Source organism: Hippoglossus stenolepis, chromosome 21 (assembly GCF_022539355.2).
Source record: "Hippoglossus stenolepis isolate QCI-W04-F060 chromosome 21, HSTE1.2, whole genome shotgun sequence".
Taxonomy (NCBI): Eukaryota; Metazoa; Chordata; class Actinopteri; order Pleuronectiformes; family Pleuronectidae; genus Hippoglossus; species Hippoglossus stenolepis.
The window spans coordinates 14,087,995-14,553,453 of record NC_061503.1 but is presented as its reverse complement, the minus strand read 5'-3'; the positions used below and the strand labels follow the sequence as shown (position 1 = coordinate 14,553,453).

Genomic DNA, 465,459 nt, shown 5'->3' with positions numbered 1-465,459 from the left:
AGAAAACCCTCAGATCCGTCCGCCACCGGGATGCGAGCCGGGGAAACAAGAGATGCACAATAAAAGGAGATAATAATGATACATAGCTCATGCTTATGAGGGCTCCCCACTGCTGATGGCATCAAGGTAACTCCCCCTCTATTTTATTTTCAGCGAGCATTTCAGCTCCCAGCAGCAACTTCTCACGTGGATTGGAAATTCAAAGTTGTCTCGTCGGGTGGACTCGCTGTCGCTGAGGTGTGATAATAATTCCCGCACACCTCGGGTTGGCCTTGATGTTCGCCGCCAGGTCAGCGTGAGAGTCTCTCCTGCTCACAGTAGTCTCGTCACTTTCACCCCCTGATGTTACGGTATATGCAGAAGGTCAATAGATGGTTTATCAGTGTGTGATCTATGACATGGGGAAACTGTTGAGTCATTGCATCATGGTGACACACTGCAGGTGATAATTTGAGAGGAGTCACGATATAAATTTTCCAAAGGGTGCACGCACACACACACATTCACACACATGCACACGGGTCGTTCAAGGTAACCCTCAGTGATAGCATGTCCGAGATTCAGCTTAACTTAGCTGGATGTTGGGGCTAAACTGAGACTGCCTGTGTTTGTATTTTGTCTTTTCGACTTTGTGCTGGAATAGAAATCCTTTTTGTTCCAGTGCAAACAGTGGGGGGGGGGCTTCTGATAGACGTTGCATGTGTGTGGGCACGGAGAAAAGGCATGCACACACACACACACACACACTCACACGCTGAGCGGCAGACAGCTTTTAGTGACTGAGGCACTCTGCTCTACCAGGACTGTGCAGGATGAAAACAGCACTTCAGTGTTAACCTTGAAGCATCGAGCAGTGCAGCTTTCGGAGTACGCGAGAACCCAGAAGGACCACAAAACTAATTATTGGACCTCCAGGCTGCAAGTCAAATTACCTCCCGTTTCTGCTCCTTTATTTCCACGCGTAACCCTTTATGGTTTATGTTGACGGAATATCAAAGAGGACGGCGAGAGAGCGGGAGGGAAGAGAGTACATTCATCACTCCATCTCCTCCACGGAATTTATTTTCCCTTTTCTCTGTGGACCACTGCCTTTGTGAATGACATCCGAGTAAACAGAGTCACATTCACACTTCTGCATGACATATTAACTGAGGATTCATGCAGAGCAGAGAGGCGTCTCGCCACCAAGAGTAGGATCTGTCACAGAACACATTTTCTAAGATCAGGTTTATCAGGGGAAAAACACACCAGGCTTAAGCTACATAACACAGAGACGCTGGGATGGATGTCCCTAGATATAAATGTCCATCGAACATGAACTGATGAAATCCTATTTAAATCCACTATATCCGTATCTTAGTTTGGATCTGCACCAAATTGCACAGACTCGTGAATATCAGTCCCCTAAACATGCCTGATTAATTTCAGCAACATCCATGAATTATTCTCTGAGAAATCAACAAACATAATGTCAAAATTTTGCATAGCCGAAGCAAGCGAAAAAAAAATCCAGGATCTGCCTTCTCATCCAGGTTGGCACCCAAATTTGTATTTGTTCTTCCCTGACCAATATTGCATCCTTCTACCAAGTTTTGTGGTAATCTATGGAGTAGTTTATGCGTAATCCCGCTAACTAACACACAAACAGACAAACGAAAAACCGGAAACGCAGCCAAAAACATAAACTCCTCATTGCAGGCAGTAATAATGGGATATTTGAGGTAAGGTATTACCAGTGAGTTACTGTAGAAAAGTAAACAAGAAAAACACAGAGCGAAAATAAGATATTTTCCCAATTTAGCACCTGGAGCTTATGTCAGAAAATACCTGAAATGAAACAGTGCAGCTCCTTGATGAACTGGGTGAGGAAAAGAGATGCATGCAAATATCTCCATGGTGAGAACTAGTCATCCTCCATATTATTTATATATTATTCTGATCTGTGACAGAATTTCTTTCATTTTCTTTTCAACCTGTCGAGTCACAAAGGCCTGAAAAATCTCCAAATCATGGCTTATCATTTTCTCTCAAAACTCCACCTGTCAGAATCCCGGACTTATCTTGTAAGTCTCCCACATCTCCCTGGCACCACTTGTCATTCTCGGGGAGGCGGTTGACCCCGGGTTGCCCCTCGCCGCTCCGCCCGAGGTATCTCTCGTCCGTGATTCACGCCCTTATCTCCGCGGTGCATACAGTCGGGGGGGCCCGCACAGACACAGGTCGCTGGACCAATCGCATCCCCACATCTGAGTGAATTATTGAAATTGCCAGGAGATCCAAGAGGTGCACACAACCTTCTCCTCCACGCACGGGGGCGGGGTCATTCAGATTGGATAAAAAATGTAATTTGTTCTCATATCTGATTTTACTGTAATGGCTGTAGTAGAGGCTTGATAATGACCTTGTGTCCATCACGTGCCGCGCGCAGCCCCGGCTAATGAAATCACAATGAGCAGCGGCTCATGGGTCCTAAATGGATTACATAGATCATATTTATTCCTGCGATTGTAATAAAGTGCATGTACGTGTGGAGGTGTTGACACAAGGTAGCAGAGAAAGACAGGCAGCGGTGAGCGGCGCCTGAACATCACAAATACCGGAGCTAAAGGTAACAGGGTGGAAATCAATTACATGGTCGGCTCACCTAATTGATATCCACCTCGGCATGAAGATAGATAGCACCCTAAGCAATATTACAGCCAAAGATTGCCTATGAAAAGGGGCAGTTTTATATATTTTTTTTTTTACAGCAACGAAATAAGTTTGAATGAACGCAGAAAATGCCACTTAAGCACATCTCAAGTTGTTCTGGGAATCCAACTGGAGCCATTTCATTCCAATGTGATAGAAGTGTACGTTTTGATGGGAGTTGAACCTGCCGAGCTCAAAGAAAAGTGTTTATTTCCATGCATTATCTTTATAGATGTTTAATAGTTTCTTGTGGAACATTCATCTTCAGTTGATGAACCGCTCCTCTGCAGTTGCCATAAATGGTGAACGGTTGTCCCTCTGCCAAGCCCGTAATGCAAACGCTGCACAGGCGCAGAAACCAATAAATTAGCCCTAAATGAGGTGGATGTTTCCTCAGATTGGACAAGGACTGTTTTGACGCCAGCAGTTTTTTTTTTTTTACTGCTGATAGACAAGTCCCACATCGAACCACAGAAAACATCTTTCTCTCACAGGACATAATTATCTGAGTTACAACTACTTGGCACAAAGCGGTACCTCTCTGCTTTTGTGTCTCACTGATCTCAGCCTCCACGGTGCAATCATCCCGCTGCGAGTGTTCGAGGTGATCGCTTTTGAAACGTCCAGTATTTTTTGTTTACTTCATTTCCCCCGGTTGCGTCGTAAGTCAATAACACTGACGTTTGCTTTAGAGATAACACCGCCTGCCCAGGTATTCTGTTATAGGAGATATGATTGTAATTAGGCAGTAAATTGCATCTCGCACACCTCAGGCCGCTCAGTTTGCCGTTTAGTAAGTGCTGTCAAAAGACATATAACTCACAGGATGAAATCAGGGAGGCAGGTTGTGAAATCATGCGTGACTAACAAATTATCAAAACACTTCTGCAGCTCCACCCACAATCTGCGGCGGAGCGTAACCCATTACCGCGATTCAGGCATAAAGCTATAATTTTGTTATTTTCCCCGTGCAGAGAATTCAAAAGTGCAATCATCGGGACGAGATTCTAAAGGCAAAACCTCATTCACTCTCAAATTATGTAAAAACTCAGACTTGACAGAAGAAGAGGAGGAAGAAGACGGTGGCAACGGCAGCGAGGCTGTAGCTGCAGCTTCTCTCACAGATAAGCACTTGCTCCGCTCTAAAGCTAAATGTTGTCCAGAAACCTCGACTTAATGTAGGTGATTAGTTTTTAAATGATCTACAGCCAATGACAGAAGGAGGAGAAGTACATTCAATGGTAGACAGTATGAACCAAGACTTGTATTAATACATGCTGATGTAGCTGTACATTTTTAAAACCATCAGCACTGGTGAGATACACAACTAAAGATTATTTATTTATTTATTGTTTTGAGTTGACTGCTTATTAACGAGAGCCCTGTAATGGTCTTAAATATGCGCTTATTGGCAAAATACATGATAATATTGATTTTTATTTTCTTATGTTTTTACTCTTTTCTCATCTAGAACATTGTTATTCTTATTTTTCTGCCAGAATATTGTGTGACTTTCAACTGTTTCCTATTTTTTGTCTTCAATTCTTAACATTCAACTTGGAAAGCACTTTGAAACTGTCTTTTGAGAGGTGCTATAACGTTTATTATCATCATTATTAGTGGTAGTAGTAGTATATTTAAAATTGCACTATTAGCCACAGCATTCAAATTTGTTAATAAATATACATTTTACAAATACCCCTTTTTTTAATGGACACCACCCTCGACACTCTGAACACCAACTGTAGGCCTGTTGTTTCTATAGTAACCGTTGTTGTTCCTATAGTAACCGTAGCTACAATACAATAGTAACATTGATCAACACTGTACGGCGTGACATTAAAGATGCATACGGTCAGCAATCGCTCTTACGGGATTTAGAGCAGTGTAACAAGACTCTTATCTATTAATTGGAGCTTACATAATGCATAATTTATTACAGACACACATGAGGCATGTCAAAGGATCTGTGATCTGGAGAATGCAAGGATATTTTCTGTCAGGCCCTTGTTGTGACACGTGAACCCTTTGGAATTACTGAGTTTTTTTAGCTTTGATTGTTCATGAAATCTGATCTGAAAAAGTTCAATGTGCTTCAAATAATAATGTGCGTTTATTATCTTGAGCAGGTTTAGAGGAAGAGAAACTTTCCCAGGGCTCCTCTAACCGATCAGCCGCATTCTCAGGCCGTCTGGTGTGAAAGCTTCTCTTCAGAGACAGGTCTGGGCTCTGACTGGGCCAACTTCTGCTGATCCTCAGCTGGCGGACAGCCACGCTGACATTATTCTGGGAGATACTTTGATAAACCTTGAAATTTATTGTTGTCGAGCTGCCCAGAGGCGGCAGAGCAGCCACAAATCACGAAGCTCCATCCGTCGCACCTCACTGTTGGGATGATGCTTTCATGTCGGTGTGCTGAGCCCTTTTTTTTTTTTGCACCGCTGCGTTTCTTCCCAAACAATTCAACCTTTGTTTTATCAACGCCCCCCAAAACATTTTCCCCGCAGTGTTACGGAGCGTCGAGCTGCTCTTTGACAAACTGATGTGATGTTTTCCTCCATGCGTGCACCGTGGTTTTACGCATGTGAGATGTTAACCGGCTTCAGTGATCCCTGGAAGCCTTCAGCTGCTCCTCCTCGGCTCCTTCTACGTCATTGAGAATTCGGCGCTGTGCATTTGGAGTCACATCAGCTCTTTGAGAGGTTACAGCCACAGAGCTAAACCAGCTTCCTTTCACAGTTTGTCGAACTGCAGGATGATGAATATTTAAACCCACTTTGTAACCCTTTCCAGCTTCATGCAAATCATCAATTCCTGATCGAAAAATCCTCCGAGACCCGGTTCACATTAGCAGATGTGTCTCATGAATAGGTAAGTCAGAATAATGGAGTGGTTTTATTAGTAAGTGTTTTTACTTGCATTAGCATCAGTAAGTCACATCAGTGGTAGTTCATAATGAACCCTCAGCGACCTGGTTTACTCTTTTGGCTGCGGTTTGTAGTACATAACAAACTGTTTTAATTAAATTTGCACAAAAAGTACAGAAATAAAACCATATTTTTATATTTGTATGCAATCTCCAACTTGCTTTACATTTTCAATACTCAATGAAACGTCGTCAGGTTTCTGTGATGTCCTGAAACCTGTCTATAATATAAAACAATTTGTGGATCTCTAACGACCATAGGTTGTAAATAGTACAGATAAAAAAACAGTATCACCAAGTTAGGATAGGGTTGGTTAAGTGTTATTAGGCAGCTGAAACTAAGATATATATATATATATATATATATATAAAACTTGAAATGTTTAACACTCTGTGGATTTGTTCCTTTTTACAGATGGACTTCCAATACATTTTTAACTCCAATAACACAAGCCTTCCATCTGCTGGAGGGGGAGCTCTTCTGCAGGAACACAAGCTAATCCCCTGCCTCTGTGCTTTAATGTTGGGGCTATCCTGTGACGCAGCAACGTCAGTTCGTCTTTCACTCCCAGATTTCCCAATAATGAGATATTCATAGTCGTTACATCCCTGTAATTTTCTTATTCATGATTCATTTTAATTAATAATATCGTGAGCTCATGTCAAGAGGAAACTCAATTAAAAAAAGCTTCAACGGTGTCGTCTCAATCTTGCCAAGTGTTCGTATGACAGTGCGAGTTAAGTGAAATATATCCATCTTTGAAAGTTGCGGTTTAAACCAGTAATTCCTTTGAGGCAGATAACTGGGTCTTTCTCAGCCAAGAGACACCCACATACAAAACAAGGCTGCGTCAGACGCGCCTCTGCAGCGCCATTGTCATCCCAGATATACTCTGCAGCAACCACACTTTAAGATTTAATTGAGAGCTCCAGATTCCCAGAAAAATCCTGGACCTCATGGACTGCCGGCTCATCGCGGCGGCCTAAAGCAGCAGCAGCGGCGAGTGCCTGCAGGGATTTGTGGTTTGGGATTACAGCACAACACAGACACACTTCTGAAGCAGCCAAGAAGAGCAGCCAGTGACTGATAGAAAAGAAAAGATACCAGCTGGAGTGTAAAATATGGAAATCTATCTCATGACTATTCCAGGAACCATATGATGGCAGGGCTAAGATAGCACAAGCTCCGAGTCATATACCAAATACATAAATACCAAGTGTTAACATTCCTATTGGACTAATACAACATGATTTCTTAAGGGAGAATTCCAGTCTTTTTTTTCTTCCAATTTGAGTCTTATTTTTCTTTAATTTAATGTTTTGAAATCAGCTTCGTTTATAACATAAATAATATTAATAGTAATTCGTGAGTCTGGAGGGTAAATCAAGGTAATAATGCTCCACTTTAACAGAGTGCATTAGTTGTCTAGCTATATAAAAATAACTGAATCAATTAAGATCTAACATAGGTAATAACCAAGAATGAGTTTTAAGCATTAGCATTGAAAGTATAGGAGGATACAGCCATGCTAACAGCCCTGTGAGGCTGGGCACAGTATCGTGAGCTAAATGCTAACGTCATGATGTTATGTATGATGTTTGCCATGTTCACCATTTAGTTGAGTGTGTTAGCAAATTAAAATGTGCTAATTAGCCTTAAACACAAAGGGATTTGGTCATAAGCAAGAGATTTGGGTCATGATTCAAAATTTGGCCTGATGGTGGCGCCATCTGGGAAGCCAGGGAATCACCAAAGAAAATGGATGTCTGCAGCAAATGTGATGCCAATCCAACAGCAACATGCCGAGAAGTTTTACTCAAAGCCATAAAAAAACAACTTTTGGTGATGTAAGAGGAAATGTTCTGGTTATAACAAGTGATTATGTAACATGACCAGGGAAACATGGACATCTATACCAGACTCGAGGAATTCCCAAATGTCCTCGGGCAAGACACTGGACCCAAAATGGCCCCTGTCGACTGACAATGTGTGAGCCGTGTAAAAACAAAAAAGCTGAATGAATGTGTGCGTGAACGTGTGAATGAGACTCACACTGTAAAGTGCTTTGAATGGACTATAACACATGAGAAATGCTACACAAGTAGTCTCCATTTGGCATTTATCAAAGTGCCTGACCAACCGACCTTCTGACAGTGGCCTCCCAAGAGAGTCACATTACAAACGTCAAGAGAACGTCATTGATTCAGCATAATTTGTTTTGCATAACTGAAATGAAAATCTAAGTTTTCTGCATCTGACAGGGTTTGAAAAATAAGACCCAAGATGAATAGAGATAAGGCTGCACAATAAGATATGGGACAAATGCATCTGCAGTAAAGACAGGCAGAGCTAATTTACATGAGAGGGAGACAGAGGAAGAGAGTGTGTGTGTGTGTGTGTGTGTGTGTACAGTGTATAGCTGTCTGTGTGTGTGGGCACACACACGACAGCATATCCACTAATCACATCCAGTCAGCCAACAATACCAGCACAGTCTGCAGGAGAGGAGAGTGAAGAACAGTTTGCAAGCTGTGCTGAATTCCAGGTCCTGAGTGCGGATGTGAAAACTGTCGAGTCTGAATCATTGACAAGGACAAGAGGCTTGTTCCAGAGGTAGGGGGCCCCACCTGTTTTCTCTCTGACGTATAGATTTCCTCGCGGCCCTGCAACCCGAGCGTGAACAGCGCAGCGGGGCTCACAGAGAGCGAGTCGATAAGTCATAGAGCGAATTGAGGAGAAATAATACCTTGAAAACACACAGGCGCGGACATACAGAGGGAGCGAAGGTTTATTTTCTTACATGTATACTGTGGCCAAGGGTCTGATTATGTTGGGTGTTGTACGCGTGGAGCTGTGGTGGGTGTTCGCATAGCAAGAGCCAAGCCAGAGGCAGGCAGATCACTGTTTCTAGGCTGATGAATGACATGGCTTCTCATTGAGAAGACACTGTTGCGTGTTACTACGTTTAACATCTCAACTCTCCCGTGCACGCATCGCAACGGCGCCGGTACGGGGAACACCGAGTTGTTTATGTCGCCCCACATGCACGGGCATTATATTCTGTCATTTGTTTAATTCAAACTTAATCGTTCACTCCTGAAGTATTTAAAGCCTTTCCAATTAAAATCAGAGGTGTAGCTGCAGGCACCGAAACACTGTGTCTTCAGGGACTGACGCAGACACCAAATGATTTGAGATGATGGTGGAAAACTAAAGTGTAATAACGAAGCTCAGCACTTCAAGGGAGAGTTGGACTAGATTTGGTTTTTTTAATCTCAAGCAGAAAGTTTCCAATGCACAAGGTTGATGTTTTCTAGGCTTCTACCTCGGTTTGTTGCGATCTCATTTGCCAATCTCTCACTGCACAAGTCTGGAGCACTGATATTTTGAACGAGGACAAATTCAGCTACCATTGTGGTTTGCTTTGTAATTAACACTCGCTGCCCTGAATGGCGTCCTCATCCCTGAAGCGACCAGCACACAAAGCTGAGGTGTTGAGTTGGGTACTTCAGCAGAGGACTGAATTGAAAGTTAACTCCTGGATCGTCAGTAGAGATTCAGCGGCGAGGCTTTACGTTAAGTTTCCCTTCATCCGGGGGAGACGTGGACGACTAGCTTGTCGTGAACGGCCTTTCCCGTGTGCAGGGTAATGGCTTAATGGTCTCGTTGCTATTATGCAGCGGCGTATAAATAAATAGATTTTGTGTGTCGCGTCTACGCATTGTGAGCTTTTCACACGTCATTTAACACTGTTGTTTTAGGGTTAGTCAGGGTTAAGCGTGAGTCAATGGAGAAATGACGCGGTGTGTGGGGATGACGCAAAAACTGTGCAGTGAAAACATGCGAAAACTAAATCGCTCCGTTATTCATTTGCCCCGTGGTGATACCAGGCTGCTTCAGGGCCTGTATTTGACTGCAGTTACCAATATCACGATTTTCTGCTTATATTTAACTGAGTGGAACAGAATTGAGGATGAAGTGATGCTGTTTCTTCACTCAAAACGTAAATCGTGCAGCAAATGGAGTCAAAGGGAACGAGAATAGATGAGCAGCGCCACGACTGATTGAAAAGAAGTGACATGTGGTGTCACACAGAGATGCGAAGGGGGGGGGGGAGAAAGTCATGTTCACGCGTAAAGTTGCAGCGGATCTCCAACTTGTTAACATCCACACCTCTGGAGCGGACTAATTCTTGGGTGTGATGTAAACAAGGAGCCAGATTTACACTGTTAAACTTACTTCAGTGAACCAATGATACAAATGCCTCCTAAAAATAGTCAGACTCGCCGACGTGTAATGTCTCCCAACAGCAACAGCCAGTGAATCGGCCTTAAAGTAGCACATTCATGACAGAAATAGATGTAAAAGGGTTAATAACCTTTAATTACGCTCATATTTAATCAGGCCTGGACAAAGAAAAGAACAAAAATAAAAAATCATCCTTCTCTTGGGTGCAATATTTTTTTTCGGATTAATTTCAGCTTTTGTTAGCGAGCAGCCGCAGAACAGCAGCGAGGCAATCAACGTGCGGTTACACAAGCAGCTCGGCTGAGTCACAGACTATAACCGTGCTCTCCCCGTGTTTGGGTCTGGAAACAATAATTACTGTGAGAGTGAATCCGAGTCTGTGGCCGTACACGTTGCAGCCGAGCCTCGTGAAATTAGAACACAAGTGTGTGAAGAAGTAAACTGAGTATATTCCTTTAGGCGGTTCCACATAGCCTTGAACGCCGCCCGTAACCATAGCGATGTGCCAGTGCCGAGGGAGGACGGTGACTTGAAGTAGCTCGGGAGAGTATTTAGAGAATTTATCCATCAGGCTGTGATAAACTGACGAAGACAAGAGACTTCAAATGCTTTTCCTCTGCACACACACACACACACACACACACACACACACACACACACACACACACACACACACACACACACACACACACACACACACACACACACACACACACACACACACACACACACACACACACACACACACACATTATTATCTTGAACTATGGGGAATAAAGACTTTTAATGATACCAATACTAACTATGATGGCTTTCAGTGGAGCGCACATCTCCCCAAGGCCCAACAGTCCCCTGAACTTCAATCAAGCTGCACCAAATTTCATATCAGCTCCGTGAGATTTTTTTTTACCACGATCTTTGAATTGTTACCTGCAGGAAATCTGCAAAAATGTCAAAAAACACCAAATTTTAAAAAGTTCTGTCTCCTCACCAGAATTTACCGCTTCTTTCCCCCCAAGTTTCCTTGAAATCCGTCCAGTAGTTTTTGTGTAATCTTGCTCAGAAACAAACAAACAAACAAACAAACATGAGAACAAACCAACAAATGGACGAGTGACAACATCCTCCTGGGCGGAGATACTAATAAATAACACTTTTCAATGAACTCAAAGATGCTTTACAGGAAAGAAATAGTAGTTTTAGTTGAAAATTAAGCTGATGATTGTTCGATATAAAATTAATAATCAACTAATCATTTTAGTCCATTTAAAGTTAAGGCCAAAAATTTGCTAATTCCATGTGATTAAATCTGAATTTACTGCTTCTTTGCTTTAATCAAGGATAAAACTGTGAAACTTTGCATTTTTAAAACACAAGAATTTTAATTGCTAACTATAAAAAAATAATAAATAACTGATAGGTTACTCAATCATGTCTCCTGGACCCCGGCACTCAACCTCAAAACAAATGAGTTTTGTGACATTGCTTACGACATTCCACACGGAGCCCATTAGTTACCCATGCAAACTTCTGGGCATGAGGCGACTTAATGGAATCTGATGAATCTGCTTCTGAATATTTCAACATGTCCTTCAGGTCCGTACAACCACAATGAGGTCGTTAACTTAAGTTGTAGAATTCTTTTCATCCGGGTGAATTTGAGATGATTTGGCAACTTTTCCGTATCGGCACAGGACACGTTCCCCGGCTGCACATCCCTCTCCCACTTTATCAGCGTGGAGAGCGGAGGGAGCCTTCGGGGGGGGTGATGGGCTTAGTTCACTGCTACGTCTAATTGGAAGGGTTTTCCCCAATAAGAGTTAAAAAAGGTGAAGGTCTTAATTTCAAGAATATGGACTTGTTCATTAATGTGATTAATGTAACTTGTGCTATTGTTCATTTACCTAGTTCACAGCAGCTTTAGATAGTATTTTCCTGCTCAGTCAAACTCGTATTCACAGTTTAAAATCTTCCCGTTTTTGGATTTACAGTATTTTACTGTTAAGCTGTTTTGGCTCATGGTTAAAGAACTTCTCAAAAGTATTTAGTGCCACACGGTGCACGCGACCCACAACAGAAACCTGGCAAACTACCACCCGTACCGTATCTGCTCCAGACAACAAATACTTTCTTTCACAAAGCTTGAGGAAGTTCCTTTGAGATGATTACATGCTTTTATTTCCTCCTTCCAGCAACAAATTGGAATGAAATGATCTCTCATGGTGATAGATGAAAAAACAAAAAAAGGATTGCTCATTGCCTGCTGGGTGATTTTCTTGTTTTATCTCTCATTTCAAACGCCGCACCGATCAACTCTGCTGGGGTACAAAGGACAACATTCAATTTTAACTCTAAATCCCACCGTAGTCTCCCGTCCTCACGTTGCAGGAAAACTCCAGGACAATGCCTCGCGGCTGCCGGAGCGGCTTAACACGCCGTGCAGCCGCCACATTCACACCTGAGAGGAACCGTGGGCCACGTTCAAATCTGAGAGAACTAATCTTTGGTTCTTTTTGGGGAGCGAGGTGTCGAGCTCTCTGCGTCCCCGTCCCTGTTTCCGCTCATCCATCTATCACGAAATCCCTGCTTTACATAATTCAGAATCTCACTGTAAATTCGTTTTTGTAATCATTCAAACTTGTTTATACGTTGCATTTTCAATTCCTACATACCATCTTATTCATATATCTTATTTTCATTTGTAAGATGCTTCAGTAGATTCACTACTTTCGGTTGTTCTCAAACAACCTTTGTGATTTCTGCCACTGAGGCTTTTACGCCGGGAGGAAGGTGCACACTCTCTTTTCCCTTTTTAACTTTAATAGTTCTGCTCCTTTTGTGTTTGTCTTTCCGTTCATTAAGTCCTGTTTTTTAAAAAGGGAAAGCAGCTGCCCTAAATGGATGTGGGCCGGTCAAGATGCCCTGCTGGAGATGCTAATGTGTGTATGTCATAAGAATAAAAAGGAAAAAAGAAATTCAGATTCATACTCATTTGTATTGTTTGTTGTTGTTTTTTCAGGCATTTAAATCTGAATTTAATCTCTTTTGACAAGCTCATAATTTAAAATTAAGATCATCCCTGTTTACTGTCAAATGCATTTGCACAATCAAGCATTCAAAACATCAGTATAAATGTATCTTAAATGGGTGTGTCTGATGAGATTCAAACAGAAATCTAAAGTCACTGCTAAAGTTGTAACAGCGCTGGTTAAAAGTTCATATCTTAATCACGTTAATCCCTCCGCATTTGTCGTTTTCAGCAATTATCCTCCTCTTCTGAGTAATGCTTTACATTACAAGCGTTTCATTTGGTAGCATTAGAGGTTTTATGAAAAGTTAACGTAGTAATTTATCCAGAAAAACACAAGCTATAAAGGAAATAAACGTTTTCTACCTTCAGGAACGAGCATCTTGGTGTGAACAGCCTTTACCGTGGGCTCAGTGTTGGCCTTATGGCTGAGAGAGCCCTGTATTTGACTGCAATTACCATTTGGTTCCCATTTAACTGAGAGGAACAGAATTGAGGGGCGGTTCAGAGGATGAAGTGACGCTTACCTTTTAAACTTTATTCAGTCAGAGCATCAATTGCGCAGTAACTGTTTAGTCAGAGAGACCGGGAATAAATGAGCAGACAAGTGGTGTCACACGGAGATATAGAGGGGAAGAGTGAGTCGTGTTGACGTTGCTGCAGATCGTTAACGTGTTAACATCCACACCTCTGGAGGGGACTAATCCTTGGGTGTGATGTAAACAATGAGCCAGGAGCACACTGTTAAACTATATGAAGGCCTCCGGACTCGCAGATGTGTAATATCTCCAGAAGCTAGAGTCTCGTATCAAAACCAAATCTGCCAGAAAAGTAGCACATTCTTGACAGAAATAGGAATATGGCCCCGGTTAATAATTAATGAATGTCAGCACGGTGGACACTGTATTTGTGTCAGTGACATCCTGCTCTTCATTACAATATATTTGGAAGCTGCTCTCAGGCACATGTTGAAGTTTAGACATTTTACCAACATTTTCTGAAAGGGGTTGTAAGTGAGAATGCAAATGTCCGAGTCAGTTGCTCCAGAGATTCACCGGAACGTTTTTCTTGCAAGTCTGGAAAAATGTCAGATGCACTCGAAACTGATAGAATACGAATATCTCAAAAGGAAAAGAGGTGGCTTATATGTAGGAGATGCACACGGCGATCGTCACATGTGAAATGCAAAATGTCCGGACCCGATTTTACACAGACTTTCCGGGACCTCACGTCTGAAAACATCTTGATAAATGTTGCTCATCAGTCTAAGTGTCATACGTGGAAGAAGAATGGAGAACATACGCAGCAGCAGCAGCACAACATGACAATAGTGACACATGAAAATTAGCATCAACTAAAACACACACACACGCTCATTAGTAAGCGTGTGTGACAGAGCCATTCATCACGACGTGATTCGACACGCTTCGAGCAATCATCCACACCAGCTTCCCAGTGGGCAGCTCACACAATCCACAGTTGCAATTGTTCCTCCCTCAATGAGCCTCAAAATAAAGCAGCGTAGATGCAGGATCGCTTCATCAGTCGGGGCTCCCGTGAAAAAACAATATTGTTTTGGCAGACAGAGAAATAAAAACCTCCCAGGATAAATTACAGGGAACAAAAAATAAATAAAAAGTCTGAATCTAATTTCTCTCGCTCGTGTTTCCACACAGACTTCAACCAGTGCTGTGACAACACCAGGCAAACGCTCCAGACCGAAACGACGCTCGAGGAAATAACAGCGTCCGGCTCGGTGTTTTCTCAGAGATGTGCTCCAAACAAAAGAGATGTGCTCGCACACGCTCTTCAGAGGGAAAGTGAAAAAACCATCACAACTTCAGGTGAGGCAGTTGGGCCCAGATTGTAAATACCCGACTCCAGCAAGTGAAACGTTTTACAGCAGACTGTTTATCAACCGCTAGTCTGTCCCAGTCGTTTATGTGTTGACCTGATTTTGTTCAAAAGTGTACCGTCCAGACATTTTCTGGGGGGGGGGCATATATGTGAGATGTCCGAATCAGTTGCTCCAGACATTTTATAGAACTTTTCCTGGCAGCCCCCCTTGTAAAGTGTCAAGCGAGCCCATAAAACAGGAGGAAAACATCCGGAAAGTTCACTGCAAGCGAGTGGATGAATACAAATATCTCAGGATGACGAAGAAGAGGAGCCACACACGTAGAAAGATGCCGACGATGATGTCAGCTCGTAAAAGACTCGAGCTTTTAGTGATAGGGGCCGAAGCTGTAAACAACAACACGTCACATCGTCATCATACCTCCTGCTTGCTCCTCCCCCTCCCTCGCCTAAACGTTCCAGACGTTTTCCTGTGGTTGTGAACACGTCCGACCCTACCCCCACCCCTGCTCAGTTCTTTATATGTGAGACTTCATAAAAATGTCCTGACCTACTTTTTCTCAGCACATTTTCCAGAGTTAATGCTAGAAAACAGCATGTGTTGGTGAAATATATAGAAAACTCAAGCAGTTCTGACTTTTGGAAATCATGACGGATATTACAACCACAGACCAGGCTGGTGTTACCTGATGTTTAGAGCCTGTGGGTTTCTCCTTTGTTCCTATTTACACGCATGTATAATGTATAACCTACATACAGACTGTATACTAACCTACATATACATGCGGATAACCCACATCAAATTATAAGTTAAAAAGACTTTCAACAAGAACGAGGTAGATGTGTTACACAAAGAAGATCCTGATTTTGTCAGGCTGAGCTGAGCTGCCCTACCTGCTACAGTTTTTGTCTCCTTAATTAAAGTGCTGCCTTATAGGAGGTTTATTTACTCGGAAAGCTTCTTTGTTTTTTGCGGATTTTTTTTTTACTTTTGTTCTCTTCTGCTCAAGTTAAGTAGAGCATCATCCTGCCAAACTGTCAAGTAGCTACCCGCAGTTTTCAACTGAGAATGCACCAGAGGTTCAGGGGCGTCAAACTACTTGCACAGCAGAACCGTCTCACAGATTTAAATCACATTCAGCTCACATTTGCAGCACTATTAGTATTACATTAATATTCACATCCATATGTCATGTTATTCAAATTCCAACCCCTCCATCCCGGGAACCACGGAGAAAATGGGATGTGGAAATTAAAAAATGCTGCTGAAATTATTCAGGACAGACATTTTCGTACCTTGTGGAAGAGCCGCGCTGATGAGAATTATCTGGGAAGGCAGTTTAAATCTGCACCGCAGGTAAATAATGTCAGAGTTTGTTGTGTAGATGTGCACGAATGCATTCATGCCGGCAGAGGTACTGTCCTGCTTTGAACATTTCATTTTGTGAGATACAATTTATAGATACACTTCTCTATATTACACAGGCAGGGTGAAAGGAAGGTGCCAATAAATTGATCAACCACCAAAAACTAATGCTGTTCAGTCTAAAACAGACTTTTATGAGTTGTATTACCACCTAAAATATGAGATTGAAAAATCGATAGCCTCCCAGGTCAGACAAACCACTTATACAATAAGTGAGGCGTAAGATTCAAGTTACCTGCCCAACTCCTTTGAATCAATCTGCTCATACTATTTGCACTATTTCTAATGTAAAATTACTTTTTGCACATTTGTGTCATCTGCACAATATCACAATATGTCCTTATATTTATGTACAGACGTTTCTACTTGCTCGTGCAATCATCCTGTGCCACTGCACTTTACTGTATAACATTTCTATACAAACCACTGCAGTGAAAAGTGTGTATAATGTACATTCTCAGAATATTTTGCGAAATTTTTAACTCTATTACCTTTAAAAAATATATTCTTATATTCTCTTGTTGACCAATCAAGTTTTATCTTATCTTAAATGTTACCAGGTCGACGTGAAGGAGCTAGCGATGAGAACAGTGTCAACCAGTAGCGACCCAGGTGAAGTTAAGTTAGCTCGCTCTGACGTCACGCCCCTTTAGTTGCTTGTGGCAAATCTCTCTTCCCATCTTTCCTCCCTCTTCTACAAACCAACCCTACTGTTGACTCAGCCTCTCACACACACAGAGCAAAGTGCGATGCGTTCACAAACTGAAGCTCAGACCTTTTTCTCGCCAAATTTAGTTATTTTCTTCCATTCTCCAGGTCCCTCGGGGACCTGTTGGGCTCCAGTGGAGCTGCAACAGTCAGTGTTTGTCACATGGGTCTGATCCGAGTGTTTAAAATGCACCGCCTCACATGAACCCACATGAATGAGACACTGCATTGCAGAGCCGGGTTTACAGCACAGAGCATGTTTATCATTCTGGTGCATGCCCGAGAAGAAAGAAATGACATAATCAAGCATATTCACGGTTAAATGGGACGACTGCTGCCTGTTACATACCATGAATGCGAATTTGGAAAATAAACACGTTCTGGATTGAAATACTAAACATAGAATTTATAAGTCATTTAAAAAGTTAAGGCCTCAGTAGGATTTGACGTCACTTGCTTCATTTGCTCCAGCATTTATTTATTTTTTTCGCACAAAAATAAACAGGGAACAGTAAGTGTTCAGAATGAGGTGGACAGAGATGATGGACTTTTAACTCACACAATGAGGTGAGATGATGTGTGATTTGAATTTCGTCTCGGTGCTGGGACACAGTTCTCTCCTCCTGATTTCCTGACCTTAGACTTGTCCTCGGGCTTTGTGCTGGAAGTATTCTGATGGAGGGGGGGCGGAGGGAAGCTGAGCCATGCTTCAAACCCCGAGCATGAAAAGAGGCCAGGCTTGAGGACGGCTGCGGGTGAGATGGGCGGCTACGGGGGACATCCGAGTCTCCTGGGAGGGAGACGCAGACTGGAATCGTGGCAAAGCTGATGATAGCATCAGGGAAAGAGGCATCCGCCCAAGGCTGCACGGGAGAGGCTGCATGGAGGCTGAGCTATTTTATTTCCATAATGTCGCATGTAGGAGGATGCTGAGGTATTTCAAAAAGACACATAAACAAAATAAAGTAGCCGAGTGCAGTTTGGTTGGATGTAGCAGCATAATTACATCCCAGTTGACCCACAGTTGATATTATGTAATATTCAAAGACCTGCCCTGCAGTGCTGAACAATACCTTTTCCAGGCTTTGAGGGGATTCTATGCACATATTGCTCTCAAATATGGCAAAGTCACCATTTTAAGAGGATTTCATTACAGAATATGGTAAAATGACAAAGTCTTCGGCGTTACCGTGGGAACGACAAAGTTTTAACCTTGAATAACAAAAGTCTGAAAAAGTGAAGGTGTCTTTCTCAAGTAGAAGAATAAATAGCAGCAGTCTGAGAATTGTGCCACAGTGTCTGAACATTGAGGGGAAATAAATACAAAACCACAACACTAATATAGTTACATACATAAAATATAAAGCTGGGGTGATTTTAAGCTGTCAGCTGAAGGCTTGTTAAAGTGGATTTGAGCCAAACGGTCTTTTATTATAATGCAGACAGAGCACTGACAGGTGGGTGTGTACTAACAGGCCAGCTGCACTTTCTTGTAATGTGCTGTTACTGTTGCGGTACCGCAGCTTCGACAAAACCTGGTCATTATAACCTAACGAGGGAGGGATTTATTGAAGGACAGTTGTAATACACGTCATTTGTTTTAGCTACGTGTTCCCGAGTGTACGCGACACATGGAAGCCAGTTCAGAGGCTGTTCTTTTTCATTTTGTGCGCACACAGTTCACCTGCCACACCCAACACAAGACGAGACACGACACACGCAGCCAGGACATCAGGGTTAAAGCATAGAATTATTGTAATCAAGGTAAAAAGTTTGAATTAATTGTGATAATGATTTGAAGTCATATAGCCAGCCCCTAGACGTAGCAAGAGATGCTGAAGTGCTTGAAACTTGCAATACCGGTGACTCAACACAAATCCTAACATGAGAAACAAGACCTTGATCTGTTTTCAGCGTCAAACACCTTTTCCTGACGGGTCAATGACGTACTTGACATTGTGTCAAAGCTTCCACCTACAAGGATGAAGTGTTTTCAAAGTTACTTTTATCTTCAATAAAAAATGTTGCTTCAAACTGCTGCTTTCGTATTTTTTTCTTTAGTTTCCTCTCAACCTCGAGTGAAATGGCAAATTAAAAACTTATTGGGTTGAGTGTGTTCTCTTCTCAAAACCTCATTCTGCTGTGAGAATTTTTTAGAAGCATTTTATGTCTTCACTCAACTGAATCTGAGCCAAGTTTCTGGAAGAAGTCTTAACTTGTTGATCCCAATGGGGTTAAACGTCTTTAACAATACAAACAGTGCTGTCTGCCACCTGTACTCTCGGTTGTCAACTTTCAAGAAGCTTTCTTCTTTATCATCTCATTGCAAAAGGTTCATCCGAGGTCCACAACCAGTAATAATACCGTTTGAAAGCTAAAAGGATTTCAATATAGAGCGTATAATTTCGAAGCCATTCTTCTCTTCTTATCAGCCGTCTCCACCTTCTCATTTTCTATTTGAAGGAAAACGCAGAGCTTCACCGGGTTGACCGATGCACTTTTAACTTTGACACGCTTACTTATTCAGAAATTAAAAAGGAGGTGTCAGTGTCACAGGGGTTCAATGTGTTAATCATCCAATCCAAGGTTACTGCATCTACTGTATATACAGAAGTTTGTCCGTGGACGTGTTGTGGTCAAATATATACGGTTAGAGAGCCGGACACTGACTTGTTTGCTTGAAAACTTGTGTTTCCTCATATTTTCTGTATAAGAATAAAACATAAGCTGCTCTCAGACACGCACGGAACTCCAGAGAACCTCCGGACATTCTCAGGAGGGGGTGCAAGTGAGAACACAAATGTTCAGGTGAGAGCGTCTGGACAAATACCTCAGGATGAAAACGTAGAAGATCTCACAGACGAAGATGTCATAGAGGTTTTGGTGATAAGAGCCGACGCCAGTATCTACCTGCTGTAAACAAAAACATGTGATCTTGGGTAAACAATACTTTTTTTTGTCCTGCCTCTGCCTGCTGCACAATCAGGAGGTTTCTGTGCTTCTATGAACTCTATGAACTGAATCTCCTGCTGTGTTGTTCATGTGTGAAAGGCAAACTCTGGAGAAACTAGAATCTGCGAACATTCTTTGGAGTCCATGTCCGAAAACAGCTCTACATTTTGACTATAAAGTGAGAAATGCTCTGGCTGTTTAGGACTCGCCCTGAATGCATCTGTAATCATCATGCGAGACAATAATCCCAGATCTTAAGTACTTTATTCCGTATTTTGTGTCCATGTTTGTTGCCCACGTTCACCAGCACATTAGATTTGACGTAGAGCTTTTTCCTATAAGAGCAAACTGTTGACTTTAATTGGAGGCTTTTCATACACCGTCTCCAAGATTTCCGGAGACAGAAAGTAATTGGATATGGTAACAAACTTGTCATCATATTTTGCTTCACAATCTGCAGCCCTGCAGGCGTCAGCAGGCTTCTGCCATCTTCATCTCTCTCTTGCTCTGGGGGGTTTGCTTTCATTCCAATCTACAGCAAATGAAATGCATGATCGATCAGATTGAGATTGGATGACTTACTCCACCAATCGAACCATTCAATTGTTTGGCCATTAAAACACATTTGCTGCTGTGTGTGTATGTTTAGGGTCTCTGCCCCCACACTACAGTGTTTCCTTATGGTCATTGACTGAGCAGGCGATTGTGCACAAGTGTGAATATCTAGTCTACTTTTGCCACCTTTGCACAACTAAACCACACACAGACCTATACACAGGACTATACAGGATGCTTTTACTGATCAGCACCTCACACAGGGCTCACAAATCAATAACATCACAAGGTGTAAAGAACCACTTGTGAAAACCTTGCAGGCTTTAGGGGCCACAACAGCACATTAAAGGGACGGTTGAGAGCCTGAAACTGATTCAATTCACATTTCAATACACAAACAGCAAACGGATGCATCTTGATACATTTCCAAATAACCGACGGATCAATACGACTTAATCTATGTCTGTCTAATACGATTTGAGGCAGTGACACGGGAAATAATTCAATACTTGGCTTATATACATGTCCACTGTATTTCCACTATTATTAGAGAAGGAATTCAAATACCTGGGACATGGTCGGAAATATTTGAAGATGCTGTTTAGAATTGGATTCCTCAAAATACGATAACTAACCTTGGCCACTAGGGGTCTCTCAATCAAAACAATAACAAAAGACTTAGTTTGACGACGCCGTGACGCAGCGTGGGATCATGGGACTTGTTGCCTTCACCACCATTATCCACGAAAATCTATGTGAAGCGACTCCGGTGCAAATCATGTTCACAGGTGAGGTCATGTATTAAAGTTTTATTCACGTTACGATACAAACTGCAAAGAATAATCGTGATCCATTACATCTAATACAAACAGTGGATGGTAAAAACAGCTGACTGGCCAGCGTTGTGTGTTTATCCTTCATCCTTAGTCGTTTTCCTTGGGAAGTTAAAGCAGAGATGGAAAAAGTCACAGACAAAGACAATATGGAGCAATTACAAACTGACCAAAATGAAATTGGGGATTTCTCTGTACGAATATTGTTGGAAATATTGTTGGAATGTGAGAACACAAGTCAATATAACATAGGTCTAATCGTTTCTTGGACATTTTAATGAATAATTGTTACATATCTCTCGGTGCCTGGAGGCCATATGAATCAATGGAGTTTTTTTAAAAGAGACCGAATGTTTTCCATCTTTGAATCCAAGTTGAAATAGTCGAAATACAGTTATAATTACATCAGAGGCTGAGCCCTAAACTCCCCATCACCTCTTTAAGAAATTTCCGCAGCAATAATATCTTGAGGGCAGGAGGACAGGCTGATAGTCAAATGGTTCTCCTGTTAAATTGTTATCAAGCGGCTTGATAAGCTTAGCCTTGGGCCCTGGGAGATTAGCAGAAGAACAGCAAGACTAATCTCAACTCCGATACCATCAGTCTATAAACTTACAATAAGCAGAACAACAGGAGCAGCAAGTTTACTGAGTCGATCTGTGGAAGTGAAAAACCTAGAAATATGCTGTTCGGCTGTCGAAAGTTCAGATTGTACATTTAAATCTTTCCTACGTGTGAGGTCTTTGGTGGATGACTTCCACGTTTGACTGACGTTTCATTCGGATGTTCTGATTCTTTCGTGCGTGCGTGTTAAACATTGTTTAAAGAGGTTTAATTACGTGCAACGGCAATGAGAAAAACTGGCAAATGAATCATTTATCACTTGTCCTTGAAGAGGCAGCGCATTTCAGTTATGCTTTTGACGTCTCTGTGTTAAGAGTTTTTTGGGGAGAGAGTGTTTTTAAGTGGAGTTTTATGTTGACGCGCAGATTCACGATCAGCGAGCGGCGCCCCATTAGCCACCTGTCGCACATCGGCTCGTTATCCTCGAGCAATAGAGTTCAGTCTGCGTTAAAATTCAATCAACATTACCTGCAGCTTCTTTTAAGTCCATAATCATTGACCTACAATGTCAACACTGGAATTAAGGGAAAGACGATTTTTCACCTTTCATTAGAGAGGTACAGAGAGGCAGGCTGTCCGTCTAAGATCCCAGCACCATTTTTAGTTACGCGGTACACACCTCCGCTAACTGGGCCACCTGGAAGCCCCTTTGATAATAACAATAAAAAAAACAGCTTTATGAATACAAGGCAGCTGGAAGAGCCGCCATAACCGACACCAGGAAAAACAGAATCCCCAAGGTCAAAGAAATCTAAGCAGGGGCCACGGAGATGAGGCGGGGAGCAACCATGCAAACAAAAACAGCAGCTGTGGCTCCTCGGAGTCTGATCGACGACTGTGGCTGTTTGCTCGGCCCACCAGCCAGTAGCACCGCAGCCAGGAGCACTTATTACTCGCCCGCAATGTGCGATTAATGAAAAATGGCCACCACTCATTAGCATCCACTGACCCCTGCAGATTGCAATGATTGGTCATGCTTCCCATTCGTCACCCTTGGTCAAAACGAGCCTCTCAGCAAATCGAGTGACATGATCTGCAAATCTACTGCCGGTTGTCACTCGGTAAACCATGTGTGAGGGTGTGTGTGTGTGTGTGTGTGTGGTGATATTCAGTCAATGGGAACTTCTGGTGTGAAGCAGCATCGACAGCACATGTACTTGGAAATTCAACTTTAATTAATTGGATTTGAGTCGATCCTTTGTCTCTATTCTTTAATTCGTTTCAATATATATTCACACTGATTATGTTCAAATGCGTTCAGACATCGCATCATCTTCACCTTTTGAAAATGCAAAGACATTCTGTTCGTATTTCATAAAATGTTGCTATTAATATTGTATGCTATACTTTTATTTGTACCTTGCTTTTATTAGATAACCTAACCCCATCACAAATAGGTTATACATTACAAATAATTAGATCAGAACTATTTGACCAAGTTAATTCAGATATTTGAACTCAGGGGCGTTTACTAATACCAATGAAAATGCTCTGCAGACATCGTATCTGGGCTCGAACATTTATGAGCACATGTTGCACTATTGGCTCCTATAAACATCGTCAATATACACAATGTGTTTTTACTGGAAACAAGTAAACAGAGCTGTATAATCTGTTTCATGGGAACTTTAATTGCTCTTTCGTCTATATCTACTGAATTGCATGCAAAGACAAAGCATCCAGAAAAAAATCCTGCAATCCAAAAGGAAGGTGTATGTTAGTTAATGCATAAATGTGCTGTAAAACATATGTATAGAATTAGATACACATCCAGTTTTATAGATATATGTTTGATGAAGAGTCACTTTTCAGCAGAAACCTGATAGTGACTTCTCCCCATTAAAAGTCGTCCCGTGTTTCACCTGTTGAATGTTTTAAATGTGACCCAGCAGCAGAAATGTTCATTTTGCATTTGCAGTAATTCGATACATCTTTGATGATACGGCATCAGCAGACTGCACATCAGACAGTGAGGGTGCTATCATTAGGGACAAATGAAAAATAGTATCCCTACATTATATGCACATGCAAAGGTCGGCAAGTTGAATTCGGAGGAGGAATGACAGACTCCGCCAGTGACAAAAAAAACACTCTTACAGCAGAAGATAGATATATTCAAAGGCTCTTGCTGAAAAAATGAATTAGGAGTCTCAAAATCTTAATGTTGGACTCTCTTAGTGGGCCATACTAAATTTAAAAATATTCTCATCATCCAACTTAAAAGATTCCAGTCTAGACAGATGTTTAATTGCCATCTTCCTCTCCTCAGTGTGCCCCCCTCTCTCAGACACAGACTTTGACAACCCTGACCTACACTGTTTGAGACAGGGCGGGAAAACATATTTCCAAATTACTTTGAGTCGGGCAAACGTGCGTGGTTTCGACTTTAAATGTCACCCAACTTTCCGTTCAAAGCGCACGTTCTAATTGTGCGACGTCGAAAGTCAACCTGAAACGTGGCTGTGTGGCGATTCCACGCATTGGAACTCTTGTGTTTCCACCATAATTCCAAGGCCACTACACCGACGGATCAAGCACACACACTCTTCAAGAGGTTAACCTGTTGTATTAATTAGCAATTCCTCAGAATGGCCGGCTGCCAACATGAAAGAGCTCCTTTGTAATCAGGCATGAGTAGTTAAACTGTCGGCTGCCGAATGGCGCAGTAAAAAAATAAATAAAGATCATTTGGCAAGGTTCCAGGTAATTACGAAATAAAAATACGGCACAGCTCAGTGTTTTTTTTTGTTTTTTTTAAAATGATTAACGACACACAAACTAAGCCCTTTCCACATCATCGTGAACTGCTGCTGCAATAAGTATCTGTAATGTCTGCTTCTCGCACGCCACTGTATCTTAACCTGCACTTCTCCTCTCCGCTTCCAGTCATCATCTGTTTGCTACACCATGTGTTTATGTAGACTTCCCTGTTTAAACCCGGCCTTCCGAATACACAGAGAAAAACACACTCCGTTCGCACAGCACACGGCAGGAATGGATGACGCCTCTGATATCATCGACATCTAAGGGAAACGTGGTGTGAAATGAGCCCGGTATTTATTAGCGCCCACAGTGAGTGACATGATTGCACCCTGAAGGAGTAATCCACAGATCTGCATCGCAGTGTAGAGGATTCACGCCTTTTTCTCGACATTTTGCAAGTGTTGGATATATGTGAAGGCGAGAGGTGGATGGATGGATGATGAGCGCAGGGACCGACTTGCAGACAAGAGTGTAGAAATGTGATGGGCGGGAGAAGACGTCTTAGATGTCCTCTCCATCTAGTCCATCCACGCCGGCCTTTGTAAACGACAAGCTTTGACACGCAGATAGAAAACAAAGATCCCCCTTGGTTGTGTTGTTAAATTATGGAAAGTCCCAATTCCAACAGATGTTTAAAGTGACTTGAAAGAGCGAGAAATTGCATCTGAACATCGCTAATGCGATTCCTTCATAATTCACTACAAAAGCATTTATCTCGGTTGATGTTCAATGGCATTTTCTGAAACTGATAAGTGAATATATTAGATGCTCCATAAAAGTGTCCCAGCGAAGCGAGGCCTCAATATTTCAGTCTGAATGTCTCCAACACTGATCTGATTTCCATGCGCACACGCTCTTTTTCTTCTTTGATATAAATGCATGAGGTGCTTGTGGATGCAGTAGAGGATGGTTATACATCCTCTCAAGATTCAAGCTTACATGCGGCACACATGTGATGCATACATAGCTCCATATCTCCTGGTCTCCTTATGATATGATAGGTAACGTGACAAGGATGAAAACTATTTATTTGTTAAGTGGTTCAAAAAATGGTCTAAAATGCAGCAGTGAAATTTGATGGGTCATTGATCATTTATGGTTTTAATATCACGTTTATTATAAAAGTTAGGAAAAAGTCAAATCTACATTATTGCATTGAACATCGCCACCTAGTGTTTTAAACCATCTTGCATGTTGCAGGGCCGATGCTTTCGTGAAGTCAACCATTTGGGATTGTCTCCATGTCATGACATTTATATATATCTACATATATATAAAAAAGTTAACACCCTTTAATCTCAGGTGGGCAGCCCCCTGCCACCAGCGACCACTCCAGAGTGGGAATGTGGAGAGCCGTGCTCATTTTCAAATCTATGCAGAACGTAACCCGTCCACCATTCGGAGACGTGCCCCTTCCTCTCCTGCCCGTCCTCTCAGTCACGGTTGCTCCTTTGGGACAGAAATGTCTTTTGAAGTAGAGGGCTTCTCGCCTACGGAGTTTCCCGGCAGCCAAGACCGAGGCCGCCTTTGACAAGGCCAAGACGCATCGGCCCTGCGTTCAAAAGGCCCGGTTTTGAACTTCCAGCGAGAGGCACTTTAGCCAAAACTTCGGGGGGGAAGTTACACTTTAAAGTCATGGGGGTATGTACGCTGTAAGCCCCAGTATGCATTGAGTAAACAGCAGGGACAGCATGTTAAAAGGTTCAGCGTGTAGAATTTAGTTTGGTGTTTAGTTTGTCCAATCTGGACTCCTGTAAATAACATGGCGTCCTTCGTAGAGAGAACCTGCTCCTGATGTAAATATAAAGTATTTCAATATAAAGGGCCCATTCTAGGGTAAAGAAACATCACTTACAGCAAGTGTGTCTCCAGTGTGCACACAGGAAGGTAACCATAACGTTTCCTTGATCATTTGAATGATCAGAGCAGAATACATAGGCTGACATGACCTCTGTGTGTTTACCGTGTGACAACAAGATCCCGAAGCCGTCTGTTAGACATCAAGCTGTGCGCCCTGTGGTTATAATTCTCTGAGTAATATCAGAAGCTGCACTCTCCTCTGCTTCCTAACACTAAATCAGTACCAAGCTGCTACCAGCAGGCATTTGATTTTTTTTCTAATATCAGTGCACGCTTCACTGTGGAGTCTCCTGATATCAAAAGGCAGGTTCTACATTTTAGGGGGATAAAATTATTTGCTTTCTCTCCCAGAGGTAGACAAGCGGATCGAAAGGAATCTGATGTGTGTACGGTAAGTATGGAGCGGAAGAGTTTAGCATAAAACTTGGGAGCCGTGGACATGAATTTTGACTTTTTTAATTTGTCCCATCTGCTAACATGGAGGAGGCAGGGTTTATGGCCTATACTGCAGCCAGCCAACAGGTGGCGATCAAGATTTTTAGGCTTCACTGTTGAGGAGTAATCATGTCATCGTGCTTAAAAAATGACCGTTTTCTATCTAATCCCGTTGTCTTATCCATCTACTGACTTTTATCATTATATTGATACATCTTCTCTTATGGTTTGCTTTTATTTGTTACTCCCTTATATTATACGTTGTATTTGGTGCTTGTCTGTAAAACATAATGTCCCACATAGTGCCATACCATTTATGTTTGTATAAATGTTAATATATTTAATGTTCCTTTCAATAAAAATAGAACAACAAAACCTAATCATGTCCCCCACCCTACGGTCAAACACATCTTAAGCTGAGGAATTGAAGCTTTACATATTTTAAATTCAATATACAGGAATATTAATGTTAAAAATAGCTAATTTGTAACAAATGTAAGTGCATTTTTTATGCTGACTAAAAGCAGCAGGGTGCATGTCTTGCTGCACTCTTGTATCGCAGGAGGTTGCCAGACAACCAGCTCACAGTCAACGATGCTGCTCTTAGAGGTGGTGAAAGCTCCAGAGCAAATCTAGTAAATGGTGTGTTGCTATAGTCTCAATTTCTGCCTGCGGCCAGATTTCACACCCTGACTGCAGCACCATATTTTATGTCACGAGAGTGGTTTTCGTGCAAATCTCAGAGACGAAGTAAATAGGTGCATTTCCCAGACGATTCTTTGATGAAGTAGAAACAGGAATATGTTACGCACGTATAAAAGAGAATAGATACTGCACTTGCTCCGCCGTGGTTCCCTAAAGCGTGTTTGTTTGTCGGATTCAAATTGAGGACATACAATCAGTGCAGAACCTCACATATTGAGATCCAGGGCCACAGCCTCTCATTATCTGCACTATATACGGATGAAACAAGATTTATCAGGCCTCCTCTTCTCTCTGCTTCCACCACCGCCGTTCTTATTTCCCCACAAGACATCCTGGCTGAACCGCTTCCTCTCACTCTCCTGAAATGGTTTCAGCGTCTCGTATTTGTTTGCATCTGTGGACTCAGATTCATTTGAATAACAACATTGGTCTTACAAGTGAAAAAAATATTTTTTTCCGCTAGACCAAAATGTGTGCAGGTTATAGGGTAGAGGGGAAAAAGAACTACTTAACCGAGAGTGGATACAGGTAGCAGTTGCTATGGCAGCGACACCGCCTCATACAAAAGGGCTATTGTGCTTTGACTCGCTTTTTCCTCTCAGCAGATCTATATTACTTAGAAATTAGTTTTTAATACACCTGTTCCAGGAGAGAATACAATGGGAGGGGGGGGACATTAGTAATTAGACACATTGCAAAGCAAAGCCATTTGTCGAAGAATCATTTCAAGGCTTCTTAGCAATTTACAGCAGCAGCAGCAGCAGCTCGACCTGAGCCACTGAGCTGTTCCTTTTCCCTTTTTGTTTCTCCGAACCTCCGTCTCTCTTCAGCCACCGCGAAATCTCTGCTTCCTCCCAGTCGAAATCACAGAGAGAATAAAAGTGGGGCGAACAAAAGATGTGTTGACTGGCACACTGGTTGCATGTGGGAAGTCAGCCGACCTCTAAAACTTATAAAAGAAAAAAGCTCTTCGTGTTTGGCCGGATGAAGAGCAAATGGAACCGCTATAACACCATTGGTGGGGGAAATTATTTTTTCTGCCGAGGGGATTTGTTTGAGGTGGCATTTTTAACAGTGGAGCTAAAACACTCAACATTTCCGGCATGTGGTTGTTACGGCGGAGCTCAGAATACACAAACCCCCCCGGGTGAGGATGTGGACATACCTGTGTTCATGCCGGTGCTGGTGTGCGCGAGCATTACTGTCGCCCCGGAGAGGTAAATATTTACCTGAGCCTCCGTTTTGACCATTTTTAATTTAAGACAGACCCAGCCGCTTCTCTCCGGTGTCCTTCCATCTGTCCTTCCCTCATCTCCGCCTCCAACTTTACTTTGTGACTCAGAAACTGATGTTTACCTACCATCCTGCTGACTGTCCCGATGTTTTGGCATCTGTCACAGCGGTTTTGTCACAGGGAACATGGGAGTAACTTTTCAGTAGCTTCACATCCAATGCCCCCCCACCACACACGAGATTCTTGACCTACATTTGGCAGACTTGTGTTTTAATGGTGCGTATTACTCTAGAAATAAGCAGCTGTCGGATAATGTCTAATATTTGGTTACTGCATCTCAAGAATGCATCTGTCACAGAAAACACAATTAAGGGAGAGTATAAGATGAAGCCTAGATTATCCTTGAAGTATCCGAGGGCTACTTAATCACAGTTGTAAAAAGTCAAACTAGATTTAATGTCAAACTGTTAGTTGCCGTCTGCAGTTTAAATCAGCTGGGCATGATTGTACGTGATTAAGCCCGGCGAAGGGCTCACCACTTGACGCGTAATCGGCACCGATATCCGGGACGATAACATTTTAAACAAGCCTCATCCCAGCTCTGCGCACATCCATCCACCATCTGTAATACATTTCCCTTCTCCTCATTAGAGAAACACTTCCTGCTCCGAGATGAGACGCCGTGCGGGAGGAGAGAAATGCAGGTGCAGACGATGTAGGCGGCCTGTTGCTGTAGAGCGTAGACCTGTGAAACCAGAAGGGCACACGGAGACACCGAGGCCCAACAGACCCCTTATGAAACCGGAATTAAATCCACTAGATCTGGATTTCTATTTGGGTCGCCCCCACAACATAGAAGTCCACTAAACGTGTCTGTATCATATCATATCCTTGGTATAAAGTCCGTAGAAAGTCAGGAGAATTTGATGTGATGATGAAGATGTCAAGAGAGTTTGTGCTGATAAGAGCTGACGATGTGTCGGGTGCTGTAAACATGATCACGTGATCTCTGCAGCAGAATGAATATGTCACTTCCTGTCACACCCGGCTGCTCCACCTCTCGCCTGAATAATGCGGAGGTGATGATGCTGTTGTGAACGCGTCTGTGCAGAGAACCTCACGCTGCGTTGTGCATGAGTGAAAGGCAAAGTCCGGATAAAGGGTGCACCAAATTCTCCAGAATTTACCCCATGGGTCATGTCTGAAAACGGCTCAAATTGAATGCTAATCTGTCCAGCAGTTTTAAAGTTTGTTTGTAATCCTGCTCAATGACGGACAAACAAACAACCAACCAAAACATAACCTCCTTGGTGGAGGTAATAAGCTCAGGTGACCTGTGCTGCAGGGTTCCCCAACCCCGTATTACAGCCTCTGAAAGCCAGACTTTAAGCAGCAGCAGCAGCACCTCACCTCTCCGTCTCCCTGCCCTGTTCACTCTGGTCTTTTTCTGGGGGAAAGAAAACCCCTCAAGGGGCTGAAATAATCTAATTTGTCCAGTTCAATCACAACGGATGAAGCTAAAGAACCACTGATGTGGCTGAGTTCTGTTGGGCACCCGGCAGCCGTGGATGGGGATCATAAGGCTTTAATGCCATTATCTCGCTACAAAAGGTAACGACAGCCAAAATGGTTATTTTGCCGGCACATTGCACACACACAAGATGCAACCACTGAGAGGATCCTCCCGAAATCACTCAAATTGTGTTACGACAGCAGCCAAGACAATCGGACGGCGAGCATCTCCACGAGGAAACGACTCTCTGTGTCGAGCTTTGATGAAATATACTCTGCTTCCGCAACCACGGACAGGAGCAAATACGCCAGTGAGGACTTCATAGCTGCTTCGCTAACAGATGGGCTTACTCCTGCAATGACAAATATCTTTGAGGTCACTCATTGGTATTCCTTGTACTGCTCTCAGCCATGATATCAAGCTCCATGTTTTTTTTTCCCTCCAGACCCTGTATCACCGCTTTCACCTTTCAGTGGGCCCCGCAGCGGTGTCTGTTCTTTCTCTTAAACTGGAGGTTTTGCAGCAGGTGACTCCTGCGTGAAGTTTGAACAACACAAAAGAAGAATTCCTTTTTTCAACCATGTAACTTAAAACAATCACCTTAAAAGTCACTTTAAAATCCATAGATCTTATCCTTTACCCATAGACGCTTTGTGTGTCTCTGCTCAGTTTGATTTGTTCTATTAGACGTGATTAATATCTGAATATGAAAAATATATTTTATTTTCAACAAATTGGACTCACAGTAACCCGGCGTCATTTACACCAGTCACTGCAAGTGTCTCACACCCGAATACAACCCCACATGCAATTCAAATACATTCTCATCTAGATTTTTGCTGAACAAATGCGTCTCCACCGGCCAAATCACAAATCTGATTGCAATCTATTTGGGGTTTTTGTGTGGGCTACATGCAAATCAGGTGCCCTTTAGTGATTTAATAGCAATAACATCCCTTAAGCTGTATCTTTGATGGTTGGTAACACATGGCTGACTCCAATTGATCCACAATAAGAATCATTGAAATTTGAAATGGGCCTGTGCCACTTTTCCTGTCACTTTAGTGTAATTTCAGGCTAAAATGATTTGCTGTAATCACCAGGGGCCGGGCCTGGTGGAGGCTTCTTTTGCTGACAGTTCAGCGACATGGTTACTGTATAGCTGATACTAGTAAGACTTAATATATGCGCATTCACACCCTTTCAACATCAGGCTTGACCACCACTGAAGGAGGTTTCAATCAATCTCAAGTGCCTGTTGGATTCGCTTTCCCCTCGTTTGTTCCAATACAGCTTTACACTTCACCCAAGACACGCGGAGTGACCGAGTGCATATGGGCTCAAAGCCATAATAGTGGGACATGTTTCACCCGACAGTAATGACATTATTGTTGTTGAGCAGAAAATTGTAACATTTCATGCTCCTGACAGAAAACCTGATGGATGTGATTATTATTATGTCTTCACCAAATGGAGAGGAACACGAGGAAGGGTTTCTACTGAAGTGTTGGAGGACAAAACACGAACCAAAGAGAAAAACTTTCTATTTTAGAGGCTTCAATGGTGTTTTTTTTTCCCATTCACAAGACTTCCCATTGAAATTGTTTATTCAAAGGTTTCCTCATTACCTTTGGGCAGAGGCATCTTTCTTTTTTGAGGCCAAACAAACCGTTCAATGGAAAAAAATTGGAGAGTGCTTCAAATCAAAAGGATATTTTTCAGAGAATCCTGCTTTATTTAATCTGAAATTTTTTAATATTTCCAAGCCTCTTTTAAACTGTCAGAATTTCTTCCGGTTTGTGTTACACTACAGCATCTATTTAGCTCTGTGTTACAATTCGATTGGCAGTTACAAAAACGTATATGGTGGAATTATTCCTTCAGATAAGGGAAAGTAAATGTAACTAGAAGAGAAATCAGAGAGCACATTATCTCCTTATTGTAATGAGATCAGATCCCACATCCAACACACTATTCTTTTTATTTAATTTACGAAAATGTACCAAACACCTTTCCTCGCCATTTTAACGAAATATCCGTCCCTTTATTCAGATCTGCAGTAGAATTGAGTTCTTCCTTCCACTTAATTTAATGTGGTAGGTTCCGTAGTTTTGAACTATTTCTGTTCACAGACAAACAAGCGGGAATTAAACATGAGGCTCACTTCACCACCTGAACTCTCATTGCAAAACAGGTATGACCTACTGATGGTGTGATGATACTTAGTACTTTTTACCCATGGGAAGATACTGTAATCACACCATTAGCCCTCTGGCTAACCAAAGCACGACCCTATTCCCTTCACCCTCACCACCAGATTACAAAGCTTAGTTAAATTGGTCATATTTGTACCGGCAATCTCAAACAGCCAGTGGCATTGGTCAAAAACCATCGTAGCCATCAGCGACCATCTGGAATTTCAGTAATTTTACCTTTGACGATGTTCAGCTACAACAACCTGTCGTATTTCCTGCCACAGAGGAAATTAACACTTGTTAATGTCAGAGCATTGGCTACATAATCCTTTTTGATCTGTTAATTAAAAAAAGAAATCCCACTGTGTAGTTCAGTTGAGACCTGAGAGTGTAGCAACACTGGTGGAGGTTTTCCTCCCGACAATCATTTTTGTTAGTCAGACAAAAGCAGGGGAAGGCAGAGGGATCAAAGACATCTTCTCTGCACGGATTGTGAATAATGACAGTGACCTGGTGAAATGACGTGAATCGTTTGAATATCTTGCACTTGAGCTCAAAGCAGAATTAACAGTGCGATTCCCCGTTACTTCATAACACTCAGAGGTATTTGTCACTATTTTTCTACAGGAATTCTCAGAGCTGATCTCCACACATCACGAGAGGAGATAGAGGACTGGAGATTAGAGACCTGAATATTCAAATTAATACATTTAAAAAAGTCCCTAAAGTTACAGATCTTGATAATTTACTGGACAGCTTTAGTTCAGGTTTAAACATTGGTCATGTTTCAGTGATGTAATAACGCACACTTCTCTTTTTGATGCCAACACAATTTTACCAAAGACTAAAAGAGAATTTCTGGTTCAGAAGTGTTTTCTACTTCTGTTTAAAGGACATGGTCGAAATTTTCAGCAATGCTTTGTCATCTCTGTTGAATTCTGCTGCTCCACAGAACTCGACTGTCAGAATCCCCCTCCATGGTTAAACAGTAACGTATTTTGTTATATTTCTGGCTGTTTCATTTGAATCTTTGAAAACCATGAGATATATATATTGTGGTTCCAACCAAAAAAAACATCCATCTCAGTGCAGTTACATTTCTCCTCTCTCATGCTTCTCTCTGGCAGGAGAACAGATCAGTCAGTCAATCAGAAGAGAGGCTCTCATCGCTGAGGCTCGTTTCAGCGCAAATAGACTGCTTTTCTCAAAGAAAACAATATCCTGGAGGAGTTCCAGTGAGGCGTTAGAACATGAAACCGCTCCAACTAAAATAATCACCAACCACAGACTGGACCTGATTGGTTTCCTGGTAGAACCAAGCACCGAGTTTCATACGATTGACAAGGACATCCGGAGCAATCATCATGCACCTTCTAAATGTGTTAAACTGGTTCAAAACAAACAGCAGGGAGAAAGTTTCATGTCCAACCTTGAGATCGTATGTATATATATATATATGTGCATATAATAAACTGTCTTTTGGTTATGGATGGAGCAATAGTTTTTAAGTAAAAAATTGGATTTATAAGCCCTAAAATTAACAGAGAATCATCCATGGATTAAATCTCTGGTAACAAATCTCGTTTTTATCTTAGATTCAAATCTGATGGTTTAGATCAAGATAAATGATAAACGAAAAACCTTAGTTTCCACCTGAAATGTGTATTTTAAAAAGTTTTCTGGAATAGACTTTTTTGATTACCACTCATTTCTACAGTTTATAGAAAATGTGTAGAGTAAAAAAAAGAAGAAAATCTATAAGATATGTGCTTATGATTTAAAAACTAGTTTCTTGAGTGTAAGAAAGAAACAACCTCCTTTTATACTATGTCATGGGTAAGTCGGCTTTGGACGAGAGCACAAAGGCTGTCAACATGTTGCCAGCACAACACTGAGAGTTGCAGTCAGCTCCTGCCCACACAGGTCAGCAAAGTGTGTAGAACCGACTCCAAGGTCAATTACCGACTGAGGCTTACCACTCCTCTGAGAAAACTGATATGTGGAAGTGGCCGCTGCTGTTTGGATGTAGGTTTATTAAGAGGTAGCCAGGCAAATGAGATGGGAGGGGGAGAGAATATATTCTACTTATATAGATGGAAGGGAAGGTGTTCAGTATGCATAGAAGAAGTGTGTTCCCCAGTAATTTAAGACTGGGGATACTCTGATAAGGTAAGTCATTACTGCAGGTGTTTGTAGTCCTGCAACAAGCGCTGACAAATCTCTCTATATATATATGTTTTTAATATTAAAACACTATGCATATGTTAGGTCGTTGTTTGCAGGAGCATGGGCGGCTCCGCGGTGCATCGTGTTCATTGAAATGCCAATTTCACATAAACAGGGGATTTGCATTTACATTAAACACAAGGTCACAAAAATCATCAGAGTGGGTAGAGTACACGTCTATTTACTGACTTTTCAATATGAAAAACCACAAGTTCCAAGGTTATCAGAAAATCCTTTGACTATGAAGAGAAGCAGATGCAGAATGTTGCACTTTTCCAAGAGAAATGGGCAGATTAGTATTTTTTTGTCCAGGTAAAAGACAAACCATTGTTTCCAGTTTGTGGGAAACATGCAGCTGAACTGGAGGAGTTGCAGGGACAGATGCTTTTGGATTGAGTCAACTGCAATGTTACGCAAGCAGAATCTGTAGATGATTCCCTGGGTGCCAATGAGGAGCCGGATAAAACTAAGTACAAATTGTCTTTATCTCGATGTACAAGCACAGAGCAGATACTGACTTGGCACAAGATATAGAAAAAAAATGTAGAACAATGATTTGCGTGGTTATTCTTTGGCCTGCGATGAGACAACATACATGACAAACACCAGCCAAGTGCCAAAAGTTTACTACAAGAGTAACTCTTCTCCTTAGGAGCCATATGAGCCGTAAACCAGCTGCGGGTATCATCAGCATCATCATCATTACCATCTGACATCATATAGCTCCCCAAAGAGAAGCAGTTCCAGCCTTTGCATTAGAGGCTAGTTTGATATGTGTTCAATTATTTAGTGTATTATGTTGGTGCATAAAGATTAAAATGCCCCTTAATAGGAAATATTATCCTCCCCTGCTATAAGGCTCCAGGATGTAGTCATGTCTTTTTAAAATAAATGTTTTCTATATTTTACCCACAAAACAGTTTCCAAATAAAGACCCCCACCCCCCCATACAGGACATGACTCACACATGCTTGAATCTGACATTTGCAATTTTGATTTAGGACACCGTCATGTGACGTCCTCCATACACTGTATGAGCCGTGACGATATGACCCCAGTCTGATGATTTCCTTCAACTTTTGTAATGGGGGGGGGGGAGTTCACTGGAGGAAGAGGAAGGTCACTGATTTGCTTCAAAGCAAATACAACCTGAAGTGACATATCTGGTGCAAAGAAAGCAATTATACTTCCCACACAACATATTTCTGCATGAGCCTCGAGAGCGTTTGGTGTTATTGGTTGAAAAATTGGGGCATTAAATCAGAATTGAACATTAAGATATGATTGTGGCCATTATTGTCTGGATTCTCCAGCGAGACAATTTACTTTTAGATGGTGTTTCATCAAGTTTGCTGTATTAGTGCGTCTCATTAAGAACATTAAATATAGAAGCAAGCAAGATAAAGAGCCGAGGCGCAGAAAGAGACACGACATTCTAGGATTGTTTCCAATGGATACTGACAATAATCCCCTCTTTGAGATTAATAACCAGGCTCTAACTCTGAAGAGATCTGCACGTGGCTGCACATGAAACCAACATTTCTCCATCACTTATTGTCCAGTGTTCATGAGTCTGTGGCAGGTAGAAAAAAAAAAGAACTGATCGCTCTTCTCAGCAGACATGTTGTGTCCTGGCTGACACAGCATGGCTGCAATCCACCACACAATACACATGCCACCAGGAGTTAACACATCTCCAAGACACCATTACGGGGAGAGGACAGGAGCTCGGGGCTCAGGCACACCAAGGTGCTGCAGGGTCCATATATGTGTCTCTGATCACATCTGCTCCTCACAAGCACAACCCAGATGGTTGCTCACTTGATGGCTTGTTTTTGTGCCTCTGAGGTGTTGCATTGTGCACACTGACCAGAGGCCTCTTTTCTACCTGTTGTGAACGCACGAAGCAAACAGGAGAACATGTGCACCTGTGGAGAAAGTCTGACCCACGCATACGGAGCAACTTGACAGGAGACAGGAGAAAACGAGGCGGTGAATCGAGGCTAAATCGCAGAACTTAAACGTGAGATGCATCATAACGCGTGTAAAGGGTCATTTGTGGTCGACGAAAAGAGGTCCAGACATTTCAAACGATGCAATTGTCACTGCCCACATGCTCATGCTTATTGGCTTCACTGCCTCCCATGGTTTCCAGTGGTGACGTGCACAAACAGATGAAAGTTCCCCAGAGTACGGACAGAAGGCTCCGTCTGTTCCCATATACATATCTAACGTTGAGTATAAATGAGCCTTGTTGCCTCTCACACAATTAATTTCATATCACTGGCTACTTGCAGATCCTGTTGGACTGGCAGTATTATTTGTGCTTGTGCTAGTGAGCACATCAAATTCTGCTTAATATTTCATTGTCGTCTTTCCATCATACCCCCCAGCCCAAGAGCACAGAGGAGACGGACAGACAGACACAGATATATACTAGGAAAGTCCAACATGCCTTTTCTCCAATATCTTTAGCAGGAACGTGCTAAGTCTTCTTCACTTCAACTGCATTAACTAGGCTTCCTAATAATCTTCAATGGTTGAAGAAATCCAACATAATGTCAACTAGGATTTAAGAATCGCGGAGCAGCAATAATTCATATAGTTCCTGAGTGAAATGCAGCTGCGGTGAACACGACTGTGGCATCAGGCGCATGGGATGCACACGAGACTCCTCATGTACCCCTCATGCCTTCTCCAGTCGACTCACCTGGCAACGTCTTCACCGCCGGCACATATGGAAAAAGCTTGAAATAAAGCAAAGCGTGGGAATAAAGCCACAGAACAGATTTCCCCACAATCAGAGGGTTGTTGCTGCGATTTCACCATAAATAAGCAGCAGGCTCATTTCCATTTCCATCAACTTCCACGAGTTCCTTTGCATCGAACATTTATTATTCAACGCGGCCGAGTCAAGGCTGGAACATGAGGCTGATCCACATGTGCACAATTCCAGGTGGACGTTTTTTCCGCAGGTGTGCCTTTGCATGGTTTTAATGAACCTGATTATTTGTTGGCGTACATCACTGGCTTCTGAGAACACGTACACACTTTTGCTATGGATCCTGCACAGTGCTTTAGGAATGAGGCCCCAGATCACCTCTTCAAGAATGGTGCTGCTGCTTTAATCAATGGACAGTAATGAGCACGAAGGGGAGCGTGTTAGAGTTACAACGAAATCCATGAGACACTCTGGAGAATATTTTCTTTTTTATATGATTGTGCTCTGACTGCTAACTTCATGCTTTTCTATTCTATGGTCATTTACAGTAACTATCTATTACAGGGTCCAGCAGCAGCAGCATCCAGCAGCCATTCCAATTAGAAGAAATACACTCAGTGCAAAGTGAAACATGGGCATTACATGGCTGCGACCACTTAGGCCACGAAAGGTTAGCGAGACTGGCCAGGGAATTATGCTAATATCATGACTTGGATTAAATGTCACACAATAACAATAACCTTCAGCAAATATCTTGTTATGTTTTGACAAGAGGGGGCTCATCGTGCGGAGGGAGGACATAGACTGTGGCCTTTTAATTTGATCGAGAGTGATGGTGGGTGTACGGGAGCAGGAGCCCTGGACTCAGAGGTGTCCCTTGTCGTGGTCACCCAAATTAATGTCAAGTTGATTTTGCAACAGGGCAGCATGGTGGTGCAGTGGTTATGTCTGTTTCACGGCCTCACAGCACGACAGAGCTGGGTCTTTCTGTGCAGAGCTGCCCTCCCCGTGCCCGAACAAGTTTCTTCTGGCTACTTTCGGCTTCATACCACAGTCCAACTACATGCTGGTTAGTAAATTGGTGACTCGAAATTGCCAAAGGTGGATGTGGGCGTAATTGGTTGTTTGTTTCTATGTGTCAACCCTATAATGGACCAGCCAACATTTCCAGGGTGTACCCCATTCCCTCTCCTAGGGTCATCTGGGATAGATTCTGGATGGACGGACACGTTTACCCTGGTGGCTCTGTCCCCTTTTACTGCAGACATTAGATTGGACTAAAGACAATGTTTGAATTTGTTTTTTTCCAGCCAAACAGGAATGGTAGTCAGCCCTCGTCTCTCTTTTGGTTCTTTATATTTGCAGCAAAGCGTTAAGCTTACAGTTGTAACTTCGGCCACTAGGGGTCTTACCATCAAAACAATAACAAAAGACCTAGTTTGATGATGTCGTGAAGCAACATGGGCTAATGGGAGTCGAGGAAAATCATGTTCACAGATGTATTAAAGTTTTATTCACGTTTATGCAGCGAACAGCAAAGAATAACCGTGATCCGTTATGAGTGAACAACACAAACAGTGGAAGGAGAAATAACGTAATTTGTACTGTAAATTCTAGCAGAGACGGGCAAAGCCACGGGTAAAGCAGATATGACGATTAATGGAAATGTCTCTTGTAGTTTCAAGGTTGTTGGAAACATTTTGGATAATTTAAGGACACAAGTCAACAGAGTACATAAAATAGGTCTGGTTGTTTTTAGACATTTTAATGAAGAGTTGTTACGTATTATATCTTTTAAGAGCACAAGACCAATGTCCCAACAATGTAATCAATCTGCACCTTCACAATCTTAGCCTCCAAATCCTTTCGCCTACCAGCTCTGCTCCGTCTCTGTTAAAACCACACCAACACAGGATATATCTGCGGACTCCTTCCAGCTTTTGCCTTATTTATGCACCCCCCAACCCACTCGATGTCACTGGTCACTCCAGCAGATGCTCAAAACAGTTTAATATTACAATAATATGGATCCGAGCCAGTTCTCTGCATCAAAGCTCAGCCTGGTTTAGTTATTCTCTCCGATCATGTAGGTCAGGCATGGTGCAAAAATCATTCCCTCTCATTTCGGGTCCATTCGAAATCAGGGCTAATATATAAGAGGAGTGAAGAAGCCACGGTGAAAATAAATGGGAACTTATAATTTGGTTGCTTGCCTTGAACTGTTAATGAGAACAAAGTCAGTTTTACTAAGCAGATAGCAGTAACCCAAAATCTATGAGGACTTTCCTTTGACAACCAGCCTGTTTTACATTATTCATCCCTTCGGAGGGGATGTGTGCGCCCAATAACCTATTTTAACTCCCACAGTTTGAGTCCTGGATGTCTTGTTTCTTGTTTTTCCATTCAGTATTCATATCAAAACCCTTTACCCTCCCAGTGGACGCCGCAGTGCAAGTAAAAAGCCATCCCTGCCTCGTGTCTGACTTTCCTCAAACTGGTGACACAAAGTCGGATGCCCAGATGGAGTGGGAGGTCTTTGCTTTCCCTCAACATTATTCCGTTGCAGGTAAAACAATATGCTCACCGTTATGGCGCATGTGTGCAGGATATGCAGCCCAACAAATCACCATATTGTATGTATTTGTTCACTTAGGTGGATTTAATTGGAGTGCAGCTGCACAGTTTCCTTTTCTTACCCGTTTTCTTTTCATTGGGATTCTGAATTAAAATCCTCCACATTTCAGAACTTCTATCAAGTTTAATGTAAAAAACTCCGTCCTCACTTTTCGACAGACATTTTTGCCATTTGCGTAAAAAAGAAGTAATTTAGTTTCATTCGTTTTGCAGCTTTCGGGGATTCATATTTTAAGAATGCATTCCAGCTAAATTCAACTTGATGTTTTTAGTGTATTTTCTTTTAAAGTTATAGTGCTTTGAGCGTAAAATCTTGTGTGAGTTTATCTTAGCTTGGAATGTATTACGGAAATAAAAGTATCCTTCTCCTTCTGTCTAAAAGTAAGAAAAGAGAACAGTTGTATAACCTGTTTTCCTTCTCTTCCCAGCGCCGACTCTCTTTCACGTCATCCGGATGCTAAACCTCTCCCGTCAATCTGAAGCTGCCTTTCCACACCTGTCCACCAGCCGTCACTACCCGGCTTCCTGCGCTCCCTCACGTCACCTGACCCTCGCCGTCAGCCTCGGCGTAAAGACAACAGCTCTCTGTCATTTGTAAAGGATGGCATACACCGCTGTCACTTTGCTTTACGGCCTTTTTTACCCTGACCCTTTTAGTGCCTGCCTCTTCACCACCGGCCCGGCTGCCTGCCTGCCAGGGCCCTTTTTTGTTTGCTTCTTTTCAAGATCTGTGATTCACCGTCTTTAAGATAAATAAAAGCAATCCACACTTTTAAAAATAAATACAGCCTGATTTGGTATTTTGAGGGTGTAGCAACAATCAGAGCTAAAATTATACCTGCAGACACAACCTACCTCAGAATAACCGGTGTTCGCCAAGCGTCTAACTGCTGCAGGAGCCTTTTCTCGGAACCCCTGTGTTATTTCTCGGTCTTTGATATACATTAGTATTCCTACATGTTGAAAGTCTATTGTGCTCAATTGCTGAGCAAATTGCTCAATCAGCTGAGTGCAGATTGAATTTGCTCATGACAGTGTGCGGTGTAAATATCCTGCTGGTACATTTACCACTGAGTGATAAGTGGGAAACATATAATGGAGAAACATAGATGTGCATATGTGAGAAATCATACTGAGGCCAAGTGTTTATGACTGGAAATGATCAGTAAAAGCGGATTAAACTCATACTGGCTGAAAAATATTCCTGTAAGCAACACAAGAGAAGAAATTGGTGCTGCGTGTCGTCTCGTCACTGCCACACTGTATTTCCTTTATGTCTATTTTTAGATGCAGTATTGTCCACTAACAAGGTTTTCAGCCGTGCAGCTTCAAACCGTCTGTAAATCTGTCAACCATTGTCGTCCCGACAGTGAAACACTCAACACTCCACTCCTCTGACTCCCTCTGCTGCTGTGAGCACATCGGAAGCACAACCAGAGGCGTTTCATCGGCTGACGCTCGCTCAAAGATTTTTCGAAGGGGGCTGCATCTCTGGCACAAAAACGCCTAAGACAATCATAGACGTGACATTTCTGAGCCGAGCGTCTCACTCCCCCACACCACCGAAACCCCCCCCATCAACACCCAAGAAGGCCCCCCTATGGCTCCTTGTTGTCTAACGCTCAGCGGGGGCCGATGCCTTGCCGCTGACAAAAGATGGCCCCTTCTCCACTTGTTCGATGGTTATTTCATTTAAAGTGTCATTCCGAGGCTGCACACACTGGTCGGAGTCAGAGAGGGGGCTTGTCACGGGTTTCTTTGAAGCATCAGCGGGTGTAATTTACAGAACGGAGGTTGTCAGAGACCAAGCGTAGAAAGGAATGCTGATGACAAAATGACCCCACAAGCCGAGATCTTACGGTTTTGATCTGAGGAGGACGGAAATTCAAACGATCAAACAGGCTTTTAATTGTGCCGCAGTTGAAAAAAGGTCACGAGAGGTCTACAGTCTTTAAGCGAACTAGATGAACTCTCAACCGATTACAGGTTCAAGCTATTTCACAATAAAATCTTTAAGAGCTCTATAGCTGTGTCCCACAACCATTGGAGGACTAAGCGTGACCTCCCTAGACCGAGTGGTCTGTGAAGGCCAAGAAGAAATTAAATGTTGCAGCTCGGCCACCAGCATAGCTACCGAGCTTTGTCCCCAGCGAGCAATGAATTCGAGCTCAGGTTTGCCTCAGCATTGGAACCTTTGTTGCTCGGGAATGGAAGGACACACTTTGAAGGAGCCTTCAACCGCAGCCCCTGAAGGACGCGGCCCCTGAATTGAGACACAGCTCGTATGTTTGATGCTACCTGTGACAACCAGGTGCATGAGCGCGTGTCGGTTGGAAATCCAGCAGCCGCGGTGAAGGTTTGCTGCCAGGTGAGATACTGGAATAATCCTGAGCAGGAATCGCAACAACAGCTTAAGTTGAGTGACGTCGCGATAAAAGCATTTACCAATTCACAGTCCGACAACTTATCTCTAAACGTTTGAGCACCTTTGGTCCACATTACATTATAAGCTCCGAAGCATTAAAAATTACAGAGGCAGAGGCCCAGGACTACCTGCTGGGCCGACACAGGTTTGATACCACACAACGAGACATCATTTTTTATCTTTTTGTTTAACATATCGCCACTAATCTGAATTACCTGCTTTTTTTATTGAGGAGCACGTACTGTACCACAGTGAACTCCCACTGCGAAATGTTATTAACAGTTTGTTGAGGAGATTGATGCTGTTGGATGTAATATCTCTGCTCCTGTTTCTGTTTGCACTTCTCTTTGCTGCACTCTGGATATTTAAACCATCTCCCTGCTAGTTTTCACCACAGCAGAACGTGTACAGTTTATATTGTGGCGCACAGAGCCATATCCATAAACAGTATACAAGGCTGTAAAGCGATTTTTATTATGTTAGGTCACAACCTTTAGCCATAAATCACTGATTTATATAGAACATTAGTTTAGATGTTGCTTTTTTTTTTTATCACATATGAAACTCACTATAAAGAAAATGTTAAATATAACAAAAACAAAATTTTCCAATTCAGATGTTTTGCAAATTCATGCAGTTTTTGGACAAAAAAAATATGTCATGAGTGAACTATAATCATCTTGAATGCTGGATATCATATTTCAAACCCACCTTCCCTGCACTACCTGGTTTATCTCCTCCTGTTCCAGTTGAAGTGCGACGGCAAAACCTTCCAATCTCGTCTTTTAATTTTCAGTCTTTTAAAATTAGAAACTCAGTCAGGCAACTCGCATGGAGAGGAGACGACTGCGTGACCTTGTCTGACCCTGTCACTCCCAACTAGGATGCGGCGAATCTCGGCACAGCAGGTTTGTGGGGAGTGACAGCAACATCTCCGCCCCCCCCCCAGAGGAATGCAGACGTGGAGCCTGCAGGTGGACGGTGGTGAGATGTAGCAGGAAGGTAACGCTGACGGCTAAAGTGCACGACATTAAGAGATGTGAGAGTACAAGTGAAATCCCGTGAGATCAAAATAAAAACTTTCAAAGATTAAACTCTAATATGACTTATTATGAAACCGATCAGGAGATGTTTGACAGATCGTCCTCCGTCCTCTCGGCACCGGCCGTCCTGTGGCGTCTGTGTGGGTCAGATTGTCTCTTTCCGTGAGCATCATTCTCCACCTGCTGCTGCCGGGGTCCATCCTCGTCTGTCTGTGTCGGCTTCCATCGCCTCTGGTGCCTTTTGTGTCTGAATTGTCTGAAAATCAAAAAGGTGGACACAGTTTTCTGAAAGTCTCAGGGCCAAATTCTGTATGGGGCCAACAAAACCAATTTTAAATGACCGTTCTTCCAGCGTCGCGCTATTATTATCATCATTATTATTTTGAATGTACTTCATATTAACTGTTTAATAAGATTGCATCGTTCCAAAATGCATTTCTGTGTGGAGTTTGCAGGTTTTCTTTGGGATTACTGGTTTCCTCCCACACTCCAAAGACATGCACATTGGGATAAGGGTAATTGGAGATTTAAAATTGTGTGAATTGTCTCTGTAAGTCCGTGTGATTCGCTGGCGAAGTGTCCAGAGTGAACCCCGCCTCTCGCCCGATGGCTCCCTGCGACCCTGAGAGGATTAACGGTATAGAAAATGGAAGGATGCATATTTTGGCCCAGCCACACATTGTAAACTTTTGTGTGCTTCACCTTGACAGAGTCACATTAGGCGAACTAATAAACCGCTTTAAAATAAGAAGACGCAGCGGTGCAAAACTTTAACTCTGGGCTCATCTCCTCCACCGAGATATGATTAGAATGCTTGTATCAGATCCCGGGATAAACATTATTTGAATCTTAAGCAGTCGGCTCATTGTTGAGAACGGTATTTGATGTGCACAGGGCATCGCGGCAGTTGTCAAAAAGTCCAAACATCTTGACAAACAGGCGGCAGTCACAGGGAGGGTGGAGATAAATGGAGAGTCATATCTTCTGCCTTTGAAGAATGCCAACTTTTAACTCACAATGCAGTCGTTCATTTTAATTTGTCTGCATCAGATAAGGAGATTTTACTTTTCAGTTTATGTGACGCTACCAGCGTGTTTTTTGCGAGAAGTTAATCGTTATAATGTGAGACAATGAGTAGTTTCCTGGGGGGTTTTGGTAACAACTGCAGCACTGTAGAGTTAAAAAGTGTTGACATTACACATTATGATATTGGTTTTCTTTTACAGGTTCTCTGCAGAAGCAAAGTTATTCCATCCACTTTGATTTGAACAGTCACCATCCAAATCAATAGAATACCAAACTAGAAGGGCCCAAAACTCACATTTAAATTCACAAGATCCCAGTTTTTATTCGGATCTGCACCAAACTGCACCCACTTATAAACATCAAGCCAGATTTTTTATCAAATTCCATGAATTATTCTCTGAGAAATCAAATCTGACCACAGATCAGGATCTGCACCAAAATTGAATGGGTTTTCTTCACATTTCTTCACAAACAAACTAATAAATAAACTAACCAACGGACAAGGCTCCAACTGTAAAGCACAGACGAAGGCCAATGCCCAACAGCCCCATTAAACTCTACCAAGCTGCACCAAATTACACAGACTCGTCGATATCGAACCCTTAAATAAGGCAGATTTTTCTCATCAAGATAACCATGAAATATATTTTGAGAAATTCATAAAAAATGTTGAGTTCTCTTCTACCAAGTTTCAGCACAGTAGTTTGTGTGTTATCCAATAAACAGATAAACATAACCGGGTTGGGGGAGGTAATTACAGAGATGCTGTTTAATAAACTCAGTTTAACACGATGATCAAAAATTCATAAAGTTTGAGAAAAAAGATCTCGGCTCCAGAAACAGTTAAATCTCGCGTGCCACCACATTTCTGAGGGGGGAGTCTCAGACCAAGGCGATGAACTTAACAACCGCTGTAACTGGGTTTTAAGACCCTGCCAATGAAACAAGCATAATGAGGATAATAACTGCGTGAGTGTGAGTGAGTGATGGCCGAAACAACAAAAACAAGACCCGGGGTTAAAAAAAAAATAATAATAATAATCCTCCAAAGAAAAGCAGCACATTTAATTAGATACAGTTTGTCCCAAGGCAATCAATTACATGTGGTGATTTAGAGTCCGTAATGTCTTTCAATCTCCTAGGGTTTTTTTTGGTTTTGCAAAGCCATAATTGCATCACAAATGTAATTAGGAGGAGCAGCGTTGTGGCATGTGTGTGGCGATGGCCCGAGTTTCTTCCTCCGCTTGTGCCAGAGCCGAGTCACCGGAGAATCTAAAATGCCTTTCTGTGTTTCTGCTCTTTGTTTGTCCCCCCCCTCTCCGACCAGTGTGAGCTGGGATACAGTCCATTCTCCACCGCCGCCCCCCCCCCCCCGGGGTTGGAACGTGCAACAAAAATGCATGAATTATTAAGTATTGTACGAATGGGTGTTGATAACTTCTGCGATTGCATGACATCTTAAACATGGCTGGTGCTGTTTTAAAGCTTTCCACTTATATCCTGTGATACTGTAATTACTGCACCACTGCTGCAGCAGGAAATCCCTCTGCTGAAGACGTGATGCACGATGACATGTTCAGCCCCATTTTGTCAGCTACTTTACTTCAGGCATCCCTGTGTGAATATAGGAGATTCTGCGAAGGAGGATTCTGCTGCTTCTGAGTCCCGCAGCTTCCCCCGGGGGAAAGATATTGCCAAAGCGGATGGAGGGACAATGACCGTTGAAGCGTGTGCAAACGCTGCCGCACGGCCACGCTCATGCACGGAGATTGGAATTAGATATATGCTGCAGTCGAAATCAGACGCTACGAGGTTAGAATCAAGGGCCGACGTGGGAGAAATGCTCAACAGGCCACTCAGACTTGGTGGAAGAAGTGAAAAGGGCTCTTACCCCAGCTGAACTTCTGTCTGGCTGTCTGACACTACCCCGACGTGTTGCACTCCGCCACGACTTTGATCTGCAGACTCGTCTCATGTTCGATGCGCTGGGCAAACAGAGCTTCGTACGTTTTCATTTCGCCCGTTTTTTCTCTCCAGGAAAACTCTGGCACAGAACCAGGCTCTCATGAGATAAACAGCACAAGATGTGTTTTGCGATGGATGCGCGTCCATTAACCGTGTTTACGGCATCTACTTTTAATGCGGGCAAGCTGTGATGAAAGATAAAATAAAAGTAATAAAGTCATTCCCTGTTTTTATTTATTTATTTCTCCTCTCATTTGTAATTCATCGGCGGCGCTGTAGTGACTCATGTTCCCACTTTGCTCAGCCCTCTCTCGCCCTGGGTCAGTAAACACTGGCACATCTCATCATTAAAGTGGAACAAATACAACGTACAGTAAAGCACGGCATCCATCACAACCTATAATATCACTTCTCCTCTTATTTCCAGTCGGCTCCCCGGTTGTGCCCTTATTAAAAATGCTGCGAAATTGATGCAAATGTTACAAAACAGCAGTTTATTCTGTGGATTGCAGATTGACAGACGAAGCCTGTGAAGCCAAATTGCTGCAAAATTAACTCAATGTTCCATCCAAGCTGAACAGGTGTGTGGGAACCATTGAGCTTTGCTTGGCAATGGCCTTTGTTTAATTTAATTAGCATGATTTAAATATAATGCCAATGCTTTGAAGCAGCTTAATATCCCCTGTGTATGACAGCCAGGATTCTTTTCTTTTTTTTTTTTTAGTCCCACATTTTTTGGTTGTAGCCTAGTGAATAAGAGAACATGCAAATAAACACACATTCCACCTTTTGACAATATTGCATTGTGTGTGTGTGTTGTGTAGTCGAAACAAGTAGCAAGAGTCATCTGCTGAACTGGCAGGATCCCATATCATTTATCTGCCATCTGATTTATGTATCTACGACAACGCTGCGCCGCCGTTCGTCTCTTTTATCAAAAGCACATCACACTTCCCTCCGGCTCGAGCATCTGCAGGTGCTCAGACCTGCAACAACTTACTCATCTGCAAACTGAGATCACGGGCTGAATGTAGCCGATCCCTCTGCCTGATGCTCGCTCTCAAAATGTCACCCCGCTTTATTCTCTCAGTCGGGCCTGGATGTGTGGATGTGTGGATGTGTGGCTTCCGATGATTACTAAACAAAAGAGACAGTTTTAATGGAGTCAATCAGTGGTTTACGACTTCCTGTGGGATCACAGAGTGGAGGGAGGTGACATTTGTGGTGCCAGACGTGTTGATTACAATTTAATGTCGAGTGAAATTAAAAAGTGGATTTGAAATATTTTCAAATACAACAAAGTTTCCTCAGAAAACCCACGCAGACACGAGAAGAACATGACAACTGGGGAACCTTCTAGGCGGGAGGCGATGCCGGTTATATCCAACAAAACAATATATTTAGGACAGAGAACAGTCGACATGAAAAATCAAACTGCTTTAACAAAAACAAAACTAAACAAAGAGTTTAATGTGCAGAAGCCCCTTTACTATTTATCATTCTGGAACTCTTTTTTTTTATTTCTTGTTTTAGCCAACAGCAAAGTTCCAAATTTTGCAATTTTTTGCTTTTATGCAGGAAATGTACTATTCGTTCTGCCAAAGATAACTGGGTGACGAACAAGGGAAAGTGCTGCACACGCTGCTGTGCCGGCCTGCAGGAAAACCCTCGTCAGGACGAACGGAAACGCGTGGAGGCACCGGGAATCCCTCCTGTGACTCCGTAGAGTCGCTTGCTGCAACAAAAGTTTCAGACCCAACCACCGACTTCCAGCCACTGTTGGAATTATAGAGTGACTCTGGTTGGAGCTTAAAAAATAGGTCACATTCATAAATTCACACACATTCATACAGCGTTTGCCTAAGGACACTTCGGAATGCAGACTGAAGGAGCCGGGGATTGAACCACTGACCAAAACATACCCTACTTCTGAGATCGGAGGACATCCGGCTTGTTCAGGACGTTTGGCTGTCCCTGTCCTTTCCCCTCTGTCTGACAACCACGAAAACACGAGCAGGCGTCCGTCCACGTATGGATGCCCACAGCATTGTGTTAATTAGTGGAGACATATGTTTGGAACTGGTGTTTAACGAGCAAAATACACACGTTGAAATTTTTGATGTGCAATAAGGTTCCTGTTATAGATAACAATAGTCCAAATATTTCAAAGTCTGTAACAAAGATGGACGACGTTTCAGAGCTCCTCCTAATAAATATCTCAAAGTCGGCTTTCAGAGGAGCTCATGAGTGGAGCTCCCCATGATTCGAACCACACTTTCAGCCCAGAACCAGACTTTAATCTGCACAGTGTGAAGCCAGGGGTACAGCAGCTTGGAGTTACGGCACACAGTACAGTATAGGCCCCAGCTGTCTGGTCTCAGCAGGTAAAGATCCTCGCCGACGCCTGTCCATCATCTTGACGAGCGGCGTGTCTCGAGATGACGCGTCGCCCGCGGCGGAAATATGTAACTGCCATCTGTAAAGCCAACATAGGCGTTTGCATATAAGCGGTTTGCGAGACGAGCAATAAAATCTAGCGGCACTGCGGTTCTGCTACAGTCTCACGTGGCTCCTGATCTGCTGCACGGCCTCACTGTTGTTTTGCCAAAACGTCTCCGCAATTCACAGTTGAAGCCCGATTTGGTGCAATCAGCACAAAGAAAATGGCCAAAAGCTTCACAGACATCAGTGAAAAGCACATTAGATGCAAGTCAATGATTTAGAGCCATGGGTAATAAATGTGTCTTAGCACTTCTGAATGTTTAGAGCCAAACTAAACCCTGTTTTAGCATCTTCACACTGTTAAGACGTCGTGTTTATTCTTCACTTGTTAATTTTACTCTTGGGTCTTTTTCCTTGCATCACTGACCAAACAAGTATGTGATGCATGAGGCAGCATTTACTAAAAACACCCCTTAAACAATATAGCTCCACTCTGAAGGTGATTATTATGTGACTATGACATTTTGGTGCAGATCGGGATCAAGGACTTTCGGGAGTCTTTCAACATCTTTGTTGATTTCTCAGAAAATAATTTAATAGAGTGTGAGCAATCTGGCGCAGATTCAAATAAAAGTATGAATCTGGTGAATTTACAGTTACTAGCAGCTGAAGTGATATTAAAACTGATTCAAACTAAAACAAGTTGTTAAAACTGTCCAATGCACATACAGGCTGATAACCAACAATTTTTTTTACAACACACTGTGAAAGAGAAATGAAAGAGAAATGTGTGTAAAAGTAAAAACATCCATCTCGGGGGGGCATATCTCCATTTCTGCTGTGCCTCTTTGACACCTGTACATTCAAATGATGCATGGTGGTGGAGCACAAACACATTACTGGAGATGCTTTCACTGGTTTATAATTATACGGCCGTGCAGTCTCACTGTGTATGCAGAGAGGCAGCATACGGCTCATAATCCACTTATTTGTTTACGCCGTACAGACACAGATGTGCATTAAGACAAAAAGCATTGATTGCTATATATTATTGTTGTTGTTGTTATTATGGTGTGTGCACAGGGGATCTTTGAGGTACTGTCAGCTGGAGCCGTGCAGAGGGAGCCTTTAAGAGATGAGATTACAGTCACCGAGATGCTACTTGAATGTTGAAAGATGAATCTGTCAAGTCGCCCTGAGCATTTTCACAGTGTAATCAGACATCACAAAATGCATTATATCACTTCAACAGAAACGGGGCTCAGCTATTGTGTGGTAGTGGCTTGATTGATGAGTGTTGTATTATTTGTGAAAAGTGAACAGCATCTCTCCTGTCTGTGGCGAGATGGCTTGTGACTGACACCTCGTCACAGTCTGGGTATCTTGATTAAAATCAACCTACGGCGAATGAATTCAGGCGATTGTGAGATTCCTGTGGACGTTGGAATCCTCCACGGCAACGCAACAATGAAGTAAATAAACATTCGGTCAAAACTGACTTCCGCTCTTTGGACCTCTTTAACCATATGAAGTAATTGTGCCGTAAAAATGTGTGGGGGGGGGAGGTGATTAAAATGTTGCAGGTGCTAGAAAACAGAGGTAAAAATCTAATTGCGGTGAATCAAGGCTCAGTTGTGCTCCTCCGACACCTTAGTAATTAAGTTTGTTAAACCACATAAATCAGGCAGCGGCTAAATCCGATCATTATGGAGAGAAAAGTAACAGCAGCTAAGCTAGTGGAGCCGAGCACAGTAACTGCCGTCTCTGCAGCTGCTGACTCCGGAGCAATTCACACGATTTGACGAGGTTAAAATACCTTTTATTCAGATGTTTAACTGTATTGGATTAAAGATTATTGGTGAAAACGGACAAGGAAGCTTCGGAGGGGACGAGCTTGTTTGTAGATACTGTGTCATCTAGATTTTCCCATCATGGATTGCAGTATGGATTTTAGTTTGAGACAATCGGCCATTTATCACCACATTGCATATACATGTACTGCCTCACATACATGTACCATGTTCACAGATGTTTTCTGCAGACTGTTTATATTAAACACAGGCAAAATATCCATTCTCTGATATTGTTGAAAGGAATATTTGATTTCCCCGCCAAAAATACAAACCAAATCTGGATCATTATCCTGATCCACTCTGAATTTCACCTGTTCATAGATAAAAGCACCATCTCACCATGTTAGAAACTGAAACTGAAAAAAAAAACTTGATCTTGATCAGCACTAAGATTTAATGGTTTCTTTCCTCACTCATATTGCATATTTACACCGAGTCTCGTTGTGACCCGTCCTGTAGTTTTTGTGTAATACTGCTAACAAACACACACAGATGAAAACATCACCTTCTTGACAGGTAATTATCCTAAAAGGGCACCAAACTGACATTTATATCTCAAGTGTCCATCTCACAGTTCGGACGGGAAACTTCGATCGGAATTTGTAAATTTAAATCTGTCTTCAAAACCCAAACGCAGCTGCAACGGCTAAATCTGATGTTTAAACTAAGAATGGTGGAAAAACAATATTGGCTATTGCTGGATAGAGTCGTCTTGAATTATGCACATGCCTGTACCCCCTTATTCAAATACATACAGAGTTGAACACAGGCACTGACATAAGTGTTTAATAAAAGATGGTGCTGTGTTAACTCCTGACAGTCCGGAGTATGAGCCAGCTGTATGTATAATGTACACTCAGCCCGGAGGGAGGACCATGTGGACAAGTGTGATAAGACACGAGAATCTGGAATTCATCGCTTCAGACACCTTCCACAATCTGTCTCATCCATACGATACTGAGATTTGCTTTGTAGCTGTGCAGCATAATATGCAAATAGTATTCAAGGCGGAGGGGAACGATTTACCCTTTCAGCTTTATAGGGCGGTGCAGATTATCACAGGGCATCAAAGTGTCAGGATAGGTTGCGAAGGGCTACAGGGAGGTTTTGTGCTTCACCTCCCAACACTGACAGAATGAATACTTTAAAAAATGTACTGACCAGTACCAACTAATGGGGAATTCTGGTATTTTTCAACCTGCTGGGCCCTTTGTTTATATGTGTAAACTTTTCAAATCGGTCTCATAGCAAGACGGCAGCAGTGGCCTCAATGTAATCTTATGGGGCAACTGCGACAGTTTGTTAAATGTCCACTATAAGTGCTTTTTTTCCAACAATAAGAGGCTCAAGTTGTTATTCAGCCATAATAGTAATAGTTTCTCCTCTGTCCAGCTCTCACTCACATTTCCACCTCCATCTTCCTGGAACAAGCCAACTCTTAGCAAAGACCCACAATCTCATAGACTGTCACAGTTGCCCCATAAGGTAACACTGCAGCCACTGCTGCCGCGTCCCGGCTGCCGGCGGAGGTGAGCTTCTCTTTCCAAATGTTTTTGTAAGTACCATTCATTGTCACACAAACGTTTATAAACCTATGACCCAGGTTAAAAGATACCGGAGTTTCCCTTTAAGGGGAAAGGACGAGTTCCACAATTATTTGGGAAACTGACATCTGACAATAACACTGACATGTTGCACAAGAGAAGCCTGCAGCGTCTGCTCGGTCTCAGGTTCCAAGTTCCCGATGGTTGACAAGACCCCGATGACAACTTCTTATTGATCTTTTATCGAGTCTGTGTTCTCTTCTCTCTTTTATCTGCTGGCATGGGGGTTTTAAGGCCAGACACAAAAATGTACTCAGTAAGGTGATTAATATCTGCAGTGAAAAGAAAAAAAAACCCGGTGCTGCACAGGAAACGCTGCAAGATCTTTAAATCAAACAGTTACACAAGAGAGCCGTCGGATTGTTCCAATGCTTCACATCAACTGGTTCGGCTTCTACCATCTGGCTACGTCCTCAGACTTCAACAAGCTGCAACCAATAGATTCAAACACACGTTTTCACCCTCTGTTATCTCACTCATCTGTTGCAGGGAAATGTATTTATATGCAGATGATTTAACGCAATGGTTTTAAAAAATTTAGTATTTTGCATTATGGTGTTCGTGCTGTATTTAAATGCCCTGTGTTTTAATTGCCCCAGTGGGGAGAAATAAAACTATTGATTGATTGTTTGACTTAAATTTATGTCTGAAATACAGGGTTAAGAAACTGAACTCCAGAAAACAACCTGCACACTGCTGGGGAACAGCAAAAGAAAGAAAGAATATGTTAAGGAAAGACGTTTATCTCATATACCTGCAGCAGCATCTGCAACAACAACACTATGATTAAAACAGTTATTTTTCCATATATATTTGAAGTTATCCTTGAATTCGGTCACTCTGCACAGGGTGAGAGGGCAGCGGCTCGAGCTTCTACAGCCAATAAACCCTGCACGTCCCTGGGTGAAGGCACTGAAGACGGAGAGGTCAGGCCTTCCAGGAAAGTCACAACGGTGGTAAGTGTGATGTGCTCTGTTGCCTTGATTAATTCAGCACTTGATAGCACGGGCTATCCGCTGCATAGCAAAATGGTTAACACACAGGGAAAGGCTTAGAGACCCACATTAATTCTCTTTTAGTCTTTGTATGGGTGAGAGCCTGTCGCCCACCAGCTGTGTCTCAAATGCATCGAGGTATTTTTCGTCGGAAAAGTGGGAAACTTAAGCAGGATGAAAAGCAAGTTCGTTCGCATACAAGTAAATAACGGAGCTACAGTATAAAATACAGCTTTTTAAAAAATTAAGAAATTAGATAAATAGAAAATAAACCTAATTTTGAACATTTGCTGTTTGCCAAAATGCTCAGAAACATAATTTTCTTGTGTTAACTATACTGGTAATGTAAAGGCTAACCTGCCTGTTTGGAATGGGTTGTTTTCTTCTCCTGTGGTGATGCTGGTTGCCGCGGCGACAGAGTGCTGGTCGCCTGTTTATTCAAAGTTTATTGATATTGAAAGGATCGCATGTCTAAATCTCACCAAATTCGACACGGTCTTTCCTTTAGCCCTCAACAATTTACATGCCTGGCGACAAGGCGATAAGATGAACAGTTGCAAGCCACAGACATTTCTGGAATTATCAGATAAACATCCAATTAAAACACATACACACATATCCAGCTTGAGTCTACAAATAAAAGGTTAAAAACCATTTTGACAATTAAACAAGAGGTAGATTAAGGGACCATGCCCTTTCTGTAAAACGACAGTTTAGTGACAAGGATGTCGCAGGGCTTTTTTCGGTCTGGTCATTTGATTTTTACAACGTTTGTGGAAACACAAACCGTGTGCATGAATTGTTTATGAACCCTGAGCAGTGATAAAGTACGAGGAGAGACTCTGGACCGAGACCAGGGGATGAAAGGAGCCTTTTTGCAAGTTTCCCCTCCATGAATGAGCAGCAGAACAGCTGAAGCAGCACCACAAGCTGCACAATCGAGTCCACACTCATTCAGCGAGTCGGACTGTTCACTGAAAAGAAGCAGAGAGGAAAAACAACACTGTTTGTGGCTCCACACCCAGATTCAGGTCCCCAGATCCACTGTAATAGGACTTTCTGCTGATTTTTCACTTTGCTCTCCCTAAAGTCAATCGTGACATAATTACGTGCATGCACCATGACCGAGGGCGAAGTAAAATCTGTTTTGTCGCACCCCTTCGGCTCGTTCGATTCCTGAAGCGGAAGAGAGCCACTGCGGAGACATCTAATTCAGTGGATCAGTGCAATTCATCAAAGTGAAACGGAGGCCACCAATCCCATTGTTGTTTTCCAATACAGAAAGTGGTGATGCGGAGGAGTCTCCTCGTGTCAATCACTAAAAAACGCTTTATTTTTTAATAAACTAAACAAAAAATATTGAATAGCATTAAAAACTGTGCTTTATCAAACTTTAGTAGGTTTCTTCTGGTTCAATTTAGGGAAGAAAGACACTAACTTTTTAGGTTGGACGAGAGTGTCCCAGTAAAGGTTGGTCACAGGTATGCAAACACAGATGATTGATAATTACCTATTAACTAGTGCAGGATATGAGGCACAATCAAATCTGTTGTGTGGTCTGTAGTTTTTGGACGAGCAGCCAATGACAGCCAAGAGGGGTCAACCACACAAATGGTTGAGGCTGTGCCGGCGATGTATGAAAGATGCATGACAGAGAAACTGCTGCACATAGAAACACTGTATTTATGTATGTATGAGCGGCAAAACTGTGCCGTGAAGCACTTTGAGTTGTCATCAGGACCAGAACAGTGATATTTACTTTGCAACCACAGGGTCTATAAATAAATTGTCTGTGGAGATTCTCAGTCATCCAGGTCTTGGTATGTCCAAGTGATTTGGATGTTAGCACTTGTAGCTTTAAATAAATTGTGTGTTTTGGTTTGTAGTTTGTTGAGGTTTGTTGACCTTAACCAAAAATGTGTGTGCCGAATAAAAGATGGGTTTTTATAACAAAGAAATATAAATGATTTGAAAAAGAAGTTTGGCCACAAAATTGAAACATCGACTGCATTAAGTTGCCATGAATTTTTTATGTTTTCCTAACTTTTCCTTTTTGAAACATTCATTTTAGAAGCAAAGTCTCAAAATGTAAAAAAGTTGTATTATTGAATAAATAAGTAAAACCTTCAATCCTACCATTCTAAATGCACCCTATTAAAGAGGTGTATCACCTTGAGAGGTGATATAAAGTGCACATTATAGTGCGATGTGAGAACAGGACAAAGTCGACGCTCCTCTCCTCAGATAACCCCCGAAACCAGACAGACACCATTAACAGAACAAACACGACTTCTATGTTAGACGTGTGTGTGTGTTAATTAAATGTCTCCTGTGCAGTCGCTGCTCCAGCTTCAGTGTGAAGGAGAGTTCTCGATCAGGATCTGCCTCTGATTGGTGACATTTTCCTGGTGGACACGTTGACATTTTATGCGGTGGTGAAAGTGATGTGATGATGAAAATGCAGCAATTTTTTTACGGGCCTGTAATTCATCAGAAAGGCAGGTATTGAAACTAATAAACCACTTGGGTTCGGAGTCACACATGAGCTGTCCTGATAATCTGTCTTTCGTCTAATGCAGCTTCCATCCCCGTCCATGGAGACACACACACACACACACACACACACACACACACAGTGAAATTTAAATGTAAGGATCCTACTTAAGGAGCCACTTTTGGCTTATGTGCTGCTCTTTATACCTGCTGAAGCTGCACTGCTGAAAACACTGCACATAAGCAAATAGCAGGGATTCTGCTCGGCTCAGCTGGCGAGATCTCAACATTATCCCCATCAAGGGTCAGAGGTCACTGCCTACAACGCGCGTGAGCAAATTAAATACACCATTAAAGTCCAGTTTGTGGCGGATGGGACAATATCCGAGTGTCTGATGCTTATTGTTCTCAATTACTGACCAATGCATCCAGGAAACTCTTCCGATGAGCAAAACATGAAATCAAAATGGAACTTTTATTACCTTTGCCGAGGAAGTTGTGTTTTTCTGTGTGTTGTTGGTGTGTTTGTGATCGAAATTTTGCAAAAACTACAGGAGGGACTATTAAAATTCTTGGTGGAAGGATGCGATATGGCTCAGGGAAGAAGCCAATAAATTCTGGGGCGGATCCAAGACCCTCTTTTTATTTATTTTTTTAAACATTGTGAGATGACGCATTTTTCAACATTCTTATTGATTTCTCAGACAACAATTCAAGCAAACGTGTGTTTAGGGGACTGATATTTATGAGTGTGTGCAATTTGGTGCAGATCAAAAACAAAAAACCATTTAGTGAATCTAAATGTGGTTTCGTAAGGGGACTGCTGGGGCCTTCTAGTCTAGTTTGAAACGGCATCAGAGATTGAAAAAGTTTCTCGGTACCTTCCCCGCAAAGTGTGATGCAGCAAACGTACAGTAGAGTAGAGCAGTAGGAGATCGACTGTGCTGTGGAGGTCTGATGCTGAGGTGGGTGGCAAAGCTCCCATCAACTCCACACCAGCTAAATCAATGTGTTTGTGGACGCAGCTTACAGCAGGAGAGGTTTGTCTCACAGTCAGAACAGTGAAAACCTGCTATTGCCGATACAGGTACAGTACAGTAGAGCTCTGATGTGAAGGATGTCGATGTGTGTGTGTTTAAACTGGCTGGAACACCATTATAGTTTTGAATATAAAGGGCTTTATATATATAGTGTTTTCGTTGTTATAGCTGTGAGCCCGGGCGCTGATTGTTGCCTTGGACATGCAGTGATTTGTTGGCGTCTTGCAGCCCAGAACAGTTACTGCTCTGTGGCGTTGGTTAGTATGCAGCCTTTGAATGGCATCAACTAGTCTGTGATAGTCTGTGATTATCAGAACTGCACAAGTAGTCAGTTTCTCTCCTTGCCCCCTGCAAAATACTTGAATAAATGAAATGGTATTTCAGCGGTGTCGTGTGTTGTCTGTGGATAACGATGATGCAAATGTTGGACGATCTGCTGCTTAATGGCAACTCAGTGAGAGGCTTGGTGTTTTTTTTTTTTATTCCGACCAAATGTGCGCAGGGAAAAGTTGCTCCGGGGGAAGATGTGTTTGGAGACAGAGTAGCCGTTTGCCCTTGTGTGTCACATTATAGCGTGTTATCACGTCAAGGATAATTGGAAGCGTGGGAGGGAATACCAAGCGGGGATACTGAGGACAAAATGATAGCGAAGGAAAACAGTGAAAGCCAAGAACAATATCCAAGCAGTATGGGTGCAGTATAATCCCAGTGCGAAGTATGACGTGATGCCTCTGTGAACACCACACATTTGTCAGCATAATAAATTCATCTTGTCAGTACAGAGGTACGTCTATTATCTTTACCGGCTGTCGTTAAGGGTTGCAAAGGGGCTGGAGACATTGAGTCAGAGGCGGCGAACACCCCTGGACCGGTCGTCATGGGATCATACGACCAACACACGGAGGAAAACAGCCCTTTACTCCTACGGTGCATAAATCTGGTGTCACCAACCTAAGCTGCATATCAGAGAAAACCAACGCAGACACCGGGAAAGCATTCGAACTTCCCACAGGGATGCGAATCAGGAACCTTCTCGCAGTGAGGCGACAGTTCTAACCACTGTTCCACCGCGCCGCACACAAAAGCACATTAGAAAACTAGAGGGACACTCAGTGGACTGCTTTGCCGAGGCCGACAGCACCCCCCCCCCTTTATGAAACCACGTTTAAATTGACAAGATCCAGATTCTAATGTGGATCTGCGATCAAAGAAAGAGAAAAAACTATTCCTGGATCTGCCCCCTGATCTGGATCCTTTTCACCTATTCTGCATCCTTCTACCAAGTTTCATTGTAAACTGTCACATGCTTTTTTCCGTAATCCTGTTATCAAACAAACGCAGATTAAAACATAACGTCTTCGGTGGAGGTAGATAGTGAATCCTAACACATTGGGATTGTTTAACTGACAAAATATCAAGTTAGATTGAGATTAAATCCATCATCCTCCGTCTCCTCTGTCACTTTATTCTTTGTACAATGAAACTGCGGCTGGGAGACAAGTTTGAATTAACAAGACAAATAAGGTCATCAAAGACGCTGTGTTCCTTGTGTCGTGTTATTGAGAGGATGAACTTATAAAGTGCTGACAGGACGTTTAATATTTTAAACTACCACTGCTCATTGTGTCGGGGTTTTTTTCCAACCCCCACTCCCCGTGAATATAATTAATGTATTTGCACGTGTTCTAAATACAGTTAAACACCCTGCCCGTGCTTTAGGTCGCCACACAGCACGGTCATACACAGCTTGTTATGTAAACGATGTGAACAGGCTATTTAAATATTGCGCTATCCCTGTGAAATTGTATGCAATCCCCAGAAAACACCGTCTTATATAACCACTTTGGATGCATCCCAAAAGGGAGCAACTGCTAGCTGCTCGTTTTAATTGCTCGACAAGAACGCAGCAAGTTCATAACGAGCCTAAATGTGTCTCGCTCACTTTAAAGCTACTGGAGGCCAAAACATCCAAGGCATCACGTAGGAAGGGAGGGAAAGCTATGTTGGAGGGCCCGGTCCAAACCCTACACTGTGTTTTTTAATGTGCAGACTCCGGCAGGCTAACACTGCAGCAGATTGGTGGAGAATTAAAACAATAGCAGACGTGCACGAGCCACCTGGTTCTGGGCCCATTTTAAATGAACACGCCGGCGTCTGACAACACCAGTTAAAGCCTTGTTTGGTGATCATGTAGCTCTGTTGTGCTTTTTCCTCCAGGACCGTGACTCTGCCCACACACTGTCTCCGTGCATATGTGCAGAGTTTGAAAATACACACATAAATACACAGGGTTATGGTTTGGAGGGGGAAGAAAAATCTACAGTTTCACAAAACCCACCGCTCACATCTCCACGGTCACTTTAGTTCAGTGCAGCCGGACGAGATTGTGGCATGATGGCTAAATTCTCCGGGAGCATCTGAGGCAACGAGACAATGGCAGTGCAACACTATTTTTAAGATTATCCTCACTGTGCTGTTATGAAATGCAGAGTCGTCTTCGCCCTCCGAGCCTTTGCGTTGTCGTGACGGTGTGGCAACACTGCCCCCTGGTGGCTGTGTCCGTGCACAGCAGATCCCCCTGCAACACAGTGGGAGTTGGACGGCTCCATTTGCAATATGAAAGCAGTAAATAATCAAATGCACTGTTACAACCAGCTGACACCAGAGTAATCGCTAAAGGAGCATAGTCAGACCATAAAGCAGTTTGCTGATCGTCCTCGGATCTGAGTGGCAGCTGGATGTGTGCGATTCTGTGTGTGTGTGTGTGTGTGCGTGTGTGCCCGTGTGTTGACTGGTCTTATGGAAATGTGCTGTAAATCACACTTTTCAAATAGAAATAAAACAATCCACAGAGGCAGCACATTTGCATTTAATCAATTTCACACTATTTTTTAAAAGGAAGGATTGTTTTTCTTTTGGTTTTATTTCATACTAAAGAAATGCTGTTGACGTTAAGCTGCATGTAAATTAGAAATAAGTCTATAAAGTGACGTTTTAATCTCACAGGGATTTGCGTTTAAATGTGACCAGAAGGCCACCGTATGGTTCTTCCCATAGAATTTCTATAAAGATGGACGACATGACAACTCCTAAAAATGAAGCCAAATTATCTTGATCGCCCCCTGGTGGCTTTCTGCAGTATAGTAAAAAACCTACCAACTTTATTTGTGTATTGGACCAAACCAACCGATGAGAAAATTTACATTTCAAATATGTTTCATGTTTCTGATAAGTTTGGTTTTAATTAGTTAAACGATGCCATGAAAACGTGGTGAAACATCATGATTGACAGCTGAGATCGACTCGTGATTGGTCGAGCGTGTGTTTCGACGTGACCTCGACACGGCGGCTCCACCCCACGATCACTATACTGCTCAAACTCTGGCTCCACATTACATCACCAGCACAAGATGGCAGCACCCATATCTGGGGATAATCTGGCTTCATTTTCATAGAGCGGGAGGAAGTGGAGACGCATCATCCATCTTTATTTACAGTCCATGGTTCTCCTACACAGTCAGAAACAGATGCATGATGGGATGAATATTCAGTTAGTTGCCTCTTAAATTCTACACACTGGTCCTTTAAACTTGACGGCTCATCCTGAAGGCTTCTCTCTGCTCCTCTTTGTTTAACAGCCCCCCCTCCCCCTTGGACCACAGAGCAGCTTGAAGTGGAGGTATGCCGGTAGAAGCAGGTAGCGAGGGACTGTTTCAGGCAGTTTATATAACACTTCATCGAAAATGGATGTCTGCTATTGAAGAGATGGGCTTGTGCTAAGTGACACAAGCCCAGGATGTGCGTTATAGGAAATCTAAATCTGGATTAAGGTCAGAACAAACACATTAACCTGCAACTGCTCGCTGCCACGTCAGCTATACATGTGCACTCGCACGCCGGCAGTTTCCCCCTGCCGTCTTTTTCAGGTTTCATCACTGATGTCATATTTTTTTCCTTTTAGACACAGAAGAGTGAGATGAGTGAGGCTTCTTCCGTGTCCTCCATTACCGGCACAGGGAGAGAAGTGACAACACAAACTTTTTTCTTTCTGGGTCACAGAGGAAACGAGACGCACTCGACGTGTCGTCTTGTTCTTGTCCGGGACGCTGTTGCCAAAAGCCCCAACCTCACTGTTGTTCCCCATTACTTAGCCTAATCAAAGTAACCTTTTCCTCTCGCATTCAAACCGACCTTGTTCTTGCCTCGGGAAAGCTGCGAGACTTTTGGGTTTTATAATGACCTGCCTGGTTTTCTTTTTCTCTCTGTGTGTATCTCTGATATGCAAATGAATGCAGCAAGGTGCTTTCCAAAATCTAATCAGATCACCGGTTCTCCAGAGGGAAACCTGCGGTGGAGGAGTTTCTATTCTGAATTGTTCGAGATATCGTGTTCAGAGGAATGAGTCTAAAGACAGACGGGGGGGATTTAATACGTTTTTCTCCAGTTCCTATAAATGTTCAGTTCTTAAAGGAAGGCTGCTTTGGAAATATGGCAGCGTTTTGTCAGGTGAAGCTGGGGAGGAAGGGTAAGTGGGTGCTTTGGGATCACTGCACAGCAAGTGACCCATCACAGAGTCGTAGTGGGTCACAGACAGAACAAAAGCATGAACAGAGGAAGAGGATGAAGAGGACGATGGCTGCAAGTCTGCACATTGGGATGTTAATGTCAAATACGGGGCACTGAGAGGCAGAAGAACCAACAGCAACAACATGTCCAGGTCCCACATTAAATCACATATTTTTCCTATTCCCTCTAAAACCTTCAGGTCTAAAAATCTAAATATGCCAACTTACTGTAATATGCAAGAAAGCTGGGGGACGACGGGTTGGTGGGGGTAACGTGTAGTAATTAAATTTGATCTGTGAAGCCCATATTAACGAATCCTCCACTAGCTAGAGTGAGGGGGACTAACAAACGTTGCAAGTGAAGGATCCCGGGAGCACAGAAGTGCAATGGATGTTTTTTGTGTAACACATAAAAGACAGTGTTTAACATAAATGGAGGCGTATCAATGTTTAGAGCACTTACACTAAAGAAAAGCAGTAATAACAGTGTTCATGATAGTGGTATTGCCAGTAATAGTATGGTAAGGCAAATTGTACATCCTACCAATCTAGTAAGTAAGAACACGTATCTATAGTAACCCATAATAACATAATTAAATTCCACATGAATATTTTGTTTGTCTCTTAGTGTTGATGTGATAAGAGACATGACAAGTTTCTTACCAGCAGACTATGATTCAGCAGGTCAAAACAAACTTGTACAGTTTTATGTTTTCCACCAGATGGCGCTGTCGTGTCTTCATTTCACCACTGCTGACAACAGAATCTCTGCCTCACAAATAACTGCTGTTCACACCACATAAAAACCTTGGGCTCAAACAAATAAAAACCGTATTTGCAGAACACAAACACATGTTTCCTGTATGCACAATCTCATCCTGTGAAATCCGAGTTTGTTTGCTTTATCCAGGCATCTAAAAAAAAAACACTCAAATGAAACCATCTGAGACAGGAGCGTCACTCTTGGGTTGAACAGACACAAGCAGAGATAAAGGGTTTGTGCTTTCTCAAAGTCAATAAGTTTATCGGTCTACAGGCTACTGACAAGTGTGAAGATGAACAAGACAAAGCAGAATATTTATAAATCACAATAATAAAAAGGAATGTTTGCTGTTGGGATATTTCTTACAATTTGCAAAATGCAACGTTTGGAAATTGGTGGAATTAATATTCATTTACGTACGAATGCAAAACTAGTATCAGTGCAATGGAGAAAAATGTCACACGACCGCAGCTGTTGTGACCTTAAATTCAGATTCAATTTAACTGGTGACGGAAACTGTCCACACGAAACTCTCACGCAGCCTGAGTCTCCATTGTCCGGCTCTTTGATTTGGCTGAAGTGGGTGAACACACGTTGTCCCTCCATATGCTCAATATGTTGTCCACACACTGCAACTGGACGTTTGGCTAAAAATACGACCGTTTGGATCATGTTGAGTCAAAACATAGCTCAACAATCCACGCTTCCATTTTCTTCTTGCTCATGCACGTCCATTCCACTCACATTTCTTTTGGCAAAAGCTGTGTTTGGGCCATTTTTCTGTCCCCGGCCGTGGATGTTTGGAACGCAGAGAGCGTACAGATGGACAGTGGACGAGTGGATTATGTTTGCAGGAGAGGGTTTACACTGAGGCTTTCCGTACTTCTGTGACATCGCAATTCGCCAATCCAGCGTTTTAGCCAACCGCCTCAAACTTACAGGAAGAAAAGTAATTGACACCAAAATGATGAATTTGCTCACATAAGGGTATCTAAAGTTGTAAAAGGTAAACTTTGAATAAGTCAGTTATCTGCTCCAAAGAGGGGAAAAGTTCTCAACAGCCTCGACTGGGCCTTTAACGAGAAATGAATCCTTTTAACGTGCACTGAGTTATCGCCTCCTGTCAGCGGCGCAGAGACCGGCCTAGGGAAGGAGTAATTGGTTAGTGTTGATCTTGTGATATACACAGAACAATGATATCGATTAGGTGCTAATAAATCTCGTCCTGCAAGTGTTCCTCGTGCAGCAGAGGCTTCAGCGTTCTTGGGGGGGGGACGCACCAAGTGACTGATCGCCGTAACGTCCCGGAGATGGAGAATGCTGAGGGAGAGGTAATAAAGAGCCCCCGGTGTGCATATGAGCGAGGGGGGGGGTTAGCCTCTTCCTGTTGCTGATTCTCTATAGATTTTCCATTTGTTTAAAAAGCACGTATCATATGCAGGAAATACAACATTAGCTACTGTCACTGGAAACGTGAGTGATGGCTTCCTCACCTCCGCCATGGGCCCTTTAATCAACTAGAATCCATCACATCCTTAAAGCTATGATACCGTTTCACGATCGGGTTATTTACACCTGTTTCGGAAAAGTAGATATAACCGACGCCGCAAGTGAACTTGTAATGAATAGACATGTAATTATATTTTCTTCGCATGATCCATCATTGATCCTTGGACTGTTTGAGTCTGAGCAAAAGATAACACTGTCACATTATCGGCACTGACTATGTGCTGGAGGACACAGACTCAGTTGAAGCTCTATAGAAAGATATTGACTCATTGGTCTTATAGCTGAATGCTTTCACCAGGGTCACCTAATAATCTGCCATCTCTTCATTAGCGAAGGCGAATTACCATGAAGGATGCAAACTGCACACGGAGAAAAAAAAGATATTTTACAGTATGAAATTCAATCGAAAGCTGCAGAGGATCCTCCTCTCGACTTCGCATCCGTTCTTCTCCACAACAAATAGACAAATCGATGGCTTTTACTTACAGGATGGGGAGATGTGACATGAATTACGTCTCATCGGACGAGTTTCTATTATGATTCTAATGTAATCCACTGGGCACTCAGGAATTGATCCATCAGTCGCGCTCCAATCGATTCAATCTGCTGTAAAACTCTCCCTCAGTTTGACTCTGTGGGTTATTCATGTACAGTGTGAGATGTTTAAACAAATGTCTTCACATTAATAACCATTAAAAATCATGACACTGCAAAATAAAGGACCTGAGGTGATCATCGTTGGAGTAGACTGGAAAACCAAGAGGCTAAATAATTAGTTGACGTTAATAAGAAGTTTCCTGAGGCTCCATGTTCATCTCTAAACTGACTGTTCCCTCACATGAGTTTTCCATGTTCCTCTGTTTGTTTCTGATCCTTTCACATTCAAATAAAACTGCACTTTTTCACCCTCTTCCTCTTTTTTGTTTTTTCCTTCCACATGAATAAATGAACCCGTGTTTGAACTTGAAATAACTGCTCTGCTATTCTTACTCTTTGGTTGACTTGGTATGATCTTGAAACAAAGTGGGCGGTGCCTGAAACTGAGGAGAACAAAGAGGACGATGAATAAGTGAAAAGGTGTTTTGGCACTGAGAGGACTTTGTTCTGTCGATTCGACGGCTGCCATGACAGGTGTGGTGCCACCCAGACCCTGGAACACCTCGTCTTTTGAACCATTTAGTTTGTGTAGATATCACAATCATTATGGCATCTGCTGTGTCACATGAAGTGGCCCCGTCCTCTTTTTCCCCTAGATCTTGATATTTTGTTTAACAGATATCAGATGATATTTATTGTAAAGCAAAGTGTGAAACAGCTGCAGAGGTGCCCTTGAGCAAGGCAGCGTACATCTCAGATGTCCTGCAAGGCTGAGCAGATGTACGTCTGTGGGTTAAAGGTCAAGTGATGTCTGGAGGAGGCTGCAATTGATCCAAATCAAGCACATGGGGGAGAGGAAATGCATCGATTCGATTCCTATTACAGTAAAAGTGTTCTTCTTATATTTTCATATCTTGTGTATGTGTGTTGCTGCTGTAACACAGGAATATCCCAGTTTGGGATCAGTACATCTATCAGAACAGAATCCAAGATGACTAAACTCCTGAATGCCTCCTTCTCACTTTCCACACATTCTCTAAATCAGAGAGTTTTACCAGTTTAAATTCTGTAGTTTCAGAGGCGATGTCATTTCATGTGTTCTCAATTTAAACATGTGCGTTTAAATCTCAGGGACTGAATTACCTTGAAACTTTTAAAACATCCCAAATAACGGCTTAGAAAATGCAATCTAGCTGTTCTATAGCAGATATTCTACACCCCCTGCAGGTTATGTAAACAGTCTATAGAATAAGCTATTATAAATGTTGCTCTTTCACACAGTTCACGAACGAGCTCTGTAGCAGTGGAGATGTTGTCACAGATTTAACCTGCTCGCTGATTGCGTTCGACTTGTTGTGACCATCCTCGCAGTTTGCTGTAAATTGAGACTGATAATTGGTTGATTAGGGGGGGGTCATCGTGCGCACAGTGGTATGACGTCACGCCCTGAGGCGTCGCATCCCGAGCCTCAGTCGCTGATGTGGAGGCAGAAGAGTCCGGACCAGACGCTGCTGATGTTGAGACTTTACGCGCGTGGAACGGATTTTTCCTGCCTTTGGAGGATGTACAACAGAAAAACGTGAATTTCCTTCATTAAGTTAAACTGATTTGGCTCAGGACGTTTTATTTTTCTTACTTTACAATCTGCGGCTGTAAAGTTTTGTCCTGCGTCTCCCCGAGGGGGCTGATGGGAGCAGAGAGAGGAGGGAATGCTCCATCTGCGCGCTCCTGGTGTTTTCCTCCAAAACTCCTGATCCTGGCTGATTTGCGCGCTGTGGTTTCGGCTGCTGGACTCGGCTGCTGGCTTGTTGGGATCGTCCCTGTTGGATCTACAGGATGCAGCTTCACTTCAGCCCACAGCTCGAGCAACCAACGTGGATCCGTGTGACATATTCTTCTTGACATTTCGAGATAATCCGCGGATCACCCTGTTCAAGCCACTTTCCAAACCCCCTGTGGCGCAATGATTTTAACAACTTTCGCCATCTTATTGTTCTTCCCGGGTAAGTAACGACTTTATCTGTTTAATTTCTACAATGTTCAGGCTGTAGTATGTTTAATAGTTATAATAATCCGGTTTAATAAGCGCAGCAAACAGTGGCAGTGCGGAGAAGACTCATCCTCTGTCGTGCGTAAAACTGCTGCGTTTTCTTTGCTCTGACCGATCATCCAGGGTCCGGAAAGTTTGTATGAACCAAAAAAATGAAGTGCAATCGAGTGAAATATTGATGATTGAGGGATTGGAAGTGTAGCCGTGCGCACGGATCTTCCCTAACGCACTTCTTGTGACTCCCAGACTCGGTGGTCACCTTGAAGGGCGACGGCGGCGCAGCCTCCCGGTCCGCGCGCCTGGACTGCGTGCGGGCCAGCGAGCAGTGTCTGAAGGAGTACTCCTGCAGCACCAAGTACCGGACGATGAGGCAGTGTGTGGCGGGCAGGGAGAGCAACTTCAGCGCGGTCACCGGTACGGAGGCGCAGGGCGAGTGCCGCAGCGCCATAGACGCCATGAAGCAGAGCCCCCTGAACAACTGCAGGTGTAGAAGAGGCATGAAGAAGGAGAAGAACTGCCTCCGGATCTTCTGGAGCATATTTCAGAGCCTACAGGGTAATGCAATGATTCAGAGAAAAGCCATTAACCTCTAAGTGACTTGCTTTTAAAAGTAGTCAGAGGACTTTCCTTTGTCTAAACAGAATCCATCACAAATATAAAGTCCTGCATTTCAAATGTTACAATACAAGAAGAGACATACATTTAGTGAAATAGCATTAAAAGTAATTCAATAAAACATATTTCATGCTGGGGATTATTTTTACAGATTCATTAATGTGTGTTGAGCATCATTCCAGCTATTTTAATACTTTATAATCATGCAGTTTCATCATCTCATGTGTTTTGCATGTGAAAAACTATCGTCAGTGGGGTACAAAGAACAATATTCACATCTGAAGTGCAGAGAAAGCAGCTTAGAGCGAAACTCTCATAGAAAAGGACGTCAGATTTCTACTCAGATACATTATTACCCTTCACCCAATTTAACCCTGAACTCACTGAAGTGTAAATATTAGTCACGTTGCACTGAGCAGGTCTGCTTATAAAATCAAGCAGGAACAAATACATGTCCAACACCATCTCCATGGTGCCAGAGATTTATGGCCCCGGCACACGTATCCCGATACAACCTGATCTCACTTGTTGGAAAATCAACATAAGGTCAAACCCCTGCACACGTTCCTGCATCACAACATAAGAGCTCCTGTATTATCTGTGAGTAATTAAAGGGGGATTAGTCAATTAGCCATTCAGGGTAATTGATTTCATAACGTTAAAGAGGATCAGATCCACCTGCACCACATGTTTACTATCATTTTGTTCCCTCCCCCCCGTGCAGGTAACGATTTGCTGGAATATTCTCCGTATGAACCCGTCAACAGCCGCCTCTCAGACATCTTCCGCCTGGCGCCCATCATCGCTGGTGAGAAGCTGTTTTTTTTCACATTGCTGCCATTCCTCGGGTTTGAGTTTAGACACTGTTCGAAAAGTTAAGTCACTCCGCACACGGCCATTATTTATCTGTTACGCCTCAAACCCAAAGTCTAGGCCCCACATCACCCTGCAAAAAAAATCTGTCACTGTTTGACAACCCGCTCTTTTCTGTTGCCGTCTGGTTTCAGGCTGCAGCTTTCGACGCCCATTATCCATCACAAAAGCTTTTATCTGTCACTGTGACCCACCGTACACAAAGCAGAGTCATTAAGTGTGTTTCACTTTCGAAGCTCTCAGAGCGATTAGAGGTCTGCATGTGTTCCACCCTCCGTCACAGCACGGTCGCTGGAAGTAGCAGTTACAGTATGAGCTGGTTTTTAATTAATCGGCCTTTTAGAGTGAAGGGGGTGTTGTTCGAGACGTGGGAGCCTTCCAGGGCCGAATGCATGGATTTAAAAAGAAAGAAAAGTAATGGAAACGAATGTCCTCAGACGTCAGTGGAGTGCAGGTGAAGTGGGTGCACACACGTAGACAGGCCCATGTTCGATCTGCAGGGATCAGACACACACAGAGGAGCAATCACCATATGTCTGTGTTCAATGGCACTGATAAAAGCTCTGTGTGTGTGTGTGTGTGTGTGTGTGTGTGTGTGTGTGTGTGTGTGTGTGTGTGTGTGTGTGTGTGTGTCTCTCTCTGCACTCCGCTGCACTGGCCAGCTACTATTTCAGTGTAGAAAAAAAAAATGGTTATTTGATTCTCTCTCTCTCTCCCTCCCTCTCTCCCTCCCTCTCTCCCTCCCTCGCTGTGATTGAATCCACTTAGCGTACCACTGTGGCCCCTGCTCCACGTGCAATGACATAATGGTTGACTGTATTTCAAACGGAGGGTAAAGAAAAAGTTATTGCAACCTGATTTCCCCCCCGCCCGCGCTGGAATGGTGCAAAACGTAACGTCGAGGCGGATCTAGCAATGTGAGACGAAGACGGATTGCAGGGAAGGATTTGTGAGGCTTTCGGATAACGGCTCTCGAAGTCAAATAAAACAGCGATTATTAAAAAGGGCCAAGAAGAATAAGACAGAGCGCCCGAAATCTAAAGAAATCCCAGTAAATCTCCATCAAGCCATATTGTAATATCTGATCAGCTGATAAAACGCTCTTCTATCAAAGCCAGTGACTCACATTATGTGCACCTCGTGGTTTTAATCATTATAAAAAGGTGGCGTTAGTGTAAGATATCACCTACGTTAAGGATACATACTGTTTAATGTATAGAAGTGTGTAAGCAGCCAAAGGCGCTTCTGAAAATAAATAAATCACCTAATGGGTTAGATATAAGAAATCCATTTGCCATAAGTGACCTCATTCCTGTGTGAGACTAAGCCAGGCCTCAGGCAACGGGCTGTGTGGAATAATGCTCATGTGAGCCAGGATGGAATCATCTGGGTCTCCTGTGTTCACCGCTAAGACGTGATGATCACTGCAATGATTAACCAATCCAGGTTATTATACCTACTTATTAGATTTTCTTTTTCCCCCAAATGACTTCTTGCAAATGATGATGAAACTGAAAAATATCTCGCAGCAAGAAATCAAGACTTAAGCGTCTGCAGCTCAGAGAGACTCACAATGACAGTGTTAATCATAAAGACCGTGTATAAAGATGGATGATGCAGCTCCGCTTCCTCCTGTTGCAGTAGAATGAAGCTGAAATATCACAGATGCGTGACACATTGATGATCATGTGTCCAATCACTGCAGAGAAGTGTAGCCTGCCAATCGGGAGTCAGTCTCAGGTCAATCAAGTGACGTTTCACGCTGTTTTTAAAGCATCGAATAACTTATAACTTATCAGAGAAATGAGCACTAGACGAACATGTTGAAAGAGAAGAAGACAATTTTCACGTGTACTTGGACTTTTTAGTTTGTTAACATGGAGGAGGCGGGGTTTATGACCTATACTGCAGCCAGTCACCAGGGGGCGATTGAGATGATTTGGCTTCACTTTTGAGGAGCTGTCCTGTCGTCCATCTTTAGGTGAAGTCTGTCCTCATGTATAGTCCGTGGTGGAAAGTGAAATATTTACCATGTTCACAATCTTGACTTTGCTTTCAGACATTTCTAAGAATTGGACAAATTTAAAGTCTTACTTGGAGACGGCAGAAGTGATTGAAGTTTATCCTGAGTGACGCACGAATGCCTATCACCCCAATACTGAAACCCACGGAGCCGTGACATGAGCGTGGCTACTCGGTTTCCCACTCCTCATGCCGGCCCTACTTTGTTTTGAGCTCCACCTTCACAGAGTCACATTTCTTTATTTATGGCTCCAACCAAAGCCGCTCACTTATGATGTATTTATATCCTCATCAATACCGAACCAGAAGATCGTGACTACTAGAACATGGTCTCGAGCGAGAGCTGATATTCAATTCTGCATCATTTATAGATCAGTGAACCACATGCATCACAATGCTGTTGTGCAGTAAGAACGATGGGAAGACAGTAGCCTCTGTACCACACACACACACACCATGTTTACGCCTTTAAAAAATTCTTCTCGCAGCACCAGGGGGCAACAAGCAAAACTCTAAATCATCTCTAAATCATACTGCTCCACAACACAACATGGGATTATTACCGATGTACCTGCAGCCTCATGTTTATATTCTTCACAATCCTGCAGCCGAAGTTGAGGTAGCAGGGTTTGTTGCAGAGTGTATCTGCTTGTGCATCACATTCTCAACTCATAAGTATAAGCTACTTTTTTGTATTTTCGAAACAAGATGTACTGATTCGCCTTATCCAGAGAAAGTCTGGCACCACGGGTACGAGGACTGATTAGATTACAAGAGGATGTTTTTGGGGGGGAGGAGCACATACTGTACATAAGAATGAGCAAGAGAATAAAATCCACTGTTTCCTTCTGTAGGTTCTCATCGCTTTACTCTGACAAGGACAAAAATGTGTTTATATTTTATTTGAAAGTTAGGAATACGTGAACACTTTTATTTTACACAATAAACAATGCAGAGATGTGCATTCATGTTTATATCTTATGTGAAAAAAATGTATTTTATATATTATTTTTCGTGTTCGATATATTTGGCTGTAGTTGGGTTTTCGTTGTATTTGCAGTTATTTATAGGAAAGTATACGTTTAAATATTAAGACTAAATGAAATTTAGGGTTTGATAACGACATATTTGGAGTCATTGGCAAATTTTCTTAATATTTTACTACCCTAATATTGGTATCGGCATCGGGCCCCATATCAGTTGAGCTCTAATCTGAATTTCTGATTTTATCTTTCAGTTCTTGTTTAATACAGAAATTCCTCTACACATATACTAAATTGAAACATATTTCCTAAAATGTTTTCAGTAACAAACTCTCAACTTACATGGACACAACCACGCTCACCAGGACCCATGCTGGTTCACCACTGAGCCCAGTATCCTGCCCCTCTCCTCCCATAACCATCCTCTCAGCTCATCAGCAGTCTCACAGAGAATCAGGTCCGTGCACAAGAGACGAAACTCGGGAATGATTCTTTTCCCATTGCAAAAGATCTCAAGAATAATTCAGTGGTTCTCGCCGCCTGAAGCAACAGATTAATCCTCAGTAGTCTTTGTCCTCTCGCCTCGGGGCCGGGTCTGTCGGCTGCACATACACGAGCAGACAAACCGCAGCTGAACATCACAGCCGCAATCGGTCGGAGGGAAACGCTTTAAATCTGCTGAGCCCTTGCACACAAGACTGCTCTCAGTCATATCAGCGACTCATCTCCAGGCATTTCCTTTCCCACGCGTCGCCTTTGTTTTTGTTCGGCCCCTCTGTAACCGCGGAATAAAGCAATTTATTCCAACCGAGTTAACCAGAGGAAGCTCGACGCCCGATAATAAGACACAAGCTGAGGGTTAGGAATTCACTTAAATGCTTCGTAATCAAATGTTCAAAAACTTGAGGATTCGCTGGCAGGAAGCGAAACAGACAAAACTTCATTCTGTTTGGTGGCAAACGTTCTGGATTTCAGAGTTTTTCTTTCACAATATAAAGCACATCTGAAAAGGGGTAGACAGAGTAATACCAGCGTTTATACAATAAATATAAAGTAAGTCAACCTTCAACGTGACACATGACTTTTACAGTGTTGAGGTGAGGTCTGGGGTTTGTAGGACACAACAAGCAGAAAGAGGACGGTGGAATTAATTCACCACAATCAGACTTACGGTTCAGTCAGCAGGCGAGTTAAGTACAAATCCATATTCAGTTCACAAACAAACAGAGGAGCCTGGACTCAGGTGAGACACATGGCAGCAGGTGGCCATCACAGGAACAGGAAACCAGGCTGGAATTAGAGGGAGGGAACACAGGGAAAGAAGCTTCAAAGTAAAACAGGAACCGACAAATCCAAAAGTCTAAACACAAGAAGGTTACAAGAATAAAACCAGAACCTAATATCAACATTCAAATATGAGAGCAACATCGTCAACCTATAAACAATACTAACAATACAAAAATATAAACAATGTAAATATAGAAAGAAGACAGTTGCCCAATAAATGATATGCAAACATTATAAAGAAAAACACATGTTAATTAAGATTAAAATTAAAATTTTATAATGGGAATTCTCAACCTTCAGATTTTTTTATTTGTTTTGCTCTACGACTTAATTCTGTGGCACAACATTAAATCAATCACTATACACCGAGAAAAGAAAACTGTGAAAATCCACCTGTGATATTAACACAATCGATTTAACTTTAATTTGAAGAAACTTAATCAAAACTTCAGTTCATATCAACTCCTATGCTGAGTGTAGTTTACTGTGAAAAGACATAATTTAAATGTTCAGCTGTGTGGAGAGAGAGAGAGAGAGAGAGAGAGAGAGAGAGAGAGAGAGAGAGATACGACTTGAAATGTTGGAGTAAAACACTCCTGAAAAAATGTCATTCTTACTTTGCTGCTGAGTTCTGATGCTTTGAATTAAGCTACATCAGAAATTATATTTTGACAATTTGAATCATGGCAAGAATATCATTGAGAAAATACTATTTACCACTTCTGCTCACACACACACACACACACACACACACACACACAAACACACACATTTGTGCACTAACCCAACGTCATTGCAAGATGAAGGCTCGGGCTTCGCAGAGTGTGAATTCCTCACAAAGATGAGTGCAGCCGATGGCTTAGCCGCGATGACAAGTTGAGCGGGGGGGAGCCAAGTGGATACGCAACCATGAGTGATGATGCAGGCTCCGGCTAATCACAGCTTTGAGATGGGAAAATGAAACGCTGCGTGCTGCAGGTGACACGCAGGAGAATGTTCCTCGGCCAGGAATTAAATTATTCGATGTGACCTGAGCACGCGCTTGCACCCACACAAACAAACGTACGCACACAAGCACACAATCACTCAGGCTGCGATGTGGCACGTGCATTAGTGCTAAATGGAAAGCTTCATACATGCAAATCATCCAGCGCATTTAAATTATCATACATTAGCAGTGACATGTACATGCCCCTGTAAGGTTTTTCTCACCCAAAGTACAGGAGGGTTAATATACATGTTCATTAATGTATACAAGTCTGTTTGATTTACATAAAAAACAGGTACATCGATTAAAATCAAGTTTTCTAAGAATAATTAATGTTAAATATACAAAATTCTTATTTGTTAATGGTGAGTATGTTCATTTATATAAATTTATAGATTTACATATGCTGATTATATATTTAATTAGCATCTTTTCAAGGAATTATTTTGTAAGCTACATCAAAGGTTGTTCTGAACAATGAAGAACATCCATTAGTGATATTAAATGACAATGGCTGATGGTGAAAAGCTAATTTACACATCAGGACAGTTTCATATTTGATTTGGAATCGACTTTTTTGAAAAACTAGGAAGACAAAGTGCCCCCCACTCCTGCGCAGCATCAACAGGTGCATCCACAGGGATTTGCAGTTGAATTTCCTCATCTCTCTCCTGTGTCCTGCAGGCACAGTGGCTCCATATGTCACATTACTTTACCTCATTCGCAACCACCGAGTCACATCTGCCAGCAGAGATGTTATTGCATGATGTCCCCCCCCCCCAACCTGAAACTTTTTAAAGGGAGTTGGTTGCTTGTCACTATGTGGACGAATGGTTCCAGTATGAAAAATCAAACATCTGAGCAACTTCCATTCGTCACAATCGCTAAATATTCTAATCTCCGTCGTCGCTGCCTCAACCGCACGAGTCCCACGGTTCTGCAGCAGCGTCCTCGCCCACAGAGTCGTGTGTTAAAACTTCAGCAATGCTTTTTAAGTCAAGGCAGGACGAATGGCTGTCTGGAGGATTAAATGGGGGACAGGAATAACCGGAGCAGTTGGAGCTAAGTGAGATTTTGCTAATTACACGGGTGCACTTAATAAATGGGTCTCGGGTCCGGTCATAAATTCGGAGACACTGGCGTGGATTTAGGGACGCTGGCAGGACGCCTAATAGACGAAGGAGACGGCTCCGACCACTGCTGTTTTCTTTCTTTTATAAGGGGACGACAAAGAGGGGCAGGCAATAAGTGGAGGGATTAAATAAAGCAGTGATACATGGCTAAGGACTTTTATTTTGGACAGCCATCCCGACTGTAAATGGAGACTGGGTAATGGTTTTAAGTTTCCGGGCGAGGGAGAATATGCAGGGGAATCAGGTCTAAAGGGAGATGATGGGGCTGGAAAACACGATATGTGAAATGTACATAATAGAGGCCTCCACACTTGAGCCTCAGGATCTGTTGCTGAGGAGCATTGCTGAGTCTGTGGCTTGGTTGTACATGGACAACATGATTAATTATTAAGCAAATTTGGCAATGACTCCAAATACGTCGTTATCAAACCCTAATAACACAGAAATGCAATTTAGTCTTGATATTTTAAACTTTAAACATAAACTTCCCTAGAAAAAACTGTAAATACAATGAAAACACAATTACGACCAAATATATCGAACTTGAAAATAATATATATAAAATAATTGTTTTTACATAAGAAATTGATTGTGTAAAATAAATTTTCACATCGGTGCATATCGGCAAATAGAAAGGCAGATACCAATACGTACATGAAAAGCTCATATCTGTCCATTTTTATTTACTTGTTGCCTCCACGTCTCCATTCAGCTGCCGCCTGAGGTTTAGTTAGTGGATCACACTGGAGCACTTCATATTCGTGTAATCTGCTTTTCCTATAGTGGTGGAACACAGTCTAAGAGGAAAAGAGTGGCCTGAGCGATTTCTCGGCGGAACATTGTTATCCAGAACTGCTGCAGTGGAACTAAACCCTCGGGAGACGAGAGATTTTAGGACCGACTCTGCCGCCTCTGACCTCACTGCCCCTGTGCTAAACGGCGACTTCAGTCCAGGACGTTTTATTGCTCTTATTTATTCCACATCCTGTGCAAAAAGATGATTAATTCGTCTGAGAACATTTCTGAAAGAAGTGAGGGGGCTGCAGAATCAGAAGGATGCACTGATTCCTGTGGATGTTCCTGAGACGCAACAACCTCTACATCCTTTTTCTTACATGTTTCCTCAGCTTCATTCTCCCCAAACATAAAAGCACTTCTGCAGAATCGTGATGAACTTTGATCAACCATCAACAGTCGTTTCCAAGCAGAACAGCAAAGAAAATACAATCACATGCCTTTCTTTCTTTAAAATATACTAGACCAACGGATTCTTCTCCAGCACAGATACATCCATGTGTACGAATACTTTCACATAGTTACTCATTAATCTATTAAAACTTTAAATCCACCACTAAGACCCAAACCCCAACCCCCCCTTCACGGTTTTACAAAACCCGTAGACTTCTGGTTCTCACTTTCACCAGTGAGCAGCCCCCAGGACACGATAGTAGACCTCTCCTCTTCCTCCCTAACCAGACCTGGCTGCCGGCCCCTTTTTAAAGATCTTTAGTATCAACCTGTTAGAGGTCAAAGGGTCAGATTCCTAGACTGGCTCATTAGGAGGTCTGCACCAGCAGCGTGGTGGCCTCGCTCGGGGGGGGTGCAACCTAAGACGTCTGAGGGAGATTTGTTTTCCTTAAGCTCCACTGGCCTTTTAACAGGAAATGATGTCAGGTTACAAATCACCTTTTTGTAGCTGGTGGGCTTTGTCTGTAAATCAAATGAAATGAGACACTTCGCGGTATTTAGTTGAAACTTTAGGACTTTAAGAGGATTATAGAAACAAACAGATCATGCAACACAAAATTATACAAATTGCACATAAGCACAGACCATAGGCTGTTTATAAAAAAGATGGACGACATGGCAGCGTCTCAAAGGTGAAGCCTGGCTGCAGTAAAGGTCATTAATCCAGCTTCCTCCATGTTAGTGGATGGGACATGGACCGAACTTAAAGTATAGTTCGGCTTCGGAAGTGGAGACGTGTCGTCCACCTTGATAATCAGTCCACGGCCCAGACGACTATTAACAACAACCTTCAACACGGCCCTGTTTATGTAACTGTCAATGTCAAATTGACTTCATGGCTCTGAATCACATTTGTGATCCGTCGCAGTTTTTTCACGTGCTCTTGGGGCGTGTTGGTTGAAATTTGCTACGTCAACAACGCCCCGATGAATAAGGAAGATATGAAACATGGTTTGTGCCGAAGCGATTCCCCAGAAGGAGAAAGTAGGACCACACAATTAGCTGATTAAATGCAAAAGTGCCCTTGAAAAGGTTTTTTCCTGCCAAGGGGGTGTCGGTGATGTCACACTCCTGACCTACAGCTCCAACCTTCTAACTCTCAGCTTGACAACCACACACAAGCAGAGCCACGTTTTAACCCAGATCCTCAGAGTAAGGGTGTGTTAATACAGCCAAGTTTAGCATTCTGAGGTAAATCTGTCACACCTATGGCCCAAAAAGCCACAAACGGCCACTGCAGGATCACAGCCCACATCTCCAGGCACTTGTCAGATGTAAGTAATGGCTTTTGTAATATGTGATTAACCCAAGGTTCAAGAATGTATTCAGATTTAATCAGGGCTCATTCTGTGGTGCATGAAAGAGCGCAGTGAACTTCAATTCCACCTCAAAAGGCAGAATTACAGAATTCATTCTTCCATGCCGAGGCCGAGGATACAGTTTGTTTTGCCGTGCGGGGAGTCAGTGGAGCGGGAAGGACTTTAACTACAACAAATGAGAAAATGAGATGTGAGCGTCATTACGTCGGCTGCAGAGCACTTTTGCTCTGATTGGAAGGAAACGGGGATGGAAGTAAAGATGGGTGGTTTGGTTCGAGTCTGTGTTGGATTTTCAAGAAAGTACATTTCTGTGTCTTCTGTGAGATACAAAAACCGCAGCAGACTTTTGTATATTTTGATGAGATGTGCACTTCAGGGGCATATTGCTGACGTGATCAGGAGGAGCTAATGAAGTCTGAGAGATGAATCTGATATGAGAATTTAAATGTGAAACAAAGCAACTGCAACAACAAATTAGTGCAATAATTTAAGATATTTCCCTGTAAAATTGTATTTCTGTATCCACACAATTTGTATGATAATTCAAAAAGGCTCCGACCTCTGACACTGTGGATTTTTTCGCTGTTTCAGTCAAAGTAAATGTTCCATAACATTCCGAGAATTTGTTTTTAAATGACTAAAAAGATCTCAAGGGCCATTTTCAAGTGGGATGTCTGGGATGAATATTCACTTCCCGTCATTTTGGATGATTCACGTCAATATTGACACAACACGGAGGCTGAAGTCCCCCTGCAGCAGACGCAGGTTCGATTCCGTCTTGGCCCTTTGCCACGTGTCTTCACCACCCGAGTCTGTTGATGAAATCTCCCAAAATATCTCCAAAAGACTATTGACTCAATATTTTTCCAGAGATATAAACGAGCTTCCTTAGAAATGTGGATTAAAATGGAGAAGTGTCATTTCTCCGGAGGTGACGATTTTTAAATGGATGCAAAATAATGGGTGGAAAAAGTCAGTGACACATCCAGAGGTGAAGAAACTGTGTTACACGCTGGAAATGATCCTGATAATGAGGATAACTGTGTAAAATCCCTTTGAATTTCAATGCAGGACAATATTTTCCTCAGGATCCATCTTGTTTTCTTTCTGTGTCCCGAACGACAAGCAAGTATCTCCTGCATCCTAACACCTGCACAATAAAACACTGTGCCGTCTCTCCCCTCTCTCTTAGCCGAGCCCGCATCCACGAAGGAGAACAACTGCCTGAACGCTGCCAAAGCCTGTAACCTGAACGACACATGTAAGAAATACCGCTCGGCGTACATCAACCCCTGCACGAGCAGGGTGTCTGCCTCCGAGGCGTGCAACAAGCGCAAATGCCACAAAGCCCTACGACAGTTCTTTGACAAGGTAATGAAGCAGCGGGTTACTTGTAGCTTCTTTTTTCTGAGTTTGATTTTGTGGTTTCGACACAAACACAAGTCGTAAAAATGCTGTGTTTAATGTGTAATTTTACATTTAGTTGCACAACAGGATCTTAATAAACAGGAGCTGCTCTTGGAAGGTGAAAATGTTCAGGATGCAGTTTGCCCTCCAGGGAATAACGGCACCGGTGTCAACATGTACTCTCTCTTCTCTCTGTTTCCCCAAAATGAAGGTTCCAGCTAAATACAGCTACGGGATGCTGTACTGCTCCTGTCCAGCAGGGGACCAGACGGCCTGCGCGGAACGCAGACGACAAACCATCGTGCCCGTCTGCTCCTACGAGGACAAGGACAAACCAAACTGTCTGTCTCTGCAGAACTCGTGCAAGACCAACTACATCTGCAGGTAACGAACAATGCACACACGCACATATTAAGGATTCCTTCTGTGTGAAGTTGGCATGTTCTCCACATGGTTAATGGGTTTTCTCCAGGTTCCTCCCACAGTGCAAAATCATGCAGATTGGAGTGAATGGAATAAAATAACTTTGCCTCCTCTTGTCTACTTCATTGCAAATATATTATAATTTCACATCACCTGCAGAGATTCTCTTCTAAGACATGACAAGTACAAACTGACAACTGAGAGTTTAATTCATCAGTCGCTATAACCTCGGTCTTTCATTCAGTGAAGGAGCTACTACTCTTTTCTTTCTTTCACAATTTATACTTTAACAGGCAGAGTTGAACAGGAAACACTGATTTGTTTTCACGCGTCTTTAAATCGTTGAACCGTTGCTTATAAATGTGACAAAGCGCTTCGCTCACTACGAGCCTGAAATCCAATATCAGCATCAGGGGTATTTGCATTTCTATCTACGTTTTTTTGTTTTTTCCAGGTCAAGGCTGGCAGACTTCATCAGTAACTGTCAGCCAGAAGCTCGCTCCATCTCCGGCTGTCTGAGGGAGAACTACGCTGATTGTCTGCTGTCGTATTCAGGCCTCATTGGTGAGTGATTCCCTCAGAATGTTTCACAAATAGCTTGAGAATTAGTCGCGCTGCTAACGGTGCTTCTTTTGATTTGTTTCGGTGACAATCAGGGAACTCGAGGGAACAAGGAAGGAGCAGAATCGGTTTTTCGAATCATGAGCATTCTTTTTCCAATCAAACTTGTTTGTATTGTTTTTTTTATCTCGTTTTTTTATTCAGTTTTTTCTTATGTTTGATTGCGTGAAGCTTTCGTCTGTTTAATTAAAAGTGATGTATATGGATTCTATTTGATTTTGTTTTGCACTTGAAGGCCTCCGTAGATTCTTCCTCTAAAACTGCACAGAATACAAAACATGTTCCTTTAAAGCACAGAGAGGATTTACCTCAGTGTGGTCACCAGGGCCGGATCCCAGTCCAGGGGGGCACAGGCCCCAGCTGAAATTGGCCCCTGAAGTGCCCCTGTCCTGTCTGTAGTCTTTAAAGAAACTTTACAAACACTTTACTAACAATAAATATGACATGTTATTTAGAATTTTTATTTTCTAATCACAATTTGCTTGAATAAGGAACAATTTTCCAAATATATTCAATTATTTGTGGCTTTGCTTAAAACAATAAACAAGGAATGACACAAATCTGAAGTGTGCACCTGACTGAATCAGGAGTTGTGCTTGGATGTTGGACATATAATTGGACCTTCTGTGTAAATTGTGGCCCCTGATTTAGAAAATTCCTACATCCGGCACTGCTGGTCACCATAGAACCACGGCCTTCATATTTCATACACTTCGATTTGCTTGGATCATTTATGTCTTTTTTTTTTGTTAAGAAGCGTTGAAAACATCTCATCATAAATCTGAAATCACACACAAACTGCTCGTACTCTGGTTTTTCATTAGAGATTAAACTGTGGCACCGCTGATTTGTCGGCGTGTAATCGAACCCACACCCTTCCCTCACAGATGTTCACGTATCAAGCCAAGTAACTTTATCTTGATGTGTTCTCCACAGCAGAGGTTAGGCACCGGATCGACGAGGCAGCCCAGACAGACGAGATCACAGTCAATAACCTGCAAATCTGTGGGGAGCACAGGCCGTCACAGTTCATCCACCGTGCGCCGCGCACCGCTCACTTCCCTTTGATCAGTCCTTCCTCCATCAGCAGGTTTCATTATGTGGAGGAGGAAAAAATGACGTCCCACTGAGTTTTCATAATGAGATCTGAACGCGGGGCAACAGTGACCAATCGAGAACGCAACAGGCGGACATTTTAATCTGCAGCACTTCACACACAGGTTACAGCCTCTAATGGCTCCCCCTGGTGTCGCCACCGACAAAAAGAAACCTGTCTGTCCTCGCACAGCGAAGAAGAGGAAGGCAGCGCTTTCATTCAGTTACATCAGGAGGACAACTTACATCAGTAACATCTTTTATACTGTTCTACGTGTTGTGGAACAGACAGGACCACTGGCATTGCTATATCATTATGGAAATCATGTATAAGTCAATAATAATAATAATCATGTCAGGTTAAAAAACAATATCTGTAAGTATAAGAATATAATTCTCTCCAATAGCAACATAAAATAGCATTGTCAAAATATTTTTGCTGTTTATCAAATATTTGTCATTCTCTGCTTAGTTTAAAACCTCAACCTTCACTCAGACGCATAAATCAGTCTTTAAACTTTAAATAGTCGTGAGACATTTATCGTGATAAGTGTCGATATCGACTGATGTGAAAATAATTATCTTGATATAATTTTTAGTTGTATTGCTGAGCTCTATCACCACGATGCAGTAGGTTGCTGCGTCAATGTCAAAGCAGAGGGTAGAGTCAATGGGCTCCTTATTAAAAAGGGAAGCATTGATAGAGTGATAGTTATGCATGATAACACGGCTCCTTAATGAGGCACCTTGCAGTCCAGTGCAAGTTCTATAGACTTTGTAAATGGGGTTTAAAAGGCTCCTGATCAGATTTCAAAGTGTGCACAGCCTTGAATGTGTGCGACCGAATCAAGACGAGTCCTGGAGGTTCGAGCTCTGACGATGGGACGACGGCCACGGTGACTTTACAGAGGCTTTCTTCTCTTTTGTGCCGCAGGTACGGTGATGACGCCCAATTACGTGCGATCTCTTGGAATCATCCTCTCGCCGTGGTGCGACTGCAGCAGCAGCGGGAACAGCAAACCGGACTGTGATAAGTTCTCAGAGTTTTTCACCAAGAACAGATGCCTGCGTGAGTCCCCACATTTAGAAGTTCTGTAAAGAAACCGATTTCCCTCCCAGCTTTGCACCGCTGAGTTTAAACGCCTCCATCCAAGGAATAGTTTCATGTATCAACAGTATCACAATTTCATTGAATCCTATTCCATCTGTATTTCTTGCAGGTAACGCCATCCAGGCTTTTGGCAACGGTACTGATGTCGGAGTTTGGCAACCCCAACCCCCCATCCAGCCCACGGCAGCAGATCCGAGCATCAACCGGAGAGCTAAGGAGCGAGCCGGCGGCGCTCTGGACGCAGACGTGACCAAACCGCATCTCAACAGAGACTCGTTATATCACATCTGCGGAACCTTACAGGTGAAGTTTTATAAAATACAGTTCATCTTTTAAGTGGAGATGTCATCGCTGCACTGAAGATCAATTAAATGTGTAAATGTGAGAGAAGATTTGAAAGCAGATTTGTCAACATAAAAATTCATACATGTATTTTAACGTTGTTTTTGTACCATTGTGACTTTAGGAGCCTCCAGAAAACATTACAGACAATTCATATCTAGAAATCAGCAACATTTGTCATGCCACACTCCAGCCCTCTCTGCAGCACATTTAGTTTGACCGCACAGTTTAGACAATATAAAGTTTTCACTGTTATAAATCCAGAGTATATTATACCTGCACTGCTCTCAGTGCTGCTGGGGGGGAAGTATCTGTTTGCAGTTAGTGGCTGTGCCTCATGTCCACAGTTAAAAAAGAATAGGATAAAGAAATAAAGAAATGACTCATTATATTGAACATATGATGCTTTTTAAATTATTTTCTAGTGTGTTATATTGTTTTTTAACAAGTCTGCAAATTAAAAAGTCAACACTAAAGTGACGTCACAATTCCCCACATTTGCATACTGCACGCCTCGCAGCCGGTCCGACACGCCCCCTATCCACGCCAGGTAAAGTGAGAGCGGAGGCTACACGTGCTGGAAGTGGTTGACCAATCACAACAGAGTAGACCAGCTAACCAATCAGAGCAGACCGGGCTTTCTCAGGAGGGGGGCCTTAAAGAGACAGGAGCTAAAAGTGGTTTCAGACAGAGGATGACAAGAGGAGCTGCAGCAGTGTGTGAGGAAAGTGATGTGTTTTCTGAACATTAGAGAATGTAAACATTTTCAAGGAATAACCCAAATAAAAAATGTGGACCCTGAATGTGAGCAGAATAAATACTTTACAACAAACATCTTCAGAAACCTCCAAAAAGTTCTGAGAGAAAGAGCCTGAATCCAAATTGAGATTCGTCAGAGCGTCAGACGTCAGGCTCCGTCACCTTGATGGATCACAGATGGTTTTATGATGGCGTGCACAGTCTACCCGCCCCCGGGCAGAAAGTCAGGCTTTCCAAATCTGTCGTGTCAAAGCTAATTGGTTACCACAGAAACATCAGATAAGGCCCACAGAGGTAGTGTGTGTGTGAGAGAGAGAGAGAGAGAGAGAGAGAGAGAGAGAGAGAGAGAGAGAGAGAGAGAGAGAGAGAGTATAATTGCATTCATATACCTATATGTACAATACTTCATGGTTAATGATATAGGGAAAGACTGAGCTTTGTATTTACCTAAAACCTTATAAAATAGAATAGAAACTAAATAATCAACATGTGGCTGCTAGCATGAGGCTCATCCTTTTAATGAACCTCCTAGTTGCATGAGAACTGAGTCCCTCTGACAGTGTCTCAATAAAATAGACATATAACATATAAAAATGTTCGGGATCCGGAAAGTGAAGCCAATGAGGAAGTGCCTGAAACCTGTATTCTCTTCAATGACCAGTAGGGGGCGACTCTACAAGAACTGGTACAAGTCCAAGAAGAAAGCTTTCACCAAATTCTGCTTATTATCGTTTCTTACATCTCTTGAATGTTTTGTTGATCTATAACAATTCCCAATATTAACTTTAAACAATGAGATGCAAATGTTTATCAGTTTTGAAATATCCAATAGAACTGAAGTTAATATTTAACATCGTAAAAAGACACGTTTTGTTGGAATGTGCTGCGGCTGCTTTGTTACTTTCTGGCCTCAGCCACAACACTTCAGACCTCTGCTATTCCTCCTCGGGTAAATACCACGGGGCTATATTTTTTAAATGAGATGATATCACAAACTTTAAGCGAGACAATCTATCATATTGGATTTTAATAGTGATAATATGATTTATCGCCGCTAAAAACCTCCTGCAGGAGGAAAGACCTCCTATAGAGCAATTAATCATTCTTCTCCACAATCCTGGCTCGTGGAATCCTCTCTACTTAAAACCAGTGTGTGCCGTGTTTATTATTGTTCCCAAACCACCGTAGAGTCACTTTATCATTTTCTGTGGTCCATCTCTGTATCTGTGAGTGTGTATCTGCGAGTGTGGAAATGCATGTGTGTGTGTTTACGTGCGGCTGAGAGGGTTCGGAGCAGCCAGAGAAAAGTTTCAATGCATTAAATCGTTGTAACCTTGAGGCTGCACAATCACCGGGATCTCACAGAGACAAACTTTGGGGGATGGATTTGGACAAGAGGGTTCCTTCAGGTCAAAGTTGCGGCAACTGGTGGGAACGAGGGAAATTTACTTTAGGGAGAATGTTTACTTCACAGTCGCGGCTGTGGGAGTTTAACTTGACGTATTAAGGATTTGTGCTTGACCTTGACCGTGCATTTGCTTCGACCTCGGTTCAGTCCCCGCTACACTCGATGACTGACGACATGAAAGAAGCAGCCACCTCTTTGTGTTTTGTGTATGTTTTTCTTTGCCCCATCATGAGTCAGTGAGTGATCTTGAAAGACAATCAAACAGAATGAAAGTTAACGTTTCTCTCCGCTTTTGTTTCTTGTTGTTTTCCCTCAAGGCCCAGAAGCTGGTGTCGAATCAAACGGTGGATACTGAGCAGTGTGTGGTGAGACTCGTTGTATTGTTGTGAGCTTCTTGTACGAGATCTAATAAAAGCTTTTGTGAGGAGAATGATACTAATGTTTGAGAATGTAACGTCAGTACAGACACCAAGGTTAGTTCAACATATGATCAGACTTATATCTTTACACAGATTCTTTAAATCTGGATATTAATAAACAAAAATATGCACTAAGCTCAATATTTTATACTTTGATTAGTCACAGCATTATTTATTTACTATGTTTGTTTCCACTGCACTTGTTTCACTTTGTGTTGTCACCTTTAAATCTCAGTCTGACAGAGATGCAGTTATCAACTTAATATTGACAATATTTCTACTTCTATTACTGATGTCACCTTCATATAGGAATATTAATAGATTTTCATTTATTGAGCCAAATCTCAGATTGATGCTGGATCCCACAGAAAAATAAAAAAAAGATCTATTTCAAAGTATCTTCGTTATTTTTCCATTCGGCGTAATGTTCTTTCCTTTCCATCTCCAGAACCATCAATTGGACGAGTCCAGGGACTCCAACGCCGTCGCCAGAAGTTCCCCGGCCGAGCTCAGCCGCCTGCACGCCTCCAGTTTGCTCCTCGCTCTGGCCTTTGGTTTCACACCTATAGTGCTACCGCAGGAAGGCTTCTACCTTTTGTAGGAAGTGAGGCTCGACGCCGCGCTCTCATCTCAAGACGTGACTCCACTCATGAACTTTCATTTGCCAGAGAGCGAAAAAAACCTACATGTTTCTTTTGTTTGTCATGAAGTGGAAAAGAGCAAGAGCACTGGAATCGAGAGTGGATTATACCTGAGGAGCTGATCTGTTGAAACTGAACCTGCTGAAGCTGCTGCTGCTGCTGAGATATCAGCTCATTTGACTTCACTGCCTCGTGGGACCAATTTGGTGACTTAAAAAAAAAAAATCTGATTTAATTTCGATCCACTTCTTTGAAATGAAATTTGAGTTCGACTGCCAACGTGCTGAACGGCGTTATGAGGATAAAGTGGACAAGTCTCCAGAGTGTCTGCTTCAAAGGTCGTCCTCCAAAAGGAAAACTAAGTGTTGAGCTGTAAGTGTTAACGCGTCACTGTGGACGACTGATCATTGACACTGTGCGGAACCAGGTAAACATTTGAACTCATCACACTCTGAAGGGATCGGCCCTGAGAACCCGACACGTTTCTCCTCCACATGTTGAGCGTAGAGTCGTTTTGTAGATTGATTTGATTGTCACGGTGGTTTGTGGTTTTATCACATCGCCTCTGAAAACCACATTTTGTACATACAATACGTGAAATGTGAACTCGGCCACAGTTTGCTGCTGTTAGGTTGTAACATATCGTCTGTAACGTTAGTTTTCGGTGACCGAGGCGTCTCAGCTTCTTCTGTTGTAGCCACGATTTATAAAAATGTGACAGGATATGGTTCTGTACTCGTGTGGCTACAGATACGACTTTATTGTGTAATTCTATTTTAATGGCAAAGTGCATAATGTTATCTTAAAGGGTGTTTCTCTCCAGGGACACCAGAACTATCTCTAACAGCAGCGAGAACATTTAGAATTAATGGCTAAAAAGTCAAATGTGTTTTTGGAATCATTTGACTTCTTCTATTATGTTTTATTTTAGATTTTCCACCTAATTATATCCTGTTAAAGAGTGAGAGGACGGAGCTCTGACGAATCAGGGACGTGTCGAGCGACGCCAAAAGACAAAAGCCAGTTCACGTTAATTGCCGGCAATTACTGCGGATGCAATTGGGGGGAAAAGATGAAAACACTTACATGGTTATTATCAACTTAATGATACTGTAATTATCAAAGAGATTCAACGAATGTAACTATAATGAACAGGGACGACTTGTTTTGAAAACATCCTTACATTTGAAGAAACGTGTAGAATGTGTGTGGTTACATCCCTGTTGACGTCCGCAGCTCAAACCTGTGACGGTGATTTGTTTTTCAAAAGGGTGAGAAAATAACTGTTTGTCGAATTTGAAGTCAGATCACAGGCAGTGGAGACGCGTCTTATAGGAGGACATCTTTATGTACAGGGAGAAGTCAAATTTGGTTTAACTGTTCAGTGTTTTGCGGAAAAAAAGGTGAAATAAAAATAATGAAGAGTGACTCGTGCTGGTTTCTACAATCAACAGTGAATGATACAGTCTGTTTTTTGGGCTCATATCTTTTCCACAAACGCTGCTTTCATCCGGCGACCGGGCCGCCGCTCTCCTGTGGAGCCGGACTCTACGACGGCACCTGGCAGACACACGGGCCATTGTCAGTCAGATCACATCAGTCCCGGAGCGGAGTGACACAGGCGGACAAGGACGCAGCCTATGGAGGACAGACTGTTTTGGCACCGTGATGGAGCACTTGACCTAGACGCAGAGCCGAAGATTTATTAGATGTGTCACAGAAGCCCCCCCCCCCCAAAAAAAGGGACAAAATATTCTCTGCATGTTATTTGTGTGAGGAAAATGACGACTGATAGAAGGGAAGTGTAGTGGATGGAAATCTAAAATCATTTGGAACTATAGAGAGGATGTTTAGTTTAGAAAATGTGGACTCGCTTTACATTTTTGGGAAATATTCACTTTTATCCTGTGAACCGTTCGATGAGTTGATGCGCCGGACGTCTCGTTTCTTACCTAGTGACTGAATCGCAATGAATCCTGGGATCAGTTGTGCCAGAAAGGATCCACCGGTTGGCGCCTTCATTTCTCGGGAATGAAAGGATGCATTGTGGGTTCCACAGATATGTCAAGGTCATGTTCTCCTGACGTAAGGGAACATGCCAGAATCGCAATATGATTTATTTTTATTATCAGTTTGTTTGCATGAATACGCAAAAACTACTGGATAGACTTCCGCGCAATTTTGAAGAAGGGTTTGGGGGTCAGGGAAGAACCCATTAAAAAAATTAGACATGTTTAGAGGACAGATATATATATAAAAATCCAGATCTAGTGAATTTCGCTGTGGATTTATAAGGGGACTGTTGGGCCTTGGTGGGGGGGAAGCACCATCCTTCAGCCACACTGTTCCTTTGGTTAACATAACCAACAACAATACGCACATTAATTCCCACACTCCTCATAAATCCACTATTTTAGTCCCACTTGAGTAACATTTGCTAAAAACTACAGTCCCCCTGGAGCTGCATTAAGAAATAAGTCAACTTTATCTTTGAAATTTAAGTATTTGTTTAGCGCCTATTTTTACATCATCAGTGGGAACAAATGGTCTTGAAGCTGAAAACCACAGACGGGACAGAAAGGTCAAACATGTTAAAAGCAACAAACACCAGCCTTACATCCACAATTTGAAATGTGACACCGATCTAATGCATTTTCTTTATCTCAAGATCATAAAAATAATATTTAACAGACCTTTTTTTTTTTTAGCTTAATGTTTGTTCCGTGTGCTTGTTTGCTTGAGTCAAAGTCAAAACCTTTCGGTGGTATCTGCTCGAGCTGCTGCTCCGTTCACAGATGTGCTCGACGTTACAATTGAACAGTTTAAGAGGCCACTTTAAGAGTAGTTGACTGAAGCTGCGAGGCGAGAATAGTCGTCATTAAACCTATGATAAATATCATTGCTGTTTACTGTCCCTCTGCCGTAAAGCCCCGAGGAGCAGGAGATAGCGTTCCGAGACTCCACCTCCCACCAACAATAAAAACCACGGCAGCTCGACCCGAGTCACAGATACAAGAGAATCCTGATAAAACAGAGCAATCGCAGCGGCTCTGCCTGGCAGTGGTCCCGTCTAATTACTGCAACTTTGACCTCTACGGCTCCGTTGCTTCAGAACCTCTTTGGATTTCTCCTTTTCCATTAACCAGGAGAGCAGCAGCAATTTCACTTTATTACTCTCTCTCTATGTCTGTTGCTTTTGTTGTGTCCAAATGTCAGTAAACACTAGGTGACATCGGTTTCTTTGAGACGCCGCCCCTCACATCTTCTCCACAGCGGTGCAGGGTCGACAGATAAGAGATAATGATTCAGGGCCTTGATTGCAAAAAAAACACCATAAGCTGAAAACACAGCAAGGTGCTGAAAACTTTTTAAATCCCTGGATGGATTAAGAACAACAGAGAGAAGATGACCTTTCGGTGCAGACTCTTAAATGGTCAGAAAACCAGATAGACTGTGAGGCTGCAGTCATCGGAGGACTCCACAGAAACTGAACACACAGTATGGCAGAAGAATTTGAAGCGAAGAAATGAAGTCAGACTTGTAAACTTATTGTTGCTACTTATAAAAATGATCTAGTAACAAAGTAAAACTGTAATTTTTCAGGTTATCTCCTGTTTGTTGTGAAAAATCCACTAATTTCCTTAATTGTCCTCATTCATAAACGCACCTAACTTAAGGTTCAGCTTGAGATGCTTAGAAATGTCGATTAAAATGTCCAGTTAATGACCTGACGTTCCATGTCTTACGTGCTCGACCTGCGATGACAAAGAGGTTTCGACATTTCTCACAAATGAAGCCGTCGCTGAGGAGCTTTGAGTCTTGGAGTAATAATAAGCATAAAGCCGTGTTCAGCACCATGGAGAGCGCCGTCTCCACAAAGGGCGGCCGGGGGTGAAAGTGAGAGTCGGACACCAGCTGTTCTCAAAGTAATGACTCCGTCACGTGACAGAAATTACTGACGACCACTTATTTTGGAAGTCTGCCCGCTCTCCTCATGTTCTTGGTCTAATCACTCATTGAACACTTTTGCAGCAACAAAGCAAAATCAGCTTTAAAACTGACAATGGGTGAACATTAGTCTTGTAGCCACGTAATCCACAGAACAGGAGCTTAATGATATGACGTAACTGCTGTTACCGGTATTTGGTGCAAGTGTGAGAAATTGGGAAGATGATGAATAAATGTCACAATAGCTGAGTTAAATCTGTCATGAAGCCAAAACAACACGGTGATATTTAAGTGTTTGAGCTTTGTGGTGGACGACACACACAACACAACATCCAGGCCACAACACTCCTGACACTCACTCTCACCGTTCTGTGAATCAAAACACCATAAAGCGCTTTCATCAGTCAAAGAAGAAGTGAGATCAGTCACAAAAAGAAAAACCAAGTACCTGCACGTTTTCATGTGGCGGTGCGAACATAAAAATCATTTTATAACCAGCAGATGCCGACACATCTGTAAACTCATCCGGAGCAGCATCGTGAGACGTCCCCGGGCAAACAGACACAAAGTGGAAGGAGCGAGACGTCGACTTGTTGTGACGCCCAACGCTGCCGGCGTGGCGTGTTATTCACGTGACGACATTAAAAACTGGTGACAGAAGTGACCAGGTCTGCAAAGATATTCACTTTAGGGTTAGACGTTCACAGGCGTCCAAAACACATGTTCAATACCGGTTCATTACATTCAATACAGATATTAACACAGGAGCCATTAGGCCACCACAGTTTCTTTATATGTGGTTTACATTATTAAATAATGGCTACAAGTATGTGTCCTGATAAAAATGATAAATTTAGACTATATTTTTATTTCTCTGCTGCAGCTCACTTTACTGCCTAATGAACTCTACTGTGTGAGCTGGGGGCGAAGATGTGGGAAATACTTTTTTTTTTTTTTTAGATTCAAACACACAGAAGCTGTAATAAGTGTTAATTTCTACAGGATCTTCAGGGCGCTATTAAAGTCTTAAGTGAATTCAGCAGAAGCCCAAAAGTTAAAGAAAAAACTAAACTAGGAACAAATCATCTAACTTATCAAACCGAGAGAACATAAGAAGACAGGCCCCGGAGAACTGTGAATTTATGTGTAAAGTTATTTCTGCAGCTTAATATTCAGTTTTGACACTGAAGCAAAAAGTGTAAGATTTGAAAGTTTTTGACTTTGTGAGCAGAGGAGTTTGTATTTTCATGAGATGCTTTACTGACTCAAAAAAGCAACCACTGTCCCAAATGTTATCGGGGGGAACTTGTGTGATTTCTTATTGTATTTCCCTGGATATTAAAATCCATAAACCATCTGTTTTCTGAACAAAGGTAGAAAATGCAGAAGAGGATTGAAGAGCACACTTTGGAGCAAAAACACATGTTGATCCTTCTTTTCCTCTATGTTGAGTCGTTGTAATTATTATGACTGAAAGTGACACATTAGTCTCCATCTCTGTGTGTTACGGAGACAAAGAGGAATAAAGATCTATACTCGCACTGCGTCCGATTCACTCGTCTATTACGAACCATCAACCTGATTAAGTCTGAGCCACCTTCTGGAATCAGACTCGCTGTATCGTGTGTGTGTGACGCAGATTTATTTACGTAGAGCCACCTGCTTTTTAAATTAATTTCCTCCTGATAAATTACGCAAAAAAAAGACAAGGTCAAGGTCAAGTTCTTTATGCAACTAGTGATTTTATTTGCACATTGTTTCATCTACTCTTTATGGGACTGTTCAGGCTCACGTGGCAAAAAGTTAGTTTGTGACGTACCAATTTTAAAAGCATCTCACAGCGTCTCTTCTCAGCAGCAGCGGCGGATCTGTCGGAGCCGCGCGGCACGAGGACGGGCGACGGTTCAACGCCGCCTGTCACCTCCCGTCTGCTGGAGGTTCCCACAGGGCAGGTGGAGATCGACTTTTAACAAACTGTGGGCAGGAGCACAGATTGAATCACCTGCTGCAGCTGGAGAGTTAAAAGCAACATGTTTCATCGTTAGTGTGACACAACAGGATGAATTATGAAGAAATGGTCTTTATTAAAAAAAACTAAAAAACATTATACATGTGACCTTCACACTTAGTGACACTAAATGGTTTCAGGTTTGCTGCTGTAACCATCAGTGCTGGACACGGCGAGCGCCGCTTTAGGGCACGAGTGGCTTTTCTCCCACAGAGCGCCGGCAGCTAATGAATATAATGTTGTGTAGAAGTGAGGATTATGTAGAGTAGCACTTTGGCAGCCTGCATCCTTATTCAAATGCACACTGACAGTGACACACACACACACACACACACACAGTTCAACAGTGGGCGCCAATTACAAACTGGATGTTTAAGCTTCAGAGGAAGTAGCAGACGCACAGGAGCAGAGGACAGACAAGAAACGCACCTTGGAATTCAAACCCTGTCCCATGAATACTTGATTTGTGTGAGAAGACTCGAGAGAACAAATGATTTTCAGGTCTGGTTTTTATTTTATTTTATTTTCTGGCATCTTGTCCATCTTTAAAATACACTGAAGAATTACTGATATGCAGTTTCTCATCTTTTCTTTTTTTATTCACGGTACAGTGAGACCCGGATTCCTGTGTAATGACACTGTTATAGGATTACTCAAAAAAAAAAAAATACACAAAATGAAAACACATTAGCTGGCGTACGCTCCTCGTGAAATGCATCAAAAACGATCACAACAAAAAGCGAGACAATGCCCATCGAGTCCTCAAAAGACGCATCATAAACAAATAACAGTCGACGTTAAAAACAAACTGGTTAAAGTCAAGAATAAAATCAAGTTAAATGCGCTATTACACAGGAATCTGTTAAATATCAAAACAAAAACAAAATATCAACAGAAATGCTTTTTTTTGTTTTTGTTTCCACAAGTGTAGCAAAAGACTTACAGTTTATCATCGATATAATAGCAACAGGGGGACAAGGCCTAAAATAAATGATCATCTGTTGCCATTCTGTCATTAAAAACCTGACAAACACACGAAATCTCAAGAGACGGGTGTGACAAAGACTCTGACATGTGTTCCAACAAGACACTGTACAGCTCGGGATGGAGGTCGGGCTAAAAATGGTCGACAGCTTTGAAAATTCTGAAGATCAACAAGCCCCCCCCGCCCACCTCCCTCCTCCAGAGGAGTTCATGGAAAGCCAAGGCATTAGAAAAGGTAGCACATCTCCTCGTACTCAAAAGGTGGAAATAAAGTCGTAGCTTCAAAATCAAAATTAGAAAAAACAGACGAGTAAACAGCCAGAGGAGCGTCAAGCAGACGTCTTCCCCCCCAAACGGCCTCAGAACCACCACATCAATCCAAAGGCGAGTCCGAAAAAAGCCTCACGTCCGAGTTGCACAGCAAATGACACAATTACAAACTACAGCAAAGAATGTACCAGAACTTCAGTGTTATTCTGGGTTATGAAACTTCTTCTCCTTCTTCTCCGTCACCTCCAACTTTCCTTCGAGTCTCCCATGACTTTACTTTGACCATTTGTCTCCCCCCCCACGCGCCGCCCGCGGTGATTGCAGCCTCGTGTCTCCGCAGCATTCGTACACGTCCTCCGCAGGAAATACAGACTTTCGCTTCAGCTGGCTGGATGATCCGTATGCACGGGGGAAAATGCTTAAAGAGAGATCGTTGATGGGAGCTGGCAACGTGGTGAGACAGAATACTCTTGGTTGTCAAAACACTGTCATGTGCTTTTAGAAAAAGAGTCGTGTCCTAGCGCATAGGTTTTCCCCACAGAAAGGCAGAATGGATTCAGTCAATACAGCAAAAAACTGAGTTAAGAGTCAGGCTCGTCATAGAAACTAAATGCTTTAGCACCGTAGAATATCACTTGTTGGCAAGCAAGAAAAAAACAAAGACGACAAAAAAGCCTCATAGGCAGCGTGTTCTGGAAATCTACCATTTTCAACCCTCTGATTATATTTCCAACGCAGTGTGAGGGAAATCAGTTTGACTTTTAAACACATTAGCTTTTTCCCTCGTGCAGAGCAGACGGACAATGAGGTGTCACAAGGTGCGGACCCCTCCTGATGAATCTGTCTGCGAAGGTGCCGATCCGGTGGGTTCCCTCTCAGGGCCGCGACGAGGAGAGGAGTTAGAGCCCAGCAGCTGAACGAGGCCGTCACACAGGTTGGAGAAGGATTTATGAGGCTGAAATATGCAGAGTAGAGCAAAAAGAAAGGAGACGAGTGTTGTGCTCGCGGGACATTGAACTTCAGTGGTAGCAGCTGGATGAAATCTTCTACATGTGGCCATCTCTTGTCTCTGGGAAAGGTTTCCAAGCGGCGGGACCTTTGAGGATTTGGTGCGCCGTGACCTCAGATGGCGTAAGAAAGGGAGCCGCTGGATTGGTGGGTTGAGTCTCAAACGCAGGTGCCTTGGTGTGCGGGAGGAAGGGCTTTTCTGTTCTTTAGCGCCTGGCACTTGTCCTTAAAGTCTGAGGGTTTCTGCTGTGAAATGTCTATGAGCGCACTGGCAACGACGATTCCTGAAGAGGAGGAGAAGAAAACAAGAAACATATTAACGTGGTGACACACTTACACTCGGGAAATAGGACCTTCCGAGGAATGTTTGTGTTCTTCACTGCCTTCACATTTATACTAAGGAATTAAACATTTCAGCCATAACAAGAGAAACAGATGATAGTGGTCACAGTGTTTGTCTTTACTGTACCTGACTGTCCCGGTGGAGGTAAGTCCGACAGCCCAGAGGGCAGACGCATGAGGACGGTCATCACGGCGGCTTTCCCTCCTGAACACGGCTCCATGGCAACAGGTTTAGGGAGACCCTGAAGAGACAGAGAGAGAAAACACCAATTCTTTACCACTCCTGTGCGGAAGAAAGCCAAGAGGAGAAAAGAAAAACGTCCATCGGTTTATTCAGATTTATGTTGGCTCGATATGTAGAAGAATCCAGGACCTGTTGGTGGTCGTACCTCTGCTTTACCCCCCAAGCTTAAATCAACGTGATGTCACACAGTCACACTTGAAAAGCCTTGAGATGTTGAATTCGCTTTTAGTTTTTTTGGTTGGATCAATCAGAACAATGGTCACTGATATTCGCTGCTGAAGTCGCTGCATTTAATACGTGGCGCCTTCCCTCCCGAGACAAATGATTTGATTGGTCACACAACAAAAACACTTGAGCGCGTCCCCTGTCAGACAAGCCCACGTGTTGAGGCAACGACCCGCCGTCGGAGTTAATGGCCACAACTGCTCGTCTCAAGCGTGAAAAACATGTCATCCTGATAATGAATGCCAAGGGTTTCACAGCATGGATTGGATGAGGGGAGAGAAAATGGGGAATAACATGTCTGAATAGAAGTGACTCCTTTGTGTCTGTCTGAATCTAGAATGGAGATGAAAGAGGCAGTGAAATGGGAGCGAACAGGGACGCAGCAGCACGTTCATTAAAACATGAGACATTTGTATTAATATGTTCAACTGGAAATTCTGCTCATATTCAGGTTGATCATTTTTATTTGTGTTATTACTTGAAAAGGCTTACATGCTCTAATGTTTAGAAAACTTTCCTCAAACTGTCCACTGCTGCAGCTCCTCTTTTCAGCCTCTGTCTGGTTTGTCCTGATAGAGCCGAGTCTGCTCTGATTGGCCAGATAACCCTCTACGTTGTGATTGGTCAGCAACTTTCAGCGTGTGGGAATATGTGGGAAACGTCGGGCTCCAATCGAGCTTTCCCGGGCTTTGTTGGGGGGGGGGGTGCCAGACTAGCTGCTGGGCTGTATTTTTTGCAGTACTTTTACAAACACAAATATGTGACAGTATATACACTACCGTTCAAAAGTTTGGGGTCACTTAGAAATGTCCTTATTTTTCAAAGAAAAGCACTGTTTTTTTCAATGAAGATAACATTAAATTAATCAGAAATACACTCTGTACATTGTTAATGTGGTAAATGACTATTCTAGGTGGAAACGTCTGGTTTTTAATGAAATATCTACATAGGTGTATAGAGGCCCATTTCCAGCAACTATCACTCCAGTGTTCTAATGGTACATTGTGTTTGCTAATCGCCTTAGAAGACTAATGGATGATTAGAAAACCCTTGAAAACCCTTGTGCAATTATGTTAGCACAGCTGAAAACTGTTTTGCTGGTGAGAGAAGCTATAAAACTGGCCTTCCTTTGAGCTAGTTGAGTATCTGGAGCATCACATTTGTGGGTTCGATTATACTCTCAAAATGGCCAGAAAAAGAGAACTTTCATGTGAAACTCGCCAGTCTATTCTTGTTCTTAGAAATGAAGGCTATTCCATGCGAGAAATTGCGAAGAAACTGAAAATTTCCTACAACGGTGTGTACTACTCCCTTCAGAGAACAGCACAAACGGGCTCTAACCAGAGTAGAAAGAGAAGTGGGAGGCCCCGGTGCACAACTCAGCAAGAAGACAAGTATATTAGAGTCTCTAGTTTGAGAAATAGACGCCTCACAGGTCCTCAACTGGCAGCTTCTTTAAATGGTACCCGCAAAACGCCAGTGTCAACGTCTACAGTGAAGAGGCGACTCCGGGATGCTGGCCTTCTAGGCAGAGTGGCAAAGAAAAAGCCATATCTGAGACTGGCCAATAAAAAGAAAAGATTGATATGGGCAAAAGAACACAGACATTGGACAGAGGAAGATTGGAAAAAAGTGTTATGGACAGACGAATCAAAGTTTGAGGTGTTTGGATCACACAGAAGAACATTTGTGAGACGCAGAACAGGTGAAAAGATGCTGGAAGAGTGCCTGACGCCATCTGTCAAGCATGGTGGAGGTAATGTGATGGTCTGGGGCTGCTTTGGTGCTGGTAAAGTGGGAGATTTGTACAAGGTAAAAGGGATTTTAAATAAGGAAGGCTATCACTCCATTTTGCAACGCCATGCCATACCCTGTGGACAGCGCTTGATTGGAGCCAATTTCCTCCTACAACAGGACAATGACCCAAAGCACACCTCCAAATTATGCAAGAACTATTTAGGGAAGAAGCAGGCAGCTGGTATGCTGTCTGTAATGGAGTGGCCAGCGCAGTCACCAGATCTCAACCCCATTGAGTTGTTGTAGGAGCAGCTTGACCGTATGGTACGCAAGAAGTGCCCATCAAGCCAATCCAACTTGTGGGAGGTGCTTCAGGAAGCGTGGGGTGAAATTTCTACAGATTACCTCAACAAATTAACAGCTAGAATGCCAAAGGTCTGCAATGCTGTAATTGCTGCAAATGGAGCATTCTTTGACGAAAGCAAAGTTTGAAGAACAAAATTAGTATTTCAAATAAAAATCATTATTTCTAACCTTGTCAATGTCTTGACTATATTTTCTATTCATTTTGCAACTCATTTGATAAATAAATGTGTGAGTTTTCATGGAAAACACGAAATTGTCTGGGTGACCCCAAACTTTTGAACGGTAGTGTATATAGTCATAAAGTACATTAAAGTGTACATGTTGCTGTATTGCATGCGTTGTTACTCAAAACAATTATGCCCCATGATCAGAAAACAATATTCACATGCATATGCCCGGAGTCCCTCATGATGCAGAGGCAGACAGTAGCACTGCAGCCGACACACAGTACACAAGCAAATTAAATTGACAGTCATTTCATGACCATTCAAGTGATTCTACTAATGAATGTGAGCGACTTTCATGCAAAGGAGCTGATTGAACCTTTGCTGAATTTTGACTAATGCAGATTCGACTGTAAATTACATGTATATGATTCATTCGGTAAAAATCATTACAGCTGTTTCAAACAAACTGGACAAAACTGGTTCGTAAAACAGAAGCTGCGACACGGCACTGTGGAATACGTGAGGTCATCATGAATGGTAAGGGTTGGCAATGTCGTGAACAAAGATGGACGACATAATTAGATATTTGATGCTATAAAAACAGGATGAGACGTCATGAGTGACAGCTGAGATTGACTCTGGATTTGGTCGAGCGTGTGTATCAGCTGGACTTTGATGATGCGGCTCCGACCGACTTTTGTCCTCCGACTTCTCCTGTAGCGCCACCAGCAGACCAAGGATCGCACTGATCCGGTGAGATCTCTCTGTTTTTGCCGGAAAATAATGTTGACTTGATGCAGTGACTTTCAGTTACATGACCAGATGACATGACCGTGTTACATTGTCTGCTCGTCTTTTTCTTGAAGTGCACAGAGCTATGAAACTACTGTCACATCAATGCTGCAATTGGTTTTTTTCCCCCGCCGTGACAACATAAACAACACATTTGTGATTGTGTGAAAGGCAGCAGTAACAGCAGAGTTAAAGCAACTTCTTTCTTCACGCTCGCTGGGATGACAGCAGTCATACAACACCGAGGAAAAGAAAAACATGAGCTAATTTCAATCCACTTCCACGTACAGTGGCTTTTTCTGTCCATTTCATATCTTCCAAAGAAGCCTTACACGTCCTGCATTGATCAAGCACAAGGACTGTATGATGGTCATTCATAACCTTCGAAGCAAATAAATATGCAAACACACACCCGTAGGAACACACCAACACACAACATATCTGCTTTCGTTTCCCCCTGCTGACAGGTGTCATCCATCATACTCGCTGTCTGTTAGTGGTTCCATATGTTGAATGCCAGCCTTGGCGAATAGAGACAGCTGTGACATCAGTGCAGTGTTGGCGCCCGACCGGCTCTCTGGCCAAAAACTGCTGTCATCTTGGTCAGTAAAAGCAACGTCCATCACTCTGGGGGCTTCAACCAACCCAAAAATAGAGGAAATTGGCTCAAAAGCTGTGGTAATTTTTTTTCCCTCAGACCAGCTGGAGGGTCTGCAAAGATTTGGTGACAGAGAGCTGGTACTAAGTAATTCAGTGAGATCAGCGCTGACAGTACAGCCACAGAGGAAGGTCTTCAATGTTTTCATGTGTTGGGAAGAGTGTGAGCGGTAATTGTGGTGCATTCTGACCTCTTTCTTTATGTCAGATTTCCGAACTGACACACACACACACACACACACACACACACACACACACACACACACACACACACACACACACACACACACACACACACACACACACACACACACACACACACACACACACACACACACACACACACACACACACACTACATGCAGCTGTTGTGCCTGCTGATTTGTTTGTGAGCGAAGGAGTGGGTTCTAACCTGAAAGTATAAACAGAGCTAATAGGAAACCAGTGATGCCAGCGTGGCGCCAGTGTCCTCTTTGACATCAACAAAAACACTTCCAACAGCTAAGTGGTGCCAGATGCTGACCAATTAACCTTTATAAAGGAGAATTAAGGCTCGTATCATATGGTTCACCTTCGCCTGGCACCAGGGCCTGTGATGGAGCTGCATGTTGTCCAACATATGGATCTACACAATTCAAACCATGTGGATTTTCAGAATATATTTAAAAAAAGCTTTGACATTACAAATGCTAATGTGATTTTTACTTATTAAATATATTCTGGTATCTTTTTGGAAGCTTCAAATACAGTTAATTATTACATGATTTGAATGTCATGTAAAAACACTTCTATGCTGCTAGAAGCTATTAGAAAGTTTGGGAAATCATTAACAAAGCAACATATAAATATAAGCTGCTTGGTGAATTATATCTCTGCTGCATTTAGCGTGAAGCCAGTCATCATAGAAATGTGTGTTGAAACACATTCAGGCTACAATGAGGCAGGAAAGCTGCTTGTTTATACTGAATGTACAATATACCCCATGTTGTGCGGCAGTAGCAGCTACTGAAAAGCATTCTGCATACAAATAGGTGTGAAATTAATGTTGGACACAGGCGTGTAAATGGCTTCCAAAACAACACAGTGCTCAAGTTACATTGCAACTTCCTTTAAAAGCTGAACGGACATCTAAGAGAAACTCAAGCACTCAACGGTTCACTCTGCATCTTGAAAGGGTCGAGAAACAGGAGGCTGGAAATTTGTCTTTCTCCGGTTATCGTTTCCAGAACAGCTTTGGACAGTTTCTCACTGCAGGACTCGCAAGCGGTGCAACGTATCTACCTTAATGCACCTTTTTGTGCCGGGAAGGGATCAAACCATATAACATGTGGACACACGTCCCACTGCAATGAACTATTTACTTGATTAGATAAAGCAGCGGTTTCCGGCGCCACTCAGATTCCGATTATACATCACCGCTTTAATAGATCTCTGAAGTGCACTCAGAGATCTAAGAAGCATTGTTTTTCTCACTGTACATTGCCCTTCAAAATACCATAATGCACGGTGAGTCCCACTCAGCGCTACACTAATAGCTAATGTAGTGCCTCCTTGTTGGTTGCCACAGTGATACTATTTCTCTTTAGCAGCAGGTGACACAGAGCTGGCCGAGGAAACACTTCTGAGGATGTAGCTCTCCACATTGCTTTAAACTAAGCTTTTATACCCGTGTGGCATTGAGCCCCAGACTGCGCTTATTGCCAGGCGTCTTCCTAACACTCTGCGTATATGGGAGGCAGCAACAGGACGTTACAAAATAACTCATATGTGCAGAAGCATGTGAGCATGCAAGGTTTGAGATCTAAATAATAATTATACTCCCAGTAAATAACAAAAAAGGGTAAATTTGGTAAAAATATGCATGTAGGACAAAGAACAGTAATAAAAACAATGTTCCACAAACCAACCTGATCAGATATCAGAGCAATCGTCTGACATTCAGTGATGGTTTTTTAAATAGTGATCATATTTTCTTTGCTGTGAGATTGAAACATTCATAAAAATCGATCAATATATTGATCAAAAATCCATTTCAATCTGGAAAAATCCTGGTTTAATGACAATGTCTGCAGCTGTGATTTGCGGAGGACAATTCATATAAAAAGGAGAAGGACATGGGAAGAATGGACCGTGAGAGATTTCTCATGATGTGGATAAAGGGCTGACATATTGTGAGTAGTGAGCATGAGCACAGCACAATGAGGTCTAATTAGAGAGCACTGCAAAACTATATCTCATTCTGTGAGCGAGTATCCGATGCCAGAGCGAAGACGACATAAGGAGGGTTACGTGGACAAATGTATCGGCGCTATGACGGTCAGATTTGGGAACAGGAAATTATAAACATTAATAAAAATGTTTACGGTATCAGCATGGAGAGATGATGTTTAAGATATGCAGCCACACATTCACTGCATTTATTGTATTGGCATTAACTTGATCATCTGTGTGTGTGTGTGTGTGTGTGTGTGTGTGTGTGTGTGTGTGTGTGTGTGTGTGTGTGTGTGTGTGTGTGTGTGTGTGTGTGTGTCACGTGCAGGACTCACATCAACCACCGGCTGCAGCACTTCTGTTTGTTCTCCTCTGGCATCCAGCGCAACAGCAACTGAGGCAAATGGACGACTGGCCATCTGCTGACGCTCTCTCATCAGTTGCTGTAATATCAAACACAGATGACAAATGCGTCCGATTAAATGACAGATTACCATGGAAAGGAAGCTGGGAAATGTGCTCTAATGCAATGTAAATATAGTAAACATCATTGATCTGTGTAATATGCAACCCAAAGTACACATTTTGAATTTCAGCACCTAAGAAATGAAGTAAGTCAGTCTATAAATTAAAGATTGACGTTGCCTAAAAACACAAATAGATTTACTAATAGTACATATTATCAGTATACATATCTGTTAAAACATTTAATCCAACTTTGTAAAATAATATACTGTGGAAAAATATCTCACAATTATAAGTAAAGGTATTAACATGTATATAGCCATTGATGCATCAGTAATCAATATTCTAACAATTATTAATGATGTGCAGTATATGTCTATAATGAAATAATGAAACATTCTATTAAACACTTCAAGGGGTTTAAGAGTGAGAAAGATTGGATGATTGAAAAACTGTGTTCAGGCGCAAATGGGCCCAGGGTTATTACAGCATGAAGCTCAAAATCAATAACAGATATTGTGGAGGAAACATTGAAAGAACACACGTAAACATCCATGTCCTGAGGAGTTGGAAGTATTTTGTGCCCCACATTGAGCCCCAACATTATTTGAGGGTTTCCAGTTGAGATTATATATTTTACTGGAATCAAATTCAACAAAATAAACTCACCACCACTAAAAACACAGGTGATTTATTGTCATTTCCATATAGATCACATTTCTTTATCTCAGAGAAAACGGCCTCTTCGAGATCGTGCACACGAACGCTGCGGCGAGGTTACTGCCCGAGAGTGACACCGTTCCTGCAGAAAACAGCTTCCCTCGTATTCTCCACCGATCAATATTGTAAAACAACTTGTGCCACACTTTCATCAGCAACGCGCCGTGTGATCAATATCTGAACACGCCGCCATTTTAGCGACAAGGACATCCCTGATTGGTATTGGATTTGTGATGAGCTTAAGTGTGCTGCATTAAGATCTAATTGTACTTGAGATTACTAAGCGCATCAAGCGGTTGGGATGATGGGCCTCGATGGGCCCGTCTCCTGCCCTTCCTCCCCACATCTCTGAAGTGGCATAAACATGGTCCTGGGAACATAAAAACTATTCCATGCTTCGACTTAACAAGGGACATATGTAACAATAATAAGAAAATAATCTTAATATATTCAGTGCTTTTTACAGGTTCTGTGTGAGCGGATTCTGAAGCATTTCCAACTCTGAGACTCATTGATGGGGAGTGAATTTAGAGGAAAGTTCATGTTTTATGAAGGCGTCACTCTTTTTGAATAGTTCCCTGCGGGAGAAATAAAAAACGACGGAGAAATTGAGATTGATCACTGGATTGATTTTTCTTTTCACAGCTCAGATTTTTAAACTTTAAATCTGAAGGCCAGTATCAGATTGTTGTACATATCTACTATTAAACATCAAAACCAGCAATACCAGACCTATGGATTTAAGCTGCTGGGCCACCATAGGTCAAAATGAAGAATTCTGCCCTTTTCGAAAAGATAAAAGCAGAATGGAGGGCCTGGCGGGGTTGCTTTAAAAAAAAGGAAAAAAAAGAGCTCAAGGTTTATTACAGTTTCCAGCACAAAAGCTTCAAATCCAACAACATACATCCTATATGTCAGATTGCAGTAAAGTTATTTATCATGCTGCAGAATTCATTTAAAGCAACAAAGCATAAGGAGGGAGCATGAAGCACAGCCGGTGAATTCTAGTAGTTTGCTGCGTGTCCTCCACATGCATCTAAAACGTTCTGGGAATACACTCATCAAAAGAGCCAGCATAATACCAGAGAGATTCTAGAAATGAATACTAAGTTAACGACAAAAGGCAAGAGTGAACTCTGTAAAACCAATTAACGTTTCCACAATGACAGAACGATTTTGTCGAGAATACAAGCTGGAGCCATTCATGGTTGTGATAAGGCCGGGCATGCCGTGTATTGCTTTGCAACTTGATTAATTTGGCAAGTGAGCGCGTGAATTATCTGTTCTTTTGAATACGGCATTTTGTTCCCTTCATTGGATTCTATAAAAAAGGTAGGTGTCATCCTGCCTCTGAGCTTATTCCACACCTAAGCAGGTCACTTTGTCCTTTTCAAAAGATCACTGCCTGCACCTCAAGGCGCGGTCCTGCAGAATAGAAATAAATCCAAATGTAAGAAAATGAAAAATAAAATTCGGTCCTTTAAGGCGAAAGGTGAAAAATGACAAGTAGCAGGTATTAAATGTTGATGCCGTCTGTACGGTCGAGTGGTTCTGTGTTAGCTGAAACACCCAGAACTCACCAAAAGATTTGACTCGTACATATTATTAATATGAGTAAATTCTAAAATAAAATATTCATTAAAGTTACCTTGTCGGATTTCCATAATTCTGCTCTACTCATTAGCGAGACAGCTTCCAAGGGTAAACTACAACCTGATATGAACCCCTAATCACAGCTACGCTCTTTTATCTGTAGCTTTGGTGGAAACTATTAGAGTCCAGACTTTGAAATGAACAAGGGACAATCAAGGTGACCAGGGGCTTAAGAGAAGGATAATCTTATTACAGCGATCAATGACTGCTGATTGGGCTTTTAAGAGGAACGAGAGGGGTGTGAGACTACGCCAAGTCTGAAGAGGGACATTTGAGAAATAAGTGGTGAGTGGTGCTTTCCTTTTTCTTTTTTAATCGTTGCAAACATTTGAACAAAGTAGAAATTCGAGCCGTCCTAAAAGAGAAGGGATTCCGGAGGAGGATTCAGAAGCTCGGAGACGAGTAATTCCAATTGAAATAATGTGAGCATGTAAAATTATTTTATACCAAGTTGACAAGGTAGAAGCTTGGATGTTATTTACACTTGGGTGAAGCACAAACATGATATATTTGCAAAACAATGGTTGAGTTCAAATAACGGATTTCGTAAACTTGCGAATCCTGAGGAGATATTAGCTGTAATTTTTACCAAAAAAGTGTATTGGATTACAGATAAATCATTGACTACACCTTTTAACCAATGGGTGTGTTTCTCATGAGGATACATCCTCTGAGATCTATGAGTGTGTAATTGTGATAGATCTAGTGGGTGTTGAATTATTTTATAGGAGAGGAACAATGCTCGATGTATTAGAGGATCACCAAAGTCAGTAAGATTCACCCTCTGGGGACCATGAATGTCAGAATAAAATGTAATCATCGCAGCTATTTCAGTGTGGACCAAAGTGATATTTTCCTCCATGGAGCCATTAACTTTCCATTATGGACAACACAGAAGAGCCTTTACATCCATCACCGTTTATCCTTCTCTAACACAGCGGGCAGGTTCAAGTCATCAGTTCCGAACTGGCCGCCGCTTTTAACCAGCGTCATTCACAGTTCAACCTCCACGGGCTAACGATAGCTTTTAATAAACAGATAAAGGGTTAGGGTTCATGCTTTTTGTGATAAACCGTTGCTCAATAACACTTTCAAGTGCTTTCAGAGTGCCGGTAAAACGTCAGCACTCAACACAATGGTCAGTGTGTACGAGGTGTGCCTCTGGGCCTGTTTGTACGAGCGTGAGAGAGATAAAAAGAGAGAATTAGATACGGCCACGTGTTTGTGTGTAAAACATCTCCGTGTTGCTGTGTAATGTGAAATGTCAGCGCCCCCTCCCTCCCGCTACCCCCACAGGTATTTCAGAGAGGTCAGACCTCGACTTCCTCCGTGGCATTTACAGCCGCTTTCATCGCTGCGGCCACCACTCGGGATCCAAGTATCGTCACCTGTTCTTGGCTAAAATGAGTCAAACATAGCAGCCGCACCTTTGGAACCGTGTCCTTCAACTACCAACCAATAAGGAAAGCTCTTATCCAATTAGTGCATTAGTGTGGTGAAAGATAAGCTTCCTACGATCAAATCAATACCGGAAATGACAAGGAATTATATACAATGACAACTTGGCCACGTGTGCATACTAATGTCAAATGTGTTACATTACCTTACATTATCTGGAGAGACCAGCTTATATAAACACATCGCTTTTTAAATCTAAGACAACCCAAAAGTCATTACACAGATTTCACACCAATAAAAGCCTATAAAAAAAATAGTGTTAAAAATCCATCAGTATCTATATGGAACTTGGCTGGATCAGTGTCTCATTAAGACTCATTCATTCCATGCCCTTACGTCACATGGGAGCTTGTGAGCATGAGATGGCCCCCAGCCCAAATCCATCCATCTCTTATTTGGACAAGTCTCATGAGCTATGGACAAGCTCTTCTAAATTATGTTCAGTGACGAGCCAATCAGGTCACTGATGAGAAAACAACCAAATCAGTTCATCTAGTGGCGCACAAGTGAGCAATCGCAAATATCCCTAATACCTCTGAGACTCTTGTGAAGCTAAATAGAGAACTGATAGATTCTTGTGCCAGACATTTCTCCAAAGTTACAATAACAAAAGAATAAAAACTATTAAGTATAGAAAGTATAAAAAGTATCTTTCCATCAGTTACAATGTGAGCATATTCTTTATGTTAAATAATATCAAACTTGATTAATTTAGCTAATCATAACATAATGCTATTTTAAAAACACATAGGAAGAGAAAAGACAGTATTTAGGTCCAAACGTGGAAGCACTAGTCATTCTGCATCTCTGTGTCTAAAGGGGTAAAAACTATTATTTAAAAGAAGTAGGGACCCTTTCATATATTGATCAATTATTACATCTATTATCATTATATTGAAAGCAAGTGCAGTTAGTTTTTTGTTAACAGCAGCATCCTGCACAGCATCTAAAGATGAGTAATCACAATTAAACTGAAATAATGTCCAGTCTCTTTTGAACAAACCAAAGGGAGGCTTTTATTGGACATGTAGATGGATTTGTTTGCAGTTATGTTTTGAGCACCCGGTGCTACAGACAGAAGATCTGGTAATTTTGGTTTAAAAAAGGCTCGATGCTGTCTGCACCTGCCAGACACTGATAATAGGGCTTATTAAACCAAGTGAGAAAATGAAGCAGGTTAATGGCCGGATGTTTGTTATCTCTTTCACTGGCTGAATATTGAACCTTTTGAAGATCAGCAATGTGCAATAAGAAATTGTTAGAGAAGGTATTATATACTTGAAAGCCTTCTCCTAAATGGATTAATAAATATGTATTATTTTACTACAAATATTTGTAATGGGAGCAAACAAATATTTGTAATGGGAGCAAACTCTCCGTTATTACTAAAACCAACCACATATTGTGTTTAACAGGGTGAAATCCTCTCTCCAACACTGTTTGCAATCTATATAAATGACCTGGATATAGTCTGGTGTGTATGAAGGTGAATCTGTTATTTCACTGTGATTTTGCTTTTACATAAGTGCCTCAAGTGCACTAGATTCCCCCTAACAGCCATTCGCTCTGATCAGAGGAGCAGTAGTAACTAAGCAACTTACTGGTTTGTTTATTACTAAACGAGTAGATTGTTACTAGTTCAGCAATGACCAAAACAGATCATTCTCCAGAAAAACAACTTGCAAAGCAGGGGTGCCCACAACAGCGCAGAAAAACACACTGGAGGCTGTTAAGAGCTTTCAGGAAAAGGTTACAAACACACAGCTTCTCTTTATGACGACCCCTCTTAAGTAGGGCACCTGGAAATGCCACAGGAAATAAAACAGGAAATAAAATGAAGCAAAATGTTTAAAGTATGAGCATATTAAAATAAAAGATGAAGAGGGTGGGTAGAGATCTGTGATAAACAGGGTTCAATGAGAAATATTTTATTAAAATTAAAAAATGTTGATCATTTATTATCACCAAAGCTGGATACAAATTAAAATATAATGATAATACAACCATTTTAGCTTCTGGACCCTTTCGTATATATTAAGAATTGATTGAGTGAATAATTCATAGAGGAATTGACCCTGAAAACAAAGCGTTCACATCTTCTAAAATAAGGGAGTATTTTTTCCTTCACCTGAAAATAAGAGATGGGGGGTTTTCATTTGACTATTTATTTATTTCCGTGAGAAGGACGGAGACCAACAGACGACAGGAAAAGCCAAGAGCGGACACCCAAAAAAGTGAGCAGAATTTTAATGACATGAGCCCATCTGTCTGCATTAATTTTTACGGACTTTAATTCTTTAGATAGGCGCCAGTCGAAGTCGCGGTAGCCATCATTCTTGTTTATTTTCATATATCAATTAGAGGATATAAAAATTCCCATCCAATGATTATCAATGTCATCCCCCAAAGGGAGAATAAATTCACGGGCGCTTTATGAGTAAACTGCAGGTCATGAGGCTGGATGGGCACCAAATGAAACCTTCCCGCTCGGAGGTATCATGCAGAATGGAGGAGAATGACGGGCAGCGCTCACAGAACCCAGCGACCAACCTGAGCAGTCTGGGTTGAGGGCAGTCGCGGGAATTTGCATATACGTTTTCTCCCCTCCTCAATTTCCTGCACGGCATCTTTCTCACCCTCTTCTTTAATTTCTACTGCCAATCATCTCATCGTTCACCCCTTTTCATCCTCGTCTTTTCTCAGCCCCATCTTTCACACCATCACTGAATACTAATGTTTCCCTACCCCCCCTCCCCAAGTCATTCACGGTATCTCTACTCGCTTCCGTCTACCCGTCTCCTCCGAGTCCACTTAATTAAATCCCACAATTCATCTGTATTATCATCTTTACTTTCAACAATATTCACTCCTGCATTTTCTGATTGAATAAATCATCAAGTCCTAACTCTTCACACGTCTTGAGTGTTTTTTCCATTAGCAGATACAAACCCTCTCTAAAATCATATAAGAAATAAAGATGTTCACATCGGAGTAATCAGCTGACCTACCTGCTAGTTATTAGCTGATGTTTTCCAAAAAAACTGATCCTGATGATGGTTTTAAAGTTGAAACTCAAAGACTGAAACAGCAGAAATGTACCTTTTCTGTAAAACACGGCTCTCATCAACATTAGCTTTTCCCCTGCACCAAATTAAAGGTCAGACGCCAGTTGATCTCATCTGATCTTTGTCTTTCCAATCTGTTTGGATGGCGACTCAAGTGTTTGCTTTGAGGCCCTAGTTGCAAACTCGCTAACATCTTTGGTTGTCAATCAAAAACATTGGTCCTGGTGCACAGTTACAGTTTATAAATAACCAGATAACCATGGATAACCTCAGCGTCCAGGACTAGAACAGACAACCTTGCTTCCTGCTTACCTCCTTACCATCAAATAAAAGGCTAAATCTAAACATAAATCATATTTTTTATGTCCGCAAAGACTGATGATTTAGAACTTTGGCTGCAACACAACATAACACAAAATACACTGGACCCTGCAAAACTAATTCAGAAGTGTGTTCTTTGAATGAAATGTTACAAAGACAAAGGATTAGGGATGATAAGTGCTCATGTTTTCGGATAGAGACACTTTCTCCAAAGGGGTAATTGGAGGTGAATTAATTCTTGCACAGCATCTCCCATGTGAGCAGCAGATATTCGAGGGACTTACTTCTCTCCGTCGTGACGCCCAGCAGGTCTGTTTGATCTTCCACACAACCGCTGCCACCAGGAGGAGCGACAGAAAGCAACTGGAAGGAAAGATGGGAGACAAAATGAAAACCAAGAGCCAAACCTGTGAGACTTTCATATTATAATGTAATCTTTGCATCGCATCCTTTAAAACAGCTTCAATTCATTAACTCAGGAAAATGTTTTTATCTCAACATTGTAAATTCTCCTGTAAGAAAAAGAGAACACGTTTAACAAAATAAAAGCAGTTGGATTGTTTCCACATGGGTCTGGTGTTGAGAAGCCATTTCATTAGAATCAATGTTTACATCTTTGTGTATTGTTCCCCCTTCTTGAATATATTAAAATAACTAAAAATGAAACAATTTGTATTTAAATATTCAAAGATTCCTTCTCACTTTAAAGATATGACAAAACAGGGGAGATGATATGAAGAGTTAACACATTCCTTTCTCAGAAGATGGAATATTTTTGGCCGATTACCTCAATTAATAACCCAACAGTACAATCATTAGTCAAAGGAAATCCAGCAAAGCCCGAGCGCTGCTGGGACAGAAAACTATGACTGATCGAGAGCTTCCACTTCATTATCCTGGTGACGGATGAGACTGTGAAGGTTTTATGTGCTAAAGAGGCATTCTGTACTTTTGTTTAAGAGCTTGTCAGAGCAACATGTGGAACTTGAACAAGTTACTGGAAATGGCAGCTGTTTTATCAGACATTTAATTAATTCCGGATCAGAAAAGCTTATGACATCCGTAGTAAATTAAGCCAGTTTGATATTAATGCATTACGAGCAAAGAAAAATATCAAGGGAAAAAATTAAAGGTCAAATAGTGGCGACAGCTTACAAAATCCTCAAAAAGCTCAAATTTGAAAAGAAAAAACCTTTAATAAAACGCTTTAAACTAAAAATAAAACAGTGTCTTTTGTCATTTCCTTGTAATTAATCATTCCTCACTGTGTCACAGGGGAGGATGACTCTGTTCCTTGTGCCCAGGAACAATCCTACAAGGATGTGAAACACACACTGTAACATGACCAGTGAGCCCTCGTCTTCTGGGACGTGCCACGTTCTAAAAAAGGGGGAGACTGCTCCAAGATCTACATTTCAGCAGAGACGTGTGACTAGCTCTGATTTCATGGCCCCACTTGTTTGATATTTTAAACCGGAGCAGCCTTTCAGCTTTCGCCTGCCGCACCTGATTGATCCATTCACCGGGATCTTTGGAGAAGGCGATAAGGCCTGAGAGGAACGTGATAACACTTAGGAACGGCAGCTTCTCGTGAGCGCATGATTGAAGCAAAGAGGTGACGAGTTCAAAAGAACCTTAAAAGGGGACGTGGGATAAAAGCATCGTCATCAGACGCAGAATTTCATTCTTTTAGGGATGGGGGGGGGGATGAAGGTGAGGGTGGGCACAGAAGTGAAAAATCCCCAGACTGATGTTTGGAGCTTAAATCTCCTTTGCTGCTGCTTCTTTTTCTGCTGTGACTAGTCACATATTCATTCATCTTCTCGCTCCCAAGGGCGTTAAAGGACAAAAATACACATTTACAAACAGAAGCTCCGGTTCTCTACAAGTTAATACAAATATGAGCTTCGTAGATCGAGGGAACAGTGGGTGGAAGTTATCACCACAGAAAAACAATCAATAACATCTATAACTGCTTTCCACAGACTGTTCAGAATAAAGCAACGTTCCAAAAGAAGCTCTGTAAAAATCTAACGGAAGCTGCTGCATAAGATAAAGAAGACATGTTAAGAATTGATTTAAAAAAGTAAATGTGCTGCACATGCTTTCACATAAACGTTGTAAATTCATCGCAATAAAACACACACACAGTTGTGATTGGAATGAAACCGATTTCGTAAACTAATATAAATTAGACCCTGGGGTTTATATAGCACAGCAAGAATCATAATCTAACTACATTACAACTTCAAGCAGCACGTGCAAGTTAATGTGAAGCAACGTGGAAAAGAGGAAAAATACTTGGTGTCTGAAAACGTGTAAAAAAAAAAGGTGAACCAATGTTTGACTAAACACACAAAAGAAAACGAGCTTGCTCTCAATCGTGCCGTCATTTCTTCTCCCTCTATCTCTCGCACAAGAAGGTCTCGAAACCCTGTGGGGTGATTTGACATTTTGTCATCAGGCTGATTATGTTTCCTGCAGGTTCATCCCTCCTCAAACCTCCCACACGCACAAACACACACACGTTGACACACAACTGCTTGTGAATGCATCAGGGCCCTTTTTCCCTGAGTTTATGGGTCAGTGAGAACCGGACGACAAGGACAACAGACAAAGACTCCGGAAAATTTGTATAACCTGCACGACAATGGGGAAAAAACAAAAGAAGCGAAAGATACAGTGAATGCTAATGAAGCACATAAATGGAAAAAGGCTAAAGACAAAGCTGGGATTCATGTCCCTTGAATTTAGAAAGTATCAGAATTCAATCAATTGAAATCAAATAAATTCTCAGAAGGACAAACAACTAAAAGTCATATCCAAAAGAAAAACTTTTGGTGTCTCTCAATCAAATATTGTGTCCTATGTCTGCGGTGTGACCTAAAAATGGTTCCCACATTTTAGCAAAAAAACAACCTCTCTCTCTCTCTCTCCCCTTTCCCTGCAAGAATTCCTGATTTGGGCTGTTCAACGGTAATTTGATCAGATGCAGGCAGACGATAACCGAGTGTGTGACAGCTTTGCGGGAAAGTTATTGTGGACTGGGCAATGATGGGCAGGTGCCTCGGGCAAAGACTGTCTTCAATTCCTTCCCCTGACACCTACGCAGATAATGTGAGTCCATCAGCTACTCCGGGCAGCACACCTTGAAATGAGATGAACCCACACAGATACACAGGCACACACAGCACCGTGGCTTATGTCAGGGTATGTAGGAAAAACTATTGTCTCTCAAACTGACATCGGCTTAATGATTAAAAACAATTCACGGAGGAGAAGTTATAAAAAAAAAAAAAAGATCCACAAGTGATTTGTTCTTGTGTCTCGTTTCCAAATCTAAGCACAACCAGCTTCATAGTTTGATATTCATGCAAATAAAAGCACATTCTTCATTATTTTATGACTTGTTGCAAGAAGAGCATTGTGGATTATGGAACTGTAGAAATTATCATGATGCCAAATTGTTAATTTCTCACCTACTGCGTCTTTTTATGGTTAATTCTTTTGAATGTGCGGGTGAGGTAAAACATGGAGAATAAGCCAATTTAACACCGGCACTCTGGTATGATTAAAACATGCTTATACAACAGAATTACAGGCATTGTGAGGCAGATCCTTTCAGAGGGGTTGGCTTCAATTAATCCATTCCAGTGTGCCAGCATCTAACTTAAAGCATACATCTTTCAATTATACTTGCATCCTCTAAATTTACTCAGACTCCGCTGTGCTTTTCAGACAGCTTAATTGACTCATTTTAAACATGTGAATGAGAGAATGATTTCCATCGCTGCTCAGAGGATGAAAAATCATTAAGAGCCATCATACTCTCGCTCGCCCACGCCTTCTCTTTGGATGCTACTTGTAGAGCAATATGCACCTATATAAATGGTTACTGGCAGTTCATTCGCAGCTTGAAGAAAAAGGGAAATCACTACCTTGAAGAGACAAGAAGCATTTACATGTACTCTGGTTAGCAGAACTGGTCCAGCAGGCTCAAGTAACTCAATAAGCCCCGAGAGACAAGCGGAGAATGAAGAGGGAGGTGGATCAAATTCTGGATTGTGGCCTCTTGACTGTGTGAATTTCTCAGTTGTATAAATGTTTTATGCACTTACCTGAAAAATGTCACAAAGAACTGGACCAGGTCCATGATACTGTTGTGTTGGGAGAAGGCGATCTATTGGAGAGAAAGGAGAGAAAGACGTAATATTAAAAAAAACTAGAATGTTGACTTTTTAGTTTGGTCCCATCCACTAACGTGGAGGAGGAGGGATTAATGAACTATACTGCAGCTTCACTTTGGGGAACCGACAGTTGTCCATCTATATTTACAGCCCAAGGTTCATCCTTGGATATTTGTGCCTCATGTAATAACTGAGCTCTCCCAGTTGACCAGTAACATTATGATGGGGTTAACGTGATATGGTGTGGACAGGTCAGGTCTGCTAGAAGAGCCAAGTGGACTTAATGAAAGGTCACCGGCAAGATTATCAGGAGGATCTTCCATTAGAGCTTCTGCCGGTGTAAAAAGAAATGCAGTGAAACGGCAGAAAGTCGTCTGTTTGCAAACTATACAAAACTGAAAGTGAATTGATTTTAATAAGTTTGAAAATGATCTGGATGGCTTTAGTGAGAATTAAAGGTTGACCCAGTTCATTTTATTCTAATCCAAGGACAGATGAAAAAGCAGTAATTGATTCCTGTCGATTTTAATTAAGTTCTTGTTTATAGCTCCAGTTAAAAAGTTAAAAAAAACAGTAGCTACAGTGAAAGAATCCCAATCCGATATAATTGCAGGACAGATTAATCTAAACACTACCACTGAGCTTCAAATCAGCTTATCTGCGAAAAACGAATGGCGTAAATCTGGTATACGTCTATGAAGTGGTTGAGAAATCTATTTTACTTTCATTAAATGAGCTATTACACACACTCCTGGCAGCTAAATCATATCTGATGGGCCTCATCATAGTGACACGTCATTATCTGCTGTGGATGCTTTGAAGGCATTAAGCCCTGAGAGCATTCAGACGCACAAACACAACGTCATCCGCTGCAGTGTTCAGTCTCCTCTGATTGATACCACAAAGGGTAGCTGGGTACAAGCTGTGCTCTCTGAAGTGGATTATTTGCGTCGTGTTTGGGGCGTTGGAGGCACAACTTTTGAAAAGAGGAAAGATTCAGCCGATGTCGCGCTGAAACAACGGCAGAGGTCATGATTTATTTATGCAATAAGACTTTCCTCTTTTGAATACATTCATCATATGTAAGTGATAAGCCAGAGTTGAATATGGTGTCCTCTAGGGGTCTCTCAGTCAAAACAGTAACTAAAGACCCATGGAATAGCGCCGGGATTGTTAGAGTTCTTATCTTCTGCACGACTGCTGATGAAAATCACGCGACTCGGGAGAAAATCACGTTGAATGATGAGGTAACTTATTAAAGTTTTATTCATGTTACGCTGGAAACGGCAAATGAATAATCCTTCATTACGAGTGACCAATCCAAACAGTGGCAGAAAAGAAAAAACTGGCGAGCAGATATGACGGAATTACACAGAAACTTCCTGTTCTGGGTTTTGAACATTGTTGGAAACACTTTGGATAATGCAAGTACACAAGTCAACAAAATATAATACATAGGTCTAGAATGAAGAATGAACATTTCTACATATTATATCTTTAAGGTTGTGCAGCAGGATTGAGTCTTCACTGGACTTCATCACCTTCACAAACCCACTTTGACTTTTTTTAAAGAATGAGAATCACTGATCTGAGAAGAAATGCTCACTGACATGGCTAACGTGACTCAAAAAGCACAATACACAGATGTTTCGCTCCTTTTTAACATGTGGGAGCGTTCTATTTAGTGTCGGCCGCCCCTGCTTTTCACATAAGATGAGGTCAAAGCAATATATCTGGGGTTAATTTGATTTCTATTCATCGATCTCATCGGTTGAGAACGTTCTTCTATTTCATGTGGACTTTTATCACACGGAGCAGTCTCTTGGATAACAATTATCCTGATAGGTGATGATGTCACAGTTATCCATTTTAATCTCTCGGGCATTAAATATAAAGGTTCACAGGTTCGGCCTCGAATTCTGCCCTTATCTCATCTGTGTGTCTACGCTCTCACCCCTGCATCATAAAGACAAACATGTAGAGACCTGATCCCGTTACAGGAGCTGTTTGCTCTAACAGCTCAGGCTGCTCCATAATAAATAACAGACTGCTGGCCAGGTAATCTAATAGAAAACTATTACCAGGCCACCTCCATAGATGGACTGACCCCCACAGACACTATCAGCCCAACACGGTCCGAGCATCTACCATGTGAAAGGATGGGACGGCACAAATGTGAAAATCAATATGTGGGAGCGGGCTAATTAGCAAAAAGGCTATTTTGTGATGTTATTAGAAATTATAACTGCATCTATCAAATTTCTCAATAAAAGCTTTTTGCTTTTTGCTGAGACCTGGAGTTTTAGAAATGTTGCAGGCACACAGACTGAAGGATCGGTTTTTATTTTCTTTAAAAGAGAACGTGAAAAGGAAATATAAATATAACTTGTTATAAGAAGTAAAAGTGTTTGTGGAGCTGCAACTAACAATTAAAATTACTTTCATGAATTATTAAACATGATATATAAAACTTAGTGTCATGGTTGTTTCACATTTGATAAACCTTATATTACTAGACAGCGACAGTGACTGGAGTTGAATGTATCCAGAAGTTAAAGAATCTATCAAAGTGCCAAACACATCCTAAGTTTGAGAAATTAATTATTATTTACCCTTTGGAATTAATATAAACTAAAGTGATGTTTACTTAAATTGCGGCCAGTTATCGCCGTTAATCAACCTGTCTGCATATACGAGAGGAGATGAGTACAGACTAAATTTGCTTTGTCAAAGTCACAGTTCTGACGCGTAGCAGCCTGCTCGCCTCCCATTACCTCAGTGATTTTGTTTTGAAATCTCTGCACGTTGCTTTGAGTCTGTCATTTTGTTGCAGTCACTGACATTAGCGCTGTGTGTCCTAAAGCCCCATTTATTTTTATTGCCTTACCCAGGGTTTTCCTGACAACAGATTAATTGTTTTCCTGCAAATCTAAAACAGCATATGGCATTTATTTCTCACAGTGTTCATAATCCCCCCATCCATCCACCACATCAAAACCTTGATTTCCTCCTTTCAGCGGGACTAGAAAAGGTTAAACGGTGCTTGCTTCTGCCTGCTAAAAAACAGCTGTGCACCTCTCCATGCTAACCATCGGTCATTAAACCTGTAATTAGAATAAAGTGCACTTGAAATCACCCTGAGCAACAACAGAGCTCTGCATCTGCAAAGATGGCTGCCCCCCGCTCTCTTTATGTGTAGAACTGGGACCCATTGTTACATCCACCAAGGAGTTTAGGTTTTCATCGCCGTTTTTCTGTCTGTTAGCAGGATTACACAAAAACTACTGGACTGATTTTATTGAAACTTGATGGAAGGGTGGGGGTGTGGGTCAGGAAAGAACCCGTTAAGTTTTGGAGCAGATTTGATTGAAGGGGCGAATCCAGGAATTGTTTTTCTACTTTAATAACATGTGTCTGACCTCAATATATGTAAATGGCATATGGAGATAAAGAATATCCATCTAGTTTATAAAATGGGATCTGTTTTGAAGACTGTACATGTAGTGAGAAATCCGTAATAACACATGAGACAGAAACAACTTGATCCCTGTGTTATCGGCTCCATACGAGTCATTTGAAGGTCAGAGGCTCAGTTCTTACCTGGATCTTGATGGGCCATGAGAAGTTACTGACATAGACATAGAAGGTGATGTTTGGGTTGCTTCTGAAGGTGAACTTCTCACAGGAGAAACTGTCTCTGTATTCCTTGATGTTGGTTTTGGACACGATAGGCACCTCTTCTCCAGAAATGGTTCCGGCTGTTGAGGCAAAAGAGTCCATATGTTCAGCACACTGCCCGTTGAGCTCACCTACTGCACATTCTGAGCAGAAATCACACCGGATCGGCTGCAACGTATTATTATGAATCCATTAATGGGTTGAGCAAACCAGTTGAAACAACAGGGAAGCTCGCATGGCCAGTTATTATTAAGTCTGATGTGCATTAAACACACTTTTTAGTTGACCTAAAACGGTAACGCTTTATTGTATAATTACACACGATCCATTCTACTGTTAAATGAACACGGATGTGCGAGGCACAGCTTGAGAGAGGAACTGAAATGCGGCCGTCCGGGGGAGGGTCATGACTGAGTCACACTGGCACTTACTCATCACTTGAATCCATATCACACACTATGAGCTAGTGCATTAGTTTATTTGACACCAAGAATTTAGCATTTGGGACAGAAGGCAGATGGCTTTAAGAGCAAAAGCTGCAAAGACGAGCTGTTTACCACAACACTTGTTTGTGTCCATTTCCATGAGTGCAGTTAAGAGTTGATAGTTAAAATGTGTAATATCTGGGACGTTAGATAACAAGATTTAAGAGAATAAAAGATATTTTCACTGAATAAAATACTACATGGTCAAATTTAGGAGCAAACCTTAAGAGCGTCTTGTTAATATACAATTCCTAACAACCATATTGAGATAAATCTATTACATTTTCTGAGCAAACCCCTTTAAAAAAAGTTTATTTTCCTAAATGTTTCAAGTCATTTCTTATTCTTGCTCGTGTCAGTGAGTCCTCAACATTGACATTCCAACCCACAACTCTGAAACAAAAGAAGTGAAAATGACAGCTTGAGTGTGGCTATGTGAGCGTGTTTATCTTAATTGAAATCACCCTCCACACCCCCCCACCCACCCACCCACCCACCCAAAGGCGCCGCACGCTCTCCTCAATTGTGAAGAGGCTCCCGTTCCTTCTGAGACACAATATCCTTTTGCGGGTAAAGGGGACCCGGCTTCAAATATTAATGATGGTGCGCCGCAAAGGTTAAGGTGACGGAGAGGCGCAGGAGAGTTTAGAGTGTTTTAGTGGTTGGAAAATGTCTGTGTGTGGTTGGGGGCACGGAGAAAGTGGCAGATGACTTGAGAGGGAAGGGAGGGAACGTGATAAACAGTGGCACTGGACCACTGCAGTGTCCTTGGGTGTCTGTTCTCAGGGAACCTATAATATCCACTCAACAGTGACACAGGACTCACTACCAGGAGAGGCTGCGTTACAGGTCCTGTTATACCTACTGACTTAATGACGACTTTAATTAACACAAAACAAAGAAGGTGCTAAAGCAAATTTTCTACAGAACAAACTCGATTTCTAAACCCTGAATGGCTTTTATCAGTATTTCAATGAGTATTGTGGAAGTAGGTGATTAGATTCACAATAATTTTGCATAAAGACGACAATAAATATGCACAGTATATCTAATCAGTCTGAGACTATGTCTGACTGGTCTGTGCAAATAAATCTGTGTGGATGAAAATTACTTCCTAAAGATGCTTGGGCTAAATTACTAGCATTTGATTTTATGTGGAAATGGAAAATTATGCAGTGGAGTTGTGGGTGTGAATCCCTGCTCGGTGACCTTTCAATGTTAGAAAACATATTCTGGGTATTTTGGTGCAATTGTTCCAAAAGTGACTTCAGTGTTGAGACAATTACCTCAAGTTGACACCTTATGATTTCAATCCCAAATAACATTTGTGACTTAGGTAATTTTTAGGTGTAGAATAAAATGTTTGATTATTTGGTCTAATGAGTGAATTTACAACTCAGGTAGAGAATGTCTTGTTTAGAGTTAAAGGTTAAATCCGTGAACTTGTTTAACACTAAACTTACTTTACTGTGACTGGAATCAATAGATGAAATATATCAGAAGGAGAAAAACAGAGCAAGACAGTTCTGCAATACAGAATTAAAATTGTAAAATCGAGTGAAAGTACCTGTTGATCCCACCGACCAGGTGATATTGAGGTTGAAGTTGTTGGATGCATTAATGGACATGTCCAAGTTCTTGTTTGCCTGTAGATGAAGAACATGAAAAACACCTTAGACCTTAAATGCAGCAGCAGATTTAACAGAGTGCTGCACTCGCGTCACGTCTTCAAACCAGAAGAGCAATTTATGATGTTGCTGCTTCTGTTACCGGACAGAGAACTTTGATTTGTGAAAATTGTTACCTGCTCAGGTGAGGCCATGAAGTTAATGGCGGTGTAGTGATTGTCATCTTCTTGGATGAGACTGAAGGTGAACTGGTAGTCGATCAGGAGATTGTCTATTTAGAAAATCAGACAGGAAAAGATGTTGTATCTTTCTCCGATTATCAGAGAATACATCTCACACAAGAAGGAGAAGCAACTCTCTGAGGGCGTGTACACAAACCCGAGCTGCCAGCCTGAGAGCCCGAAGTGATGAGATACAAATACAAATGTGTGATCAAGAGAAACTTCACAGCAACAGTCCGTCAAGTGAAATGAAAATGGCTGTAATCAAATCCAGTGACTGCGATCGGGGTGTACAATTTTCCCATCAAGCAGACAACAAGTACGAATACCTGACCATGACGGAGAGCTTGAAGCAATTACCTACAAAGATTAATTAGGTATTTCATTGTTAATTAATGGTAGATTGTCACAGAGAAATTCATAATTTCCCAAAATGTAAATAAAGAATCTATAAACAATTAATATTTAGATTAAAAAAAATGTATAACATCTTTAATGCATTCTGCGTTATTTGCTCAAAGCTCAAAACGAGAGGGCGAATACTTCACACAGTGAGGACATTTGATAATGTCACAATGAGTGCTGCATGTTAATCCGTGGTCAGCGGCCTTTCGGATGGTGTGAGGAGCGTCGTGTTTACAGTCCTGTGTGACAGAGCTCAAGAAGGAGTCCCAGTGGCGCACAGAGGTTAAAACAAGCTGCGGGCTTTTGAGTTTGCCGTCTTTCGCTCGTCGAGCCTGGTGTCAGGCTATGGCATTTCAAAAAAAGGGGGACAAAACCTTGGCAGGGGCTGTGTTGTCAGTAGCAGAGTGTTGAAGAGCAGATAACGAATCACTAAGTACCGCAGCACCGTGAAGGACACGGCATCATCATGCAAAATAAACACACACAGCACAAACACCGGCACGTACAGTATGCACAGGAATACAGGAGCAGATGTGCGACCAGCTCAACACCGGGGGCAGACTTTATGTATGTTTTATTTCCTCTTTTCATTATGCAGTTTTTATTAAATTGCTCGCTTTGATAGATTTTTTCCTGTTACTTGACAAGTGAAACTGCCATTTAGTCAAGTTCCCTAAATGAATGAATGAGTAGGCGGGCGATTTGGGTGAGTGAGAAGACAAGTGGAGAGTTTTTTACTCCTCCGTCTCCTTGATTACTTCAATCACTCACTCCTTCTGATGCACTTGACATTTTCACGACAAGTCATTCTGTCGCCGAAACAAGCGCCCCTGGTGCCAAAGTGCTAAGACGCTCCATCTGCCCTGAGCGGAAGAGTGGAAGTAGTGGAGAAGCGGAGAGAGGCGGAAAGAAAGGCGGAGAGAGAATAGCCAAGAATAATCAAGGAGGGGTGAGTGTGAGTGTGAGTGTGAGTGTGTGTGTGTGTCCATGTGTACGTGTATGAGCTGTCTTTCCAGCAAGTAGCTGTCCAGTGGAGAATTACTCACAGTAACAGGTTCCTCTGAGTGGATTGCCAAGGTAACGGTTTTCTGAGTCACATCTGCAGGGAAGAAAAACAGAGAGGAGAGAACAAGATGAAGACGAGTGCTAACAGATTGAGAGCAAGAACGCCTCTTATCGGGGAGCGGTGTGCGCCGAGTGCCAGCGCATTAGCTCCTGCTGTTGGCTCCTCGTCAAGTCTCGTACTTCTGACAAAGAGGAAATAATCTGATAGTTTGAGTTAATTGGATTTTTTGGGAGGAAGAGAAAAGTTTTGTTTATCAGAGCAACACAGTGACGTAACCACCTGATCACCGAGCAACAACTCAAAGTATTGGACCAAGTTGATCCGTTGTAGGAAAACGGAGTCGGAAAAACAGTCCTATAGTTTTAAATCGAGGTGTTGAATCCAATTTAAGAAAAAACACCAATCAAAATTAGTTCTTTTAAAAGGGGGCTGGATTTGATAAATTGTTGGGTCAGGAGTTACAGCGGGTCGTTCACTAAACAGGAGGACGGTGGTTCGATCCCTGGCTCCTCCAGTCAGCATTCCTAAGTAGCAAGATGCTGAGCCCCAAATTGCCCCTGAGGGCTGCGAACGAGTGTAATAGTAAAAGCGCTGTGTACAGGAGTTCTGTGTGAATGTGTCTTGCACTGCAAAGCTCTTGGAGTGGTCGATAAGGTTACGAAAGCTCTATATACTGTAAATACTATAAATTTTACAAATTTCTTTTGAAATACAAGATGCTTCCTTAGATATTTTACAAAGGAGCAAACATGGTGTGAAAACTGGACGATAACAAGGTTGCATTCGCCTCTTGCCCGTTGTGGTTTGTTGAAAAACTAGTTTTAAGGCCTCTGGAAATGTGGAATGAAATTTGTACATGTTTACAAATTTAATCATTCACACACACTCTTAATAGACATATACATTTGAAAATCTCAGCACACTTTTGTGGATTATTTTACACATTTAAAAAGGTATGATTAGACACACATGGATTGAGAGAAAGTTCCATAAACACACAAAAATAATATTTCTAAAATAATGGCCCCATACTTGAATGTCACCACAGTCCTCACAAATGGCAAATATAACAACAAATAGTTTCAGATTGTTATTTCATAACTTGGATGAAAGAAACTGCCTGTGATTAGTGTTTCATGTGCGATTTACTCAAGCCAATGCAGTTTAACAGTACACACAGTTTTCCTACATGAGTGTCACTGTGGTATTGCAGCCAAAATAGTCTGCATTTTAAATTCAGTTGTGACAAAGAAAACAATTTGTCAACATGGACTGTTGTTGTTGTTGTTGAGGGTAAGTGTGTGAGTGTGTCTTTCCAAAGCATTGTTATGCGGAGGAACATAAGGCACTGGGCAGCAGTGTTCTCCATCTCCTGCTCAATGTATCTCTCAATGCATTTTAACTGTTTACGATCTGATCTGTACTCGTTTATCTTCACTCTGCTGTCGTTCACCTAATAAACAGGCTGAGTAATATCACACGTGCCCTGGAACTCCATAAATAAGGTGGAGAAACATTACGATATCTATTATCGCGCCGATTTTCTTTCACAGTTTCCAATTAGACTTGCGAGAAGAAGAATATCAGAGGCGGTGTCGAGGAGTCAGCGAGGACACGGAGCGGCGGAGGAGCAAACCGACAGAGGCACGAATGTCACTGAGGAGGAGGTGGCCGTTAGTGATGTTACAGTGATGGAGTGGGGCGGGGGGGGGTGAAACTGCTTCTAAAATTGGACTCATGAGACAGACGCCATCACCAGTGAAGGTTCTACACAAAAAAACGTCAGGGAAATGATTGGGGCAGGAACACATCTGATCATAAATATAAAAATTCGTAAAACTGTAACGTGACCTTATAGTTTTAGATAGTCAATGAAATGTTTAACATATGTCTTTGTCGTTTTTAGACGTTTTAATGAAGAATTGTTACATATTATATCTTTAACGCTTGTATACCATTTTCTTGGAGCTGCTCACCCCTCCCAGATACTCGTGCATTAATATTACCAACTAATCTGATCATGGTGGATTTTATTGCTGCACGATATCTAACCAGAGAATCCTGAAGGACAAGCATCAGCACGCCGGCCGATCTAATGGGTGCAGGACGCCGAGCTGGGGAAGAGCCAGATCCCTGTTAAGGTTAAACACGAGAGGACGGGCTCTTTTACCACGGTACAAAGGACGGAGGAGTAATGGCGCCAATGGCTTTTTGAACCTTACAGAACATCACTCCTGGGGCGTTTGAGCTTCCTGGCATTTACAGATGGCAAAGAAACACACACACACACACACACACACACACACACACACACACACACACACACACACACACACACACACACACACACACACACACACACACACACACACACACACACACACACGAAGTGTATAATGCAACTCCTCTACCCTTTATCTTAATTTAATCTACACCTACATGCATGTGTGCACACATCTGAACTCTAGGCAATAGCCCTGCACTGTATCTTAATTTGATCTACACTCAACCTGAACCTTTGTCTGTGCTAGTGCACTCTGTGAGATTTAACAGGCAGAATGCACACACAGACACAAACACACGTGAGTGGGAGGAATTCGCTATGAACCTATAGTGCCCATCACACATATGGGGGCCGGAGCGAGCGCACGCGCGTGCACACACTCGCCGAGCTAAACCCCCGTTACCTCCAGCACGAGAAGAATCCTGAATAATGTACGTATCCAAATGAGCACTATAAAAAGAAACCTTCCCCTCGCCACTCATTTGACTCATCGCTGTAACGCAGCGTGGACCTCATCAATTGTTTTCAAAAACAATTCCATTCTGCACCGATGCACCCTTCACTTCATTACTGCGGCTATTATTCGGAGGTCCTAATGGCATCGGTGGCTGTGGTGCATGCGCGTGTGAAAGCCACGTGTGTGTGTGTACTTTTTTGTGTACACTGCTGAGGAGGCAGAGTACCCTTGTGCAGAGGTCTTTGTTTAAGGGTTATTGCCGGGGATGGTGCGAGTGAGTGGCTGACAGAGGTCGGGGGAGACACTGATTACATGTAATGAGATACCAGAAATTACATTACAAGTCGCGAATGACAAACACGCCTCCTCAAATTTTAGTCAGCGTCCGCACATTCACTAATTAGATCTCACTTTATTTTCTAAATGTGAAAATGCATCTTGATTTTGAGATTAACGACCTTACTAAAATATTGGTTGTTGATAATGACATCACCAATCTAATGAGAGTCTGTAAATGGGACTGAATTAACAACATATTCTGGTGGTTTATGTTGCTGGCAAAATTTGAAGCTGATAATCAGTAATGGTTTTCAGGAACTATCCTAAATCTGGCTCTGGAGCTGTATGGTCACATCCTCCTTCTAAATGGCTGATGATGATTGGCCTGCTGGTGCCTGGCCGGCTCAGATACCTCACTCTGATTTTGTAGGGTGGAAAATGAGTCGTTTGAATCAACTGTTAGCCACCTGCTATCCGGGTGTCGCCCTGCGTTGCACTGTGCTGCTTTCCATCTGGCAGCCGAAAATGAATGTGACGTTATGTCGTCTGAGTCAAGTGTCATTTATTTATTGTCAAAGTCAACAGAAAGCTGGGAGGGTGTTGAAGAGGTCTCATTCTGAACACTTCCCTCCCTCTCATCCTCTTCATCATATTCGTGTGTTCTCTCACCCAGTGAGTGTTGTGCATATTTTTCAAGATGCTATCAAGGCTGTGATGTCGGCTCCCTTGTATTTTCCCAAGTGATGAACTTGGTAAACTTAAAGTGTCACAAGGAGGTGAAGCACTGGTCTCACACCGTGTTCATCACGGCTGAGCATACCTAGAAAGTTTTTGTTCAATTGGCTCCAGTTAAACAACTGCACCGAACACAGAAAATGATTATGATACCTTAACCAGGGCTGGATGAGTACAGTTTATATTTATCTGTAGTATTTAACCATTCTTCATCATCCTTGTCTGTCAACTCTCCTCTTGCCAGGTGATAAGGCTGTGATGTGACTCTGCTGCTGCAAGGAGCAGAGTAGTGATAACTAGTTTTTTAGAGATTTTTTTTATCACAAATCTACACAAATAGGTTCGATTAGGTAACATCGACTATCACAGCATCCCTACATGTGGTTCTCCAAAAACACTTTGTATTTTAATGTCATACTTGTGTCATCACAGACGCCAACAATTTACTTCTGCACACCAGCTAATGTAAACACATGGTTTACATACATTGCATGAAGCCTCTCACATGTTAATCCCACATGTGACAATGTGTAAACTGTTTGTATATTGTATCTGTGTAGTTTCCATGTGAGCAGGCTGTGGAAATAAATACAGACCTCATCTGTCTCATCAGCTCAACAAATTAAACATTGAAGGTAAAACAAGCTGTTATTCGTCACAGTTACTAGAAACTTTACTGCATTGCCGAGTGTCTGGGATAGATTTGCTTTAATTGTTTGATTTGCAGATGTGCTTTGGCTGTTCGGTTTTATGTGGGAACCTCGGAGCTCACGTTGTATGAATCCCATTATATAATTAAAATAGAACGGTTCATGAAAGTCAGTTTGCGTCTCGTGTGTATGCGTCTCTCTGGCTTAACCATGTCAGCACTTCAATACAAAATAAATGAATTGCAATAATATGCCTAGACATAATTTAACAGACAATCTGATCCATATTTTAATCTGTCTGTCACATTTTAAATCCGAATGGTGCATAAAAGAAGCTGTTTTCGACTCCATAAAGACATAATCATAAACACGGGCGGCTACTAGAATAACAGAACCAATACTCTAGTGTTTTCAGCTCACAGCAAAATATCATGAACAGCACATAACACCTTCCCTTATATATGTATGTCTTTCTTGTCAAAATGGGCCTCCCTTCAAATCGCCCCGAGCATTTCATCAGGGCTCCATCACAAGTGATTACAGACCGGGTGACAGGCAGCCCAGAGACTCGCTTCTGATCGACGTTACCTCAACTCAGTGAATTTCAGTCATAACATTGACGGTGCAGCTCTCATTTGACCTCTGTGTTGCAGATTCAGAACTTTTGGGAACAAAACGACTGACTTTAAATGCTTCCAGTTCGGATGTTATGAAGCAGACAAGCTTATTGGGGGATGGATGGAATGTGCGTCACGTAACCGGCACCGTTGGCGTTACATATTTTTCTAATTGGGATTCTTTTTCAGCATTTTTACACCTTACTTGTTTGGTCCAGACCCTCAGACATTTGCAGCGTGAAAACACTTCACAACACTTGTGAATTGCTCAGACTTTTGGACCAAATGCAGGACGTTGGGACAGCATTAAATAACAGAAGAAGAAAAAGAAGTGGATGCAGCTTGCACGATCGCTTAGCGTTCACCTCTGTCGATACGATATTTGAATGAGGAGGAAGTTAATTTAGCACATTGGACCTAGTGTCGAGTGGTGATTCCAAAATGATATTACAGCAGCAATGAAATCAACTAAATTAAGGACAACTACCTTTCCAACTCACAACACGCTGACCTCAGATGTTCGCCTGTCTACAAACCAAAACCAAGCACAGGTAGACACAGCCCACGTAGGTGATGATCACAGGACATATGCCCTTGTGTACGTCATACAAAATGTGTGTGTGTGTGTGTGTGTGTGTGTAGGTCCGGGTGTGGGTGTGAGTACTCACAGCTGGCACTGGTCTCCTTTGATTCCCTTGGTGGTGCAGAAGCACTTGCCAGTTAACACCTGGCACACGCTTGCATGACCATTACACTTGCAGGCTGGAAGGGGCACAGAAACACAGATGGAAAATAAGATGGGGACAGAAATGGAGCATGTCAGAGAGAGAATAAAGGCACAGAGGCATCACTGGTTAGATAACACATAGCTGAAAATGTGGATAAAGTAAAAAAATATATATATAGGTTTGCGTGTCCTTGTGTATGTCCTGAGGGAACAAAAAAAAAAAAACATCTCCCACAGTTTTTGCTATAACAGTTTCCCATTGTTCGCCGTGTTCGGGCTAAGCTAGGCTAGCAACGTTTCGTCTGCTGCACTGAGCACACCGAGATGGAATTGCTATTGATCTGTGTGAGATGGTAAATAAGTGCATTTTCTCAAAAGGGTGAGTGAACTTCAGAGATCTGAAACACGATGGAGAAAAATGGACCCAAAGAAATTTGACCTTTTGCTTTCAATTCACTGCCAGTTGCTTTTAACTTTCTCACAGCCTGAGATGTAGGGATTCTCTCCGAGTATGTGTCACACCGAATAGGGTGTTTGTTAAAATGCCTCAATTAACACAGATTATGCCTTTAGATAAAAGTGTGAATGTGTTCTAATGTAACTAAATGATTTTGGGTCATTTTGTCCTCGGGCTCCGAAACAAGGGGAAGAATATTCCCATTACAGGGGATCACCTGTGTAGTTTCATTTTACAGGTTATGGTTATAGTCTATACATTAACAGACGGTACCTGAGACCGCAAAGCTCCCAGATGTGTGTGTGTGTGTGTGTGTGTGTGTGTGTGTGTGTGTGTGTGTGTGTCTGTGTGTGTCTGTCCCATGTCTGACAATGAATAGCCTACATGTAATTTCTCAGGAATGCTATTCATGAATGGGACACTTGTCTTCTTGACAACGCTGTGTTAGCTTCAGTCTTCAGTCAATCTGCAATTGATTTCATAGAGAGACTTTACTTTTAATTTATTGATTAATATTGATTTAATGTCCATTTAAACCTAATCCTCGATAGGAATTAAGAGCTTGGATGGATGCTAGATGTCGTCAGCTCTGTACGACTCGTCTGCTTGTGAGTTTTTATATCCCTTAATCCCACAAAACATACATGGTGTGTGCATGTGTCTTTCCTGTCCACAGGGCTCGAATGAAAAACCACAGTAACACGAGAGGTGAGTGTTTGACCTTCAGCTTCACCTGCAGTTCCCACAGTGCACCACATCTACTCTGCACCCACAGGGAGTGTTTGTCCAGGCAACACAGATTATCTTCACATTTCTATTGAATACATCTATATTCACTGGCAGAACCAAAAATGAATCAGAATAGACATAGAAATCTATATAAAAACACATGGTGCATTATTTCCATTAATCAAACGAGACAGACAATTTGTCACTAATTCTAATTAACACACAACAGTGCCCTCTCTTGGTTGTGTTGCTGTAATACTGAAAGTTTATGAAACCACATACTAATTAGAAAGCAGTAAGTGGATGATTTTCTTCTTAATTGAGGTGCCAAAGATCATTTCAGATGTATTTGTTTAAACTTGATGTTGATTATAACATATGTACAGTCGAGAGGGAAAAGGTGAAAGAGTTTTGGGGTTTAAAATACACATCTGTTGACTGCTGACACCAAAACAGAGACCAGTAAGTGGTGCGTGTGCAGAATATCTAATTTGTGTGGAGATGCGACACTCACCCTGGCATTTGCCGCCATTGGTGGGGTCCCCATGGTAACCAGGCATGCAGGTCTGGCAGTGAGGACCGGTGGTGAGGTTACGGCACTGTTCACACACGCTGCCGTTCACACACGTGCTGTGGCCGTTGCACTGGCAGGCTGAGGATGAAAAAACATATCAGGGCGGGTTTCACAGCAGAGACCAACACAAGGTGGAACAAACATGGATTTTTATTATTAATGAATTGGGACAAGACGAGGAAATTCTGCCAGCACACTGTCACAATCTTTATCCGTCTGCAAGTCACATGGCTGTTTCACAGTTGTGTCACAGTGTTGTTGTTTTTGCTTTCAGTAGCTTGTGTCTTCTTTGTCATGTTGTATTTAATGATTACTTAATCTGAACTGCCTTTAAAGAATTGTACATTTAATGAAAAGTTATATTTAAAAATAAATGCTTGATTATGCTGATCTTTCCGCCGCGGTACATTATGTGGCACTCAGCCTTCATAAATTGTTACAATTAACCAGCCATTATTTTTCTACCTCTGACATTTGCATGACAATAACTGTAATTCAGTTCTGTGAAGCCCGGCATCAAAACAACAACACATATCTTGAGGGACAATGTCTTTCTGAGGAAATAGGGAGTAATGTTTCATAAAATAAAATAAAAAATATACATCACTGAGGCGTATAGAGACGTAAACCCATATGAGGCAAATATCATCCTTTAAATATGACTTCTACATTGTATGAATTTTACAAAATGAAATATATCTCAAGGTTTATTACACATTAATGATAAAAACTAAGCAACAGACCACTCCTCCCATTCTCAAATTACAACCAGCAGTGGAGTATTTTATCATTTAACATGTCGTGGTCTGATGAGACTGATGAGAGCATTAATACTAGAATAAGGTTTCATGAAGTCAGCAGGGAGGGATTAGTTTCACGGGGAAACTGTAACAGGAATCCTTGATAAGAGCATCTTTTTAAACTGAAGATGTGACAGTCGATACTTCTCTCATAGATACACTTAGGACACGTGATGGGTCATTTCAGTAAGAGGGAGAGGAAATGGAGGCCTTACCGGGGCAGTGAATGAAGGCCCACTCGTAGCCCTTGTCTTTGGGGCAAATGCCCGGCTCCAGAATCATGTCTTGGGACTGGCCCTGCTGGCCCTGCTTGGCTGTTCTCTTCATGGGCCCCCGGTATGAGCCCTCCGTGCACAGGCCCTTCCCGGTGCAGCTGGGATCTCCGCACCAGCCGCACTCGGGTTGCTCCAAGCACTGGGAACACGTCTGCAGGCCCGAACAGTTCTGAGCTGAAGGAGAGAAGAGACTTGTGTTATATTTCTTTCCAGCAAGTTTTGTGTTTTGTTGCAGTTCTTGTTGCCTCCGATCCAAAAAGATTTAACCTCCCCAGAGTCAAAGTATTTTATCAGCCACATTTATCCTTTTTTTTTTTCATTGCGGCATTTATTTACCAGTCACCTTGAGACTTCTAGCTCCTGTACAAATTCGGCAGCCGCAGATCCTATGTTGCAGAAAACAAAATCCCGCAGGATGTCGCTCTCAGGATTATTTTGTAGGATTTCGGCCTATTTGACGCTCGCTCTCAGTCATTTCTTATCCCCTACAGGAGCCGCAGATTAAGGTGCTTCGATGCTCTTTGTACTGTGACACAAAATGGTTATCTAGTGAGCTGTCAGGACAACCGATTTGAGAGCCGATAAGAGGATAAGAAACAGGTCTCCAGCCTTACAGGGTTGATGGAGGGCCCCAGAATGAGACAGAAAACGTGTCAGCCAACCGGAGCCTGTGAAATGTTTGTGATTTAAGAACGAAAGTTCAATGAAAGGTTTAAATGTGACATGTGAAGTGGCACCTTGCTCCAAAACTCAGAACCCCGCGCGAGCGAGGGAGCGATGCCGTTTTCGTCGGCTGGGGGATGAAACTTGTGGGGCCACTGAATTGCTTGACAAGTTTCAGTGTTGCCTGCCAGACAGACACTTTAGTGGAGAAAATGTCACCACTATTTTAAGGAGACAAACGTTGAGTGCTTTTACCTCGGTTTATGTCAGACAAATCTCCAGCTATTCCGCTAATGGATGCGAAACCATGACAACGCAAGAGCAATCAGCGCAAAGTAAGGCCATTTAAGTTTGTTTTGACGACGGGCCGAAAGTGGCACATTTCTCGGGGAACATACCATTCTGAGAAAATAAGTAGCTGGATGGGGACTTGTCTTGCCACAACACAAAAGCAAGTCGAGATACATAATCTACCACACAAACAGATCTTTAACGTTGGGTTTTGACAGATTAATCGTTAAGCGTGAGCAGGCCCCACTAAATCTGTTGCTATAACATTAATTGGACGGTGGGCATGATGGCGGCCGACCAGCTGAGGACGTCTCGTTTCTTCCAGCTTAAACAGTTTTCACCAGCCAGACGGAAAAAAGCATCTGACAAGTCGGAATGTATTTACGGGGGAAACTTCCAAGGCCATTTTCACATGTAAATGGATTTAAATTCAAATCTGTCTGCAGCCGCAAATTATATCTAAATGTGACTTTTGAGGTTAAACTCTACAATGTCAGATTTTATACGATCCGTTTATTGAACTTCCTGTTGCATTTACTTTACGCCCCGTGTCTGGAGGACGCTTCACTGCTTGCAAAGTTGTTTTTGCTGGATTGCATTGCACCAAGACGACAAAGATCATTGAGCAAAAGGACAATGTCACCACTTATGGTTTTGACATATGGTTTTGCATATCCGAGAGCAATGTGAGCAAATATAATTTTTTTCCTGTCTCTTGACACATTAATGCACCTGGCAGTAAACCCTGCGACTGTAGACTTGCAGAGTGACATGCAAAGAATTTAACGTCTTCAAATGCAGCTGTAATGCTTTTAATTCATGTTGACTTCTGTCAAAATGTTCATGGAAGAAGATAGTTTCGGATTAGTTTGCAGTAAATGACAATAGGCATCACTGCAATCATTTGCAATAAAATCAACTAATAAATCAGGGACAAGGGGTTGACCCACTTTTGACAGCTGTCTCCAGGCCAAAGCTGCACAATTCCATCAGTTGATCTTCTAATTATTCTTCTCAATTTCTCAATTAATTATTAGAAAGATTATCTTATCTTTCTTATTTAGAATAGGAAATTATCAGATAATTGAGAGAGATGGGCACTAAAAATCCCTTTAGTGTGTTTACTTTGATTCATACAGTTTAAAAAGCCAGAGGTAAAGTCCTATTAGAATAGCATAGATCTGTTTTAGATGGAAATTTGTCTTCAGCTCCTCAAACACAAAGAAAAACAACAGAGGAGAACCAGCGAGCATTCGTGGAGAGGGTCACATTGCACATTGAAAACAGTTAATGTCAAACGTCTGTGGCTTCAATCCCATTAGTCACTTTGCACAGTTAAGAATAGTGACGCCTTTAGAGATGAAGGACTTCTTGAATGCATTTCGAGTTGCCAAAGCGATTCTAGAGCGCCTCCTGGAGCCCGAGGGCTGAAACTGACTGAATGCATGCTCCTGCGCCTTCTTCGTGAAAGAGTTAATCAATTAACAGAAACATTTCAGCAACATGGCTGCACGCTCCCTGGAACAGTGGCGTTGGTTTAGGGAGCCAGAGAGGGCCAGTTCTAATATAACAGATTAAATCAAGGAGCGAGGGAAAAACGCTCCGAGGAAAAAGGGAAAGTCAACTTGACCTTGAATGTTTTGAATTCTGTCTGAACCAAATGCAGCTTCGGGGAATTCACCTTTCTTGACCCGTGCAGATGAAATCGAATGGACAGTGTGTTCCTGGCACAAATGACCACGTGTCTGGTGTGGTTTTCAGATGTGGGAAGACGTGGATACGCAGAAGCTGAAGAGGAGCTTTTAATTATTAGCTACATGACAGATTATTAGATGAAAGCCGTAAATAAAGAGTGATTTCAAACAAGAGATCAACAAGGAGCCTCTCGTGCCACCTCAGATCTGCAAAATTAGACGATGCTCTACCGAGAGTCTCGAATATGACACAATCCGCTCCGTCAAAGTGCCCCTAGAGGCAGCAATACTAAAGACTATGTCATCCTGGCTCTGTGGTTTTAAGTGCGTTTATGCAGCACACTCAGCCACGTGTTCCTGAGGAGGAAGGGACTAAGTGGGTGATTGAAACTTTGTTCTGTCTGACTTTGCCCCTTCACATTCACTCTCGAACGGAGGGAGAAGAAAATACGGGCGAGAATTTAATAGGACAACCTTTCTCCGTCCTTCATGCCAAAAAAGGGACAAATTCCACAAGACAAATATCCACACGGCACAGAAAACCCTCGGTGTTACCCAGCAGCAGCAGACACAAGGAATTTCAGACTGTACCCTTGGGCTCCCTAAATTTGTTACTCACTAAACTGATCAGAGATGTTTTTACGATCTGACACGACTGCCGATATAATTCATACATCACGCAGCAACAACAGCATCGACCTGAGCAACTAAACCGACCTCCAGATAAAAGGGGCTCTCTGATCAACTTACCAATGTGCAGTGGAAATATTGTTTCACCTCTGCGCGTGCCCATGTTCACTTCTGGATCATCGAGAGAATAATAATGGAGGTGGTGCTTTGTTGCAGGGTGTTGATCTGTATCGTACCACAATGGCATTTTGTTATTGCTGCTTGTTTTTCTATTCATTGTTTGGTCCTTTGTGTGTTTCTTTGTCTACGGAGCGAAGTAACTTGTAATCTGTGTGTTATGAAGAATGACCAGTTATTCAAACACATGTGCTGGATGAGTTGGCTGCAAACTGTTCAATAATCGCAAGCCCTGAAATGTTAATATCTATTGTAATTACAGCATTCATTCTTTTTGCAGCAGAAAGCCACGTCCTCCTTCTGCCTCATCACGCTGTATGCTCCTGATGACGTTATCACGTTTCATTACGTGTGGTGCAAATGATAATGCGAGGTGGCGGGAGGGGAGCAGAGGAAAATTGGCATATCTCAAAAACTAAAGAAAGTGTTGAGAAACACTGTCTTCATGTTTCTATATTTAGAAATCTTTCAGATGAAAATGTTTAATGTGTTTACTTAGCTTTTGTACTTTTTAATTTCTAAAACAATCTCAGTACTTGTGGTATCTATTATGGTTTATTGACTTACATCACCTTTTAGCTTAGATTGTACAGAGTGTTGTGATATGAAGCCTTTGAAGATACGACAAGAAATCAAATGACAAGACTATTTAATGTCTTGAATTTTCCGGTGGCAGGAAAGGTCGAATGCAAATATAGTAATGTCACATTTCAAGTAGCAGAGATGCATTTGTGTCTTCCTGACCTCTAGGAAGGATCCTGACCACCAGGATGAGAGCCACAGATAATTCAGATCATTCTGAATCTATAGTGGTGAACTGACTGTAGTCATTCATGCGATACAACATATTAACATGTTAATTAAAACATACAGGAAATTCAATTAAAACCATTAATATTGACATTACTGTATGTGCAGTGCAGGCACCAATTATTCTCTCCTTTCAGTTTTTCTGGAGCCACCCCTGAATCAGTGCCCTGATGCATCACTGTTTTTAAACTACTTAACTCCACCTAATGGAACAAAGTCCATCTGCAGCAGGGTCAGCAGGGAAATCTAACAGTTGGGGCGACTATATGCGAGAGTAATTGGCCATTACAAACCAAAAACAGCCTCCAAAGCCAATCACGGGAAACTAATACCGTTTTCCCACGGACACAAACAGCTTCCACCTTAAGCCGTTTTTCTTCCCATAACCTTCCCTCTCTCAGTGATGAATATTGACTGCGAACAGGAGCCAATATGGGAAAGCTTAGTGCCGGCCACTTTAATGCCAGACTATAGACTTCAAAAGAAGCCGGGTCTAGATTAAGTTCAGTAAAAGACACTTACCCAAACAATCTCCAGTCTGCCACTCCAGACACTGGCCATAGGGAAAAGAGATGACATAGGCAGTGGAGTCGACACAGCGCTTAGCACTGCCGCACCACATACACTCCATGGCCTGGCTGGTGCAGTTGCCACAGTTGGTGTGCAGCGAGCACGGCTTCTTGCAGGATGGGCGGGTACTCTGATTGGGGTTTCCTGTACAGGGAACACAGAAGGATGATGAATACTTTTTACCAATCGCGTTGTAATTCCTGTTTGATGTTAACGTAGTCTGGGCATCTCACCAGCTGCTTTTTCACAAATGAGGCCGCGGGCTGTGGCGGTGCATGGATTGGCTCTCAGGCCTGAGACCAGGGGCTCCTCCAGGTAGGCACAGAAACCAGAGTCGCTGGGTTCGCCGGGCAGCCAGCGCAGGCTGCTGTTGGTGAACGGGGACATGTCCTCCCAGCCCCAGTACGACACGTTGATTTTCCTCAGGCCGACCCAGGGGGACAGTCGCTGTGGAGACACAACAACAGGATAAACAAACAAAAAAGGCCCAGAGAAAGTGACTGGGGATTTAAATGCAAGATAAAATATTTAACTGCGTCTCCCTTTCTGCTCCATCCTGTCACTTAATGAAATCATAGTAATTGCATTTACAACTGGAATCCAAAGATGGTATTAAAAGTTCACAGATATGATTACTTATAATGGGAAATGTCATGTCAAGGTTCTGTATAGAACAAACAAATTGGATTCAACTTCAGCAGAATTCACAGCAAATTAAATCCTTCTGAAAAGAGCAGATTTTAGCAAAACTAAAATCATCAGTAGACTCGACAATTTCCTTTCACTGCGAGGAGGATATGTAGCTGTAGTGAGATGGGATGTTGATTTTATCATTTCCATTATGATGCTGTTAGGACCATTTCAAAATTAAAAGAATAAAATTATGGGTTATATTTTACAAACTGTGTTATTATCCTACTGGGCACACTGGACCTCTCATGGTGGATCACATCATAGTATGGATCCTTAAAAAATGGTTTATCTAAAAATAGTTTCATCGCTGATTTTCATTAGTGGGTTGTTATAATTGTGCTTGAATCTAGATTAGAAAACGGAAACATGTAATGGAATCTGGATGCCTCACTTTATTAAAAGTTAAGAATACAAGCAAAACCAGACGCAGCAGTGAGCGACTTAGTTGGTGCTCATGATTGTTCCTACAGACAGTGAGTCATTTGACCCTGGTTTGTACATAAAGCCGAGAAAAGAAACTGTGACTAACAAAATGTTTGTGTGGATAAAACATTTCATAACAAAAGAAAAACCAAGTGAGCGTGCACTTGTCACAGTCTGACTCATTAGGTGCAGCATCTCAGGGACAAGTTTATGTAAAGTCTGGCATTGCCTCTACTTGTAATTCTGTCAAAGCCAAAAACAAACGGTGCAGTCGGTGTCACTGTCAGCGGAAAACTGCACGAGGTAAATGCAGGGCCAGGAGAAAAAATCCCCTCAGAATTCATAACGCAGATTTACTGACAGACTCGACCAGCAGATAACCTCGTCCTGTTCCTGTCAACTACACAAGTTGTAGCACACTCTGTGTCTGATTTCTGTAGTTTGCTTTCCTTCGTTTGTTTATTTGCTTTTTTTTTTTACCATTTCTAGCTGCTGGAGCTTCTTGAGCTCCTCGAGTACGAAGTCCACTTGTTTGGAGGTGGTGAGCGATGCGATGTTTCCGTTCAGGTTCTTGCAGTAGTGTTGGGCGTTGTCGTAACTCTCGCGGCTGGAGTTGATCCTGAGGCAGGCCTCGCCCACCTGGCTCCAACCCTCACTGCACTGTTGGGCTGCAGGAAAGAGGTAAGGTGATGTCAAACCACATTGAGATATGTTAAATGTTATTAAGAACATAGGCCTACTCTCCTATTAGACCATTAAATCAAAACATTAGTTAAATATGTCCTTATGTGGTAAGTAGACAGAGGATTAGTAGGAAGACAATGTCACGAATTGATTTGATTGCAAAATAGATAATTGATGTCTTTAAGCTTGAATTGCAATATAAGATTGTCAGATCGCCCACTCCTACTTCATAAACCACAGTCATAAATATGATAAATTAAAAGGATTATTTCAGATTCAGTCCAAATTTGAGATGAGGGAGTAGAGGATGTACGATGTACGAAAGTATCTCTGCAACTACAAGTTGCTTTTCTACAAAAAACCTTTTTACCAAGAGTGTTCAATCACATAACATTTTTAAATTGGTCATATAAGTCATTCCTAGCAACAAAAACAATGAATCTGTTTGAATATTCGCTTCAGGTCTGAAGGTCAGTGGTGTTGTGCATTACAGACAATGCAACATCACTGACCCTTTTCTCGTATGTGAGCAAGAACTGAATCCAAAGCATTCAATAAGACAGTGTGTGTAGAAAGCCTGTGACTTTTTCTTTTTTTTTTTTTACCAGGCAAAGCATGACACTCTGGCTGGTTCTGGTCCCACTGACAGTTGAGATTCAGCGAGCAGCTCTTGCAGTTGGCGAGCTTGCTGCACACCTGCTCGTTCCGCACCGGACACTCAGTGAAGTTCTTCACGTTCTACAACAAGAGACGAGAGAATAGAGGAGACAGGAGGACGATTAACAGAAGCTTGAAATTTGTGTTCTCATTTATTCGCCAATGTACATAATAAAAAAACATGGTCCTCTTTGTCCTGTGGTGCAACATGCTGTGAGGACAGTATGAAGCACTGAGATCAATATTTAAAAAATATCCAATATCCTCAGCTCACAAAATCCAGAGGAAAGTGTAAATGTTTGCATGTGTCTGGGTGAGTGGTTCCAAGAGCTAAACACAAGACCAGAAGTGCTTTGACGCCTCCTGCTGGATCACTCACAGATGTGCAATTGCTGATAGCAGAGATACACTTCTTGTCGTCACACCACTGGCACCCGTTGGTGTTGGCTGTACAGCTGGCACAGTCTGAGAACCGGTAGCACCGCTCGTCCACTGTGACTAGAAAGAGACAGAGAGACGGACAAGAGAGTGTTTGAGTTTTTAATTTCTTTCTAAGCCCTCGAAATATAAAGAAAACTTATATTTGTAAAATCCAAGTAGAAAAGTAACCAGTAACACCAGTGACCTCACAGGAGAAAAAAGAGCAGATGGGCTGGAAAATTATAATTATACATTCAAAGTCGACGATCAGTCATACTTCAGAAAGGGATCATTCGGAAATGATTTGCTCTGATATGTATTGTTGTCTTCCTCACCAGCTTTAGGGGGGCAGAATGGGGAAGGAGTGAGGCTGCCATTGGCCATGCTGGGCTCCCAGGGGAGACAGTGGCCTCTGCTCCAGATGCAGCGGACCCCTGGCCCGGCGTTCACGCACCCTTCCTCTGCCAAAAAGGCCTGGCAGCTCGGGGGTCGGTAGACGAGCACGTCGTTGAGCAGCACTCCGGAGAAGCCCCCAAACAGATACATGGACCTAGAGAGGAAAACACACGGAAAGAGAAGCTGAATAAAACTGTACAACACACAGGTCAAGAGGAACGTTTATTGGCAGATCTGCTGTAGTTGTCAGCTTCGGTCTCAGAGGAGATTCCATTAGAAAGACTCACCCATTGCTGACCACAGCAGAGTGACCGAAGCGGTTGACATCTCTGTGCAGGTCTGGTTTAGGCAGGAGCCTCCACTCGTCACAGGCTGAGCACAACAAGAAAACCGGAGACCATACAGTAAGTATCTGTTTTGCCTTTGTGTTTACATGTTATTCACGACATTTTTATGTAATTACTGGTTCTGCTGAGACTAAAGTGGATAATTATGAAGACACAGAGGATGGTGATGATGAAAGAGGGAGGGAAAAAGTGCAATATGTTTTTTTAATTATAGCCTTAAAAACCTCATTAGGTGTTATTTAAAGAAATATATAATAACATACACATTATGAGTATGAAAGCACTTCAAGCTAACTGATCACATTTAAAAATGAACTGCTTGAAGTAATTTAATGTCGATGAGAGTAGATCTCGTTAGGTTTAAATTTGATGAAGTGACAAGAGAGCATTTTAAAGTAGAATAATAAAGCCAATCAAAGAGACACTGGGGCACGATGTCAAGAATAATGAGTCCTACCGATGTCGTAGGAAAGGAAGTCAGCCGAGAAACACTTGGCCCCGTTGCTTAGGGAGGTGTCGTTGTGTGTGTTGCCACCGAAGAAGAGCAGTGTGCCGCTGAGGAGCACAGCTGAGTGCAGGTATCGTGGAAAACCGCTCTCTCTCAGGATGAACCTGGAACATAACGCGCGACAAGAGTGTCAAGGACGAGCTGACGAGGACACGGCACGCAGTGGTATATACACAGACTGGAGTACAGCATGAACTAAGACCGCAGAACACTCTATGTGTTGATTTACCATGTCCTAGTGTTAACATCGTAGCGGTAGAGGTCATCAACAAGGCCGTATTTGTTGGCAGGCAGGGCCTTGTAGCCTCCGTGAACGTACACGCTGCCACTGGAGCTGTCAAACGTGCTGCTGTGACCGTAGCCACCTTGTGGAACGGCCCCTTTGGTCTCAGGTACCAGCCACGCGTTGGATCCTGACAAGAAGGTATATAAAGGGAGCAGTTAATAGAGATTTCAGTAAAAATCTAAAACGTTTTTTTATTCCAAGAATGAGAACTGGATTCTACTATCATATAAATAGATATCAATATATACAGGACAGACTCTATATCGCATCATAATCATTTGAAGTTTACGCAAGTTTCTCTTCAGATCTGAAATTAATTCAAAATGTAATTCAATCAATAATGAAAGCCAACAAGCTGTGTTTGAGTTCAAGCTCCAAGTGTTCCCCATTTTCTAAAACGGTAACAGATGTCATGCGGTGCTGGAGAAAGATGCAGAGAGCCGACAGAAGCTGTGACTCACTCAGGTTGTACTCCTGAACGTTGCTGATGTAGCTGTAGATGGGGGAGTAGCCAAAGATGACCAGCATGATGGCATCACCGCCCTCCAGCAGGACGCAGTGGGCCGAGTGTCCCTCCACGGCGTAAATCTGAGCCTGGGCCAGCGGGCCGACCACGGGGTTCCTCCGCTGCCACGCTCGACTGGGCACGTTGAACACCCACAACTCGTCTGTCACGTTCCCCCAGCCGGCCTCTAGTTTCCCACCGAACATGAAGATGTCATCCTGAAAAACAGAAAAGACTGATTTCAGCATGTTTTTGTTTGACTAATATTTTCATGTTGCCTTTTATCTTACTGTGTTTCATGGTTTCTCTTTTCTATTATTTTTGCTTTTACTACGGTTGTCATTTCACTCGCTATGCTATTGTTGTGAAATATTAAATGAACTTGATTTGATTTGTTTCCTCGCCTCTGTAATTGAATCATTTTGGTATTTGGAAGATGACATGTCAAAACAGGCAGTGTCTGTTTTTAGAGCAACAGTTGTGGTTTCCTTTTGTTTCGGGGATCTTTTATTTCTCTTTCACCCCATCTGATTCTCCTTCCCTCCAAACCACCAGTTGCGTTTTTTTCTAAATTCCTTCGGAACCAAGACAATCTGAGGCACGTCTGTGTTTGGGTGTTTACCTGGAAGGCAGCAAGAGCATGGCCGTATCTTGGCACGGGGCCGCTATTGATGGGTACTGTGTTCCAGATGCCGCTCTCCAGGTTGTAGCTGCAAAGCAAAGCAACAGATCATTACACACTGTGAGAATTTGTAACGAAAACAAGACACATTAACTTGTCCCTCTGTGACTTCGTATGTATTACTTCTTTACAATCAACATTTCCTTTATGCTAAACATACCAATTTAGCCTTCCAGTCACAAAATGTGAAATTGTTAACACTGATTCACAGTGTAACAGGGAACCGAGTCGTGTCATCACATATTGATGATCTACAGCAGATGCAGTATTCTCTCTGGGGTAAAAGCACCTGGTGATGAGCAAACACCGAGCAGATGGGAAACTCTTGTCCGAGCAACAAAGAGGAGAAATATCAATTAACTCCGAGCCGCTACATGAATGAGGACAGAAGTCAGTTCGGCTTTATTGCTGCAGAACCCCCCGTTACACTAAATACTAAAACCTCGATTTAGCTCAAGTGGATGTACACATACACTTACATTCACAAAGCGAAACCACACAAAGAAAAAGAGCTCGGCCTGACAATGAGTTGGGTATTTTCCTCAAGGGATGTCCGAAACAGCACTTCCTCATGACAGTCATTGTTTTCACAAAAATGAGAAGTGAAAAGGGGGGGGGGGGGAATATATACTTAGACACTGCTGGTTTTACTGGTGTAAATATAGTCTGTGTGTGTGAAAGGACAATACATTTGATGTGCTTGTCAGAAGGACAGATAAAACAACCAAGACCTCAGGACATGTTGATATACTAAGAAGTGACTTACTTGAGAATCATCTGGAAGGAGCTGTAGTTGAAGGTGTATCCGCCCACCACCCACATCACCTTTTCCTGCACCACGGCCTTATGGGACGCTCTGGCGAGTGATGTGCCAAAGGGTTTGACGCTCGGTAGGACCCAGAAGGACTCGGTTGAAGGTACAGTCAGAGAGCAGTCTGGACCTACGAGACAGAAAGAGATATTATGGCTGAGGGTACGCTTTAAAATAAATACGTGTTACTTCAAGAATTCAGCTCAATATCTCGAAAATTTTAAATAAAAAAAAACTGATTTTATGACAGTGCAGCGGTCTAATATTTAATATCTTTAATGCTGGAATCTGACACATATTTTCATACCTACTCACTAACTTTGAAGAGCAAGCATGCTGTCGTCAAACCAAAACAAAAGCATGAGCATGACAGACAGGGAGGTGAGAATACATTTAACTGTGTGAATGAGGAACGGGCTGAAAGACACTCGTGTCTCTGCTAATGATTCTGTCAAGTTTCATCACGTAGAAGCATTCGGTCCCCTCCAGCCACAGGCGCGTAATAACGCACTGCCAGGGTTGCTTATCGGCACGTCCGCGACCGGCATTATGACACAACACAACGCTGCTGTTCACACTCGTCCCCTAACACACTCTTCATGACGTCTCACTAGATGATAATCACCACAGTGCATATGGGATGAGCAACAGTTTTACAGCGTGTGATTGCAAAAGTGCAACTCTCTGCAGTGTTTCTACTTGAGCTGCGAGGTTCGGACAAAGCCAACTCTTACCTTGCCAGCTGTCATTGCACACGCACAGCTTCTCCCCGGTGAGGTCGCAATATCCGTGGTCAGGGCTGCCGCAGTTGTTTCTGCAGTAGGGGATGTCACAGGCCTCGCCTTTCCAGTACTTGTCACATTCACAGTACACTCTGCTGGCGACCGAGTTCCCAGGGGTGCACTTCCCATGGCCAGAGCAGTTATTGGGACAAGAGTTGATCCTGGACAGAAGGACATTGTCATTCACCCAACACGGTGTTTACTCTTTCGGCCACACAGTGACCTTTACTTGTGGAATGAGGAAGATTAATGATCATCGTCTGGCTCTTGGCAAAGGTGGGGGGGATAAAAAAAACAAACTAATAATAGATGAGCTATTGACCATGTTTTGATTGTTGCTGTAGCTTGTAATTTCTGCAGAGACCTCTTGTTCCATCAAAAACATAAACAATGTAAGGTTTTATATTATGTTTTGCCCCTAGTTTAAGTTCAAATGCAGAGCCTGGATACTTACGAGTAAAATATTTCAAATCCTGTCAGGTTATAGGCAGCATCACTGAAAAAGTGTAGTAGTGCGTAGCCTGAAGTCGTCTCGACCTCAGGGACCGTCTCGTTTCCTCGTATCTCTGGCACGATGAGACCGCTATGGACAAAAGCAGGACATCAAACCACTTTCTTACAACTCTGATAAATCTGAATGAATTGAAGAGAGTTAATTAAACCAGCAAAAAAAATTAAACATGTCAATATATGTACTGCACTAAAAAACAACCGTACAGTATGTCACCTGTCGACATTCTGGGCCTAGCTCGGATAAAATTCACATCACATTGGAGTTTCTCACCTGAAAACAGCAACCAGAGGAGCATATATAGAGTCGCCATCGTAGACGTACATATGGTCCCAACTACATTCTGTGGCAAAGTGGTTAAATCTCAACCGAAGTACGGCATTTGGACTGTGGGAGGAAAAGAAACAGACGATAACAATGACAAAAGGTTCAGGTTTCATGAAGATATCTAGAGGATGCAGACAACCAGGTGGATGATGGATAACAGTTGATTTTGTCACACACTTGCTACGACTGAAAAACCTAATAAATTGCCCAAAAGTATCATTAATAGATTGTCCCAAAATGTAAAGTTGTGGTTCTCACATCGCATCGATCACACTGAAAAGGAATTATCATTTGAGAAGATGACAAAAAGGACTAAACAAAACCAGTTTACTTTAAAGTATACGAGTACATTGTAAATTTGATTATTTAATGCACTGATGAACTCAGGCTCCCTCCATTTATATCCTGGTTTCCACGTTTCCTAACAGCTCTGTCCTCAAACCCGGCTTCACTTCAAAATCGTGTAAAAGCCATAATTCCATCAAAAGAGACACTGATCAGCTTGATTTAATTGCATCAATCTCTTTGCGGAGAACAATGAAATGTGGCTGCACTTGCTCGGCTTTAGTAGAACACGCTGAATTTTCAATAGTACTTACTAGCCCTCAATGAGCCAGGTGCACTTTGTTTTGTACTTGTAGTTGATTGGACCATCGGTGAGGTATCCTGAGGGCTCCGTTAACCTTGGGGAAACAAAAATCACTCAATTCAGAACAGACAACACAGTAACACATGACCTCACATTACCTCAGATGGGAAATTTTAATTAGTGGAACCAGTTAAAAAATGTTTACAGTGAGGAAAGAAGTGTTCCACATTACAACTGGAAAAACTCCCATCACCTCATTGGCTGCCTTCTGCTATCTACTGTTTGAGAGACAGTGCTCTGACGGGGCTGAGAGAGTAGTTTGAAAACTATTCTTAAAGAATGATCTATCCAGCTATTATGTAAGTGCTGTGTCTGGGAGGAATTTCCATCCCTATTCCAACTCAAACTGGTGAACAGGTGGGATACAGCCTCAACACGTCAGCAGTCGATGGCTACAATCCACACAAATACATGGAATCAATTCAGAATGACGAGGACACAGATTTTCTTTAAAACGTTTCCTCGTCACAGTGATGCATTCTCTGGTTGGCAACAGATTGTTCTTTAATTAATCTCATTTGGATGTTAAAGTCAAGACTAATAATCTGCGAATCTACACAATGAGAGTATCTGTCTGCTGAAAACATTACTGTCTTTTACGACGCCACAGGAAACTCTGCATTCTTTTTTGTCTGACTTTGGAAACTCCACATAAACAAACTGGGATCTAATGGGTGGTCTGAGTGACGCAGGAACTGAGGGATATTCCCTTTTATGTCCATGTCAATTGTTTTAGATGAATAACGTGATGTAACATTACATTCACGGACTAAAGATGTGCTGTAATCTCATGAAGATGCATGTGATCATGTTAAACCCTCACTTGTACCCAAATATGACAGTTTTCCTCTTTGTTAACTACTCAGGTAACAAAAGTGTGCATTATATTATCTACATATATAACTCAAGTGTATCTAATATAATACATGCATGTGATAGTGTTCACTCTCGACATGTACGTCAAATATTATAGTTTTCTCTGTTTACTACTCACATTGGAAAAGCATCCACTACATTACGCTTGATGTGTATCTGATTGACAGTCTTTATGCTTTGTCTAGTTACAGTGACTACAGTTAGCTTTGTGTTGTGCTGACCAACCGAGTGTGAACAATTAGCACAATGAGGCCGGCAATGAGTTTCAGAAGAATGATGAATTTTTCATGCTGCACTTTGGACTTTTGCAGGGAAATACTATCCTGCGCGAGAGACGTATCAAGACTGTGTTTCTGCCATCCCACGTCACTGTGATGCTCCAACTCGAGACACAAAATTCATGATTGTACCTTTAGGACAGGAGTTCACGATTGTTATGGAGGTAGGCTGACATCTCGTCTGTGGTGCCGGGCAGCAATGTGTTATTACCTCCACCAAGGAGGTTGTGTTTGTTTGTCTGTTATTTGGCAGCATTACACAAAAACTAGATGTTGGATTTCCATGAAACTTGGTGAAAGGATGTGTGTGAGTAAGGGAAGCAACCGGTAAATTTTGGTGCGGATCCGGATCAGAAGGCAGATCCAGGATTTCTTTCCCCACTTTCTTTAAAGATGCAAGACAGAACTTTATTTGAAGTGTTCACCAATTTCCCTGGGAACAGTTCATGTCTCTTAATGGGGAAAAAAAAATCATGCACATTTGGGGGACTGATTTCTATGAGTATGTGAAATTTGATGCGTCTAGATTGAATTTAAGGAAACTGCTGAGCCTCGGCAGTGGTGTCTCATCTACTGAGAGCTGTTCTATTTGAGCTTGCATTAACATGGGTTTAGTCTGTGTTCCACTGACTGCAGAAACACTTGGAGTCACAGTCTCACATTTCAGTCGGTTGTCTTGAGGTGAGGGGAGGTTATTTCCTGACGACATGGCTGATGACAACCTACACAAAACCTTAATTACTGTGATCATAGCACTTCTAAAACCACAAAGTGCACCTCAGGTGTTCTGAAAGGCCGCGAGATGCTGTTGTCAAGAGTCACAATCCAGATGATGACGAATATGATTATTATTTGTTTCCAAGTTTGAACCTTTATTCTTTGGTTGGTTACATCCCACTGTTTACTTTACCTTTCAGTTCTACCAATTTTCTTTCCGGCTTTTAGTTTGTTGTTGCATTTTTTCAGAGTCACCCACGTCATTCCACTTGTGCTGACCAGCAGGCATATTGTCCAAATTTAGGAACAACACCCAGGAACTATTACACCACATAAGGTTCAGGGTAAAAATTAACTGACTGCAGATGTTTCCCCGGTGCCAGCGTGAGCTCCTCTCTCTCTCACAACAGGAATTCATTTGTTGAGGGGTTTCATTTGCCGTCGTTGTGAATTCTAATATGAAAGAACATTGGTAGAGTCTTGGTCGTCTGCACCACGCTGACATGTGCAGATTGGATTGTGGAAGGTAACAGCTCTCGTTCACTTGCTCACCCGCTGAAATATAGTGAATCACTTTCTCTGTTTGTGTGGGAGAGAATGTCACGTGAAAAATCGACCGTAAATTCAGGAGGAATCGAGCATCAGGTGTCGGGTGAATCCTCACAAAACTTTAAGACCTCTTTCAGACTTTTGCACCCCACCACCATATATCTCCACGGAATTTAGATACACTGCTAACAACTAACTGAGGGAGGCTACAGGCTAAGTTAGAAACTTTCCAAATCATAAATCATTGATAGTCAAGTCACAAAACTCAATCCTGATAAAGGATTCATTATTTCAGTCACTGAACCAAGTAAAAATGCTTGTCCCAGCTTTTTTGAGTTATGATACTAAACTGAATCAGTTGTGGACTTTTTTTTTTAAAAGTTATGTAAAGTTTTGAGAAACTTTGATGCTATTTTTTCCACCCAATACTATTTATCTGGGGGGGGGGACTACCCTAAAGTTAACATTAAGCCTAATTTATTGTATTTTGTTCCCAGTCCCCAAAGCTGTGTCCTATTCCCAGTTTTCAACCCAAGTTTGTTTAGACAAAATGAAGTCAAACAAACTGCGATAAAAGATGGAGGATTATTTAACCAACGAAACAGATCTTTCACAATCATTATTGCGATGTACTGTGTGCGATATTGAAATAGATCATCACGTGACATCTGTTTTTTCTTTCTTGGCTTTGTCCCCCCTGTGGTTTTGTTTACGATCCTCATAATCTACAATGCCCATCTCAAAAGTAAAAGAGAAGTCACGTAGGAAACCAAAACTGTCTGCAGAGGCTTCAAACGTAAAGTTCAGCTTGGTTCAACTGTCACTTATTTTTCTGTGCATATTTAAAATTGATAACAGGAACCTGTGGGTGCACACAGGTCTTCCTGATGGGTGCCACTGATCTCCACTGACGCTGCAGCAGCTCCTGGAATCGAACTTCTGCACAACGACCCTTTCCTGACCACAGTCCGTCCACTTACTTGAACCTGCCCTGGCAGTGCTGACACTGGTCCCCGATCCATCCTCGGTCGCAGACGCAGGTTCCGTTGACGCATATCCCGGACAGGCAGTTCTTGTCGCACGGTTTCGCCGGGGAGGCGTGCGTGGACAGCACGAAGCAGAACAGCACATACACCACCAGGTATCTGTGGACTCGCCGCAGATCGCAGCCGGTGGCGGCTCCAAAAAGAAAGAGTCGAGTCTCACACGTCCCCCCAGGATCCATGTTTTCACCCCCCGAGTCAAAGACCTGGCAACGGGCCTTTTAGGGTCTGATTCGAGGGAGAGAGCCTCCTCGGCTACTCGGGCTGGATCACTTCAACAACAAAGAAGTCCTGCATGTTCGTGGAAGGGGTCTGCGTGCTCCCATTAAAGCCTCCTGGTACAGCTTTTTGGAGAAGATGGCTAACACAAGGCAACGTTAGCTCGGCTGCATAGATCAGAAGTGGCAGGAATCCCCCCCTCCTCCACCACCACCAGCACCACCACCACCTTCACCCTGGCTCTTGGTGGACGAAGCCAGCGAACAGCATCTATTAGAAGCTAAAGCAGGAGCTAACTGTCTGGAGCCGTGGCGTTAGCTTCTCCGCCGCATCTGGCTGGGAAGCGTCGCTGCGCTGGTTCAACACCGCTCTCCTCCGAACGCAGCCATTTTAACGCGTCGACAGTCCCTCACACGGGGATGTTCGCGGTGACACGCGGCGGTCCTCGTCGGCAAGCCGGTCCCGGTTCATGCCGGTCCCCGTCCGCGGGGGAAACAAAGGGGTCGAGCCGCAGGCAGCCGTGAGCCCAGCGCGGAGGCTGCGGCAGTCAACATGGATGTGGGGGAGATGTGGGAGCTGGGACGGCGGCGGCGGCGTTGAGCAACCGCTCCGAGCTGTTGTTTATCGTCCCGAACGGGCAGTTTTAACGCGCCCCCAGATGCGGTGTTCCGGGGCGGACGTGTGCGGGGAAGGGTCCCGGTGTCTCCGGTGGAAAGTAAAAATGTAGAAAACCCCCCCACGGTGGATCCAAAGCGTGACAGGAACAGGCAGCGGCTCCACACAGATCCTCAGGTCCGAGAAAACTAAACAGTGGCCGCGCAGGCGCACTGGAGCGCGGGCTCCGGTTAAAGGCGCAGCGCGCACATCCAATGCGGCATTTAATTCGATTTAATCTGATTTAATCTGATTTAATTCAATTTTTATTAACCGTTACGTTATCTCCAGGCACTTTGCATAGAGGGTCAAGACCTTTAAAAAGCCTGTGTGTGTGTGTGTGTAGGATTCAGGTGAAAGGGATCTAATGGCAGAATCTAAATATAGAATAATCCCAGTAATGTTTCCCACTAGTGTGTCATTATCTAAATTGTATAAATTGTTGTTTTCTTTCCAAAAAAAATGTATTTAATATATTTAAATACGTTATATTTACATGGAGTCCGCTCTCCGGAGGCTGCCATGTTTTTTACAGTAGCCCAAACTGGACAAACTGGGATTGGCTCCAGCTCCATCAACGCCAGAGGGGTATAAGTGGTATGGATATATGGATATGATAATGTTTTTTTATTTACATATATACATATACATATACATATATTATTGATATCTTGTATAATGATCATTATTATGATATACATACACATTTTTTGCAGCCTGCACCTTTACACAATCCTGTCTCTAAAATATAATATGATATAATATAAAATATTGCCCAGGGTATGCCTGCCTCTCGCTGGATGGATGAATGAATAATATAATTTTTTTTTTTTCCTTTTTTATAAACATTTCTGAAATAAGAACTTTAACACAAAATATTTAAAATATGTACATATACATGTACACACACACACACACACACACACACACACACACACATTTCTCTAAATCTCCTCATATTGCACCTCTGCCGTGTTTCTGTTGTACATGGGCTCTGTTGTTTCAAACTCTGAGGGTCCTCTATGTGCAGTCACGGATCAAAAGCATGCAGGTGTTCAACACTACACCACGTTTGAAGTGATATTCATACATCTTGTACTTTTGGCCCTCGATGGTGCATAATTGAATTGACGATGAGGGAGGTAAAAAGCTGTGGATGTCAGTGGGGCTCTATGATTAATTCAGCACGGCTCAGTTTGGAGGAGACGATTTTAGATGTACAATTGCCCCTACCGAACTCAACCATTGCAGAGAGGCTGAACTTTTGCATCTGCGTTTCGAGTTACAAGTGCTGCCGGGTCAAAGATGTTCTTATCGTACATCAGGTCATGGCACATCTCAGGAAATTTTAATAACCAGCACTAATGGTTGGGGGAAAATGTCGGTGACAAGATCTAAGGGTTATTGAGGCATTTTAATAAAGTCTCATTTATCTTTTTATGAGGAGGCTCAATCGTAATTGACCTCCAACATCAGACGGAGTACGTCTCTGAGAGAGCACTCCTCATCGTGCTTCGAGATGAGGAGTCTGATCAAGTGTTGGTTTTGATGATGTAGGCAACTGTGTGATATAGCTGAGAGAAATCCATTTGTGTCTATCGTGCAGGAGGTGATGATGCATCCACCATGGACCGTGGGATACTCTGTAAGATGGAGCCTGGCATCTTCAGCTGGACTGATTTGCTCTCAAGTTCTGAGACAATTGTCGTGGTTTAAAACAGCTGAAATCACCCCTGACAAGTGAAAGTGTGAATGTGACGTCAATGTGCTTTGTGTCATATTTTTAAACATGAGCTGTACACATTTTCACCTCTACACCTGCAGGTGGCAGTATTGCACAGCAGCAGTAAGGCTTAGGTGCACAAATGAGAGACTGAAGGCTACAGACAGAATTTCAGTCTCATGGTATTTAACCAGTTTCTGTCGTGACTGTGGAGGTTTCATCCTCAGTATTAATATGAAAATATGATCTCAGGGAGTTTGTGGTTTTAGGCACAACGAACTAAAAACTTATTACAATTGTCAGCTTAGAAATAATAACAGAGTTGTGCCATAGACTGTAAATAAAGATGAACAACATGACAACTCCCAAAGCATCTCGATTGCCCCCTGGTGGCTGGCTGCAGTATAGCTAATGAACCCAGCTTCCTCCATGTTGGTGGATGGGACGTACATATAGACCAAACTAAAAAGTCAAAGTAAACGTGAAACACATTTCTCCAAAAGATGGTTTCTGTAATTTTAGGTTGTTCTTATCCAACTAATGTATGTCCAATTGCATTTTCTGGTATGTTCTGCTTTTAATTAGTGAAAGATTTATTGGATGTTGGAAAAATTATGTTGGACCTTGCTGCCGTGGCTCCATCTGCCCAGTTGCTTCAGTGCAGACATCATGTCTTTGGTGCAAGATGGTATCCAGAATATTTTGGCTTCATTTCTGGACAGTGGGAGGAAGTGGAGTGAGTTGTGCAAAACTGAGAAATCTGAAACTGACGCAGCTCAATTGAATTAAAATATGAATCTTAATATTTACAAAAAAACTATATCTGTTGTCTTTGGTTGTTGCAAGTCAGACTCTAATAATTTTGAAAGCATCAAACTAAGATATAGTTTATTTTGTGAATCATTTGAATACCTCTCGGCTCCTCTCGGCTCCTCTCAGTGTTCCCGAAACAAAACCTACCTTGCAGGCAAGATTTCAACTGTGGAGAAAACAGTATTACCTCCACATTTTCTCAGCCTTCAGATGAGTCATCTGCACACATTTTGAAATCTGAAGAGCCACTGTTTATTTTCCACAGAGGTTACCGTGAACCTGATCACACACCAACTAAAAACAATATTATTGAGCTATGACTTAACACTCCCCCACTTAAGCCACGGGAGAGCCTGTTGGCGTTTAGTCAGGTGCGCACACCTCAGCGGTGCAGGGAAAACAGGCACCATCTTCACAAAGTGCAGTGTGTCTGGAGGCAGTGCCCTCTGCATTCTTGGTCTGACTGTTCTTAAAACAACAGGGAGGTACAGCAGAAATCTGTGGATCTGACTTTCTCTGGAAATTCCCAGACACGAGAGGTGGTTGAGACGATGCGAGATGAAAATACCTAGAGAAATGGGGGGTCTCTTTTCAGGGTGCGCTGCGTCTGCATGTGTGTGTGCAAACATGGGAGAGGCCCCTGAATCAAAGAAGGTCCAGTGCTAATTTGAGTTTGAGTCAGTGACCTTTGTCCTCTGATTCACAGCGGAGGAATGCTCTTTGTGCTCCGATCAGCAGCAGAAGAAGAAGAAGGAGAAGAGAGAAGCCCGGTCTACAGTTGCACCTTTGACTCCAGAAATGCACTCTATTAAAGTTCAAGTGTCTGTCTGACCACATTATTAACTTTTAGCTCTCTTGCACCACACCTACATACAAATGCCTCACATACAAGGACAATCAAGGGGATTATAAATCATCTGAGTCCGAATCCGAAGGACCTGAAACCTCCCGTACAGCCAGGGGCTTCCAGAGCTCTGCTGCACAATAGGAATTCCCCTGTTGGATTAACAAGGCAGTTTTTCTGCTGGTGTGGAGGAGAGAAAGGCCGGACCACCCCTGTTTCCAATTCATGCTGACCCATCATGCCTGACTCACCTTCGTACTTTCACCATTCACTCAAGGCCTTATGATTGAGTCGAGAGAGAAAAAGTGACATCATCTGTTGACTAATTACCGAGGTGAAGATTCAGACTAATAATCACAAGTTCAAGGCCAAGGACAGAATAAGTATGGTTACAATGTGGTTGCTCAAAAGGAAAGTGAAAAGATTTGCTCAAGTGCAACTTTTCTTTTGAATTCATGCAAAACAAAAAGAAAATATTAAGGCTTTGGAAGCTTTGGCTTTCACGGTTCTCCCACTAACTTTTTCCTGCAGCTCACCGGGGTCACGCGAGGACAAGTCCATCCACTGATAAAAACAGCAATAACAGGCTTTATGTATTTAGCCTGTAAGTAAAAATGCCGTCATAATCCCACGATAATCGCTTCTTTTCTGAAACCGCAGGGCAAACAAAGAGCTTATAACCTAAACATCGGAGGCCTAAAGGAACCGTACGGCTGCCGGCTGTAAATCTTGCGTCAGCGTTTGTTAGAAAAACCAGACGTTTCTTCAGAATGAAGAACCTGAGTCAGCTCAACATCGCTGCAGGGCTGCACCATCACTTGGAAAACACTAACGCTTTGCTTTTAAAAATGTTTTCACTTATTTAAGATGTTTGATGAAACAGCTGAGCGACCCAACTGCTGAATGAGGCGAGTAATAAAAACACACACTTCCTCTGTGGCAAAGCAGAATAACCCGATGATTCCATCTCGCTCTCACGAACACACAACTCCACACAAACTTAGAAACCATGAGCACATTCAACACTTACCAGCTGACTTGGATTGTACGAGCTGAAACGGCTACGTCAGTCTAACAAATCACAACGCAGCTCTAAGGACTTGATGGATGATTTAAAATGCACCTTTGAGGCCTCACATTATTGGCTTCACTGGCTGAACGATTTAAGTTTCAAATGAAGCCGCTTGAACTTTCGCTAAGGTCCCGTGAATATTTGTGAAGTGTTGAGCCCAGTAAATCCAAAAGGGATGCCTGTGGACTTAAGAATAAGGGTTTCTGCATGTCCTCCATTCAAATCTGATCAAATAAGCTTCGAGTGTTTGCTGCGGTTCGCCTGTTGGTTTTGAAATAGCCCGAAAGAGAGAGAATGGTGCAAACTCAGCTGATTCTTGTCAGCGTGCATCTCAAAGCTCCGTGTTTGTGTGCCAGCCTTTTATTGATTCTCATCTCTCTTGTCTGTTTTCGTCTCTGGTTGTGATTTACTGTACTCGCAAGTCTTGTTGGTTTTTCTTTTTTTCTTTACACTTTATCTTTAGTGGACGGCACGGTTCTGGTTCCAAATTGTGGTTTGGCTGGGTTTGCGTGTTCTCCTCTTCCTCCTGCAGCTGGGATTGATTCCTGCGGCCCTGCGACCAGTGTAGGTGTTCCTATTATTTTGACACTTTTTTTATTATTATAAGACGAAGAACAAACTGAAGGGTGCGTGCACGTATTTACATTACAAACTTTATAATGTTAATATAGGAAAATACAGTCCAGAGAGATATATGTAAACCTGGTCTGATACTAAGATTTACACCATTGAAACTTTCCATTATAAACACTTTTCTTGAGTTACTTCAAAAACGCACAAATCACTCTGAGTTCAAACTGACCCACAACACTGTAGTTTCACATGAGAAAATATCCAATGGAATTTGTGGCTTTTATAGCTCATGTTCACACAGATATATATATATATATATATATATAACATACAAAATAATTCGTAACATTTGTTGAACTGGATCATTGTGTAGAGTTGTTGCCTGTTTGTCAACAAGCCTCAACAAATTACAAATCAACAAACTCACCTTTAGGACGTCATGTCACATGAGGAAAACTGAAAAGATGGTTTAACATGTAGAAGAAACCCCCTGCACAATTGTTGTGTAGACCCTGTTTTTTAAACTTTGGTGCACTCATCGAACTTGATATTTAGTGTTTCGCCACCTTGAATTGTGTATGTAGGCCAACTTTACCCCTGAAGCTTCATAAAGTTAGTTTAAGTAAATACTCAAAAATTATATTAAGGCAAGCAATTTAAAGTTTCTTTAATTTAAAGAATTACACATCAAGAGGATCCTGCCTGAGAGAGAAAATTTCCTTTAGAAAGTGTCCACCTCATCCTCCCGTCTGCTGAGAAGTGCACCATCAACCAGCACCACCCGCACTTTAACTGCACTCTGTGTATCTTGGATTTGAACGGTGCAAACCTCGGCCAAGTGGCTCTCTGGTGAATGGTTTTGCATTTTACTTCTACTCAACCACGTACTCGTCCTTATAGCCTGAGCTGCAGCGTGAAATGAAGTAAATCATTAATCAAGAGGTTAAATACAAAACACTCCATGCATTTTAATCATCCCCCGGAGTGTGTTATGTTAACTCCGTTTGACATTCCTCCCATTCCTCCACGGTTCTTCCCACGGCTGCTGCAGGAATGTTCACTTTTCTATTGGTAGTGGCTGCAGAAGCACAGAACAGTCTTTTTTTTAACAAACAAACAATATTCTCAATATCGAATAACCTCCCATGTTAACAGTTTTGTCCTCAGGCATCATTTCCTCTGTTTCAGATTTTTTCCCCCATGGGGTTGATTTTGTAAGTCTTAAAATTCAGAGACTTTGTTACTTTATAAAAATGAATTATGGGTTTATAACAGGAAACAAAACGTTTCTAAACACTAGACAGATTCCAGAAATTTGTGTTAATTTATGCCTCTAAGTTTGGAAGCTCAATCCCGCCTGTGAAATGAAAAAAAACTTAAACAAAGCTATGAAATATAGTAAGTCGCAACATTTTTAGGAAATTAGCTGAAATAATGAGACAAGATTATGACGTAGCAATTTGAGTTCTTTATGTTGAGATCGTAGCCCTAAAGCCAGTATTTTCAATAAAGTAATTTAAAGCTAGTCAGTCATTATTTTGAAATAGTAAGTCATTATTTTTAGATTTTAAGTTTTTATTTTTAGATGCTTAGTCATTATTTTTGAGTTGTTAAGTCATTCTTTTGAGATAATAACTCTTTATTTTGAGATAACTCATTATTTTGAGTTAGTACGTCATTATTTTTAAATACTTAGTTGTTATTTTTAGATACTTACTCGTAATTTTTAAACACTAAGTTGCCATTTTGAGGTACAAACTCATTATTTTGAGAAGGTTTGTCATTATAGTGACGAAACGTTTTTCTGACACAGTGGCAGGAATGAGCTTCCATACCGTTGACTGTTCCCTGTAATTACGTGAGTGGCTTTTGACAAAAGAAAAAAACCAACTCTGTCAGTCGGTGTGACAACTTCTTCTTTAGTGGTTAAAAGTCAAACAGTTTGTCTCGAGACCCTGAACAAACACCTGGGGGTCCTGAGGTCGGCGGAGCGGCTGATCAGCTGTTGTGGATGCTGAGCACTGGAGGGAGGGAGGGAGGGAGGAGGAGGAGGAGGAGGTGCGGCACTGCTGCAGATGAGGAGGAGGAAGAGGAGCGCTGTTGTTCCGTGGTCAGATCTGATCTCAGTGTGTCTGAGTCCACTCACTGAACTGCTGCTGCTGCTGCTGGAGGAAACGGGAGCTGCAATCCGCACCAGTTGCCTGCACTCAGAAACTTTATTTAAACTTTTTATTTTATTTTGGAGGGGGGAGGTTGTTCGGAGGGTTTTATGCGCGGAGGAGAGCGAGGGACTGGAAGGTGAAAACTGTGACTGTCCCACGCTGCGAGCGAATGGAGAAGCACAAAGGTAAGAGGAGGATTTGTTTTTGTTTTTAACTTCTAAGCCAATGCATAAACCCACTGTGGAAAATGACTGCTTTACACTTACACAATGATATTCTGGTTAAAAATGCGCCTAAATCCTGCTACATCCAGATGACATACGGGTCATCAAAGGACATTGAATATTATTGGATGCATTTGACTCATTTTTCATGTTGCCAGCTGCCAGATGTTTGGAGTTTTTGTTTTGGTGACACCACCACTGAAGCATTAAAATACATCCACATGGTCTCATCATTTTATTTTTGTGATTTGTGCTGTCAGGAAACATTGTTTCACATATAATGGCTTTAAAGTTTGGTTGCCTGCTCTTGATATTGATTATTAAGGAGCCATAGAGCCTTGTTAGACAGACTGACCTGTCAGGGGAAGCTGCCTGTGACTCCTCACACTCAAACCGAAACTGCTTGAATGAGTTGAATGCACCTCACTTCCATCAAGCAGATAAGATGTTTGTCCTCTTCCTACCGGCCTCTTCCTCATGCTGTAAAGCAGTTTACACTGCTGCCACTGATGATTTCCAATAGCAGCAACATTGTTCTCAGAGCATTCCTCGAATTCCTGTGGTTATTTGTCCATGAGGGATGAACAAGGCCGTTTAATACTTCCGGCTTGGCGTGTGGACAAAAGCGCTTGAGTCCAAATGTTGAAATTAGTCAGCAGAATGATTGGGTGTTGGGATTTACGCACCTCGCCGTCTGAGCTGTCAAAGAAAACATTTTGCACAGAGGCTAGTTAGAGGGGAGGGGAGTTATGTTTGGAGCTCAGTGCTGATGGGAGAAACGTGACAATGTGGGCAATCAGGTCTCAGCTCTTTGCTCTCAGCCGTGCACCCCACCCCAGCTTCCACAGCCTAGGTGAAGCAACGCGTCGGGTTGAAAACAATGGCTGTCAGTCAAAGTGGAGACACCAATCTTGATGCAAACATTCCCCTTCTCTGGCTGACTGGAAATGCTAGTCTGTTTACTCCCACGCTCCGACAGGGTAAACAGCCAGTGGTGCGAGCAGCCAGACACAGAGGTGTTCTCTGTGAGGGAATTGGTAACTGAAACAATTGACCAGACACACATTTTGAGAACTGATTTATTTAACTGAGTCCGTTTCCGAGAAAATATATCAAGCCATGGCTCTGTTCACAATGTGCGTTCCTCTATCATATCCCTGTGAATCTTTGTGTTTGTTTTGTTGGTTGGACAAAACAAGTGATTTGAAATTGTTCTGAGAAACTGTGATTATAAATCAATCGATAATGAAAATAATTATTAACTGCAACTAGAGATATCAGAGTTATCGCTATATTGTTCAAAAAAAGTGATAATGACGACAATATGAACCAAATAACCATGGTGATTACGTTAATTAAAGATTGAGACGGTACAACCAACTGTCTGGGAATTCTACTGCGGTAAATTGTGAAACCTGTTATCATTTAATCCATAACTGCAATCCTATTCATGCAGAATATCTCTGGAAACATGAAACATAACATTGACATGTCTCATCTTAACATCGACAAGCCTCAACCAGAAACCGGTGACATCCTGAGCAGTGAGGACGTCATTAGAGAAAAGAACGGCTGAGGGCAGATTGTGTGATGGAACCTTCATCACAGAGATGGAGCTGGTGTGAGCTCGGCTGAAATATGGGCTGTGGTGTACTCTGTTGGCAGCTCAATGCAGCAGCACCAGGACACTGAATTAGATACTGACAGCCACAGGCAGTCAGAGGAGGGGGGTACGGTAAAGGGAAACCTGGGAAACTTCAGCGAGGCCAGTGACAAGGAAAGGCATTGTTTAGTATTCTGGATCTGCCTCTGTGCTTCTCCGACCTGAGCTCATGCAGGTTTCATTCCAGAGAAACTCCTCCGCATCTCCAGTCAGACTTATTCTCACACCTTCTGCCAGAGACGAGGATCAAATGAGTGAAACCGCCTGAAGCTGTGTTTAGTTTGAGTGGGCCGTGATCGGACATTTCTGAGTATCGTTTCATGCAGTTGTTGACCCACAGGTCACTTTGTATTGGGTCATCCAATCACAGTCCACATGCTAAGGCTTCAGCCTAATTGTTTAATAATCATGTTGTAGCTTTTGCATGATACTCTCTGGTAGTTATTATCTTCCTTTCCTCGTCGACCCCTTGTTTTCCATGTTATTTCGTTATAGAGCCCATCAGTTTCTGGGTAAGTCCATGTTGGGTTTACTGTGCTGGCCTCACTCTCTCTGCAGCTGTGCTTCACCCCGAAAAGCAAAGGCGTCTGTGATGGTGGCTCCTCTTCTTGCCTCCAGCGTCGGCCGCCTCCTCCAACAATGCTCCGATTCTGTGATCACTGGCAAAATATAATGCAAGACAAATGAAGGCCGACAGACGTCCGACCAGCGTATTGACGGACGCTTTTTGGAATGAGTGGATCATTCAGCTGAGACACAAGCAACTACTGTACAGTGTGAAAGTCGTCGGGCTCTGATGAATGGCGGAAGATATTGCAATTTTTCTCCTTTAACATGTTTATGCGTGTTCTTTAACTGTTCCCTGTGTCCCGGTATCAGTTGAGTTTTAAAGGGACTCCTCTGTGGCAGGATGACAAGGTGACGGAGTCAGTGGGTTTAGTGGGTTTCACCTCCCGTAAGCTCAGCAGAGGCAGGCTTAGATGTAGCCATCAGGGCTGGCATGGGGTCTGCCGGTCCGCTCGTATTTGTGTGTGTGTCACGGGCTTTGCTTGCCAACGGGGAGCGAGTGGAGTGCGGGTAATTCAGGAAGCTCGACCGGGCTATAAAAATGATGAAAAGAAAGACGGTCTTCCTGCTCTGTGGCAGTGGGGAGGGTGGGGGGGCTCAGTGCGAGTTTGGCCATTTTCACCCTCTGGGTTTTGCTCTGGTTCATTTTAAACACATCAAACGCTGCTTTGTTTATTGGATGCAGAAGTTCTGGATCAGACCTGTATTGTGTGTGGGGGTTTTTTTTTCTTCGCAGCAGGTACCAGAAAGGAATAGGTGCTTAGAACAAGAGACCAGGAGCCTGTACACGTGTTATCGTGCACACGTGCACACTCTCGAGCTCTCACTCTCCCTGCAGCCACTTATCTGTGGGTTAATAACTAAGCACAGAAGCTTTCATGTGGGTGACTCTGAGGCGGCGTTGCTAGTTAGTTTTCATTTGTCAGCAGCTGCTTCTTGTCTGTCGCTCTCTTTCTCATCAAGCCGACGCCGTGGTGCCTTGTAAAGCTTCATTTTAACCACGAATGGCTGATAGTTAATCCAGAGAGTGATGTATGCACCTCACACACCTCAGAGCACCTGGAGGACGGGGCGATGTCTTTGACTGTCGGTGGGGTCCTGTGGAGAGAGGAAATGTTTTTTGGGGGGAAGTCAGGAGAGGCAGATTGAAGGAGAGATGAAGGCAAGGTGGAACCACACCGAGCCTCCTCTGCCTCATGGCCCGAGGCTGACAGCTTCTTCGTCTCTGTGTGTGTTTGTGGGAAAAAGTTGTGTGTTTTGGAACGACGGGTGTTGAGTCACAATGCTGCTGTCATATCCCTGGCAAAGCAGATAGATAGGAAGTTTGGTAGCTTACAGAGTTTACTTATTTGGATATAGACTTTTTCTGGGTGTAAAAATATCTTTAAACTTGTATTACTTGTTTTTTTAGCAACTTGGGGGCAGCACAAAAAGTTGTAAACATAACATTGACATATTGCGTTGACACTATATAAAGATGGAATGACAGCTTCCCTGAAGTGAAGCCAAAACATCTTGATCGCCCCCTGGTGTCTGCTTGCAGTACGGGTTAAACGTCGCCAAGATGGCAGCACCTCTATTTGGCATATTTTGGCCTGATTTTTGTACTGTGGAAGGAAGTGGAGATGCGGCGTCCATCTTGATATACAGTCAAATCAAAACGATAACGAGCCTCAAAAACTGAAGGCTGAGGGAAACTGTGTAGTTTGTAAAAAGAAAATGTGGGTTCATCAATCTTAAGTTAGAAAAACTGATCGGAGCAGCTTTAAGAGATGATACCTTAAACTTTCACTTTCCATTTGTGTCACCGTTTGACATCATCAAGAAAAGTTTTGTCCGGCAACTGTCATCTAATGTTTTTCCTCATCACTGTTAACATTCCAGTGCATTTGCAACTGTCACACAAATTGTGTTGAATTGTGTGGTTGAAAACAAAAAGTTAATAGAGAAGGATGAAAATATCACTGAACCACATTAATATCAGACTTTCAAGTTTGACGACAGTGTCTCTAAAGCATCTCTATCATATTTGTAAAAGTCTTTTTGTGGACCAACAGTGACACATAGCTCCTTTTCTCACTTCCTTCATCTCTGACCTTGGTGCCACACACACACACACACACACACACACACACACACACTTCCTGCCTCTAGTGTTAAACCTCCAGCTTTAGTCTGCGCTGCAGGGACTACAGTAGCATGCGCTGCATCCTAATCAAGACAAAGTTGCTGAAGATTTACTTGGATTTTAGAGCCCATTAGCATGTTTAGGCTATTAAAAAAACCTGCCGGATTTCTCCAAGGGCCTCGCTGTAATACTCAGTGTAACTGACGCAGCACAGATCTAAAGAAAGACTGGGGGAAAAAAAGAAAAAGGGGTTGGGAAAGATGAAGCGTGAGATGAATAAAGGCAAGAATCAATTGTCTTGGCAGAGGGATGATGAAAAAGGAGAAACTTGAGAGTAGCGAACTACAGTATTTGCACCATTGTAGGAGTTTAAACCCTAAGGTGGCTCAGCATTTTTGGATAAATCGCACTAGTATGACTAGTGCTAGTGTTTTAACATTCGCTGTAACTCTGCCATCAAACTCTTTCTATTCTTTTTTAATCCTATTCCTTCATTTTCTTTTATCTTTTCCCTCATATGACATTGATTCTCATGTTTCCTTTCACGGTGTCTCCCTTTTAATGACTTTAATTATTGCTCAAACTTTGTTAATATTTAATCGTGCCATGGCAGCGCGCCTCAAGCTTATTTTTTATTTCTTTTAATCTGCCAATCATAACACTACATTACAGTAGTTCATTATGACAAGTCTGTGGATTTTCATTTCAACCAAACCTATTGTTTTCAGTGATTAGTTCCTGTTCTCTGTTTGAAGACATTTAAAAAAATACTGCAACGAGCTGCTGTGGTTTTTAAACCAGCAGATTATGATGAGGATTCAGCCTTGGTCAGACGAAAGCTTGTTCCTACCACAGAGTTAAAGGTGATAGTTGCACAGTATTTCTATATCCCCATAATCTGCTTTGTAGTCAGAAAAGACATGTAAATCTCACTTCTACAATATATGAGCTTTAATTTGCTTCCACCAGATAAATTCTGTAAAGAACACTTTGTTTGCCCTGGATATATTTGCAGTATTATTTGACTTACTCATTTACTCTTAAATGTTCAATCTCTTATCTTGCTTTCTTCCTATACTTTTCCCTTCCAACTTTTGTCACCACCAGAGTTCCTCCATCAGACACAGGCGGACCCTTCTTCTGAAGTCGTCAACTCAACTTTTTCTGTTCAGGTTTCTATGGCAATAACACCAAAACACAGCTTGGATTAATCCATGCATGGCCACTCAGCCCCTGGCCCACAGCTGAACCCGCAGCATGCTGCAGGGGGACAGACAAACAGCGCCTGCCAATACAGCACAAACACCAATCAAGCTGATGCCTGACGCGTTATTCAGGCGCTGCCATCAGCCACTTATCAGCTACTCTCACCAGAACAGGGCCAGGCTGGAACAAACCAATCATAAATGGCTCCTTCCTCGTCTTGTGAACATTGAAACTGACGCTCAGTGTCATGCGTGGGTTTTTTCCCCTGAAAGTTTGGCGTGGGTTTTTTATGGTCTCCTGAAGCAGAAGCACCTTGAATCTGTGGCATCCAAACCTTTCATTCTCATGCTGTTGGTCACTGGTTCCAATTCTCCTTATTGCCAGCACTTCCCTTTAAGTGTAGTTGTCTCTGTGTCAGTCACACGATAAAAATAGTCTCAGTTACAGGTATCATTTGACTTTAGTTCATCTAACAAATAATTCCATTTTCTTTTTAAATGGAATTATTTAAGTTCCTCTATTCATTTACAAAAATCTCATATAGTATTTATCAACCCCAACTATACAATTGGTAGAGATGTCAAGTGTGTTTGCAAAACTAAACAACAATCCACCTCAAACTGCTGCAAGTGGCTCAGGAGGTACAGTGGGTCGTCCACTAGCCTGAACAAGAGTGGTTTGATCCCAGTCAGCTTCTCCAGTCTGCGTGCCAAAGTGTACTTGGGGCATTCACATTGAAAGTGAATGTCACAGTGAATGTGTGGATAGAATGTGAATAGAAAAAGCGCAGCACATAGTAGCGCTGTGTGAATGGGCGAGTGGGTGTAAAGCACCTTTGAATGGTCGCTCGGACTTGAAAAGCACTATATACAATAACTTCAGTCCATTTGCCAGTTCATTTAGTTTCGCGAGGGAGCCACATAGCTTATATCACACTGCCAATTGCTCTTCATCCAGAGTAATGGGGATAGTTGTGCTGGAAGGTTTTACGAATTTACAGAATGCACAGGAGAAGATGGTTTTTCATCTGGCCAAGAGAGTTAAGGCTGATTTAATGTCCTGTTATTACTCAATCATGTAAAACAAGAACACAGTGTGGGGATATGATGCTTAAGGGTTTGTGTGTGAACTCATCAATGCCAATGGAAAAATGTCGTGACCAGACATTTTTTAGAGTTTGTCTTTCACATATGAAGAACGCATCAGGAGGTTGGCGTCGGCTCTTATCACCAAAAGCTCTCAAATCTCATCGTCTTTCAAGCTGACATCTTCGTTAGCATCTTGTACGTTTCATCCTGAGAATTTTAAATAATTTAAGCTTCTTTTAGTTTTGTTAGAAACGTCATCAACACAAGGAGGTTGGCGGTAAAAGTCGGAAAAGTAGTCACAGAATTAGTCAGGAGAAGTTTTCTGGCCACATCTGTATCCGTGATGCTCTTCCCCTGCAGCCAAGCTTTCTGCGTCCACTGGGCTCAGGACCTGGAGAATGACTTCATGAGGACTTTGAATGAAAGTATGAGTGGATGTATGCACAGGAGCACAGGAGCACAGAAGAAATTACGTTTGTGTAGATATACCAGACCGACTGACAGAAGCTATTATATAAAAGCTCAACAAGTGCAGCATTCACTCACTGGACGTGAAGAAAAACCTTGTGAGCACATCTGTGACTATTTTCGACATCTGCACCACATCCCAAAATATGACTGTGATTCAGAGGGTAGAGGAAGTGTCCCAAACAGACCTCAACCAGCAGCTCCCAGCTGAACAAGCAAGTCGGCCAGCTTACATTTCAGCCGCCTTTATTGCATCATCGGATGGAAGCAATATTAGGCTAAAATTTCACATTTCATCTTGCTTTTTGTTTTCTTTAACCCTCCACCCATTTGACTTGTTCCCCCTCCAACACTGATCAAAGCTATAAAAGTGCTTAAAAAGCATCAGAAATATTGCATCAGTGAAAAACTTGATATGTCCTGGAGCGTGAATTGATAAGTTCGGGATTTGAGGAGCTGTTTTGAAAGTAGGACGGATGTGGAGGGGGCGAAGCACCGATGAGACGATCAACACATGAAAGTTTAATTCACATGTGAGGAAAAGTTAAATAGCGAGGGAGGATAAATTCATAAAGATTTGGGGATGTTTCTGCCTTTTAGAGGAAGTGGGTGACAACTTGATGGTGAATTTAGAAAATATGCGACATTTCTCACAGTGACAGTCCCAGGGTATCAGTTCAAAACTCAACCGAGTACAAGAGAGACGTCTGACTTTACCACCATATACCGAGAAAAGGGGAGGAAAGCTGTCATATCCTTCTTAGAACGCTTCTGACAAGGCACGCTGAAGCTGCTGTGGTGGCTTGTGGTGTCCCAATGGCCTTTAAATGCTCTTAAGTCTCATACTTGGTCTTTTATTTTGCTTCTTGTCTCTATTTCGGGGCTGAAATGTAGCTCCAGACACGCATTATTTCTCTGAACGAGTATATCGTGATGGGGTAGTAACTTTATAGACCGATCCCGCCAAGCAGCAGCAGTGTCCCAGCAACCGCATTTAACCTGGACGCAATCTGACCGGAACGAGAGGCCATGTCTGCCTCGTTAGTTTGATAAGATGAAATGCCTGCAGGGCTCGTCTCCTCTCAGAGGCGGCCTGTCAGTGGTGATGCAGAACCTCAAGTCTCTCGGAGCAGGAAATGCTGCTGCCAGGATCCTGACAAGACCCCCTTGTTCCGCCGAAGATTTGTTCAGATTTAACTTGAAGAAGGGAGGGAAGGACTCAAGTTAAATTCCTTCTCCTCACTGAATGCCCCGAAAGTCCGAACCTTTTCCTGAAATTTTCCATAGTATGTGAGAATGCAAATTTCTGAGTCAGGTGCTCCAGATATTTTCCTGAATCTTTTCCTCCGAGTCCCCTTGTAAAATATCCAGAAAGTGTCCGAGTGTCCCATGTGACAAAAGAGCAGGAAAATGTCCTTAAATGTTTCTAACAAGCGACGGACGAGAAACTGTGAAAATACAAATAACTCAAGATGAAAAAGATGTCAACTTGAAAAGACCAGGAGATTTGAGAGCTTCCTATTCTGATTTACAACCACACATATACCATTTGTGCATAATTGATATTAAAACAGTTTTTAATAAGACCTTGCCATCATCTTGCTTCTCATCGCACAGACAGGAAATAAGCAGTTATTTTTGAGACGCTAATAAAAAGGACTGTTGTCATTTTGAAAGAATGAGCCTCTCTCCATCGACCGCAGCCTGGGTCACACAAGATGAACAGATATGGAGGTTTACTCTGCAGGTTGGCACTGATTACACACTTGGTGTTGAAGGAAACAGTTTCATATAATCTCTGCCATGATCCTTGTGGCTATATTCCACTAAAACCTAAACCACCATGTCACCATGTTACAGCCACGGTCCAATATGAGCGGTCAGACAGCCAGACAGGCTTTAAACAAATCCCTCACGCTTTTATTCTTTTATTCTAACCTCAGGCAGTGTAAATACATTTAAATCTGCTATCTGGATCAGCTATCTTATCAAAGCACTATGTGAAAAATAGCATGTGTGCATAGCAAACAACAGGGTAGTTGTTGTTCTTGGTAATGGATCAAACCAGGAAGTGCAACCTCCGGCATGAGGAAGAGAAATTTCCCTTGTGCGTGATGTTGGCTTTTTCAAATTCAACTTGTTATTCAATCAAACCCAGTGGACTCTTGATTGTATTCTTACCTGGCTTTTAGATTTCAATTACAACAGTTAGAAAATAGTGAACTGGCCGGCCGACGGCCTCTCAGATTCCTCTTGGCCACTCTACAGAAGGGGATTGTTTATGCTGCGGAGGCTGCGGTCGCTCACTGGATGTGCAGTGGGCGTCTGGCCAACCCCGTAGCCCGCAGAGACGGGCCCGCTCCAGACCTCCCTGTCCTGTCAGCTGACTAAGTTTCCCAGGGTCCCCCAATCCGAAAGGCCATCTGAGTCAACCTCTGCAAACACACACGGAGGAGAAGCTGGGGAAATGTTTAGATTTGGTACCGAGCAGCCAAAACATTGGCAGCTAAACAACAATTAGAAATGTAATGAAAGTCAATGTGTGTGGTTTTAATCGTTACAGCGACGTCTCCACACAAGGAGGAGAGAACGCTTCTGAGTCTTTAGCGTTGTCTAAGCTTGTTTTAATTACTTTACATCACCTATGTGTGTGTGTGGGTGGGTGGGTGTGTGTTTGTTTTCCATGGTGTAGGTCCTCCTCACATGGGGCCCTCTCAGCAGAAGATGACTCAGCACGAGTAGGAGTCATTAAAGAAAAGTTTGCTTTACCTCGAGGAAAAGCCTCTCAGCGTCTCCTAAAGGCAAAGCTTACCGCGGCCTGACGCCTTATGTTGCAGAAAGATTTCCCCCTTTGCTCGGAACTTTTAAAGTGTGGGAGTGTGTGGGAGGGCAGGAACATAATTCCCTCTGAGTCTTGGATCGTAGTGATGAGTTTGAGCCGGAAGGAGCCACTAAAACAGACGCTCTGACAGGTTTGGTAGAGTTCAGACGGAGAGGAGCAAGTAGCTGTAATAGTTTAGAGGATTTTACTTGATCTAGAGTCAGATGATTTTCACACTTAAATTCACACCTTCATTTTGCTGACAAAAAGTTTTTATTTATTGCATTAAACCTGCTTTGAAGAGTTTCACTAATTTTTACTTAGTAATTGTGATTTGACATTAAATTTGATCGTGTTTGATTGGATCTGAGTCAGGCTGATTTCCTCGCGTTTCACACCTCTATGCCAGCAGAGCTAATCGCCTTCTGAGGTCACTACTTCCCCTGAACTCACACGAATATGTTGAACGTGAACGCCTGATGGTTTGGCGTACCCAACACTTGGTGCCGGCCCGATCCTTATAACGACAACAATCCCGGGTTTCAAGCTTGGGACACACAACATGGCCGGCTGTCATGCTTGACGTGCAAACTAGAGGTGTTTGATCGTTTCCATTTGACAGTGCCAGGCTAGCTGTTTCCCTCCGTTCCCAGTCTTTATGCTAAGCTAAGATAACAGCTTCTTGGCCCTGGCTTCGTATTGACTGCAGCAAGCAATTAAGAGTAGGCGTTTTCAAAATGTCAGACCACTGAGAGTAAAATACTTTAGCGTGGATTGGCTTTGGGTTTAGTTAAGTTAATCAAAATAGCCAAACTACTCTGTATACTGATGCTACTCATACCTACTTTTAGATGGTTATTGAGCTTGAATGTCACTGCTTGAATGTAACTGCTGTTAAATCTATTTTTAACGTGGTTGTGGTACATCTGACACATCTAGACAAACCTGTAAGAAAGCATACATCATACGTTCTGGGGGGATTTTACACACCACCACTGTTTGCCCCACCTTTCCCTTTATAAAGTCTTTCTTCTTTACTTCCCTTGTGTCTCATCTTCTGCTGAAGCGCTCACACACTGAGGCCCCGCTGTAGCAAGGGGCCCATTCATGAGGCCGAGCGAGAGCGAAGGGAAACACAAAGAGCTCCCCACACAACGGAGAAGGCTGTGAGCTCAGCCCTGACCCCTGAAGGATGTGTGTGGGACGCACCCAGACACACTGGCCCCGCCGACTCGGGGCACTCGGCTCCTCCCTCCGCTGGACTTGACCTTTCGCTAAACTCACACGGCTCCCAAAACAACCTCGAATAAGACCTACAGCTGTCAATAGCCAACGCAAGAGAGACCAGAGGGAATGACATATAGAGTCTGAATGTTTATCGACCGCTGCCAGCTGAAAACCTCCGCAGAGCTTCTCCCATGTTAAATGTTGGCGTACGGCGTGGAGCTTCAAAACGCTGGAGCCAAACAGTGCGAATTAAACAGCTAGCAAACCAGCAGCTGGAAGCAACGGCAAAAGACACATCATCGACTTGAACTCGCTGCCCTCAGCCGTAAATTAAAGCACAATATTCTGAAGATTTCTGGAAACCTCAGGAGGATTTTTTTATTGCTCATGGCTGTTCTTGCTGATGGGAAAGCCAATTGCTTTAATACCTCCTAAAGGGATAGTTCACCCAAAAATCAAAATTCCAACATTATCTACTCCCCACTATGCCGATGGAGGGGCGGGTGGAGTGTTTGAGTCCAAGAAGCACTTTTGGGATTTCAGGGGTAAACAGCATTGCAGCCATATCCGATACAATTGAAGTAAATGGTGACCACTTCTTCAAATGTAAAAAAACTGAATAAATTAAATAAAATGCCTCCATACTGCTCCTGTGGTGTCACCCAAGTGTCAGTAAGCCCCCACATTCCAATTTGAATTGAAACGGCGTCATTGACACCATCTTTTTAATCTTATTGTCCGCTGTCCACCCTCCATCAGCATAGTGATGACTAGATAATGAGTGAATTTTCATTTTTGGGTGAACTATCCCTTTAATATTTCCACGCCAAGACATGTTCGAAACCATTTGGCATTTAAAGGAGTTTTTTTTTAAATGTTCTGTCTGTCTGTCTTGTGCTTCCAGTGCTGGACCAGCTCCTCATGGAGCTCCAACGCTTCCTGCTCATCCTGGACAAGGAGACACTGAGCGGGAACGCCACCGTCCAGAAGGGCTTGCTCTCCGATATCCTCCACTCCTACAGGGCCTCCAACGGTAAGGAGGGAAAACTCAGAAGCGTAGATTGCTGAACAAAGAGTGGGTGGTACTTTTAGATCTATGCGCAGTATTTGCACAGTGCGACAAAAAAAGAGATTTCTTTCATTAAAAAACTGTGGATTAGACTATAAACTCTCCAGCTTAGTTTACTAAATATGAATTATCATCTGGAAATCATCCACTGTATCAACTGAGCTCTACTGATGTGTGCCAGACCAGTCAGTAAAGTATGAGGAGTGACTCACGGCCTTCACAAAAAAAAAAAAACCTGAACTCCCAACTCTTAAAACTTTGGCAGTGAAGAAATAAAAGGAAAGACACAGATAAAGTCCTGGTTCTCACTTCAAACTGATTTTGGTGAATATTCTAAAGGAAATTTTATGTATTTACTGACACATGTGACTCAAAACAAAACCAGGGTATAGCAGTGGAAGTTTGAAAACAGACCTGGTCATGTCATAAAGGGTATGTGAAGAAAATAACATTCGAGGAAGAGAAAGTCGGTCCTTCTCGTTAAGAAATGAGTGGTAAATGTATTTTTAAAAGTTTTGAAAGAAACAAGAACAATGTTTGGTGTCAACAAAAATGTTTTATTTTAGCAAATTAAATTTGTAGCAGTGTAATTATATTGCAAATTGCCCCAAATTAGTAAATACAAATAACTGAGAACAGACTGTGACTGCATATATCCAAGTAAATGGTTCAAAGGTCAAAGGCATTTCTGATTTTCCCAGACTTTCATATAACCACAGTTTGCAAGGACAACAGATTTTCTTTTTTATTGGAAGACAATCTCATTCCTTAAAGTGATAAAATCTTGCCTGCTCTGTGTTATGAGTCGACGTTCACCTCCCATGAAGGCTGCAGAATATCTGAGAGTTACTGTGGAATTCCAGCCTCTACGAGTACATGTGTGTATTTAATTACATTTACATACTGGGGCGGCGCAGTGGTGCAGCGGTTAACACTGTGTGCCTCACAACAAAAGCGTATGAATGCCGGTCTCACCTGGGTCATGTGGAGTTTGCATGTTCTTCCCATGTCTGCCTACGTTTTCTTGCTTCCTCTATTGCAGTGAGATTACATGACAGTTACATAGGTTGAGGTTTAAGGCCAAAAAAATGTTAAACCATTCAAAAGCTTTAACTCTCAGCGCCTTATGTAACATGTGGCGAGGCCCTGCGTCCCCCACAATTCAATGAACTCACATCGTTGGCAGTTATAATGCAATTTCTGAGAGAAGCTATTAAACGACCCACTCTGGTATTATTTTAAAACTCCCAGTAACCACCATGTAATAATTATATATTCGCAAACTTGTATTAACTAATACATTTGGGGGCTTTTATCCCATTTTGGTTGCTTAATACCACTTTGCGGTGAATTACTTAAATATCTCTACCTCCCTTGTGAGATTACATTTTTTTATTCTGTGAATGATTGTGGTTGTAGGTTTGTGTTTACAAGCAGGGTTAAATCAAACCGAGTGCCTCCTGCTCCATCATCGAGTGATGCATGGATTGTTAACGTATCCTGTCAAACAGCTAATGACACGTTTATTGTTTTAACTCACTGGCTCTAACAGTCAACATGAAAATGGGCCAACGGCTGGTGAGCTGATGGGATTTATGGAGCCTGGGAGTCAGCGAGTTAAACAGGGAACCAGTCTGACACTGGTGAGCCTCCGCTACTGGATTTACAATGAACTGGGGATAATGAGTGACACGGACTACGTTTACATGGACATAAATATTCATATAGTAACTCAATTAAGACAATAGTCAGAATAAGACATTGCTATGTCAACAGCTTGTCCTGCAAGGTCATACTTGGAATAAGCAATAATCAAATTAAGACATAGAGAGTAAAACACATTACACAGTAATAAACACATAATAATCCAAATAATGTTTTATTCTGAAAAAGGTCAATGGTCGTATAATTGGTGTCCATGTAAACGTAGTCACGGTTGATCCCTCAGAAACTGTAGCTTGGAGTAATCGTACAGAAAAGACCTGACCCGAGATCTCTTGCGTTGTAACAACAGCAGCCTACAGGATATTTGAGTGAAAGAGACAACGTTTAGCTTCTTCTTTTCTCGACCAGTCACACTTAAACACACAAAAACAGTCATGCTTTTCCATGTTCAGCTCCTGGACCTGTCTCTGCATACTTCCTCCTCTGGCTCCAAGCTGTATCATTTTTCCGAAGCTGCATTTATCCTCTAGGGGATGCTCACTTCCTTTGAGAAGCAGTTTATAAATAGCATTTCATCTCTGCCCCCCCCCTAAAATCTGGTTTCACTGTACAGGCAAAACATTGTTTCACTCTGCTGTTGTTTGATTTCACCACACGATATTTATTTCAAAGCGGAGACCTTCTCTAGAGTATCACCCAAGGTTAGCGTTTTGTTTGATTTCCTCTCAGGATACAAACTTTGTCAGCTAAAATATTTGAGTCAGAGAAACAACTTTCCTTAAAAAACATTGCTGCAGCTCCGGAACAGGTTTCAGTGACCGGCTGGATTCTTCTTGGCCAAAAGTGCAGGGTTCCTTCCTTGAGAAGAGGCATTCGTTCAAACTGTTATGGCAATTCTGTCTTTGCCAGCTTGTAATCATTCCACCATTTTAGGACCCGACATTAAAGCAAACACAGCACATTTCTCACTGAGCTGACTTCAGCACGGATGCATCACACGGGGTTTTATCATCTCCACTTATTTGCTGAGTGATACGATTGTTAACACTGACCTGTAAATATTTACATTAGACACGACTCCTCTGACCATGTAAAGCACTTAATTTCCCCCTCACTGGGCTTCTATTGCAATCACAGGAAACAGCAACTATATATATGTAATAATAATAATAATACTTATATGTATAACATTTTATTATTTTCACTTTAATTAAATAGTGTCGCTGATTTTTTTTACTATAAAACAGAAAATGTGATTGGTTAAAAAGAATGTGTTGCCTTTGGACCAATCCTGGTTCTTGTTTGTGACTATAACTATAACTTTTTGGTAAAAGCGTAAACTCTTTGGACGTCTACGTGGATCAGGTTCAGGAGCTGCATTGTTTCATCGTACGATAATTCTAAAAACTTCAAACATGGACGTTGTACAGTGCCCTATCTGTGTTTTCTGACTAATGCCTGATGAATGCCCACCACGGTAAGAGTGGGTGTCAATAATGGGCCCATCTGTCTGCACAATGGGCCACTTGTTTGGGTGAAGTTCTCCTTTAATCCTGGTCTTTCGACAAACATGATGAAAGTTTGTTTGGCACTAAGGTGGAGGCAGATTTTCCGATCAGTGCTTCGAGTAGATTATTTTGGAAGCGAAATACCCCAAATACCCCTGTTCTTCTTGTGATGTAGTTGGTTCTCTGTGTAGAGTATGGGGGTCTGTCCCAATGCTATTTACAACCACCTAAGCATGTCATTATTTAAGGAGACCTATTGTAATTGGAGTCTAAGCAACAGTGCATTAGTCTGACCACCCTACAATCCAGAGGGTTCTGGGAGTCAAGGATACTTTAATGAGTCGGGGAAAACCCTGATGTTTCAACAGCTGGGTCCTCACCTGTCCAGGGTTTGTTACAGAGACAGCAGTTCTCTTCTGTTCCTCACTGTACGTTTAAAGCTTTAATGATTCTTAGTGCATCGGCCAAAGCAGCACAGCCATTTAAACAACTTGGGACAGTTGCATTCATTCTTCATCTTTAGTATTATCAAAATATATATATATATTGTTATACGTATTAGTCTAATGTTTATTTGGTGACATTTAAGAGGCTATTTTTTGTTTCCTGAGTTCACCAAGGTGTCAGCATTTGCGGTAACTACTGTGAATTTGTTAACCACATTTCGTGTCTCCACGCAGGTGCTGATGAGGAGTACATCTACATGAACAAAGTGACTGTCGGTGGCAAGGACAAAGACGACAGAGGTGTGAGTTTCAAATGGTTCTTCTCTGAAGTGTGTAAATCTACAAAGAAAAAGAGTAGTCATAGTAGTGGCCTGGCTTCTTCAGTCATTGCTGTACTTGCAAGCAGAATTCAACACACTCCCAAAAAATATCCAAGGGGAATGACTTTTTTTACACTCGAACTAAGTATATCTCGAAGTAATTTGATACACTTACATCCATTTAGCTAGAGAATTAATACTGTAATGTAAAATGTGTATAATTTGAAATTTCAGATTTATTTAAGCTTTGGAGTTTATTATTATAGATGTTCTAATGTGGAAAGACAACTTGGAACAAAACCTTAAAAGAAAAACCAGAAAAAGACTCCAACTGGAATTTTCAAGTTGTCCAAGGTGGTCCGACCCGTTATTGCGTCTCGTACTCAATTCGACATGATTCAAGTGAATAGCAGACATGAGAATAAGCTGCAACAACAAGCAGCCCCCGGCCCCCGGCCCCCGACTCTCCTCTCACTAACCATTTCCTGCCTGTTACTTCATAACTGCGTGCACCATCTGAGACGGACCCGTTTTGTTTGGACAGTGAAGAAGAATGTGGTTTGAATGAGTGCTAGACTTGACGCACATATTTTCAGCAGCGACGTTAACAAAGCCACAGGTTTTCCTTTCTCATGGTCTGATGGAAAGTGGAGGCTCAGGTGTGAGGTTCGAGGTTTCTTAATCAGTATCATGTGGCAGACAACAAGAAATGTCTCTCTCGGTTCACATGCAAGAGAACATGGCATTGAAGACACTTTTAACTATTAATTAAAAAGACAATTATTTTAGATATTGTTACACATGCACAGATACAGAAACACTTTGACCCACAGTAAAGGTCCATAACTGGACGTGACATCCTGTGCATCCTGTTTTCACTGTTGAAAGCTCAAGGATGATCTCCTGCTACGTTCATGTTTGAGACTGAGAAATATAGTGACAATAAATTAAAGTGACAATGTTAAATCTCCACCTGGGTGTTGAAGCACCCCCAAGAGGTAGATCAAGATAAACCAACATGGCAGCTCCCAGAAAGTGAAGCCAAAGCACCTTCTCCTTGCCCCCTGGTAGCTGACAGTACTATAGATCATAAACCCCTACCCCCTACATGTTATAGGATGGGACATGGGCAAAACTAAAAAGTCCAAATAAATGTCAATTACATTTTTCCCCAAAAATGTTTGTGATTTTAGGTGGTACTTATGAATGACCAAGTGCTACTTTTATCACAGCTCCATTCCTCGATCAAATTACGTTGCCGCCACCTGATGGCAGAGTTCTAATTCAGGATGTTTTTGGCTTCATTTCTGAAAAGCGAGAGGAAGTTCACCTTTGTATACAGCCTATGGGGAATAATTCACCTTCCTGCCAAGATATGAAGCTTGATACCACTCTCGGAACTGTGCACTAAATATTAAGCTACACCACAAGCAAAAAAAACTTGAAGCAGGGTCACAGAACTAGTCCAAAAGTAATAAAATATGCTTATCAGTACCTCGAAAGTTCAATGACTTACATCTCATACCTACATGTTCACAAAATAGCTTTGTTGCTTCATTCCCAGTCTTTATAATACATATAAAATCAATATCAACATCTCTCAGGGAGTCAAATGCCAAAAATATTAGAAACTACTGCTGTGATTATATTTGCTTTGAGGTTACATCCACTGAAAACCATAATTCTTTCATTGTTTATCCAAAGTCTCCTTTAATTTTCTTGATGTGTCTTTTCCCCAGTACTGTGGTGTGTGTATTGTATAATAGGGTTGTTGCTACCATACAAATGCTTGACTTGGGTTCTGTGGTCACTGTAACAATGAAGGGTCTTGTGCTCACAGCGAGTGTTTGGGATACTAGGAAGCATTGACATGTGTAGGACACATCGGGACATTTAAAAATAGAGCTGGTTTAAAAAAACAGACTCAATTCAAACTTGCAGCATAACCAATTTCTTGAATTTATCTAAAAATGTTCAGGTAATACGATGGAACAGTTCTGAATTCTCTCACTGACTCCAAAATCGATGTTTCTTTATGATCTAGATAACAGACCAGATATCTTGCTCAATGGAAAAGCAGCAAAATGTGTTCCCGTCCCACAGAAGAGCCTCCCTGACCTTCCACCCCCCAGATCAGTAAGTTATTACTAATCTGATTCCACCCGAGTGGATTAACGTGTGAAATTACTTGGTTTAACATACACATGTAGCTTTTTGAGCCTCTGCCTCCGCGGTGGGAACTGTAACAGCATAATCCACCCCGGTTGGACTGTTGAACTCAAAGGAGCCCAAAGACAAATTCCAACTCTAAATGTAATTGGCAGTATTTGGGGTTTTTTGTTACAAAGAGAACATTAACATCACTAAGCACCTGAAGTATTCAAAATAAAGGATTGATATCACATGTTGCCAGAGAATTCCACTGGTTTTTAATGTACTCGAGTCCGTGGCCGTACAAGACAAAATCATTTCCCACGTACACTCGGTCACAAGCTTGAGGCTACGTGAAATGTATCCTCCCACAGAAACAGGTATTTAATCACTCACGGGGCAACAAACCTGGACGAGTGTGTGAGAGATCTGTGTTTTATGTTGAGTGGTTGGCCGGTGGCTCCTGAATTGGCCCAGTGTGACTTCAGGAAAAACACGGGGAATAAGAGGTTTAGAACATCCCGTCAGTCCCTTTGAACTCCACTCACACACATGCACAGCGGCCTCCCCCAATATAAACTACAGTAGCAGCTGTTGCTAATCAGAACAAACGCTTAGTGTCAGCATGTGTACGTGTGTGTGTGTGTGCGTGTGTGTGTGCGCGCGTAAAAATGAAATGCACTGAAGTGAAGAATGTTTGTGTCACTTTGCAGTCTCCACAATCATCAAGTATTTTAGTAAACCCTTAAAAACATTGCGCAGCCTCAGTTGTGCTGTAATTTCACAGTTGTGGTGTAGCTGCCACAAACCCCTCAGACGTGTCTGGCAAAGACATTTCTTCTTCCTTCCCGTCTGGATCCAGCTGTGGTATAACTGGGCCCGTCTTGGGAAGCCTGAGTAAACACGTCCACAGTGAACCGCTCTTTGGAAATCCCTTCATCTGCCTGCGGGGCTTCCATCCATCTCCAGCGATGGCGTATTCAAGAGTTAGCATGTGTTTGACTGTGAACACAGAGTCCCCCCTGATCATTGCAGTGAACAGCGCCCCCTTGCTGTTGATGTACTGTCCGGTCAAGGCTGTCCACTGGCCTGTCGTGATATTGTAGCAGTCCATGAGGCAGCGCAGGAAGTCGTCACTAGGCCCATTGCGCATCACGTACAAATTGTCCCTGTGTGCTACCATACAGTGGCCATAGCTTTGACGTCTGATCATTGTGGTGGCAAGTTTCCATTCATCTTTCAGTGGAACATATTCGTAGATGTCTGTGGTGTCTGGTGGTTTCCAGAAGCAAACAAACATCCTCCGTCTTGCAACAGCACAGGCGGCAGAGGCTACAGGTCTTGGTGCATGATGTATAAACGTCCACTCTCCCTTCTCAGCGTCGTAACTCTCTGCTGTAGAAATGATCCGTTTTTGGAACTCGCCGCCGATGGCATAGAGTCGTCCCTCGTGTCCCAGCAGGGTGAAGTCATATCTGGGTTGCTGGGGTCCAGGGAGAGCAGTCCAGACCCCTGAGTCCGGGTTGTAGCAAAAGCTGCTGTTTACTGTGTCCTTACCGTAACCGTAAACTCCCCCTACGATGTACAAGCGATTCTCAAGCACCGCTACACCAGCCATGGAGGTGCTACAGAGAGTCGGGAGGTTAGTTAAATGCTTCCACTCGCCCTCTTTTTCATCAAGATAGCAAACAACTCTGAAGGAGTCGTGCAGAAGCTCCATGGAAGGAGAGTGGGTGCCTATAGCAACATAAACAGAAGGAGACAAAGACTGAGAATAGCGAAGAAGCTCTTCAGGAACTGTCTTCTCTGCAACTTCCTTTAAACCATCAGAGGCATCACACAGGAAAAGAGCTGCACTATGCAGCAGTTTATGCACCCCGAAGACGGAGGCGACGTAGTAAAGCAAGAGGCAGTTGTCTGAGTCGATAATGTCACAAAGATATTGCACCAAGCACCCAACCTGCAGGAACGCAGCGCATTCCACCGCTTCCGTGAGCTCGTCCGGGTCACTGAGGGTGGGAATCTCCCCCCTGCAGACAGAAAGGGCAATGAGGAAACCCCTCGCATGCACTCCTCCCTTCAGGTGGAGTTCCTCCTGGAGACTTTCTCTCATCCCGGACTGAAAGAGGGCGCAGAAGTAATCGCTGCACCTCGCCAGCAAGCCGCGTTCCACGGTGAACCAGCTCTCCTCCACCCTCACCCTCACCCAGCCTGCGCGGTGCTCCCCGTCCTCCGGACCGAGGGTCGCATTCTCAGCATGCATATCCACATTGACTCTCGGGCCTTCGAGCAATTCCATGATCTCTTAACCCGCCTCCTTTATTCCTCCGAAAAGTGTCTCTCAAGTGACAATACAGCATGTGACTCCGGTGAAAATTGGCCATTTCCCCCCCAGAACCGGACGATAAATAAAGATTGGTGCGAGTTCCATTGCGTCCTGTCTGCATGGTCTGAAAATAGAGTCGTGCTATAGATAGCAGCTGTGCCACTTGCAAGCGTCAGGCAGGGAAAGGAATACTGTTGACATGCACAGCGAGTGGTAATGTGGCTGCCGGCAAACTGGTGATTATCGTAGCCACAATGCGATTGGCTAGTATTTGCTGAATTATTCATGATTACTTGCCAGGATTATCCCTTAAAAATCCAGTTATGTTTTACAGAAGTATTTTAGTTTTATACATGAAGGTCGTCTGTATTTATAGTCAAACATTTGAGTTGTAAACATTCATACCTACAAATAGTGGAAAGAACAAGATCTGGGAGCAGAAGTATGACGAGTTTAGAGAAGGTCAAGTTCCCAAGAAAGTACAAATAATGGGAAAATAAATACAGTATGTGCAAAATGTGTGTCATGTGAATTGTTTTATTTTCCGTTTCCCTGCCTCCCACCATACAGCTGACATTTACTGTCTTTTTTATTTTCCAATTTCCATTCATGACATTTTTTGTTTTACAAACTCTGACCACTTCCAAATGGTGCAGAGATAGAAAAAAGCCAAGAGAGTTCTCCTGAATCTGGTTTTCCAAAGCTGATTATTTTTATCACTACCTCCTCGTGTGGTGTGTGTGTGTGTGTGTGTGTGTGTGTGTGTGTGTGTGTGTGTGTGTGTGTGTGTGTGTGTGTGTGTGTGTGTGTGTGTGTGTGTGTGTGTGTGTGTGTGTGTGTGTGGTCATTACTCATGTTGCGGGGACCTAAATCTGTTTACACAGTCACATTATGGGCATTTATGTTCCCTATGGGGACGAGCAGGTCCCTATAACATAAATCATTAAACTCTGAGGTGAGGACGTGTTCTAGTGTTTGGCCACGGTAAGGCTTATGCAAGTGGTAGTTATGGTTAGGGTTAGATTATGTCTCCAGGAAATGAATGTAAGTCAATGTAACGTCTTCTGAAGTCATGGAGACAAGACTCCCTCTCCCTCTCTCTCTCTCTCTCTCTCTCCCTGTGTGTGTGTGTGTGTTTTCGCTGCTCCGGATTCTTGGCATGGGAACCAGGGATTTTCCATGTTCCTCTGACTTTTCGTTTTTTCGGGCTCTTTTTCCCACTCTTTGCTCAAAGCACCGCACCCCTACACCCCACCCCACCACAACCACCACCACCACCACCACCACCTCGCTTTGTTTTTAATGCTCCGACTCCACGATCCATTCCTTCTGCCCGATGTTTCTGCGGTGAGGGTGTGTGTGTGTGTGTGTGAAGTGAAAGGTTTCGGGGCTGGGGTGACTTTTCTACAGAATTGGAGCAAACTCTTTTTCTGCAACAGTGAAAAAATAGGCTTGCAGACAAACACCTGGCAGCTGGTCTGTGGAAGACCTTCTCGTCAGCCTCAGCCCAAACAACAGGCAGCTTTTCTGGAGATGAGTAAAAGAGGAGAAAGACAAAGGAGATATAGATATGGGGGGCTGCTGCTGCTCTGGAATGCCTGGCTCTTTGTTTTAATTAATAACAGATGCCCAGACCGCTGTGTTTTTCATCGTGGAGCAGTTTACACTGTTTGTACTGTCATGTGAATACGTGATATGGTTTTTTTGGTCACCTGCAAACTGAAACACTTTGTGGGATTGTTGTTGAAACGAGAACAGATACTCAAACAATGACACAGGGGAACAGTGCACCAGTGAAAAAGGGAATGACATTCGAACAGGTCTGCCTTCTAAAGAGCACTTTACCAGTACCTCTAACTTGGAATTTATGGGTCTCACTGGTGTATATATCATCTTTGTAGGATGTTGAAAAGCTAAACTTCTGCTTCTGCCATTCCGAGACGGGGTCGCAGAGGCAGCCAGCTATAAGTAAGGTATTCCAGACATCCCTCTCTTCCAGCTCTTCCTAGGGGATCCAGAGGTATTCCAGGACCAGAGAATCCTGGGTCTACCCATGTGGATCTCCAAGTGTCCAGTAAACCTCCAAAGGAAGGCACGTCCCCTTTTTGATGTGAGGGAGCAGCGGTTCTACTCTGAGTTCCCCTCGGATGTCTGAACTCCTCATATTATCTCTAAGGCTGTTCCCGGACACCCAACGGAGAAAACTAATTTCGTCCGCTTGTTGTCACGATCTCGTTCTTTCGGCCACTACCCAGCGCTCATGACCATAGTTGAGGGTTGGAACATAAATCGACAAGTAAATCCAAAGCTGAGCCTCTTGTCCATCTCACACTTCATCTGACCCTCACTTGTGGAGAAGACCCCACGATAATTGAACTCGATAAATTTGTTTAACCCAAACACAAAAGATGACAAGCATCTGACAAGTGAACCAAATCAACGGCATTATCACAGATAAACCAAAATTTCCCTCGGGATAAATAAAGTATCTATCTATCTATCTATCTATCTATCTGTCTGTCTGTCTGTCTGTCTGTCTGTCTGTCTGTCTGTCTGTCTGTCTGTCTATCTGTCTGTCTGTCTGTCTGTCTGTCTATCTATCTATCTATCTATCTATCTATCTATCTATCTATCTATCTATCTCGTCGCTGCATCATTTTGAAGATATAGCATCATAACCCATGTTACGTTCTGATGGGTGTTTTTGCTGATGCTTGCGTTCCGTAAAATCTTGAACAGCTCCATAATGTGTAACTGATGTTACCGCATTGATAACAATCTCCGTCCCACACATTTCTCCGTGGATCCTTTTCCTTCACTTTCTGGCACCCGGGCTAATCGCACAAACAAATCTTTGTCGCATGACGTGACGCCTGTTATTATGACAGCTCACTGCATCTGCTACGCGTTACTGGAAATGTGTTGCTGTGCTGAAGCGATATGGTGGGAAAAGCGCTCCCATTGCTGGGGATTCCCTGTTTCCTGGGAGTTAAACAGCTGTGAAAGAAATCATGACTTTGGGATATTTACACAAACAGACAAATATGATTTGTTTGTCAGACGGTATTTTGTTGTTGGTTACAGGCTGGTAGCCACCAAACACCAGATATAATATATTAGCTTTCTCTCTAGTGTTATTCGTTTTTTTTCCTGTGTAGAGACTAAGCATTGCTACACACCAGACACGATAACACTCCCAAAGGTGATTGCAGAGTCATCTTGCAGGAAGGGAGCAGCTTTTCTGTGGCAAACGTCCCCACGCTGAAGAGAAGCTGAGCAGCTTTGACCGAACTCAATCAAACAAACTCTGATAATGTGAGATACTTTTAAAATGTGCGACTTTGTAAAAGAGCTCGTACTTTTCCCACTGAGCCCCCCCCCACACACACACACACACACACCATCCCAAAAGGTTTGGTTTGCATGATATATGAGTCTCCTCCGCTTGAGGGTTGTATTTTTTTTATATTTCTCTGATCTCGCTGAGAATGCGACAGCCTTCGGGGAAATAAAAGTAAAAATGAAGGAATACAGGCAGCGTGTTCGGATCAGAGGTGGGAGGGAAACATTAGACATTGTTAAGAAATCGCTTTTTGTCATTCAACTCAGAGGGTTTCACAGAGTTCACTGGAGGGAAGAAGAAAAACAATATCCGACAATGTCAGACTTCTTCAACGTCACTGAATTATGTTAAAATGGGCTTTAATTCTTGTTTTTTAAAAGATTAATTTTTCTTTTTCCTTTAACATTTATACGTTGGTAGAAGTAATCTGTAATTTTCCCACCACCGCTCTGTCTTCCATTGTTGATTGTTGTATGAGTTGGTGTCTGTGGCTCAGGAGGTAGAGAGGGTCGTCCACTAACCAGAGGGTTGGTAGTTTGATCCCCAGCTCCTTCAGTCTGCTCCTGAGTGTGTGAATGTGTGATAGAAGAAGCGCTGTACATGTGACAAGCTGAATGTGACTTGTGCTGTAAAGGCCTTTGAGTGATTGATAAGACCGGGAAAGCCATTTACCATTTATCTGATCAAGTAGATTCAAAAACTCTGTGTCCTCACAGGACGTATTCTAAATGTTTTACTCGTGTTCCACATTAAAAGAATATCTGACATTCTTTAACCTTCCTGTCACGTGTCATTTTGTTAACGTCTTTCTCTGGCCTCAGAGGAATCCTCCCTATCATCCATCTCTTTGCTTCGTTACGTTTCACTCTGTAAAAGATAAACACTTTCACTTGTATAGTGGCGAACTGGTACGTTATCTCATTTCTAGTGTGAACCGAGACAAAAACCTGCTTCCTCCTCTGCTTGCCGCCAGATACTGTGTGTGATGACTTGAGATGTGTGGTCACAGGCTGAGGCAACAATTGTTTTCTCAGGAAAAATTTTTCTAAGGAGAAGTTTTTATTTCAACACAGTGTCTGAGTCAGAAACACATCTTCCAGGGAAACCTGTTAATGAGTCGAGAACCAAAAACACACTGAGTAATCTGCAGGATTTCACATTTCCCAATAAAAATGTTTTTTGCAGTTACCAGATGTGTCAATATGTGACAATACTGATAAATAAAGCCAGTTGCTCGGAAATTAAACCCAAACCTTAAAAGTGACCCTGGTGACTCTTCAATCTTAACATTCTCCACATTTAAATCTGATGCGTATTAAAGCAACACCATGTAACTGAGCAACAGCGCCCTCTGCAGCCACATGTCATGATTAATTCTGTTGGGCTCTGAGTCCGAGTGGTTAAAGGCTCATTTATGCATCTTTTACCAAGAGAGACACGCAAGGTTCAAACATTGCAACCGCCACTGCCCACATACGTCCTGTGCGTTTTTTCCGTTGGCATGGTTGTTAAGCAATACATCCACTAGAGGGCAGTGAAGAGTCGAGAGTTTCTGATAACAACAAACAAAAGTTGGTCTTGAAGTCTCTCCTCGAAAAGAAATAAGAAGAAATGTCTTACTTGTCTCCTATATGTCATCTCGCTTGAACTATTGGCGTCACTACCCCCAGTCTGTAAGCCTTTAGAAGACGTGCACAAATATGGACGATTGGAATGCAGAGTATACAGACAGAAGGCTACGTCCATTTCCGTATCCAACGTATCCAACTTTAACTTTAACAAATACACCAAACTCCGTTTAGAATTCTTCTTATTTTAAAACATTCCTTACTGAAAATCAGAGATAAACACTGGTTTTTAATGACTTCTAAGTCTTTTTAACTGATCTACAGTTGAAGCATTACCCTTCAACTTGCTGGATCCGATTCTGACAATCGAAACTGCGACTATCAGTCAGATTAAGATGAGCATCAAAGAATTTACCAGTTTAAAGTTGTGGTGTATTCAAAGAAATTCTTCATTTTATCAGTCAGAAAAAGAAACTGCCAACTTAACAGACTCCAGCGAGTTCCTTTTTTTCAAGTATCACTTGTCGCTGATTTACTGACTTTGAGTTGAATATAGAGCAAAAGTAAAGAGGAGTTTCTAAATGAATACAAGCAGCAGAGAAGTCTGGTGGTTTCCACTCGTATGGGAGGGGACAGACAGACGGTCTTTACCACACAGGAGACGAGGAGCAAGACAGAAGTGAAGCCAGACTGCTGATTGATTTCAGGAAAAGCCACTGAGCCCACACACACACACACACACACACACACACACACACACACACACACACACACACACACACACACACACACACATATATACATAAATACATGCCCCCCCTTCTTTTCCATGCTCACACAGAAACACTTTTCCCTGAAGGCAAACATATAACTCTCTAGTGCACTGGGTCAGACGAGGATTGGTTACATGAGGAATTCCCTACTTACTCCTGAAGTGACAGCTGGATTAGACATGATTTCAGCCTGGGTGGGGGGGGGGACCCATGTTAATAATGTACACGTGTGTGTAGGTGTGATTTCTGCTTCAACATACACAAGTTGTTGGTCATACTTTTATTTACCTTCTCTCCCTCTCTCATCTGTCAGTGTGTGGTGGGTCGGGAGCCGTTCCCCTTACCTGCAGTTCCCTCTCCGGCCACTATAGACACTTCAGAGAGTTACTATGAGGAGGCGCAGCCCTACGAGGAAACTGTCAATGGTAAGAGCTGTGGTTCAGTGTCACATTTCTTCTTCCCCATGGACCTGTTTCACAGAGACACATATTGATTGTTGGATTCAATACTTTTTTTACAAGCCAAGGAGGTTATGTTTTCGTCTGTGTTTCTGTCTGTTAGTTTGCAGGATTACGCAAAAAACTACTGGACGGATTATAACGAAATTTGCAGGCAATATGGGTCAGGAAGGAATTCATTGAATATTGGTGCAAATCTGGATCAGGGGGCAGATTCAGGAATATTGTTTCACCTTCTTGAAGATAGTTTAGTTCGTTAGTTAGTTAGTTAGTTAGTTAGTTCGTTCGTTTCTGAGAGAATCATTCGTGGATCTTAATGAAATAAATCAGACATGTTTAGGTGACTGATATTTATGAGTGTGTGCAATTTGGTTCAGATCCAAATACAAATCTGGATCAAGTGAATTTGAACCTGGTTTCACAAGGGGATTGTTGGGGCTTGGTTGGAGCTTTTGCACTTTCTGAATCCCCTTCGAGTTTTTTCGAGCCTTCTTGTTGCACTGTGATATCATTTTACCACAAACATCTTCACTTCTAGAGGTTGTGTGCTATTTTTTTACACAAAGGTTGCGACACTTCATGCATATTTTTTTCTAATTAAGCAAAGAGCTTCTATTCCTGTCACGTGCTGCGATTTCTCTACATTTATCTTTTCAATAGTTATTATTCTTTAAGTTACATTCCTTCTCCCTATTTTTCCAATCTTGATCTTCTTCCTCCTCTTCCTCCTCCTGCTGCTGCTGCTGTCGTGTAGATCTGGACTGTTTTGGCCTCCTCTCAGGGCCCTGGATGCGAGTGCAGAGCTCTGACAGTGTGGTCTATGCTGTTATCACCAGGGGTAGCTAGCTCTCTGTCACAGGACCCGTGTGTTTGTGTGCATGTCTCTGTCTTACCGTTGCTTGAGGCCTGAGTCCTTTTGTGCACGGACACGTCGTCGTCAAGCATGAACCATGTCCTGCATGTAAAGAAGCAGATTTAAGTCAAGACCTGTGACAAGCATCAATCATTGGCTCCATCTTCATCTCAATTTCCTTCATTTATTAACTTGACATATTCATCCTGCCTCTATACTCAAATGTGAGGAAATCCTCTGCCATTGAAGACATTCATCAAGGTTGAGAAATCAGGCATTAACCTCATGTGCTCCTTCAAACTCACCCTGCACTGCAAATATGAACTTGACCATAACGGCTGCCTTGTTTCTTCTCTCCTTACATCACTGATTTTTCGCTGTCAGATGACGGGGAGGTCATCAGCAGCTCATACGAGTCCTATGATGAGGAGGAAGTGACCAGAGGCAAGTCACCATCGGCGCAGCACCAGTGGCCATCGACAGAGGCGTCCATCGAGCTGATGAAGGACGCTCGGATCTGCGCCTTCCTGTGGAGGAAGAAGTGGCTCGGCCAGTGGGCCAAACAGCTGTGTGTCATCAAAGACCACCGTCTGCAGGTAAAAGACAGATTGTAATTAAAGATGGACGACCGTCTCTTGTCCCTGCCTTTGTACGACAACGAAGCCAAAATGGCATCATTAGGAGAGGGAGTCTGCACAGTAGTGATCTTGGTGTATAGGTCATAAACCTCACCTCCTCCGTGTTAGCGGGTGGGACATGGATCAAATTCAAAAGTTAAATAAAAAAATACACATCAAATACATTTTCTCATACATTTCTAGATAGTGGGAGGAAGTGGAGAAATCCATCTATATTTATAGATCTATGTTATAGAACTGTGTGAAAATCTGAATTAATGTGTCGAGGAAGTTTTCTATACAACCATACATGTTTCAGTAATATACAAATATTATTACTCCGTGTCCTTTTATCACAAACGTTTCATGGGAGTTACTTGCTGTAACTTTCTCTCGGCGAACTTCCTCCCCATATGTGTGGTCACCTTGTTACCTTGTCACTTAAGCTGTTGCACAATCAAAGTCAGTGTTATCTCTGCTCCCCCTCAGTGCTATAAGAGCTCCAAGGAGCAGACGCCCCTGCTGGATGTGAGTCTGCTGGGCTGCAGTTTCGTCTACAAAGAGAAGCAGCTGAAGAGGAAAGAGCACAAGCTGAAGATCACGCCTGTAGGAGGGGAGGCCATCGTGCTGGGCCTGCAGAGCAAGGAGCAGACGGTGCAGTGGCTGAAGGTGAGCTGTTCCAAACACGTCTCAGCTCCTTAAAACTCGCACCACGCAGCATTATTAGACGAGCGACCACTGTGTTTAAAAAATCTGGACGTTCATCAGGTGATTCAGGATATCAGCCCCAAACCGTTAGAGAGCTGTGAACCCCAGCACTCGGTGACCGACTCCCCGAGGCTCATCTGCACTAAGGTACGTTTAATCTTAAATTCCCGTTAATCCCACAATCCAATTACCAGTCCTCAACTTTTATCACATGCCCTCTCAACGACTAAAACGTAGATGTGAACACACAGGGAGAGCTGGGTGAGAGACACTCGGTGGCTTCAGAGAGCGGCAGCAGCACAGACAGCCACGCTGAAACACCGGAAAACAAAGATGGTGAGTTTTTTCCGAACAACTTTGTTCAACGACAGGGTTCTGGGATCTGAAAACAAAAATCTTATGAGAAAAAACACTTCTTTTCTCCACAGTGAAGAAAAAATTAGATGCAGGTTGGAAGTTCAGTAACCTCATGAACATCGGCAAGAAAAAACCTTCCTCATTGGAGAGTCCAGAGAAATCTGTCGACACGTCAGGTGAGTAAGACGACGTTGCTGAGGCTACGTCCGTACCGCAACGTTTTCTTTTGAAAATGGTGTTTTCAAACTAAAATCGATCTCGGTCCACATAAGCGTTTTGGCTCCATATCAGTTTTAAAGGTTCAGTGTGTAGAGTTTAGTGACATCTAGTGGTGAAGTTGCATGTTGCAGCTGAATACCCCTCACCTCACCCTCCCCTTCGAAACATGGAAGAGAACCTGTGGCAGCCTTCAGTTGTTATAAAAACTCAAAAGGTGTTTAGTTTGTCCAGTCTGGGCTACTGTAAAAAACATAGCGGCCTCCGTAGAGAGGACCCGCTCCTGATGTAAATATAAAGTAATTGAATATAAAGGGCCCATTCTAGGGTAAAGAAAACAACAGCACATACAACTTAGGGTGAAACTGCTCCTCATAACAAAGTCACCTCCTCCCTCCTCCGTCAGGCTACCTCAACGTGCTGGTGAACAGCCAATGGCGGACCTGCTGGTGTCTCATCAAGAACGGTCAGCTGTGGTTTTACCAGGACAAGGGCAAACACAAGGTGAGCCAGCCGGCCGTGACGCTGGAGGGCTGCTGCGTGCTGCCCGACCCCAGCCCCGAGCACCTGTACTCCTTCAGGATCAACGCAGACGGCGCACAGGTGGCGACTCTGGAGGTAGACGATCTTCTTTGTGTGTTACATTTCTCCTGATGTGTGGAGGTTAGAGTCTGAACAGGTCTGACACCGTTTCTCACCAAACTGACACATGACGCTAACCCTAGTGTTAAGCAAAGAGGACCAAGCAACCATATGATACGTGACGTACGTGAAGTATGTTTCCTGTCCTCAAAGGAGAGCATATGTCAGCTTTACTGTGTTGTGGCAAAAAATAAGCACAAGGTAAACACGTCTGCATAAAAGTTCCGTTCTTTATCAACATTTCTCAGAAAGAGAAAACAGTGGGCAGCTTCTTGTCGGAAACTTTAACACTAATAGAGTATCAACGTCTGGAAATCACTTCCTGCTGACATCAAACTATGTAATGCAATGTGTGTGTGTGTGTGTGTGTGTGTGTGTGTGTGTGTGTGTGTGTGTGTGTGTGTGTAGGGTGGGGGTGCTTTACTAAACTGGGATTTGGGGGGGGACTTGTGCTACACCCTTTTTCACGAGGCTTTCAGTACCACCCTGCTGCAGTGCATATGCGGTCATAGGCAAAGGAATTTCATGTTTAGTCTTGAGGGCTGTTTCTAAAAGATTTACGGTTCTGGTTTTTATTTTTCTTACTATGTTTTTGATTCACTTCACTCAAACTTCTCAGGTCCTGTATTTACTAAAACTAACAAAAAAATACAAAAACTTAAAGTTTTGTAATTTCAGGAAATATCTGTCAAACCATGATGTTTTAATAATGTGATATGTTTCTATTAGGTGAGCTGTTTATTAATACAAAGTAATAGAGAGTTATACAAAATAAATGACAGGGTTTTAAATCCATGATGTCTCACTCTATCTTTTCCTTTCCTCTCCTCTCTCGGCCCCTCCCAGGCAAAGACGTCAGCGGACATGGGCCACTGGCTGGGCCTCCTGCTGTCACAGACAGGCAGCAAGACCGACCCGGAGGACCTGACGTACGACTACGTCAACTCGGAGAGGATCTCCTGCATCGTCAATGCTGCCAAGACTTCCTTATAGTAACGCTCTCACTTCAGTCCACTTACATGGGAAATGCTTCTGAACATATATGTGGGGAACAGTGTTTAATTGAGTGTGTGTTTCTCCAGCTTGATGCAGAGGAGGTATTCAGAGCTGAACACCTACATAGACACGCCGCCCGCCGTCCCTCTCGACTCAGAGGAACTGTACGACGATGTGGCGTCTTTAGCAGACCCAGAGGTACGTTCACAATTAAAACCAACTCAATCGAGTTAAAGGTGAAAAACAAAGTAAGAAACTTGACCACTTTCCAATAACAACGGTATTTCTATAAATCTGCCTAGTTTTGGAAAATCCCCTGGGAGACATGTGGCCTAATATTTAGCTTTCTCAATTTTTTGTAAAAGATGTTCCTGCTGTAGAAAACACGCAGCCTCTCCTTTGTTGTTTCATGAATCCATTTTCAAATCCAGGAATCGCTTCATGTGGCCACTTCTCATCTCCTAACTTCCTGCTCTCGTGACACGCAGGACGCCGAGGAGAGCATCCTGCAGGACACTGAGGACAACCAGCTTCAGCAACGTAATGAAACACAAGCAGCACACGAGGAGACAGAGGGAACAGAGCAGGACAAGGTTTACCTGGACCTGATTCCTGTGCGCTCCTTCCTCCATACATCCTGTGGGGGTAAAAACCCGCCCACCAAAGAAACTTGTACACACTTTAACGTGGAAGAGCAGAAAGACTCATCGTGTCAAGATAACGAGGTACAGTCGTCTCCACTCTCATTCCCAAACACATTCAAAATAAGAAAACAGACGTAACAATTCCTCACGTTACTTAATTCATATTTTATATTTTGTGGGCTGATTTCAGGTCACTTCGACAAACCCCTCTGAGCCAGAGCCGACACCCGGCTTATATGAAACAAGTTTGACCTCCGCTGTCAGCAAACCAGAGCTAACGCGCCCGTCGACTCCCACGCCGCAGCACGCCCAACTTCAGCCCCTCAAAACCACGTCCCAAAGCCAGGAGACATCAAAGAGGATGAGCCTGGGGATCCCACCGGCCTTCAGCTCCCCCGGGGGACACAAAGGACCGACGGGTCACACCGCGGCTGGGTTCCCCCAGAGTCCTCAACCGCTGCGGCCCAAAGCTCACACCATGGGTGAGAGTACAACACAGGGACAGTGACAGTGTTCCAGGAGGGGAGTAGAATAAAGAACAAAATTTAGCAGTGTCCTCCTGTCGCTCAAGGTCTCACTGTTTTTATCAACACTGTCCAAAAGAAAGTAAAATGCATTTACCTGTGCATTGAGTCAGATTTACTGCTTCCTTCTCGCTCTAATCTGAAACTACCACGGCTCCCTCTAGTGAAATACTGCGTCCCCTGCAGTCAAAGCCAGAGCTGCACAGTGGAACCTACATTTATATTCAATATAAATATTGGCTTTTTAATAATCCCTGCATCTTTTGAATTTATTTCATTTTGATTTGTGAATTTGTGAATCTTTGAAAATGTCAATATTCAATTCCCAGGGAGTCCTGGTGCAGTTGAGGTGAAACTGGGCAAAAACCGCACGGAGGCCGACATGCGGCGCTACATCGACGAGCGCGACTGCCTGGAGAGAGAGAGGGAGGAGGTGAGGAGCAGTCTGGGAAACCTGAAGAAGGAGCGGAGGGAGGCCAGAGAGGAGCTCAGCGCCTGCCAAGGTGCACATACACACACTTCACTCCCCGTAGCGCCCCTGCTAACAAAGGTGAGGCCGACCTCGACGTGACTGACGGCCTCTCTTGTCGTCCTCAGATCCAAAACAACAGGCCTCGCTGGAAGCCCGTCTGAAGCAGAGGGAGGAGGCGTGTCGGGAGGCGGAGCAACGCAGGGTGGAGGTGGAGCTGCGGCTGATGGAGGTGAAGGAAAGTCTGAGGAAGGTGGAGTCAGGGCAGTTCACACTGGGAACCACACTGGACAGCAGCCTCCAGGACATGCCCACGGTCAGTGCACTGGTTCTGTTGGTACAAAGATGGACGACATGACAGCTCCCAAAAAGTGAAGCCACGGCGTCTTGATCGCCCTCTAGTGCCGGTGGCAGTGTAGGTCATAAACTGCCACCTCCTCCATGTTTGTGGATGAGACGTGGGCCAAGTTAAAAAGCTTTATTCTATATTGTAACGTGTCGTCGTCCATCTTTAAATACAGTCTATGATACCAATGCAGAACTTCAGAACCTTTAAGTTTGAAATACTGATTATGAAAGAACCTCCTCTCTTCTTTTACCCTCAGGTTAAATCTTCAACCCTGCCTGCTACCCAGACATCATCTTCATCATCGTCTTCATTAACAACATCTTCATCAACATCATCATCGTCCCAAAACCCAAACAACCTCAGTGCAGACTTGGTCTCACCGGTCAACTCTGCCTCTGCACTAAAGAACAGACCGGCCTCCATCATGGCCACGAAAGGCAAAGTTCTGCAGAAAGCTAAGGTGAGACTATAGATTTCGTTTGAAAGTTTGGATGTCAGGGGGAACAAGTTATTAAAGTATTATGAAACATTCGTTACACTCTCCTTTTCTTATTTGTGTTTACAGGAGTGGGAGAAGAAATCCACCACCTAGGAGGAAAACAGTCTTTGGTCTCCTCTGACCTGATCAAATCCACAACTCGTCCTACGTTTAGCATTAGAAGTCCAGACAAATAAATCAACAACCTCCCTTCTCTGGATCCTTCATCCTCATCACCTCCCTGCCAAGACTAAAAAGAGCCAATCAGAGAGACGCACAAGCTGTTTCTTCAAATACCACTGGATAACTTTGGCTCTAATGACTTCAAAAGTGTTTTTTATTTCCCTCTGTTTGCAAGGAGGAGGAATTGGATGTAGGAGCGTTTTGGCCAGTCTAACAATCGTTCTTGATAACGATGAAACGAGATATTTCAATGCTACAAACGCAAAGATTTGAAACCACTGAAATGTTGAGACAGAGACACCCCTCGACTAAAATGCCCATTTTGTACACACCCTTTTGTAGCTTGGTTCATGTATGCTGGTAGCCAAGATGTAAATATATTTACACCATTATCCAGCCTCTTGGCTTGTATTGCTAGGTAGAAATGCACTTTTTATTCAAATAAAAATGTACTGATGACAACACCGACTGAGAATTTGTTTTTTTAGCCTTTGAACCTCGCACTCATTAGTGGAGTTTCTCTGCTGAAAACAAACTGAAGGTTAAATTTGCAGAGGACACATTAAACATTTAAAGGATAATTAGAGTCAACACATTCATTTCTCACTGATGAAAGTAAAATATTCATGAACGGGACTCGTTTGACATGAGGATGTTTGAGCTGCTGAAAACGAGGAAAGTCAAGGAATTCTACTGAAACTTATGGAATTTGTCCCGTTTGTGATTAATAAACTGAAAAAAGAAAGAATCTCGACACATATACACACTATAATGTACTATATTATAATATAAAAAGTTTACATCTTTGAATACACAGTGAGGGCTGACAAATGCAACAAAAAAGACAAACCAGGACACAAATGGACACCACAGTAGAGACGCACACAGTTCGAAGGCACTTGTTCAAGTTCCAGTGCAGGTTTAAATAGCAAAAACATTGATTTTCCCTTTACTCCAATAAACATCCTTGGTTCTTAAGAGTCCGAAGGTGATTGGTTTCTGTGAATAAATGTGTGTTGAGCGTGTTTGAGGCGAGTCAGGCGGCGTGTCTCCGGCGGTGCAGCTTGTAGTGGTGCAGCAGCTCCTGGTGGCTCTTCCTCTGCCTGCTCTTCCTCCGAAGACCTGCAGGCCTCGGGAGGTCTCCTCTGGATGACGGCCTCCTGCTTCCTGTGAACAAAACCGGCAGAATAAGTCACGACCACTATTCCTATTCGACAGGGTCCATCAGGATGAGAGGGGATGCAGTGACACACAGAATACTTGATGGAGGCGCAGCCCTTTTAATTTAAAAACCAGACTCTCGTTAGTTCACTGACTTGTTTCACAGTGTGGTCCCTCGAAGCCTTGGCACTGACAGCGGAAGCTTCCTCCTGACATGACGCAGATCCCGTCATTCATACACGGGTTCGGGATGCACAGGTTTACCGGCTTCTTCACCTCTGGTGGACAGAAAATCCCCCAAAATAACTTATTATCAAGTCACATATATTCACAGATTAAAATTCAGAGTCGTACAGTCTCTATTTATCTGTTTTCTACATTTACACAGCTGTAAAGGAGTGTTGGTGAAAAACAAACAATATATGGCAGATTATTCGGATTTTCTTTTCAATCAACCCCTCGCTCCTGTCCATGGAGGTTTTCCCCTGAGTGCATCTCACCTGAACACAGCATCTGCACCAGAACGTCCTCAAAGTACTTGAGATCCTCATACATGGGCACTGAGATCATGTGATCCTCCGAGCCGGCGATCTGCAGCAGCTTCTCTCTCTGCACGTCCCCGATCCCGATCACAAACAGAGACACCCCGTTGTCTCGTATCTTCTGCGCCGGCACGAAGGCGTCGCTCCCGCCCGAGCCGTCGGTCAGCACCACCACGGCCTTGTTGACCCCGGGCCGTGCGCCTCGGGCGACGGTCAGGACGTCGGAGTGGATGTGGAGCAGAGCCGTGCCGGTCGAGGCCACCCCACCCACGTAGCCGGCGTCGCCTACCGCCTTGAGGATGGCGGAGCCCGTCTCGTGGGCGTCCAGGTTGAAGATGGTGGTGGCTCTGCGTCCGTAAGCCACAAGCGCCACTTGGGCCACGTCCCGGTTGATGTCGAACTGGACGGTGAGGCTGCGCACAAAGTCGCGCAGGGTGGCAAAGTTATCACGGCCGACGCCACCTGAGGCGTCCACGGCAAAGACCAGGTCCACTGCTTGACCCAGACAACCTGGGAAACACACACATAAAGAATTATTATAGAGTAGCGCGCATAGGGGTGAAACAGGGGTGAAGACATAACCTCCTTGTTGGAGGCAAAGACAGAATCCCGAGTACAATGTGGATATATTAGTATCCAGTATACAGTAGTAATAGTGAAAATATTCAAGAATATTCTGCCTATGAAAGGAGACTGTGTAGAAGTCTGTTCTGTACCTTGTGTGTCCACACTGCAGATTTTGGCCTTGAGCTCTGGGATCTTGGCGTTGAACCGGTCCGGTGACGTGTAGGTGAGAGTCCTCTGTGGATTTCCGGTGATATTATTCAGCTGTCCCCTCAAGCGGTCCGGTCCCACCCCGATAAGAAAGATCTCCCTGTCCCGCGCGTATTTAGACGGCTGCACCACGTCGTCGACGGCAGGGTTGGCGGTGAGCAGCACCACCACACGGGGGAGGTCGTCCGACACATCAGCGAAGACCGGCGCGCTCTTGAAGCCGTGGCGCGTGACGTACTGAAGCGCCTCTCCTGTTTTGGTTTCACCGCCAATTGGTTGAAGCGCGTCCACCGCCTTGAGCAGGCCCCTCAGGTCCCCTCGGAACTTACCCACCTGGGCTTCGACTCGAGCCTCGCCGCCGAACACCGCCAAGCCGACTTTGGTGGGGCTGTCGGACCCGATCACCGTCTGCAGGAAGCGCTTCAAGAAGGACTTGAGGCGGAGGAAGCCCTCCAAGGTGAGAGTGGCAGAGCCCTCCAGCAGGAAGAGCAGGTCCACAGAGCAGTCGAGTGACAACGCAGGAGCTGAGGAGGGAGCGGTTCGTTAGTGAAGAGCTGCAAGTATCTCAGTGGACCATGAACTGGAAATAAAGACGGACGACATGTCGGTTCCCCAACAGTGAAGCGTCTCGAAGTACATCCGTCTATTCAAAACCTCACCTCCTCCATGTTAGTAAATGGGACATTGAGCAAACTAAAAAGTCGTTGTAGTTTCTGACAAGTTTGGTTTTAATTACTTTTATGATATGAAATGGTGACATGGTGTCACATACGTACCACAGTGAGGGTCTCCTCCGTATCCCGGCGGACACACACAGTTGTAACCCTCTGGACCTTCTGATACACATGTTCCACCGTTCAGACAGGGCTGAGAGTCACAGGGTTCTGAGAGAGAGAGGGGGCAGGAGGTGAGCAGCACAAACACACACCATCTGAAAAGAGAAAAGTTAACATGCATGTGGATTCAAAGGAGGAGAACAAGGTTATCACCTGGACAGATGGTCCGATGGCAAACTGTCTGGTGTCTCTTGTAAGCCTTGTTGTACCTGCAACATGTGGGTCAAGAAAATAAGAAGTGAAAACACAACTCACATGAAAACACAAACCGAAAAACCAACAAACTAATTAAATTTCGTTTTCTGGTCACGTTTTCAAAGTTACCAATTTTCTCTCCAATGGCTGTAATGTGCAGCTACATAGAAAATGTTCTCTGTATTAAAACAGTTTCAGTAAATTGGAGGATGCTATTTGTTTTGTTGCACATATTTAAACTTCATCTTGCCTGTAGTGGGGGCAGAGAGACGTGTATGGGGAAAAACCCTTGGAGCCTTTCCAGCACATGAAATTCCCCATCAGCTCCTTCACCGTCTCCAGCGTCTTCCTCTCGCAGGGGAACGACTCCAACTGGCAGCCTGGACGGCAGAAAACCACGGGATCCATTGGAATCGGCGTTAGGGAGAGAGGATGGAGGGATGTTGGGAACGGAGAAGAGTTAAAGAGGAAGAGATCATTTTTAGATTCTCATTATTGTCCAGTGACGAACCAGTGACCTCCCACCTGCTGGCGTGGCGTTGCAGACAGAGAAGGTGCTCAGTGTCGTGTACAGGCCGTTGACGGCATCGTAGAAATGCTCGGCGAAGAAAACGTGGCTTTCCATTGGCTCACTGGCCAGAGCGTGTAGCTCCTCCCACCTGTGACACAGATAAAACAGTAAATCAAACAACTAAACAAAATGAAGATGTATTGTAGTTTATAATTTCGCTAACAGACGTGATGAACAATGTTTTAATTACCTGGGAAAGCGCACGCCGACGGCGAACAAGACCACGCCTGTTTCTTTGAGCTGCGCAGCCGCCTGCACCGTGTTGCCCTGAGACCTCCCGTCTGATAGGAGGATGGCGACGCGAGCCACGGCGGAGGAGTTGCGGCCGCCGGGGTAACCCTTCCTCAGGATGTACTTGAGAGCCAGGGCTGTCTGGGTGCTGCCTCCCCTGTGAGTTTAGAGCGTGGAAACGTTCTTCACATGTTAGTGTCAGAACAATCCTGGCTGAAGACAATGTTGTACTGCACTTGTACTTGTGAACAAGATAGCACAAAAACAACAAAACCGATTTTCAGGTAACTTGGTGGAAGGATGTGGTGTAGGTCAGACAAGAACCCATTAAATTTTGGTGCGGATCCAGGAATCTTTCTTTAATTTCTTTAACATTTCGAGATAAGATGTTTTTCAAAACTTTCACCTTATTTCCAGAAAATGATTAATGGATCTTGATGGAAGAAACATCTGGTACATTTAGGAAACTGATAACTATGACTGTTGGGCCTTGGCGGAGAGATGCACCCTACTGTGATAAATTAGCTTGAAATATTAAAATTCCTTGCAGTTGGTTTTCAATTTGTTTTTTAACTGTGTTTGTGCTTTTAGATCCTCATTGTTTGAGATACATTGCTTCATTAGAGGCAAAACCTCAAATAACCCTGATCACCTCCGATATCCCAAAACACCGTCTCTGTGCAGGTGAGAGGAGAAACTCACCTGTAAGAAATCTTCTTCATGTGCTTCTTCAGCTCCTGTTTGGTCGTGTACGAGTCCAGAGAAAACTCCAGCCGAGGAGTGGAGCCGAACTGAATCAAACCAACTCGCACCTGTAAAAAACGTGGGGTCAAACCGGCGGTGACTGACGAGAGAGAAACAGACGGAATGAAAGAGAGGGGGAAAGAAGACAAACCTTGTCTGGTGCGATGTCGAGCGCCTGGCAGAGTTTGAGGGCGTAGTGTTTGGACCTCTCGAAGCTGCCCTTCCCCACGCTGTAGGACCCATCCAGGAGGAAGAGGATGTCCATCGCCGCTGAGCACTGCATCACTTCCCATGGAAACACACACACACAGCAGAAATGAAATAAACCCACAAGATGTCAAGATAAGGAAGAAGAAACTGATGCATTCCTGGCAAAGAGCCCCTATGTTCTATCGTGTTTGGGAGATTATCCTGGTTAGTTATCAAACGGGCTGCTGCAGACGAAAATAATACCTCGACATAACAAGAACAAAAGCTGCTCAACGTGCCAGAGCTCAATTTTCTTTTCCACAAAACCATTACCGAGCAAAAGCTCTTCCCTTCTCCCTCCCCGGAGCGTGTTTGTACTCGCTGACGGCGTAAATAACCTGCAGTGTTACTGTGGTGTCAGAATGTGCAGCCGATCGTGCAGAGGATCTTTAGAGGCTGAGAGTGTTTCCCATTTCCTCACAGAGACATCAGGCTGATAAGACCACCCACCACCTCAAAGGGTCAAGTTTCCAACTCCGGATTTTTCTATTTGAAATAACTCAACCGCAGCATAATTTACAAAACCCTCCCAGTCCTCACACTTTGCTGTAAATATGCACGACCCAATGTTTAACCAGATGCATGCAGATGTGCAGCCTCGAACGTGGTCTTGGTCACAGACTCACTCTCTCCTGCAGAGTTGATTTTCAGGATGTTGTCATGGCTGGTTTGGATCTCCTGCACCGTGATGCCCTGCTGGACTGGAAGAGAAACAACAACAACAACAAGGTGGAGGTGAAATGTTGAAACAAACAGTATTATGCACATGCACGGTGCTAACAGGACCGAAAAAGCTATTCAAGATACAAAGACAATGCTTTTGTTTCAAAATTCTGATAGTAACACATCAGCCGATATATATTAAAAGAAGAAGGCAATGATTCCTAAGATATATTTTACAGTTTAACCATAAACTCTATTGTGAATTATACTTTTTTCAAAAATATATAATTTCAACTAAAATAAACATACCTTTAATTTAAAATGCATCTTTTCTCCTATAAAATGAAACACGTCTATTCTCTCTCATGCACCAGCTGCATTTGTTAGGCGACATTTATTAAGCGTCTAGTGTTTTATATGAGTTAATTGTCTTATCAGATTAAATGTCAGCCTGTGTTATTATTATCACTATGGCTCTGTTTTGTTGAGGGAAGAAATATTGCCATTACTCAATATGAACAGCAGGGGGTGGCAGTGAAAACTAAAGGTCTAACTTAATCAGTTTAATTTATATTTTTAATCATTGTCTTGCATTATTGCTCATTGAGTTCACAAACTAACTCCAGATTCTGTCCAGTACAGATGGGCTTAGAAAACATTTTAAATACACTAAAAAACATCTTTAGAGCCTCTAGAGAAAATAAAATAAAAAGAATAGGATTTTGTCCCTGAAGCCGACGCTGTTCACTGACTCCCACTTGACCCCCCCCTCTGGGCTGGATAATTGAGTATTTAAAGCTAATGTGAATGGACAAGAGAAGAAGACCATTCTTTGGCTCTAGTCACTGAGAGGACGTTGCTCTGTTCAGGCTACAGCTCAGAGAAGAGGGAGGGGGGGGGGACATGTGACTTCCTGTCCGGCATGTGAACACGTCCTGGTGTCCCCGGTAACCCCAGTGGGTCACAGAGGTATTTGTCCAGCACAGGGACGGAGCGCTCGAGTGATTTTTACAAACGTGCAGCGTCCTTCTCTTCAGTCAGAAGAGGAAAACCACAAGGGACAGAAACATCACAGATCAGTTTCATGTGCAAAGTTTATCTCTGCATCCGGCACTGTAGCACGAACACTGACTTTATCCTCAGCTTTCTGTCACCAGGAGTCAGTGTGAGGATTGGGGAGAAAAGATATATGACACACAGAACCAAAACAATATTAACATTAAAAGATACATTATGAAAAACTACATTTTTAACAAATACTGTAGAATTAGCAGTTTATGAGTCCAGATTTAAACAAACATAGATTTTCAGAACTTTAAAACATGTACATCTTTATCAAAATCTACAATATTATAAGATGTAGAAATGTGGTGAATCCTCACATTGAAAATTATATGTTGGGAGGTTTTTGGGGTATAAGCAACATAGATAAGAGAATTATTCATAATCATTTATATACTGATTTCTGTTTGTTTCTCACAGCAAAAACTAGAAAAAATCTGATAATAATGTTGAAATACAAACTATATTTTCCTTGAGAGCAAATAAAGCAGCTGACTTGACGTCCACGACATCCTGGTCATCACCATCACAGGAAACAATCTACTGTAAAATCCAACAACAACACTAATCGCTAAAAGAAAAGCAGCAGCTGCAACCCTACACCGCGACCTCTTCACAATCCTGACCCTTTCATCCGCCTCCTAATTCCAGCGTCAGTCCAGCACCAAGCTCCTCCTGACAGTGAAAGTTTAGGGTCTTGGCAAGCTGCTCTCTCGTGGTCAGCGGGGCCCCACGGCTCTGAACAAAAAGTCTGTCTGTTCAGCCTCTCGCTAAGCCACTCTGTGTATCTGTAATATCTGTGATCGAAAACATGGCAGGAAAACCAGGAGATAATGAGCAGGAATCCTTCAGGCCCGAGGAGTGACGAGCAGCCACCACAGAAAATCAGCTTCTACCTGGTCTGTGAAATTGACATTGACAGAGCGGATTACATGGATACTTATCCTGCAACATGTTATCAGCTCCTGTCAGCGCAGGAGGAGAAGGGGGCGTCTCGGACAAGGTGAAAACAGTCTGGTTTGGTTCAGGTTCAAAGTCTTAAACTGGCTGTTAATAAATACTTTACATGGTGCTAAAGCTGTCATTTTTGAAAACAAGCTGCAGATTGTATTGCCCCACAGCCGCCGCCTCTGCCCTCGGGCAAATACCAACAACTCTCAGGTGCAAGAGAACAACTGACGATACGCTATAAAATACGACACTCAACTTGACCTGTGTGGAAACGTACGAGAATTCTTCAGGACCGGGGACTCGACAGGTTTGAGCAGTAAAATATCTGGTAAAGAATCTGAGGTTGGCCGGAGGAGCATCAGTCGAGGGTTCCAACACCTCAATATACTCACAAATACTGATTTTCATGACATTGACTTAAGTCTCTCTCTCCGTCAGCAATTTAACCTCATAACATAACCCGAATATTAACATTTATCTCAATTTGGGTCAAACACCAGCCCTCAGATGGTCCATTTTAAGACCGGAAGTTCATAAATACAAACTAATGCCTTTGGATGAAGCCGGATGAGCCGTTTCCTTCCTTTTCCAGTGTCTGTGTGCTAAGCTAAACTAACCTGAATGTTCAATGATGTAGAAAAGGTGTAAAAACACAAAGTATTCACAGTCAGGCTTAAACAGCAAATACGCAGCTACAGAATCAGGTTGTAAAGATGAGCTAAAGGTTGTGTACGGTCACGTTTTGTGCATTTGTATATTTTGACTTTATAATGAGGGAGGATTCAATGCAGAACAGTAGAACCGACCTTGAAGCAGCAGCAGCAGAGTTACGAGGAGGGAGAGATGGATATCAGGGAGCATGTTGGGACACCTGGAACGATAAGACACGAGCTTAGAAAGAAAATACAGAACAAAATCGAAAAAACAGGGGGTTAAGTAGTATTGAAAACTTTGCTGCAACGTTTGAAGGCTTTTTACGAGGCTGAAGATGTGGAAGTATTCAATATTTCAAAAAATAGAACATAAAAGTCAAGAAAAATATATATATAAAAAAGAGAAATGGAATTCTGTGCAACATAAATGTCATGATCTGACCCTCCAGGTTGGGAACCGGTGAAATATCTCACCAGAAAAACAGCATTTCAAGCCTGGCTGGCTGTTTTCCCTGAAGTACCAGAAACACAGCATGAGGCTCAAAGGGGGATGAAGAGAGATGTTAGCCACAGGCCACATTTAGCCTCCGTCTTTACCAGGCAGGTCGAGTAAGAAACTTGCCTTAAGGACTCGTTTCTTCAGCTAATTGTCGGTCGACCTTTCAACAAGATCAGATGAAGTGAAACCTGACGACTGACAGCCAACATGGAGGAACACAAGGATTTTGGCATGTACCAAAACACTTAACTGTCCACACACACACAGTACACCAGCATGTCGACTGATCTTTGTTTTGACTGGGAAAGAGAGTTTATAATGAGTGGGAACTCAAATTCGCAGTGAGGGCTGAGACTGTGTGTTTGTGTGTGTTTGTGTGTGTGTCCTCGATATCTACGGTGTAATCAGTGTGTATTCCTGGATGAGGCTTGATATTGATGAACTGATTAGAATTTGGTGATCAAAGGACAAAGTCAATGTGACCTCAAGAAAACATGTTTTTGGACATAACTCAATAATTCATATGCTAATTATTATTCAAACTTAACACATGTCTAATAGGATGAAATGATGGAGTGAGTTTATAATTATGAGTCATATACCAATGAATAAAGTGTGTACAGAGTGTACATTTTAACTTCATGTCATCTTTCCGTGTATTAAAACCAAGGATTAACGATCCCTCCTGCTTTGATCTGTACGTTCATTGTTGGCTCTGAAGTCGAAGGACAAGGTTTGATTAACTGCTGATGAGATCGACCATAATATCCTGCCTGTGTGAGAGAAGTGTGTGAGAGACCTTCCTATAGGTAAGAGGCTTTGTGTGTTTCTGAAACAGAGACACAATTGTGTGCAGCTTTAAGGATTCTGTGTGTACTATGCGTGCGTGTGTGTGTGTGATACAGATCTACGGAGCAGGCATGCAGCGACTGTCGGAGAAGCCCCAGGCTGATAAACATCTCCAGGGGTTATTGATGCTGTATTTACGTCTCGAGGACAAGAAATTTCATTACTTCCAGGGGCTTGGGGGGGGGGGGAGCAGTCATGCATGCCTACAAATAAAATATCCACATGGTGTAGACTACACACGCATGTGCACGACACACCGCTGTCTGAAAATTGGCTGCCTCTTCACAAGCATTCTTCTGGATCCCTCCACCTCCTGCCTGTCGCCCTCTGACAGACTGTGAACACTGCACTCAACTTTCATTACAGCTCAACTTAAAGAGACAAACCTGCGGGTCTATGGTGCTTTTGTTAAAAGTACATATTTGTTATGCATGCGTTTGTGCAGCTCCTCATAATTTCTGGATTTAGGTCAAACGTTATTCAGCTGGAATGAGTCTGTAAACCTGATACTTTCATTCACAGGGTTTAAAAAGAAATGAGACTAATTTTGGGACATTCCTAAAAACACACCACCTTAAAGAAAAAGAAAAAAAGGCCTCGACCGTGGATGTGCCGTCTGTTTTTAATTGGTCGACAGGTTGGAAAGTGCCTCCACTCTTGTAGTCTGTCATTAGAAACGAGGTCGAGCATTTGGAGCGACTTCATACGAGGTCTCCTAACCTGTACTTGGAGGTGAATCGCTTTGAGAAAACATCCTCACAAGTTAAATGATTTCAGGATGAGTCACCTGGAGGAGCCACTTTTAGAACAACAGAAGAACAAATGTTATTCAAAATGAACGTGTTGGTTTTCAATTAAGCGAAGGGACAAGTTCAAAGAGCAAGGAGGTCAACCACACACACAGAGGATGTGAAAACCTTACTGAACTTTCTACTCCAATCTGATGGAGTAAAACTAAATAAAAGCTCCCGTCTGCATCGTTAAAGCAACGTTATGTGACTTTTTTGGCATTAAAGTTATCAAAATTGCACTGTAGATCAGGTAAAAAGACTTAGACGTCATTGAAAACCAGCGTTTATCTCCAATATTCAGCCAGGAAACGTTTAAAATATGAAGGGTTTCAGCTGGTTTCAACAGTTAAATTTAAGACCCTTTAAGAACATAATGAATGAAATCTAAGACCCGTGTCAAGTAGGACCGATATGAAGGAATATTGAAGCCCTAGAATTACTAACACTTCCCCATAATTAAAGATAAAATAAAGAAGCCTAGAATAACCTTTGAAACTCCATGTTATCTCTCAGAGAATGAGAACATTTCTGACCCCAGTGTTTGTTGACTCAGTTCTTCATTGGTCTTGTTTTTAGTTTTATGACTGTGTTAATATCTGTCTTGTTGAGAAAGAACTGCAACACAAACAGACATTACAAATGATGCACATATTTTAAAGCATGAAGGAAGTAAGGTTAAACCAACGTTAACATAATTAAGACCCATTATGTATTTAAGACTCAAGGTCCAAAATTAAGATGATTAGATTTTACACTTAAGATATTAAGACCCTATGGAAACCTTGTTAACTGTTTGCAGCAGCAGCAGCTCCTGTAGTTCAATTAGCCAAGGATCATGGGTAATATCCAACATTCATTAGTGTTTTTCTCAACATGAAAACAACTTAAATCGTTAGAAACACGGAGTCCAACGGAATTAATCACGTGTGGCTGCAGAGGGCGCTGTTGCTCAATAAAAACTACATAGGGTTGCTTTAATTTTAACATCAGAGAAACACACCCAGCTGTTATTTTACAACAAGTAAACACGAGCTAACGTTTCAGGATTTAAATAAAAATTGATAGAATTTAAACAAGTTTAATTTCCCCTGTAGTTCAACTTCTGTTAACATCTGGTCACTCTTTAAGGGAAACCCGGGGTCAGAGGTTGTGACCCCATCATGCAACAGGAGCCCAGGTTTACTCAAGAAGACAAACAAAACTGATGCCACTCATCCTGGTTAAGTCGTAAATGGGTGCATGGAATTCAAGAAATTCATCATTCATCATCATCAAATTCACATCACTTTTAAGGGGGTTTGTTTTGGTTTCTTGTGTTTTTCAATTCACTTGTTCTCCAACTAAAATGATGTCATACCTTTATTCATATAGTGGTACTTTCACACTTGGATTAAACAAATTAAACATTTGTATTCATATCCATCATTCTTCTTTGCGCATTTGCATCTGTGCAGAAACATCCAGATGTTCCGCTTTTGGTTCATTTAATTCACATGTAAACACTTTCAGCAGGCGGCGCTCTGCAGCTTCATCATCAGACTAAAACACCCGCAGACATATCAGATAAACCATCTTCTTACCGTGCGCTGCAGTCTGGGCTCCTCCGTCTCTGGCCGGTTCTCCCCCAGGACTCCTCTCCGCTCTGGATCCGGGATGCGACTGACTCAGCCCCGGGGACAGGAGCGCACTGACCCCGCCTCCTCTCCATGCGCACACCTCTGGTTCTCCTGCACCGGTGAACAGGCTCTGATTTGCCCTCGTCTCAAACACGGAGACAGGGAGGAGCTCAGACAGCCTGGGACCATTAGGAGAAACTAATCCTCACACTTCCACTCAGGGAAATGTAGGAAACACGTTTTCAAACATCAACTTTTCACTCTGGATGTTTTGGATTGTGCTGTCAAAATAAAAACAACTTCTACTTGCGTCTTTTTTTCCATCACAGAACTTTTATGTAAACACACGTCAAACAGAAAACTGGACCAGGATGAACATCCCACCTGAACAAGTGCATAGGACTGAATAAAGAAACCAATGGCAGCGGCTCCATTCACACTCACAGGAGACAAACACACACTTTGACAAATTGAGTTGAACATCTCAAATATTTCTGCTCACTTTCAAGCACCGGATTTCAAAAAGCCTTCGAAAATATTAAAACCTAAACATTAACTGCAGGCTAAAAACAAATGTCCTCCAAAAAGTGCATTTTCACTTTTAAGTGCACTAAATTGAAATTAAAGCTGGAACATAACTTGCAGATAAGTGCATTATGGGTAAACATTATTTCTTCTGTCCAACGAACTGCCCCATGAGAGAAATGTGCAGCTGCATCAGCTGCTCCAGGTGATCCATCTGTGGAAGACGAGAGGAAACAACATACACATTATATATGTATACAGGGTCCGGTTTAATGGAGGGTAACGACATATTCATTTTTATTTCTACATTTTTAAGTACGACAGGAAATCAAATGTCATAAAAATAAATAAAAATTATGGTTTCAAACTCCAGGCCGAACCTTCGTCTTCAGGCTGGCACAGCAGCAGCCGGAGGTCTGAGGATCTGAGATTCAAACAGAAGGACAAGTGAACGTTACACCATCTTCAGCTGTCAAAAAAAGTCTGATTGAAAATTTGAAAACATTTTACGTCTGACAGTCACAGATCATGTTCTTGTTTTTAAAAGCTGACGTACCATTAGTTTCTGTGTTCACTTTTAATGGTGGCTCCATTTGATCAACAATCTTCTGCACCGGATCTTCTGAAATACACATTTTTCAAAGATTACAGTAAAATCAATGATGAAAATAATAATTACCTGCCGCTTCATTTGAACCTAATTAAGCAAGGAAATAGAATGGATACCAGAAACAAGCTGTAAACTATTAAAGCACCGAGTGGAGTGAACACCTCTGCCAAGGCCCAACAGCGCCCTTATGAAACCACATTTCAATTCACTAGATCCAGATTTTTATTTGAACACCTGGTTTACTAGAATTATTATTTGCATTATATCATAGTAAAGATTTGCAAACAATATTGGAAATAACATTGAAATAGTGACGTCACTAACCACTGTCTGATTCTACATGTGTTTTTTTAATCTGTTGGCGAGTGAGGGACGTTGGCTCTGAAGTTATGGTTGATCCACTGGCAGCTGTTGTGTGTTCAGGCCTCTTCTGGGTTTCAGGTAGGGACTTGGGCTGTGGGCACTCGGGCTCGGCCGTGGAGCTGACAGGAGGCGTGCTCCTGTCGGTTTGTTCAGCCCTCTGGGTGGTGGCTGGGGAAGGATTTGTCTTGGTCAGGATCTGCAGTGCTTCCACTATCATGGCAGTGACTTGCCCTCCGCCTCTCTCAGCGGGCAGAGTGAGCGACAGCACGTTAGCGGAGCCGTCGAAGGACAGAGCGGTGGCGAGGACGTCTTTCGAGAGGACGGTTTGAAACAGCTGCTGCACTTCCTCTGGCCACTCGACGGGGAAGTGCTCCTTACCTAGGAGAAGGGAGGAATTACAGATAGCACAATTATGGTTTAGTTTGAAATTTATTCCAGAAAGAAGAATATAAAGCTGTATAATTACCAGCGAGGGTGCAGCGGGTGATCTGAAAGGGAAGCTGCAGCAGGTGCTCGGGGATCGGTAAGATTCGGGAGAGCGGCACCTTTTCAGTGTTGCCGTAATCTGCATAGATGACACTCAACTCTTTCTCACCTGCTTCCAGGACCACTGCACGGTACCAGTTACTGTCGGCTGGAAAAAAGAAAAGGTCCAACAACTTTTATTTCATATTTTGGTGGATTTTTGAGGAATAAAAGTTGCGGAGGATTAGTTTACAAGCTCCGGAAGTGTTTTTATTGTAATGTGTTCATTCAACTTTCTGTTACAGATTAAAAAGGACATTTTCATTAAACTTGAATTGAATTGTCTGAGGCACAGAACATAGATATATCTTATCGAAATTTGTTATCAATAATCATTATTTCCTGGTCTTCTGGTCAAATATCCGCCCTTAAAGTGTGCCGAGCCCGTACCGGCTAAGAATCCACAGACACTGCAAAAAGAACTCCATTAAACCGGACCCTGTCGTTAGCCGAGCTACGGAATGTATGCCAAGGTATAGTCTCCTACCTGCATACTGTGTTTAAAGCAGAGCCGCTCCTATGCTGCACTGAGCACACGCTGTGTAATTATATCTACTAGCAGACACCAAATTACCAGCTTGGGTCTGCACGGGTAACAACTGCAGGTGGGGTCTCAAGAATTGCCGGAGAACAAACATAAAAACTGGATGGGAGAAGGAAGGAAGAGAATTCATGGCAGCTGACTGTGTTTGCGAGCTAGGCAGTTTCTTTCCTGCGATCATTAAACAATGTGTGGGAATGATGATACCTGGGTGATGGGGTTTTCCCCTGATGACAGTGACTATTAAACCCCTTGATGCAATTTCCTCATAAACCACAATCTGATGTGAAAATGAACCCAGCAGGGAGTCTAAATATCTCAGTGTGATGTTTCACAGTTATTATTGTCAGCCTTTGTGCAGAGCAGATATATGTTAGGGTGAAACAGGCCCATAGTCATTCACCTGTCTGACACCTAGTGGCTTTAGGGAGTAATAGCAATGATTAAAACCTAAGTGGAGCACATCCAGCAGTCCTCCATATTTGAATCATGTTGCACCAAATTGCACAAATACATCCATATCAGTTTCCTATATATGCCTGATTTTTTCTATCAAGATCCATACAGCATTCCCTGGGAAAACTATGAAAATGTCCAAAAATATCCTATCATGTAAATTTAATCACTGGAAGTTATCTGTCCATCATGTGATGTATAACATGAATAATATAATGTTCCTCACCAGAGAACTGGACACAGCAGGCAGCCCCAGGAGCTGGTCTGCTCAGGACAGCAGAGGACAAAGATGCCTGGTTGTTGCTGCAGTAGGCAGCTACATCCATCATCAGCCGCTGCAGCGTCTGCTGGTCTACTACTGAAAAAAACACAGCAATTACAACAGGAAGGAGTGGCTGAGGCACTTTCCTTTTGTTTTCACTATTTGGATATGAGCGACGAAGTGAGGGTTCTGACCCAAACTGGGACCAAGCAGGTAGAAGAGGGAAGGACTAGCGACAGCTGCGATGTACGGCTTAAAGGTCTCGTTGAGAGGCAGTTCCACTGTCTTCCAGTCGACAGGGAAAGATGGTACTGGAAAACAAATTAAAGACAATTTAATCAGGCTCCTTAAATCGACCAATGTTCTACATCTTAGAGTCATCGGCTGTAGCTGACCTTCTGATGGCACAGCAGTTTGCTCTTCAGCTGGCATCTCTTTGGAAGTGGCTCCTGCCTGGATGGAGGCTTGTGCAAGGTTTTGGCTGAGCTCATTTTGTGTTGCACTCTCTGGGTATTTGGCTTCAGAGCCTGTGTTTGCATGGATCTCTTTGGGAACCTCTCCAGGAACTTTGGCCAGCTGCACAGAAATTAGGGCATCGGCCACATTCTGCCCTCTGCTCTGCAGCTCCACCCCGTAGCCCTGCTCAGTGACAGAGAGGACACGTGCAGAGAGCTGCTCGCCGTCCACCAAAGTCTGGAACCACAGGAGGGCCTCGCTGCTCCACTCTGAACCCGGGGGCTCTACACCTGAAACCAAACAGAACAAACCCATATTTAAATCTCAAAAGATGAACAGGATACTTTCAATCTTTTAGTAACTATTTTTAAACTTCCTTTAATTATTGTATGTCTTATGTTGCTGCTAAATAGGACTACAGTTACCACAATGCCTCCACCAGCCAATGACATTACAGATTACATCATGTGTGTCCAGCCTTATCCAGACTCATAATGTGTCTAATTAAGACTTTGAAGGGAGTTCACAGTGACCTTGACCTTTTCACCACCAAATTCCAAATCAGCTCATCCTGAATTCAAAGTGAATGTTTCTTCCAAATTTGAAGAGATTCCCTCAAGGCCATTTTAAGATGTCACATTCAAGAAGCCAAAACAAATGTTTTATGAGGTTACAGTGACCTTGACCTTCGATAGCAAATGCTAATATGTTGCTGCCAAATTAAAGAAATTCCCTCATGTATTATCAGTTCCTCAGATATCAAGTTCATCATAGTTGGATGAACAAGCTGAAAACAAAATACCTCCAGCTTCAGCTGTCGTTTGCACGGAGGCATAGGAACAAATACCATGGACCAATTACTTATATTATATATATATATTTACTTGGAGAAAACACACGCAGACACATGCACACACACACACAACCTGAGAGCCAGCAGCGAACTGCCTGGAAGGGTAGAGCCAGGAGTCGTTGTGTAATGGATCTGAGCTGGTGCCGTTCTACTTTCATGCTGTAACCATAGTCCGCAATGTTCACGGACACCTGGTTCTCACACAGCTCCTTCACCATAGCCCGGTACCATGCTCCATCACCTGAGGGGGAAACAGAAACACAATATATTCCCACAAAAAAAACTACTTTCTGGACAACTACAACAGAACTCAATTAACATTATCACAACAGGGAGTCTCACCTCGAAACACGGCACAACACGGCTCTCCTACTTTGGGCTCAAAAAGTGAGTTATCCGCTTCGCAATGCTGCTTCAGCTCAGCCCCAAGATCTATCAGCCGCTGGTGGTCTGTCAAACACACAAATACAATGATGAAGTCTTATTAGGACATCTGAAATGACATAGTTTCATACAGACTGCAGTGTTTCTAATAGTTGGTGGAGTTACTTGCATCAGTCTGGGGGAGCAACAAAGGATACAAGTCATTGCTAACCATTTTCTACTCAATAAAATTGTCCGTGTGTCCCCAAACATATGGCAAATGACTCAAACTAAGGATTAGCTGTACTAAATAGATGATGTAACTCAATTAAGACCCCCTGTTAAGATTAAAAAAGAAACAGACAGCAATATTACTGTGAGAAGTCTAAATGTCTGATGTGAAGAAGGCCCATTAGGGACTGTAATAAGACTCAACAAGCCCATATTGTGATTAATTTTTTTGTGACAAACTAATGATGGTGGCCCTCTATGCTCAAACAACAATACCTGCAGGATTGTCTAAGCGGCAGTAGAACTCTCCAGGGTTGTCCAGAACACTGGGCAGCAGCGCCACTGTCTGGCCGTCACAGGGAAACTCAGGAAAAGACCACACCAGAGGCTCAGAGGCTGGAGTCGAGCACATTTCAACACATTCAACATACACAGGCGCAATTTTACTCTGTGTTTTTTGAGCAAAAAACCTCAAAATGTAACGTTAGCAAGATGAACTTCAGACACTTCTCACCAGGCAGTTCAGGAGAAGCTGATGTCATCTGGTCGACCTGCTGGTCGCTACTCGTGGTGGCAACAGGAGTGGGTGCAGCGTAACCGGCAGAGATCAGCAGCTCAGCTATATTGGCCTGAGGATCGCTGGCCTCGTCAATTATGGCCACGGAAGCTTTGCCCTCATCGGCTCTCTGGATCTCAACGCGCAGTATTCGGTTCGATACTCTTCGCCGCAAGGCCAACAGGCAGTCGTCTGACCAACTCTCCCCTACAGGCTGGACCCCTGGAAAGGAACAGCACACACAGGTTTGAGTAGGTGAACAACCATGGACTTAAGACTGCATATATTTGTGTTTCAACATTTCAATTTAGCAAAACCGGATTGTGCCAATGAATCTTAGCAGTTTTCTGGTAGTGGTAGAGGAGACATTGAGAAATGAAAGGAAAAAAACAATATCTGCAGGCATGCAACTCAATACAGATTGTTTAAAAAGAAGTTTAAAATGTTGTGCACAGTGCTAATACTACCTGCAAGGCCACAAGGCATAGCCTGCATTGGCAGGGCCAGTAATGAAGTGCTTATAGGCCGCAGGTGACCTAATTCCACCTCCTCGGAGTTGCCAAAATCAACATAGCCAACACAGACGCGTTCTTCTGAGGGATATGCCAGAACTTTGGCCCTGTACCACTGCTTGTCCTCTGGAAGAAACACACAGGTCAACCAGTAGAGATTACCATTTTGATATTATTTTTAATCTGTGAATAGACTCACTGATATCAAAAACACAGGTTGATAAAGAATTCACTTCTCATTTAGCAAATAAAAAAATCTTTGATCCAGTGAAACCTGGTTAAAACAGTTTGCATGAGTGCTTCTTAAGTAGATGCAATGTGTTCAAGAAACCCAATGAACACGTGTTGTACCTGAGAACTGGGCACAGCAAACAGTGCCGGGTGCTGGTCTGAAGTTCTGAGGGGCTGGGACTCGAGAGCAATGTTCCCTCAGGTTCAACTGCAACTCCTGAATCACTCCTGTGAACCCAAATCTCTCAAGTTTAAAATACAGAGGTCCAGAGGTTTAATTTGTGTGCACTAGAAAAAAAAAATGCTCCTTACCAGCATGTTCCACCTTCTGTACAATAATGTCAGTGGGTGATTGGAAGTCGATGACCACAACAGAAAAGGAGTCACCCACCGCCTGGGTCAGAGGCTCTGGAGGATGAGCCCAGGTGTTGTCGTCCTTTCCATTGGACTGACGCTTGAAGTTTTCCAAGGACGCACTCATCATGACGCCTGAAGGGGATCGAACAGATACTGTAAATCATTTTAACGAGAGTGAACAGTGAAAATGTTTGCTCTGAGAAGTAATAATTAGTTTCTGTCTCTCTTTAATTACCATATTTTCACTTAGACTTCATGAAGGACTCATAAAAGAACTTCAAAAGTATAAAGATATGCACTGTGAAACTGTTTATTTACTGATGAACACTCTTTGCATGTATTCTGTTTGTCTGTGGGTCATGCAGGAAGGCCTTGGAGCATTACAGCAGAACTTATCTGTAATAAAAGATAATAACTTGCACTGCTCTAAATTTTTAGACTTTTGAAAAGTACAGAACAAAGTTAGGTGATGAACAGATCTATGACAATTTGCCAGCAGCAAATCATCTGTTCATATCTTCAGTAATAATGTGATGACCTTGAGGACTTTTTATTCATAATTTGAACATTTATTTGAAGGCAGGAGGAAAAGTTCACATTCGAACTGCAATGACCTGTTCAAATTGAAAATGTACAGTGTGAAGCGCATCAGACTGTCTGAATCAGTTTGCCTCGTGATCCAGCAGAGGGCGCTCACTGTCAGCCTGACCTATTGCATGCGCTCTTGACCTAACAGTAAAGTAAGCCAGTAAAGTTGCATTGTTTTGCTACAAAAATGGGAGGAGACTTGCGAGCAATGTCATATATTTGAACAAACTGCGTGCCATGTCAAATTCATTCAAACTGAATTTTTGGACAAAGTGACAAACAGTGAATATTACAGCAAACTGCCATTATCCCCAGTTATGTTCCTAATGGTATGTAGCATGATGCGAGACAGAGTGGCTGAGTAAAGATTAAGCCATCTTACTTATTTCCTGCTGAGTCGGTGGTGCATTGATCGGTTCCTCTGCTGCATAACCATATTCAAGGAGGAACATCCTCAATGTATTTCCTACAGGAAACACGAACAGGGTTACTGACTTTGAAGACAGACTTTTAATCATCATTTATTCCAGCCTTTCTAAAACCTACCCATTGAAAGCAGGATGTCCACAACGTGGATGCAACTATTCTCGACTGTTTCCACCAGCTTCACAGTCACAGTCTTGCCAGCCAGCAGCTGCCTCACTGCAACACAGCACTCGCTTGACCAGTTTTTAGCCAATGGCAGCACCCCAGCGATACGACACTCCATTGCCTGGACATAACAGATGCTAGTGTTGGAGTCATCATGAACTTAATGGTTGTCTTTGAGCATTATTGATGATATTCGGGAACTAAAAAATATATTTTGATCGCAATAACTGCAGCTTTGGACACTTCTAAAAATACAACTGATTTAAGTGGTGTGACTATGCACTCACGCAAGGACTAAATGGCTGGATGTTGGCACTCAGGGGTCGGATCCTGGTCACAGGGACACACTCTTCATTGCCAAAGTCGATGTAAAGGATTTTAGCCGTCTTCTGGTCAGGTGACAAAGTCTGGATGAGGCCTCGGTACCAGTTCTACACATACAAATTTAGGCAAACACAAGTGACACAGTCAAGTACCAAATCTTCTGCCTCTTAAAATCATTGAGAAGGTCTCTGCTCACCAGATCCGAGGAGAACTGCACTCCGCAAACCTCCCCATCACAGGGCACGTATGTTGTTGCTGAGGGGCAGCTGTACGTTTTCTGAAGCTCCACGCTGATGACCTTCAGGGCTTCCAGCAACTCGGGGGTTTGGCTAAGAAGGTAAAATCTGCCAGGGCTGTAGAACTCGACAACAGATGCCTAAAAACCATACACAATTACAACAAACAAATACTGACATCTGGTATTCAATATCTGCAGTTGAGAAAAAAACTGGGAGTGTTTTACCTTGATTTCTGTTCCCATAACAGATTTGCGCATATTTAAATCTTTTAAATACACCCTCTGGAGGCTGGGTGCATCAGCATGCTTTAATAAACAGAGATAAAACGACAAAATGATCACTAATTATTTCTAATAATGCAACTGCAGAACTTGCAGATAAAGACCAAAGCTGTTCAATTACCTTCAACTCCAACTGGCCGGCTGGGTCTCCTGTCGCAGGTGAAGCAGTGATTTCCTTTGGTTTTGCTCTTTAGAATAAAAGATGCATTACTTGCTGGACATTATATATCAATTTGAAACATCTTTGGTATTTGACAGTCTTCTTGTTAGGAGTATTTAAAAACTGGTTACAGCTGAGTGTCAGTGGGTGAACCGGCTTACTTTGCAGGTTCTGGATCAACGGACTTGCACGTGTGCCTGTGCACCTTCCAGTCTTCTGTCTGACACACCACAGAGCAGTAAGCCGTCTTCTTGCAGCGCGTGCACCGAAAGTTTCCTACCAGTGAAGACCAAAGAAACGTTGTATGATGTTGTACAAGTGTGATAAATTATATGATTAATTGTATTATCATCATCCATTAGCCCTTTACCATCAACACACCCAAAGAACTAGAAAACATCTTCCCATTGCTCCAATTCTCACACTTACATCACTTAAACCCAGTAGTTAGTCAGGGTCATTTTCACCATTTGTCCTCCATGAGCTTCAAATTTGTTTGTGGAATTTCAGAAAGTAATTTGTGGGATAATGTGGAACCATTTTAGTGAGGCAAAAACAGCACTTTATTAATAGCACATGCTTGTTTGCCAACTTAATCACAGAAGCACCAATGCCTATTGGTAAAAACAAATATGTGAATTATACTGAATTTTCAATTTAGTCTGATTTTCATCTCTGGCATAGAAGGAGGTTTGTGATCTCACAGCATCACCTTGATTCTAGACACCTCCTCATTCTTCACATTCAGAAACACAGGCACCAGCACTGAAAACACTTAGCCAAGACAATTTGTGGTAAAAATAACACCGAGCAACAGACTTAACAACAATCCCGACTGAGAACGTCTTTATCTGTAAATTGAACTGGTATCGCTGGCTGCTTTTAGCACTGGTGCGCGGCTAATGGACCTGAACAAACCCATTTATAGTGCACCGTTACCTTGGTGCCCACAGAAGTTGCAGAAATACACAGTCAGTGCTGGGGGCTCGGATCCCAACACCTGTGAAGGCAGGAAGAAAATGGCATTGAGAAGTGACACTTTAATTTAAACAGGCTGAACAGATTTCAGATGAAGAAGTGTAGCTTTGACACATACTCCAGAGTTACTCCTGATGACCAGTGGATGAACAAGACCTGCAAAACAGGAAAAGTTAATGAGTTGAAACTTAAGACCCAAGAAATATTTAGATGTGGATCATATTTCCATGCAATTATCCAAGTGACATAAAAACAGAGGTGTTCCTGGCAGGTTATGAGTCCAACCATTGATGCTGTGGGTGTTTTCTGGTGAGGACTTGGGGGATTTACCGTCTCCGGTGGCACCAGTAGCGGGGCGGAGGGGTGCTGCAGCTCCGGGCCCGGAGAGGTGCCTCAGAGCCGGGGCCGAAACAGCCATCGGGCTGGATGACGGTTTCCTCAAGGGCAGGTTGGGTTGAACCATGTTTGGAGAAAGTGAGCGGTTCATGACGACACCTGTAAGCGTTATAATACCACTAATGTAAAGTCAGAGAGTTTATAAACAGATTAAAATATGACATGAGTGTGCAAAGTGCGCAGTTTGCACTTAATCAACACGACACTAGCTAGTTAACGGTGCAGCTATCGACAAATTAGCTCGCTAACTAGCTCTTTGCAAGCCAACACAACAACAATTTATCTTCACATATTCACACGTGTACAACACAAATAAAGAATAAAGAATAAATATGGATTTTCATTTTTTTTGTGTGTGTTTTGCGCAGTTCGTACTTTACCTGAACGCACGTGCTGACAGGGAGCAGGGAAGGGAAGGGAATCGCGGCGCGCATGCGCAGTAGCGTCAATGGCTGAAAGGTCGGGACGGGATGAAAGGTGGTTCAATTTTATTTTGATAATTATTTGTCCATTAATAAAGTCATTTACAACTGTTAAGGCCGTAGAAAACAGTAAGGGAATTAATAAAGTGAAAGTAATGAAGGAAATAAAATGTCCTGAAAATATCATAAATAAATAAATAAACTAATAAAGTGTTTATATGTGCTTTGGGTGCTGGATCCGTGATATCTGAGGCCGCTTAAAACAATAGACTTCCCCACTTATTTCTTTATCTATTTGTGTCTGTGCAATAGGTTCATGTGCAATCCATTCACTGAACATATTCTCACACTGTACATCTTTGTCTTGTTTTTACACTGTATATATTTGTCTTTATTCCATATTTTTCTTAACTTTTTCTATTTCCTTACACTTAAGTATTATTATACTTACATTTAAGTATTGCATGTTACTTATGATTACCTACTGATGCCTATTTTTGACTCTTGTTGCTGTAATATTGCAAACTTCCCCATTATGGGACTAATAAAGGATTCGCTTATCTTATCTTATCTTATTTCAGCAAGACGCAAACAATAAATGTGGAAAATAAACCAATAACTGCTTAAAACAATTGTCAGCTGAAAATAAATGCATGCATTGCTGTTAATGACAAACATTGAACAATTCATGATATAATGGCACACAATAAAACTAATCATTCGTTTAAATTCAAGACTATAATATTCTGTTGCCTTATATATGTATTTATATATATATGTATATATGTATTTATATACAGTATATAGAGATTACAGTTAAACACAGCTGCAACAATTAAGTAAAGTAGGATTTATTTAGTGCTGCATAACTATAAACAATTGACAGTATTTGCTATTCACTGTGTGTGTGCGTGTGTGTGTGCGCGCGCGCGTGTGTATTTAATAAACGACAAAGGTGTGGGGGGGGGTTCCTGTCGACTTTCCGATGACGTCATTCCTCACCCCGGCCCTCTCATTGGCTCGTGTTGCCCTCGTCGTTTTTTCCCTCGGCGGCCATATTTGTTGATGTGTCATATCGCAGTGACTTGTTGTGGCCGTCAGCTGGAGACACGGCGCGCCTGAGCTTCGCCTTCACACCGATCATCACCTCGCATTCACCCGCACCATGGCTCTTCCTCCCTCGGTGAGTGGACACACTTCCGTCCTTCACTCAGCGGCGCCTCTGGGTTGTTGTTTTGGTTTTTTTTGCGTTAGATGCTAGCGTTAGCCGCGCTAGCCTCGGTGTACTTGCAGCTAGCTAACGCCTCTCTCTCTCGCCGACGTTAGCTTGACCAGCGAAGGGGCAGCGGCGGCTCCATTCAACATGTCAGCCTGCGGTTTATCTGCCAAGACATTTGATCCGTCCGTTGTTAGCTCGCTGCGTTTTTTAATCTAAACCATGTGCTACGTTTTACACTGAATTAAGCGTTTGCCTGACGGCTAACCGAGCAGCTAGCGAGCTAAAGTCGGCATTGCATTAATCTAAATGAAACTAAGGGCTAATAAAGCAGCATTGAATACAACTGGGACGATCACACATCCTTTACACATCGTCCATTAAGGCTGTGTTGTAATAAATGTGTTTGGTGTTATTACGGTGACGAGCCGGGTCAGTGTTGTGCTATGACACCTGTCGCAAGGGCATCATTGCTATTACACGCGTTGTAACTGTTTCCACTGCTCAGCGAGAAAAGCTGGATTATGTTGCTGTTTTTCGCTTTGTCTCATTGTCACAAGTGAAACGAGAAGAAAGCAGGAGGTTCCCAGGTGTTGTTTTAAGGTTTGAAATGTCGATCTGCATTTGAGGGGAAGGTTACAGCTGGGATTGAATGAGAAAAGGGGTTGGATCCAAAAGGAGGATTTTTGGATCAGGAAACATAGGAAGGGGCCTCGGCCGCCACAGACCAGCTGTCGGGACAGTAATGCAGAAAGGTGTGTGGAAGTTTTTTATGGCTTGCAGCTATTTTCAGTCATCTCAGCAATTAATACCTCAAGTAAATGCTGACAGAGCCAGGGGAGTAATGTGTAAATGATCCAACGCAGGGCTGGAGACAGAGCTTCTTTCTTGATCATTTTATTCCATAGTTTGAGCAGAATACATTTTATCTGCATCTCTAAAATAAAGTGAACTGAATTCTTATCTAAATAACCTTTGTAAGAATTCAGATTTTTCAACTTGGTTTAGATTACCTCTATTTCTATAGTAATATAGTCCAAAGTCTACCTGGATGTGACATTTTGACTGTGTAATAATCATGAATACCTATCTTAGCTGTGGGACATTCTGCACCACACGCCTACGAGGGTAACTACGTCAGGTATTGACAGGTACACACCTCCTAGTGTGTGTGAGTTTGCCTTCGTCCGCTCGGTATGCCTTCGAGTTATGTGTCTTGCAGTTACAGATAAACTTGCAAATCACCAGAGAACCAACATGAGGAAATATGTAGTTTATAGCCAGCAGCGTCATAGTTCTTCCTGGCTCAACGCAAGGCCATGACTGTACCCTTTGACCAGGAAGACACAATATGCAGATAGCACAAACCTGCTCTATTGGTTGTTCACAGGGAAACAGTTGCCGTAGTCTATGAAAACCCAAACAGCTCATCGGTCTTTGCTTTCACTCAGCTCTCGTTCTCTCCCTTCCTCCTCTCTGACAGATTTAACCTAAGGAGGGACCATGGAACAGCCTGGTCCTGCTTCAGATGCTCACATCATGGAAGGATTAGAGGCCGAATCTGTGTCTGAGGGATCTCCCCCTGTGGATCAGCTCAACAACGGCACAACCAGCGTAGATAATGAGGAACAAATAAATCACAATGGTGCAGATGATTCAGAAATGTACGGTCAGGCAGAAGACAAAGCACAGACTGAAAGGGAATTAATAAAGAGCACTACATATGATGAGACTGACACAAAGACAGAGGCGGAAGCTCTACCATGCAGTCAGGAACAATTGGAGGGGAGTGAGACGTATGCTGACACTGGCTGTCATAACAGTACAGTTTCTATGGAAGAAGGGATATCTTTATTTTCAGATGAGGCTGGTGGAGCGTTGGTTGCCCTCGACACCTCTTTAGACAATGTGGTAGAAAACTCTCCCGCTGTTCTTGAAGGCACAACAGAAACCTTATTGACTTTTGATGAAGATGACGTCCCTCAAGCCACAACTCAAAACTGCAATGCGCAGCCATCAGTCGTGGTTACAAATTGCTCCACTGAGCCATTGCCTGCTGATGCTGATGATGGTTCAGCCGAGAGTCTATCACCCTCTTCTGTCCAAAGCACTTCCGAAAGCTCCCCTACTGACTCCGCTACCACATCTGGGATCTCAAATGGCCCCTCAACCCCCAGTTCAGATACTGTCAGCTCCTCACTTGCTTCCAGTCCGCAAACCAGTGCCAACACCTCAGCCCCCTCACATTCCTCGTCGAGCCCGTATGACACCGATTGCAGCCGGAAGCTTATTTCCCAAATCCAGCGTTCGCTGTCACAGGAGTCACTGCTGGATGAGCTGGAGTCAGAGCTTTTGGATTGTCAGCTGCCTGAGGGTAGAAGCGAGAGAAAAGGGAGCTCACCTGTCAATGGGCTCCCCACAGACCAGGAGGACTGCATGATGGTCTTTGAGAAGTGTATCCAGTACAAGTATGCACAACAGGAGAAAGCTATTAAGAGGTAATGTGCTATTTTCTAAGTTTTAATTGATACGCCATCACCACATAATTTTACACATTACATCAAAATGGGTCAGATTATCAAGAGATTAACCTACTTACTAATTCTTTTGCCTTTTAGTTCAACAATACACATATTAAAAGTGTCTTTATGAAGCTGACGCACACGAATAATTGTAATTTACAGTCTTAACAGTGTGCATGTTTTATAGTAATGATACTGGACTTTGTATAAATGACACAGAATAACCCACATACTTTTCCTATCCTGCTCCGGCTTCTGCCCTAATTAACAAGAGTCTAAATTCTTCAGTGCTTTGTGTGGACTTGACCTGAATTGGTATTGTGTGCTTATTTGTGTGTGTGTGTGTGTGTGGTGCGTTTGTGTGTGTATAGGCTGCTTGAGGACAACAAAAGACATCAAGAGCTGATCCTGGGTATCTGTTCAGAGAAGGACAACATGAAGGAAGAGCTGAAAAAGAGGGCAGAGACAGAAAAGCAACACATGGCCACCATTAAAAAGGTTGGTTTCATGCTCTGCTGTCTGCTCATGTTATGTGTGTGTCCTCTGGTCCAAATGGGCTTTGTTGTTATTGTTAAAAGATTTTATCAAAACAATGGAAATTCCTTTTGCTTTGGTTTTCATCAGCAAGGAAGTGCTCCAATGCTGTGTTTTGTCTCGACTTCCTGTCTGTACCAGATTTTTACTTCTGAAAATGCCTTAAATCTTGTCAGTGTACTTAATGTCAGGGGCTGCTATTATGGGATGAAGGAAGATATGTATAAAAGCAGTTTACAGCAACCTCATTCATTCAAATGCAGATTGCTAATTAGATTATGGGTTTAACAGCAGATCAGTGACTTTATAATTAGCTTTTTTTAAAAAATCATGTGTTAATAAACTATTTCATCATCCAAGAAACAGATCACACAACATACATTTTCTAATTAGATAAAAAAAAGACTATTCTGTTTGTCAAATGCTTAAATTATCCCTTTTTTAATATGGATATACTTTCAAGAGAAAGGCTGGACTGAAGCCAACGCTGACTATTGTTCAATTGAAGGACAAAACCAGAGGATAACGGATGTGTAGCAGCACCAAACACAGCTACGCTCCAATTCAATCAGCTGCAGTCTAGCTCTGTGTGGCTGGTAATTAAGGAAGTCAAACAAAGCAATCTGTACGGAGAGTAGAAAAGGACATTGAGTCCTGATTACGAGCATTCAACAGACAACACGGGCATCGAAGGCTGTATTAATTTGCGGGAAATCTGTGTTTTACCTTTGCTTTGATTTTAATAGCTCTCCAAAATCCCAATACAAGAATTCTGTATTTTTAAACACCTTATGTCTTTTTTCTGTATGTGTCTCATACCCTTTAATTAGAAAAGCTCCCCATGTAACTCTCACTCAAGTGCTGCTCTATTCATTGGGGCTGGTCTAGCAACGCTGTTGCTATAGAAGGAACGATAATTGATTCTTGCTTTCTTGGTAACGGCATTTGTTTAAGCATTGTGCAAGCAAAAGGTCGTTGGAGGAATTTCCATTACATATGCTCTATGTATGCTTGGATTCATTCCATTTATTTTCTAGGACTAGATGTGGGCTTTATATATTAAATGTGTTAGACCAAGAAACATTGTAATGTAACCAGTGTAACACAAAACAATCAGATCAACACTGATCATATTTTAGGAAAAAAAGGTAAAAGATCTTCATCACATGTATTTCTGTCTCAATTCATTTAGCCTCCAGCATGTTCTGTCAGGTGTCATCCTATGTTGCAAGTTATCCCAGGTGTGTCCCAGGCTTACATGTTGCCCAACACGTTGTTTACACGGTCTACTCCCTGTTTCTGCAGTTGGAAGGCAGGGTGGAGGAGCTACTCAGAGAACTGAAGGAGTCACGGGAGAAACTCATTCACCAGGACCAGGCTGCTAAGGCTGCCCTCCAGCAGATGCAGAAGGAGATGGCCTACCGACTAGAACAGGTACAACTGGGACCTAAATACTTTGTGACTCTCTGATAAGCTGGTCATGCAACATAGTTTTGCCCCAGTCTGGCATTTATTGGCGTGTCTGGTCTTGTTCCATTTAAGCCTACGACAATAGCAGGTATCAGGATTATTTTAATTGTGGGTGAACCCATTAAATAAGGCGCTTCACTTTTTCCCCATTCCCATTAGAGGAGTTTGCCTTCTTTTATTCCCCCCCGAGTGAGTCATGTTCGATGTCACAAAAGCAAATGAAACTGAGAAGCTCTCTCACCTCTGCCGTCTTGCCTGTGTTGTATCTTGAATGATACGAAGAAAAATAAAGCTTTTATGTTGTTTCCGAGATGTAAAAAATAACGAGTATGCAAATGTTCATGGCTATTTATATTTAGAAATTGGAACATTCACCTAGGTGTCATGTTTCCATCCCTGCCGATCAGAGCTGATGAAAACCATTGCAGACATATTTCAAACCACAATGCAGCACTTTGCACTCGTCATCATCCACAGCTCATGAAACATCAATACATGTGTATATAATGTGCATATACAAGAAAGTACTTTATCAATATGAGAGGGCTGAGACAAACAGTAAGTCATCTTCTTGTGTTCTGTGTTGTAGTAAATGTTTTTTTAACAGGCTCCATTTGCTGTTTTAATCTCTTGATAAACCGTTGGCCGAGTATTATCTGTTTGCAGCATCTGTCGGTTCGCAAACAATAAACTGAGTTAATACATATCCATCAATACAACTCTGCCAGAGAGTAACTCGCACCACCTCACATCACGAAATGTGGTATTCATCTTCAGATAAAAATGATTGCTTACTCTGAAAAAGCTCAAATATATAAAATAAAAAATATGTTTTTACAAAGCCAGCAGCTGAACAGTCAAGGTCCCTGCACACCAAACTCGTGTTATTGCAGATTTAATCACTTGTTAAGCGAATAGTGCAGGAGAGCACATTTTTCCTCCTGTATTTTACCCACCTGCTTTAAGCCACGTACAGTATTTTCTTCTTGAAAGTTTTGTCACACTTCACAATTTTTAATTTCACCGTTCAGTGAACAGTATGAGGTAGATTCTGCACTCAGTCGTCCCTTTCTTGACCGACCCATTTATCAGTCCTCCCTTGTAATAAGACGCTGACCCAGTCCTAATCAGCTGTCGCCCCAGTGGTTTGAAACGTTTGGTTATGTCATTTAATCGACGCTACCTTCTTTCTTTTTGATCTATTGGTTTTATTTAAAATACACATCATGTGCTACATCTATGTTCTTAAAAACCAAAACGCACACACCAGATTATGTTTTAAGCATTTGTACAGTTTTTCCTTCCTTGTAAGAGCGAGCTGTTGGAAAAGGTTGAGCACAGGAACATAAAACTGTTCTCTCCTGTCATATCTTGACAAAGTGAGAAAATCAGGTACATGTGCATCTCGATGGGATGAGGAATGAACACACAGGTGTGAGACGAATAGGGAAACCAATGAATGAACCACCAGACTTAGAGTAAAGGGCCCCATTCAGCAGGTGCACCAGTGTGGCGCTTGGTCTTAAAATGCAGAAATTATCAGTGGCATCATTATACATTGATTGGCAGCATTTTATTGTGAAAATAAGCACCCAATACCTTTCTATGTAATTTGTGTGTTTAATTGTGTCAATATCTTGTCTTTTGGCCGTGCTATGTATTTTAACAATATGTCATCTTGTACTCATAATTTAGGCCATTTTACGCATTAAAAATAATTTATTAATTAAGAAAATAATTAGCAGATTAATTGATGATGACAGCTTCTGTTTCTCACAGCTGTAGTTAACATGAAAAACATGGGATTGAGAAAGTCTGGCTGAAAAACTATTATATTTCACTCGCAGTGAAATAAGGCACCAGAGAATTGAAATTGTAATATTGCTGCCATGTAAAGGCAAATCAACCTTGTTTGGAAAAAGTCAGCAGTTTAGTCTTCCATCCACATTGAAATGCAGTCCATGTGTGCTTGTTTTATCACTTGCACCAGTCCAGGTTGAAGTTGTCAACATGCTAAGTAGAGGAGACCTTAAATGTTCTCCCAAAGCCATCTCCTTTTAGGGATTCCTGAGGGGAAATCACTTTGTTCAGTATAAGCAGCTCAGCGACCGAATTGTGGGAAATGTCATTAACTCTAAATCATCATCTAAACAACTGTCTCAGACGAACAGGAAATGCGATGAGGCACGTCAAGAGAAGGAGACCATGGTGATGAAATATGTGCGGGGGGAGAAAGAGGCCCTGGACCTGAGACGGGATAAGGAGGGTTTGGAGAAGAGGCTGAGGGAGGCCACCAAGGAGGTGGACCGCCAGGCGCTCCGGGGAAACCAGCTGGCTCAGGACAAAGGCCGGCTGCAGCAGCTGTATGATGCAAAGGTAAGTTCTGTGTCGAGAGTGATTTTGAAAAACTGCTTACAATAAGGGCATAAAGACTCAATAACCGCTCTGCTTACAGGTTGTATGTGCATTTAGCTTGAAAGACAACATCTGACAAAAAACAAACATTTCTACAGAGTACAAACTTAGCATAAGGAAATATTATAAATATATTAACCTGTCCCATTTATTAGTTTGTACTTAATATTTAAAGTTCGTACTTGCTGTAAATCAGTTTTACGTTCGGCAGTACTTTGTATGACCTTCTTGGGGCGTCTCACTGTTGTGTGAAGCCAAAAAGCTGTTGGCTCTCCTCCATTGTACCTGCTTCACCCATCTGTCTCTGTCTTTTCAGGAAGGAGAGGTCAGCAGGATGACTCGAGAGGTGGAAAAGTTGAAGGAGGAGATCAACTCCCATCTAATCAAGGTCAAATGGGCCCAGAACAAATTAAAGAGTGAGGCGGATGCACACAAGGTAACAGAACAATGTCAGGTTTTAACTTATTTTGAGAAGAGAGCACTGTATTTACTTGCGATTGAACACGTGGACATGCTGCATTCAAATTTTAATCAAATGCACATTTACATAGCTGATAGGATGTTTGGCTTCATAAAGTCGCTGCAGCTCTAGTTTACAGTGCACACACACAACATTTCCGTTTGTAACGACACAGTAAATTTCCTGCTTCGTGTCTTATTTTCTTCATTTACAGAACCTATTGTTTGTCGAACACGTAACTGCCAAACATTTCCACGATACAAATGACATCCCCCTTCAGTCATATTATCTGCAGCCGCCCCATAAAAATACATGATTAGATGTTTTTTTATTATTATTCAGGAGTGAAATGAAATGAGGTGAAAACGGTCCAGTAATGACCCTGCAAGAAAATCATCATTTACACTGGAGCTATTTTTGAAAATGTCTATTACAGCATAATGGTTTTATTTTTAACCGGCCCAAAGCGAATACACAACTATAAACAGAGGGAAAAAGGCAAAAACCGAGTAGATGCTCAAGGCCGCTGGAGCTGATCTGCTAATGTTTCTCTTCGTGGTTGTTTGGATGGTGGATGTGTGTATAAATCATTCTGTCTGTACATGTGTGTATACATCTGTTCGAGAAGAACACTAACCTTCACAAGCACAGGCTTTGAATTGAAGTGAGCGTTATAAATACGAATGCATGCTTGTGTCCACCTATGTGCAGGAAACGAAAGACAAACTAAGAGAGACCACGTCAAAATTGGCCCAGGCCAAAGAGGAGACCGAACAGATCCGCAAGAACTGCCAGGACATGATCCGAACCTACCAGGTGTGTGATATGTGACACAGAAGTATTAGGTTTGCTTCTGGGGAAGGAGAAAGGCAAACAAAAAAGGAGATCTGTGCCCCCAGGATCAAACTGCAAGTCAGGGTTTTTATGTCTATTGAAGGGATGTGGGCAAAATGGATGCATTTGTATACTCATATAAAAACAGGCCTGCAATCAATGATCCTACTTCCAAAGGATCAAACAATTGATGAGAGAAATGAGTTAATTGAACGTGTATCAGTTACACGTGTTGGGGAAATATTCAGCTGTATCTGCTTTCACATACAGGAACTGGATTTTTAAGTAGGAATTTGAACAGATTTTTTATTAAATGTGCAAATCAGAACTTTGCACAGGCCTGATTCTGTTTCAGGAGAATGGCAGTTTTCATTTGTACCTTATGATGGTAGTAAAGAGCTGCCTAACTTTTCTCTCTGGGGTTGGGATGCATGTACAAAACATCATATAAGTGAACATCACATCAATAAACAGGACTTGAAGCTCCCGAAAAAACAATTGTATGAGAGAATTTTCGTAATACATTATTTGATTATCTGCATATTTAAAAGGAAGGTATGCTGTAATTTAATGTAGCTAATTAAACCAGGAAAAAGTTGAATATAACTGAAACCAGCCAATTATGACACTGTTTCTCATTATAATTAATTGCTTACTCTTCCCTGAGTCGTATCTTCTCAGCTGTCAACATCTCTTCTGCTGTTGTTTCACTCAATGCATTCTCTCCATTTTAATTTTTCTTACTATTTTTTCTGTTTCCCAGGAATCGGAGGAGCTCAAGTCCAACGAACTGGATGCTAAACTGAGAGCGACCAAGGGAGAGCTGGAGAAACACAGGCAGGAACAAACAGACCAATTAGAGGTGACAACCACTGTGCACACAAACAAACACTTTCTCACTCGCGTACACACATTCATTCAAACACCACATTAGTATTTATGCTACATTATTCCGATTTTTATTTGTGGTGTTGATGCCAGGTCTTCTAGTAAAATAGTGTATTTTCAGCTGTTTCCATCAGTGCGAGAGGTGTAATTGCCTGAACTAGTAATGAGTAAGGAACTGGCTCTGCAGGCACACACTCGTGCACACGGACACACACATGGACTCACTCCAAACACAATGACCTGTTTTTCTGTCCCGTTCTGAGGGGACAACGCACTTTTAAAAATAAGTGGCCTAGAAATAATCAATATGATGCCGTGTATTTTAACAACCACCCAGAAGACACCAGGCTTTTGTCGCCATCTTTCCACAGTCTGATTTCCAAAGGGAGCTTACAAATCCTTAAAATGTCTTGATCCGAATTGAAGTTCTTAGCGACACCGTGCAAGGTTCTTGGTTCGAATCCGCGTTGGGCTGGGGCGGTTCTATGTGAACTTTGCATGTTCTCCCCTTATCTGTGAGGGTTTTCTCTTAAGTACTCCTGCTTTGATTGGGGTTAGGTTTATTGGTCTATTGTTATATTATTATTTGAGATATTTCCAGTGGCAACACACTTTCTGGCACGTTACTCATACTGATGAATTAACTGGTCCTTGTTTACTTTAGTGTGTGTGTTGTGCTCAAGTGATGATGCAGCTCAGTCATAAATAATGCACAGTGAGTTTCCATTACTGTCGGGGTAGTCAACATTAATATGCGACGGGAAGGGATGAATTGAGGAACTGGATGATGAATTTGCAGGCATCTTCTATTTCATTATATGTTGTCGTGGATACGGCAGGCTGCTAATGGCTTCTTGGAAAAGTTGACTAGCCCCCGTACCAGTTAACAGCTTCGTTTAAAAACATGACATGAAACATTATTCAGCTTTGCTTTCACATGCTAAATGAGTGCGTAAGCAAAATAACTTGAATGAATTCAACAGCTGGATTGCCAGGAAATGCATCTACAGTAAAACGATGCTACTGTAACATTTTCAGAAAGTAATTTGTCCCATTAAGTGTGATGGAGGTTTAAGTTGATGTGCAAAACCACTGACCTGGATTAAACCTTTGTCATCATTTGGAATTTCCAGAGAAGAAACCTTTTCAGTATTATGTGTCCTTTTTAAAAATGGATTTAGAGGTTTAGTGACCGAAACAGATTTTTATGAGCAGACTCTCATATGTATAATTGTGGATATGTATCTAACATATAACGTGATGCATGCTGCAGGTACACAGAGTGAAGGCCAAAGAGCTGGATGACCTGAAGAGGAGTTACAAAGAGGGCATGGACGAGCTCACGACTTTACGCACCAAGGTTTGTCTCACAGATAAGAGTGTGCGTGTGCGCTTGCGTGTGCGCTTGCGTGTGCGCTTGCGTGTGCGTGTGCGTGTGCGTGTGTGTGTGCGTGTGTGCGTGTGTGTAATATCAACACATCTTCAGCTCAATATGTGGGTGTCGTTGTGCAGTTAAAGTGTTTAGAGGACGAGCGTCCGCGCTGGGAAGATGAGCTGAGCAAGTACAGGGAGATCATCAACCGGCAGAAAGCGGAGCTCGGCCGCCAGAAAGAGAAGATGGACGAGATCGCTGCTCTCCAGGACCAGCAACAACGGTACACACACTCTCACACTGATCTTGTAGAAGCTGAAGCATACACACACACACACACACCCACAGCAATAAATTAAATAGTACACACTGATGAGTAAAATCAATACACACCACAGGACAGTTCTGCATAACCAGCATCCGAGGTAAATCTAAATATCTCTTTAAGGTCCCCTGATAAGTAGAGTAGTATTTTCTGTCCCTTTACTGCAGATTATGGCTTTTCAACTTTTCCAGGCGTAGAACAACATATATACTACACTAGAGGAAACTGATTTTATGCTTTATTTTCTGCGGCAACAAGTGACACACTAATTTCCCTCAAAGCGAGTGTGCTACATTGGCTGAGTACAGCTTTAGCTTGCTGTGAATCTAAGCATGAAGTATGAATAAAACTCACACACTGTAATCTGATAACCAGATGCCCATGAGATGTTTGTTTAACATCTCCATTATTAATTATGCTCCAGTGATGAATCTCCACATCACGTGGTTTCCACAGCGATGAAAGCCTAGTTTATACGTGTTGAGAGAGCTGCGGGCTCGAGCACCAGGACTACAAGTTGACAATACAGAAATGTGACAGTCAAGCTATAACAAATGAGAACACTGCACTTGCTTAGTGTTGTGTTGGTAACAGAGCACCTTAATTAATACCTTTTCTTAATTAGTCCCAGTAGCGTCAGTCCATTTTAGGACAGACGAGAGGAATTGAACATGGTCCTTTCTAAGGACAAAAATAGCTTCTCACATCAGCAATAAATTAATGTGAAAATACACACAGTGGGATCCTGTGGCTGAACTGCAAAACTTGCACAGGCAGTAAAACAACATTTTCAGCATTTAAGTCTTGACAAGATCATTCCTCATTTTTCATATGGTTATACAGACGTATGTTAACTCCCTGGCATGTTTCAATCCTTGACTTTAATATCAACATTCAGTCATTACTGGTTATGACAGAACGCCGCAGGTTGTTATATAGTTCTTGTCCCTTTTCAAAGATAGGCCAGAGTTGGATTTAGCTCACAGGACAGTCAGGGACTCGGGGTCTCTGTGGGTTTGTGGCTGTGCTGTCCATGAGCATGTGACTTGATGGAGAAACCTTTCCACTTATTGAAATGCTGCTCTCTGTGTGTGCCAGTGTGCCATAAGTAGGCGGCACCGACCCAAATTGATTCGTGCAAAAGCTTCTCTACTTTTTTTTGGCTGTACTTCTGACCAGCAGGGATTATTTTTTCCACCACAAGCACCAACAATTTTTGTTGTTGGCAAGAAAAGAAAATAACTTGGTTGCAAAACTTCTTTGGTCCGTCGACAACTTCAGTGACTGTGGCTCGTTCTTTTTATCCACTTCAGTGATCTTAATAAATCCAGATGCAATAAAAATTATGTATTATTTACACATAATTAAAAGGATAACAAGCATGAGCTCATGTTTCGAGTATTTCTTTAACTTGCTGTTCGTCATCTAACTCTCATGTATAATTCCCAGTAAATGCATGGCACTTACAGGGAAATGTGTTGTTAATGTCCATTTAATGTGACCTTCTTAACATCTGGTCAATTTATTTTGGGTTTGGGGTCACACAGAGACAAACAGGAGATCACGTCTCTGCGTGATGAAGTGGAAAGCCTCACCAGCCAGATGACTGACCTTCAGCGCGATGTGCAAGGCAGCAGGGAGCGCGAGGCGGAGTTACTGGGCTTCACCGAGAAACTGAGCAGCAAGAACGCCCAGCTCCAGTCAGAGAGCAACGCACTGCAGTGTCAGCTGGACCAGCTCACCAGCAGCTTCACAGAGCTCAAAGCACAGCTGGAGGAGACCAGGAGGCTGCTCGATGACAAGGTCGGGGAACTCTGAGTGCACAGGGGGATGGATAGATGTAGAATTGATGTATGAATGAAGCTCAGCTGATTAACAGAACAATACAGTTCACCAAACTATTACTGCAAGAATTCCTTATTGAAAACTGCCACTAAGTTACAGTGGTCTCATTAAAAAAATATGAGTTGTCTGTCCTAGAGCGCACAGAGTCCATGAATAGTGATATTTCCTGGCTTGGCACTCGGGAGAAGAGCTGAAAATAATGAATGCTGTAATTTCTTCACTTAAATCTCGTTTCTGTATTTGTCGTGCAGTCGCGGCAGCTGAAACAGGAGGAGTCGCTGCGGCAGCAGGAGGTGCAGGGCCTGCAGGAGGAGCGGACAGCGCTGCAGACCGAGGTGTCCCGGCTAAAAACCAGAGTCGATGAGCTGAGAGACGAGCTGGTGACACAGAAAAGGAAACAAGCTGCCAACATAAAGGACCTGACAAAACAACTAACACAAGGTCAGGAAGCCGTCAGAGTCATACGTGTCAAACACGTTTCACAGAAAAGACCAAACCCAGAGGCAGAGTTATGTATGAAACAGGGTTGTCATTACCATTAAACCGCAGCTATGACAAAGTAGTAATTGTGTTCACATCATCCGTGTATCTATGCATACATCAATCTATGCTATAAAGAGAGACATGGATTTCCCTTTGCCCATCTACTTTCACTTTACTCTGACGTATATCTTGAGTATGGAACAGCTTGGCTGAGAGACTTGGGGATTCAAAGTCAGGTCACATGCAGATTAAGAGGAGAAAGTGTAATGTGATTAAGAAACAAGGGAGATGGGAATGTACAGATAGAAAGCTAATATTCCCCTGTCAGGATTATCCTTTGAGCCACCTTCCTCTTCTTTGCTCTCTGGGCAAACGCAGTAACTTAAAAGCATCATTATTTCGTATGCGCAAGATTTTCCCTTTTACCTGGAATGAGCAATGAACATTTTCCTTAGAGGAGCCTGTTGTCAATCATCAGTGTTGCAATTACACTTCATGACTACAGTACAGTCATTTTCAAGCCTTTTTTTAAATGCATGAAAGGTTTGCTGAGCAGACACTCTCCTTCAAAATCAACCTGCGTCACATTTACTCAGGTGGACGCCTTCAAACTCAAGCAGTGATGCTTAGCTGCGACTTTCACTGCGTCTGCCGACAGTAATTTGTTCGAAAAAATGTCATACGCAGTTAATTTTTGCTCGACCGTGGAACATTTTCAAAGTCAGAATCCCCAGTGGGTCCCGGCTGTCAGTCGCAGCTCGTGTTGAAACTAGGTAAAAGGTACAATGTAAAATGTTTCTGCTTCCATAATCAATTTATAGTTTAGGTCATTAATCAGCAAAAGATTTAGCTTAAGACTTATTCTAAGAAGATGGTACCAAAGAAACTGTAACTTGTTGAATTCAGCAGATAATTTTTTTTATATTCAATAGTCAATTTCTAATTGTGTATATATATATATCACAGATCTATTGGTATTAGTGTCTCTTTTTGACAGTTTTCCCTCTTTTCTTCTACAGCCCGTAAGAGAATGGAGCAGGTAGAGAACGGAGGCTGCGACAGGGATGCCGGCAGTATGGGCAGTCGCTCTAGTTCCTCAGGTACTGCTCCTGGATTTGGTTAGTATTTAACACAGACAGTAGTATTACCATTTAAGGCTTTGTTTTTCAATAGTGGTGGTGGGATGAATCACCCTCTAAAGAAGGTATTTTTTATTTACATAATTCATGATAACAAAGGGAAATGGTAATATTTATATTTCTTCTTTAGTTTATGGAAAATTCACATACTTTACAGCGAGTCGTCATATAACCTAAAAAGTTTTGAACTCCTGTGGCCATCCCCTCCGTTCCCCAGGCTCTTTGAACGCACGTCACGGTGGGAGCGGTGGTGTTGAAGAGCGGTCGCCAGAGAGCCAGTCGGGTCCTTCAGTTGTGGTCGTGGACAGCTTCCCAGAGGTGGACAAGGCCGTGCTTGTGGAGCGCATTGTCCGCCTGCAGAAATCACTGGCTCGCAAGCAGGAAAAAATTGAGTTCATGGAAGATCACATCAAGCAGCTGGTGGAAGAGATCCGCAAGAAGACCAAGTGAGTGGCACGGGCCAAAGTAGAGGGAGCAGGGAGAGGTGGAGGGAACCTCGGGCAGTTTGAGGATTTAGAATGCATGGTGCTCAGATTGTTCTGATGCTGTGGATCCTGGTTTACTCTCAAACAAACCTCGTGGATGAATCAACTTTGGAAATTTCCGACACACATTGCAAAAGCTCTCCGACCTCACAAACCTGACACAGTTCCAGACCCGACAGCAGTTTCAAAGTAACAGCCTAGTAGTCTTAATGCAGTTTTACTAAAGCTTGTCAGCATATCAGCACTTGTGCAATTGCTAGAAAAGGGAAAAAGCCACAAGCTGCAGATGTTAAACAATAAAAGTGGCGTCAGGATAAAAAACAAAAAAAATACGAATGAGAGAATGCTGTGAGGAACCGCTCCTTCCTTACTCTTAGAAAGTTCAAATACTAAATGGTTTATATACAAGTTACCCTCAAACATCCTGTGAGTTCTTGTACTCACAAATTGTGTCACCTTCAAGAAAACACCATGTGATAACACACTTGGAAAGAGCCATTTCCTGCAGTTATGTTGAAACAAACTCATGTTCTACAGCTATAAGCACTATCTAGAACTGCCTATTGCAGATACTACAGGGTAATATTTCTGTCGACGCATTTTCTTTGTCGTTCAGCACATATTCAGACACACTGCACCTCCGCTCCTGACCTTGACAGACAGTTTATGCTGAAAAACACAATTTAAGGCTCCCCACCCTCTTCTCCTTCGCCTCTCTCTCTCTCTCCTCTCTGAATTTCAACACCTGCAAACATTGCACTTCTGATTTGTGACAAACTTCACTCAGAGCTATTTTTAGGCAAGCCGAGGTGGGAGGGCAATGCCTCAGTATGGATCTTTAACAATGTTGCATCCATATTCATCCCGTAAACTAAAGAGGCGGTGTGAAGGACGTTTGGTGTATTTTAATCACTGCACTTCATGTGCGGGTTTAGAAGTGGATCGTTCATCCCTACGCTGGGATGAAGTGAGTTATGGAGATAAAACCATCTCATTGAGCCAAAAGGATTTAAGACTTTCCTCTCAAATTAATGAAATCTTATTCATTGGTTAGTCAAGATCCCTCCGTACATTTGGTTAAAGTTTAGCATCACAATGGTTCTTGTAACCAGATGATATCGACAACGCTCCAATCCCGTCTCTCCCTCTTCTCATTTATTTCCCAGCTGTTAACTTGGATTCAATCCATTAACCTCAACCTACATTCAGGAGTTAAAATTGAGGACGAATCCCACGGTTGCCGGGGCTATAATTAGCTCTGTAAAAATCTTAGCTTGGGGGGGGGGTGTTGCTCTTCGCTGAATGCAGACGTGAGATGTGAATTTGTCCTTTTTGCCTTTCTGTCCCTATCCCTCCAGGACAGCCTGGTGAACACTAGCCAGCTTAAGCTACCTGTGAGCCTGAAGCATGTGAGGGACAAAGGGACAGAGTTATGGAAGCAGAAGCGTAGTGGGACAGATAGTGGAAGAAAATAATTAAACATTTAATTATAGTTTTTAATTTGTGTTTGCACATCCATACCACACTTGTGTGATGACAGTGTTATGCATCCGTTTGCTCATTGACTGATCACGATTGCATCAGTTTACTACTACTTTAATACATTGTGGAGTCTAAGTCACCTCTTGGTATTTCACATCATGTTTTTAAAGTGGCATGTTCACTTGCTGCTGCGAAGTCGAACACGGGTCGTTGGCTTCACACTGAAATTGCGATTTGAAGTAAATGAGCTAAAGAAAAAAATGTAGAAATGGCAGCATCGAGGGCAATGATGTCTGTCCTTCAACAGCAACACCTGCTCATTTTGACCATTAAGTCTAAATGGTTCAATCCTGTGACTTTAATTAAAAGGACGGTGATGCAAAGCAGATGCGAACAAAGCAGGAGCAGTCGTTCTGTTCAGGTGAAGATTGCCATTTATCTGGCGAGTGTCCATTTTCACTCTGCTCAGGTTGACATCAAAGGTAACTAACTGCAAATCAAAGCCATTTAAAATCTAGTGCAGGCTGCCGAGGATCCACACCTGCTGTTAAAGTATAATATGCTGGATCCTTTCAAGGTTGTTCCATTGCCACACTGTTCATAAGTATCCACATTAATAGAGCAGGTGCAGTGTTACATGTTGCTGCAAAATATGATACACATAATTACCTTATAATTAATTATATTATATAATTACCTTATTAAACAAATGGCTTTGGCAATTAAGATAACAAATAGCTTCAATGATTGTTTAAGATCGATTTCCCTCTCACCACAGTGTGTTGTGTATTTTCTCTGTAGCTACTCTTCCTGTCAGGAGGTTTATAAAAGGTTTAAGGACTAGTCTCTGTAGTTTGGTCTGACACAACATGTCCAAGAGCTGCGCTCAATCGCCACCTTCACTTCATGCATGCTTGATCTGCTGCCCTCATTGCTTGCACTGTCAACTGGGGGGGGGGGGTTGGAAACAGGACATGTCACTCACAAATGCTCCCCTGCACCCCCCGCCTACCTGTGCATGCCATTCAGCACAACATGTGGCCACATCGTTTTGATTTCTGTCACTTTTTTGTTTTTTACTAAACACTGTTGCGATGGAGCTGGGGTCCAAAAAACGGACCCTTGCAGGTCTAGTCAGAGGTAAGTCTCATTTCCTGTGTGTGCAAACCCAGGTGTTTGTGTGCGTGTGAATGAGAACACTTTGTGTCGGCTGCTTCTTTGTTGTGCTTCCATGGCTTTTTTTTTTTTTTGCACCATAGGCTTCTTTGCTTTCATTGCACCATACACTTCAAGTTTATGTGTTGTGTTGACTTCTGTGAAAGACCGAAAGGAGCAAGTGAGAAAAATGGCTTAAACACTAAAAATGCATGTTAAAAAATGTGTTCTGATTCATTAAATGTCATATCATTATTCCAGGTAAAACTAGAATGGCACTCAGAGCACATTGCCTCGCCAAAGACCAGTCCCCTTAAATTCAATCAAGCCACAATAAATTGCACACACTCAGTCATAGATATCAGTCGTCTACATGTGCCTTGTTTTTGTTCAACAAGATCCATGAATTATTCCCTTGGAAAACACTACCCTCTCTGTGGAGGTTATGATGATAGTTGCTTCAACATTTTAAGGAGGTGTCCCAGGTGGCTGCAAGCTAAATACTAGCCTTACTTACATGCTTATCTTGCTATTTTCTATTATTTCATGCGCGTTACCTTCTGAAATGTCTATAACAGAAGTCATCAACACGTTTTCAACCCCCAGAGATCTTTTACACAGCATCTTCACTTAGAGGAATAGTTAAATAGCGGGTTCCTTATTTACTTAGTCACTTGGTTGCCAGCGACAATGACTGTTCCATGGAAATAATGTTGTGTTTAACATTTAAAGACATAATAATGTGTATATGTGTATTTGCTCTGAGCAGCACTTTTTGCTAAATATGAAGAATCAAAGCCATCACGGCACAGAAAAGGGTATATCTTAAAGAATGTAGTACACTAACTGGTTTTTCATTTTGTTGTAGTAGTAGTAGTAGTAGTAGTAGTAGAAGTTGTGCTATTCACCTCCTTTGAATCTTCCCTCCACTTATTCCCTTGAGAATCTTCTAATGAGAATCTTTCAGCTTTAGAAGTCAGGCTGTCGTCTGCTTCTGTTTAGAAAAACAGATTTTTTACTGAGTGGGAATCTTTTTGCAGAATCTCACGTAACGGTCACGAACGTCCCTCTGCTCCGAGCTCTCCGTGCAGTTACACTTCTTTAAAAATAAAAAAACACCCGCAGACGCAGCCTCAATTTGAACTAAACAAAGTCGATAGGGGGCTGAGTGTTGTTGCCATTTCTGGTTAGTGCTTCAGGTACACGTCTGGGTTGACAACAGGTTCAAAATATTGATCTTATGAGATTGTTGACCTTTTCGAAAGGACAGTGCACAGCCCTCTTTTACCTGCACACACACACTGCACTGCTGAAGAGAGAATTAAGAACACGGATGTGTTTGCAGAAGCTTATAGCCAGAGAATCCTCAAAACAATAATATACGTGTATTGAGCGAGGGAACGAAGCTTAATGTTTTGTCAAGGGTCAAGATGACATCATCTTATAGGAATCTAATGAAAAAGCAGGTATCACACACAGTTTTCCAACATCATACAAAAATCTACCGAGGTAATAAAACCACTGAATGTGAGACTACAGCCTGTGAAAAGAACATAAATATATATATCCACAATGAGTATTTGCAGTTACCCTAAAATGGCTTTAAAGAACATGGCGTAATCCTCCTTATATACAACCAAAATATTTCTCTCAGCTCTGAGGTTATATTTAGCAAAATATACATATGTATTTATCACACAGAATAAAAATCTGTTCGCAAAAAAGTGAAAACTAGTGGATATAGTATTTTTTATCAATTTGATTACAGTCAAAGTATTCACACGAACCATTTGAATTCTGGGAGTAGATTCAAACGCCACAGTTTTCATTTTCTCTTCCTCTTCCTGCTCTGGCTGGTACAGTAATAATCTTTCTTGCTGTGACTGGGTGTATTCCATTTACACAGGTTCAATAAGGCACCCGAGTAGAATTACTATTCCAGTAGCGTTCGCTGCTTTTGCTGCTTTTTTGCTGCTGGAAACGGTTTTATTGCTCTGTAGGAGCTCTCCATGCTCCCACCTATGAATCCCACTTTCTCAATTTTCTTTGCTTAACAGTCTCAGGCTGATGCCATGCACCCATTCCATTTCCTCTCCTCTTTTTTTTTTTTTTACTCAAAGAACGTGGTTTGACTCGTTTCCTCTCCTTAATTCCCACAGAATTATCCAGAGCTATGTGCTAAGAGAGGAGACAGGGGCCCTGTCATCGGAGGCCTCGGATATTATCAAGGCCAACCTGGGCCGGAGGGGGGGCATCATGGCTTCGCTTTACACCTCCCACCCTGCGGACAGCGGGCTGACCCTGGATCTGTCGCTGGAGATCAACAGAAAGCTGCAGGCGGTGCTGGAGGACACACTGCTGAAGAACATTACTCTGAAGGTAAGCACTCCCCAAGCAGGCATCATTTCCCCCCCCATAAGTATTAAACTGGTCCACACGCACGGGCGATACCGAGGATACTGGGGGTGTGTGCAAGCTGCTGGCATCGCATCTTAATCTGCAGTGAGTGTATTACAGTTGAAGCTTTGATGACATGAGTGGATAATTAATTGGATGTGCCAGTGTCATGCTCCACCTCTGGAGTCACTCAGCCTGATGTGACTTGACTGTGTAAGTGTGCAGGGCGCTGCCGGCACCATAACAACACAGGCGCTGTGAAATCTAGATACAGAACTAGAGCTTCGACAACGTGTATTGTTGGAGCCTCCTTAATGTTCGTCTCTTTTTCGCTGTGTGCACTTTTGTTTATGAAGGCGCTGTGGGATGCTTTTTAAAAAATATGTTCACGTGTTACACTGTCAGACTTGTCTCGGTCGGCCTACGCGAAAAACCTAAATTAGACGATGAATGTGGGCGTATTTTTCTGCCAGCGACTTTTCTTTGCGGTGGATGAAAGATGAATGACAGGCCGCCTGAAGTAATGATTAAAAAAACGACCTCAACAAGGTCACAATAAAGTGACAATAGAACAAAACACTGACGGAGGCAAATTAAAGCTTCACATTCACTGAGATGCGATGATGATTTTTAACCTGATGATAAGCAGGTTTTGTATATGAGGAGGATGATTATTTAGTAATTACTATAATAGAATCACTATTTCTACTCCAACAAATATTATTCACACTTTTAAGTACCTTGTACTCTTTCCTTGTAGAAATAAAAGCAGAGACGCAGCCGCAGCTCGTCAGCCCGTCTCATTGTCACAGAGTCTTAAAGTCTTTTCTCTGGTCCACAGGAGAATCTACAGACACTTGGTGCCGAGATCGAGAAGCTCATAAAACAGCAGAGAGATCCAGACGACGGAGAGAGGAGGAAGTGACTCGACCACGTCACGAGAAAAGAGAAAACAAACGACTAATCTCCAACACAGCATTTTTTTTGAAGGGCCAGCGACATTTGAGCGTTTGAGACACACACACACTCATTCCTGCAACGTATGAAGGAGCAAACTGAATGTGGTGAAGTGCCAGTAGCACCCCCAGGTTGCTCTTCGGAGAACCTCTGGGTTTTTTTTGTTTTTTTTTGTCCTGTCTTGTGGAACATATCTGAACTTACTTGAATTCTTCCATCTAAATGGTTCCACCCCCCCCCATTTCCTCCTCCAACACAACAAATCTTCCTCTGGCGGCCGTCCCTCTCCCCTGAGCTGTGCCAGGACCAAACTATTCGGGCCAGTTCCAGCTCTGACTGCCTTGAAAAAATGAATCGACCCAAGATGCCATAATCATGAATGTAAAACAAAATCTAGCTGGGATATAGTCCCACAACATTAAACACAGATTTAACAGTGAATTTATCATAAAAAACTAATTACATTTCTCTCATCACCGCTCTGTCCACACTAAGCAACCTAACATGAGATGATCATCGGGCAGTATGCGCTCTTTACTTCTCTCCTGATGTCCGTCTGCCAATAAGCCAAATGTATTTATGAGAGGCTGCTTCTCCAGCTTCACCACGCAGCTACAGTAAAGTGGGAAACACATCGCTCCCGGCTGCTGGGGACCTTGTATGACATCGTTTCTCATCATTTTCTGCTCTGCACAGCACTTACGACCCGAGCTGGCGAGGCAAGGTGCCTCACATCAGCGGACTCGCTCGTGTGCGTGACACCGGTGCTAGATCCGAGGAAGCAGACTGTATCCTCGCATTGTGCCGACAGTGTGGAGGAGTACTACTCTTACGCAGGACTCGAGCGTAAACACCGCTCAGTCACTGCGAATGGAGCGACTTGGTGCATCGTTGAACTGCATTGTGGATCAATTGCAGTAGAAGTTTATTTTTTTTCATGAATCAGCGCAGGCACCAGCCAATCAAAGCGTTTTAAACTCATAGACTGTATATAAAGATGGACGACATCTACTTCCTTCCACTACCCAGACATGAAGCGAAAATATGAACGCTGCCATCTTGGGCTTGTTTCATCTGGTTTTTCTAGCATCAAATAAATAATTAAAACCAATTAAAACTTGAACATACATTTGTCTCTAAGCTAAATTGACAGAAAAACCTATTTGACTTTGAGTTTCCAGTTTGGTCCAGGTCCTGTCCACTAACACGGAGGAGGCAAGAATATGACCTCTGGTGATTTTTGGGGAGCTGTCATGTCGTCAGTCTTTATACACAGACTATGGTCCCAAGCATGAAACTGTGATTGTTGTGAGAAGCGTGTGAGTCCTGCGTTTAAATTGTGTAAAATTTGAAGATTATACGACAAATGTAAAATCATGCCACGGTTGAAGTCTGGCCATTTTGAATGTGATTTATCTTTTCTAATTTATTTCCAGTTTATTTCCAGTCCAAATGAAATTTTATTTCCAGATGTCTGATCGGTTTTCAGTTTTACTTTTTTTTTAATCATCAACTCAAATAACTTATTTATAGAATTTCTGGAGGAATATCTAAAACATTTTCACCTTCTCTCACTTTAATCTGCTCTGATAAAATGTTCCTGTCGCAGGCGTCATTAGTGTCAACTCGTATGTTTTTTTTTTCTGCAGCATGTGCAGAATATGATCTTGTTGGGGGGGAAGCAGAAATGTTATATTCCTTTCCGTCGCCTCTTTTTATTTTTCTTTCTCGTGTCACTGAGTGCGTTGTAGTAAATCAAGTGGAGAAGAAACTGGGGAGAGAACACGGGAACTCAAGCTGTAGCTCAGGAACGTTTATGGAACCTGTAGAAATATCACCAGGGACAAAGTGCAATGCTGTTCCTTCCATTGATTCCTTTCCTTCTTGTTCTGTGTGTGTGTGTGTGTGTGTGTGTGTGTGTGTGTGTGTGTGTGTGTGTGTGTGTGTGTGTGTGTGTGTGTGTGTGTGTGTGTGTGTGTGTGTGTGTGTGTGTGTGTGTGTGTGTGTGTGTGTGTGTGTGTGTGTGTGTGTGTGTGTGTTCACACCTTGTGTACATGTCTCAGCTCTCAGGCCTTGTAGGCTTGCAGCACACCGTCCTTCCACCGGGGGAAACACGCCTCCCTCATTTTGCATCTGGGCCACAGGAACGCTCCCCTGCAGCTCGGCAGCTCCACACACAACAATTCTTCTGTTTCACAGCCGTGAAGTTTCTCGCGCAGACGCAGAGCGGAAGAGGTGCGGGGCCCCGGCACCTTGCACCACCCCACGATGCTAAAGTTTCCCTGGTTCTTGATTTGATCTGGTTTGCAGGCGCTGTCACAAATGATAAGCCTCCTTCCCTCTTTCACCCCGATCAGAACGGGGGCTTTCATAGGCCGTGAATGCTTACAGGCCGATCCCAACCCTCACACCCCGAGGCTATGTTGACATGGCCCAGTATGCGAATAGAGATGAAAGTTCCCAGGATTGAGGTCACGGAGTCCTTAAAAACCTCCCCGGTGCTGCAGTGGGTGCTCGGTGTTTGATGTGCATCTGCTTTTATTTCATCCTGACAGATTGTTCTCGGTATGTAAACGCACAGACGGCAAAACCCTGAGATAACATCTGGATTCTCCCTGATATTGACGCTTCGCAACCTTTGGCACTGAGAGAGAAAAGAAAAAAACAAATCTAACTTCCAGTGTCAGTTTTTTGGGACTTTATCACATCACGTCAGGTTTCTTTCTCTATTATGTCGTTTGATTGCTTTGAAAACAAACTCATCTGGATGTTAATGTGCATCTGAAACAGTGCGACTGAGCCTCTTGCTGCAGGGGAGGTGGAGATCACAGCAGTTTTTTTTTGTTTTCTGTTTCTGGTGCAGAACCTATGCAAAACACCCGCATGGGATTTCTTAATTCTTTCCTCCTAATTCTCTGAGGTACGCTAATGCGCTTCACCCGCTTTTGTCTCAGTGTGACACCTGTGTTTCCCACAGCCTCGAAAACAAAGCCGCGCGCCGCAGCATTGTACAGACGAATGAATACAAACTCAACTATGTGGAAGTGAAGAGTGTGAGAGTCGAAATGTGACGTTAAATGAGAAGTTTGTCCTTTTTCCTTTTTCTGTTTTCTTCCTCCTGTGCAATGATTTCCTCTCTTCGCTCTTTTTTTGTTTTTTGTCAAACTGTGATTATATACATTTGTAGATATGTCATACTGTAAAATTATCATGAGATCTTTTTAAAAAAACACTGATTCTGGATTATGTTTGTATATATCTATGGTGTTTCCAGGGAATAAAAGGAGAGAACTTGAATGTTCGGCACTGTTTTGTTGTTCTTTTTTTCCCACCGTGACGATAATGAGGTTGACGCTAACATCTGTTTTCCCCTTGTTTCTGTTTTTCTGCTGCAGTGGAATGAAGGGGGATTCAGATAATGGGGCGATTTTTCAGAGTTAACCTCTCGCACAGGGACTGTTTCTGTGAGACGCACTTAAAAAGCAGCCGTTTCAGCAGAGCTGGAGGTCACGCACGTAACTGCGCCACTGTCACTCAACCAGGCAACCTCGCCGAAGATTTAAAGACGGTGTTATGGGAATACTTTAAGTCCAAGGCAGAAAGAACTCAAAGGTGAACTTCCCTCATTTTAATGTCACTGAAGGCATCGTTCTTACATGAGTAACCTAGTTTACTAAGAGCACTGGAGTTCAATAAAATGTATAAATAGAAAAGTGGAAATGTTTACATCAGGGCTGTGAATATCCACGATTTTCTTTTTATTACGCGTCTGTGATGAGGACGACCAGCAGCCGGAGACAGGATGTTTCTTAGGTCCTCTGCCCCTCTGTCCTATTCTTGTGGACAAGATGTCTCAAGAACTCCTCAAGGGAATTTCTACAGATTTGGTTTAAAAGTTTAGTTGGACTCCAGGATGAACAGATACGATTTTCGTGGTCAAGGTTGTGGTTTTCGGCCTCTTGAACATGAAATCTCGAGTCTGTCTTTAGGGGATTTCTTTGAATTTGACCAGTTGTCACTTGGACTCAAAGGTTAACTGGTTAGATTTGGGTAACGAAAGGTTAGTGACCTCATAAAACACGTTTTTGGTTTTGTGAATGCAAGATCTCAAGAACAACTTCAGGGAATTTCCTCAACCTTAGTGCAAATGTACTGGACTCAAAGATGAGCCAATTAGATTTCTATGGTCAAAGGTCACGTTTCCGGCCTCTTGAACATCAAATCTCAAGTCTGCCTTCAGGGAATATCCTCAAATTTTGACCAGTGGTCACTTGGATTCAAAGATGAACTCATTAGATTTCACTGGTCGAAGGTCAAAGGTCACAGTACATATGAGTCTGAAAGAAATGTATGTAGACTTGAAGTGCACTGGTTGGCAGAGGAGTACAACCACAGGGAGGCAATTCTAAGTCCATTAATAAGTCAATTATTTTGCTCGCAGTTTCTTAAACTGTCTAAGATGGAAATATATTCTGTTTTGATATCACAAAGAAGAGCAGCAAATCCTCACAAGACTTGTTTCAGCTCCAGTTCACATGGAGGATTTAGTGCGCTTACCGTGTCCTTTCTTCTGGATCCAGAGTAATAAAACTATCGTTTTTTCTGAACAATCTCCCCATAGTCACCCTGTCATTCTGCACACATGCATGAGCTTCTCTATTATTCTTTCCCACGCACACACACCCCCCACCCTCCTACACTAACTGTCACCAACAAAACAAGAAACATAAATTAGCAGCAAAATAAGACTTCTATTCCTCTTGAACTCTCTCGTCACATATGGCTGAATTTTCTCATTTTGTCTTCAGGCACCGCGGCACACAGCAGGTTCGCTGCACGTTCAAATATCCAATTCAGGCCAACGGTTACCGACAGACTATTTTTAGCTCTGTGATAGCGGATTCTCCTATCAGCCCCGATGACCACCTCCTTGAATTCATAAAGCATCGCCTGTGTCCTTTAGATGCAGCGGCGAGCATCACAGCAGCTCTCAAGGTGTAAAGATAACAAGCCTCTGCTGCCCTTGTCTGTTTGTTGTTTGCTATATTCCCTCCCTGACACAGGCGCTGCTACAGCTGCAGCATTAAGATAATAACATGTGAATATGAATGGCTCTCAGTAATGAGGATTATTACATTCCACTTATTGTCCTTTAATTTCGGCACAAGGTGACGCTGTGCACAGAAATAGATGTTTTTAATTGAGAATATTCATGTGTCCATCTGGTTTAACCCATCAGACAAAATCTGTAGAATGAGTCAGAACCGCTCCTCCTCCTCCTCCTCCTCCTCCGCCGCCTCCTTCTCCTTCTCCTCCTCCTCCTCCTCCTCCTTCTCCTTCTCCTCCTCCTCCTCCTCCGTCCACTCATGGTTATTCAGATTTGGGACAAACACCAGGATAAAACAACCACAGGGTTTGTGAGGCCACCATGACCTGATCTTTCACCACCCAAATTCAGTCAGTTAATCCGAGAGTCTAATTGAGCGTTTATGGCAAATTTAACAGGATTCTCTTGAGTGGTTCTTAAGATTATGCATTCACAAGGCAAAAAAAATAGTTTTGTGAGGTCAGAGTAACCTTTAACGTGCACTTTAAAATTCTAATCAGGTGATTCTTGAATCCAAGTGAATGAATGTGCATGTAATAAAATTGCCTGGTGGTCCTGATATATCACATTACCATGAACTTGACCAAAATCAAATCAGATCATCTCTAACTTTAAGTGAACATCTGTACCAAATTTGAACGGATTCCCTGGAGGTGTTCCTGAAATATCACGTTCACAACACAAAAAAAGTGTTTTGTGAGGTCACATCGGCCTTGGGCTTTGATCTTTGACCACCAAAATCGAATCAGCTCCTCGTCGAGTCTGAGTTAATGCTTGTACCAAATTTGTGTGTAATTAGTGTTCACAAGACAAGCGTACAACACGAAAACATAATGCCTCCGGCCACAGACTGTCATGCAGAGCTCAGCAGAAATGCTCTTGTGATTGGATTCACAAGAACCGTCTGAAAACAGCTCAAGAAAGCAAATATCAAAGAGGGTCAGAACTTTATTTCTGCCTGGTTGTTGCCCCAGTTACCATCGGCCCCAGATTTATACTTTGACCCTTTGGACGTGGGCCCGACCCAACGTTTGGTGACAGCACTGGACTGAACAAGTAACAATAACATGTCACTCACATTCATTTTTATACAGAATAAGGACTTTTATTTATTTTTTAAATTCTTTTACTTACAGTGGAATGTTATTAGACTGTTGTTTTGGTGTTTTTGCTCCAATAAACCTCGTCTTTTCTCCACTTGTGCTCCGTCTACATGAAAGCGCTGCAGGAGGCTGAGGAGGACTCAGGAATCTGATGTACCCCTGTGATGTTTTACTGCCGTGACACGGTGGCCTTGACGGTTAGAGATCAGCTGGCGGACTTGCCAAAGGGCAATTTCCCTCTTTTTATACTCAGGCCGGTTTCTCAGACGACTTTGAAAACCCCAATGTTATTGTGAAGGAGCCTTTATCCGGCCATGACTGTTAACCTGATTCTATAAAAGAAAGAGACTTAAAGGATTAAGGGCTGCAAAATAAAACAAGACAATTTGTACTGAACATCTGTGTCTGAACATCTGAGTCTGAAAATACCTGCATGTGTGATGATGGAGGTCTTCAACCTGACTGAGGAGTTAAACCTTCTATTCTCAGACACTTAGAGACGCAGTGGTTTGAACAAGTCCTGCTTCCATCAGTGCAGCTGCTTCCTAATATATCTGCTGCTGATTGGACTCTGGCCGAGAGTTAGAAGAGAAGATTGATATGACGACGAGACGACGTGTACTTTGACTTTCTTTGTTTGGTCCATGTCCCATCTGCTAACATGGAGAGGACGCTTTGGATCACTATTGGGGAGCTGTCATGTCGTCCATCTTTATTATGGTGTATATAAAGATGTACAACATGACGGTTTCCCCAGACATGAAGCCAAATCAGATCATAAACTCTGCCTCCTCAATGTTAGTGGATGGGACATGGACCAAACACATCATGGTTAAGCATTTGATGCCCTAAAAACAGGGTGAAACGTACGGTGGCCAAGAGAGCTCAACCCACTGCAAATTAAGAAAACAACTTCATCACTTTTACGACACAACACATGTAAATAAGGAAATGTTTCCAGGGGACCCAAAACAGTGATGCACCTGGCTGTAGTTCAGTGCTTTGTGACGTTCCATCACCACTGACGAGCAGCAGAATTCAATAACTTCTCAATTCTAATAAAAGGCAAGAAATCTGTTAAATATTCCTTTAGTGATCATCTCTGCTGGGGCACATCCCATCCAGGCTAAATCTCAAGGCATCAAAAATGACCCCTGCACCGTCAGACACCGAATCATCAGCTTATTGGGGATTAAAGTTTAGGATTTAGTTAAAGGTCAGGATTCATGAGGCTGGAACCCCTCGGTGCAGTAAGGAGAGAAGATCGCTGCAGGATTTTGGAGCCACACAGCGTCAGTGATCAGACTGTGCCAGCGAGTTTCACATGTGGGGAGACAAAGGATTAGTTTATCCACAGCTCTGCATTTTTATCCAGGCACTGATCAAGATACTTAGTGTATAAACACCTTTGGGAGAAGAGCAGCACCACCCATCAGTTAATTTCTCTTCCAGATTCATTTAACCCAAATTCTTGAATTTAAAAGTCATGTTTTCCCTGAACTTTCCCCAAGGAGGTTATGTTTTCGTCTGCGTTTGTGTTTGTTAGTGAACGGGAACATGCAAAAACTACTAAACTGTTATTTTGTGGAGGGGTGGGACATGACCCCAGAAGAAGAACCCATAACATTTTGGTGTCAGTCTGAATCAGGGATCCAAGATTTATGTTTCTCTTTCTTTAACATTGTGGGAGACAGGTTTTTCTTTTAAACATTTCCATTGATTTCTCTCTCCCGTCTGCCTTGATGGAAACAATCTGGATCTAGTGAATGTAAATGTGGTTTCATGAGGGAACTGTTGGACCTTGGCTCTCGACTGAGGATCCTTCTATTTTTGATACCAAAAGGAAAAAATGTACCTCAGTCTGCAAATGTTTCTAACTCCATTAACGTCATCATGCATAAGCTACGTTCAGGTGCGACACCAGTGCAGCTACATTACAAACTTTGAACACACTGAACGTGGCAGCTCGCGGTGTTGGCCAACGCAGCAGATGGAGACCTCCACGCTCCGAGTTCACACGGGCATCCAAACAGATGGACACATGAGGTGTAGCACCTGCTTTAGGCTCCGCAGTGTGAATGAGACCTTACAGGGACACACGGCATTTATAAACCGAAGAGGAAGATGAGTTTTATGAATGTTTTGACCGCTGAGAGGTTTCCGGAGATGTCACGTAGCCTCGGATCTGCTCAACAAAAGGTCTTTCTCTGTATTAATTCAAACTGAAAACTGAGATTTGTTTCTCTTCTTCATCTTTTGTGGCCAAACAAGAGTTTCTAAACACTTCTAAGTATCCAGAGGTTGTGAACGCTGCAGTCTGCTGCTCCCACGGCAGACGTTTTTACCCGTTGGGGTCTGATAAGGTTGCAATCACGAGCAATCAGAAATAAATGTCTCCAGGTGCCAACAGTTCTTTCCATCAGGGGAGACTGTTTTGTTTTTCTCGCTCGCAGATTGTAGCCCCCCCCCTCCCCTGGCACCCCCCCAGCGGAGAGCATTACAGTATTTGCATAGATTTGACAGTGTTTCACAAACATGCGTCTTCTGGATCTCGACTGGAATTAGCCGAATTACCCATCAATCCTTCTTCAAAGCCCAAAGTCCATGAGAGGAGCTTGTTGTGTTTCGTGCATTGTGTTGATTCTTCAGTGCAGCTCGTCCACTGAAAAAAAAAAAAACACGAGTTCCACAGATGCACTTTGGAGAAGCGGAGATTCTTAAGAGTCGAAGTGACGTCCCTTGCTCTGAATGCTTTTAATTCTCATTGAGGATGATGATGTTTGCGCTGGTTTTTGAATCCAGTGCAGATGGCAGCAGGAGGCGGCGGCTGGCAGCCACAGAATCGGTGACGTGGACGGCAGGAGATGCAGTACGTTAAATAACCGAGTGAGACCTCGCACCTGCTGCCTGAGAGGATCTAAAGTTTTCAGTGGAAGTCAAGGAAAGTGATTTACTCCGGCTGTGAAAACACTGGTGAATTAATTCATTGGCGCATTAACATGTGGGAATATATTAATTTATATTTGGGGGGTTGGGTTGCACCTGTTTATTTTAGAAATAGACGCCATATTGCTTTGACCGTATAAGAGCAAGTTTCATCAGAGTCGAATAGTTGAAGGAATTGTTTTTCGTTTTGGGAAACTTTCAGACAGAAGGATTTATACCACTCTCGTGCATGTGTAATAAATAAGGAGCAAGTTGGTTAGCTTAGCTTAGCATAAAGACTGGAAACAGAGGGAAATAGGCTACATGAGCCAAGCGATAGCTGATATTAACTCTCAACCAAACAGAAAATATGTGAATTTCCCAAAATGTTAGGTTAATCGGGAATATAAGAATTTCTTGGGAGAAATGATTGCACCTTGAGTTGCATCTGGTATTTTTCAAGACAGCAGAAAGTAAAGTAATTTGTTTGATTGTGAACAGGATAACGCAAAAACCACACAACCGATTTCCACGAAATTTTGTGGAGAAACATATTTAAATTTAGATGCAGATCTGGACCAGGGGGCAGGATTTTTTTCCCGCTTTCTTCAAAATGTTTTGGTGGCGGTTTGAGTGTAGGTCAATGCCTGAGTTACACCTTGGCCTGTAACAGGTAAAGGAATATTTCCTGTAAGCTTGATTGTCTCGGGAATATTCACATGTTTTGGTAGTTTAGGATGAACATGTTTCAATATGTTCAGGAAATATAAAAATACAGGATTGACGAATAATTCACCAGGGGTTGAATCACTGACTGCAGAACATAAACCATGTGTTTACCAACAACTGCAGAGGACATGTTCGTATCAACTCTTCTACTTTGATGTGCAGCAGTTTAAACGTCGACGGATACACAAGCAATTTGAGACAATTATTCCTAAAGCTGCTGATTAGCTTCTCCATCTGTGAGTCCACTGCTGATCTGCCCAAACACAAACTTCCTGCCAAACACAAACAATGTCTAATAACGACGTGGGCGTTTGCCAGGAGGCTGAGAGTGATCCCGGCTGCAGTTATAATTTTATTATTATTATTTTGTATTCTAAAAGCTTGGTTTCGCTTACACGCATTAATTCAGCCAATCACGTCCAAACAATGTTCATTAGCAAACAAACAGCCGAGCTCAGTTTTCATTCAGCTTTTTTCCTGCTCTGATTGAAATGTGTGACTCAGCTCTTCCGTGGGGAGCATCATTAACGTGACACATCATGCTAATGCGTTTTAAACACGTCCCGACTTAAGGGCTAATTAATATTCCCCAGGAGGAAGTTCATATCTCTCCGGTAAGAGCCACTTCATTAACGCCGGCTGTCATAACCGTTACTGAAACATTTTCTGTGGACAAAGCAGCATCAAGCTGTGTGATCGAGAGGTGAACCTGAACCTGAACCTGAAATTAAAAACGTTAAAAGCATGAGGCTCAGTTGGATTTCAGCAGGTTTTTGAATGTGACGACTTTGGGTGAATGTTCAGTGTGACAATAAACTTTAAATAAAAGATATTATAAATAGACCCAAATATATAGAACTTGGATTAATAAAACTAACTTTTTCAATGTAAAATGTAAACTTCAATAAACAAAATGTCTATAAAAGGTTCATATCGGTCGATTTTTATCGGCCGATCGATAAATTGTTCGGGCTCTAAAGCTTCTCAGCTTGTGAACAAAACAATTGTATGATGTCATCTATCTAGGTTTTTAAATTCTGCTTAAAAAATGTATGTGAATCCCAAACTGAAACGACTCTGATCAAGTCTCAGCTCGGACTTGAGACTTCAGATTTGACACGGTGCAATCCACTTGCATCATGGGAAGTGTAGGATCCATGGTGTTTGACTCAGTCCTAGGAATAAAATAAAGATAAATGCTGGTTCCATTTTGACCATTCTTGATAAAAAAACAATCTTACTAGATTTACAAAAGCCCAGTTGTACTGTTTTAACACATGTTAAACAATCCGCTGTGTTTGAATCCATCTCCACAGAGGCCAACCAGACCCCAGCTGACCTCAGCAGACCCCCACCGACAAACACTTTCATGTCTGCACAAATCCAGCTGTTTCGACCCAGATCTACTTTCATTGACCTCCTTTTAACACATCTGTGAATGCGGATACGAGAAGGAATTCACCTCGAGTGTCCCTTGAGAATAAAAATCCCCAAAATAAAGCTCAAACAGTAAACATCCTTTTATTTCACAGGAGTCAACAAACCACCTCACAACAGCAGGTAAAGCTTGAACGAGACAAAGGATGAGGCTCAAATTCCTCACGTCAGTACTGAACAGCACAAACCACAATATGTACAAAGGGCCCCACATGGTTGTAAAAGACAGCGCGGAATAAATACACGTCTATTGTTGTTGTTTGTTTTACATATTTATATATACACAAGCTAAATGTTTAATATAAACAAATCTGTCGTAGAAATTGCACTTGCCGATGGCTGTGAGGTAAAACACCCAGTGACACTACATGAGTACAGTACAGTCACTGCTGCGGTTTCAGTAACAATCATTTTCTCCTCATGAGCCTGAGAGGTGAGTCTGAACCTCATCACAGGACCTGGGGTTCACTTGTCGTTTAGAATATAAGACACCCGCTTCTCCTGAATAAATTAGCCTCCTTAATTGATCACCCAACCGCTGATCCAATAAAATAAGACATAAATAAAACCCCAAAAGAAAAACATCAGGAGCAAACCACTGGAGCGTCCGTGCGCTTTATGGCAAAGTGCATTCAACCATTAGGACGCGTCGCATCCATCTATCTGGATCTTTCATGGTCTACGTCGCTTTGGAAAAGTGGATCATCTCTGACACCATAAATCGACTTGGAGACTTTTGCGCATCTTGGATCGGTTGTCGGTCCTCATCTGGGAAAAGGGAACGTGTCCTCCAGATGTTTGTTTTCTTTAAGGTACAACTTTTACGCATACCTTTCTCCAAAAATACGCACAAGCTGAGGGAGACAAATCCCTGTAATCCACCTCCGCGAAAGTTTCCCCGTTTCCCTCATACCTGCGATTCAGAGTGAGGCAGCTTGTTCGCGGTGGCCCCCAGGCTGCTGTCGCTGTTGTCCAGGCCGGGGCAGTCCGGCCACAGCCCCAGCGCGCCCTGCTCCAGCGTGGACACGAACCCGCCGGAGTAGCGGGACAGGTCGCAGGAGCTGATGTGCAGCCTGCGGTCCGCTTGCCTCGGGCAGCACAGCAGCCGCTTGAACGCCTTCCTGAAGTCCGGGCTCCGGCAGTAGATGATGGGGTTGAACGCGGAGTTCACGTAGCCCAGCCAGTTCAGGAACACGAACAGGTTCTTATCCACCACCGCCGCGCTGAAGACGCGCACCACGTTGACGATGAAGAAGGGCAGCCAGCACAGCGTGAACGTGCCCATGATGATGCCGAGCGTCTTGAGAGCCTTCTGCTCCCGGAGCGCCAGGATCTTGGACGGCCTCTTCTTGCACTTGGAGGTCAGGCCGGTCAGCGTGTTGTGAAACCTGCCCTCGCACTTGTCGATTTTCCTCAGCTGCTTCTTCGCCTCCCGGTACACGCGCGCGTAAACAAAGATCATGACCAGGAGAGGAATGTAAAAAGAAATGACGGACGAGGAGATGGCGTAAGCCCTGTTGGTGACGAAGTCGCAGCACTCCGGGTCCTCGTAGCAGTCGGTGTCCACGCTGTCCCGGGACCAGTGCATGAGGATGGGGAGGAAGGACACTAGCGCAGAGATGGCCCACACGATGCACACCACGGCTTTGGCCCGAGCTTTGGTCAGCAGGCTCTGGTAGCGGAAAGGCGAGGTGATGGCCACGTACCTGTCTATGGCGATTACGCACAGGGTCTCGATGCTGGCGGTGACGCAGAGCACGTCCACGGAGATCCAAAACTCGCAGAAGAAGGAGCCGTACATCCACGAGCCGCGCACCTCGAGCGCGGCGCCAAAGGGCACCACCAGCAGCCCCATGATGAGGTCCGCGCTCGCCAGCGACACGATGAACACGTTGGTGAGCGTCTGCAGCCTCTGCGTCCTGGCGATGGCCACGATCACCAGGATGTTGCCGAACACGATGGAGAGGACGATGAGAGCCATGATCAGGCTCAGTCCCGCCATCCACTGCTCGGACGCGGAGGAGCCCGCTGCGTCCGGCAGCTCGTCCCCGGTTCCATTGTGGAAGTTCAGCGGCGAGGACGCGCCGCCGTCCCCCATGACGGGCTGCTGCGCTGAGTGCGGGACCAGGGCGAGTTCATCCACGCAGCGCGAGGCGGCAGCTCCACTGTGCGCGTTCTCACGAGCCGCGCGCTCTTCACACGTCTCGCACCATCTCTCTCTCTCTCTCTCACTCTCTCTCTCTGTCTCTCACCCCGAACCGGCCAGGACAACAGTTCGGGCCGTGACGTCACTGCCCCTCACGACCAATCAGAGAGCTCAGCGCACTAATTGTTCTAACGGTGAAGTTGAGAATGAAAATAACAAACCTCAAAAATATAAATATGTGTCACAGCCCAGTTTCTTATACTACTACCTCTACTACAACTAATACTACTACTAATAACACTATATATATATTCATCAGTACAGTGTATATACTACATTTATATGTTTGCTATATATGATATACTATATTCATCTGGATATACTGTCCTAATATTAAGAGCGAATACAAATGCAGACATGATAATTAATGGTAATTTATTGAAAATACCCTAAAATATGTAATGTCTGAGTTTATATGCATAAAATAAGTGTTTTTATTTTAGTGCCGTATGGATTTAATACTAAAACACAAGCAGCTTTCTACCGGACAACTGTGTTTTTTTGGTTGTCTGTGCACAAGCTGCCGGTCTCTGGGAACATGAGGAGCCAAATATGGACGTCCACAGAAAATCCACCGTGACATTGTGAACTGCAGAGATTTCCTGGTTTTCATCGCTCGCCATCACAAGCAATATTTGTTTTTCCATTTTATATTTTTATCACCAAGGATACATTCCACGGCCATGTGGTCAAGTCCAGATCCCTGCTCCATGGAACTTTCTCCTCCCAACGGGTTACGGGTTCGACTCTCAGATTTGTTATCTACAAGATCACATAAGATCTGCACTCTTTGTGCTTTGAAGTGGTCAACAGCAGTGTGAACCAACTGAGGAGGAGAGTCGACCCCGAGGCTGAGGAGCATCAGGCGTGGGCTGGCCGACTGACAGTTACACACAGTGCAGCTCAAACAAAAACAGGGCTACACAAGAAAGGAAGAGCCGCGGGGGAAACAAATGCAACACACACAAAACAGCGAGACAGACATTTAGTTTCATTCAAGCTAAATTTAAAGGAAGGTCACGACAAGAAGCCACAAGTTGGATTCTACCACCGCCTCCACAGGGAGCCACTCATCATTATAGCAAATGCAGTTTGGTTATTTTCAAACAATAATGTTCTTGTGAAAAGGGAAAATTACTTCTTGAAAATCCGGTCGTCTCCACTCAGGGAGCCTCTCAAGACGAAGGCTTTGAGGGACGAGGACGGACGTCTTCATGAAGTGAAAGCATCTGCAGCGGCCTTGTGACACGCAGGCTGCTCGAAAAGACGGATGATGCTGCGTGCCCTGTTTTTCAGCCTGCTCGTCAGCATGACTGTTGGTGAACCTGGCGACCCGGAGCCAGAGGTTGTGCAACGCCCTGACACAAACATAAACAGAGCTCATCTCAGGGTGTCGATGGATCTACATACCTCAGTGACTCTACACACTGAGGGAGGAGCACACGTTTCCTACCCCTTCAGGGGGGGTAAGTGAGAAATGCTGATCTTCAAATGCCAGAAGGTCAGTTTGACACGTCTGTTTTTCGCAACACGTACGGATTAGGAGCCGTTTCCTCCAACAACGGTTAAAACCAGAATCCTGTTTCCCAAGATGTTCTCACCTACGTATAAACACGACCACTCTTTAATATCAAAATCAAATAACCAATGGCAACAGGAAGAGTTTTTCAAATTCACTATAGCAGAAGGAAACAATCAGCGGGAAGCTTCCCAGTGAATCTTTACCAGAGAAACCCCCCAAAAAATCCCATTTAAACCATTAGGTGTGAGAGCATGAAGGAAATCAACCTACAAGCGTCTCTCCGGAGCAACGTTCTGCCTCCTTTCTCTCCATGTTTGGGCAGATGAAGCCCCTCAGTGACCATAAATTTGTGGCCGCTGACATCATGTTTATGCTCCCTACTTTTATTAAAATCATGTGGGAGCTGTAGGACAATTTGTACTCACGGCCCTGTGTTATTTCTAAGATCCTTAGAAATACTTCTGGCCATGTTCACATTTAGTAGCCACGTAGTTCAGGAGTTTGGGTTGGAGCGTGAACAGGTTAGCTGCCATTTTAACCGTTGTGAGCGTTTCAATTCAAACCCCTTCACCGTCACTCTGCTGCAGAGGTGGAAGACGTCTCAGAGAAAGACATCTGAAACATTTAAAAGATAAAATCAAACTGGGAGAGAGCGCATATCACCACCAAGGCTGACTGGCCATTTCATCACCATATTGCATGTACATGTATTGAGATCAGACACCAGGATCAAACCACTCACATGAAACAGAGGAAAAATATCTATTCTGATATTAAAGGAATTTGTTACAGTACAGCAACTGAATAAAGATTACCTCCCCCCCCCAGAAAATACACAATTTGATTCACAAACTCCAGATCATGAGATATTAACACTCACATGTCTGATTCTTTTCATTGACCTGCATTGAGAAATATAGAAAAATAGCATATCTCAATAAGTGAAAGAAAGAGATAAAGAAAGTAAGAAAAGAGAGAAAGAGAGGAGAGAAAGGAGAAAAAAATAAAAATAAAAGAGAAGAGAAAAACAGACAGAAAGCGAGAAAGACAGAAACAGGAGAGAGAAAGAAAGATTAGAAAGAAATGAGATAAAGAAATAGAGAAAGACAGAGTAAGACAGAAAGAAAGAGGAGAGAGAGAGAGATAGAAAGAAAATATTTTGCATGGGAAGGAAAATGAATTTGGGAGAACTGGCCCTTCAGGATGTTAAACTCTTTTTTAGTCAAGTTATCTCAAAAACTCGTCGGTCTCTCCACTGGGCCAGTGTCTCATTTACAGCATGTAAACCTCTTCACTGTGATTCAACTTTCCACATCTCTCCGCAGTTGTTCCCTCACTTTCCCAAAAATAATCCGAGCGGAGAGCTCTTGTCCGCTGAGCAGCAGCTTCGACTCCTACGTCTCTACATGCAAACGCTTCTGTGTCGCAGAGAAAAGAGAAGTGGAGCAGGTCCAGCTCGACCTGGTGTGTCAACACCGACGTCGGGTCAAAGGTCAAAGTTGTTTTTCAAGTTCGGTGACTTCCTGTTGAGAGAATGGAGGTGAGCAGGTATGATGCGTTCAGGGGACGTGGGAGAACATTTGACAGCAGCTCTACTCATCACAAAACCTCCTCCCCCCCTCCGTTTCTGCATTCCCCCTGCGCCGTCCCACAGTCTGGAAATGATATTTTATCTCGAGCGCTGATACGATCTTAATGGAGCCCACTCAGCCAGAATGACGAGTGAATAAATGTTCCTGCAATTAAAAAACGTGTAAAAGCGGATTTTCTCCTTCGCTGAAACTCCTTTAAACTTTGAAAGACGATACCGTCATTTCACGACACTTTCAATAAGATCCCTCATCTTATGTTTACGCAACTTTGTTTTTTTAAACAGGGAAATGATCTAGAGAGGTCAACAACAATTAACCAAACATCGTTAGTGACCTCTGGGATTACAAGTCCCTCAGAATGATGTTAAAAGCCTCGTTTTGTGCTGCTGGAAGGAGCCGTGTGCTCGTGGAGGATATTACCTAATCCCTCATGCCTCACATGCCCACTTTTTAAATAAGTCTTTCTTATTTAAAGGTGTTACCTCATCATAAAGGCCGTTACTTGGCATCCGGAAGAGGAGGCGCCACTTCCAAGCTCCAGATGACACCCCCCCCGGACTTTACGCTTGTAAATCTCGTGCCATGCTCTCTGTTGATGTGGCCAGTGTGGCCGAGACGGCGTTAATGTCAGGGAGCGTGTGTCACACGGGGTTAATGTGTCATGGAAGATATAAAAGTGGGGAGAAAGAGCAGAGTCATGCTTTGACCTTCTTCTTCTTCCATTGTCAGATCCATCCTCTCATATTTAATGTCGAAACCTATTTCATGCGTTTGAAGACGGATTCAGAATCGATCTTCGGGATTTGATGAAACTTGAATAACTTTTTCCAGATGCATCGTTAACCTGTTATTATCTTCTATCTACAACCTTAGGGACCTTAATAAAAAGTTTGAAATGTGTTAGGCCGGGAAAAATGATTGGATAAGGCCTCGATCTAGGCGCTAAGTGGCAGTTAGAATGAACATGGGCGACATAAAACTCATATTAGGACACCAACTAAAACTGTTCAAGATTATTTATTCAAAAGGTTTGTCATAAAAAAAGAAAATCCCTCACGACCTAACGATGGTTTAACTCTTCACCTTTCTAATTTCTTAACATGTTTAAAAACCTGGCTTTATGGGAGGAGGACTTTAAAACCAGTGTCCGGCTGCTGCAGACATGAATTATATAAAATAACCTTTTTACAAATACATAACATTTTTATGACCCGTACTTGTCTTCAGTAGAAACTAATAAGGCTCAGAGTGACAGAGAGGGGACTGAGAAATGAAAGGACAGTGATTCCATGTGTATTTGTGATATTTCATGTGCTGCTAAACGTCTGCTCGAACCAAATCAGACAGGTTTCTTGCTGGCAGGTTTTTGAATAGTGGCATGAAAACCACCTCATTGCAACACTAATCTGCAAACATGAGGAAAATGTGCTGCTTCTGGTAAAAGGAATGGGACAGATGACAGGCATTTAGTGCACGATGTGAAACAGGAAGTCTGACAGTCGGGGTCAGCTCGCACGTAACCTGACACTGTGGCCAATTTACAGATGAACGGAGCTCATTAGAGAAGCTTTTGATAAAAATCTCACATGGCAGAGCCGCAGTCGTTCATTTTTATTAATGTATTAATTGTGGTGATGGCAAGTGACCTGATTTGCAAAGGAGGCGTACGAGAGGAATGTTCAGGAATGATGTGAAACCTCAGCTTCTTCTCATTGCAGACATACAACCAGGTCACGTATCAAAAATGTTTTATTCGTTGTTCTGCATCTTACAGAGCAGCACTGACTAACAAGGTACCTTCCAAGACAAAAGCATGCGAGTGCAGCGAGGAGAAATCAAGCGAGACTTAGTAAACACCATCAGGAACTTAATGCACACCCACAGCCGCTCAAGCTCATTACTGTTCATTAGGAAATTCCAGAGGGATCATAGAGCGGAGAGAGAACCCTGGTGAAACTTGTGCAGAAAAGAAAAAATAAATAAATAACTTTTTCCCACGACAGATACAGTCAAAGTGTCATCGCCTCCCACCATTCATACAGTAACACCTCTTATCCAAGGCACTGGGGCCAAGAGAGCCAAACCTAATAATTATTATAATAATAATAATAAATAAAATAAAGTCAGACAAGCACATTTAAATCACGAGACATGATGACAGCGATGACAATCAAAACATTGCGATGGCCCCGGTCTGACAACAGCTAATAACTTTGAAAACCAATAAAGGGGAAAATGACAAACGACAACTTGCACATTATCATATTGTGTTACACAACAACGACGCACACGGTGTATTACAGCGCGGCATCATTAGATTCATATCAAGCTCCCTTTGTGGAGGAGAAATTAACTGTATAGATGCACGGGGAGAGATAGCGATTTCAATAAGAGTGTCTTTCAGAGTGCACACAGCGAGCAGAAGTCACTCGGTGTCATCGGTTCACCAGAGGTCATCTTCCCTTTATTGGAAACAGGCACTTTATTCATTCGCTTACATAACGGCAATATTTTTAACGGCCTTAATCAAACGGACTCCTCGTGTCATAAATAATCCTTATTAGAAGAATAATCAGTCACAGACAGAGAGAGAGAGAGGATGCACAGAACAATGCGTCGACTGTCGCCTTTAAGAGACGATGAACTGTAAACAACTCAAGACTACTTGCTCTGCGGTGACACGCGCTGCATAAATGTTTACAGGAGCTTGATCGGTGCATGTGAAGGCAAAAGCAACAACGTACATACCGTGTTTCAAAGAAAAAAAAGTCAAGATTTGAGTTAATACACTGGTGCTCGACATCTTTAATATATTAATGATAATAATAAAAAAAAAGTGATTCTCTAAATAGATAACTTCTCATAAAGTTTCATTTCTGGTCTTGCTTAAAACTTAATACTTCTTTCCTCGGACTGAGATTAAGGTTTCAATATTATACTTCTGCAAGAGAGAGAGGCCATAACTCTGCATTAGCATTCAAAAGCAATGGCAGAGCAAAACCTCAGTCTCTGCAATTTTCTTTTTCTGAATTCAAACAGAAGGCGTCTGCTAATTTTGTGTCTTTGAATTTCTCGTCCATCTGCTGGTTCAGGGGAGAATGTGAAGCTGATCAGAGGCTTCAGCTCCTACTTTGTTTTTTAACAACTTAAGTAGCTTTAAATCCTCCACATCACTGTTAAATGACGAAGTTTGTTTATCTGTGTATCATCTGACAGCTCTATCACCACCTGCCAATTAGATAATCAAAATAAAAAGTTTCTTATTGATTTAATAGAGGCTTTTATTTTTGAGGTACATAGAGTTTCTGATACGTAAAGTGTCTTTGAGATGAACTTCTTCATGTATAAAAATATACATTTCTAATAGAGACAGTTTTCTGGCTTCTGTCTTTAACTTAACCAATAGGAAATTTGCTGTATAAATATATAGTGTCTTTTTTTTAGCCTGCTACTGTGTTTGCTATTCAGCCTTAGTAAAAAGGCCCAGGGATAAATCGATTTGCATTCCCATCAATAACCGTCACGCACAGTAAACAACATTACAGCGATGATGCATTACAATTTGGAGAAAGAGCTTGGGAGCAGTCCGAAATGAAATAATGCAGAAAAATCAGGTTTGTACCAAATGCATTTTTTTGATAAAAGTGACGGCTCCGTTACAAACAATCTTTGTTTCAGTTTTAGCCCTGATCAGAAGTTAAACTGACATTTAAAAAAAAAAAAAAGTGGATTCTCCGGCTGTTTGGACCAAGGGAGAAGTTTTAGAAGGCATGAGTCAACGCCACGGTGACCTCTTCCTCTCCGGGACCGGCACTTATCTGTAGAGGCTGAGTGAAGGAGGCTGCTTTCATCATACAGGCTTTACCTGCCTCCGTACAGTAGTACACCCATACACCCAAAGTGAGGCTTGCCTCGCCGGTGGAGTCCTTAACAACAGCTGGAAGTTTGGTTGAGATGCAGAGGGGCCTGGACAGATCCAATATGTCACCTGTAACCACCTTATTGTCAAGCAGCCACTCGTTACCTGTGGGAAAAACAGGAAACAGAATGATGTAGGTGCAAAATCTGTAGTCTGACCCAATCTGGAACATTTATTTGGTGACACATTTATTAACGTCTCTGTTTGCCAATGTTCTTGAAAGGAGGTGATTCACAAAAAGCGAGACTGCTCCTTATTCTGGACGCAGCTCATTCACAAAGTGTCTGCGTCACATCTGTTATTTATTGTTGAGCAGGGCAAGGTGCACCCTGTGTACTAGATTGGCTCGAGCATCACACACTAGCTCTAAATTGAGCCGGCTAAAATATTACCCCCCTCAAATCCACGTAGCCCCAGTGAATCAGATGACGTGAGGGTGAGGACATACATTTTCGGGGATATTTTTAGCAACAAATACTCATTAAAAAAAAAAATGGGGCACGGACACTGAAAGATGGGTCAAAGTCAAAAAGAGAAAGCAACAACATCAACTGTGAGAAAATATGACTCCGGACAGACGGTGAGATCGTTGCCGGCAGTGATTAATGAGGCTGATGCCCAACGTGCAGTCCCAGGGAAGCCATTTGTGAAAAGCCAGTGAAAACACTTTAGATCTGGCGTGCGCTTCCAACTTGATCCATTAAAATTCCTGCCTCTGCTGTGATCCGATCAGCATTAAGTCTAGACTGGGTATAGTCGGACAGCGGGGGATCACGTATCATAGCCTGGTGGCTAATTATGTGAACCAAGGCATGTCGTCTTATCGAAATGTTTCTAAAAATAGCGCGCTGATACGGCGGACTGCCTGCTGCGCCGCTCAGGATGATGGAGACACTCGAGCTCCAAACCTAATGAACGGACCATCAACCGTCACTAACATATCTGAAATCACTTCACACTTGATCCCGGGGTCAGACTGCTGTTGATTACAAATGGAGAGCGATGAACGAAGCCCCGGTTCAGTATGTGGCAGGTACAATCATTATATTAGCCATGCGAAGCACATCCTCACTGGTGCATTAAAAAAAAAAAAGAGTCCCTGACTGATCTCTCCATGCCTCAGCTGAGAACTGTAAATCCCCGGTGTGGGTTGTAGCACAGTGAGAATGACATGAAGGTTAAGTATCATTCACTTCTATTATATTTTTGACAGATCACGGACCAAAATAAAGCCTTGTAGGAGAGGTTGAGAGGCTCACATCTAGAATAGAAGAGGGTCATTATAAATGAAGAGAACACGGCTACAGTCACGGGGAGTAATCACATAAAAACAGGCAAATGAAGACTTATAATTCAAAGGTTTAATCGCGCCTTTGCTGAGCATGAGTTTGGGCAACTGGTAGAGACAAGTGCAGGGGATTTTTGTGTCTTCACTGGAATTTTTTGATGTCCATGTGATTCTTCCACGTCTCCCCAACAACCCCTTTACAGCAGATATTTGTCTCGTCATCTTTTAACCCCTCATCTGAACATCCACTTTGGGATTCTTCTTTTTTCTCTTGTCTCTTGGAAAAAGCACAAGGGCCACGGGTTGGGCAGTTTTTTTTGGGCTCATTCTAAAAACACTAGTTGCTTGTTATGAATCTCTAAAAAAAACAAGTTAATTTTTTGACACTGACCCACGTGCATTGATGAACACTTTTTGCTTACAGCCACACAAATAATATCAGTGCTGTATTACGGAGATGGAAAAAAGGACAGTTGTAAAACCAGCAATGACAATCCTGCTTTTGCCTACCTTTGTTCAAAATCTATTTTAAATCAATCAAAATCATTTATTAAAAAAAATGATGTTATAACTCCCTATGTTAGAATCGTTATTTTATTTTAAACATCAAGTGTGTGGTCCTGCGTCTGCGATTTGAAAATCCTCTAACGTGCAGCAGGCATTAACACAACCATAAAGAGGTTTTCACTTTCATGTGTAGGGTAAATCTGATTATCACATTTACATGACATTTGTAACAATGAATGAACTTCGTCTCACCCTCGGCTGAGAGGGCCCAGCAGCTGGGGGCCTCCTCTGTGAGTTTGGTTCCTTCTGGGAGGGACAGGGAGAGCGACAGGACGAGAGACTGGCCCGCAGACACCGCTACCGGTGGCATTGCTTTCCTGGCGGCGGATTTAGGCAGCGTGGGGGCTTTGGCAGGTCGCGCAGGTACCGAGTCGGTGCAGTCCATGGATATGGGGAACTGGAGTGGAGAGAAATTTGGGTATTTGGATTAAAGAGGCGAAAGCGATTGATACCAACCATGTCCTCTCTATTTAACCTTTAATCCAAGCTCTTCTAGGACAAAGGCTTTTGGGATAGATTAACGACACACACACGTGGACAAAATGTTGAGTACATTCTCAAGGTTGTAACACACAGACACGGCTCTGACCAGTGAGACAGTCTTGGAGGCCAAGTCCAGGATTTTGACTTGGTGGTTGTTGGTATCCGCGATATAAAGAAGCTTCTCGTCCTGGCCAACACAGATTCCTCCGGGTTCGTTGAAGCAGGATTTGTCAAATTCGGGGCCCAGAGCATCTCCAGCCTCTCCCGTCCCTGCTAATGTGCAACACTGCTTTGTCTTTGGATCCACCACCTTGATCTGAATCACACAGGCAAACACACACAATTAAGAAAAAGAGTCAAATCCTGTATGTTCGCCGTATGGTATCAGATCAAAAAGGAGAGTCAAGCTTTGAGCAGCCACTCAACAACTTAATGTAGCTTTGAACAGCAGCCATGTGATGTGCAACAGTTACCTTGTGGTTGTAGGAGTCGACCACATAGAGCAGGCTTTGTTCCGGAGCCCAGGCCACACCGAGGGGATGCTGCAGCTTGGCATCCACCCCTTTCCCATCCACATCCCCGAAAGCAAAGAGGTTCTGGTTCAAAAGAAGATAAAAATGGTCAGGACAGATGGAAAGAAGAGATAGAAACGTACAAATGCCCTAAGTGCAACTTGTGACCCCTTTGTTTAGAGTCAACATGGGTGAAAGAACAGAGTCAAATTTTAGAAGCGCCTCCAACCAAATTGAAACCATTTCTGTTTTTGACCGGAAAAAAGACTTTAACCATCAAAATACAAGTCGAGGCCTGTGATAGAAACAACCAGTGCTTATGAGAATCATACTACATAAAGGATATGGCAAAATCAATTATCTCAAAGGATTCTGACTAATTCATACGAGAACAGAGGCACAAGAAGCATCTAGAATAACAGTAGACAATAGAACAATAACATTAATGTCAAATCACAGATAATTAAATGAACAGTCTTTAATCCAAACATTGTTTCAAGCAAATGTGATCCCAAACAGATGAATTACCATTACAGCCAATCAACAACCAATCTGTTAGAAATTGGAAAGAATTGGAATTAATAGCTTTTCACGCTGCATCACTCTGATCAATAAACATAACAATGAGTGACTCCGAGGCCCATCGACTGTCCACAGCTGCAAACAGAAAAGTGTCACCTGCTACAAATGAATGTGCATCTGAGCTGACACCCTTCGTTCTGCACTTTTAATGGCACTATATATATGCATCAGCAGGTGCTGTATCTGTCCGATGCACATTGGCTAACAGTTTTAATCCTATTTAAAGGTTTAATGTTTCTGTGTCTCAGTTCAAAAGCCGAAACATCTAGAGGCCGTAGATCACAGAGCATGTTACTGGCTCCCTGCCATGTTGAATAAACTGTATATGACTCCAGTTAATTACTCCCCATTCTTATCGATGACTACGAGCTTTCGAGCTCAAGGGAATTTCCGATAAATCCACCATAGTGACAGGAAAATTACAGAAGCACTACTACGGAGCGGCTAAGAAGACGTGATCAACCACAAACTATTTTTTAGGGTCTGATTCAGCGACGAACAAGAGAAGCTTTGTTGTCTCCACCAAGAAAGTTATGTTTGGTTTGTCTGTTTGTTATTTAGCAGGATTATACAAAAACAACATGACATTTTGTGGAGAGGCTTGACCCACGGAAGAACCCACTCAGGACCCACCCCCCTTTAAAGTTGAGAGATGGGGCATTAGTCTTGGTGGCGTTATGCACTCTTCAAAAAACAAAACAATATTTTATAGTATTTTTTTTAAATGGTCCTGAAAACTAGTGATTGTGAGCATTTCTGTGGCAGATTAAAGTGAAGGCTTTAAATTGTGTTTGCTGTTAATGGATGGAGACAGAGCCAAGTACACAAGTTATCATTGAAATTACTGTGTGAGAGCTCATCTAGTTCTGCTTCGGGAATTTCCTCCAATACACTAAAATGGATACAAATAAACTACACTAACTAGGAATGAGTGCATTTGACCTTGAAAGTGTGTTGACCATAAAACTATTCTGTAGCTGGTTTGTTTACAACTATTACCAACTATGTTAATGTTAGGAAATAAACGTAAAAAGGTATCTAGCAGAAAAAATAAGTCTTGAATCCATCCACCAAGTTTTAAATTAACTCATGTCCACCCACCATCGGGTCTCGCTCTCCCCCGACCAGCAGCTTGACACCTCCATCCTTCAACGCGAGGGTGCGGATGGTGCTGCTTTCACTGTCGGCCACGAACATGCAGCCCATGGACTCCTCCGGGGCCAGAGCCAGGCCTGAAGGCTGAGCAAAGCCCGCCTTGTGGGGGTAGGAGTTGTTTCGGTTCTCCTCGCTGCCGCTGCCGGCCCATCGCACGCACGTTCCCGCCTTCAACACACTGGTAAATAGAAGGTGGTGACAAAGCAATGAAATACATCATCATCATCATCATAGGCAAGGCTTGTTTGACCATGTCAAATGTCTTTATTTCTCGGGTTTAAAGGTTTCCTGTTGCCAAGTGGCCATGATGGTCTCACCTTCCTTTGGGCAGATTTCCATCTGCTAGAAACAGAGCCCAGATCTGGTGGGTCCCTGCCATGGCGATCCACAGCACGTTATCTTCCACACCGCCTACGCATGCAAATGAGATGCACATACATTGACACACAAAACAAAACACAGTGAGTGTAGAAACAGGAAACGTTCATGCTTTTGGCTGTTTACCAGTCAACCTCAATCATCAAGGTGTTACTCATATTTGTTCTAAAGCTAAAAATGTCCTTTCAGGTGTCGACCTTTCTTCATTCTCAACTTTTTACTCATTCCCAGGAAGTCAGAATTATTTTGGGGGGATTGTTTGCCGTCAGAAATGAGTGAGAGATGCAGCTCAACAGGTTTGAATGACAGCGCCCTGTGTGACAAAGCCCGTATGTCCCCTCAGACACAGAGCGGAGCTGCCATCATGATGGACACACAACCCTCACAGACAGACGCACGGAATCTCAGTTGTATTTTTAATGCAGCGCAGAGCTCAGCTCACATCTGGTGGACTGTCAGGGGGCATTTGACGTCTGCGGCCCCTGACTCGATGACAGCCATCACTGACTCTTTATAGTTCAAAAGGTGCAGCGACCTCTTGATTTGGTCCATTATTTATATTCACGGTGAATAAGTGTGGAATATGCAATGAGTGTTTGGATGTAGTCTCAACAGGGACAATGTTAGCCGAGTTTAAAGGTCTGACATCACACCATGTTACGTTTAAAAGCAGCACCCATCAGCCTGTGCAGAAAATCTGACTGATTTCCTCTTGCTTCCAGGCAACAGTTAAACATCGATGCTAAACAAAATAAAACATATTTATCACATGGGGCCGATCATTCAATCACCATACGTAGGAAATGTAAACACCAACTGATGATGATCACATGTCTGCCCAATGGCAAGATAAACAACTGTGTCCGTCCTCCATTGTAAAGCAAACATGGTCACATGGAAGGTCGGGGACGGGGGCCACAGCTGACAACACATCCGACTTGAAAAACACTTAATACACCTAATAATAAACAAAGTTGACTTCATGCAAGAATGCTGGAAGAAAAACAGATGCAACTAGAAACCTCTGCCAAGGCCAAACACACTCAGAGATATAAGTCCCATAAATATGTCGGATGCTTTCAATCAAGATTTATTAATTATTCCCTGGGAAATATGCCATTCAGGGGTTTTAATAGTTAAGTCATTAATTTGGCACATGCTCAATCTGTATTTTGAATAATAACTCAATCAAGTTTATATAGTGATCAATGTTAATGAATTAATACAAACATTGAATTTATAACCTTTAAATTTCTTAACCACCGTAAATAAAGATAATGGGTCACACGTTTACACGAGTGGATAATTTTTACATTCGCTGTGAAAGCTCACAGAAAGAAGAACACTAGCATTTAAAGAATCTGACAGATTCTGAAGTTACAGTTTAAAAACACTCTACTTTGATTAACACTAAAGATTATATTAATAATAAATGGAGCTCTGAATATTCTGGCAAATATAATAAAAGTGAGGCACTGGAGGAGGATTGAGCTTTGATTTTTGCAGAAGAGTCTTAGTGAGAATATAAAAAGACCTTGTGAGAATATGAGAGAAGAGGAATTTGTTAAAAGAGGCTTATTGTCTCCCATCATTTATGAGGCCCCACAGATTAATAAGTATCTTCCAATAACTTAATTAGCCCATTCAATTGTCTATTGGCCTCTGTGCATCCCTAAACATGAAGAATGAATTGTGAAGCACGATCCATTCTATTCACAATCAGCCGCAGTAAATGAGAACTGAAGGACTTAGTTGAGAAATTGTAAACAACAAGTCATTAACATCTAAACCACTAATGAATTGCTGCTTTGTTTTGTTTTTATTTGGCAACACAGGAAATCCACTTCAAGCAGAAGCTGTATTTGGAAAGTTAATTATATGAATATAATTTGTGTACATGAGTGTAATTTTATTTTATTTAAGAAAATATTAAACGTCTAGTATCCCTTTATGTTTTATTCATCCTCGTGTGTGTGATCACGTCAGAATTCAAATCCCAGCCTCCTCAAAGGGGCGTGAAATGTAGTCACTTCCACTGTCACCTCAATCTGCCTGAGCTCTGACCTACAAGACGGAGCGACACCCGACAATGGCCAGGCGGTCTGAGAGAGGGGCGGAGCTGATGTCCATCTCTACAGTTATTGATTGTAGTGCAAGGGCAGGAAAAGAGAGATGATAAAATGTTGTGAATGTCGCCCTTCGGGTTCCGGTCTGCGGTCACAGAACTCACCGGCAGTGCCGAGAATCACATCCCAAGGCGAGCTGATTGGCTGCTCGGGTCCCGTAGCTCCGCCCTCTTTGTCTGTGCCTTGAACTCCTGTGCCAGCGAGTGTGCTGACTCTTCCCTCCAACAGGTCAATCTAGCACAAAGACACAAACACAGACAGACAGTCATAAATGCAGAGAGAAATAATAATAATAAGTTATTTTAGGAAATAGTGATGGTCACTACCTTTCGGATAAGATGGTTTTCTGTGTCGGCCACGTACACCGCGTCTCCCTTAATGGCCACACCCTGAGGGGAGTTAAAGGAAGCTTCAGACAGGTCGCCATCTTGTCTCCCACTTTCTGGCCCTGTGACAGACGTGATGACACCATGAAGATTAGGGAACGTTTTCACCGACTTTGTGAATCAAAGCTCTTTGTCCAGTTAGTTTTGAAAACCTGGACACTGTGCATTCTCCAGTGATAAATCGACTGACAGCGTTTGTTGCATGTTTTAGAGTCTGAGCTGTCACATAAGCCTTGCAGGTACATTTCAGCATCTTCAGACTCAGACATGGTTTCGGCCTTTAACACCTGCATCCAAACCGTGGTGGTGCCCACTTAATGAATCAAGTCTTCAATATCAAAAGTTAAGAAACAACAGTTTATAAAGATTTGACAGGGGATCGAGACTTAGACGTAGAGTGAAACATTTTGAACCTCAGCTCATTGACACAAATAATGTTTTAAAATGTTTCCTGGAACTGCAACTTCAGCTTCGCTTTATTCTTTAAAATCTTTATGCCAAAATAAATATTATGTGTGCAGAGCAAAGTGGTCAACCCACAAAAATTAGACAGATCCATCTTTTTTTCCCCTCATCTTGTCCACAATCAGAGCCAGTTCCCAGCGTGCACACGTCCCTGCTGATGCCAACCTCTCTGTTGGTCTGGGAACAAGACAGGAAACCATGTGGCTCCTCTGAGGGTTGTTGAGGCATGAGAGTAATCTAAAAATACCAATATTGCTTAAAATTGGTTGAATAATACAGATTCAAATTATTAAAAAGCAAGAAAAACAACCAACATGTCCCTTTTTTTCAGAATCCCCTAGAGTGGAGGTATAAGGATTTAGTTCAACCTAGAGAGAATCGTCACCATCCTGCATCTCACTTCTTACCTCCTATGACATGCGACAGCTGTCCGGTAGAGGACACCACCAGAATCCGGTGGTGCCCAGTGTCAGCTATGGCCAGTCGTTTCTTGCTGTTGTCGACAGCCACCTTTCCAGGAAAAGACAGGATGCTTGGTGGCAGGGAGTCTCTGTACAGCTTGATTCCCACTTTGTGGTTCTTCAGCAGGCCCTCCTCCCAGTAGTAACGGAGGGCGCAGGCAGTGAAGAGCATCAGCCTGTCACGGTTGCCTTCGCCCACCAGGGAGAAAAGCAGGTTGCCATGTGGTCCGAGCAGGACCAGCGTGGGCCAGCAGGACACCTCAAGCTCATGCCAGAGGCTCGCCTCGCTGTCGTTCACCACCGGGTGGCAGATGTCATAGCGGAGGACGGCGCTGCGAACATTGTCAAAGACCTAAAACAGGGTTGGAGAAGAACAAAGAGAAATCTGTTAAGATATTTAAATCTGTGATGTATTAATTAAAAAAAGGTTCCATTTATTATAAATGTTACAATAATAAGAATCAAGTCTCTAGATGATTAAATCCATAAAGGTATGGTTATTTTGACACAGACACATCAAGAACTCAAAAAATGTAAGATGTTCTGACACTATCATGTCTAGAAAAGAAAGATATTCATCATCATACTTGTGTATAACAATACAGATTAATACTTGGCTGTTGTTTTTGCCCGAGGCCTTTGTTGACAAAGGTTTTTATAAAATTACAATTTTTCCAAAAATTACACATATTTGTTGGTAGTTTTCCATTATGAAAACGCAGAAAGACAGCACATCCAGAAAAGCAATCCCTTTGCAAAAAAGATGATGATGAATGGAAAGCAATTACCTTTTCATTTGGGAATTTGGCAGAGTGTACACCAACAATAACCAATCCATCTGAGTGAGAGATGAAAAGAGATGGAGACAATGAAAACATTAAAAAGAGCAAAATATAACAAAACAGCCAGTGGCTCAACTTAATGTCATTTTTGAATATTCAGGACATTTTCAGGCCTTTTGATCTTCATTTCCACACAAAAGAGTTTGATACTTAACTCAGAGCAGCAGCACTAAAAACAATAGAAATTTCAAAGTAAAATGACTCGTTTGACTGATTATTCTATAAAGCTCTGACACAATTAGATCAGCTGTGTAAGCAGCAGGTGGAGCTAGAGCAAAAACATTATAAACAGTTTTATGTACAGGGACGTTAGATATACTGTGAGAGCTTGTTACACTTTGATTTGTGGTGAGATACTGTATCATTAAAGCATTGGACAAAACGATTTTAACAACTCAGACATTTGAAAACACTAAATTGCGTTTTCAGAAGCGGAAACCACTGGTTTAGTCTTTTAACAACTTTTTATAACAGCTTATTATATTATCTATTGTTTGAAATCTTCATTAAAAAAAATAAAAAATCTGACCTAAAGCTCACAAATGAATGTAATGGAGCATAAAATACTATAATTATCTCTGAAATGTATCAGAGTAGAAGTGTGAAGTAGCATAAAGTGGAAATACTTGAGATTGACAGTATGTGTGACATTGTGTAGTGTAAACTGCCCAGCCTGCAGAAGAGGAGTGATCATATAATGACTGCCTGGATGAACTGGATGACCTTCTTCTACCAAGGAACAAAATAGGCTCATTTATTTTACTAATAATAACAAGCAACTAGGGGCAAAATATTGAAATCTACATCAGATAAACTCAGCATCCCCACAGCATGTTTTACAGTGCAGCTGACGCCCCTGGCCCTGGCCCTGGCACACACACACACACACACACACACACACACACGAGAGATTGGGTAAAACAAAGTCGTCCTTAGTTAAATTGTTGATTACCCCCTAGGTCTCAGCGAGGTTCTTAGAAACAATTAAGAGGCTCCAGGCTGTGAAAGATCAACATTTCTCAGTAATCATCAAAGTCTATAAAACGCTTTTTGTCAACACAATGTAAGCAATTGGTTATAATATCACTTTTGACAAGGCCAGCGGATGTTCAGTTGTTATGCATCTCAAAAGGCCTAAAACTGGAAAACGTTAATTCATGGACCCAGTTTGAACGGAGCCTTTTGTGGTGCTAAAACTGGCAGAAGTGGCCGCACTTAGCAGATGAGGGTGTTTCCTGTCTGTTTCCCCAAACAGTGTCAGACTCTGTTTAAACGCAGTCACATTTGTACACGTCATTCCCCAGTTGAAAAACTTGACAATACTGAAAACAAAAATAAAGAGTGGAGTCACATAAATGTCAAAGCTACACTGTCAATCTGAGCATGTGTTATTCACTTGGGAACAAACTTGACAGCTGATGAGAGATTTAGAAGATCTATAGAATATATAAATGTTAACCACTTAGAATATGTTCATCTTAATTAGAATAAAGATTATTCTTATACGTAGATGTAAACCATTAAACTGCCTAAAATAAAACAAATCCAGACGTGTGTAGGTAAGGACACACTACTTTTAAATAGGTTATATACATATGATACATTCGATTTACAAAATGGCATTCTTTCTGAACATTATCACAACGACTGAAAACATTTAGAGTTAATTTACTTTTAAATATCTAATTTGCTCATATTCGTCTAACTTTTCCATGCACTAGCAGTTTGTCAAATTCTGCATAATTTGAGCATCAGGGGACAGAAGAGTAGGTGATGAAAGCTGAACAGAATAATATGCTAATACATGGAGTTGAGGTACACACACTTCAAATGAAAATCTAATGAGAAAATTAGTGAAACTCTCAAAATATAAATTGCATGATTTAATTTTTGATAACGTGGTTAATTAACATTTCATAATACCTTTTTTGGAACAGAACCTCACTTGCCATTTCAGACAATAATATGAAAAACTAGAATGGCACTCAGTAGAGCGCATACCTCCGCCAAGGCCCAATAATTAAATTCAATCGAGCTGCACCAATAGTCACACACTCATTAGATATCAGTCCCCTAGGTAGGACAATTTTTTCATTTAGATCAATTAATTCCCTGGGAAATTGGTGAAAATGTAAAAAAACTAAACAAAAACAAACGCACGTTGTTATGGAAAATAAAAAGAAATCCTGGATCTGCAACAACATTTAATGGGTTATTTCTTGACCACGTTTCATGAAAATCTGTGGGGTAGTTTTACGTAATCCTGCTGACAACCAACCACACAACCAACCAAGGGACAGGGGCAAAAACACAACCTCCTTGGCAGAGGTAACAAATGTCCTCAGTCCTTCGTAAATGGAGCCTACTGGACATTTCCTGGACAGAAGTAAAAACACTCAGTCCAGGACATTCAAACCCAAAACAGCCTGCAGTGGATTTCGTCACTCATGGCCTGTGCCAGGCAGTTACAGTACCAGCACAGATTGTAGTGACGATGGGTGGGTGGCGGAGTGGACTGTGGGAGTGACTGGACAGGGCGGCTCCCACACCTCATTGACCAGAGCAGAATACAGAATGTACCCACAGCAGTGCCAAAGATAAGGCAAGAATGATAACGTGTGTGGTTGCACTGCAGCGTGTGTGTGCCTGTGCGTGTGCGTATGTGTTCTGGGTCCGACCTGGATCAAAACAGAATCTCAAGCTGCACAGCTTCCTCTGATGATCCCCTGAAGGACCAGAGTCAGTCGGATGTGATTATGCTTCACATGGATTGGCAATACAAAGCGTATAATTATGGGACCCGCACTCATTGACACTGCAGCTTGGAAATATTTTTAGTCACTGTCTCCTCACAGCCGAGATAAGGGCCTTCATGCCCCTGGAACACATGAGGACAAGCTGATGTACTACATTTTTTTCTGCCCCAGTGAACTGCCCCATGACACAGTATGACGCATAAGGCACCAATGGATTTGTGTTTTCCTTCAGTGAAGCCTGCCAGGCTTCTACCTCCTGCAAAATAAAAAAAGTACCTGAATTCTGACATTAAGGAATATATTAAATAATGCCGCTGGCAGGCCAGTCCTGCTTTTTAAGAGACATCCTTTCACATTTAATAATCCAGCAGGAGAAGATTAAAAGTGCATTTTACAGAACAAATAAGCTTTTATTTTTTTTTACTCTATTTTTTAGCTTCCACCACATTCAATGTGCAGGGCAAAACCAATAGTAACTCACAGCATTAAGATGCTGTTTTGATTGGTTGACAAGCACTAGACAAGAACCAATCATTTACAGACACAACGCACAGTTCGTTAGTGCCATAGTTTAACAGAGTCTGACAGCTTTATTATGGAGTTGCAGAATGTGTTGTAACTTCATTTCAGTCTTCCACAGTCATTTGGAGATGAAAGTCAGTCAACTGACATGTGGATTATGTTGGAAATTCACAATGGGCAGGTTTAAAACTTACATTTGACCCTTTCATTTATCTGTTGAAGAGTATTACAAATGCACTAAATGACGCAAGCATATCCAAAAGGTTTACAACTAAAAAGACATACATAAGCTACCCCAGCTTTCCAACATGCTTTGTAACAGCAGAATTTATATGCATATCATAGTTTTTAAAGGTATAAAGAAGATTTTGGCCGCTATGGATCACTCAATGCATACAATGAAAAGACCTAGTTTGATGAGGTCATGGGGGTTGTTGTCTTCACCACCATTTCTTGACCCATAATCTTATTGGGTTGCTTGGTTCCCCTGTGCTTCTGCGCTCTGAGCTTCGTCGACAGAATGTGCAGCAAACGGCAAAGAATCGTCGATCCATTACAAGTGACTAATACAAACAGTGGAAGGGAAAAAAAACAGCTAACTGGTTTTTTCTGCGTCACGCCGTTTGCCCCAAGCACAACCACAAGTAAAGCAGATAAGACGCAATTAAAAAGGCGACCAAAAGGAAATGTCCATGTTACCTTGAATAAAATTGGGGATTTCTCTTGGTTTAAACATTGAGAATTGTTACACATAATATCTGTAATTCATGATTTGGATTATATTATTAAGTTTATAACAATATAAAATAGTTTTATTCTTCACACTGTAGGTGGCTTCTTATGTGTAAATTTAGTAACATATATGAAAAGGTGACACGTACACGCACCACACTTGGGGAAGGAGCGGTTCATGCTGAGATCAGGACACTCATGCTACCTGTTGCTTTGTCTGATAAACTCGTGAAGTCCATACCTTCGACGGAATATTTCTTCTCGAGCTGGTGCAGATCAGGCAGGATGTGCATGCAGTTGATGCAGCAGTAGGTGAAGAAGTCCAGCAGCACCACTTTGCCAGCCAGATCCGTGGTCAAAGACAGAGGCCCCTCTGTGTTCAGCCATTCCAAGCCTGGAGCAGATCACAGAGTGGAAAAGGATGCCGTTATCTTACTAATTACATTTCGTCACAGTGTCGGCATATGCTTTACAGTGCCCATTGCGGCCGTCCTACGAGGGTAACGCTTGCGGTCGCAAGATTCTTGAAGGTTATATCAGTCTCAGGCTTGACAAAGAGTTCATGTCATGAGAGAAAAAAGTTGGACTACAGCAATAACTTGGAAAATATTCACAGCTAATGCAGCTATGAAATATCTCAAAATAAATGAATTGGAGATTGTGTCTGATGTTTTTTTTTTTCCACTCATACCTCACACTGCACTGAAAATGGGGTCTGATGATTCGTCACGCTTGATAGACACACTTATTTTCATATTTTACAGCTGTTGGGAGCCAACACAAGGAGAGAAGAAGAGAAGAGGAGAAGAGTGAATGAGAGGACGGCAACAGAAGTGTCATTGTGTTTTAGGAGGCTGGTGTGAGGCCATGCAGAAGAAGACAAGGGAGGCAAAGAGACAGGAGACATTAAAGGGCAAAGAAGAGGAGCAGAAGGGCAACTGGGGTGACAGGAGGAGCCAGGAAAAAATAATTGTAAATGAGAGGTAGGAGAAAGACAAAAGCAGGAGGTGCAGAAACGTGAGAAACAGGACAATTCAATTAAAACCATGTAAACAAGTTAATCTCCCATATCTGTTACTTAGATCATGTAGAATGAAGACATCACATTATCAAATTATGTGCAACTGCTTTAGTGAAGAAAAAAAGGAAAGGAAACTGCACATTCAAATGATCACACAACCCCTTTCTCATTTGTGTGGCCTACAACTAGGCTAATGTTTGTGAGAGTGAGAAATGATGACACCGGGGAAAATTTACATGTTGTATAAATTTACAGGCAGAATCCTGAAATGATTCTCCTGCACTGGGGAATTCGGAATTCAACATAATCGAGGTAAGCAACACCTTTTTGCTGTTGTGCCCCCGCTTGATGAGAGATAACCTCAAAAGGAAAACCCTAGAATTAGTCGCCCTAAATTGTGCTAAATATTTATATTAAACAAACACACATTTTAAACCTATGGATGCCATGCAGTGTTAAAACACCAAATCCCTGTTTATTATTTGATGTACTACGATACAGCCCCACCTACTGGTGCGATGAGATGCTGCTGCTTCATAAATTCCACAGTCAAATCTTTTGAAACTTGACACACAGACAGTTGGGGTCAGCATGAACAAGAGTGAGGTGAAATATCTGTGTCACCTCACACAGTATTTTTAAAAAATATATATATTTAAAATGTGCAAGTTATGAGTGACATGATGAAATAGTAGCCAACTTCCCCTTTAATGACCGTAGTTTGTAAATGCGAGTGGTCAAAAGTTTGGACAGCACTACTTGTGTTGTTTTTACACTGTTACCTTTGATGTTTCATGTTAATTCTAAACCAAATACAGAAAAGTAAAAAGAGTTCCCTCTAAAAAGTGCAGTAAAGTAAAGTAGCGTGACATTTAAATACTTGAGTCCCTCACAGATTAAGAGATAATTGACCAATTAAAGGTTCGCGTGTGTGTGACACCGTGATGGCGCGACAGATAGGGATGGTTTTGCTTTTTTTTTAAAAAAGTATTTAAATGCGAAAAATAATTCATGGTTCTTCGTCAGCAAACCCGGAAAACCAACCCCGGGTCCTGTCACGACATGTAGGGGCGGACAACCCCACTCACACTGACAGAAGGAACAGTGCTAAGCTAAGGTAGCTAAAAGCTTCAAAACTCTGCTCTAACCCGTTTGGAAATCCGGTATCTTCAGGTCATCTCTCCGGTCTAAGTCCTTCAAGTACCGCAGCACAAGCTCCTCTTCCTCCTGCGGCGTTTCAGCCTCCTTCAGGCTGATATCCAGCTCATTCTGGGAGGTAAATAAAGCGGAGAGGCTGCACCGGGACGCCATGTTTGCAACAACAAGAAGCCGGTTAGGTAAATGCACTACGCAGATTCGTAACACTTACATATCCGACCCTAGAACGCTTGTTCTAAGACTTTTAAAATTATTTCTGGACCCAAACTGTAAGTGAACACTTTTTCTGAGTTTGTTCAGTGTTTAGTTTAAAGTAAAACATCATGTATTTTTTTTTTGGATGTGTGGAAAGTGCTGCTGTGTTTCTCCACTTGTCTTTACCACATTCATAGCTGCACAGTGGCGGCAGGTAGCTGCGAGCTCACATGTTCTTTTAGGAGCAGCTCGCAAATTTAGCTGAAATTAGCCTTTTTTAATTCTACGTTTTTAGTATGAAAGTGTGTTTTAGCCACAACACGTGTCCTCACAATGTCAAGCAACACATCGCTTGTTGCTGATCTACTGTAGCGTCGGTCGTTTTTCGGTAACTCGCGGGATGTTATCGAGCATAGCGGGGGATTCGAGGTGGTCGCCGGGCAACAGCATCAGGGAAGTTGGGCTCTTTTTCTCCACATGTCACAAAGGGACGAGAGTGAAAATGACATCTGGGAGTACAAGCCTCTCCAGAAGAAGAAGAAGAAGAAGACAGAGAAATCACAGTCTGCAGCTACCACTACAAGAAGGTGCACCTCCAGGAGAGAGAGCAGTGGTCCCCCAGTCAGGACACCTCAGAGGGCTGAGACAGTCCAGACAGATGGACGTGCAGGATCTAGCACACGTGTTAATGTTGACAGTGTAGAGACTCTCCCCGTGTCCTCGGTGTTGTCTCCTGCCTGTGAGACGGTTCAGACAGACAGGGCTGCTGAGAGACAGTCTTCTGGACACTTCTGCCCCATGTGTCAGATGCCCTTCTCTGTCCTGGTGGTGCAGAGTCAAAGATGGCATGTGGCCGAGTGCCTCGACTCCCCCAGGGACAAATGCAAAGGTACACACACACCCATGCGTCTTCAGATTAAAGGCTGAGATCCTCCCCATCATCTATATGGATTCATAGATATATGGTCTTTTTTTAAAACACACCTCCTGCAGTCAGGTGCACACAAGTATACATTAAAAAGTTCCCCCAAGAGCCACATTAGATATTCAAGTCACATGTAAGTCCTGCTTTCCATAACAAGTCAAACTAGAAGGGCAGTAAGAGAGCGCGTACTGCCACCATTTAAATTCACTAGATGCATCATTTGCTTGTCAGTGCCCTAAACATGTCTGAATTTTTCAAAACCAATGAATTATTCTTGGAAAGATCAATAAAAACGTAAAGAATGTCCGATCCCACATTGTTAAAGAAAGTGATAAAACAATTCCTGGATCCCTCCCTTGTTCAGATCCTCACCAAAATTAAATGCATTCTTCCATTACCCATGGTTGGTTGTGTACATGGTTGATATTTCCACGCATGTTTGAATCTAGCATTTATTGTATTTTTTAACTATTTATTGTTTCTATATCTCCAAGGACTGCAGACAATATGAGACTACTGTTTTAAGAACATAATAAATGTCAAAATAGATTTAAAAAAGAAGCTTCTCAAAGTTTCTTGATATCCGTCGTGTCAAATTGCCTTTTCTGATTTTGATTTAAGGTGCTTTTAAAGTTTTTAAATGTTTTATCTCTTCATACAGAATGTCCAGATGGTCTCCGGTGCTCCTCCACCATCCCAAACCATTACAAGAAGTTTAACCACACGCTTCTGGCCCATAGTCGAGCAAGTAGCGACTCATCCCTTCTCAGTCTGTCCCAGCAAGCGGAGACTAGTGGGGAGACCAGCCTCAGCCATCTCCCTTGGCTGATGAATAATGATGTGGACGGCTCTGATTTTGAGACGTCGCAGGACAGTGCTGTCGGTGTTTCTGCCTCATCCCCTCACAATAGTAACACTGCAACACCTCTGTCTAAACGCACAAATGGACTTCTGTTTCTTCGCTCCCCTGGCCCAGAGGACTTAAAGAAAAAGAAAGGCTGGTCGTCCTCGACTAAAGGCCACAAATCCATCAGTGCTTCCCAAGAAAGTAAAACAGAGATATCATCCACTCCAGTGAAGGAAGACAGTGCAGGACAAGCTTGTGAAGTTTTACCAAACAGTGAGCCGCCTTCTGAAGACAATGATGCCATTTCCTACTCACCCCGGTCAGAGTTCCCTCCAGAGACTAAAATCAATAACAGTGATTGTAGAAAAAGCCTTTTCAAAAGTGACGCATTTGAAAATGATGATGAAGACTCGCTGCCGCTGTTTAGTGACAGCTTTTCAAGTGAAGATGAACTCCTGACTCAGTTCATAGGCAGCATGGAAACCAATAATGTGGCCGAGGACAGCCTGTCGTCCTCAAACATCCAGCTGGAGTCAGTTACCTCATTAGCTGTTTCCACTGGGGAAGAGGAAGCTCATGGTAAAGCGGCCAATGCCATCAGTCCGTGTACAAGTGTTCAGTCTCCACAGAGTGTTGTTTTAGAGCGCCTGAGAGAAACTCTTCTCACCTCAGATAGTCTGAATTTCAAAGATTCAAAAGAGGGTGTTCAGTCAGAGCAGCCTCACGCAAACTCTCATCAAGAACTTCCATCTGAAACCTCCACTGTCCAAGGATCTAAAACCATGTCACTGCAGAGGGGCCAGAGCCAAGCTGGTCAGGCCTCCGCGCTCAAGCAGACGGACATTGGAGTGTTTTTTGGCCTCAAACCGCTCAAGGTGAAGGAGAAAGAGGTCGAAAGTGGACCAAGCCAGCTCAGCACCGCCTCGAATCCAGCACTTGGTGAGAACTGGGGACAGAGACAACCAAGGAGAGTGTGGGAGAAGAAAAGTAAGGCTGACCCAACCACTAATGCCTCACAGGGGACAGCGACTGGAGAGAGCAGTGGTGCAGCGAGCGCTCAGGGAGAAGCCAGGAGGGGTTGGAGGGGAGGATGGGGAAGAAGGAAGAGAACAAATGCTGATGGAGAAGTGGAATATCCACGCTGTCCTTTCTACAAGAAGATTCCAGGTCAGTGATTATGGAATTCATCTGAAGGTGAAGCATTTTTTTAAGTCTGTGTTTAATCTAAAGTAGTTGTCATATTTTCTTCAGGTACAAAGTTTGTCATAGACGCCTTTCAGTACGGGGAGATTGAGGGCATCACTGCCTACTTCCTAACACATTTCCACTCAGACCACTACGGAGGGTTGACCAAGAACTCAACAGTTCCAATCTACTGTAACAGAGTAAGTATAAATGACTTCTAATATTATATAATTACGGTCAGTTTCTTTACCGTATCACCTATTTTATCAATTTGTCTGCACAACACTTTGTCCTTTACAGTGTGTTTTTATTTGGACAGGATACTTTATGAATGGTGGTTTTATTTCAATAAAACCATTCCCCCCAAGGCCTGTTACCAGTTCAATGCTGTGAACGATATTCACTCCTTTTGAATTGCAACTAACCTTTTGTTGTTTCCTTCACAAATCCTATTTATTTGCACCTCCATTAAAAAAGCTTCCCTGTCTGCTCTTTTCCACAGAGTTTAGTCTTGATCCATTTGTTATCTCACCGCTCTGCGTTTTCTGAGAGTAATGACAATTTCACTTGCAGCCGGCAGCTATGAATACCAATTTGCCGGTGGCTGTGTCCATATTGGAGGTGATTGAAATTTGAAGACCTTTGTGGGGGTTTTCACGCAGAAAAAAACGTATTACCTGGCAAATTTTGATTTCTCCAGGTCTCATTATTACTCTTTGTCACTTTGCAAATGCTGCAGCCAAATTCAGGTATCAAGCAGTAAAGTGAATTGAAGTATTCAGCAATAATATTTGGACTTTATTGCCCGTTTCGTGTTTAAATAAGACATAAAATTAGTTTGCATTTTACTAAGAGCTGCCTCCTCTGGTCAGATTACAGGGAACCTGGTGAAAAGCAAACTGAGGGTGGCAGAGCAGTACGTCCACATTCTCCCTATGAACACCCAGGTGACTGTGGAGGGGGTCAAGGTCATCCTCCTGGAAGCCAACCAGTGAGTAGTCCAGCAGAGAAATTAAAAAACCCAGAATAAATCCCCAAATCTTCCTGAATAAAGATGTATTCCCCCAGATTGTCATCATCTTAATTCCCCTCCCACCTGTGTCTGTCTGTGTCTTTCAGTTGCCCAGGATCTGCCATGCTGCTGTTCTTCCTGCATGATGGACAGAAGGTCCTCCACACTGGAGACTTCAGAGCTGATCCCTCGATGGAAACCTACCCAGAGTTACTCAGCTGCAGAGTGCAGACGCTCTACCTGGACACCACGTAAGTGCCCCCTCACACACAGTGAATATAAGAGTAGCAACAGCAGGGTTGTTGTGGTACTGCACTGCTCTCAGCCTGTTTGGATTATTAGTTTGTCTAATACTTGAACCTACAGCAACAATAACTCCTTAGTCCCTTGTTCAGATTTTCCTCCAATGTGGGTAAACTGACAACAAGTAAAAGTGACGCACAAGCCCCGGAGGAGACTCAGATTTTCAGCGTCAGCTCTCTTCTCCCTGCAGCTACTGCAGCCCTGAGTACACCTTCCCCAGACAGCAAGAGGTCATCAACTTTGCAGTCAACACAGCGTTTGAACTGGTGACGCTCAGCCCACGTACACTTGTGGTGTGTGGATCCTACTCGGTGGGGAAAGAGAAGGTCTTTTTGGGTAAGTGTTTGGAGTTTATGCAAATACTTATCATTTGTCCTAACTGTGCTTTTTAAGTGCTTGTCAGGCACTGGGAGAAGCCTGCAGGCTTGGCATGATGTATAACTACAGAGTATTGCAGGCTTTGTCTAGGCTGACGATAGTTTATAGAAAGTAACCTGGGAATGGGATCAGTGAGGAATGTTATTGCTTTAAGTTGAAATGCTTGCATATTGTATATGTAACCAAGTCAGGATATTGATACAGGTTCATTCTTATCAGCTGGATCAGCACATTTAAGTTTTATTAAGTGTTTTATTTAAAAGGTTTATACAATAAAATCATCCAAACGTGGGACATGACGTCTGGAAATCGAGTTACAATATATACAGCAGCTTAAATTTCAGTTCTATGTTCTCATAGAATCAAACAACCTATTGATAAATATTTAAATTATTAATTAAATATCAGTTGTATGTTGTTCTGTTCTCTTTTCTATACATTTTATAAATCAGGGAAGCTTATTGGCTCCATTTTGACTGCATGTTCTGTGTGAATTGTCATCAAAATGATCTTATGATAATTTCACTGGTCAAAGTAGTTATGCAACATATTCCCCCAGGAGGGGAGTTGCTATATACTGCGCATAATTCATGGTCAGTCTGATAATTAGGCAGAGTGATAAGAGACATTTTTGATGGCTAATTGTATGACTGAGAGATAATTTATTGATATATTCTGGGAATGGTGATATGACTGTGTGAGCTATTACCAGAGCCTAACTGATGGACACACAGTAAATGTGTTTCTGAAACCAATCATAGCGTGAGTGGATTTTTTTTTCTTCCCCGCAGCCTTAAATCACTACCTGACCTCCTTCCTCCACTGGAAGGTCGTCAGTTTCAGTTTGGAGAATTCGTGGATTAGTGTGTTTTCGGAGAAAAAGTGTCGCTCTCGCTCTGTCGTCCTCATTTTTTCGAGGCAAACCGTCCCAGTGACACACATGAATAATGGTCTGATCCACTTTTTGGTGAAGAGTGAAATTCTCAAACTACTGTCGTCCTCACACAGAGTGAACAGCATGGATTCCTTCTGTAATCAACTCTCCTTCAACAAGCCCTGCATGAAATTGGTGCTGGAAAGAAAAACAACAGCTGATTGGATTGTTTGTATGACTGTACTGATCCACTCTGTGATGTTAATTCACAGGATTATTTATACACCTCCATAAGGCAGGAAACACAACGCGGCATATTCAGATTATTTTGAAGGAGGCATTCGACAGTCTATTTTTACCTCTGCTAAGGAGCTTCTGTTTTCATTGTTTGTCGCTGGATAATAAAAAACGACTGAACTATTTTGAGTGAAACTTGATGGAAGAATGAGGGATGGGCCAAGTAGCTGTCAGGAAGTATTTTTTTTTAACTTTCGATAACATTGCGAAATAGGTTTTTTTGGGGGGGGGGGATTTCTAAAAAATAAATCAGAGCTCTTCATGGGGGAAAAACATCAGGCATGTGTACAGAGTCGATATCTATGAACAGGTGAAATGTGCTGTGGATCTGGATAAGTTACATCCTGGGTCTTAAAACGAGGAGGCTGAATTTCCCACGTTCCTGCTTCTTACATGGACTTGGTTCTGCTTCCTTTGCAGCGCTCGCAGACGTCCTAGGGTCCAAAGTGTGTCTCTCCAGAGACAAGTACAACACCATGTGTTGTCTGGAGTCGGAGCAAATCAGACAACGGATCACCACCGACTGGAAGGCGGCCCAAGTCCACGTGCTGCCCATGATGCAGATTTCCTTCGACGTAGGTGTCACATTCCCTGATCTGAGAGCAGTCATTACACTCAGCCCTTGGGAGTAGAAGATACATTTGATTTTTAGTGGCATGTTTAGCAAACACCAGTGGTTAGAGTTAAACAATCGGCTGATATATGACATCAGACTTATCCCTCAGGCAGTTTCTTTGTGTATTCATGGCATGAGTCCATCCACTCCAATAATAAACACCCAGGGTGAGATGAGTTTAACTGCTCCATTTAGTGAAACCACTTATAGAGCAGGCTATTTTAGTTTTTAAATGATTTCTCTAATTGTCTGCAGTTCTTTTTTTTTTTTTGTAAATGTGTCTTGTGTTAAAACTGAGGTCTGATTATTTCTGGACTGTTTTTTTTTTTTTCTCTGCTCTTGCTTTAGTCATACACAATTATGTGGGACAGGAGTTAAAATAATTAGCAAATGCTGTTTATGACTGAAACACGTCATCTCTCTTAAACTGACTTATCTGTATAACCACAGATGAGTTCCAGACTGGGATTGATTAACTCAGCACTGGACACAGGCCGACTAAGGGACAAATGGATGCAGTCACTGTTTGTACCGAGACCCACTGAGGAGCCAGACTTCCACGAATACGAGCTACGAGAAGTTGTTAGATGAAACCACTTTTTAGGTTCAATGTTTGTTATAGTAAATTAGAAATAAATTATCTGAATGTGGATTGAAATTAATTATATGTCCATGTGTATATTTTGATGAGCAAATCTCAAAGGGTGTAGGTTATGTATTTAGTTTTTGGAAGAGAATCGCGTGAGGACACTTGGCAGCTGTTCCTGGTAGTAACCGTGTTCTGTGATGCCATTCTTAATTCCCCCCCCCCACTATGTCCACAGAAACTGCAGCAACACCTGGCTCGGTTCTCACAACAGTACGATCAGCTGCTGGCCTTCAAACCCACCGGCTGGACCTTCAGCCAAAAGGTGGAATCAGTGGAAGACATTCGGCCTCAGATCACCGGCAACATCTCCATTTATGGTACGCACTGAACGTCTTCCTGACATATCAGTATAACCAGTTATGTGTCCGAACCTGCAGTTAGAGTGTGGATATCCGACCCGAGGCCATTGGGACACAACAGGCGGGGTTATTCAGGGTTGTTTCGGTCAGAGAGAACACTGACGACTCTGCTACGAGGCTTAGAATGATAATAATGAATCAGGAATGAGGAGGAATGGCCCAGAGTACATTTCTTAATTAGTTGTTCCCTCTCTTTGCTGTTTCCTTGCATTTGAAGGTCTTCTGCAAAGTTGGAGGTGTTGTTGCTGCTCATGCCTGGACAGAATGCCCTTCTCTCTTTTACTGACCAAACACAGAACCCTGCAGTGCTACACAATCCTTCACATCTTCCCACATTCAGCTAAGACTCAACTGTACCAGCAGTTGCCAGAAATAACATGCCACTGCAGATTTAGCCTGTTTTTCTTCCCGTCCTGTTTCATGTTCTGAATAGATCCATCAACAGCATCAGCCATCTGGCCCCTAACCCACAATCACCAGCAAGAGGCCTTTTGCGTTGCACACACTCGTATAATTGCTTGCTCCTCAGCAGTTTGTGTGTCACTCAGGCGGAAGCCAATTCACACAGTCTCTCCGTCTTCTCGCTCTGCCCCGTGTTTAGCTCCTCCTCTTTACCCTTCCCAGCCATATGCTGCTCCTAATATTGTTCTCTGCATGGTGGTGGAGGACTGACTGGTGTACCAGAGGGGGCTCAGTTTGAGCTGGAAGCAGCAGTGGGGCACATTAAAACCCATTGAGGGATGATGGAGGACAAACAAGAGATGCCAGCTTTCTGCAGCAGCTTCAAACTGTTTTCTTATTTTCCCCTCCAAACATAAGCGATGACATTTTTGATAGTTAATGTCTCAGCGTCTGAAATCCTCCTGTGGGTCTCTCTGTGGAGCATCTGGTGCCTCCCCTGGGACTTTGCCATGTTGCTTGTCTGACTGGCTTCCCCACACCTTCAGACATCTGGCTCAGTGACAGTGTTTTACCGAAAACCAAAACTCTTCTGCATTCACCGAGCGTGACACTTCATTATCGAGAAACGGGGAAGATAAACCGTAAGTCTGAAATTCCATCTGGCTCAGTTCGAAACCACCACTGGCCTCTTTCCCTGACAGACATTGCTCCTTAATAAGTAGAAAATTACAAAACGCTTGAAACGAACCTGCGAGGAAAATCCAAATGTAGGTTTGCGCAAGTGCCAAAGTTTGGATGCATGTTAATCAAAACTTCCCTTTTATCTTGACAGGAATCCCGTACAGTGAACACAGCAGCTTTCTGGAGTTGAAACGTTTTGTCCAGTGGATCAAACCTCTCAAGATCATTCCCACGGTCAACAACGGCAGCTGGGCCAGCAGGAAGGCCATGGAGAAGTGCTTCAGTGAGTGGCTCATGGAGGCTAAAGCTAAACTGTAGCTCATGGACCTGTGAACTGTGTTTTATACGCTGCTGCTGGTTAACATTTCTACAAATACCATGTGAGCACGGGGGAACAGATGCATTTTAACTCCGCGTAATTTATTGAAGTTGTTTGCCTCAGACTGTGGAGCTCATATTCAACACTGATATTAAAGGTTTTGCTTTTATCCACAATAGGCTGAATTAAATATTGTGTTAACATGTGTTAACATGATTTGAGGCCGTGTATCATGAACCACAAGTGTTAAACATTGGAACAGAATTAACTGAATGGCTACTAATTGCACCACTGTTGTCACGAAGGGTTCTGCTTTGATGCTGTACTATTTGTTCTCCAATGTAGGTAATTCAAACATTTTATGCTGATAAAATAAATGTTTTAATGGCTCTTTTAACGGCTCTTTTAACCCTTTATTGGCCGGGTTATTGACGAGGTGTTTCCATGTCAGGGTCCAGAGTGAGGTAAGCAAATCAGCTCTATACATTCAAAAGATTTGTCATGCCGATAATGCAGTATTCTTTTATGTTCTTAAAGGTTTTCACGCTGCTGAGTCTGAAATATTTATGATATGAGTCATGACATTACCTCAATGACGATGAACATTACAAATAAACACCTAATCTTGGCAGCGTGTAGTTTTATATTCAGTTGTATTTTGAAGACAAGGTGATTAAGTAAACAATTGGTCTACTGTATAAACTTGGTTCCTGCAGCCGCTGAATAAAGAAAATACAAATGATCAGTGTTTTAACAATCTGGTCCAAATTTTATTCAGAATCATTTCAACAGATTTATTGTCCCAGTACAACCTGCTTTTGTAACACACTCAAAAGGATGGATTTATTTACAAGAGAGTGAATTAGTCATCGAGCACAGCTTTAATATCACAGTTCAGAATGGATGTTCAAAAATAAATGTGCTTTTTCTCACATCTGTGCAATAGCTCCATTAAAAGTTGAAACGTTAACCTTGGAATGATGGATTCATTACCCTGAGGGGAGCAGTGGTGTGAATGTAATCTAAGTGTACAGGCTTTGTCCTTGCTCTCTGGGGACACTGGTCATTGGACCTATATATTAAAAAGGCATTTAAAATATAAATGCTGTGCAGCACTTCTAATACACAGGCCCTGCAGATATTGTCCACTTGATGTTGTCTTTGTTCGTGAGAGGTATCGGTCACTAGACATGAACTACATAAGGAAAAAACAGCTTCCCCAAGACTCTCGGCCCGAGGTGCGGACGTCACGAAACACTGGTCGGTTCCTACGTCTTTTTTCTTTTGTTATTCATCCCCAAGTATTTTCAAGATAAAAAAAGGTTAAGTTAAAAACTTGCGTGAACATAGGAGACAATTTAACATAAAGAATTAAAAAAAATTGCACTACGTGTCTTGCACTTCATTTTAATCTCACGTACACAACGAACTTTGGGTCTAGAAGCTTTTGTTTGGTTTTCCTTCCAAGCACAACATTATCTTTTTACAATTCCAGCATCAAACAAACGTTTCCATAAGCTGTGTTTCAGATACTATATGTACAGTATTTATCATATAATACAAATTTGCCCAAAACAGACACACAGATAGTAAACAAAAAGGAAAATCATCTGTACAAGTAGGAAGTGATTCTTTTCCTTACAACATAATCAGTGATTTGTGAAATTAAGATCAGACCTATAGGGCACAGTTCAATAGTTAACCCGTTTTCCCAGTCTGTTCTAATATATGAATCACAAATGCTTTTATTGCCTCTCTTTACTAAATGAGGTGTAATAACCACTTCCTCTTAGAAGTGTTCTTACCGACCACCAGCTCTATATTCAATAAGTATTTATCTCTTTTTAAAGATTCCTGAGGTACAGGTGTGTGTGAGATTGGTAGAATAATAATAACATCCTTCATTTGTCATATTTACCTTCACTTCAGGCTCTTGTAGATATTTAAAGTCATTAACTAGACGGGGGACAGGTCAATAGGAAATGACCAAAACCCTGGAAAAATACTGTGATCTACATGGTACAAACCCAGCTATAGGCACAAGGCGCCTAAAAGAGTCTTCTAAACACACCCAGACACACGAGTAGAAGTGGCTCCATCTCTACTGGTCAGTTTTTTCCGTCAGCCGTTGCAGGGGCAGTTTGTGGAATGCAGAGGCAGATGTCCAGGGAGACGCAGGATAGTGAGTTTCACCTGAAAAGAGAAATAATTCTGCCCGTCAGATCCCAGAGTGCACATGGGCACGTAAAACAGCAACATAACGTGAACACGGACGGTGTGTTGGTGATGAACGCACCTCACTCTTCAGCGACTTGCTCACGTAACTGTTGAACTCTGTCACGCTGTCGATGTGCAGGTCATTGATTGCCAGTACTTGGTCTCCTTTGTGGAAGAGACACACCGTCTGTGGCTGGCCTGTCCACCCAGACACACTGTGACACACACACACACACACACACACACACACACACACACACACACACACACACACACACACACACACACGCAAACATTTAAACACCCATGCGTATGGTATTTGATCAGAGAATGTTTCACTTTAGCCTGAAAGAAAAAGGTTTTGTTTGTAGAGAAATGAGAGAATCCCAGTGAATATGTGTTGTGTGTATGTGTTGCTTTCAGCCCATTCATCTCGATGTCCCTGGGTTAGATGCATTGGATATACAATTAGGTCAAATAAAGTTTGATGTATGTAGTACTAAGTATATGTAGATATATATATATATATATAAATAAAGGTATCCAGTAAGAAATCTGTTAACAAGCTAGTGTAACCTAATTCTTAGATTCTGCAAGTGCTGCTGCAGTGCTGCTTCAGACACTTCACTGATCAGGTATGGATCAAATACAAAAGCAAAAATGTGGTCTGATGTGTAATGTGTCATGTAATGTGTACTGTTCTATCAGTACTAACAAAGGCGCAGCTAAAAGTTATGTGGCCCTTTGTCCACCCTCTCCAGCTGTGGGCCCCTGTTGGCCCCCTGTCATTTTTATTTTATGGCTGAAACCTCTGAATGTCTATTGAAATTTCAGTACTTAACTTGCATCAGCACAGATACAAAAACATGCACATTCATTGCAACAACAATAACACCCAATAGTTTTTTGTGTGGGCACAACAACAACCCTACATTTTAAAAAAGGTTGAATGTGGATTAGATAGAAATCTTGTGTGTAGTGGTTTAAATTCGATTACTTTGCGTGTAATCTAAGCACATTCAAATCAATATTCCACTTTGTCCTTGAAACCCTGTACCTCTGACCTGTAGAGAGGGACTGATTAATAAAGCTGATGGTCTTGTCTCCTCTAAAACCGATCTTGCTTTTCTTAAGACCTGTCGATGAAAGATAATGGACGAGCACAGCTGCTGCTCGCCACCTGGACGATATTATCCAGTCTTCTTTTGTTTGAGACACTCAAAACGGACTCAATAAATGACTAAAACAGGTTCAGTGTATCTCTCACGGTTTGTCTGGGTCATTTGAGTGCCTTTGTTCACGTGTCCGTCTGCACCATAGATTACATAAAGCCCGCCTCCACCATTTTAGTGGATGGGACTGGGGCCAAACTACTCTACACTGAACACGTCATGTGTAGAAACTGATGTCTATCTAGCAAAAACATCGCTGAGATAAACAGTCACTGCTGCTTCAACAACATCTCAAGAAGTTACGAAATGAAATAATGAAATAAAGTACGATTAGCTTTGAACCGTAAAACCTACCTTGGTTTCCCATCCACCTCTGTTAGTGTCAGGTGCTTTTTCAAATCTGCCTGCTTGACCTCAATATCTCTTTCCTCTGGGATGGTGTGGTTGAGACTGGAAAGAGAAATGACAGAGAGCAAAAGCTTTACTCAAAGTATTGCACACATTTAGACACGCTACAAAGACACGCATCTAAATCTTCATTTATCTCAGTTGTTTGATGCAATAAAAGTGATTTTACTTCACGAGAAATGTTCCAATATTCTCCTACAAATTTTGGGAAAAGTTATTGTCTTATTGTTTCCATGGTGAAATTTTTAAACCAGCTTCTGAACTCAAAGGCACAGAATGACCTTTGCTGAGGTCACAGTGAACAAACACAACATAAACACACACATTTCCTTGTCTCAGTCCTCCATGATATTGCAATGGGTTTCGAGTAAAACCTCCAGAAACTGCTCTAACCAGTCCTGCAACACATCAGCGCTGGTCCTGGAGTTCCTTCCTGATCATTTATGTATCTGCATGAACACGTATCAGTTTTTTCTTTGTTTTCTGTCACCATCACCTCTGACTGTGATTGGCAGAGGCGCAGACAGCGACACAGCGGGAGTTTCACATGTCTGTTGAATGAGATCACTCACTCTAACTCCCTCCCTGCCCCACATCTCTGGTATTTGTCTTGTTGCTTTTTTCAGATTCAGGGTAAGTTCCTTCAGAAGTCTCACCTCTCCGTGGAGGTTTGCTTCTCCAGGGTGAGCACATTACGACTCTCCAGCATCTCTACAGGGGAGCTGCTGCTGCTGCTGCTGCTGCTGCTGCTGCTGACATCTGAAGGATGCGTGTCTTCCCTGTGAAAAGATGTTGTCAGGCACATGTCTCAGTTACAGTCAGTTATTTATGTGTTGTTGGCAGACGTCCAAAAATAAGACAGTGAGAAAAAAACACAAAAATGCTTGTGTTGCCAAACACACCCACTGAAGCTACAAACTCCGAGCGGCTGAATGCAGCGTCATGGAAGGTGACTCACAGGCAGATAATAAAACAATAGATTCTGGCACTGTTTTATAAACCTGGGGTGGAAAAAAAACATTTGCCCTTGATGCAGAAATGACAACAACAAGGGAGGAAGAAATGGCTGATAAAAGGTGCAAGATAACTGTAAATGCCGAAAACCAAAATAGACTCTCAGGTATTTAAAGAAGGGACCAAAAAGCAGCATGGGAGAAGTAAATAAATCTCTAATCGCTGTGCCGGCGCAAGAGGAATTCTAATTAAGTAGCAAGTCTGAAACAAGTCTTTAGACTCGTATGACAAATGTAGTGGGGAAGCTGGTCTTCAGCGTGGCGGCGCAGTGGTTGGCCACTTAGAAAGAAATCAGATCAGTGTGAAACACAAAATGATCACATAACATATTCCAGCAAAGTTAACACAGAAAACAACACTGGTGAGTGTTTGTTACACAAGAGATGATGGAGTAGACAAGCTGGAAGAGGCAAAGTGGAGGGGATCCCCTGTTGTGTTGGTGATTAAAACTAAACACGAAGGTCATATGTGATTGGCTAAAAACTTGCCTGGTGGAAACAGTGGAGGGTGTGCAACGGGATTCAAGGTACTTTTTCTTCTTGTTTGGTGGGTGTGTCAGAAATGTTGCCCAATCAGCCCCAACGTGCATGTAAACTCCACGGTATTAAAAAGCAAGTGCAGACCATGGATTATACATTTAGCAAAATTTGATTCCTCTTCCAAAATAAAAATGTGACTCATGATACATCATGGCATCTTGTTCATCCATAACCTCTTTCACAAGGTGAAAGTCGAATGTGTAAGTTGCTAAACAAGTTGAAGTGTCAACAGTCCTGTGCAGTAAAACTAATGCCCTCGCTGTGTTTGAGCCAAGTGAGGCTGAGGTTCCAACTGACGACTGAGCTATTTTGGTAACTAGGGCACTGACATAACATGTTGCAAAAAGAGCAGAGGGCACTGACACCAAAAGAAGACGAAAACACCAGTGATAAATCTGTGGTGTACCTGTCGTCAGCTTGTGTCTCCTCACTCAACGGCGAAATCTGGGTCTTATGTTTGTCAAAGACCTGAGTGACAGACCTCATCAGGGTCCCAGGCGGGTTAACTTCACGGCCCCTGCAAACATTTGACAAAATCAACAGCCAGCAATTTCTATTATTATTATTATAATTATTATATCTGAGGGTATGTGAATCTGACGCTGCCTGAGCTACTTACTCATCGTGTCTAAGTCCCTGCATCGTTTCATATCTGCAAGACATAAGTATTTAAATCAACAGACACACAAGCAAAGAGTGTAAACGACTATAGCGCTGAAGGTCACGATTGAACCGTGTGTCAGTGGGACAAAAGACAGTAATTAGCACTCACGGACACTCCATGCTGTGGGTCGAACCATTTTCCTCGACCTCATTAGCAAAAAAAAAGACGAGTAACAGTCAGATCATCTACAGTGTCACATTTTTAGGAGCTGAATTCAATTAATCACAATATTTGATTCAGCTCTACTGGTACAATATGCATGAAGTTGTATAATGACTGCTCTTGATCAATTAATTTATCATTTTGGGTATAAAAAAAAAAGAAAATTCAATGCAAGGGATGAAAACTGAATATCTTAGGATTTTGGACAGAGGATCAAACAATTGATTGATAAAACAATCAATTGATCAACCAAGAAAGCAGCTGGCAGATGAATTGATATTCAAAATAAATGCAGTCCTACCTGGTTTTGGCGGAAGTTGTATCTCGGGTACTCATAGATCGGATTCATGGGTTCTGATACACGTCTCTTGGAGCAATCTTCACTCTGCTGGCCAATCAGAGAGCAGCATGAGACATATGTCATAACTGCCCCAACTGATACTGCTTAGTTATTTCAAACAATGATGTCAAGATGTTTCACCTTTGGTTTGTCAGTTTTGTTGTTAAAGCTATTGGACAACGGGTCAGATTGGGCCCGTATTTTTGGTGATGGCTGACACACATACACACACACACACACACACACACACACACACACACACACACACACACACACACACACGCAAACATTTAAACCCCCATGCGTATGGTATTTGATCAGAGAATGTTTCACTTTAGCCTGAAAGAAAAAGGTTTTGTTTGTAGAGAAATGAGAGAATCCCAGTGAATATGCGTTGTGTGTATGTGTTGCTTTCAGCCCATTCATCTCGATGTCCCTGGGTTAGATGCATTGGATATACAATTAGGTCAAATAAAGTTTGATGTATGTAGTACTAAGTATATGTAGATATATATATATATATATAAATAAAGGTATCCAGTAAGAAATCTGTTAACAAGCTAGTGTAACCTAATTCTTAGATTCTGCAAGTGCTGCTGCAGTGCTGCTTCAGACACTTCACTGATCAGGTATGGATCAAATACAAAAGCAAAAATGTGGTCTGATGTGTAATGTGTACTGATGCCAACAGGAAATAATGAAAGAGTAATGATAGAGAGAACGACATGTCTCCAGTTCTTTTTTACGCTATCGAGAAAAGGCGCTGAAATGGAAAGGAATGCTGTCATCTTTCCCATTTGGAGCCGGAGTTTGCGATCAATCGTGAGTTAGTCTCAGCTGTCAATCATGACGTTTCAACCGATTTTTTATAGCCTCAAATAACCAATCGAAACCAAATGTGGATACATACAGTGTGATAAAAGCAACCTAAAATTACTTTTTGATTTGACGTTTTTAGTTTGGGCCACGTCCCATCTACTAACATAGAGGAGGCATCTTTAAAACAACTCACACAGGTAGTAGCCCTGACCCCCCACACATGAGGATAAGCTCCTCCCCTCACACAGTTGCTACAGGGTCCCATGTTAATTTGTCTTTAAAAAATCCAATCAGCACATAGATTCACCCACAGGAATGTTGACCTGAGTCAGTTAGTTAGACAGGACACAGGCTGTGAGAAATACGATGCAGTGGACCAACCTTTTCAGACACAATGGCTGAATTGTTTTTCCTCATAATTGGTTTTGAAACATCCTGGTAAAAGGGGAAGAGAGGTATAATTGTATAATTTGAGACTGAGCGCGCAAGGCGCTGTGAGAACGGAGGCAGAGGTCGACAGCGGGACATAAAATGATGACGGGAGTAAAAGAAGGAAAAATGGGGGCGCTGTCATTCATTGGGTGTGATGGATGTTTACCGTAGCTGTTTGCTGCCCATTAAACATGTCCTACAGGAGGATAGTACATCAAATAATTACTGTAATTGCTGCTGTTTTGGAACATCATAAGGAAGTAAAACATAGACGTACCTCGGAACTCAATAATTTATGTGACCGGTTTTTCAGGGCGTCATACAGGACAGAGAACCACTGGTCCACTTCGTCACTAGAAAGACAGAGGAACACATTCAATAAATCATGTTTTCTCTATAAGCTATTACACTCAATTTAAAATGCAATTCTGAAGTCAAATATAAAGTGGAAATTGTGGCATTTAGCAACCAGGTGGAAGGCAAATCCATTATCTGCTGATGGACTGTTACTGAAGAGGAAAGCAGCATCATAATTTAATTTTGATTGTTAGAAATCCTGAAATAGTAGATGGAGTATATGGGGGGGGGGTTATGACGCACTGTGTACGTGTCATCGGGGGCTTCAGAATCGCCCTTGGTTACACCATCACTGAATTTCAAATTAATGCAACTCTTCTATTTGGGGGACATTGGGACATATATACTTTTAAAATGGCACAATCCCACCGAACTTTATTTTGAAAAATATACGCAGCTAATTTGTGATTAATGTGGATGATGAAGAGATGATCATCGAAATCTTCAGATGAGGTTTTCCAGCAGCTTGGTGCTGCTCATTCAATAAATCGAATTGTTATTGTATTGTATTTATTAGTACAGCTCATATTTACAAATTACAATCTGCCTCATATTGGGCAACAGGGTGATGCCATTCAGAGTAGCTTCATTTCTAAACTATGCATCTTTGAGGTGACGTGTATAATTGGTTATCATCCGCATAAAAATGTGAATTTACAGAGTGTTTCCTGATAATGTTTCCCAATGGAGGCATATATAAGGTAAATAAAATTCCTATTCCTACAACTATTCATACACACCTTTGGGGTGATTATAAAAAGCCAGTCCTCTGTATGTGTGGTATGTCAATTGGTTTTACAGTAATGTCATAAAATGCACTGGCGCTGATAGAGGAGCCATAAATTCAGACCACTAACCTGTTCTCCCCGACCAGGAAGTAGTCCCGCCCGGCGGCACAGATGTAGAGCACGCAGGACGGGGAGCACTTGAAGATCTTCTGGATCCATTCCCATTTCTGGTGCTGCTGCGGGCTCACGTACAACAGTGAGATACTGAGAGAAGGAGGCAGATGGACAGATGTTGAAAACAAAAATAAGTCAGAGAGGGGGGGGCCCTGCACTCGATGTGCATGAGATAAAAACAACATCTACAGCCTTGTGGGCAAACAGACTCTAGTTTGAGACGTATTCTTAATTGGTTTCATAGAAAAAATTATGTATTTTTAATCACTTCTTTAAATTTATTTTGTATTTTTACTACTTTCTCTCTTTTGTGGCCAATTTCCTTTTTGTGTTGTTAAGCATTTTGTAATATTGTTAAGAAAAAGTTTATTATTATTATTATTAATACATATTAAAAAAACATTGTTATTTATTACCTACATGCTTTGTCTGTTTTATAATTTGCCATTGTTTTAACGCTGTATTTTAACATTTTCATACTGTAATATTTTATTCTCCAATCTCCTTCAGACCTGAAATGCTTTAATTCAGTTTCAACTATGTAAAGCATTTTGTTTTGGAAAGTGCAGTATAAATACGTTATTTTAGTTACAGTTACTTTATAAATGACGTACTGTTCCAAATCTATCCCCCCGAGTGGCTTCTCCTTTCCCTCCGCACTCCTGAAGTACTTCAGCTGATGTTCATCGCTGCTGACTTTGAACAGCACGAAGTATCTCCTCTTCCACGATTTCTGCGGCAGAAACATAAAAAAACAATGAAATGTCATTTTGAAAAAACAAACAAACGTGGCGATACAATGGATTCATTGGGCTCAGTGTCACCTCTGTCCTCAATTGTTTGGCGGGAGGAGACTTGAACAGATACCCAGACCTGACTTCTGTCACGTTTCCGACTGGTTTGTAGAACACTGCATCTTTGCATGAGGGCGAAAAGAAAAGCCTATTGTTTGGTGATCGTCTCTCTGAGGTAACAATGTTAAATCTGGCTTGACTTGACAAGATCAGCTGTAAAAAAAGTTTTTTACTGATAACAACCCGAAAATACCAGCAAACAACCACAAGCACCCAAATCCCACCGTAAACCAGGTTTCCACATGTGATACCCTACCTGGGCACCTCTGGGATTTATGCATCGTGACGAACCTAAACAAGAAAACAACACATGAATGCATCAGCGCCTTCAAAACAGCATGAAAGGGAAGTAGGTCACCTATTCAACTTACAATGTACGATTTTACAAATAGACTCGTGCAAAAGGCAGAGCGGGAAACAGAGGTCAGTTCACACAAAGAAGCATTGTTAGGTTTACGTGTAAATACAAAATAAAGACATTAGTGCATTAATCAAATAATAGTATATTATTGTAAATGCTGAATATTACATCAAGAGTATTAATGCTTCTCTTTATGCAAAAAACATTTTAAAGATTTAAACAATCGAGCTCTCACTTTTGTCAGACAGAACCCAACAAGTTGGCAAGTGCACATCAAGCTGTGTCACGTCACAAAGTAATTAAATAGGACAACAAATTCTAAACTTTACAAAACGTATACACACACACACATGAATTATATATACATGCGTATACACATAGACATAAAACTCCCTGCTTACCTGGGGAGCACCTGCAAGAGGAAGCTGGATGTTTTCCTGCGTCTGGGAAACAGCGACGAGATTTTCCAACTGTGAACTGGAGTTTCTGGTTTCTCACACAGGGTTTTTTAAGGTGATCCGACTGTGTTGTTTGCCTGTAGAGTTCCATGCAGCGAATGTTGGTTCCTTAATAAGATCAGGTGTTAAGGTTAAAATGGGTGGAGTCCAACAGGTGACTGGGAGGGACGGAGCGAGGGTTTAAGAAAAGACTGATGCCACTAATGTTTTAAGAGAATCAGAAAATAGCTGCTTCTGTCTGAGATCTCTGCTGGTGAAATAAAATTCTGTTGCGTTGATTCATCATCAGAATAGCAGTCGTATGTATCCCATAATCTAAGACAAGTAAATATCTCTATAGCTGCTGCTTTATGACATGTCAGAGTGATCATACATGTAGCACTCACACTCCATGTTATCACAGGATGATACTGCAGGAGGTCTGTTAGAGTCCGAAGCAGCAGATTCGAGGGGTTTTCTGTGTATGTGCCGTGATGTTAGCATGTCTCCAGTCATACTATAGTCATTAGACGAAAGGGAGTCAGCTGCTTTGCGTGGATTTGCCGTGTTCTATTTGTGTTATGCATGTAGAAGCTCATGGGCCGTGGTGCACTTTTAAACAGGCATCAACTGAGGCCAGTTTAACATGAACTTTGAAACACTTAAATCACTGAGTGTGTGTGTGCGTGTGAACAAAAACACCAATAAATCCTTGTTGTCGCTGGTCAGTGTCAGATAAAGAACTCTGTTCATTAGCGGGACATGAAATAACTCTTCTGTTTGTCTGACAGCTCATCTGCGTCTCTGCCTAAAACCTCGTTCATTTTCTCTTGCCTTTCTGTTCATGGTTTCTCCTTAATAAAAACAAGGTGTGCTTACAAGTGCACGAGGAGAGTGTAGGCGGTGGGTGCAGACACTGACCTTGTACCTCCTCCCCTCACTTGTGACAAAGCCTTCATGTCTGTGGCAGATAATCTGTGCTACACTGTACAGAACATGAACAGTAAGGTAGGAGAGAAGGTCAAACATGATGTAAGCACTTCCTCTTTGTTTTTTTGGTCCAAACCTGTCCCACCTGTGAAGCATTTGTTTTAACACATTTTTACCTGCATGAGGTGCCTGACATGTCATCCTGAACTGTGTGTGTATGTGTTTACACTCACGTCTGCATGTAAATTCTGAATCATCTGCTTTTATCCTCATATTTTAAATATGATCTACATTTTATCATTGTTTTTAACATTAGGTAAAGGTTTCACTGGGATTTCTACCTCCTGCTTTCCTGTATAGAATAGTATTGTATTTATCTTGTCATCTTCTATGTATTTAATATATAAATGTGTTTGTGATACTTTTCTTGGAGTATCCTCAAATATTTATGTTTAACATTTTATTGCTTGATTTTTATATATTTTAAGCCTGTTAAGCACAATGGTCAAATGTGGTTGTTTTAAATATAAATATCATTAACCTTCATACACTGGAATTATCTTAATGTTTATTTTTAATGGCATGATTAGCTAACATACCCAAACTACAAATTGTAAAAGAGAAAAGTTGAGTTGGAAAAGAAACTAAAATAGCTAAGAAGTAAATCTGGTGTTAAATCCATTTAAAATGTTAAACAATCTGTCATCGAATATAATTTTTTTAGTTTTTTCATGTTTACACATGTGGAAGAAAAATGACAAACAACTCATTACACAATAAATTCTTTAATACAACAAAATGTTTACATAAGCATTCCTCTGTTTAATTATTGACCCAAATGAAAAAAAATATAGGGCCTGATTATAATTTCAATGTAATTCATTCATTCATTTTTTTCCCAAATATTTTCAAATATATTCCTGAGGACAACAGCATTTAACACCGGAAAGCATTTAAAATTGTACCCATAAAAATAAGTCATTTTTTTTTCTTTCTTTCAATTCCATTCCCAAACAAGTGGAGCGAACACTCCTTTCAGCACAGGTTAGGCACCACATCACTGATCAGAGATCCATGTGTCGAGAGGACTCCAGAGTTGTGGCGGTGTTGGGACAAGAGTAGGGAACGCCAGACACTCCGCGTCTCCCTATCTAGAATATGCAAGTGTTATCAAAATAATTAAAGGTGACTGATGGAAAAAAAAAAAAAAAAATTACAAAGCGAGAAAAAGGAGAAAAGTGTGAATGAAAGCTGCTGCTGCTGAACTTCTCCAGATAAACTACTGACACGTGCAATGATGAATTGTGTAAAAACATTGGTTGTGGACATTGTGGATTGTGTATCTTCAGACTTGTCACCACCAGTGATAGCTGCCTCTGTGAATGACAGACTTTGGGACAGTAAGATTGAATTTGCGACCAGCAGTAAATGTCTTTTATATACGTTTGCAAAATATAATATTTCATTTACTAAACTATGCAATTTTTAGTAAATGTTTTCAAATATTTTCACAAATTACATGCTTAAAAAAAATATTTCATATATATATGCAATTTTTTAAGATTTGAGTTTTTGAAACTTTAAAGCTCAATTATTAAAATAAAACTAGAAAGACATCGCATGGTGCATGTTATGACAGTGTAGAGTAGGTTATGACAATGTACAACACTAATATACAGTGAAATGATGTGGCATTTGTGCTTTGGGTCCCGGTCCAGCATTACAATAGTAATAGAGTTTTTAGACATTCTTAAGAAATTGTGCAGCGTGTTCTCTGTTATTCATTAAAAAAATATTTAAGAGGAATGTCTAATTTTACAGATTAAAAAAAAAAGAGGCAAAATTCAGAAAAAGTGATTTGTTAAGACTCAAAAAACTAATAAAGAACAGTGCAATATTTTGATCAAATACATAAACTTCAGCTTCTCGCACCTGAGCAGGGGAAGTTTTGAACGTCACGCTGAGAAAACTGGAAAAAATTGCAACTGATTCTTGCTTTGATGGGCGGGGGGGGGTTGGACTATAAACTATGCACTTGACCCAAAATCTGAAAAGAGAACTAATCAGTACACAGCAAAAGATCAAACCTTCCCAGCCATATACGTAAATGAAATTCTTTAACATTACACTTAACCCACTTCATGGGACAGTAAAGAACCTGAGGATGCCAGCATGCTGCTACCAACTTAAATGGGCTAGGAAGGCTGAGACACCGAGCCTTTGGCGAGAGCATCGTGATGTGTGTTGTTTCTGCTCAGAGGAGTGTTGTCGCTCTCCTGTGTCTCTTCAGTTATTTTTTGACAGCTGAAAACATTTAAACACGGATAACTGAAAATAATGTGACGCATTTTCCAGATAACAAATCTAGTGGAGCAGGTTTGTAATCAAGCCGCGTTCTGATGGATTCTGACTCACGGATCGAATTTCCAGTGGAAAATTTGTAAAGAAGTCAAAGTGCATCTCAAAAGAGCCTGTTTTTGAATAATCGCATTATATAAATAAAAGAAAGGACTAGATTTATTAATGGGAGCTTTTTAAAAAGGCTTTAAAAGCATTAAACTTTTGAGTTTCTCCTTTATTTTATTGTGTAATAGTGAATTATATAGCTGTATGATCAGGCTCTGGAGAGGCTACTCTCAGAACACCAAATTATTTGAGGTCACTAAACTAAAATAAGCTCTGAAGCGCGGCCTTTTATCTGTTCTTGTTCGGTACAGTTCCTTTCAACATCACTTGCAAAATGCTGGAAAATGGAAAGACACATTTTCAATTACGATTCCCCGAGCCCACAAAAACTGGCAGCAAATTTTCCGGGGCTGGTAGAATAACATGGATATTTCACAATGCCTGTCGACAAAGATCAGATCAAATGTGACGCCATTATTCTGAAGAACAACCTGAAGAGGAGGAATAAATGTCACCATCAACACATGAACGTGATGCCACTGTAAATATATCGTTTTTTTTCTCACAGAGTGCTGTTGTTTTTCAGGCCCAACTAAACATGCAAAATATTAATATGTGCTCCGAATGTGCAGTGTCCTGCTGGGCCTGAATCATCCCTGAATGCTTTGACCGCTTCGCCAGTACCTGACACAGTCAGTCTCGTCAGTCACTCGAGAATTCCGTGTCGTACAGTACGGTGACTTAAGGTTGGCGGTTAGTTGAAATACAGTTCTTTGGTCAGCATAGACACCACGCAGGGGATCTGCTTCTTCTCGCTGAAACGCGGGTCTTCGGACCAGGACTCAAAGCTGGTAGCAACCATGTAGTTGACCCGTGTCAGGATCTGCATTATCTCCAGCTGCTTGCCAAACTCGTTGAGGACGTTGCAGAGCGCCTGGACGAACCAGGAGCCGCGCCCAGGGTTCCTCCATGAGTAATACCCTGGAAAAATCATCATTAATCAGCACTGAAACAAGTTGGATACATCTTCCTCATCGTGGTTAAAGACACCCAATAGTTTTTCACATTATCAATAAAATCGTATACTTTAAAACATAGACTGTATATAAAAATGGAAGTCATGACAGCTCCACATAAGTGAAGCCAAAGGCTCTAAATCGCCCCCTGGTGGCTGGCTGCAGTATAAATAATCTCTTTCTCCTTAATTTTCTTCATTTTTCTCAGATATGATTTCTGTCATTGAATGTTGTTCTTGTCCAAGTGTTACCTTGGTTTTAATAAGTTATTTGATGCTATAAAAACAGGGTAACGTCATGACCGGCAGCCAAGTGTCTCACGATTGGTTGAGCGTTTGTATCAGCCAGACCGCGTCTCCAATCCCCTAATTGTTACAGTGCAGACTCTGTCTCCAAATATAGTTAGGGATAGTTTATCTCTATATTTAGTTTATGCTTTAAAATATGACTTTGAAACGGTGCTTTACCTGGAACAGTGGAGTAGGCAAAGAGGAAATCTGCCTCTACGGGAATCTTATGTCTTGGATTAGCATCTGTCTCCAGGGTGTCGTTTGGCGGACCCGAATCTGTCTGTATACCATCATCAAATTCAGAACCCCGACAAGCCTGGTGAAGTAAATGAAATGACATTTCATTGTGATCCTGAGTAGCTTTCTCAACGATGACCTGGTGAAGCAATTAAAACATTAACTGTTTTTAAAAGCTGGGACGGGCAAAGTTTTACACAGTAAAAACTATCCATGGGGAGCTACTGAAAGACAATCAAATCTGTCTTTTAAACTAAATCTACTGCTTAAGTTACATAATATCGTCATTCAACCCCTTAATTATCAATTAATTAATCAAAATATTCACAGCATAGTTTTTTTTTATGAATGAAAGTCTGCCTACCTGGATGAAGAAGAGTTTTGGCTTTCCCACTAAGCTTTTGCACATGTCCCCTCTGAACAGCGAGGTCATGGTCTTGATGGGCATGGCTCCATCTGTGCCGTAGATCATGCCCTCCTCGCCGTGGCTTAGCAGGATACAGGCGAAACACGAGCTGTCACTATGGTCTTCCTCCGAGGCTGACCCATACACACACAGACAAATACTCAACTCTTAGCTCGGCTCGGGCCTCATTACACGTCTCTAACTTTTAAAAAAGTCTTAACTTAATGGCCTCATCTGAAATTTCCTCAACCATTCGCCTTCTGATTTAAGAAAAACCTTTTAAGCTAATTGGAGCATACGAAGTCTCTTACTTGTCCACAGGGGAAGACCTATGTTAAAATAAATTACAGTCTGCTTTAGCTTTGAAATGTTCTTGTGTAGAACTCACAGTAGAACTCTACTTTTTGGCCAGTTGTTGACACTAGAAACAAGAGCCATCAGGAGATGACAAATCCCTATGTCACCCAAAACCATGAATGTCAAAGGGCACCAATTTATTTCCTGATAAACATATTTGTGAAGTTTCATGATTTACGTGTTCTGCTCCAATACTATGTCATGGAACAAGAAGTTGATAAAGGAATATTTGCAAAGCAAGTATCATTAGGTTTAATTGTTCAGAGCTCCACAAACAATGGTATCTGTTCAGGAACTGTCAAAGAATTCTTTAGTTATTTTGAGCCTAAGTGTTGAGCAGCCTGACAAATGGAAGAACAGACTGGCAAAGTAAAAGCAAAAATCTGTATGGATTCTACAGAAAAGCAGCCATCATATACAATTGTATCATGTTAAACACAAGGTTCAACGTACTTCCTATAAACACGTGACAGGAGAGGTGACCTTTCAACTGTCGTTTTAGGGACAGATCCATGCTGGTCACTAGCATTTATACAATTACTTGTACAACGGCACCCCCTGCTGTCTGACATGGTGTTTTTAAGACAAAAAATACAATACTCATGTGAGCTTGTTCCTCAATGCATCTAAACCAGGGATCAAAGCTAGTAAAGCTGAAAAAGTTGAAAACAAATCTGGCATCTAAAACTATTCTGTGGCTTTTTGCCATGATAATAAATTAACAATAACTGCTTCCAAGACTTTAAACCATTTCCTCCATTGAGAACACAGTGGTGTTAAGTGATTAGCAGCTAGTGAGAGCTGCAGTGGATAATTGCAGTTTGGTTGACGTTTAAATTGAAACAAATATTCAGCCAATGATGAATCGGTGAAAACGTATAACATCACCAAATATCTAATATCACCTAATATGAGTCTTTCACAGACATATCGATATGTCCGTTTCTGTTTACCGATATGAACATTTTTATTTTACAGAATAAACAATGCAGAAAGGAAAGGCAATTATATTCATATTTTTAAAGTATACATTTGGTTGTATTTGTTTTGTTTTTATTTATAGTTTCTTTGACACAAGGGTTAAATAACGGCATCTTTGGAATCATTGTCAATTTTTAAAAAATATTTATATTGGCCAATATATTCGGCATCAGAAATCTTTTACTCTTGATATCAACAACGCCCCCAAAAATGCATTCCTGTATGAAGGAACAATCATTGTAGATCGACAAATTTCAAACTGCCTCTGGTGTTATAAACTTAGTTCAGCTTGACAGAATAAGACGAGACGGTGACAAATAGCTAAAAGGAGCAAACACAGAAAGACAGAGGACTTCACTACTCACCTTCTCTGAGAAGACGCTCCATCTTCTCACACGTCTGGTCATTGTAGATGAAGACCTCGAAGCCCAGGCTCTTGAAGCACTTGAACAGCTCGCCGGCATCTCGGTCTGTGCCGTTGCGTACATTCATCCCTGTTGAAACAGTTTGCTTTGAATACACATTACGCAACAATATCAGGTAACATTTCACCAGGTGTACATGTGTGCTGTACCTGTCTTTTCATCAAAGTTTTTGTTGTTGATGATGACGCACTTGCCCACTCGCTGGTGGCTCATCTTATACTGGAATGTTGGTGAAACGATTCTGTAATGGCTTTCAGAAGAGTAGTCCTGCTCCCGCGTCTGGCCATCCTTATTCTTCTTACTGGTGGAGTCAGAGTGAAACAGGATATTTAGCATCATTACATTTCTCTCCCTCTACATTGCTGGAACATTATGTACTTTTAAACAGTAAAAGGTATTTTGAAGTTCAGCCGCTACAATTTATGAATCTGAAGAAAATTAAAAGTAACATAACAAATCACATGAATAAAAATATTCATACTAAAAAGACCTTAGTGTCTTTTAGACCTTACAAACACACATAACGACAAAAAACACAAAGGAAGGAGAGTAACCGAGTATGTAAGAAAATCATAATAACTGGTCTTTCAATTTGAAAAAGGTGAATTTTGGTGAGAACCAAACATAACATCTTAGAAGCTACAAGTTAGAAAAGGTTCATGTTTTATTAGATCCAATCAAAACTTCCATAAATTTGACTCTGACTGTACACAAGTGTCTCGTACACCAGATTTTTTCGAGAAAACATTTTGCGACTCTTGAAGAACATGTCTTTTAAGTTAAAATGTTCCAACACACACCAGTTACTTCAGCACGAGTAAATATCCATCTAACAGTATATAAATGATGTAAAACTCACATGAAAACTGAAAACACTCTGATCCACTTACTCAGAAACCAAAGAGTACATACATTTTCAAATAAGGCATTAATGTCTCAGCCAAATTTGGTCGCAGTAATCCACCGTCCGGTCAAGGAAGAAACTAGAACATTTTTTTTTACTTAGCGCAGATTTTAAAGCCCCCTAAGCACGTCAAAGTAGGTTGAGCGACAGGAAATCTTCCGCGAGTGGCAATTCTCACAGACCTGTCATATTTCCATTCTTTAAAAGATCCATCCAGATAGCGAAGCCAACAGTGGCCCACTGGTGGGGGGTTACAAAAATCCAGGCTTGTTCCAGAAGAGCCTAGTCATCAGGTGACTCAAGCAGGGGAACAATACACAGCAATGTGGACCAACAGTCTCATGTACATACAGTCACAGGCCGCACGGCCATATTCTAATAAACATGTGATCCAGAACTTGTTGAAGGCCCCCCCCTTCCCCTCCCACCTCCAAACTGTGCCAACATACTGTACCAAACAATCACACGAGGGTGGGCAAAGAGCTGCGGCTCTGTTCCGCTGTGGGCTGGACACGGCAGCAAGAGCAGCAGGTAGGAGGACGGTGAAGAGGAATGTGAGGCGGTTCTGAGGGTCTTACCTGGGTTCGTCATTAAGCGCTACGCCGCTCTGCATCGGAAACGCGTTGGTTTTGTCTCCTTCCTTTTTTCCCCCAAAAGAGTTTCTCCAGACCTGGCAGCTTAATTTTGGGCTGTGTGCTAGGTTACTGACATGCTCTCTGTACTGGATGGAGACCTGACTGGGCCAGCGGGTGCTGAGGACAGGGGCGGCGCACTGTGAGCCCCCTGAGTCAGCAGCCTAGCCACCACACCAGTGCTTTCTAAAGGACTATTCACACATGGCCCCTGTACCTCGCTCCCTGCTGAGGTCAGACAGGGCAACAAGTTGCTCCTGTGCTGACAAGCACAGAATCCACCTGTACCTACACACATACCGTGAGTGCCTCCCTACTTCAAACTTTACATGAGATGGTCAAGAAGCAATACAAAAAAAATAATTCCTGAGAAAACCGCCATCTCACTTAACTGCTAACCAGATAAGAGTATCTGTTCATGTCTGTCTTGGTTAATTAAAGATTAGGCCCAAATCCAATCATGAAATACACAGGTCATCAACCAGTCATGTCTTCTTCCAATGGAAAAGAAGCACACCCTGGACATCAGTTTGATGAACTTTATGTAAATCATAAGGCAGCCATGACTGCATGACTGTGTAAAATAAGCACCATTCAGCAGATTAACATTTTTATAAAACCTCAAATGCATTGATAAACTATGACATTTTTGTATTTAAACAATTTGATTTAAAAATAAAACTTTAATTAGCATAAATCTAACATCTAAGAAACTCTCTCTTTTAAATGCTTATGTTTTGTTGTTTTTGAAGATAAAATAAAACATCATCCAATGTTATTCACACATTTTAAGGTAAAACTGTTTATTGCCATACTGAGGACACAGGCTTTAAGTTTGATTACCAGTGTCTAGGAGAAACTTGTGTGAGAAGTGTTCCTCTACTACAAAGGGTCACAGTGCCACCTTGTGAGTCAGACTGGAATAAAACACATGCAAAAGAACAATGCACCAGTTTGTTGACGGGCTCCCAGGCCACTGGATCGTGTGCTTCAAGAAATACAACAAGTGCTGGATCATAATTCTAAATCTTAATGTAAATTTTTTTTTTTGCAAAAACTATATTTACATCACTGTTTGAATGTTGCGGTGGTAATGATATTAATAATGTACATGTTTGAATGTGAATACTATTACTACTCTGTGTTTTTGTTCTCACACTACGGGATATAGAGATTATTTTATTTCCTTCAAAGTAATTATGTCTCACTGCTCGACATTGTGTGTGTGTGTGTTTGTGTGTGTTTGTCCTGTAACAAGTTCAAACTAGTCCATCAAGTGTATCAGGGTGGGTTTGGGAATGTGCACAGATGCAGATGATGCACGAGGATACAGATGTTGTTTTTTAACCTTGTAATAAAACGATTCTCACACTAACCAGGCTGTGAAAAAAAACATGCATCATCCCATCCAAAGTCTGTTAAACTGGATTCAAACAATTCAATTCCCCAAGGCACAAACTACACATGCCTCTACTTGCTTCCCTCTCAGGTGTGTGTGAGTGTTTTCCTTCTGCAGGTCCAGTAGATTCAAATAATAAAAAAAGGAAGTCCCTACCCAAACAGCAGGAACCTTCCTTTGCGGTCAGGTTTGGCGTCTGTCACGTCTCCCGTCGTCTCCTCCTCCTCCTCCTCTGGTCCATCTTCCAGTCCGGTGGTCTCCGGGGGACCTGCAGCCATCTGCGGTCACCAACACGTTTAAGCTTCTGCGCTGATTTACAAACAACTGCGCTGAGGCTAACGTGGTTTTAACGCTACGTGCTAACGTCGACACAGCTCCTGCGGTTGTTCAAGCAGTTTTAAAACCATTATTTAATAATATCCAGCTACATTAAGATGTTACTAAATCACCTGTGTTCTTTTGTCGCACCTAACTTTGCTGGCTGAGCTGTTTTTAGCGGAGAAAACACAAGTTGGTTCGAGCCAAGACTCGCTCGCTTGAAGTCTAAACACTTTACAATGAACTCACATTGTTATTTGTGTTGTGTTGAGGAGCTGTGGTTTAAAAATGAGTTGTTTTAGTTCCCGTCTTCGTGGTTGTCGCCGAGTTTCTGTTCCCGAAAACTTGAGAAAACGAAAGTACTTCACGTCTCTGCGTCATTACGTCAGAGCCAGGGAATGCCAGGTGTCCCTGTTAGAGCAGCGCTGTGTCCCTCTCACTGAGCACCAGCGCCCTCTGCAGGCACGTGTGATAATGACTTCTGTCGGGATCCACGTCCAAAACAATTAGGAAATACAACTGGACAGGAGATATTACCCACAATCCCCGGCTTCCTGAAGCAAAACACCTGCCGCTTGTGACAAATACACCAAATCTGTTCTGAAGTTTTATTTCCTTGGAGACTTCTGTAATAATCATGATGTAGAAGAATGTAATTTAAACTTTTATACATATCCACTGTACATGATATATGATATATATCTGTAGCTTACACAATAATAAAACAAAGCTAAGTATAGTCACTTTTGAGTTCTTGTTGAGTCTTTCAGAGAGATGCTGATTTAAATCTCTGGTCATTTTGGAGATGTGCTGTTCTATGTAATAGACATGCAGGTGTTTCTATTATTTAGTCCACCCCATTCATAATAATGAGAGTTGGCTAAATAACAGAAACACTCCTCTGTGCCACGTAAGTAACTTTATCTGCTCTACAACTCACGCCTTCTAAAATCATCAATGAATCAACACCTTTTTAAAACAGTAGTCTACATGTCTTACTTATTTCTTCTGGTCAGATGCCAGAAGTTGAACTCGCTGTCCAACTCAGGATCATTACTCATACACAGTGACATCTGAACTCTCTGTCACTCTGTCGCTCTCTCTCTCCTCCTGCAGACCAGACAGCTGGGCTCAGCCAGCCCTCCACCATGATGGGGCATGGAAGGGGGTTGGTCCAGCACAGGACATGGTGTCAAGTAAGAGACAGTGACACAGTTTCACAGTCACAGAGCTACTTTTACCAGCATCAGAGACACACGACTGCCGAGGAGTCACTGCCTGATCCTCCGCTTAACTTCTGTTTGCCTGCGTGTGTGACAGGGAATTCACACTAGTTCCCTTTTTCGTTTGATATTTTTTTGTTCCGAAGGCTTTTGGGGAAAAGGACCAGCATTCATCATGCAGTCCTGTGCCAGGTGTAGGTTTGTGGTCTACCCAGCTGAGAAGATCAACTGCATTGACCAGGTGACAGCCAAAGATCCTGAGAGGAACGAGTGACTGGTGATGTTTGAGCGAAGAGTTTAGTCTGAAATGTATTTTCTGAAACACTAGTAAAACTAACTAACTAAGTAAAAGTAACAGGAAAGTCAGCTCTAGCATAAAATGGTACAAACAGTTTTTAATATATTTAATCAACTTCTTACGACACACATTTGTCGTTGGAGGACAATAATAAATATAATAATAAATTGGCTAATTTATACCAGAAAAATGCAAACAACCTAAAAATACCAACATTTAAGTTACACTTTAAAATATTTAAATTTGTAACACATAAATAAAGTCTTTATGTATTTTTTATCAAAATACATTTATCAATTCTAATCATTTAACTTTTTAACTTTAATTTGAACAAACAATTCATTTCTCTGTTACCAAATGAAGTAATTTTTTAAAAGTTGGTTCAACATTTACATTTACACTTTTTTCAATGAACTTAACCATTTCTTTCAGTCAAATACAAAACACAAAACATGTGTTTAAACTTTATTTGTTATGGATTGGAGCATCTAAAACTGGTTGAGACACTTTATCACTTTAACAGTGACATAAAATCTGCATTTGAGAACAAGTCAGCGAGTCCATTTGGAAGAAGAGCTGTGATCGCTGCTGTTATTTTGGGCCCAGTTAATTTAAAGTCTAAAATTGCCTGTCCAAGTTGTAAAGATTTTCTCTTCCTTGCATGATAAATTATAGATTGACTGATTGAAGCAATATTTGAAAAGTTTGAGATCAGAAGTTGAGTTTTTAATTATGTGATTGTCTTTTGTCAGAACTGGCACAAAGCGTGTTTTCACTGCGACGTCTGTAAGATGGTCCTCACCGCCAATAACTTTGTCAGCCACAAGAAGAGGCCATACTGCTCTGTGTAAGAACGCCTGATGGTGTAAAAAATTGTTTGGGCAAATTCCCAAAAAACTGATCAAAAATCTTTATTTTCTCTGGTACATATTCCCATAAACTCAAAATTGTGTATTTTAAACTGAAGACCATTTCCATATCTCTTCACCTGCAGACACAATCCCAGGAACAACACATTCACAAGCGTCTACGAGACCCCGGTCAACATCAACGCAAAGAAGCAGAGCAAGGCGAGCAGTGAGGTAAGATGATGTCACATGTAAAAACACAGCGGCAACAACACGAGGTGAAACCTTTCGGCCTTGCTCCGAGTCAAGGCCGACATTAGTCACTGTTAAAGGCATGAGAGAAATGATCATTCATCATTGGTTGGTCATGACTGCAGGGATTACTGTGGACGCCTCTATTCATAGCAGGCATTGTGTCGGTTTAGGTCATTGTTGTTTTTGAAAAGAAGGCATTGATGGATGCGTTACAGCAGAATTTACATAAACCTACATTTAAGTAAACTGATGTTATACTTTTGCATGAGCACATTGTTTTAAAATCGCCCAAATGTTGCAGGAACTGGACAATTCTTTTCTATTTTTGTTCTATGAACCTATTAACACCCATATGGTCAGAAAGTTCAAGATCCGACCCTGTGTTCTTGTAAATGCCTCACTGCCTCCTTACGAGGAGGACTGCTGCTCCGAGTCCGAGGTGACGGCAGCCGTGTGGAATGGAGACCGCGGCTCAGGTTATTTCTGGGCCCGTGACTGAGGCGAGACAACCCCTCTGCTGAGCCCACTTTATGCCTCAGCCGGCTAAAATTATACGTCAGGAAAAACAGACTCACATCCCTTCCTCTCCTTTGCCCGGCCACCTGCTGTCGTCCGTCTCCGTCTGTCTGCGTCCACGAGGTCATGCAATGCTCGTATGCTTATATTGGTAGTAAGCTCATCAGACTACTGTTGTCAGCCACTGGAGGGAAATAAGACTGAACCTTAGGTGAATTAAATCATGTTAGTTTAAAGGCCATGCTTTTGTTTTTATTACTTTTCAAGCACGTTTCACTGAGTTTTAAATTTTTGGCTCAGGTGGGAAAGTTTAACATAATTCAACATCCTGTTTATCATAATAGAAGCTTGTGTTACATGTTCGATGTTTGCCCTTTAGCATAGATGCTCCAGAGAAAACACTCATCATCTGGATTACACCCCCTGCAATACAATTGATCTAATATTAGTTTTGGAACACATTTTCAGGATCATTAGCATCACTTATTGCTCTATTCTGGATCTTTCCTCTCAGCTTCATCTTGATTAGAGCTCAGTTATTAATAACAGCGCACTAATATTATCTCTTTAAGCATTAGTGGTGCAGGTCTGATTACATAAGAACAGAGTGATTGGAGTCAGGGTCATATCAGTCAAGGCCGGCTGTTTTTGTTACCTGTTTAAATGTTGTGTACCACCAAACTGGTTGCTGCAGAGTATACTGCTGCTGTCGAGCATGTACGTGTGCAAATGTGTGCTGGTCTTGGCTTAATGCTTTTCGTCTGTGTGCACTTGTAGCTGAAGTATCGCGAAGATGGCGAGCGCTTTATGTCCACCTTCCACTGTGACACGAGGTCCGTGGAGCTGGAGAAGGCTCTGCTAGCCAAACAGACGGCCAGCCAGGTGAGCTCCCGGTAGAGCAACTTGCCTTTTACACGTAGTTAAGGAGAGTCCCTGCCCCAAATCTTTACCTTCACTCAGAAAACAAGAATGGTACTCAGTAGAGTGTATACCTCCGCCAAGGCCCAACAGTCCACATTTAAATTCCATTGTTTTTATTTGTACCCGCACCAAATCTTTAAATATTATTCCTCTAAACGTACTTATTTTTCAAGATCCATGAATTAAATACTGGATTTGCCCCCTGATTCGGATCTGTACTACAATGTTATGGGTTCTTCCCTGACCCATAACACATCCTTCCACCTATTGTCATTGTAATCTGTCCAGTAATTACAGCATAATCCTGCTCATAAACAAACAAGCATATAGACAGGGGTGAAAACATAACCTCCTTGGTGGAGGCAATACAAATTACAAATACATTTTTACTTATCATTAATATACTTATATATATTTGACTTATTATCAGTAATATACAAAGAAAACGTACCTACTCCTAATGCCTAGTATCCCTCTACTTTGCAAATGACAAAGTAAGTGTGTGAAATTATCATAGAAGTTCGCAAAATTATAAAAAGTACAGTGTTTCACCCTCTTCTGTGTGGTATTGGATTAGAATATGATCAGTTGTTAGGTTAGTGCTGACAACTGAAGAAGTACTCAGGGTTAGATGGTTGATGTAACAAGCTACAACATTACCCTGTGAATATCTGATATTGATCCGGTTTGTTTTTTAACATCCCAACAGGCCTTTCAGTCTCAGTCTGAGTTCTCACAGCAGCAGACGTGGTATTCAGGCACGGTGAGCAGCCAGGATATAGTGACGATGTCTCAGGAACAGAAGGCCCTCAGTGATGTGAGTATTCCCTCAACTAGATTCTTGATAATATTCAGTTACTTCCTTTCTTCTCATCATTAAAGAGGCAACTTTACCTCTAACTTATCATTTTATTTGCAAATCTTGGTCAGAGAGCAATATTTTCTGATGAGGCACTGGTTAAACTAACCTCCCAGTGTCGGCCAAATGTCCTGACTAAGTTTGTTGGGTGACAGGTGAAGTTCTCTGAGGAGTACGAAGAGTCGAAAGGAAAAGGCAGCTTCCCTGCCATGATCACACCAGGTTACGTGGCGGCTAAGAATGCCAACACCTTGGCCAGTAGTGTAAGTGTAAAAGAGTTTGTCCATCAGTGGTTGGTGTGACTCTGTGAGGAGTTCGATGAGCCGCATCGAGTGTCCCTTTCTTTTTGTTTCTCTGCAGCTGGAATATAAAAAAGGACACGAGGAGAGAGTTTCAAAGTACACAACATTTGTTGACCCTCCAGAGGTGCTTCTGGCCAAGAAACAGGGGCAAATTGTCAGCGACGTAAGCCTTTCATTCAGCCTGTATTTTAAAGGAGACTTGTGATGCTTTTTCAGTTTCTCTTTCTCGAGTACGTTATATAGGTTTTGTCCTGTATGTAAAAGGTCTGTAAAGACTAATTAGTCTCCTTTAAGCCTTTATTTTATTTGACCTTAGATCATTATGAAACACAAGTTTTTTGTCAGTTGCAACAGTCAATCCTGTTTCCCTGAATCATTGCTTTTCTTCCCACAGTATGCCTACACTGAAGAGTATGAGCAGCAGAGAGGAAAAGGCAGTTTCCCTGCACATCTTACACCAGGATACATGATGTCAAAGAAGGCCACTGAGCAGGCCAGTGATGTAAGTCGCAAAATAAAAATAAAATGCATATATATGCATGCAAACACTGCTACATAGCTGTGATCATTGGTTTACAGCAGATTTTTTTTACATCCAACCAGATTAAGTATCGTCAGGTGTACGAACAGGAGATGAAGGGAAAAGCCAGCACTGAGGCTGGAATAGCTGAGTCAGTTCACGCCAGGGAAAACGCAGAGAACTTCAGCCAGGTAAGGAAGTGTACCTGTTTTTCACCTCAATCCATGAAGGAAAATAGTTTACAGTGCTTTCCGAATAGCATTTATTACTTATATGTTGTGGACTACGTGTGAATTGATTCTTTTTCCCGTGCTCTTCTGTTTGCAGATTGCATACACTGAAGAGCACGAGCAGCAGCGAGGCAAAGGGAGCTTCCCTGCGATGATCACTCCTGGTTATTGTCTGGCTAAAAAAGCCCAGGAGAATGCAAGTAATGTGAGTTTCAGCTTCACCGACACACAATAGATCCTTAACAAGAAGTTACTGTTGTCGAGGCTGGCGTGGTGTGAACTCCTGCACATTGGGAGATTAAGTGTAGCCGGGATCAGTTGTGAACTGGTATCATGTCGAGTGTTAGAGCTGCAGCTTGTGGCCTTGTCATCACTGGGCAGAATAAATGAGGGACAACAATGACAAGGCCTCCCCATGTTGTCATGCTTTAAACTCTCCACCCCGACCAAATTAGACTCTGTGTGTGTGTGTGTTGCTAATCTCCTGATCCTGCAGTAACACTATATGTTGTCCTCCTATTGTGTACTCACTAAATCATTGTTTACCCCCGTTGCAGCTGAAGTATAGAAAGGACCACAACAAGTTGAAGGGCACCTCGCACTTCCACAGTCTGACATCCGAGGACAATCTGGCTCTGAAGAGCGCCCGAAAGATCAACAAGCTTGTCAGTGAGGTGAGTTTGTTATAGACCGTCAGACGCTCAAAGCAATAAACACCAGATCCTCACTTTAACGTCCGTCTGGTTCCTAAAACTCTGAGTCCTCCAGGAGGCTGGTTTTATAAATACTGTTAAATCTATGATAAAGTCTACGACAAAGCATTTCCAGACACAAATCCTGCTTCTCAGTGTGTGTGTGTGAGTGTGTGTAAGGTGTTAAGTTAAGTTAATTCATGTATATTTGTCTATTGTACAACATTATTTGATGTTGCAAACGGGGCTGCTCTGATGAAGAAAAACTATCAGTATCTTCATCCTCGTCATCACCTTGACATGTGTGTGTGTGTGTGTGTTCTAATATTGTACATACTGAGTCAGAGTCCTGCAGACATGTAGCCACTCAATCTACATTTTCAGCATCTCTGACATGCCCGTCCGGTGGGGTTACCTCCAAGGTTGTGGGACTTCCATGACATAATTCAAACCCAACATTGCTTTTCTTATTTTTACTTGACAAATTCCCCCCTGCGCGGTATTTCCAGTGGCATGCTGGTGTCCTTGTTAAGCTCGGTAAAGCGTAATTAGGATTTCAGCTTTGCTCTGCTGACTCTTGAGTTATGATGGATTCGGTGAAGCTGACTGATTAGTCGCAGGCACTTGTAGAATGTATATTTAGCACATAACATGCAATGGAATGACTGGCAGCTCTGTGTCATGAGGGATTAGCACTGAAAAATGTTACAAAGCTCAAACACCATCCATCTTTTTCTACCTTAAAATAGCAGCTTCCAGTTTAGTGTCGTGGTTCACTGACTTGGAATGAGGAGAATGTTTCCTCTTTCATTCTCACTCCTCACCCCGGACACCTGTGTGGAACTGACTGATAGTCAGTGGGCAGAATCCGGCTCAGGGACTTAAAGAGTGATGCTGAACTGTAGATAAGTTAAAACGACCTTTAAAAACCAGGGTTTATCTCCAGTATTCAGCGAAGAAACTGATTCTAAACAGAGTTTGGTGTATTTGGTACAGCGGCTGTTCCTCTGGTTCAGAAAGCCGGGGATCCTGGGTAAAATGAGTGGGACTACGCAGTCGGAATTCGAAAGGCTTTGTTTTTTTTAAGCCCAACAGAATCAATCACCACGTGTGACTGTAGAGGGCGCTGTTAAACGTAAAAGTTACGTAGTGTTGCTTTAATTTCATGTTTTTTGGAACAGGTGGAGTATAAGAAGGACCTGGAGAACACCAAAGGTCACAGCATCAATTTCTGTGACACGCCACAGTTTCATAATGCTGCTAAAATCGCCAAGTTCACCAGTGATGTAAGTTTTCCTTTCACAATTATGCAGCAAGACAACGCAACGTCAATGAACATAACTTGTTTGCCACTTTTTCTAGTGGAGAGTTTTGGATGCTCGTTTGCTTTCTTTAATCTTTCTGCGTCTTTGACAGAACAAGTACAAAGAGAAGTACATCAGTGATATGAAGGGACACTACGCAGAGTCCGGCATTGATAAGAAGACCATGCACGCTATGAAAGCCAGGAAATTGGCGAGTGACGTAAGTTTGTCATTAACTTGCCAGAATTTGGTTTCTTTTATTCAATCAAATTGAATAAATCGGCTTTGAATTGATTTCAGATAAATGGCTCACATTTTGAATTCTAAATAGTGATTCCTCGCAAGATAACATAGAAATTATATAGAATTACTAATTGATTAAACACTAAAATACACAAAAAAAAGAACTATTGCATTCATTATTTGCATAAATGTTTACTTTACCATTAGGTTGATAAGAATTTATTTATAAAACCAGTGATTTCAAAGATATCATCTTCTTGTATGTTGTAGATTTCTTACAAACAAGGCTGTGAACAGGAGCAGGGTGAATACAACTACCCAGCCACCCTCACACCAGGCTACCAAAGCCAAAGGAAGCTCGACCCACTGAAAGACGTGAGTTCACCTCAACTGTCATTTTTAACAATAGTATTTTTGGTTTATTACAAAAGTTGTTTTTCCTTCGTGGCTGCAGAAGAACTACAGGCAACACATCGACCAGGTCAAGTACAAGTCAGTGACGGACACGCCTGAGATTGTTCTGGCGAGGAAAAACGCTCAGCTCGTCAGCAACGTGAGTGAAACAATAATGAAATGTTTGATTAACACCCCCCTCCTCAGCACTTTTCAGCTGCACACTGTACTTATGAGCCCCGAGCTGACTGTGCCTCATGTCTCCTGTAGCTGAATTACAAAGCAGGCTATGAGAAGACGAAGCACCAGTACACACTGTCCCAGGATCTGCCCCAAATCAAAAACGCCAAAGCCAACGCGGCTCTGTGCAGCGGTGTAAGTTAAAAGACACCTTCTGACACTCGCATGCACAAGCCTGTGTTCACACTAATTCACACACACATGCACACAAACTAATTCACATAATCACAGCAAGTTACTTCTCATAAATCTGACAATCCACATTCATCACTCCAGATTAAATATAAAGAGGAGTGGGAGAAGTCCAAGTCTAAGGCCTGCGACATCGGCAATGACGACCTGAGCGTCAGAGCGGCCAAAGCGTCCCGAGACCTCGCCAGTGATGTAAGCAAACACACGCTCCTCTCCACTACAAGCAGATATAATCTGACGGGGGTTGGGCCCCAAGCTAAGTGGGTTTAATCGGGTGAAATAGCAGGCAAATTAAATTAAGTCGGGCCGGCATGTGTTTCAGATTAAATACAAAGAGAGCTACATGAAGAACAAGGACCAGGCAGTGGGGTTCAACATGAGCGACTCCAAGACTCTGCACTCGCTTCAAGTGGCCAAGATGAGCAGCAACGTGAGTTCATTTCATCGGTGATTACAGGAAGGTGCAGGATAGTCACACTCAACTTGATCTTTTATCATTTATCGCTTCAGATTGAATACAAGAAGGGCTCCAAGGAGAGCCAGGGCCAGTACACGCTTCCCATGGACATGATCAACCTGAGCCACGCCAAGAAGGCTCAGGCCCTCGCCAGCGACCTGGAGTATCGCACCAAGCTCCACGACTACACCGTCATGCCGGACGACATCAAGGTCCAGCAGGCTAAAAAGGCTTATTCCCTGCAGAGCGAGGTAAGAGCCAGGAGCAAGGTTGGAACCCCCACGTCGCTTATTTATATCATCGATAGTGAATATTACCAATATTACCCTCTTTTTATCCTTTGCTCTGCAGAACCAGTATCGTTCAGACCTGAACTGGATGAAGGGGGTGGGCTGGGATAGCGAAGGATGTATGAACATTACCCAGGCCAAGAAAGCTGGGGAGCAGCTCAGTGATGTAAGTACAATTATCTCTCGTATGTACTTATTAATGTGATAGACACACTGTTTATCTACCGTCTTTCCTCTTTCAGACTAAATATCGTCAGAAGGCCGACAGCATCAGGTTCACCCATGTGGCGGACGACCTCTCCATCAAACATGCCAAGAAGAGCCAAGAGCTGCAGAGCAACGTAAGGTTTCACCTCAGAGCTGCACATCTAAGTCATCTACTCATGGTGCACGATCACTTTATATATATATCTATATATATCTGTGTCTGATTTCCAGCTGGTGTACAAAGCCAACACGGAGCAGATGATGCACCAGTACACCATGAAGAATGACGAGCCGCTGTTCCTACAAGCAAAGGCGAACGCTGACCTCCTCAGTGGGGTAAGACCGGCAAATACAAGAGCTTCATTATGTAGAGATATACAGTTTAAATACATAAATCTCATCGCTTTAGACACTATTTTGGAAACAATTCCTAATTCCATAATTATCAAACTAGACCGGCTAAGAACATCTATCTTCCTGTGTGTAAAACATCTGATGTTCAGTTTTCTACTAAATATCGTGGCGTTACCTTGTGGACTGAAAATGTATATTTATTGGATTCCTCTGTTCATGGCTTTAGTGTTCCCATGAGGCACAAAATAAAGGTCATTAACCGAGGACTTAGTCCATCAATTAGAAATTAGGACAATTAGATTAGTTCTGAAAATCCACTTTAACTGTTTTGGGGTTTAAGTGGCTTTGGTTCTTTGGATCTGTTTTTGACACAATAAAGCTTATTCATGAGCAAATTGCTTCGCATGTGGCAATTTACTGTACAACTTCACACAACTATGTGTTTAAAAAGTACTTTGCTTTCTCAGAAAGTAGATAAAAAATACTATAAAGACACTACCATAAAAATACCTTTTCATTTATTTTACAAAACAATTTAGTCCCATATATAAACAAAAGCTGTGCTGGTCTTTTTAATTGAGGAATCAAAAAGTACTATCGTATTAAGTTCATAATAAAATGGGTTTCTCATGATTTTTAAGTGTTAAGCTTAAGTCTAGGGAAAATATGAATTTACAAATAATAAATAAATTCTTAATAAAACTCATCATCACATCGACTTAATGTGTAATTATCATTGTTTTCGTACCTTTCTGCTTGTTTACTGTACATGTTTGGTGACTCTGAATGTATTTTTCTAGAAAGTGTACAAGAGCAAATGGGAGAAGCAGAGAGAAAAAGGCTTTGAGCTGCGTCTGGACTCTCTCTCTATTCTCACCGCCAGAGCCAAGAGGGACCTGGCCAGCGACGTGAGTTATTCAAATGAAATGCTCTGTATCTATAAGATTGCCCTGAGGAGAAAATTTATTTTTTACTGATGCAATAAGGTATTTTCGGGAATTTTGCAGTTTAGTACATAACCAAAGAAGGAAACGTGCTGTTTGGTTGGACCAATATCGTTTGGTTCAATATCGTTAATGTCCGTTCGCAGGTCAAATACAGGGAGAAATATGAGAAGAACAAAGGCAAGGTGATCGGTATTAAATCGGTCAGTGACGACTCTCAGATGGCCCATTCTGCTCTGGCCACCAAACTGCAGAGCGGCCGCCACTACAAGAAAAACTACGAGGACACGAAGACCAAATACAAGTGAGTTAGACAACTCTCTAATCTTCATTTCTCACACTCGTCTTCATCTGATCACCAGGTAAATAAAGTTATAGTGTGTAAGATGAATATCTGAGCGCTCGACCAGTGGAATTCTTATTTGATGCAGGTTTAAAGAAAAAGCAGACAAAGGTGTGAAGTCGTTTGTCCTCATCACATTGTCACCAATCCACTTAGTGTGAATGGATTGGTCATTAACGAGATCATTAAGACCTCATTTTCTGTCTGTGCTCTGAGTGGCCTCGAACCTCCAGTGGAATAAGTGCCTCAGATAATCATAAACATCTTCTTAAATAACAGGCAACTTTATTCTAAAGGTTATATCTGAATTATTAACTGACTTACTAACCCGATTGGAAATGACCCCAGGAATCAATCCGCTCTCATCAGCACAACAGCAGCTAAACTCCTCACTTGATGAATTGAATCTCCTCCTCAGTGTTTCTCTGGACATGCTGAACATCAGCCACGCCAAGAAGGCTCAAGACCTGGCGACCGAGACCAACTACAGGACGTTCCTCCACGACTACACTACGCTGCCCACTGACATGAACGTGGCCTGGGCTAAGAAAGCCTACGGACTGCAGAGCGATGTAAGTCTCATCGTCTGACGTTCGAGCAACAACTTCTTTTATGGCGATTTGTCTCGTGGAAATTGGCGCTTGAGATTGAAAAAGGCTCTCTTGTGAATGCGTGTCTTCAGAAACAGTACAGGTCCGATCTGAACTGGATGAAGGGCGTTGGCTGGGAGGCCTCGCAGTCTCTGGACGTCCAGCAGGCGAAGAAGGCCGGCGCGCTCGTCAGCGAGGTAACCTCCGACCCCGTCACCCAGCATGCATTGGTGAAATCAGCCCAAAAGCAATGGGATGTAATGCACGGTTAAACACCAACCCACAGCTCTGTATGATGAAGTGTTACTAACTATGATATGTATGTGGCGACATTAGCGCAGAGAAAGTGATTGTGCAACATGTCGCATATCTAGGTTTACAGCTGAGGTCAGAATGTATTTAAAGAGCTCCGGATCATTCAAGTTCTCTGGAAACTGGGTCAAGTGTGTGGACGACGCCGCAGCTCTAACACGAGGCCGGACTGAATATAGATTCCACTTCGTTCATTTGGATTCAGTTTCCCTTTTTACCACATTTATTCAGTTTCTGGGTCCGTACAGTTTTTTCAGAAAGGCAGATGAGGTAACGCGGGGGGGGCCGGGACGTCTCAGTTATTCGGGCCATCCAGACCATCAGAGGGGAAAGCTGCGAGTGTCCAGTTTCCTTTAAAGCTTGTTGGTCTGCAGAAATTCCCACTGCACAATGTTCACACAGGAAACCAGCAGCTGTGTTACAGAAACCTCCCGCCCCCCCGAAAAACACATCTAATTCCAATCAGTTCCTATTTAACTCATTTAAAAGGAGAAAACATTGTATTTTTGACACCTGATAACCGATGATATATGTCTAATAATAATTTAGCCTGAATGAATATAATGAAATGCCGTCGTGTTCTCTGACCTGTTCCCACTTACGTTTGAAATGTATATATTTGTTTTAAAATCCGACACCACTCTTTTCCTAACATCTATGTTTAAATGCCCGCAAACGATATATAAAGATTTATACGTGACCTATCTAGTGAGGACTTTGTAACACCAGGCTCTATTCATAACCCTCTCATAAGCAGCCACTTATTTTAAGGGGTCGTTCCGCTCAGCGCCCCCCAACATTAGACCCTGAAATGACAGAGGGAACACGAATAGAATCAGAGCCTCAAGTTCATCCTTCAGTCCCTACGTGTCTGTGCATGTACGTCTCTATAATTAAAGTACAAACTGACCTGCTAACTTTCGATTTCTTTCAATTTGATGCATATTTTTTATAGTTTGTGATACCACCAGTTTTTCATGGCTCTATCTCACCATGAGTCTCTTGATTCCTCTGATCCTTTTTGTTTTTGTCCTGTAGAAAAAGTACCGCCAGGACGCGAGCACTGTGAAGTTCACCAGCGTCGAAAACACCCCAGAGATGGTCCAAGCCAAACTCAGCAACAAACTGGCCATTGATGTAAGCTCAAGTTTCATCTGTGCTCTCAGTCATTTACATCTTATGCAGGGCGGCACGGGGGTGCAGCGGGCAGCACTGTCGCCTCACAGAAAGAAGATTCCAGGTCTGAGTCTCGGCTCTTCCTGGGTCAAGTTTGCCATGTTACTCAGGCAGATTGGGGTCAGGGTCATTGGAAACTCCAAATTGATCATAAGTGTTAATGGTTGTTCGTCTGGAGCCCATCTCCACACAGAAAGACCCCAGTCAAACCAGGGATTTGAACTGTGAGCTGGCCATCATAAACAATAGATTATAATCTGTTACAACACCTGCTTTCTCCTTTTACAGAGGTTGTACAGGGAGAAGGGGGAAAACCTGAAGCACAACTACACCCTCAGTGGAGAGCTGCCTGAGATGGTGCAGGCCAAACTCAACGCCATGAACATCAGTGAGGTAAAAGACAACACTTTTTTTTTTTAAACTCACACTTACACAAGGTGTGTTACTATGTGGAACTGACTCTATTGATGTGTGTGTGTGTTTTCAGAGCCGCTACAAGGAGTCGTGGACTAAGATACGCGACGGTGGCTACAAGCTGCGTCTAGATGCCATCCCTTTCCAATCTGCCAGAATATCTGGGGATATCCTCAGCGATGTGAGAACTCAATAGATAAACATCATTTTCACCACGGCTTGAAAACCAAACTTCTCTTTTTGTCATTTCTAATCGTTTATTTACCTACATCACCTTTTAGCTTAGGTTATACAGATCTTAGTGATGTGGAGTTTATAGATAGTTAAAGAACTTACACCCCAGTAAGCAAAAATACCAATGTAGGCCACATCTCAGAAAGTTTAACGCAGATGTTAGACATTTTTTAAACGTCTCACTTTACTAAGTTTGTGTCTTTGTTGTGTCATTTCAGCAAAAGTACAGAGGGGAATTTGAGAGGACTAAAGGGAAGATGATCGGGCTGAAGGGGCTGCAGGACGATATGAACATCGCTCACTCGGTCCAGGCCACCAAGCTGCAGAGTGATGTGAGTTCTTGCTCTAACTTAGCTGACAAATATATTGAGAAAGAGCAGCGAGACAAACAAATAACTGTATTTTATCCGATCGTCTCTCCCAGATTAAATACAGGCAGGATTCAGCGAAGGAGCTCTCAAAGTTTCATCTGCCCTTGGACATGATGGAGGTGGCCCACGCCAAAAAGGCTCAGTCGCTGGTCAGCGATCAGGACTACAGACTCACCCTGCATCAGTACACGTCACTGCCTGACGACATGAAGGTGCTGGCGGCCAAGAAAGCGTACGCGCTGCAGAGCGAGGTGAGAGGGACAGAACGGGACATTATACTAAAATGTTTAACAAATTAGTCTAAAATAGTCTCAAGGTCTGCTTAGTTTCATAGGTTTTAATTGTATTGTTGAATTTTACATTTGAATAGTTTTTCCTATTGTTAAAAAATGTGTATTTGTGATGTACGTGTCTGTCACAGAAAGTGTACCGCTCCGACCTGAACTACCTGCGAGGTGCAGCCTGGATCGCCACAGGGGCCCTGCAGATCGAAGGCTCCAAGAGGGCCACAGACCTCATCAGTGATGTGAGACGTCCTCTGTGCTTTGTTTGATTTGTGCACTTTATCAATGTTAGTGCACATACGGCACTATGAGCTGCATGCATGGTCCCAATCTCCAGGACATTCTGTAATGTAAAGTCTAAATCTAGATCTACTAAAACAAAACAGGGACTGACTCGGTTGTTTTTTTCTGCCACAGAAAAAGTACCGTCAGCAGCCGTACAGCTTCAAGCACACGTCTGTCACAGACTCTCCAGATATCGTCCACGCCAAACTCAGCGGACAGGTCACAAATGAAGTGAGAAGCTTATCAGTTTTACTTCTTGTCTCGTAAACTTCTCCTATTTTGTTGTTTTGGATGACATATTCCGTTTGTATACAGCCTCTGATAATGATATGAACGAAATGGGTTTTACTTCTCCCTCCCAGCGCTTGTACAAAGAGAAAAGTGTGAACGACCAACACAACTACACTATAACGTCTCAGGGACCAGAGATCACACAGGCCAAGATCAACGCAGCCAACTTCAGCGAGGTACCGTTACTTCCTTTGACTCCCAAACACCCAACGACTTCCCTCCGAGGTTAATGACGATTTGCTCTTTGCCTCTCTGCTGCAGGTCAAGTACAGAGAGTCCTGGCACACGCTGAGGGCTCAGGGCTACAAACTCACCATGCAGGACATCCCCTTCCAGGCTGCCAAGAGCTCCACAGGCATCGCCAGTGATGTGAGAGACAAACTATGTTGCTGCACACCGAAATATTCATTGAAAATCTAACTAAAGAGCATGCAAAGAATATAATACCACAGCAAATGACAATGTTTAAAACTGAATTTAATCGACACCCTCCTGAGTTTAAAACATGTGCATCGTGTACTGGATTCTAACAGAAAGTGTAGATGTTGCTTTGTGTTGGTCTAAAACTGAAGCTGCATCCTCCGCCTCTCCGCAGTACAAGTACAAACACAACCACGTGCTGGACAAAGGCAAACACATCGGCATCAAAAGCGTCCTGGAAGACCCACTTCTCCTTCACTGCCTGCAGGCCGGCCGTCTGGCCAGCGACCAGGAGTACCGCAGGGACGCGCTGACCACCAGCGGTCAGTACCACCTCAACCCCGACATGATTCACCTGGTGACGGCTAAGAACGCCCAGTCCTTGGCCAGCGAGCAGGACTACAGGACGAGGCTGCACAAGTACACGGTGCTCCCTGATGACATGAAGGTCAAATGGGCCAAGAAGGCGTACGACCTGCAGAGCGAGGTGAGCGGACGAGATGCAGAGAGAGAAGATGAGAGACGATGCCAATAAGACAAACTGCCGACAAACGCTTTTTTGACTTGTGTCTAGAATCTCTACAAGTCGGACCTCAATTTCATGAAAGGAGTGGCCTGGGACGGAGTGGGTGCACCTCAGATGGAGTCGGCCAAGAAAGCTGGAGATCTTATAAGTGATGTGAGTATGAGGGAAATGGTCTCAGTTCAAATACATGTTTATTATGACATCTAGGACTGTAGCAGGATTCTGAAAATAAACGTTAAACAATAATAAAATTCTAAACAAAATAAATTGTGTAAACATTATATAGTGACTTGTATATGTCTGTATATATAGTTAAGCTTGAATTAAGTGATAAAAAAATATTACCAGAGAGCAAAAATATCGCAACATTTTATTCACGTTTCATTTTTTTCAGTGTTAAAGTAATACTTGTCTTCTACTTGGTGAATGTTACTCTTTTACATGAAGGTCTAAATCGAAAAGTCTTCGATGACACAAGTCAAGTCTGTTTCTATTTCCTGCTGTGAAAGTTTATGTCGTCTTCCTTCGTGCAGAAGAAGTATCGTCAGCTGCCGGACAGTCTGAAGTTCACCTCAGTGGCCGACTCTCCTGATATGGTCCATGCCAAGACGAGCTATCAACAGTGCAGTCAGGTACAGCACTAGCATCCGTAACAAATACAGGAACGCCACTTGTGACTGTTATTAAATCTGTAAATCAAGCACGTGTGGATGTTGTTGACGTCCTGCTCGTGTCTTCTCTCGACTGCAGAGGCTGTACAAAGCAGGGAAGGATGATGACATGCACAAATACACCTTACACTCAGACGATCCAGACTTTGTGAGAGCCAAGATTAACGCCCGGCAGATTAGTGATGTAAGCCGCTCCTGAGATGCTTCTCACAATCCTAAATACAGGCAAAAATTAACTCGACATGAAAAGATACCAATGTCTCATTTATTTTCCCATGAAGAAAGTGTACAAGGCGTCTGGGGAGCAGGTGAAGACGTTGGGCTACGACCTGAGGCTGGACGCCATTCCTTTCCAAACTGCCAAGGCCTCCAGAGAAATCGCCAGTGACGTGAGTTCAGTTTGTCACAAGATCTGAGTTGCAAATTAAGATTCCTCAGCTGAATATGCACATTTTAATTGTCTTATGCGGGCTCCTTGCACTTTCTGTGTAATTTATCGACAGAAAGTCATTCCTGAGATTTATATTTACAGATCCATTTATTTTTTTTATCCCTTTCTCCCTCCAACAGTTCCGTTACAAGGAGTCCCATCAGAAAGAGAAGGGCCAGCAGGTGGGGCTGCGCTGCGTGGAGGACGACCCCAAGATGGTGCATTCTCTGGCAGCCAGCAAACTCCAGAGCAACCTGGAGTACAAACGCCAGTCCAAGGAGGACCGTGGCCAGTACAAGATGCACGCTGACCAGCCCGAGTTCCTGCAGGCCAAGAAGAGCCAGGCTCAGGCCAGCGACCTCACCTACCGCCACAAGCTCCACGACTACACCTGTGACGCCGAGCAGCTCAACATCAAGCACGCCAAGCAGGCCTACAAGCTGCAGAGCGATGTAAGTCCTGGTGGAAGCGTGGACTGAAAATGGACATGGACTCTACATACATGTTTATGCATACATTTTTTTATATCAAATCCTTTTTTTTAAAGCTAGAAAGTTATAAAATAAAACCTCACAGCTCATTTTTCTCCAGGTCTCCCAAACAGTTTAATTCATCCTTTAGAGAAGATGACTTTGAGTTGATATATGGCGAGAGGGTGACAGCACTGCATCCAAGTACATGTATTTGTCCTTCACCAGATTCGAGCCATGTGAGGTTGAACTCTAATTGTTGCTCCGTCTTGTTGTAGGTGAATTACAAATCAGACCTGAACTGGATCAGAGGAGTGGGCTGGACCCCTCCCGGCTCCCACAAGGCCGAGCTCGCCCGCCGGGCTGCAGAGCTGGGATTTGCCGAGGGGGTCACCACTGAGGAGGCCATCGCAAAGTACCAGCACATGATGATGGTGAGAGAACATGGAAGATGGATTCTAGACATTTACTGTGGATTTGTGTATATGCGACACAGTGTGCATGCAGACAGGAGTGTTCCAGGAGAAAGGGGGGACCTTATATTGGGCCGTGTTAGGTTGTTTACCAACCATGCTGTCATTGCGGCCTCCTGTACAGAGGCGATTTAATGAATCTCACAAAATTGTCATTGTTGTGGACTAATGTAAATCCCCCTCTCAGCTCAGGGGCCCCTGGCGTTTGCTTACCTTGCTACCTCAGTTGCACTGTGCAAGTTTTAAAAATGAGATATCATTCTTTCAGGTGCATCACCAGCAGCAGATGGAGGAACAGCAGCAGCAGGAGCAGCAGGCTTCAGAGCAGGTGGAGACGAGCGAGAAGATCCAACAGGGCGTCAACATGGACGCCATGGAGGTGCTTCACGTCAAGAGGAAGAAGACCATTCAGACGGTGCAGAAAAAGTCCTCCACCACCACGACCTCGTTCAAGTCCATGGAGAAGAAGTCCAGCGCCGCCTCCTCAACCTCGTCGGCCGCTCTCCAGAACACAGTGACGACGTCTCTGTCGTCCAGTAAAGCTGCTGCGATAGAAGATGCGTAGATCTGTCGCGTTTTGATATATACGTTAGAGTTCGTTAAAGACGACCACTCTCAGGAGGTGAGGTGAACTTTTACTGAGTGGCTCTCTTGTTGGGTGGTGTTTTGGTGAAATGACTTTTTGTAGTCTAGTTACATGAGATGCCAAACCAATGTCAAACACTGTAGGTGCAACAATTATCTGTGAAATATGGTTGAGATGATGAAGAAGGGGATTAAGCATGTTGAATCAGGACAGGCCTCGTCATGTATGTTATGAAAAGGACGGATAAAGTATGGAGTGAATTCAGACTAGGAAAAAACACCTTTATTTTTCATTTAGGCAGCAGGTGACATGTGATCATGAAAGTGCCTCCACAGGCAGTTTACAGGTGAAGAATACAGATTGTTGTAAAGCAGAGGTGATACTGTGTTCAATGTTGGATGGAAAGTTTTCAGTTGCTTTGATTGAGAAAGTTTCGAAGAGGAAAAGGAGCTGGACCGGAGATTGCTGTAAGATGTTTTACATCACTAGGAAAAAAACGAATGCTGTAAGTTCAAATAGACAAGGCACAGACGCAGCCTTGTTGCAGCCACGCAGTTTTCTCACAAGGTTTGATCATCTGGTGTACGTAGAGAGAGAGAAGTGCAGTCCTACTGAAATGATGTGTGATCTCCATTTTGTCTGGCAGGTTCAGCTTTGTGAGTTTATAACGGTGCCTCTTTTGACTCAAAGCTGGACTCAGAGTAAATGCTTGGTTTTATCGCTGATGCAATAAATTGTTTTTTCTGTGTTTTTTTTCATGCCAAACTAACCTTTCGTCTACTTTTCTTCCTAAACTACGACTGATTTGTCCGGTTTCTCAGCTCAGGCAATCTTGCTTTTGATCCAGTCGACGAACTTGTTCACGTTGGTGTAGACACCAGGCTTGTTCTCCTGACCGCAGCCGTCGCCCCAGCTCACCACACCAGTGACGTAGTGTGTGTAATTCTGCTTACACGCCATCGGGCCACCTGAGTCACCCTGTAGAGTTAGAGAGTTAGGATTATAATGTTTTCTGTAGAAAACATATGACATCCAGTGTCAGATGCCAAAAATCTAACCTAAAAACATGTATATACATAATATTGTTTGAATTTCATATTAACATATATATGTATTTAATTCTCATGCCGCACCACTATGAAGATACTCACCTGACAGGCGTCTACGACTCTATCCGGATTCCCTGCACACATCATGCTGTCGTCCAGTAAATCTCCATGGACTTCAGGTTTGGTGCATTTCTTGTCAGATATCAGCAAAACACGACCATGCCTCAGCTTTGGGCTGATCGGCCCTGAAAGGTGGAGAGAAAAGCTGAATTTTTATGGAGAAATAAATTGGCTGAGGAATGAGGAACAATTTTAACTGGTTAGAAACTGTTGCAGTATTCAATCAATACAAGTGTCAAGGTTTTCCTGAAGAGGAAATGCATTAAAGGCTCCATGTGTAGGACTTAGTGGAGCAACAATGTGTTTTAAAAATAAAACGTAGTATTGTGGATGTCGCCAAAACCTTGAAAGCCCTATAGAGCCAGTGTTTGGTTTGTCTGACTCCGGGAGGGAAGAGATCCCACTCCCAATGCAGATATAAAGGATTCATTCTGAGGGAACAATCTAACAATGTTTCAGGTGATTAAATACTAATTAAAACATAATTCTTAATATAATATTCAATTTCTACCAATATATCCCCATAAATCCTCGAGGAATATTTCATTACCAGATGCGGTTTCTCCCCATCCCGAGATCATACACTCGTGTCCAGTCGGGAACCTCTGATCTGGTAAACACGCGGTCCTCACAAACCGTGTTTCCTTCGCACAGTAGGGACTGTCCATGACTTTGAGTTGAAGCAGAGCTGCACAGGACATGAGCACAAACGGTAAAGTGACATTAATCATTTGATTTAAAAACTCATCGAAATGGCTTTTCCATAAAACATAATTTTCCATTCCTTAAATCGTCATTATTATTTAAAAAAAGATCATATTGTGACATTCTGGGTGAAATAAAATCAATAGAACTAATGAATGACTCAAAGGTTTGGATTTAAGTAATGAAATTAAACTACTAGAGATGAATCATGACATCACTAATGGAATATGGTTTATGATCTATCTAGATTAAGAATTGAGTCTATATTTGAATGATGTGACAAACCAATGTCATTGTATATTGCATCAGGCTCAAGTCTGTAGTCTTCATGTTTAATAGTTTGTATGACCGGGATGACCTGCTCCGTCTCCTCAGCTCTGTCTTTGTTCACTCCTCCCATCATCACCTGGTATTCAACGTCTTCACTGGAAAAAAACTAAATTAAAGACAAAATGTAAAAAAAACAAGACAAAATGAATGAATTTCAAATGGCATACAAACCAAATCCAGAACTTACATACAGTGGGCGGCGGTGAGGACCCAGCAGGACCCGATCAGGGTCCCACCACACACATATGTAAAAGGGCGGGTTGAATTCAGGGCTCTCTGCTGCACAGACACCATCCAGGGGATGTATCCGGGTTTAACCTCGATTTTCTTAAAAATCTTGGTGATTACTCCAGGTATTCCACACTGGGAGAACTGGGCGGAGGCGTTTTGTTCAATTGTTGGTGGAGTGACTGTACCTGCAGGAACCACAGAGGAGTGAAGACAACAGGGACACACACATGTAGAGCCTGTGTGTGAATGAGTGTGTGTGTGTGTGAGAGAGAGAGACAGAGCGATCACCTTCAGGGCAAGTCTTGACATTGCAGTATTCCCACTGCAGTGTACCATTCTTTTTAATAAAACACCAAGGCTGTCCATCTCCGTCCGGGTTCCTGAAACGTAGTGGAAACAAAAAAGCTACGATAGAAGTTTTGTTTATGTATAATCATCTTAAAGGAACACTATGTAACCTTTACTGAGCAACAGCGCCCTCTGCAGCAACACATAATGATGTGACTGTCTGGCTGCGGCATTCCTCTCACTGAACTTAAACACACCTGAACGGTGGATATTACCCAGGATCCCCAGCTTCCTGTACAGGACCAGATGTAAAATCCATCAAACTCTGTTCAGAATTCTTCATATTTCAAAAGTTTCCCTTTTTTTAATGACTTTTCTTAAAGTCTTTTAACCATCATTTGTCCCTTTTCAAAAAAGTTACATGGAGCAAGAAAAGATGTTCGGGATGAGGAGACGGAATGAAAGAGGATCTTATTTCCAAGTCAGCAAATCATCAAAGTAATTTTGAAGCTGCTGTTTTAAGGTAAAGAAGTTGCATAGTGTTGCTTCAATATAGTAAATAATAACTTTTTGAGAGGTTAAAGGTTTAAAAGATCTCAATCTAAATTAAACACAAAACTAAATTGTAGGTAAATGATGTGTGCTGTGACCTGCAATGGTTGTTGCGTTCCAGGTCTTTGAACTCTGGGAACGTGCTTAAAGGACGCCCGATGTTCAGCAGGATGAAATTGGAAAACCAGTCCAGACACTCCACCCCGTCCTCCGTGGTACTGACGACTCCACTGTACGTCTCTCCATTCCCAGAGTAACAGTCAGTGGGAGCTGTGGAAAAAGATCAGACAGTGCCGTTTAAAACAAAGTTCATACAAAGTAAAAGAGATGGAAAAAGTCAAATAAGTTCAAAGGATAAGTCTGTATAGAAATGTAAAAGAAAAGAAAGAAACTATAAACTGTGGACGACAAAGTTGTCTTGAGGATTTTTGTGTTCTCAAAAAGCGTCTTCTCTTTAAAGTAAATACCTGCACACAAGAACTTAAACATAGTCCATCCTTTAAAAAGTCTTTTACCAGTTCCGCAGAACCTCCCCGTGAATCCTTCAGGACAAGTGCAGTGGTAGCGTCGTTCCCCTTGGTTGCAGACGCCTCCGTTCTGGCAGGGGTTGGGCTCACAGGGAGATGCTGGCACTGACGCAGACAAGACAAATAATAGTTACAGGAGCAGGGGCGTAGCAAAGAGGTTCAGGGGCAATCATTTATTTGTGTTTGCCTTCTGTCACAGTCATCACTGTTGAGGAATGTTTGACCATCCTCACACATTACTGTATATGCCACTATATATTATGTATATCGTGTATATTACATTATATCTGTACACCATTAAAGGGCCCATATTTTACACCTTTCTGGGATTTAATTTGAGGTATTGGTACCCCTAAGATGATATATCAGTGGTTTAAAGTCGGGAAAAAAAACTGCTGCAATGTGTATTTCCATGTCCTCTCTTGGAAAATCCAAGAGAGGACTCTTGGATTTTCCTGAGTGCTTCCTGAATTCTCCTTTCACCAGCTTCCAGAAAATGTCCATAACAATCACTTCATGTCGCCTGAATAATGTGATAGTAGTGTGCTCTTGACTCTTAGGTAAAAAAAATACATTCAAAGATTTGGATATTGGTTCTTGCCCTGTATTTATATTATTGGCTGGATGACGAGTTATGCCAGTTTAGGTCTAACTATTCCAAGGATGTACTATAAGTCCATTATTTGAGGATACTCTGAGTTTACTGACGGCATTTGTCAAAAATGAGTTTGAAATATTTTGAATGTAGCAAATGGGGTTAGAATACTCACATGTGTTGCAGTTGGGGCCTTGGTATGGGGGTCTGCAGCTGCACTCGAAAAAAGGGGCTTTATTGAGGTTGATGACGCAGTCACCATGACCACAGGTCACATTGGCACAGATGTTTCTCACTGCAGAGAAAAATAATTCAGAGGAATCAGTAAGCCACTAATTCATTCATACATGTGTGAGCATTGTACCTAAACTTAAACTGAAACTGAACACTACCACACACACACACACAACTTCATGAAGACAAGCTGGGAAATTCCTACCTCTCTGACACTTCGTGCCGATGTAAGGCTCAGTACAGTGGCATTTATACTCTGTATCTGATGCATTTTGGCACGAGCCGCCATTGAAGCACGGGTTTGGATCACAAACATCTGGAAAGAACAAGAAAACGTCATGTTGCAGATGCAAAGCATCAAATGTCGAATAGTGAGATGGAAACACGGCCCCCTGGGGGGGCCACTTACTGGACTCATCCAGGAGCTTGTACAACCAGTCGTTATCATCGAGAGCAACGTCTGGCGAGTCTGTGACTTCGTCTTCATAATATACGTCTGCAAAGAACAGAGAGTCAGGGTACAAGCGTGTAGTGTAGGATGGTGTGATTCAGGATAGAAGAAGAGAAAACATAAAAAGTTTGAAGAATGAGTAAATTTAAATATTTCACATCGCAAGATTTGAAGAAAGTTAGCCACTGAAAATCTGTGAAAATTATCAGCAACAGCAGTTATCAGCTGAGTTTCAATCATCAACTGTTACTAATTTGAGCGTAGATCAGCTGTAGAAAGACGTCTTACATGATGGGTCCATCTGAAATGACAAGATCACATTCAAGTCTTGTTACCAAAAATCTGACTGATTTATTCACAGCCAACAATCTTGGTTGATTTATTCACAGAGACATTGAGAAACTTACGTTCAGGTCATCTCCGTGGACTGGGAGAACACCGAGGATCAAGAGAAAGACCCCTGCAGCCAGCATCTTGCAGAATACACTGTTACTTTCTCCAGGCTTTGACTTTAATCCTCCTTTATATCCTCTCATCGCCCACACTTGTCAATCTTTAGCCAGCTGCATTGATTTCCTCGAAGCAGTTTGTGTGTTTTGGCGCTTGCTTACTTATTCTGCACCATGGACTTAAATACAAACTCAGACTTTCAACTCTTTAAAAGCAAATGTTGAATCTTCTACATTGATTTCTATTTGTTTTTTGTTTATTGTGGGGATCAGGCCATTAAACACTGACTGGACTCTCCCTCGCTCAACTTGACTATATCCTTCATCCTGATACATTAAAGGATCATGCAAGAGACCCTGTTAACAGGATTTTTCCATCAATTAGATTATATTTGTATTTTATGTAAAGTTTACACTGTACAAAATACCACACTTGCTGAAGGAAGCTGCGTTTTACTCCCAGTGGGCTCATGTTAATATCACAACACAAACAGAGTCACTCTTAAATATGGAACAAGCCTTCAATCTGTATGTGTAGAGCAGTGATCACCAACCTCTTCGAGCCCAAGAACACTTTTTAATTCCCAACGTAAGCCGAGATCTACCACCCTGATATCTTCCAAGAAACCCACTAAGGAGGGTCATATTTATTAGTTGTTGCAATTTCTGTTGAAGGCTGAATGTACGAGCATTATACACAAAGAAAGGCAGTTGTGCAACTTTATCTATTCAATGCACAATATTCACATTAATGTCCATTTATATTTACAGCATCTGTTCAGTGCACCATATTTATTTTCAGTTCCACAATATGTTCTGCAGAGGAGCTGCTGCAGCACAATGTTGTTACACAGGCTTTGCCTTGAATATGGCCATAAATGGGACTATTTCCTTGTATGGAAGTAGTCCCTTGTACTCAAATAAATAAAGTACTATACAGTATGAAGCCGTGCGTCTTCAGCTCCTGCAAATATTTCCCAATAAAAAAAACACTTTTTAAACAAAAGAGTGGATTCCGTCACCAGAAACGCTGGAGTGCTTTTATTTTGAAACGCATACACTGTATGTGTTTTCAAAATTCAGCCATCAACGCAATTTACTTCTGTTAAAACCATGTTAAATGGTTTTAACATTTTAAAACGCGTGTTTGTGTCATAATTTCAACAGGTAAACATTAAAACTCAGGTGAAAGATCATTGTCTCTGTTTATTCTTCTGTGAAACACAACGTTTATCTGTCTATGACACAAACCTATTTACAACACTTCCCGAACCCGTTTCAAAGTAAAAGCACTCCAGCGTTTCACTTTCTGAGTCCATTCATTTGATCTCACGGGGCTTTGATTGTTATCGACCGGACGATGCGTGTCTTCATACCATAGTGTCCTGGTGTTTAGTTTAGTACATACAACGACTTGTTTCGAATGCAATGCAGTAGATAAACCAGCAGCTCCGCTGCCAGTAGCGGACACTCTGCCGTTGCCAGTGAGTCCAGAGAGTTCGGGGAGCGACAGTGAAGACTGTCGAGATCGACCGATAGATCGCGATTTTAGGAAAAGTGAAAGAAATCTGATTGATAAAGGGTTTTTCTTTGGAAACATTTAATAACCGGATATCATTTTATAACCATAAGCATTTTAATAGTATTCAAACAATATCTTTCAACTCTAAATAAATGTTGGAGTGCCTCGGCTGAACAAGACCAGGTCAAACCTAGTACATGTGTCGTGAACTGACAAAATTCAGGACACGGCTGAAAACTGTGCAAAAAAGGCAACGTGTTACTTATGGAATGAGTTTATTGGTTCAATCAGGCAGGACAGACTTTGTTCAGTGTAAAGTCTGTTTGATGTTCAGCTCATTCAGCCGTTGTGTGTCCACCCACACATGCAACACAAAAGTGTGGGAGTAACCTTTCAGCATCAGATTTATTGATTGATAAAACACACATAGGGGGCACCTTTTGTTTATCTTGCTGATCATTACTATGCTACAAGACCGTTTCTGCTGTTTCTTAAAAAACGACAACAAAAAAATCATACAAATAAACTTGCATATTTTATCCTTGGCATTTCACTGAAATCTCCCAAAACCAACCATTAATTACTATAATCACAGAGTATGACAATAACTTGTTACATGAGATGCCAAACCAATGTCAAACACTGTAGGTGCAACAATTATCTGTGAAATATGGTTGAGATGATGAAGAAGGGAATTAAGCATTTTGAACCAGGACAGGCCTCGTCATGTATGTTATGAAAAGGACGGATAAAGTATGGAGGGAATTCAGACTAGGAAAAAACACCTTTCTTTTTCATTTAGGCAGCAGGTGACATGTGATCATGAAAGTGCCTCCACAGGCAGTTTACAGGTGAAGAATACAGATTGTTGTAAAGCAGAGGTGATACTGTGTTCAATGTTGGATGGAAAGTTTTCAGTTGCTTTTATTGACAGTGTTTCGAAGAGGAAAAGGAGCGGACCGGAGATTGCTGTAAGATGTTTTACATCACTAGGAAAAAAACGAATGCTGTAAGTTCAAATAGACAAGGCACAGACGCAGCCTTGTTGCAGCCACGCAGTTTTCTCACAAGGTTTGATCATCTGGTGTACGTAGAGAGAGAGAGAAGTGCAGTCCTACTGAAATGATGTGTGATCTCCATTTTGTCTGGCAGGTTCAGCTTTGTGAGTTTATAACTGTGCCTCTTTGGACTCAAAGCTGGACTCAGAGTAAATGCTTGGTTTTATCGCTGATGAATTAAATAGTTTTTTCTGTGTTTTTTTTCATGCCAAACTAACCTTTCGTCTAATTTTCTTCCTAAACTACGACAGATTTGTCCGGTTTCTCAGCTCAGGCAATCTTGCTTTTGATCCAGTCGATGAACTTGTTCACGTCGGCGTAGACACCAGGCTTGTTCTCCTGACCGCAGCCGTCGCCCCAGCTCACCACACCAGTGACGTAGTGTATGTAATTCTGCTTACACGCCAACGGGCCGCCTGAGTCACCCTGTAGAGTTACAGAGAGTTAGGATTATAATATTTTCTGTAGAAAACATATGACATCCAGCGTCAGATGCCAAAAATCGAACCTAAAAACATGTATATACATAATATTGTTTGAATTTCATATTTATATATATAAATATATGTATTTAATTCTCATGCCACACCACTATGAAGATACTCACCTGACAGGAGTCTACGACTCCCTTCAGATACCCTGCACACATCATCCTGTCGTCCAGTAAATCTCCATACACAGGAGGTGTGCTGCATTTCTCGTCAGATATCAGCAAAACACGAGCATGCAACAGCTCTGGGCTGATCGGCCCTGAAAGGTGGAGAGAAAAGCTGAATTTTTATGGAGAAATAAATTGGCTGAGGAATGTGAACAATTTTAACTGGTTAGAAACTGTTGCAGTATTCAATCAATACAAGTGTCAAGGTTTTCCTGAAGAGGAAATGCATTAAAGGCTCCGTGTGTAGGACTTAGTGGAGCATCAATGTGTTTTAAAACTAAAACGTAGTATTGTGGATGTCGCCAAAAACTTGAAAGCCCTATAGAGCCAGTGTTTGGTTTGTCTGACTCCGGGAGGGAAGAGATCCCACTCCCAATGCAGATATAAAGGATTCATTCTGAGGGAACAATCTAACAATGTTTCAGGTGATTAAATACTAATTAAAACATAATTCTTAATATAATATTCAATTTCTGCCAATATATCCCCATAAATCCTCGAGGAATATTTAATTACTGGTTTCGGTTTTTCCCCATCCTGAGATCATACAGTTGTGTCCAGTCGGGAACCTCTGATCTGGTAAACACGCGGTCCTCACAAACCGTGTTTCCTTCGCACAGTAGGGACTGTCCATGACTTTGAGTTGAAGCAGAGCTGCACAGGACATGAGCACAAACGGTAAAGTGACATTAATCATTTGATTTAAAAACTCATCGAAATGGCTTTTCCATAAAACATAACTTTCCAATCCTTAAATTGTCATTATTATTTAAAAAAAGATCATATTGTGACATTCTGGGTGAAATAAAATCAATAGAACTAATGAGTGACTCAAAGGTTTGGATTTAAGTAATGAAATTAAACTACTAGAGATGAATCATGACATCACAAATGGAATATGGTTTATGATTTATCTAGATTAAGAATTGAGTCTATATTTGAATGATGTGACAAACCAATGTCATTATGTGATATCCCAGACTCTTTTCTGTAGTCTTCATGTTTAATAATTTGTATGACTGGGATGACCTGATCCGTCTCCTCATCTTTGTTTATGTTCACTCCTCCCATCACCACCTGGTATTCAACGTCTTGACTGGAAAAAAACAAAATTAAAGACAAAATGTAAAAAAAAAGACAAAATGAATGAACTTCAAATGGCATACAAACCAAATCCAGAACTTACATACAGTGGGCGGCGGTGAGGACCCAGCAGGACCCGATCAGGGTCCCACCACAATGGTGAATAAAACTGCCGGTTGAACCATGGGGTCTCTTCTGCAAAGACACCTGCCAGGGGATGTATCCGGGTTTAACCTTGATGCCCTGAAAAATCTTGGTGATTACTCCAGGTATTCCACACTGGGAGAACTGGGCGGAGGCGTTTCCTTCGATTGTTGGTGGAGTGACTGTACCTGCAGGAACCACAGAGGAGTGAAGGCAACAGGGACACACACATGTAGAGCCTGTGTGTGAATGAGTGTGTGTGTGTGAGAGAGAGAGACAGAGCGATCACCTTCAGGGCAAGTCTTGACATCGCAGTATTCCCACTGCAGTGTACCATTCTGTTTAATAAAACACCAAGGCTTGTCATCTCCGTCCGGGTTCCTGAAACGTAGTGGAAACAAAAAAGCTACGATAAAAGTTTTGTTTATATATAATCATCTTAAAGGAACACTATGTAACCTTTACTGAGCAACAGCGCCCTCTGCAGCAACACATAATGATGTGACCGTCTGGCTGCTGCATTCCTCACACTGAACTAAAACACACCCGAATGGTGGATATTACCCAGGATCCCCAGCTTCCTGTACAGGACCAGATGTAAAATCCATCAAACTCTGTTCAGAATTCTTCATATTTCAAAAGTTTCCTTGCTGTATATTGGAGATAAATGCTTGTTTTTAATGACTTTTCATCTAAAACATCTCAATCTAAATTAAACACAAAACTAAATTGTAGGTAAATGATGTGTGCTGTGACCTGCAATGGTTGTTGCGTTCCAGGTCTGTGAAGTTTGGGAACGTGCTTAAAGGACGCCCGATGTTCAGCAGGATGAAATTGGAATGCCAGTCCAGACACTCCACCCCGTCCTCCGTGGTACTGACGACTCCACTGTACGTCTCTCCATTCCCAGAGTAACAGTCAGTGGGAGCTGTGGAAAAAGATCAGACAGTGCCTTTTAAAACAAAGTTCATACAAAGTAAAAAGAGATGGAAAAAGTCAAATAAGTTCAAAGGATAAGTCTGCATAGAAATGTAAAAGAAAAGAAAGAAAATATAAACTGTGGACGACAAAGTTGTCTTGAGGATTTTTGTGTTCTCAAAAAGCGTCTTCTCTTTAAAGTAAATACCTGCACACAAAAACTTAAACATAGTCCATCCTTTAAAAAGTCTTTTACCAGTTCCGCAGAACCTCCCCGTGAATCCTTCAGGACAAGTGCAGTGGTAGCGTCGTTCCCCTTGGTTGCAGACGCCTCCGTTCTGGCAGGGGTTGGGCTCACAGGGAGATGCTGGCACTGACGCAGACAAGACAAATAATAGTTACAGGAGCAGGGGCGTAGCAAAGAGGTTCAGGGGCAATCATTTATTTGTGTTTGCCTTCTGTCAGAGTCATCACTGTTGAGGAATGTTTGACCGTCCTCACACATTACTGTATATGCCACTATATATTATGTATATCGTGTATATTACATTATATCTGTACACCATTAAAGGGCCCATATTTTACACCTTTCTGGGATTTAATTTGAGGTATTGGTACCCCTAAGATGATATATCAGTGGTTTAAAGTCGGGAAAAAAAACTGCTGCAATGTGTATTTCCATGTCCTCTCTTGGAAAATCCAAGAGAGGACTCTTGGATTTTCCTGAGTGCTTCCTGAATTCTCCTTTCACCAGCTTCCAGAAAATGTCCATAACAATCACTTCATGTCGCCTGAATAATGTGATAGTAGTGTGCTCTTGACTCTTAGGTAAAAAAAATACATTCAAAGATTTGGATATTGGTTCTTGCCCTGTATTTATATTATTGGCTGGATGACGAGTTATGCCAGTTTAGGTCTAACTATTCCAAGGATGTACTATAAGTCCATTATTTGAGGATACTCTGAGTTTACTGACGGCATTTGTCAAAAATGAGTTTGAAATATTTTGAATGTAGCAAATGGGGTTAGAATACTCACATGTGTTGCAGTTGGGGCCTTGGTATGGGGGTCTGCAGCTGCACTCGAAAAAAGGGGCTTTATTGAGGTTGATGACGCAGTCACCATGACCACAGGTCACATTGGCACAGATGTTTCTCACTGCAGAGAAAAAGAATTCAGAGGAATCAGTAAGCCACTAATTCATTCATACATGTGTGAGCATTGTACCTAAACTTAAACTGAAACTGAACACTACCACACACACACACACAACTTCATGAAGACAAGCTGGGAAATTCCTACCTCTCTGACACTTCGTGCCGATGTAAGGCTCAGTACAGTGGCATTTATACTCTGTATCTGATGCATTTTGGCACGAGCCGCCATTGAAGCACGGGTTTGGATCACAAACATCTGGAAAGAACAAGAAAACGTCACGTTGCAGATGCAAAGCATCAAATGTCGAATAGTGAGATGGAAACACGGCCCCCTGGGGGGGCCACTTACTGGACTCATCCAGGAGCTTGTACAACCAGTCGTTATCATCGAGAGCAACGTCTGGCGAGTCTGTGACTTCGTCTTCATAATATACGTCTGCAAAGAACAGAGAGTCAGGGTACAAGCGTGTAGTGTAGGATGGTGTGATTCAGGATAGAAGAAGAGAAAACATAGAAAGTTTGAAGAATGAGTAAATTTAAATATTTCACATCTCAAGATTTGAAGAAAGTTAGCCACTGAAAATCTGTGAAAATTATCAGCAACAGCAGTTATCAGCTGAGTTTCAATCATCAACTGTTACTAATTTGAGCGTAGATCAGCTGTAGAAAGACGTCTTACATGATGGGTCCATCTGAAATGACAAGATCACATTCAAGTCTTGTTACCAAAAATCTGACTGATTTATTCACAGCCAACAATCTTGGTTGATTTATTCACAGAGACATTGAGAAACTTACGTTCAGGTCATCTCCGTGGACTGGGAGAACACCGAGGATCAAGAGAAAGACCCCTGCAGCCAGCATCTTGCAGAATACACTGTTACTTTCTCCAGGCTTTGACTTTAATCCTCCTTTATATCCTCTCATCGCCCACACTTGTCAATCTTTAGCCAGCTGCATTGATTTCCTCAAAGGAGTTTGTGTGTTTTGGCGCTTGCTTACTTAATCTGCACCATGGACTTAAATACAAACTCAGACTTTCAACTCTTTAAAAGCAAATGTTGAATCTTCTACATTGATTTCTATTTGTTTTTTGTTTATTGTGTGGATCAGGCCATTAAACACTGACTGGACTCTCCCTCGCTCAACTTGACTATATCCTTCATCCTGATGCATTAAAGGATCATGCAAGAGACCCTGTTAACAGGACATTTCTATCAATTAGATTATATTTGTATTTTATGTAAAGTTTACACTGTACAAAATACCACACTTGCTGAAGGAAGCTGCGTTTTACTCCCAGTGGGCTCATGTTAATAGCACAACACAAACAGAGTCACTCTTAAATATGGAACAAGCCTTCAATCTGTATGTGTAGAGCAGTGATCACCAACCTCTTCGAGCCCAAGAACACTTTTTAATTCCCAACGTAAGCCGAGATCTACCACCCTGATATCTTCCAAGAAACCCACTAAGGAGGGTCATATTTATTAGTTGTTGCAATTTCTGTTAAAGGCTGAATGTACGAGCATTATACACAAAGAAAGGCAGTTGTGCAACTTTATCTATTCAATGCACATTATTCACATTAATGTCCATTCATATTTACAGCATCTGTTCAGTGCACCATATTTAGCTTCAGTTCAACAATATGTTCTGCAGAGGAGCTGCTGCAGCACAATGTTGTTACACAGGCTTTGCCTTGAATATGGCCATAAATGGGACTATTTCCTTGTATGGAAGTAGTCCCTTGTACTCAAATAAATACAAGTACTATACAGTATGAAGCCGTGCGTCTTCAGCTCCTGCAAATATTTCCCAATAAAAAACACTTTTTAAACAAAAGAATGGATTCCGTCACCAGAAACGCTGGAGTGCTTTTATTTTGAAACGCATACAGAAAGTGGTTTTAACATTTTAAAACGCATGTTTGTGTCATCATTTCAACAGATAAACATTAAAACTCAGGTGAAAGATCATTTTCTCTGTTTATTCTTCTGTGAAACACAATGTTTATCTGTCTATGACACAAACCTATTTACAACACTTCCCGAACCCGTTTCAAAGTAAAAGCACTCCAGCGTTTCACTTTCTGAGTCCATTCATTTGATCTCACGGGGCTTTGATTGTTATCGACAGACCGGACGATGCGTGTCTTCATACCGTAGTGTCCTGGTGTTTAGTTTAGTACATACGACGACTTGTTTCGAATGCATTGCAGTAGATAAACCAGCAGCTCCGCCGCCAGTAGCGGACACTCTGCCGTTGCCAGTGAGTCCAGAGAGTTCGGGGATCGACAGTGAAGACTGTCGAGATCGACCGATAGATCGCGATTTTAGTAAAGTGAAAAGAAATCTGATTGATAAAGGGTTTTTCTTTGGAAACATTTTAGATTAGATTAGATTCAACTTAAAAGTGAAAATGATGCAGAGAATATATAGTTCATGACTTCTGCAGATATAATTTTATAACCATAAGCATTTTAATAGTATTCAAACAATATCTTTCAACTCTAAATAAATGTTGGAGTGCCTCGGCTGAACAAGACCAGGTCAAACCTAGTACATGTGTAGTGAACTGACAAAATTCAGGACACGGCTGAAAACTGTGCACAAAAGGCAACGTGTTACTTATGGAATGAGTTTATTGGTTCAATCAGGCAGGACAGACTTTGTTCAGTGTAAAGTCTGTTTGATGTTGTAGTGGAAAAATTTACTAAATGTGGTTGAAAACTATTTTGTAGTTGAAAAGTAAGTTTTTGCAGACCTGTCTAAAGAGTTTTATGACCTGAACTGTTTGTGACCTGAAACCTTTATGACCTTTTTATCACTTATTTACTCTCCAAAGAACTGAATGTATGTCTGCTTTTCTCCAAAGGAAACATATGTAAATCAGTTTCCTGTGTTTAGATTCCTCTCTCAACCTGTGCCTACAGAACCAGTCTGAACTGGCTCAGAGAGACAGCCTTAGTTCTCCTATATAAGATCCTTGCATTTGAATGTCCTGCATCTTCACTCTGAGATCCCTGTGACTCTCTGTGTTGATCCTTTCTGCAGAAAGCCCCTATTAAAATACACAAAGACAAATTTGGTGTTCCAGCCTCTTGTATTTCCAGATTTCCATCACAATGTTCAGCTGATTCAGCCGTTGTGTGTCCACCCACACATGCAACACAAAAGTGTGGGAGTGACCTTTCAGCATCAGATTTATTGATTGATAAAACACGAGACAGCGGAGGCACCTTTGGTTTATCTTACTGATCATTACTATGCTACAAGACCGTTTCTGCTGTTTCTTAGAAAATGACAATTACTATAATCACAGAGTATGACAATAACTTGTTACATGAGATGCCAAACCAATGTCAAACACTGTAGGTGCAACAATTATCTGTGAAATATGGTTGAGATGATGAAGAAGGGGATTAAGCATGTTGAATCAGGACAGGCCTCGTCATGTATGTTATGAAAAGGACGGATAAAGTATGGAGTGAATTCAGACTAGGAAAAAACACCTTTCTTTTTCATTTAGGCAGCAGGTGACATGTGATCATGAAAGTGCCTCCACAGGCAGTTTACAGGTGAAGAATACAGATTGTTGTAAAGCAGAGGTGATACTGTGTTCAATGTTGGATGGAAAGTTTTCAGTTGCTTTTATTGACAGTGTTTCGAAGAGGAAAAGGAGCTGGACCGGAGATTGCTGTAAGATGTTTTACATCACTAGGAAAAAAACGAATGCTGTAAGTTCAAATAGACAAGGCACAGACGCAGCCTTGTTGCAGCCACGCAGTTTTCTCACAAGGTTTGATCATCTGGTGTACGTAGAGAGAGAGAAGTGCAGTCTTTCAGCTTTGTGAGTTTATAACGGTGCCTCTTTGGACTCAAAGCTGGACTCAGAGTAAATGCTTGGTTTTATCGCTGATGAATTAAATTATTTTTTCTGTGTTTTTTTTCATGCCAAACTAACCTTTCGTCTACTTTTCTTCCTAAACAACGACAGATTTGTCCGGTTTCTCAGCTCAGTCAATCTTGCTTTTGATCCAGTCGACGAACTTGTTCACGTTGGTGTAGACACCAGGCTTGTTCTTCACACCGCAGCCGTGGCCCCAGCTCACCACACCAGTGACGTAGTGTGTGTAATTCTGCTTACACGCCATCGGGCCACCTGAGTCACCCTGTAGAGTTAGAGAGTTAGGATTATAATGTTTTCTGTAGAAAACATATGACATCCAGCGTCAGATGCCAAAAATCTAACCTAAAAACATGTATATACATAATATTGTTTGAATTTCATATTTATATATATAAATATATGTATTTAATTCTCATGCCGCACCACTATGAAGATACTCACCTGACAGGCGTCTACGCCTCCCTGCAGAGTCCCTGCACACATCATGCTGTCGTCCAGTAAATCTCCATACACAGGAGGTGTGCTGCATTTCTTGTCAGATATCAGCAAAACACGAGTACGCAACAGCTCTGGGCTGATCGGCCCTGAAAGGTGGAGAGAAAAGCTGAATTTTTATGGAGAAATAAATTGGCTGAGGAATGTGAACAATTTTAACTGGTTAGAAACTGTTGCAGTATTCAATTAATACAAGTGTCAAGGTTTTCCTGAAGAGGAAATGCATTAAAGGCTCTGTGTGTAGGACTTAGTGGAGCAACAATGTGTTTTAAAAATAAAAAGTAGTATTGTGGATGTCGCCAAAACTTTGAAAGCCCTATAGAGCCAGTGTTTGGTTTGTTTGACTCCGGGAGGGAAGAGATCCCACTCCCAATGCAGATATAAAGGATTCATTCTGAGGGAACAATCTAACAATGTTTCAGGTGATTAAATACTAATTAAAACATAATTCTTAATATAATATTCAATTTCTGCCAATATATCCCCATAAATCCTCGAGGAATATTTAATTACTGGTTTCGGTTTTTCCCCATCCCGAGATCATACAGTTGTGTCCAGTCGGGAACCTCTGATCTGGTAAACACGCGGTCCTCACAAACCGTGTTTCCTTCGCACAGTAGGGACTGTCCATGACTTTGAGTTGAAGCAGAGCTGCACAGGACATGAGCACAAACGGTAAAGTGACATTAATCATTTGATTTAAAAACTCATCGAAATGGCTTTTCCATGAAACATAATTTTCCAATCCTTAAATCGTCATTATTATTTAAAAAAAGATCATATTGTGACATTCTGGGTGAAATAAAATCAATAGAACTAATGAGTGACTCAAAAGTTTGGATTTAAGTAATGAAATTAAACTACTAGAGATGAATCATGACATCACTAATGGAATATGGTTTATGATCTATCTAGATTAAGAATTGAGTCTATATTTGAATGATGTGACAAACCAATGTCATTATATATTGCATCAGGCCCAATTCTGTAGTCTTCATGTTTAATAGTTTGTATGACTGGGATGACCTGATCCATCTCCTCATCTTTGTTTATGTTCACTCCTCCCATCACCACCTGGTATTCAACGTCTTCACTGGAAAAAAACAAAATTAAAGACAAAATGTTAAAAACAATGACTAAATGAATGAACTTCAAATGGCATACGAACCAAATCCAGAACTTACATACAGTGGGCGGCGGTGAGGACCCAGCAGGACCCGATCAGGGTCCCACCACAATCGTGTCTAAAACTGCCGGTTGAACCATGGCGTCTGACCTGCACAGACACCTGCCAGGGGATGTATCCGGGTTTAACCTCGATGCCCCCAATAATCTTGGTGATTACTCCAGGTATTCCACACTGGGAGAACTGGGCGGAGGCATTTCGTTCGATTGTTGGTGGAGTGACTGTACCTGCAGGAACCACAGAGGAGTGAAGACAACAGGGACACACACATGTAGAGCCTGTGTGTGAATGAGTGTGTGTGTGTGTGAGAGAGAGAGACAGAGCGATCACCTTCAGGGCAAGTCTTGACATCGCAGTATTCCCACTGCAGTGTACCATTCTTTTAATAAAACACCAAGGCTTGTCATCTTCGGTCGGGTTCCTGAAACGAAGGAAACAAAAAGCTACGATAGAAGTTTTGTTTATGTATAATCATCTTAAAGGAACACTATGTAACCTTTACTGAGCAACAGCGCCCTCTGCAGCAACACATAATGATGTGACCGTCTGGCTGCTGCATTCCTCTCACTGAACTTAAACACACCTGAACGGTGGATATTACCCAGGATCCCCAGCTTCCTGTACAGGACCAGATGTGAAATCCATCAAACTCTGTTCAGAATTCTTCATATTTGAAAAGTTTCCTTGCTGTATATTGGAGATAAATGCTTGTTTTTAATGACTTTTCTTAAAGTCTTTTAACCGTCATTTGTCCCTTTTCAAAATGTTACATGGAGCAAGAAAAGATGTTCGGGATGAGGAGAGGGAATGAAAGAGGATCTTATTTCCAAGTCAGCAAATCATCAAAGTAATTTTGAAGCTGATGTTTTAAGGTAAAGAAGTTGCATAGTGTTGCTTCAATATAGTAAATAATAACTTTTTGAGAGGTTAAAGGTTTAAAAGATCTCAATCTAAATTAAACACAAAACTAAATTGTAGGTAAATGATGTGTGCTGTGACCTGCAATGGTTGTTGCGTTCCAGGTCTGTGAAGTTTGGGAACGTGCTTAAAGGAGTCCCGATGTTCAGCAGGATGAAATTGGAATGCCAGTCCAGACACTCCACCCCGTCCTCCGTGGTACTGACGACTCCACTGTACGTCTCTCCATTCCCAGAGTAACAGTCAGTGGGAGCTGTGGAAAAAGATCAGACAGTGCCGTTTAAAACAAAGTTCCTACAAAGGAAAAGAGATGGAAAAAGTCAAATAAGTTCAAAGGATAAGTCTGCATAGAAATGTAAAAGAAAAGAAAGAAAATATAAACTGTGGACGACAAAGTTGTCTTGAGGATTTTTGTGTTCTCAAAAAGCGTCTTCTCTTTAAAGTAAATACCTGCACACAAAAACTTAAACATAGTCCATCCTTTAAAAAGTCTTTTACCAGTTCCGCAGAACCTCCCCGTGAATCCTTCAGGACAAGTGCAGTGGTAGCGTCGTTCCCCTTGGTTGCAGACGCCTCCGTTCTGGCAGGGGTTGGGCTCACAGGGAGATGCTGGCACTGACGCAGACAAGACAAATAATAGTTACAGGAGCAGGGGCGTAGCAAAGAGGTTCAGGGGCAATCATTTATTTGTGTTTGCCTTCTGTCACAGTCATCACTGTTGAGGAATGTTTGACCATCCTCACACATTACTGTATATGCCACTATATATTATGTATATCGTGTATATTACATTATATCTGTACACCATTAAAGGGCCCATATTTTACACCTTTCTGGGATTTAATTTGAGGTATTGGTACCCCTAAGATGATATATCAGTGGTTTAAAGTCGGAAAAAAACTGCTGCAATGTGTATTTCCATCCTCTCTTGGACAAGTATTTTCCTGAGTGCTTCCTGAATTCTCCTTTCACCAGCTTCCAGAAAATGTCCATAACAATCACTTCATGTCGCCTGAATAATGTGATAGTAGTGTGCTCTTGACTCTTAGGTAAAAAAAAATACATTCAAAGATTTGGATATTGGTTCTTGCCCTGTATTTATATTATTGGCTGGATGACGAGTTATGCCAGTTTAGGTCTAACTATTCCAAGGATGTACTATAAGTCCATTATTTGAGGATACTCTGAGTTTACTGACGGCATTTGTCAAAAATGAGTTTGAAATATTTTGAATGTAGCAAATGGGGTTAGAATACTCACATGTGTTGCAGTTGGGGCCTTGGTATGGGGGTCTGCAGCTGCACTCGAAAAAAGGGGCTTTATTGAGGTTGATGACGCAGTCACCATGACCACAGGTCACATTGGCACAGATGTTTCTCACTGCAGAGAAAAATAATTCAGAGGAATCAGTAAGCCACTAATTCATTCATACATGTGTGAGCATTGTACCTAAACTGAAACTGAACACTACCACACACACACACACACACACACACACACACACACACACACACACACACACACACACACACACACACACACACACACACACACACACACACACACACACACACACACAAATTTCATGAAGACAAGCTGGGAAATTCCTACCTCTCTGACACTTCGTGCCGATGTAAGGCTCAGTACAGTGGCATTGATACTCTGTATCTGATGCATTTTGGCACGAGCCGCCATTGAAGCACGGGTTTGGATCACAAACATCTGGAAAGAACAAGAAAACGTCACGTTGCAGATGCAAAGCATCAAATGTCGAATAGTGAGATGGAAACACGGCCCCCTGGGGGGCCACTTACTGGACTCATCCAGGAGCTTGTACAACCAGTCGTTATCATCGAGAGCAACATCTGGCGAGTCTGTGACTTCGTCTTCATAATATACGTCTGCAAAGAACAGAGAGTCAGGGTACAAGCGTGTAGTGTAGGATGGTGTGATTCAGGATAGAAGAAGAGAAAACATAGAAAGTTTGAAGAATGAGTAAATTTAAATATTTCACATCTCAAGATTTGAAGAAAGTTAGCCACTGAAAATCTGTGAAAATTATCAGCAACAGCAGTTATCAGCTGAGTTTCAATCATCAACTGTTACTAATTTGAGCGTAGATCAGCTGTAGAAAGACATCTTACATGATGGGTCCATCTGAAATGACAAGATCACATTCAAGTCTTGTTACCAAAAATCTGACTGATTTATTCACAGCCAACAATCTTGGTTGATTTATTCACAGAGACATTGAGAAACTTACGTTCAGGTCATCTCCGTGGACTGGGAGAACACCGAGGATCAAGAGAAAGACCCCTGCAGCCAGCATCTTGCAGAATACACTGTTACTTTCTCCAGGCTTTGACTTTAATCCTCCTTTATATCCTCTCATCGCCCACACTTGTCAATCTTTAGCCAGCTGCATTGATTTCCTCAAAGGAGTTTGTGTGTTTTGGCGCTTGCTTACTTATTCTGCACCATGGACTTAAATACAAACTCAGACTTTCAACTCTTTAAAAGCAAATGTTGAATCTTCTCCGTTGATTTCTATTTGTTTTTTGTTTATTGTGTGGATCAGGCCATTAAACACTGACTGGACTCTCCCTTGCTCAACTTGACTATATCCTTCATCCTGATACATTAAAGGATCATGCAAGAGACCCTGTTAACAGGATTTTTCTATCAATTAGATTATATTTGTATTTTATGTAAAGTTTACACTGTACAAAATACCACACTTGCTGAAGGAAGCTGCGTTTTACTCCCAGTGGGCTCATGTTAATATCACAACACAAACAGAGTCACTCTTAAATATGGAACAAGCCTTCAATCTGTATGTGTAGAGCAGTGATCACCAACCTCTTCGAGCCCAAGAACACTTTTTAATTCCAAACGTAAGCCGAGATCTACCACCCTGATATCTTCCAAGAAACCCACTAAGGAGGGTCATATTTATTAGTTTTTGCAATTTCTGTTAAAGGCTGAATGTACGAGCATTATACACAAAGAAAGGCAGTTGTGCAACTTTATCTATTCAATGCACAATATTCACATTAATGTCAATTCATATTTACAGCATCTGTTCAGTGCACCATATTTAGCTTCAGTTCAACAATATGTTCTGTAGAGGAGCTGCTGCAGCACAATGTTGAAATGCATACAGAAAGTGGTTTTAACATTTTAAAACGCGTGTTTGTGTACAACACTTCCCGAACCCGTTTCAAAGTAAAAGCACTCCAGCGTTTCACTTTCTGAGTCCATTCATTTGATCTCACGGGGCTTTGATTGTTATCGACAGACCGGACGATGCGCGTCTTCATACCGTAGTGTCCTGGTGTTTAGTTTAGTACATACGACGACTTGTTTCGAATGCAATGCAGTAGATAAACCAGCAGCTCCGCTGCCAGTAGCGGACACTCTGCCGTTGCCAGTGAGTCCAGAGAGTTCGGGGATCGACAGTGAGGACTGTCGAGATCGACCGATAGATCGCGATTTTAGGAAAAGTTAAAGAAATCTGATTGATAAAGGGTTTTTCTTTGGAAACATTTAATCCTGACGAGCATTTCTCTGAACTTAAAAGTGAAAATGATGCAGAGAATATATAGTTCATTACTTCTGCGGATATCATTTTATAACCATAAGCATTTTAATAGTATTCAAACAATATCTTTCAACTCTAAATAAATGTTGGAGTGCCTCGGCTGAACAAGACCAGGTCAAACCTAGTACATGTGTCGTGAACTGACAAAATTCAGGACACGGCTGAAAACTGTGCAAAAAAGGCAACGTGTTACTTATGGAATGAGTTTATTGGTTCAATCAGGCAGGACAGACTTTGTTCAGTGTAAAGTCTGTTTGATGTTCAGGTGATTCAGCCGTTGTGTGTCCACCCACACATGCAACACAAAGGGGTGGGAGTAACATTTCAGCATCAGATTGATTGATAAAACACACATAGGGGGCACCTTTTGTTTATCTTGCTGATCATTACTATGCTACAAGACCGTTGCTGCTGTTTCTTAGAAAACGACAACAAAAAAAACATACAAATAAACTTGCATATTTTATCCTTGGCATTTCACTGAAATCTCCCAAAACCAACCATTAATTACTATAATCACAGAGTATGACAATAACTTGTACTTTGAACTGTCATCCTCCCAGTTTGCAGATTTACCATCACTCCCTCAACTACCTCGGCATCCACCTGCAGGCTCCACAGGGGCGTTAACCACATTTGCATTGCCCTCTTTGTAATTATATCTAATGACGTTGGAACCTTGGGAAAATATTTCAAACTTGTGTTTTCTGACTGAAATGTGACTTTACCACAGTGAGGTATACATGATTTGTGTATTGATGAGGTCCTGGAGGGAGAGTCATTGTTATGGAGTTAGATTCTATCCGTACAGGAGGCAGCAGAGCACGTTTGTCCTTCTCATTAGGAGAGTAAATGATAAGCGATCCAGTCGACGAATCTGCCCACGTTGCTGTAGACACCGGGCTTGTGCTTCTTGCCGCAGCCGTCGCCCCAGCTCACCACGCCGACGACGTGGTGCGTCCCGTTCCGCTCGCACACCAGAGGGCCCCCGGAGTCGCCCTGCAGCGAGACAGACAGGAGCTCTAACACTAGACTTTTGTTTTCCGCCGTTTTAAATCACAACAGTCGTGTCACGTGCACAGACCTGGCAGGAGTCGACTCCTCCGTTCATGTTGCCCGCACAGAACATACTGTCGTCCAGAGAGTCTCCGTACACGTGGGGGGCTTTACATTTGTCCTGGGAGATCAGGAGAACACGAGCGTCCAGCAGCTGGTTGGTACCGTGCTTCTCTGAAACACATGAGGATGTGACGTTATAAAATTGATGCATTCAGTCACATGATTTTTAAAAAGCATGCAGGACAAGACATTTTCCATATGTTTTTCTTTGTGTCAGTGGTGTAAATCTAAGTTAACAGACTATAATAATAATATTTCTCATATGTTTACCTTCACTTCAGCGTGTTAACGGACAGTTGTAACTTATAGACACTTTTTTCAATCTTCTGGACGTCGAGGCTCTAATTGACTTATATTCTTCGCAGTAATTTGTTGTCTGGCGTTTTGAAAACGAACTCATGACACAGTAATTGAATTAGCACACTTTGAAATGAATAAGTCAAAATATATATTACCCTGTTTCCCGATGTAAATGCGTGATATGGGCAAAGGGGAATTGGATGAAATTCCACGAGCTGCCAAAGGTTCAAAAGATTATTGGTTTAATCTCTTAACTCGGCTGTTACTTTTTATTTTTATTTGTATTGTTCCTCTTCAAACGACTTATTCTGCACAATCCAGCAGCTTCATGTGAACTCAGGTGTGCTTAAATTCAATCTGGCTGAATACTAATTTACCTATGTGCAAACTCTGACCCCATTAACGGATCACATGCAGCCTATAGGAGATTGCCTGGGTTGAAATGATGCTCACGTGTTTCGGTCACACCCCATCCTGAGATCACACACTCCGTCCCACTGCTGAAGGGCTGGTTTGGCAGACAGGCCGTCTTCACAAAGCGTGTTTCTTTGGCACAGTACGGTGAGTCTGTGACTCTCAGCTGAAGCATGGCTGCACAGGAGACACACACATGGTTATTGGCATTAAATCTACCAGAGTACAGAATCAGCTGTCATGTGGAATAACAATAACACCTCACCAACATCATTATAAAGAGCAAAGGGGGTCGTCTTGTATCCCTCGTGCATAATGGCCCTCTCCACAGGAATGACCTGATCATATACCTCATCCTTCTCTATGTCCACTCCTCCCAGCACCACCTGCATTTCCACTCCACTTTTACTGGACAAACAAACACAGTTCATTTACCACAGTGTGTACAGCTCTATATCATGTACCAACATATCTCAGATAGTGGAGCTTACATGCAGTGTGCAGCAGTGAGGACCCAGCAGGACTCGAGGAGGATGCCGCCACAGATGTGGCTGAAAGGTCCGGAGGAGCCTCTGGTTCTGGTCTGCAGGGAAACCTGCCATGGATGAGCCCCAGGAAGAGACTTCCTCCCTCCGATGATCCTGGACGAGCGGCCGGACCGAGGCCTTCCACACTGGGAGAACTGGGCCGGAGGGACGCTGGGTTGGACTGGTGTCGGATCTGTTTCATGGATGGTTGGTATGGTAGCTGGAACTGAGAGGGAAAATATAAATGTATCAAATGACAGCGGTTAAAGGAGTGTGTGTGTGTGAGTGTGTGAGTGTGTGTGTGTGTGTGTGTGTGTGTGTGTGTGTGTGTGTGTGTGTGTGTGTGTGTGTGTGTGTGTGTGTGTGTGTGTGTGTTTCACCTGCAGAACATTTCCTGACGTTGCAGTAGTTCCACTTCAGTTTGCCATCTTTGTTAATGAAGCACCAGGGCTGATCATCTCCATCAGGGTTCCTTGAAGAAAGAAAGATTTCAATACAGGGATTAAACAAGCTCCACTATATTTCAAATGAACTCTTTCAAAGTAACAGAATTTGGCAATAAGGGACGGCACGGTGGTGCAGTGGTCGGCACTGTTGCCTCACAGCAAGACAGTGATGTGTTAGAACCCCAGTCCGGCCAGGGGTCTTTCTGGATGGACGGACGGAAAGGTGGAAGAATGGATGGATGGATGGATGAATGGATGGGTGGAGGGACGGACGGATGGAAGGATGGTAAGACAGGTGGATGGATGGATGGACGGGTGGATGGATGGATGGATGGATGGATGGATGGATGGATGGATGGTGGAGGATGGATGGATGGATGGAAAGGTGGACGGAAGGACAGGTGGATGGACGATGGACGGATGGATGGAAAGGTGGACGGACAGACAGGTGGATGGATGGATCAACGGACGGACGAATGGAGGATGATGGATGAACCAAACAAAATCTTGCACCCTATTAACTGGGAAGTCATTTAAATCAATGCATTTCAAATGCTGATAACTTATTCTGTAAAGCATTTACAAAGATTTCTTAATATTTATAAAGCAGCTCCTGATTTCACAGTAACCCAACATGAGTGGAGTTACTGTGCATGCATTCAGTTCATGGGGATCCTGCTGAACCAGATACCTGATGCCCACACTATGACTTTATGAAAAAAAAAACAAAGAAGCGTGTTTACTGAACCAAAGTGCATCAGTAAACAGAAAGTTTGGTCTGGGCCCAAACAAGCAGCAGTGTGCAGTGTTGACACAGGACGACCCCTCACCTGCAGTAGTTGTGTGGCCCGATTCCATCAAAGCCTGCGTACTCTTGGAAGGGATCCCCCCCGCTCTGCACGATGAAGTAGGAGTTCCAGTCCAGACACTCCTCCCCCTCCGCAGTCACACTCACCATGCCGCGGTAAAACTCTCCGTCCTCTTGGTAACAGTCACTTGGACCTGGAGGCACAGAGGGACACTGACTTTGAATCGCTCTGCACCGGTAAACTCTGGGTTCTTATATAGAGGATGAAGGAGTTGGGTTTTAAGTGTGGTTTTCTGTTAGGACAGTGAGGGAATTATATTTACCCACGTCGCAGAATCGGCCAGTGTATCCGTTAGGACAGAAACACTGGAAGGAAGAACGTTTGGGGCCCTTCATGCAGGAGCCTCCGTTCTGACAGGGACTGGGTCTGCAGGGAGCAGCTGTGAACACAGATCAATGTCTCCAACAAGCTTATTGCAACAAATATTGATGCAGTCAGAGATCGCTAATATCAGAATATTCAGTAGAACTGTTTAAAACGGACCCTTCTTGCAGCTGGGTGGTTGGAATGGAGGTTTGCACTTGCACTCAAAGAAGGGAGCAGTGGTCGTGACGACGCAGCTGCCGTGGCCACATTTCACATTCCTGCAAACGTCTTTGACTTAAAAGAAACACAAGGAACATTCATTTAATTCAGGTTTTATTCATTTTAAACTAAAGTCATCAGAATCAGGCTATATTCAAAGGCCAAATTTAAAGAACATCCGGCCTTTGTTTATTAGAGCCACAACGTGTTTTGTCCTGCTCACAGTGTTATTTACCACTAGGGGTTAATGCCAATGTGTGAATTTTTTAAATCCTCCTCATACAGCAATATGCCTGGTCTAAAGTAAAAGTTGATAAAACAAACATTGAGACATATCGTTTTACTCTTTTTGTGCAAAATTAAAATCCTCCAGACGACATTATGCTCCTGTTTTTAACAAAATCTCAGAATTTGCCTGAAGTTGGCCATAAATTAATGAAATGTCATAAATCTCTGAATACTCTGACACTGAAAGCGTCCTAGATGAGCCGGGGATCGAACCACCGACTTATCTATCTCAGAGCCCAGAAAGACAACAATGAAAGTTCTGCTTCACAAATTCTTGTTCAAATTTGGCAAATTTGTGAAGGTAATAGAACTTTTTTATTTAACAGGTTTATAAATTGTGGTTTTTTATAAGTTTATCGTGTTTGTCAATATGAAATCTTAATTTGAATTAAGTACAGTGGTCCAGTAAATACACAACAAACAGAATTACTTTCCATCACCTTAGCCAATACAGAATAAGGACCTATAATGACAGACAGTCTGATACCTTTCTGACACTTCTTCCCTGTGTAGGGTTCAGGGCACGAACACGTGAAGCCCCCGATAGCCGGGCGTTCACAGGCGCCTCCGTTCCGACACGGGTTTGGATCACACTCGTCTGAATGGAGACAGAATTACACGTTAATGCGTGAAGGCCTCGTGTGTGGTTCCACCGATCAATAGTGCGATTCAGCAAAATCAATCAGGAGCAAAGGGCACTTGACTGATTGTATCTGCATGGGGGGGGGGTTGTTGATCAATACGTCTTAAGACAAACTCAAACCCTCGCTGTTGCTGTTTGAAATTTACCTGAGATATCCAGGAGGTCGTACAACCAGTCATCACCTGTCAAATCGAGATCCCCTGCTGGACTCTCAGTGGCATAATCGTAGTAATATCCATAATCTGTGAGGAAAAGGAGAGATGTTTAAACGTTTAACACAGTCGAAGCCTTGTTTTACTACAACCTGAGTAAAATTGACAGGGTTTTTATTACCAGTGTCGTCTGTCTCGGAGATCACCTGCAAATAAATCAAACATTTATCAGTGACCTCTCAACCTGACCCCTTCTTAAATCTTAGTAAACGCTCAGGTCTCACGCCACCGTCATACTTACGAAGAGTTCCTGTCCAAATGCAGCGAGCGCCCACAGCGAAGTTATTAAGCAGACTGTGTTGATGTGGAGCGCAGCCATGATGGGACCAGAGTGAGTCTCTGTGGTTCGTAGACCTTTAATAAAACCCCTCAAACATGAAGACCCTGACACTCTCCTCCCACCTGTAAATCATTTCTCCCTGCATTGATTTGACAGAGGTTACATGTCACTCACTGCTTTGTCTTCTACTACCTGTGACCTTTGTGTCCGCTGAGGTCGTCGAAAAAAGTAACGTCCATAGCTCTGATTAACTGTGGGAAAGTATCCCGGTGAAAAATGAAATAAATCTGTTCATGCAACTTTACACTGTTGTCAGGTTGACGTGCCTTACAAGCTGGTTTTCCAGAAGTTCTCTAATCAGTGACCCAGTATCTCAACATGCACCAGATTTGTGAAAGCGAGCAGCAGATATTCTGCCTCGAGTAGCAGTATTTACGTGATACAAAGTTGAAATATCCCTTTTCATTGTTAAAGTTAATGAGAACATTTTTAAATTGTTCAAAATAATAGAAAGAAAACCCTGTATGGTCTTGGTTTGAATCACAGCCCCCCCCCCTGTGGTCTTTCTGTGTGAAGCATGTTGTCCCCATGTTCATGCAGGTTTTACTGCAGCTTCCTCCCACAGTCCAAAGACATGTAGATTGAGGTCAGGTTAACTGGAGACTCTCAATTCCCTGCAGATGTGAATGGGATTGGCTCCAGTCTCCTCTCAACCTTTAAAGGATTTTAGATAATGGATAGGAATATGCAACATCACACTCAATATAAACATCTTATTTTATTAAAATATGCATATTTTCCGAATGGAACCTGCAAACGGATTTTTAAAAAATGTGTCTTCTTTGCAACTTCACAAACGATGACCGTACTCTTCTCTTCTTGGCACTGTGCGATGAGGTCGCCCTCTGTGGTAGAAAACTGGAGATTAGTGAAACATTGATTAGCAAAGAAAAACAAGCGAAGAAAAAACTTCTCCCAGACGTCGTCAGTATTTGTCAGCTGAGCTGTTTTGTTTTTTTATTCAAACAGTGATCACTTTACAGTGGGTGCAATATCATATTTTCACTGTACAGCCCTATGTAGAATATAACGGGGAGCATGTGGAGAAATCTCTCTCCCTGGTCGTTAACCTCCTCTAACAGGTAAAAACAGGGTCATCACCTGTTTACAGTGTCAACCGGGTTTAACGTTTTGAAAAAAGCCGGAAGGGAAAACTTGTAAACAGTATTTTGTAAGCATCGACTTCGTCCTTGGTCTTGATTCAAATTGTCCAAATGATCATTTCATACAACACTCCACAGACACTTCAAACTGGCAACCAGTGGATAGTCATCATTAAGTGCCTCGGCTTTGTTGAACAGTAATGAACCCGCATGAAGAAGAAAAGTCTTTAACACAGTGTCCAGGTCAGTCTGTGTGCATATCACTTCATTGTTTGTTCACAAGAAGCAGCCTGAACCCAAAACCTTCATATTTCCATTGCAAATCTCCCAATACGCTAACGAAAAAGTCTGCTCGCTCACACATACAATTCATTGTCATCAGCTGCAGAGGATATGGCAAAAAAACAAAATCTGGTGCAATTCACAGGTTTTTTTCCACTGGAATGAGATGGGGCAGGTTCCAGTAAATTAAAAAAAACATTCTATATAAATATTAGGCATATAATGCTAACTTTCAGGAGCAGAGTCAGCAGCAAGTCAGTCCTTCTCACTATCAAACTCCATGACAACAGATCGAAAATAAACCAAATGCTTGTTCGTCGCTTTTTGTTCAGTCTGCTCTCAGAGTGGCTCCAAGTGCTGTCTCAATTATCGTCAACGCGATAACAACCTCTTTGTTCATGTGTATTCGGATTTGCGGATGTAGTTGGAAGGCACGTAGCCTCGTCGGCCTCCCGCCTCCCCCAGCCACCACTCGCCGTTGCCGTTCAAGTCCTTGAACTCCAGGATCCGCAGCCTCTGATTGGCCGAGATGGTCAGTTCGTTGGCACAACGGGCGCTGAACGAGTAGATGGCGTAGTAAATCTGGGGGAAAAAAAAGGAAAAACAATGTCATCCTTAGTTTTTTTTATGTCTTACCATAAACACACCATACATCTCAGGAGTCTCGGTCTCACCTGGTGACCGTCTATTTCGCCCTCATCCTCTGGTTCCTCTGGTTCCTCTGGTTCCTCTGGTTCCGGCTCCGGCTCGATGTACTCGTCTCTGGAGTAGCCCGACTTCTTTTGGCCACCACTGTCTCCGTTTCGCCACTGGGATTTGTCTGTGTGTCCGTGCCGCTGTGAGTGATTGTTTCTGTGCGAAGTAGAGGAGTCTGTCTCCGAGAGGTCCGACGTCTCCTTGTGGCTGCTCGAACTCGCGTTACTCGCATCGTACGAGTCTCTGTGGTTGCCCCGGTACGAAGGCTCCGCGTCTCTGTGACTCGAGGAGTTCCGGTGCGTTTGGTCTGAAAACTCCCTTCGGTTTGAGGGATTTCGGGGGGAGGAGTTTATGGAGTTGCTCAGGCTGGCCGAGTCGGGGTTGGGTGCGTCCCTGGGGTGACTCCTGCGGGATGAGGCCGAGTCCAGCGACGGGTGGGGCGACGACTGGCTCTGGGGCTGCGATGTGGAAAAGCTGACGGTGGCCGCTTCCTGGTTAAAGGTCAGCGTGCTGTTGCTGTTCTGGCGGGAGAAGACGGGGGAGGAGCCGCCGTAGCCCGACTCATTGGACGACTGGCTCTCGATAGAGACGTCTGATTGGCTTCTACGTGGGTTGTAAGGTTTGAGGAAGGAGCTGTACACAAAACCCTTGGTGACTGCAAAACAAGGAATCAAATATTACTGCACCATTATCCCAACAATGTGTGGCTGATCGGATAAATACATTTAAAATCAGGCCTTATATTACCAACCTCCATTATCTATGAGCCAGCGGTTGTTGCTTCCCATGGGGTCCTGCTGCTTGATCACACCTATAAGATCTCCCTCCAGTACGGACACATCCAGATCCTGGGCAGCATTAAAGTTTCTCTCAGCCTGGAACAGTTTCTCAGGGCCGTAGCGCACCAGAAGTCCTGCTCGGTGCTCCTCGGTCTGCATGATGTGGTTTGGCTGAAAAGCGACAAGGACAAGACTCATGTTAGCGGTGAAACTCCTGCATCATCTGCTCAAGTACGAGACGGGAGCGGAGTCAAACTCACAGGTCCCTGCAGTTGCTTTTTCGAGGTCTGCTTCTCCATCGTCTTCTTCTCGTAGGGCTTTTTCGCGGGGGCGGCGGCCGGAGGCAGGTTCTGTGGGCAGAAGCTGAAGCGCTGCAGAAGCTGGAGAACTCGGCTGTACTCGTCTTGGAACTGTGCGATGAGGTTGCCCTCCGTGCCCACCTTGTTAGAAAACTGCAGATTTGGTGACAGGAGAACGGTCGTTAAGAGGAGAAAGAGAATGCGAGAGTGCAGCTGCAGTGGGAATTGACTTGTGAATTTTTAAACATGTATATAGTCCTCAAAGAGAGAAAAATGTTAGATCAAAGGCGCTTTTATGCTCAGTGTTAGATTTGTGCTCGTCTTTGGAAACCGACAAAAGGGAGCAGAGCCACCGGGTCCGAAGAGTTGGCAAGAAACTACAGGTTTGATGTTACACGAGAAAACAGTTGGTGAGCAGTGACAGTTTGAAACGGACATCTCTCTTTTCGTACGTTAGAGAAAGTATAAATGAGCCTTTAGAAAGTCACACTCACGATCTGTAGAATGGGCTTTAACTCTCCCAGCGTCGTCTTCATGAAGTCCTTCTGGGCCTGAGCGAACGCCCTCACGCAGCCCGTGAACAGCTCCTCTGCGGCGATGTGGAACTTGGGCAGCTCGTCGAGAAGCTGGGCGTTGAGCGCCTCGTAGTTGTTGCGCGCCACCTGCAGCTCCTCCTGGACGCGGCGTTCCTTGAGGCGGTCGGCGCGCTCCTTGCAGTTGTCGTAATCCAGCAGCTTGTCAAAGCGCTTCTGGATGAGCTTGTGCGGCCCGGTGAACATGAGGAGCAGCTGGGTGAGCGGGTTGATGACTAAGGCCTCGGTGCGCGCCTTCTACTCGGGAGAGGACGGGAGGAAGACAGATAATGTGATGCAATCAGAGGTCGTTCCCAATGCACTCTTACAGAAACTAGGTGGCGATTAACAGACGACTTACAAACTGCGTGAACTGTTTGTCGCTGATGCAGCGGTGAGCCCTCTGGAAGCGCTCAGGGTCCAGCGCATTGCGTTCTGTGTAGATGTCACAGAAACTGATGGCAGCCAACACCTTCACAGACGCAGATTCCTGAAGAGACAAACTCTCACAGTTACAATCTCAAAATACTACATTTCAAAATATGTACAAGTACAGTAACTGGAATATATGTGTTACATACATAAAAGTGTACATCAATATAAATTAACACGTACGTCCTTTACAAACACTGAAAATATCCTCAATCACCTTTGGATTTCTCCACAGGCCTTTGTTAACATCATTATTATAGTTAAATAGTAAATTAATACTAAATATTTAAATCTGAACTTAAGAAATTCACAAAAACACGAAGAATTTCTCCTTTGAGATTCTAGTATGATCAAAAATTAGTATTTTCTGTGATCATGGTAAAGGGTTCCTACCCTGATATGTTGCAGGTACAGAGAAATGTCCCGAATGAAAGACTTGATGAGCCTCTCCTGCAGCCGGAATCTCTTATCAGCCTCATCGAACGCTTCGTCTTTAATCTGGGAAACAAACAGAGGTCAGAGGTCAGAGCTGAGAGCGAACAGAAAGTCGTCCCTTAACATTAATGTGACCTTTGACTTCATTTAAAAACATCCTTAACCTACCTGAGGTGAAATGCCTGTGAGGTGCTTGAGGTGGCTGCTGACTCGGTTGGATTTTTTGATGATGGAGTGCATGCTCAGCTTCGAGATCTTGTCGATGAACGTGTCCTCGTCCCCTTTCCTGTACTTCACCACTGTGGACACCAGGGGGAGACTCAAGTCTTTAAAACACTCCCATAATCAAATTTACAGCATGATGCACGTTCACGCCGTACGTATGCAGCGAGCACGAAAGACAGTGATTTTTACCGAGGTCCTTCCTGCGTTTGTACTCGTTGATGTTCACGTTGATCTCCTTGATGGCCAGCAGAGCCTGAGTCAGCTGGGGCCGGTCGGGGTGGCTCTCCGGCGTGGCCCCCAGCAGCTCCATCAGCAGCAGCGGGTAACGCATCACCCGCTGCACCGGCTTGATGAGGAAGGAGCCGAGGTTGATGTAATTAGTTTTACCCCTGAAGAGAAGAGTCAGAGACAGCAGATTGTGTTTGAAAATAAAAAAAAACAAAGAGTATATGAAGAATGAAAGACCATCACAGGTTTACAGTTACACCTAAAAAGACAGTTTCTTCCCACGTTCATGTAACACGTCTTTATCATGTGGATTATATGATCCAATGATGTGTAACATCATCACATACACAGATATGCCGATGATGACTAATGCAAGAGAACACGGGAGGCACAATATGCTTAACAATATTGATTAAGCTTAGTTTAAATGCAATCTGGTGGACAAACAGCTCTCACAGCCTCAAACCTGAGTGAACTGCAAACAATTCAACTCCATCATTTGGTTGTTTGGGGCCAAAATAAAATTTGATGCATGGCACTCGAGTAACGAGGTGAAAATAAGCATCTAATAATATTGAGAAAAGATTTTACAGTATGTTTTCTTATGAGAATATTGATTATACCTGTTGCTGTGAACTGCTGTTGCTGTTTGAGTCCAGCAGATGGCACTAAATGCATTTCCCAGGATCAACAGTTACTTTACATCACAGCACACATGCACATGCAGACACAAGCAATAGATTATGAGTCCATCTCAAATCAAGGGAAGGACATCGGAATAGCCCAATAAAGACAAGCACAAAAGTCTTCCACACACACACACAAACACACACACAGACACACACGGGTCATTTCCAGGGGGTTAGTGAGCAAAAGTCATGCGGTCAAGATGATTCTCATGCCGGAAATCATGACGACACTCGTTGTGGAGACTTACCACTCTCGATACATGGCCCTGTTGAGGGGAGGAAGAATGGAGAGGGGCAGAAAAATAAAACACAAACAGGTTTTATAAGCCGCAACTTCCATCAATTCGTGAATAAAATCTTTAATCAAAATCTACGGGTCATGTTTCGGTGATGAACCAAACCCACTGAATTTCGCTTTGCACGGTCAATAGAAACGAACACGCCATCTGCACTGCTGGTTGTTATGGTTTTGTTTTGAGAATTCTCTCTTAAAAGCTGGACAAAGGCCCAGAGTGGCTGTAAAACATGTTGTTTCTAGAAGGCGGCAGCACACATGACCTTTACAAAGCTGAATAGGCTGCAACAACACACACACTTTAGAAGATATTTATGTCCCTCATGAGGCTGGCAACCTAATGCTTCATTTACAAAACCTGGGTTTTAAAAGATGCGTACGAAACAACAAGGATTTGTCAGTGTCGCTGTACATTGTCCTTTTGTTTATGCAGATTTGTTCTTGGAACCACAGCCCTTATTATCTCCCTTTATCCGAAGCTTCCGGTCTGGCAAACCTGTGTTTATCTTCAAACATGGATCTGTGACTGTATTTTACAGCATCGCAGCCACGTAAAGCCAATGGTCTGAGTCACTGATGGTGAAACTAGAGGTGAAACCAGGCAGGGCACATTCTTCACCTGTTTTACATTACTGAGAACGACGGTGAGACGGGGGCGTGCGCGGAGAGGGAAAGCGCGGCAATGGCAGATCTTAAGTGTAAATATTGTTCACGCAAGTTTAAAGATTTACTCTGACTTTACTTCCCTCTCATAACCTGCTCACATATTAAAGTTCAAAGTCTGCTTGGGAAAAAAAACAACAACCTTGTCATAAATTAATTTCATGTGAAAACCTGATCTAACAGGAAACCAATAACATCGTGACTTTTACGAAACACTAACTTGAACAAAAAAATTTAAATGCCTTAAACTAAAATGTCACTTAATAGAGTGAATACCTCCGCCAAGGCCCAACAGTCCCCTTATGAAACATCTAAATTCACTAGATCTGGATTTTTATTTCTGCTTCAGATTTTATATGCTCAAATATTAGTCCCCTAAACATGTCGGATTTTTTTCCATCAAGATCCATGAATTGAGAAATCAATGAATATAAAAGAAACGGGAAAAAAATAATCCTGGATCAAAATGTTATGGATTCTTTCTCGGCTCATGTCCCATCTAAGTTTTGTGGAAATCCACTCAGTTGTTTTTGTGTAATGCTGCTAACAAAACAGACGGGGGGGTGAACACATTGGTGGAGGTAATTAAACTACAGGAAAAACTTTTGTATTAGTGTCCACTCCTTTGTTTCCATGCGTACGTACGTGCACATGTTTGGTCTCACACGTGCAAAACATGTTATTAAAGTCAAACACCCAAGTCAAAGCTGAAATCTAGAGCTGAAACTTATGAGACTTTTCAGACTTCATTCCCTGCTCTCGGTGACTCACCTCAGCCGCTCCAGACATTCCAGCACGTGGCGCTGGACGCTCTCGTCCTTCTCGTAGCTCTCGAGCAGAGAGATGGCGTCGTCGTGGTTCTGGCAGTAGATCTTGTAAACCTCCTCCAGCTCAGCTTTGAAGTCCAGAAATACATCACCTGAGAGGAAAGGGGAACAGACGAGAAGATGAATCAACCAAACACAAACAAAGTCGGATCGATAAGGATGGAAATGTGAATCGTTTGGGGGCAAAACACGAGAATAAAAACGACAAGAATGGAAAAAATAAAACCATCTATGTCATCAAACATTATCTTTCACTTTTCTTTTTCTAACGGTTGTTTTCAGAGTGTGTCCAAAGTCTCACTCGGCCAATAAAACTTGATCAGGTCACAGTTTATGATTAAAACGCTGATAATGTACAAAGCACATGACGCTGAAAGGAGTGGTTTCATTGGAACGTTGGTAAAACAACAACCTCCAACGAGATACTGTACGTGCGTCTTTTAAAAACAGGCTCCTCACCGATAGAGTCCGTCTCGTGCAGAGCGTCAGACAGCCGCTCTGACAAGTCGATCACCGAGCTGATGTTTCCAAAGAGCCCGTCGAAGTCCACATTCTTCAACTTCAGGGAGAGACAGAGAGAAAAGCGATGATACAAGTTCCTCCTTACGTCAAAAACACTGAGAGAATGAGAATTGCACATTTTGGATTATCCCGCTTGTGTTTTGTGCATGTAAACAAACAAAGATTAAGCCGTTAATCCAGGTTTAAGAATCATGGTTGTACAAACTAGAGTGCTCACTGAGAAAATCCATGAAATGACAGATTTCAAAGAAATGCCTCTCCCGATGCAAGCGATCACACACTGCTCAGAAACTAATAACTGGATTTGGATAAGTAGGTTTTTCTAGGTCTCAGAAAATCGTGTAATCGTTTGCTTAGTATGATCAAAACCAAGATCAGACTGGAACACACAGATTTTGTTCTTTCTACATTTTCCTTTTCAATTTCTCTGTTTCTGCTGTGGTGTCTCGATCAAACTGTTGAAGGTTGATGTTGAGTTTCACATGCATCACTGCTCTGTTTCAGCCGATCTCCAGCTGCACGACGATTCCACGTTTCTTTTACCTGCTTCTTCTGCAGCGGCTCGATGATTTCCTTCACGCACATCTGCAGGTCTTTGATGTAGTCCTTCTCCGTCTGCAGGAGCTCCTCGATGACCTTCGACCTCTTCTCCAGCATCCTCAGCTCCGGGTCTTCTGTGTCCGTACCGGCGCTCGGGGTCAAATCTGAGGACGGGGTCGAGTCCGGAGGTTTGGGCTGGGACGACAGGAGCGTCATCTCTGGAAAGATGAAATGAAAATGTTTTTGATCAGTGCTTGGTCTTACGGCTTCCTCTCTCTCACCCAGACCCATGAGACACCAGTTTCAAACATGATGTCATGTTTTTTGATGATTCTCCACTCATGAATTTATTAATTTTTGCTCATTAATCGTCATGAAACAGGCACAAAACGTGTTGCAGCAAAATAAAGGGACAAAGGGAATTATTATTAATCTGAAAAGGACGAGAGCAAAGAGAAACGTTTCCCCCCCGATGTCCTCATTCATAGAAACCAAACATACTCCTGCCCACCCACCCGGGTCCGCCTTTTACTCTTCCGTCTTGTCTCACTAGCTTTTGATCAATGTCTCTGCTATCACTCGCAGAGGGCTGATCTCTGGGGCTCCCGGGGCCTGGAGGGAGAGCCCGGTTTCACGCACCGCTGCTTTTTATGAATGGGCCCAAAACTGGAGTGGACTCGGCTCTTTGTGTGTGGCACAATGGCCTGTGACAGCACCGTCAGACATACAGGCCCTCAGGGGGACCGGGCAGACATGAAAAGAAGAGGCAGTTATAGGGAAGAGAGGGATAACGGTGCTCGAGAGTGATGGACCTCTGTGTGTGTGTGTGTGTGTGTGTGTGTCTCTATACATTTGCTGTGTGTATTTGTATATCTTTAACACTAGTGGTAGAAAACACAATTCACTGTTGTTGTGTATATTCCCTGAGTATCTTTAATATCTCAGAGCGATCAGAGTGGTACAGTTGATGGAAGAGGGCTGAGTCACTAATGAACAGATGCTGTCACAGGCTAACGACGTTAACTCCTCTTACCCTCATGTTGCCCCGGGCAGGAGTTTGCAAACACTTGTACGCAGCAAACGCACAAACATAACCAAACCTTACAGTTGTGCTGCTCAAGTAACACAAAAAGCCGTAGTGCCAAAGTTTTTGCTGATGACAATTTAAAGCTACAATATTGAGTTAGAATCAAATTCAAGACTAGAAAAGTCTATAAAAACCAGCCAATGTGAGCCTTTTCGTATCCGCATACATGTCTTTACATCTTTCTTTTTCGAGAAATACATTTTATAATATATATAGAACAATATTCATATCAGAATTTGTTATCTTCCCAAATATCAGTATCGTTCGAGCTCTACCTTGCAAAACATTTCTGCAAAACTTTTGAGACAAGCATATCAGAATGAAATATATTTTAGATTTTGCAAACTGAAGCGTCACTGATCCTTCCCGACCCTGACCTCTCTCTCCCCCCCCCTCTCTCGCTCTCTTCACGTGACCTGGCTAAAGCTCAACTTAAAGGAGCTTTTCTCATCTCCTGCTCCCTGCAGCATCCGTCACCGTTAGCGCTGCCAACTGCCTGCCACACTCAAGCGTTTCCCCTCCGGTGAGAAACTGGTTCACTAATGGGTCTAAAAAGTCAGACGGCCACACAATACAAAAGGGAGACGGAAAACAAAAGGCTCAGGATTTAATTGGAATCAATCGGCTCATTCCCACGTTTGATCCTCTGCACACACATCACATGCTCCACTTTGCATGGGTAAATACGTGGCCATTTCCAACCTGTGAACCTGAGACACCCCAAGTTGACCCACTTCTGTGGAATTCCACTTTTTGTCCTGGGAAGTATTATGAAGAGGATGCAGGCAAAGCACAATTGTTCGCACGACTGCACGTTTCCACACACACGTGCAAATATAGTTTGAAATCTGGATTAAGAATTGCGTTTGAAATAAAATGTATAAACCAAGAACAAAAATCACAGGCGCTCATTAAGTGTCTGCAGCAAGTCAACACCCTGATAACAAACACTGTATCAGTGAATCACACACATGTGGATGAACGCCAGCATTCAGAGACTAATCACTCAGTACAAACAACAACCTGCTGCTGAAACCTCACTGTGGTACAAAGCCAAGGAAACTCACCCCTTCTCCTACAAGGAAAATAAGATACCGCAAATGATTTATTATCCACGATAAAGCCACTGAGCTGACCTGAGGCCAGCAGCTCATTTTCCTGTCAATGACTTATCATACAGAGGCTTTTGATTTCCGTCAGTGCTCCATTTATTTCTAACACCTGTTGATTGCAGATTCAAAATGTGCAGGACCTCGTTTCTGCTTAATAAAAATACTAAAATCATCAGCGTAAAAAAATGGAGACGGAGAACAACAGTCTTTGAATAGATCTGGGTGTTAGTATTGTGTGTTGGTATTGTACAGCATACAGTAAGCCTATGGTTTATAGAGCATGCTCACTCAAACACAAAGAAGTAGAGAAATTAGAGTATGACCGAGGGGAGCGAGGGGGCCGTGGGAGTGTGAGGGTTAATAAATGATTTTCATTCAAAAACTGACCTGGTTACACAAATTAGAGAATCTGGGAAATAAAACACTACGTATACTGTAAACACTATAGAGTCTATGAAGCCTCTTGACACACGCAGGGAGTATATGGGTCAATAAATGCAGGGGAACAGTTCTACTTGAAGTCACTTAACTGTATTTTCTCCATATCTACAAAAAAGTTATCAGTCTGGAGCTATCGTCTGATTATCTTTTCTCTTTCTGACGAGTTTGACTGAATTATTCTTGGTTTTATTGGTCTCTTCAGAGCCAAAACTGAGCTGCACAAGCTACACAAGACATTTAACACAAATGTAAAATGCAGAAACTCTTACATGAAGATAATTTTGACATTTTTGACAAGAAGGAAAAAAGGCTGGAGTTAAATGTAGCTTGGAGAAATTGAGAATAAATAAAGGTTTTCTCTAATTTATGCAGATAATGTCAACAAATGTTGAAGCAGCCAGGTGGAACATTTAATTTAAAAGATGTTGAGACACTGAGCATCATTCAAGGCTCATTTGAACACAATCAATACTGCGGACCTGTACACGGACCTTTTCCAAAAGTGAGTCATCTTGATTTCTTTCCAAACCTGCTCCTTTTAACACCATGTTCCAGATTTGGAAAAGTTTGAATTTACTCCTTAAACCTGCCTCTTGGAACAGAAGAAAACCTGTGACTTCGTAAATGTTTTCAAGTTGGAACCAGTTCTTCATTCTCATGCCCACTCCTTGTGAATCACGTTCGACACTAAGCTCGTAGTTCAAACTGCACAGCAGACTGGATATCTGGGTCTGTCACCACAGGGAGTGGATCGAATTGCAATATAAAATGACGTAAGCCAGTCATGATCTTTCACAACGCCACACCTTCCGCCTCCAGACGTCCATTGGGACAGTCACAGCTGATTTCTTAGACCAGGTCATCGAGGGTTTACTAAAAATAAAGCAGCGGATATCAGGTCGAGCTCAGTCAGAGAAAAGGCTCCGTGAAGATTAGTGAGATCGTGACTCATCAAGTCCCTCATCAACGCTCAGATGTAAAAAAAAACAAGAATCAAACACGACAAGAAAACCTCAAATTCAAACCAGAGGTGGAATGTTTTCACTGCATCGTACAAGAAGGAGAGCGAAGGGGAGAGAGGAGAAGATGATGAGGCGTCACCCACCTGCTGCTTGTAACTTTCTTCAAACCACTTCAACAACAAACACACACATGCACACATGCACACCCCGCACTCACGCATGGTGGTTCACACAATGCTTCCCATTCTACGACAAGTCCATTGTCAGCGTGGAGTCGAGCTCCTGAGCCTCGTAGAGGTCTGAGCGTCCCGCTGCAAAAACTCCATTCCAGAGCTCCAATTACCATGAGAATGGATGGGAACCCACCATGATTAAACACACACACACAGACCCACACACACACACACACACCAGGGAGGACAACCACTTTGGTAGATCTTAAAACCTGGAGCTGGACTTTTTCAAAACAGGTGCCTCAAGTCAGGTGTCACATGATACTGATTAAACCTATTGAGTTTAATCTACCTATTTTTAAAGTTATGTGTCTATCTTATTGCAATTTTATTTTCCAGATAGTTTTTGTGGTAGAAAATCAGGGAATGTCCACTCTACTAATGGGCCTAATTGTTTTTGACACATCGCTGGGACACGTGAGCTCACATCCAGCTTTGGGGTCTTCGGGCTCACGGAGGGAACAGATCCAGTCCAGTCAGGTCCAGTTCTGTGAAGGGTCTGTTTCATGTTTCACAGTCTCCTGACCAGGCTCCTCCTCTGACAGGCTGAGATCCATCACAATTATGAGGCTGAGATTCCACATATACCCCCTCAGTCTGCCCAGATAGGCTCACACACACACACACACTCACTCACTCACTCACTCATATATAGATAAAACCATCCCAGCAAACTTAATAAAGAATATTCAAATTTTTGCTTTTATAATATTTCTCTCTTTAAAAGACCTGTTTTGTTTAGTAACACCTCTCTGAATTCACCGCCTAAAGTCTGCGTGCTGCACTAATGGTCGGTCAAAGTCAAAAGTTTGCCCTGCACGGAGCACTGGAAGGTCAGACACAATCAGCGCTGTGTGTTTTCTGCTCCAAAGTTCACAGGAGAGAGCACAGTCGCCAGGGCAACAAGAATAGCGGGGGCCCTCCTCGTATTAAGCCAAGTTTTTGGAGAGCGGGGAGTGGCTTTGCTGAAATGATCACATGGCCAACTCTGCATGGGAATGTGTGTGTGTGTGTGTGTGTGTGTGTGTGTGTGTGTGTGTGCTCAATTGGGACATGAAGAATGAGAATAAGTTCATACAAGCTCCCAGATGCCATCACTTGCAACAGCATTTACTTATATAACGACCTGCGACGAGCTACGACTTGCAATTAATACTGGATGTATTAAGACAAACAAGTTAAACCCATGACGCTGGTAACTGGCGTGAGAAAATAATGTCAGCGCGGCCAGTGTAAATATTAGCAGGGCCTCAAACTTTGCCGCTATCACACATCAACTTTGCTTCTTAGATCCTAGTTGCTGCAGCAACTAGGATCTGAAACTCAAATTTCTCTGCAGAAACAAACAAAGTCTTCTAAGCATCTTTTTAAATCATTTTGACTATACACACAGGAAGTTGTGTTTGGCTATATCCCGTCCCCCTTTGTTCAGGTTTGTAACTGTTGTACCAAGTCAACTGTCAAAGGAGTTTATTCAGTGACATACCTTTCCGTTTATCTCTTTTAGGGTCAGATGTCAAAAGGTCACATTCCTGCTCCTGGCAAAATCTCAGAGCAACCTCTATGTACTGGTATTCTTGGTAATTAGAGCCTCCATTCAAACCACACAAGTCATTATAGAGGTCATATACTGATACGCTTAGAATCTATTGTCCACTATCAGTCACCAAGGCAAACATCTGCTTGTTTCCATGAGGAAAAAGGCTACCCTCTAATTAAAAAGGTGAATAAATATGTTTCTATTCGAACCCTGTGATCTCCGGCTTCTCTGGAATTTGTCATTTGGTCTCATCTCTATAATGAATAAAGTCCAATTACTTCAAGAGACCATCAGTTTAGCATATGTGCAGAGAGAGTGTTTGGAGGAACCAGCAGCTTTACGTGAAGAGCCAATTCAACCAGGAGAAGCGCCACAGGCTTCAGGTTAATGGAAAGAGACGACAACAGCGAGTCTATTAGGTCTCGCAGGTGCTTCAGTGATACAAGTAAAAGAAGCCGTTTAAAATATTCTTAAGTGGTCAGATGTAAAAGCTGAGGAAAAATAGTCCATAACCTTCAGTTTTCTCTACGTGGGAAACTTTTGTTCATCCTGTGTGCAAGAAGTGTCTTGGGATTTTGAGCAGACTGAACTTTCAGGATTAGATCTGACAAGTAAAGACAAAGATCGGCCTCGGGGCCTTTAGATTTTTTCCCATGACTAAATAAAAGAATGACACGATTCTGTTCTTTGTACTGCACTCTGCACACACACACAAACACGGCTGTGTAAATACCCTTTCAAATTTGGGATGGAATACATTAACTGACATATAAACAAGTCAATCTAAAGGAAATACTGCATCGCCAATGTTTTCTGTGGCTCTGTTAAAACTGCCACTGCCCTTACATACCAACAAGAGTCATATTTATCATAGAGGACGGCAAAGAAATCCCTCTATGTGTGAACATGTAAATACATGAATCCCCTAAACTAACGCTCCTAACACGCGAGAGACGCAAAAATTAAAAAAACAAACAAAAACAAAACAAATATCTTGCGGTGAAAAGGCGGAGACACGCACATATGAAGATGTCGAGAGAGTTTGTGGTGATAAGAGCTGACGACGGTGTCGCGGTGCTGGGAACATGATCAGGTGATCTCCGCAGCGGAGTTAATATGTCACCTCCCGCCTCCGCCCGCTGCAGCCGGCTGCTTCACCCCTCGCCTGAATAAAACAGGAGGATTTGATGCTGTTGTGAATGCGTCTGTGCAGAGAATCTCCCGCTGAGTTGTGCAGGAGTGAAAGGCAAACTACGGGTAAACTCCAGGCCCAAATCTCCGGACTTCACTTGTAGGTCATGTCTAAAAAAGGGCAAATAATACTAAAAAATACATAGTGACGACAACTTGATAACAAGAAATGACTGAAGGACGACTGCGGATAAACCAAAAGGAAAAGCATACAGTGACTCATGCAGACTGTTGGACTGAAGGACATTTTTTTGGCCAGCTGAGTGAGATAAGACGCCTTTAGAGCCACGTTATCAGACCATTTAAAATCTCGCCCAAAAGATTTTCTCTGTTAACTCTTAAACCCCCACTTCCCCACCTCCGTCCCGCTGTGCACCAATAGCAGTGGCCGCTGAAGGATTACAGAGGACAACACAACATGCGCAGCCTAATTAGAACTGGATGACGACGCATTACTCACTCACAGACTCAAACACTCTGCTTAGAGCAGAAACTGGTATTAAAAATGTCAAAAGTGCAGTCAAAATCCATGACCGTTTAGTAATTAAATGTTTCAAACACGACATATATTCTATTCCTTCATCTTTCAGTCCGTTTTTTATGCTGTCAAATCATAAGCAGAACTACAGCTGCAATAGCTACATGAATGTCCGCTGAAACATCGATTACCAGCTGCTGTTAACCAGACGTATTTCAGGGGCCAGACCAGAGGTCTAATATTTAATGCTTGGATTACGGAGAACAAAAGGCCCTTCTACATGCTTAAGGTCCACCTCAAAAAGCCTCGGCCATCCCCTCAATGTCACGGAATCACAGCGTAAGCCCAATAAGCGCTGCAACAAGATGGTCTAATGTTTTTAGCCCTGCAATCAAATGCTCTACTCAGGGCAAACCCCTGACCAAGCTGAAACAGTTTAACAAGATTAACGGATGACAGGACACTGCGGCTGTCAATGTGCATGTGTGTGTGTGTGTGATTTGAAAAATGGCGTCATCTCTCAAATAAGCTTCCAAGGGGCTCTTCAACACACACACACACACACACACACGCTGAGTATCAATCTCGTCCTGCAGTGAAGGAGTCAGGCTAGTGCTCGCCACCGCCTGGCACCAGACAGACCCCCGCCATCCACTCACCATGCTGACGCTAGGGATTAATACTTGGACTACCGAAATGGATGTGTGGTGGGGGCCAATGTGTGTGTGTATGTGCGTGCGTGCGTGTTCCTAGGTGACTGGGGGAGGGGTCATGGGACACCACCTGCTTCCTATCAGACACAATGAAGTCAGCCAGAAGAGTGCACTCTCTTTCCTCAACTCCTCATGAAACACATGAAGCGCACACACAGACGCACACGCACACACTAACTAACCCTCCCTAACACATGCATACGCACACTAACTCTGGTTTGGTATTAGTTGCCTTTTGTGTTGACAGACTAAGACCATGGTCAAAGTTATCCAGCCCACTGTCAACATTTTGACCACTATTACAAGGGTTAGGTATTCCCCTTGATATTTGCCAATGAAAATTCACCTGTATTAAGTATTAAAAGGATAGAATCAAAAGCTAATTTGATTGATCAGATGTTTTCTGGACAAAATCAGTGAGGTTTTCTAACTTAGGACTATATCTTATTTTCGAAGTTCTTCATTTGATACCATGCATTGCACAGTTGGGCTTTTTTAATTAGAAGTTGGTTTGAAACGTGTTCATGTCCAGCAAACTTCCCCAAGTTTTGTTTTCCTGCTTCTACTGAAACTCATACTGGACATCCGGCCCTAGATGTCATGGTTTGATAAAGTTGGGGCATTTCTTCGCTCTATTTAAAGACTTGACTCACAGCCCGAAGTTCAAATAACAAACCTAAGTCACCATGGATTCGGCTGCTTTACAGTGTGAGTTTTTAAGTGCATCACAGCTACAGGTGTAAAAGACCGACCTTTCAGTCATGCAAGAAGTGAACAGACTGGTTACAGAGCATCAGTGAAATAAAAACCTACAGACAGGGAGAACGACCGAGACAACAACAGCCAAGATCCCACAAAACCTGTTCTGCAGGTCGTTGCGCTCACAAATACCTGACAGCTCACTTTCTTGTGACACACACACACACACACACACACACACACACACACACACACACACACACACACACACACACACACACACACACACACACACACACACACACACACACACACACACACACACACACACTTTCTGAGGGGGTGAATCTGGCTAGTCAGCACACTGAAGCCCCCAGTATTGATTTGTAAAGCACCTCTGGAGGTCACTGATGATAAGAGGTGAGACGCCAAACACTGTCGACCCCTCCACCCTGATTTATCTACAGGGGTTTGAAATGACAAGATCACTTTCATTGTGTGTCCTCTTTTGTTTTTTTCGAGTGGTAGACAGATGAGTGGTACGAACAATCCGACAGATAGATTTAGAAATGATCACACAGACCTCATGCTGTGCAAATACAGGAGGTGGAATACCTTCTCTCACATGACAATATCTTTGTGTTTACCTTGCTTTTGTCTCCTGGTAGTGGCGAACTGGGAATTTTGCAGGGAGTGGGGGGCCGTCTTCCTGTAGAAGCTGTTACGATCTAGCGAGCCCAGGTAAACAGGCTTGCGACCACGTTTTGACCCTATGCTCCCAGGGCTTGACTCATATCCCTTTTCCTCATCACTGTGTGAAAAAGGGTGCATCTCCCTGAGCACCAGCTTCTGGTTCTGCTGCTCTACCCATTCCTCGCAGTGGGTCTTGCGATCTTTTTTAGGGTATTCCTCATATTGCGAATCTGCAGATATTGAGCGTATATCTCTATATCTGTCTCGGGCCTTGTGGGGGGAACTTTCCCCTTCTCCCCTGGATTCGAGGCGACGTTCGCTCTCGTGGTCGTAGCGGTCCCCATCTCTTCGCTCATAGTGCTCCCTTGCTTTGTAGTTGTCCCTCCTTCTGGGGTCATAGTGCTCATGTCTCCTGTCATCCTCTGTATCCTTGTACCTGTGATAGTGGTCCCTCTCCTTATAACCACCACGTCCATCGGGTTCAGAGTCATACTGGACCCTTCCTTTACTAGAGTCCGTTTCTTCACCTCGTCGATTACAGACATCCCGGTCTTTGCTGCGATCATATCGCTCCTCGGCACGCTGGTCATAGTAAGGGTCCGTACGTTTTCGCTCATCATAGTAGCGGTCGTCTTCTCTACGTTGATAATATTCCTTTTCTCTGTAGCGATGACTGTCTTTGCTGTCATAATATTCCCTGTCACGGTCATAGTAGTGATCACTGTCCCTGTAATTGTCTCTGCGGTCATAGGTTTCTTTTCGATCCTGGTAGTCTTCATACTCACTGTTGTAACGGTCGGGTTCTCTGTCATCATGATTTCTGCGTTTCCTGCTTTCATAAGATTGCTCCTCTCGGTCGCTGTAGCGTTCAGTGTATTTCCTGTCATAATGATCCCTGTACCTGTATTTGTCCTTGTGATCATACTCCTCCAAGTCTCTGGGACTCCTGTAGTCATAACGTTCAGAGTTACGATCATTTTCTCTGACCCAATTATCCTTTCTTATTCTTTCCTCCTCCAATTTGCTATATCCTTCTTGAGTTCTGAAGTCACTATAGTCCTTTTCTTGTGGCACTCTCCTGTTGTCCTGATGGCCGTGATCCTCTGGGCCCTGGTAGAAACAATTTTTGCCTTTCCATTCAGATACCCTCACGTCGATGTGACCGTCCTGTGATCCCGGGTGGAAGTAAACGTCTTGGCCTTGAGGTCCACTGTCTTTTAAAGCTGCCTTGTGCTGGTCATTGTACTGCCAGCTGGGTTGTTGGCCGACATTGTCGTGTCTAATTTGGGCCTGGTCAACCCACTGTACTGGCCATGGAGCTGGCACATGCCCTGCAGGTGGCATTGGCCCACTTACAGGCACCATCATACCTCCATGGGGTGGCGCTGGCCAGCCTGGAGCTGGAAGTGGGTCACCAGGACTTGGTACCATAACTGGTCCCTGTGGATGGCCAGGAGGAACTACTCCATAAGCAGGATATCCAACCTGTTGCTGTTGAAGCTGCAGTTGGTGTAGTTGTTGTATCTGTTGCAAATGGGCAATCCTCTCCCTCTCTCTGGCCCAGCCTGCATCCCCCAGTTCATCCACGCTCTTCCCTCTCCTTACCGGAGCACCAGCTGCATAGTTCCAATCCACTGCACCAAACATGACTTGGTTTCCATAAGCCACTGGGCTCTTCATGGCTCCTGCTGTTTAAATCAGCCTGCCCGGTGCTGATACAGTTTCTTGTTCAACGTGGCGCACTCTCTCCAAAGTCCTGCATTCCATAACAAAGTGCTGTGGGAGACTCCACCTGTCAGGCATATTGTCTCAAACTCTCCCACTTGTTTTCTCTGTCTCCTCTCCTCTGTCTCAGCAGGACTGCCCGGCCCAAGCACCTCCCAGCTCTCAGTACAACGAAATCGTAACCTCCCCGCAGCCAATCTCAGCAAATGGGAGAAGGAGAGGGGGGGTAGGGTTATTGAAGGAGGGGCCTCCTTGGGTTAATGATTCAGTGGAGTCACATGAGTGGAGGATTAGACAAATGTCTCCTCCCATTGTTTGGATTGGCCAGTGCCTCTGTTTGCAGGAAAACAGTCTGGAGAATTTTTTCTTTGATGGAGGCATGGGACAAACATCACTTCACTTTGGCACCAAATGTTTTTTTTCCTGGCCATGAACAATCCTCCATCCTTCCTTGTATCCTGTTGGCTTTGTTTTTGCTCTTTCCTTTTCACTACTACGACTACTACATTCATGTTGGCTGCAGTCACATAGGGACCTCCCATAGACCATAGACATAGACAACTCATTCCTGTTTGTGTATACAACCAGCTCAAACTTCCAACACTGGTCAAAAGGTCAAAAATGTTTGTAGGTAAACTGAAACTGACAAAGAAACACATTTGACTTTGCCCTTAATTTCAGGGAGGAGCATTTTGATTGAAAGAGGAGTGTGAAGTAAAAACAGAAGTGAAAGAGAAAGATCTAGGAATAGTTATAATACTTAGATATTTACAGTGAGTAAATGAGTGTGAAGAGGTAAATATTATTGAGAGAACACAACCTGATTAAGCCAGAGCAGCGACTGGAAAAGTAGCTGCTGCAGTGTACAATGAGCTATTGTTGAGGACCGTACCCACTCTCAGAGGAGACACGATCTTTTAGTGTGAGAAAAAACTCAGGCCTATTCATAAAGCTAGAGTATAATATATCCCTCCCCCCCTTAACCTTCCATGAAAGAGGCTGATTTAAAAGGACTCGCACACACTCAAATGCAAGTGATACACACAGACAGACACATGTGGGATAGTTTCAATTTACCTTCAATTAAAAGACACTTTAATTTAATTAAAAGCTGATATGATTTTGTTCCCTGGAGCCAAACGTTTTTTAATAAGTACAAATTTGAGGAAAATCCATTTCATGGTTTAATTAAACTTGTGTTAAGTTAATCGAGCTCAGATAAAACTTATCACAAGCAAGGTAATAAAACATAAAAGGTGTTTACAGCAGGCAAATTAGAACTTATTTGTAAGTAAAACTAGAAGCTGTATTTTGGATATATACCACAAAATACCCTGTTACCATTTGATTATATCTTACACTCTTTTCTTAGCTTCTTTACTAGAAAACAAGTTTAATTGTTTTCACTAAAAATGTATATTTAACTAGCTTAACTGCCTTAAATCACATATATCTGAATTTGTTGTTACTGTTTAACACTGTTAAGACTCACACTTTCACAATGCATAAGCCAAAACCGGTATTGAACACTGAGTTTCACAAGCTGTGGCTGAGCATAGAAATCTTAGTTAGACAGCGTTCTCTTCTTACGTAAGACTGTTTAATTATCAGTGTTCGACGTCTCAGCTTTCAGGACCAGAACATAACCGAAACTGTGTGTTTGCATATATACGTGTCAACTGGAGGAATGTCAAAAACAACATTAGTCTGTGTTAGTTTATGTTAATGAAGCTGTCATTGGCTTCATCGACAACATGCGCATCTAGAAGAACTGCTGCGATTTCCAGGAATAAGGTCGTACATCAAACAGTGGGCAGCCGACTGACTGAGAGAAACCTGAAAGCCGAAAGGGATCCTGAAAACAGTGTTAAACAGATCGGGCGGTGGTGTCGTGGAAGCGGAGGGAGGCGTTTTAATAGTGGGTTTAAAGAATTACACGAGGCTGAAGGTCAAAGAGCTTAAACGAGAAAAGAGGAAACACAAAAGAGATGGAGGAGAGAAACCTGCTCCGGTGTGTGAGAAAAAAAAACGAGGTGTTTACAACCACCACCATGCAGGTTTCAAACTTAAACTGAGGCGTCATCATATTATATGACCCTGTTGATGTCAGCCTTGATATGATGCTCTTGTGTGCATATGTAACAACTATACACACACCAAACAGCTCTCCATGCATCACAACCCATGACGGGAATAATCAAGCATAATGCAAATAATTCAAACCATTAACATCCAATACATCCTCTACATATTAAGATATTACAGAAGATATCGCAAACACCACAAAGAAAAACTTTTGATCAAGTCAAACTGAGTATGAACAGTGAGATTGCTTCTTGGCATCTGCACAGTGAAGTCCAGTCAATGCGAGCCCGGTGTTGAAGGTACTCCCTGCCTTGTAACAATAAGCTGCCATTGTCTCTCAAGCATCGCACTCAGGCACACGCCCTACAAATGCACGGAAGAAACATTCCCTCCGAGGTGAGCATGTGCGTGCATGTGTGTGTGTGGACGTTGTTTTGCAATAAAGCTCCTGAGAGTAAAGCTGATATGTGCACGTCTTTGTGTGAGATCCGTGTTAAAGGGAAAAGAAATGGACATGTAGTATCATCCTTATGGATCCTGTTAAGCTTTTGTGTCCGACTAATGTCTTGATAATTACCATTTCAAACCTATTCTAATAGGTGCATTCTTGCCTTTTTACCTTCCTTCCTTCCTTCGATTTTAGTCATTTCCACATCTAACAGTGTGGCAAATATCAAAAGAAAAACCTAAAGACAAAATACTGGAATTTATTACTGTGAAAGGAGGGTGTGAGAATTCCTCAACTGTGATGAATGAATGGAAACTATGTTTTTCTCTCGTGACCCTTTGAGGCACCTGTAGCCAATGTAACCTGTTCTTGCCCTCAGGCTGAATCCTTTCATTGACAGACATGGAGATCAGGGATCCACCCACTGACCAGCGTCAGAGAGTGAAGGATAAAATCAAATCTAACAGGATATGAGTCATTTGAATGCAATGATAGTAATCAGATTGCCTTAGAGAGATGATCAAAGAGTAAGGAAAACAACAGTCTAATAGTCTAAAATTACACTGAGAAAAACATCTGTAATTTAAATAAAACATCCAATTAGTTTTTCCTCAATAGGCATCAAACTCGTGTAGAAGCAGAAACATTAACATCACAAAGCAGCCTGGTTGTTTCTGTGAATGGCTGTGATTAGACTAAAAGCTCCCACGTGACTGAGGACATTAGTACGTGAGGGTGGGTGCGTTTGACAGAGAAACAGTGAGCTCTGCTGTCAGCAGGCACATTCAACAAGTGGCATGTGCAGATGCAACATTTTAAATTGATCTAGAATCAATAAATAAAGTAGGTGTGGGCGATATGAATAAAGAAACCATTTCAGAAACAGTTTATGGCTAAAATAACCCTACATGAGTGTCTGTTTTTGGTGCATCCAGCAAATTCAATACATAAAAAATCTGACCGATGCTGGTGTTGATGTTTCCGCAGAAGAACGCTGCAGAGATCTTCCTGTTGTTGTGAACATGTCTGACCTGCAGAAGATCCTTTCTTCATATGTAAGAGACAAAGTCTGGAGAATGTTCACACTTAGTTGTCCTGACACTTTTCTAGAGTTCACGTCTGCTTAAATTGGTGCAAATTAACCTAATATACCCTAAAATAATTATTCTAATGGATTTGACACATCAGACCATTATACACGGTGACATTAACGCGATAGTGAAACAGTGGAAACAGACCTCTGATAATTAAATATAATCATATCACCCAACCCAGGAATCAGAGGTGTTCAGAGAAATTTCAATAATCATAAAAGTCATAAAAAAGGCTAAATATTTTACAAGTTCATGTTTCCACCTAGCTTCTCTGATGAGGAAGTTAAAACTATATGTTGGTTATCAATGCCCTTGAGCAAGGCACTAAACTGCAGCTGAAGCGATGATCAAAAAGAACAGGTATTCTCAGTCAAACAGCACAACGGTGGAATAAATGACCTGACAAACACCATCTTGAGTTGGAGCCTACCTGTCGCTCTGCTGGACGTGGCCGCTCGAGCCAGTCCAAACAGTGTGGAGAGGTGGGCCACGGGCCACGCGACGGCTCGCCACAACCACACTGTGGGTCTCGCTCTACAGTGGGACATAATCTGTCTGTCACCACCACTGCAGCAAAAATACCACAACACGCACTCACACACACAGTGTCTCCAGTTTCCTTACTGCTTTTGGAAAAGAACAGATGATGGAGTAAGGTGCAGAAAGACGGAGGTCTGAGGAAAGAGAAGGAGGGAGGACATTTGGATAGAGAGAGACGAATAGAGAGAGTGGAAAAAAGAGACAGAGGCCCGTGTGCATTGCTCGACCTCTCGCTATTTCCAGGAATGCACTTCGTACCTATGTGAAAAAGTGTTGGGCTGCCTAGGATGCACGAGATGGCAAAAACAAATCCGAGCTAATTAGCTTTGGCTGATTGTGAAGTTTCGAATTAACATTTGTATGTGAGGAACATTTTATTAAGCTTGTGATTATTGGATTCGTCAAATATATTGATCACAAGGAGAGAGATTGATCAAAGAACCTCTGAAGCACAACTGCAAGTGAATCCTCACGTTGTTCAACAGCAACCGACTGATTCTGCAACAAAATATTTCTAGATTTAAGAGAAAATAGGCAAATTCCTCCATGCACACACACACATATGCATCCTTATGATAACCATGGACCCAAATACACAGTCCTTCTTCCGCTGTGGACGGTAAATAAGGACGTCTTTGTCTCCATCATTCACAGTGGATGCTAAATAAACAGTTTGTGCGTTCGTGTGACAGAGGAATCAAAACAAGTCAAAGAGGAAGTCTGTTAAGCACTGAGGTCTCATTTTTAGATTCCTGCCATATTATATTTTGTCTTGTGAACGAACCTGCAGGCAACAGAACCTCAGAAGTAAACGATGACAGCACCTGAAACAAATTCAACTTGTGTTCAACATGTGTGTTTAATGTTTGGCATTGTTAAACTCTACATTTGATCCATTTTGATATTCAAATGTCCTCTGAGTATCGTAGAGAATATTTTATTCATCGCCATGTGAACTAATACCTTCGTGAATATATTGTTCCATCCAATATCTTTAAGTTTATCATGATTTCTTCATCTCTACAACAATTTTGGTTCCATATAAACTCCCAAATGCCCTTGTAGCCTAAGGGTTAAGCAGCCTGAACGTTCCCTCAGTGGGGCACCTTTCTTGAGTATTATCCCCTTCTCTCTCCTTTCATTTCCTGTCATCTTATTACCGTGCACTTTCTAATAAAGGCATGACATTTCCCCAAAACATGTCTCCCACTCTCAGTCCACGCTCCAGCACTCTTACCTTGAAGCTGCTGCTGCTCCAGGGCCAGTGTCTCCAGCGTGTAGTTGCAGAACTCCAGATTCTCCAAGGCTTGCATGCGGGCCGTCTCGTCCTCCTCCTCCTCCAACATGGCCCTGAGTTCCTCCGCCGTGTGCGCGTACGCCTCCATGTCGTGTTCCACCTCTTGTAGCCGTAGCAGCAGCTGGTATCGCTCCTCCTCTTCCCTCTGTGTCTGACTCTCCAACTCCATCTCTCTCTCCAGCTCCTTCTCAGCTTCCAGCTGGCTCTGGATCTCACGTTCTTGGGCGGCTGCGAGGTCGCCGAACTCAGCCTGTCCCTCCGTTATTTGATCGAGAAGGGTTACAGCCTGTTCGTCAGGGCTGTAGAAGATGGGGCTGCTGGTGAGAGGGCTGCTCGCTGGAGGAGCAGTATTTTGTCTCGGGCAACGTGGGGGTGGACGTGGAGCAGGGCGGGCTGGTTTGTATGCTGCTCGGGCTGCAGGACGAAGGACTCTCGGACGAGGAGGAGGAGGGCGGAGGGTCCTGCGCCTCTCCAGCACGGAAGAAGCGTGTGACTGCAAGAGGTCGGACACGGGGGAATGTGAGGAGCCTCGGATAATATCCCTTTCATTGCTATACTCCAGTATAGAAAAGTGTCGTGAGATGTGGGACTGTTGGTTCAGGTCACCGGCAGATGAGGCATCAGAACTCATGTAAGAATCACTTAATGAAGACGTCAAGCTTTTCTCAAATTCAAAAAGCTGCTGGGAGAGCTTGGCCTCCAGATTACTGGCTGAGGTCGCCAGGGCATCCAAGGTGATGGATGTCGGCATTAACCCGTTGGAGCCACGCACGGTCTGCTGGGAATGTGTCCGTGCCTCGGCACTGCTCATCATCATATCAGCATCACTGACGCTGCCATGGCGAGTTAACTTCTTCTGTCTGTGGCCCTCAACAAGGTTAATCAAAGTTTGGCCGAGTGTGGCACTTCTTTTACTGGTGCTGCCAACATCCGCTGGTGGCCTCTGGTAGAATCTGCTGTCTTTAGACCAACCGTGCTGAGTGCTAGGCAGAGTTAGACTATGTGAGCGTTTGGGCTGTGACAGTCGATTGTTACCATTAGTATAGTTGGAGCGATTTGTGCCTTGGTGCCGGCGGCTACGTGCGGGCAGGCTCGGCCGAGGCGGGAGTCTGGGCCTTGCTGGAGGACTGGATTTGGGTCTCTCTGGCCCTCTTTGCACCAGAGCGACAGGTCTACGTGGCTCAGAGTCAGGTCTGCTACCCCCTTCTCTCTGCACTCTTCTGTTAGTTTGAGCCCCAGCACCTTTGTTTTCATTTTGCCACCTCTGCTCCTCGGTTTTCTCGAAGTAATCCAGGTCCCACACGGTATGATCCTCGTACGGCCTCCATTCAGGATCATTCTCCGACCCATTGGGACACAAATGATCTGAGCTGTATTCAGACGTACAGCAGCTCTCCTTGTCTTCTTCTGGTTCAACTATGTTGGTTTCCTCCGCAGTTTTCTCTCCGTCTTCCTCTAGTTTGATGAAACGATGCGGAAAAATACCACGTAGCCCTCTCAGCTCCCCCTCCAGCCAACCGTCTTCCAAAGTGCTTATAACACGAATGCGATCTCCCACATCAAAGTCCAACTCCCCCTGCTCCATGGCCCGGAACTCGTACACTGCCACTCCGTAGACACCCTCCTCCTCCTCCTCCTCCTCCTCCTCCTCCTCTTCCTCCTCTTCCTCTTCTTCTTCTTCTTCTTCTTCTCCTTCGACTACATCCTCCCTCTGCTCCTCTTCCTCCCTCAGAAAAACGTCCCTTTCTTCCTCCGCACCCTCCTCAGCACCCTCTCCTGCATCATAGGGATCCTCGTAGCTGAATTGTTGAGGGCCTTCGTTCAGATACTGGCAGTCCGCAGGCTCCTGTGGAGACCGAAGGGGGCCGAGGAGCTCCACAAACCCTTCTGGGAAGATTCCCCTGCGACCCTCCAGCTCCCCCTGGAACCATCCCGGCTCGGGCAGGCCCGTGATGATGATCAGGTCGCCCTCTCGGAAGTCCAGCTCCTCATTAAGCTGTGCGTGGAGACTCATGAGGGCCCGGGCCTGGCCGAGGGCGTAAGGTGGGAGCTCCGAAGCCTGGGCCTGAGCTGAGCGTTCAGACAGCTGCCTGGAGCGTCCGGACAGGTTCAGATCCTTCACGCACGACGTGGGGAAGAGACCACGGACGCCCCAGACGTTACAGCCACGTTGCCATGTTTCCCCGAGGTCCGTGGGCCCTCCTACTTCTCCAACTACCACATCACCTACAAAGACAAAGAATAAAGAATGCAATTAAATATTCGTACTACTACAGGAGTCACATCAAAGAAAACTTTAAGACATACCTAGGAGTTTGTGCTTGTGTTGGAGCCTGCAAGGTGAGGTTTGCATAGATCCTAATAACTGATTTATTTCATTTTGATCTGATATCAGGTAGTGTCACATTAAAACCGCTAAAGTTTCAAAGTGCCTTTATTATTGCTTTTTTTCCAACAACTTCACTTGAGTCTGTGCTGCTGCTAATTTATCTGGAGAATCTGGGATTACGGGAATGTGGTTCTGGTCAGCCAGAAAGTCACGGAGGTCACATTCCAAAGACCTGCGGCTCCACCTCCCATTGTGTCGGAGCCCAAACCTGGAACTCTGTCAGTAGGACCATGGAAAATGATACAGGAAACGAACATTTCTACTCTCAGACAGACGGTACGACTCGTTCCCTTTTGTTTCCTACGCAGCCAGGAAACGTTGCTTATTTATGACCAACTGGAATGTTGTTACTGGGAAATTTGTCCAGGTAGAAATAATAAATACAACAATAAATGAAAAGTGCACTGAAAGAATTGTTGATTGATTATTTGACACAGTCGACCCGTTGTGAACTTATCATGTTCCAATATATCCAGCAGTGATTCTACAATACAAATGTGGCTTTTCACAATAGTACAGCTATGATCATCACAACTAGTACTTCTACTACTACTACTTCTAGTACATCTGCTGACACCACAATACATCAATAAAAGGTTTTACCAATGTGAAGGATTGCTGCAGACATCAGTGTTGTACAGCTGAAAGTTTTGTTGGATGAAAAACCAGAAGAAAAAAACAACCAATGTGAAATGTGATAAAAAACTAAACAGTCAGTCTGCTGCAGGGCAGACTTAGCTTGGTATGTGGGGACATCTAGTGGGGACATTTGGGAACTAACTATGCTAGTATATTTTGTCATCAATGTGTCTTTGACAAAATCATAGGAGAAGTAAAGAATTAATCAGATTCAGAATCAGAATCAGAATTAATGTCTCATGAATGGCCTTGAGCAAACCAATAGATTTAGATTTTACTCCTGTGTCATGGCATCAGTTTTTCAACCAGACTTTAGAGCAGTGATGTCACAGGTTTCATTCTTAGATGAAACTTTCTTTGAGTTAAAATAAAATCCTCTGATCATGTAAATAACATGCACATATTGCCTGTAAGCTACCGTTTGCCTTGTCTCCATTAACTGTGATCAATCCAATCAGGGCTGATTTGTTACATTAGAACCTGTTTGTCAATTGATTTGTAAGAATAAGAAGATGACTAACAATAAAAGTTTTTATCTTGTCTTTTGACTCTTATATTGTCGAATCGCTACTTGTATGGTATAATATAAAACTGAATTTTCAAAACTGGCTTCAACTCAAGTAGAGTAGGTTGCTTACAGTTTGTGGCAGTGGAGACAAGGTAACAGTCAATGTGACTGTCAGGCCCATAGACTGTTTATGAAGATGGACGACACGACAGCTCCAAAAAACGAAGCCAAACATCTTGCAGTATAGATCTTAAATTTCACCTCCTCCATGTTAACGGATGTGGCATGGACCAAACTAAAAATCAAAGTTCACATTAAATACTTTAATCACAAATCTCATATCCGGGATATTTTGGCTTCATTTTTGTACAACAGGATGAAGTGAAGTCTTGTCGTCCATCTTTGTTTACAGTCTATGGTCACACAACAAGGTCCGACACAAAACATCTACACTACAACACACAACAAAGAATTTACCTGAGTGCAAGGACATCAACAAGTAGCGTTAAGCTGAGTGAGAGAACACGCTCCATTAGAGTTACTATTAGAGCTACTTACAATACAGTGTTTGGCAAGAGTTACATCTAGTATCCAGTGAAAAAGATGTAAGAATGGGACTGAGCTGTATTTTCAATTGTTATTTTAAAAGTCAGCATCGTCTGTATGAGCTTGTGCAGCATGTCCATACCTCTCTTCAGTGACAGTTTGCTCGGCTCGGCTGAGCTGAAATCACTGATGCACACATAGAGTCTTTCTCCAGTCTTGGTGCTGGGAATGGTAACCTCCTCCACAAAGGTGCTGGGAAACTGACCTGCGGACGGGACAGAAAGAGGAAAAACACAGTTGATTACAACGAAGAACGCCTCTACTTCTGTGTCCTGGAGAAAAGAATCACTCCATCAATTGTTCATCTTCAGAACGTCTGTTACTCTATGTGTCTCCTGCATGTATGTCAACATCTTGCACCGTAACAAAGGCTACTTCATGTTTCCAGATAAGTCAAGTTATAAATGTGTTGATATCATCTGTGTTTTCCAGGAGCGGAGGAGCAAGCCCACACTCACTTCCCCTCTGCACTTCCTTTCAGAGGGATTCCCCTTTAACATCTTAAGTGGCGCTCGGCTGAAAAACTGAAGAGGATTTCTTAGAGGCTGATCCTTTGAGTGCAGAGGAAGCAAGGGAACAATGATACACACACACACATAATCTATCAGCCAAACATAACTGCTGGTTTATCTCTTCTTCTGCACCTGTCTCTCCCTCACTTGAAAAGACTCTCAACCATATGTACTGTAGGCTTTATTTTACAGTGATAATGAAACCTGACATATTACCTGTGACACCATCTTTGTTACCAAGCAACCAGAACTCGTCAACGACACTTAGCACCTCGATGACATCTCCGGGGAAGAGTGGCAGCTCCTCAGAGACACTGGGGAGGAACTCGAACACGGCACGCACCACCGACCCTGCTTCCATCACTCATAACCTGCAGACCCAGAAACAGACAGAAAAAATGTTTTTATATTCAAATGGAACGAGTAAAAATGCTAAACTTCAATAAGAGTGTTTCAGGATGAATGTCTTTCCCATGAGGCGACATGTCTCGGTCTATAATAAGAAACAGTGGTGCTATTCAAACTCGTCACCATACAGACCAACAGATGCCTCACACAGAGAGCAACCATTACAAAATGAAAGGGGAAGTGAGAGCGTGAGAAACCTGCGACAGAGAAGAGGGACAAAAGAAGGAGAATCGCAAAACAGAGAGCTGTACTTAAGAAGGCTGAAGGACATTCCTCAACACCCATTTATCCTTCTCCTGTTTCTCTGATTTATTATGTGTAAAGAAGTTTCAGGGATGGACAGTCTGGTCACGCAGTAGTTTTGCAGTTGCAAAATACCAATACCAACATCGGAAATTCCTCCGATACTGACGAAAATGCTGGGTCGGGCAAACGAGTACGCAAATCTATACCCATCGGATACCAGGTCTATAAAGTATATAGGTTTCACATTGTTGTCATTGTGGTGCATTTAATAATTTGTGTTCTTTTCCAGTTATGACTATCAAACTAGATAATAAATGAAGTTCTATGACATTCATCCTCTGTATGTATTGTTTTTTCAAAAGCTTTAAACTGAGCCAGGCGATACAACAATGATATCAATCATCACTTCCACACAGGGATAGAAGCATGCAGCTGTAGAAGCAGACAGCTGTTAACAACTCATAAGGGGTCGCTACTTGGTATCGGTCAGTATGCAAAGATATCAAAATGGAACATCTGTGCAAGAGGGAAACTAATGTTTCACATCCTTTTGAGTTGAATAACTATATCAAAACTGTTGCTTTCCCCACTCCCAATTTTCCGATTCCAGATGAATATAATCACATCGACCAACTAAAGCTCTTTTTAAATGAGCAAAGCTCTAGTTTGGAAGAAAACTGTGTTTGCATGTCTGACTCTGGAAGAGTTTGCATTAATAAATAAACACAATATAATCAAAATACATTATTACGGGGGAGTAGCCTTGAAAACAACTATGTGCATTACTAACTCACAACACATAAGAAAGCTTTTTAAAATGTGTGCTGCTTTGCTGACTCCTTCACCTATCAGCAAAATGAACACACACACACACACACACACACAAAATGTATTAAATTGACTAATTCATCAGCCCTCGTGTGTCATTATCAAGGACAAAACTAACCACAGGTGTGGATGGACACTCTGAAAGAGACGGGAAATGAGAGAACAGGGCTGCAGTTTACCACAATCAATGGGGCCTCTGTGTGGGCTCATGGAGCCGAGGGTGGCAGAGGAACAGAACTCGAGCCCAGTAAAGAGTCACAGTCTCTGGGAAGAGACACAGCTCAGGGTCTCCTGGATGTGGAGGTGGAGGTAGACAGAGGGGATAGATGAGCAGCATTAAGAGAGGAAAGCAGGGAGAGTGTGTGCGTGTGTAATATCTTCCTTCTCAATGATGGTTAAGCAGTACTGTTCAGCTCAACCTTTAAGATGGCTCTCACTGTTCAGTGTGTGGCAGGTTGTGTTAACGCCACATCGGAACGTCAGCCAAGGCTTTAACTGATGCAAGCCAAAGGGAGGCGTCCAATGAGAGCGCTGGAAATTACAGCAGGCGATGAGCACAAACAGGGAGTCTGTGCATTTGGGAAAGACACAAAGTTGACCGTTGTTTATTTTCATTTTAGAATTGGCTTCAGTTATCATGTTAATGACACTATCCTCATTTTAAGAATATGTGTTGGCTTCTTTCATTACTTCCTGTGTTGTCCTTTTCTATCACAAATACAACTGGTGTGAACTTAGAATTACTTTACATGAACTGATTTCATGTGAGACACATTACATGTTATACACTGAGCGTTTTTACATATATTCAAAGTGAATATACCAGATGCTCACACCACACATATAATTATTGCAAAAAGCACTTTAGAAACCACAAGTGAAACCATTTTTCGATTGACTTGGATTTGCATTTTAAAAATATCACATGCATTGTTTATTATAGATATGAAAGCAGAAGGTCTCTGCTCTATTTCTCCTACGCAAAGCCTCCAAATAATCACTACAACAAATGAATGCGCCATTTTGAAAATTCAAATGTAAATCAGTGATGTTTAAGCACTGGTTCTTTTATAGGAGAAATGTACGCGCATGAAACCATGACTTAAGTGACTTTTATTGGATGGTGTTACAATATTTCTTAAAATAATATCTATAATCTGCACCGCAACTGTCCTGTGTAATCACAAACTAACCGTATAATCACATCCTCTACATCTGATTTCCAGAGGATGAATACAGGGATAGAATTTCCCTTCCTGCCTTCCTCCCTCACCGCCACAGCTGAGCTTAAACCAACACCCAGGAAGCCGGGATTCTTTCTACCTGACAACAGTCAGGACCTGTAGAGAATCACTGACTTGCTGCAGCTTTCTTCAAGTTAATCCTGAGATCTGCCTCCAGCCAGACAAGCTCCTTAGTGTTATTTATGGGTGTGTCAGTGTGTCAAAGGCCCCCGTGCTCGGCCTCAACTCGCATCTCTTGACATCATGGCAGCAAAGATCAGGTATCCAGTGAGTCTGTGGCTCCGTACAGCAGTTTAATGTAGTTTGCAAAGGATCGACACAGTAAATGTGCCGGAGTAAAATCTTCATGTGTCAAGTCAGACGTGTGATGTCATGAACACACAGAGGACGACGTTACGAGCCACAAAAGAAATGCAACAAATGTACAAAACATTTTACACACACCAGCACAAACACATCCATATGACACAAAGACTTGCTTTAACTATCCAGAAATAAAGGCCAAATATCCCAAATACGAAAAAATCCACCTTGCACCAATGAATTCCTTTGGAGCAAGAATCTGCGCAGTAGGAGCCACGATGAGCCAGGACATCGAGGTCTCACCGATACACACGCTCGACCAATGACATTTCATCCCAGTAACTAATTAAAACCAAACGTACCATAAAAGAAACACTTGAACATACAGCAGTGTGAAACCATCTTTGAGAAAAACTGATTGATGTGTTTGGTCCATGTCCCATCAACTAACATGGAGCAGGCTGAGTTTAGGACCTACACTGCAGCCATCCACCAGGAGGCGATCAAGATAATTTGGTTTCACTTGTAGGGAGCGGGCATGTTGTCATCCCTAAAGCCAGTGTATGATTAACATGGTTCTCCAGTTATTAGTTTCTATATTACTGTAACATCAGCTCCAGTTAAAACACGTCTTCGGGCCACTATCGCATTTCCACTGTAGAGATTAAAATTGGTGGCTTTAAAGATTAATTTGGGATTTGGGATAATACAAAAATAATGTGAACATATTTTCAGATATGTTGGGATTCCTGTGAAAAAAGGACTTTCCCCTCAACCTTTCTGTTGCAAAATGTGCATCATAGGTTTCATGTTTCAGTTTGTCAGAGACTCACTGTGACTCATCACAGCTCCAGCTGGAGAACACTTTGTTTGGAGAGGGGAAAGAGAACGAGAGGGAAAAACATGGTCACGTCGAGAGAAGCCGGCAGGAAACATTTCAAATAAGATGCAACCAGAAAACTGTCATCAAACCTTAGTGTGGAAACTGAATCGAGAAACTGTCTCCACAAAGAATTCATCAAGTGGAGGAGTGAGTGTTTAAATGTTTGTCAAGTCTTGGAAAAGTACAAAGTACACTTTACAGACGGAAAGATCCTCAGGCGTCTCCTCTGTTATGATTTATGAGTTCCTGATAAGCAGTGGGACTCTGATCGAGACTGACTACACTCAAACAAGCTCCTGATTAATAAAAGTTACTTTAATCACTGAGTACTAAGTATATTTAATCACATAAAATACTCATGACAACAACAGTGGTTACTGGTGTTTTTAGGGCGAGAGGGTGAATGAGACACAGTGACTGAGACTAGTGTGTTCCACTTGGCACAGTCCTGGAGAAAGTAACAGGATTACGGCAGACAGCTAAATCAACAGCTGACACACACACACACACACACAAACACAGAGTATATCTACACACACACATCTCGCAGCTGACAGTGGGACAAAGCAACAACTGTGACCTGAGACGTTGCTCTGGGACCATGATCGCCTTTTACTAAACTATCCGTGCATGTGGATCCGTGTGTGTGACTTCCCACAGACATTTTGAAAGATGTTTCCTTGTTGTCTAACACGACATAGTACAAAATTCAGGAGCCTTTAACGTCAGTGTCGATTTGCTGTAAACAAAAAGCTTCCCTTGGCAGAATGTATTCGTAATGTCAGGCTGCTCAGGGAGCCTCCCCTCAACTGAATGTTCTGGAAACTCTCCTGTTTTTTTGTCTGACCTGGACAATCTCCGGCTAAATTCTTCATATGTGAAAGACAAACTCCGCACAATGTCCAGAAAATTGGGTCCAGACATTTCAGTTTGTGTAATTATAGTTCAATATTAAAAATTTACATGGTAATTTGATCAGGAAACCGACAATTGGATCCATGAGACTTTAGCTTTATTTCCTCCACACATTCCTGTGTAACTAACTGGTGCAGCTCTGACTCAACCCCTCCTGCCTGTACAGGTACAGTAGGTGAATGTCGAACCAGTGTTGTTGTGGATGCAGACTGGAGGAAGTGGGATCTGCTGACTGTCTGTATCTTTTATTCAGCAGAGTCACTTGATGCCAACAATGAAGCTGCTGCCTCATTATCTGTCTGCCTGCCAGGACCGCGCTCGCACAGAAACCATGTGCCATTCAACCTATTCATTTATCCTGAAATGGCAGACGGGCACACACAGACACACACAGACTGGTAGAAGCCTCTGGAGTGAGCTGGATGACAGCTGGCATCTTTTGATACTGGTTGTTTACTGTGCTGCAGTGGAGCCCTGCCGTCCAGAATGCTGAGTCCACTGAAAAGCCCTCACCTCCAAACAACATCACCAAAAGCAGGTGGACGGACATCGCACGGTTCTATGGGACATCTGTCGCTTTTCCTTTTGACCGTCTACTGTTTCAGCACATGTGACGAGGAGGGGGGGGAGGGGGCAAATTAGGAGGCTCCGACAGTTGTCAACACAAGTCATGTGGGTTTTTTAACCATGTGTTTATAGAGTCAGAGACCCCCCCCCTGTGGTATGAACTGGGTGAGATCTGAACGAGCATAACACTTTATGCAGTGCGACAGTAAATCATTTGTCAGACAGTGCACACACAGAAACCATATGAGATGATTTAGTTTCAGGCTGGATGGGAGGTCCAATCCACTGAACTTCTAATCATCGATTATTCTCTCAATATATATCTGGTCTACAAAATATTTGTCTTCAAAATATAGTTTGATAATAACCTGATGATGTTGTTTGAGGATGTTGTGAAGCAGCGTGGGATCATGGGAGTTCTTGTTTTCCCCAAATAATTAAAAAGCTACCAAAGTGAAACATCCTGTTAACTTGAACCAAACTGTGGATTTCTCTGGGTTTAAACATAGTCATCAAAATATATCACCTAGGTCTCGTCCTTTATTGACATTTTAATGAAGAGTTGTTACATATTATATCTTTAATTGGTTAATAGTTTACCAAACAAACTCTATCACTCGACTAACCTCTCCCTAACTCTAGTGCACATATACCAGGAAATGTTCTGGATTGAAATGCAGCCCTGGGGGTGAGGTCTCGTCCTTGATCAACTGTCCCTTCCAAGCAGTAACCCCCTAAGATAAAGACACATTCTGGTGCCATGTTACGATCTAATGTCACTGCTCTAAACAACAAGTCAAAGGAAGGACAGTGAGGAGATCAGTCTGGCTTCAAAGTGTATTTCAACCAGATGAGGCAGCGCTGTGTGGCCTCAGGCAGCTGGATGAAAAGAACACATCTGGCCAGCTGAGTCTAAAGATGCCAAACTCTGTCGAAATATTTCGCGAAGCCGTCTCTTCCACACAAACATGTGAAGACAGAGAGAAATGGTTGCAAAAGCATGCGGGCAAACTGTACTGTGCCCTGCATGTGCCCATTCTGCATTTCAATAGAAACTATTGAATTCTATTGAAACAAAGCCTATTTTGTCACAAGGCCATCTTCATTTTTGAGGGATGACCCCTTAAAAAATGCAGATATCGATATATCTGCCAATATATTTTAAATTAATGGCAATGGTTCCTTCGAGCTTCTCAAAGGAATGTAATTGAGGCTTGATATTTTACAATTTAACCATGAAAACACATACAACCAAATATATAGAAGTCGAATAAAGAACATAAATGCTCATCTTTTCTGCATTGTTTGTGTGTGAAAGGCTCATATCATCTGATTTTATTGGCCACGTGAAGTCATTCAGGCTACGTTGCTTACGGGGGGAAATGGAAAGTACCGTTCCTTCTATTTAAAATACAGGATGTTGACTTCTCTGATTAGGAAGGAAGAATCTGTTTGTGAGAGTAAACTTTGCAGACAACAAGAATAAAACATGAGACATGTTTCACTGTTCTAGTGTGAAGGGTGTGATAACTACACTGAGTCAGGGCAGGGCAAGCCCATCTATTATCTCTGTTTAAATGTCCAGCCCTCGGAATCTCTGCAGCCAGTCCTGTCTTGTTCATTCTGTTTCTCCACTCCGGATAATACCTTGGTTAAGACACAGCAAAATGTCCTTCTGTTGATGATCGTGTAGTTTAAGGACTGTAGCTCTGCTTTTTTGCTTATTTACAGGAGCTGAGATAGAAAAGAGCTGAAAAGAACATTAGAGCGAATACAAAAGTCGCGTTTGGATGTTTGTTGCAGGGGAAAACCCTCCTTGGTCTTTCCAGCATCTCTGCAGTGCAGCGAGCAATGCAGAGACTCCTCCAGGGCATGTGCTTCTTTCTCAAACGCCTTTTTATCCTGACTTTCTTCCCATAACTCCATAAAACTCCCATTTCGGTCTCTCTGTTCCCTCTCCCAAACAAGCATGTGTGAATATCAATGGCTTGTATGACACACACATACATAAGTAGAAACACTCTGGGTGGAACTGCTCCTTTTTTGAATAAACATTTCCACAGCGAGGAGGAGCGCTCAGACGTCTGAGCTCAGAGGGCCGAGGCTGCGTTGTCACAGATACACGGGTCTGTTTGGACAGCGCAGGGTTTTCCCTGAGAGGACCCCAGAGGTGCCCGAGGATATGCCGCACCCCTAAAGCACGACCGATCCCTAATAGTTTGCACATGAGCTGTTACATAACCGATCTCTCCGCTGGAATCACACCACGACGTGCTCGCAGAGAGAATAAATATGTGTTGGAAAAATCCACCCAGTCACAGAAATTCTTAATCCTCTTCCCAAGCTTTTAGGCAATTCAGGGTGAACTCAGGACACGAAGAAGAGACGGCCAATGTGGCAAAGCCTAACTACTTCAATGAGTTCTCGTAATCGCAATTGATGGTGAAGCTAACGTGTTTGTGAATCAGCTCTTATTTATCTGGAATAATCTATACAGGGGATTGTTATCCACGCCCATAGGAATTCAGCCAAACTGCCCAAACGACTGTGGTGTCAGTCACATACAGAGATTGCTCTCACTTTCAGTAATAATAGTGCATGATTAAATAAGCTTATGTCTAGTGTAAAAGTTCAACATAACTGCAGACAGTCTACAGAAATGCATCAAAATGTAAATGTATCTATTGTATCGAAACCGGAGGACATTTTAGATTTGCTTTCTGTATCTCACTGTAGTCTTGAGGCAAGCATGCAATGGTGCATGCTTTGTGCAATCTCTTCTCAAAGATTCAAAAGTGGTTTAAGAAGTTGTGTAAAGACTGAAAAACAGTTTCTACACATTTTCTCATCTCCACAAACGTAGCCAGTCTCTGTGTGAAGTGGGCGTGACACAGGGACGGTCGGTTCAAGTGAGTTTCATATATTGTCTGAAATATAGCTCCGTTGAATGTAATATTAATGTTGAGGGAGTAGGAGGGGTATCCGGCACTATTTCATGACTTGATGAGCATTTTGTTTGAAAGAATCTGACCCCTGCATGGTCATCACACACACTCACTGTTTAATGACTTTGGAACCGTTGTATTCATGCTACCATGAGTCTACACCTTGCACAGCGGGTGAGCGGCCGTGTTGATGACATTTCTAACACACGATGGACACGAAACTGTGTGAATACAAATATCTCAGGATAACAAAAGAGGAGCCATACATGTAGAAGCTGCTAATGAAGATGTCAACTAGGAAAGACAACAACATTTGAGTCAGCGGCTTCTTCTCACACCATCTTCAATGTGCTGAACGTTTACTCCTGCTGCGTTCTTCATACATGGAAGATAAAGTTTGTCTCTGTCCACTTGTCTGATCCAGTCGTTAGCGCCTCGACTATTTTGTCTCTTTAACAGAACTTAAAATACTATTGCACTTTTTTTTACAATTATTTATGCCTCTGCTCATGAGAATCTCCCCCTCGCCCCTTTTTACATCTAGTTCAAATCAAATTAACTCTCCTGCCCCTTGAGCCAAGCTTACGAACACGGCACCTCCGGCAAAGAATGTAAAGAATGTGGTCATTTTTAAACATCTGAGCCAGATTATGTTATTTTTTACTATTTCCATTATATTTTGGATCACACTCTGATCTGGAGCTGTACTTTGCAGGGCCTGTGGCTGGATTTAGCTACTGCAACAGTGCGACATGTAATACACGCAAACTGACACAAACATCTCAGGTTTCCTTGTCGCCAAGTGCTGATACAGGAGCCTGTTGCCAGCGTTAAATTATTCAGCAAGTGGGATGTTTATGTGCATCCAAAATCCAGACGAGGCACTAACCACAAAAGCAGAACAACAGGAGAGGAAAGGACACCGAGACCTGACTAATGCTCTGATGGTAATTAAACAAGCAGTTTGCCTGGCGTGACTGCGATGAGGGGGAATACACAAGTCTTTTCACTTTCCTTGCAAGCAAAGTAAAAACTAGAAAAGCCTTTTTACGGTGTGAGCCAGGGCCAAAGCACAGTAACCTATAACATGCAGCAGCAGACACAACTGATGATAGTGGAATAAAAACACTGATACGCCCCGTCTGCACTGTGTGGATGACCTGCATTTGAGATTTCTCTGCAGGAAGTGAAGCAAGAAGCAAGAGGGATTTAGGTACACACATACATGAAGGATGAAGACGAACTGGTGTGTGACTGGGGGATTCAAACAGCAGCAAATCGTTGTGTCTCTGTTTTTTATATCACAAAGTATCGGCCGATATATCAGTATCTGAAAATGTTTCCCTCAACAGTAACGGTATCGGCATCAGGCCTGAAATGTCCATATTGGTCCGACTCTATTAAGAGAATAGAACAAAATCAGACCACCGCTCGTGTGTGTGTGACCAGAATATTCCCTCAGCTCAATGTGTGTGTGTGTGTGTCTGTCTGTTTCTGTCACCTGTGGCTGCTGCTGTCAGTTGTTCCACCATTAGGGACACACACACACACACACACACACACACACACACACACACACACACACACACACACACACACACACACACACACACACACACACACACACACACACACACACACACACACACACACACACACACACACACTTCTGTTCAGGGCCATCACTAATTCAACTCACGTGACTGGTCAGTTCGTCTCATAGTTGTGAGTGTGTGTGTGTGTGTGTGTTCCTGTGCTTATATCTTTGTGAGGACAATTTTAAGCATAGACCCTACAGAGTGAGGACATTTTGACCAGCCCTCACTTGTTCAATGGTGTTAGGGTTAGAATTGGGTTTAGGCATTTAGTTAGGATGGTTAAGGTTAGGGGCTAGGGGAGGTATTATGAGTGTCCTCACTAAGATAGAAGCGAAAACATATGTGTGTGTGTGTGTGTGTGTGTGTGTGTCTGCGTGTGTGTAACAACATGTAATAAAGTATAAATCAGTGTATTCCTCTCATGTCACTGTCATGTGTGTCTTATCCACGTGTTTTTACAAACTTAAAGTCCCCGCAGCTCTCGGCTCTTTCCCTCGCTCCTCTGTAAACACACAGGGATCCGAACCCCCACACGTTCACTTCCCTTCCCGTCGCTTTTCTTACCTGTTCAGCGGTTTTCACCTCCTGCGGGAAAAAACGTCGGTTTTAATCCAGTCGGGCGAGAAATGCAGCTCCTGCAGATGATGGTGAAGATGATGATGTGGTGGTGGTGGTGGCGGAGCTGCTTTTTTTGCTCCACACAACTTTTCCAGCAGCTTCACTTCCTCGGCTCAGGACCGGCGCTCACAGTCATCGTCCCCCGGGGAGGAAGCGCTTGAATCCGGCGTGAGGAAGACGAGGAGGAGGAAGGTCAAAAAAGGTGTGGACGGAGAAAAGAAAGTGCGGCGACACAGCAGAGCTTCGGTGGGATCAGCTGTCATCTCCTCAGACACCAGCACGGTCTCTCGGCTCCTCTCTCCATGCCTGCACAAAACTAACACCCACTTTTTTCCACTGCGAGCCGAGGCTGCCCCCGCCGCCGCCTGACTGGAAATACTTCTTTTAAATTCAAGTTCAGATACACAACAGAGGTGTGATCAGAGTGAGAGTAAAAATGTTCTAAACGAGACTGGTTGGTAGGAAAAATGCAAAGTATTTGATATAATACATACATAAAAACGTAAAGAAAAAGAAAAGGTGGTTAATCTGGAATTAGAGGGATGATACAATGTTGTAAACAAGACTGATTGCTGAGAAAATGCAAATGATTTGATATAAAACACACAAAAAAACGTAAAGCCAATTAAAAGGTGGTTATTATGGAAATAAAGCAATAATAAATGTATTAAACAAGACTGTTGTCCAAGAAAATGCAAAGTATATGATATATAGCATACACAAAAACATATAGAAAGTACAAAATTAAATAAAATGTTATTAACGAGACTGATTGCTGAGAAAATGCAAAGTATATGATATAATGCATACACAAAAACATACAGAAAATGAAAAAAAACAAGTGGAATTCAAGTGCATGCATTCTAAACTTATATCGGGCTTTTTTTAAGATTGCAACACGTCACATATTATTATAAAATCAGCATGGTTGAAGTAAGCTGTAAATACGTTTTCCAGGCTTACACAATAAAGAGGAAAAACTAAAATAAACACAAAGAAGAAGTACAAACACACATTTGGTCACTCTGAAACCGAATGGCTCACAGAGAGAATGGGAAAAAACTTTAAGTTTGCAACTTTTCACATATTTTATATAGTGTTACCTCGTTAAAATATACCAGGGGGAAAAAATCCATAATCCATAAATAAGCACCACGGTTGAGTCTGACTAATTTCATTCTACGTCAATATTAAGTAAAATTGTTATGTCTCGGTAGAGCTGACATTTTATCATCCACATTCTTATTTTAGTGGCACTAGATACAGTGGCGTGCAAGTACATGTGTGCGGAAGGAAGAAACTGGCTGAGAAAGAACTAAAATACCCACAAATGTTTCCTCAGTTCATGATCTCATTCCTGTGCAGGTCAGCACATGTTGTGTCCACTCCACCCAGACCAAAAACTGTAGTAACACTCTCCAGGACTGGAACTTAGACTTTTCCCTTTCATTGTTTTTCTGAATTAATATTATATATAAAATGGCAAGAAAGCTTTTGCTATCTTTTGAAATCATCATATATTTAATACAGTTAGAAGTGTGAGCATGTCCAGAGTAAAAGTGTAGTAAATAGCAGTAGCTATTGTGGGTTAGAGGAGTGTAATTGTTCCCTGTAAAAAAGCTTTTTGACGCTCAGCAGGAAGGTGTAACCAGCTCCCAGATTTGTGGCTTTGCTTCGCTTTGATTTTCAGCCATTACGACAACGAGAGCCCTTTTTAAGGTGGAGAAAATCATAGTGGTTGCACAAGAGATTATATGTTTGGTAACGTCAGCCACTGTCATTGCAAGTTGTGTTGCACTGAATCGTGTTTTTCTGCTGTGTCTGCAGTAATGACAGCTTCCTCATATGTGAACTTCTATGTGCAGAACAATAGCAGGAAATGAAGCCAGTTGGATGCTTTCCCCCTCGTGTGTTGTCTCGGAAAACAATAAGATCCAGGGCAGGTCTCACTCAAACACACATACATGTAAACAGCCTCAGTAAACACATACAGTATATATGCACCTAGATACATGCACTGTGCAGCATGCTTGGTTTATTACCTTTGAAATGCACATACACCTAAATCTGCAACACATTCCATGTCAGTGTGCAGCTTTTTTTTTCATGTGTCAACCTTAGTATTCAGGACAAGGGGGGACAAAAGGGCTTTGACTCAGTCGTCAACCATAAAATTCCCCTAGAAGTAAATCTTTTGCTGTAGTAAAGCTCCAAAAAAGCTTTTAGTTTTTAAACTTATTGATCAGTAAAACAAATCAGCCAGTTGTGTTTGAAATAAACATTTTTATAACTTTTACTAGAGACTATATTGACTAATGCACCTGCAGTATAATTGAAAATAGCAATAGTTGCAATTACATCAGTATTTTCTTTACTTGTCTACATGTTTGTAAGTTTATTTAACAGAGGAAATAGAGATTGTTACACAGAGAGAAGCAATGTCAGAAATAAGCCATATTAGAGCTGAAGATAATTTAGGTTAAAACAACAACAACTACAAAAACAAACAGATAAACACTTTCACTTTTAAAAGAAAATGACTATATATTCTAAATGCATTGACATATACAGTAAGTGTTAATGAATTCAGATGTATGAGTACATGTTTACAGCATGTGGCAAGTTATAAAAAGTGATATAACTTTAAAAATATATTTTATTACTCTAAGAAAAATAGGTGTGTTTAAAATGCAGCATACGGAGAAGGACATATTGATGTGTATTGCCAAATAAACATTTTTGAAAAGATTTTACATTTTACTATTTCCCTTTTTAATTTGTCATCACCATCAACACTGTCTAATTAAAGACACATAGCCCAAAAATGTTGACCTTCATGTGCAACAAAAGAACAATTAATTTTGAAAGCGTCTGTTCTGTAACTTCCAATAAATCCAGGTCCCCCCTGTGTCAGTCAATGAACGTGGGTATATCAGTGTAGGAAGTGTCTGGCTCTGTGCGACCACTGGTGGGCTTCATTGACGCCACATTTGGCCAACTGAGTGCACACACACACACACACACACACACACACATGCTCACACCCATTCTACAGCTGCGAACCCTCCAGATCAGTGGCCCTGTATGAAACGCCGGCTTTGTGTCCACACACAGTGGCCACTTTCATTAAAGGGCAGTTTGTGGGTCTATTGTTGTCTTTCAGTATTTTGCTGCCAGTTGATCGTCACCATAAAGCTCCACGGGCAGAGAACACATTGGCCGTCGTACAATCGTCCCATTGTGTTTCCTCTGAGAAACATCAGCCAGAGTGTTGGCGCAGGCAAAAAATGACACTGAGTGTGGGCAGTTATTACTGGACTGGACTGAGAGTTGAACTGATGTCAGTAAATGACTCAATGATTACTATGAGTTGTCAGTAGTGACAGTGGATTTGACATTGCTTGGCTGATGTGTATTCAAGATTTTGAGATGTATTGTTCTCTCCAATGTCACATTTTCTGTTTAAATATCTGGATACTTTAAATTAAAAACGTTTCCTATTTACATTGTTTCTTCCCATGAAGTTATTTGTGTGTGACTCCATGTTTGTCTTTGAAGAACCTCAGCACCTCTGATATTAAATCAGAGAGTTGCCACTGAAGTGCATGTTTCCTTTTTCCTGTCTGTCAGAGAGAAGCTATTGTTGTATTCTCTAGTGTTTATGAATGGTAAAAACAAGTGGAGTGATCTGTTGTCCAGTCCACTCTTAAGAGTCCAGAGGGGCCTCTTGTTAACAGCTTGGAGGATCAGTCCCTTCAACACAACGTGAAATCACAGCTTTGTACGACCATCATGCTGTTGAAATGTTCAATAACTGACCACAAGTTTTCATCCTTTATTCTTATAATTAGATCAATTAGATCATTCTAAATGATTTGAAATGCACTTTCCAAATAGAGATACATCCGCATCAATCCAAACCAAGAGTTTGTCATTTGGGCAATTTAGGATGTGGATAAATATTTCCATTCATGTTATTGTGCATTGTTCTATGAGACGTCATCGTCACGCGACCCTTTGCTGCCACCTCCAGGACGCTGAGGCTCATCTGACCGTAGTGATGATGCACCATGTAAAGTCACCTCGTTGCTGATTCATCAGTGTGATGAATCTCATGTTGTACTACAAGCTGATGCTTTGTATTTAACATGATAACATTAACAGTTAAACCTTTATCATTGTACTTAATGTGAAATTGTGTAACTGAATCTGAGCTACACAAACTTTACAAGTTGCTATTTGCAAAAATTATTTATTCACTTCATTTTAATTCTCTGTTATTTTGTGTTTTCTTCATACTTGTATGGGCTAGACTGAAATGCTATAAAATCAACTTCAGCTTGCGGCTTGTAGTGAACTGGTATTATTGCAATTATTAAAGAAAAAACTGACTAACCATTAGGTTATTCATTCAAATCCATTAAAGAGCCACAAACACGGTAAGAACGGAACTGTCTTTTATTTTCAATTTTCATCAAATTATAGAAATTAAAATCCCAAAAGTCCTTAAGAAATACAGGAAATCAATACTGTTACATAAATACACCAGGTTGGAAACAATTCGTCAATACGGACACACAGTTTATATATCAACAAAACACAGAGGTTTGTAATACATAATCAAAGGACTAACAGAGGTCATTTACCATTCCCATAAATTTTATGTGTGAAGTGTGAATGTGTGTATTTTTCTTACAGTATGTGGGACTTTCAGTGTATGTGTGTGCATGTTTGTGTCACGTCTGAATAATTGTCCGTGTCTCATCTGGGGCCGAGCTTTAACGGGGCCTTGAGAGACGAGAGGTTCCTCTTGCTGTTGTGGGGCTTCACTCTCAGGCTTTGTTTTGGTGCAGTTTTCAAGTAAAAATGAAGCTGTCAGGGAAGAGACGAAGAAAAAAGTGATAAAGACTCAGTATCATTACGGCTCACAACAACACACAGACACAAGAAAATAAATTACAAGCCTTATCTGGGGTTCTCCAAGTCGACCCCTCATACCTGCTTTTTCTTCTAATACAGTAAATCGGTGGGTAAAGTTGTGTATCACCTGTGTGGCCTCAGCTGGTCCCACTGTGATGGTGCTGGTGGAGGGCAAGTAGCCCGGGGCGGACACGGTCACAGTGTAGGTGCCTGGTAACAGGAGTCTGAAATAGTCGCCCTCCACTCCTGCAGGAGCGCACACATGAGGAAAGGATAAGAGGCTTCAGAGTATTCAGATTATATATCAAGTACAAGTAGCAGTAATTAAAAATCTTTTACTTAATCTATGCAAATATTTACAGCAACAACTGCATATTCAACTAAATCTGTCCAGTTTTCATGCAAAACGGCCAATGTCAGAGTTATATTGTTATATATTATGGTATTGGTTTATTTTTACAGATGCATTTTCATATAAACAACATGTTTTATTGTTGTATGTTGCACTCAATTTGGGCGATTTTATATATCACCAGTTGGCTTAATTTACTGTTTAACAATGCATCATGTTGTCATAATCTTAATCTGCAACGCAAGTGGAGACTGTAGCAGAACAAAATTTACAACTAAATAATAGTATTAAGTTGTACTTCCTTATAGAGCATAGAGTAGCCTGAAATTATAATACACTTGATTATGGTACTTAAGTAAATCTACAGTTTGCACTATTTTCAACATGCACTTGTACCACTGACCAATAGATGGCAGTCTGTCCCACTGCACTTTTTTTTTTTGGTTCTGATGATAAATTAAAGTTCAGCTGTAGAACAACAAACTCTTGGGGCCTGTGTCTCTTTCAAATTAAAACACATATGAAAACTCTATTTATCTTGAAATAAATGTTCTTATGTTATTAAGTTAGTTTTTTGGACGCTTCATTCTAATCTTAGCAGAATATTTACCACAAACCACTTATTTCTACTGCATCTTACCGCTGGTCACATCATGGGGGAAGCCAGCTACAGAAACCTCGGCGTTGCCGACAACGTTGTTGTTTTCATCATACACCATGCCTTTTATCCCCTGATGCACCTGGAGAAGGAGGAACATGTATATTACTCTAAAAGAATTCGGTGCCGTCCAAAATACAACGAACAAAATCTGCTATAGAGTAAACCAGACTGTAGATAGCTTCTTGTTTGAATGTTATAATAGAAGTCATATAAGGTCGTACACTCAATTTCTAAAGCAAATGCCAAAACATTTGACGTGATTAACCCTCCCCCGTCTTGTGGTCTGCAACAGACACACAAGCAAAACAAAACAGTATCTGCAGCCTCTTTCATTGTGGTGTGTTTAATCATTGCAGTGGAAAAAGTGTACATTTCTGACCCCTCCCTTGTGGCTTCAGAATTAGCATTATTGGCAAAGCGTTACGAACATTTCTTCTCAGAGGGATAGAGGACATGTTGTCTTCAAACCAAGGCTCCATTTTAATGCTTGACACAAGGTAAAGGTCAGTTTAATTGTATTACACGTTATCCAGGGAATCCCAGCCAACATGTCCAGGAAACTAAAGACTCTGGTCTGTTGTGTATGAGTGAAGGACTGTGTGTTTTGTGGCGCATGCATCAAGTTGTAAAACCTTATTGACATAAACTGTAATCTGCAAAATTTTGTGTACGCTTCAGTGTGTTTGCTCTGACCTGCTCCAGGTAGGAAACCAGTGCTTCTCGGTTGCCCAGCCACTCTCTGGGCAGAACTGACGCTGGAGGGAACTTATCACAGCTCAGCTCCAGGGTGATCTCGAAACAGTTGGTGTACAGGTAGTTAAAGTCCTGCATGCCTGAAATACACAGAGATATTTAATTTCACTTTGGATAAAGGACACTATGTCTATATACATATATGAAGAGGGGTGTGTGGACCCTTCGACCCATTGAGGGGCTGTTCAGATCTTTAAGGAGAATTTCAAATTCTTTCAAATAGAAACTAAAGATGTAATTTTTGTTGGTAAGAAACTGGACAACACAGCTTCTACTTCGTTGTACGAGAGCTGTTTAATTCTTCCAGAGAACTGACGCTAAGCACATTTTTCATGGACTTTGCATCCGAGGCCAATATTGGGAGGGACCAGTTCAAAAGTAGCCTCGCAGACCATGACATAAGACTTGGAGCAAAAGGAGCTGTTAAAGTAAATATAACGTGCTCCTACCAAATGCGACTGTGGGTGTTTTCATCATAATTCAAACGCTCGCATGACACAAGCGAAAAAAGCTCAACAGATTCACATTCCAGCAGACGAATCCAGACCAGGACAGATCAAAGAGGTGGTTCTTGATAGTGTTGCAGTTGCAGGTGAACTGAGCTGGGAACGAATACACGACCAGACAGTTTGATGAACTGCAGAATCAAAACATGCCTGTAAATATTCATCAAGGGTCTCAGTGCATAAACCAAACAAGCTGGCTGAGGACTTCAAGTCAGCTGCAAGCGCCAAAGCTTGTATAAATCCTAATGGCCCGTTGGTGTCCGATGCCACAACGTGCTATCATTTAAAACCCTGATAAAACCCCCACTCTGCATTCTGGGGTTTTACATGACACACGAAAACAATTCTCAAATGTTCAACTGGTTTTTTTTACTAGTTGCAATTAACAGACTGTAAATCTGCTTCGCTACTGATGAGACATTGAATTTCTTTACTCAAGACTGGATCTCGTAACACAAAAACAAGATATACTACAGTTAATACTACACAAAAAATACAGTAAACGATGTGTATATTTACTGTATGTGGGGGAATGTTCCAGCCACTTACAGTTTTCACCACTGCGAGTTACAAAAGCGCCCAGATTCTGTGCAGCTCAAGTGAAAGGCTAAAAAAAATAAGACCTCAACCTCCCCACAGATAATAATTCAAACAGTTCCTCTGGTTGTTGTTGGCACGCAGTCACCTAATTGTGGTAACGGTGCCGGTGGTTAAACCCACCGAAGTGGTGTCACTTACAAACGTGAGCAGCTAAAGTGAGGGGGCAGAGGGGAGCGGCTACTGATGTACGGGAGGTGAAGAGGTTGGGGGGTGTAGCACAGAGGCCCCCGGAGAGTGTCACGGAGTTCACGAGGACACTGGGACACGCAAGCCTCTCAAGGCATCTCATTCATGCTGCAGCCCATGCCAGTGCTTGCCAACACTCATGCAGGTGGCCTTGTCTTTCTTTTGAACGAGAAAGATAATGGATGTCCTCCAACATACTGGAATTTTCCACGTCAGCAGGGGAATACAGGGAGATGGTCCCGACCAGTGTTCTCTGTATTTGAGGTGCACGGCAATACCCAGAGAGACACTCCCTTTCTTTCACTTAGTCAATGGATATATTGCAAATTGTTCTGTTAATGAATACTTTCATAAAAGGGTTGAAAATCATCGTTTAAGGGGGATAGAGACATGCATTTCATGAGTTTCTAGTTTTGTCTTTTTGAATTTGTCATTTTCTCTTGGTGCTGCTCATGGACAGGAGGTGTTGCTGACCTTTGGACAGAGAGTACCAGCTGGCACCATTGGTGATCCCCTCTTCGAAGAAGTCCCCGCAGTTCCAGCCCTTGTGCATCCAGCTGTGAGCGTACGAGTAGGTCCTCGCCAACTGCCGTCACAAAGGATAACAGATGTGCATGAGCACGATCAGTCGCCACGTGTTCCCGCACACATGCGACAGACAGAAATGGCATCGGATGTGTATTACAGACCTGTCTGAAGATTTTGTCATCCGGAGTTGCCGCGTATGTGGTCCTCCCTCGAATGCGGGAATCTCTCGACTTGTCGAAGGGGTAATTGGCCACCACGGCTCCTCCATGGAGGTTGGCAGACAGGACGAAATTGTAGTTTTGCATCCATTTTATGACGGCCAACGTCTCTGGTTCAACCTGTGGAGGATATTCAATGAGAAAGTTATACAGAAAGTCACCATAACTGTTAGAGCTGATGTCCAGAGACCATACAGACCTTTTATATACATGCACACACCAAAGACATGCTGGCCAAACAGAGGACTATTTACATTATGTCTTTTATGGAATGTATATTTATATACTGTAATAGTGTCTGTCAGACCTCCTGTGCAGTTACTTATAACAAAGGTTTTATACATAACCATCACTTCATCCCACACCTGGTTTCCCTTTTCCCCAGAACCACTGGCTTCTCTTGGCTGGTTATTTTTTCTCTGTGATTTTTCTTGCCAACAGGCTCATCTTGAGACACCCATGGTTGATTCCTCTCTTGTTTGTTACAGGCGCCTCCTTTTTAGTTTTTGAGTCTCGACATAAAGAGATGCACAAAAGTCGAGACTCAAAAACTAAAAAGGAGGCGCCTGTAACAAACACTGAGCACGATGAATGAGTCATTAGAGCCTTGATGGAAATGAGATAAACTGCAAGATTGTAGGATAAAGAAGAATTTCATACATTTCAAGGCAGAGGAAGAAAGATGAGTTTACAAGATAATGCAGTATTTGGATAAACACAACACTCCTCCAACCTCCATAGAAAATCTACAATAACCCATTATGGTCACAAGACTATTTAATAGGTTACATAAGGCTGTTAATATTTACTTTACATGTATTAACCCATCTCATGCTGCACTTTCATCCTCTGCCTCACATTATCTAATCAGTTCATCTCCAGTTCACTGCTACAGACATCTTAACCCTTTAGATTCCAGTTCAGGCGGACATCTCTTCTCTCTCTCGCAGCACAAACCATCCTCACTCCCTCCTGGGTGCATTTCGTGCTTAGAGAACAAGGACTAAAACCTCTCCTTGAGTGAGGTATGTAGGAAAATAAACACAGTCTGGCTCTGTTCAAAAATAATCAGGCCGCTCGGAGCCCAACTGGCCTTGAACGCAGCATCGGCACCAAGAAATGCGCGTCGTGTTTTGAAGACTGGCAGGTGTTTATGATGCGTGGATCTTTATATACTCCCGTACATGCTTTGAAGTCAGACCTGTCCCTGTGGTGTTGGGTTTCACATGAAGTGCACACACACACACTCACAAAAACACCCTGACGGTCATTTCTTATTGTTACTCTCAACGAATAACTCAGGTAGAGGCAGAATACCATCAAATCCACACATTCTGGATATAAAGTTTATATCAAAGAGGCAATCAATTGTCAGCGGATACTTTCGTCCTGCAGGCTTCATGGTGCGAGACTGGTTCTGGTTTCGTATTTGACACAAGAGTTGAGGGTTAAATATGCTTCTTCATACAGGTATCAAAATACTCCATGGGCAAGGCGCCTGAAAGGCCAACCGTTGATGTATTGTGAGTTAAAACAGCAGAATAGATATAGTTCTCTTGATGAGGAAAACTGTGTTTCTAACTAAACTTGCTCCTCTGGATAAAACACCAGCAGTTGGCTGAATGCAGCATGGCTGAGCCTGTGAGGATGTAATCCCGGCCGGCATGAATGAAGTATCTGTAACAGCGGCACAGTTTCTCTTTTGTGCATCTCTTTCAGGCGGCAGCCATGTGGGTAGACGGCCAACTGGAGGGAACAGCGTTTTAGTTTTCTCAATGCATTTGCAGACCAGACACTAGTAAATAGAAAAACAAGTTTGGAAATCAAAGGCAGTTAATTGCTAAGGAACAAAAAACAATTTATTGTGCGTAAGTGATAATGCAACTGTTGCTCTTTAATGCCGTACTTTGTTTGGAGGAGATTGAGGCCACAAATGCTGGAGATACAACACAATGCACCATGCGTGTGCATCTATTCACTACACTGAGGGTTTTGTGGTCTTTTATTTTGTTATTTTTCTTCGTCAGCAGGTGTTTCAAGGTGGGAGTGTCTCAACCTATGTTTAGTTGCTTTAAATTGGTTAAAAAGTTAGAAATAATATCAAGGCTGTAACTTCTACAAACTGTGAATGCCATGAGTCCCTCCAGGTAAAGCTATAACGTCAAAATATTCTTTGAATCCCTGTTTTTTTACTCTGCAAAGGAGATTCTACATTTTTTTTACTTTACATAGGGTAGAACATCTTTATTTCTCATTGTTAATGTAACATCAGACGGACAGATAACACGCATATTATGTAGAAGTTGGTCAATAGTGTCATAATAAGATGGAAACAAACTCTCATCTCATATTGGAGTGTATTTGACTTTTGAGCCTCGGGGGGATATTTCAGTATATTTATAGAGATTCCATTATGAAGCTCTGACTTGTTTCAGGAAGGATGAACTGAAGGCCAGGGCCAGTTTCGAGATAGAGAGACACTACAAGGAAATTAACCATGAAACTGCAACAGTGTCTGCTGAAGATAAGATGACTGCGGACGAGGCGTCCTCCGGGATTTGACCTTCAGATGTAAAACGCACTGTTTATCAGACAGTTAGTTTGAGAGCACATTTCTTCCCTTCCCTTCTCTGTTCATTTTACACTGCAGAGAACCAAACTATGTTTATTCCCTTTTTGATATTTACTGTGTTGGGCAAGTTTCTCATTTGTACTTTTAATGGAAAGCATCTGCAGTTACATGTACAGTACAAGACTGTGCAGAGAGCTTTGTGTGTTCCTGCCAACTGCCTGGCAATTTCATTTCCAATAGTCTCATAGCAACAAAAATATCCACAAACAGGGATCCAGCTCAGGGGTGAATGTGTTGGTTCAATGAAGAAAGTCGGCGTCTGTGTCGTTGGAAGTCAGACACTTGATGAAGAGGTGATTTTATGAGTGAAACCACAGGTTTGTAAGAGGGAGTCAGGCGGTAGCAGGTAACAGACACACTCTGAAACCACAGAGACGGTCAGATCAACTTCTCATGGTGGTGATAGAGAGGAACAAAATTCTTCATATACATTACACAAATCTTATCAGCTGTCCCAGGAGTAAGGACCTTTGTATTTCCATGTAATTCTGTTTACTTCTGACTTCCTTCTAGGCTGGAAGACAAATGCCAAGACTAATAAACTCATAAACCTCTGAACAATCTTTAAAATTAAGTCTGGATCCAAAAGATATTCTTAAAGATGCGTTTGTTCCCCGTCTGCATGCAGCTGCTTTGTGAATGTTTCAGTTTGCAAAGACAAAGGGGAGTTTAAAAAAAAACAAAACAGTTTACATAAGGAAAATATAGGTTTTGCAATAAGAAAAACACAGCAGATCCAAACAGGTCCGACTGCTCAGACACACAAAAGCACCAACCAAGTGATTTACAAGCTCTGCTCTCTGCTTGAATTTATGGACAGTTTATTTTTATTTAGTTAAAGCTCAGCTGGCAGCACAGTCTGTTCCACAAATCTCACAAAATCATTGAATGCCAACAGCTCAGCTATGTTACTGTTGCTCACCATTCAATGCACAAGCAAGACAAATGTCCTCACCCATGTTCCTCTCTCACCCAAGCATGCACATACTCATACACGGTGAAGGATTGTCTTCACTGACCTGTTGCTCCCAGTTATCCGGCAGCGGCAGGTGGTGGTTTCGCCCTTTGGTTTTCTCGTAGTAGTACATGAGCGCGTTCAGGTCTGGGAAGTTCCGGTTCAGATCCATTTCCCTGGAGTTCCCTCGACCCACCAGGTAGCCGTTGAACTCTGGACCCTGTTGACCCACAGACAAACTTATCGAGTGTGAAAACCTGTTTGAGTCACAGTCACCTCGTTCCATCATGTTTTTGGCTTCAGGGGTTTTTAGTTTATTTCAGACTATGATTTCTAACTGCGTGGTTGCGGTAAAGGAACTGCACAGGCAGAGCAACAATAGGAAATTGTTGTCTAGGGTTGGCAAAGATGCTTGGTGCAGACTGAAAAGTCTCATTAACCACTGGAAGTTATTCCCATAAAATGTTGCACAAACATTCATAATACCCTGGGGATGAACCCTGATGACTGTGATGATTCCCAGCATTTTTCTTTTCATGTTGTGCCACCACAAGGTTCACATTTGTGGTTCAGGACGGAACGTCTCCACCACCGATAGGACACAGACATTCATGCCCCCCCCCCACCGGGGTAAAATGCTATTATACTAACAAGTTAGCAATATATGAGCAAAAAGCTGAGATGAACTGTTGGAAGGCCCTTCTGTTCTCGAGTACGGCCTCACAGAGCCGTTAGCGTGGCTGTAGATTTATTATTCTCTGGACTCAGGGTGTTGGAATTTCACTTTTCCCTGTTTGCATTAGTTGCAACTCCAAAAAAAACGACCATTTATCATTGCGTGTTTTCAGAAGTCAGAGCATATTCCAGGAAATGATCGAAATAGGGAATCTTAGTATTTCTATGCAAGACAACTGAGAGTACTTTACATGGAGATGCAGTATTTCAATCTTACACACTACTACGCCTTCTAGGATGAAACGACCTCCCCCATTGTTTTCCAGATGCTGCTGCTCCCAAACATCTGTTGATGAAACAAATTATAGTGTGGTGTGCACGTGTCATCCGAGTGTGGCAAACAGAAGGAACGTCGTGTGCAACATGGCCTCCTTAGGACGTATAATTAGTGATTGTATGCGTGTGTGTGTGTGTGTTAAAGGGGGTTTCATGTCAAGTCTGTTGTTTCATGGTCTGTATAATTATCCCAGTAGAACGCGGGGGGGCTCCCTCGGGGAAACTGATCGATGGTGTTATAACAGACAAGATTTCCTGTTTTCTCCAAGTTGCTCATCTTGAACACAAACCTTCATTTAATATCAAGTCAGATTCCTTTAGATGGATGTTATCAGAGGGAGTTGGTGCTGAATATGTGTATTGAGCTCTGATTTTAACTTGCGGAACTCAACTTCCACAGAGGGACCTTAACTTTTCGAACATTTCCACTGGCAAATAATGTGGAAACTTTTTCCAGAGTGGTAAATGATTGCTCAAGAAAAACAGCCGAGCGCGTCCCCGTGGAAGATTTTCCTTGCTTTTTTAAAAATTCTTTAGTTTTGGTTCGCAGAAGCCTGGAGGTCAGGGTGTACATTACCTGTCTGGCAGCCACCTCGTAGCCATCGGGGTTCATGGAGGGCAGGATGTGTATGCGTGTGTCATGAATCAGCCTTGTGATCCGCTGGTTTCCGGCCCGGTACTCCTCGCACAGAAACTGGGATAACTTAATGAGCAGCTCGCGACCGAGCACCTCGTTGCCGTGCATGTTGCCCACGTACTTGAACTCTGGCTCCACTGGAGAGGAAATGGAGAGGTGGAGGGGGCATGGCGTCAAAAAAAGACACAAAGAGAGCTACGAAGCTTGACATTTTAAATGAATGCCTGAGCATGCACGCAGACGCACACGCACACGCACACACACACACACACACACACTAGCTCATTAACTCAGTAGGCTGTCTCTTTCATGTTTTTGATTCAGCCTATAGATTTTTTCTGTCGAGTTACAAGTTTGAATTCTTTACATCATCACTATCACGTAACTTTACTGATAAGCATGTGGCATAAGAAGGATCAACACAATAGCCCCCTTTTGACTGGCTGAAGGATGGGCCAGGAATCCTGCCTCCTCCATGTTACTGGATGGGACGTGGGCCAAACCCCAAAATTCTAAATCTTTCTTGATTATCTGTCATTTTAGGTAGCTCTAATCTAATTTGATGCTATAAAACCCGGGGGAAACGTCATGATTGACAGCTGAAACTGACTCGTGATTGGTCAAGAGCATGTATGGGCAGGACCTTGATACCGGGACTCCACCCCCTGATCGCTGTGCAGTCTCTGGGTTCTAGATAGTGGGGTCTTTTAAAACAGTTTATGATCACAACCATCTTACAAACATTCTTCTCAGCGACAGTTTGTTTAGAGATTTGAATGAGCCTTTCTAAGTGGCTCCTGTAGCCTTGAGCCTCAAGCAGAGATGAAGAGCAACAGAGATCTGGTCACCACATCTCCATCTTATTTTGAAACAGGTAAAACACACAAAGTCTCACTGTGAGCTAATTTACTTTCGTTGCTCAATGTTTTATTGGAGTTTCCTGATAAGGATTTTTCTCAATGTTCAGCCAAAGGTGAGCTCTGGAGTCCAGCTACAGATGATTGAATTATTTGGATAAGGTCATCTGGCATTCCGATGTATCTGTCAATGATTGAGTGAGCTGCTTCCCTCTCTGTGTCGGGATCCCTCTTTCCACAGGGTCCCTTCATTAATCACTGCATCTTTGCATAAGAGACTTATGAGCCCCAGAAACACAACAACGAGAGCTACTGCAGAAAACTGGCCAGGGTATAATATTTCAATATATGGCCCAGTACATAGAATGCAACTGTTTTAACTGTTGTAATGGTGTTTTTTGAGGGGTTGGGGTATTGTGTAGGTGAGTAGATACTTCCAAATGTATGAACACCCTTCTCTAATTGCTTCAGGAACCCAAATGGTGCAGCTTGGGCACCGCAATTCACCTCCCTTTCTTTAGGAAGGGGCCAACTGGCCTTAAGATCAGAAAACAGTGCTGGCTCTGAGCGTGGAGCTTAAAAAAAGACTCACACACACACATACACAAACACAGCAGTATGTGAAAGACATGAACTTCCTAAATGTTGCAAGAGGCTTGACCCAGACAAGACATAGGGTCGCCCCCCCCCCCTGTGAAGTGCGCAGTTCCTGTTTTTCACCCTCGGTCACCTTGCAACAGAACAGGCGCACATCCTTCTATTCTACTCAAGGAAGCCCCTACGTGTGCACATGCAGAAAAAAAATTGCAAGCTCAGCCGCCGCCAAATAAGCATTTTTTCAAATAGCTGCTATTACAAATACAAGAATGGGTGTTGAAATCACAAAACCTCTCACATGAGTATGACCCTTTGGCCTGTTTTCAATACAAACACCGGCTTTAATGAGTTAGGATTTTTCAGTTTGCGAACGATACATAAAATAAACGGCTGAGGAGCTGATTCGGGGGTTTGGAGAGGAGGGGAAAACAAGCAAAGCTTTCTGAAGAGTGGGTTCAGGGTTAAAGCCGTGTTGACTCAGACTGAACCCCTGTGCCATCTGCTCCGCTTTGAATAACACCCCACACATTCTCAGTGGCTGAATGGCAAAAGAGGAAAAAAAAATGAAATGAATCACAGATGTTGTCTCGGTTCTTTCAATTTTGCCTTTGAGTTTTCCGCAGATCACGGTGAACTGATGTTTATCGAAGGATCCAGCTCGGAGAACACTGCTCCTTTTTGGTCTTCGCTGCTAAGCCCCACTGAAACTCAGCTTCATATTCGAAGAGCTTGCATTTCAATCTACAGAAAAAACACAGAGCGTGTTCAGACTGCTCTGTCTCCTGCCAGTTCTGCTCTCAGCAAGAAGTGTACAACAAATGAGCAGCCAGGCCTGGGTATTAGAAATCCATAATCATTTAAAATCCATTTTCTGTGCCACCAGAACAAAATATCATGTTTTTATCAGCTTCAGTAGATAATTCATGCCGTTAGAAATAGTTGGAACTTGTTGTTTAATAGAAATTCTAGCACAAATAAACTGATATTCAAATTTTTTACATATCAACTTGAACTTGCTGTTATTTTCCCTGTTATCAACCCCCATTAAAACACTTTTTATCCTAATGGAACCTGCCCATCCACAGGGAGTCAGCTGGTACTCACATGCTTCATGGATGCCCGGGTTATCACTGAACTCCAGCACGTAGAGGTGGCGCCCCTCCACGCTGTGCCCGATGCTGTAAATGCGGGTGACGTAGGGGCACTCGCTCTGCACTGCAAACAGAGCTCGCACCATGTCCTCGTACCGGTGATGCTGGAACTCCGAGCCCGCCACCAGGAGCCCCATCAGCCCCAGCAGGACAGCACCAAGCCAGGGGAGAGTCCACCGCCGCTGCATGGTCCCTCAGCCCAAGTTGTGCAGCACAGGAGGAGATAAGGGGAGCCTGGTGTAGAGACTTGCTGCAACAATGCAATGCACTCACACACACTTTCAGATGTATATTTATCTCCTCACACACCAAACATACTGGCTACTCCCTGCTTGCTCTTTTCCGTTCCCGTTCACCCTTGTTTCTCTCCCTCTCCCCCTGCCTCCTCCCACATACAGTCCTCACACTGAAGAGCAACTAAGGACAGCCCCTCGCTCCTTCTTTGTCTCACTCTCCTCCTCCAACAGCTGCTTCTCTCCCTCTCTCTTTCCCTTTGGGTCCTTGTCAAGTACATGCTACTTGCTTTATTGCTGCTTAGAATGCTTCTGCTCCCAAGTGGTCCGTCCCACAGGGCCCTCGTCTCTCTAACAATCCGATTTTCGTTCTTGTCCCTGAGACACTCGTTTTCAATCCCTTCCTTTGTCTCTAACTCTAGTTCGGTTCTATGCTGCCTTCCTGGGAAAGAGGGGTTGTTTCCACGGCACTGCTCTCCCCAACCCCTGCAGCCCTCAATCATCCATTCATTAACTCTTAAGTCAACACACAGCCCCTCAGTGTGTGTGTGTGTGTGTGTGTGTGTGTGTGTGTGTGTGTGTGTGTGTGTGTGTGTGTGTGTGTGTGTGTGTGTGTGTGTGTGTGCATGCACGCACATGTGCCTGCACTCCTCAGATGAATCAGTGTGAGAGGTCTTTCGCAACCTTTGGACTGGTTTTGTTGCTTGGTTTCCTTGAAGAAGCATTCAAACACACACACACACACTGACACACACACACATATGTAGGAAAACATACCCACACACGCTCTTATGGCCCAGGGAAGAAAGACCAAATGCTGCAATTAAACTTCTAAAACACACCGGTTGATGCCAAGACACCCCCCCCTCTCTGTGAACACACACAAACACACACACACACTGCAAAGCGTGCAAGGGGTGCTGTCAATCAAACCTTCCAGAGAAAAGAGGAGTGTTTTTTTTCCCCTCACAGAGAGTTGTGCAACAGCTTGTAGAAGTTTCTAAAAAGAGAACAGGGAAAAGCAAATGAGACGCAAGAGAAAGAGCCGAAGAAGGAAAATGAAGCAACATCGAAACTCAAGAGGAAAGAAAAACAAGGAGGGAAGATGAAGATCAACAGACAAGGATGGAGAGAAAAAGGAGGAGAAAGAGAGACAATGTAAAGGACAGAGATATAGTGAGAAATTTAGACAAATACAAAGACTGACTAGGCAGCAGTGCATTGAAAGATCTGCCTTTTTCTCATTGCTTTCCATCCCATCAGTGCCATTGCAACTGACAAGTTAAAGTGAGAGTGCACTGGTCCTCATTGTCTCTCTGTTTGGTCTGCCTCATTGTTTACATCTGTCCCCCCCCTTTTTAAACATTCACTCTGCTCCCCGCTCACATCCCTCTGCCAAAAGCTCTCAGCTGTGACTTTCAGTTCGGTGAAACAGTCCAGTCCAAGATGTCCCAAAACCTGCTTCACTGAGATCAGATTAAATGGATCGTCACTGTCACTGACCCTGAAGAAAACAGCACAGGACAAGTTCAGTTTGTATCAAGGAGTTAAAACATCAAGTATTAACTCCGGATTACCTTGAAGAATTTCACCTTGAATTGTCTTAAGTGAATGTGTAACCAAATGGAAACTCTGAGGCCGAGCGACATTTTCTGTTGTTTATGAAACTTGGATAAAGTTGTGCAAGAATATTGATACTCTCACCGGGTACTTTACATTCTCGGCTGGGGTGAGAGGAGAGAAATGGGGAAAGGAGAGAGAGAGACTAAGGAAAAATTGAGTAACTGTCATATTTAAGCTCTGATAGACTTGTTGTTATAATGAGAATAGTCACAGTGATACTTATAGATGTGATGATGGTGTGAATGATAGTAGCACCAGTTAATAATATACATAAATACATATACATATACATATACATATACATACATCCAGGGAGTACCCCGCCTCTTGTCCACTGTATCATGCAGCATTCAACCAACAGGATTCAGTGTACATAGTCGTCCTTACCTCTGTGTGTGTGTGTGTGTGTGTGTGTGTGTGTGTGTGTGTGTGTGCGTGTGTGTCATCTGCATCATGCACGTACACTTACTGTAACATAACGCCACCTGGTGTACAGAAATGTAACTGGAGCTGTAGACAGAAGTCGTGCAGTGTTTATGGGATGTGTGTGTGTGTGTGTGTCAGAGATCAAGTACCTGAGAACATGGTCACTGCTTCCTGGCAGCACCTGAACAGTACGGTGGCCGAGAGAGATCAACGCAATGCAATTTAAGAAAACACACGCAAATCGAAAAAAAAAAACACGTTCACATTAAGAAAACAACATCATCAATTTGACGACACATGCGCTGCACAAAAGTTACAACACACACAAATACAGAAACACTGATCGGTGTCCTCACTACAGCGATAACATCTGCACAGGTGTGACCGGAAGTGCTTGTTTTGTTCAGCCTCAAGGTATGATGGGAGAATAATGACGTAGGTCCCAGGGTCATTGGAAACTTTCTATTAATCGTCCATTAAATCATGATTTAATTTCATTTTTGTCCTCTTTCGTTTCCATTTTTTTCTGTGTGCATTTTGTCTTATATATTCTATAGTTTTTCTGTTGTTGCCAATCATTCAGTCTTGTGGTGCATATATATATATATATATATGGTTTCTGTGACACCAGTGTTTACTGGTTATGTCCATTAGTGGGCAGTGTGCACTAAAGCAAACCTCAAGATCACACTTTATTCTTCCTTTACATTTAGTTTTCATAATAAAGCAAATCTATTGTAATTCAGTGTAAAGGAAGCAAACTAAAATTCTAAAATTAATTTTTAATCAGAATGCATTTGATTTCATAATATCACTATAATCTAAATCCAGTAGATAAAAACCAGTTTACACAACACTGCACCAGCTGGTACAGTAATGTCACAGGTTCGATTGCTCACCAAAATAAAAGCCCCCATATGTCAGGCTGTAGATGCTGCACTGTCCCCGCCCACTGCATGTGATAGTATAATACTGGGAGCTATGGATGCGGAGGAGGTGGTTCTAAGACATTTGACTCTATTAGGAGTTGTACATGAAAGTTTGTCCTCCTCTTCTTCTCCTCCTGCTCGTCCTCCTCACTGCAGAGCTCGTTGTCCGGCTCCTCTCCTCACAGAGCCCGCACCAGGATGGGAGCTCTCCCGGCGCAGGGGCTGTTCTGGATGGGTCTTTTGATTTTTACTGGGATATCAGACGTTTGCGGTGAGTTGTGTTGTTTTTTGGTGAAGCCAAGAATATTTGAAGAGTTAGATTTATGATGCATGTCTGGATGTCTGGAGGTTTGCAGACTTTACAGTGATGTTCTCAAAGTGCCTGCTGGACAGAATATGCTTGTTGCACCATGAATACTTTTCATAGTGGTGCAAGAAGTACTCAGATCTTTTTAAGTACAGTATAAAAAAGTAAAACTACTGCATGTAAAATTGCGCTTAAGTAAAATTATAAAGACACAATTAGACACATGATGCATTTATGGCTGTCTGGAGGTTTTCAGACTTTACAGTGATGTTCTCAATGTACTTATTAAACAGAATATGCTTGTTGCTTGGTGGCGGTGACAATTGATGGGTTGAAGTACAAGCATAATATGTTCAGAGTATATATTTTTCATCATATACGCACAGTGATGAATACTCAGATTCTTCAAGTAAAAGTACCAGTACAGCAGTACGAAAAAACTCAAGCAAAAGTACTGCTTGTACAATTGTACATGAGTCAAAGTAGAGAATCATTAGCAGCTAAATGTAATGAAGGGTAAAAGTACTTAGTCTAGTTGAATTATTTAACTTGATAAATCTTCATTTGACATATAGCTAACTAAAAGTTAAAAAAAGTGAAAAGTACAGCATTCCCTGTGAATGAATGGCTACTTCATCTACTTCAAGGGAAAACCAAGTCATTGTATTATGGATTTAATTTAAACAGCCACAGTACAAGAGAATTCAGAATCTGGTTAAAGCGTTTCCCTTCATATGGGGCCAATATGAACAATTTTAGAAAAATGATTTTTCTTTTGGTTCCAGCCTCCAACGTCTGCACCTCCCGAGGAGCCAGCACATGCAAACAATGTCTGGCTGTGCACCCCAGCTGTGCATGGTGCGTCCAGGAGGTGGGTTTCTTTTCCACTTCACTTCATTGAGGCCACGAGCTTTCTGCTGGTGCAGGGTGGTACAGATCTCCCCATCAGCCACTTAATCTGCTTGAGATGAATGTGTGCATATGTTTTATCTTTATTCTTATACTGAGAACATGAAATAGGTTGAATGGAAAAAATGTACCCAATAATCCATTGGCTTGTGTTTGGACTTAAATCTAAATTTATAGCACTTAAGACACAGTGACTGTCATTCTTTGACTGTCTGCATTTGTCTGTCAGGACTTTGGTCAGGGAATTGCCAGTTCTTCCCGCTGTGACCTGAAGAGTAATTTGGTGGCGGCGGGCTGCGCTGCCTCATCTGTGGAGTCTCCAATCAGCAAAATGCAAGTGATCGAGGACCGCCCCCTCAGCAACAAGGCAGCGGGGGCCACACAAGATGTCACTCAGATCAAGCCCCAGAAAGTCCACATCACGCTCAGGCCAGGTCGGTTCCTCAGTTTGGTTATGAGTGATGGAGAATAAATCCAGTGCTTGAATCCCAGAGACCCACACAAACATCAAGTAAAGCTAGAAATATCGATATTTCTCCCCCATGTTTCCCCAGATGATGCAAAGCGCTTCACGGTGAAGGTGCGTCAGGTGGAGGATTACCCCGTGGATCTTTACTACCTCATGGACCTCTCCTACTCCATGAATGATGACCTCTTCCGCCTGAGGACACTGGGCAAAGGCCTGGCTGAGGCCATGAACCGCACCACCAGCAACCTCCGCATGGGCTTTGGGGCTTTTGTGGACAAGCCGCTCTCGCCGTACATGTACATCTCCCCCAAAGAGGCTGTGAAGAACCCCTGCTACAGGTAAAAATAAATACAAGGTGGTATTGGTGCCATTGTCAACGGGGTCTCATGCGACTATCTTGAGCAATATGATACAGATCAAAATATTTGAGAAGCAGTTTATTGGGACACGTGAAATAAAGTAAGTTTGTTTATGAACGTATTTCCTAAAATGTCAAACTATGACGTCAACACCAAATTAGCCTCGTTTACCTGTTCCTCGTCGTTTCACAGGAATCTACACCCAGATGTCTTTGTAATGGAAAGTTTATTTTGGTGGCTGCACTGTTTTTGCATACTGGTGTTGATTTGAGTAGCTGTTTATGTCTGCGTGTGGAAAGTAGCGTCATTATGCAGATTAGGTCATTTTAGTGAGGACACCTTTAAACACAGCGTTGCTCGGCATCACAGCACTTGTTAAAGGCTTAAAGTGGCTCCCCGGTGCTTGGTCAGCTGCTCCGAATCAGCCGCAGGTAATCGTACCCTCCGCGGGGCAACACTAGTGTCCCTGAGCAAACTGCCATAACCCCCCTCGAGTCATTTACTCCCCCGCTTACACACAGTCTGCAGATATCCAGCCTCCAGGAATGTTTGGATAAAAGATAAGACAAGTGGAGAATTTGGGTTTGGTAGAAATACAGATAGAAGGAGGGGTTCAGGCGATGGCAAACATCTTGAGGTGAAGGAAGTGAATGAGGATTCACATGGACTTAGGGACCGACTGCCCTTTTACTAGACCACATTATGATGATGAACGGTATTGATGTTGGTCGATAAATGTTGCTGCCACAAAGGAATTATGGGATGGTATTGTCTCCTTTCCTTTCATAAAGGATGCTCCAGTGTCTTCTAAGGTGAAGCAGATAAGAAAGGATTCTTTAAAGAATTTGATGAGCTCTTATCTTGGCTGCCACTTACGTACTTTCGGGTGATGTTACCATGTTGAGGAGACAATTCAACCACAGTCTTAAAGTCCCTGAATGTCATAACAGGAAGTGTGACTCATTGAAACCAATATTCAATATAGCTACTAAACAATACGAGAAAATAACCTATAATTGAACTTGTTTATATTATGTAGCTATAATGCTGACTTTGATTATTTTCCATTTTACAGGTGATTATTTAAAACCTCAAAATGTCCCTGTGATAAAACATAACAAAAAAATTGTCTTTTGAGTTTTTGACTGACAAAACCGATCTCTGTTTGATTGACAGCATCAACACCACCTGTCTGCCCCAGTTCGGCTACAAACATGTTCTGTCCCTGACGGAAGAAGTGGGACGCTTCACAGAGGAAGTGAAGAAGCAGATGGTGTCCAGGAACCGAGATGCCCCGGAGGGAGGCTTTGATGCCATCATCCAGGCTGCGGTGTGCGAGGTGGAGAGACATGTGCTCACACACACAAAACCAAGAAACTCGTTTACTACCCTTTTCCTCTTCTGGCACGCATTTGTACAAATAAACATTTCAGGAATTCCAAGAACTAGATTCAAAACAAGGATGAAACGAATCAGCGAGCGCTCTGCTGCTTTAGATGAGCGTCTGGCAAAGTGCAAATTAAAAATGAAATATAACATTTTCAGTTCTTCTTCTCTCTTATGTGGTTTTGATGGGAACCAGGAGCAGATCGGCTGGCGTCCCGACGCTTCCCACCTCCTGATCTTCACCTCGGATGCGAAGACTCACGTGGCGCTGGACGGTCGTCTGGCAGGAATCGTGCGGCCCAACGACGGGCAGTGCCACCTCAACTCTGACAATATTTACAGCATGTCAACCACCATGGTTAGTGTATACTGTAAGTGTGTGTTAGGTGCACATATTGTAGACAGGGAGGGTGTGAGAGAGAGGCACAGACAATGGAAGTCTTTGTATGCAGCTCTGCAGAAGTACGAATAGGAACATTTCAGTGTTTATGTGCTAACCACGCTGCCTCCTTTGGCCCCCACAGGATTATCCATCTCTTGCTCTGATCACAGAGAAGATGTCGGAGAACAATATCAACCTCATCTTCGCTGTCACCAATCCTGTGGTTCCTCTGTACCAGGTCAGGACCCCTGCACTTCACACTGTGCACATTCAGCCCCTCATACACAACATACTGGCTGTGCAGCGACCCATTGTGAAATGTAGAAAAACACGTACTAATGTTTTAAAGGGAAAGATGACAAATCCCAGTGTGTAATCAGTAGCGTTTCAGCTGCAGTCCTCCAAACCTCACTGGGTTTAGAATGCGATTCTTGGATCATGCGTTGGAAGAATGGAAATTCAAAAATTAATCACTGTACATACATGGCAAGATACGAACCCAGTTTTTCCAAAAACTGTTACCATTACAACCAAGTGTTTATGTGTGTATTCACATAAACTAATATGAAATATATACTTTTAATAAAAAAAAAAACAGATGAACAGATGAATTTTCTGACCAGCGTGAGCAGGGTGTGTCACACTTCTGCAGTTCCATGAGGTCGTGAGAACTGTGAAGGTTTTGTGCAGCTCTGACAACTTTTAATTCAGTTACGAGAAACCATGTTGTCATCAGTAGTTTGACTTGATCAGCTTTTTCCTGTAATTTTACTGTCACATTTACCTGGGTAACAAAGAAAATAGTGAAAAAAAACATCTAAATCTATTAAATGTATTATTATAAATTGCTGGATAATGTAATGACATGTTAAATGATGGCTATATGGTTAAAAACAATTATTTTACTAGTAAAAATCCAATTGATTAGTATATTTAGTCACCATGAACAGGTTTTTAAATTTTTTACCCATTTGAAGGTACATTTTATTATATTGTCACATGCTTTTACAATTTGTTGTAGGAATAAGTTGAATATTCTCTATATATTTGTAAGTTGTGGTTGTTAATGGTTTATAAATAGTTTCTCTAACTGTTATGGACGTCTGTCTCTGTCTTGTAGAACTACAGCGAGCTGATTCCGGGCACCACAGTAGGAACACTGTCCAACGACTCAGGCAACGTGATTCAGCTCATACTGAAGGCCTATGCTGTGAGTTACACACACACACACACACACACACACACACACACCAAGGCTAGACAGTGTTTGAGGAGGTGACATGTGCTTGTTAACACACACCCTGTCTGAGTCACACACGCCGTTAAGGCAAAGTTGGCCGAAGAGTCAAGCTGACCATATGTAGGAGATTGCTGGCTGCACTTCATTGTTCGTGGTTTACTCAAGTTTACTTTGCAGAGATCAGACGAATGAGCTAAAAAAAGTATTATATCGTTACCTTCTTGTTTTTACAGGTGTACGTACAGACGTGTGTGTTAATATGTGCGCTTGTGTTTGTACATCCAAGTAAACACTGTGTATGAATGAGTCTGCGTGTAATGAGAGAAGGAAATTCTTTAATTACAGTGCAGCATGCAGACATGGGAAGAGGGAAATTATCATAACAACTGCAATATAATTATTATAATTGTAATAACTTCTTTTTGCAATCAAGACAGAGTTAAAAAGAGGTAATTTCCTTAATATCCCAACCAAATATGAAACCTAGTGAGATTTTAACCTTGTGATGCAGTTCTCCACACTCTCCTTTTTATGTGCACGGGTTGTTTTTGATTTTAGTTTTTTTGATGTTGCCAGAAAATCCGTTCCAAGGTGGAGCTGGAGCTCCAAGACGTCCCGGAGGAGCTGTCTCTGTCCTTCAACGCCACCTGTCTGAACGGGGAGGTCATCCCGGGCCTCAAGTCCTGCTCTGGGCTCAAGATAGGAGACACGGTCAGCTGAGCTTCACATACTTCATCTCTGATTAGGAAAATTAATCTACTCATTTTCAACTACTGAAAATTACTTATAGTTGCCTATGGACAATTTTCAGCAAAATTTGTTTCACATTCAGCCCTGAAAAGTTATTTCCTGATGATACGAAACTAATTTGATATAATTCTTCCAGTTATTGTGGTTTCTTTAGAAGACATTATGTCAGCTCCCTATAAGAAGACCATAAAATATAAAAAAATAAGAAAAACTCAAACTTAAACTCAAATAAGATGGCTTGTATACAATACAATACTCACAGCTCTCAGGCCAATTTTTCTACTATCTGTCTGTGAGGGTTAAAAAATAATATCACACTAGTGGCCGTTACCACATCTTGATTCTTAAAATAACCACTTCCATGTGTTATTTTTCCTTCTCTTTTCGGTCTCTTTCCATTTCCCTTCTTGCTGCAATCTACATGTGGGATTTTCCCCTTTCTTCAGATGATGGAAAGAAGTGGATCAGCACCGTCTCTGAACTTGTTCTTCTCAGTCCATGTTTTCATTGTCTTTCCACACTTCTCCTGCCAACTCCATTTAGAGTAAATTGCTGTGAGGGCTCTTTCTCCGTCCCTGTTTTGCATTTTTTCTCTATCACAGCCTCTTTGGCTCCTTTCCTTGTTCTCTCCTCACTCCAGGTGACATTTTTTGGCCTCCGCACATTTCTTTCTTTCTTTCTTTCTCTCTCTCTGCTTCAGCTCCTCTTGTTTCTTCCATATATGGTCGTTTCAACAGATGTGGTAACTGCCCACTTTTGGACGTCCAGATTTGGATGCAATGTTGAACGAACAATTACTTTGACGAAATACATATGGAGGCAATCTCTATGTCATAAGTGTGTGCCAAAAGTGATTAGATAAAGCCGAGAACTAGAGCAGCTATTAAATGAACATCAAACGGACCATTACAGTGCTTTTACATGTTAGTTAATCCACACCAGGGAGATACAGAAGTTTTAAAAGTTACCATGTCTCAGATGCAGAATCTCTCAAATCTTTTTATCCACAAACAGTTGACATTGTACAACTTCGATTCCCTCCTGTCACCCAGGTCTCTTTCAGTGTGGAGGCCAGAGCTCGCGGTTGCCCCAAAGAGAAGAAGAAAACCTTCATCATCAAACCCGTGGGCTTCAAGGACTCCCTGTCCATCACCGTGTCCTTCGAGTGCGACTGCAAGTGCCAGGCCAAGGCCCAGCTCGACAGCCCCAAATGCAACCAAGGCAATGGCACCTACGAGTGCGGCATCTGTCTGTGCCACCCGGGTCGCCTGGGGCCGCACTGCGAATGCGCGGAGGGCGACTACAGTCCCACGGAGCAGGACGGCTGCAGTGGACCCGCGGGCACTGGAGGGCCCCACTCTGCCATCTGCAGCGGCCGTGGCGACTGCGTGTGCGGCCAGTGCGTGTGCCACAGCAGTGACTTTGGGAAAGTGTGGGGCAAGTTGTGCGAGTGCGACGACTTCAACTGCCTGCGCTACAAGGGGGAACTGTGCTCAGGTAAGATGAAGTTTATTTAAAATGTCAGGAAATAGTAAAAAAATAGGTTCAGGATTATGTGACAAGTGGCTTGTTTTCATTGGATTCAACTAATCCATTGATCATTGGAGCTTTAATGAGAACATTTCACTCAACAAAGTCATTGATGAAGCAACGTTAACAGGTTTCGGCTTCTCAAATGTAAGGATTTGCAGCTTTTGTCGTACATCATTAGACATTGAATACATTTTTGTTTGTCTGTTGGTGGGATAACAAAAACAAGTAAGATTGATGTGACTTTTTTAAAGTTTGATCAGGAGATTAATACAACTCTCAGACACATGTTAAACATGCCTGTGGTGCCAGCAGTGTATTATAGGTCAGCGATTATAAATCCGCAGGTCTAGCTATTTCCCCCTGTTACCAGTCTAAACAAAGCAGCAGCTTCATATTGAACAGTCAGATATCATCTCATCTAACTCTGGACAAGAAAAACATATTCCCCAAATATTAAACTGTTCCTTTTACATTATTTTTACATGGCAGCCGTGGTTGGGAGTCTCCTTCACCACACTGACTTGACACCCACCTCATCTGGGAAGAATTACAGAGAATAACAAAGCTCCCTTCTGCCCGGGACATGGGCTCCATCCACAATAAACAGAATGGTGTGACCTGCAGTGTGTGTGTACGTGCATGCGTGTGTGCATGCGTATGTGCTCTAAGTATTACTCATGCTGTGGGGACCTAAAACACATTATGGGCAGATCTTCATGAAGTAAATCATTGACTTTTAAGGTGAGGACGAAGAAGAGAGGTTTTAAGGTTAGGATGAGCTTTGGTTTAGGTTTGTTAAGGTCAGGATAAGTTTATGGTTAGGTTAAGGTTGGGGTAAAGGCAAGTAGTATTGACAGTTAATGTTAAGAGGGAGAGTCTCCAGGAAATTAATGTAATTGAATGTATGTCCTCTGAAGTCATGGAGACGTGACTGTGTGTGTGTGTGTGTGTATGCGCCTGAGCTCAGGTTCTATGTTTCTGTCAGCCGAGCCAATATTCTGCACCTCGGACTTCAACGGGATTCGTGCACAAAGAAAACTTTCTAGATTCAGACAGTAGCTCCCTCCGGTCAGAAGGGACTCTCACTTTTCTGAAAAGTTTCTCCGGTGTGGTTGAAACTTTTAAACAGCGGCCCTGAGTTTGTGTTTGGTAACAGTTTGGAGCTTTAACTCACATCCTCGTGTTATTGTTGAGGAAAACATAATAGTGGTTAAAACATGCAAACAATTCAATTGGATTGCACTGAGGATATTTTACTTGACCATTGCTAATTACCTAATTGCGAGTTTTGGCGCTGACTTCCTCATGCTCCATCACACGGTCACATATATGTCTTACCCCCACCCCGCTGATCTCACACAGAAATGTTTTGCTCTATTCCCCAAAGCCCATAGATTAACATGAAAATACCTCTCTGCTTACTCATTGGCTGATGTGGTGTAATAAGGCTAAAAATAAACCCATGTTTGGGCAGGAAAGGGGCTGGTGGGAGAGTCCTGGAAATGTTCCCTATGTACAACATGGATTTGCTGTCTTGAAATACCTGATTCTGTGCGAGGACCATTCTTCTCCACATAACGGTCTAATTAAAAGCCAGCGGGTCCTGTGGTCATGTGGTAATGACGGTTTGTTTGTGGATCATCTTTTATCCTGCCAGACTCTTTGGGGCAGCTTCCTGTCATTGTTTATCTGGGCAGCGATAGGCCACAATGTGTTCTGCAGTGTCACTCTGCGTATTGGCACACACAAGTACAAATTCATGTAACGACAACAAAAGAACGCGCACAGATTTACTCACACATGCACTGAGTCATGCAGCTGAAAATAAGAGCCCTCCAGACACCGCAGGCACACAATGATATGGGTTTTGTGTCTCGCAACAGATGCAGGAACACTTCTGCTTTTCCCGTGTTGGCGGTCGAAGCCACTGAAAACAATTGTAACATTTGTAAAGGATGTAAACATGTTGTTAGTGTTCGATGGAAACCTGGTGCTGTGTAGTTCTAGCATCTTGACATGAGTTTTAAATATGAAAAGTACAACCCTCAATAAATATAAACCAGGACAGCTTTGTATAGCTCATGACCATAGGCAATGGCTGAAAGAACAAGGTTGTGAATACAGGCAGTATATTTTCTGTCAGGTGGCTGGGCCCAGCCTTAGAGACAGGGTGAGGAGTTCAGACATCCGGAGGGAGCTGCTCTTTCATGTTGAAAGGGGACAGATGAACTGGTTAGAGCATCTAGTTAGGATGCCTCCTGGGCGCCTTCCTTTGGAGGTTTACCAGTCACCCCAGGGTCGACCCAGAACTCGCTGGAGGAACTACATGTCCCATCTGGACTCGGAAGGCTTCTGGACCCCCCAGGAAGAGCTAAAGCTAGAGCTAAAATCTTTCTAACAAACAAACAAACAAACCAATGGACAGGGGTGAAAACACAAGCTCCTTGGCAGAGGTTAACGTGTCACTGCACCAGTCTGTCATGTCAGGCTGAGCGTTGAGGAACTAACTAGCTTTAATGAACAGTTTGAACAAACTGAGTGTAACACAACAATCATGTCAACCACTAAACACTACTGCTGTCTCCCTCACTCTTTCCCAGTAATGTCACACCCTCATTTTCACCCAGAATTACAAACTGTCCTTGCTTTTTATTGGTTGTTCGATTCCTCTTTTGCCATGTACCACCCGTACATCTGGGGAAATGGAAGTTATACGAGTAAACAGTCTTGTAGTGGCTTTGTCAGAGGATGTTTATGTCTTCAAATCCACCACATTTTGGTGGGTTCATAACCACATAGTCATGCTGTGCCAATGATGCAGAACTTTATTTTAAATTGAGGTGAAGTGAAGTCAGTGAAGATGACGAAAGTCTCAGGATGAATAAGTCTGATCTAATGTCATTGAAGCACTGAACATGTTGAATATAACCTTGCATCTAATTTTGAACCTAACATTAAAAGTGAGATAAGTATTAATTTGTTATGGTTTGGTTTTTATGGCTTTAAAAACCATACAAAAGATTTTGATGGTTAAAAGTCAAAGGTAAAGGTTGCTGTGACCTCATAAACCTTGTGAACGCGATATCTAAGAAACACCTCCAGGGAATCCTTTCAAATTTGGTACAAACGTTCACTTGGTCTCCAAGATAAAATGATTAGATTTCTGTAGTCTAAGGTCAAAGGTCACTGTGACCTCACAAAACCAATATGGCCTCGTGAACGCGTTATCTTAAGAACGCCTCAAGAGGATCCTTTCAATTTGGCTCAAGGTCTGGAAAGAAAATGATGTAGACTGAAGCTGCAATGATTTGCAACCACAAGGCAGTAATTTTAGTTCCTGTGTATTTCATTTTTTATTTTTCTTTCTCCATCCCTCCCAGGCCATGGCGTCTGTAACTGTGGCTTCTGTCAGTGTGCACCGGACTGGCAGGGTGAAAACTGTAATTGCTCCAGACGCACTGACACCTGCATGTCCAACCTGGGTCTGCTGTGCAGCGGCAGGGGCCAGTGTGTGTGCGGGGCCTGCGAGTGCACTCAGCCCGGTGCGTATGGGGCCACGTGTGACAAGTGCCCCACCTGCCCTGACGCCTGTACCATGAAGAAGTGAGTCTGCTTACAGAATTCCATATTTATACATCTAGAAACTGCTGCTTAAACTAAACTGATGGCGTTTCTCTTCCTGAAGGGAGTGTGTGGAGTGTAAGCACTTCAAGAGGGGCCGCCTGTTTGAGGACAACACCTGTTCTCGAATCTGCAAGGATGAGATCGTGCTTGTGGATGAACTACGTGAGATGTTTAAAACTACAACCATAAAGAAGTTAAATAGTTGAATTTATAAGTGATTTCATAAAGTTTATGAAAGTTGCCCCCTGGAATTTCAAAATAAAAAAAAAATGTGTTAATGCTGCCATCTAAAGAAAGTGTTCATTGCACTATTGGATTTTTCTTGCAGTGCTCCATGATACAAATGCCGTGAACTGCACGTACAAAGACGAGGACGACTGCGTAGAGCGTTTCCAGTACTACGAAGACTCCAGTGGCAAGTCCATCTTGTTCGTCGTCAAAGAGCCAGGTAAGAAAAAGATCCATGCTTCCTGGATATCTGACTGAACAAGCCTAACATTTAAAGCTGCTCGAATAAATAATTCAGAATTTTTTAAAGGTTGAAAACTCAAATGTTATTCTGCCGACACTGCAATCTGCATCAACTCTGCAGAGCATTTAATGGTCTTTCAGCTCATTGTGTTGGTTTTACAGCCGACAGTTTTACTGTTTTGGTCACGGTTTTACTGTTTTACTTTACTGATTTGCCTATTCCAGTAAAAAAGTTCTGATAAAATGGCTGTTCACTGCCGGCTGAGCATCAAACCGCAAGCAAACAAAGACTATATTTTATAGCTGTTGGTCATAGTGAAGCGTTTAGTAGCTATGGAGCCTTTTATTCCCTCTAAAGAACTGGTGTATTAGTATAAAATAAAGACTTGAAAGAGGAATGACTGTTGGAGTATGTCCAGTTGTGTTTACAGGTTGTTCTACTGCCCCCAATTGGCCAGATATTCATACTGCTTTAAGTACAGCAACTTTTAAATGCGGTTAATAATCATAATAATATAACTGAAGGAAGCGATGACAAATCCAGTAAAATAAAATCCACAAATACATAAAAAAAAACTATATTAGTAATACCAAACATCCTCACCCTGTGAAATCCGTGTGTTTTCACTACGCCCAAGTACAAGTTGTCACTCCCCTGCTGCACGCCCTTCATCTGCTCATTAAGTGGCCAGATAGAGAGCGTGGGGGGGTGAAACAGCCCTTTAATGACCACCAGTGCCCGCAGAGAAAGTCTGTCCCGGGGCCTGCCTTTAATGACGGTGTGTGTTTAATTTAGACACAACTGGGTTGCAGAGAAGCGCACCAAGAAATTTGCCTTGAACGCGGTGCACCCCGCCGTGTCGAGGAGGGTCGTAAACAGCTGCCCACCTCTCCTCCAGCAGCCCGCTGACTCCACATATCCTCGGGAGGAAAGCATGAGAGGGGGAGAGGGGGGAACTAAATAAGAAAAATACAGAAACGTGAAGCTGTACTATGCAGGAGAAAGAAGAGACTCCCTAAAGTTGACTAAACATATTTCTGATAATGTTACCTGAACAAGCATCATGATTCGTATATACGTCGTTATGATAAGGATCAAAAGGCTCCGTTGAAAAGCAGGAAATATAAGAATGTAGGAATGAGGAGAGAGGAAGAGCAGCAAAGCTTTGATGTCGGCTGTTAAAGTTCACCCTGGTTCCCCCCATAGGTTACCTAACTGCTGCTGTACACATATGTATGTACATGCAAGCACGAACTCACACTGTGACTTCCAACCATTAGGAACAACACAGAAAACAAACAAACAGAAAATCTCAATACCTTCGACCTTGCAGGTGAAATAAAGGATAAAAAGCAATAACTGATCCAGTTGCTCATTGTAAGATGCTTAATAACAAAGTAAGTTTTCAGGGAATCCATCCATTTATCCATCCAAATTGGGATTGAGAATCAGTTAAACTGGGAACATAGAAGCCAAACTAACTAATGAGTGACTTAACTTCTGCTGAAACTCCCAAACTTAGAAACAACTAAACCACCATCTGCAGATTTAAAATGAAGAATTGTTTAGCAGCGCACAGCTTATTACTCCTCAAAGGTTGGTTCAGAAACATAAAATAGTTGATAGTTGAATAAGTTTTCCAGAACGACTAATGATTGGAAACACGACAGTGAAAACAAAGAGTGATTATTTTATTTAATCATACTTTATTCCTTCTTTATAATTTGTGTGTTTAATGTTTATCTTTACAATTTCCACATCGTTTTGTGGTAGCAGATTCCACGGTATAGCTCGTGCTTTGTGCAGCACAGTTGCGCTTCCGCCTGGAATGAAATGTGCTGTGGAAATAAACCTCTGCTTGCTTGGTGTGTTATTCCAGTCTTGTGTCAGAAGGCTTCATGTAGTCGTCTTGTGAGCAGCCCCTCTCGAAACCGTGCAAAACCGATTCCTGTTGAGTTTTTGCCCGACCGCAGTGAGGGGTGGGAGATTTGTGGCCTGGCAGTGTGAGCTTTCTATTTTTCCACTTCAGCCCATCCTCCTCTCCGCTCTTTGGTATTTTGAAAAGTCCCATTCTCTTGTGTTCGTCCCTGTTGTGCTGCCGTCGTGCTCGGAGAACGGGCACACTGGGTTCGATGCTGCCAGCGTCACAGGTGGCAATATTACTATCCTCTGTAGTTCATTGGTCGATACAAGAGTTGCAGGAAAATCAACATCCATGTTAGTCAAAGTCGAGACCAGGAGGAAACAGCGTTATGAAATAAGCCTTATCTTCCTCTGTGTGTCCAAGTAACTCCTTCCTTGATCTTATTCTCTCCCTTCTTCCATCCAGACTGCCCCAAGGGTCCAGACATTCTGGTGGTGCTCCTGTCGGTGGCGGGGGCCATCTTGTTCCTCGGCCTGGCGGCTCTACTCATCTGGAAGCTGCTGGTCACCATCCATGACAGACGGGAGTTCGCCAAATTTGAGGAAGAGCGCGCTCGTGCCAAGTGGGACACGGTGAGGGAATTTAGTTTGAGGTGGCACCTACTGTAGGATGGTGTATGGTTAGGTTTAGCACTAACACTAAAATTAAGGTAATTTATTATAAAATTAAATCTAAGAAATAACACACACACACACACACACACACACACACACACACACACACACACACACACACACACACACACACACACACACACACACACACACACACACACACACACACACACACAAGGCCACACACACACTCTCGTTTTCTGAAGATGTTTTTTATTATTTCTGCAGCATGCTGTTACTCTCAGCAGAACAAAAGGCAGCCAACGGAAGGGCTGGGTTTATATCAGCTAACGTTAATTAGCCTTTACTGGTAATGGGCCTTTTTGTGGCCTCAGACACACAGCCAAATCCCACAGGCCAGAAACCACAAAGAATCACCGTAGTGTTATAGGAGGCTCACCGAGTAGTGGTAGAGAAACCATAAAGCTCACATTTAAAGGTATTTTTTACTTACATTTTCTATTGTGTAATTCAGTAGGGACTTTCAACGTGTCTTTTCTATAATCTTGAACAACAAGAGAGTATTTTTTGTTTGTTAAACTGACTTTAATGTAGTTCTCTATGTGTGTATCTGACAAACAGGGACACAACCCTCTCTACAAAGGAGCCACCTCTACCTTCACAAACATCACATACAGAGGAAAAGACTGACGCTACTGAACAAGGACGAAGAAATAAAGGAAGAAGAGGAAATAATGGACTTTGTGGGAAGGCAGCGAATCATGTGCAGGCCTCTACTGTCACCTGACCATAAATAATAATTATTTGTGTTTGTAAATATGTAGAAATGATTCTGAGGACACATTTTTATCAGGGATTTGTCATAAACGTCCACTTATACTACACTGACAAGTAAGATATTGTGTTGTGTGATTGATTAAGAACTGTTTTGTTGTGCAGGACAGAATAAAGGTTTGGTTCACCCAGACTTTCAGGATGCCACTGTATCCAGCCATGTATGTTGTTTTTTATTTTATTGGCCTGCGACTGAAATACCTTATACCAAATATCTCCCTCTTCAGCTTTGCTTAAAGCATCCAATACGGCAACATCTCTTTCTCTTCCCAGTATTTATAAGTTTTCATTTATTCTTTCTGATAAAGCTTCCTGCACAACCATTGCAGGTGTCCAGGTGTGAGACGTGAAAGACAAAGATGAGGATAAAACAATTTTAAAAAATGAGGAGGAAGATCCCTTTAAATTCAATCAAGCTGCACCCAAAATAATTTATTTTTCAGACATGATAACAAATTAATGACATGGCGTCTGAGCTGGTGTGACAACAGTGGGTAATTTTCATCCTGTTTTGGTTTAAATGTTGGAAATTTCACCAAGAAATACACAAAGATACATAACAAGAGTTGTGGTTTTCCGACAATGTGCATTGGAACATGTGCCGGGCTTTTTGTCTGTGATGCTCTGCTTCCATCTCCTGGACTTAAACTGCAAGTGGCCCCTACTTATCTTTGTGCAAAGTATCGCTCATCTAACACAGTGTAAAATATGCAAGATGGATTGTATCAGATGAATTATGCAGGGAGGAGTGTGGTTTCCAGGAGAAATTTATAGAGTTATCATTGTTAACCAGCAACCATATCATCCAGTCCACCATAGATATATAGATAGATAGATAGATAGATAGATAGATAGATAGATAGATAGATGATAGATAGATAGATAGATAGATTAGGTAGAGAGGAAGGGAGAGAGGTATAGATAGATAATTAGATAGAGAGAGAGAGAGAGAGAGAGAGAGGGAGGGAGGGAAGGAGGGATGGATGGATGCAAAGATAGACAGACAGACAGACAGACAGATAGATAGATAGATAGATAGATAGATAGATAGATAGATAGATAGATAGATAGATAGATAGAGAGATAGATAGATAGAAGGAAAGAGAGAGGGGGGATTGACAGACAGACAGATAGATAGAGAGATAGATAGACAGACAGACAGACAGACAGATAGATAGAGAGATAGAGAGATAGATAGACAGACAGACAGACAGACAGACAGATAGATAGATAGAAAGATAGAAGGAAAGAGAGAGGGGGGATTGACAGACAGACAGATAGATAGAGAGATAGAGAGATAGATAGACAGACAGACAGACAGACAGATAGACAGATAGATAGATAGATCATCTTACACTACTTACTACCAAATCGTGTGGCCCTGCAAAAAGGGCCACAAAATTATCATGATTATTTCTATTATTACAACACGGGACCAAACTTATTCTACTTTATGTTGTAAATTTCCAAACATTTGAAATGTGTCAAAACCCCCAAAACCCCACTCTGTTCTCTTGCACATCTGGGGCTCTCAGGGGCCCCTAGAACCCCGGGGCCCCTGAGTGATGACCCAGCCTCTCCTCTGTGATCTGGGGTGACTGGTTTACATTATCTGGTTTAAGTGGCGCACGGGGAAGCATCACTTAAATCTCTGGAGCCCCGTGGCCTTGCTGCAGGGGGCTATTATCATTTATTAACCATTAAGTGATGGACTGTAACGAGGGGGCTGCGCTCGTCCTCCCGGTGCGAGCCTAATGACACCAGAGGGACCGAGGGAGGCAGAGATGTGACAACATCCGTCAGAGCGGCTTCAGAGAGTCGGCAGCTCCCGGTCCGCTCCTCACAGGAGCACCGCGGCGCCCGAGGAAACCCCGAGGATCAGGGCCTCCTGTCCGGATGACACCCGCCGCGCCGCCCTGCGTAGCTAGCATTCGGCTAAGCTAACAGATGTCTTTCCTTGCTTTAGAAACAACTGCAGATGGGAAACTTGACAAGTCTATTTGACGCGTGTGGAGCCGGGGGCCGTTAAGGGGGTTTGTTGTCACTGGGTGCCCGGACATCAGCGTCTCTAGGACCGCGAGTGACGGTGAAATCTGCCGAAGCTCCTCCAGGTGAGACCTCCACTGCGGCTAATGCTAACGCTAGCTTCCTTGCTACATAGCTAGCTGCTTGGGGCAACCTACTGTGCTGTTACTTACTAACCTTACAACACATTGGCCGCTAACAACAACTCAAACTTCAACTTTTAATCGATTAATGACAACTCAACTCAGCGTGGGATCGTCTTCTAGGATTTTATTAGTATGTTGACGTTTGCTAATGTTAACTAGCTAATTAAGGTTAGCTAAGTTTGGCATATGTTCACATCGCTTCAGTCAATAGTCATATTAAAAAAATCGCTTTTTGTTCCGTCAGCTGCGATCAACTCACTTCAGGGGAAACATCTATTAACTCAAATAAATCTGGGGTTTGTCACTTCAGTTAAAATGAAGCTAAATCACCTTTCTAGTGAGGGATCGTTTCCTGACCACCATTGTTTTTGATAAAGTTGACAGGTTCATATAGAAAATATCCATATGACTTAATACAACCGAGGCAAAAAGATGATGTTCATTAAGATTGTAGTTTTTAAGTAACTGTCATGGCTGTGAGTCGTTTGCCATCAGATGAATCAGTCAATAATTGATCGATGCCCTGAGGGGAACTGATGGTTAAAGGAAGTCGTGCACTGACATTTAATGATCTGACAACCATTTAAAACCAGAGGAGAATTTAAAACACATTACTTTTGACACTTGACACCTAAATGCTTGTAAGTTCAATTAAGTTTAAATATGTAACGATGATGATAGTGGGAACCAGTTATGTCTAAAGTCAGTGGATCTCCTTATTCTCCAGCTTATGAACATGGAAGAGTTTAATATGTACATTTATAGTCACTTAACTTAATGGACTAGACTTTAACTATCTATATACGCACCAGAATTAGACAGAATCTCCTTTTTTTCAGGGTTCAGTATCTTCCCTTATTTTGTACTGCTGGTCCAATTTGTTAAATTAACCATTAAACTACTTCTGTTAACCTAAGCTACACTATTCAGTTTGTTGTCAATATTTCCTGTCAACTTTTTGTTATTTCAAGAGGGGGCTGGGGAATCTTTCCTATGAAGTATTTTTAAAACCACATTCCTGTTAGCTTTCTTTGAATGAATCAGATTGTGTTTTTTTAAATGAATTAAGCGATACAGGGGATATTCAACATCTTGTCCTATATGCCTAATGAAAAACTCCTTACCTGCACAGTCTTCCCTTGTGTGGCAGTAACCTAATCCAGCTTGTCCACATGAGCTCATCCAGTGTTTGTGTCTCTCTTTCTAGGCATGATGGAAGGACTTCACAGTCAGGCTATAAGCCTGGATCCACGCAAGCAGGAACTGCTTGAGGCCCGCTTCACTGGAGTTGGTGTGGCCAAGGTTTGTCTGTTTATTTGTTTGTCTGTTTGTTTGTTTGTCTGTTTGTTTGTTTGTCTGTCTGCAGGATTATACAAAAACTACTGAACTTATTTTATTGCCCCAGGATAAACCCTTTAACTTTTGAAGCAGATCCAGGAATTCAGTTTTTTTTGTGACATTTCTTTGAATTTCTCAAGAAATAATCCTGAAATTTGAATGAATAAAATCAGGCATATTTATAGGCCTAACATATACAAGTGTGTGCAATGTGGTGCAGCTTGATTTAATTGAATGGGGCTGTTGGGCCTTGGAGGAAGAATGCACTCTACTGTGTGCCATTCTTGTTTATTAGCTTGATCGTTGTATTCCTGCTCAAAAAGATCAGCTTCTGTAAGTACAGATTGTTTGTGCAGATGTTACACTTCAAATATTAATATAATGAGAGTTCAGTTGAAGTTATTTTTATGTTGATATAAAAGTTTCAGTTGTACCCATACTAAAATATGTTCAGCAGCTTGGAGCTTTCCTACAGGCAAACGACACACAACTCCACTGTTGTTTGTGAGTGAATGCAAATGTGTACAGTCGGTCGGTTCTCTCATGGTAGTTCTCCAGTTTAAAAAGGCTTCAAAATCTTCTATTTCAATTACTGGTGCTCTGTCGTCAGGAGTTTCCCTCTGTGGAACGATCCTGTCTTCCTGAACTAAAACCTAGACAAGAAGAGCTCTGTTTCAGCTGACACGGGAGCTGGCCAGCTGCTTTGTTGAGCGACACTGAAATGGCACCGCAGCTGAAGCTCACAGCGCTGGCTGAGCACTGCACTGGCTGAGCACTGCACTGCAACCCTGCTGTTGAACTGGGTATTACTGTGTGTGGGGGCCCATTTGAGAAAATGGCAGCCCCTGAGAAAGCAATCACTATCATTCATGACCTGCAGTGAGCTCAGAGATGAATTGTCAGGCCTGCCCGCTGTGGTATTAGAGAGTGAATGATTTAACGCTGTGTGTATGTTGCAATACAGTGAATGATGTATTAAAGTACCATTCGAGACAGTGCAATGATTATATATAGTGTATGTCTATGTGTGACCTTGACAGAAACAGAAAGCCGACAGGCCGTAAAAGCATTAGCCTCCTGCACCTATGAGTCTGATTCCTCTTCGTCTCATGTGATTGTGTATGTCATGAAGTAACGTTTTTCAATCTGCCACAAAGCTAAACTATTTCTTTCAAGTAGGTCTCTTTCCAGATTTACTCTCAAGCATCTGCTAGCAAAAGTAGTACCTGATTAATCCATCAGTTCTCGTGTGTCTGTTCTGTCTTTTTCCCCCAGAGTTCAGCCAACAGCGAATCATCCAACCAGTCTCTGTGCAGCGCGGGATCACTGAGTGATAAGGAACTGGAGGTGGGTTAAAGGAAAGAGTCATTCAAAATGACTTTGCTCTTCATATTCAGGTCTTTTTCACTATGTGCACACTTCCTGCCTGTCAGTGGTATTCCTATTGGTTGTGATTTGTAGAAACGGTGATATGTTTTGTATCGTGCACATATAGAGCATGGTAATAATATGAAGTGCAAATAAACTGGAAAATTATTCTTTAAACAAGAAGATATGAATTTGAATGTGTGAAAAGGACGGTTTCTGAAGGGGACAAACATGCAGACTCCTCACTGAAAGATTCATGACTCAGTTTTGAGCTCATGACCACTTTGCTGTGTGGTGACGGCAAATAGCCATTAACAAACATGTCACCTTGTGAATGGAAAAATTTGTCAGTAGGTGCATCATGGTTCATTAAATACTGAATACAAAATAGAAGCTGCTATCAATCTTATTAAAAATGGTTTGACATTTGTGTTAAAAGTGCAATTATGCCCACATAATTTCAAGATGTAATATTTCATATACCGTTATCTTAATGTGATTCATGGAAAACATTTATGGAGGTAAAATTAAATTATAACGCGTGCTGCTTTTCCTCTCATGTCAGACACCAGAGAAGAAGACCAATGACCAGAGAAGCAGGAAGAGAAAAGGAGACATCTATGACAGCAATAGCCAGGGTAAGTTTGATCTATGTACCGAGGCAGAAGCATCTCGGTATTCAGGGTTGCACATTTAGATTAGGTCTGTTGTGGTTTGCCATGCTTCTGCTCTGCTAAATATACATGTAAATATCTAATTATTCCATTTTCTCACCTCTCATACCTGGCATGTTTTTTTTTGTAGGAAAAGGAAGAGGACACAAAATAAGTGATTATTTTGAGGTGAGTACAAACTAAGTTGACATCATATGCCTCAGTCCTTTTGTACTCTATCCACCGTGTCGTGCACAGTTTCAAATCACTCTCGGGCTTTTGGTGTGATGTCTCACCCTCATGTTCCCACTGTGCCAGTGTGGCTCCTCATTAAACTCTCTCTAAATAACAACTCTGTCTTTCTTTCTCTCCGTCTTGTTTCCACACTGTTCACTGCCCTGTGGCCAGTTTGCTGGTAGCAGTGGCTCTGGCAACAGTCCTGCCCGGGGCATCCCCATGCTGGTGCGCTCCTCTCCACAGCACTCTCTGTCTAATCCTCTGGTGAGCACCAGTTTCCATCTCCATAGCTCTCTCTTGCTTTGGGCCCACCAGGGTTTTAATCTTAAGCCATTGTCAATTCATCTGCTGGTTATGTGGGTCGATGTACATTTTTTCTTCGCATTGGAGTGTGGGTATCTGACTGGAGCCCATCGGGCGAGGTTTCGGACAAAAATTTGAAATGGGTTCTGGCCTGGTTTGGTTATGTTTTATTTTCCCAAAAAGAAAGATGCTATTGCTGATCGTGGGGATCATAATAATTTTTGGTTAATCAGAATGAGCACGGTTTAGTTTGCAGATCAGATTCTTTGGTTAGTTTAAGTAATCGGTTTTATGTGGAGTATTTTTTTTCAGAGATTTCTCTGGGGAAAGAGTGAATTTGCTTTCTGAAAGATGTAAAGGCATATTTATTTCATTCATGTCATTTCAAATCTCTTCCTGCATCAACATACATTGACTGAAAAGCAGAGATTGTCCTGCAAGTTTACTGGAAATTAACTGTATGCAGTATCTTTCATTAACAGCACATATTGTAAAATACTTTCAGTTTTGACTCAGCAAAGGAATGGTGTGTTTCTTGGAATGGACGTTTAGGATAGTCCATCTAATAATTCAGTTCTCTCTCTCAACTGCATCAGTATTTGCACCTTTTCTTCTTTATCTCTTCAGTGACTTTATAATCCCCCATGCTGTCTGGGTTATATAATAGTTATATTTTAGTCTGTGTCTTTTCTACCTTTCTCTTTTCCCATTAGTTTCAGCATGGCAGTCCTTCCTCCACAGGCTCGGCCCACACAGACTCTTCATCCTGCAGCTCTGTCAAGACGGCTCCCACACACTCCTGCACACACAAAGCCACACAGGTAACTGTCTGACTGACCTGGATCTCCACTAACTTTTAAAACTACCTTCTCAGGTTTTCCGTCATCGTTTTCAGCTTGGTTTTGCTTCGATCATTAATTAAGGGGTGATTTAGTATTTCCAATCTGAAAAATAACACCTCACACCTTTTTAGTTGAGTTTGACAAAACTTGCAGTGATGATGCAACTTCACACCTTGTCCAGACATTTATTAAATCACACTAGTTGGACAAGATGTGGATGCTAGAATTGAAGGTCAAACACTTTCAACACACATCCAGCTGTCTTTGCAAATTACTTTAATTGGCCTGATTAAAGGTCAACATTTTGAATTCATGTCTTATATCCAAGACGGCCCTGTCTGATTTTGATAAAGTTAAAGTGTTTGTTTCTGCTCACTGGCCAAAAGGGCGTTTGCATAATCTCAGTGAACGATGTGTTGACTTGTTTTTCTCTCTGTCCTCCTTCCCCAGTCAGATCTGACGCTGCTGAAACTGGCAGCACTGGAGAGGAACAAACACTCTGACCTGGAGCAGAAGGAGGAAAGGATAGATGACCTGCTGAGGGTGAGAAGAGAAAATATTTCAAATCCGTCTTAAAAATCAGTTTTCAAACATTTGGATCAGTTAAAAGTGCATCAGAGTAGTTGACAATGGAAACTAGTTATCTAATTATTATTTAATTCCCGAGAACCCTATCTACAACAAATTATTATTATACTTCACTAACAATAACAATCATACACACACCTATTTTTAAATGTCCTTAAAATCACCTCACAGTCTTGACAACATTCTTCTTGTCACAATAACATCATCAATTAAGCTGCACTGGCGTGGTTGCAGCTTGTCATGAATGATGTGCTTGCTAACTTTCAAATGCCATTGTTGTTTAAATGACATTTTGTCTAAATGTCAGCAAAAAGCAAACACACTGATAATTGCTGCATCTTGTCAGTTTAAATGCAAAAAGGCCTTGAATCCGTATGTGATAAGAATGAGATGTGACGATGTACGTTTTGGCAGGCGAACTGTGACTTGAGGCGGCAGGTCGATGAGCAGCAGAAGATGCTGGAGCGCTACAAAGAGCGGCTCAACAAGTGTGTGACCATGAGCAAGAAGCTGCTGGTTGAGAAGGTGGGTGTGTACACAAGGACTGTATGTGTCTGAAGCTGCTGGGGGATTGGGGATTTTAAAGCAGTGTTCAGTTCTTTACATTGAGTTGATTCAGAATGTGTTTTATTCATTCATGGTTTTGTGCAGTCAAAGCAGGAGAAGATGGCTTGCAGGGACAAGAGCATGCAGGACCGCCTGCGTCTGGGTCACTTCACTACCGTACGCCACGGAGCCTCCTTCACTGAACAGTGGACCGATGGATTCGCCTTCCAGAACCTCATCAAGTCAGCAGCTTAAATACGACATAACATGTTTGCATTTTGTCCGTTCTGTAAACAAGAACGTTCACACTTGATTGTACTTTTGTATTCTAGGCAACAAGAGAAGATCAACTCGCAGCGTGAGGAGATGGAGAGGCAGAGGAAGCTGCTGGGGAAGAGGAAACCACCTTCCATGGCCCAGACGCCTCCACCCAGCCTGGAACAGAACAGAAGAAAGAGCAGGAGCAACGGCCAAGAGAATGAAACGTAAGATCACAAACAATAGCTCACATGGATCTGCCCAAAGATAACACTTCATTATTCTTCATGTCCAGGAGGCAGCACTTCAGTCCTGGCTGACTGGTGTAGGCAGAGGATGCCTCTGCTATCATGTACTTGTCTTTGGGCAATAAACTGACAATAAATCCTGAATTATTAATAGACAATTATTGTCCAGGTGTTTGTTTAATTTTGCCAGTTCAAACAGTTGTGTTTATAAATTGCATGTTTTTATTGTTTAATTCTGAGAATATTAATGATTTTGACACTTCTGGCTTTATTTTCTTATATTCTCACATTAACACAACCTCTAATAGTAGCTGTCTGTATTTTTAATCTTACTGTCTATTTGCTACTGTATCCCACACAGGTTGTCCCTGGCAGAATATCATGAGCAAGAAGAGATTTTCAAACTCCGAATTGGTCATCTAAAAAAGGTACCGGCTTTATTCTTATGTCAGCTTTTTGTTCTGTTGGGATTCCTGTCTACCACAGGATGAGGTATGTGACCACCCTGTGTGTTTGTGTGCAGGAAGAGGCAGAGATCCAGTCCGAGCTGGAGCATTTGGAGCGAGTTAGAAACCTGCACATTCGGGAGCTGAAGAGAATCCACAATGAGGACAATTCACAGTGTGTATTATTATCTCTGTTGAACCTGCCCCCCCTCACATGTTCGTTATCATGCCTTTTTCCACTTGATCGTAAAAAGAAAAGTGAAGTAATGAAGCACCTTGTCTTAACTTTTAGGTTTAAAGACCACCCGACGCTGAATGACAGATATCTGCTGTTATATTTACTTGGAAGAGGCGGCTTTAGTGAAGTTTTCAAGGTAAGAATGTGCCATTATTTGGCTTCTTCTTTACAAGCACTGGTTTTAGTTTAGCAGGGGAACATCTTGTGTCCCTGTGGTGTCGTTATCTCAACATTGCCTTGTCTATTAAACAGATACTCTGCACATCTGAGTGTAACTGTCCTCTTATCGTCGGCTTCTCCAACTTGCTTGTGTTGATATTTAAATTTCCTTTTTCAGGCATTTGATTTGACAGAGCAACGGTATGTGGCCATTAAAATCCATCAACTCAACAAGAACTGGAGGGAGGAGAAGAAGGAAAACTACCACAAGTGAGTGTGTTGGAAATATTTTGTTTAAAAATATGCTTTGCAGCTTATACTTTATTTATGATGTATTTAAAAAGTCAATCAGTGTTAACGCTGAATCATCTTTACAGACACGCCTGTCGAGAGTACAGAATCCACAAAGAACTCGACCACCCGAGAATAGTCAAACTCTATGACTATTTCTCACTCGACACAGACTCGTAAGTACTTCGATCCAAAAAGACATGTATCAGGTTAGCTATTGAAATATGTAAGCCTGGATTTGGGTTTATCCTTTTACATTATCTTTATGGTACACTTATTATAAATAAGTGAAAATACTTTTTTGATATACATATGTTTCAAATATCACGTTTAAACATCTCTGGATGTGTGTGTATGTAAGTGGGTGCTTGATATTGAAAATCTTCCCAAACGATCCATCTGTTGTGTCTCTGGCAGGTTCTGCACAGTCCTGGAGTACTGTGAAGGCAACGATCTGGATTTCTACTTGAAGCAGAATAAGCTGATGACGGAGAAGGAGGGCCGCTCGATCGTCATGCAGATCGTCAACGCTCTCAAGTACCTCAACCAGATCCGGCCACCCATCATCCACTATGACCTCAAGCCTGGTACAGTCCTGGAGCTGTTAGCTTGTTGTTTCGAAATCTCCGGCCGTCAGATACTAATAAATAACAGAATTGATCTCTGTGGAGTTTCAGTGCTGAACAGATTCCTCCTCTGTCAAGAAAATGTACATGATGTGATGCATATTTTAATTTTAAACAAGTATAAACATCTTGTCTTCAGGAAACATCCTGTTGGTTAACGGCACAGCATGCGGAGAGATTAAGATCACCGACTTCGGCCTGTCTAAGATCATGGATGACGACAGCTACAGCTCGGCAGATGGCATGGAGCTGACCTCACAAGGAGCAGGGACCTACTGGTACAGTGACACACATTTCTCTGTAACCTAGTTGTAACCACGCAACCAGAGGATGTGTGATTGATCATGTGGTGATTGTGTGGTTTACAGGTACCTCCCTCCTGAATGTTTTGTGGTTGGCAAGGAGCCCCCCAAAATATCCAACAAGGTGGATGTGTGGTCACTTGGGGTCATCTTTTACCAGAGCTTATATGGACGCAAGGTAACTAGAACGTGCATCTGTAACAGGTGTTTTGTTGTCTGAAGTTTATTAACGGTCTGTTAACCATCTCCCTGTTGACTTTTCCAGCCGTTTGGTCATAACCAGTCGCAACAGGATATTCTTCAAGAAAACACCATTCTTAAAGCCACCGAGGTGCAGTTTCCTCCCAAACCTGTGGTCACCACAGAAGCAAAGGTGCAGTATCCATTTCTCTTCTCCTGCTTTAGACATGTTCTGAACTCCAGATATTCCCCTGAAATTATCGGGAGAGATCATAATGAGCTGGGTATAAATGTAAAGTTTATTATCTAAGTGGTGTGAAAATGTTATTAATTCCCCTCTTTGCCTTCATAGGCTTTTATCCGACGTTGCCTGGCTTATCACAAGGAGGATCGCGTGGACGTGCTGCAGTTGGCCAGTGACCCCTTTCTAATGCCCCACATTCGAAAAGCCCTGGGCAGCAGCGCACCTCTGGCTCCTCCTCTTCCCTCCACATCCGACTGACGCGAGCTGAAAGAAACTGGAGTAAAACCCCAGTGAGGACAAAAGCTACGCAGCGGCATCACACACTTGATGAAGCTCCTCCTTCGCTTTCTTGATGGCGAGAGAGCAGAGAGCATGATGGGACGGGGAGATCCTGAAAGTGTGAATGGAACCAAAATGATGGATGATGTGGTTATGTAGCAGTAAATGTGCCCACCACCATCGTCCAAGTGGTTAAAAAAAAAAATGAATGGCCAGTCTCTGGCTGTGGGCTCAATAGAACCCAAAGATTTGCCCATATGCATGCACTAACAAAAACTTTAGCTCATTTCTAGGGTCTTTCTAACAAGAGAAATAGTAAAAGCACCCAAAAAATTGCACAACTGACAGGCTGAGAAATACGCAATGTGTGGAAGATCACCTGCCTGTACTCTGGAAGGTTTAGAAGAAGCGTTAATGAAAGCTCATCCCATCCTGCTTGACATTCATCGTCTAAACTATTTGAAAACTATACGTGGAAACTATTTTTCCGAACTAGAGGTTGGTTTCAAAGACGTTTCCCTTTAGGTTTGAACCTGGCACTTTTTTTAGGAAGGGCTCCGACAAGCGATGAGGAAGTGACTGATGACCAAAGTTTAAGGGATGTTGTCGCGGCAACATTAGAGATTCATGAATGAATTTATAGAGAAGAGGGATGATTCTGAGAAGAGTAACTGGTGTTGAGCTATTTTAAAGAGATTATACTGGATAACTGGAAGTCGGCTTATTATTTTGATTAAGTCAATATTTTTCCATGAAATTTACCCCTTCTAATGTTTTTGTTAAACTTAAAGGGGGGGGGGGCTGACTATGAGTGAGTGTTGTGATGAGAGGTTCGATTCAACAGAAATGATTATAAAACCATTAAAAACGTTTGGTTTACTCTGGTGTGTTGATTCACTTTAGAAACATGAAGATTTATTGTTAATTAACAAAAAATACTCAAATGGGTACAGACGTGTTACAGGGTTTCTGCAGGATCTTAAAATAAATTGTTTTAAATTTGGTGGCATGCATAGTTTGTAATCTCTGCATCTGTCTTTCTCAACAATACAGGTATTGGCATAGTATTAGTATTAAACTACAAAGCTGTCATTTAGAACGAATATTTATCTCAGTACGCTCGGCTCTGAGAAAGACTAGAAATACCTGTCTCCGTCCAAGTCATAAATGAGGGAGGGTAAAAAAATTCTGGGACTGAGATATTCCGTCGCATCTGTCGTTATTAACTTGGGTCTTAAAGTTAATTAATTTCAGTCTTAAAAAGTCTTCAATATTGTTGAAACCTGCAGAAACCCTTATTTTAATAATTATTAACTATGTTGAGTGGTATCCCATGATGCAGATACTTCAATGAACATGTCAAATATGTCTAATTGCTAGAAAAATAAATCTCCATACCAGATGTTTTTTTCCCACAGCTTATGTTTATTAACTCAGACCATTGAAATGATCCAATCATTTTGAACACACATGTTCAGGTGGCGGTGCAGAGTAAGAACACAGGAGTCGTATCAGTGCACCTCTAAATACAATAGTTAACCGAGTATGTGTGTAACTGGAAAACGTGGTTAACGACAGTCGAGGTTAAACAAATACTGATGTACTTCTGTCAAATACTAAACAGTGTTCATTTAAAAACTTTCCTTGATCATAATGATCACATCAAACTCTCCATAGTTTATATTAATTGGGACAAAGAAAAAACAAACACTTGAAAGAGTGAATAAAATAGTGATTTCAAATATGTGCAGTGCAACAGGAGACCAAAGATAGCTTGAAGTTGAAAAAGTGGTGAGAATTTGGGAAATGGTTTCTTCTTGAGTACATTCTAGTCTGGGGAAGTGTGGAATATATCGATTTAAATGGCCTCATTTACCAACAGACAATCTGGACTGAAGACTTAGACACTGCTCGATGTGTCTTTGTGCTCAATAAAAAGAAGTAACATTTCTTTTTCTTTGGCCAAAAATCCACGTAAGATCCAAAAGTAATCCATTAATCAGAGGGGGGGTGGTGTACGGAAAAGCAAAACCCAAAAACTCAAGGCACTCCAGTCCAGCAGGTTCATCTGTTGTAGAACTGCGAGGTGACCCAGGCCAGTCCCCACTTCAGGTTGGTGAGCATAAACTTCAACGCCTTCGTCCACTGCTCCTCCGAGTTAAACTGGGTTTTGATGGAGTAGGAGCCACCGCTGCCTCCTGTGTCCTCGATCTTCCCCTTCTCCACATCCATCCTGACACAAGAAAAGAAAAAAACCCTGATTACAGCATCACACGAGGCCTGGTGGATACACTGGAGCCAATATCGTTATCAGACTATAAAACCATTGAGGGGACTTGAGTGTTAATACCAAGACTTTATCTCTGTCAATTGTGTTACACAGATTTTGAACTCAGAAAATACAACCCCGGGCTTTGGAAGTCTGGTTCTTCATTTTATAGCTGCAATAATGGAAATTTAAGATGTTGATTACGTCTTAATCTGCCAAAATGTTCTGTGACCACTGGTCTGTGTTCACTAAATTTAATGAAAATCTGTTCAGACTGTGGCATTAGACACAGAGTTTGTCCTCAAGGTGCCAATAGAGGAAGGATCATACGGTATTTAGAACAGGATGGGTGCATTTCTCCCTGCAGCACGAGTTTACTCATTTACCCGACTTGCCCGTGTAGATTATTACACAGTTTACATCACACTCTGGTGCGAAGATGAGAGGAAGGTTCAAAAGTTCAAAATAGAAAGGGAACATGAATGTGGTTGGAACATACATGTTTTCTTTAAAACCCATTATTTGCCTCAGTGGCACAATCAAAAAAGATAATTATTCAGCCCCTTCAGAATAAGTTGAATTACATTTTCTTGGATATTTACAAAAAATACTTGTTTATTAACGTGAGGACAAAGTAGGATATGCTATCATGACGTTGCTCTGACCTGTACGGGAGACAGAAGCCAGTGTCTCCCTTTTCCACCTCCTCTTTGAACTGCTGGACACAGTCCAGGAAGGCCACCATGGCATGGTCAAATTTATTGTCCCAGAAGAACCTCAGGCCACCTGAGCAGTACAGAGGAAGTTCCTGCGCAAACACAAGACAGAAAGGGGGGGGGGGGTTGGAGAGATTGGATGGAGCCTGGAGGTTGGTTTAAAAAAATGATGGGAGAGCTGGGATTGAGAATTCTGCATCATATTACCTTGGACTTGTCTGTCAGTGATTCTAAGTATGAGTGGTTTCCATATGGAACGAGACGATATCTGAGGAGAGACCATATTTGAGCTTATTGCATAAAAGCTAAACATAACTGTTGAAGCACCGACTAAACAACAGAAACATCTTTTGAAATGTCAAAAGAAAAGACATTTCACGAATATTATTGCTCATATTTTATGGAAACATGACTACGTGAGAAGACAAGATTCAACTAAAAAACTGCCAGCAACTTGGAGTGTGTGTGTGTGTGTGTACCTCTGAAATCGTAGCCCCATTTTGTTGGCGAGCGCGTGCAGCAGCAGCACCGTCTGTCCCCAGGCTGCGTTGATCTCGTTCCACTCCACAGGGACGCTGGGGAGTCGACCCAGGCGGAAGTTGTTGATGGTACCAAACTGACCACTGTGCCTGGACGAGACAAGAAACAAACTATTCGCAATCGCACTCCATAGGCTTTGTTTTACTTTGATCCTTGGGCCCATGTTGACTATTTGTTAAGTCATGGTTGATTGGTGAAGAGATAAAATAACAATTTCTTCTCCTGTGTGTGTGAATTTACCAAATGTGAAATGTGGCGTTGAAGACGTTGGTCTTTTTCAGCCGATCGAGCTGAATCTGGCAGTAACGCATCTGGTTGTCGACGCTCTTCAGCTCATCATCCAGCTCCAGCTGCTGCCGTTTAAACTCGCTGTACTCCTTCTGGTACCTTTCAGAACAAAGCAGCAAGGACAGGGTCGCAGCTGTTAGGTGCTGTATCATCTAGAATATCCTGCTCTCTCACCCTCTGCACCGCAGCTCGGCCACTCACTGTAGCTCCTCTGTGTCCAGCTGCTGAGAGTGGATCCTGCTCTGGGCCAGGTCCTGGGCCACATTGGCCCTCTGCTCCTCCACCGCCTCCAGTTCCTGCACCAGGGCCTCCTCCTCCTCGTCCAGCTGCTGCAGCTCCACCAGCAGGGTCTCCTCTTCCTCCACCTGCAGGTGTGACAGCAGCTCCAGACACTGCCTAAAAACACATTCAAATAGTGTGTTTTAATTCACACATGAGGATTCAGCTAGTTAATCTGTTTGAGGCAGTGAATACCAACATAATATCTGAAAAGTAATTTAATGTGTCATGCTTCGACTAACTTGTAATTCTGGCATTCGTTCTCTGTGATGTTGAGCTGTGTGTCCAGGTGATCCAGCAAAGTGTCAGTGCATTCTTCACACAGCGGATGGTCCACATCCGTCTGACCCGACATTATATCAAACAGGTCGCTCGTCACCTGCGACACAAAACAGTCACTTTTTTAGTTTCAGCCATAGATGCCACAGACACAAACATGAGCTGACCCCAACAAGGTGACTCCTCTTAAATCATTGCCAAACTTTTTCGCTGACCTTTAGCCTACGACTGAGATTCTCCATCGTGCCTCCATCAGATGCTTCTCCAATCAAGGTGAAGCTGTTGGCGCTCTCTGTGGACATCATACTGTAGAGCAAGATTCGGCAGTTCAGTCAGTTCTATAGAATACGTCACATTTCAAAGTCAATCCATACCTCCATTTCCTGAATGAAGTGGGTGCTCACCGTGCAGGAGGGATATATTTTCTCGAAACTCCATCTTGCCTGTTTTCTACAAAGGTCTCCTGGAAGAGAAATGTAATTCCTGAGACTCAAATACACTGAAGGACATGGAGAATGTGGAGTACTCAGTACAGTGGAAAGCTTAAGGCGCTTAAGATCTTTATATTCTTATCCATCACACCACATCCTACCATAAATCATGGAGGCATCTGATCAGTCCCACATTCATTCTGCAGCAGGACAACCAGCGCAAACTCACAGCCAGCGTCATAAAGAACTATTATCAACCCCCCCCAAGAGCTCTGATTATTAACTGTATGGAGTGTGTGTGAATAAGTTATTGCCCACTTGATGACGCTAAGACGCACAACTGAGGTTATGTCCCTAGCATCTGTTGGTGGCCGCTAACACCTACTGGCAGTTGGTAACATAAATTGTGCAGAACACCTTCAAACGTACAGGGGACATTCACCATCTTGTCCTATATTCTAAAAATTGTTGCCCATGTGTATATATATAGTTATTGCAACGTGTGTGAGTATCAGTTATTTCACATCTTTCCAGAGGTGAGTAGGATAAAAAAAAAAAGTGCAAACAGGCAGGAAAACAGATGTGCAGAGGGTAGTTGGTTATGAGTTTACAACAAGTTTTCAAACCTGATGTGTCTGTTGTCACAGCAAAGACTTTTCTATAATTGTTAAATGAAATCCCTCCATGACATCTAAACTTTATTCTAGTGCCCAAACCTTTTCACCCAGTGCTGAGTGCTTTCTGCTGAACCCACCTCTGGAGCTGTCTCCCCCTCGCTGCTGTCAGCCTGTTTGCTGGGAGTCACAGTGACCAACGGAGCTGAGGAGGAGGAGGAGGAGGAAGAGGAGGAGAGGGGACACAGATGAGTGACTTCATGGTCAGACGGAGCACTTTGGACGCCATGACACTTCACCTTGATTGACAGTACACGTACCTATCAGCTCCTGGATCGTGACCCGATCGAGCACGTTGAAGGACGTGTCCAGCTTCAGGGGCTGACAGCAGCGCTGACACACGAAGCTCACCTGCATGGTTGTGCTCGACGACTTGGAGCCCTCCATCGCTAGCTACAGGAACACAAACAAGATAAATAAAAACACACAGTGAAGCCTGACAGCCCCTTTATCTATTTCCTTCACAAACCTGTAGCTCGTTGGCTAGTTAGCAGCCCGTTAGCAGCTAGCTGTAAGGCTACCTTACAGCTAGCCTTGCTCGTACAAACACAACAAAACACACACTCACTTCCGCTTGTGACAAATAAAAGCTAGTTCACTGTAATCCTCAGTCGTGCATGACGAAAGTAAGAAAACACTTCCGATGGAGTTAGCGTCACTGTAGCATTCTGCTCCTCGCGAATCCCCCCCTCCACTTCCGTGTTGTTGTTTACGTTTCCGCGTGACGTCAAAATCAAGCGAGAAAACCGCATCCCACATTTTCGTTTATGTTGATTAAAATTAAACGAATGAGATTAAATTTGTCTGTTTCATAGGTTTTACTTATCGATCTTATTTTATATCGAATTTAATCAAAACATAAGAAAAAGACGAGTGAGGTGAAGTCACTGTGGAGCCGCGGCCGGATCCGAACCAGCAGGTGTCGCTGCAGCATCAGCCGCAGAGCGAAGTCAATCCACCGCAGAAGAAGAGGAGCTAGTTGCGGGAAAAGTGAAGCGGATGTTTCGTGTGTTTGTAACGTTGGACTCAAAACGAGGTAAATATCTGTAAACATTTACTTCATATGATCAATTAGTTGCATTTGAACAACGACAGACTTCACTTCCTGATCACTCGTGGGTCTGTGGGTGTGTTTCCCTCGACTGTCTCCGTCTCTGGAGGAAAAGCAGAGGAAACGCCAACTAACCCGTTGTGTAACCAAAACAACAAAACAACAAATCACAGCCCAGTGTTGAACTTTAACTAACGCTAATATAAGCAGGAGGGTTGTGTTTGACCCATAGACTGTAAATAACGTACTATTGTGTGACGTACTGCTGCTTAAACACCATTTATTGTGCATGAAATCCTCATGAAACTCAGTTTAAGTGTGTTTTCTATTGTAAAATACAACTATAAGCAAATGAGATGCTGTTTAGTGTATTGTAGTAAATCTAAATACTGCAGCCGCCCTGATAACTTAATTGTTAGATAACACAACAAAGCTGGCTACATGTGTATTTGTGCCACCTATCTGTACAGGAAATGTGACATAACCAAAGTACACACACAGTCATTCAAGTGACAGTTTTTATTTGAGCAGGCTCAGTTTGTCTCATTGTGTAGTTTTGTCCGATAACTTGTGTTCTGTGTTTGCTGATTTAGCTTTTTAAAAAAAATCACCATGGAAACGCCAAAGGCCTCAGATGTTAAAAAGGGGATCTCAGTCCTTTGGGAGACTCTGCAGTGTCCGATATGGTGAGTGACCCCGACAACCGTTCTGTGATCTGTAATATGTTTTGAAATGTTACTATGAGATGAACTGTAACGTGCTGAACTTACGTCACACTGTCTTTCACTTGTAGCTTGGATTTATTGACGGTACCGGTATCTACCAAGTGTGACCACCAGTTTTGCAAGTAAAGAACATATTATTAATATCAATGATTGATAACTTTATTCATTTATTCCACATGCAATCATGAATAATACATTTGCTTATTTTTTTCTTTGTTCTGATAGATTTTGCATAATGAAACTTGTGGACAACTCCAAACAAAACCGGGCCAACTGTCCAGTGTGCAAAACCAAGATAACCAAAAGGTTTGAGAAAATCAATAAGAAGACGCTCAATACCGGTCATTGAAAGTTCATTGTTACTATTATGTACATCATAATATATAATATATGTGTGTGTGTTTGACCTGTGCAGGAGTTTGCAGGTGAGCCCTGGGTTTCAGAGACTTGTTGCAGGACTGCAGGACATGATACAAGCATATGAACATGACACTGGCACAAACTGTAAGATCACATTGCAGACTTCTTCAAATGCCCACATGTAATTAACTCGCATTACATCACCGACTAAAAATCCTCGTACATTTTCAGATTTCACTGGAATGTCCCTGCAAGAAAAACAGTTAGGGTAAGAAATTAGAACCATTGAAATTAAACTTAGTTATTTAATGTAACATCAATCTGATCTCGTATTTTCTTCTACTCAGTGTCACAGATGCAGAAGCCATCAAACCTCCTCAAAATTTGTCATCTGGAGAAACAGCCCACACTGACCTGGACTATGTGGAAAACGAAGACCAAGATGATCTTCCAAGGTCCCATTCTTCAACTATAGAAGGTAAAAATCACTTGTAACTGTTGGTCTTATTAGATCAAATCAATTTCGACATTAGCTTTAGTTACAAATAATTTAGTACCAGTTAAAAATAAATGTGACATTTTTTTTTATTATATAGAGTCCCACTTGGGGAACTAGAGTGTAGAAACAACTCTGACGCTCAATTTGAAGTAGATATGACCTAATAAATCGGAATTGCTCTTGATGTTTTCCTATTTTAGGACAAGCTGCGGTCATTAAATATTTAGAAAGTGGTGATTTGTTATTTTTTGTGCTGCACATGTGTTATTGTGTCCTGTTTAAGATTCCTATTCAAAGACTAGATAAAATTCCTCTTTACTTTAAGCAACCAAGGCTTGCATGTTGCATATATGTACATGTATGCATATTATAGCCTAGTTTTGTTTCTAGTTTTTCAGTAGATCAAACAGGAAACTGATAACTCATTATTCATCCTCATTGAAGTTTTCTTCCAAATACTTAATTATTCATAATTTCTTTATCCAATGTTTTAGCCCAGAATGGATTTGCAAGACTCATGGAACTTGAAGACTCGACTCCTTTGACTACAGAACACGAAGGCCTGGACAGCGGCCTTGGGGAGGCTTTGCCGACGTCTGACAAGAAACTGCACAGCTCTGCAGATAATTTGGAACCAGTAGAAACAGAAATGTTAGAAACTGTGGAAAAGGCATCAACACATAAAACTAGAGGCAAACTTAGATCTGTTAAATTGGAGAGTGCCTCCCTTCTTCCGGTAGCAATTCCTGATGAGACAGAATATCAGCCTTTAAGAAAGTCTTCGCGGAAGAAGCAGAAAACGGATCTGGAGTCCGCCAAGATTCTTGAGCGGAGACGGAAGAAAAGTCTTGAAAAAGTTGCAGAGTGGCTGATGAAAGTTCCACCTGAGGGAAGTCTCGAATTAGAAAAACCAGACAAAGACCCAGATGACTCTGATGGCTGTTCTTCCACCTCTACAATAGATGTAAAGCAACACCTTAGCGATATTAATTCTAAGAGAGAGGATCGTGCCAAAGCACTCGAAGACCATGTGTTCGGAGCCGTCTACAAACGAGACAGAAGAGGGAAGAGGAACAGCTCTCGTTCACTTTTTGTTGAGCCAACAATCATAAAACACAAAACAGACTCTGAGGATGAAAACCGAAGCGACTCAGAGGAAGAACAACTGCTAACAGAAGACGTAAATGATAGCAGTGACATTTTAAAAAAAGCAGAACAGATGGAAGACTTGGAGGAAAATTATGTTGTTGGCAAAGATGTGATTGCTGAGTCGGAGTCTGAACCACAGCAACTAAAAAGAAAGTCAAAGAAAAGAATGCAAAACGCTCTGCAGCAGGTTGACAGTGATTTAAAGGAGCAAGCTGAGGCAAAGTCAGACAAAACTGAGCCAAAGAAGCCTGACAGGAGGAAAGGTAAAAACACAAGGTCAGAAAAAGGCAAGTCTGCAAGAGTGTCGAAGCCCCTTGTTCTCGTTGGAGTTAAAAATGGAGAAACCAATCCAAAGACTAGAGTGAAGTCAGAAGAAGTTCAGGTACAAATTGAGAACTATCCCAGCAGCGAGGACCAACAAACCCCCATCATGAGGAGCACCAGGAGAAGCAGAAGGCTTCAGCTCTTTGCTGAGGAAGTCCAGGACGGTCACAAGAAAGCAAACTCGAGAGCTAATGTAATTGAAAAAGATGTCAATGTCGCTCAGCAGCAGGAGGAAGTTGAAGGTGAAACACCGGATAAAGCAGAATCACCTAAGGGTGGAAAGTTGGCCAAAAGAAATGGATGTGTTTATGATGAAGATTTAGGAGGAATTGAAAACGTGGAGTCTGGTAAGAGAACTCGCCGAGAACAAGAGTCCATTGCTGAAGTGCAGAATTTGCCGAATGCTGAAACGCTCTCTGAAGCTACTGGACCTTGTTCTGTCCCAGTGGTCCCAAGTTCTCCATGTCCAACGGAAGCAACTGTGGTTGGTCCAACACTTGAAAATAACAATCCGACTGATCAATCCTCAAAAAACATTGAGTTGAAAACATCAGTTTGCGTGATAACGGAGAAAGAGGAGGAAAAGAACGACAGCGAGCTTGACACAGAACAACTGCTCCAGAGCTTCAAAGCCACGAAGAGGAAATCTTTCCGTCTCGGTGGTCCGAAAGGGAAAAGGAGCCGTACCTCAGTCCATGAAAACACACAAGGTGCTGAAGGAGAGGAAAATGACTTTGTTTGTTCTAGAGTTGAATCTGCAAAAACACAGACGAACAAGAAAACATCTGGAATCATCGACCAGGAGGCACTAAAAGACGATGAAAACTCATTGTGTAATGACTTGATTTCTCCTTCTATCTCACCAATACTGACAAGAAAATCAGTTGAGAAACCAGATCAAGTGGTGGTTGAAGCCTTGAACCCTGTCACCAGTAGTTCAGGTCAGGACGGTCCTGCTGGTAACTGTCTTTCCAGGAACAGTCAGAGCAGCGCCCTCACTCCTAATCAAGTCTCAAAACGTGGAATTGAAAGTCCTCAGTTCGTAGAATCCGGGCTCCGCTTCACAGATGTTGAGCACGAGGAGGTAAACGAAGCCTCGAAGAGCTCTCAAATCCCAAACGGTCAGCTTGATTGTTCACTGAAGGATGCTGGGAAATGGAAGGAGATGAGAGACAGCATTTCTCAAAAACATTCAGACAACACGGCTGAACATATCTTAGTTGCTGAGTCTTCTTTAACTCCTGACGGCCTGGTGACACCACTTGTCCTGACGGTCCATGGAAGCGGAGAGCTCAGCGCACACTCCCCCATCAAGAGCAACCTGAGGAAGAAGAGAAGGACTCAGAGGCTGGAGTCTTCATCCGAGTCAGATGAATCCAGAGAGGAATTACCTACGTTGACTCAAATCTTTGGAACGTCGGCTCATCCGGCTGCTGTGACCCGGGATCGGGGAGACTCCAGTGAAGCCACTGGATGTGAGGCTGCATGTGTTCCAGCTGATGCAGCAGAACGGTTGAGCCGTCCGCCTGCGTGCCCCAGCCCCGACTGTGCTAACTCCAGCCAGGGGTCTGTGGACTTGTTCGGAACGCCAGATGAATGTAAGTAGATTCTCAGTAAGCGAAAATAAAATCCACATTTTAAAACGCTTCATTTTAGGAAGCAGCTTATAATACAATAAATCTGCAAATTGTGTTTACTCTGTTGTTTCCCTCTCTGAGAGTCTGTGTATCTCAAAGCAATTTGATTATCTCTTTTCTGCAGGTGATGCTCCAGTAAATGAAAACATTGACATGGAGTCATCACAATTTTCAAGTGAGGTCCTTGTCACACAGGTAAATATAGTAATGCTCTCAGGTACTTTCAAAAACACCAAATCCAAGGTTTTACAGAATCGCTGATCCTCGTCAAAGTGAGAGTTTCCATTAATGTGAACACAATCTGTCCATCTGTTTGTTTAGCTTTATGCATTTTCACAGTGCTCCCAGTGATGCACTTTCACCTCATGCCCCATAGAGGGCAGCAACCACATTTTTCTAAACCTGAAACCTGTCAGATCCTGGATGACAGACTACCCCGCTCAGTAAAATATGTCCCCCTCAGCAGCTTTCCAAATTGCATTTCATTTGCGTTAGAGGAAATGCCGCCTCGGAGATGATTCTTGTTTTCTACCTCATCCATCTTCCAGCGCTCCCCCTTTTATCCGTTGACTGTATTTGACTGGGAGTTAAAGTTTCACGCTCCGGGGTTTAGAGAGGGCCCAGGATTACAGACATCTCAGAATATAGAGCGAGGGTGTCTGTATACATAATCAATGCACTTAATGCTGTAAACTCAAAAGAGTTAGACTCTGTCCTTCCAAAGCAGCCCCAGCTGAGAATAAGCTTTTGTCCCTTCTCTCTGTTGCTTTCTGAACCCCCTCTAATCTCTCAAATATTATGTAATTACCTCTCTGTCTCTTATTCTACCATTCTCCTCACTGTGTGCTGTATGGATAAATAAACAGCCATTCTCTTCCAGTAAAGATAGTAAATGTTGTATTGCAGGTTCCTCCCTGTTTCTTTTATTTAAGCGCTTGCCTCATTTGTAATAATGAGCTGATTTACTTTGCTCTCTTTTCTCCCTCCCTAAGCAAAAGATACAGATGCAGAAGGAGCTGGTGAGGCTGGAGAAGCTGATGGCTCTGGTGTCAGAGGTGCTTCATGAGAAAGAGCAAAGTCCTGCGAAAGAGACAAATCCCAGCAGCAAAACCACCGGTAAGCAGATAATACTGTAGAAGTTGATAAACTGAAGATTATTAGATTTGATATTTCAAAGCAAAATGCCACGAATTCACTGGAGTGTGGATACCTGACCCAAGCCGTGTTCCGACAAATTATTTGAACTGAAATTCAGGTTTGGGTCGGGTTTGGTCACATTGGCTGCGCTAGCTACTTAATTTTTTTTCTCTGCCGTACGTGCCTGTAATCGAGAAAAACATTGAGATCCTGTCGGGTTCGGACGCAAGACACAGAATGCCTGTCAGGGTCGGTTAGTTTTCTCTCAGGCTCGATGGGGATTAGACAGAATACTGCGGCTCTAGTCCCAGCCTCTAAAATGCAACACAATGTGTATTTTATCAGTTTCCTTAATATCAAACTTAACATATTTTGGTTTTGAGCCATTGGTTGGACAAAATATACAATTTTACACTATTTATTTTGATAGTTGAAGTTGATGATGATCAAATATTCAAAGCTGACCTAGACATGACGGTTGTTGTGTGTCTCCAGGCCCAGACACCCAGGAACCCCTCCCGTGTAACCAGGATGCACGCCAAGATTCAGACCAGTAAGTTACATGTTGTTAAACTGTCTCACTGAAAACAACAGGCATGATGTTCAACACAAATAAACGCTGCTCTGACTCGCAGCTAACACGAAAACATGGAAAGTCTGCCTCTAAAGTATTTGTTTGTGTTAAGCAGGAAATGAATAAGAGGCTGATGATCTCACAGCTAAATGATTCTCAGTAATTGGACAGATAGAAACCAGTTCTGCCTGATACAGTTTCCATTGAGGACATTCTCGAGGTCGGCTGTTCTCTGCAGTCGTCTGCGTGATGATATCATAATTGAAAACGAGAGGGAGATTCGTCAACGTTCAACTTTTGATCTTTCTGGTGCTATCGGGGACATTCATTTTGTATTGGCAGATGTTTTAACTTTCTATAAAGTTCATGTAACTTCAACATTTTGGAAAAAAACCTGTCTGTCTGGAAATGAGCAGCGTGGCTCTGAGCAGCTGTCGGGCGACGAGCGGAAACTTTAGGATGATTCTGCTCCCAGGGAAGAGATAGTCCCATAATTAAAAGTCCTGATAGCTGCACTTTGTTACAGGTGCTTAGAGCCAGGCTAGGAGTTTCCCTCTGTTTCCAGTGTTTGTGCTAAGCTAACTGGCTGCTGACTATAGCTTTATACGTATTGGGCAGATATTAAAGTGGTATTTAACCTCTCATTCAACTTCCTGCCATAAAGTCAAAAATCATAAAAGTAACTAACAAACTGAGGCAGGTTTTTATCTAAATAAAAAAACTGACGAGCAGACCAATGATTAAACACAGACTGCTCAGTCAAGTAGACAAGCACCTGTTATTCTCAGTTGGCTGGTTAACCAATCAGCTGGCCCGATGTTAGCCTCAAACCATGTGACTCAAACAGAGCCTCAATAAGAAATCCAATGACATAATATCTGCCCGAGTGCGTTGCATTTCTCTCCTCGGAGACTTGTATACAGTGTTAATACATTTTAAATGGAGCCATATTTCAATGCAGCCATATTCAGGAGAATAATATGTGAAGCAAGTGGCATGTAATTGGTCTCTTTCAGTGTGTGTGTGTGTTGTTAGTCTTGTTTTCAGAGGGTGATGCATCTCGAGAGGACAGGCGCATAATCTCACTAATGAACCCCGGAATCTGTTTATGCTGCGGAGAATAAAAAAAGTCATTACTGACTGCATCTTATGTGTCATTTAGAGCACTTAGAGGGAAACTTGTGTTTCTACAGTAATTCATCTCTCCTGCTTGACTACCCCACCCCCCGCCCAACCTCTTGCCTCGCAGGGTTCTAAGTGCTGTCCTACGGAGGGAGGGAGGGAGGGAGAGAGGGAGAGAGAGAGAGAGAGAGAGAGAGAGAGAGAGAGAGAGAGAGAGAGAGAGAGAGAGAGAGAGAGAGAGAGAGAGAGAGAGAGAGAGAGAGAGAGAGAGAGAGAGAGAGAGAGAATCTTAGCTGCACAAGTTTCTAAATTAAAAAGCACATATTCCAAGAGCCCAGTGGTGTGATCGGAAAGTAAAATATCACTTATCACTTTGGTGAGTCACACAGTCGGTATCATTTGTCTTTGAGTGAAGAAATGAATCAAAAAGACTTAAAAAATGTTATTCATATCAGTTATGACACAGTTTTTAATCTTCTCATGACAAAGGACACAAGCAACTGGATTTGTATTTACATTGCAGTCAGAAAGTATTTGGACAATAATTCGTTTTTCTTGTTTTCATCAAATTAGATGAGAAGCTAAACAATGACTATGAATTTAAATTGCTGTTATTCAGATATAAGAGGCCACCATCTCCTCATGTTACAATAATGACCATAAACTTATAGGAAAGACCGACCTTGATGTTTTCTTTTTTTAATGGTGTAACAATGAAATCTTTGAGTCTGGAAACTGAATGTGGAAAACTCCTGAAACAAGCAACAAGTCAAAACATAGACTGAATATAAACATGACAGCTTTTTGAAATTGTCCTCCATGTTAGTGGGCGGGACATGGGCCAAATCCAATGCAGTTCTGAGATAAAGTAAAGATAACTGGTCCTCTTGCAAACGCCAATACATAAATAATCTTGAATTGATCAAGTTTATACTGCCAACGTGAGTCAATATTGTCGGTATATTGAGCTTCATGTCAGCGCTGCAATCGTTTCGGCTACTGAAGCTACAGTCAGCAGCGTGCAGGTTCTTTTACATCATTGCTCAATAAAGGTTAACATAAATGTCACTTTTACAGGAAAGGCGTTCCAGAGGCAGAGCGAGAGCCCGGCACAAGAGCATCTGATGGAAGAGAGGTCACTGAGTCCAGCGTGTCACAGCCTGTCGGCGTTACACAGACTAGTAAGGCTCCCGGGGTGATGTTGTAACAAGTGTAGTTGTGTCAGATGAGTCTTTCTTTCCTTAACATGATGATTCCACACGTTTGTATTAGGTTTCTCCAACTGTGCACAGGGACACGTGTGTGTGGACAAAATCCCTCTCGGGGGCCACTAGGTTTTTAGTGCTGCACAAAATGTTCAAAAGATTTAAGTGTTTCATCTGGTGTTTGGTCTTCTTCCTGTTTGTTTTTTTGTGTGTTTTTCAAAGAGAGCTCGGTCTGATTTGACTTTTATCTTATTTTTCATGTTTTATTGTATGTGTATGTGTGTATTTTCAATATATGTGTATTTTTTTTTCTTCTGTCTTCTCAGCAGTGCAGTGCTCCACACACACAGCGCTGAGTGTAAAGGGCACTGACGCCTCCAAGACGCCTGTTTTAAGCTCAGCAGCCAAGACACTGAAGAACAGTAATTCACCATCGGATGGACAAGAAGACAAAGAAAACACCACTCCTCCAAAAGACAGAACTAAAGCCAAGCTGGTGCTTGTGTCGTCTGGATTAGGGCCCAATGAACAGGTAACAGATCAATCAATGAATAACCTCTGCCAAGGAGGTTATGCTGTCATCGACGTGTGTTTGTTTGCCTGATAGTTGGCATACTTAGGAATCTCCATTTTAGGACACACTAACTCATCGAATGTCGTTTTTTGACAGATAATTGTGAAAAAGTTTGCCAAGCGAGTCGGGGCTCGTGTGATTTCCCAGGTGACAGAGGAGGTCACACACATCGTCATGCGCACAGGTAAGTGTGCTCACATGCAGGCAGTGAGAGTGTGTAACATTTCATTTCAACACTGCCGCTGTTTAAAGTGTCTTTAATAGCTGAATTTATTCACAAGATCTTAATTGATGATTCAAAATTGACTTCACACGCAGTAAAGCAATTAGACCTGCTCTTAAACCCTTTAACTGTTTTGAAACATTTCCTCCTGCAATAACATTTTCCTTTCCACAAGTACATTTTCTTTCAACGTGTCGTTACAGCTTGTTTTGTGCGTCAGTTAAAACCCTCCTTGGAGATAAGCTCTCTGTTTCTCTCTCACCCACACACTCGCCCCTCCATTCATCCACTTGTTGCTAATTACACTCTCTGATAGATTATTTTTAATTTTCAAAGCTCGCTGTCTCCAAAGCAGCGTATTAACTGTCACCGTTGAAGATGTATTTTTCTTTTCCTTTTTAATGGCAGCTTGTTTCCCAGGCAACCACAAAAAAAACGGGAACGTGGCGCCTCTTGAGCTTTTCTGGTTAAAGGTTGAAAAGGAGCAGGACGTGTCCCGTTCTAACCTTTAGCAGAGAGTAATTTGAAATCCTTTAAACTAACGTTGTGTGTGAGGTGTCAGTAATTAGCTCTTGACTGGAATACAAATGAATGCAGAATTTCAATATCTCTTGAAGGAAGAATAACCCTTCATCCTGCTCATCATCCTCGATTTGTGTCTGTGACATTTTACACCGTTCTCATTCCAAAACTCTTTGGTGCAGTTTAAAAAAACTCTTTGTTTATTTTGGCTGTCGAAAATGGTTTTATAAAAGCTATTGAGTAAAAAAAACATGTCCCCTTTAAAACAGTCGCTGTCTTAACTAATAATGATAATAATCATCGTCATGGGAGCTATTTTTAATCACCAGAAGATTGTTTGATTTTCATTTGTTGATCTGAAGGATAAAGTACAACAGAACACACAAAACACGAAGGCCAACATCCGCCCTGTGTTCATCTTTCTCTCTCAACTTCACTCAGGGATATTATTTATTTTACCGACATGTTCACTTACAGAACATTACTGTTGCTCCTCTAAAAAAGAGTAATTAGTTGTCATGTCAAATCATGTTTTATGAATAATATACGATGTAAACTTACTTCAGTAACATCCTCTAGGTAATACATTTTATCCATGGTTTTGAATCTGGGGTTTATCTCGTCACTGTTTTGTGTGAAACAAAGTGAGCGTTCACAATACTTCACTACACATTAACAATTAGGTAGAAAAACTCAAAAATAATAATTAAAACCAGTCTATATGAAAGAATAATGACATTAGAATGTAGCAGAGGCACCAAATTTGGGCTTTTACGACCAAATTTTATCTCCAGTAAGAGACAAAGCCCCCAGACCCGCAAGCTGCTTCCTTTTCCCCACTGGCTTGCTCCTCCACATCCTTGTGGAATGCTCTGGTTACAAATGCTTGTATCTGCCCATCAGATCCTGATGTAACTCATCTAACCCTTTATTAAGATATTTGATCAAACAAAGGCATTCAGATTTTGAATATGTCAGTTTATCTGAATCATATTTCTTTGGAAAATGATCTCAGTTTGTGTTGACATATCTGTGTTACAAAATCAGGGTGTGTGCATGTGAGAGCGTGAGAGAGTGTGTGAGAGAGCGAGAGATTGTACACATACTCTCACACACCTTGTCACACATCTCTTCTTGATCTCCCGTCTCTTCCAGATGAACAGCTGGTGTGCGAGCGCACGCTGAAGTACTTCCTTGGCATCGCGGGCAGGAAGTGGGTCGTGAGCTTCCAGTGTGAGTCCTGCTTCACTTCACTGTCACAGCTCTGTCGCTGATGAGTTTAGAGCAATTAGTCTAAATGCAAAACACCACGATGATGGAGGGATCGGCTGGAATAAGAGGAGTGGTACATAATACAGTGTAAGCTCACAAGTTTTTGTTCTTTCTGTCTCTCCGCAGGGATTTCAGAGTGCTTCAAACAAAAGAAACTCCTAGATGAGGTATGCTCCTTTAATTTGCACACCGGTGACTTCCTGTTACATCTCCTTATGTCTTGATGTTGAATTAATTAATGCTTCATGATGAGTCTCTCTACGAGGTTAGCTGCGATACTTCATCAATTATTTGTCACCCATTAGCTTTAGCAAACGTCGCATGTGATTCCTGCAGCAAGCTGTAGTTTAGTTTCGCCATTAATTTAACAAATATTTCCCAGAACTTCAAAGCGTTTCCATGCATTTTTAAGAGGAACTCTGTCAAACTGATGTGTTCGGTGTTGTTTTACTCCTAAAATAAATTCAGTGAATATTAATATTGATTCCGTTTGTCAGATGAGATTGAATCTTTTTGGCACTTATTTAGAAAGGTGATAGAAAGAGAAAAGCTGTTCTAGCTTTGTCATTCCTGTTCTTTATACACACTGAAGCCAGTTTCCCTTGTTGTTCAACAGAGTGTCTTTGAAGTGAAAGGCGACGTAGTGAACGGACCGAACCACCAGGGCCCCTCAAGAGCTCGAACCACTGCAGACAGTAATGTGAGTCTTTGGGACATTGAACAGGACGGTCGATTATACAGCCTCTGTTTGATCTAATGACCTCTAATGGTAAAAGGTAAAGTCGGGGATCACCCAGAGGATCGAAACATTGGCGTCATACGTCTCTGGTCTTCCACCTGCAGCTGTTGTATCATGTTTTATATCTTGAAGATTGAAACAAATTGTGTTTCAAGTTCAGCCACATGATTAAAAGCTGACCCGGCCAATTTTAAACCAGTGAGAAAAGTGTTGACAATAACACCAATACAGAAATCTGCTTTTTTTTAAATCGTCTAAGTGGCTAAAAATTTTGCATTTATGTTACAACCCATCAAAAAGACGAATAAAGTCAGAAAAAAACAACGCAATACTAAGTCAAGTTAAAAACTCAGAAACTGTAGTTTAGCTCTTCCTCAGACAACAGGAAAAAATCAGTGGATTCATTTAATTTAATAATTTATTTTGTTTGTCAGGGACCTCGGAACAAACACATTGACCTCAAGGATTTATCTCAGCACTGTTACAGATTTAACTACCATCTCTTTACAGTCTACAGTCAAACTCTGACTTTCAATATCCAATATGCAACTGTCCAAATGCTACTGTATAAGTAAGACGGGACAAAAATATGAAAGTCAGCATTCAAGGAAGGTCTTGAACCTTGTTTCCTCGTCTTGCAACAGCCTCTTAGCACAGCCCTCGTTGTTGAGAGCGAATGGTAATTTTCCTCCTGGTGCGCGGCCAGCAGGACCGGTTCTGTTGCCACTGAAGGGGAAAATTAGAGATGGCTAGGTGTCGTGTTGGCCGTATCGCTGCCTTTGAAGAACCTCTGCTAATTGAATTAGCGAGTAATTTCAGGCTTATTTAAGTGGCTTCAGCACCGCGCCGGCACTTTGATGGAGCCGGACAGATTGCCCCCCCGTTCATATTCGCCTTCTGTCACCCGCACCGTTGGCAAACAGACTAACAGATGAAATGGACTGGGAGGGAGTCTGTCAGTGGAATGTTGATGTTTAGGAAATCAAAGAAATTGTGTGTGTGTTTGTGTGTGTGTGTGTGTGTGTTTGGATGTTATCACAGCACACACTCTAATACCTCCTGAAGGACATTAGCTGTTGTCTAAATTAAAAATCTGTAAGAGAAACACTTTTTCATCTCCCCGAGCACCTCTGGCTAATGATCACTATGGACGGACGGCGAGGTGTGAGAAATTACTATTTCTTTCTCCGGCAGCTCAGACATTTATCTTCCAAACACCAACCATCTGCCCAGACACTATATATGAGGCTGCGGATCTAAGTTGCACCATTTCCTTTTTTGCAGTTACCATGATTCAGGAAAAGACGGATTTCCTTTCCTTTCTCAGGCTTATTGACCCTGAGTGCAATAAAACGTGTCCCTTGGGTTGGACGGGTCTTTTTTTGAGATATTTCCTATAGCGTGAAAGTGCCTCTGTTTACTCTGTTCTGTTCGACTCTGCCTTGAATTTACAGCGAGAGCAAAAAATTAACAAGGTCCTGGGGTTTTATTTTTCGCAGTAAGTGCGGTGGACTTGTTGTAAATCCGGGGATATGCTGGGTGAAGTGTTTCAGCCCCACCAGTGAAACACTTCAGACAGGTGCAAAGTTCAGAGACACACTCAGCATTAATGGTGACGGCTGCAATGGCCGTACTCATTCAGTATCATTGAGCGTTATCCGAAGGTTAAATTCACTCATTCAATGTTCTCTTTTGTAGATTTTAGTTTTTTGCAGAAATCTCACAGCAGCGTTTTTCATTCTTTCTTTTGTGTTTGTCTTTAGCTGCTCATGAGCGGCTACAGCATCTGCTTCCAGGGGCCTTTCACAGACATGACTACAGGTAAACTGCAACAACATCCTGACATTTCCAACTGGAAACCTGACATTTTCTGACATTTTCCAACGAGAAAAAAATATATTGTATTTGACTTCCTGACTAAAGGCTGGATATTCATCAGGCAAAGTGGACCAGGCATGAAACGAGTGTATTTTGGATTTTTCTCATGACGATGTCAGATCAGTTTGAAAGAGTGAAACTACAGGAAGTTACAGGATCTGTAGCTTTTTCACCATCTAATGATCTGTCTTGAACTCTATCTTGTAGAGCTCCACCAACACTGGAGGTTTGAGGGTCACATTATTGACATTTCAGCATTTAATCAAGGAATTGTTATCCTCAAAAAACACTTTGACATTTGTATTAAATGAGCCAATTTGTTTTCATGCCAAAAACGACACTGGTGCAGAGTGCAGCCTCGTCTCCATAACTTGTTTAGATTACAGGAAGTCACTAAGAAATAGTTACAACTGTGAAACTCGTCATAAACGTACAACTTGTTTATAAATTCTGGTTATAGTTCATAAAAAATGTGTTTTCAGTTTGAGATGAGTTAAAGCAACGCCATGTTACTTTTACTGAAATATGATAATCTTTAATTATTTCTACTATGGGAACATTTGCCCTGTTACAGCAGCAAAGGGATTAGTAAAAATAAAAGCATTAGTAAAAGTAATAAATGTAGACAAAAGGAAATACATAAAAGGTAATAATATACACAATATAAACAATCTACTCTATTTGCAAATTTGAATTTAGTTGGATAACTTTCCCAAGATGTTCAGTCCACTTGTGTTGTTGTGTCATTACATTATTTCCCCGTTTCATGCAGTGAAGTGATAGTGTAACTATGGTGACTGCTACATAAACAGTGTCCGTCTTTACCTGCTTAGCAGAGAGGTTGAGTATGTGAAGTATGTGTTTTTCTCTGTCACAATTACCTGCCAGCACACGTCACACACTATTTGTGGAGCTCTGTAAGTGATGGCGTTCTGTGGAGGAGTATGAAATGTTGTCTTTTGATGAGGTGATGAGCAACTTGAATATTTTTTAAATCATTTTTCTTTTAGAGAAAAATCCTTCAGAGTTGCATATGCAATTTCTGCAGCATAGACTCAGAAATGATCAACTGTATCTCAAATCCAACTCTGATTACTTTAATTTCCCCTCCACCGGTAACTAGTTCTTGTTAGTTTGTTTTTGTTTGTCTGTGAAATGCAGCAAAAGCCACAGGAATTGTGTTCTTTCAAAGGAAACACTGTAATTTCATGGTATTCTTTCCTTTTATTCCAGCTGCCGTCAGGATGTCGGCACTGTTTTGTTCCCTCACTCAAGAATTGCCTTTCTCAAGCACACTTGTGCAGTTATATTGAGCTCTGCAGGCCTCTGATGGACTTGCGAGACAACATGACAATAAAAAGAGGGACAGTTTAAGTAGCTCACACAGGTTTTGACTGACACGCCGCACAGCTTGGAACCTGTGCTGTTTTTTAAACCTGTGTCATTTCCGCACCTTAGAGAAATGACAAGTGGTCCCAGCGTGTGGGTGGATTGAACATGTTCTGCGGTGCTGTCATACTGCACAGCGGTTTCTATGGTGTCTGTTAGTTGCCCGGAGATTATATCTGACAAGAAACTAGAAATAAGCTTTCAGTCGTAGAAGTGCTTCTGCAGTTCTATTAATAATCGTTGTAAATACTCTTGTAGTTGTTGAGCATTGGTCAAAAACCGCTAATAACCTCTAAGTTCAAGATGGAAGAGGAGTTAGGTTGCCCTTCATACAAAATACTTTTTAGCGTCATCCTTCCAGCATGAATGAATGGACAGATAGATCATGGGTGAAGGTCTCGGGGGGTGTGCACGCTGCTTCCTTCTTCCTGGGGCTCTTAAAGTGCTCCTGCAGCATCCTCCCGCCGACTGCCGGATCGATGAAGCTTTGCTAATGGCCCGACATCTGCTCGTTTGCGTGTGGAGCTTAAAGACTTTCTTATACATGGCACAAACACGAGGATGGAGTCTGTTTTTCTTCAGCCGCACAGGATTTCATCCATTATTTAATTGCTGGAGTTTGTCAGATGATGAGATTCTCTAAAGCTCGCGCCATGTGTTGATAAAGTGGTTTCATGTTGGCGCTAATAAACAAGGGAAGCTGGTGATTTTCATTGTTGGAGAAGGTGTTCGCTGATGTCTGAAGACGAAGGCATTTTCAAAAAATTTTATTTAAAGTGCAATGACTGATTAAGTGAGATGTACATATTGATTTGAGTGGAGACTGGAATATTGATCTATTTTCCCTCCCTCTAAGGAAGTCTGAGTTTGAAATGAGTCTGCTCTGTATCCCCTCAAGGGGCGAGAGGAGGAAAACAAATGTAGGCATGACTGCTGATACATTTTTGAAACTCTGTCCCCCCCCCCAAAATACATCAACTGTGTGTGTGTGTTTATAGATGAAATGGAGTGGATGGTGGAGCTCTGTGGAGCAGCTGTAGTTACAGATCCACTTCTCCTAGACAGTAAACAGGTAAGAGTGTCAAAACTATCCCATTTTAAAAAGTATAAACTCAAAGTCAGTCTTATTGGCTGAAATGCAGAGATGAGTGTTTTAAAATCCAATTGTTGGCATTTGATTGTTTTCATGTGAGCAGTTTTATTTCCCCCTCACTCCTGTTAATGATGTTTCAGTTTTAATGAAGCCTTATGATTCCTATGAGATATGTATTATAAACTAAATGGCAGAAAATCCTACCTGCAGGGATTTGGCAGCATTCTGTAGTTGTGACTGTTATTTCGCCTTGTGTATGATTTTCTTTTGAGAAAAATCCCTGTGCTGCAGTTGTTTAGCAAATGTCACTTTATAAGTGATAACAATTGATTAATGTTGAAAATCCCCAGGTCCAAAATCCACCACAGCTTAATCAATAATCCCCAAACAAAAATGTATTGCTAATATAAAATTAGAGATATGGGTGAAAATACAATTTCCTTTCAGTCTGATTGACTCTGTGTGAAAATATGTTCTACGTTTTGCTAATATAATTTAAAACTGAACCTAATATCAATTTTCCATTTTTACACAGAAGTCCCGTCAGCTGGTCATTGTACAGCCTGGACCTGAGTCATCATCGTCCACCTTCAGCCGTGAGTCTGAAACCTCATTTTCACCTGCTACTTTTAAACCAGACCACAGAAATAACACACTGACACACGTGCCTGCGTACGGAGTTAATGAGGATCGAGAGGAGACTGGCAGCAGCAGCAGCAGCAGTGGGAGCAGTGGGAGCTGGTTAAATAATTCATACATCTCTTCACCTGGGGGTTTGAGTCTGACACAAGCGTTGACCTATGGAGAGTCAGACAGTAATTGTGTATGACAGACAATATACCAATAGATGTTTTTTATATATATATATATATACCTCTTTGTCCGGACACATGCTAAAATGTAATAGATTATTTCTTGGCCCTTGTCCCATCCTTTCAAGTTTTGTGAAAATCTGTTCAGGACTTTTTCATAATCCTGGTGACAAACAAACAGACAAATAATATTGTCTCGTTACCATCAGGGTTATCGCTATTCTCGTTTTGGGTTGAAGTCAGTTAATTTGTCAATAGATATAAAGTTAATCAAACGTCAATTTATTGGCAGCTGATTGAAATATTGTTAAATATCAGCTTTCTTATCTGGATATACAGTAGTGAATCGATGTTCCTCACAAAGCTGCGTTCTGTGCACCTGTTGGTTCACTCGTCTCTACGTCTGAGTGTGTTTGTGCCTGTGAGGACCAGTTGGGTTGTGACAGAACAGTGAAATGGCAGACGCTGCCAGCCAAAACGAGACAGTTTCCCAACGAGGGCGAGAGGACTGACTTGCCAGGGAAGCGGGTGTGAAGGAAGTTAGGCAGCGGCGGAGAAATGGCCAAGAGAAAATGTCAGATCGGAGCGGGGGGGGGGAAATGTCAAAACAAGTTGGCCACCAGGAGAGAGAGGCTGCCGTGGCACCAGGAGAGCTGACAGTTTGAAACGGAGACGGAGAAAGCGGCTCCAAATTCCCCTGCCTCGCTCCTCCTGGCATCCTTACTTGCGCTGTTGCATATTTAATGCGGCTTTTCCTTTTCCACGTCCTCTGGCGCTCGTAGCCCAGGTAATGGAGCAGCACCCCCACACACACACACACACACACACACACACACACACACACACACACACACACACACACACACACACACACACACCCTCCTCTTCCCTTTCCCCCTTTATCCTCTTCTTCTGCACCATTGATTGAAATCACAGACATGTCTTGTGCTTTTTCTCAACCGTCCTCGGATGTAATTGAAATCTGTGAGTATCTGTGCGTAAACTGCAGATTGTGTTTAAAAGCAGTTCTGGACTTCTTTCTTTGGGTTGTTGCCTTAAAAGTTTGCTGCTTATTTGAATTTTGCATAACTTCGGTTGATGTTCAGACTAATACGTGTAGTCAACATGAAATTATGTTTGTCCAGTAACCATCATAGTTATTCCAGGTATCTTTTTGATTATGGTCTCAGTTATCTTTCATGAGCTATAATGGCAAACATGTGTCTGTCGTTTAAGTAATATTAACCTTAAAGAAATGAAATTGAATCAAGTCTTTCCTGTGTAAACAATGACCGACCAAGCGTTTTGCTTTATGCTATGGAAGTTCATTCATTTAGGGAGGATTTTATGCCTTAATATGGGACAAGAATGAGTGAGAATGTGAGGTCCTCAGTCAGAGATGAACTGGGAATACTGGGACTTGTGGTCGGAGTCTTACCCCCTAAGCTATGGAGGCTATCACAAGAATCACGTCCTCATAAATGTTTATTTTGTTTTGTTCATACTTTCGATTCATTCATTTTTAGACGTACCTAATATACACTGTCTCCCCACAGGTCTCCTCAGACAGGCGAGTGTGGTGACACGTGGTTGGCTCTTGGACACAGTGGCAACCTACACCCTCCAAAACTTCAACAACTACTCGCCATGACCACGTTGTCCTCTGGTCTCATCTCCACTGTACATATCCTGTGTTTTTACGTCCGATATTATAAATAAACATCTGCTTATACTGCTATGCTGGAAGCTTTGTGTATTTCAGCTTTGAATTCAGATAAAGTTCTTGAATTTCGATTTTATTTTCTTTCTTTGTTTGAATAGCAAACTACACACATACAAATATCACTGCTAAAAAAAGACCGAAGATCATGATGATATTTTAAAACTATATTTTGGGGCTAAGCGTGTATCGTCTGGAACCTTTAAAACCAAGCGAATGAAAAGCTGCAACTTAAATTCAATACACCCGTCATCATCGATATCATCCGTGGGGTTTGCAGAGAGAATCATTTACAGTATTCGCTACCTGCTGCCTCCTGTCAGTTGTAATCTAGTATAAGAAGCTCTTGTCATCTCCAGTGTTCCCTCTGATGTTCCGCGGTTCTGCCGCTGTTGTTTGCAAATCCCCAGTGTAAAGCCAGTGTTCCTGGTCATGGCAGAAAGCCTGTAGCTTCACCGAACACACAACTGTGCGCTGTAACATGCTTCATGAATTATTGCACAGCCAGTGTGTGGGAATAAAATGAGAGGGAAGAGATTTACAGGAATGAGCCATTTGAGGGCACATAAATCAGCCCTCACACTTCAGTGTACAAGGGTTTGATGTAATCTCAAAAGGATGCATGTCTGTGTCAGATAAGGCTCCATCATCACGCAGAACATGCATCGTGTTTGTGTTCAAGGGTTTCTAGGTAAAACAGGTTGAACAGAAGCTAAACTAAACTAAACTTAAATGCCAAACTCTCCATGAATCAAGTTAGCAGAAATTGAATATAAAATAATCCTTGTGGTGTGTTTCATTTAAATTGTATGAATTGTCTTCTTTACCCAAGAATGGGTCCTTTATATTTAAATACTTTATATTTACATCGGGGGAGGGTCCTCTCTACGAAGGCCGCCATGTTTTTTACAGTAGCCCAGACTGGACAAACTAAAAACACCTTTTGAGTTTTTATGACAACTGAAGGCTTCCAGAGGGTGAGGTGAGGGGTATTCAACTGCAAAATGCAACTTCACCCCTAGATGTCACTAAATCCTACACACTGAACCTTTAACTAACCAGCCGCCGGCCACAGCTTCATATTAAATGCATAGATATGTGAGGTGCATGGTATCGATCTGCTCATCTAGCCGAATAGTTGCTCCTAAAATGTCAAAATACTCCTTTCAGTTTCCAATTCTGGGAACGTCGGTGCGTTTCCTTCAGAACCTCAGATCTCTCATGAAAAATCAGTCCACGTACAACATGCAAACATCGTTTCTGTCCAGAAGAGAAACGCACCAGCTCAATAATGTATGTTTCTACGTACAGCACCAACTCAAAGTCCCTCAGGACGGGTCGGTGGTCTGCACTGTGGCAGACTGCAATCCATGAATTAACCAGAATGAATGTTGTGGGGGGGGGTCATATCCACAGAAACATCAGCCACTGGAACAATATGGAAACCAGTGAGTTGCAGCGGAGGAACATTGTGCTCCTGCAGCCACTCTCAACTTTTCTGGCAGAATGAGCTAGAACAAGCCTCCAGGACTCGAGTCGACATGAATGGCTGGACCCTACATCAACCTTATGTAGATGTCGCCTTCAGGGCCAAAGTGAAGATTATATAACTTACTTGTTTTCTTAGTATAGATTTGTGCGGAATGACGGATACATGCACAGATCTGCTAACATCTACTTCTCTTCTTTAACTTCTTAATATGAACTCCTACGTCCAGTAAAAAACCAATGGGAAAAATTAATTAACTTATAACTATTTGTGACATTTGGTTGCAGGAGAAGTACAGACGCTGGATTCAGGGTCATGCATTAACAACAGCTACCAAACAACCAGGTGGCTGAAAACAGAAAGCGAGCACAACGCGAAACAGTAACGTCAGCGCGTTTACACCGAGGCTTTTTAAATGCCAGATGTGCGGTACCAGACGCCCGAGTGCCAGGACGCCGCTTTCCTCCAGTCAGCTGATTCCTTTTTTTCCCTCTCAGTGCCGGGGCTGCAGCCGAGCATGCATTCAGCGCCGTTACTCTTTGTGACGACGGGGGGGGGGGTTACAGCACGATACAGACTGAAAGCTCACAATGCTGCACTGTTTGCTTTCTTTCAGTTAGGATGAGGGAAATGAGTCTCTTTGGAAAGTCCAGTCCCTTTTTCCTCAGCTGCACATTCTTCAGCTAAGTGTATAATCAATATAAGATATAATATTAAGTGTCAGCAGCTATATTATTTACAGGACTCACCCTCTTAGCTTTGCACGTCTTTGGTGTTAAAGAAGAGACAAGAACACTTTGTTTTTGCATGAACAGGACATATTAAAATTTTGACCTGATGATGGCTCTACAAATTCAGAGTTATTAAAATTCATTCTGAGGGGGGCACAACAATTTCCAGGCAAATTATGCACTAATTATTCATATGTGACCTTTGACCTGCTGTCCGCACAGCATGAAACATCTTCAGGGTTCATCCTCAGGGCACCGTGAATGTCTGTTCTCAGTCCCAGTCGCCGTTCACGAACACATTCATACTGCATTTCTATATGCAGAGCTTTTTCCTACCTACCCATCATTCATACATTGTCTGCCCCTCTGTTTGGGGCTCAGTATCTTACCAAATGACACTTACGAATATACAGACAGGAGAGGCCAGGGATCGGACCACCGACCTTCTGGTTAGTGGACGACCCTCTCTACCTCCTGAGCCACAGCCCTCCTAGAGAAAAGATCAGAGGGTCATCTTCAATGTCAGCAGGAATCATCCTGTGGGGGAAAGTTTGTACGAGATTCCATCTCAATCAATCTAAAAGTCACTGAGATATTTCAGTGAAGAGACACTGATATCCTCAGAGCTATTTGCTGCTGGCATGAATACAAATATAATCTATACAACTTTGTGTTATTTTAGTCAGACTTTTAATATCAGTGCTGGGCAGTCAGTGAAGTTATTTATAGAAAAGGGAAGATCCACCTGAAATGTGATTTACTGACCACAGGCTGCGGTTCCTCCGTGCAAACACAGTTATGGCTGCATGTGTGACAAGGTCTCTTCTGTGTAGAAAGCAGTCTGCTGGTTTTGTGTGTGTGCAGTTGTTAAGTCTTAAAGCCTCAGCGTTGGTCGGACCGGGGGTTTTGTGGAAGATATTTCTGTTCGTATGCTTCACAGGGGAAATTAGCACAAAACATTCTGCTCGGCCATCTGGAGCGTTTCAGCGCAGTCGTTTGTGAAGCCGCACATCTGTGTGCGTGTGTGCAAACATGTACCAGAAGATTGGCATTTCAAACACCTGAGGGCAGCCATTTACCCTCCAGCTAAATTCGGCATGAGCAGAGTGAGGCTTCCTGTTTTGTTTTTCTTGGTTTTTTTTACACTCACACCAGAGCACGAGGTTGCTAGGGACCGTTCTGCTGCTCGAGAACAACAGTGTTATATGAGGCGAAGCTACGAGAGCAGGGCCCAGATGAGGTGTTGTCATTTCAGCAAAAATGTCAACAATTCCCTGATTCCAGCATCTTTAATGGGAGGATGCGCTTCTGTATCTTCTGTGATTTTTGGACTTTTTGGACACTTTTTCAATACAAGCAAAGCTGTCGACTTGAGAATTTTCATTAAAATTTCAGATTAACAGTTTACAGAATCCTACAGAGATCATATTCTGTGGACACTCAAGATTTAACACATATGCACATAAGCATAACATAAGGTTCTGTTGCGGACCTTTGCCTCCCGTTCACTTCTAAAGCAAGAGCGCGAGTTAATAAAACATTTGCTGCACGGGGAGTTCAACTTTGGTGAAGTTTGACCCGGGATATATGTGTTACCCTGACACTTGAAATTACTATCAATACAAAATCTACATTTAATCCAAGCTAAAATAATCTGCAGTGACAAAGTCAACAAATGTAATAGAAATATATCAGGGAATTGTTTTAAAAGTAGTAAAATTTGAAAGATTTGGTTTGATTTAGATCACTGGTTGTCAGCGATATTAAACTTTTAAAGTTTAATCAATCAATTTATATATTTATATCTATGGAGTTTGATTATTTTATTTTTCATCGTTACTTCTAAAGAAACTGATACTTACACAAGATAAAAGCCATCAAAGAGCAAATCATCAAATGCGTCGGGCATAAATTTGGTCAGAAAACTCCATCAAGATTTGATTGAAGTCGTCACATGAGCCAAAAGCCTAAAATTAGCCTCTGACAGTGAAACAGCTGAACCCGAACACGCTCTCATGCTTCTATATCGGTTAATGAATATAATTCAGCTATTTTCACATCATTTAGATCTGAGATGTCCGTGTGCACATCGTATTCAGCCCCATGTCAGATCTCTGTAGTCAAGCAGTTGTGACTAATGAGTTCACTTGTCCACGATGGCCCCGGCTGCTCTCACACGTTGCTGCTGCGGTCGTCATTACTCGCAGCCCCGGAGCCTCCAGGAGTATTTTAACAGTATTTTCGGCCGCACCCTCTGGCAGGGAACCAAACACTGTCTACAAGTATCTCTTCAACTATAAGTCCTTGAAGCCAGGTCATGCAAAGGGAAACTATTCAGAAAACTAACCGGTTTGGTTTCCTTTCACAAACGAGCCACGACTGCCTCCGAAAACTTTCTCCCCTGTACAGAGAACAACACCGAAGTTGGAAAAAACTTTTTTTTTTTTAAACACATCGAGTCCTCCGGTCTGAGCTTTGTTTACTCCTGGTTAAATTTGCAGGAGTTCCACTACAGTAAAAATCCAATTTCAGACTCATCGCTTTTTTATTTCGTGTGTGTGTGTGTGTGTGTGTGTGTTTTCCATATGAATACCTGTATGTGCTGATGCATTTTGTTTGGTGCACGTGCTTGTCCCCGCTCTTGACCCCACAAATTTGCCGCCGTCATTGTTGCGCAGAGAACACAGCAGCAGCAGCAGCAGCAGCTTTACCTCTCATGGACACAGGGCACATATATTTTTAATCTGCTCAATTTTACATACTGTATAAATGGGTGTTGAATTTTTAATGACTCGCTCTCTCTGACACGGCAGCCATTATCCCGGCATCGCTGTGGCGCTGCTTGCGCTGGGTGCTTGATGCTCATTGCCGGCCTTATTTCTCTGAATTGCCTTTGCTCGCGACGCTAAAAGCCGAGATTTGAGCAAAACTGAACTGATAGTGGAGCCGTTTTCCACCCTCAGAGCATTAGGCTGCAGTTTTATGGCTACTGACACTGTGCAAGCAGGAAGAGCATTAAAGATGCAGAAGGGTTGAGCCTTGGTGGTCACTCATCAGTGCTACTTTATAGTGGAATTAAAATGAAAAATGGACCCCCTGCAAAGTGTGTTTGCAACGAGATAATGGTGCATATGATAATAATGCGGCTGATGCAGAACACGGGAGATAGATTCCTGTCTCGTAAACAAATTTCCTTTCCGTGATGAATTTTGCATGTTGGAATTACCATAATTACATGTGAACCGTTCACATGACCGAGTGTGACTTAGCATTATTTTACAAGTGGCTGGTTCGTCTCACAAGGACTTTGTGATGCAGGTTGTCGTCTGAATTCAGATAAAAACATCCACTTCACTTTCCCGGTAGAAACGGCAGCGCTCTGAATCACAAAGAACAGATGACTGGTCTGCTTGAAGCCGACTGAGCCGATTCTCCAACCATATAGACGTGGAGAATCTGCCCCTGGAGAAATAAGACATCAATCGATTGGGTCATTTCAAGAGACTTTATATTTAAAGATGATTCTGCAAATTTCATGCATGAGCTCGGACGTTACAAGACATTTGCAGCGTGTGTGCAGACTCTTGTATTAGCCTGGGACACCATTTTTGTTGTGTGTGCTCTTTCATCACCTTGAAACACAGGAACAGAAACCCAGTCTTTACTCTCACTCAGCTGCCGGGTTCTAACGTACACTTGTCTGAAATTACTGCAGGTGAATACAACAGCTCCTGCTAATTCCACCGTCTCCATCCTTATAAAGTTCAGCCTCTGTTGTTGATGTTGGAGGCTGCAGTTTGTGTTGCTGTTGAACTGTAATGCATTATAACGGGTTGTGTTTCTTTTCTATAGCCTGCCCTCATTGATATAAACGGTGTGGACAAAATAATAAAAAAATTCCTTTCAGTTCAACAGCAACACAAACTGCAGCCTCCAAAATGAACTCCAGCCACTTCTGATCTTTTCAGTCAAATGTCTTCATCTCACCTGAGGCACTGAGTATTGAGTAACTCAGTATTTGTTACTCAATACCGAGATCCAGATTTTGATTTGGATCTGCACCAAATTTCACACCCTCACACATATCAGTCACATCAGCTTCTTGTCTGATGCATGTTTTCTCTCTCATCTTTCTTCATTCTTCTTTTTCCGATTATCTCTGTTACTTTTCTCCATCTTTCTCTCCTGTCTTTCATGGTAACTCTATTATCACAGGAAGGTTTTCAAGGACTCATCCCTGTTTTGCTTTCATGCACCATCACTACATCCCACTCAAGGTAAGTGCCTCCTGCTGAGTGTGAGCGAAATGTGGACAACACTATAGTTTGTTCCATCTCATCTAAGCTGACCACTTGGCTGTACTGTATTATAAAAACATTACCTGTGCATATAAAGATGGAACATGAACCCCGGGGTGTTTGACAGAGGAGAAACTGTAGAAGAAGATTTCAGAACATGTGGGTGTTTAATAGCCCACATGTTCACCATCTGCACCATTTTGAGTTCATTTCCCACATACCTACTTACAGTACATGTGCCCTGATAGAGGTCTCTGATAAAAGGTGAAAAATCATTACCAGTATACAGTACCAGGAAGCTACAGTGGTACAGTGCCGTGCAGGTGGCGACACTGTTATTTGGCCTTTGAGTGGAATATCATATGGAGCGTTGTGATGCTGCAGGGACAGAGGACAGACTGTTTGCCAAATGTGTTTTCTCACTTCCACCAAAGGCTCGAAGACTAAAAAAAGTGACACCTTTCACATTCTCTGTAGCATCAGTGAACATTTCTTCCACCAGAGCCGTTGAATTTTCTCCCTTTTTTGACTTTACTGATCCTTCAGTGGAGCTGAGATGTAGAATTCAAGTGCAGAGTATTTGAGTTTAAAGTGGGAAATGTAAGTCTAATTTGGTTGTATTATGACAGGACAGCCAGAGGCTCAATCTCTATGATAATAATAGAGAACATGACTTTGTATGTGAATAACAAACTCAAGTATTTAAAGCACATATTCAGAATCACACCACACGACTGTGAATCATTATCCAACCAGCTATTATTATCCAGCACTGGCACTTGCGATTAAATTACAATGCAGACGTTGTCATGCACGGTATAAACGCCAGATTGTTGTTGCTCCAATTGTTCGGACGTCCTCTCCCCTCTGACTCGAGGTCTGCCCGGGTTTCGCCCGGGGCGCGTGGTGCGACCTCGCGCTCCCCGCATGGCAACACGGCAGCGATGCTGTGAAATGTCACATTGCCGTTGCTCGCAGAGGCAGTGAGTGGCTGCGGGGGCCTCGTCCGTGACGGTGGGAAACAAATGGAACAAGAGTCACAGCTAAAGGTCAAAACTACACGGCTCATGAATACAGTTCGGAACAGCTGTATTCATTTTTAATACGGGAGGAGTATGGTCACATTGGATGCTGTTGAGTCGATTTTAAGCATGGAAGTGGGAAACTGGTGCCAGTAGGAAAATGTACATTTTCTTTACAGGGGTTAGGAATGTTGACAATGTGTCATTTCAGCAAAGAAAGTGTGTGGGTCAGTTCTAACACACGTGTGCAGTATATTCTCTTTCAAAGTCCTACCAGTGATCCTGTGTCTGACTGTCAGAGAGGACAGGGCCGCAGGACAGATCACTCACACAGATGACACATAGTCTCTGCTACAGCTTTATAATGTTTTATAATTTTATATAGAGATATAAAATTCTGCAGGACTAGTACAAAATACACCCTGAGAATTCTACTGTTATAAATAGGTAATTTGGCATCATCATCAATAAAGACATCATCAAAATGTAATTAATCTAACTGTTCTGGGTTTACACGGGTGGATGTGAGATTAGCATCGTAATTACAGTTCTTTTAATGTTCTATGATTAAAAAATCAGTTTTTTCCATTTGCATTATGTGGAGCTAATCTACTGCTGCTATCAGAAAGCTGCTCCTCTGATTTAGCATTGCATCATAACACTTTCAATCAGACACTCTGGAGCCATGAAGGGTTTTTAACAACATTGTTCTACACTCTACTTTAAACCTGATGAGTAGAGTCAGTGTAATTCCCCTTCAAGGACCAACAACTAAAGGTTGGACAGTTGATATTTTGATTGGTGTATAATCACCGGGGCCTTTTATTATCAAGGCCCCATCACATGAGCACCGTGCAACATTTTGGTTTATAATGGAATTTCTCAGGCTGGAGCGGGGAGCCTTGAAATTCAGTCCAGATAGTCATGGTCCCCAGAGGATGAATTATAGTAACCTGGTTGATGCCGTAACGTTTTATTTAGAACCATCATCAGGTCAAAATATTAGCATCATCTAGTATTTTAATTTGTTCCTAATACCTGGAAAACT

The 465,459-nt window shown here is 42.5% G+C and overlaps 22 protein-coding genes across 44 annotated transcripts; 8 read left to right on the top strand and 14 right to left on the bottom strand.

The window, feature by feature from the left end:
- Nucleotides 1-65,916: 65,916 nt before the first annotated feature.
- gfra1b (gdnf family receptor alpha 1b) lies at nucleotides 65,917-86,628 on the top strand. The gene is made up of 10 exons (XM_035146553.2): nucleotides 65,917-66,459; nucleotides 66,753-67,061; nucleotides 67,846-67,929; nucleotides 78,167-78,345; nucleotides 78,593-78,765; nucleotides 79,259-79,368; nucleotides 81,455-81,589; nucleotides 81,741-81,934; nucleotides 84,458-84,505; nucleotides 85,008-86,628. The coding sequence occupies exons 1-10, from the start codon at nucleotides 66,420-66,422 to the stop codon at nucleotides 85,158-85,160; spliced, it is 1,425 nt and encodes a 474-aa protein (XP_035002444.2). The 5' UTR covers nucleotides 65,917-66,419; the 3' UTR covers nucleotides 85,161-86,628.
- A 5,022-nt stretch (nucleotides 86,629-91,650) lies between these two features.
- atrnl1b (attractin-like 1b) lies at nucleotides 91,651-146,117 on the bottom strand. Its single transcript, XM_035145556.2, has 29 exons — nucleotides 145,012-146,117; nucleotides 141,562-141,645; nucleotides 140,909-141,022; nucleotides 140,579-140,707; nucleotides 140,077-140,285; nucleotides 139,298-139,472; nucleotides 138,472-138,559; nucleotides 137,806-138,067; nucleotides 137,288-137,471; nucleotides 137,008-137,162; nucleotides 136,491-136,575; nucleotides 136,143-136,357; nucleotides 135,767-135,885; nucleotides 135,336-135,468; nucleotides 134,527-134,714; nucleotides 133,164-133,377; nucleotides 132,883-133,074; nucleotides 128,036-128,269; nucleotides 126,961-127,098; nucleotides 125,202-125,295; nucleotides 119,492-119,544; nucleotides 117,996-118,090; nucleotides 117,759-117,837; nucleotides 115,629-115,786; nucleotides 111,960-112,021; nucleotides 108,126-108,204; nucleotides 100,495-100,602; nucleotides 93,888-94,002; nucleotides 91,651-93,702 (listed from the first exon to the last, which is right to left on the bottom strand). The coding sequence occupies exons 1-29, from the start codon at nucleotides 145,254-145,256 to the stop codon at nucleotides 93,578-93,580; spliced, it is 4,131 nt and encodes a 1,376-aa protein (XP_035001447.2). The 5' UTR covers nucleotides 145,257-146,117; the 3' UTR covers nucleotides 91,651-93,577.
- Nucleotides 146,118-153,082: 6,965 nt separating this feature from the next.
- Nucleotides 153,083-187,651, top strand: afap1l2 (actin filament associated protein 1-like 2). Of its 4 annotated transcripts, none has more exons than XM_035145378.2 (20): nucleotides 153,083-153,319; nucleotides 165,431-165,559; nucleotides 169,449-169,514; nucleotides 171,579-171,670; nucleotides 180,009-180,120; nucleotides 180,908-180,991; nucleotides 181,391-181,602; nucleotides 182,113-182,292; nucleotides 182,392-182,478; nucleotides 182,583-182,667; nucleotides 182,760-182,864; nucleotides 183,311-183,522; nucleotides 184,393-184,538; nucleotides 184,629-184,740; nucleotides 185,031-185,267; nucleotides 185,377-185,668; nucleotides 186,040-186,213; nucleotides 186,308-186,495; nucleotides 186,785-186,988; nucleotides 187,094-187,651. In XM_035145378.2, exons 1-20 carry the CDS (start codon nucleotides 153,304-153,306, stop codon nucleotides 187,118-187,120), a joined length of 2,760 nt encoding a protein of 919 aa, XP_035001269.1. In that variant the 5' UTR covers nucleotides 153,083-153,303; the 3' UTR covers nucleotides 187,121-187,651. The 4 variants fall into 4 exon arrangements, with proteins under 4 accessions (XP_035001269.1, XP_035001268.1, XP_047194218.1 ...); XM_035145377.2 differs by having other exon boundaries at nucleotides 184,974-185,267; XM_047338262.1 differs by lacking the exon at nucleotides 180,908-180,991 and having other exon boundaries at nucleotides 153,084-153,319.
- Nucleotides 171,934-174,208, bottom strand: LOC118100378 (kelch repeat and BTB domain-containing protein 13). The gene has a single exon (XM_035145382.2). The coding sequence runs from the start codon at nucleotides 173,982-173,984 to the stop codon at nucleotides 172,467-172,469; it is 1,518 nt and encodes a 505-aa protein (XP_035001273.1). The 5' UTR covers nucleotides 173,985-174,208; the 3' UTR covers nucleotides 171,934-172,466.
- Nucleotides 187,652-187,951: 300 nt separating the features above from the next.
- On the bottom strand, nucleotides 187,952-199,632 carry vwa2 (von Willebrand factor A domain containing 2). The gene is made up of 14 exons (XM_035145380.2): nucleotides 199,541-199,632; nucleotides 195,975-196,039; nucleotides 193,119-193,193; nucleotides 192,395-192,528; nucleotides 192,202-192,311; nucleotides 191,459-191,656; nucleotides 191,223-191,356; nucleotides 190,948-191,077; nucleotides 190,656-190,711; nucleotides 190,443-190,550; nucleotides 189,609-190,190; nucleotides 188,851-189,402; nucleotides 188,506-188,628; nucleotides 187,952-188,356 (listed from the first exon to the last, which is right to left on the bottom strand). The coding sequence occupies exons 2-14, from the start codon at nucleotides 196,027-196,029 to the stop codon at nucleotides 188,226-188,228; spliced, it is 2,388 nt and encodes a 795-aa protein (XP_035001271.1). The 5' UTR covers nucleotides 196,030-196,039; nucleotides 199,541-199,632; the 3' UTR covers nucleotides 187,952-188,225.
- A 254-nt stretch (nucleotides 199,633-199,886) lies between these two features.
- On the bottom strand, nucleotides 199,887-210,431 carry tdrd1 (tudor domain containing 1). 2 transcript variants are annotated; one of them, XM_035145984.2, is made up of 26 exons: nucleotides 210,355-210,431; nucleotides 209,909-210,073; nucleotides 209,697-209,734; nucleotides 209,540-209,600; nucleotides 208,762-208,876; nucleotides 208,562-208,628; nucleotides 208,384-208,464; nucleotides 208,117-208,296; nucleotides 207,884-208,027; nucleotides 207,552-207,717; nucleotides 207,388-207,471; nucleotides 206,373-206,549; nucleotides 206,181-206,288; nucleotides 205,785-205,955; nucleotides 205,276-205,539; nucleotides 205,038-205,157; nucleotides 204,510-204,617; nucleotides 204,241-204,408; nucleotides 203,254-203,604; nucleotides 203,053-203,169; nucleotides 202,823-202,954; nucleotides 201,541-201,708; nucleotides 201,036-201,452; nucleotides 200,658-200,723; nucleotides 200,482-200,525; nucleotides 199,887-200,315 (listed from the first exon to the last, which is right to left on the bottom strand). In XM_035145984.2, the coding sequence occupies exons 2-26, from the start codon at nucleotides 210,063-210,065 to the stop codon at nucleotides 200,244-200,246; spliced, it is 3,576 nt and encodes a 1,191-aa protein (XP_035001875.2). In that variant the 5' UTR covers nucleotides 210,066-210,073; nucleotides 210,355-210,431; the 3' UTR covers nucleotides 199,887-200,243. The 2 variants fall into 2 exon arrangements, with proteins under 2 accessions (XP_035001875.2, XP_035001876.2); XM_035145985.2 differs by having other exon boundaries at nucleotides 202,823-202,951.
- A 1,034-nt stretch (nucleotides 210,432-211,465) lies between these two features.
- ccdc186 (coiled-coil domain-containing protein 186) lies at nucleotides 211,466-235,676 on the top strand. 3 transcript variants are annotated; one of them, XM_035145620.2, is made up of 16 exons: nucleotides 211,466-211,579; nucleotides 213,096-214,110; nucleotides 214,506-214,632; nucleotides 215,974-216,102; nucleotides 218,302-218,514; nucleotides 218,870-218,989; nucleotides 219,725-219,829; nucleotides 220,611-220,709; nucleotides 222,009-222,095; nucleotides 222,248-222,390; nucleotides 223,980-224,235; nucleotides 224,529-224,718; nucleotides 225,780-225,860; nucleotides 226,117-226,345; nucleotides 231,181-231,400; nucleotides 232,260-235,676. In XM_035145620.2, the coding sequence occupies exons 2-16, from the start codon at nucleotides 213,116-213,118 to the stop codon at nucleotides 232,341-232,343; spliced, it is 3,078 nt and encodes a 1,025-aa protein (XP_035001511.1). In that variant the 5' UTR covers nucleotides 211,466-211,579; nucleotides 213,096-213,115; the 3' UTR covers nucleotides 232,344-235,676. The 3 variants fall into 3 exon arrangements, 2 of the variants coding, with proteins under 2 accessions (XP_035001511.1, XP_035001510.1); XM_035145619.2 differs by having other exon boundaries at nucleotides 225,780-225,878; XR_004694444.2 differs by lacking the exon at nucleotides 232,260-235,676 and having other exon boundaries at nucleotides 225,780-225,878; nucleotides 226,117-229,006; nucleotides 231,181-231,317.
- An 8,065-nt stretch (nucleotides 235,677-243,741) lies between these two features.
- adrb1 (adrenoceptor beta 1) lies at nucleotides 243,742-245,878 on the bottom strand. Its single transcript, XM_035145374.1, has one exon. The coding sequence runs from the start codon at nucleotides 245,772-245,774 to the stop codon at nucleotides 244,584-244,586; it is 1,191 nt and encodes a 396-aa protein (XP_035001265.1). The 5' UTR covers nucleotides 245,775-245,878; the 3' UTR covers nucleotides 243,742-244,583.
- Nucleotides 245,879-250,727: 4,849 nt separating this feature from the next.
- On the bottom strand, nucleotides 250,728-268,516 carry nhlrc2 (NHL repeat containing 2). Its single transcript, XM_035145366.2, has 12 exons — nucleotides 268,340-268,516; nucleotides 266,412-266,564; nucleotides 262,107-262,156; nucleotides 261,265-261,670; nucleotides 260,333-260,454; nucleotides 260,111-260,240; nucleotides 257,820-257,913; nucleotides 257,449-257,680; nucleotides 255,727-255,849; nucleotides 255,360-255,569; nucleotides 254,963-255,167; nucleotides 250,728-253,020 (listed from the first exon to the last, which is right to left on the bottom strand). Exons 1-12 carry the CDS (start codon nucleotides 268,500-268,502, stop codon nucleotides 252,758-252,760), a joined length of 2,151 nt encoding a protein of 716 aa, XP_035001257.1. The 5' UTR covers nucleotides 268,503-268,516; the 3' UTR covers nucleotides 250,728-252,757.
- Nucleotides 268,473-277,788, top strand: dclre1a (DNA cross-link repair 1A (PSO2 homolog, S. cerevisiae)). Its single transcript, XM_035145365.2, has 9 exons — nucleotides 268,473-269,433; nucleotides 270,131-271,483; nucleotides 271,568-271,701; nucleotides 272,374-272,492; nucleotides 272,621-272,764; nucleotides 273,007-273,152; nucleotides 274,786-274,940; nucleotides 275,806-275,947; nucleotides 277,224-277,788. The coding sequence occupies exons 1-9, from the start codon at nucleotides 269,022-269,024 to the stop codon at nucleotides 277,388-277,390; spliced, it is 2,772 nt and encodes a 923-aa protein (XP_035001256.2). The 5' UTR covers nucleotides 268,473-269,021; the 3' UTR covers nucleotides 277,391-277,788.
- Nucleotides 277,789-278,133: 345 nt separating this feature from the next.
- Nucleotides 278,134-288,202, bottom strand: LOC118100371 (pleckstrin homology domain-containing family S member 1). Of its 6 annotated transcripts, none has more exons than XM_035145371.2 (15): nucleotides 288,034-288,202; nucleotides 287,528-287,562; nucleotides 287,242-287,333; nucleotides 287,032-287,150; nucleotides 286,373-286,507; nucleotides 285,436-285,511; nucleotides 285,108-285,161; nucleotides 283,869-283,955; nucleotides 283,514-283,551; nucleotides 283,361-283,393; nucleotides 283,148-283,258; nucleotides 281,845-281,967; nucleotides 281,135-281,230; nucleotides 279,688-279,823; nucleotides 278,134-279,584 (listed from the first exon to the last, which is right to left on the bottom strand). In XM_035145371.2, the coding sequence occupies exons 2-15, from the start codon at nucleotides 287,550-287,552 to the stop codon at nucleotides 279,513-279,515; spliced, it is 1,197 nt and encodes a 398-aa protein (XP_035001262.1). In that variant the 5' UTR covers nucleotides 287,553-287,562; nucleotides 288,034-288,202; the 3' UTR covers nucleotides 278,134-279,512. The 6 variants fall into 6 exon arrangements, with proteins under 6 accessions (XP_035001262.1, XP_035001258.1, XP_035001260.1 ...); XM_035145367.2 differs by having other exon boundaries at nucleotides 279,693-279,823; XM_035145369.2 differs by having other exon boundaries at nucleotides 279,693-279,823; nucleotides 283,869-283,952.
- Nucleotides 288,203-289,768: 1,566 nt separating this feature from the next.
- casp7 (caspase 7, apoptosis-related cysteine peptidase) lies at nucleotides 289,769-298,776 on the bottom strand. Of its 2 annotated transcripts, none has more exons than XM_035146118.2 (7): nucleotides 298,620-298,776; nucleotides 298,209-298,330; nucleotides 295,267-295,418; nucleotides 295,058-295,186; nucleotides 293,313-293,488; nucleotides 292,889-293,027; nucleotides 289,769-292,386 (listed from the first exon to the last, which is right to left on the bottom strand). In XM_035146118.2, exons 2-7 carry the CDS (start codon nucleotides 298,328-298,330, stop codon nucleotides 292,160-292,162), a joined length of 945 nt encoding a protein of 314 aa, XP_035002009.1. In that variant the 5' UTR covers nucleotides 298,620-298,776; the 3' UTR covers nucleotides 289,769-292,159. The 2 variants fall into 2 exon arrangements, with proteins under 2 accessions (XP_035002009.1, XP_035002010.1); XM_035146119.2 differs by having other exon boundaries at nucleotides 298,502-298,630.
- Nucleotides 298,777-299,569: 793 nt separating this feature from the next.
- Nucleotides 299,570-318,303, top strand: LOC118101124 (nebulin-related anchoring protein). 2 transcript variants are annotated; one of them, XM_035146813.2, is made up of 43 exons: nucleotides 299,570-299,834; nucleotides 300,644-300,738; nucleotides 300,886-300,973; nucleotides 302,288-302,392; nucleotides 303,141-303,248; nucleotides 303,446-303,553; nucleotides 303,651-303,755; nucleotides 303,987-304,094; nucleotides 304,196-304,303; nucleotides 304,440-304,547; nucleotides 304,900-305,016; nucleotides 306,216-306,320; nucleotides 306,451-306,558; nucleotides 306,852-306,956; nucleotides 307,036-307,134; nucleotides 307,245-307,349; nucleotides 307,491-307,598; nucleotides 307,729-307,836; nucleotides 307,917-308,114; nucleotides 308,215-308,319; nucleotides 308,396-308,494; nucleotides 308,592-308,696; nucleotides 309,515-309,622; nucleotides 309,805-309,962; nucleotides 310,420-310,573; nucleotides 310,684-310,788; nucleotides 311,942-312,040; nucleotides 312,368-312,472; nucleotides 312,567-312,674; nucleotides 312,946-313,059; nucleotides 313,152-313,349; nucleotides 313,520-313,624; nucleotides 313,800-313,898; nucleotides 314,030-314,134; nucleotides 314,220-314,327; nucleotides 314,554-314,865; nucleotides 314,953-315,057; nucleotides 315,438-315,536; nucleotides 315,655-315,759; nucleotides 315,857-315,964; nucleotides 316,146-316,457; nucleotides 316,754-316,909; nucleotides 317,217-318,303. In XM_035146813.2, exons 1-43 carry the CDS (start codon nucleotides 299,769-299,771, stop codon nucleotides 317,511-317,513), a joined length of 5,421 nt encoding a protein of 1,806 aa, XP_035002704.2. In that variant the 5' UTR covers nucleotides 299,570-299,768; the 3' UTR covers nucleotides 317,514-318,303. The 2 variants fall into 2 exon arrangements, with proteins under 2 accessions (XP_035002704.2, XP_035002705.2); XM_035146814.2 differs by lacking the exon at nucleotides 302,288-302,392 and having other exon boundaries at nucleotides 299,571-299,834.
- LOC118101129 (hyaluronan-binding protein 2-like) lies at nucleotides 317,795-323,129 on the bottom strand. Its single transcript, XM_035146819.2, has 13 exons — nucleotides 323,024-323,129; nucleotides 322,905-322,917; nucleotides 322,575-322,661; nucleotides 322,371-322,481; nucleotides 322,107-322,226; nucleotides 321,325-321,441; nucleotides 320,908-321,079; nucleotides 320,258-320,349; nucleotides 319,926-320,154; nucleotides 319,694-319,833; nucleotides 319,254-319,391; nucleotides 318,686-318,828; nucleotides 317,795-318,512 (listed from the first exon to the last, which is right to left on the bottom strand). Exons 1-13 carry the CDS (start codon nucleotides 323,087-323,089, stop codon nucleotides 318,357-318,359), a joined length of 1,584 nt encoding a protein of 527 aa, XP_035002710.2. The 5' UTR covers nucleotides 323,090-323,129; the 3' UTR covers nucleotides 317,795-318,356.
- A 1,716-nt stretch (nucleotides 323,130-324,845) lies between these two features.
- LOC118101127 (hyaluronan-binding protein 2-like) lies at nucleotides 324,846-338,485 on the bottom strand. 2 transcript variants are annotated; one of them, XM_047338458.1, is made up of 13 exons: nucleotides 338,380-338,485; nucleotides 338,261-338,273; nucleotides 337,931-338,017; nucleotides 337,728-337,838; nucleotides 337,377-337,496; nucleotides 336,615-336,731; nucleotides 336,198-336,369; nucleotides 327,820-327,911; nucleotides 327,490-327,718; nucleotides 327,260-327,399; nucleotides 326,820-326,957; nucleotides 326,253-326,395; nucleotides 324,846-326,071 (listed from the first exon to the last, which is right to left on the bottom strand). In XM_047338458.1, the coding sequence occupies exons 1-13, from the start codon at nucleotides 338,443-338,445 to the stop codon at nucleotides 325,916-325,918; spliced, it is 1,584 nt and encodes a 527-aa protein (XP_047194414.1). In that variant the 5' UTR covers nucleotides 338,446-338,485; the 3' UTR covers nucleotides 324,846-325,915. The 2 variants fall into 2 exon arrangements, with proteins under 2 accessions (XP_047194414.1, XP_035002708.2); XM_035146817.2 differs by lacking the exons at nucleotides 336,198-336,369; nucleotides 336,615-336,731; nucleotides 337,377-337,496; ... (2 more) ...; nucleotides 338,261-338,273; nucleotides 338,380-338,485 and adding exons at nucleotides 328,287-328,458; nucleotides 328,705-328,821; nucleotides 329,487-329,606; ... (2 more) ...; nucleotides 330,285-330,297; nucleotides 330,404-330,509.
- A 1,734-nt stretch (nucleotides 338,486-340,219) lies between these two features.
- LOC118101125 (hyaluronan-binding protein 2) lies at nucleotides 340,220-345,622 on the bottom strand. The gene is made up of 13 exons (XM_035146815.2): nucleotides 345,302-345,622; nucleotides 345,182-345,206; nucleotides 344,995-345,090; nucleotides 344,693-344,803; nucleotides 343,876-343,992; nucleotides 343,655-343,771; nucleotides 343,354-343,525; nucleotides 342,458-342,549; nucleotides 342,042-342,303; nucleotides 341,816-341,958; nucleotides 341,590-341,727; nucleotides 340,802-340,947; nucleotides 340,220-340,716 (listed from the first exon to the last, which is right to left on the bottom strand). The coding sequence occupies exons 1-13, from the start codon at nucleotides 345,377-345,379 to the stop codon at nucleotides 340,558-340,560; spliced, it is 1,656 nt and encodes a 551-aa protein (XP_035002706.2). The 5' UTR covers nucleotides 345,380-345,622; the 3' UTR covers nucleotides 340,220-340,557.
- Nucleotides 345,623-346,325: 703 nt separating this feature from the next.
- LOC118100342 (dynamin binding protein) lies at nucleotides 346,326-385,854 on the bottom strand. 6 transcript variants are annotated; one of them, XM_035145308.2, is made up of 17 exons: nucleotides 385,481-385,854; nucleotides 375,196-375,350; nucleotides 374,550-374,672; nucleotides 370,266-372,551; nucleotides 353,991-354,205; nucleotides 353,385-353,484; nucleotides 352,870-353,017; nucleotides 351,389-351,406; nucleotides 350,413-350,612; nucleotides 350,167-350,297; nucleotides 349,957-350,061; nucleotides 349,493-349,621; nucleotides 349,054-349,389; nucleotides 348,521-348,712; nucleotides 348,233-348,431; nucleotides 347,460-348,136; nucleotides 346,326-347,367 (listed from the first exon to the last, which is right to left on the bottom strand). In XM_035145308.2, exons 2-17 carry the CDS (start codon nucleotides 375,338-375,340, stop codon nucleotides 347,182-347,184), a joined length of 5,190 nt encoding a protein of 1,729 aa, XP_035001199.2. In that variant the 5' UTR covers nucleotides 375,341-375,350; nucleotides 385,481-385,854; the 3' UTR covers nucleotides 346,326-347,181. The 6 variants fall into 6 exon arrangements, with proteins under 6 accessions (XP_035001199.2, XP_035001202.2, XP_035001200.2 ...); XM_035145311.2 differs by lacking the exons at nucleotides 375,196-375,350; nucleotides 385,481-385,854 and adding exons at nucleotides 373,318-373,355; nucleotides 374,339-374,371; XM_035145309.2 differs by lacking the exon at nucleotides 351,389-351,406.
- A 4,124-nt stretch (nucleotides 385,855-389,978) lies between these two features.
- On the bottom strand, nucleotides 389,979-402,838 carry cpn1 (carboxypeptidase N, polypeptide 1). Its single transcript, XM_035146078.2, has 9 exons — nucleotides 402,052-402,838; nucleotides 399,434-399,630; nucleotides 397,910-398,065; nucleotides 394,202-394,378; nucleotides 393,987-394,098; nucleotides 392,161-392,300; nucleotides 391,447-391,546; nucleotides 390,582-390,700; nucleotides 389,979-390,406 (listed from the first exon to the last, which is right to left on the bottom strand). Exons 1-9 carry the CDS (start codon nucleotides 402,284-402,286, stop codon nucleotides 390,296-390,298), a joined length of 1,347 nt encoding a protein of 448 aa, XP_035001969.1. The 5' UTR covers nucleotides 402,287-402,838; the 3' UTR covers nucleotides 389,979-390,295.
- A 2,567-nt stretch (nucleotides 402,839-405,405) lies between these two features.
- LOC118100614 (integrin beta-3) lies at nucleotides 405,406-420,225 on the top strand. Its single transcript, XM_035145908.2, has 15 exons — nucleotides 405,406-405,580; nucleotides 406,402-406,487; nucleotides 406,755-406,959; nucleotides 407,080-407,332; nucleotides 408,530-408,692; nucleotides 408,936-409,097; nucleotides 409,264-409,359; nucleotides 410,242-410,331; nucleotides 410,938-411,072; nucleotides 412,164-412,608; nucleotides 416,025-416,247; nucleotides 416,330-416,430; nucleotides 416,597-416,716; nucleotides 419,070-419,236; nucleotides 419,861-420,225. Exons 1-15 carry the CDS (start codon nucleotides 405,508-405,510, stop codon nucleotides 419,927-419,929), a joined length of 2,388 nt encoding a protein of 795 aa, XP_035001799.1. The 5' UTR covers nucleotides 405,406-405,507; the 3' UTR covers nucleotides 419,930-420,225.
- A 1,491-nt stretch (nucleotides 420,226-421,716) lies between these two features.
- On the top strand, nucleotides 421,717-432,269 carry LOC118100233 (serine/threonine-protein kinase tousled-like 2). Of its 2 annotated transcripts, XM_035145093.1 has the most exons (21): nucleotides 421,717-422,184; nucleotides 423,452-423,546; nucleotides 424,858-424,929; nucleotides 425,516-425,588; nucleotides 425,755-425,792; nucleotides 426,012-426,104; nucleotides 426,857-426,964; nucleotides 427,436-427,528; nucleotides 427,988-428,098; nucleotides 428,225-428,361; nucleotides 428,452-428,604; nucleotides 428,987-429,053; nucleotides 429,149-429,246; nucleotides 429,364-429,445; nucleotides 429,647-429,738; nucleotides 429,846-429,935; nucleotides 430,177-430,346; nucleotides 430,525-430,663; nucleotides 430,754-430,865; nucleotides 430,953-431,060; nucleotides 431,220-432,269. In XM_035145093.1, exons 2-21 carry the CDS (start codon nucleotides 423,454-423,456, stop codon nucleotides 431,367-431,369), a joined length of 2,079 nt encoding a protein of 692 aa, XP_035000984.1. In that variant the 5' UTR covers nucleotides 421,717-422,184; nucleotides 423,452-423,453; the 3' UTR covers nucleotides 431,370-432,269. The 2 variants fall into 2 exon arrangements, with proteins under 2 accessions (XP_035000984.1, XP_035000985.1); XM_035145094.1 differs by lacking the exon at nucleotides 426,012-426,104 and having other exon boundaries at nucleotides 421,718-422,184.
- A 525-nt stretch (nucleotides 432,270-432,794) lies between these two features.
- becn1 (beclin 1, autophagy related) lies at nucleotides 432,795-437,603 on the bottom strand. Of its 2 annotated transcripts, none has more exons than XM_035145096.1 (12): nucleotides 437,336-437,603; nucleotides 437,127-437,259; nucleotides 436,947-437,011; nucleotides 436,166-436,224; nucleotides 435,977-436,067; nucleotides 435,725-435,861; nucleotides 435,405-435,599; nucleotides 435,156-435,302; nucleotides 434,855-435,004; nucleotides 434,583-434,643; nucleotides 434,325-434,467; nucleotides 432,795-433,623 (listed from the first exon to the last, which is right to left on the bottom strand). In XM_035145096.1, the coding sequence occupies exons 2-12, from the start codon at nucleotides 437,251-437,253 to the stop codon at nucleotides 433,455-433,457; spliced, it is 1,344 nt and encodes a 447-aa protein (XP_035000987.1). In that variant the 5' UTR covers nucleotides 437,254-437,259; nucleotides 437,336-437,603; the 3' UTR covers nucleotides 432,795-433,454. The 2 variants fall into 2 exon arrangements, with proteins under 2 accessions (XP_035000987.1, XP_035000986.1); XM_035145095.1 differs by having other exon boundaries at nucleotides 437,435-437,602.
- A 160-nt stretch (nucleotides 437,604-437,763) lies between these two features.
- LOC118100231 (breast cancer type 1 susceptibility protein) lies at nucleotides 437,764-456,943 on the top strand. Of its 2 annotated transcripts, none has more exons than XM_035145092.2 (21): nucleotides 437,764-437,902; nucleotides 438,511-438,603; nucleotides 438,711-438,764; nucleotides 438,868-438,948; nucleotides 439,058-439,146; nucleotides 439,234-439,270; nucleotides 439,350-439,480; nucleotides 439,996-442,572; nucleotides 442,736-442,806; nucleotides 443,604-443,727; nucleotides 444,244-444,301; nucleotides 446,522-446,625; nucleotides 446,979-447,181; nucleotides 447,320-447,407; nucleotides 449,124-449,201; nucleotides 449,367-449,407; nucleotides 449,857-449,940; nucleotides 451,743-451,800; nucleotides 454,245-454,318; nucleotides 454,875-454,935; nucleotides 456,708-456,943. In XM_035145092.2, exons 2-21 carry the CDS (start codon nucleotides 438,530-438,532, stop codon nucleotides 456,800-456,802), a joined length of 4,182 nt encoding a protein of 1,393 aa, XP_035000983.2. In that variant the 5' UTR covers nucleotides 437,764-437,902; nucleotides 438,511-438,529; the 3' UTR covers nucleotides 456,803-456,943. The 2 variants fall into 2 exon arrangements, with proteins under 2 accessions (XP_035000983.2, XP_035000982.2); XM_035145091.2 differs by having other exon boundaries at nucleotides 446,976-447,181.
- The last annotated feature ends 8,516 nt before the right edge of the window (nucleotides 456,944-465,459 follow it).

What these genes read in the sequence shown, in the direction of transcription:
- gfra1b (XM_035146553.2), top strand. Translation starts at nt 66,420, where the DNA reads ATGATTTTAACAACTTTCGCCATCTTATTGTTCTTCCCGG. An exon ending in CATCTTATTGTTCTTCCCGG is followed by an intron (nt 66,460 to 66,752) that starts GTAAGTAACGAC and finishes TGTGACTCCCAG; the next exon opens with ACTCGGTGGTCACCTTGAAG. An exon ending in GTCGTATTCAGGCCTCATTG is followed by an intron (nt 79,369 to 81,454) that starts GTGAGTGATTCC and finishes TTTGTGCCGCAG; the next exon opens with GTACGGTGATGACGCCCAAT.
- atrnl1b (XM_035145556.2), bottom strand. Translation starts at nt 145,256, where the DNA reads ATGGATCCTGGGGGGACGTGTGAGACTCGACTCTTTCTTTTTGGAGCC. An exon ending in ATGCTCTTGCTGCCTTCCAG is followed by an intron (nt 138,068 to 138,471) that starts GTAAACACCCAA and finishes TCTGTTTTTCAG; the next exon opens with GATGACATCTTCATGTTCGG. An exon ending in AGAGTGTCATGCTTTGCCTG is followed by an intron (nt 134,715 to 135,335) that starts GTAAAAAAAAAA and finishes TCTTTCCTGCAG; the next exon opens with CCCAACAGTGCAGTGAGGGT.
- afap1l2 (XM_035145377.2), top strand. An exon ending in CACAGGTGGCGACTCTGGAG is followed by an intron (nt 183,523 to 184,392) that starts GTAGACGATCTT and finishes GGCCCCTCCCAG; the next exon opens with GCAAAGACGTCAGCGGACAT. An exon ending in CGTCTTTAGCAGACCCAGAG is followed by an intron (nt 184,741 to 184,973) that starts GTACGTTCACAA and finishes TTTCAAATCCAG; the next exon opens with GAATCGCTTCATGTGGCCAC.
- LOC118100378 (XM_035145382.2), bottom strand. Translation starts at nt 173,984, where the DNA reads ATGGAATTGCTCGAAGGCCCGAGAGTCAATGTGGATATGCATGCTGAG.
- vwa2 (XM_035145380.2), bottom strand. Translation starts at nt 196,029, where the DNA reads ATGCTCCCTGATATCCATCTCTCCCTCCTCGTAACTCTGCTGCTGCTG. An exon ending in GTCGGCGTGCGCTTTCCCAG is followed by an intron (nt 191,357 to 191,458) that starts GTAATTAAAACA and finishes TCTGTGTCACAG; the next exon opens with GTGGGAGGAGCTACACGCTC. An exon ending in CTGCAACGCCACGCCAGCAG is followed by an intron (nt 191,078 to 191,222) that starts GTGGGAGGTCAC and finishes TCTGCCGTCCAG; the next exon opens with GCTGCCAGTTGGAGTCGTTC.
- tdrd1 (XM_035145984.2), bottom strand. Translation starts at nt 210,065, where the DNA reads ATGAACCGCTCACTTTCTCCAAACATGGTTCAACCCAACCTGCCCTTG. An exon ending in GTTGATCCAGAACCTGCAAA is followed by an intron (nt 208,629 to 208,761) that starts GTAAGCCGGTTC and finishes TTTATTCTAAAG; the next exon opens with AGCAAAACCAAAGGAAATCA. An exon ending in TTGCTGTGCCCAGTTCTCAG is followed by an intron (nt 205,956 to 206,180) that starts GTACAACACGTG and finishes TGTTTCTTCCAG; the next exon opens with AGGACAAGCAGTGGTACAGG.
- ccdc186 (XM_035145619.2), top strand. Translation starts at nt 213,116, where the DNA reads ATGGAACAGCCTGGTCCTGCTTCAGATGCTCACATCATGGAAGGATTA. An exon ending in TGGCCTACCGACTAGAACAG is followed by an intron (nt 216,103 to 218,301) that starts GTACAACTGGGA and finishes CAACTGTCTCAG; the next exon opens with ACGAACAGGAAATGCGATGA. An exon ending in AGCAGCTGTATGATGCAAAG is followed by an intron (nt 218,515 to 218,869) that starts GTAAGTTCTGTG and finishes CTGTCTTTTCAG; the next exon opens with GAAGGAGAGGTCAGCAGGAT.
- adrb1 (XM_035145374.1), bottom strand. Translation starts at nt 245,774, where the DNA reads ATGGGGGACGGCGGCGCGTCCTCGCCGCTGAACTTCCACAATGGAACC.
- nhlrc2 (XM_035145366.2), bottom strand. Translation starts at nt 268,502, where the DNA reads ATGGCGTCCCGGTGCAGCCTCTCCGCTTTATTTACCTCCCAGAATGAG. An exon ending in AAAACCATCTTATCCGAAAG is followed by an intron (nt 260,241 to 260,332) that starts GTAGTGACCATC and finishes TCTTTGTGCTAG; the next exon opens with ATTGACCTGTTGGAGGGAAG. An exon ending in CTGGGCCCTCTCAGCCGAGG is followed by an intron (nt 253,021 to 254,962) that starts GTGAGACGAAGT and finishes TTTTTCCCACAG; the next exon opens with GTAACGAGTGGCTGCTTGAC.
- dclre1a (XM_035145365.2), top strand. Translation starts at nt 269,022, where the DNA reads ATGTCACAAAGGGACGAGAGTGAAAATGACATCTGGGAGTACAAGCCT. An exon ending in TTCCAATCTACTGTAACAGA is followed by an intron (nt 271,702 to 272,373) that starts GTAAGTATAAAT and finishes TCCTCTGGTCAG; the next exon opens with ATTACAGGGAACCTGGTGAA. An exon ending in CGGCAACATCTCCATTTATG is followed by an intron (nt 275,948 to 277,223) that starts GTACGCACTGAA and finishes TTATCTTGACAG; the next exon opens with GAATCCCGTACAGTGAACAC.
- LOC118100371 (XM_035145367.2), bottom strand. Translation starts at nt 287,552, where the DNA reads ATGCATAAATCCCAGAGGTGCCCAG. An exon ending in TTCCTGGTCGGGGAGAACAG is followed by an intron (nt 285,512 to 286,372) that starts GTTAGTGGTCTG and finishes CTGTCTTTCTAG; the next exon opens with TGACGAAGTGGACCAGTGGT. An exon ending in CGTGAGCAAGTCGCTGAAGA is followed by an intron (nt 279,585 to 279,692) that starts GTGAGGTGCGTT and finishes TTCTCTTTTCAG; the next exon opens with GTGAAACTCACTATCCTGCG.
- casp7 (XM_035146118.2), bottom strand. Translation starts at nt 298,330, where the DNA reads ATGGCTGCAGGTCCCCCGGAGACCACCGGACTGGAAGATGGACCAGAG. An exon ending in GGAGCGTCTTCTCAGAGAAG is followed by an intron (nt 293,489 to 295,057) that starts GTGAGTAGTGAA and finishes TGTATGGGTCAG; the next exon opens with CCTCGGAGGAAGACCATAGT. An exon ending in TGCCTACTCCACTGTTCCAG is followed by an intron (nt 292,387 to 292,888) that starts GTAAAGCACCGT and finishes TGATTTTTCCAG; the next exon opens with GGTATTACTCATGGAGGAAC.
- LOC118101124 (XM_035146813.2), top strand. Translation starts at nt 299,769, where the DNA reads ATGCAGTCCTGTGCCAGGTGTAGGTTTGTGGTCTACCCAGCTGAGAAG. An exon ending in TCAACAAGCTTGTCAGTGAG is followed by an intron (nt 305,017 to 306,215) that starts GTGAGTTTGTTA and finishes TTTTTGGAACAG; the next exon opens with GTGGAGTATAAGAAGGACCT. An exon ending in TGGCCAAGATGAGCAGCAAC is followed by an intron (nt 307,837 to 307,916) that starts GTGAGTTCATTT and finishes TTATCGCTTCAG; the next exon opens with ATTGAATACAAGAAGGGCTC.
- LOC118101129 (XM_035146819.2), bottom strand. Translation starts at nt 323,089, where the DNA reads ATGCTGGCTGCAGGGGTCTTTCTCTTGATCCTCGGTGTTCTCCCAGTC. An exon ending in AGGCCCCAACTGCAACACAT is followed by an intron (nt 321,442 to 322,106) that starts GTGAGTATTCTA and finishes TGTCTGCGTCAG; the next exon opens with TGCCAGCATCTCCCTGTGAG. An exon ending in CTCACCGCCGCCCACTGTAT is followed by an intron (nt 319,834 to 319,925) that starts GTAAGTTCTGGA and finishes GTTTTTTTCCAG; the next exon opens with TGAAGACGTTGAATACCAGG.
- LOC118101127 (XM_047338458.1), bottom strand. Translation starts at nt 338,445, where the DNA reads ATGCTGGCTGCAGGGGTCTTTCTCTTGATCCTCGGTGTTCTCCCAGTC. An exon ending in CGGCACGAAGTGTCAGAGAG is followed by an intron (nt 337,497 to 337,727) that starts GTAGGAATTTCC and finishes TTTTCTCTGCAG; the next exon opens with TGAGAAACATCTGTGCCAAT. An exon ending in AGGCCCCAACTGCAACACAT is followed by an intron (nt 336,732 to 337,376) that starts GTGAGTATTCTA and finishes TGTCTGCGTCAG; the next exon opens with TGCCAGCATCTCCCTGTGAG.
- LOC118101125 (XM_035146815.2), bottom strand. Translation starts at nt 345,379, where the DNA reads ATGGCTGCGCTCCACATCAACACAGTCTGCTTAATAACTTCGCTGTGG. An exon ending in CTCCGAGACAGACGACACTG is followed by an intron (nt 345,091 to 345,181) that starts GTAATAAAAACC and finishes TTTTCCTCACAG; the next exon opens with ATTATGGATATTACTACGAT. An exon ending in AGGGAAGAAGTGTCAGAAAG is followed by an intron (nt 343,993 to 344,692) that starts GTATCAGACTGT and finishes GTTTCTTTTAAG; the next exon opens with TCAAAGACGTTTGCAGGAAT.
- LOC118100342 (XM_035145308.2), bottom strand. Translation starts at nt 375,340, where the DNA reads ATGGAAGCAGGGTCGGTGGTGCGTGCCGTGTTCGAGTTCCTCCCCAGT. An exon ending in ACAAACAGTTCACGCAGTTT is followed by an intron (nt 349,390 to 349,492) that starts GTAAGTCGTCTG and finishes TCTCCCGAGTAG; the next exon opens with AAGGCGCGCACCGAGGCCTT. An exon ending in TAAAGCCCATTCTACAGATC is followed by an intron (nt 348,713 to 349,053) that starts GTGAGTGTGACT and finishes CCAAATCTGCAG; the next exon opens with TTTTCTAACAAGGTGGGCAC.
- cpn1 (XM_035146078.2), bottom strand. Translation starts at nt 402,286, where the DNA reads ATGCAGCGGCGGTGGACTCTCCCCTGGCTTGGTGCTGTCCTGCTGGGG. An exon ending in ATGACAAAATCTTCAGACAG is followed by an intron (nt 394,099 to 394,201) that starts GTCTGTAATACA and finishes TTGTGACGGCAG; the next exon opens with TTGGCGAGGACCTACTCGTA. An exon ending in CTGGTACTCTCTGTCCAAAG is followed by an intron (nt 392,301 to 393,986) that starts GTCAGCAACACC and finishes TGTGTATTTCAG; the next exon opens with GCATGCAGGACTTTAACTAC.
- LOC118100614 (XM_035145908.2), top strand. Translation starts at nt 405,508, where the DNA reads ATGGGAGCTCTCCCGGCGCAGGGGCTGTTCTGGATGGGTCTTTTGATT. An exon ending in GTGAAGAACCCCTGCTACAG is followed by an intron (nt 407,333 to 408,529) that starts GTAAAAATAAAT and finishes TTTGATTGACAG; the next exon opens with CATCAACACCACCTGTCTGC. An exon ending in CTCGTGCCAAGTGGGACACG is followed by an intron (nt 419,237 to 419,860) that starts GTGAGGGAATTT and finishes TCTGACAAACAG; the next exon opens with GGACACAACCCTCTCTACAA.
- LOC118100233 (XM_035145093.1), top strand. Translation starts at nt 423,454, where the DNA reads ATGATGGAAGGACTTCACAGTCAGGCTATAAGCCTGGATCCACGCAAG. An exon ending in GGATAGATGACCTGCTGAGG is followed by an intron (nt 427,529 to 427,987) that starts GTGAGAAGAGAA and finishes ACGTTTTGGCAG; the next exon opens with GCGAACTGTGACTTGAGGCG. An exon ending in TGGTCACCACAGAAGCAAAG is followed by an intron (nt 431,061 to 431,219) that starts GTGCAGTATCCA and finishes TTGCCTTCATAG; the next exon opens with GCTTTTATCCGACGTTGCCT.
- becn1 (XM_035145096.1), bottom strand. Translation starts at nt 437,253, where the DNA reads ATGGAGGGCTCCAAGTCGTCGAGCACAACCATGCAGGTGAGCTTCGTG. An exon ending in AACGAATGCCAGAATTACAA is followed by an intron (nt 435,600 to 435,724) that starts GTTAGTCGAAGC and finishes ATGTGTTTTTAG; the next exon opens with GCAGTGTCTGGAGCTGCTGT. An exon ending in GGCTTCTGTCTCCCGTACAG is followed by an intron (nt 433,624 to 434,324) that starts GTCAGAGCAACG and finishes TTCTTGTGTCAG; the next exon opens with GATGGATGTGGAGAAGGGGA.
- LOC118100231 (XM_035145091.2), top strand. Translation starts at nt 438,530, where the DNA reads ATGGAAACGCCAAAGGCCTCAGATGTTAAAAAGGGGATCTCAGTCCTT. An exon ending in GAACCACTGCAGACAGTAAT is followed by an intron (nt 449,941 to 451,742) that starts GTGAGTCTTTGG and finishes GTTTGTCTTTAG; the next exon opens with CTGCTCATGAGCGGCTACAG. An exon ending in ATCATCGTCCACCTTCAGCC is followed by an intron (nt 454,936 to 456,707) that starts GTGAGTCTGAAA and finishes GTCTCCCCACAG; the next exon opens with GTCTCCTCAGACAGGCGAGT.